The 576716-nt window shown below is 41.5% G+C and overlaps 3 protein-coding genes, 1 long non-coding RNA gene and 1 other non-coding gene across 14 annotated transcripts; 4 read left to right on the plus strand and 1 right to left on the minus strand.

The window, feature by feature from the left end:
• The first annotated feature begins 2271 nt into the window (after positions 1–2271).
• Positions 2272–251999, plus strand: EPB41L4B (erythrocyte membrane protein band 4.1 like 4B). 5 transcript variants are annotated; one of them, XM_037889908.2, is made up of 25 exons: positions 2272–2960; positions 85672–85776; positions 104741–104783; positions 107101–107179; positions 111169–111213; positions 113808–113860; positions 117908–118028; positions 126016–126103; positions 126327–126415; positions 126756–126825; positions 127008–127177; positions 127387–127496; positions 131737–131767; positions 133429–133462; positions 135167–135234; positions 153268–153452; positions 161405–161523; positions 172233–172358; positions 184883–184953; positions 206411–206515; positions 212041–212179; positions 212665–212742; positions 238056–238124; positions 242993–243159; positions 247613–251999. In XM_037889908.2, the coding sequence occupies exons 1-25, from the start codon at positions 2673–2675 to the stop codon at positions 247680–247682; spliced, it is 2523 nt and encodes an 840-aa protein (XP_037745836.1). In that variant the 5' UTR covers positions 2272–2672; the 3' UTR covers positions 247683–251999. The 5 variants fall into 5 exon arrangements, with proteins under 5 accessions (XP_037745836.1, XP_037745837.1, XP_043396354.1 ...); XM_037889909.2 differs by having other exon boundaries at positions 184886–184953; XM_043540419.1 differs by lacking the exon at positions 238056–238124.
• A 41783-nt stretch (positions 252000–293782) lies between these two features.
• FRRS1L (ferric chelate reductase 1 like) lies at positions 293783–312580 on the plus strand. Its single transcript, XM_037889911.2, has 5 exons — positions 293783–294191; positions 300596–300680; positions 301170–301308; positions 305422–305668; positions 306195–312580. Exons 1-5 carry the CDS (start codon positions 293978–293980, stop codon positions 306365–306367), a joined length of 858 nt encoding a protein of 285 aa, XP_037745839.1. The 5' UTR covers positions 293783–293977; the 3' UTR covers positions 306368–312580.
• Positions 294578–299602, plus strand: LOC122464621. The gene is made up of 3 exons (XR_006288819.1): positions 294578–294628; positions 297573–297651; positions 299586–299602. It is a non-coding gene; the product is annotated as an uncharacterized LOC122464621 (long non-coding RNA).
• Positions 312581–334819: 22239 nt separating the features above from the next.
• Positions 334820–457433, plus strand: TMEM245 (transmembrane protein 245). Of its 6 annotated transcripts, none has more exons than XM_037889913.2 (18): positions 334820–335645; positions 343304–343421; positions 344701–344802; positions 350033–350143; positions 353548–353757; positions 364295–364464; positions 371171–371194; positions 382498–382602; positions 386851–386933; positions 391654–391744; positions 392594–392692; positions 402296–402427; positions 411063–411185; positions 426469–426614; positions 443620–443720; positions 445791–445965; positions 450119–450313; positions 450807–457433. In XM_037889913.2, the coding sequence occupies exons 1-18, from the start codon at positions 334962–334964 to the stop codon at positions 450850–450852; spliced, it is 2715 nt and encodes a 904-aa protein (XP_037745841.1). In that variant the 5' UTR covers positions 334820–334961; the 3' UTR covers positions 450853–457433. The 6 variants fall into 6 exon arrangements, with proteins under 6 accessions (XP_037745841.1, XP_043396356.1, XP_037745840.1 ...); XM_037889912.2 differs by having other exon boundaries at positions 334824–335645; positions 353542–353757; XM_043540421.1 differs by lacking the exon at positions 392594–392692 and having other exon boundaries at positions 334821–335645; positions 353542–353757.
• A 114080-nt stretch (positions 457434–571513) lies between these two features.
• LOC114019311 lies at positions 571514–571617 on the minus strand. The gene has a single exon (XR_003564409.2). It is a non-coding gene; the product is annotated as a U6 spliceosomal RNA (small nuclear RNA).
• Positions 571618–576716: the final 5099 nt, after the last annotated feature.

Here is a 576716-nt window from a genome sequence, read left to right on the forward strand (position 1 = left end):
AGCAGATATAAATCATGTAACCCTTGGATTGATTAGGGTTTGAAAAAGATGCTCCTACTTTCCCCCTGCAAAGGGCTTGTTTCTCAGGGGCTGCAGGAAGATGCTTGTGGCTCACTAAGTCAGAGCTGCCCACCCTTCCACCATGTCCCATCCCTGTCCCCGACATGCTCTCTCTCCCTTTACACCAGGGATGAGGCTCATTTAGGAGGTAGCAGAGCCACCACTGTCAGATTTCTGTCACTTTAAGAGTATTTTGTGCTGTTTATGTAGTGCAAAATGGTCTTACTGGACTGGAGAATCTATCCTGTAATGTTCACAAAAGAAAGAACCCTAAACTATGACACCTGATTTTAAGATTCCTAATAATGGCAAACTCGGAAAATACAAAGAAATGCAAATTGAAGTCTGTGCAAATATAATGTCTAGTAGTACTGGATGAAGAAAAGAGACACGCACCTCCCCATTTTCAGCAATGCTTCTTTAAATAACTGTAGAGTTGGGGGAAATACCAGCCCAAATATCTTGCTAATCCAATGAGTATTTTGCTGGAGTTAGCACTTCAGGTCTGAGCCCTTTGCGTAGTGTGAAACAATAGGAGAAGATGCAGAGCTGCTGCTACCAGATAATTTAGCAGTGATGTCCAAGCCCTTTAGTGCAAGACAATGCTTTACATCCATTTGTTCTAATGATGAAAGGTGGATGCATGGAATTGTGCCTTTTGTTGCTTTCATAAGAAATGATGTACTGCCAATATTTTAAACATAGGGCTTCTACAAATGTCCCCTTCTCCGGTCATACTAAATGCTGTGACCCCAGGCTGCTATGTTTGCAGAGAGAATGGGTGAAGGATTATTTAAAAACGTTTGATTTGTAGCCATAACCAAGGAAGGAGGACTACTGTTCAGCCTGAAAAGCAAATGAAGAGGTAGGAAATGTGGGAGAATGCCCTCCCTTTGGGATTTTTTTTTTAAATACATAGTGGTGATTCTGAAGGCAGTATTTTTGTGTGTCCTAAGAATATGATTTTTGCAGGAGTGCCTGAACAGTGTCTAGAGGACAGGTACATTTAATCAGAGACAGAGAAATTTTTCTTATCCTTCCTTCAATTATTTAGTGAAACTTTAACAAGATGTAAGTATCCCCTCTCTAGCACTACCCTGGATACAAGATATACCATGCATGTCCTTGATCCATCCCATTTCTGTGAACAGGCAACAGGTCCTTCTCAGATGGCCTGGACTGCTTTCAGAAATATTGAGTGTATATTTTCTTATTTCCTGCTGCCCTCATTTTTATTCACTCATTTTCTCAGTTCACTTTCCCGTCTTATCTCGTCCCTGTGGTCCTTAACGTTTCCTTAAGTGTCTAGGTATTATTTCCCCCTCCCATAGGTTTATTACTGTCCCAGATTAGCTAGGAGTGTCCTGCAGCTATCTAAACCACTGGCTCTCAATTTGAGTGCTGCACACTGGTGTTTGGGGTGTGTGATAGTGATTGGGGGGAGGGGTAACCAACTTGATGGCTGGATGAAAGGGGGTTCTGAATCCGTGGTAGGGGGGGCACCTGATACAACGGAAAACCGTAACATGATTACAATATGGAAATTAACTTAGCAAACTGCCCTACCAGCGCTGGCGCAGCTGTCTCTTTGATCTGAAGCCTCTGGGCAGAGCAGGGAGCCCTGGCAGTGTTTATTACAGGTACTGCGGGCGGAGGGCAGATGCAGTGACAGGTTCTCTAGCTTCACCTGCCGCCGCTGCCCCTGCATTTTAGCAGCTAGAAGCAGTGCTGTGCTCCCCATGGGTCCTGCGGCGTAGAAGCCCAATTGGCAGAGTGCAGGGGATAAGGAGAGGAGGCAGGAGAGAAGGGGGGGAGGGGGGAAGGAGAGGGTAGCGAAATAACAGCGGGGAGGAGCAAGGCCGGATCGCGGCCTAAATTACACACAACGACCCACCTCTAATAGATTTCCTCGTCTTCCCTCCCCCCCCCCGCCACGCTGCAGTGTCGCTTTAGGGGCACACGCGGCTCGTCCCGCCCCAGAGGTCCCAGACGCCTCCCCGTGGCAGCGAGGGCCAGCAGAGGGCAGCAGGCAGCCGCCTTACCCGTGCGCAGGGCAGCAAGGTGCGGACTGCCGAGCTCGCAGGTGAAACGCTGCGCTTGGACCTTCCTCCGCCTCCCCGGCCCGCCGGTCCCTCCCTGGCCGGAGGTGGAGCGGGGGCAGGCCCGGCGCAGGCGCCCTCCCCGCTCGGGGCGTCTGCGCGCGCCCTGCCGGAGCGGGGAGCAGGTGGGACCCCGGCCGCCCCGCCGGGCGAGCACCCCGGGGCAGCCGGGCGGGAGCAGCGCCAGTGCACGGGCGGCCGCCGCGGGACCTTTCCCCCAGGAGCGGCCGCCGCCGCCACTACAGGTTGCATCGCGCTCCGCCTCAGCAGCAGCGGCAGCTCCCCCTGGCCGCCCCGCGGCGCGGCTCCCGCTGCAGGAGGGGCTGCATCTCCCCCGCCCCCTTCCCTCGGCCGGGCGGCGCTGCAGAGGGCGGAGCTGGGAGCCGGGGAGGGTTGGCCCCGGTGCCTGGCTCCCGGCGGGCGGTGCTGCTGGGTTGCTCTGGGAGGCTCCCCGGGGCTGGGCGCGGAGCTGCGGGCTCTGGGGCGTGAGCAGCCGGGTAGGGCGCCCCCAGGATGCTGCGGTTCCTGCGCAGGACCTTTGGCCGGCGGTCGATGCAGCGCTACGGGCGAGGGGCTGGACGCGGAGCCGGGCGAGGAGGCGCCTTTGGGGCTGGGGACGAGCGGGACGGGGGGCTGAGAGGAGCCGCCGCCGCGGAGGGGTTCCCCTCTTCCCCGCACCCCGGAGGAGCCGGGCACAGCGCCGGAGCCGTTGTCCACATCCCGGCGGCCGGGGACAGCAAAGCGGCGCTGCAGTGCCGGGTCCTGCTGCTGGACGGGACCGACGTCAACGTGGAGCTGCCGGTGAGTACCGCGCTGCAGCCCACCCCCAGCGTAGTCCCCCCCATGCCATGACGATGCCTCCGTACAGCCCCCCCCCCCGAGTAACACACACTTGCCTGCGTGCACACTTCTCCCTCCCCAACAACATGCTCCTTGTGGAGCCCCCTTGACACGCCCCTGCCCCCCCAGCGTGCCTTCTGTGCACCTGCCCGCCAGGTAACTAGCCTGGCGGCTCCTGTTTGCTCCTCTCCTTTCCCCGGGGGCTCCCCCTTCCTCTCGGTACAAACCACCCGCGTCTGCTTTCCCCTCCCGGCAGTGCGTATGGAGGAGACACCCACCTGCTCCCCTCCCCCGCGTGAGCTGCTCCTGCTCCTCACCCCCGGGGCTGCCACGATCCCTGGGCTCGGGCGCTCGGGGATAGGGAGGGGGGCGCGGGCGTGCTGCATAGGCAGGGGGAGCCGCCATCTCCTCCCCGTCTCCCCCGCGGATCTGAGTTGCTACATTGTAATGGATTCGTGCTCTTGTTAATGTCGTTTGCCCCCTCCCCCGATGGTGTTGTGGGGGGGAGCCCGCGGTGCAAGGGGCCTGGGGATGGTGTGTGTGGGGGGGAAGCTGTAGCTGTTCACTGGGATTTCTATCTTTCCTGTTTCCCCCAGCCCCGGCTCAGTTCAGCAAGAGGCTGTCACTGCGCTCACAGTCCGCACCTGTAGCTCTGCAGGGAAAAGCAAAGAGCCGGGCTTGTTTCTGGGGTCACGCCGCTGGTTCAGGTCCCTTTGGCCTAGCGCGGGCGGCGTGTTGTGCTTGCGGGACGGGGGTCGCAGTTAATGCTCGCCGTGCAGCGCTATTTGGGGAGGGGAGGGAGCGAGTAACCTTCTCCCCCTCCTCCCCCCAACTTCCTTGCATTTCCTGGCAGGCGTTAAGCCTGGCTGTCTAAAGTGCAGGAACGGCTCCGTATTAGGCCTGATAATGTCTCACACCCAGGTGCACGCTGACATTTCCGACTGAAGTTGCAGGATTGCTGTGTCAGGCTGTGCCAACGTTGTACCCTGTGGCTGAGGCGTAATTCTCTCCTTGTCCCGCACAGGCATCTCTCTTGCACTGGGGTGTGTGTGTGTGCTTTTCTCTGCGGTGAATACACAGGGGCAGTAGCGGCATAGGTTACTCTACAAGGGTCCTCGGGTTCTTGTACAGACAAGTCTCTCTTCCCTGGGCTTGACCCGGCTGCGCGCTGCATTCTCTGCACCTCTCTCAAACGTGCTGCTGAGAGATCCACTGTGATCTGCTGCCTTGACTTTAACAGGGTTCAACTGAAAATTGAATTCTTGACAGCCCATAGTTGGGTTGGTTTGAGCTGCTGCTGCTCACCCAACTCTGGGAGTTAAGTACTGTGGTATTAGATTTGCATTTCTTATAATACATTTTGCAAGTCCTGGGTTTCTCTTTTTTGGTTGTTCTTGGGCTATACACCCCCCCCCCCCTTTTTAAATTACAAACTTTGAAACTTGTTCCTGGCTTCTTCTTTTGCCGTCAGTGAGGTTTATTTCAATTTAACTATATTTGTACATGGTATGGCTTCAGGGATTGTTTTAAAATCACAGTAATATGGAAAGTATTTAATGGCTTGTAAGTGTAAGACTAAAGATTTAAGACTTCCATATGAATTTCTGGGAGATATGTAAGAAGTACATACTCCAGAGATCTGGATATTCTTCTCTTTCTCCCACCCACTTTGTGCAATTGATGTTCAGAGTTTGCAATTCTTTTGTTGAGTAGTCAATTGTAGTAACAAAATGAGAGGAAATATTCCCTTTCCAATATATTTGGTGCTCTATGAACTAGGGTAGAAAACTATATTAACATAACTTGAACAGTATCATTAATTACAAGGTGTTTAATTTCAACAGTATGAAAAAAAAACCTGGTTCCAGAATATTTATTTTTCATTGTAAGCCTTTGACTGTTTATTTTGTGTTCACCCACTTAGGCTGTGTGCACACTTAACCAACATAGAATTTGGCACCATGATGGTCTCTGCTCAAGAGAAAATAGCAGTGTTGAAGGTCAGGTTTGGGGTGTGCAGGTAGAGACATCTGGGGAAGCTTGCCGAGCATCTACCTCGCTTAAGATAATGTTATTAATTCCTCTCTTCCTTTCAAACTAATCATTTTTGAAGACAGTGGAAATCTTGGTATCTCTTAGAGGAAAGAGCTAATAATGTTCTGGGTCTGAATCACAGTTTATTATGGTGCTAATTTTACTGCTGAGCAAAAATGTTTTCTAAGGAAGAATTTTAATAAGTAATCGGGGTAAAATCAATATATTAAGGACATACTTACAGAAGTTTATGTAGTTAAGATCAATAAATATTTAGTTCAATGCTATACTCTATTTGAACTAACATATCATATATTGCCTGCTTATTGTTAAAGATCATGTGTATTCAGACAACGTAGTGTTAAAACATGACTGAACTGAAACCAGATCAATTGCATCTAATCAGTAATTCTTCTATGTCTTCTGAGTAGAATGTAATAATGGCACACTCCTTGCTTCTTTACTATTGAAAATAAAAGGAAATCTTATTCCCTTAATTAAAATAGTTGTGTGGTCCAATAAAGAATGAAAAGCACACAGGCTAATACTGTAATGCTCAAACCAAGTAAACATAACTGTTTGTAAACAATGGGTTAAAGTATGTCATGGCTATTGTGTGTTTGTCCTCAGATGGCGTATGGGACTTTTGACAACTCTCCCTTTTGCTCAACAGGTTGTGGTGGAGGACTCTATGGGAGCTCACAATGATTGTTAGCATCTTACCTAACTCAGCAGAAGATTATTTTAGCTGGTATCTTTACCTGTTCCACACTTTTTCTCTTTTTCATAAAACACCCAAATTGATGATTAAAAAAATTATGAAAGAGGCATTGCTCCAGTCCATGCATATTGGTAACAGGTACTGCACTGCAGTTTTCTCAGTCTTGCACATATCGTGCCCCAGTCCCTGCAAACAAACTGCTCACATGTGCGTAACTTTATATAAGTGTCTACAGGACTGGGGCCTGAAACGGCATAATGGATTAAAGGGTTTTTGGGGGGTAACATTTACAACTTTTAAAAAGACCGATTGGTTTCCTTGTTTGTCTGATGGCAGGAAATAATGTGTTGTAGGGGAAAATACAAAATTCTAATTTTATTAGCCTGCCTTGTTAACCTTTAACCCCTAAAATTCCTCCCTTAGTACAAGTTACATTCCCTTAAACATACACCTTGTCAGACTCTACTTTCAGTGATGCTTTAAGTTTTCTGTTGTGCTGACCAGCTGTCTAAAATAGGCAACTGTGTAGGTATTTGGTAAGGTTGACTTCAGTAATGTTCTGAGGTAAACATTAAGATTTTGGCGTAACACTTAAATTGAGAATCTTATTGCCCACACTTTTGTCCAAGTCCTGCTAACTTTTCACTTTCTATAATCACCACCTCTGTGGTTTCCACTTGTTCTTTCCTCGTTTTTTTTCTTTCAATCTGTACAAAATATTGTCACCAAAGCCATCTTTCTTTCTTGTGTACCTGATCATATCTATCTCTTGTTATCCATTTCTGCCTTGAACATTTGCCCTCTGTTCTCCTTTTCTTCTGTGAACAACCTAAGCTGCTGCTACTTTCAAATTATTCCATAACTTGGCCTGTATCTCTCTCTTCCACTCTTTCATATATCCCCTTCCACTCTCTTTAATCTGCTCAAGCTTTCTTCATTACTGCTCTCTTTACTTTCTCCTGGACTTTGCACTACCTTCAGCTAAACAAAGTAAAAAAAAATATTGTTTTGAGCTTTTCAGCCAATTTCTTTATTAAACTCTTTATGTAACGTTTTGAGAATTACTTACTGATACATGCTTTCCCTTTGCTTTTAAATCTTTAAGACAAAAATGTGTACCTTGAAAGCATTCTTTCTAAACAGAATAATGCACTAGCTAGCTTCTTAAACCCACAGCTCCTCAGGGCCCCGTATTGAATCTTAGAGATGCTGTTAAGCTTAGATATGTTGTGAAGAAGTGAGTGGCAGTTTACCAGATCTGTTGCTGTGGGGTGATTGCCCACGGGAAAGAGTGTAAAACAGTGTCATTAGTTCCTGTAGACCAGATATCATATGTGCACATCCGAAATCTAGAATGTCTGATATGAATTGATGTGGGAGAAGGGAAGGAGGGACCTGTATCAGAACGGCCTTTTCCTGCTCTTGCTGTATATTATTAAGCTTCAAGAGCATATTTAGCATTTTTTGTGTTGTCATAGTGATACAGGAGGCTATTATTTGTTTGGTCTTTGCCTTGCAACTCAGCTGTTGGTGGGGTAGAAGGCTATTTGCTCACTGCTATCAAAATAATAATTTCTTCTTCTCAGAGGGTTGCTTCAGAATTCTCATGACTTAACACAAGAAAAGCAGCTGCAGGTGATGTCATACCTTTTATATACAAGCATAAAGATGGAGAATAGAAAAACAAAATATATTGATGTTGCTTTGGTAGTCTGATCCACAAGTGGAAATGAAGACTTTTAAGGCCTGACTTTTAAAGCTGAGTACCCAGAGATTGTGTTGATTTTAGTCAAAGTTGTGGATGCTCTGAACTTCTAAAAATCGGACCTACATTTTTAATTTGGTGCATTTTCATCATAAGACTTTTTGTGAGATGGCTACTTCTGTGCTATAAAGCTCTAGCTGTCAGTTCAGGGTAGTCCGTCATAAACATTCCTTCACTAGCAATCACCTTGCTGTACTAAAGAAATCTCTTGGATACTCAAGAATATAATTACAGAGAAGGTGTGTGGTGTGTTATAAAATATCATGTTTAGTGATCAAATAAATGGAAAAGACAAATATAATACTTTAAATGAGTGAAATGTTTTCAAGTGGATAGCTTTTGTTTTATTCTGTGCCTTCCTTTTTGGTACTTGGTATTTTACTTTGGTATTTTAATGACTGTTTCAGCTACTATAGCAACATTTAGAATAGGGATAACAAAAATATCTTACTACTTTTAGTCATTCGTGTTTATGGTACCATATCCCTTTATGGGCTGAATAATGTAATCATAGCTATGCTAGTGTAACTGTGTAACAATAGTGTAAACTGTATTGTTTACATCAAATGCAAATGTAAAATAACATTTTGGTGTTTTAAGAAACTCTTTGTTATTGCTGTCCTCTCTTTGGTTTATTATTTGCCAAGCAGCTGACTTGATACAATTTGTAAATAGCACTGAGGAAGAAAGGGAGTCAAAATAACACTTTTAATTCATCCCCCCTTTTTTACATTGTTTTCTGAGCAGAACTTTTGTAAAAATAAACTCCTTCATTTGAGAAAAATGTGTAGTGAAACCTACTAATATACAGTAGGACCCTTTGATTCAACTTTGTCTCTGAGCTGAATAATTTTGTATTATTATTTTTAGGACCACATTACTATATTATTAAATAACACCTTTCTTATAAAGTAACAAGTGGAGAATTAATAAATAAATATGAATCAATAATAAACCCCATTTAAACTTATCATTCACAAAAATTACAGTGTCTCTCTCGTTATAGACCTTGCTTTTTGACAACCTGATAAAAATGAAATGCAAGAAATATTAATGGAACACTAGGCTTGCATACTTACCTATTCAAATGGGATAATGTTTAAAGTCAGTCATGCTACTGTAACTCTGCTCTCTTGAGTATATTCATGACAATAGTCTTTAATTACTTTATTGTATTTTTCTACAACCTTGGTTACATCCGTAGCACTTCGTATTACTCTGTACTGCTATTTACAACAGAGTATATGAACACCATCAATTGTAAAAGTGCACATTAAAATATATAATACTTTAAATATATTACAGCAGCAGTATAGGAAAACAGTTATAGTGAGTGGTATGTTATTTTGGCTTCTCTTTTATAACATCAACTCTTTCAATAACAACATGATGTTTAATTGTTCTTTTTTGTTCAATTGTATAAGTCTTGCTGTTTGCTAGGTGCTTTACAGCTTAAGATGATGAGAGGGACTCTGCCACAAAGAGTTGATAGTTGAACTAGAGAACTTACCAATTGATGTGGGAGGGAAGGGGAATAATTAGAATAATGTGCTTGAAAGATGAAGGTAAGTGCACGTTGTCTTTGGTTCTGTGATGGAGGGTGTAGATATTTGGAGGGAGGTGGGAAAATGGAGACTTGTTTGTGCACTTTGTAAACAATAGGTTAAAATGCAGTTCTGCTCTGAAAAGTAACTGTGTAAAATGGAATTGTTTCCATGTTTGTTCTTTGTCTGATTCTATGTAACATTTGCTCACTTGACAGAAACATATCGTTTTATTAACAAGCCTGCAAACACAACCTTTAAGTTACCTGCAATACTTGTGCAATTCTGTTGAAGAGGCAGCATCCTTATGAGTGATGAAAAGAAAGTTTGCAGGGCTGGCAGTTAGAAAACACATCATTTTACTTGTAAATTGAGCACATTTGATATGGAAATAATTTCCTTTAGACAAACATGGAACCATCTCACGCCATTTCTGCAGTCACTCTTCAGACCAGATTGCTGAATACACCATTAGTGTTTAGCCTCTGGCCCTGATGCTCTTAAGTGCGTCCTTTGATGCGGTCTATGTTAAGAAGAAAAAGTGTTTGAGTCTAAATTGAAAATGTCTCCCTAGTAGCTTCCCCCCCCCCACCATTCCTGGGGGATGGGGAATGAAGAGCAAAGCAACATCTGAGCTGCTGCTCCTTTAAGAGGAGGGGAGCAGGCAATTGAGAGAGAGAGAGCAGGGAGCTAGAGCCATGTAGCCTTCATGTGAAGGGGAGAAGGAGAACCCACAGTGCAGCAGGAGGAGTTGGGACAATAGAGAAAGGAGGCAGAAAGAGGTTCCACACAAGTAGGTAGGGGATGGCAGAACTTGACTTGGGGTAAGGGTGTGCCCAACTGTAATTGACTTTGATCAAAGAGAGGTAAGAACTGGTTTTGGGGAGTAGGTTGGTCAGGAGAATAGGAGTAGAAAGGATAGTTTTGAGGAAGTGATGGCCACTGAAGGCCATAAGGGGAGGGAGGGTGAAATTTGAGGGCAAGGAAGATGTTCCTGGAAATACATGGACAGTGTGGAGGGAGAGGTGGTTGGTTGCGGAGAGGCAAGTCTTCGGGGTTCCTGGGAAGGAAATATCTCTTTCTTTCTGGGGACGAGGCTGAGGAGGGTAGTATAGGGAAGAAGGTATATTTCTAGGGGATGGGGTGCTAAAAGTAGGACTTGAAAAAGGATGCCGTTCTTTCCTTCCCTCTCCAAGCCCAGCTGCTGCTCTGAAAAAAAACAAAAAAACAAAAATCCAGCTTTGAACCTAAAGTTTTTGGTGCTGCATTTTAGGCTCCCAGTTCAGTTGAAGAACTTACAGAGTTTTGTGTTGTGGATGGAGAAGGCTGATTTTGCAGAAATATTTTTATAGAAAGAAATAGCAGTGTCTGTGTGGGTGAAGAATTGGGGAGGGGGTTAAGAGTGGCGACAGAGGCATCCAAAAAATAACACCATAATTGGAAGCCGGGAGGTGGGATAGGGAAAGGGGTATGCTAGAAATGGCTGAGAAATAAAAGTTTCCAAGAAAGTTTGGAGAGTTCAATTTTAACGCTTTTCTTTTTAAGTTGGCAGCAGGCAATCGCGGAAGAAATGAGAGTCTGAGAAAAGTGGAGAAAAAATTGGGATTGGAGAGAGAAATATGGGATTCATTAATACAAAGATGGTGATAGAAGGCAAGAGACTGTATGAGGTCACTCCAGGTAGTCTGTAGAGGGAGAAGACCAAGGAGGAGTCCTGAGAGACAGTGACAGAGCAGAAGGCATGGGGGGAGGGGGAGGAAGAAGAAGATACACTGATGGATCAGTCAGAGAGAAAAGAGTGCCATGAGAACATAGCATCTCTGAAGCCTAGGCAGGAGAACAGGTGGTATTTTACAGTGTTATAGGTGACAGAAAGGTGAAGAAGTTGTGTGGGCAGGGAAAAGTAATTTCTGTTCAGTGAAAAGAGCAAAAGCCAAAGTCAATGGGAGCTATCTTCTCCTGTGACAGCAGGAGGAGCAGGAAAGGGAAGGAGAGAGCTGAGGAAGCAGATGATGAAGGCAATGGGATCATGGGTGGGGTTTCATAACTTGGGGAAATGCTGGCTTGTTTGAAGTTAAAGAGGAAGTAGCTGGCAGGCAGCTCTTGAATGAAAGAGGTACGGGATAAACATAGAAGCAAGGAGTGGGTCATGCATATGTGAAACTGAGGGTAGAGGTTAAGGGTTTGGTCCAGCAGAGTAAAAGAGACTTTTGAACTCAAAATGGATGAAGGAGACAAGGATGCAGGGAGGAGGATGGGGATTTCTTTAGGACTTGCGTTTCTGCCTGTCTTCTCCACCTTTTCTTTCCTATCCACACACCCTGAAGCTGTGCTTCTGTTGGCAACCCTTTGCAGTGGTCGTCATATGGAGGCTCCAGTTTGCTCCCTGTAATTTTATTTTCAGAGACTCTTTCCCTCCATGTTCGTCCCCCTCCCCAGTGCTAACATCCTATTTCCCTTTCTTGCTTCACAACATGGCCATGGCACTTTGACCTACTCTGGTTAACAGTGGCTTCTGTCTTGAGTGGCTGTCTCCTGCCCACCTCCCCCAGTGAGTCAACTGATTTCCCCCAACCCTCCCCCACATTGTATTTTTCCATGTACATCCTACAAGTGGCGGTCTGCCCCTCTAGGGGTATTTAGGTTACTCATGGGTTAGGGAATTGGACGAGGTCTGCCACTTGAGGACTATCAGGAGCATCAGAGGGTGGCCAGTTCTACTGTCTCTACGCAGACTTATCAATATTTTCTTAGAAGAAGGGGCAGATGAGACCCCTGCAAGGTTCTTGCCATTTTACAGTCCGAGGCAACTGTCAGAACCACAGGAAATATGATATCTGTCTACTTCCTCTGCAGGCCCTTCCCAAAGGCAAAAGAATCCCTTCATTTCCACACAAAGCCCTGATGTGGATTTTCATGGCTGTGGGATGGGAAGCAGGAATCCTAAACCTCAGCAGATCCACAGTGGACTCCACTGATGTGATGGAGGCCCCTTGGTTCTACCACTTTGATTAAAATGCTCTGTCTCCATTATTCCAGCAGATGTGGATTCCACAGACAACAGCTCGTTCCGTGTATTAATATGGATTGAGCACACGTTGATGAAACATCAGATCTATGTGACCAATCAAATAAATAATTCCTGGGCTTTATCACTTTTATTTTAAAACACACACTTTTCATTGATTGATTACTTCATTGGCAGTTACTAAAAGAACTATGTGAATGACATATTTAGACACATGAGACAAAAATGCACACAATTCAACTAGTGGATCCCACCCTGAGATAAAAAATAAACATAATGCATGACATTACTAGCCTGCTCCAGGAGAACTATGAAGCCTGCAGTTTGACTAATTATGTGCACTGGTATTGCATTGCCTTGTTTGTGTTAGCGTTTGTCACCCCCTTAAGAAACAGAGTTTTCTGCAAAACATTTGTTTTCTCATGCAAACCTTGCAAAGTTCCTTCTTTCTTTTGTATTAAAAACATGAAGAAGTAGCGGGGGGAAATAATGAAGTGTTTAAAATGGCTATCATCTGTTGTGTGTTTGACTTATTTTGTTCTATGTATTATCACAAAGAGCATCAGTTTAAATGTGCCCTGGACCATTGTGGGGAGCTTATTTCTGTATATTTATTTTTTTGTTAAAGTGCCATATCATCATCATGGCGAACCCCAAAGGGATGTAGCCTCTTTGCAAATCAAACACCACCTGGATTGATCTCTAGCTGGTCTGCCTGGGTGTTCAGTCTGTGTCCATTGTTGGTGATCTTATCATGCCACCAAAGCTTTTATTTTATTCCTTAATAAACTTGCTTAATAATTTGTCTTCCATCCTAATAATATGTCTGTACCAAGAAAAGTGCCATATACATCTACTCAATCTATAAAACAGTAAATATTATATGCATATTAATATATGAATAATATATGACTAATGAACTTAAACTTGCTCCCTCGTTCATTTGGCACCCCAGAGACTCAGAAAAATAATGACTTATTTTAAGATCTGGTTTAAGAAGAAAACTTTACTGGTTAAAAATATTGTTGGAATACTTGGAATACACTAACAAATGTTGTTGTTATATATAAAAATACTATTGGGCGAAAATATATCTGTTATTTATATATGCTTGTTCATGGTGGTGTTCTACACAAAAACCGAACGATACAGTGCTAAAGTCCCCGGACTGAAGAGCTTGCAGTCAGATAAATATCGTACGCAGGGCAAGAACTCAAAAAGGCATAAGGACATATATTAGGGGATCACAACATTCAGTTAAACTATATTTCTTGGAAGACTGAAAAATCCATGGAACTAAACAATACAATAGTGTTACTTTTTAAAAGATGTTCTAGTGTAACTTATCAGGGGACGAACTGGATTTCAAATATGGCTGTGTGGAAAGAAAATATTTTTTCACAATGTCTCTTTGTAATCATTCCTAATTAGACACATACTGTTCCCAAGTTGCTTATTTGTATTAAACATGGACTCAGGAGGAATTAGCAACTTATCAGGCTTGGTTAGAAAATACCCATTTGTTTTTCTACACCACGGTAGCACTGAACGTGTAGACATATGCTGAGTGAGGAAGCCACTTCTCATTTGCAGCCTCAAGTATGATGTGATGCTAATTGTACTAATTTCACTAAATGTAGGCTGGCAGCTTGTCTGGCACCTAATAAATAATTTTAAATTAACTTGGCCAGAATAGAGTTTTTTGGTTGTCTCATGCTGCAGGACATGTCTCATTTTGAGGTTGTCCATCAATATTTTTCATCAACTATCATTAGTTTCAGAATAGCAGCCATGTTAGTTTGTATTCGCAAAAAGAAAAGGAGTACTTGTGGCACCTTAGAAACTAACAAATTTATTTGAGCATAAACTTTCGTGACCTACAGCTACAGCATCCGATGAAGTGAGCTGTAGCTCACGAAAGCTTATGCTCAAATAAATTTGTTAGTCTCTAAGGTGCCACAAGTACTCCTTTTCTTTTTATCATTTGTTTGTAAATGTTGTAATTTTATCTTGGACCTTTTCTACTGTGATGTCAAATAAGAAAAAATCTTAATTTCCCAAAGTCTGTCTGTCTGTTTTTGTAAGTAAACATTTTTCACGTCTGTAAGCAGAGAGTAATTTATCAACACTGAACGTAACAAATCTTTTTCTTTGGGGCAGATCGTCTCTACAAGAAAATAAACAAAACAAAAAACAACTGTATATTTTCCTATGCTTACTAGTAATTACTTGGAATCATGTGATATAACATGAAAATGAGACCTTGCACTTTTCAGATGAAAGATTTTCTTATATGACAAGTGGAATTGAAAACACAAGTACTTTATGCAATAGTAATACTGCAGCAAAGATCTCTTCAGTAGAATGCAAATCTTTAGTATGTAAGTTTTGCATTCAACCTACTTACTGTGTCAAAGTTTTTCCTCAATAATGAACCTTGCTTGTAGACACTGAGTGAAAAATGATTCTATTCTCTTTTAAATTAGGCAAATAACTGGTAGATGTGTTTCTCCTCTTAACCAGGGGTTCATAACCCCAGAACAGGCAGCACTCCATAATGCATAGTGGCCAATATCCAAACAACCCATAGCTGAGCAGGTATTTGTTGCTTCCACTCTGCTTGCATGAATGATGGAAATCCTGTAGTTCTGGGGAGGAGTCGGTGTAATAGAGGATGGATTTAGTTTCAGGTTTGTCTCATAGAATCTATCCTCTCACGCTTTCTTCTCCCTGCCCCAAAAACCCACCTTTAAAATATAGCAGTTTTTTGAGAAATACACTTTTTGGAAGGCATTTCTTGCTATTGGGTATAACTACTACTCTGATGGTGTTGATTATGATTTGGTTCAATAGCTAAAAGTCAAATCCCGACCTGAAAAGATAAGTGTTTTACTATATTTCTCTTACTTTTTCTGCTATCCTGCATCTCCCTTTTTGCCTTTCTGTGTCTTACTGGCCTACACTTGCTGTTGCCACCTCCTTGTAGGGAGGAAGGTTCTGTTGTTCCCTCAGACTGTGATGGGTCCTCCACTCTGCCCAGCACTCTGCCAAGTCTAGCCCTCAGCTTCGCTCCTAGCTGCAAGGTGGCTTTATATAGGCATGAGCGTTGCATTTGTGCAATGAATTCTGAGTTCAACTCCTAGTAGAGCTTTGGAGTTCTGTTCCTAACTCTCGTTGACTTGCTGTATGACTGGGCTAGTCCTTTATTCTGTTTTTTTTTCTTTGTCCTTTATAATATGGGCCCAAGACTTTAAAGGTGTTGGGAATTAGTGTCTGTAAAGTGATCCGAGTTCCTAACGTGAAAGATGATGTATAAGTTCTCAAAGTATTGCTTTTGTTTACTGTTGTGTACTGTGACTTTCTTAATATGTCTTATATCAAATGCCTGACTAGTGAAGGAAAAGAGGCTAATTTGGGCCCTTACGAGTGACAAAACCATTGTTTCCATAACTGCATTCTTCATGAGAGTGGTTATTTTAGTCTAGAGATTAAAAAAAAAAGAGGACAGATTGTCATCTGACTCCTACCCATATACAACTGATGAAGAGAAATGGATTGATGTGGCTGATTATGATGAACCATAGTTTGGAAGTTACTGCTGATGTTCATGAGAGGTAACTGATAATATGGGCAGAGACAGTGCAGGCGCTCTCACAGCACCTTCAAAGTGGCATGGCCCTGAGCTATGAGGAAGTAGAAACCATTTTTTGTGGAGGGAATGGGGCACCTCCATGTCCCTGGCCTCTTTGAGACTTTCAGTTAGCAAAGATATTAATTTTGGAGGCTGTTCTTTTATGTGGATCCCAGTCCACTAGGAGCCGGACTGAGATCAGCAGTTCATTTAATATAAGTAGGGCCCTACCAAATTCACAGCCATGAAAAATGCGTCGTGGACCATGAAATCTGGTCTTCTGTGTGCTTTTACCCTATACTATACAGATTTCATGGGGGAGACCAGCAATTCTCAAATTGGGGGTTCTGACCCAAAAGGGAGTTGCGGTGGGGGTCACAGGGTTATTTGGGGGGGGGGGTCATGATATTGCCACCCTTACGTCTGCGCTGCCTTCAGAGGGAATACCATACCATGCTATACTTACTTCTGCGCTGCTGTCTTCAGAATGGCGGCTGCTGACTGAGGGCCCAGCTCTGCAGGCGTTAGTGCAGAAGTAAGGGTGGCAATACCATACCATGCCATCCTTACTTCTCTACTGCTGCTGGTGGTGTCTCTGCCTTCAGAGCTGGGATCTTAGCCAGCAGCCTCCGCTCTCCAGCCGCCAAGCTCTGAAGGCAGCGCCACCATCAGCAGCAGCACAGAAGTAAGGGTAGCAGTACCGCAACACCCCCCTCCCCACAATAACCTTGCGACCCCCTCACCCCCCACAACTCCTTTTTGGTCAGTACCCCTGCAATTATAACACTGTGAAATTTCAAATTTAAATAGGTGAAATTATAAGATTTATGATTTTTAAAATCCTATGACCATGAAATTGACCAAAATGGACCGTGAATTTTGTGCAGCCCTACATATAAGCCATTCAACTGCTGTTGAGTGCTTGTTGGTCACTACTGACCTGTTCCAGACTCAGTCTAGCTACTGAAGTCTTGTCTACACCACAGAGTTTGTGTGGTATACTTACCTGCCCCTGTTCCCCCCAGTTACCATAATATTTGAATGCTTCACAGTCTTGCTTCTATTTAGTCTCTCAATTTCTCTGTAAAGTAGGGAATAACAGTGTTTAAAAACGCTAGAAACTGCTGGAACTTTTACACTAATGCTCCTACTAGTTTATTTGAACTGGTATTAGCACTGGTGGGGCATTTTTTTTCCATTGAACTCTCAAGTACTGTATAGACACAGCCTTAGTGGTAAGACTCCATGTCCCAGTGTCAGTCCCTTGACAAACTGATATAGCTTGAGAGACCAATATGTAAGAAAATTACTACTCTGCATAATATACATTTTTAGCATCTTATGATGTTTTGAAGCATTCCCGAACTTGGATATGAGAAACAAATCATCAAGTTATTTATCTCCATCTACATCTTCCTTGCCTTTTTCTTGGACTCCCCAGATTTGTCTGCTTTATTAGGAGGTAGTTTTTTGATATACTTAAAATTTTCTTTGTGATACATAGAGCTTTATAAATCTGAGGCTATTGTTAAGCTTATGTTCTTTGTTGCTTGTTCGTTACTTGGTATTAAAAAGCCTTTATTTAAAAGGGTAGAATGGGAAAAAACATTACTGTGTTGGCACAAGTGTTGTCCAAGTATTTTGCAACATAAAGTAGGCTGAAGTTAATGGGGAAAAAATAAAATTTTCAGTGCTTTTAAATAGAAATAATGCTGTTTGACTGCTATAATTATAAAAATTTGTCAGCAGATGTTTTGATTATCTTATGATCTGTATAGTTTTATTGAGGTATGCAGGGCACAAAGCACATTTTAAAGTTTATTTGCCTTGTGCGTATGAGGAGAAAGAATACTTAATAAAGCATTCAATTATTTGAATAATAATTGTTTGCTGATCCTTCTTTCTTTAGTTTAAGGATATGGTTGTGACAAGGAAGGGGAACTTCGTTTGTTTTACTTTGGCTAGGTAAAAATGTTCTGACATTCTAAAAATGAAACTTCTCTTTGTAGCAGAAGGAGAAATGTGTTTGGTATTGTGACTGACTGTTAGTACAAAAACCACAAAATCAATTAACAGCACTTCCATGTGTGTGATATAGCCTGAGAAACTGAAAAAATGAATAGTAAGACAGTGTTTTACAAAGGAGAAAATATGAGTGAGAAACTCACCCACTAAACAGGTATTTTCTGTGTAATGTACTGACAGTATCTTACTATTTCTGCAAGTGCAGAATTTTTTTCTATAAACCCTATACTTCCTATGAACGTTCTAATAAATGTACATTTTAAGTCTTTTTTTTTTTTTTAATTTGGTCAGACTCTTGAGCAGTCGGCAATGTACGCAATTTCTAGTGGTGTATGCAGAAGACTAAAAGAGGAATTTGTTGGTTTAATTCCCTACTCTGATTCCTTTTGTGAGCCAGGCCAAGTTACAAGCTTTCTGCCTCACTTCCCAGTCTGTAAAATGGGATAATAGCTTGCCTGTCTCATAGTGGGTTTCAAGGATTAATTCGTTAACAGTTTGTAGTGTGTCAAGATGAAACTTACTGTTTGCTGCTACTTATTACGTGATACAATGTACTGGCGGAGAAACTGAAGCAGCAGCTCTTGAAGTCTCGCACAATGCCACACTTTGGAAAACGGCATGTCTGTCCCTGTGTAAAAGGTACAGAATTGTTTAGGACAGCAAAATTTCAAGCATTTGACTTCTCAAGCTGTGTCTACACTTAAAACACTGTAGTGGAACAGCTACAGCAGCACTTCAGTGAAGATGCTCACTACAGTGATGAGGGGTTCTCCCATCGTTGTAGTTAATTCACCTCCATGAAAGGCGGTGGTTAGGTCAACAGAAGAATCCTTCCATCAACTTAGCGCTGTCAACACTGGGGGTTAGTTTGGCATGCATATATGTCTCAGGGCTGTGGATTTTTCACACACCTGAGAGACGAAGCTATGTAGATCAGCAATTTCCTTAGTGCTGCATGAGCCTGTTCAATGGCTTCAGAAAAGCAACTAGCTAAGACCTGGTGTACACTAAGAATTTACATTAGCTATATCTCTCAAGGATATGAAAAATCCAACTCCCGAGAGATGTAGCTATGGCAACCCAACTCCCAGTGTAGACTGCACTAGGTTGACGGAAGACTTCTTCTGTTGATGTAGCTACTACCTCTTGGGGAGGTGGATTACAGGAGGACATGGTTAAACTGGTTGTACTGGAGCACCTGTATGAACATTGCCCATCTGACCTGAGGATATGGTTGGTGGACAAAAAGCCAGAGGACCTGCAGGGCAGCTGGCTGATGAGTTCTGTGGACAGCTAGTCAGGGGGTGGAACAGAGGAGTCCCAAAAGAATAAGCCCACCATGGTGCAGAGAGAGAGTCACCCTGGAAACCCTCCCCCCCCAAAGGGGAATGTGGAAAACCCCCTCTCCAGGGGAACAACCAGGACCAACCGACCGGCTCGAGGGAACCAACAGAATGTGAATTGTTACTACTGTGGGCAGAGAGGCCACATACGGACCCAGTGCCCCAAGCTCAAGGACAGACTGAGCAAATCGAACCCCCACAGGGTTAACTGGGTAGGGACCCAGCCGGAGGAGGGGCAGGCTTCCCAGGCAGGACGGGCTATCTACACCGACAGGAGAACCCCGCCTGTTGGTACAGACAGCATCTACACTGAAGTGCTACAATGGCGCAGCTGCAGTAGGACGGCTGTAGCGTTCTAAGTGTAGACAAGCCCTAAGGGGGTATGTGTGGCAAGGAAGCTAAGGTACTCAAGGCTGTCATTCAAAGAGTAGTAGGTAGTACATAGCTAATGCTGTTTTAGCTGTTGAATAATTCCATATCAGTCATAATGTAATCACCAGAATGAGCTACCTTAGTTCTAGCCTATGCAAGGAAATAGTCACTATTTCCTCCCAGATGTGCAGATCCATAGGGCACCATGAGTCAGTCTGCACAGGCGGAGCAAGCTTTAGTGCATTTCTGTCCAACTCTATTAGAAAGAGAAGAATGAAGGCCGGTTCGGTTTCCCACATGAGGAAATGAACATTCCAATGAATGGGAAAAGCGAAGAGATTTTTTTTCTTTATTTAGCAAGGGCTCTCAGAGTCTGGTGATAGTGACTTTCTGGAAGGTTTTTGTTTTTTTTTTTTTTCCAGTTGAGCAGGAACTTCTTGCTTTAAAAAAAAAATTAAAATTAAAACTAAGAACAAAGGGAAGGGGACAAGGCAAAGTCTTTCCTCTCCTTCACTCCCTTTCTTTTCATTTTCCCCCGTCTTTTAAAAAATCAGGTATAGCAGCTGTTCCTCATAGAATATTTCAGCAGATTTGGAACACCCTTGCAAAATCAGGAGATAGAATAGGCAGCTCATAAGGGTTACTAAGCTAGACTGAGCTTGTCTGTACCGAGAGTGCAGCAGCAGAAGTTTCAATAGCCAAATATTCAGTAATCCAAGGAGAGGAGACGACTTCTCAAAAGTCCAAGTTAACAGGAATTGTAAGCCTTTCTGAAGTGTAATTTTTGAGGCACCAGCTGCTCTGCTATAGTTGCTTTCTTCCATTTCACCAGGCCTATTGTAGCATAATGCAGTGTTATTAAGAAATTGCTTCTTGTCAACTATGCCATTGGTGAAGTGACTTTTCTATGAAAAGCAATTGTAAACAATGAGATCCTGAAGTTCCCTGTTGCTAAGTATTAATTTTATATTAAACTTGTCTTGTTTGTTGGCAAAATCTATTTACTTGTGAACAGCTCTGTAAATTCATGGTGCGATCTGAAAGTCAAGGTGGGCATTTGCCTTCTCATATGCCATTACTAATAAAGCTAGTAAAGTTCTCATTTGCACCTTTGGAAACCCACTTTATTCGAAGTTGCCTTCAGCAACACCTGTGCAATTCCATTGCCTTCAGTTAGAATTGTATAGATCTAGCTGATTTAGAATTTAATAAATGATTCTGTTGATATACAAGGAATAGAATCTAGCTGTCACTCTTAGTGTATTGGCTTTGCAAGACTAGCAATTGTAAAGAGCAGTAAGAACTTTAGTCACTGAGGTCAGCAGATATGTTTCTGAATACACATGCAGAACAGATTTGCTGAGTAAGTGGATGCCATATTTTATATAGTCACTCCTCTGATTAGAACTGCACTGTAAATCTGTTTAAACTGATGTTTTTTTTATCAGAAGCCTCTGATTCCTTGAGATTTATAGTAAGAGCCCTGGCCTCTAGCATAGTAACTAGACAGTATCTGTGGCTGAGGCCTTGGAGAGCAGATTACCAGGTAAAACAGATGTTTTTGGCAGAATTTACAAAGGGAAGTTATTTGTAGAGAGGCTGGAGGAAGGTACTTGTGGGTGTCTCTGAGAGGAAGGATAGTCTTGAGGATAAGGTAGTGGATTGGGTAGTAGAAAATTTAGATTAAATTCATAGCTGTGTCACGTACTTTGTGTGATCTCGGGCAAATCACTTAATCTCCTTTGCTTCAGTCTATGTGTGACCCTAGGCATCCCTGTATTCACACCCTACACACTACTGCAATAGTATTTGTACAAAATATACCTTGTGAGGTATCATATGAAAGTTGTTAACATGTTGGTTAGTAATATAATTTTAAAATGCATGTGTTAATCTTATATGTGAAGTTATGAATTCCCTCTGTATAACGTTACTAGAACATGTTTAAGAGGACAGTCTAGCCTAGGTAAAGGTGATAAACAGGTCTGTCCTAAGCAAAGGAATGTGGGTTTACCACAATTTACATATTAGCAGTAAACAAAACTATCAGGCAAAACCAGCAGGGATTATCTTCAGCCTGAACTTGAGAGATAAAGAATTAACATGGCTCCTGTACCCCTGAGAGAGACAGTAGACTGAATCTCCAGGAGGCTGTCCTGACTTGTAGGACAAAGACAGTCTCTTTGGGGATATAAAGAGCAGACAGACAGACCATCTTAATTTTTCACTTTAAGAAGACAAAGAAATCAAGTGATTTGATCTCAGTGATAGGTTCTGGCAAGGCCAGCTAGTAAAAAAGCCAGAAGGGAGACTGGAGGTGAGAGAAACTATTTTGAACAAAGACTGTATCTTGCTAGATTAAGTTTTATACGTGTGTGTTCACTTTTATTTGATTGTAAACCTTTCTGTCTTGATGCATTCTCTCTTTATCAGAGCAGCAAAACATAATATCTTCTGTGAATGCCCAGTGGTAAGGGTTGTATGTTGCAGAGAAACATCTCTGAGGAGCTTGGAGGCTGGAATTCATTGATTGTTACCTGCTAGGCAAGGTGTGGGATGGGAGAGCCTTGAGGAGTTTGCTGGAGAGCAAGACATGCTGGTTGTGGCAGGGAGCTAAGGACACAGTTTAACCTCGAGCAAAACTCGCTCTTGCTGAGGCAGAGGGGTAACGTAGTGGTTTACAGCTCACAAAAACAACAAGGAGTCCGGTGGCACCTTAAAGACTAACAGATTTATTTTGGCATAAGCTTAAATCTGTTAGTCTTTAAGGTGCCACTGGACTCCTTTCAGAGTAGCAGCCATGTTAGTCTGTATCCTTAAAAAGAAAAGGAGTACTTGTGGCACCTTAGAGACTAACAAATTTAGTCTCTTCATGCATCCAATGAAGTGAGCTGTAGCTCACGAAAGCTTATGCTCTAATAAATTTGTTAGTCTCTAAGGTGCCACAAGTACTCCTTTTCTTTTTACTGGAATCCTTGTTGTTTTTGTGGATACAGACTAACAAGGCTACCCCCTGATACTTTACAGCTTACAGTATCCCCAGCAGTGGGTTGTTCAGGATAAACTAATATATTTTTGAGGTACCATTCGGGTATCTTCATGGTACCCATTAGACTGGTTCCTGAATAGATACCTAGGAAAGGGAAATGTGTGCTTTCGTTCAAGCTGAATAGAGAACAATATTTTCTTTAGCCTTAAAACCAGTTAGGTTGTAAAGACTGAAGTTAAAACAGAGAATCTGCAACAAAAGTGGCAGAATTCATAAATCACAACAGGGTTATGGCTCCATTTCTGCCAAACTTTCTCTCCAGTGGAAAGGTGTCAACATTGCAGGCCACAGAACCTCACCCACCCACTCCCACAGTAGGTCCATAACATCTGAATATGGCTGTTGGTTCCTGGGAGGCAGAGTGGTCTGATGCTAGCATATGTTGGTGAGAGTAGTCAGAGAGAGCTAAGATGTGAAGTGGGAGTCAGTTAATGGATCAAATGGACATTGCCTCCTGTTGATGGTTTTAAATATCAGTATTCACATTAAATTTGTTGTATGAAGAGGAATCCAGCAAAATGGATGGATTTGTATACAAACTGGTTCTGAATTGGGGATTCATCTGTTTCTTTCTGTCTTCCTTCCTAAAGGGACTGTGTGATCATCTGGTCAGATGGTCTGCATAACTCAGGCCATAGAACCTCGCCCACTAACATCTGCATGTTTGAGCATGTCTTCTAGAAAGAACACATATCCAGTGTTGATTTAACGACTTCAAGTGGTGATGATGCCACGAAGTCCCTCAGCAAATCGTTTAAACAGTTAATTACTCTCACTATTAAAAATGTGTGCCTCGTCTGGGTTTTAGTTTCAGCTTCCAACTATTAAATCTCATTATGCTTTTATCTGCAAGATTAGAGCTCTCAGCTATCAGAATTCTCTTCTCCATGTAGGTATTAGTAGACCATAATCAAGTCATCTCTTAACCTTCTCTTTGGTAAGCTAAATAGATGAACTTCTTTAGTCTTTTACTATAAGGCATGTTTTCCAGACCTTGAATAATTCTTATCTCTTCTCTGAACCCTTTCCAATTTTCTACATCCTTTTTGAAGTATGGACACAGAGCTGGACACAGTATTCCAGTAGTGGTTTCACTAATGTTGCATACAGAGGAAATGCCACTTCCCTACTTCTACTTAGATATTCCCTTGCTTATTCATCCAAAGATCACCTTTGCTCTCTTGGCTAGAGTATCTTACTGAAAGAAAAGGAGTACTTGTGGCACTTTAGAGACTAACACATTTATTTGAGCATAAGCTTTCGTGAGCTACAGCTCACTTCATCGGATGCATTCAGTGGAAAATACAGTGGGGAGCCACTGTACTCACGAAAGCTTATGCTCAAATAAATTTGTTAGTCTCTAAGGTGCCACAAGTACTCCTTTTCTTTTTGCGAATACAGACTAACACGGCTGCTACTCTAAAAAGTATCTTACTGGGAGCTCACGTTCAGCTGGTTACCTAACATTACCGCTCAGTCCTTTTCAAGATCCAGAAATGCAGCCATTCTATCTCCCATCTAGTAAGTATGACCTACTGTTTTGTTCTTAGATGCATGATCTTGCCTTTGACTAAATTAAACCCTTTTTATTCAAATGAGCCCACCTTACCAAGCAATCCAAGTTGGCCTGTATAACTGACGTGTACACATTTACCACTCCCAACAATTTTTGTATCCTCTACAAATTTTAACAGCAGTGGTTTTTATACTTTCTTCCACGTGATTTATATATATTGATTAGCACTGGGCCAAGAACAGATCCCTTCAGGACTCTACTGGCAGTGCCCCCATAAGTAACTGTAAATTGGGAACCATCTTGAGTAACGGTTAACCAGTTTTTAATCCACTTAATATGGGCTACAGTGATGATTGTATAGTGTTAACTTTTTATCAGAATGCCATGCAGGACTAACTCAAATGCCTTTAAAGGAGGCTAAGTATATTATGTAGAATCATAAGAATGTAGGGCTGGAAGTGCCCTCAAGATGTCATCTAGTCTTTTTCCCCCATGCTGAGGCAGGACTTAGTATACTTAGACCATCCCTGATTTATCTCATTTGTCATTAATTTTATCAGGGAAAACTCGTACTCTTCTGAAAAAGTATGTACAGTTTTTGTTCAACAAGTCCTATTTTCCATAAAACTATCATTAATTGGTGTTAAGTATGGTACCATCCTTTCACTATGTACTGATTGTGTCCCATCCACCCTGTGTCACAAATCTGGTCTGTTCCCCCAGTAGGAGTTCACCAGACTGCTGTGAGGGGAATTGTGCTGCTGGATCCCTGGGTTTCTAGGAAGGCCAGGCGCTGCCCCAGTCTTTGGGTCCCTACACACACTATCTGATACAGATCGAACTGGCACCTCTTCCTGAGAGCTTAGATCAGGTGGCTTCCTGCTCAGCACCCTGGAACCACTGCTGACTCCTCGCAGTCCCCTGTAGCTTATACATGCCCTCTTCCAGAACGCCACCCAAAGGTATGAGCCTTCTAGTTTACCTCTGTGGTAGCAGAGGTAGGTGTAGTAGAGAACACACAGGCACTGGGCACAGAATCCTAACACATTATTGCACTTTATTTAATCATATGAGAAATACACAGATCTACACAGGAACAATAAATCTTACACACATTTTTCTGCCTCAGTTTCCTCAACACTTAAGGGCATTCTTTGGGTTGGGATCAGAGCCCTCTGGGATTCAGGATCCTTCCATTGCCATTTCATGACTTCTCTTCAGAAATGTGGAGCCTGTCTCTAAGTTATTTTGCTTCTTCTGACCATGGCCAGTCCATCTCTTTCTTCCTGTCCAAACTTCCTCTATGTCTCCCTGTAAATCTTTCTCCTGTGAATCCTTTTATAACCTTTTGCTTTGGTCACCTGCCTCTTTGTCCTGCTTCAGTAACTTTCCACTGCTCTCTAGTTCCCTCCTCCCTTCAGACTGGAGGAGGAAGTATCTTCTCACAACTGCAGTAAACCCACTGTTCTAAGATACTTTACCTTGAATAGGTTTCAGACTGATAGCCTTGTTAGTCTGTATCAGCAAAAACAACAAGGAGTCCTTGTGGCACGTTAGAGACTAACAAATTTATTTGGGCATAAGCTTTTGTGGGCTAACACCCACTTCATAAGATGCATGGAGTGAAAAATAGAGAAAGGAGTGTAAATATTACAGCACATGAAAAGATGGGAGTTGCCTTACCAAGTCAGGGGGTCAGTGCTAATGATGCCAATTCAGTTAAGGTGGAAGTGGCCTATTCTCAACAGTTGACAAGAAAGGGTGAATATCAAGAGAGGGAAAATAACGACGAGTCCTTGTGACATCTTAGAGACTAACACATTTATTTGGGCATAAGCTTTTGTGGGTTAGAACCCACTTCATCAGATGCATGGAGTGAAAATACAGGAGCAGGTATAAATACATGAAAGGATGGGGGTTGCTTTACCAAATGTGAGGTCAGTCTAATGAGAGAAATCAATTAACAGCAGGATACCAAGGGACAAAAAATAACTTTTGAAGTGGTAAGAGAGTGGCCCAGTAATGACCGTTGACAAGAAGGTGTGAGTAACAGTAGGGAGAAATTAGTATTGAGGAAATTAAGTTTAGGTTTTGTAATGAGGCCAATGCAATCAAGGTGGACGTCGCCCGTTTCCAACAGTTGACAAAAACGTGTGAGTATCAGCAGATATATTCTGTAATATTTGTATTGGTTACTGTATTTTTCACTCCAAGCGTCTGATGAAGTGGGTTTTAGCCCATGAAAGCTCATGCCCAAATAAATGTGTTAGTCTCTAAGGTGCCACAAGGAATCCTCGTTGTTTTTACCTTGAATAGATGGTCATTGATTGATAATGATCCACTGCTGTCCCTGTCCTGTCTGGTAGAGATGTGACACAGCCCTGCCAGCTCATGGTGGATACCCATACAGAGAGGTATTCATGATACAGCAATTTTCATACGTTTCAGAGTAGCAGCCGTGTTAGTCTGTAACCACAAAAAGAACAGGAGTACTTGTGGCACCTTAGAGACTGTAGCCCACGAAAGCTTATGCTCAAATAAATTTGTTAGTCTCTAAGGTGCCACAAGTATTCCTGTTCAATTTTCATAGTAACAGCTTCTTAATTTTGTAATATCAGTCAGGATTCATAAGTTGTACAGACAGATCCCCAAAATCATCAGACCCTTGTCTTTAGTTTCACAGAGTTTGATAAAGAATCAAAACAGGATGGGTCTTATGTAGATAGAAGTAATAAAACAGGTATTGAAATTAGAAAAATTCTAGCAACTTTACAAAAAGCAAACTTGTTCTATTCCAAACGTGGGCCCACTAATAGATTCAAGATTGGGGAAGGAGTTAGGAGGATCATTTCAGGCTGCAGGATTACATGTGGTTGGTGGTTTTCCCTCTAAACTGCCCATGAGTGAAATGAAGGTAGCTAACTAATCCTGTTGAGGAGAGATTTATACAAGATGAAATTGCAGTTCAGAATAAAGGCTAGACTTCTGTACTCTCACAGGAATCAAGCAAATTGTTACAAGTGTAATCATAACCTTTAATTTGAAACTTTTCTTGGCTGATATTCCTGAAAATAGACTCCCAGTTGTTATAGATATGGTCATTACTAATGGTGAGCAAAAGGAAAATACAGTATTTAGAAATCAACACTTCTGACTCTCTAGTTAATAATTCTACTTTAACCTCTCACTTGGAAATCAGACTATGGCTACATTATTTGGAAAATTCTACTGGGAACCTAACTTTGAGATTTAAAGATTAGAGTCCTAGAGTTCCAGAAAGAAATATTAATAAAACACATGATCCAAACTATTGTGTTGAAGAGCTGCTAATGGTGAGATGTAATAAATATGTATAAAGCCTGTTTCTGCATTGAATAGTTGATGAAAACTGGAGTGCAAACCCCCGATCCACTGAAAACAAAAAATGAACAGCTCTGAATCATATTGAAGAAAGACTCATAAGAAAATAATATCCATTTAGACTATTTCCTAAAATACATAAATTACGCTTAATCTACTAGAAAGACTCGTTAGATACTTGTTAGAAACTCGCCATTGAAAGATAGGCTTTCTCTCTCTGAGTATCCAAATCCCTCGATAAAACTTGTTTTGACATACAGTTTCTCTTAGTACCTGCCCAGAGGTTAACTTCTTGGGGAGGGAAATCTGAGGTTAATCTGTCAAGTTTATTTGATTTATAAGATTTAGAAAGAGTAGTGGTTTTTTACTCCTTTAAAAATTGTTCTAATGATTTTCTTGCCTATCAGTTAAATAAAATTTGATGTAAAAACTTATACACTAATTCTCAGTGAGAACTTGTTAGTTTAGAGAACAATTTTTACTAATTTGGAATGAAAAAATATTTATGTAATAGAGGTTGTCTGTGTATGTAAACTTCCCTGAGAAATTTGGTAAACTTTACATGTTGTGCTTCACTTAAACCAAGATGACATTCATTACATCCTTCAGGATATAAACTGATAATACATTTTTAATAGCTAGAGAATAACACCTGAGGCCTGTCCTTGCGCCTGTAGGTGGATACACCCCATGCTTTGGTAAATGTGGTTTGAGACTGTAACAGCTTGTTCAGAACTTTGATGGACTTTTTTGGGTCCTCTCTACCCTACCATATTATGTCCTAACATATGCCCTAGAAGATCTAGGCCTTGTTTACGCACAGACTAGCACAGGTTTAATTAAACTGAACACAGAAGTTGCATTGGTTTAACTTGTAAGTGCAAGCTGAATTTAAATAAACCAAGTTTAAATTGATATGAATGTCCACACTTTGGTTTAACATCACATCTTCAGTTAAACCGGTGCAACTGTGTGTATGGACTAGGCTCAGTTAAACTAGTGCACACCCATTGTGGTATACTCAGGACTGTGATGGAATTGCAAGCTATCACATTAAGAGTGTGGGGGGGGGTGGGTGGGTGGGTTATTGGTGGAGAGGGGGGTTACAGGCCCTGCTTCTAATACAGAGGCTCTGTATTGAAGCGTGCAACCTGGGAGCAGCTGTCAGGTCTACAGACAGCCATCATAGAATGAGGTGGGATGAATTGTGCCTCTGTTTAAGGGAGCAGCAACCTACTTTGTCTCTCTGCTTTGGGGTTCTTGTATGTTGTCATTCTGAATCCCAAGAAATAAAGCAATATTACATTGTAACTTTCTAGCAAGACTATTGTATGTTTTTTTCTGACTTCTCTGTGTGTCCGCTGTGGACATAACACCCATGTGTGGGCCCCCTTATTTTTATTTAAGGGTTGCTAACTTCAGGCTAACTTGTATCTGTTCCTAACTGACCTAAGATAAACTGAAATAAAAGACTTTCCACACTGGTTTAAAATTGTTTCTGAAGCAAATCCATATGATTTATGTGTGTGCGAGGTGGTGAAGAGAAAATAATGGGCTGTTCTATTATGTGGGGGCAGGTAGTTCCCTAATCTCAACCATTTTATTACCCTTAATGGAGCTATGCTTGCTATGGGAGATATTAGCAATTCTAATAGCAATTCTGTAGCAGTTCTCCTTACCTGCCTTCAGAGGGACAATAGAGTTGAGGTCTGTTATTTCTCACCTCTCTATTTATTTATTTAAAAACATTTTTGCTGTTAACAAGCATGTTACCTCTGGAGACACAAACCCACAGTTTGAGAACAGCAAAACGAAGCATCTTTGATGGTATCTTCTAGCCTGAGCCCCATTGGGTAGATAGAAAGATTCACCTAACTAATCTGTACAGAAGCCCCTGGAACCCCATAAAATTGTGTCCCTAATCCATGAACGACTGGAACTCATTTTCAAAACTTTTCTTAAACATTACATGACTATATTGTCTGATACTATAGAATTAGAATTTATAATCCCTATTCAATGATGAGATATCTTTGAGCTATAATGTATCTTTAGATAGGATTTTTCCTCAAAAAGCATTTTATCAAAAAAATCTGATTTAAATAAAAAAAAATCTGATTTTTTTTTTAAATCATTGATTTTTATCCACACTGTGTGATTTTTATCCACACAGTTCTTCTGAGCATTGATATTTTGAGATCAATTCATCTGTGCTGTAAAAAACTAAAATGGAAGCTTGATCTGAGGTAAACATTTCAATATTTTGTTTTGTATTTTGTGAGCAATAGGATGAAATTACTTTACTGGAGTTAATTTTTTCCCCTAGGACGTGACTTATTTCAGTTGTAGTCTTTTAAATAATTTTAAAGTGTAGCACTATTCTGAAAAATGAGGATATTTTTTGTTTTAAATTCTGATATGCATATTTCAACTACAGCTGTAGCAAATGCACTGACAAAAGCCCACAGGTAAGCACAAAAAGGTGACCTTAACAGAGAGCTAGATATTCGGGTGCGGGGGGGCTGAGGGGGGAGAGGGGGATGGAAAATTGCAGTAGGATCATATGAGTAACGAGGGAAATCAGCGGGGGAATCTGCATAATATTTTAGCTGACTGTACACAAATACAAGGAGTGTTGGGAATAAACAGGAAGAACTGGAAGTATTAGTACATAAGTGAAATAATGACCTATGTGGCATTACAGAGACTTGTGATAAATCTCATGACTGGAATATTGGTATAGTGGGGTATAGCTTGTTCAGAAAGGACAGGCAGGGAAAAAAGCAAAGGGTGTACTGCATTATACATTTTAAAAAAAATACATATAGTTGTTCTGAGGTCCAAAAAGAGATGAGGCAGCCCTAGCTGAATGTCTGTGGGTAAAGATAAAAGGGGTAAAAAAAATAGGGGTAACATCTTGGTAGGTGTCTACTATAGACCACCAAATGAGGAAGTGGATGAAGTGTTTCAATAACAAATAACAGAAATATCCAAAATGCAAGACCTGGGTAGTAATTACCCAGACATCTGTGGGAAAAGTAGTACAGCAAAACACAAAATTTCCAGTTGGTTCTTGGAATATATTGGAGGCGATTTTTTGTTTCAGAAGTAATCGGGGGGGAAGCCTTTTAGACTTGATTCTGACCAACAGGGAGGAATTGGTTGTGAATCTGAAGGCAATGTGGGTAAAAGTGATTATGAAATGAGAGATTTCATGATTCTAAGGAAAGGAAGGGGTGAGAGCAGCAGAATAAAGAAAAATGGACTTCAAAAAGCAGACTTTAACAGACTTAGCCTGGGTGAAAGTAATTTAAAGGATTTACCGGTATTCCGGAGTCCTTAGGAGTGGGAGGGGCCTCAACCAGAAGAGGCGAGGCCTTTACGTCTCCGGGCCCTTTAAATCAAGATTTAAAGGGCCCGGGGCTTGGACTGTGGTCGCAGCAGCTGAGAGCCCCGGGCCCTTTAAATCAGCCCGGAACTACCAGCTGCAGAGGCGACTGGGAGCCCTGGGGCTCAGGGGTGATTTAAAGGGCCCAGGGCTCCAGCTGCCACTACCCCATCGGAGCCCCGGGGGCTCCCGGCTGCCATTGCTGCCGCGACCCCTGGGGCTCCAGCAGCAGGGCTTGGACGGCGATTTAAAGGGTCCGGGGCTCCGGTTGCCACTACTGCCCCGGGTCCTTTAAATCATCACTGGAGCCCTGCTACTGGAGCCTTGGGGAAGCGGCGATGGGGCTCCGGCGGTGATTTAAAGGGCCTGGGGCTCTGGCCGCCGTTACCACCCCAGGCCCTTTAAATAGCTGCCAGAGCCCCGCTGCTGCTACCCCAGGGCTCCAGCAGGCTCCGGGGACAATTTAAAGGACCCAGGGCTGTAGCGGCTACCGGAGCCCCGGACTCTTTAAATCATCCCTGGAGCCCTGCTGCCACTCCGGCGGCTATATAAAGGGCCCAGATCGGTAGCTGCGGCAGGAGCACCGGGCCCTTTAAATCGCCACCAAAGCCCCGCCACCGCTTCCCCAGGGCTCTGGCGGCAATTTAAAGGGCCCAGGGCTCCAGCCGGTGCTGGGAGCCCAGGCCCTTTAAATTGCCATCTGGGGAAGCCGATCCACCCTGGTACGGTGCAAGGGCTCTGCCGGTACGCTGTACCGAGGCATACTGGCTTACTTTCACCTCTGGACTTAGCGAACTGAGAGGTAAGATCCCATGGGAAGGAAATCTAAGGAAGAAAGCTATTCAAGAGATCTGGCAGTTTCTCAGGGAGAGACAAGTGCCACCAGCAAGACTGTGTTACAGATCAGAGATGAAGTTTCAGATTCCTGAAGAAGTTGTGCCTTTGCCTTCTGGCAGAACAGAGGACTTAATAGCTTTCCTGTACTTTAGTGACTGGAAAAAGTGAGAGCCACTGAATTTGAATGAGACACATCTGCTGTATTCTTCCTCTGCCAAAAAAATCAAAGCACTTTAAAAATTCCTGCGTGCTCTTCGCTTAGGTAGAAAACAATCAAATATGTCACTTTTGAGCAGTTAACATATGAGAGTCTTGAATGCATGTTCAGCCATATTAGCAATATGTGACATTTATGGTTAGTTTGCAAAAGGTTGGACTAACTAGTTTCAAAATGATGATAACCCAGAAGAGGCTTCCCAAAGATCATGGGTGCACTATCAAACAAGAAATGCAGCCGCATCACTGGTTTCAAAAACTGGTCCGATATTGAATAGAAACTTTGTAGAAATTGCACGAGCACTTTTGTTTGCATTACAGAAATCAAGTAATCCGTCAGTGCACACCATCTTTCAAAGAGTTCTTTACCATTACAAGGAAATAATTGTACATTTTCTTTCACTCTCCCCTTTTCCATCTGCTAAGAATGTCAGTAATTCAGAACATATTTATATAACCACTAAAGAATATGACAGAAGTTTACAGCTGAACTGGAGGAGGAACAGATTGAGATCAGAGGTAAATTCTTGAAAAGTAACAGGGAGTCACACTGAGGAATTAGATACCAATGGGCAGACTACCAAAATATAAACCTTGTAAGTGTTTATATACTGATGCAAACACCTTCAGAGCAAAACTAGAATTGATTCAGCAATGAAAGAGGATCTTAACATAAATAGAAATGCATGAGATTTTGCAATTTCTAGCTATAAGCTATAGAGGAATGATAAATCATCTTATTGCGCTGGGAGAGTAGCACTATACCTAAAAGATTCCGTGAAATTTAATGAGATCTGTGCAGCTGTCTCTGTATAGATAGTGTTCACAAATCAAAAGAATACAAACATACTAATTGTCTTATATACCCATGGTGTCCTGATCAGGAAAAGGATATTGAGTGCACAAAAGTGGAGGGGAGACCAAAGAAGCAATTAAGTCTAATAAAATAGTAACCATGCAACTTCAACTGCCTGCATATAAATGATCAAATATCACACTGGGACAAGTTCTGGAGAATAATTTTTCAGTGCCCTAAAATGGAACAGCAGTTTCTAAAAACACCCAAGAGCAGAGGGTATTCTTGAACTTTTTAAGTAACTCAAGATGATCCACTAAATAACAGTGGTCACAGTATAGTTAAGTTCCAGCATCTTCAGGGAGGGATCGTACCATAAGCTAATAATCTAAAAGTATATTAAAGAACAGGAATTTTTTTTAAAAAAAGGATGCTAGTCAGAAAGACTCAGAAGTAAAGAAAAAAAATTAAAATCTTTAGATTTTTCATGAAGGCATACACTACACTGCAGGTGGTAGAATCTCACCTCAGTCCCTGGAAAAATCATGGAGCAGGTCCTCAAGGAATCAATCCTGAAGCACTTACACGAGAGGAAAGTGATCAGGAACAGTCAGCATGGATTCACCAAGGGAAGGTCATGCCTGACTAATCTAATCGCCTTCTATGATGAGATTACTGGTTCTGTGGATGAAGGGAAAGCAGCGGATGTATTGTTTCTTGACTTTAGCAAAGCTTTTGACACGGTCTCCCACAGTATTCTTGTCAGCAAGTTAAAGAAATATGGGCTGGATGAATGCACTATAAGGTGGGTAGAAAGTTGGCTAGATTGTCGGGCTCAACGGGTAGTGATCAATGGCTCCATGTCTAGATGGCAGCCGGTATCAAGTGGAGTGCCCCAAGGGTCGGTCCTGGGGCCGGTTTTGTTCAATATCTTCATAAATGATCTGGAAGATGGTTTGGATTGCACTCTCAGCAAATTTGCGGATGACACTAAACTAGGAGGAGTGGTAGATACGGTGGCAGGTAGGGATAGGATACAGAGGGACCTAGACAAATTGGAGGATTGGGCCAAAAGAAATCTGATGAGGTTCAACAAGGATAAGTTCAGGGTCCTGCACTTAGGACGGAAGAATCCAATGCACCGCTACAGACTAGGGACCGAATGGCCAGGCAGCAGTTCTGCGGAAAAGGACCTAGGGGTGACAGTGGACGAGAAGCTGGATATGAGTCAACAGTGTGCCCTTGTTGCCAGGAAGGCCAATGGCATTTTGGGCTGTATAAGAAGGGGCATAGCCAGCAGATCGAGGGACGTGATCGTTCCCCTCTATTTGACATTGGTGAGGCCTCATCTGGAGTACTGTGTCCAGTTTTGGGCCCCACACTACAAGAAGGATGTGGATAAATTGGAGAGAGTCCAGCGAAGGGCAACAAAAATAATGAGGGGTCTGGAACACATGACTTATGAGGAGAGGCTGAGGGAACTGGGATTGTTTAGTCTGCAGAAGAGAGGAATGAGGGGGGATTTGATAGCTGCTTTCAACTACCTGAGAGGTGGTTCCAAAGAGGATGGTTCTAGACTATTCTCAGTGGTAGAAGAGGACAGGACAAGGAGTAATGGTCTCAAGTTGCAGTGGGGGAAGTTTAGATTGGATATTAGGAAAAACTTTTTCACTAGGAGGGTGGTGAAACACTGGAATGCGTTACCTAGGGAGGTGGTAGAATCTCCTTCCTTGGAAGTTTTTAAGGCCAGGCTTGACAAAGCCCTGGCTGGGATGATTTAATTGGGGATTGGTCCTGCTTTGAGTAGGGGGTTGGACTAGATGACCTCCTGAGGTCCCTTCCAACCCTGATATTCTATGATTCTATGCACACTCTGAATCTCATGATATGTTCATCTCTAAACAAACCTGAACAGTATCTGTATCTCTAGACTAAAAAATCAGTGAGGGATAAAGGGGGAGGAAGGGAATCTCAAGCCCCAAACACAATCTCACCCTTTCTCTGTGGTGCTAGGAAAAAATTTTTCATCCTGTCATTGCTTTGTGTGCCTTCTCTCCAACCCCATTACCCAATCTACAGTCTGTTACCTGGAGTGAATGTCACCATGGTCCACAAATTGTCCAACACTTATGCAGTTAAAACTGAATCCAGGACAAATGGGCCTTCATATTCTTAGCTAACCCCTAATGTGTGTTGAAAGTAATTCTTTGTCTAAGGAGAAGCCACATCATAGGCATTCATTGTGGGAGCTGGAAAGAGTTTGCATGTAGGTTATCATTCTATTTGCATAAAGAACTTCTTTTTTTTGTGAACCAGTTTTTGTTTTCAGTTGCCTACCCTTTGTTAGTCTGAATACAGCCATGTAAGGTGTAATACTTTCCTTTAGTGTTTGATTGAATTAGCTGAAATGGGTTACTTTGGGTTTCACTGTCAAGTTTCTAGCAGGAACAAGAGTCATGGGAAGGGTGAGGAGGCCTTTTCCTTAGATGGAAACACAGCAGTATCCATGAGTAAGATTCCTCCAAAATCCTGCTTTTTCAAATGAATGACTGTCCTCTTCCATGGACGTGAGTGTGGTGTAGTGGATAGAGCACTCAGCTGGGACTCAGGGACCTGAATTCTATACTTGGGTCTGCCACTGGCCTGATGAGTGACCTTGAACAGATCAGTTCACCTCCATTTCTCCATCTGTAAAATGGGGATAATGTTACTGCCCTCCCTTTGTAAAGCCCTTTGAGATCTACTGATGAAAAGTGCTATGTAAGAGCTAAGTATCATTTTAAATAATTCCTTCAAATTCATGAAGTCCCTCCTCCCGAAAGGAGGAAGTGCTTGAGGAAGAAGTTGAGCACAATGAAAGCACGCTGAGTGTCTAGCCTCTGTGTATGGGTGGGCAGGACAAGGGAGAAGGGGAGAGCAGTGTAGCAAAGATGCAAGTACTGCAAGGGGAATGCGTGAAGGAAAAGTCTGCTGTAGGCATATGCCTAATAGGGTAAAATGTAATACCTCTCCTAATTTATTACATAATTTAGTAGTTGCCAGAAGAAGATATAAAATTTTATTATATCATAAAAACCAAGCTAAAAATTCTACCACGTTTTGGAAGATGGTGAGTTTTGGTAGATATACTCCAGTTGAGGGACCCCCATTTTAATGATGAAGCCTGCATAGACTATTTTGGCTAGGGCTTCAATGAATCAACCCAGCCATTTTTTAAAATCTAATTCCATCAGAGTTGATGCAATGAGGAAACTTCTCTTTGATTTACCACTGGGGCCTTTAGTAACACACACTGAAGTCCAGTCATTTATTTTAGCTCAATGTCAGAAAAAAGCTTCGGGGAAGTTTTTCTCTCTGCTGAAGCTTTTCAGGAGAATCTTGGTTGGTGTTCCCCAGTCTTGCCTAAACTATTTGCTGCCATTAATCAGACTAAATGGATTTTGGCTGGCTGGAAGTCTAGTACCATAGTGCCTATTTTTTAAAGAAGGGATAGAAAGTATTTTGCTTCATATAGACTTTTAGTCTGCTAGATAAGGCTGGGAAAATTTATTCCAGTTTTTTTCACAATCTAAACTTGAAATAGGGCTTTAGAGGCTAATTCATTACCCAAAGAGCCAGGGTGGATTTGATTTAAATCGTGATTTAAAGCACTAGTCAAGAAGACTCAATTTTAATCATGGATTTCTACATAAAAGCGCATTCTTGTTGGTTGTTATAACCTTAATACTTCACAACTCAGATATACATGTAGGTTTCATTTATAGAAGGTACACGCTATATATTTTTAAAGTGATTAATTTTGAAAATTTTTCAGATTAGTTTTACAACTATATCAGAAAATGAATGATTGTTTGGTTATTTCATTTATGAAAGGTAATTGAAGCAGACATTTATGAAGTCATTTGGAGGTGAACTATCTCCAATTCAACAGGTTAATCATTAATATTTGGAGAATTTTCTTGCCATGCTGTATTAGGAGGAAAACATCACCAGACAGACATTTAAATTGTTCTATTTAACTAAAACAACAACGTTACGTATTCTGTTTTTTTTCTTCAACAGCAAGTATATAATATTTTAACAAAACAAGCATATGAATTTTTGAATTTAGTTAAACATTAAGTTTATTTTTTTTAATTAAGTTTGATTTTGTTAAAATTGTTTTTAACTAAAAGAGTTAAAGGAAATATTTTTTAAAAATTATTAAATTGACTGTCAGTCAGGTCAACATGAGAAACTTAGAATATTGGCTACTGCAGCTAACTCAGTCATCTTCACCTTCATTTTCCTGTTTGTTCATAATCTGAAAGAAAAAACAAGCTTTCCTGCTTTTTCAGGTCCCAAACGATTTCTCAATTTGGAATGAATTAGTCGAAAAGAAGAAAATATTCTTCATACACATGGAGAAGAAGCTACTGCTGTTAAAAGTGAGATTATCACTTCAACAACCTCTGAATCCAAGTGCTTAAGTGACTTCCACCAGTTCATTGGTGTGACTTTCTTTAAAACATCATCAGCAAACATATTTCTTGAATGGTTCACCCTTAGCTTGGAAGTTTATTATAGTTGGCATTATGGAAGGATGATTGCTGGACGTCCATGTCATAGCCAACTCCTTTTCTTCAGCAGTTAAGGTTTGGCCCTGGTATCAAGTATTGAAAATATTTGCAAGAAAATGAGCTGGAGCTAGAGTTTGTCCCATTCATTTTTGTAATGCTTGTAATTTAACTCTGTCATTGCATATTTCTCTTTTTAAGATCTCACTCAGTTCCTTCCAAATTTCAACAGCGTCAGCAATAAAACAGCTATTTCCCTGCATTTTGTTCAAGGCTACAGAAATAGGCTTCAGGGTACTCAGCATGTGATCAACATTTCTCTTAAGCTGAATGTTGAGAATTTTGGCTGTGTCAGTGCCATCTATTTTTTTCACGATTTTGTTCACAAACTGTCATCAGATTAGGCTAGGAGGTGCATCAAATGAGCACTGCAGCCATATGTTGTTAGCTTGGGACTCTCTTCATTCTCTCCTAAATTTCTTCTCATCTTGGATACATGTGCAGCATTGTCTGTGACCAAGCTGCATATTAGACATTTGATATGGTGGAAACAGAGTTGCCCAGCATGATGAATTTTAAATACTAAAATAATATCACAGTTGATTTACGGGGCCCAAGTTTTTTGTTTAGAGGCCAAATTTAGGCCTTAGAGATCATTCAAAATAATTTTTTGAGGAGGCTTTTAATTCTCCCAAAGTCTACCCCGCCTTGTTTTAAATGCTGAGGTTGGTGTTTCTTTCCTTAAATTTTGTTCTAAGATCCGTACTCTTCCAGATTATAAAATGCCCCCTCTTTGCCTTCAGCAGATAGAGGAACAACCTATTTCCATGGCATATGGCCCTCCAATTTATTATAGCTAGTTTGGGTTTTTGTATTACTCACTTATTGTCGATATCTTTTAATCAGTGTTGTCAACTACTTAGAGTATGACAGATATTACCCAACAAGAAGATTTCGCTATGGTTCATGATTCTAAGTTGCCTTTTTAGTTTTCTACGTTGAAGATGGACCATGTGTTTGAACCCTATTTGAATGAGTTGTCAAATCCTCATTTATGTAAGGAATATATTCAGTTAAGGTTCTAGACTATGGAAACTGCTGTCCTTAAAGGTAGATATGGGATGTCCATTTACATCTGCATTTTTTGCTAGTGTACATGTGGAGTGTTGGAAGATTGACCCTCCTTATTTTTTGAATTGTAGAATTTTCCAAATTTCTGAGAGCATTCCGGATTTTACCGCTTTTCTGTTAAAAAAAACAAACAAACAAACAAAAACCCTCAAAAAAACCAAACCAACCAGTCTTTGTTAGTATCTCAAAAGATAATGTTTTTGTTTTCTCAATCACTGGTAGTAACTAAATTGGTGGCAATTTTTCACCTTTGAGGATTGTGCTGAAGAGTTTTTATTACGTTCTGATTGACATTTTAATGTATTATACAGTAGAACTTCAAAGTTACAAACATCTTGGGGATGGACGTTATTTATAACTCTGAAATGTTCATAACTCTGAACAAAACGTTATGGTGGTTGTTTCAGAAGTTTACAGCTGAACATGGACTTAATACAGTTTTGAAACTTTACTATGCAGAAGAAAAATGCTGCTTTTAACTAGCTCAACTTAAAAGAAACAAACACAGAAACAGTTTCCTTCCCTCGTCAAATCTTTTTGTAAACTTTCCCTTTATTTTTTTAGTAGTTTACATTTAACACAGTACTGTGCTGTATTTGCTTATAATCTCTGCTGCTGCCTGATTACGTACTTCTGGTTTCAAATGAAGGGTGTGTTTGACTGGTCAGTTCCTAACTCTGGTTTTCATAACTCTGAGTTCTACTTTATGTAGTACATGGATGTAGGTGGTATTTTCAGATATTTTTTCTTTTTGCACTCACAAAAAACATATGTCAGATGCGATTTAGTGAAATTGAATTGAAGAACTGAAAGGCCCAAAATCATTGGGCTCAGGAGTGTAAATGGTGGCTCAGCAAGAAACAATTGTAACTAGGAAACTGTTCAGCTGGTGAACTGCCACATGGAACTTGCTGTCCCCTTAATTACGATATCAGACTTGTGTGGGCCAAAGTTATTTGTTTTACTACATGGAAAGAGACAATGAAACTGATACTAATTTTTTATTTACCTTTAAAGGGAAAAAAGAATAGTTTCCCATGAATTAGGGACATTACCCTGAAATTCAGGACAGACCTGGAAAAATTCCAGGTGGTCTTAAAGTGTTCATGTATAAATTGTATATTCTTCTACAGCTGTGTACAGTTGCATCTATTTTAGTGACCAAAATATGTTGTCGCTGCTTGTTTGATCCTGTTAGCTCTGCAGAGCCAAAGCAACTAACAGACTGAGCTTGATTAACTTCCTTCTGAAGGTGGATCAGTGGGATTAAACAGGTGCCAGGGATAGTATAATTTGAAGACCTTGAGGTTGTTGCAGAGGAGCCAATAACAAAGACATAATCTTTGTTACTGGTGGTTATTTATAAAAGAAGAAACCAGCTCGGTTTTCAGATCTGTGGCTGTGTTAGCAGGACTTCCAGATGGAAAACACATTCTTTTTATTTATGAATTGAGAAGTTTCCTCTGGAAACAGCAAGAGACTAAAATGGAACTCCATCCCATGTAATTTTACATTCACTTTTGAGGCTAGAGCCACATTAAATGAAGAATATTTACTTACCCCATCAGTAACTGTGGTTCTTTAACATGTTGTAGTCAGCGTGGATCTCCCTGTAGGAACACACATTTCTCTTGTGCACAAGATCAAATTCTTTTGAATAGCAGTAGCTGTTGGGGCTGAGCATGCACCATGTGCCTCCTCATGCTTCCATGCAAGGGCCTAAAGGGTGGAGTGGTCACGACCCTCCCTCAGTTTCCTCATGGAGGATGGAGGGTGTGTCATCAGATACATACTGACTATAACATCTCAAAGAACCCAGGTAAGTGACCTTCTTCCTTGGAGAATGTCAGTGTATATTCTGCTGTAGGAGGCTGGCAAGCAATTATCTCATCAGGATGGTGGGGATCAGTCAGACAGTGACTGAAGTACTGCTCTCCCAAACTTGGCATCTGACCTAGCTGCTAAGTCCAAGTCATTGTGTTTAACAAAGATCATTGGGTTACTCCATGTCGCTGCTTTGCTCTTAAGCTCTGTTGAAGTGAGCTGTGGTGTTTGAAGAAGTACACCAGCCAACTGGTAACACAGAGGTGCATTGTGTTATCCATTTTGATATTCTTTGTGAGGAGAGGACCTATCCATTAGAATGCTCAGCTATAGCCAGAAATAAGAGGAGGAGACAGTCTGAATGGCTTGGTCATGTCAGTGTAATAAAGCAAGGTCCTGGATACATCTAGTGTGTTTGCCTTCTTTTCTCCAAGGGCCAAATGTGATTTTTGGGGAGAAGATTGGTAGATTGATTGGTTTAGATGGAATTTTGAGTCCACTTTGGGGGTGAATTTCAGTGTTGTCTCGGTAACACCCTTCCCCTGTGGAATGTGTTATAATGGGGTTCAGCCATAAGTTCATCCAAAGCTTACTCAGTTCCTTGCTGCATGGAAGGCAGTCTTCAAAGTTAGGCCATGTAATAAGCACTCTGAGAGGGCTTGGAAAGGAGGCATGATTAGCCTCATGAGGACTATGCTTAGGCCCCAGGCAGGTTTTTTTTAGAGGTGGGTCAATATGTAACTTCGATGCAGACAGGTGAGAAAGAGACTGAGCATGACTGGATAGGTGGATGTTATACAAACTGCTCCAAGGGGGACCTTACATAGGACTAAACAAAAGGCCTGTCTGCTTTAAGTGTGTTAGGTAGTAGAGGATCTTTGGTATTGAGGCCAGAACCAGGTCCAACCAGGTTGGGCTGCCTATATCCAAAAACTTCTCAAATTAGATGAATTAATCTTTCTCCTGGATGTTTTCCTGCTCTATATCAGAATTTCCTGGACCTGTAGGGAGCTCAGTCATGCTGTTAGGTACAGTGACTTCAGGTCTGGATGGAGTATCTGGTCATGATGCTATGAGATCAGGTCTGGGCAGTCTGGGAGCTGGATTGGAAACTGAATGGACATCTGTAGAAAGTTTGTCAACCAGAACTGCCTCAATGAGTACAGAGCTACAAGAATGAGCATGGCTTTGTCTCTTAATTTTGCAAATCACCCTGGGAATCAGGGGACTCAGGGAAAAGGCATCTAGAAGGCATCTTAAGACCACTGCAGAAGAAAGGAGTTAGTAACTACCTCATAGTCGTGCCTCCTCTGGCACTTGGCATTGATGGCGAACATATTTATTGTGGGGATCCTTAAAGATGTGAATAACAGATGTATGCTGGACCTCGGCAGTGACCGGCTTCCCAATCTGTCCCTGATGCTCTGTTGTTATAGTCTTTCAGAGAAGAAGCAGAGAATGGTACCTCTGCATGCACATCTTTGCGTTCCTTCTACCATGTCAGTTCTGCAGTGATGTGAAGTGGAACCATGACCACCTTGTTCATCTGGTATTTTTCTGAGGAACAGACAGACTTGAGCTAGAGTTGGAGCCAGTCACAGATGACGTTTGGCAAGCTGCATCACATACATGCAGACTGACATGACTAGGGATACAATTTTGTCACCAAAAGTTATGTATAATTCATGGCACAGTCACAGTAAAAAATAGATTATTTCACGCTATGGTCACAGCAACTTTGTGGACCCTGCTACCGTGCATTAATGGTTTGTTAGTTCACTTTGATATAGTCCTCTTTGACTAGATCAAAGCAAATGACCCGTTAAACAGTGCTCTAATTATGGAGGGCCAGCCTCTGCTCCCATCTCTGTCCTCTCTTCCACTCTTGATTTCTGCCTACCCCTTCCCTTCTCCAATAGACTCCTCTCCCAGTATGGGAACTGGAATGCCAGGGTTAGGTCTTTGCCCTCTTCATACTTGGGTCCCTGGTGACCGCTCCCCCTCTGCCACCTTTCCCCTTTGTAAGTACCCCATTCCTCGACCCTCCTGGTACCCTCTTCCCCTGTCTCCCCCTTATTCCACTCCCCTTTCCTGTCTCTCTTCCATGTCCATCGCTGGGACCTGCTGCATGGGCTTGGAGCTTCACTGGTGGATCCTAGGATCTGAGACCCAGTGCTTAATGTGTGCCGGGGCAGCTCATAGCCCCAGCACCTCTGGGCTTGCTGCATCAGTTATGAATGTAAAAAAAAAAAAAAAAGAAAAAGTGCTTAAGCCCAGGCACCTCTTTCATTACAAATTAACCCCTTCATCCCAGCAGGAAGCAAGAGACGCTGCCTAGTGTTCTGGCCAGCTGCTCGGCAGAGATTAGCTCCAGCCTGCTTCGTCCCATCCCAAGCACTTCTCCAGCGATGGGCTGGGAGGAGAGATGGAAAAGAGTGTTGGGACTGAGGAAACTGGAGGAAGTTGGGGAATTGGGGATTGGGTGAGCTGGAGGAGGTAAGGGGGTTAGGGATCAGGGGACCTACAAGGGGCCAAGAGGGCAGAGAACAGGAGCTGTCACCACAGGAGACTCGGGGGATGTGGGTGGGGGACAAAGACCCAAGTGTTCCCCTTCTAGGAGCTCCATATTGGGAAGAGGGTTTTGTGGGTGCGGGGAGTCGAGTGAAAGTGGGGACAGAGACGGGGCAGGACTGAGGGGAGTTAAAATCAGAGGGGGGCAGGTGAAGAGCTGGGGAGCTAGAGAATGTTGGTTGGGTGCAGAAGGCATTGGGGGAGGCAGGGGCAAAAGGCAGATGAGGATGTAAGGGTCAGTGGCAGATATAGAAGGGATTCTGTGGTGCAGAAGGGGGAGTTATGAGTGTGGGAGAAGGGGACAGTTGTGGTGAAGAAGGAGACAGCTGATCAAAGGGAACTCATGAACTGGTTGTGTGGACCCTGCTGCCCTCTGTTCACAATTGATTAGTTTGCTTTGATCTAGTCCTGTTTCAGAGATGACTAGATTGAAGTGAACTAACAAACTGCTAATGCGCTGCAGTAGGGTCTACATAAATGGCCTAATTCAGGGGTCCCGTGACAATGGTGACCACCTTGGCACAATAATATTGCCTAGCATTCCCAGACATGTCCGTACTCTTGTCAGGATTCATTCTAACATGAGCAATAATGATTGTACCCACAGGAACCTGTCTTCAGGCAGGTATGCTTTCACTGGCCTGAAGTTGGTCAGGCTCCTTTGAACTCTGTTGCCTCTGAGATAGGTAATGACGTTCTGACTAGAAGGGCAGTTAAGCATTGGAATAGGCTTCCCAAGGAGGTTGTGGAATCCCCGTCATTGAAGGTTTTAAGAACAGGATAAATAAGCACCTGTGAAGGATGGTCTTGGTTTACTTGGTCCTGCCACAGTGCAGGAGGCTGGACTTGATGATCTCTCGAGGTCCCTTCCAGTCCTACCTTTCTGTGACTGAAGTGGTCTACATATTTGGTCAGTCTCCTCAGATTTAGGATAGGACAAAGACTCCCTTTCTTCTTTGGGATAATAAACATTGAGGATAGAAATCTCTTCCCCTCTACTCCCATGATACCTCTTCTGTGGCTTCTAGACAAACCAACAAGCCAACAAATAGGACCTTTGTCACGAGAACCATGAAGAGAGATTGATATGAGAGGGGACAAGGAGTTAAAATGTATCGGGGAGGCCTTGGCAATGTGTAATGTCAATGTGTTGGCTGTGATAGCTCCTCGCTCTGATGGAAAGGGACAAGGTGGTTCACAATGGTAGGGCTGGTTCCATATTGGCTTCAGTGTGACTCGATGTACCCATCAAATCTGCTCACAGGGAGGGAACCAGGTTGGCAGAGGTGGCAGAAGATGGGTGTCCCTAGAGTACCTGGGCTGATTTCTTTGTTGGTACTCTGGCTCTTGACCCAAGGGGTAGGATAGTGTCCTCAGCCTTTGCTGGGGCTGGTATGTGTATGGCTCTCTCCTGTGTGGAGGTTCCCAGGGATAGTAGCGTGGCCCTTGAGTTTTTGTGGGAATGGAGAACTTAGTCTTTGGCTGAAGAGCTCTGTTCCCTTGAAAACAGGTCCTCGATTGTGGCCTGTACCTTGAGTGGTATGCCGGGAGACATGAGGCCTTTTTTGTACTGAGGGGTATGGCCATCGACCTTGCAGCCATATCAGATGCATCCATTGCTATCTGCAATGATGTTTTAGTGACCATCTGCCCCTCTTTAATGATCTCCTTCAACTCATCCCTGTTCTCCTGTGAGATCTTTAATAGGAAGGGAGTAACCCTCTCCCATGTAAGGTAATTATATATGGCAAATAGGGCCTGGAAGTTCACCCAACTGAAGTTGCAGTGAGGCTGATGAATGTTCTTGTGCCCAAAAAGGTCCAGCTTCTTGGGATCTTTGTCCTTAGGAGTGTCTTTAGTGGACTTAAATTTTTATCACACTGAAGAAACAGCTAGGGATCCTGCTTTTGGATGTGTATAGAAGTCCTCAGAGCCCCCTGGGGATGCCAGATCTCTCCCCTCCATTTATATAGAAGTGGAAGGAAGGGTGCTATGGATTTGCCACAGTCCTTTGCTTGGTTCCAGGATCCCTGTGTTCGCTTGGGAGGGGGATTCTGGGCAGGGGCGTAGCAGTCAAAATATTGAGAGGTTCTAGAGACTTTTCTTGTATGAATTTAGTCTCCGTGTCCTCAGGGGTCTCCATGTTTCAGGACAGGAGGTCCTGGGCAGCTTTAAAATAAATCGCCAGCATGGGGGCTGATGTCACTGCCTCGTCTGGCGATTGTGAATGACTCCTTGATAAAGACAGAGGTAGTTGTTGTAGCACCTCTGTTATTTCCTGTTCCTGGGGGCCCACATCTGGTTCCAGTGTGGTTGGCCTGGGTAATGATGCTGCTGTGGAGTGGGATTTTCTCTTTGTAGAAATACAGGAAGGTGATCTGCTCCTGGGTACATGAGATGAAGATCTCCAGTATGGCCAAAATGCCTGCCGTATGGGTACAGGGCTGGTTGTGGCTGGCCAGGCCAATGCCACTCCCACACCATCTGGGGCGTAGTTCTGAACGAAGGCATAAGAGAGGGATTTCTGCTCAATGTCAGCAAGGTATACATTTCCTGTTTGAGTGGTGGTGCAGAGGGATGATATGGTACTGTTGCTAATTGCCCCTCGAGTGCTGGGAATATCTCCAGAGTTGGTATGGATTCCCCCAGGGTATATTGCAGACCCTTGTCTGATATTGGAACCAGGGCTATAGTTACTTGAGCCACTCCCATTCTGATTAAGGGCTTAGGAGCTTTGTCCTTGGATGAATGGATGGTTCATGTCCTCCCTCCCCTTTGGCTTTGGCGCTATGTTTAAGGTTGGTTCGCTCCGTAAGTCAGTGTCTCCTTTATGTGCAAGTACAAGTGTCAGCTTTAATGCCTGTGGCATTGGCATCAAAACTGGCAGTGCAGGTGCCAAAGCTTTCGCCAATGCTGAGGTGATTGGTGTCTTAGTCACCTCTACCAGTCTCCCCTTTCCTTCTTTCCACTACATGCTCCCAGAGTATTATGTGCGCTTGAAGGAGTGCTGGCTGATGCTGGTTTGTCTGGCTTCCCTCTGGTAAAGGCCATCACCTCTCACTCCAAAGTGACTTGCATGGACTGCCCAAGTAAATGTAGCTTCAACAGAGTGTCCCGGGCTTTGCAAGTCCTGGAGGGAAAGGACTTGCACACAAAGCACCTGTCTGGGGTCTGTGTCTACCCTAGGCAGTAAGAGGGCTGTGCCCATCATTGATGGGATCAGTGCTGGGTTTGGAGTCCACCATAATGTGTGGCAGCTGGTGCAAAAATCTGGCCTTGTGGTACACACATTTGGGGGATGGTCGCCAGTCTTTTTTTTTAAAGCAGCATCCTTACTGGGAACGTGAAGATAAGATTTAATCAAGTTGGTTGAAAACAGAAAAAGCACCACTTTAAAAGGTCTCTGAAGCCCATAGTGGCTTGGAAACTCAACGTTTTCAGTCTCATTGCCATGAGCAATAAGAAGGAACTGAGGGAACAGATGCCCTCACACAGGAGCGTGAGGTGGCAGAAGGGCTTGCCTGGCACTGCTATTCAGAAGCTTCTCAAGACGTACACATGAGGCACTTGTGTACCTACAGATGACCCACACTAACACACTTGAAGAACTTATTTTAAGAAAAAAATGGAATCTACTTTGTTCTTTCTACTAGTGGTTGTAATTTTTTTTATTTTTGCCCTCTATAGCCTTAAATTTTTTTTAAAAATTCCTCTTTTTTTAGCTTTATCCTTCTCATTTCTACTTACCGATTTTTTTGCCCCTCCTATTTTATTGTCTGTTCATTTCAGTTCTTCCTCCTCTACTGCTGTCTTTTACCTTTACAGTATTTCTACTTAGTTTTTAATAAGTTTTTCTTGTATAATTATTTTACCCTATATTTCTTCTCTTCCTTCTCATGCTTAGTTTAATAGTCCAAATGGCAGTCAACGTTCATATTATTTAGAGCAGTGGTCTCCAAAGTTTTTGAATCGCACGCCCCCACGGTGCCGCCGAAGAAAGGAGAGGGGAAGACTTACTGCAGAGGGGAAGACCTGCCGCAGGCGTGCTGCCGAAGACAGAAGGAGGGAAGACTTGCCACAGGCGTGCCACCGGAGGTGAAGACCTGCTGCAGGTATGCAGAGCTGCCGCTGAATCCAAAAAAAACAGCGGAGTGCCGTCCGGCAGCGCTCCTCCTGCTGCGCACCCCCTGGAATCCTCTGGCACACCCCCTGGGGTGCGCGTGCCCCACTTTGGAGACCACTGATTTAGAGATACCAACTACTTACGGAGGATGATTTTTTTTAATGACTTGTTAAACTTGTACCAGAGAATTTTGTTAAGCCTGTTCTTCTAGATGCATGCCTTTTAAGTTAAGTGAAGTATACATAAATAAAAGTATAAAATTACTACTTGATAAACAGCACAGCACATTTATGGTGTCAGTAAAGTGACTCATCTCTACTTAGTGGTCTGCCTGGATATGTGAGTGCCAACATTATCATATATGATGTATCATACTACCAAGGAAATTTTATTTTAAGGGTCGGTTGATGTTTTCAAGAAGTCTAAGGGAACTATGTGCCCAAATCCCATTAAAACTCAACAGGATTTGGGCACCCAATGCTCCTAGGCGTCTTTGAAAATCACACCCTTGAGCACTATCCTTTTCAGCTGGTATTTTATGTTCAAATACAAATTCATGGGGGGGCAGTCCAGAAGAGTGAGCCCAGAGTTAGAAATCTGAAATTTCTGAACTCTGATGCCAACCTTGCCACTGCCTCTTTGACCTTCGGCAAATTGACGTTTGTGACTCAGTTTTCCTATTTGTGAGGTGGTTATAGTTTATCTGAACATGTGTTCTGAAGTTTAATCTATCAGCACTTGGAGTGTGTAGGGACTGATCCTGTTCCCACTGAAGCCAATGCAAAGTCCCATTCTGTTCAGTGGGAACGGAATTCAGTCTATGAACTGATATGCACATCCTGAGTATTGTTATTACTAAGAATATTCTTCGTCTAGTCTGGGTCACTGTTTACATTTAACTGCTTTTGAATAAGGAAGCAAATTCTCAGTTACTAGTATGGTGTTTCAACACCCAAAACTCAAAAGGAGAAAATCAGGTTTGCAATGATTATTTCATGTTAGTTTCTGTTCAGTACTGCTGTTACAGACAAGTTGTGACTGGTAGAAGCTTGCTTTATTCCAGGTCAGTTAGTAGCACTCAGTTTATATTTCCTCTAAAGTAAGAAGAAAGTATTGATAATGCGTATCAGCCAGTCCTGGAATGTGGTCTCAGCTTTCATCTGAAGCCTGTTGCTCTGTCACCATGCAACCAGGTCAACTTCTACACTCTGTCTGATCTAATCTGATGTAGTGTACTTCTCAACAGTTATTTGGAATGTAAGCACCTTTAATAATGGCACCGTGTTCTATGCCATTGCAATTTAGTGGAGAAATACATATCCATTTAAATTTAACAAGTCATATATGTCAAGTCATGGCCTTAATCAGTTGTTGCCTTTTATTCCTCGTAAGTGAGAGAGTTGCTGAAATGTTACATCTCTTAATTTAAAATATGGAATACACAGTTTTTCAGAAAAATATGCTCACTGAGTATCCGAGCTCAAGTTATCAATATAGTCACGTGCAAAGTAAAAAGGTCCTTTCTTTAAAGCTCCTAGTAACTTATTTACCCAAAGGTTGTAAATGAAAAGATTCATCAAGAGACCAATGATTGCACTACAGTGTTGTCAGAAATATGAAAGTGACACTCAACTACCATATTAAAGAGGAGATGGGAATTGGCTAAAGTGAAGTATATCACACGGTTGGAAAGGAGAACAAGAAAGGAATTAACTACCACAGTCGCAAGATATTTGCAGTGCCCCTAGTCCAAATTAGAACAAGACAGAAAAGGAAATAAAAAAATGTATCCTGTCTTAGTGAGAGTCTAAACAAGATATAAGTATCAGAAGTGTAATCCGTGTTAATCTGGATCTGTAAAAGCAGCAAAGAGTCCTGTGGCATCTTATAAACTAACAGATGTATTGGAGCATAAGCTTTCGTGGGTGAATACCCACTTCGTCGGATGCATCAATACCCACTTCACCCACAAAATCTTATGCTCCAATACGTCTGTTAGTCTATAAGGTGCCACGGGACTCTTTGCCGCTTAAACAAGATACAGTATGTCACAGTTCAGGGCAGCTACAACTGTATTTCCCACAAGTGGTTTAGTAAGGGCACCCACTTTGAAGCATCCAGTTCCCTAGCTTTTGCCTTTCTTGGGTGGAAACCCTTGTCTCTCTCCCTCCTTGCTCAGGTAGTTCCCTGCCTTCACTACATTGTTCTCAAAGCAACAGTCTGCCTAAGCAGGCCTGCTTCACGTCTTGCCTCAGAGACGTTATACAGTGCAACTGCCAGCGATTATAAGTTACCACACAGCAATTCCTGCGCAAGCCTATTTTATTCTTAAGGAAAAAGCATTACAGAAAAACATTAAAAACAATAAAAGAACCTACATGCATTCTGATAAACTTACCAGATCAACCCAGCTGTCTCCAACATGGGCTATGGCAGGTGAGTCCTTGAGATCCACCAAAAGTCTCTTTTGTGGTCAAAAGTTCATATTGACCTCAGTTCAGAACTAGCACCAAATCTTATGGGGCCTCACTAAGTCCTTCCAGACCTCCCCTCAGGATTGGGGTCCTGTCCATTTGCTGGATCAGAAAGAAGACCTTGAGCCTGTTTAAAACCAGGCTGTTTATCCCAAAAATCCTTTCTTTGTCTGTTGGTCCCTGGAGAGTCCAGAATGGGTCTTTGAATTGGCCTCCTGAAACAGGTGATAAGGAAAACAAAAGGTTTCCTCCCTCAGGATGAGGCTGCAAAGGATGAGCCCATAGGTGGGGGGTTGCATGCACCTCTTCCCAGGACTTTCCACTTCACACACTTTGTCCTAAAAAAACAATCATGTCTGCTACATGGTTCAACACAGTCTTTTGAAGTCCACATTACCTCCCAGAGATTGCATTAATCCTTCTCCTCCTCCTCCTAAATAACTTCATTTCATAAGGTTTGCCTGGGTCTAGCTACTGCAGGGTGCTGTCATATTTGTCATACAGGACATGTAACGACTGCCTAATAAATACAATAAAAATAGTGAGAGGCAGCATGTTGTTTGTTCACATTATCTCGCAAATGCCCCTGAATTCAACCTGGTTGGAAAACTCAGCTCTCCTTTATTATATAGACAGAATTTCCTTGGGCTCTGTTGGCCTTTCTATTAGGAACGCTAATTTGTAAGTCCTCTCTTACTCACTTGGTGAACAGTCAATCATATGTTTAGGGTGCAACTGGCCTCCAAATGCTAAGCCATAAATAATAAAGTGTTTTTTCCCCTGCCCTGGCTACATAACTTCTTGGTTTGTAATACATATGGATCTTTAGCCATAGACCATAACCAGGCTAAAGCCATGGGCATGACTGGTATAGTCTGGTTCCTGTACATGATTAAGGTCCTAGATGTAATGCAAATAAAAACTATTATGTAACCAGTTCAGGGGACATCCTTGCTACAGGATTCTTTGACACAGTGAAATATGTGGTGTCAGTGAGCCTTCATTGTTACAGTCAGATTGGGGAGAAAAAGAAAAAAAAAAAAAGGACAGTACCCCACACTGTAAGATAGCCTCTGCTCCAGAGGGCAGTAGCTGTCTTATGCTGACTCACATAATATATATGGAGAAGATGCAATCTGTAACAAAAAAGGGGGTGGACCATATGATGGAGTATAGTCTAGTACTGATCCAACTTAAAAAGAAATTTTGAGTATTTGTTCTTCTAGCTCCTTGGTGTTGGGCCATAATAGAACTTAAAATAAAAGTGCTTTCAGATGGGAGGATGGAATTATGAAATCCAGGTAGTTTTCTTTCCATTGTCAGAGGGCAGCCATCAAAGTGGATGGAGGAGCTGAGTATGAGAACATCTCTTCAGATTCAGTGTCCATCACTAGCGACTGTACAGAATTTGCTTTTTTCAGAAGGCAAGTGATGGTATAGAGGCTGATTCACGGAGACCAAAAAGTATGTTGTCTTGTACGTAGGAAGGAATGTTTACTTATTTGTGGTAACTGTGGTTCTTGAAACTAATTTGTCTGCACGAATCTCACTTGTATGCACACACCTCTTGCATGTGAGATTGGAATCTTTTGACCAGCTTCCTTCAGATCTGAGTGTAGTATTAGGAAGAAAAGGGTTCATGGTTTTGTTTTTTTTTAAAAAAAAGCAGACACCACTTTGGTGAAGGATTTAAGGTGGAGTCTCAGTGGAAAACAAGATGAGGGTGGGACAGGAAAGGATTGCTTTTAGTGCCTGAAGTCTTTCGCTAAGTCTTCAGACTGAGGCAACTGCCACCAGGAAGGAAGTGTTGAGAATGAAATGCAGAAATGAGCACTTGAGTAAGAGTTCAAAGGGGGGAGTCCCATAAGGTCCATAAGAACTAAGACAGGAGGTGTGCCTGAAAGGGGGAGAATAGGTATGAAAAAGTTCTTTTAGAAATTTTGAAACAGTGGCATGAGAGAACATAGTATAAGTTTTGAATAGAATAGTGGCAAGTTGAAATGGCAGTTAAATGGACCTTATAGAGTTAATGGTGGGGCCTGATTGCTTGATCTGCAAGATGTCATCCAGAAACTTGGGAACAAAAGCTTGCAATGGATTGAGACTTTGATGCAAAGCCCAGATGGAAAGTCTCTTTCACTTTGGTCGTCCGATTTTGTAGAGGAATTTCTGCTCTGTATGAGAAGTTCTTGGATTTCTGTGGAACGGTCCTTATCCATTCTCAGACAGCCAACTTCGAAGCAGTCAGGTGTAGAATTGTGGGGTCTCGGGTACAGCATTTGTCCTCGATTCTGGGAAAGTAAGTCTGGCAGATTGGGTAGAGATATTGATGGCTGTGTGAACGGATGCAGGAGGTCTGTGAGCTAATACTCTCTGGACCAATAAGGGTTCTGTATCACCGTGGCCCCATCCTGCCTGATTGTCCATGTGACCTTGAATGTTTGGGGTTAGAAAGAAAAGTGCAGGAAGATCTTGAGACCAGGGGATGAGGAGAGCATCCTGGAAGGATCCTGGACTGGTACCTGCTTTGGAGCACAAGGGAGAGTGTGGTGGTGGTGCTGGTAGCAAACGGGTATCACAAGGGAGCCCCATCTGTGGAATATAGAGTGGAGAATGGAGACCTTCAGCGACCTGTGATGGTTGGCTGAATACTGTGTGAGGTAATCCACCAGATGATTGTTTGTTCCTGGTAGCTGAAGGGCCATGGGAATTATCCCATGAAGATTGCTTGATTGTTTCCTGACAAAGGGAGAAGGAAGAAATGAACTGGCACCCTCCCGCCCGTTGATATAATACATTGCAGGGATGTTGCCTGTCAGGATCTGTACTGTGGTTCCTTCCGGGAGTGGTAGAAATGACTAGTCCGCAGAACCTATCTTGTGGAGTTGAAAAATATTCATTTGGAGTGAGGACTCTTTCCGGAACCATATGCCTTGAACCTGTAGGTTGTTTAGATGTGTACCCAGAAGCTGTCATGGAGGTCTCCGTAATCAGTGTCACTGTGGGAGGCGGGGTGCTGAATAAGAAAGGGTTTGTAGACTATCTGGAGGTTTCTCCACCAGTTGAGGCAAGTTAGAAAAGGAATCAAGGCTGTGAGGCAAGGGTCCATGCGGTGGTTTGGACAGTTGGTAGACAGACTGCAGGCTACACTTGGAGCTGGGGGTGTGATTCCTAGTTCAAGTAGCCATACTTGTGCTAGCTCTCATCGAGCTAGTGTTTTGCTAAAATAGGTGTGTAGCTGGGATAGCATGAGCAGCTGCATCACGGGTAGCTGCCCCATGTACAAACCCATCAGGATCCCATTGCCACCACTCACCACTGCTGATGGTACCCCAGCTACACTACTATTTTTAGCGTGGTAGCTTGGTGAGAGCTAGCACATGTATGTCTATGGGAGCTGGGAATCACATGCCCAGCTCCAAATATATATGTCACCTCAGACAGCCTTGGGGAGGGCAGAGTTCAAATCTGGCCAGAGGCACCATATATGTGCATGACACCAAGTGACCTAATAGTTTGAGAGAGTTTTTTATTGATGCAGGGTTTTCCATAAGGTTGATGATCAGAGATGTGATGGTCTGAAGCCCGTCTGGAGGGAGGTATGGCTTTGCTAACTTAGAAACCAGAAGGACCTCCGCAAATTATATGCATTTGACTGGAGTGAGGGACATGTAATTGATTCAGTCCTGAGGAGTGAAATAAGTTGAGAACAGTGGAGGGTGATGGAAACTTCCTGTGGGGATTTCCCTCTGAGAAGCCAGTCATCCAACTACAGTAGCAGGGAGCCACTGTCGCCAAGCATTTTGTGAATATGCTTGGGGCTGTAGACTGGCCGAAAGGTGTACCCTGTAGATATAGTGGTTGTGTGCCACTGTGAACCGGAGAGATTGTTTGTGGGCTGGACAAAATTGCTGTGTGAAAACAAGACCATGAAGACAGAGAGCCACAAATCAACCCTGAGCTTCTAGAGAGAGCTGATGGTGAAGGCTATTATCACTGCATTTGGTTTACTTATAAACTCTGAATCTGCGCCTGGGGTCCATAAAGATTACTTTGGGAAGTGGAAACAGGAGATGAAGGAAACTTATGAACTTGAGTCAAAGCGTTCTCAGAAAGCTGCTACTTGTGGTAAGAACCACTGCAATCAGAAAGTGCATGGTGCTGTCCTCTTCCCGGTGACGGAGTACTTGTCTGCAGTCTTCAGAGAGAGAAGGACCAGGCAAATTAAGAGCCTATTAGGAAGGTAAAATTTATGTAGCCCTTTACAGGAAAGGTGATGATCCAGTTTATAAAGTAAAAGCATAAAATGGAAAAGGAGGTGTGAGTGTTCTTCACCACTGTCTTTTACTTCCCTGTGACTTCTTACCCTTGCGTATAATGCTCTGAATCACCACAGCAGAAGAAACAGAAAACAAGACAAACTAGTGCAATAAAAGATCAAAATGAGGCAGGAATTTAGATCCCAGTAATTCTGATAGTGAGAGCGAATGACATGTGATGGTACTGGATATTGCCTGAGGTAGACACATTTTATTCACAGCTGGGAAACGAGAATGTTGTTGATCCTGTAAACTTGGAAAATGATGTTGAAAGACATGAATGCCAAAACAAGAGCATGGAACCTGAAACTAGTGTTGCACAGATCACCAGAGTGATCTGTTGATGTGGTTGGCCATTTGACTAGGTAGAGAAGAATCCCGTGGACACACATGACATATGAATGTTTAGGGACACATGCTTAGCAGTGTTGAGATCTAGCTATTGGACTGGTGAATGCACTATGGGGTTCTCTTCACATGCTGTGTCAAGTAGCTTTTCCTGTACCTATGCTGCAGTCTGTCCAATACTAATGTGATATTTATAATCTGGATATTACTCTAAATCACATGTTTCATAGTTCTGGATAGTCTATTACATTAATTTAGTGGATTTTTTTTCTAAATGACTTGCCATATGCCCAGTGGCTTGAAGGTACATGGTTATAGCCTTGATCATAAAGGAACTGTTGTTTCATAAGATATGAGCATCTTTGGGAATTTAAACTGTTCAGGACTGGCTATTCTCTTGGTTAGCAGAACTATACTTGCTACAGAAACTTCCTGTTTAATGTGAAGAGATGCAGAAGTTTCCATCATCAATACCAGACTTGGTGAAAAAGGAGAGAGACAAAAACTAATCTGAGAACAATTGTTTGAGTATGTGGAACTTCTGGATGGCTGCTAATAAGTCCAGTAGGTGGACTGAATGTTTTATATTTTGTTTAACAGAAGTTTTGGGAAAACATTACATTGAGAAAGGGGGAATATAGTACTGAGACTATCATGGTTACGTTTATTATTAGGATGATATTTACCTGCATCCTGGCCCTTTAAGGATTTGGAGTTCTACTGAAAAGGTCCAAAGAAACACAATGGGGAAGCAGACAGTGGGCCCAAGAGGGAGGGCTCTCATGAGACTGAACTGGTATGGACCTTGTGCAAACTTAACTTGTTTGAGGTTTTTTGCATATCACCTTTAATAAATTCACAGTTTTTAAAACCGTCCCTGGTTGAGAAAGTGAGATCACCATTTTGAATATGAATTGGTATGTGAATTTATTTAGCTGCCTCAGGTGCAGGATGGGATGCATTCCCTCCTCTCTTCTGGGGATGAGTAAGTAGCAGCCCTTCTTCCATGGCTCCTAGCTGAAGTAAGGAATTCACTTCATGAGGTGGGTCTCTGAAAAGGGACTGGGAAGGAAAGTGGGTGGGAAGCAAGCATTGTAAGGAATTATATGGGACTGAGAGGTGGCTGGGGCTGCTCTACCCTATATGTCCTCACGAGTCAGGGAAGGCACAAGGACATAGGGGATTGCACATGCAACCCCAAAAGATACTGCTGGTCAAAAGATTGGGATCTCACATGTATCAGATATGTGCTCACGAAGAGTGGGATCCACCCAGACAAAAGTTTGAAGAAAAATAAATACAGGTCTCCTAGATAGACAAAGGGGGGCGGGGGTGGAAGCAGGAGTGGAGTGTGAACTGTTGGGATATGACCATCTCTGCAGCCCCAGGACTGTTGGATCACTAGGTCTCAGGGTGTCTTGAATAGTTAGGTACAATCTGAAGTTAAGGCAGTTAAACAAAAACCCAGTTTCATTTGTTCTGAACAAGGGGAAAATGAGCAGTTTTTTTGCCAGCAGCTGAAGTCTGTCTTGGCTACACCAGTATGTTTGTCAGTGTTTCTCTTTTGGTCTCAGGATGTTGCCTGACATATTCCACAACTCAGAGATCCAGCTTCTGCTTTTATCCTTTTAATGAGGGATCATATCCAGCAGTGGACCTTGTTTTAGGTTTGGTCTACACTTAAAGGTTATGTTGACGTAACTTTGAAAAAAGTCACACCTCTGACTGACATTGCTATGCTGACAAAAACCTCAGTGTAGATGCAGCTATGTTGGCAGAAAAGCCCTTCTGTCAATATAGTTACCATTGTTTAGAAAGGTGGTGGTCTTGGTGGTGGTCTTAACTGATGGGGAAAAACGCCTATTGGTGTAAGTTGCCTCTATGCTTCAGGACTCCGCTGGCATAGCTCCATAGCGTAGATATACTCTTACTCCCTCAGTCTAGTCTCTGTGGTGAAGACACATGTGTCAGTGTAACCATGCAAGAAAGAGCTATAGTTTGTTAGGCTCAATGAAAATATCTTCTCAATATACAATGATGGTTCAAAAAACAAAACAAAAAACAAGTAAGTAGCGTTTTAGGCTCTAAAAAGAATAGGATAGGAAACAAAACTGAAAAATTCAGCTGGCGCACATGCATATTATGTTGTAAGCTGCCCAGTATCCCTCCAATTTGGATAGCTGAAGTCCCAAGATTGCTTGCTTTTAACACCAAGATGGATGGTATTATGCCAGCAGATTAATTTGCTTACATTTTGTTAATTCAAAGGAAATGCCATGGGAAAAATGCCGCAAAAAGATAATTTCCATATTGGATTTGAGTAAGCACTATCCTTTATTTCAGTATGCAACTGATAATATAGATGGATCAATAATTGTTTTGTAAGTTCCACTTTGAGGAAATGGAGAGAACTATTAGAGGTAGCTGAACAAATGACAGACCCTTCCAGTATCCTGAAATATAACCTGGTTTCCGAAGTTCTGGCAGATTTTATTTATAAAATTATATGTTTTCATAAGACGATCTCTATAATTATAAATTTAGTCACTGTATATATTTTTGATAAATACCGAAGACTGATATTGTGTAAAGACATTCAAAGGCATTCAATTCCAATGCTGTATAGGAGTTGGAAATCAGTGGGTGATTTGGCTGTCTGAGTTCAGATTATCAGTTCAGTTTCATGTCTGAAGTGTTTTCCTCATAAGTGCTTCTAACAATATGAACTAAAAGCATATACTTCCTTTTTTTTTATTTAGCCTGTGCATAGTTGTCTAGCCAAGGAATGGCATCTTCAGTGGCGTAATGCAGTTCTTCTAGGCCACCGCTGAACCTAGTCAGCAGACATTCATCAACAACTTGCGTCATCATCTGCGTTATGTCACAGCTGCCCAAAGGGCTGTCACAAAGGCTGCAGCGGTACTGGTTGGCTGCACAGAGACCTTGCCCAGTCCGGACCCTGTTCAACGGAGACCATTGACGACGGGGCAGGTCAAAACCAGGCAGGCAGATTGTGGGGTCGGCGACAAGGAACGAGTTGGGGATTGTAACAGATATCCATTCCTCTCGCCGGAGTGTTTCTGCCCTAACATTCCTGGTGTGGCGGATGAGACCATAATGGGCGACATGATGGCAAATGTGCAGCTGGTGGTTTAAAAAGGTCATTGTGCAGTGGCAGGCTTGAGCTGACGCATACTTTCTCCAGTAACTTGCCAGTGGCAACCTCTCATCTGATATGAGGAGAAACAATCTTGTTCAGAACTGGAAGCCATGGGAGTGAAGTTGAGTGCAGGGTGCCGGAAATGATGCGCATGGTGGCAGGTCACCACGTATCCACCAGTTTGGTGTGTGACGATCGACTCCATACTGGTGCACAGTACTTCACCACTGAATACGAGGTGACAAGAGCTGACGTCTGCAGAGTTGGAGCACGGGCACCCCATGACGAACCTTCCAGTTTGCTAAGGAGATTGTTGCATGTCTTAACTGTAGCTGCTGTCTTCTTCAGGTGTGCATGGTAACTCAGTGTGTGATCTAAGGTCACACCTAGATAGACCAGTTCTACTTCATGCGTCACCTTCTGACCATTAAGATAAACATTCAGTTCTTGGGTTGGGCTAGCATGATGAAGATGGAACAAACCGGAGACTGTTTTTATGACGCTTGGCTAGAGGCGTCAAGTCTTACAGTAGTCAGCTAACTTTACCATGGCCCAGTTTAAAGTGGCATCAAGCTCGTGAAATGTCCGGGCCGTGACTCTGTTGTTGGCAGGTCGTTGATGTAAAGGTTGAACAGGGTTGAAGAAAGCACAAAGCCCTGGGGTAATCCATTTCTCTGTCATCTCCAAGCACTTGTCTTCTCCTCCATATGGACTCTGAACTGCCTATCACGGAGGAACAGTTCAGCAATGCCTGTAACGCAAGGTAGCAGGACCCCTGATACCTTCACAAGCAGGCTAGCGTGCCATAACATATCATATGCCGCTGTTAGATCCATGAAAACAGCGCCTGTTTTTAAGTTTCTCTGGAAGCCATTTTTAACAAATGTGGTCAGTGCGAGTACTTGGTTGCATGTACTACGGTCTTGGTGAAAGCTGGTTTGGTCAGGGCTCAAAATTCTCTCCATGTCGGGTAATATACGCTGTAGAACCAAGCGCTCCAGTGCCGTGAAGCACACTGACAGTAACGATATAAAGGACGATAGCTTGATGCTTGACTTGGGTCCTTTCCAGGCATTAGGAGGCCAATGACTTTTGCAGTGCGCCATATCTTTGGTAGCCTGCCTTCACGGATGACCGTAATGAAGAATTTCACATGCCAAAGCCACGCATGGGGGCCAAGGTTTTTCAGGAATTCTGGAGATATGTTATCATAGCACACAGCTGTTGCACACTTGGTGCTATCCAGTGTCTGTTCCAGCTCTGTTACAGTGAATGGTTCTGGGCAGCAGCTGATCTGGTGTATACGTTTAAACATACGCCATTTGTTCCTCACTTGTCTTCGCATCTGTTTCTCCAAAGGTGCTCTGGCCACTTTAAGTAGGTGTCCGGCTACCTGGTCGGGTGTCACTGAGGGTCGGCAGAGTGCAGGTGGCTGCTGCACTGCTCCAAGGCGTCGGAGCAGACTCCAACACTTGCGGCTGGAGCGAGTAAAGCTCATCCTCTCGGTCTCCTCCCATCTGGCTCGGCGATCAGTGTCCACTGATTCCTTAAACCCTGGGAATAAAACCAACTCTGTCGACCTGATTCTGTTCCCACTGACTTCCCTTGTCTAAAAATTGGCACTTATGCTAAGTGGACAATATAAATAGCAGCATTGTAGCCACTGGCTTTTAAAAAAAAAATGCTCCATGTTCTTTGGAAAAATTACTATGCTAATTCTTTAAAACACTCTTTAAAAAAATAACAAACACCCTAAAAGAACTAACTTTGCTAAAGTTAGTAATGATAGCAGACCTGGAATTTGAAACACTATACAATATTAATATCTTCTTTTTCTTATCCATATGGAACGAGGGTTGCCTGTCCAGGTTTTCCCAAGATCGTCCCTTTTTTGAGAGAGTTATCCTAGGAAATCTTTAAAGGTGCTCGGTTCACACTGCCAACTGTCCAGTTTGATGGTTCAGCATCATCTTATGTATGCCAGGTTTTTGTACCTTACAGGTGGCAACCCTGTGTACTCCCAGAATGCTCTATTTCAGAAGGAGGATTTCATGGTCGTCTCCAATTTCTTTTAAAATGTGTTTAATTCCATCACTTGCCCTTTTATTTTTGTGGAATTTGTTTTGAACTTTTTGAAGACCCTCTTTGAGATATCAGTCTATAATAAAATTATCATGTAATCACATTTTTTGTACAGTCTGTGAAGAAATACACTAATATTGTCTACTTATCTTGTCTGAGCATGAATCTGTTTGTAATATTTTTCAGTATACATTGGTTAATTACAAAGCATAGTTTCAATATTCTTAAATACTGGCAGAACTCCATTGTGAAGAATCTTTATTTATTAATAATAGAGCTTGTGATTTGGAACCATTAACTTGTGCACAGACTGTATCTAGCCAATGAAGTCACATTCTTCTTGCAGTTACCCTCCAGTTTCTCTTATTGTTTCACTCACTTGTCATATCTCATCATAAATTAGGGCAAGGAACCTGTCTTGTGCTTATATAACACTTTGCACAATGGGGCCCTCATTCTAATTAGAACTTCTGGGAAGTACCTCAACAGGATTAAAAATCAGCATAGAATTCTAAAGGAAATTAACAAAAGATCTCTAGTGATACAAGTATGACAGTTGAATCCAAAGGTGCAAAACAAAAAATAAAATCCCTCCCACTTCACCCCCAAAAAGACCCAACCCTGTTGCTCTGGGTTAGAGATTTTAATCCAAATTATAGAGATAACCAGCAATTATTATACTGATATTTGCTAACACAAGCATATAGTTCAATGCCAACAATTGCTTTTGAGTATCTATTTTCTTACCTTCCTAACTAGAAGAGATTAGTGGTCCTCTGTAAAAAGATGTAGGAAGTTAACATGTCATGTGCCTCTTTATACCATATGTGAAGTGCTGTTCAGTTTTCCCACCAGACCTTAGAAGAGGCAAAGAATCTTTCCCAACAGGGATGCATGTAAGATTTTGACAGTAAACATCTCCTTTCCTTCAGCTGCCTCTTCAAGCAATCTGGGTAAGTCGATCCTCCATAATCAGTAGTCAACAAAGGCAATCTGTTGGTTGATGAAGCTCACCATTTTAGATCTTGTGTTCAGATTTGTGTTTTGTCACCAAGAAAGCTTCCCCTACATTGTTTTAAGTGTTGCTTCCTGATAATTCATCTGCTGTTTTAGAAAGGAGTTTTATCACCTTGCAGACTACTAGACCTTTGGGCAAAAGTCATGAAAAATATAGCTCTCAGCAAACATACTCAATAACAACATGATGGCCCAACGAAAGTTGGAAGGAAGGGAGGAGCCATTCTCCACATTAAGGTGGTGATTATAAAGTTCTCCATTTTAAGAAAGTGAAAAAAAAAAGAAACACCCAATTGTTAACAACATAATTTAGTTGTTTGCTTTCTTTTGGTGTCATCTTGGTTTTTCCCAGGTGAACACTTCAGCCAGGAAAATTAAAAAGGTAGTGAGCCAGTATACTGTATGAACAGTATCAGCAGAATGGTAGTGATGTATGTGACATGGTAGCTAGCATTCGTATTGACCAGGTGACTGTTTTCAGAAAAGCTGCTCCAATTCCCAGTCCTTCCACAGTTACAATTGCAACTAAATTAGTTGGCAAACTGTTTCAGACATATATGTATTTGCGGGGGTGGGGGGGGGGGGACACTCTGACAATCTTAGGTTGATTTGCCCTGGTATCTGGCAGCAAACTGAGAACATGTTATTTTTCTGTCAAGACAAGTGTGAACAGGCAAACTGAATGTCTAAAAGAGGAATGGATATACTGCATTGTACTGTTTGTAATGTTCCTTCCAATCATTAAACAAATTATAAACTATACAGGTTTTCAAAAAATTAATTCAGATCTCTGCCTATAATATAGAAGGAGAAGATTTCACTTTTATTCACAAAGAAGTGAGTAATTGGAATCATCCTAGACACTTAGTATGCAATTGTTATAAGCTGTTTAGTTTCTAACTTCAGCATTTTGCTATTAATCTTTTCATGTGTTAAGCATTAACATTCCATTTTACTAAATCCAAATATCACTAAGGTTATAAAATCAGTTTAACCCGCCCCTTGACTTATTTTATTATTAAGTTTGCATGATTTAACCTTACCTACCAGAATGCCCAAAACTGAATAACTGGCTCCTACAGGGTTAAATGAAAAATGCACTGAAGCACCAAAATTCTTAGCAGCACTGAAGTCTCACCTACTGTTGGCAAATAAAGCAAGCATTATGCAAGCAGTCAAGTCTCCATGGAAACAAGTTTACGACAATTCACATATTTTTCTGAATCCAATCAAAACAAATAGAAAAGTCTTTTGTTACTGCAGAAAGTATTGTCTAAAATTACATTTTGTAGTCTCATTTTGCCAATCCCATGCACCTCCCTTTAATTTCCAGAGGGGACTTAAGTCAATAATAAGGTATGTTGTGCCTTTCGTGTAGATGAAATTAACTTCTAATTGTTTAGTTTGGGATGGAACTCAGAGCCATAAATACAGGTTCTACAAAAAAAAAAAAAGTAAAATGAGCAAGGTAGATATTTAGGAAGAATTGAAATTATAGCCCTCCTTCCAGTGTCATCAGACAAGGGCCAAAAGTGTGCTTGGTGTCATATCACACACACTAGAGCGTAGGTCTTGCTGTGAGGAACTTACAGTGCAAGATGGATACAACCTAAAATGGTACAGAAATAATAGACAGTATGTTTTTGGAAACTGAAAGGAGGGAATCACTGTATTTATTATAATAATTATTGATTTGCTCCTTGTGGGCCTTTGAAAGAAGCAAGGCTCTAGGTTGGTTTTAAATTAGAATTGCTAGGGGCTTGTCGCCCCAGAATTAGGAGGATATTTTATGTATAGAGGGTAGCATGGAAAAGGGTACAGAGACAATTGTGGTGAAAGAATCAGAAGAACTGGGGCAGTAAGACAAGTATCACAGGTAGAGCTATGGATGTTGCCACAGTAATTAACAAGGCCTGAGCTGATCTGCAGTTATATTGGGCCTTGAAGGCATGGACATAAAATTTAAACTTGATGCAACAAATTAGGAAGAGTAACTAGAATGACAGGTGAGGAAGATGATTTTAGCAACCACTTTTTTGATGGAGGGGATCACTGTTGGTAATAGGGACACGAGAGGAAAAGGTTGCAGTAGTTAAGTGGGAGATTATCAGGGTTTTAAATGTTTAGACAGATTAGAAAGTTTAGATCTCCTCTGTATTGTGGAGGGATAAGTGGGAAGGTCTAGAAAATGACATGTGGTGCTAAGAGAAATGTAGAATGGGGAATGTGTGGGAGAAGAATCTATCCGTCTTTACTGACTAGCAAAACTAAGGACAGCGTTCTGCTCTGAAAAGAAACTTTGTAAACAATTGAGACTTCTTATTGGATAGATCTGTTTCTTTTTGTCTTCAAAGGTATGTCTGCTGACTTTGGTGGCTAGAAGTTTTTTGTTTTGTTAACTCCAGCTAGCTCTACAAAGCCAACACAGCTAAATGGGAATAAGCTGGATTGTATTCCTTCTTTTGAATAAACAGTATTGTTTATTAAGTTCCAATCAGTTACATCTGTGCAAAACCAGTCATGGCAATTCAGGTTACACAGGTGTCCTTGAGAGCAAAAATAAGAATAAAATCTGCGTTCTAATTTACCTTGAAAAACCTTTTAGTAAGGATAGTCATGCACAGGGAGGAAAAAATCCAACTTCACTCAGATTCTAGGATGAGTTTGAGGAGTTGGCAGTTGGAGGCGGGGTAGTGGATACATGTTTTTACTTTTAAACTAGAATTCTAGAAGTATAGGGCTGTAAGGGACCACAAGAGGTCATCAAGTCCAGCCACCAGCTCTGAAGCAGGACCAAGTAAACCTAGACTATCCCTCACAGGTGTTTGTCCAAAATGTTCTTAAAAATCTCCATTAATGGGGATCCCAAGACCTCTCTCTTGGAAGCTACTCCAGAACTTAACTACCCTTATAATTTTTGAGAGTTTTAATTAATATCTAACCTAAATCTCCCTTGCTGCAGATTAAGCCCATTATTTCTTGTCCTACCTCAGTGAACATTGAGAGCAATTGATCATCATCCTCTTTATGACAACATGTAACATATTTAAACACTGTTTACAGGTTCTCCTCCCGCCCCCAGTCTTTTTTCAGGACTAAACATGCCCAGTTTTTTTAACCTTTCTTCATAGGTCAGGATTTATAAAGCTGTTATTTTTATTCTTCTCCTCTGGACTCTCTTCAGTTTGTCTGCATCTTTCTTAAAGTGTAGTACCTAAACTGAACCCAGTACCCCACCTGAGGCCTCACCCATGCGAAGTACAGCAGAACAGTTACCTTCAGTGTCTTACATATGACACTATTGTTAATACATCCCGATTGTGAAGGCCAAAGGTATAACTGGGTTAAAAAAAGAATGATATAAATTCATGAAGGATAGGTCCATCAATGACTATTAGCCAAGATGGTCAGGGGTGCAAGCTCATGCTCTGAATGTACCTAAACCTTTGACCGCCAGAAGCCCGGGACTGGATGACGGGGGATGGATCACTTGATAAATTGCCTTGTTTTATTCATTCTCTCTGAAGCATCTGGCACTGACCACTGTGGGAATACAGAATGCTTGGGTAGATGGGCCATTGGTCTGACTCACTATGGCCATTCTTAAGTTATTACCTTTTTTTTTTTTTTGCAACTGCATCACATTATTGACTCATGTTGAATTAGTGATCCACTATAACCCCAAATCATTTTCAGCAGTACTATTGTCTAGCCAGTTATTCCCCATTTTGTAGTTGTACATTTGGTTTTTTTTCTTTGAGTGTAGTACTTTGCAATTGTCTTGATTTAATTTCCTCTTGTTGATTTCAAACAAATTCTCTTAATTTGTCAAGGTTTGTCAATAGTTTTTTGATTCTGTGACCTCTGGATTAACAATATGGTCCCTGCTCTTCCCATATTACGTTAGATCAGGCTCTCCACTCTGCCTGACATGCTTCATAAATTACTTGGGCTGTCAAGCGATTAAAAAAATTAATTGCGATTAATGACACTGTTAATAATAACATTTATTTAAATATTTTTGGATGTTTTCTACATTTTCAAATACACTGATTTCAGTTACAACACAGAATACAAAGTGTACAGTGCTTACTTTGTATTTAGTTTAATTACAAATTTTTGTAAAAAAACAAAAGAAATAGTATTTTTCACTTCCCCCATTACAAGTACCGTAGTGCAATCTCTTTATCATGAAAATTGAACTTATAGAAGTAGAATTATGTACCAAAAAAACTGCATTCAAAAATAAAACAATGTAAAACTTTAGAACCTACATGTCCACTGAGTCCTACTCCTTGTTCATCCAATCGCTCAGACAGACAAGTTTGTTTACATTTGCAGGAGATAATGCTGCACACTTCTTATTTACAGTGTCACCTGAAAGTGAGCCCGGGTGTTCATGTGGCACTGTTGTAGTCGGCATTGCAAGATATTTACGTGCCAGATGCTTTAAAGATTCATATGTCCCTTCATGCTTCAACCACCATTCCAGAGGACATGCATCCATGCTGATAGATCCTGCTCGATAACGATCCAAAGCAATGAGGACCGACGCATGTTCATGTTCATCTGAGTCAGATGCGACCAGCAGAAGGTTGATTTTCTTTTTTGTTGGTTCGGGTTCTGTAGTTTCCACATTGGAGTATTGCTCTTTTAAGACTTCTGAAAGCATGCTCTACACCTGGTCCCTCCCAGATTTTGGAAGGTAATTCAGATTCTTAAACCTTGGGTGGAGTGCTGTAGCTATCTTGAGAAATCTCACATTGATGCCATCGTTGAGTTTGTCGGATCTGCCGTGAAAGTGTTCTTAAAATGAACAACATGTGCTGGGTCATCATCTGAGACAGCTGTAACATGAAATATATGGCAGAATGCCAGTAAAACAGAGCTGGAAACATACAATTCTGCCCCAGGGAGTTCAATCACAAATTTATTATTTTATTATTTCTTAACGAGCATCATCAGCATGGAAACATGTCCTCTGGAATGGTGGCCAAAGCATTAAGGGGCATATAAATGTTTAGCATATCTGGCATGTAAATACCTTGCAATGCCAGCTACAAAAGTGCCATGTGACGCCTGTTTTCACTTTCAGGTAACACTGTCATTAAGAAGCGGGTAGCATTATCTCCCATACATGTAAAAAAACCTTTTGTCTGAGCGATTGGCTGAATGAGAAGTAGGACTGAGTGAATTTAAGGGGGGAGAGATAGCTCAGTGTTTTGAGCATTGGCCTGCTAAACCCAGGGTTGTGAGTTCAATCCATGAGGGGGCCGTTTAGCGTTCTGGGGCAAAAATTGGAGATTGGTCCTGCTTTGAGCAAGGGGTTGGACTAGATGAATTCCTGAAGTCCCTTCCAACGCTGATACTCTATTATTCTATTACTTGTAGGCTCTGAAGCTTTACACTGCTTTGTTTTTGAGTGCAGTTATGTAACAAACAAAACAAATTCTACATTTGTAAGTTGAGCTTTCAAGATAGAGTTTGCACTACAGTACTTGTCTGAGGTGAATTGAAAAATACTATTTGTTTTATTTATATTATTATTTTATTACAAATATTTGCATTGTAAAAATGATAAAGTGAGCACTGTACATGTTGTATTCTGTGTTGCAATTGAAATCAATATATTTGAGAAAGTAGAAAAACGTCCTAAAATATTTGAATAAATTTCAATTGGTATTCTATTGTTTAACAGTGCGATTAAAATGGTGATTAATTGCTTTAATTGCAATTACTTTTTTGAGTTAATTGCGTGAGTTCACTGCAATTAATCGACAGCCCTATGAATTACCTTCTCTGGACAACAGATGAGTATTTTTGTCTCTGTTTCACACATGGTGTCAAATATTTGCATAGGTAAGATTATTTGAGTACATCAGCTAAAAGTAAATTATTTATCCAATCTGAGAATATTTATTTAAATAACTTGTTGTCAAGGCACTGTAAAAAGATACTGTGTGAATTCTGAGTGTGTGCAGCTATGATTCATCTGTTGCTATTAGCAACAGCTAATAGTAACAATACAAACCATTTGCAGTTTATTCTGAAAGTATGGTGTGCTATTATCTTTTCTGTTCATTACATATTAGGTGTTTACCAACTAGTTCGTTCTTTATAAATAAGGCAGTCAAGTTTTACATATGACACTTAGATTTCAGCATATATACTAAATTATTTATAAACCAATGCGGATGGGGGAGGAGGAATTTGTAGTATTCCTAGTCTCTTATAAGTATGGCATAAACATTGCTCATTAGTGACTTGGTCAGATATTGTATATAGTAAACTCAGCACTTAGTCATGTTGATGAGTTGGAAGAGTCCGGGCCAGGGGTGAGTTTATCCACATCTTCATTCGGGCATTTGCTTTAACACCCCTCCATATCCGCTCCCTCAGTATGTTACACCTGGGCTGTGGAAATTAAACTCTTAATCATGCAGCTGAAAAGACAGTGGAGTTCCATAAGTGTAACTGAGGACTGAATTCATCTGCAGAACCTTTATTTCTGGCAATGATGCTCATAAAGAAAACAATCCAACTTTAGTCTCAGATCTCAGATCGAGTCTGATGGGCAGGTAGACACCTCTCTTTATTTCTAACATATTTTGAAATTGAAAGACCATAAACAGCTGATTCTATAATGCCATGCTTCATCGCTTTTCCGAGCACTTTTGAAAGCACTTCATTGTTGCATTAGGACTGTTGTTTTACATTTAGTTCAATATTTAGTTGAAATACTAGGGATTTTAGGGAACTGTCTGTGCTTTTGTGTTCACTTTCATTATAATAACTGAAATTAGTAGAGGAAAAATTGTCCCTTAGTGGGTTTTGATTTGGCAGTTATAGGCAGAGTTCTTTGTTGCTTTTAATCCCTATGGGGTTGCAGCCTTTGACTCTCAGTGATGTTGCAGCTTGTATCCAGTCCATTGTGGGAGGGGGAGAGGGAGAGTGTTAAAAATGCCATTATTAGGGGACTGTAGCCTTCTTAATGAATACAGTACCAGGCTCCAAAAGAGCCTCATCTTGTTAATTGGTTTTGGAGATGGACTTTTTCAGTGCATGTAGCATACTTTCATATAATTGTACAGAGAGAAAAGAGCGATTGGGGTTTTTCTGTCCATCAGTTCCTGGTACAACAAGCCTAGCTTGACTAGAAGAGTGAGTTGTCAGTCCATGCCATGATCCATTAGCTCCACTGTGCATAGCCTCCGGGGCCAATCAAGAGGCACTAGATTTACCTGAGAACTGGTCTTTGCTATCTTCCTCAGGACCCTTCCTATGTCAAGATGAACTCCCTGGAGTTGATAGTGTCAACCCCAGTAATGCTCTATTTGAACAGATATCATCAGCTTGAAATCTTGCCAGTTTAAAAACAGTTAAAAATTGTTTCAGGTTATACATTTTTTCTTTAGCCGCATGCTAATTTACTGTAGCTTTAGAAACATTTCTCCCTTGTTGCTGTGTGATGACTCCTCAAACAATGGGAGAAACTGGGAAAAATACGGGGGAAAAATAGTGAAGTCAGTTTTCCACAAAGTGTTTCCAAATGGACAAAGACACATTTTGTCTCTAATCTGTTCAGTAATCTTGGATTGGACCTGTGACAATGTGAATAAAAGAAAATTCCACAGTCTGTGATATTTGATAGGAATCCATTTAAAGGAGTAAATGCAAGCTATGCAATCAAAATTTTAAATTAACAGTTTAATTTCTATAACTCGTTGCATTGGAGCAAGATGATCAAAAATATCAACTGGTGTTCATCTAATTTACCTTATGGGGGAACAGTCTGCCATCTGTTTTGTTCTGTAGTATCCCCTTTCTGTTTTTATTTTTCTTCTAAAATATCTCCTTACAGATTCTGATCAAAATATTTCTGCACACTTTCAGCTATGTGCAGTACTGTCAAAGGCCTTGCTCAAATAATTTACATTCTCCACATTTTCCTTATGTTCAGTCTGTCACAGAAATGAAAAAAGAATTCTGTTATTTGGAATGATCTGTGTTTCAGAAACCCATCTTGACTGTAACTCATTAGGCTCCATGTGTCAGTATATAAATTCTTAAATATTTTAACATATATGTAAATATGTAGCAGAGGCCATAAGAGTCCTTTGTTTCATTTTGCAAAAGATTCTTTTTACCACTCCTGAGTCCCTCACCTGTTTTCATAAGATGTATCACTAGCGCTTTCAGGAGTATCATAAGGGTTAGTTTCAATGCTGTAGGATGGCAGCATCTTCTTCAAATCAATATGTAAATTTGACATAGATAGACCTTAATTATTTCTTGAATTTGACACCAAGTCTGCCTTGCTTCCTATGTCATTATTTAATGAATAGTGAGGAAGTTAAAAGGCAGAAACATGACTTTTTTTATTTAATTCTTTTAGTATACCTAGACCTTTCATTGATTTCTCCTTATTGATCAATAATTTCATCTGAGTGAGAGGGCTTCCCTCAGAATTTCCTGTATTGTCTCCTCCTTCAATGCTCTTAAATATGTCTACAGACCTTCATATTAGTCACATGGTTTTTAGTATGGTAATCGTCATCATTATAGTTAAAAAATTGTTAGATAAGGAGTAAACTTTCCTTATCCGCATTTAGCTAATAAGCAGTGTGTTAATCTGCGCACTGTAGAGTCTGCATAAAAATACTGATGTCTCCCTACTTTTCAGAAAAGTAAGTAAATAAAATATGTTGTGTGGTACATTATTCTTGGTTTTCTGGTGTATCTGCTGATTCATAAAATGTAGTAATTTACAGTGGGTTTCTCTGGTGGAGGTATGGACCTTTCAGGACCTATTGATCTAGGTTTTCCTTGCAAATTGACGCAGGGTACAATCTGAAAGGGAAAGCTTTGGCTGGAAGGGATCTGCCTTTGTACACAAGGAGAAAAGACTGCACCCAGTTTGCAGGATGTCACGTAAAGCAGGCAGGACGGTAGTTGTGCTGGCTGCTACTTTTGATGTTCTGGAAAGATCAGCTCTCCATGCTCACAAAGGTTCCATCAAAGGAATGTACGTACAGCTTATTTTACTACTTCAGATTGTGTTTTTCATGTCTAAACAGCCAGGACCTGACACTCTGGTTTAAGTTTGTTGGCTAGTGGAGAATAAATCAGTAGGCCTCTTCTTTCGCTGTTAGAATTGTCTGCCTTGTAAGATGGATTTTTGGAGCTAGAATCTGCCATACTCACCTAGGCATTAGTGCATATTTGAGATTCTATGTACAGGTAATGCTATAAACTCAGCACATGCTCACTGGTTCCTAAACTTCCTCACGTATCTGTTTGTCCTTTTTGATGCTCTCATCTTGAGAAGGTGTTCCTTAGTTTAAGGTGCTCAGCAGCTTAAAAGATCTTGTTCTATACATGAGTGTGGGGATAGCAATTACATTTGGTTTTAAAAAAAAAAGATGAAAATGGTTTTGTAAGAGCTACTCTTGTTGTTTACCAATTCTAGCATAGGCATGTGCATGTTAGGTAATACTTGTAGTGCTTTTAGCGATAAAATGCTATATATGTTTTAATATATACTTTTTAAAAATCTATATTTTGCATTTCTGGCATTTTCACATTAAGAGGGGTATACAAGCCACAGTTTTGGTCACTGTGAGGTGCCATCCTGGAATAGAGAGGTGGTCCTCTGAGCAGGCTGTACTAGATAAATTAATAGGTTTCAGAGTAACAACCGTGTTAGTCTGTATTCGCAAAAAGAAAAGGAGTACTTGTGGCACCTGAGTACTTGTGGCACCTTAGTCTCTAAGGTGCCACAAGTACTCCTTTTCTTTTTTAGATAAATTAAGTTACTTGAGCACAGATACTTTCTAATCTGTCATGATGGAAAGGGAGGGGTAATTTGACCTTATTCATATATACAAAGATAGACCAAAAGATTCCTTTAATGGGTTTAGAGTTTGTTTAAACAAGAAAGTTTTAGCAGTTATCGTGGTATAGTTACACCACTGTAGTTTATTCCAGTGCAATTCCCCATGTGTACACTCTTATTTTGCTTATTCTTTTTTTGGTTTAGCTTAAATGCATTCCAAAATGACATAAGCTAAACTGAAAAAAAAAAACCACTCATATATCAGAATAGAAGTGTCCATAGGAGAACTGAATTCATACCTGTACAGTAGAACCTCAGAGTTACAAACTGACTAGTCAACCACACACCTCATTTGGAACGGGAAATACACAATCATGCAACAGCAGAGATGAAAAAAAGCACAGTACTATGTTAAATGTAAACTACTGAAAAAAGGGAAAGCAGCATTTTTCTTCTGCATAGGAAAGTTTCAAAGCTGTATTAAGTCAATGTTCAGCTGTAAACTTTTGAAAGAACACTATAATGTTTTGTTCAGAGTTACGAACATTTCAGAGTTATGAATAACCTCCATTCCCAAGGTGCTCATAACTCTGAGGTTCTGCTGTATAATTATAGCATAATGGTTTCAATTGACACCTTAGCTTGTGTAAGCAGGTCCATTGTGCAGTTTGCAAGGTTCCCCTGCTCACTAGGGTTGCCAACTTTCTAATTGCACAAAACTGAACACCCCTTCCCTGCCCCTTCCCTGAGATCCCGCCCCTTCTACAAGGCCCCACTCCCGCTCACTCCATTCCCCCTCCCTCCGTTGCTCGCTCTCCCCACCCTCACTCACTTTCACTGGGCTGGGGCAGGGAGTTGGGGTGCAGGAGGGAGGTGAGGGCTCCAGCTGGGGGTGCAGGCTCTGTGGTGGGGCCAGGGATGAGGGTTGCAGGGTGTGGGATAGGGCTCCGGGCTGGGGCCAAGGGGTCCGGAGTGTAGGAGGGGGTGCGGGCTCCAGCTGGGGGTGTGGGCTTCTGGGGTGAGGTGCTTGGAGGGCAGGAGGGGGTTGGGGGTTTGGAAGGGTGCAGGAAGGGTACAGCCTCTGGGAGGGAGTTTGGGTGTGGAAGGGGACCGCAGGCTGGTTCAGGGGGTTGGGGTATGGGAGAGGGTTCAGGGTGTGGGGTCCCGGGAAGTGGATGCCAGGTCCCTGTAGCCGCTAAACACATGGGCAGCCAAGGAGGCTCTGTGCGCTGCCCCAGCGCCCACAGGCGCTGCCCCAGCAGCTCCAATTGGTCGTGGTTCTCATCCAATGGGAGCTGCGGAGACGGCCCTCGGGGTGGGGGCAGCGTGCTGAGCCTCCCTGGCCACCCACACATCTAGGGGCCACAAGGACCTGGGGGCCACTTCTGGGAGCTCCCCGGAGCTAGGGTAGGCGGGGAGCCTGCCTTTGCCCCGGGCCCCCACTGCACCACTGACCAACCTTTTAACGGCTGGTCGAAAACCGGATGCCTGGCAACCCTACTGCTGACATGCATGAAGGCATACAGGCCTTATGGAACCCTAGTGTTGTACCTCTATGTGGGAAGGTAGAGATTCTTTTTGAACTCTCTCTCAGGGCTTCTCTTCAAGCAGGAGCTTTAATATTTTATCCTGATCTTTCCATTTGAGCACAATTTGTTTATGTTGTTGTTGAATGTTACTTCTCAAATACACTTGAAAAAAGTCAACATTTAGATTTCCTTTCCCTTTGCTCGTGAAAGCTTCTAGTATTTGAAACATTCCATCAGTACCTGGACTGATGGAGCAGCAGGTGTGCACACACCCACACCAGAGAAAAGTAAAATTTTTGTTTTCTTTTCCTGTTGGCAGAAGATAAAATTACAGGTAACTGCTTCTTCACCAGTAACCCATCCTGTGTTTAGCCTTACTTTATCAAATTCTATTTTTTTTTTTAATGAATGGACACTAGTCAGAGCACAGTAAATTACATCTTTATCTGTGCTAATTTGGGGTAATAAGGCCCTGCTTGGATTGTTTCCTGTGTCAGTTAGTTCCCAGTTATGTTGTGGTTCTGCAGCTGTGTGCTGGAGATTCCAACATGCATGTAATATTCCAAGTATTTCAGCCGGGGAGCTGACGTTTTGGAGCAAGAACACTTCATAAGGAACTAGAGTAAAATTCTTCAAGTGTGGGAATAAGGTGAGGTCACCTCATCAGTTTCTAAAGTGACCAGTAGAATTCTCACATATAATGGGTCCCCACTGCTCTTTCATTTATTAGCTATTTGTAGTCTACAGTTAGTCTCTAGTTACAGACTTAGAATTGTTCAGACGTGTTCCTGCTTATCTCTATCTGCAAAGAGGTACAGGCTGCTACTGCCATGTGTAAGTGGTGGAGGCAGTAAACAGAAACTCAGGACTTCAGAACAGTCCAAAATGTTGAAGCACCCATACTAATATTAATAATAGTGGTGTTACTAGTAAGAGTGTTTTATTCCTAGAGCAGCCCTTGCTAAAGTATTTGTTTGCCCTTCATGTGATTTAGATAAAGTTATGGGTATTTAATCTAGTATTGCATTCCTTTTCAGTGCCCTCTAATTTTCTTGAGTCGTAAAATTGTGCACCACAAAATCACTAAGCATTCTGTAAAGCTCATGTTCACCTGTTCTTGTGTGTGTATGTGTATGGCTGGTCAGAGTCACTTAGGAACGCTGAGCTGTATTCCTTTAGGCAAACTGAACAGATGGTAGAAACAATAACTTTTCTTGATAAGATGGTCACTCCACAACAGAGCAGACTGCAAACTATGCTTGACTGATTCTTTTCTTTCTTTTCTTTCCTTTTTTGGTCCATGGTTTGTTTGTGGTGTTAGTATCAGTATCACCTTTTTCTAACTAGTGACTTAGTATGTGGTGGTTTTTTCTTTCTGGGTGAATCAATTCTCCTTCCTCTGTTGCTTTTTTACGCACTCTATACAATGTTTCGCTGTTATGTTTACATTCCAGTAATTTGATTCATCTCAGCAAGTTGTTGTAATTGCTCTGAGATCATCATACTTTATGAATAATTCAAAGATAATTCATTACCCATATTTCTAACAATTGTATGGTGGAGTTTGGAAATGGCATTTTGTTTTCCTATCCTCAGCTTTTTATTCTTTGTTTTATTCCCAAGTTTTGAAAATTCACAAATTCTAGCCCATGGCTCAATGTTAATGGCTGATGGTTACTACTACTACTACTACTACTACTACTACTACTACTACTACTATTACGATGAGTAGTAGTTAATGGCTGATGTAAAAGTGGTTGATGTACTGATAGCTGAGGTTCACTACTACTAGTTAATGGCTGATGTAAAAGACTGCCTTCCCTCAAAGCCACCCCAGCAGGGTCAAAGGTAGTGTCCTGATGTGAAGCCCAGTGTAGCTACTTATCCTGAGGCCTGTCTGAGGGGTGCCATGTTTCTGTATAGAGCCTTAGCTTGTAGCTGTCCAGTTCGGAGCTCTTTCTTCCCAGTTTCTCCTATGTCCTCAAGCTCCCAGGATTAAGTCATTCATTCCTAGGCCATGATAGGTTAAAGAGAGGTTTGGCTCCTTTGTTCCAGGGGCTCGGTCCTGTGGTTGCTTTTCAGAAGGAGGTGAACATCATTTCCCCATCCTGGTGATGGAAGAACTTCTGAGCACTACTGGGATATGCAGCTGTGAAGCTTTGATATGCAGCATACAGCAAAGCTTATTTTGCCCAGCATCTTCCTTCATTCCCTTTCCTGAATCTCAACTGGTGATTCCTGATGGGATTCTTCCATTCCCCACCCCTCCAGTCACAAAGACCACATCATCTAAGCACTGGCACTCTTGAAGAAGGGTGCTGGTAGTACCTGTGTATTTAAGCTACAGCACGCTGATTCTCATTTTGCCTTTGCCTAGATTACAATGAGGAAATGTACAATACAAAGGGTAGGATCCAAGAAGTTTATTTTGGGGGGCCGTTGTTTGAGGGTGTACTTCCTGAGAGTAGTTCCTCTCCCTAATTTGTAACTCTCAACTTTTTACAGTAGCCTCTTTTGCACAGGAAATAGTAGTTTCCTATCAGTTGTTCCATACATACCTTTTGGGAGCGGGGGAGGAGGGCATTGGTAGGAAGTATTACCTTTGTTAAAATTGGGTTAAATCGGGTGAAATATTATAGAAGTAATTTTGGTCTTTTCGAGTAAAACTTATTTTCAGTATTTTAACTAAAAATTTGCTGGTTTTACTTTTTTTCTAGTTTTTGGTAAAAACTTTAAAGAAAAAAAACAACTTCTCAAAGAAGCTAAAATAATCCCTTTCTCACTCAGACATGTTGACGTGCATCATCAGTTGCATTTTCAGTGTATGTTCAGGAATGTTGCTGCTTCTGTGTTCTCCTTCAAATTTAAACACTATTTACACGAAACAGCAGGCTCTTAAAAAGCCCCTTTGTTACTGTTGTGACAGAGTTGGAGGCTTAATGGCCATTTGAAGACCTTTTATTTGTAAGCTGGCTGAATGCCAGCACAGAAAATTTGAGATACTGGCCAACTGCTGAGAAAATGACACAATATCTTCAGAGCCTAAGGTAGATTACAGTTAACCACATGGTTGGGGACGTGGTCTATTGAAAAGAAAACCTTTATTTTTCGAGGCTTAACCCTTGGCTTTGAAACATGAGGAATGAGGGTTGTACAAGCCAAAACTGATTTAGTTTAATCATATTGCAGCCCTTTACATCAGGAGTTTTCAAACTGGGGCTCGTGACCCCTCAGGGGATTGCAAGGTGGCTACATGGGGGTCGCAAGCTTTCAACTCTGTGGGGCTGACAGCCGTGAGCCCCTATTAGATTAAATTACCCCCACCGTTTTTAATTTATAAGGGCAGTCACACTCAGAGGGTTGCTGCATGAAAGGGGTCACCATTACAAAAAGATTGAAAACCACTGCTTTACATATTTTAATGAACCAGATTATTGGGAAAAAATTGGGCCACAGGTCACCTTGGGAGGGGCCAGGACCTAGATATCTCTCTAGGCCATAGAGGGCAGTGTGCCAGATGACCAGGATTAAAAGGAACTGCAATTAGGAGATGTGGGACTGTTGTGTGTGAGACACAAGCTGGAAGCTTCAGAGGGAAGGTCCAGGCACTAGGAGTGGTCACGAAGAGCCAGGGGCTGCCAGAGAATGGAGAAGAAACCCATATAGCATAATAAAGCTAGGATAAGAGGCTGGCCTACAGCAGGGCTGGGAAGGAGAAGAAGCAGTGGGGCTAGAATATCAGAGCTGGAGCAGGGCCAGGCCTGTGGAAGAGAGGACTCTTCTGGAGGGAGGTGGACTTAGAGGTAGTTTGGATACTTGACCTTACACTTCTTGGATTGCTTCTATGGGAATAGTTTGGAAATTCTCTACTTCCCCTTTCAAAGACTTCTGCCAAGGTTATTTGCACTCTTTCTTTTTTGTCAGCGATAACAGAGAATATTCCCTTGTTAACCCACCAAAAACTAGAGTCAGTAGAGCCTACTGCTTGAAGTGCCTACCATGTGTGCCTTAAAGCTCATCGTAATGCACGCTGCTAAATATTTTAAAGGAGCTGATGAATCACAATATACTCAATGGCATCCTGCATTATGGGCTGTGATGGTATACTTTCCCTTTCAGGACAAGAAACCATTTCTATCCTTTCTACTCCATTGCCACAAAACTTTTCCTATTGGTATTTAATGTGTTATTTGGAATGTTTTGCTGGCAAAACTAGATGTGTACTGAATTGTCGTCGTCCCCTTCTGTCTCTCCCCTTCCTCCCCCACAGTCGGGTCTGTCTTCGTTTCAGAATGAGGGATATTTTATGTTTTGCTTTTTTGCCTTTGTCAGGTTTGTCTTGCAGAAGTTCAGGTAGTTTTGAAGTCCTTGTCAAAGCCTAATTTATAGTGCTGCGATCAGAACTCTCCAGTAGGATGCAACAGTTCTTCATTCTGGTTGAGCTTGTAGAATGTGCAAGGTTGCTAAATGCTACAGAGGCATTGGGCTTTTTTTTTGTTTTTGTTTTTGTTTGGAACATTTTAGTTTGAAGAAAGCATACTCAAAAACTATCCGGCTTTTAAGCAGTCGTTTTTTCTTTGAGGAAAACAGTCTCGTAGAATATCACCATTATCTATTTTCTGTACCGTGGCCATTTCGTCTCCACTGTACTTAAAACAGCACCTCTGGTTTTAGTTGTACATAATTTTTTTCTGTCCCTTTCCCATTGGCTGATTGTTTTAATGGCTTTTATTAACTACTGGATAGCACCTACATCAGCTCTCTGTTCAGGTTAAGGCATCCGGTGTAAATTGTCTGTTTTGGTTATTGATTTGCCCTGTTATTCTTGCCTAATAGGAGACATAGTATTCTACCAAAAAAGTCCTTCTGAAGTTAACATATTTAGAGAATTTCATCCTTTCTACATCTGGTCTTAGCAGTGAACCATGAAGAATTCAGCAAATTTAACTGGGATAAAAAATATTCACTAATTAGAGTTTTAGCCCAATTTTAACTACAGATATTGGCCAGATAGTGACCCCTGTTGAAAATTACTTTAGCTCCTTTGACTTTGAGGGAGTTATCCCAATTTACATCAGCTGAGTACTAAAATTTCTGAAACTATATGAACTTTTTTTCTCTTTGATCATATAATGAAGAGGTTAGTTAGAAATAGGTAGGGATTAGGAGTTAAACTACAACTAAACTTTATTAAACTCACAAATTAAATAGTGCACTGTTGCAAATTAACACAAAAAGGGGTGTTTAAGGGAGTGATGATCAGCAGCCCCGTTTTCTGCCTTCATTACCTGTAGCTTGTCCAAGGTCCAGTTTGTCATTCCCCTCACTCTTGTCAATCCCAAATCAGTGTCCAAGTGCAGTAGAAAAATAGCAGATTACTTGATACCCTCTTGTGAACAATGTTCCTTCTCCAGTCTGCCACTTGCAGTCACTGTCTTTGTAGGGACTTCCCCTGGTGGGCTAACAATCCAACCTCAATCTGTGCCCTCTAAACACCCCTTTTGAGTTGGATGCATTTGTCCTGTGCTGACAGAACTGTATTCTTGATGGCTCCCCAGAATTTATCAAGGTAATTATCCTTCCCAGAAATGGAATGGGACCTTGGGTGCAACTCCAGGGTTTCTAATACTAGGACTTTTCCTCAAAATCTTTGGCCTTTAAAAGAAAAAAAAAAAACTATTTTTAAGGAAAGGCATAGTTCTGCATAGTGCAAAAATATTGTTATTAATAGTGCTTGAATGTGGGCTGGGAGCGCTTGATTTTAAGAAACCAAATAAGATTAAAAACACCAGAAACTGCATCGTCAAGTCTGGAATCCTACATTAGTTAATTGAATGAGATTAGGATCTTCCAGAAAGCAAATGATGATCTGTCCAAGTTTTACAAATATCCACAAGCCCAAAATATCCTTTGTTACCCTCCCAATTAGAAGTGCCAATATATACCCTAGTAAAGTATCCACCCTTCCTATAGAAAGAGACTTTTTATTTCCAAAAAAGCCCACTGAAAGCTGCACAGATAGATATGTGCGAGACTTGGTTAGGAATGAATCTTCAACCCAATTATGCTATCCTCCTAGCACCACATTCATTATTTCAGCAGTTGTCAGGGAAGGTCCCCTCTACCCAAAAATATGGCAGGGAAAAATGTTGAATAAGTCAGAAAAGGAAGGCTACTGGAAATCAGGAAAACAGAGAGAGTGAGCTCCCCAAGGGGGCACAAAAAGATCCCCAAAAAGAGAAGGGGAAGGGGTGACAATGGACTTAATTTTCCTCAGCAAGCATCAGCTTCAAGGTGCAGATTCTAAAATAATGTTCAGACACTCTGCTTCCTTTCCTACCGAAGAAGAGCTCTGTGTAGCTCGAAATCTTGTACCTTCCACCAACAGAAGTTGGTCCAATAAAAGATATTACCTCACCAACCTTGTCTCTTGGATGAAAATCTCAGAGCATTGAGAGTATCAAGTAAAAGGGACACTCCTCATTCTGCTTCTGTTAACGACACGTAAATAACAAATAGTAGAACGAGTATTTGTCTGGAAGCCAGAGGACCACGATAGTCTCAGCTTTTTAGCTGATCTTAATAAGATTCTGTAGTTCCCAACACAAGTTCAGATTCCTAACCTAGGAGGCAAGTATCATATCTTTGTCGTATCATACTGTCATAAATATAAAGGGAAAGGTAAACCCCTTTAAAATCCCTCCTGGCCAGAGGAAAAATCCTCTCACCTGTAAAGGGTTAAGAAGCTAAAGGTAACCTCGCTGGCACCTGACCAAAATGACCAATGAGGAGACAAGATACTTTCAAAAGCTCGGAGGAGGGAGAGAAACAAAGGGTCTGTCTGTCTATGTGCTGCTTTTGCTGGGGATAAACCAGGAATGGAGTCTTAGAACTTTAGTAAGTAATCTAGCTAGGTATGTGTTAGATTATGATTTCTTTAAATGGCTGAGAAAAGAATTGTGCTGAATAGAATGACTATTTCTGTCTGTGTGTCTTTTTTGTAACTTAAGGTTTTGCCTAGAGGGATTCTCTATGTTTTGAATCTAATTACCCTGTAAGGTATCTACCATCCTGATTTTACAGGGGTGATTCCTTTACTTCTATCTACTTCTATTTCTATTAAAAGTCTTCTTGTAAGAAAACTGAATGTTTTTTCATTGTTCTCAAATCCAAGGGTTTGGGTCTGTGGTCACCTATGCAAATTGGTGAGGATTTTTACCAAACCTTTCCCAGGAAGTGGGGTGCAAGGGTTGGGAGGATTCTGGGGGGTAAGACGTGTCCAAACTACGTTTCCCAGTAAACCCAGTTAGAGTTTGGTGGTGGCAGTGGATATTCCAAGGACTAAGGATAAAATTAATTTGTACCTTGGGGAAGTTTTAACCTAAGCTGGTAAAAGTAAGCTTAGGAGGTTTTCATGCAGGTCCCCACATCTGTACCCTAGAGTTCAGAGTGGGGGAGGAACCTTGACACACACAGTGCAGTGTTGAGAGAATGAGTGATGTAGACAAGGTCAAAGTTAAGGTGGCGCTTTTATACAACACATCCCGAAAACACAGATGGAGATTAGATTAATTCATAATGAAGGATCTGAAAGTAAATGCTAAGTAGTTTTTTTTAACTTGCATTTTTGGTTGTGAAAACAGTCTGTACAATCTATCGGCTGGGAACCTTGCAAGGTATACAAGGGGGAGGGAATATTGTTGGTGAAAGATGCAAATAGGCATGTCATCAAAAGAGAAAAAAAACAATAAAATGTAGCCACTATTAAACTCACATTAATTTGTTAAAAATTAACAAAAGCCAAATAGTAGTTGCATCGTCTTGTTAAACAGTAGATTAAATATCCTCTCTTCCCTTTGAAAGAAAAGTAATTTGAACAAATCAGAAGAGCAGGCAAACTGTCTGTCAGCAGAATATCTGAAGGCTCAAGTCACAAAAAATGGAACTACGAAAGGTTACTCAACCGCAAAAAGGAATTACAATCTACGATCCCACAAACTGTAAATGAATTATACAGATTTTACTTTACACATCTGATTAGGGCATAGATTTCAATTATCTGGCATCTTTTTGTAGCAGGACTAGATTTGCCAACATTCGTGAACACCAAAATAGATGAGATAGAAAAGTCTATTTCCTGTGATAAAATAAGAGGAAATTATCTTTGGAAGTATGGTGTCAATGTGATCAGCTGACTCCAGTATTTAAAATGGTATTTGCAGAGGCTGAGGAAAGAGGTACACTTAAATAGGGTTGGTTTCAGAGGGGTAGCTGTGTTCGTCTGTGTATAAATTTATACCTGCCTACTGTATTTTCCACTCCATGCATCTGATGAAGTGGGTTAAACCCCACGAAAGTTTATGCCCAAATAAATTTGTTAGTCTCTAAAGTGCCACAAGGACTCCTCATTGTTTTTGTTAAATAGGGCTGTAATTTCCCAAATACCAAAAAGACCAGTGGCCGTTAGTTGTGTGCAAGATACTATTGTATCTCTCTTGTAAATGTAGACATTAAAATATATACCAAGATATGGTACTTAGAATGGACAGTGATGTCTACAGATACATAGCTTTTTTAGAAGCTTGGCTACCAGTTGTGTTTCATGTGTTTGTAAAGAGCCTGTCAAAGTAGGACAGTGATCCTGGTTGAAGCTCTTGGCACCACCATAATACCTGGGACTGGGGTGAGGTGCGGGGTTGAAAGACCCAAAAGCTTGCACAATCCACTTACTAGATTTAAGATGTCCTATCATTGCCTTGTCTTAGGATACACAAAAGGTGTTTCTATAGTGCTTCTCTATTAAAAATGCTGGAGAGCTATAATTTTTGCCCAGAACTTGTAAAACCCACTTTGGGTTCCTTGTTTTTAGTCTAGCTGCTTCTGTTCTGTCCAAAGGGATGATTCTTTAACCCTTTCGAGTCTAAACAAGGTGAATTGTCACTGCTCCTTATTATTTTTGGCTTGGGGGCAGTTGTTGGCAGTTGCATTTAGGAAACATAAGGATGGTGGGGGCGTGTTTATGTAGTGAAAAGTGTAAAAAGCATTTAGTGTAAGGACAATGTTCTACTTAGTCACATCCAATCCAGTGAGTTCTGGAAGACTTCTGATTAAAAATGGCTCTGCTTAAGATTTTCAGAGTACAAAGTAAAGTAGGATAAGTGTGCAGTACTTATTTGTTTAAATATTTCCTTAATCTGTGGTTGTAGTTCCCTGAGGTTGCCAGGCTGATCTTGGGACAGAGAGAGGGGAAGGTAAAGAGAGTGACCGTGGAACATAAAATTATCCTTGATGCCAGTTCCACTCTCCTGCTTATTGCAGATGTGCTTTCATGTTGATGGATGGAACAGTGGGCAGCTCCTTGAAATGCCTTTGTCTTCAGTTGAGGCCTGAGAATGCTCCAACTTCAGTTCTCTAGCACTCCAAGGAATCCTCCAGCAGAAAGTGGGAAGAGACAACCTAATAATCTTATCTCTGAAGTAAAAATAAGTAGAAAAATATTTTAAAGAAAGCTTTCCAACTTTCCTTATACATCAGAAAGAAGCAGGAAAGAGCACAAGTACCCTCCTCCCCCAGTAGGTTATTTTTAAGGCAGATACACATTTTGATAAGAGCATGGATAGATGTAGGAATCTAAGTGCTGGGTGATATTTATAAGATGCTCACATTCAAAAACATACACAACAATGTACTTTGGTGCAAGAACACTGAGAGAGGTACATACTACTACTGTCTGTCAAATATTTGAGAAAGCATCAACTTCTTACAAGCCGAACAATTTCTGCTAAAGGCATCACCCGTGTCAACCTATTCATCCTTGAAAGTGAGATGGGAGATGGAATCTTTTTTTATTTCCATCAACAGGTCTCAGAAATTGTTTACTTTTATAGGATATTCTGCCAGTTTTTCCTCCCTAGCCATTCTGCTATGTTGATAGTATTATTACACAGTTAATTTGACATGTGCAAAACACTGCAAAATTCATTTTTGGAGCGCTAGTGTAGACCAGACCTTATCAGCACTTGTGTCATATTTTTTTATGACCCTACCCCATCTATTTTCTTTTCCCCTAATTACCATGGAGTGCTAGGAGAGGGTACAAGTAGCACCAAAGTTCTAGCTTTGAGTCGTCGTCGTCCCCCCCCCCCCCCCGGGGGACAGATGGAGAAGCTCACTGAGGGATGGATCTTCCTGAAGGGAAGAAGAGACAGATAGGGGACTCATAACTTCGACAGCTCTTTCAACATATGGGAAACGGGAGGAGGATAATGTTCTACCTACTTTAAGGAAGGTTTGGAGCCCCAGCAATACCCTAGTAAAACTGGTTGGGAAATGATTTCATGAAAATTTTAAAATAGTTTCTTAAATGGGCCCATTTTCCATTAAATTTTCAGCAGTATTTTAAATTGAATATTTTTTTGAAAATTTTCATTGACTGAAATCCCAGTTTACAGTAAGAAAATGCAGTTTGGGGTAAATAAAGAATTTGAAAACTATTTTTAATAATTCCCATCACAGAAAATGTTGATAATGTGGTCAATTTTTTAAAATAATTTATTGTTAAAGATCATTTTTCTACAAAAAAATATGTAAGGAAAATTTTCTACCCACTCGACGCCCCAGCTCCTTCTGCTGTTTCCTCTTCATATTCTCCATCAGGCAGTGAAGGGGTAGGAGAGAGGAGAATACTGCCTCTACTATTAGAGGGTGGGGAGCTGCACTAGCCCATCTTCCCCATTGCTGTAATGCCTGCAAGAAAGTCTTATTCCCCCCCATGCTACCCAGAACTCCAGCACAAATTTGTTATCTGAAGGTCCAAGTAATTAGGAAATAACATTTATTAACATTTAAAGGCTGTCGTCTACTAGAAGTTACGTATGTAATACTGCATTTTACAACAGTTAAGTAAATGACAATGCTGCTACTTCCATGTGTTTCACTTCATATTTGTGGTGAACATGTGTGCAGTGGAACAGTTTGTGCTCCTGTCCCAGGCTGGTAGTGACAGAACAGGCCAGTGTCTGTTTCACAGGTGTCTGCTTCATAATTTGCACGCTTACTGACAGTCTGTGCATAAGCAAGCTATCAAGAATTGAATGGTCATGGAAAGCTTACTTAAACTGTGGATTCCTGTGTTAAACTGTGTTATATCTGCTGTCTCTGTTCAGGTGGAGAGAATACTTCATTCTAGTGTGCTTTTGATTTGGCATCTTTCACAAGCATTAGTTTCACTAAACGTTTAAAACAACAACAAAATACTTCTTTAGAATACATTCTTTGCTTATTTGACTCTAGTCTAGAATGTTATTAAATACTGCACCTTCAAAACAGTGATGTGGATGTGTACTGTTTCTAAGCAACATTATATTTTAGGAGGTGATCGTCTCAAATGTTTGCAATAAGGTTGTTGAATTTTGTGATTAATAAAGCATGTCTTTCTATAAATCATCTTATGCCTCTCCCGAAACAAGTAAAACAATGTCCTAAGATGCCACTTTCTTGTTTCTGTTAAGTAGCTGTACATCTTATTTTAATGGAGATCAGATGGATGTTTCTGAAAACATGGAAAAATTCAAATGGCAGTGCTTTCAATTTGTCAGTCATCTTAGTTGAGGCTTAAATAGAACTTGCCACCTACACCAGAGCTGTTTGACCTCTTCAAGAAAGCTAGTGGAGGTGGAAATTATTTCATTCCTTTCTTTATGCGTAGAGAAGAGAATTTCTAAGTATTGTAAGATAACAGCTTGGTATCTTTTCTTTTTCATAAGAATTTTTTTTATGATGTGATTACAATGCTCTGTTATATGTGGAAGATCAGATTAATTGAAAACTTAAAGGTCGAATTCTGGTCCAATTGAAATCAGAGTTTTTCTGGGAAACAGAACTAAATGAAAATGCCTAACATGTTCTAGAAATCAGGTTTCTGACCCCTAAACATAGATTTAAAAAAAAAAAATTCAGAGGCAGTAGTAGACATGCTCCTACTCTTAAGATGTTCTTGTATAATGGCCATAAGAAGCTAGAGATAAAGCAGTTACCCATATCCTGGCATATATCTTGTGCTGAATGGGATCTGTTGAAAGTGCCATTCCTCCTCCCCCACTGAGGATCTCTTGTAAGAGACTTAGAGCCTGACTTGCTCTTACACCTGCTATTCAAGAGAGAACAGAAACAAACGTATTCATTATGTAACTCTGTTTATATGCAGCGCCCAACTTTTGCAGTTCTGTGTGTCGTATTTAACACTCAACCTAGGCTCTGGGTACTTTACATTCATTTAGAACAGTATTTGATAGAGAATTAAAAACCTATTGCTCACTTTACAAACTGCCCATGCAAGTAGTACAGCTACTCCCTTCAGTAACACAGTCACTGAACAGTAGTCTGACAGTGAAACTGCCATAGATCCATACCACTGCCTTGTTCCTTCCCTGACATGTATGGAAAAAGGTGGGCTTTTCAGTATACTGTATTTGGAAAGTTAAAAAAATGGCTTGAATAGACCACAAAGGCGGAGAGTAAATTCCATAGCTGAGGACCCCTTGTGGAAAATGCCTTGTTAGCAGTTTTTTTCTTAAAAAAACAAGAGAGTTCTTGTTTAGGCCCCTTTCCTGACCGACTGCAACTTTAGCAATATCACAGAGAAAGAGAGAAGCTTTGGCATATTGCTTAGTAAACCAACAGAATGATGATAAAATTAGTTTAATAGTTTAAATGTATTGCCTCATGGTAGAATTTACCTCAAGTCTTAATTATAAAGTTGGATATGTATCTGTTTCACAACATTTTGGGTGGTTTTAATCTAAATTAAGTCAAGTGGGCCAAGATAATATTTTAATGAGTACCTTTATAAATGTGTGTAACAGTAATAATGGGCTTACTGTTGAATGTGCACCCAAAATGGTAATCTCCTTGTATGCATGAGTAGGTAGGTTACTTCTATCCATCTCTGTATACAAATTGCATGCAGTAATATGAATGCAAAGTAAGTGTGCAGTTGTGGGCACAGAAATGCATTTGCACTTTAAATCTGAAAATCAGGTGCACTGTGGCTAGGGAATTGGTCTACATCTCATTGTGACATGATGCTGCCCATTACCTAAAAAACAAAACAAAACAAGGCTTCAGTTCAGTTGCATGTTATGCTGGGTTATTTTCCTCAAAAGAAATTCTTTCCAAATATTTGAAAAAATATATTCTCAACTCCAAGCAACAAAGCTGGCATTTCAAATTGGTTTATTTCTGTGCTTTTCCTTCCACCCATTCCCACACCCTCCACACCTTAGTTTTCTTGCAGTGTTGGAACTTGACAGCAGCACATACTCGGAATTGTGCAAGTTTTCTTATGACTTAAATTCATGAGTTACCCTTTGACCAAGTGTACAAGCATACAGCTACAGCACAGGAGTAGTGACAATGCAAGCTTCCTTACCAACACCCTTACCAGTCCCACACATTCCTATAAGGGTGCCAAATTAGTAAAACTTGTGGTTTTTGTTTTGTTTTGTGTCAAGGCCATAAATGCTGTTCAACAATTAGCAGCATTATTTAAAGACCCGATCAAATGCCATTATCTTTCGTTGTAGTACTCTTAACTAGTCAAGTTGTCTTAAATTTATTTTGCTGCCTGAATGGTGCAACGGCAGTTCATAATTGCAGTTGACATCAGGCAGCTGCCAACAGACTTCAGACGATTACTGAAGCAGGCATTTAATAGAGAAATCGGTATCCTGGGGTTTAAAATGCTGGCTCCATATTGCAGGGCATTAGCAGAGAAATTATTTTCCTTTTGCTTCTGTAGCTACTTGTAGAAAACTTCTTACAGTTGAACTGGGAGCAAAATGTTTTGATATTAAACTAAATAGTAAATGTATTGCGATTTCTCGGTGTTAGATACCATCATGATAAACACCTAAGAAATACCTTATTCATTGGAGGAAATAAAAGCACTTTCAGCTGAATTGTTTAACATCTAAGCAGCATACTTCTCATGCAGTTTTTAAAATGAATTGTCTGTGTGCATTCCCCCTTCCCCGCCAAACCTTTTAAAAAGTATTTTGTTTTTTTCTTTTGAATTACAGAAAAATGCGAAAGGGCTGGATTTGTTTGACCAGATTGTCTATCATTTGGACCTTGTGGAAACTGATTACTTTGGCCTACAGTTCATGGATGCCTCCCAGGTTACAGTATGTACAACTTTTATTTGATGTTTGCAACAATTTATTATGCCAATTACAAATGTATAATTGGTGGAAATGATAGAGAAATATATTAATTAAATGCTGAAATAACTACAGAGGTGATGGTCAACAATTCTTACAAATAGAGCCAAACATTTGAAGTGAGGCATGTGTCATTTGATGTTGTTGTTTGTATTCGTATAATTTAGGCCCTTATGGCCAAATTGGTGCTGATTGTGTGTGGGAGAAGGGGGGCTTCATGTTTGGTAGGTCCATGATACTGAAACTGGGTAAAAAAAAAAAAACCCTTTGATCTCTGTATAATCTACAGTAAATCAGGGGTCCTGATAACCCCTACCGCCAGAGTTGCAGATTGTGTTGTTCTTTAGCATGATGGGGAAATAGCAAGTTATATTAAAATCTTGTACTTGTGGTACTCCTGATGCAAGATTCTCACCCCCATCCCAGGACTCCTAGGTCTGCAGTAAAAATTAGCTATTTTAAATAAAACAACCTCACCCATTTTACAAACTGATGAAACTGCAGGAAAATAGTATTTAAAAAGTCTAATGTCCTGTGGCAAGAATATACTAAACTGTTTGTTGCTTTTTGCTATAGGCATGTCCACCTTATTCTCTGTAATTTTGCTACCATTGCTGGCCATTTGAGTAGCAAATGAGATTTTAATGGCTTGGAAGGTAAACTTCTGCAATTGAGTTCTCTGAAATAAGTAAATATTTTCCATAGCGCACAGGAGGAAAAGATGCATTAAGATGCCATTAAGGTAGAACAGTGGGGTCATATGAGAGGACGTATTGGTGTATATATAGTAAAATGTAGTTTCTGAATTTTCCTTTTCAGAATTCTCAGTTTCATTACGTAGTGAACAGAAGATGCAATGGTCTAGCAAAAAATATTGTGTCAGAAGATGAGTACATTTGAGCAGTGTGTTACTGAACCAAAGTATCTCAGATCACCAAAATGCAATGATAAACCAGTACATGTACTAAAACAGGATGACATGGAAAAAGAATCTTGTATGTTGTAAATGAAGACCTATTTGAAAAGGGAAAAAAAAATCTGGTCTTATTTATAAGAAAACTTACTTTCTCCTAGTAGATTTGCTTGTACTTCATTAAATTGTATGTACTGATCTCCAGAAAACAAAACTATCAGCTGACAAGTTTCAAACACTGACTCTTCCCTTGTTGCAATAGTTGCTAACATTTGCTTATTTTGATATGGAATATTTTTTAAAAATAAACTGGTCATTAGGTCACAGCTGTTGGAGACTTGTGGGTTCATTATTAGAAAAAATCTTAGAAAATTAGCAAAAACTGGATTCTAGATTGACTTTTGGTTTATATTTCCATGAAAAGCACGGAGTCTAAATCAGTGCCTACTTTTCTCTGCTTGTAAATAGAGCTGGTTGAAAATCAGGAAAATAATTTTATAAAATTTCTGAGTTGTCTCACGTTTGCTGGGTTTGAAATGGTCCCATTTTTCCATATTGGCATAATTTTTCAGATTTTTTTTTTTTAAATTTAAATGGTTTTCAGAATGGTTATAGAAAGTTGCCATTTACCAAAAATAGTTCCCCCCCCCCCCCCCATGGAGAACCAGATTTTCAGTAAACAAAAAATGTTAAAGATTTCAATTTGAAGTGTATTAAAACATTGTGTGGATAAACAAAATCCAGATGATATCAAGTTTTAGTAATTTTTTGTTTCTGAGAAAAGGCCATTTTTCAATGGAAAGCTTCTTGCCTGAAAAATCTGGATCAGTTCTACAGGTATCTATGTAAATAAATTTTTTAAAAAGTACCTCTAAGTATCTTGAACCCAGTCTTCAACTTAAATGAAAAATTATCCTTTGACCGTGCAGACTTTTTTTCCTCCTACTTTCTCAGGTGTCTGTTCTTTTCCCTGTTAGTCTCCTCATCTGTTCCCTACTTTACTACATCTATAGCTCTTTCATCTATAATCCCAAATAATTTCCATTCTGTGTTCCACCTGACACTGGGTGAGAGAGCATATGGGCTAGGCCCATCTGTCTGGGTGCATGCTCCCTTCTGCCACGGACACAACTGGCTGCCTTTTGCCCCTATAGAGTACACACTGTCCAATTTGCCCTAAGCATGGACGTTTGTGTAATATGAGTTCACTGTGCTCCTTCATAGCACAGCTGGCAGGAGATTGTAGCTGCAGTTCATGGAGGCACAGAGCACAGCAGGGGAAGGAAATGGCCCAAGCAACAGGAGCAGAATTTCAAAGAAAAGCTACCTTTTGGGTCTTGAAGCAGCTCAGGATGGTCACCAAAGGGAACAGCAACTTTATAAAAACAACTCACTCCAGCAAGGAGAAAGGGAGAGAGGGAAGCAGACTAGAACCAGAAGACAAGGCTGAGTAGGAGGAAGAGGAGACTCCTGGACCCCTGAACAGACAATCTGACTATTCCTTGTGCTAAGAGTAGTGTGTATGTGTGTTTAGAAATACCTTAGCAGAGTTTCTGTAACTTGCTATAATGTAATGCCTGAAGACCTTCTGGCTTCCCATTTCCTTCAACAGCTTGACTGGAACTCAGGGAGTATTTAATACCTAGTGGGGATGCTTGGGAAACCAGGCACTAGTTTCAGGGTTTAGGCAGTTCATGGTCCCCATTGACAAGAGGGATATCAGATTCAGGGTCTGCAGCTAGAGTGTGGACCTAGAGGCCCAGAGGCAGGACCTAAACTCTGCCCATCCCCACCAAGCCAAGAGTATGTGGGACCTAAGGTTTGGGTCCAGTACAGTAGCCTGGTGAGTGTCCAGCAGAGGAAGCTCATCCAGGGTTGTAACTCCATCTCATGTGCTGGCATGAACCTGCAGCTGCTAGTAGGAACCCCTCTTAGACACTCTGACTGTTAATACCCAGTCTCTTTTCCTTTACTTCAGCAGCCAGGTTGCAACATCATCATGGTTCTCATTTGTTTGCATGTGACATAACCTCACTCTAACTTAATCTTTTGATTTATCCACCACATTTAATTTCCAGCTACTTTCCATTTGTATATAGCATGTGATCTTGGTACTCTATTTAACTGATCAACTGCACGGTTTTATTTAGCAAAGGCTACATTATTACCCTTCTACCACCTACCATTTCCCAATCCTTGCCTCAGTTCCTTTCCCCTTGTTCTGGCTTCTGGCCTTAACCCTCCTTCTTGCTTGCTCATCCCAGCTTGCTTTACTTTGAGTGTAACTTGAGCCTCGATCTCCCAAGAAGTATTGCCTGTGTGCACTGCTGCATCTGTGCAGAGCCTGCCCACAGAGTCAGTTGCAGGACTGGAGGTTTGAGATTGTAAACTCTTTGAGGCTAAGACTCTTGACTGTATCTCAAGTGGCAAGCAGCTTTAAGCCAGCTCAGAAAGCACCTGTCACAGCTCCTGATCAGTCAGGAGAGAGCACAGAATGCTGTGCTCTAAGGACAGCAACACCTCAGGAGCAGTTTGCTTTCACAGTTCCAGAACTTTGGCTAGGACCAAAAACCTCAGTGTCTGTCGTGTAAAACTGGAGAGTTTGGCCAACAGGTGCTGCCGGCAACGATGATTAATTATTTTAATTATTGTTATTAGAATACGGCTGGCCTAAATAAATGATATTTTTGGCAGAATAGCCATTCCTGCATTTTATTTACCTATCCAGACTTTTTTTTTATCATAAAAGCCATTTTAAGGAATAAGATCATTTGCAGCGCAGTTCATAAAATTACAGCAGGAAATGCCCTTAAACAAATCTGTTAAATTGACTTGGCATCACTTTATGCCAATACAGTTTGGAAAAATCCATATAAATAAATATCTTACAATTCCAATATATTTATTAAAAGTATGTATTTCGTTTATTCCAAAGCAAGGCTTTGTCCCATCATCTTCACTTTCCGATTCTAGCCCTAGAGGTGAAAATAAGTATATTTAAACACGAAAAACAAACTAACAAAAAATCCTCTACTACCCTATGGGAAAATTTGATGATAGAGGAAGGTGTTGGTTTGTGAGACAGAAAACTTTAAACTTTCTAAAGGCTATTTTATCATCCAGAAATAAATCTCTACTTCACAACTTGCAGGGTGATCATGACAGTTACAAAATAAAACTAAATTCTATTCTAGTCATACTCTGACGACTTTGTGCTATATCTTATTCCTACAGAACTCAGTGGCAAAACTCCGAAGGCTTGGTCCTTTATATCTATTTCAGTTGTTGTCCAACTGCAATACTTGTTGTACCTCACATATTCAAAGAAGAGTCTAACAACTAAGTCCTGTAGTATTCTAAAGCTCCCCAAATCTTTTCCTCTCTCTTTCTGAATAAAAAGCAATATGCTGCTACTCTGTAATTGTTCTTGTTTGTGAGAGGGAAAAGCAATGGGTAGAAATTGAAGAAACTGTCAGTGTTCTCTTTCGTGAGTTTTCCATTGCTCAGCTAACCCAAATAAGACTAAATTCCAAAGAACTACTGCATCTCCAAAGCAAAGAAATTGAGCCTTAGATGAATGCAAATTCCTGCTACAATAGGAAATGTATGAACTGATTTGCATAAAATATTAAGCTAACAGTTTTTTGAGTGTTTGAAAATGTGAGGGTGGGGTTTTTTCCCTTTAATTCTCAATTCTTGTCTTTCATTGAGCCTAGAAGTGGAAGTAGCAAATCATACAACACACTATTAGCAACTGGGTTGTTCCAATTGGAAGGCAGTAATCGATTGTGTGGAATATACAGTCTATAGAGGTTGATTTGGATAAATGGTTGGTATCCAAATCAAACTTATTTGAGGTCCACCGGTTACTAAACTTGACCTACCTTTTGTTGAGGTTTATAATTTCCTTCCTGCTTGTTCCCAAACACTCTTTTTCTGTTGTTACCTGTGATTGCCAGCTGTTTTTGTGAGGGGTAACAGTCCTCCCAGCTTCCAGAGAAAAAGAATACAGTCCCACACCTTGTCTGAAAAGTGTCCTGTGTGTGCTGGCAAAACACTTGTGCCCTTGTTTGTTTCCGTTTCTTATCATGTGTCCAAACAGCAGCAGCACTAGTATTTGATTAGTGTGGAGTCTAGTGTGATTTATTCTGTAATTTTGCTTCTGTTCCCAAAAGTAACTTATGGGATAAAAGGGAAGGTCCTCTTATGGATTGGTAACTGGTTCTTATGTTAAAAGAAACAAAGAGTAGGTATAATTGGTCAGTTTTCAGAATGGAGAGAGGTAAATAGTGGTGTCCCCCATGGGTCTGTTCTGGGACCAGACCTGTTCAACATATTCATAAATGATCTGAAAAAGGGTTAAACAGTGAGGTGGCAAAATTAGCAGATGCAAAATTTGCAGATGATACAAAATTACTAAAGATAGTTAAGACCCAGGCAGACTGCAAAGAGCTACAAAAGGATCTCTCAAAACTGGGTGACTGGGCAACAAAATGGCAGATGAAATTTCATGTTAAATGCAAAGTAATACACATTGGAAAGCATAATCCCAACTGTACATATAAAATGATGGGGTCTAAATTAGCTGTTACCACTCAAGAAAGAGATCTTAGTTGGAGTCATTGTGGATAGTTCTCTGAAAACATCCACTCAGTGTGCAGCGGCAGTCAAAAAATCGAACAGAATGCTGGGAATCATTAGGAAAGGGATAGATAATAAGACATAAAATATCACGTTGCCTCTATAAATCCATGGTACGCCCACATCTTGAATACCGTGTGCAGATGTGGTCGCCCCATCTAAAAAAAGATATATTGGAATTGGAAAGGGTTCAGAAAACGGCAACAAAAATTATTGGCGTTTGGAACGGCTTCCATATGAGGAGAGATTAATAAGACTGGGACTTTTCAGCTTGGAAAAGAGACCGCTAAGGGGAGATATGATTGAGGACTATAAAATCATGACTGGTGTAGAGAAAGTAGATAAGGAAGTGGTGTTTACTAATTCTCATAACACAAGAACTGGGGGGTCTCCAAATGAAATGAATAGGCAGCAGGTTTTAAAACAAATAAAAGGAAGTATTTTTTCACAGAATGCACAGTCAACCTGTGGAACTCCTTGCCAGAGGATGTTGTGAAGGCCAAGACCATAACAGGGTTCAAAAAAGAACTAGATAAATTCATGGAGGATAGGTCCATCAATGGCTATTAGCCAGGATGGGCAGGAATGGTGTAGCCTCTGTTTGCCAAAAGCCAATGAGCAACAGGGGATGGATCACTTGATGATTACCTGTTCTGTTCATTCTCTTTGGGGAACCTGGCACTGGCCACTGTCAGAAGACAGGATACTGGGCTAGATGGACCTTTGGTCTAACCCAGTAGGGCCATTCTTATGTTCTTATGTTATGTGATATGTTCTTTTTCTTTCATTCATATAATTTTAAAGGACAGGGATATGTAGGAGCAGGAGATGAGATTAAAAGGAGCATGTACTAAAATATCAGTTTGGTCCCTTTTATTCCTCTTTCTGAGAAATCCTCTAACTTCCTGTTATTATTGACAGTCCTAGACTGATGTTTAATTCATTCACCGCAAGGTCTTTACTGGGAGGGGCAACAAGATGGGCTGGGCGGCCTCACTGGAAATGTGCTAAAAGAAACTCAAAAAAGCATTTGTTTTACTTTCCAAGGTGTAAGAAGTAAGAAAAGGGCAATTCTGAGGATTAGAGAATACATAAGACGCTATCACATACAACACAGTCTTTAACAACAACAAGAAGAAAGCATCAATAACCAAGTGCTGCATTGACTGAAACCAGGGAACTTGCATCTTTGTGGAAGGTGCACCAAAGTAGGTGACAGCCCAGTTATCTCCACCTGGCTCAAGTAGGAGTAACTAGAGATACACACAAAAGGCAGGAATATTCAACCAAAGTGACTTCTGCACACTGGAGTTTGGGGGCTTGCATGGGCGGAAAAGGCCAGCTCCTGACTGCTCTTATTCTCTGTCCACAGCATACGCTATGGATAAAGTCAGGGCCTGATCCAATACCCACTGAAGACCACTGGAACCTTTTCATTTATTTTAATGTGTCTTGGGTCAGAGCACTGAAATGTTGTGCACATATGGAAATTTGTGAAGAATGTGGAATGACAGATCTGCACCTTCCCTGGTGTGCAAATCCACTCCATTCCCTGTTCCAGGCCACATAGGCCAGTGTGAGCTCAGACTCCAAGATAAGTACTGAGTGGTTAAAAGATGATCATAAAGCTTCAAAAGGAAGGGCCAGTCACTTCAGACTTTCCTCTTGCAGGGTATCTTGTTTTTCCCTAAAGCTTGCCAGTTTGCTCAAACCATACAGTAACTTGAATTTAAATAAGTTAAATGGTAATGAGAAAAGCATTTTTAATCAGTAAGGTTTTTTTTTCCCCTGTTTCAATCATTCAGAGTTTTATGGTATTGCTTTTATGCTTCCTTTTAAACTGCCAAATGTTTGAGAGATGGTGAGTGAGTAGCAACTCAAAGCAGTTGTTAGGCCAGCTAATGTGTTTCTTGAGAGCATAATACCCCCAGCTAGTGCTGAATGCTATAAATAGGGATGTTTGGAGAACAGTCGGAGACCACCTTAATATATTATTTTTTAGGAGGGATGGAGTAGAAAACTAGTAAATATTTTGATGATACAACAGATTCTGTTGCTGACTCTGCTATAGACTTACTGTTTCAGATTGGGCAAATCACTTACCGGTAATCTGTCTGTGACTAAATTCCCCATTTATAAAAAGGTGAGAGTAATGCTTCCGTTTACCTACATTTTGTCCGTCTGTCTGTAGTGTAAGCTCTTTGGGGCAGGACCTGTCCCTAACTATGTGAATGTGTGGCATGCAGCACAATGGGGCCCCAGTCTCAGTTCAGACCTCTCAGTGCTATTGTAATACAAATAATAAATGTCTCCTTGCCCTCAGTGCTGAGGCTAATTGCAATGGTGATATGGACACCCATTAACTAAAAACTAGACTGAGGTAATTGGCTGGCTTCATGTAGCTACTCATCATGTGTCTCATGAATAAATACTTTCAGTTACCTCTGCCTAGGGCTGGATTTTACCAGCGAACTATACATGAAAGGCTTCAACACATTAAAAATTCCCAGTCTATTCTAGTCCATCGTCGTCTTTAATCTTTTAGAAAGAATATGGGCTGTTTACCTGAAGGGCTTATGATAATACCATAGTACAATCTTGAGAGGTGGTGGAGAAGCAGGTTCCTAAATTCTGAGGACTTATGACTAAGAAATTCTTTTCCCCCATGATACTTCATTCACACACACCCGCGCCCACACACACCCACCCACCCCTTTTAAATACACAAAAACAATAGTACCCAACATGGCTAGGCTCAAGATTTTCTCCTATGTGTGGTGTGCATTGCTGGAAATTTTTCAGTCTCTTCCCACTCTGGGATTTAATCAGGCATGTTGCCTATTTATTGTAAATTGTTTAGCTTATTTTTGTGAAGATGCCAGAAGCCTTCAGGCATGGATGCCTAGAAATTAAAGATTGTTATTTATTACTGAAGTTGATCTGGAGTGGCATCAGCCAGTCACCAGCACAGGAGCTGTACAACAAAAAGTCTAATGAGGTTTGTGCTACAGTGGGCAAATTGTTGTGCACAATTTTCTTTTCCTTTTGAGATGTGGAGTAACTGCAGGGGGAATAAGAGGAGGAAGGCTGTCTGTTGCACACAGTTCTTCAGTGTGGTTTTCCAGGCTCAGATTCAGCTTGCAGCAGCATGCTTTAGGGCAGTGGTTCTCAAACTTTGTACTGCTGACCCGTTTCACATAGCAAGCCTCTGAGTGTGACTCCTCCCCCACCCCTTATAAATTAAAAACACTTTTTTATATATTTAACACCATTATAAATGCTGGAGGCAAAACGGGTTTGAGGTGGAGGCTGACAGCTCACGACCCCCCATGTAATAAACTCGCAATCCCCAGTTTGAGATCCCCTGCTTTAGGGGAAGCTATGTTTTATGGACAAAACTCCACCTGATGCCTTAACCCTTTAATTCTGCTTAGCAGAAACTTGTGACTCAAACTTACACCTGTGAAGCTCTATCATTTAGATCAGACAGTAGCGTGTGATACATATTAAAGGAATTCAATATGAATAGCCAGGTCCCCCCCTCCCTTTTTTTTTAAAACTGTTTTCAGTGTAAAATATTTAGGTGTTATATGAGAATGACAGAAGTATAAGTGTATGTTGCTTTCAAGTTTGGGTTTTATATTGTAATTTTGTAATTGTGGTTCATTCCTGTATTTTAATGGTGAACAACACTCTCAGCACTTTGGTTAGCATTTTTATATGAAATATTATAGAATAATAACCTTAGATGGCATAACAATTAATAAAATTCATATGTTTGTTTTAGTGCTCATGCGCAAAGATGTCTGAACACTTACGTAACACTTTTTAAATAAAAAAGCAAACCTTAAAATAATCCTTAGAAAACACTCCTGTATTATGGAGAGACAGTAACCTTTTTGCTAGTTAAGGTTGTAATCAGCTTCTCTTAAAAAAAACCTTATTTTAGTCCTTCTTATCACTATTGCTTGAAAAAATTACCAAAAATATAAACAAGAAAATTGAATTAATCAAATGGTTCAGGATTTACAGGTTATTAGAAGAAAAAGTTACCCTGATCTGAAAGATCAACTTTGTTTCCTTGTCTTCCCCTTGCTAAGGAACAGCTTGTTATGAGCTTTTCAAACTTTCCATGCTGTTAAATCTCCTGGAAAGCATGTACACTGACTACCTTTGAAGTAAATAAGTTCAAATTAAGTAAAGCTTTTAACAGTTTGTGTTGTAGATAGTTTATGGCCAAGTGATTTCAGTGGGAGTTATGGACCTAATCCTGCTTTCTTTGATGTCACTGAGATCTTTCTGCCTTTAATTTCAGAGGGCACCAGATCTGGCATTATATGTTTTTGTCAGTCTGTTGGCTGACTGCTAGTTAGGAAGAAAATCAGGGTCTTTCTGTAAGTGACCAATAGCTGAGATCTTCAGCTCAAGTGATAGAAGCCTCCTGTTTTTCAGATTTCCAGAACAGTAGTTCCCGAACTCGATTGGTTTAAAAAACTGATGTTTGAAGTATCACATGCTCCATTTTGTGCACATTTATTTTAAGCCATGTAAGCTTAACTTGAGTATTTATGAACACCTAGTAAAATAAACTTTGGATTTGGCTGGTGGAGATCTTAATGTGGCAAATTAGAAGAGTAGACAGTTTGGCTGGGGGAGTCTAGGTAGGAGGTTTAGACCTGGTCAGGGATTTTTCAATTAAATGTTTTTTGTTTGGAAAACACCAATTTGTAAAACCCAAAACTTTTTGCAGGAACATACCAATTTCAATAAAACTTTTTTGTGGAAACTGTTTGTCAGGTCTTGGATGGTATTTTTGTTCAAAACCAGAGAGATACCCACCCTAGAATAGCTTGATGGTCAGGGTGCTCACCTGGGAGGTTGGAGTCCCAGGTTCAAGTCCCTTAGTCTGCCTGATTCAGAATAGGGACTTGAACCTGGGACTCCAACCTCCCAGAGAGTTGCCCTAGCAAGCACGCTATTGGCTATTCTGGGGTAAGTGAGAGAGTCAGTCTAAGTCAGTCAGTGTGTCTCTCTCACAAAGAAACAAAACATTTGGAAGGTCTCAGTTTTGTCCTGACGCAGAATGGGGAAAAAAAAATTGCTATCGGATTCCCAAGGCGAGAAAACCCTTTCCTGCCTTTCTCTAATGAGATTGGACTGATGGTGGCTGGAATGTAGGTGGTGTGTGTGTGTTGAGGGTGAAGAGATGGGGGCCTGAGTGAGATTATCATTACAAAAGGTTTTTTTTTCTTCTGCTGATAATAGCCCATCTTAATTAATTGGTCTCGTTACAGTTGGTATGCCAACACCCATTTTTTCATGTTCTCTGTGTGTATATATATCTTCCTACTACATTTTCCACTGCATGCATCCAATGAAGTGGGTTTTAGCCCATGAAAGCTTATGCCCAAATAAAATTGTTAGTCTCTAAGGTGTCACAAGTACTCCTCGTTTGTTTGGGTTTTTTTGGTGGAGGGTTGGGGAGTATTGGCTGGAAGTGGGGGCTTTACCTGGACATCAGGCAGGTTCAGCTCCAGCTCACTGTTGTTCCAAAGCTTCAGGTTGCCAATTTCCCCAAGCCAGAGAGATGTGCCAAGCAGTCCCTAGCCTCACTGGAGAAATTTTCCCACTGGTGTCCTCCTGCCCTTGTCTCACAACTCCTCCCTGTAGGATAAGGGATTCACTACCCTTCTTCTTGGGGCTTCCTCTTTGGGGATACATTTTGGTGGTTTTGCTGGTAGTCCATTGGCAACTATTTGATTATATAGTGCTAACTCTGCTCCTTGTTTACAGCCACTAAATGAGCCACTTTCTCATTATAAGAAAGCTAAAAATGTTAAATATTTTCCTAACTTCATTTTTCCATGAGATCAATAGCCGCAGTTGCCAGAAGAATGTTAAAAGATCATGAATGAGCAGGGAGATAGTCTCTATTAAAAAGTGGCCAGCACTATGAAAAGATTTGAGAATTCCTATACTAAGGTGAATATAGATGTTGACTTCCAGTAGCTTTTGGCAGTTGACTGAATCAAAAATAATCGTCAATTTACCGGTCAAATATTGTCAAATAATGTAAAAAATGATAAAATTTGCTAAACCATTAATTCATTAGAACAGTAAGTAACAAAAAAGAGTAAGGCCTTGTCTATGCTACCACTTAATTCGAGATAAGTTACGTCACTCAGGGGTGTGAAAAAACCACGCCCCTGAGTGATGTAACTTACCTCGACTTAAAGCAGTGTCTGCACCGCACTGTGTCCTCATTGAGGTGGAGTAATTATGTCGATGGAAGAGCACTTTCCCATCAACAATGGCTAAATCGGCGCCACTGCATTGATCGTAATGAAGACAAGCCCTAAGTCTCTGTGCTCTCCAAAAGGCTTAGCCTTAGATAGATACTTATACCTAATTATAAAAAACTGAGTTATTTTAACTCAGAAAAATGCAAAGCACAGTGAAATGACTTTCTAAAAACTGAAAGAATGGAGCCATAATGCAATCAGAAAGGTAAGCTGCCACTTCCATCAGGACATTCTTGCTGGAATTTTTGACAATACTTGACTGTGTTCAAATATAGGCGGTCAATTGACTGTTCAATTGTTTGCCAATCATGTTTACCAAACCCAGGTAAACATGGAAACGAATACTTAAGGACATCATAAATCTTATATTGTCCATATAAACAAATACATTATTCTTATCAAATACAAAGAAATGAATATTTTATCACTACACAGCAACATTGGCAACATGTCTAAGATGAAGCGAGGAAGGCTATTTTTCCATCCTTAGCTGTTGAGAAGAGGTGATGTGTGTTCATATTATGCTAGTTCATTCTTTCATGTAGGATGAAGAATAAATGGTAGTGAAAATGTTAAGAGAAACTCCAATGCTGATGGGTTCTTAATAGACTATTTTACAGCATTCAAATATAAACAGTATTGTTCAGTGAAATGAGCAAATCTGACATATCACCTTCAGTCACAGTCACAATGATGTTACTTTTACTGAAACTTCACAGATATTCTTCCCTTACTATCTTACTTATTTTTCTCCACATCCTAGCATTTCATTCCAAAAAGGGAAAACCCAGTCCCTTAAATTTCTCTTAGTAAAGCTTCCTGTCTTAAAATATTTGGTCAACAGACATTAGAGCCATGTGTAACATAATGATGGTAAAGCTCATAACTTCTCTTTCCACTGCAGTGCTTCCACTGGATGTTGACAGGAAGTTAACCAGGTGGAGTGGAATTGTTTATTTTGTACTTTGAAAGGTCTGGATTCTGCCCTAAATTCGTTCAATTACCTCTTATCATATTGTAATCCCTTAGCTAAAATATACATTAATGGGACCTATCATCTTTCTTTGCACTAGCACTTGCAGCTAGAGAATCCCCTGCTATTATAGGTCACCACTCTCAGTTCAAACTTGCCTTCTATGCAGAAGTTTTAGTACTCTATATTTCAAACCTCATTTCATCTATTACACATCTTCTCATTTCTCCAAATTTTTAAAACTTTTTGGATAGAAAATTATTGCAACCCAATCCAGATCTTAGTTGCTAATTTTAGTGTTCTAACACATGTTGCAGACTTATAAAATAAATATGGATAAGTCAACCTGTCCTGTGTAGAGGGGAGTATTAGCATACTCATTACGTGAAACATCCACATATAGTCTGTGGGTATGTAAATACTGGTGATTTACGGTTGGGTTAAAACTTTCTTAAAACAGGTATGTCTTGTGTATGAGCGCAAGACTCTGTTGTGATCTAATCTTATCTTTCTGACAAACAGCATCTAATATCTCTTCTCTGGGTCTTTGCAGCTGCATCATCCATATGGAACATAGCTGTCTTGGTGAGGTCATAGAATATGATGTGTACCATAGGGAAACCAGATTCTAATCTATGCAAATTCTTGGGAGTATAGTCATCACTCACTTATATATTTGTAAAGTCCATATAACAATGTGGCCCCAATTCTGTTCAGTACCCTAATTATTATTAAAGGTGACCTTCAGAAGAGAAGAAAAAGGGTTTGTGCTCTTATTTCTTTTTTAAAACTTTATACTGTATAAAGAAGGCATGACCATGTTTTCATTGGATATTTTTTGCCTTGAAAAATTATTTTGGTATTTTCCTTGCTTGTGTTTTTACCTTAAAAATTCAGATCTTGTCTATCTTGGAAGAACTGGTAGGATTAGGGTACCAGAGATACCACTCAAACAAAACCTTATTGAGAGGGAAGTGTTGTTGGTTCAGACTGTTGATTTAAAGCTGTTTGCTTTTTGTTCATGTTAACGCTTAACAAACCTTAGGAAGAAAATGTATTTGACAGCGGTTCAGTGCCCCCCACCAGTTAATGGCTGAGAGAGTTTGTAGATGGTATCTCTTGACACTTCCAATAAGTCTTCCAGCAAAACCAGACTTGCCATTCAGGACATTCTGAAGGTTGAAAACAAGCAGGGACAAAACATTTTGCAGGTCTTCTTTATGCATAGTAAAGCAGCAAAACAAGTAACAAAAAAGGGTCAAACCCAATTTTTTTCCTTTGCAGGTCACCTTTGCAGGCTTTGTAGCTCAAGACCAGGACTTTGAATTCTTTTATGAAGCAAATGGGGAGCCAATGGAGTTTTCAAAGCACAGGTGTGTGGTGTATTTGTCAGCCTGTATTGCTTAAGAGGCATGCTGGTGCAGATGTACCAACTTCAGTCTTCAGTTGGCAGTTGCAGTCATCCTTGGAGTGTTCCAGTAGGTACAGTTTATTGGCTGTATCTTGACATAAATGCATCTCTTACCTTATATGGCTGTTCTATTTTGGGAAAATATTGGCTGTTACCATTATTGAGGAATTACTCACAGTACTTTTCTTCAAGGAGATAGAAAGTGATTAAATAAACAGAGAAGTAACTGGAAATTGTCCTAATTCATTTTTGCATCAGTTTTGTGAAACAAAAAGGACAAAAATAGAAATCATTTGGGATAAATCTAACATTCTGTTTAATAAATATGTCCTTCAAACAAAATCTAGCAAGTTTTCTCGCCAATGGAAATGATCTGGTATAATAATGATTTCATTTCTGAAATGACCTTGGAAATAATATTGCTATTAATTCCAACCAGGTCCTTAAAAACTAAAAACACTGGGCCTGATTCACCATTGTTACACTGGTATAGAAACCAAGTGTAACTCCATTGCAAACATTCTCAGTTGGTAATGTCCATTAAGTTGCTCCAGTTTTACACCAGTGTAGTAATGCAGTGGTGAATCAGGCCTACCATGGTTACTGCCATATTACACACACCTTGATGAAGACTATTAAAAGACATCAAGACAATGATAATGTCTCAAATAACTGTCAAAATGCAGGTAGCCATTTTTCTTTGCCTTCAACATTCGACGTATAAAAATAAAAAAATTATTATTGAACTTCACGTAGAAAAATAAATTTCATAACTGAATTACGCTCAGATAAATTGGTTAGTCTCTAAGGTGCCACAAAGTACTCCTTTTCTTTTTGCGATTAATCTTCCTGACCTTTCAAGGGCACTAATAACTTGCTCAGAGTCCAAATTGGAGTAGTGGACTGTAGTGTGGTAGGAAAAGAGCACTACCTAATTTCTACTCTTGTATCATCCTCAAAGGACCCCTTCTAAGCAGTGGCTCCTTGATGCACTTGGACCCTCACAACTTGAAGTCCATTAGCCTGAGCTCCAGCTTTTCAAACGAGGCAGCGCATCTGCAGAAGTTATCAAAAAGAGTTCTTGTGGAGTCCCCCAACTCCAGGCAGCTTCATACTAAGACTTCTGGAATTCACCCTTTTGTGTTCACATTCTTAGTCAGGGATAGTGATTATGGGTTCCAGTCAATAGCTTGTAACATGGCCAAGTAATTTTTGGTTCTTGGCAAGGATGCCATGAAGTCTTCACTTCCGTTTTTAAGCCATTCGTCTGGCTGGCTGTCAATAATAAGAGCATCTGATTTTTTTGCTTAGAGGCTAGGGCCTGCATTCCATGGGCATATGAAAGTCTGGCTTCTGAGCTGGTGTGCTCCCAGTTTTTATGGCAGCAGACGCCTATGTTGTTTTTTCTTGACACACTTTCAGTGTTCCTGGCCACCTCAGCCATCCAGACAACTGCAGCTTATGGGGAGGAGTAGGGTGATAAGGGCTATTACTTGGGTTCAGAGGGCCTGTAAGAAAACTAACACTACTATGGAGAAACATCCAGACACTGACTATGGTGGACTTTAGCCCAGTTTTTGCAGAAGCTGTCCAAAACAGCTGGGGTTAAGTTGATAGCCGTTCATGAATCTACAAAGGCAACACTCGCCCCCTATTTTGGACAGTGCTGAATAATGGTATAATGGACCCCTCATGCATCTGAGTTTTCTTCTCAAAGGAGTTGAGTGTAAAATGATGCTCAGTGCTTGCTGTTTGTCCTCTGGAGAATCCTACATTTATGACTGTACTGTATATGTAGAAGGAATGAATGGTTACAAATGTACATTAGCTGTTGAAGCTAGAATTTAATGTAATGGCCTATTTTGCTACTTATTAGATTCTTAAACATTTCTTAAAAATTGCTAGTTTTTGTAAAATTATGTACACGTGACAGATGAATTGGTAATTTGCAGAGTTATGGATGTTTAGCATAATACCACGTGCAGACATTCTAAAACGTGTTAATCATTTACAATACAGTAACTCCTCACTTAACGTTGTAGTTATGTTCCTGAAAAATGCAACTTTAAGTGAAACGATGTTAAACAAATCCAATTTTCCCATAAGATTTAATGTAAATGCAGGGGGTTAGGTTCCAAGGAAATTTTTTTGGGACAGACAAAAGGCATTATATACTGTATAGTATTGTGGTTGGGAAGTGCCCCTGGCTTACCCCACACAGGCACAGCCCGCTGCAGGCAAGGACGCTAGGAAGCACCTTTGTGGCAGCTTACCCAGAGAAGAACAGGCACCGACTTTGCTGGGGGATGCTCCAGGCCCGCCTCTTCCCACCCCCACTCCGTCTCCGCTCCGGAGCATGCCACATCCCCGCTCCTTCCCTGTACCCAGAAAGTCCTAAGCGCTGCCAAACAGCTGTTTGGCAGCGCTTAGGACTTTCTGGGAGGGAGAGGGAGGAGTGGAGACGCAGTGCAATGCTCTCTTGCGAAGTCGCTGCTTTTCCACAAAATCTTACATGCAGTGTACAGAGCAGGCAGCCAAATTGTTATAAGGGAGCATTGCAGAACTTTAAATGAGCATGTTCCCTAATGGAGCAGCGACGTAACTTTGAAACAGCTTTAAGCGGGAGGACGTTAAGTGAGGAATTACTGTACACACAATGAAGATAATTCAAAAAAGAGTACTGCAGCTTTCTCAGCACAATTGGAAGGTGAATAAAAAAGTGAAAAGATGGATTTTTTTACTTTTTAGTTTAGAAATCAAACACTGAAGAGTAGTATTCCATGTTTGGGTATGTGTAACACTAAATTGTCATCTTAAATTTTTGTAAGGGCTTCGGTATACGCTTTTTTAGTCCAGATGAACTCCAAACAGTCATAGAACTGAACTTGTATATTAGAAATCCTTAAGAAAATGGAATTGCATGTACATCCTGTATTTAACTTGAAATGACAATACTGATAAATGTAGATAATGCTCCTATAAATATAGCTGGGGATATATTTTGCTGACTAATGTGTTCATTGAAGCAAAATGTTCCTCTTCTCTAGAAGAAAAAAAACAAAAGTTCTAATTGCATAATTTCAATCAAAAGAGCAAAGCTTGAATAATTTTGTTTCTTCTCAGAAACTTGAAATGATTACTAGCTGATTTCTTGTGAATGTATATTTGCTGGATGAGAGATAAATAATTGATTTTGTGTATATTAATTTACAGCTATGTAATATATTTGTATAAAAATTATAACATTTTATTTTCACTATGGTGGTGGTTCTCAAATTTGTAAAGAGGTGGCTTCCTTGGTAACTTCTCCCAAGGGAGTCCAGACGAGCTCTGGGCAACTAAAAGCACATTTAGAATAATCGTTCTATTTCTTTTTTATTCTGCAGGGAATTTATTTGCTATTTGGGTTATGGGTTGGCAAACTTTTAAAATACACTGTTTACAACTAGCTGTTGCATAAATTTTGCTTTCAATTAAGGCATCCAGAGTAAAACTGTGGTTTTGCTATTTTATTAATTATTTTCACATGCATTTAGCAAAAGCAGAGAAGAATCTGTTGAATACCAAGTATTCACTCTGATTCTGCTTTTGCTTAATATAGAGTGGAAATGCCCCAACAAGAAAAGCAAGCAAAAGGAACAAGCTTCTTTTTCTGAATGTTGCTGCTCCAAACTTACTGGTCTTATTAATTTATTTTATATGTTTTTAAATAAACAGCAAAAAATGGGAAGAGAATTTCTCTTATGGTAAGGTGGCCCAAATTATCTTCTGCAATTTAGTGAGGGGACTATCTCGACAAGTTCTCATAATTTAATATTTATATTTTGGTAACACACCCAGATGCCTCATTCGGGCATGACGATTCACACTGGGCACTATACAGGAACAGTATAAAACTTAGGACTAGTCAGCACTGGAAAAGGTTTGCCAGTAAAGCAGACCATCCTTGTGTAGACAGAGTTTATATTGGCTCAAGTGCTTTTTTTGGTGTAGCTCATACCGGTTCCCAGAACAAAATAAGCTATACCATCAAAGGCACTTTTTTGCCAGTATAACTTCGTTTCCGTAAGGGCTTTTTCCAGTATAAAATGGGTTTTGTTTGTTTGTTTTTTGTTTTGTTTTGTTTTGAAATAATCACACTCCTAACTGACATTGCTATACGAGCAAAAGTTTTAAGGGTGGACCAGGCCTTAGACTCTGAGCTTGAGACAACCACAGTGTGGGTGGAGAAATACAGAGAAGTGGAGGGAGCCATATGGGAGCGCCACTGAGTGGGATTGGACCAGACAATCGGCTGCCTTCAGAAGGTCATGAGTAACGGTTAAAGCATTGGGCCCAGAGTTTGAGGAAAACCTTCATTCCCTACATCCCGCTGTAATTGTATGTTTGTTTTTACAGCCTTTCACTACTAATTGGGTTGTGCCTCACAAGGAGGAAGCTCCCATGGGTGTGTTTAACTTTTAAGGTCCAGTTTTACTGATAAGATAGGCACCTGAGCTCTGTGTGTGTGTATTCAAATAAACATTTTCTAGTGAAAACAGCTATAAAAGATTGCCAAATAGATATGGAAGTCTTTGCTTTTCAGAGCAGAAACCCCTTCCTTTAGATGAATTTGTGCTCTATTAGTAAAATACCACTAAAATCTTGAAAATGAATTACTTTTAAACACAGGTTTTCTCTTTTTTTAGCACTGGCTGGACCATTCTAAACCAATTAAGAAGCAAATAAAAAGTAAGTAACATCGGTCCACAAGTTTATTTTATTCCTCCTCTAAGAGTTCAGTTTAGAGTGTTTGTGAACATGATTGTGAGGCTCCAAATGTTTCCATAATATAGTGAATATTTCTCAGACAATGGATTCAGGTTAATGGTTGGCTGCCTGGCGAAACCTTTTTGTACAAAAGCAAGGGTAATGGACCAATGAGTAATGCACCAATCTTCAACTCTCTCCTTTAAATATGATTTTTATTTACCACTTTTGTTGATGCCAAAAGTCCCTTCCTCCTGCCTGGAGTTACTTTGTCATAAACCAGGGCTGGGGAGCAAGCATCAGCTTAGGTTGCTGCTAATAGATTCAGCAGACAAATATCAGCTTAGAAAAGCTTATGTGATTTCTCCTAGGTGCCTGTTAATATTAGTTGGAGGCATGGGGGAGAGTAGGAAGAAGCACTCCCCTTTCTTGTGACCCCTAAATTAGATGGGGAAATTGGCCTGAAAAAGAAGGAACGGTGGCAGGAGGGACCTGAGGGTTGGCAGTTCCTGTTGGAAGCTGCAGAAATCCTTTGAGTTTCGTGTCCAGGTAGCCTCTGCTGCCTCCCCTTGCATCTTCACTGGTGTACTTTCACCTGGTTTAATGTACATAGTTCCTGGATATGTCTGGATTTTTGTGAGCTGAACTCATATCATTGGTGGCAAGTGGATGCCAAGAGAGGCGGTCCTGAGGCCATTACTGACAGGGATTGTTAACTCTTTCCTTTGGGAGAGGGTAAAGCTGCTAACCACCCTTAAACTATGATTCAACCCTGGCTCAATAAACTGTCCCTTGAAACATCTGTGTTCATCTGATTTCTCCAGCTTCATGGATCCCTATTAATCTGGAGTCAGGTCTGGGTATGATATGTAGACAGCAATAGTATCCTTGGGCAGTAAATGTCTGCTAGCAATGGACATAGGCCAGGTGTCCATGTTGGTTTTATGAGATCTAACAATTACTGTAGGTATGGCTGATCGTAAGATGCTACTGACCAATTTGCAAGATCTGGAAGGAGTGGACACAGGTTTTTCTTTAGTGCTCTCTGTTCTTTCCTTTCTCAGAGGGAGCCGCTCACCCGCTTCGAGTGGCCCTTTCATGCAAGGCCTGCAGGGCTCTATGCTTTCACTCTTACAACTTCTTGTGCGTATGAGGCTAATAGGGTAGATTGTGAAGAAATTTAGGGTCCATTGCCATTGATAGCTCTGGTGCTTGACTTGACCTCACCTTTTCATGACATCTCAATCTGCTTCTCTGTACTTGGATACATGATCAGCAAGTGCTTATTTTCTGATATGCCAAGGAAAAGACAAAATGATTCTAGAGGGAAGAATCAAATATTTTCTGCGCAAGGCATTTTTAACAGATTTAGTTTCATTGCTTTCACGGTGTCTGGCCCAGTTAGGGGATTGTATGAGAACAAGCTGGCTCAGACCCATACTAGAGAAGGCAGTGGGGAAGCAACTTGATGGGGGTTGTAATAGCTCCATCTCTCCGCACAATATGTCCTTTCCTTGCCAAAGTGGTTTGCATTTGTGAAGAAGTTTGGGTCCTCTATTGTCTTTGGACAGTGGTGCATATGGCTTTATTTTTCCACCAGCAGCGACTAGTGTTAAGAGGCAGTGCCTTGAGGAGGTAGATCTCACTGGCCAACTTTGTCACCTGTGGTTTTGACTTCCGAAACACCTCTTCTTGGGGTTACCCTTGAAGACAATTTTAAAGCTTCAACTAGTGCAGCTTTTGGCTGCCCATCTGCCTAGTAGATTGAGTGATCAATAGGCATTCAGAAACTACAGTGGTGATTGTCGTCTCATAAGCACCTAGATAGAAAGGTGGTGGATTCTCCATTTCTTAATGTCTTCAAATGAAGACTGGATGCCTTTCTGGAAGATATACTTTAGCCAGACATGCACCATGATAGCCCAAATCAGCAAAAGTGTATTTGCTGAACCTTTTTAGGTTGAGAACTAAGGTGGGGAGGTTATTATCTCATGTCTATCAGAGCTTGAATTTTTCCAACATTCCTAGCACAGTGCAAGGCACATCTTTTTGGACAAACATTTGTTTGACAAATGAGCCATGGCTTAATTTCTTATTATATTGGCTGTGGTAGCACACTAAAATGCCCACAATGGGCACATAATTATTTCTTGTTGTAAGTATTTTTAATTTAAGACACAAGTCAAATGTTACTGTGATGAGGACACTTTAAAATATAATTACTTTGTGTTAAATTTTTCTTGCTCTATGGGATCACCAAACCTGTGTAAACTTCTGTTTTGAATCTTTGTATATACAGTTGGACCTCCGTACACTTTGCATTTTCGAATTAAATATTACTCATCAGAACCGAACAACCTTCATGAGGAGTTTACAAGGTAGGAAATAATTTTGATTGCTAAACTGATGTCTGACAATGGGGTGTATAAGGTATTTGGGGATTAAACTGTGGGGGAGGGAGGAATGTGGGTTATATGTGCTTCCTTGGTAGAATAGGCATCATATTCAATCTTCTAGCTGGTGTTTTATGACAGTCTAAGGGCCATACCCTCCTTTCCATTTTTTGTCCAAACCTGTTGCTTTGGCCTCTCAGGTGCTTTTGGATGGAGAGGCAGATGGGTCAGTGGTATTTCCCTCCAACTCTCCATGTGTTTTAGGTTTTGTGACTCTTGAAAGGGAGCCGTGACTGGGTGGGTAGGAGCTGAACCTGGAAAAGGAGGACTCTCTGCAGCAGTATTGCCTGTCAAAGCCATGGTGGGTGGGGGGATGGAGGGGGATTTCCAATGTATAATGCCGACAGCTGGGCTCCGTGCTCTTCTCTGCTGTGAAATGTGGAGGTGATCAAATAAAAGTCAAATGGGTCAAAGAAAGACCCAAAATCAGCAGAATTTTGGGAGGATTGGGAGCAATGCAAACAGCTCAATCTTCTCTACCCCCTTCCCCAGCCCCCCTCCACTTGTTCACAGTCTCCCTGCGCTAATGGAAGCTGTTCGGTGACCATTCATCCTGTAGGGACTTCTTATCATTGTTTTGAGGCTGTGGATGACCTGTGGTCTTTGAGAACATTCCATACTTGTTAAGTGAGGAGCCCTCCCACAATTCAGAAGAAGGAGGGAATTGCCTATTTTTGCACTTCCCATTCCTCCCAACTCTTCTAGTCACTCAGTCAGGCCAAATTGTGTGTCTAATTATTTTGTACCCCTTCCTGCTGTCGTTTTTCTGTTTCTGACAATTTGGAGCTTCTTGGTGTTTTTTTTTTTAATTTGCTCTGCATTGCTAATAGGGCCAAGCTGTTTCCACCATGCTCTTTAAAGATTATATTGATAATTTTGTAGTTTCTTTATAAGAAACTTTTAGTCAGCAGACCTCTGTTTACTATTTCCTTTTCTGATGCAGTGATTAAGTACTACTTTGACTGCTGTGCCACAAGATTAACGAGCTAATTGTAATTGCCCACTTACTTACTTTGAAACTTCCATAGAAGCCTTAATATACGTTACCAATTACTGCAATAGCAATAAACTGATAAAAGGCCACGCTTTTTCATACAGTCCATAATTAACCTATGGAACTCACTGCCACTGATATAATTGAGTTCAAGAGTTCAGTAGGATTCCTAAAAGGATGAGGCATCTGCATGTGTAATGAGAAGATTCATAGTTACATTACGTAGGATGATATATAAAAAACATTTTAGAATAGAGATACACACACCCTTTGTCATTCTAATTTTTTTTTAATGAACCTCCACTCTGGCTAGGTTGCATTTCCCAGCATTCTGTAGAGTTAGGTAAGAGACCAGGACAGCAGGTGCAAATTCAGTGCAGAGAATGGGGGGAAGATTTATAGTGGTAACAAAATGATCTAATTGAAGAAGAAATTACACTAGATCTTTGTCCTGTATAAAGATATTTTTAGCAGATGCCTTTTGAGGCTGTAAAAATAATGTGGTCACAGTTAACACTTTTATGGGGAAGTGATGACATTTCTTAAAATTTAATGCACCAAGGAAGGCATCTGCTGGCATTTTTGTCTACAGGGCTTCATTAGTTTTAGTCAGAATAACAATGGGTTGTTTCTTTTGAAGAATGTATTTTGCTGCTTGAAGTGGGATACCAGAAACTGAGATGCAATAGTAGGCTTGCACAGAAAAAGGAAATAACAGGGAGTCAGGTATGGAGAGAGTTGCAATATTCCTCGGGCTAGCAAAGTGGTGGTATTGCCTGGATTATTCCCCTCCAAAATTCACCAGCATTCATGTTATTTTGAAATCCTGGAGCAAAATAGTAGGGACAGATTTTCTAAGCCCAGATTCCTGTGGTGGTGCACAATTACTTTTACATATACAAATACTGACATGTAAGTGGCAGCCCTGGTATCAGCTGTGTATGTAAGTTAGGCTTGTGTAAAAATCTGACCCCTACTCTTTTTCCATGAGCTTTTCTGCTGCATAGGGCACAGAAAAGCTTCCTAAACATGCCTTTGGTTCCTGTTCCCCTGTCTGTTTTGAACTGATTCAGTCTTCTAAATATTGAAAGGTCAGCTCACAATCTCCCAAACACATGAATGTGAAAAATTAGTTTGTTCGTCGCAAGGTGCTGGTGACTCACGGTGCTTCCTATTCTGTTCCCAACATGTCCTTCAGTGCCAGTAGAGAAAAGAATAGAGACGTTTGCTACGCTCTTCTTTTTGAAGACTAGAGACATGCATCATGCTGCTTTGAGCCCAGATGTCTTACTCATTTCATTCACCTCTTAACTCACCCCTCAGTGGGGGCAGGAGAGGCTGGGGCGGGGGCAGCCCCTGTCATCCCCTAACCTCAAAGAAGGACACCCTGCTCCAGAAGACCCAAGGCAGGAGCATTTTGGCTTGGTCTATGCTACCACTCATGTTGGTATAACTTATTTCACTTGGGGGTGTGAATAAGCTACCCCCTGAGCGACGTAAGTTATGCTGACCTAAGTGCAGGTGTAGACAGCGCTATATCAGTGGGATAGCATCTCCTGCCGACTTAGCTACCACCTCTCATGGAGGTGGATTTATTATACCGACAGGAGAGCTCTCGCCTGTCGGCATAGAGCATCTACACCAGATGCTCTACTAGCCCTGAGTGTGAGATTGCTGGGTGGGGTGGGGGCAGGAAAAGCCAGGTGAGATGCCCCAGGCAGCAAGGTGGTTGTGATTTTTCCCAATCCACAAACCTTTGTTTTAATAAAAATAAAACCAAGGAATCCTCAGGCTTAGGAAAGAGTGGCAAGTGGATAGGGCATTAGTCTGGGAGATGCAGATTCAGTTACCTGCTCCACTGCAGACTCCCTGTGTGGCCTTGGGCAGTCATTTGATCTCTCTGTCTTCCACATCCCCATCTGGAAAATGAGGATCTCTGAGTTAGGGAGTTTATTTACCATTAAAGTTTGTGAGGCATGTAGGGTATGTCCACACTGCCGTGTAAGTTCAGGGTTAGTGGGACTTGAGTCAACTGACCTGTGTTAGGGAACTCTGGGCTTGAGTGTCTACATTGTATTTTAACCCTACGTTAAGACCTTTCTAACTCATGCTTGAACCTAGGGCTCTGGTGTCCACACTACAGTGTGCAGACCCTAGTCAATGTCACCAAATCCCAGAGTACCTAGCACCCACCCCTTTCCCCCAAAATGTGGCTGCTCTAGCCCTAGAACCATGTTGCACTGTGGGAAAACTTCACTGCCCACCCTACACATTACCAGGAAGCAGCTCGCTTTGCAAAAGGCTTGATCAGTTATCCATGAGCTCGGGCTCAAGCACGGCTTGCGTTACAGGGTAGACATACCCCTAGACGCTACACCAATGAGGGCCATGTAAGAATCAAAGATATGCCTACCTATTTAGTTTCTATCTCCACTCATCATGGAATCTTTGTTCTTCTCTCATTCAAAGCTCTTTTAATTTTTAAAATAAAGCCATAATTGCCTTTAGACTTCATAGCTCATTTAGGCTGCAGTTCAGGACAGCACTTAAGTGTGGGCTTCAGTAGAATTAAGGCTCCGAGCTCAAAGCTGAGTACATGCTTTCAGTGCTGTCTTAAATAAGGATGGGTTCCTGAAATGCAGCTTTACGACTTCATCCTGCAATATGCTGAGCAATGCTCCAAGGTGTAGAATGTTCTGAACTCCCACTGACTTCAATGAGAGTTAAGGGTACTTAGCATCTACCAAGTGTGTGCCGGGCTCTTTGTAATTGATCCTGAAGGCTCATATAACTTACAAAATCAGTTTATGGAAATGTCTTGACTAAGCACGCACTCTTGACGAAGAGATGAGGGCTGAAAAGATGACTCTGTCTGCGTTTGATTGTTTGTTTATATTTATTTATTTAATGTATTTGTTAGGTACCTGTTTGTATTACAGCTCCGACAAGACATTCTTTCAGGAAAGTAAGTACATTTTTGTTCCTGTAACCTTGCTTAAAGTGTAAGTAACAGAGCACCACTTTAAGGGTTAAAAGTATTACTTTAAGCCCATAAGCTCTTTCTGATCCTTTCTGTTATTCAAAGAAGTATATAAGGAATTGTAAATTGCATTTACTGATCCAGTGTTCTCTTGTACATTTTTCTTTTTCCATTAGAATACGGAAATGTATACACATACATTAATCATAACCAAATTAATAAAATCTAGTGGAATAAGAACTTTTTCATTTGGTCACAAGGTGGTAGAAATATATCTATGCATGCAATATTATGCAGAGCTTTCTGTGTCAAGCTTTAACCATTCAATTATCCTTAATGGCTATTTGTGTGTTACAGATTTAACTGTAAGTGAGCATTATGCTGCACGTAGCCATTCTTAAATATTCAAAAATGTAAAATACACTCATACAACATGATTAAAATAAAAAACCGTATATGAATCGTACTAGGTATCCTGTTATCTTATACATTTGTCAATATCAGATTTGAAATTGAAATGAGAAATAGTCAAAATAAGACCTTTAAAAAAAACTGAGGAGCCCTGAGAGCTCTTAATTTGAACAATATATGGTGATGAAACTGGACATTGTGTTGTGTATGTTTAAAAAAGAGAGAGAGAGAGTATACATGATTTTAATTTCGAAGTAGCAAGTTCCAGAAGAGAAACCTCATACTTCATTTGGTTAGAGAAATAATTCTTACACAAAGGACACAATCCTCTTAAAATTGCTCATTTCTTCAGACATAGAAGAGCATGAAAAAGATTTGGTTAATAAATAGCTAAAGTACAGTAAATATTGTGGTTTTTAGGATATTAGAAGGTTTCAATCTTAACCAGAAGTTTATTATTTATTACACAACAGAACAAGTGGCACATACAAATGGGAAAACGATTATACTCTGTGTATAATTAGGGCAAAGAATGTCTTGATCTGTATGATTATTTAAAATATAATGTGAGCTTGCCATACTTGTCAGTATGACAGATGCAAGGGAGTGGAAAAAACACTCGATAATAGTGTCAACGCTTCTTACTTAAGACACTTGTAAAAAATATGTTTTTTGCAGCCTCATTCTTTTTGACAATGTAATTGTGCATTTGTGAGGTAGATAGATAAATTATAGATATATTTATTTTAAAAGTTTTATAAAGAAAAATATTTAATCCTAGAATCCATTGTAGGAGTACCACCTATTTTCTTCTTCTGGGTTAATGTTTTCAGTATTAGTTTAAACATGATTTATAGTTGAGCATATCATGTTTTCAGTATTAATGAGAAATTACTAAACTAAGAAATAATTACCTTTATTACTAACTTGTAAACTAAGCTTATTTAAATGGAAATATTGTTATACCAATAAAATAAAAACCAGCAGGATCTTATTTAAGGGGATAAGACAAAATGTCACATTTGTTGTGAATACAAAAAGAATCATAGCAGGCAGTCAGTTATAGCTATAACATTTCATTCAGTTTCACATTCATTCACACGTTCGTTCATACACACACACAGGTTCTGCAGCTGCTGGATAGTTAACTAGTCCTGAATGTAGCTTGAGTTCGTGGCTTGGGTTCGTAGCTTTTGGCAGCTAACTAGCCAGGAAAGCCAGGCACAAGGAAGAGCTGGGTCTCTGTTGGGCATGCACCGGTGCCCTTCCACGTTGGCAGCAGAATGTTACCCTTCAAAGTCTTCCATCTCCAGCTTTAGTTTGAATCCAGAGTCCATAGGTTTTGCTGTGTCACGCTGCCTCTGGGTTCGGTGTGATTGATGTGATTGCAGACATGACTTTCAGCCTAGGACCTGGCTTTGATGTTTCTTCAATTGTACTTTTGTTCTTTTCTTTTGAGGGTGGGCTCCTCTTACTTTGTCTTACTTCCTCTTACTGTTGTCTGCATCTTCAGCCCTTCGGTGTTTACACTTTATTTCATCAGGACAGGCTGGGGCTGGAGGTTGATTCCATCATCCATACATACCTCAGTCACACATCTAAACTAAACGAATAAGGTTACAGCAGGGTTTTGCAAAAATGAAGGTTGCAGCAAGCTTTTACAAAATGAAGTGAGCATTTTAAAATGGAGTTTGGGACAAGTTAAAATGGAGTTAGAGTTACAATATGGACTAAGTGTAAGGAATGGCAAACAGTGAGCAGAAGTTACAATATGGACAAGTGTAAGGAATGGCAAACAGTGAGCAGAAGTTACAATGATGAAACAGTGTAAGTTTCAGCGATTTAAGCAGCAATTGGATTGAAAGTGAAACTCAATTAGCCAGTTATTGGGGTAACCGGTTTTATGAATGAATGTTGTTTCATTCATAAAACTTTGCTTATGAAGTTATATTAATAAAGTGAACAATTAAAAACAATTTCATTTATCAGTTCTACAATATTATATTTGAACGATCGAAATATCGTGCAATTTACTTGATACTTTGGAGTTAATATTTTATTTTCAGTTAGACTGTTGAACTCTCTTAGTTTTTTCTGGAGAAAGGGCTTATATAAAGTATAAGTTAAGAAACATGCATATTTTTATTGTTTATTTTGTCTCTTTAAAGACTGAAATGTCCATATGATACTGCTGTGGAACTAGCAGCTCTATGTCTTCAAGGTATGTGACTATTTAGAAATAATTTGCATCAACATTTATTTTAAAAAGTTGACCAACAATTTCTTCACATATTTTTCCCTTTTGTCATGAATAGGCACTAATTGACAGTACATTTTTTAAGTGGCAGCTATTTTTATTGTGGTTAGTCATTAATTAGTGTCATAAATTTGCTGAGTTTTAGAATCTCTGACTCACAATCAGACATTTGTGAAACTTTTGTAATGAAACTCAGTTAAAGTTCATTGTTTTGAAATTCTGTTCCATGGCTTGAGTGAGCATAGGCCTAATATTGGGCATGGTCCAAAGTCCATTGAGGTCAAAAGGAGTCTTTCCATTAAATACAATGGGCTTTGGATCCTTCCGATTGAGTGTTTTGGGAGGAATTTATGGCCCAGATTCAATGATAGGGACCAATTAGTGGGTTTGGATTAGATTGACTATGAAATTTTGGGTTCAATTCAACCTAGAATTTGGAACAAAATTCAGGGAAGACAAGACCAGGCAAAAGTAGTATCATTTCCCGTGAAATTGTGATGCATATTGCACAGTTTTGTTCATACTGTGTATGTACACAAAGATGATAAAGGAATTATTTACTCCCTTTTCTTTTCATTCATGTTGCTTCTTTACTCTCTCAACATGGACCTTCCAGGTTAAAGTCCAGAGTCCACATTAGCTTCAAATTGTTATGCACTCATTTTTGTCTGTGGACTCTAGAAATATCACAAGCATTGGTAACTTCATCCCAATTTTAGACCAGGAGAACTGTTCATAGAACAGCTTGACATATCTACAGTTCCAATAATCAAAGATATGGAGAATTATATCTCTACTAAGAAAAGGAGTAGAGCAGGTCATCCATTTACGGCATTACCAGTATCATCGAAGACATTTTTATCATCAGGTATCAAAATCAATATTTTAAAAACTGTATGTCAAAACAAAGTATTTATAAATGGCGATGGCATATTTTTTCTTTGATTCAACTAATTTTTCTCTATTTGGAGGTATTTATAGTAATTTTCTCTAAAATAATGTCATATATTGGCACTGTAATATTGAATTCTGGCTCTCTGCAGATATTAGAATTGCAATTTTTGGATCATTTCTTGTATATTTCTTTCTTTTATATTGATATTGGAGACTTGTAAATAAGCAGAGGCGTTTAAAGAACTGTAAAATGATTATTCCCTCCTCAATAGTTTAAACTTCACCCTAAATTTAAATGTATCTTTTATTTCGACTTTTTTAAGGGTGAGCAGGATGATAAAAGTGCAGGTTACATAGGAATTGGTGTGTTAATTATTTTAAATGAGAGCCAGTTTCTTTCTCTTAATCAAGACTCTGTTTTTACTTCACCGTTATGGCTGGTTTTTGAATAATATTGTTCTATTAGGTTAATTATTACATTGTTTCAACTAACTGCCTTAAGAGCTGGCATTTTCTGTCATCTTTGGGATGTAAATTGTACTTTTGTAAAGAAAAATCTGGAGAGAAGCATCTATTCATGCTTTTGTAGCTGCTTTAGAATTCTCCTGTATTGCAACTTCCTCTTTTTATACAGTATTTAAAGTTTGGTTTTATTTCATCTAAAATGATTGGTACAATATGTTAAACTATATTTAAGGTCACTCTGACACAATTCACTTAACCAGCTGCATTTCTGACTATTAATTGAAACCAACAAGTGAACTCTTTCTAATATATTTTAAATACCTCAAAATTGTCGGTGTTTGCATTCACATTATAAAATCCTATTACAAATTTATTTTTCGTTCTACATTAAAGAGACTGTGCTGTCTCTACAGGTGAAATAATTGTACACTTTTTAAAGACATCTGGGTAGCTACCTCATTTTAAAATGCATCCACCAGTTGGTGCATTTTTTTTTAATAATTTGCCTATTTACACATGTTATAATGCAGGTACGTAATTTTTAGATTACAGTATGTATATAAAAAAGAACAAGCTCCAAAGTAAGCCATCCTCACCCCTGAACCTCCAGTGAAAAGATATGGGCCTAAGATTATGCCTCAAATGTCAACAAATTTGCTTTCTGTTGAACCGGCCAGGGAAGTTGAATGTACATATCTGGCTCTGCTGATTTATCCTGATCAGCATCTATGTCAGAGGCTTCTTACTTCTCTCAGACACAAAGCAGCAGCAAGAGTTGTCAAATGTCTCTGAAAACTTGTGTATATGTTTTACTGTTGTAATTCACATTGGAAAATACTGTTGAACAAAAAATGTACACGTGATAATGATAGCTTCATTTTAGATGGTCAGTGGATCTCATGATATTTAATATTTTAGGAACCCTAATATTTGGTCATAAATTTAATCTATTTGGTCATAAAATTGTCAGCTAACAATTAATCTGGGTGTCCTTGATCAGTTAAAATAAATCATTATCATTTTTTATCTTCAAAAAGACTATTTTTCCATGTAAATAGTCTTTCTATTCTGTATTTCTGCAACTTTTATGTGTAATGTTCACATGAAGTGATAGTAGATTTTTCTTCAGCAGAACTGACTTTCTTAATTCCTTTGTTGTTCATAGCAGCAGGAACACAGATGCATTATAAATAAGGCTGCGTGTCTGTCACAGAAGTCACGGATTCTGTGACTTTCCTTGACTTCTGCAGCAGCCCGTGCTGATTCAGGGGCTACCTGAGCTGGGCAGCCCCTGGGCCAGCAGCAGAAGTTTGGGTGTGTAGGAGAGGGCTCAGGGCTGGGGCAAGGGGTTGGGGTGCAGGGCAGTGCTTATCTGGGGGGAGGGGGGCTCGCCAGCTTCCACCGGCATATCCCTGCAGCTTCTAGGCTGAGGCACCAGAGGTGCTCGCAGCTCCCATTGGCTGTGGTTCCCGCTCAACCAGCAGGGGTCCTGGGTCACAGCCCCCCACCCCAGCACCAGCGGGGATCCCGCACGGCCGCCTCCCCCCACTGCCCCCCTCACCCCCCAGCATGGGTCCCAGGCTGCACAGCACAGCACAGCCTGAATGCGCACGTACCCTCTGGCGCCAGCAGGGGTCCCAGGCTGCGCACCACCACCCACCTCCTCCCCCACAACAGCAGGGGTCCCATGCGATCCCCCTCAGCACCCACGGTGCCCCCAGACCACCCCTTCCCTCCCGCCCCAGAGCACCCGTGGTCCTCCAGCCCAAATTTTAGTTAGGGGCATATAGTAAAAATCATGGACAGGTCATGGGCCATGAATTTTTGTTTACTGCCCATCACTTTTACTAAAAATACCCATTAAAGCGCCAACATTGGCACATATATAGGCATGTGTCATTTGTATGTGGTAGCATTGGGGATGCATGTTTGCTGCATATATGTTAAACAGTACTGAAGCAGTTAAATTGCAAATTATTTGTATAGGTCAGACATTCGTGGAACCACGTGGGAAATTTCTCACCAGTGTATAGGAGGTAGGGGCTCAATTCAGTAGGGTTCTTAGTTCAATGTAAGGGTTCTCAGCACCTTGCAGGATCAATACCAGCCTCAATCTATGCCTTCAAAAAAAAATCTCTTCCCAAATATATACTACAGGCATGAATATTATGATAGTGTTGGGGGTTTAGAAAATGCTATAATCAATTTCTTGACACTAGCTACTGTATCTTTACATTTCCATATATACAATATGGGAAGAAATATGCGATCATGGGAAACACTACTTAGTGATGAAAAAAATATGTTTCAATTAAAGGAAAATGCAGAGTAACCTTGTATGTAAAAGTAGTGCATTTGATCTGAAATTATAGTCCTCTGGAAATCCCTTAAATGTAAGAAGTAGCAGCATTTCATGTGTTTAGAATTCTGAATCTGTGTCCTAAACTTTCCTACAGAGTTTCTAGTCTGATTTGTAATTTGAGATGGCAGAACTTAAGTACTCATACAGATGACAACAACAAATGTATATTCTAAAGCTTCTTCAGTAGGTGTGCTAAATGGGGATATGGAAATATCTTTGTAGCAGCAAGTTGTTTTTAATGTTTGTGATGACAGAGTGACTTTTTTTTCTGGCTTTCTGAATGATTCCAGCTGAACTTGGAGAGTGTGAGCACCCAGAACACACACCAGAACTAGTGTCTGAATTCAGATTTACACCAAACCAGACTGAAGCTATGGAATTTGATATCTTTCAGAAATGGAAAGAGTGCAGGTATGGTACCTGTGTGGTGGTGTCAGTTATAATAAAGTTACACAAGAGTTTCTTCTCCAAAATCAAATATTGCTGCATAGACCCCTGTTTTGGGGTCAAAAAGTCTCAATGTGTGTTTTTTAGGGGTTTTCTAGAGACATCTAGAACCCCTTTTAAAAAAGTGGCAGGCATTAACATCAGACAGGATTGTGTGGTTAAGTTAATTGTAAGTTTCAGCACTTTGGCTCCATTTTTTCTCCTTGACCTGTGTTCAAGGAGTTCATTTTCCACAAGTGAGAATTTTCATGCCTTCCAAGACTCCTTCACTTAAGCAAGCAAGACTCCTTCACTTAATTTGTACTTAAGGTAGCACCTTCAGAGATCTATTTTTGTCCACACACTCAGTCTTTCAAAGATTTCAGGTATTTGGTATCAAACCAGAAGCCTAAATCCAACCCTCCCACCCTGTTTTTTTTTTGCGGGGTGGGGGGGGTGGGGTGTTTGGATGAGGATGAAATTGAGACATGTCTTAGCTCAGACATCTTCATGTTAAACTCAAAATATTGAGTCTCTTTTGGTCAAAGGGAACTTGACTTTTGGAAATTGTGAAGATTGTATTAGCCACTGCAGTTGTTCTAAAACTTCGGAGCACTTAAGAGTCTGGATTGTTGCAGTAGTACTGTGCTATTTGCCACTATAACCAGTTACATGGCAGCAATCCGGTGGATTAAGAGATAATTAGAGGTAATGGAAACGGAATAACTGACACTGAAGCTGACTGTGGCGTCTAGCAAGCCAAAGGACCAGTACCACCTGTACCAACCAAGAGCTCTAGATGGGACTCTTTCTCTGACAGGCCCAGCCCAGCCCCATAGGGATCCACCAACCACTCTCTTGTGGCAGCAGATCTGGCAAAAACCAACAACTGGGACATCTAGAACATCAGGACAGATTGGGACATACACTACCCTGGAGGATATCTTCATTTTTGTGGGCCCACAATCTCCTCTACTCTTGGACCCAATCCTTCTGAGTTACATGTTGACCCCAGAAAAGGAACCACCTCAAGGAGAAGAAGTTACTCCCCTAGTCTATCCAGGAACCATAGCTTCCTCCCTGTCATTGACAGTACTGCTAATTGAGCTGGCTTTCTCATCTGCTGAATCCTATGTCCAGGATGAACCATCACCTACCTAGGGAGGTTAGCATAGACAGGAATTCAAGAATTTCTTGGACCTGTCCTGGGCTCAGGTAGGATTACCCTCCAAGAGATTTCTTATATATAATGCCTTGCCACCACCACCACCCTCTCCCAACCGGCCTTTGACTCCTCATAGTGGCCCTATTGGTGTGGGGGGGGATCCTTATGCATGACACGCAGATCCATGCACTTGACAAGAGCAGCACATTGTCCCTCTCCTCCTTGACAACATCATCTTGCTTCTCAGGAATACGTGCAGGAGGAAGATGATGAGCCAGATCAGGTGGTACCAACAAGCATATCCTCTTCCTCACCTGATGAGGCAATTGCCCCATATTCACCCTTCCTGCCTGATGACCATAGGCAATATCAACAACTATTGCAGAGGGTGGCAGCAGAACTTCAGATCCCATTAGAAGACGTTCAAGATACGCAGCACAAACTTTTGGATATTCTGCAGCCCCCCAGACCCAATCAGGTAGCCTTCCCAGTGAATGAGGCCAGTATGGAACCAGCAAGAATGGTATGGCATACACCAGCAACCTGTATCTCTATGGCTAAAAGGCCTGAGAAGTGTTGCTTTGTGCCCATGAAAGGGGCAGAATTATTGTTTTCCCACTGAGCCCCCAACTCCTTAGCAGTACAAACAGCCATGGAAGGATCCAGATAGCAACGCCCTAAAACTACTGCTGCGGACAAGGGAGCTAAACACCTGAGCCTTCTGGGGAGGAAGGTATTTATATCCATCAGCCTCCAGTTCAGAATCTCTAACTACCAGGTCCTGTTGCAAAATATTTTTTTATGAACTACACAAAGTTCCTGGAATTCCAAGTGAAAACTCCCTCAGGAGGACAAGGCTCAATTCCAAGCCCTTACTGAAGAAGGTAGACTCATGGCTAAAACCTCCCTTCAAGCTGCAGTGGATGTGACTCCCTGGTCATTTATACCTCAGCCCCAAAGAGGATGTAATGCTGCTTGCAATGACTGAAGAGCATGAGTACCAACCTCAGGGCAGACTGTTAGGAGGCAGGGCAAAAACCCCAAATTGGTTGTGTGTCCTATACTTAGATTTCACCAACCAATTACCAAGTGCAAACTCCTCAAGCACTACAACAGCCTTAATATGGAGTCCCAGACAGACCCCTGGGGTAGTCCAATCTATTTCGCCCCCCAGATAAGTGTACCTTTGTGATAGATGGCCCTTTACACAAGGAGTCACAGCAATACCCAAGTTACTTCCAGTTCCAAAGGACCAGTCACTTACCCCAGGTGAATTGCACCTTAGATCTCACCCCAAAGACAGCACTTGTAGCCAGTCTTATAATAAACTATCTAAAGATTTATTATATGCCGGGGGGGGGAAACAGAGTTATTTACAAGGTTAAAGCAGGTGTGTGTGTGTTGTATTCTTAAATTTCAAAAGGTAATAAAAGCTTGTATAATCAACAAGCTCTATGTCCTTTTGGGCTAACCCAGGCTAAGCAGCTGGCTGTCTCTTGCTTATGCCTAAAAAACCCTTGCCTCCCAGAGTCCAAGCAGCATAGAGGTACCTGTGTTGCGGGGTTTTATCCCTTCATACCCTGTGCCTTGAGCTGCAAACTCAGCTGATGAGGAGGATTCCACATGCATGACTCATCTTTATGGGGGAGAGAGCAGAACAACAAACAATAGTCTGTCTGGTGTCAATGGAGCTTGCCTCTTGGGAAGGACATAACACCTTCTGTTTAAGATCAGCCCTTCACACTAATTAATGTCTCTCTCCTGTCTGGTGATTAACAGTCACAGAGGTTCACAATACAACCACTCAAATATTTCCTGCCAGGATGGGGTACAGATGTTATAAGTGAGATTAATGCATGCAGCAACTTACAAGCATTCAGTAAAGTCTAAACACTAAACACATTCTTGTAATTCTAATACCTCTAATACCTATTTTAAACACTAATGCACAGTTGAGCCAGACTGATTCCTGCTGTGTATTTATCAGTGTTCAACTCACACATGGGAACTTTGGCATGAGCTGGCACTTGGATTTCTGCCAGCATCACAGAGGAAGCATCATAAACAGGTATGTAAGCTGAGACCTTTTCCCCAGCCTTTCTAACACCAGTGACCACATGAACAACTATGCAAGCATCCAAGATTTAGAGGCCAGGGTATGCAGCCCCATCCCTCGATGACAGCTACTCAGCCTTTTCCACCAGCTAAAGGCTACTTTTGACAGGACTCTGGGGAGTTGCAACGTAACAATGATACCATCCTCACCTGTTCCCAAACTCCCCTTTGGTGGCTGCCTAGCATACATTGCCCACAACCGGAGGGCTGTAGCAGACAAGTGGTTACTAGATATCATCCACTTTAGCGACCATCAAATTTCTTTCTCCCCCTTCTCAAGAAGCCCTCTTTCTGGCCCCTATACAGGGACTGCTCTCATGAGAAGATCCTCCTCAAATGAGGACCTATAGAGCAAGTTCCACCTCAGCATCCAGGGAAAGGATTGTACTCCCACAATTTCATAGTTCCCAAAAAAAAGGGAGGATGGAGGCCCATTCTCGACCTAAGTCAGAGTTTATATTCACAAATTAAAATTCTGCATGGTTATGTTGGCCTCAGTAATTCCCTGCCTGGAAAAAAGGCGTATGATGAGCAGCTCTCGACATGAAAGATGTTTACTTTCCTGTGGACATTCACCTGTCCCACAGAAGGTTCCTCAGGTTTCTTGTAGGACAGGAACACTCCCAGTTCAGAGGACTCCCATTGTGTCTGACAACAGCATCCAAGGTCTTCTCAGTGGTGGTAGCACAGATGAGACGAAATGGCTACCGCATTTTCCTGTTTTGGAACGACTGGCTTCTAACCGGCAGATCCCATCTGGAAGTTCAGTTGGCAACTTTGTCCTTGCTCTGCCTGCTGGCATCCTTAGGAATCTGCATAAACATGGAAAAGTGTACTTTGATTCCCACACAGCTCATCGAGATTATAGGCATGACCCTGGACTTGACTGCAAGGAAGATCCCTCCCTGCAAACAGATTCTTAGTCATGAGCAATCTGATAAACCAAGTCATTCCCAAACCCAGAACAAAAGTCCAGATCTGTCTGTCTTTGCTCGGTCACATGGTCTCCTGCTCATATGTAAGGCCATTTGCTAGACTGCAACTCTGTCTGCAAGCCTGGCTCTGGTTGGTATATGTGCCACACACAGCATGAACACCATCGTGACCGTGCCAGTCAATGTCAGGGCTTCACTCAGAACCCCCAAATTGTGTGCATTGGAGTCCCTTTCCTACCCCCTACCCTGCCCTGTGCACTCGTACACAGCCAGCAGGGTGATAATCACGGAGGCATCCCTCGTAGGCTGGTGAGCCCACATGGGCAGTCACACATCACAAGATACATGGACACCGTGGAAGGCTGGGATGCATATCAGTCTTTTGGAACCAAGTGCAGTCAGACAGGCATGCAGTGCATTCCTCCCACTCATATGATCCTGATAGCATTTGGATAATGTCAAACAACAGGACAACTGTTTTCTATAACCGCAAACGAGGGGTAAAATCCTTTGCAGTGCGCAGAGAGCAGTGGTTCTCAAACTTTTGTACTGGTGACCTCTTTCACATAGCAAGCCTCTGACCCCCTCTGCGACCCCCCCCTCATAAATTAAAAACACTTTAAAATATATTTAACACCATTATAAATGCAGGAGGCAAAGTGGGGTTTGGGGTGGAAGCTGACAGTTTGCAACCCCTCATGTGATAACCTTGTGACCCCCTGAGGGGTCCCGACCCCCTGTTTGAGAACCCCTGGCATAGGGGCAGTCAACTTATGGTGCATCTGGAATCACATCACAATTTCTGTGATGCACCTCCCGGGCACTTAGAAATCACTGGTGGGCAGCCTCAGGAGGCATTTCATCCCCAATTATGAGTGGGAGTTGCCACCTTTTGAACCACTCGCCATGTCCTCAATGTCCCACCTGTCTGTCAAGGTCGCCTTCCTGGTTGCCATTACATTGGCCAGTGGGTGAGTTGAGGGCCTCATGGCCCAACCCACCATACACTATACTTCATCAAGAAAAGGTATCCCTTCACCTCCACCTAAAGTTCATCCCAAAGCTAATTTCTGAGTTCCACATAAACCGATCGATTCATTTACTGGTATTTTTCCTGAATGCCTCCAGTGAGGAAGGAGATGCCATTTTCTTGATGTCTGACAAGAATTGGCATTCTACCAGCAAAAAAACGAAACCATTTGGGAAATCACAAAGACTATTTGTTGCTTAGCAAAGTGGACACAGGGAGAAGTGATATCAGCTCAGATACTCTGTGGATTTCTGGTTGTATCCTCCTTTTCTATCAGTTGGCACATCGTCACATTCTGGGGTCCAGTCCAGCCCAGTGAAGGGTTGCGTTACCATCTGCCCTGTAACCATAGGTGCTTTAAATTGCTCTGCTGCTGTAATTCTCTTGTCTGGATGCTTCCAGCCAGCATACAAGTATGCATTCAGTGTCTGTATAATAAGCAACCCTGGACCAGCAACTCTGATTCCAGCAGCGTGTTTGCTACACTGCAGGTATCCACCAGCTTTTTGGTTACACCAGGCAAGATTAACCCCAACATCCCCTGTCCCAGATTTTCCAAAAATCATGTGCTCTGCAATATCCAGCCCTTTCCTGGACCATTCAGAGGAATTATAAGGTTTGTTTGCTCCTTGAAAGAGACAAACTTCATAGTTTATCACTTTAAGTGGAGTTAACAATCGCCTCAATTCAAACACAACACTGAGTTTGTTTAGATTAAAAAGTAAAACAAGTTTACTAGCCAAAGGAGATAGGATCTCAAGTGAGTTCAGGTATAAAGGATAGAGTTAGAAATGGTTACAAGGAAATAAAAGTGAAAAAAGCTTTTTAGAGGCTAAGACCTAACAAAACTACCATCTTGTGTCAAGGTAAGATACTTACCATGCTCCCTACCAACTAGATGGCTGCCCTACCCCTCTGGTCATTATCTTCTGCAAAGTTCAAAGTGCTCGGTTCCTTTGTCACCTTAAGTGAAAGGTCACTCGATGTTCTTTGACCCTCTCTTTTATCATCCAGTTAACCTTTAAAATGGATTCTTCTGATGGTTGTCCCTCAAAATAAAATAAAGTATTCAGGCTGTGAGAAAGGAGACATGGAGTCTGGTGAAGGAAGTCCTATATTGGTTTCTCTTCCATTTTTTTTTTCAAAAATGCAAATTGATCTGTTCCTGCTCTTTGCAATGCAAATGAATGGCTACTTGCCAGCGATTGCTAATCAAGTTTTATTACACCTGCTGGAGGCATCAGCTTATCCTTAGTCTGGGAGAAACTTTCTTACCCACTCCCCAGACCTGTCTGGTAAACACACTGTAGTTCCACATTTCCTTCATATTGTCTCTTGGGTGTTTACCTTATATACACCGTGCAAGAATATTAATTATCTCTGTGTTATTAATTTTCCAGTTATACCTTACATGACACGTAGCTGATACAGTTTGACATTAATGAGTTGCAGTACACTGAACTGCTCAGGTCAGCAGAACCTCACTATCAGATACCAATAAGCCTCTTGCACTGTGATGCTGTTAAGGTCATAGGCACCTCTCTCACCCAGATGGGCTGAGAGTCCATTCCGCTAGAGGACAGGAAATCTCTGTAGCGTCACTTTGAAAAATGCCTGTGTTGGACATTTGTAAAGCTGCAACCTGGACTTCCATACACACTTTCACAAAGCATTGCACTCTGGTTCAAGCCTCTTCTGCTGACACAGACTTTGGAATTGCACTGTTACAGACATCTATACCTCCTGCATTCTTGCAGCCGCCGCCTCCTGTTGAGGACTGCTTGCCAGTCACTCACACGTGAAGTACACCTAGGGACTGGCCCTGAAGAAGAAATGGAGGTTACTTACCTGTAACTACAAGTTCTTCCCCTCTGCTTCGGCTCATGACTGGATTCGTGGTAGACAAGGAGCTGGAAAGGCAGGCAGTCTGCACCTACCCTTATATCCGGGAAGTCCAGGGTGCAGGCGTGGACCAACGGCCGCTACTTGCAAGAGATTTTCAAGGCCCCTAAAAATATTTAGGATGCCCAGTTCCTTAACAGCTTTGAAAGAGACTGAGTTTTGAAATCGTTTTGAAAAACACTTCACTACTTGGAGGTGTATGGTGTCATCAGTGAAGGTCCTGCGGTGGCACAACATTTAGTAGAAATAGTTTTTATATTAGCGTGCTGTATATCCAGCCAGTTACGCACTTTCTTTGTAGAAATTAAGATGGCATTTGCATGTAACTGGCAGCATTTAAATGTAAACCAATCACTTTATCAAGTCTACGTGATTGGGTAAAAGGAGATTTGCATTCTGTGGTAAGAATGCAGGATGGCTAAAATGAAAAAGTTCTGCTGTGTATGAATTCAGCGGCATGGAGTCTGTGTGTATTCTTCTTTCAGGATTCAGAGTAACAGCCGTGTTAGTCTGTATTTGCAAAAAGAAAAGGAGGACTTGTGGCACCTTAGAGACTAACCAATTTATTTGAGCATAAGCTTTCGTGAAAGCATTTAAGCCTCTAATTAGGACCCTGCTTACATAGCAAAGCGATTAAGCTTGTGTTTAAATATTTTGCTGAACAGGGATGGACTAAGCACATGCATAAAGTTAAGCATGTATTTGAGTGCTTTGCAGAGTCAGGGTCCTGGGCAGGGGAGCCTGGGTAATGGATGAAAAGGGGAGTTATACTGTATATAAGCAAGTATTCTATTGCAAAGTACATTTTCCATTTTATTTTTACAGGGGAAAAACCCCAGCACAGGCTGAATTGTGCTACTTGAACAAAGCTAAATGGTTGGAAATGTATGGTGTAGATATGCATGTTGTTAAGGTAAGACCTACATTGTCATTTTATTTCTGTGGGGAGTGGAAGAGATTGTAAATAGAAGAATGTGCATCTCTTTATAAATAGATCATAATGCTCTACTATTAAAACATGCGAACAGACTTTGGTACTATGTCTTATAACAAAAGTTTTGAGTTACTACCATATTAATATTAAGATTTGTGCTATTAACTGCATATTGATTATTCCATCATGTGTTTGATTGTAGGGAAGAGATGGATGTGACTATGCGCTTGGACTTACGCCAACAGGCATATTGATCTTTGAAGGAGCAAACAAAATAGGCTTATTTTTTTGGTAATTCATTTTTTGCTTTATATCCCTATTTGTTAACTGCTGAAATCCTTCCCCTTTTAAATAATGAGTTTTGGCTTGGTTTGAATGTATAGCGTGGTTGAGTTAAGAAGGGAGGTTGATTCTGCAATATCAAAATAGATTATGATACATGCTTCTGACTAGGTCAATTTATGTTTCAGTGAAATCTAAAGTGATTTGTTAAACGTATATTTATATTTTAAATACATTATGAGGTCAGATGTCCCATTATTGTAAACCCTCTTATATACATTTTGTTTGTTTTTTCTTTAACTAAAAATCCTAAACTTATAAAATGCCTGTTTATTTTCTGCATGTGTAGGCCTAAAATCACTAAAATGGACTTCAAAAAGAGCAAATTAACACTTGTGGTTGTAGAAGATGATGAACAGGTAATTTTTTCCCCCCTTACTCGGAACCTGATCCATTGAAGGGCTGAGTACGTTCAACTTTTGTTGGCCAACAGAAGTTGAAGGGTCTCAGCGCCTTGTTGGGTCAGGCCATTTCTCTTTTGTGTTAGCCATTAACGAATATTGTGCTTGCCAACTTCCAAAGTTTTTGTTTCTGCATTTAGGGCAGAGAACAAGAGCACACATTTGTTTTCCGGTTAGACAATGCAAAAACTTGCAAACATTTATGGAAATGTGCAGTGGAACACCATGCATTCTTCAGACTGCGAATACCAGCAAACAGTAAATCTAGCAGATCTGACTTCATAAGGCTGGGTTCACGCTTCAGATTCAGGTATTAATGAAATAACTGGGCATTTATATTTATTTGAGGGTGCAGGAAGACACAGCACAAAAATACAAGATTTGTCCAGTTCGTTCTGAGATTATTTATTTATTACTCTTTGCAAAGCAGCTTGGTTTCTCTAAGTATGTTTGATAAGCACGAAGTAAGGGTGGAGTTAATTCACTCTATCTAACTAAAAAAAAAATTTTTTTTTTTAGTGGTCGAACAGAGTATCAAGCAACACATGGGTCCAGGTTACGCAGAACCAGTACATTTGAAAGAAAACCCAGCAAACGGTATCCATCGCGAAGGCATTCAACATTTAAAGGTGGGGCTTTTATTTAACCCACTTGAATTATACATATTCATTAAACTAATGAGCACACATGCATATTTCAGAATTTCTATTGGTGTATAGGTGACCATATTACAACCAAACAAAATTGTAGCTCAGTATGACGAGCATAACCGAATGAGTCACCAGCTGAAAAATCAAAGGTAGCAACTTTTTCCCTGAGTCAGTTTTGTTGTATTATCCTTTGTGTCTCCTGCATCCTCTCCCATCCTTCCTGTGTCTTTTCTTCTCCCCCATCCTCAGCCAGAGTTATACGTTCCCCAGGCACCTGCAAGCTCAGCTGCAGGTGCAAACCTGGAGCTACATCGGACAATTATTTTTGTGTAAATGGTTTGTGATTTTGGAATGTGTGGGGGGAGGGGGGCCGCAACACTTTTGACTTTCTCTCCTTTCCCTTTCTGCATGGGAATGGGGAGAACCACATCTAGAGGTACTTCTCTGTGTGTGTGCATCTAGGGGGCTACTGATCTCATCTTTTGTTTCCATTGTGCTTATGTCAGCTACAAAACAATCTTAAAAAACGGGGGTAGTTATCATTCTCTGAGTCTGTCTCAGTGTGGATCCCATTGTAGGCGCGCATGCACCTCAGGGCATGTGAGACCAGTATTTTTTTTTTTTTTTTTTTTGAGTAGCAAAGTCTGCCGTGCACCCTGTGCCTTCTCATGGACCTGAGTGATAGTATAAAGGGCGGCGTGGCCGTGACTCTCCCTCATTCCCTCTGACTGCTTGTGGCACTAAACCTGTGGAATGTCTGACCTAGTTCTTAGCTTTGGCTACAATTTCTAAAAACCTTCAGAAATTCTTCAGAACTCTGTTTTGATTACCTGGATTTTTTTTTGAGCGCTGCAATCATATCAGTCCATCTGAACCCAGTATCAATAGTTTGGTGTACACACACACACCCCGTATATACACCCTGTACAGCCCTGTCCATTTTGCAGCGGGGGCACAGTAGGAGCTTCTTCTGTCTAGATGAGTTGCACATACCAAGCAAGTGCTCTCTGCCATTTTCCCCTGGGACATGAGATGAAGCTCAAACTCCACTTTCTGGAACAATCCATGAAGGTATCCTCAGAAGATGAGCTCCAAGGTCATGCTAGTGGACAAGCCAATGTCATCCAGGATTCCCCCAGCAGACAGGCTACGCCTAAACCCAGTGCAGAGAAGACAGCACCGAGAAAGGAACTGTCACCGGCACAGTCGCCCCCAACACTGAGAGGAGTCACTTCAAATAAAGAGGCAGAGACTCTGGGGAAAAGGTCAGTGTTCTCCCATAAGCAGAAACAACATACCGCCTCTGAACTGCACCCCTCAGTGTCGACATTGACCATGGAGGATGAGCTTAGGGGAGAACTGGAACAGCCATCAGTGCTGAAGCACCTGCCAATACAGGTACAAATTCTAGTGCAGAGAGCCCACTACAAGATGTCTACTCCTCCTCACTATCACCAAGGCATATGTTCTCTCCATCTTCAAGTAGAGAACCTTCTTCCCTCAGCTCAGTGGCTGACACCATGGAGAGGCTCACCTGATTCCTCAACAGGGCTCTGCCCCAGCCACCTCCTCAGGAATGGCACAGGATTGGATAATACCAGTGAGCCAATGGTATTCTTACTACTGTGGCCCTATTGGGGTTACTGGGTCCACCATCTTGGGCATCGAGAAGCCAGACTCAACTGTGCTCAAGGAAGAGGTCACTCCTCCCTTCAGCATCTCTGGCCAGACACAGAGTATCAGGAAGAACAGGATTCAGTGTTAGAGCAACACCTGTGTTCCGTATCACTACCTGAAGCCCTCTCATCTTTCATCTTCTGGCGAAGGGGTATCCTTGGCATCTAGCTGGGAGCCACACTGGTCCAAGCCATAGCTCCTCCCCAAGTCTGACAAGAGCTCTCTTGGTTGGCTACTCCCAATGAATATATGGAAAGGGATCGGTCCCATGCTCTGCTCTCTCCCTAACTGTTATACTTATCATAGGCGCTTCAAGGACAGGATGGGATGCCTGCCTGAACCACCTGCAGATGCCAGGAACATGGTATCAGAATGAACTAAATTTACATATGAGCATCCTGGAACAGAGAGCCATCAGACTGAATAGAATAATAGCAATGTGGGGCTGGGAGGAACCTTGAGATGTCATGAGGTCCAGCCCCTTGTATTGAGGCAGGACCAACTAAACTTAGACCATCACTGACATATGTTTGTCCAACCTGTTCTTAAAACCTCCTATGATGGAGATTCTACAACCTCTCTTGGAAGCCTGTTCCAGTATTTAGCTACCCATAGAGTTAGGAAGTTTTTCCTGCTATCTTACCTAAATCTCCCTTGCTGCAGATTAAGCCCGTTGCTTTTTGGCCAACCTTCAAGTGACATGGGGAACAGCTGATCACCATCATCTTTATAACAGCCCTTAACATATTTGAAGACTGTTATTGGGTCCCACTTCAGTTGTCTTTTCTCAAGGCTAAATATGCCCAGTGTTCTTAACCTTTCCTCATAGGTCAGGTTTTCTAAAGCTTTCATCATTTTTGTTGCTCTCCTCTGGACCCTCTGCAGTCACGGGGGGTAATACCAAGTGCCTGAACTTCTGCTCCACGGGAAGCATGAGCCCAGATACTCTTCTTCAGTGGTCTCGAGGACTTCTCTATGTCTCCCCACTAAGTCCCCTGATTTCCAGGATATTGTCCAAGACCAAGAGGGACAAGGCTACAGTCATCCTGAAAGCTCCTTGCTGGCAAAGGCAGTTTCAAGTGTCAAACTGCTGCAGTTGTCCATGCAACCTTCCATTCACCTCCCAGCTTGCCCAATGTCAGATCTTACACCCAGACCCCCAGTCGTTGCTTCTGTTGTCTTAGATGTTGGCTGTTTGAGCCTTACTGACAGAGATGGCTCCCTTTCCCCCACAGCAGGAAAATCCTGCACCAGGAAGACTTTTTTCCACCGTGAGAATTCTCCACTGGGCAGCCCAAAACAATCTGGACCGAAAGTTCCTGACGTATGTGCTGATCCTGAAACAGGACTGGCATTCAGTACTGCCAGGGTTCACCTTGCAGCAGAATCAGCGAGTCATGCTCCAGAACAGTCAGACTCGATCTTCTTGCACCTGATGATGTTGAAGCTAATTAAGGGCCTCCTTCATATCTGTCCTCTAGTTAGAGACCTGTCTGCCTTGTGGGATCTCGTGTCATCCTCCTGAAGCTCATGGAGCTTCCCTGTGAGCCGCACTGGAATGCTCCATACAACATTTTACTATCAAGGCAGTCTTTCTGCTGGCTATTGCTTCAGCTTGAAGGGCTTGTGAGCTCCAAGCTCTCATGGCCAGACCACCATACACATTCTTCCGTCTCATATTTTCACCTGATCTAATCCATTACCTGACCAGTCTTCTTTCCAAAGCTGCACTCACTTCTGGAAGAGAAGAAATTACATATCTTGGATGTAATTAAAGCTTTACTATATTACCTTGATAGGATTGATCCATTTTGGCTCCCCCCCTTACCCTTACACACCTCTTTTTGGCCATTTCTGGCACATCCAAAGGCCATGCTATCTCATCAGAGAGACTCTCCAAGGGAATCACACAGTGAATTTCAACCTGCAATCAGCTGGCTGGCAACCTGGTCACTTTGTCCCTCAAGGCACTCTCCACGGAGGCACAGGCTGCATCTACCACCTGCTTCAGGAATGTTCCTGCCTCTGAGATCTGCAACATGGAGTAACCCACTGACTTTTCTGAAAAATTATGCCCTTGACATGGCAGCCAGGGCTCTGGCGGAGTTCAGAAGACCAGTTCTTCAATCACTGTTTGGTTCAGCTAATGTTCCTCACTCCAACATCCTAAGAGGCTACTGCTTGCCAGTGAATTACAGTGGGATCCACACTTACCTACTGAAGAAGAGAGAACGGTTACTTACCCTACAGTAACTGTGGGGTCAGTGCAGATCCCATGACCTGCCCTCTATCTCCGTTTTTTGGAGTCTGTAGTTAATACTAGCTTTGAATCATAAGGGAACAGAGAGAGGGTTGCAACTTCATTGCGGGAGCACAAGGTACATGCGCAGCCCTGACAGATGCTGCTACTCAAAAAAAAATATTCCTGTCCTGCACATATGAGGTGCACTTAGACTACAGTATCTCAAAGAGCCACAGTTACGGTACAGTAAGTTCTCTTTCAAAAGTAAATGTTGATTAACCTTCTTTTTTTTCTTTAAAGCAAACAATCCTGTGAAGGCAGCACAACTGTGGTAAGTGTATCCAGATTCTCGTTGCGTGTTCATTGTTATGGTTTGGCAATGAGTCTTAAGTCCCTGTTCGTGCATCAGGGTTGGCTAGCACAGAATCCTGCACCTGTGCTAGCTGACCACAGTGTAAGATCAGGGGCTAAGCATGAAACTTTGTTTCCTTTTATTTTTGTCTGAGTGGATTTCTGTCCTTTGAAAGTAGGAGCAAAATTACGCTTATTTTCTTTCTGATCTTATGTCATTATGTTGAGCACCTAACACTATCTTTGCTGCTTTGTAAGTTTAAAATAAATAGTCTTTTCTTTGCCCCTGAATGTTCCCTGTGGTACAAGCAGACCTTTGCCCGAGCAGACTACTAATGCTTTTGAATTTGGAACGTCGGGTATAAATTTTGTTATACCTTTCTAAAAACAGAGCACTGTGCTACATAAAACTGAATTAGAGGTGTTATTAAATTAGCATTTTCATGTGGTAACCTACTCATCGTCACTTCATAATCGTGTGAAATCAGGAGTACGTGGAACCACGCTAACTTCTCTAGCTCTTAATTTGTGCTATGCAGTTGTGTGTCCCCCCCCCCCCCCCAGCTTTTTTTTTAATGAAATGTCACAGTAGCAACAGTAGAGTTATGGTGAAGAAGGTACTTGAATTATGAATCCCTAATTGCAGGTGCTTTTAACTTTTTAAAAATTAGTCTTTGAGCTGCCATTTCTTATTTTGTTAGCCAGGGAATGGATGGTGGGGTTTTTGTTTTGTTTTGTTTTTTGTTTAATTTGGCCATGTTTGTCTTATCAATTTCAGAAATGTGGAGGAAAATGTTGGTTTTCTCCAGTTAGAAATTTTTCACACTTTTATTTGCACTTGATTAAATTAAAAATGCCTTGTATTTTTAAAAAGTTCAAACTTGTCATGAATTTGGCCCTAAATGAGGACAAGCACCCTTACAAGCTTGAAGAAATATAGTTTAAAAAAGTAACACTTGCTGCAGACTTTTTTGGTATTCTGGAATATTTGACATTTTTATACTATTACTTAAGGCTTTGCTCTTGCAAACATGTGAGTAGTTCCACTCAAGTCAATGGGATTACTCCTCTGTGTAAAATTATGTACTTGCATAATGCAGGATCTGAGAAGTTTGTGTCTCTAGTAGTCATAAAAGGTACAAGACATTATACCTGGGGGGTGGGGAGGGAGGCTGAAATGATGTTTGTTTAGCTGTCATTTTCATTTTGTTGTTTTTGTGTAAATGTAATATGCAAGGATCTCTTAATTCGCTTCGTAGCTCTCTAACTACTATTAAAATGGACTGCTAGCATTACAGAATTTTGAAGGACTGATGGGTTAATGTTTTCATTGTTGTTAGACGACGACCTGAAAAGACACATCTGTCCTGGTACCGACATGTTTCCAATATTCCTGAGAAGTTTAGGCCTCAGTCCTGCAACTGGCTCCATGAGGGCGGATGTCTGTGCTTCTCCAGATCCTCATTAGACTTAGAGGGTCTCAACACAGGCATAGAACTTTTCCTTTGTGTAGCCAGTTGAAGGATCAAGTTCTCAGTCTTGTTCACCCACATAGCAAACTCATTCATGGAAATGATCCATTTTCTTATTTTTTGTCAGTTTTAATTACAGAACAACTATTTTTTCTTTGTCTTATTTTAGTGCAAAAAATAATCCTGAAGTCCATAACTACCAGGTAAGAGTAACACTTGCTGAAGGGAATATTGACTTTAGTTTATTACTTTAACTGTAAAGTTGTTGCTGCCTCTAATTAAGGTGACTCATTTTCTCCTCTCTCCCCCTTCTTCCCTGTTGTTTTGATTTGTTCCTTTCATACCCTTGTGGTGCAATTTTGTTCTGTGTCTCTAATTGCTGCAGCACAGAATTTGCAGCCCAGTGGGGAGACGATTCCTTTATGACACCTTTTGCTCCCTCCTGATTCTGGGCAGCTCTGGGGACTAGAAAGGTGCCCCAATCATTTAGACAGCCTTAGAGGGCCTGTTTAAGTTATGGCAGCCTCCTGGGCCACAGCACCACCCAGAATTTTGGCAGCATTGCATCGTGTGGGTCCATCCCCAATACACCTCCTATGCCAGGGCTTTTTAGGAGGTGTCCGCAGTAGGCAGTCGTACAGTTGTCTTCCATGGTGTCTACACCCGGGGGAATCCTCCTCTGGCTGGGTTGGGGGTTTTTACAGCCCCTTTATGCCATTCCTTCCCTTGTAACCAGGGTAACAGGCCTGGAGTGGAAGTGAGGATCTCACTCTTGTTTCATATACTTCACAGTCGCATTCAGTGCTGCTGTGGGAGCAGGTTGCATTTTCATCCAGAGTGAACGCATGTATGAGAAACTAATTGTAATGTATTTTTCAATTAAAAAATTTTAAAACCTCCTTAGTGATTTTGTTCCACTGTCACTGTCTCATCAGGGCTTAATGGGCATAGGAAATGTCATCAGCATGGTGGTGTCCTTCTGGACCTTACTGCTGTAATAAACCGTCTCTCCCTCCAAACTCTGACTAAAAATGGCTTTTCACCCATTTCTCAAGCAAACAACAGATATGCTGAAATTATGCAACAGAGCAAAAATGTGGGTTGTGACCTCTTTCCAAAGGGAACAGCAAAAACATTTCCTCACTTTCATTCAGCTGTGACCAACCTCATGCTAGGGCTTCGTAAAGGTCCGGGCTTGAATATCATTTCACCAAAAGGCCCCATGCACATGTTGGGTAACACAGGAGAGAGGCTGAATCTTGCCTTTCAAATCCCTAGGTAGTGCTGATATCCCTGGTTGACTGCTATCTTCAAACTATGACAGACTACACTGTACAGAGCTGTTCTTCGCATAACAATGTCCCTTGGATTATGTCTACACTTGAAACTGGGAGGTGTGATTCTCAGCTTCTGTAGACATATTGTCATTAACCAGCACACTAAAAATAGTTGTGTAGTGTGGGCAGACGCAAATGGCAGCATGGGCTAGCCGTGTTGAGTACAAACCCGCCTGAACCCTGTGGCTACCTACTCTGGACTGCTAGCTTGTGCTGCTGCCTGTGATACCAAGGCTGCTGCATTATTTTTAGCACAAGAGCTGGAATTACACCCCCAGCTCCAAGTGTAGACGTAGCTGTAGGTTCCATGGTAGTAGTTCATGCTCACGTCTGTCAACAGCTGCAATTGTGATATTTGGTATATTTTTAAGGCAGGTCCTTCATCATTTTTTGGAACGACTGGTAATGGAAGTACAAAATTGCAGTAACAATGCAGGCAATTGTAACATGAGGATGATGTAATTGAGGACAACTCTTCACTTTAAAAAGAGCTCCATAGAAAAGTAATCAAATGCAATCAGATTAAGAAGTGATACAATGATATAATCAAAGCTAATATTTTATTTCCAGCCACAGTATCACCCTAATATACATCCTGGTCCACCACACTGGCACCCTCATACTCCTGTGAACGTAAGGTAAGCTCTCTCCATTGTATGGGAGGGATCTTTTTTTTTTCTTCTTTATTTTAAACAACCTGTTGAATTAGAACTGTGATGAGACTATGAGATGATGTATGTTAATCACTTCAGTTTTTGCTTTGACATATTCTAAGTCTATTAAACTTATTAGAAGGAAGTTTAATTTTAGGATTAAATTTTCCTTTTGAATTAATTTCTGTAGGTTGTGTCTCTGGCAGTGAGGTGCTTCATATTTTTAGTCAAATGAATTTTACTTTGATTAGCATTTAATCTGAGAAGACAGTGGAGCATGTCCTTTCAGGGTGGGCTTAAATCAACAATGTATAGCGACCTTTTTCTGTGCTCCAGAAGCTTACATGGAGAATTATAGTGCTTTCCTATTGAACAATTGTATCAACAGATTGGTAGATTAAAAAAAAATCACATAAAAATAACATTTTAAAACTACCACTTGAAAATTCAGTATCTGTATAGCTATGAATATGGCTGATCTTACCACATAAAGACTTAAATTTTAGTGCTATCAGACAGGAATTAAGTGAAAACAAGTTTGGAAGAAACTCAGTCTAAATTGAAATCAGTATGGTTTGTGTGCTTTTTCCCCAGGTAAATATAACTCTTTTTGACTTGTATTATTTTATTGCCAGACAGTGTGTAGGACTTTCATATATAACTGGCACCACCTTGAGTGCGTAATATTGCTGTTCTCATCTATCCCCTCTTCCTGCCTCTTCATCTTAGTATTCTTAGATAAAACAGTTCCTTCACAGGGTAGGTGGAGTTTGGTGCTGAGTGTAGGTGAGCGTGAGCGATAAGGGTAGGCTGTAAAGTGGAAGAAAGGATAGTCTAGTCTGAGATTATGGGACTGAGGAAGCAGGGAAAGGGCATAGTGATGGAAGACACAGTATTTCTCAGGTGGATCTGCACATTATTTATCTCCATCTCAAAATTCCTAGAGAGTCTGGTAACAAAATAAATGTTAAGGTAAAAACAAAACTACATTTATGGAAAAAAACTTTAAAATATGTAATGAATCTGACATAAAATTACTGTTCAAAATCTCTCCTGTTGATTTTAACACAGAATGAGTTCAAAAATCTCCAGTTTCCTATTACCAGGGAGTAGCTGCATCTACAGAGATTTTGTAACCATTTAAGGGTTTTTTCTAAAAAGAATTTCCATTTATGATATTAGTCTAGTTAATTCTGATATTTTTAAAGCCTAAAACTTTCCTTTAGGCAGAGTAATGTTGAGATAAGCAGAGCAGTGTGTTAAAAAGTTTGTAAGAGAACTTTTTTCTTCAGTGAAGATTAAGGTCATTGCAAAGAGCTACAGGAAAATATGAAAAATGGCTTTTGCAAAGCTAAGTCTGTAAGAGATACATTATAGACCAATCCTGCAGGCCCTTTGTCAGCTGAGTCCTGAAAGGTGCTGAGCAGGCTGGCCCCAATCCAACAAAGCATTTCAACACATGCTTTCACTTGAAGCATGTGAGTAGACTCGTTGAAGTGAATGGGCCTACTCAAGTGATAAAAGTTAAAGCATGTGTTTAAGAGGTTGGGTAAATTTGTGCCAGAGTGCTCAGCCCCTGGCAGGATCAAGCCCTGGTTTCATATAACTCCCACAGCTGGGCTCTCAGAATTGGACTTGAGGTGGGACAAGAGATAAGGGGAGGATGTTGGTGGGATACTCTGTTCTGTTTTGTAAATAATGCAAACTCCAAAATAAGAAGGTGCAGAATCACTTTCCATCTTATCTCCATAAAATCTCCTCAGTAAAACTGTTCTGTTGTTACTCAGTTAAAATCTTATAGGATTGAATTTTCTTCCAAGATCTGAGGTTAGTGGTCATTGTGTAATTTTTAGATTTATTATTGAGGTTCCCTTCAAGTAAAAATAAAAACTTAGCTTTCAATTTTAGATTCACAGTTTTCAGCCTACTTTGGTAGCGTACAAAGAAAGAATGTTTAAAAAAATTGGAGCAACTTCAATGTATTAATATAGAAGTATGTCTGGCATTATGCAATTATTTTTATTCACTTTTCATCATGTTGCTTAAAACAACTGCTTCTTGAAATGATTTATGATGATTTGGTACATAGTACCTTCAGAAAGCTTGGGAGAGTTTGGTGATGGTAGTAGTTACCTATACCAGTATGCTAGGGAAAACATATATTTCTTCCTAGTTGCTTTTCAGGGTTCGGAGTGAATTTGTACACAAACTTGTATTCTAGCTGCAGGAACTAGAAGTTTTGTTTGGTTTAACAGGGTGGATGTGTAACTAAGTCCATCGGAGTTGAGCAAATGGCAGTATTTATGGGTGGATGATTGATTGCTTCATTAATGTTACTGTGTTTTTAATTTTTAAGCCTTTGGGAAATAGTACTTCCACTAGCTCAACTTTTTGCATGATTCTGCATTTATTGCTCATTTGGCAAAGCCACTTAGCCTTGCTGCAGTTAACTCTTTTCCCCTGGAAATTCAGTGGCTTTCAGGCATGATTATTTTTAACATTTGAAAGAAAAGATTCTAAAAGTGTCGTGCATGTGATCTAATCCAAAGTGCATTGAAGTCAATGGAAAGACTCCCAGTGGCTTCAGTGGGCTTTACATCAAGCCCATGATTCTATCCACCACTCCCTTCCATGGTTGTTCACTCTCCATCATTTTTCATGTGCATTTTAGAGCCTATCTGATAAACTCATATTACTGTATAGCATTCATAATTGTAAAATTTACTTCCACCTCTCACTAACCAATAACTGTGCAAATGGTACAGGCCACCCTACCATGATGACAGGCCATATTGGAAACCAACCACAAGTGGAGATGACCGCAATTTACAGTATATCCAAGATCAGAACCAGAAGAATTTAGGAGGAATCCAAAGTATGGTGTACCAAGATAAACTCATGACAACACTTTGAGAAACTGGGTCATCCTAATTTCACCTACCATCCTAGATGATCATTACATTCCATAAGCATTGTCTGTCTGTCTGCATTATGTTAAATGTATATTGTGTAAAAAGTGTGTCTTAATCTGTAGGGTCATCTTGTCTAGTGTTCCCAGACAATCTTGAAAGAAGTATTTTCAATATTTTTTGTAAAAATCTGATAAGTTTTGTGAAAGCTGGTCAGAGTTCACTGTGGCTCAAGTTCTGAAATTTTTGTAAATTGTTAAATTTATCATATTTTTGTGGGACTCTGGGCATGTTTCTTAAAATATTACACACCACATCTTATTATTTTATCAGCTTGTTCTAATTTATGAACCCAATTAAAAAATGAATGAGCAGAAATTTAGTTTCTGAACTGATAGAAGGACAGGAGATGTGATATAAATGAAAAACAGAATCAAAACTCACTTTTGTAATTAAAAATGACTTAAATGGCCAGTGCTAAAGGGATCCTTTTGACATAATCAAAGGTTTTTTTCACAAAATAAAATTACCGGTGTTTATGTAACTTTAAACACAAGTATAGGGAAAACACTATAATTTTAAATTTAATAGATTACTCTGTTACTACTCAGATTTATTGATTAAACCAATGAGAAATTGCATACTATGCCTAAAGGTAGTATTTGCTGCTATGAACACAGGAATGTTAAAAAATAATGCCTTAATAATGGGTGCTGCTGTCTTTTGTCTGATTTTTTTTTAAATGAAATTGTGAATGTAAACCATAAGGAAGCATAAAACTACCTTTTGAAATTTTTTCTCCAAGAGGGTGATTCAAGAAATAGCTTGTAATCAATGTAGTACTTGAGGGAAGGGGAAACAGAGGGTCCTGATAAATAAAAAAGATGTTAGACTTCTGCGAAGTTGGATGTACACTTTACAGACTCAGGCCCTTACATAGGCGTGACTGGTACTTTGATCACTTGCCTATATTTTACTCAAAGTGCCATCTTTATTCATATTTTCTTATTAATTTGGCCTTACAACTGATCTTTTGAAGTTTCCTGGAATAAGTAATATTCTTTATATTTGGGATATCTTAAATTGGTAGGTTTTTTTAAAACTTGATTTTAATAGGCATCCATTTGTAAATAAGGATAACCTGCATTTTTTCAGAGCAAATTTGATAGTATATAACTTTGTAAAGTATATTTGTTTACAAATGCTATCATTAATATTTGTTTTGATCTTCCTTGTATGTGCTAAGTACAAATAAACATTCTCAAGCTTCTGGTTTTGTTTTGGATATATTATTATTTATCTGTTTAAAAGATATAAATACAATTTTTGTGGAAGTTAGGGGAATGATACACCACTGTGTTGTTCCAGTTTTATGCTCATGTCACTGTGTAGCCTCAATGATGTAATATTGGAGTAACCCAGTGATGAATCAGGCCCAAGATTTTCATTGGAATCCACTGGAAATACTTGAAGGCACAGTGCACTATGATGTGAAAGTGCCAGTATAATATGTATGGCCTTCAACTGAGTATTCATCGCTTCATGATTTTGTTATGGAACTTCATTAGATTTCTATATATATTGTTTATACTCAGCATGGCTTTTCTGTGCAGTATTTTTTGCTGCTGTTGTATAGGGAGCTGAAGACATTTAGAGCAAAATGTCTTAAAGTGCCACTTTAGCCCTATGTTGAAGATTTAAGTGGTGCATAAGCCTTGTGCTAGATCTCTGCATAAGGGTGAATTTTGCCCTTTATGATTATTTGTATATAGCAGTTTTCATGCCTGGTACAAAATGGGAAAGCACTTATCTGATCTTATTCCTTCTCTTTAGAAGAACCGCAGATTCTCTCGGCTACATTTTTTTATGGCATGCCCATCCCTCAGTACTCAGTGGTCCTGAATACCTATAACAGCAGTGAGATTCAGGGGTAAGGAGGGGTTGGTATTGCAAGCAATAGGGGCAGGTCGTTTCCTGCTCCACTTCGCTCCATCCACAGTTATTTCCTTTGGGGAGGACTAAAAAGGTAAAGGGCTGGTCTCCACTACAGGGAGAGCGGGACGGTCGATGCTGCTGCAATCGATGCAGCAGGGATCGATTTAGCAGGTCTAGTGAAGACCCGCAAAATTGACAGCAGAGTGCTCTCTGGTTGACCCCAGTACTCCAGCTCTTCAAGAAGAGTAAGGGAAGTTGTCCGGAGAGTGTCTCCCGTCGACTCAGCACCGTGAAGACACTGGGGTAAGTCGACCTAAGCTATGTCGACTCTAGTTACGTTAGTCACATAGCTGGAGTAGCGTAACTTAGGTCACCTTACCCCCATAGTGAAGACAAGCCCAAAGTCTGACGTTTTGCATTTAACCTTTCTCTCCAGTGATGCTGCTCTGACTTCTGCCACTGCAATGAAGTAGGAAGAGACTCTACCTTTTGAATATGTATTTTAATTTAAAGGGCACTTTGGTGTTTGTTTTTTCTAAAATTGGCACCCCTACTATTTAGAAAGTATGATTTAGCTATTAAATCGGTGATACCAACCTTTGGATGCTAGAAATGCAACTCACCACTTTCACTTCTTAGCAAGGCAGAAATCTTCATGTTTTAAAGCAAAATTCTATTGCTTAACTCTTCTGAGAATGTTTGGTGAATTTGACTGCTCAAGGTAACTCTTTTAGTTTAAAAATTACTTTATAATAACTTTTGAAAATCTTTGGCTGTTAGGATTTAAGACTGGATCCTATTTGCAGGCCACTGTAGGAAACCTCTTTTGATATCACAGTTTTGCATTACAGTTCCTAAAATACTTTAGGTCCATTATCTATTGAAATAAATGTTCTTATGTCATGTTGTATAGGTTTCCTGCCAGGATTCCCCATGAGAATGCCACAGGATATTTATTTAAAGTAGTTCTCAGTTGTGTTCCAAATAGTAAAACACGCAATTTTTCTATATGTACAAAAGTCACTTTTGAAATCTTTCCAGTTGTCCTAAGTAAACAGATACCACCACCTACTGAATGCTAACGAAGCAAGTTTTCCAGGATGCCCATTGTACTGTAGGTTTAACTTCTGAAAATGTTCTTCATTCTAATTTTTAAAAGTTTAATTTAAAAAATTATAATTTCCTTTGTATTAGTTGTAGGTACTTTTCAGAAAAACTCTTTGAAGATTTATCCTCTCCTGATTCCACAAGAGCTAGAAATGGTGTAGCTATGTTGGTCCCAGGATATGAGAGAGACAAGGTAGGTGAAGTATTATGTTTTATTGGAGCAGTTTCCATTGGTGGAAGGGACAAGCTTTCAAGCTTCACGGAACTCTTCTTCAGGTCCAAATTGGTCCAGTAAAATATCTTCTCTCTCTCATATCCCAATAAGACCTGAAGAAGAGTTCTGCATAGCTTAAAAGCTTGTTTTGTCCACTAACTGAAGCTGGTCCAATAAAATATATTACCTCACCTGCCTTGTCTCTTTCAAGAAGTGGAAATTGGATGATCACAAATGGTGACAAAACTGTCTTTTCTGCAAATTAGAGATGCTATTTGATGAATAGACATCACACCAGGAATCAAAAATTACATTGGTTTGTGTTCGAGTATATAGTGGAGAGAGTCTCAGATCTGCTGGAGCACCACTTGGTGCATTCAAGAGGGATTGGGGCTAAGGTGTCTTTACGCCATCTTTCTGTACTCCTCCCATCCCCCACCCCCACCCCAGAACTGGAGGATATCTGGCCAGTTCAGTCCCAGCACAACTCAGTGCAGCCTATTTTGCAATGCAGCAATTACTGGACAGAAAAACACCAGAGTACCAGTCTCCCTCCTGACCTGACGTCCCTCCTACACCAGGGACTCCAGGAGTTGTTGCAATGCCAGGTCTGTGACTTAGGCCAGGTTTATGGCCCATTGCAGCATCAGAGTATTGGCCTGGCCCTCAGACTGTGGGCTGTAGAAACAGGTTCTAATATTGGGGAAGATGGCATCCCTTTGAATTAATTCTTCTTGGCATGGGTTACTTAACCTGTGAGTTTTCTCTTTTCAGTTACTTAATCATGAATCACTTTGTCAGCTGAAGTGCAGACTAAAAATGTAGGAACTATATCATGTAATGCAATTGCACAGCTGTCAGTCTGGGGTGTTCACTCTGACAGAAATAACTGAATTCTGCTAAAACATGTATCAATGGGCCAAAATGCAGACTTCTCAAGTTCAAGGATTGCTTGCTCAAAGGCTATAGAATCAGGTGGAGCATCTAGTATGGCAGGTAAGTTGTAATATGTCTTTTGTCTTTCAGATCCCAAACCAGTGCACCAGAAGAGCTCTCTTCCATCTTGTAGAAATAGTAGTATAAGAGCTTGCAAATAATTTGGTAAATGTAACCACTGGTGCCAACAAGTAAGCTGACTGAGACAGGAAAAATGAAGATGCTGATATGACTTGATTTTCGGCATACGGACTCCCAAGTGGGGTAGAAAAACATAATCAGGATATGTGGGAGAGATTCCCTGCAGTGGGGAGAGGCAGGCCGACTTAGCTCTGCATTTCTTTTTGTTTTTTTGTGGGGAGTTTTAAATAAAAGGGTTCTTCAGAAGTTTCATGTCCTTGATCCAGCAGGAAGCCAGGTCGGTGCTATTCCCACAGGAGCCACCTGGCTTGAATGAGGACCACTGCAGCACAGGCTCACTGAGGACCTAATTCAAAGTCCATGGGAAGACTACATTGATGGGCTTTGGATCAGGCTCCAAGAACAGTACAGTGTTTTCCTTTTGCTTTGTAAAGTGGGGAGCTGAGGAGAGCAATATTTATCGGTTATTGCTATTCATGCATCACCATTAGTGCTGACTGTTAGCCAGGAAACAGAAAATTACTCCCCCCCCCCCCCCTTTTTTTTGTTTTGTTTTTTTGGTAAGTGTCTGTGGATTCTTCAAAGGCCAGGGCATGCTGGAATACTTGCTTCTGCCACAAAACAACAGCAACCAAAGAACCTCACTTTGAGAGATTAACCTGAGCTAGCTTTGCTGGTTAGATGTAGGAACTTGCCTCTGTGTTCACTGCACTTGTTCCACATCGTGAGGATGAAAGCTTTGGGATTGCTGGAACTCAGAAGTTTTTTTTGTGTAAATAGCATGTTTGCATCACATTTATTTCTGTTTTAAGAATGAAATGGCTGCATTTGAAAAATACAACTCAATTTTTATTATTCATGCTTATTATGGTAGTACCTAGGGGGCAACCAAGAAGGGGGGGCATTATGCCACTGTACAAATATAGAAAAACATAGTCCCTATCCCTTTGGTGACAAAGAGTTTACAGCCAAAATAGAGAAGATAGACACAGGGTCAGGGAAAGGGACAGAACAAACATACTTCTTCATTAGTGTATATTGTTTGTTGCATTCCCATCCCTAGAGATACCTTGAAAAGCAGTCAAATTCTGAGAGAGACTACAATTGCAAGGAACCAGGTTTTCAAAAGAGCTCAGAGCCCAGCAGCTCCCATTATTCTCTTAAGTGCCATTGTATTCTGAAAAGTGATGGGCATTGTGGGCTTCCACACTGAATGTTTCTCAAAGATTTCCATATCATATGTGCTAAGTTTTTCTTTCTGCCTGACCTGCCAAAAAAAACCCACCAACCTAACCTGGATTCTGAGAGTCAAGTTGGGTTCCTTCCTTCACATGGCTCATCCCCCGTAATAAAGGTTCTGCAGGCCAAATTCTGTATCAGTTACTGGCACACCTTTGCAATCCAGTTTTAGAAGTCTGACCCTTGATAGTTCTTTCAAATAAAACAAATTGTTCCTTAACAGCTAGCCCTGTGATATTTCTGAATGTGGGTTTTAAGCTCTTCAGGGCAAGGATCTCATCATACCTGCCTGAAAGGCCCCTAGCTTACTTATCACTGAATAAATACTAATAGATAGAAAATGTAAATAAAGGTCCGTTAACAAACTTTCATATTAGTTCACAGTACGTAATCCTCTCTAGATTTTTTTTCTCCATCCCAGTTCAGAGATCTGGTAAATTCTTTATAATTAAATACGCACTGTATGTTCAACCCTTTGGAGTTAATGGGATTTGAAGATGCTCAGCACGTTGCAGCATTGCATCGTTTGAGAGAGAGTGTCTTTTTTTATTTATGCATTATCATATGTTCACACTGATCAAAATCAACTTGACAACGTATGTTCTAAAGGATTTCAGAGGACCATGGCACTTGGAGAGAAGACATATGGAGAATGCTTCTACTCTCCTAGCTCTCTGACCAGCTGCACGTCTTTTCCTTTTGGTTGTGTTCGAAGTACATTAGTTCTCTCGACTCCGAGCAGTCTGCTGCTCCCTGCAGCACACTTTGTGGTGACAGCTCATCTTCCCATAGTGATTTGCTGTTTGGGTATTCTCAACAGACTCAAAGCGCCTCCTCTCATAGGCAGAAGAGTCTCACTAACAATGGTTCTCCCAAGCAGCATGTGACGTGCAAGCACTTTTCAGATCACCGAGGATTGTTCTGTGGACCACAGCTGAAGAACCACTTCACTGAATGATTTGTTCACCAAGAGATTAGAAAGACCCCTTCAACTTTTAAAGAAAGAAGGTTGAGGTGATAAATCCTACCAAGAGATCATTCAGAAACTGTCTCAAAATTACATTAGCATTGTCAATCATATTTTCGTTCCCAATATTTGTTAGGCTTTTTTGAACTTGTCATACTTTGTACTTTCTGTAGTCTGTATTTTTTTGCATTTTGTTTTTCCTATTAGGGTCTGAAACTTTGAGCTACTGTTCTAAAAAACCTCCCCACTTTTATTTTTATTAAAAAGATAAATTTTTGAATTACTAGAAGAAAGGTCCAGAACAGGAGCACTTTTTAAAAATTGTAGTCACTTGCTAAAAAAAGTTCTAAGTAATTTGAAGAGTAGTTTAAAAAAAAGTCATTATATTTAAAAGCCACATTTTTGCTCACAAAATGTTCTGTTGCTCAGTCATGTGCCCCTGAAGAACTGAAAGGAGCAGCCATTGAACTCAGTTGGCAGTAGGAAATGCTGGTCTAATACAGTTTAAAGTCAGACAACAAGCTATTTAAATATTTAACAAATACTTTTTCTCCAGTCAGTTGGTTTATAACAGTCCCACAAACAACGTGCAACTTGCCCCACAGCATTAGTTTTTGCATTTTCTGAGAGTCATGGGGAAACGGAAATGTTAAACCGTTTATGCAGTCACACAGAGAATATTGACCAGTTGGATAGCAGTACAGTCAATATCTGAAATTCCCAGGTTAGAAAAAGGAGAACGATGTTTACATCCTAGTTGTATCTTTGATATCCATGTGCTAAATCCTACGTTTTTGAGGCCACTCAGGCTGGCAGCTTTGTCAGTCAGCAGGACCACGCTGTCTGCGTTCAGGAGAGACTGCTTTTCCTCCACTCAGGGCAGTGGGAGAGAACCAAGGGAGGAGGAAGATTGGGGCCTAATGGGTGGGTGAAGAGATGGAAAAGATACCCAAGATGAGACCGTAGAGTGAAGAGGGAGAAGAGAGCCCAATGTTGAACCACAAGTGGGACAGAGGAGCAGGGAGAGAGACTCCAGCAGAAGGGGGCATCTGGGGAAAAGTTAGATGGAAGGAAAGATTTTAGTGTTTGGTTTAGGGTGGGAGGAAATGGAAAAGAAAAGCTAACTGGAAGTAAACAATGATAAGGACTGAGGAGATAAAGAAGGCAAAGTAGAAGGGAAAAGAGAATGGAAAAGCAAGGGAACCTGTGGTCTATGCAGCTTTAAAAACAATAGTGTGTATGGTTACTAGATCTTTAAGGTCTGGAACACACTGTTCCTTGCTCCAAAGAGGTGTTAATTGGACATGAAACTGATCACTTTGGAAAAAAAAGTTTTGACCTAAAAAAGGGAACATTTAAAATGATTGGTTTGGGGGTGTTTTGTTTGTTGGGGGGGGGGGGGGGGGGGGGGTTGGTGACAATATTTTGCTGCTGTTCAACCAGCTTCTCTTACAGCTGGTCAGAATTTTCAGCAAAAACATAGTCTGAAAATTGCAAAATAACTGAAATTTTATCTCTTGTCAGAATCAATTGGTGTTGATTGGAGACTGAGCCTAAGAAGGACCATCTCCACTGTACTAAGTTGATTCATTTAGGTGTCACTTTATTTTCTTGTTGCTGATATTATTCTCTATGGAAACAAGTGACATTTCCTTTCTTTGAACAGTGTAAGTCTACTGTACATAGTTCTGGTTTCAGCTTGAATGGTAATGTAAATAGCATTAATGGAATCTAAACTTCAGCCTTAGCTTGACTGTCTTGGATTTGCCTGCAGGGCCTTTAGGTTTTTGCGCCTTGATTCCTTATGCCTCTGAGAGAGGATCCCCAACCCTTTTTATGATCCTGGATTTACAAACACCTGATCAAACCTTAGAGTGACTCAACAATAATTGCAGTACATCTTCATTCTGGTTTTAAACTTGTGAGTTTAGGGTAGCTCATCAGAAGAGCTTAATCGTTCCTATGTAGGGTCCGAGAAATTTCTTCCCAGTTAAAGTCCACTTAGTCATTCAGCCTCTAGAGGTGTCTTTAGGAATGAAATGGGCTCCTCTGGACCATCTTCAGTTGCTTCACACCTGCAATAGGATTTCCTAATTTTTCTAGTATGGATGCATATAGAGCAGCTTTTATACCTTCGTCTACACCACATAAACAGAGCATGTAGGCCTTGTGATGCACTTTTTCGCCCTAGAGCATGCCCCTTATTCCCATGCTAGGTGTCAGAGTTCACACCTATTTCTCCCCCATCTGCTCTATGACCATCCCTTTTGTTATATTGTTTGCATGCAATAAAGCCCATTCCAGGTAATCTGCTCCAGCCCATGTACCAGATATGGTAGTTAGCCCAGTATTTGCACAAACCAGGTTCACTCTCTTCTAGCTCATTTCTTCCTCATTCCTATCCACAAAGAAATCATAAATGCTTGTGTCAAGGTTCCTTCCCCACTCTGAACTCTAGGGTACAGATGTGGGGACCTGCATGAAAACCCCCCTAAGCTTATTTTTACCAGCTTAGGTTAAAACTTCCCCAAGGTACAAACTTTTACCTTTTGTCCTTGAACCTTTATGCTGCCACCGTCAAAGTGTCTAACAAAAACAACAGGGGAAGTGCCCACTTGGAAACGTCTCCCCCACAAAATATCCCCCCAAGCACTACACCCCCTTTCCTGGGGAAGGCTTGATAAAAGTCCTCACCAATTTGCATAGGTGAACACAGACCCAGACCCAAACCCTTGGATCTTAAGAACAAGGAAAAACCAATCAGGTTCTTAAAAGTGAATTTTAATTAAAGAAAAAGTAAAAGAAAAACCTCTGTAAAATCAGGAAGGGAAATACCTTACAGAGTAGTCAGATTCAAAACATAGAGAATCCCGCTAGGCAAAACCTTAAGTTATAAAAAGACACAAAAACAGGAATGTACATTCCATTCAGCACAGCTTATTTTATCAGCCATTTAAACAAAACAGAATCTAACGCATATCTAACTCGATTGCTTACTAACTCTTTACCGGAGTTCTGACCTGCATGCCTGCTCTGGTCCCAGCAAAAGCATCACACAAGACAGAGAACCCTTTGTTTCCACCCCTCCAGCTTTGAAAATATCTTGTCTCCTCATTGGTCATTTTGGTCGGGTGCCAGTGAGGTTATCTTAGCTTCTTAACCCTTTACAAGTGAAAGGGTTTTTCCCCTGGCCAGGAGGGATTTAAAAGTGTTTACCCTTCCCTTTATATTTACGACAGCTTGTTTGCCGTATAGCTATTCTCATGCACAGTTAGTGTCATATTCCAAGCTTTGCAGCCTATAGTAATACTTTGCATGGGTCAGGTGCTTTACAGGGTTAAAGCAAATTACAAACCTTAACTAAAATTAAGGGTTTTGAGCTTTTCATGAAATTTTGGGAGAAAATGAGAAGATTGAAAATTGAAATTTTTAAAATGTAAGTGTTAACGGAGAAAATGGACCACAAGCTATTTACTGTATGTTTTAGGGTTGCTTTTAACCAAATACAGTAAAGGAAATTAAAATTTTGAAATGACAGAAATGTAGCAGCACTTGAACAGGAAATAAAGGTGAATCCAAAGAGAGATCTCTCTTTCACGATCCAGGGGGCTATTCTATTATGTTGGGACACAATTTGATGTCCACTGGTACCATATAATCACACGAAAGCCTACAGGGCCACGCAGCAGCTCCCTTTGCACGCACCAGCCCCGTGTGAAATGACCTATTGTAAAGAACCACATGGTACCTTGGAGGTTAAGAGGGAGATTTAAGACACAAGTGAAAGTCAGGCCCCAAGAGCCACTGAAAGGCAAAGGGAGATTGACTCCTATTTATGCCTAACTCTCATTTGTGCTTTTTGAAAACCTCCCCCTCAAACAATCAAATAGGTATGCTTATACCAGCACTGACTCTCCTTAGGGAGCACAGTTAAAACTCTTCTTGAATTTTGAGAAGGTGGTATTGTGACAAAGTGATTGGTGAGATATCTCCTATTAGAGCTAGGTGGGTGGCAGGAGATTCCCAGCCCATTCAGTTCAAAGAATACTGCGTAGACCTGATGCTGTAGAAAGATATCAGCAAGCTGCAAATAGCCATATAAGGCATTCTTCAGGCTGTGGATGGGAGGATGGAGGGGGCTGTGAAGACATGCATTTGAAATGCTAAACCTTTTTAAATATGAAGAGATTACAGTGCTTAGTTCAGAGGGAATGCTCTTACAATAAATGGATGCAGGTGTGACATTTGTTGAAAGTCAAACAAAATATCACTCTCCAATCTAGAAGCCTTTCTTTCTAAATCACCATCCACCTGTCGGGGGGAGAACCTAGACCCACTGAATGTACTAGCATTCCCATGGCCAGAGTAGTCCATGTATGCCTTCCCGCACCCACACCTAGAGCACAAAACAGGGAGCTGCTCTGACACTGGGTTCCCAGAGTCCTCAAAACCATGTGGGGGCGGAGGCCCACCAATCACCTCCCAATTACAGCTTTAGGCCCCTGGGAAGCACCTGGACTGCAACAGACACCATGGGTGAAAGGGAGCCTTCATAGCCCAGCTCTGTGATATTGGCTAAGACCATTCTTGTGAAATCCTCAGTAAGAGGGTGGGAGAATTTCCCAGTTGAATAGGGATGATTGCTGGGAGGATGGGATGGAAAGGCATCAGGTCAGAAGCTAAGGATTTCTGTGTGTGAGGATGGAGACAGCAGTGTGGTGAAGTGGTGATAAGACAGTGGAGGGGGAAGGCTGGATGGTAGGAAAATGTAAAAGTTTTAATTGAATAAGCAGCGTGTTATAAGTAATGTTTGCCTGATACAGAGCTAGGCTTTAGAAGTAGCAATGGAAATAGGGCAGATGAAAGGGGGCAAAGAAGTGAAAAAATGTGTATTGTATCATCTATCCTACTACTTAGTTTGTATGCTGCCTTTTTTGGTGAGATTAAAATAGTTTATGGTCAAGGGCTACGTATCTGAATTCTGGACTTCTACCATCTTTGTGAAAAATGCAGTTAGTAGAATAATGAGGGTCAGCTAGTGGCCCAGGAGTGGGCAATGGACTGATTTAGAATGAAGCATTCGTCTTTTTCCTTTAGAGTATGGGCAGTATTGCACTACCTCTTTTCTCCTTGATGTTCAAGTAATCTATTATGTAGTAAGTTAGTAGGGCTTGTCAGGGAGACATTAAACTAAGAGAAAAGGTGGAGTGGTACAGCAAAGGGAAAAATTGCAGAAAGGTAAATAGGCAAAGCATCAAAGAAAGATTCAATAAGAGGAAAGGATGTAGGGTAGCAAAATTATCTTTTAAGAGATTAAAATCAAGGTGGAATTTTGGAATACTAGGAAGGTCAAAAGAGAAATACAGGAGGAGAAAATATGGAAGTTTACTCATACAAAAAAACTAGGTGTCTATAACAATGTGAGAAGTCTGGGGAACAAGTGGAAAAACTAGAGGTCTTATGACGTGATCACAACTTTGTTTTGGTTGGCATTACCTTGCTGGGGAAAAAACATAACTGCAATGTCAGTTCAAACTGGCAAGACATATCCATGAGAGAGAGGGAAAGGAAAGAGGAGAAGTTGTTGAGCAGAAAAGTAGAGAAAGATAATGTTTCAATTCTCTGGGTTAAAATAAAGACCATGAAGAACAGAGAAGACCCAGTGAGGTACCTATGCTAGAGCACACCAAACCATGGAGAGGTAGAGTTCGAGGTCTGTACTCCTAGAAGTTTTGACTTGATGTGTGTTGGAAATGTAATATTAAGGCTTCCAAATGCCTTTAAATGAAATAGCGTAAATGACATGGAATGGGTAATTTGGATTCCTCAGGTTTGAGATTTTGGATTGGATAATTCCAAGTCTGTCATATGTAGGGCCAGTTCACTAGGTCAGAAGCTGCAGTCCCACTCGTTCTCTGACTCACCAGTCTCCCACAGAACCTCATATGGGAGTGAGAGTGGGCTGTGATTATTGTCCTATCCTGCAAATGTACACAGCGAACCAGCCATGAAGGTGAGTTTGAATGTCTGTCGTTCACTTTTGACCCTGAAGAAGGATAGAAGTTTATGGTTCTTTTGGGCAGAGTAGACCACCAAGGTAAATGGGGGATTTCACATCTCAGGTTGCTGAGCTGGTGTTTGTGCTGCTGTTGGATTCTTATAGTTCATTGCCCATGGAGACTTTGACATGCACGTGAAAATAATCTTTGCTGAGCTAACTCTTTACTTCCTTGACATGATGGACTTCCCTGGGTTTTACCTGTAAGGTTGAGTCCTTTACCCACATAGTCAAGAAACATTTTCACAGATCTAGGGATATGCTCAATTTGATTACAAAGATGATTTAAATAGTTGAGATACTCAAATCATTTCTTCCATTTCAATATGGCAGCTATTTCACATCCATATCAACCTCTGAGACTTGATTTATGAAGTTTTATGGTCTCATTGATGTTGATGAACAACTGGTCTCCTCTTCCAACCAGTGTGCCTATCTGCTCACCTGCAGCTATTATCATTTTTTTAAAGAGGACCCTCAACTCTATGATCCTTTACCATACTCTGGTTTAATGGTGATCTCTGTGTCTTGAAACAGTTGAATTGTACAAAGGATGGCAGCGAAGTCACCTGGAATCTGACATTTTCTACAGAACATTCATTTGTGTGTACAAAAGAGCTATAACATAAGACAAAAAAAGTTAATTATCCCCAGTCATAGACACCTCAAAAGGATTGTCTAGGTGCACTCTCATTTAGTGTGCAGTCTCATTATCCTGGACTGATTTGTCCCATGAGTACTTCCTTCAGTTGATTGCTGTGTTGAAGATGTGGTGGTCTTGCTGAATGAGAGACTAGTGTCAGGTTATTTTCTCCAAACCTTTGGAGTTTGAGAACTACAGGCTCCAGATGGCTTGTCATCTAGTGTTTGCATTTGATTTGGTTTCTAAGGAGGATATTTCTCATCTTCTGGTCTCCTAACACTTGTAGATCTGAGCCATGTTTATCCTGGTCACTTAAGACAAGTGGGGTAGCTACGGTGCCATTACTGGCAGTCTGTTCCAATGTCTTGCTTTGTGAGAGGAGACTTCCAACTGTCCTTAAACATGCAGTGGTCCACCTCCTCCCCAATGAACCAACTTTTGACATTGAAGTGCCGGTCAGGTACCACCAGCCAGAGCCTCTCATAGAGTTAGAAGAGTTTTTTGAGAAGGCCATGGTTATTGGAAAGGTACAAAGTTATGCACTTGGACACGTCTTTTTGAAATAATACAGCAATGTCTGTTTGCAAATGACTGGTTAATTTTGCTTTGAGAGGGTGGACAAATAAAGGTTTTTTCTACATAATATGCTGTCTAGTTGGAAATAATCTGCTCATTTTTCCTTCTAATTCTTCAGTTTGTCTTTACTTCATGTTTTCAGGTTTTTCTCTCTTTCGTTGTAAACTGCCAGCAGGTGGATAAATGGTATCTCTTCATATGTTCTAAATAGGCTGGAAATTCTCTTTTTTTAAAAATTTTTTTTCTAATTTAGTGTTCCAAAACCTACTACAATTTTGAATATTAATAAATTTATAAAATGATATCGACTACTTTTTCAAATATTTTAAAATGTATAATATTCCATGAGGAAGAAACTTTATCTGCACTAATTTGTATAGATGGTATAAAGCACTTACTCTTTTTTGGTTGCTGGAATTAAGAAGCAATCAACATCTGTCTTAGACATTTCAAGTAATACATTTATATAGGACCTATACAGTTATTGAATAAAGTGTATGTTAGTATCTGAGTCAATACTGATATAGAAATAACGGCAAACTTTCACTAAGATCTCAACCTGGTCTTCATTTCTGCATGCACAATTGTTGTGTGCTCTTGTTCTCTTACAGAAATATTTATATGTACAAAATTTATTTGTTCTTTATTTACCAGCACAAATGTGATTTCATTGTTGGCACAAGTAAATGCTCAACTAAGAATACTGTTTTTTCAGAATTTTATTATTCCCAATATCTGTCAAACTTTTCCCCCGAGCATTTTCACCATTTTTTCAAAGGCTCATTCCACCTCACTGTGTGAAGTTACTCTGATCCCATTCTCTAGATTCCTTCAGTAAGTCAAAGCAGACTAAAGATGAATTGCTGTGGTATGGCCTGGGCATTCTCTTACCAAAAATGAAAATGCAAATCCCCATCTGATGGGTTTTGATGTTTGCTTAGCTCCATGCTCTGGACCATATATCATTTACATTTGAGTCATGGAATATTTTTTTGGGGAAGCATCATTAGCATTTAAAGCAGAAAATAATTCACAAATGAAAATCTTACCGCCTTGCTGTGCATGCAGGACTCCCATTGGTGCAAAGTGTTAGGGTAGGATATATGCCATTTTTTTTCCCAGTTAAATTGAAATGAATTAATCTTAAGTGGGTGGAGTACTTGAGTTTACAAAAATTAAAGAACCTTCTTGAAAAATCGACATTGTCCAAGAAAAGCCGTTTAAATTCCCCAAAAAGGCATAATTGCTTTGTCACTTTAAAAGATTCTAATTTGAATGGAATTTGTTTCACAGCTACCCCTTGAACAACACTGACCTTCATCAGTTCAACATTGAAGAAAATGGTGGAGCACCATTTACCACAAAAATGTCTGGAAGGCATCACCACCACCATCACCGGCATCACCACCACCACTCTAATTATGGAGTAATTGTTCCCGACAGCAAAGATATTGTTTCTGGAGTTCCAAACCCAAATAGTAAGTCTATTAAATGTAACAGAATTTCAGAAATTACTCTGGCATGAGATTTGTCACAGGCAAGGAGACAGAGAGCATCAAAGAAGGGGAGCTATTGTATTTCAGGTTTTCTCAATGAAGAGCATACTTTCTATTCTCAGATTTCATGGTTGATGCAAATTAATCAGGATTCACAATTTTCTGGCTCTGCTGTTGAATGCTTGGTTACAGGATTTGGCAATTAATTTGAATTCCATAACTGAACAACCACTAGATTAGTCATAGAGTTAGACGCTTGGCACAGGATGATATATTTCATTATGTATATAGTGTCACAGGCATATCCCTTTCCATCCTCTTCTTCTCCTGTCCCCTGTGTCCATGTGTCTGCTGACCTAGTTCCCACTTTTCTCCTCACCCCTTTTAATTTGAATCAAGCAGCTTTCTTCTTCATGGTATCTGGACACAAGCTTGAGGAGCACTGAGAGCACAGAACAGACAGTCTCCCTGCCCTCAGGTCCAGTTAGGGTGACCAGATAGCAACTGTGAAAAAACGGGACGGGGGTGGGAGGTAATAGGTGCCTATATAAGAAAAGGTCCCCAAAAATGGGACTGTCCCTATAAAAACGGGACATCTGGTCACCCTAGCTCCAGGGCCCAGCTCCACAGCCTCCCCCCTTGTGTAAGGAGAAGCAATTGCAGGAAATCGCTAGAGGCTGGAATGTGATCAGTGCAGATGGAATCTTCAAGTCACTCTCACACCTCTGCTGAACATGTGCAAGTGGCAAAAATCAGGAGCAATTCACAGTCAGTCAGTTCATGCAGGCAGTTGAACAAAAATAGGCAGCATGGCTTCTGTGAGGTTTCTGTTACAATATTCATTGTTCTAACCCTTGTGACTGCTAATTTTTTCTCTGAAGTACAGAAAAATGGGTTGGCAGGATTTTGATTTTGTTTCAAAATAAATTAGAAGTAAGTATAAATTGCAAACTGTTTCCTCATGCACAGCATAATATAGTCTCCCAGTATACCCTACAGGTGTTTTATCCTGAAATTGACTTTAAAAACAGATCTGTTTTTCTATGTACGACATACAGCGTGTGTTCCTAGAGATCGTGTAATTTTTTTTTCCACTTTACTTAGGCCTGGTCTACACACAGTTTTTCTACTAATTTGGTTAAGGATGTGATTGTTTACCCAAGGAGTTAAATTGGTACTGCCCCTGTTTTATGGGACGGGGCTATAGAGGTATACGCACCTTTCTATCAGTATAACTGCATCCACATTAGGAAGTTTTACTGCTTTAACTATGCCTGTTTCAAAATGATATAGTTAAAGAGGTACAAAGTACATGTGTAGACAAACCCTTAAACTGATTGGTTTCTGAAAATGGGGCCATTTTTATAAGAAATTAATGCATCATTAAACACACACCAACCATTCAGGAAGTTGGAACGATATAACATTTATGAATTAACAGCATTGCCAATGAGATGTTGATTACATCCATCACTGTGCTGCTCTGCTAGCTGAATGGAGCTGTTGCTGCTCCAGACCCAGATCTTTTCATCCCACTCAAAAGCCTATGGAAGAGGGCTCTGAGGCAGCAAATCTTCCTGAGGATCCCGGCAGAGTTCTTCCTCACCTGACCCATTATGATAAATAACCTTATATACTCTGCAGTTCTGTGGGATGCCCAAGCGATGTGCTCAGAGGCCCTGTGCCTCTGTAGCAACTCTGGCCCAAGACTCCCCGCTACACTGAAAATTTTGTCAGGTGAACAAGTGCACCACAGGACCCTGGTAAGGTGTGAAACAGTTGAGGGAGGGCTACTTTACACGTTGTATGTACTGCATTAGCAGGCTTTCAACAGCACATGTACTGGAACCACCATTTCAGGGGCACTTGGGAGCATGTTTGATAATTGCCCAACCAGCAAAAGCAGTGTTCACCTGGCACTTCGAGACAATAGAGCTACGGTAGCTAAGAATTTAAATATACTGATTTGTGTATCTAAAGATGGTTCGTGGACACCTTGTGACTGACGTGAATTATTAGAACAACCTTCTCTGGACAAATTGGTCACAGTCAACTTGGTCCCAGTTGGTCAGCCGGTTAGAGCATTCTCCTTCCACTATCTCCAAACTCACAACATGAAAAGGGAATTAGTCCTGGCTGTTACTTCTCTGATTTGAAATGAGACTTAGTGGAGAACCACTTTCAACGAGCTTGCTCTGCTGGAAGAGAAAAGGGCACTGCTTGTCTTTTGCATGGCAGATCTTGGTGCCAATCTACCGTCTCCATCCAATTGGAGTGTTTTGGAGACTGTGGACTCCCTGCAGATTTCTCTGAGCAGGCTGTTCCTTATGGGAAGCACTGCCTCCAGGCTACCATCATATGATGCCTGGTCAGCTGACCCAACCACTGCCCCATACCCAAACCCAAGAGTCAGATAACAACTAGGCACCGGTGGGACTGTGTCCTACTCCCCTTGAAAGGCCACTGTAACAAGGGAGGGCTTCTCCCCAGCTTGCTAAGAACTCTCTGCCCTGCGCACAGTCTCTTTTATACAGTTTTATTGTCCACACTTAGGTCAAATCAACAAAAACATAGTTATGCAACTGTTACATACCAGAGCACAATCTAGACTAATAAGTAGCTGTGTCATCCCTGCCCTGTAACCTGGGGTGCCCTTTACAATGCCTTGATGCTGTAGCCTGAAGCCGGTAAGTCACTCCCAGCTATGTCTGTGTGGTGCAGCCAGCGAAACACACCTTGACTCTTACCAGCCTTGGTTATGCTGCAGGGTGACCCCAACACACCCACAGTCCAGGATCTGTCCCATGAACTGTCTGTTGTATACTGCCCAGCCCTCTCTGGGACAGTACAAATATGTTAAGTCTGTTATTCCTTTAAGGAAGTAATATGCACCCAACTTGTTGCCCCAGATGGAGTTACCCAGACATTTCAAATTGAACACACTGGATTAGATAAAACGGTAAAGCAACTTTATTAACTATAAAGAGAGATTTTAAGTGAGTACAAGTAATGAGTCATAAAAGTCAGAAATGGTTACAAGAAAAAGAAAGATGAAACATTTACTAATGCCTAACTTAATGAACTATATTAAATTTAGAGCAAAGTTTCTCACCACATGCTCCAGCAGACTACTGACCAAACTCTCGAGTCTGGACTACTCCCCCAGAGTCCAACGGCTGCTTCCTTTGTCTTTTCAGGTACAGTGAATATGATGAGCATGGAGAGAGAGAAAGGTGCCTTGGGCTGTTTGTCCCTCCTTTTTATAGTTTCAGTTCCCTTCTTGAAAAACATTTCCAGCTGAGACCCAGGAGACAAAGAGGCTGTATGGAAGGATATTACCTGCTGGGTTTTTTTTTCACCTGTTTGAACTACTTTTGTTTTCCCTCCCCGCTTGATGATTCTGTTTACTGCTTAGATGCAAGTTAAGGCAAGCACGCATTCCTTCCTTTGTTTAGGACAGACCTGACTTCTCCCTGGGCAGGGCTGTGGGGTTTGGAACATGTGTTAATAACATCAAAGAGGGGAATCTTATAACTTCACATACAACTTTACCACACATATTTCACCAAGACAATACTGACCAGCAAATTATGAGTTTTCAAATGATACGTTACAAGCCATATTTTGTGCAAAAGATTATTACAATAGTGTGCAGGGTGTGAATACAGTAGTGTATTCTGTCACAGCAATTTGCCCAGGGCTACAGTTATCAGGGCTTTTTCCCACTTTAGTACTTAGATTCCGTTTGCCCCCACTCCCAGCTAGCATTGGCTGTCCTAGCTCTCCAAGGCTCCCTGTTCCCAGTGAGAGCCCCAGGGGCCCTCTGTCTTAACCTTTCCAGGCTCTCAGCCTGACTCATTCAGCTCCCCCTCACTGGGGGGGTGGGTCTCTTTCTAAGCCCTCTCTTTTAAAGCTCTGCTGGCGTCAGTTTCCCAGCCACAGGCATGCTGGCCCTGCTCCGTCTTAAAAGGCTAGTGTCACCCTGTGACAGCCAGCCCTATCCTGTGACCACAGAATTTTATTGATTTGGCTTTTAAAACTCTCTGCTGGGATAAATTTGGCAATATTTCCCCCCGAACACTAAGTGGCAGCTACAAAACTGTAAATTAAGAATCCAAGGAAATTTCAGGATTGATATTTAGTATCTAATTAATTTTTTTAATTGGATTCTTCAAATCCCTACTTATATTATTTCAGCTAAGAATATTGAGTCTTGTGATGGGTCTGGGGAAAAGGCTAATCTTACCCATGAGGAAACTAAAAGGAGCATTCTGGCTTTCTACCAGAGGCCCAGGAGAGAGTGAATGGTGGGAAGTGTGCAACAGGAAGAACTCGTGTGCAGAAAGGAAGGAAATGGTGGTAGTGGTGTGTATGATGCTGTGGAATGAAGTGGCATGGGGACTGGTGTCTGAAAGGGGGTAGAATGAACGGTCGGGGTGTCTGTAAGGAAAGTGCATCAAGGAATAGCTTGGTGGCCAATTTGCTGAGAGTCTCAAGGGCACAGTTTGCATGTGAATGCAAGAGTGAGTGGGGATGGATGGGGAAGCATGGTGTGGTGTCTCTACTAATGGAAGAATATATTTGGAAGTTTCTCAGTGGAGGTGAGGAAAATGGGACCTCACAGGTCACCCCTTTTAATCTTACTGTCTCTTGAAATGGCCATGCCTCTGCCTTTTTGCTTGTTTCAAGTCATGTGGACTCACTTAACCCTGAGCTTTGACTTTGGAGTTCATGTCATGTGGAACAGAAGTCAGCCTAATCAGTCCAGATTTGCCTGTGTCCAGGCTGAAATCATAAACCCCTCTTCCATCTTATATGGTTTCAAATGAAATACAAAATTCCATCATCCTCTCCAGCAAGACACGAGGAGTGGGCTTGAGAGTACTGAATATTCAAACTAAGCTCTCTTTAAATGTTTGTGACTAGAGTATGGGATTTGGTACAGCAAACAAAACCAGTCAAAATTTGCCTGGTTTTCAGATTCTCAGTGTGGTTTAGTTACGAAAGTGTCGTCCAACTGCTCAGAAACAAATCTTACATTTGAACAAGTTTTGTGATGTTAATTCAGCAATAGATTTCAGTATGAATTATTATATTTAAGATGTAGTTCTTCTGTAAAGGGTACCTATGGAGAGATGGTACTTTCTTAAGCAGCAGATCTGCTTCCTGTGTGTACTCAGAATCGCATCTGCTGACTTAAGTGACAAAAATAAAGTTAACCCTGCAGTGCCAACACAGCTCAGAAAGAGTAGGATTCTATTCCGGTGTGTGCGTAATCAGCAGAATTTTTTTACCGGTTGCCAATCAATTATAACTGTGCAAACCCATTGAAGATAGCTGGGACAATACAGAGATTACCTTGGCCGTGATATGAAGTTAATGGCGTTGCACAGGTGTCAATGAGAACATAATTTATCCTACAGAGTCTTTTAAAGGAGATGGTGAGTGAGGGAGAAAGGACCCAGCTTGGCTCTCAGATCCCAGGTTAGGTTAGCAGTTACAAAAAAAAATATTCCACTTATTTACAGACCAAGTACACTTGATATGGAAATCAGCAAGAGACAATGAACATACAATGTCATGTTGTTTTAACAGAGTTTCAGAGTACAACTGCATTTTAAACAAACTAATTTTTAAAGGTTTTTTGTTTTTTTGAGAGAGAGATTTGATTTCTTTTAAACTTAATGTTAGCACTGTAAAGTTTTTTTTTAGGGTTTATTTATTTAGGGGTTTGTTTTGTATGACTGTTTGCAAGTTGAACAGTGAAAACTAAGTTAAATTAACTGTTTTGGTTTCTGGTATATTAACGTAATGAATCAGTCGTGCAATCTAGCAAACTGTACAAATTATATTTGACTTAAACCCATTTAAATTGTGTACTTTTTCAGTATTTTCTTTCCCAACAGGAACATAAAATGAATCTGTTTATACAAAATCATCCTGGCTTATCTAAGAAGCTGCATTAAGTTATTCACACAATGTAATTTCTTAGTTCAGAGCTTTATCACCAGGGAAGAAAATGTGATGTCAGCAATTGTGGACTGTGTCATCACTGACTGTATCAAACAAGATAACAGGAATGCAAGGAGCCCAGCCCTGGAAAGAGTTACTCAATGGCCCAGTCACCAGAAACACTCTTATTTACTTCATTGGGAGTTGGATTCACTGCCTGGTCTCCAATTCAGCTATCCATCCCTACTCAGCAAAGCATATATTTTAAAAAACAATAAGGAGTCCGGTGGCACCTTAAAGACTAATATTTATTTGGCATAACCTTTCGTGGGTAAAAAACCCACTTCAGATGCATGGAGTGAAAATTATAGATGCAGGCATTATTATAGTGACACATGAAGAGAAGGGAGTTATCTCACAAGTGGAGAACCAGTGCTGACAGGGCCAATTCGATCAGGGTAGATGTAGTCCTCTCCCAATAGTTGACGATGAGGTGTTAATTCCAGGAAAGGCAAAGTTGCTTTTGTAGCGAGCCAGCCATTCCCAGTCCCTCTTCAAGCCCAAATTAATGGTGTTAAATTTGCAAATGAATTTTAGTTCTGCAGTTTCCCTTTGAAGTCTGTTTCTGAAGTTTTTTTGGTTCAAGTATAGCTACTTTTCAATCTTTTATAGAATGTCCAGGAAGACAGAAGTGTTCTCCTACTGGCTTTTTATGTTACCATTCCTGATGTCTGATTTGTGTCCATTTATTCTTTTACCTAGAGACTGTCTGATTTGGCCAGTATATCTGGCAGAGGGGCATTGCTGGCACATGTTGGCATATATAACATTAGTAGATGTGCAGGTGAATGAGCCCCTGATGGTGTGGCTGATGTGATTGGGTCCTCTGATGGTGTTGCTAGAGTAGATATGGGAACAGAGTAGGCAACAAGGTTTATTACGGGGATTGGTTCCTGGGTTAGTGTTTCTGTGGTGTGGTGTGTAATTGCTGGTGAGTATTTGCTTCAGGTTGGGGGGCTGTCCCTTAGTCTTTAAGGTGCCACCGGACTTCTTGTTGTTTTTGTGGATACAGACTAACAAGGCTACCCCCTGATACTTGACACCATTTGTTTAAAGTTAAGTATGTGCTTAAGTGCTTTTCTGAGTAGGGATGGATTTAAGCTCATGCTTAAACAGTTATTGAATTAGGCCCCATGCGAGCAGTACTTATCTTCAATAGGACTATTTAATAACTTGATCCTAATCAGACTGAAGTCAATGGGAGGCTTTCTATTGATTTCAAAGGTCTTTTGATCAGACCCCTACAGTCTGAAGAATGGGTCCAAACTACTTTTATGTATTAACTAGCCTCACTGAGAAAAGGAAATGCAGAAAAAGTTTAGGACTCATTAAATGACATTTGATAAAACAAATAATATTTTTCTATTTCTAAATAATTTTCATATCTCCCACTCTATCCCCAAGGTGGTTTAATAGGTCAATACAATATTTTCTGAGTGAGCCTCCTGTCAGTATTTTCTTTCTGCATAAGTGAGTAATGAAAAAACTCTGTTGAGTGAGCTGGACGAATTCCGGATGACAACCTAAAAGAGACGGGTATTCAAAGACGAAAGTCCGCTACAGAAGCCAGACTCTGATACCCTTACACACAAGTGGCATCTTTGTTCAAAGTAGTGCCAGAGCAGTCAATGGGAAACTCGTGAATTCAGTTGCTACTTTATCTTGAGACACTCAGAATCTGGTCCGAAGTGGGTTTAAGTCACATTAGAATTTGGAAGAAGTTTGTTTGCTAAATAGAAAAGGGAAAATGACCCAATCAATGCATTTTAAAACTTCTTAAAGGGTATTACAGAAAATAGAAAGTATATAAAGCTTTTGACAGTATCCCCTCAATTGCAGCCAAGTGTTTTGATCTGCGATGCTCTTGTAGTTTTCCTTGAGATTTTGCTTTTTTTCTTTCTTTCTTTTGGGCCTCTTTTTAGAATTGAGCTCAGGACTTCCCCTCCTTTATGATAACACTTCTTCCCATCTGAAGAAGATGGAAGTGGAGACTGTGAAGGTAGTTGGACCATGGCCAGCTCTGCACATCAATATAAACAAGGTATAATAAATATCGTAGTGTATGTCAGAACGCTCCTTTGTTACTTGATCTTCAGCAGCTGATGTTACTTCATCATTAATTCAGCCCAACATATTTGGCTGCAACTGTTTCACTTACTTATCTCCCACCATTTTCTTACTGGTCCTTAAATATTTCCTTCCACTTTCCCTTTGAAATTCAATTCAGCTAAAAGTAGGAAAAAAAGGCTTAGTGTGTGTATGTTTATATATTTCTTGATATAATTCATTTGCCCCATTCCTTTTAAGGTGTATTATTCACTATGCATGTACTGTATTATTTGAAATATTTACAGGATGGTAGCTGAATGACAGTAGGTTGTGGGGGGCAGGTGTGGGGAGAAAGAATAGAGCTCAACACTATCAAATGACAAAGGATTTATGGTCTTTTATTTAAACCATGATAAACCATACTTCAACTGTGCTATTGTTTTGTTTTAGCTTTGATGGGTTACTCAGCTAGATAGCGTAAAAGTGTTTAAAAAATCATATTCTTTCTTCACATAAGAAGAGTCTGTTATGTTTTAGAACTACGTTGGCATAGGTTTACATGACAGAACCATACAACTTGGTGCCTCATCCTACAGCTATTAACTTCAGAACTCTAGTTGAAGCCAATGGAGTTGTGCATATGACAAGTCTTTTAGCATCAGGCCCTTTAAGGCTCAATCCTGAGCCCACTGAAGTCAATGGAAATGTTGGCATTGAATTAAAGAGATGGAGAATCAGGCCTTTAATGAGTAAACTGGTTGAGAGAGGAAGGAGTGTTTGGAAAGATTTCTGACTCTCAGTTCAAGGAGGAACCTAATTAAATGACTTTGTTAGTTTCATACAGAGACTTCTACATTGATGCTCTTTCAGCACAGGATCAAAGCATAAGCAAAGAAGGTTAAGAGGCATCTTGATTACCGTCTAGAAGTATACGCACCAGGAGGAAATACCTGATACTAGAAGCACCCCTGCTGATGCAGACAAAGGCATAACAAGTTCCAATGGCTAGAAGTAGAAGTTAGAAATTCGAGCTGGTCAGAAAAAGTGTGTGTGTCTGGTATTTTTTGTGGAAAATGTTGACTTTCTGGTGAAAAAGCAAAACTGAAATATTTTGACTGAAAAACAGAATATGTTAATTCAGAAATGCTGCTGCTGTGCCTCATGGGAGTTGTAGTTTGTGTGCCTCCTGCTCTCTCCTCTATAGGCTGGGTTCCCTTTTGGTAAGGGGAGGGTGAGCATCCTGGGAGTCATGTGTCCATAGTGCATCATGGGCAATGAAGTTCACTGGGTGATCCCAGCCCATACAAGAGGGTGGCGACTTGAGGCAAATAAACTGTAACTCCATGTGGCACTGTGGTGACATTTCCAAAGCTGACATATTTTGAGTTTTCAGCTGAAAATCAAAACCTTTTCAGTTTTGTCATGTTTGTATTTTTCAAAAAAAAAATCAAAATTTATCACAACACAGACACTTTTTGAAAAACAAATAAAAATAAATAAAAGTTAAAAAAACAACAACTTTGAAGAAGAATTTTCCAATAGCCTTATTAGAAACACTCAAACTGGAAATAGCATACATTTTTAAGTGAGGTTAACTAACCATTGGAATAACTTACCAATGGAAATTCGCCATTGCCTGGAGTCATTAAATGAAGATTGGCTGTCTTTTGAATATTGTTCATATTTATTAAAGTAGTGTCTAGGGGGCCAACTAAGATCAGGCATTATGTTAGGCGCTCTATAAACATATAATCGTTTCTGCCCTGAAGAGCTTCCATTTAAATAGACAAGACAGACATGGGGTATGAGAGAGAGATATAACACACACAAATAATATGCTGGCTGCAAACTACTAGTTACAAGGCTCGATGCAAGAATTAATTGGTGCAGTTCTATGGCCTATATTATTCAGGAAGTCAGACTAGATGACCACAAAGGCCTCAATGTGGCCTCAACATATCTAAATTTATATTTAAATTGACAACTCATTTGAACCTGTATTTTCTAGTTGTTAATTCTCTTTTCAAGCAAACTGCTTTAGGGCTGAAATTTGTCATGCTTGGTATCAAACAAAGGTGAATTTTATAAAATAATTGGATGAAATTAGGTTGAGTGGTTAGGAGTTAATTTGATTGTCTGCTACAGCAAACTCCATCTCATGGGAATGAAGAATGGTTTAGGAAAAGGGGCAGAACAAATCCAGTTGACGTGATGATTACTGTCCATTCATTTGGTGAGCAACATAAATCAGTTCTGTGATGCCTATTGGTCTCTTTGTCACCAGTGACATTATCTTTAGCCTTCAGGGTGAAAAGGAATATTGCAGGCATAAATATATTTTAATTTCCTTTCTCTCCTCTGCTTCTGTTTCTTTGCAAACATCTCTTCTTCAGTCCTTCACTGCTGCAGACCACTATGTACTGACTGCTCACCAGTGATGTTACTTAGGGCTTGTCTACACTTACAGCTGTAGAGCGCTTTGTGTTAAACCAGCCTTCGGAGAGCACTCTAGGGAAAGCGCTGCAGTCTGTCCACACTGACAGCTGCAAGCGCACTGGCGTGGCCACATATGCAGCACTTGCAGCTGCATTGGGAGTGGTGCATTATGGGCAGCTATCCCGGCGTTCAAGTGACTGCAACGTGCTTTTCAAATGGGGAGGGGGCGGGGTGGAGTGTGTTGTGTGTATGTGGCGGGAGAGAGAGTGGGATTTTGGGGTGCTGAGAGTGTGTCAGCATGCTGTCTTGTAAGTTCAGACCCTCCTCCCTCCCCCACCTCTCTCTCAATCACTCAAAACAAACATTAGCTGTTTGGTTTTTTTCTCGGACCAGATAAGCAGCTGGCACTCCGAAAGGGAGCTTTGAAAGGGCCACTTCCGCATTCCTCCCGAGTTCACAACAAAGACAAGAGAGGCCACTTCAGTTAATGGGATTATGGGACGTTTCTGGAGGTCAATCAGAGCGCTGTAAGGTAACTCCTCGTTTACACTGGAGTTGCAGCGTCTCATCCAATACACAAGAGCCGTTAATCTTCTCGTGGAGGTGGAGTACCAGGAGCGCTCCAGCCAGGGAGTCAGAGCACTCTACGTGCCTTGCCAGTGTGGACGGGGAGTAAGGTAGAGCGCTCTGGGAGGCTTTATTGCCGTATAACGTGCAAGTGTAGCCAAGCCCTTACACTAAAGCTGTGCAGCTGCCTGCCACTTACAAGGCAGCAAAGCCTGTAGCTACTGCAGTAGCAAATGACCCCTGACTGGTGAGAAAAGATAAACAGAGAAGAATCACAGAAACACCAGTCAACTGATCTGATGCATCTCTGTGCTGAATAAGGAGCAGAATGTGTTCTTGCCTTCACTAGAAAATAAGGTGGGTTCTTAACTTGTGTTGGCTAGCCTGTGGAAACTGATATGGTTTAAGAATCTGATGAAGACAAGGTGGTTTGTAGTTAGCAGGTTGATAAACCCCAGCTTCCCTCACAGTCTTTACTTGGTCTGCTAAATCATGTGAAAACTACAAACTGCCTTGTCTTCTCTAGGCTCTTGCCTCATGTTTGTTACTGTCTGTTAGCTTACATGAGTTAAGCAAACATCTTTTTTTCCTAGTAACGATAGGCACTATTACTCGTAAGGAGGATTCCGAGAAATAAACATATTAAAAATTAGCTTAATAGGCTAAGACACATATTAAAAATAAATTGTGGGGAGGGCTAAAACTATAGAAGTTGCTGTTTTTATCCTTATTTGGTTCCAAACAACATATGAACTTTTCAGAGTAGAGAAGAAGGATTGAATCCCCTTAAATTTAAAGAGGAAAAACAAAATCCAAACAACAATAGGACCGCAATAATAAAAAATGAATACAAAATAATATCAAGTGACGTGAGTCTGAGGTTACTCAACCCACTCCTACCAAATACCATTCACCTAAATGCTACCTGCAACTGTCCTATTTTTCCCTTCTTCAAAAAAAAAAACAACTGATTTTGTATCCGTGCAAGAATGATGAAACTTAAGTGAACCCATGCTACTAACAAACACCACTGATGGAGTTGGTCATGGAAAACTAACGTGCCAACAATTACCCAAAAGGGTGGCATTTGTAATAGTGATTTTAAAAAAAAAAAAATAGCTTTTTAGTGTAGTATATCTCGAGTATTTCCACACCCACCCATTCAAAGATCATGAGTCTGTCTTGAAGATCATGAGGTGTGGTTCTTTTTTTTTGCTAATGACTTTGGGGGTCACTTTGCCTTCTGGTTTCTGACCCTACAGAGTGCACTCAGCTCACGTTTTCAAACTAGATTACTTTTCTAAAAACATGACAGCCGATATTCTCTTGTATTCACAGGAATCCAGTAGCTGGGGCTTTCAGAAGAACACCAAATATCATGAGACTCGCGATGAAATTACAAGGGTTGCTAGAACTGTATCTTTATATACTTCTCTCGTGACTTCCATATTGAATGTGCTGAGTTTACACATCAAGATGGGATTTTAATAACTGCCAACCTGGTACAGAGTCTGAATACAGTTGCTATTGTTATGCTTCATTCACCATTGTAAGCAATAAGGGTTCTGGAAACTTAACAGACAATTTTGTTTATTATGCGTAAGCACAAAATAGAGTGGAGTACAGCTTGCATTTTTACAGCCTGACATTATATGGGCTCTACAGTGCTGATAGTTTTAAAATCTTGTGTTTTGTCATAAACTAAGCAAATGTGGTTCCTAGAGAACACAAAGAACCTATCTTTATTGACAGCACTTCATCCACCAGAACCTTACTACTCCCACTGAGTAGTACCTTACACCCTGAGTAGCAGAGTATCTCCTTTTCTTTTAATTAGACTAGACAGGAAGTAAGGCACCAGTCAATGTGACTGAGGGGGCACAACTGGTCCACAACTGTGTATTTACCATTGAATGAGTCCAGGATGGCATGGCAACCTTAACACCGAATATCTGCTTTCTGTGAGACCTGTATTATTATTTTCATGTAGATTTTTGTATTTTTTTTTAAATTATAGATGGGTGAAATTGTGGCCTTATTGGTCTTGGGGTTCCCCTGAAACCTCTTCCATTTGGTTCCCCAAGAACTCAGTTCAACTCAAGTCATGTCACTCAGGTTCCTTTATTTGGCATCCAGCAATGCTACACTGAGGTTATTCAGACTCCAGTGTACGGGGTGGTTATAGGGCATACCAAAGTTAAGCAGCAAATCTCTTCTTTTATATACATTTATACAATACCTTGCATCTACTATACATTGCATCACATGTTCTGGGATTGGCATGGTCACTTTCTAGGAACCAATCCCTGTACAGCACACTTTTTACTCCATGCATGATTTACTCTTTACCATGCATGATTTACTCTTTACCTCATCTTACGTTCCAGGCTTATTTTATTCATTTTTATCTTGTCCATTGTAAATGGTTCCCTGGCTGTTCCCCCGTATCTTATCTAGTACAGATGGTCTGTTTCCATCCTGCAAATCCATTTACCTCCCTAATCCTATCTCCCAAGAAAGGAGGCCTCACTCATGTCGTTATTCATGTCACGCCCAGGGTTGGGCACGTCTACAATGCGATAAAAGACCTGAGGCTGGCTCAGAGCAGCTGACTTGGGCTCATGGGGCTTGGTCTGCAGGACTAGAAAATTACCATGTAGATGGTTGGGCTTGGGCTGGAGCCTGGGCTCTGAGACCCGATGTGAGGGAAGGTCCCAGAGCCTGAATGTCTATACTGCAATTTCATGGCCCTGCAGCCCAAGCCCTGTGAGACCAAGTCAGGTGATGTCAAAGCCATTGACGTCAACGGCAAAACAACCATTGACTTCATTGCAGCCAGAATTTCACGAGTATGAAAAGAGGAAAAGCAATGGAAAAGTATTCCAATAACAACAAAAAGCTGATTGTTCCATTAGTCTCCTTCCCTTTTTTTGCTGCCAGGCATTATTGTTTTAATTAACTACATTAGGCTTGAATGATACTTAGAGGAGAATGGAAGTCTACTGAGCTTCCGTTTCCTTAGATGCACCCTGAAAGAACCATTATGAATTGAAACAGATGCCTGAGGGTATTATAATCTGAAGTTATTATCGGAGAGGATACCTTGTTACAATGAAATGTATCCATTTGCAGCATGGAGGTACAAGGAGGCAATTCTTTGATACCATATTTCATGTATATAATATTTTTGGCTAAACAACTACTTGAGTACAGGTTAGTATGGAAGGTGCTGTTTTGTAGCAGAAAGATCTGTCATCACTCCTGCAGGTTGACAGACAACTTCTAAGTTTCAGAATGTATTTTGAAGTCGGCAGTTATGGATTAGATTGTAACATTAGCTGACCTAAATAAAGGGGTAGTGCACAGCCGTAAGTCCCAGGGGCAGACCAGCCAGAGTTCCCCCTTGTTCCACCTACTACTATAGCAGTAGCAGGTTACTTCCTCCTTTGCCCCAGGTCAGCTTTGCTGACCAGTGTGTTGGGAATGAGTGAGGTGAGGTTGGCAGAGCCAAGACTCTACCCATTCCCCACTTCTGCCCATCCGCACAGAGAGGAATTAGTGGCTCCACCGTGTATGTCTACACGGCAATAAAAGACCTTTGGCATGGTGGCAGCTGGCCTAGATGAGCTGACTCAGGCTGACAGGCTGTAAAAATTGCAGTGCAGATGTTCAGACTCGGGCTGGAGCCCAGGCTCTGAGTCCCTGCGAGGGATATCAAAATTCAGAGTTATTCCTGCCTGTGCTTGCTGGAGCCCGTCTCCTGACCCAGGCTTTGAGACTCGGTGCCACGGGCTTTTCATTGCAGAGTAGACATACCCAAAAGAGGCGGCTCTCCAGTCTTGCTTTGACCCATGATGCAGGTAGCTTGCACAGGGATAGACGAGCAGGCCACAGTCCTGTCTCTGTAAGGATTACATTGGAGAATGCAGACGCAGCTACTGGCTACTGAACTGCGGAGAGTGGCAATGTGTTTGAATGTAAAAAAAGCCATCTGGGTCTTTAAGTATCATTTCCCCTTGGTTGTACAGTGAAATAGAATGGGTAAACCTAATGTGACTGAAATCATCATGTCATCTAATTAGTTTCAGGACCTAAAACAAAGATTGGTTTTAACATGCCTTTTAGAACTGTCATTGTATTACAGTGTGCTGCTTGAATTCCCTTTAGAGAGCAGTGTGCATACGAGTAAACTTGCTGATGGTAGCAGCATTTCAAATATCTTCAAGCAATGAAAATCTGCTTAATGAGACAATTGGCTGATCAGGGGGTTGCACTTTCCTCGTTGATTTTGTCTGTCCAAATTACTAAATGGTATCTCCACTTATGAGTGTCAATGGGAAGCTCAGCAAAGCCATGTCAGTGAGTGAGTGTTTCACCTGGATTGTTTTTTTTTTTTGTAGTGGTTGTTAGAATTCCTGTCTCCTGTATTACATTTCTGTTTGAAGTTCAATAGATAACTACAATTCAGTATATTCTCCAGCTAGAAGCAGTACTTTTTGTTTTCAGGTATGTTTTCATGGGATAAAAGCCAAAGAGACAAAGTAAAATGTGCACGTATTTTTCCATTAGCAATTGTAGATAAGGCTCAGAAAATAGAGGTGCAAGACTGATTAACATTCATGTCAAATACACTCAATCAATCAATAAACAAACCAGGGTGGATTAAATTATGATATTCAGTCAGTTGTTCAAAAGCGTAGCTGGAAACCACAGTAGCTTAGGTTCACAAGGCAACTGCATCAACATTTCTTAGATGTGGAAAATATTATGCCATTTCAATGGGGTTCAGCACAGTCTGAGGCCTCTTTCCGGGTGCTCACCAAATAGTTCTATAAGGCAATATAATCACAAGGTTGAGTTGTTCTGCTCCTGGAAAGTTTCTCCAGATTCTTGACATCCCATATTGTATGTGACTGTTTTTGGATCGATGAAGTGAGCAAGCAAGGTTTTGGTGGCCATAAACTGGAGGGGGCATAGGTCCTGGTGAAATAAACAAACAAAAAGACTTTTGAGGCTAAGGGCAGGGTAGTTTCAGTGATGTATAAAATGCCCTGCTGCATCTCAGAATACACTTGTCAAAGGTGAACTAAGGACATACATTGGGCCTGATTTGCTACTGCCTCGTACCGTATACATTTTGCACACGTGGACGAAGGCAGTATGAAGTTGGTGTGAAAGACAATCAGATGAGAGTGGTAGCATTTCACACTCGCTCTGCACAGTCGTAAATGACTATGCAGTGGTCAAAACAACGGAAAGCCGGGGTTACCACTCTCATCTGGTTTTCAGCAAGATGAGGGGAACTCTGAGTGGACCCTTGCTATTCCATTGTCTGATTCTTCCCTTAAAACTTGTAAATAATCATGGCCTGCTGATTTAAGGGCCTATGTTTACAAGATTGTCCCCATCCCTGCTCAATTGCTTTAAACTGAGTATTGTTTATATTAGGAGAGAGACTGGCTCCTCTTGATTTCTGCAAGGGAAGTGTTTGCATATGGGAACGTCTGCTGGTTCTTGTTTGCTTTCTTCTAAAGTTTATTCCAGGGAAAAAAATCTTTAGGTCACTTTTGAAATTATTCCTGTCAGTGGAACCTGTCCTGCTGTGGATTTCTCAGATCCAGAGCTGGAGAATTACCCTTCCTTGTGCAAAAAGGAGTTACCCTGTGGGTCATGCTATTCTGTATGTCTATGCCGCAGTTTGACACCTGCGGCTGGCCCATGCCAGCTGAATTGGACTCACAGGGCTTGGGCTAAGGGGCTGTGCAATTGCAGTGTGGGCGCTCCGGGTTGGGATGCAGCCCCTGCTCTGAGACCCTCCCACTATCAAATTCCAGGGCTCAATCCAGCGAGGGGTTGTGTCCCCACCTGCCCTGCAACCTTGGGTGCCTCACAATGCTTTGCTGCTGTAGCACCCAAACAACATGCATGTCACACATAGCTGCAGCCTGCACACTCCAGTCACACTCTGGCTTCCACCAGCCTCAGTTACCACTTGCAGGGTGACTCCCCAACATAGGCCCCGTCTCAGATTTTCCCCCAAAACCATGTGTTCTGCATTGTCCAGCCCTCTCCTGGATGGTCCAGATATTAGAGGTCTGTTGCCCCCGTAAGGGGTCAATGTATGACCATTTGCTACTTTAATTGGAGTTACCAAACCAATTTAAACACAACACTGCATTAGTTTTGATTAAAGAATAAAACAAGTTTATTTAACAACAAAGAGAGAGGTTTTAGGTGAGTATAAGGCATTAAAGTCAGAAATGGTTACAAGAGAAATAAAAATAAAATGCTTTCTAGTGCTGAAACTTAACACACTAGACTTGGTTCAAAGTGAAATTCTTACCAAACATTCCCAGCAATAGGGCTGACCAAATTCTCTGGTCAGAACCCCTCCTAACGTCCAAAGGCCTGGTTTCTTTGTCTTCTCAGCTGAGAGAGAGAGAGAATAACTGGGGTCCAATTATAGTCCAATCAATCTTTTAAATGCATTTCCCTGTACGTTACTCCTAGATAAAGTTCCTTCCAGCTGTGAGGATGGAGGCATGCAGTCTTGTGGGGGAAAAGGTTCCATGTTGTTGTTAAAATGCAAATTGATCCATTCTTGCCCCTCCTCCCCCTTCTCTGCCAAAGACTGGCCACTTGACCAGTGATTGCCAATCAACTTTAATGACAACTGGCTAGAGGCATCAGCTAATTCTTTGTCTTTGAAAAACAGGTTTACCTCTTCTCCGGACTTGTCTAGCAAACACATTTCAAGTATAATTTCAGCTTATGTTCATACCTTTACATATAAAGTTGCTACATACATTTCACCATGACTGACCAGCAAGTTATTAGGTTTCACATGATACTTCACAAGGCATATTTTATACAAAGATTATTACAATGGTGTGTAGGGTGTGAAAACGTGGTTGCATTTGGTCACACTCACCTTGCAGGGTCCTAGAGCTTGGGCTCTAGCCCAAGCCCGAAGGTCTATACCACAATTAAACAGCCCCTGAGCCCGTGTCAGCTGGCATGGGCTACTCACAGGTTTTTAATTGCCATGTAGACATACCCTCAGAATCAGTGGAAATAGGAATCAGTGTGTGTGTTAAGCTTATTGGATTTTTCTGCTCTTTCTTACAGAACAATTCAGAGAGATCCAAAATCAAAGACTGGGGGCCTTGTTCTCAGTTATACTAAAATCCCTGTAGTGTAAAGGGGTCTTATAGTGGATGTAAATTACATTTTGCATTCACTTTCAAGCCCCTTTACACTGTCCGTGATATAAAGGTGCTTGAGTATAACTGAGCATTGAGCCTGTGTCCCTTTCTCCTACAACCCAATTTCCCTTTCTGTGGAATATTTTGCTTTTTCAATATAATTTTAGGTTTGGAAATGATCTTGGGGACAACCCACTCCACGTCCTGGCTCTTTTCACATATTTCTTAATGCTCTATATCTCTCTGTCTGTCCGAGTACCCAGTGGTATCACACTTCCCTCAAAGGCCTTTATTACCTTGGTAATAGATTAAAGTTAAGTCTTTTGAATAATTTGTCTTGTCAGACCTTTCTATCAGGTTATGAACTTGAAAACTTTCCTAAATGGTGTTAAAACTGGTTGTTCAAAGTAAAATTTGACCTGATCATTGTGATAAATCATACAATCTCTTCCCCTAATGTATGTTGCCATGTTATCTTTTATGTAAACTGCAGGGTGAAGACAAGAAAGTTTCTGAAAAAAGTCTTCATCCGCCAGTGTCACCTTCCTCCGTACCCGATCATATGAAATGTAACATCCTTAAAGCTCAAGTAGAAGCTGCTTTTAGAGTGGGTGCCCAGGTGAGTATACCTTTTAATTTACCCTCTATATTTCCCCTTTCTAATGCTAGCGAGGACATAATGTTTCATGTGAAATCACTCCATATTTTCCAAAATCTGACCCTTTCCTTGGGAAGTGTTGTCTCATCTTCCTTAGGTATCCAAAATGACATAAATTGCTCTAGATCTTTCTGTAGGCCATCAGAACATCTAGCTACTTGCTGTGATTTCAGGGTGTCTACAGAGTTCATTATTTCTGAACCATCTGCTGTTCATCAGTACTTTTTTGGCTACAGCTGAATATGTGAGCTTTCAGGACGAATAATGTTTCATTGCCAAAAGGTTGGGAACAAAACAGGAGTTGAGTAGATGAAGTGTGGCTTGGTTGATTCACTTTCCTTCATCCTTTCAAACCCTAAAGCCTTTAGTTTTTTCTGTTCATAGAGCAGTTTGGAATTTTGCTGAGCATTCATTTTTTATTTTTGATTAAATATTGTATTTTAGTCCTCATCTGACATGGAAACTGTTATTTATAGATGATAAACATCATATTTGGATGTCTAAATATTGATTCCAGAGATTCTTTAGACACACAGGTGTGAAAATGTTAGTCTATGTACTTTTGTGCTCATTTGTTTTTCCAGTCATCCATTCAAAACATTTATGTTCCATTAATTTATTTCAAATTCACAGAGTTTTCATGGATAGATCCACATTCACAATCAATGAATTATGTTACATAAATACCAACATATATCCATATGACATAGCTGTTTTCAGCTATGTCACAAATAGATGGCATGATTGTAATGATATTATTACTTCTATTGAAGGTAAACTTTCTTGAAACCCTAACCCTATTCCTATGTAATTCTTTTGGAATGTAGTTAGTGAAATAAGGATAATGTCATCTTCCATAACAAGAAAGAAAGAAAAGAAATACAAGGGGGGAGGGTTATTGAATCCTGTCATTAGCTACTTCTGTTACTGTGTGTGTGTGTGTGTGTGTGTGTGTGTGTGTGTTAATAATCTCCTTTGGATACACACTATTTTACTTCTTCTGTTAATCTGTTTCTTCCATGGTGACAGGTTTCAGAGTGGTAGCCATGTTAGTCTGTATCAGCAAAAACAACGAGGAGTCCTTGTGGCACCTTAGAGACTAACAAATTTATTTGGGCATAAGCTTTCGTGGGCTATAACCCACTTCATTAGGTGCACGGAGTGGAAAATACAGTAGGCAGGTATAAATATACAGCACATGAAAAGATGGGAGTTGCCTTACCAAGTGTGTGTGTAGTGGGGTCAGTGCTAACAAAGACAATTCAGTTAGGGTGGATGTGGCCCATTTCCAACAAGAAGGGGGGAATATCAACAGAGGGAAAATTATTTTTTGTAGTGACCCAACCACTCCCAGTCTGGAATTAACTGGAATGAATTTGAAAACTTGACACCATCAAATGGGGCCTGAATAAAGACTGGGAGTGGCTGGGTCACTACAAAAAATAATTTTCCCTCTGTTGATACTCACACCTTCTTGTCAACTGTTGGGAATGGGCCACATCTACCATGATTGAATTGGCCTCGTTAGTACCACAAAAAGGAATTTTCCCTTTGTTGATATTCACCCCTTCTTGTCAACTGTTGGAAATGGGCCACATCCACCCTAATTGAATTGGCCTTGTTAGCACTGACCCCCCACTCGGTAAGGCAACTCCCATCTTTTCATGTGCTGTATATTTATACCTGCCTACTGTATTTTCCACTCCATGCATCTGATGAAGTGGGTTATAGCCCACAAAATCTTATGCCCAAATAAATTTGTTAGTCTCTAAGGTGCCACAAGGACTCTTCGTTGTTTTTGTTTCATCTGACAGGTCAACTTGCCCACCAAAGAATTTTCTTTTAACAACCATCTTTGTACATTTCTCATTGTTGTTCCCTGGCAGAGTTTTCATCTGACAGTTAAATTGCAATTCATGCAGTTAAAGCCATGGAAGTCTAAGACAGCTAAACCTTGGTTATTCAGTCTGCTAGAGATTTCTAGAACAGGCAGTGTAAATTTTATGATGTGTTTTTAAAAAACAGTTCGGTCTTCTCTGAATCTGATGTTATGACTACTGCGCTATTTTACAGTATGTTTCCTGTTTGAATGTCTCAAATCTAGCCATTCTTTTTCAGGCATATACCATGGCTTTGTGTCTGTTTCTCAAGGATGTTGCCCAACACATCTTGTATTTGCGTTTTCTCCAACTATGCTTACAGTTATGTTCAACATGTTATACGCATGTTAACGCTGTGTGCTGACATATTCATAGTAAAGAATTATTCGTGATTCTGATTGTTTGTAGCTACACAGAAAATTCTTTAAACATGTTTCTTCCATCTCTCCTGATCTGCTCCCCCGCCCACTCCCCAGAGCCTTTCCAAATTACATCATCCTGAGTTGCTTTTACATTTCTGTAACATTGTTCTTTTACTGTAGTTATGTAGTAAACGGGTATCAGAGAAGAAAGTAAGTCTGCTAGTCTTTTCTTAATGTAGACACATTTCCCCAAAAAACTTTAGCACTCAGTGTGGATTAAATATGCATCCGTGTTCCAGGCCTCATGAGAGGAGATCATATGAAATTCCAAACAGAGAGGGAAGTAGCATGTGTTGCTGAAGACTATTGACATAGTGCAGCTTGAAAGTCATGTAGCAATGGTTGCCTAAGAAGGATAGTCCATTGATTAGGATGTTGCCTTTGCCTTTGAGGAAACTCAAGTTCAGTTTTCTGCTCTGCCACAGTTCCCGGTGTGACTTTGGAGAGGTATCTCTATGCCTCAGTTCCCTGCTGCACTGGGGTATTGTGAAAATAATTAAAGATTGTGAGATGAACAGATGCTATGGTAATGGGGCAGTGTAAACACCATAGATGGATGAAGATCTGCAGCATAGGAATTTACCCATCCAGGGGGAGCTAGAGAGCAGCACATCCTCCACCACCTAGAGACAAAGCCAGCAGGGAGGGGGACGGGTGGTGCTGCTGGGGAATAAGCTGTCTGTCTGGCATGCAATAAAACTGCATCTGTTATGTCACCCACTTTTCCCTGAAAAGCTACCTGCTCACTGCATCTGTATACTTTGCCAATGGCCTTTTGTTCTCCTGCTAGGAGAAGGGAAAATCGGCTGAGTGTTGTTTGATCACTTAATTTCCCACCTAAACAGGGAGAGACAAGTTTGCTGCTTCTTCCTTACCAAAGGGTTGGGGGGGGGGGTAGGGAAGTAGGGCAGTAGGTGACTCTGAAGAGGGTAGCACAGACTGACTACCCAATATGTCAGCCAGACTAGTGCTGTCTACAGCAATGGTTCCCCTCTCCGCCTTCCTACAGATAATTTTGATCTCTTTGAGGTGGGAATCAAGATTACTGCTAGAGGATCCTTTAAGTGGGCAGGGAAAGAGTGACCGTTTCTTTACTGCAGACCACTTTGGACAGCAGTCTTGTCCTTCCAGCTCCCTGTGCTCTTCCCAAGCCTATTGTCTTACTTCTCTCTGTCTCCTAGTCTTACTCTTGGCTTCATCCCATCTATCATACTGTCCAATAAACTTTAAACCATATCTCTTTCTTCCTCTGCCATGCACCTTCTCATCTCCTTCCAATCCTTTTTTAAATACCACATCTTTAAGAAGTTGCACCTCCTTCCTTCTCATCATTCGCAAACCCCAGTCTCCTCCTACTTTTGATCTGTTGTCCAATGTTTTCTCTAATTGTGATGGTAAGCTCTTTGGGGCAGGAAATATATCTCATCTATATTCTGTAAAGCACAGGACAAATGTACAGCACTATACAGAGATTTCAAGCAAGAGCAGCCTGTCTTTGTCATCTACAGCATGTGCCTCTTCTCTCTGTTTACTATGTAACATTACATGTCGGTGAGAAGTTCTTTATCCTAGAAGCAGAAAGAACAGAGCTGGTCTCTCTCACTTGCATACATACGGTGCACTCTTTATCTAAAGTGAAATTGACACCTATCAGAGGTTGGTTTTAAAAAGTCCTAAAAGATCCTTTACCTTTTTGAGCTCCCCATCAATGTACTGTACTTTAGGAGATTTTGCTGGACATCTGCATTGTCCAGTTAGTAACAGAAGCATCAGTGAAACATTTTCACTAATGGGACACTGCTGGAACTGGTACCAGAGGGTGCCCTTAAAAAATTTCCACTTATCTAAAGTAACTATTTCATTGTTGTTTGTAATGTTTGTAATAATTTCCCATTTGAAAAGCAAGGAATATTTCAAATACCGGACACCAGTACCATCAGGAAATGACCAGTTCATGAAGGCACCCACTGTAGTCAGTAGAACAGGAAGCTCTTCATTAGTAGTTCCTGACAATGGAGGAGGGGGGGAGATGCAGGAGAGGAAAGGCGGAGGGAAGTGAGTTTGGGGATGGAAATGCTGATTTTTTGATTCATTCAGATCAGTATACTCATGGCAACTAGATACCATGGGGACAGGTGCCTTAGAAACACTGAAATACATACTTCCAATCTCTGCAATTTCAAACATAAGTAGTGGGAGGAAATTATACAATGTAGTTTGAAATAGGAGCTGAAAAGGGAGATTTGAACTCAATTTCCATTCTGGAGTCATGCAGAAGAGCTGTTTATTTCTTTCCTATATGGTACTTTTTTATCCTTCCTCAAAGCTGTGACTCTGAATTAGAGATCTAAAACTCATCTGTTTATGGTACAGATTACTCACAGTTCTGCATAAATGTTAGAGTTCTGGAGCAGCAAGAAACTAACATGAATGAGTTTGTTTATTTCGTGAAGAGAGAAATATTTCCATACAGAAATGTTAGTTTGAGAATCAAGCTGCAAGGTGTGGTGGAGTACGTCTGAGTGTGTGCAGATGCACACCTGAACTGGTGAAAAATGTGATGAACCCACACAAATTGTGGAAATTTAGGCTGTGGGTTCCACAGAACACTCAGCGCAGTGTCTGTATTGCAATAGTAAACCGGCACTCTTTGGCAACACACCCTTCAAACTTCTTCATGGGCGTCCAACACTTCATAGCTGACAGACTGCAGATCACATGCTCATTTTAAGAAGGAGCAGTATAAAACCAGCAACGAAGAGCTGCATGAATATAAAAGACCAGCTTCCAGCAGCATTTAAAACCCTTACAGTTTACATGGCTCAGTGTTGAAATGGAGGGATTAATCAGAGGAGTGGTCAATTCATGGCCCAGCTGATGGAGGACTCTGATTGCTATGCATACCCAGTTTGGCCCAAAGCAAATCCTGATTTTCTTTAGTGTTAAATACAGACTCCTGTGCAAACTTAGAATTACCTTGACTGGGTTTTCGTCTCTTGGCTGGAACGGTATGTGGTGTTCTTATCCAGTGTGCCTTCTACAATAGATGCTTATTTTCTCCATTAGTTTTCACTTCACCTCCTCTTCCCCCATAGGCAGTCCCAACTCCTTGGGGCCCAAAAGTCCATGAAATTACAACAAGAGTGAATCTGATGTCTTATCTCTAACCTAGAAGAATATATTTGGATCATATGGCAGTGACTTCATTGGGGGTTGAACATGATGCTAGAATTTGGTACAAAGAGAGTATTAAAACTTGTTCACAAGTTAATATCTATGCAATATTTTCAGCCTACTGGAGATTACCTTATTCTTTTTTCTCTCCCCCTTACCTCTTAAAAACAAACAAACAAACAAAAACCTACATACCAATGACGTAGTTTTGCTCTGAGATGTGTATTGCCATCTGTGGGTTAGGATATAATCTTAATGTAAAAAACTAAGATGTGAAGTTGAACGGTGCTAACTAGCCTTGCCTAGAACCACTGGAACATATTGCACCATTGGAGATGTATCTCAGAATGTGTTTTGATCGTATTTCATGCTACATTTTGTTCTGTGTGCAACAAATGCAAACAAAAATTGGATCAACACATTATTTAAGGCAGCAAAGGAGTACAGCTGAGGAGAAACTCATCAGTGGTTTTCCTAACTATATCTTTGGTTGGCCTTTGCCTTTTCATCATATAGTCCTTTAAGGAGTAATTAAACTGTCAGTTATTTATAAAGACTCTTCAAAGTTGCAGTGCCCAAAGAAGTTGATGTATGTGGTTTTCAAATTTTCCCAAAAGGCTGCCGCAAGGAAATATATTGCAATACTATCTATATGATTTGGCTTTTAAGTGCTTTATTCACTTCTGGAAATCATAATAAGGGCACAAGAGAAAATGAGTTTGGTACAGGAAAGATACTGGGGGATTTATACTCTTGTGTGAAAAATAACAGGACTTGGATAAATATCTCTGGATGCCTGGAGGAGTTCCTGCCTTTTGCTAGATGGCTACTCAAACATTGTGAAATGATGAAAATTTCAAGCATGTCAGTCTGTCCTCCATCATGGATTATATTTTATACCCAAGATTTGCTTGGAAATAATGCAAATTTGCTGATATCTTCTTGGTCTTCCTTGTGCTTATCGCACATCCCTGCATAATTTGACAATCTCAATTTAAAAGACCCAGAACAGGAGAATAACAGGTCCAGGCTGAAGTGCTGTGCCTTGTGAGGAGGGTGTGTGTTTATATTAGAGAAAGAAGCTTGTACAGGGCTCTTTGCACAATGCCTTGCTAAAGCCATTGCTATTAGTCACCCACTTGGATGAGCAATACATTCACTCTCAAATTCCAAGCTAAGTAAAAAGAAGCAATTGTTGTGATACTCTCAACTCCAACTCCAATGAATGTGACATCACATCAGTTATAATTGTTCATAACAATGGAATTTAAATGGCTATAATTCAAATTGGCTATATTCTGTCTGTCAAAGGAAACAGATTTGTTTAACTTTAAAAGTGAGTCTCAGGCTGGAAATAAAGGGAGGCAGAGCTACAGAAAGATAGGACTTAAGGGAATGTAGGATGGGGGAGCATCATTAGGTGGAATACAGCAACCATTATAAGGGAATCAGCAACTCTACTCAAAAAGGAGTGACAAAAAATGATGACAACTTTGTTCAGTTAAAGTAGTCAAGGGTGAATAAAAAAAATCCCCAGGATACTAAGGGACAGACTTGCAAAAAGTGCCACAAGATTGTTATGACCACATATCAAGACCTCACTTCTGCCTCTCATCAGAAAAGGTTTTTAGTAATTCAGTGCCTGCTAACACTGAATGGTATAAGTATTATTTGTTATTATTTGCCATGCAGTAGCACCTGGGAGCTCGGTCGTGGATCAGGATCCTGTTGTACTAGGGCAGTGTACAAACACAGAACAAAAAGATGGGTCCTACCTCAAAGAGCTGACCGTGAGGCTATTCTGATCCCAAGGGAAGAGTCCTATCGGCTAAAATACCAACAACACTTCCTGCACCAGGGTTTTTCTTGGAGGCTTCTTTTCCCAGTGACCTTGCTGCTTAGCTTATGAAATATAATGAGATCATGGTTGGGTATGTTAGCAGGGAGTTGAAAAATATCCCATGCGCTTCAGAGTTCCTCGGTTTCATTTCAGACCAGCAGACATGCAGGGGGAAGCATTGTTTTCAGTCAGGGCCATTGAGCCATTGCTATTGCTGTCCTTCTGCTTGGAGGATTCCAGCAATCTGGAAAGGGTGTTGCTCCCCCTCCCTTTTGCATAATCAGGAACCTCCAAAAATCCGCTTTCAGAACCTTTTCTCCCCCAGTCAGCAGCCTGACTGTCTTTGAATGGGATCAGGTGCTTCAGTCAACCTTTGGGCTGATTCACAAAGTCAGAAGGGGAAAACAAGATGTTCCTTATGTGGAACTGGCATAATGTTGACGATAATGCCGTGATAACGAAGAGACAGGAATAAGGTGGTGTAAACACTAAGTGGATTTTTTGTTTAGGAAGCGGGGCACACACACACACACACACACACACATACAGTATAGCTGTTGTGAACAGGGATATAGGCAGTCAGACCTAGTGGTCAGAGGAGTGGTGGTCGGGCCTAGTGGTCAGAACAAGAGTCAGGAACTAGAGGTCAGAGATAGAGACAGAGTCGGGAGTCAAGCCATGAGTCAGAGTCAGGAATTGAGCCGAGGGTCAGAGCTGGAGTCAGTAGCCGGGGTGGGTGTAACACCAGGATGTAATCTGGAACAAGGCAGACCAGGAGGAACAGGATAGGAAGGCAGGAATCAGGCAAAACAGCAGGAGCCGATAAAGCAGACAGCCGGCATTCACAACTTCCTGTGCCGCCTTCTGGCTTAAACCATGACTCTGGTTGCAAGTCTCCTCCAATTGGGACCATTGTGAGCAGTGCTTATGGTGAGCTAGGGTTCACCAGCCCAGACTCCCTGCTGGTATCTGAGAGTTGCCATAGAATCATAGAATCATAGAATATCAGGGTTGGAAGGGACCCCAGAAGGTCATCTAGTCCAACCCCCTGCTCGAAGCAGGACGAATTCCCAGTTAAATCATCCCAGCCAGGGCTTTGTCAAGCCTGACCTTAAAAACCTCTAAGGAAGGAGATTCTACCACCTCCCTAGGTAACGCATTCCAGTGTTTCACCACCCTCCTAGTGAAAAAGTTTTTCCTTTTTGCCTATTTTGGCTTTCAATAACTGTAGCTTTTCTTGGAAACCACTTACCTGTGGAGAGCATGCAAGCTAGTGCCTCTGTCCTGTCACTTCCTTTGTCTTGTTTTTCCCCAATGATAAAGTAACTTGTTACCCTGTTGGCAGTTTTATCCAAACTGTTTTTCATTGAAATCAGAACATTAATTTCATTTTCCTTTGCCAGATGTTTGCTGTGGTATTAGGTATTAGGTATTAGGGTATTAGGTATTAGGTATTAGGGCTGCCTGGGGACCCGCAGACATGAGTTCGAGACCCACGATGCCTCACAATAGCTCACTGGGTCTGTTGCTTGCCTGCACTGCAGTGTTACCCTGCAGGGTCTCCTGAGCCTACGTCCTAGTCTAATTAGTCATAGAAAGGACTACTGACTACTGCGGTGAACCTTGTATACTCCTCCGGCCCCTCTCCATCACAGTCACACAGTTTGTAGGTGGATCCTCAGCCCAGCACAATAAACAGTGGAAAAGGTCATCAACATAATGAGGAAGCTCAGGTTTATGCAGACTCCATCTGCTAGGCAAGTCTTTCAGCTGCTGGGAGACATGGGCTCATTCCCAGAAAGCACTCCCAACTCCTCCTAAGAGCTTTCCTACCTCAGTGGAACTCTGAGACGATCATTAGATATCTGATTCCCACTCTCCCTCCACCCCCAGGCTGTGGTTGAGGATCCTCTTTGTGCTTAGAGGAGAACCTAAAGAAGGGCATGCCATAAATCCTGGCTCAGCAGCAATGGGAGCAGTGGGTGCTCAGCATCTCTAGAAATCAGAAGCGCATAATTTAGTGAAATTTAGGCACATCGCTTAAGCAACTGGAGTCTGTTTGGTGCTTCTTAAGTTCTGGACTTCTCCCTTCGGCGTCCTTATTTTGGCTTTCAATAACTGTAGCTTTTCTTGGAAACCACTTACCTGTGGAGAGCATGCAGGCTAGTGCCTCTGTCCTGTCACTTCCTTTGTCTTGTTTTTCCCCAATGATAAAGTAACTTGTTACCCTGTTGGCAGTTTTATCCAAACTGTTTTTCATTGAAATCAGAACATTAATTTCATTTTTCTTTGCCCTGGGCCAGTCTCAGATAAGGAAAGAGCCTGGCATCCTATGGGATGGCATTAGGATCCATAGTGTCAAAGAGCTTGGAGTACTGGGTTCCCTATTTCTCCTATAATCTGGCTGCAAGAAGGGCCAGGCTGTTTCCCTTTTGATAATACTTAAATGGATCTGACTGTGTCCAAAGGAAGCGTATGTACTAGATGGCCTGCCATACTCCACAGGCATTAAAGCTCATTCCTCTTATAGCATGGTTGACTTCTGGTCAGAGAGAGAATCTGCCTCAGTGGAAGAAGTCTGCTGAGCAGCCACATGTCGCTGCATTTGTGCCTTCAGACATCGTTACTATGTAGATGTCAGAGCCTCTAACAATGAAGGTTCCTGAGTTTAGTAGTCACAGGAACCTCTCTGGGTAGTTTCTGATATAAATTTCCCACCAGATATTGGGTGGTTCTAGACAAAACTCCTTTTTCAGATTGTTGGGTGTCCCCAAAGAGAGGGATGAATCTTGATCATAATATTTGCATTTCTTTAGGAGCGCCAACAATCTGGACACTCCTATGGGAATTTTACCTTGTATATGGTTCTTGTTTCAAGTTATGGGTTAGATACTTTCAGATGTGCTGAGGAAGTTGCTCACTGGTTAGCATAAAATAATAATGAAGAAGCTCTCAATATGTAGAAAATGTTTAAGAATATTCCTTTTTCCTGCCCTTCCATTTAGCATGTTCCAATGTAAATCCATGCTGGGGAGGTAGCAATGGCCTTGGGATTAAGGCTTCATCTGTACTTGGAGCTATAGCTGTGATTCCCAGCTTGTGTGGGTATTCTTCTGCTAGCTCTCATCGAGCTAAACATAGTATTGTTGCCATGATAGCATGGGTAGCATTGAGCAATGTCATGGATTGGCCGCCATGGGTGCATACACAAAGGATCTGGGTGGGTTTGAACTTGTGGCAGCTAGCCCAGGCCTCTGCTTACTGATGCTACCCTACTATTTTTAGCATCCTAGCTCACTGAGAGCGAGTATGAGTATGTCTACACAAGCTGCAAATCACACCCTCAGCTCCAAGTGTAGATGTCATCTTACTGTCACAGGATCGGGGGAAACCGTTATTAGCCAGTAATATTCTGGATCCCTCCCATAGCTGGCTAAAGGGGACACTCATCTCATATTGCTGAAGTAGATGGAATTTTAATAATTTAATTGGCCGTTACAATTGCTGACTTTTGTAATCTTCCTGTGCTCCATTCTCAATAATGAAACTCTATTTTCTATTATTATGTTCAAGTGTGTCTAAAAATTCAATTCACTCTCCATTTTCAATTTGGTAATTTTAATATTGGAATAAAGTAAAATTTGTGATTTTTAAAGAGTCAGTTTGACAAATAGTAAGAAACTAGCTAATTATCATTTAACAATGCACATGATTAAGATATCATTTGGACAGAAGAGACTGTGTGTTAAGTCTCTGACAGCTGCATTCATATTTTCAACATTCAGACATACAGCAGTTTTATGTGAAGCATCATCACCTGCCATAAATATTAAAGAGCAAAGTACTAACTTCTGCAGCCCACCTACGTTAACTGTGATTCAGTTTTTTTCCTCATTCCCTAAACAAAAACCTTTTAAGACAGAGCTCGATTGTGAATATATAGACCTTAAACACAAACTCACTACAGGTTGTAGTTTGAAAAAAATCTAAACATTTGAATGTCATAAATTTAAGAATTAATTTTTGCTATGTCCCATACCCAGCCCAATGTGAACTAGGCATAGTGTAGGTGCTTTTCTTTAAGTATTTCCAGTCAATTTTGTAGGTTAATTATAAATTTCTGAAGTGCTCCAAGTATAAAAAAAAAATCTACATATTAAGTGTTGTTGTTTTTAATAAACAATGAAAAAATAATACAATAGGTAATATATTGTATGCACTATCGTAGAATCATAGAATATCAGGGTTGGAAGGGACCTCAGGAGGTCATCTAGTCCAAGCCCCTGCTCAAAGCAAGACCAATCCCCAACTAAATCAACTAACTCCTCTCTATCCTTTAAATAGAGTAGGTAAAGTCATCGCCCCTCTAGTCAACTATAGATATGGAGATACTGTAGTGTTTGTAGACAGTATTAGTAGAGTGGATGGGGACCAGGTACAATATTGCGCTGGTGATATGTGTATATTGGAGTCTTGGATCTACACCGAAGAGTAATAAACGGCGAAGTCAAATTAGTTGCTGGGCTGCTTTGTCTGGCAATTTCATTTAAGCAATATTATGTCTATACATAGTTGTTTTTCCAGCATTTGTAAACAAAGTATACAAAAGAGACCAGGTCTGCGGCTTGTAGGGGAATGGAGAGCTTTTTGTGGATTTTATGTAGAGACTAACTGTTTGTTGAGGTATTACTTTTTCTATTAATTTTTCAATGTCTGAAGAATTATGAGAGTTGGCATGGTGATTCTAATTAGGCTGTGGATATGCAGCTGGAAATAATCTGCACATAGTTTAGTTTTGGGGAGGGGTTAAACAGAAGAAAAAGGGGTATATTTGGTTTCAATGGTTCCACTACTTATGCTTAAATATTTTATGGAATGTGCGTTTATATCCACGTTTTTCCAAAAAGATCATCTTCCCACAATATTATTATACTGTGCCTGTATTCTCCAGCTGATCAACTTTTAAATGAATCTCAACAGAAGTAAATGGAAAACAAAACAATTTTGTTTTTAAAATCTGGGCACAACTGGCATTTTATAGATGGAAACTATTTTGATACTTGTAGAAATAGTTATATAGTAAATATATTATACTATAAATATATACCATACTATAATTATATACATAAATATGTTGACATTATACTAAATTATGGCTCTTTCCTTTAGCAGGTGGGGAAAGAAGACACATCATTTGTAAATACCAGTAAGGCCTCCAGTCTGCAGGACCCTAATGTAAGGTCTGTTACTTCTTGTTTGTAGGGAAAACATCAAATAAATACATTACGTAGTACAACATTTTCAAAACGTTGCCTACAGTATGCATGCCAAAATCCATATATACATATCTCAATTACTGTGTGAAGTCTGGCAAGCAGCAACCTGATTATACAGTGTATTTTCTTCAAAGTACAATCTGTAGAAAGGTTGTGTTTAAACTATGTGTCTAAGTATATACAGTCTTCAAAATCTCAGCTTCAAAATTCAGGCGAGATTAAAACTTGGAAAGATTTGTGTAGACAATTTCAGTTTTGCAAAGAGCAAAAAAACCCAAAACATTTTGGGTCGAAAATATGGGTAAGAATCATAACCTTTAAAACTCAGAGTAGCTTTAAAATATAATCTCTATTTCCTGTATTTTGAATCTGATTTCCACTCTGATGCCACTTATCCGAACGCCGCTGTTTCTAAATTAATGAAATCTTCTGCTGCTGCTACTGTTATAATATTTGTATTATTGCAGTAGCGGCTAGGAACCTCAGTCACGGACCAGGACCCAGTTGTGCTAGGTATTGCACAAACACAGACCTTGTTTACTGTTCATGTTTCTTTCTGTTTCCTGGAATTATTTTAGCAGTGGAAAAGGGAGCATTTGTTTTAGTGCACAGAAAATGTGTTTCTTTGGATTTCTTGATCTGCGGGAAGGCCTGGTTTGGATTGCATTTTTGTTACACTGGAAGCTGATTCTTCTCACAGGAATTTTCCTTTTGCAGATAGCCATTGAAAAGAGCATCATATTTTAATGTTCTGTTTGAATCCCAGAGAATACATTCTTATACCAGGTTTGGGGTTTTTTTAAAAAGAGGACTTCACTATGCGGGTTATTTGGAAGCATGCTGCCTTTACATGAATGGTAGTAACATAATTTTATTCATCATCAGTGTCAGAAGGGTTGCACAGTTTCAGATGGGAATAAATTGATGTACAGTATGGTTGTCAAGCAGGCTGTCAAACCACTAATTGTGGTAGCTTTTTGAGCTTGTTGGTTACTTCATTACAGATTTAGCTAACCTTTTCACCCTGAAGAATGAACATATTATTTCAAAAACCTCCTGGGTCCCCAATCAATAGTTCTTTCCCTAGGCTCAGGCAGAACTAGTTGAGCACCTGTCCTGCTCTCTCTTGGGCTCTCACAGTCTGGCAGGATTGCAGGTGATGAATCAAGCAGAGATATTCTCTTCTCCCTCTCCTTTCCCCTCCCTTGTGATGCAACAAGATGCCCACAGGAGGAGCTGCTGAGCAGATACAATAAGAAAGGGACAGCAACTGATCAAAGCACTCCCAGCTCACACCAGAGCTGCTCCTGGCACTGATGGGGACCTGGTAACCCCAACCCTCTCAGTATTAAATGAGGCTGATTCAAACACTCGACTTCATAAATCAGAGGGCAAGACATATTCATAGTCAAACACGTTTTCTTAACACTGTCACCCTCAACAGCCACAGTTCAGAGCCTAATGGGTCACAGGTTTGGACACAACTGCTTTATTCTAATTAATTTGGAAATTTGGGGGGATACAAATAAAGTATCCCACTGTCTCTCTCTGCTTCCCTCTGTAACTGTGCTCTGTTCCCTCCATTTCTGTAACACATTTTTCACCACTGTTTTCCTTTCATCTGAACATACAGTACCACAATACACGCCCTTTACCACGTCAGTGCCACCAAGGAAATTGTGCCAGTAGAATATCTTCTTACAGTGGTGTTAGCTCTCTTGTGACATTTTGCTGTTTTTCTTAAGGCCTCAGCTTCTGGCACCACTTGAAAGCTGAGATTCTCAGGTAATTAAAAAAAAAAAAAAAAAAAGTAAGTTACCAGCCCCCATGGTTGCAAAGAAAAGATTGAAAACATGACCCCTAAATGCTCAAACAATGAAGGCAGATAAAAAAAAACCCAACATTTATTATTTTAAAGTCTCATGACTTTTTGGAGCCTGAGTCAAGATGTTTGAATGCCTGGGCCTGGCAATACTGCACATAGCAGATCAGGCTATTTGTATATGTACGGTTTTTAATTGACAGCTGAAGAGATTTTCAAACTAAAACTCCTTCAGAACCACTTTGTACTTGTAAAATGCATGTTTGGGCCCAGACAATACCCCATTCCACAGAAAAGCCATGGGGCAGGAAGCTTTGGGAGAGGAATACTTTGTGAGGAATCCCCTGGCACAGATCCCCCATACCAACCCAATGGAGGTGGTACCCTCTGTAGAAAAGTTTACAGGGCTAGCCCTCAAACCTGGCAGATTTCCTTGGGGGCGGGGTAGGTAGGAAGGTAGGGTCCTTGGAATCACTTTAACAGGGAACCCCTCTAGCCACAGTGGTGCCTTTCTCTATTATTTTTTGCAGAGGTTCTCAGTGGAGCCAGAGAGTGGGAGGACACACATCCTCTGTCCCCACCCCCAGCATGCACCGGGGCTGCTCAATCTTCATCCCTCTCATATGGATCCTAGACCTGCTGAGAGGCTTCCATGAGGTCAGGAAGGTGGGGTAGAAAGAGGTAGATCCATGGCAAGGAAGGGTTGTGCCTTAGAGGCATCCGATTTCCCGCCCCCCCACCCCCCACAACAGACTTTTCATGCAATCAGAAAAGGGGCCAGGTGCAAAGGGCTCCCTTCAAGTACAGTTTGGGGTGGACAGGGACCAAATGGGCCATGCCATGGCGTGACTGAGTAATAGTAAACAGGGAACCCCCAAATGCCATTTTAAGTCACTTTGAAGTGCAGAACTACACATTAATGAGTACTCAAATCAATTCACCTCAGTTACGTAGTAATGACCATTCCAATTCTCTAAATCCGTGACTACAGACCAAATAACCACAAGGTTGGCGTAAACATCAAACTGAAAATAACATCAAAACATCATTTAAAGGTAACCTGCCAAGGAAAAAATGGGGTGGGAGTGGAGAGGTGTTTTCTGTTTTATTTTAAACCGTGTTTTAATTCCCTTTCCTTTCACTGCTTCTTTCTGATGTATGGCTTGAAAGGTTTTTTGGTTTGGTTTGGTTTTGAGGGCTGGGGGGGTCTCCTTTTCTCCTGTTGATTTTATTTTTAGCACGTTTTGGTGGATCAAACTGCCTTAGAACCTGGTTTGGACATGACTAGTTTAAATCCATATTTAAGCTTAGTCATTAAATTCAGTTCCAGGGCCTATGTAGTGGGGATTTATTCTGGAAATTTCTGTATGGTCGTTCAGAAAAATAGGAATTTTTTAGTTACTTAAAAAACAAACTATATACATGTTTCTAAAAGCTCTTTATGAAATACGTGAGTTTTGCAAACTCCTTGAGAATAGAAATCCTGAGTTGGAGATTACAATTATTGACTGCCCATTACTGATCCTGGGCTTTCTTTTCCTGCTCTCCTTAATGTTGCTAAGGAGAGAACTAGTTAATCAACACTCTGTAAGTGTCCATGCTGATTTATTACATCCACTGCCTCTTTCTACTATCGATCAACAGATGTTGCAGACATGCCTGTGGGATCTGGCAAGGTGGATGGGATTGTTTTTCTATGGCTCTATTTTTCCCTTTCTGGAAGGTCAGCAGGGGGTTGGTGTGGATTAATTGTTCATCCACCCAAGGGGCCCTCATATCTGAAGACTGAAAAGAATTCCACTCAGGCAACATACGTATGATGCTATTATGAGATACAGTGAGAGGGTTTGGGCTATGGTGCCATCTGTATACTCAGGACATTCAACCCTTCATTTCATTTTCATCAGATCCAGATGGTGCGATCTTCTTGTTTGCCTACCCAAGGCATTGACCCAAATGAGAATGAGTTCGCTGATGCTCTGTCTGGATAGAACAGAAGTGATTTGGCTTAGTGGGGTGAATCCACTAAAACAATTAAATGGATTGTGGCTATAGTCAATATATTGGTAGGGTGTAGGTGTAAATAGCAAATAACAGAAATAACTGGTAGTAATGGGGAATTTTAACTACAGATATCTGTTGGAAAAGTAATATGGCAAAACACAGAATTTCCAGTACATTCTTGGAATGTATTGGGGACAATGTCTTTTTTTCAGAAAGTGGAGAAAATAACTAGAGGGGTAGCCATTTTAGACTTGAGTCTGGCCAACATGGAGGAATTGGTTGCAAATCTCAAGATGGAAGGCAATTTGGGAGAAAGTGATCCTGAAATGAAAGATGTCATGATCTTAAGGAAAGGAAGGAGTGAGAGCATCAGAATAAGGACAATGGGCTTCAAAAATGCAGACTTGGACAAACTCAGAGAACAGCTTGGTAAGATCCCACAGGAAGAAAATCTAAGGGAAAAAAGAGTTCATAAGACAGACCTAGCAGTTTCTCAAGGAGAACAATATTAAACATACAATTGCCAATTATTCTGATGCGAATAAAAAATAGGAAGAATAGTAAGAGACTAATATGGCTCCATCAGAAGCTCTTTAATGACCTGAAAATCAAAACAGAATCTTACAAAATGTGGGCAAATTGCTAAGGAGGAGTACAAAATAATAGCACAAACGTAGCGACAAAATCAGAAATGCGAAGGCACAAAATAAGTTACACTTAGCAAGAGAAAGAAAAGGCAATAAGAAGAGTTTCTATGAATACATTAGGAGCAAGATAAAGGAGAAGGAATGTGTAGGTCCACTGCTTAGTGGAGAAGGAGATCTAATCATGGATGACATCAAGAAGGCTGAGGTGTTTAATGTCTGTTTTCCTTCAGTCTTCATTAAAAAGGTTAATGGTGACCAGATACTCAACACAATTAATATTACTGACAATTGGGAAGGAATGGAAACCAAAATAGGGAAAGAACAGGTTAAAGAATATTGAGATAATTTACATGTATTCAAGTCAGCAAGGAATGATGAAATTCATCCTTGGATACTTAAGGAACTAGCTGAAGCAATCTCAGAATTGTTAGTAATTATCTTTGGCCTGGTCTACACTATGAGTTTATGTCGAATTTAGCAGCGTTAAATCGAATTAACCCTGCACCCATCCACACAACGAAGCCATTTTTGTCGACATAAAGGGCTCTTAAAATTGATTTTTGTACTCCTCCCTCACGAGGGGATTAGCGCTGAAATCAACATCGCCGTTTCGAATTAGGGTTAGTGTGGATGCAATTCGATGGTCTTGGCCTCTGGGAGCTATCCCACAGTGCACCATTGTGACCGCTCTGGACAGTATGCTGAACTTGGATGCACTGGCCAGGTGTACAGGAAAAGCCCCGGGAACTTTTGAATCTCATTTCCTGTTTGGCCAGGCGAGCTCATCAGCACAGGTGACCATGCAGAGCTCATCAGCACAGGTAACCATGCAGTCCCAGAATCGAAAAAGAGCTCCAGCATGGACTGAACGGGAGGTACTGGATCTGATCGCTGTATGGGGAGATGAATCCGTGCTATCAGAACTACGTTCCAAAAGACGAAATGCCAAAACATTTCAAAAAATCTCCAAGGCCATGATGGACAGAGGCTACAGCAGGGATGCAATGCAGTGCCACGTGAAACTTCAGGAGCTCAGACAAATGTACCAGAAAACCAAAGAATCAAATGGATGCTCCATGACAGAGCCCCAGACATGCCACTTCTACACTGAGCTGCATGCAATTCTAGGGGGGACCGCTACCACTATCCCACCCCTGTCCGTGGATTCCGATGATGGGGCTCTCTGCCATGCCTGAGGATTTTGCGGATGGGGAAGAGGAGGAGGATGAGCTTGAGGAGAGCACGCAGCACACCGTTCTTACCGACAGCCAGGATCTTTTTATCACCCTGAGAGAAATACCCTCCCAACCCAACCAAGCCAGAGAAGGGACCTCTGGTGAGTGTACCTTTTTAAATATTTTAATGTTTTAAAAGCAAGCGTTTTTTAATGATTAATTTGCCCTGAGGACTTGGAATGCATTCGTGGCCAGTACAGCTACTGGAAAACTCTATTAACATGTCTGGGGATGGAACAGAAATCCTATAGGGACATCTCCATGAAGCTCTCCTGGAGGTACTCTAAAAGCCTTTTCAGAAGGTTTCTGGGGAGAGCAGCCTTATTCCGTCCTCCATGGTAGGACACTTTACCATGCCATACTGGTCGCAAGTAATCTGGTATCATTGCATGACAAAGCCTGGCAGCATATGGTCCTGGTGTTTGCTGGCATTCAAGCAACATCCATTCTTTATCTCTCTGTGTTATCCTCAGCAGACTGATACCGTTCATGGTAACCTGGTTGAAATACGTGAATTTAATTAAGGGGACATTCAGAGTTGGCCGTTCCTACTGGGCTGTTTGCCAGTGGCTGAAAAGAAATGCTCCCCGCAGTTAGCCAAGCAGTGGGGGGGGGGGCATTGGCACTGAGCTGTTTGCTTTTGGCTAACAGGCATCTTCCCTGATACCAGCCACATGGTGGGGGGAGGGGTAAAGCGATCATCCCAGAGAATTGGATGAGGTGGGGTTAGTTAGGTTTCTGCTGCTGCATGTTAACACGAAAACTGCAGCACTAAATGGCCAACTCAATGGGCTTTGCTTGGTATGGGAAAGGAGGGCGCTGCTGTTACGAAGGTTGCAGAACCAAAAGACTATGGCTTATCATGGCCGCCTGCAAGCTGAATTCTGTTGCCCGGCACTGCGTGTGTGATCGCTAACACCAAAGCCGCAGGCACTCAATATAAGATGCAAAATGCGACCTTGTACCGAAATCACATGTGCTATGTAATGTGAATAGTGTTGTTCACCGTGAAAGAGTATAGCCATTGTTCTGTAAAATGTATCTTTTTAAATACTTCACTCCCTTTTTTTTCCTCCCGCAGCTGCAAATGTTTCAAGCCTCCCTCCTATGTCCCAAAGGCTATCTCAGATAAGGCAGCAAAAAAAACGCATGCACGATGAAATGGTCTCTGAGCTCATGCAGTTGTCTGGCACTGACAGAGCTCAGCAGCATGTGTGGAGGGACACAGTAGCACAGTACAGGAAAGTGGCCAATGAACGTGAGGACAGGAGGGACGATAAAGATGAGAGGTGGCGGCAGGAATATCAGAGGAGGCAGGATGCAATGCTGGGGCTGCTGCGGGATCAAATAGACATGCTCCAGCGTCTGGTGGAAGTTCAGGAACAGCAGCAGGATCACAGACTGCCGCTGCAGCCCCTGTTTAACAGCCCTCTCTCCTCCCCAAGTTCCATAGCCTCCTCACCCAGATGCCCAAGAACATGAGGGATGGGGAGGCTCCGGGCACCCAACCACTCCACCCCAGTGGACAGCCCAAGCAACAGAAGGCTGTAATTCAACAAGTTTTGAAGTGGCCTTTTCCTTCCCTCCTACCCACCTCCCACACCCCAACTGGGCTACCTTGTGAGTTATCTCGCTATTTTTATAATCAATTAATAAAGAATACATGGTTTTTAAACAATAGTGACTTTATTTCCTTTGCAAGCAAGCTGTGATTGAAGGGGGGGAGGGCAGGTGTCTTACAGGGCATTAGAGTCAACCAAGGGGGCGGTTTTTCATCAAGGAGAAACAAACAGAAGTGTCACACGGTACCCTGGCCAGCCATGAAACTGGTTTCCAAAGCTTCTCTGATGCGCAGCGCTTCCTGCTGTAGTCTTCTAATTGCCCTGGTGTCTAGCTGCGCGTATTCAGCGGCCAGGTCATTTGCATCATCCTCCCACCCTGCCATAAACATCTTCCCCTTTACGCTCACAGAGATTGTGGAGCACACAGCAAGCAGTAATAACAATGGGAATATTGGTTTCGCTGAGGTCTGAGCGAGTCAGTAAACTGCGCCAGCAACCCTTTAAATGTCCAAATCCACACTCTACCACCATTCTGCACTTGCTCAGCCTATAGTTGAACAGCTCCTTACTACTGTCCATGGTGCCTGTGTACGGCTTCATGAGTCAGGGCATTGTAGGCTGGGTCCCCAAGGATAACTATAGGCATTTCAACACCCCCAACAGTTATTTTCTGGTCTGGGAAGTCAGTCCCTTCCTGCAGCCGTTTAAACAGACTAGAGTTCCTGAAGACACGAGCGTCATGAACCTTTCCCGGCCATCCCACGTTGATGTTGGTGAAATGTCCCTTGTGATCCACCAGTGCTTGCAGCACCATTGAAAAGTACCCCTTGTGGTTTATGTACTGGCTGCCCTGGTGGTCCGGTCCCAAGATAGGGATATGCCTTCCGTCTATAGCCCCATCCCAGTTAGGGAATCCCATTGCAGCAAAGCCATCCTAGTATGACCTGCACATTTCCCAGAGTCATTACCTTTGATAGCAGCAGCTCAATGATTGCATTGGCTACTTGCATCACAACAACCCCCACAGTAGCTTTGCCCACTCCAAATTGTTTACGGACTGACCACTAGCTGTCTGGCATTGCAAGCTTCCACAGGGCTATTGCCAGTCGCTTCTCAACTGTGAGGGCTGCTCTCATCTTGGTATTCTTGCGCTTCAGGGCAGGGGAAAGCAAATCACAAGTTCCATGAAAGTGCCATTACGCATGCAAAAGTTTTGGAGCCACTGGGAATCATCCCAAACCTGCAACACTATGCGGTCCCACCAGTCTGTGCTTGTTTCCTGGGCCCAGAATCGGTGTTTCACAGCATGAGCCTGCCCCATTAACACGATGATCTCTAAATTGCCGGGGACCGAGGTTTTAGAGAAATCTGTGTCCATGTCCTCATCACTCTTGTCACCGTGCTGCAGTCGCCTCCTCACCTGTTTTTTCAGGTTCTGGTTCTGCATAAACTGCACAATAATGCGCGAAATGTTTACAATGGTCATAACTGCTGCGGTGAGCTGAACGGGCTCCATGCTTGCTGTGCTATGGCATCTGCTCGGGCAGTCCAGGGAAAAGGGTGCAAAATGATTGTCTGCCGTTGCTTTCACGGAGAGAGGGTTGACTGACGACATTTACCCATAACCACCCGCGACAAATTTTTGGCCTCATCAGGCATTGGGAGCTCAGCCCAGAATTCCAATGGGCAGCGGGGACTGTGGGAACTGTGGAATAGCTACCCACAGTGCCCCGCTTGGAATGTCAACGCTTGCCGCAGTACTGTGGACGCACACCGCCGAATTAATGTGCTTAGCGTGGACGCATGCACTCAACTTTATACAATCTGTTCCCAAAAATGGACTTCTGTAAAATCAGAGTAATTTCGTAGTGTAGACATACCCTTAGATTCCCAGTGACTTTCAATGTGACATAAGCTCCTAATACACTTAGGCATTTTTGAAAAGTTTACTTATCGAGAATTAGAAGCACAGATCTTCTCGTGATGATGTACATGCGCAATATGGAGAGCATTCCATATTTATCAACATCATAACATCTGTAGAAGGGCCATTTTGTTCCACAGTCTGGAGTAGATTCTCTTCCTTACTCATCCTGCGTAGTAGATCAGTGCAGATATTTGCAAAATAAGGTGCTACTCAGCATGAGTAAGGATGGTAAAGTTTGGAGATAAAATTAGATTTTCCTTTTCTTTTGTACAAGCCTAAGTTTACAAACTTTTGAAAAGGACCATGCTGAAATTCTTAGAAGTGAGCACTCTGGCATGTATTTGTGTATTGTTTACTTTTATCTTGTTTATGTCACTGTGTTTTGTATAATCAGTTGTGCTAGACTACGTTGTACTGTGTTATCAGATGAAGGCTTTTGTAGTTCCAGGGACACAGCTTCTCTCACAAATAAAGACAAATGACTGTTATTCAGTTTTACTTTGTGCATCAGTGCAGTATTACAGTTTGAACTGTGGGGCCCAGTGTTGTTTTTTTACAACTTGAGGGGTTAAAGTAGTAAAAAGCTCTATTACAATATAGACCTCTGCAAGTATTCAAGTGCTGTGCATTAAGACAACCAAGCACTGGGACTGTTTTTTGTTTTTGTTTTGTTTTTTAGGTATGTCACCAAATGTAGCTTAGATTTCTGCTATGCTCTCTGAAAACATTACAGATAGATTCAAGCAGAATTGACACAGCTAAACCAAGCATCAGTTCAGTGGGCTGTGTTTTCTTGAGGTGCAAATATCAAAGTAATTCATGAACAGGGAGAGGTGAACTATAACCGTCCCAACTCAAAACTAGGGTTGAGAGAATAATGCAATACAAATAATGTATCCAACCAGTTTTGTTTTTCTTTCTGCTTGTGAAATGTAGATGCGCAGATGACAACTTTCTCCTGCTGTTCAACATTATCCAGTAATGTATGGGCCATTATAAACAGTCTTTGGAATAAGGATGAACAGGGATTCTGAGCATATTCATTGTTGGTGAAATTTGCAACTGTGCAGAGAGAGAGCACAATATGCCTCTTAAGTCCTACTTCAGCTCTGTTTAGAGGACTTAAGTGATGCATAGACCTTGCATTGGGCTTTTGCTCAGGTGTGAATTGCACTTATTTGTTAATTATGATTGGTCAGCCAAGTCGTATGGTATTGTTCCTGCTTCTTGATTTGAGAAGTACACTAATGCTTTTGTTGCAAATACTTGCATATGCAAATTTAAAATTCCTTTTTTGCAAATACCCATGCAAATATTTCTGGGAACATTAAAATAAACCAATATTTGCCCAAACTATTTTGCAATAGTCGCCTCTTGGTGCCTCAGTTTCCCCATGTGTAAAATGGGGTTAATGATGCCAATCTCCTTTGATATCTTCTCATGAAAAACTATATAAGAGGCAGGTATTTTTATTACTCCAGACAATATCATCAGGGACAGAAATCTCATATATCTGATTTCTGAATGATGGCTGTCGCATACATTAGCAGAATGCCCTGATTTTCCAACCCCATGACATTAGGCATTTTTTGCAGGGCATCTAGTGTAGCTGAATATATACACCTTAGATCCTTAATTTAAACATGACAATCTATTGCATAAAAAAAAAGGTGCGGGGATACACAGTGCTTACTGTGTGGTTTACCACCATCTTGTCTGCAACTCCTATGCTAGTCTGGAGAGATTGCACTGCTAATGAACTAACTACTTGGACATGGCCTGTAGTCCCCTGAGCAATTATTTTTGCATCTGCCATAGCAGATTCAATTTGGCTAACAGTTGCTCTAGCTCTGTGTACAGTTAGTTCTGGCTCAAGTAGTAATCACTCAGGTATGCATGGGTATGGCTGTTTTTGCCACAAGCTGGCTTCCAATCGTCTCTTTGGACATATCCCCATAATGGTATGTAACAACATGTTCCAGTAAAGTAGCAACATATCAGTCAGTGGATTTTTCTGTACACTTGGTAAAATGTCCATCTTTCTATTTTCACATTCATTTTAGCCATGAAAAAACTATATAAAACTGGAATTGCAGTAGCTGTAGCAATTCTCCGGAAGGAGAATGCGTATGCATTACTCTCTAGTGTTCCGTACGAGGACATGGTAACTGCAAGGCTAAATTCTGGACATCTGTTACCATCAAGCCTACAGTTCTCAGCAGGCATTAAATTGGGGAGGAGGTGGGGGCGTGCAGTTCTTCCTCTGCTAATAGCAGATGCAGGACTCCCATTCTTCTCCCCAGCTTTGGAGAGCACTGTGATGTCCACACAGCTCCCCCTCTTCCCGGTTTGCTGCTCCTTCATCTTGTTTCAATCTATTTTAACCCCTAGTTCTCAGTCACATAAATCCAGTATAGAACAGGCTTACTAGAACAGGGTAGAATTCCAAGAGCAGGTGACAGAGTAGCAATCCTTGTTGCCAGGAGTGTCTAACGAGGAAAAAGAGATTGTACTCCAGACACACACATTAGTATATTAACACAAGTATGCTCTAGCTTGATCTTTATCATCTTTCAAGGTAAATTCTAGCACACTTGCTCACATGTGAGTCACAGACAAATGTGCAGATGACTGATAGATGAATGCACATTGCTAACAGACTCCAAACCCTGGTATGATCTCATCAGATCCACAGATTATGCACTATTTGGATTTGGATTTAGGATTTTACTATTATTGGAACCTATTGTGTGGTATTGGAGTGAACTAAAAGGAAAAAAAAAAGGGATTCACAGATCATCATATCCTGAGCTGGGGAATAAACCATCTTGAACACGTTAAAATGCTGTTGTGCCTTCTAGGAAGATTTTAAGGTTAACATTGTTCCAAATGGATTATAAAAATAATTGCAATATGCCTGAGGAAGGAGTCCCATTAGCTATGTTTGGTCATTAAACTTATCATATACCATCAAGAATAAGTATTGTTGGCTGGTGATTGTCATCTTCAGTAATCTGACATGCTGGATGAGTATTTGTAGCAAAACACACTGGTTTCAATTCGCAATACTGAAATCATTTTACAATTGGTTTTGGACATTTTTGTGAATCTGGTTCTATTCCTAAAAGGTATTGGAATAGATTTTCATGTTACTCCTGCATATTTGGGACTGACTTGCTCGGGGGCTGAGGTACATTGTATGGTAAAGGTTAGAGTTCTTCCATTTGCTGAATTTACTCCATGTGGTCAGGAGGGTTAAGAAAAGCCAGTTTGGCTCATTTTCCCATAAAGAGGTGATGTGTTTTGTGTGCTTTCTCTTAGCCATTCAGAAAAATTGTTGATGGCAGCAGCACTAAGGAACATCTATTTTCAGAGTGGGCTACGCATACCCTCCCTCCAGACACCCAGTGGATTTTCAAGGGAGCAGTGGTCCATTTTGTGGATAATTTCCTAAATTTAAAAAAACAAAACACCAAACAGAAATTCCACTGTGTGACATCATATTGACACCCACATTCTTCAGCAACAGGGCTGCAAACTTTAGATCCACTGCACAGACCTCTGGCTCTTAAGCAAATAGAGTAACTTATAGCAGTAGACAGTTGTCCTCCTCTGTGTGAACCAGGACTATCAAAGGATGAAATAGTGGGTTTGCGAGTGGTTTTCACCCATATTTGCTCACAACAGAGGAATGGTGAGATTCAGAAACCTTGGGGTCTATGCCAGGTTCTGGAGGGAGTGTGCTCTAGAGGTCACACACTCTTCTTCCCTGTTCTTTCCAAGCCTTACCTCTTTAAAATCACAACCAAAATTAATATTGACAAAGTAAGTTTCATATAAATTCTAGTTAAATGCCTGGCAAAGTAATATTCACATACATAAACATAAGTGCTTCCATTTCTGGGGTAAGTCAATGAAATATAAATAAGGATCCATCGTCTAGTCAAATGTTTCCATTGGCAAGATTAGCTATTTTTATTTCTGTCATTACTATCACTTGATATTGTCTCTAATGTGGTGCGTTTATTGACTAAACTATTTATTTTCATGGTAACATGCTTTTGGATTTTTATCAACAGTCTGGTATGCTCAACATGCCAAATGGTTCAGCGTTCGTCTGTGAAATTCTTTCAAGACCAACTGTTGCATTACCTTTGTTGATCCTTATTATCCAAATTATCTCATCTTTGATAAGATTGCAAATAGGAATATTCTTCTTGTGTGGGTGAAGCTACAGTCACCATCTGGTGCTCTGCATATTCATTTATTATATTTCCTTTGCAAATCTTACAATCCAAAACTAATTAAAACTATTACATTAGGGCTAACTACATTTGGAACTGTATAACATGAAACGCAAGATGAAATGTTATATCTCAGCGCTGGCTGATGTTAGTCACCAGAGAAGAGAGGGGAAGAAATATAAGTTATGTCAAGTTGTGCAGAGGTCACTTTGTATGGGGAAAAATTCACTCTTACAAGATCCATCCGCAAAATAACCTCTGCTCACGTGAGTTATCAAAATGAGATGCCATTCATGGATCGTGTAGAATATTTAAAGGGCGTGTCTGCTCCACTGGGCTCTTCAAACTTGGCTCTCCTTTGGTCGGACTTGAATATGCCCATGGGCTCCACTAGGCTTTTTGGGCCTGGCTACTTCTTGATTGGGGGGGGGAAAAATTAGAGGTGGTATCTACCAGATGTTACCCTCTTGTAGCACCAAAATCATGGTAAGTTACTCCTGGTAAGTTGTGCAGATCTGTGATCCTCACTCTCCTTTCTTATGCATGAGGAATGTAATAGTTAACAACATTAACATTTCTGTTATGGCTGGGCATCTGAGTTGCATCTCCACTGAGATGGATGGTGAAGTGTACACCTCTGAGGTGTTGCTGTAAGCTCTCTGCAAACACACACAGTCATCTCTGCATCAATTCCACTCATTTATGAGCATTTCTCTGCAATCATAACAGCTACAGACTTGCTAAAAAAAGAAAGAAAGAAAGAAACCTGAGATTCTGGAGAGCATAACAGTCTCTTCGGAAAGGGGCCGGTCTGCTGTACTGGTGTGTACCAGCTGTTTCCGAGCTCTGAAGTTGCATATGCTGAATCCTATTTAAGACCTTTCATTGATAGAGTTGGCTACCTGCAGCCTTGAAATTTTTCTTGGATGCTGCATTTAATGGGAGCAGTGGGGGGCAAAAAACGTAACTGGCTTCAAGACCGAGTTGATAAGTTTATGGAGGGGATGGTATGATGGCATATACAATGCCATATAGCCAATTTCCGAGTACTAGTAGCAAATATCTCCAGTGGCTGGTGATGGGACACTAGGTGGGGAGGGCTCTGAATTGCTACAGAGAATTCTTTCCCAGATGTCTGGCTAGTGGGTCTTGGCCATATGCTCAGGGTCTAATGGATCACCATATTTGGAGTCAAGAAGGAATTTTCCCCTAGGTCAGATTGGTCAGAGACCCTGGAGGGTTTTCACTTTCCTCTTGCAGCATGAGGCATGGCTCACTTGCAGGTTTAAATTGGTGTAAATGGAGGATTCTTCGTAACTTGAAGTGTTTAAATCATGATTTGAGGGCTTCAGTAGCTCAGCCAGAGGTTATGGGTCTATTATAGGAGTGTGTGGGTAAGGTTCTATGGGCTGCTATGTGCAGGTCAGACTGCATGATAATGAATGGTCCCTTTTGGCCTTAAAATCTGTGAGGTTTGAATCTGAGCATTTCTTAGAAAAAACAGGAACTGAGTCCAGATATCCTAAATCCCAGTCTGGTGTCTTAACCACAAGACTGTTCTTCTCAGTTCCAAATTCCTCCAGTAGTTAGTGCAAGGCAGTTATGGACAGCTAGTTTCTTCAGGACCAAGAATACAGTTATCCAGATAAATATTGTGTAGATAAGAAAGTTCGGATAGGTCAAAAGTGGAGCTGGTTGAAAAAAGTGAGGGTTTTTTCCATGACAAATTTCACCATTTCCTGGCTGTATTCATTTCACAGCATTCAGAGTGCCCATTTTTGTGTTTGTTTTCAAAACCCAGGTTTTGGGGAAAAGAAACATTTCAGTAATCAGTTTGGTTAAACATCAATAAAAATATATCGTGAAAAACTAAAAATGTGGGCAAAAATGGTTTTGAAGAAAGGCCATTTTTAACAGGAAAAACAACAAAGCAAAAAAACCCTGTTTTTGTTTGAAAAATGTTCAGACAGCTCTAGAAAAAATGTAATATGTAACTAAATATCCGACATCAATATAGTTCAGATTCAGCAAGGTAGATTAATACATTGATCATTTTAAAGCCAGAAGCCATTTTTGTGATCATCTTCTCTGATCTCCTGCATAACGCAGGCCACAGAACATCACCTAGTAATTTTTGCATCGAGCCCGTAATTTCTGTTTGAACTGCAGCGTATTATTTAGAAAAAAATCCAGTCTTGACTTGGACTGCAAGTCATGGAGAATCCACTTACTTAAGCATGTGGCTTGATTTCATTGCCAGGTGACACATCCAGTTCTTTCTTCCTTGCCTTCAAAGGGACTTCTCACATCTGCTTAATTACCTTACTGTATTATACCATTAACCAGAGTACAGTGTATTATCACACTGTCTGGCGTGGCTCATGACTGTGAGTGCCAAGCTCAGGGCAGACTCTCAAAAAGCAGGGCAGACACCCCAAACTGATGGTATGTTCTATAATTAGATTTCATCAACCCAGTAACAAGGGTGATCTCCAAAAGCACTAATACAGAATTACCACGGAGTCACAGACAGTCCCCTTGGGCATTCCAGCCTATCTTGCCACCCAGACACCCAGGACTATGTGATAGATGGTCACTTTACAGCAAAAATCACAATAATATTCAGGTTGCTCACAGTCCCAAAGGACCAGACACTTACTCCTGGTCAGTTGTAACCAGATCTCAAATTGAAGACAACACCTATAACCAATCTTGTAATAAACCAAGTAAGAGAGTTATTTAGAGGGTAAAACAGGAAATACACACACACAAATGAATTAGTCTGAGATTTCAAAAGGTAATATAAGCTTCTATAATAAGCAGCTCCATATATCGTTTAGTGGTGACCCATGCCAAGCAGCACTCGGATCTCTTGCTTATGTTTAGGAAACTTTGCCCCTCAGAGTTCAGAAAGCATAAAGATCCAGTTTCTCCTTGTCAGGGATTTTTATCCCCTCCACCCCAGAATACAAGCTGATAGAACAAGTGTCAATGCCTGCCTCTTCTTCATGTAAGTGGGGAGGGCAACAAAGTCTTTCTCTTTTTGATGTCTTACAATGCCTCATTTGGTTTCGATTTGACTACAGGACCAGCACTGTACACTAATTAATGTTTTTTTGCCTGTTTGGTGAGTTACACAATTACAAGGCAAATGCTCAATTTAACTTTATACCATGGGATACAGACATTATAAGTTTGATTAATACATGTAGCATCCTACAAGAATTCCATAAAGTCTGACCATTAAACACATTCTTATAACACTAAAGTCTATTTTAACTAGACTAACCTGCAGGTCAGCCAGACTGGTTTCCAGAGATGCATTTGTCAGTATTCAGTGAGGCCTAGGGGCCTGGGCATGAGCTGGAACTGATCTGCCGGCATCACATGTACCTCTAGCACAATTTCAAAGTACACGTACTGGAACCTGAAAAATTTGAACTCTTAAATATTACTGTGTTTTTATCAGCAAAGTAGCTAAATTTATCCTACAAATCTGCTGGTGCAAACTCATTTTATACTGCTATTCACACCTGTTCATAGAGGTGAGGAAAAGACTTCAATTCTGCCTCCGAAGGAAAAATGGCTTAGTTTAAAGGCTAGGTAAATCCATTAGGAAACAAATATACTGCTGTTCCCTTAGTAAAATCAGGAAATCTACTGTTCAGAGAACTTGCCTGTTACCTATAGCCCCAAATCAGATGCTGTTTTTGCTATTTAAAATGGTTTCTGACTGTATTTTAACTTGCTAACTACAAAAAGGCATTATTACTAGTGATATCAGAAATCATAAAATTGCATTATAATTCTCTACATAATCATCTGCATTAGACATCAGTGCTGGAATTTTCAGAGGCTAAGTGAGTTAGGTGCCCAAGTCCAACTGAATTTCAATAGGAGTGTCCTCTGTCTCTTCTAAAAATCTCCACATGAATAGTGGATGTCCTGACTGCCATGTGAAGACCTGAATTTATAGCTGATTTTGAGCTCAGACAGTGACTGTTGGGCTGAGAGCATTGTTCTAGGTGTGGGTAGAAAAAGAACTCGTATCACCCCTTTCTGCCAGAACGCAGGAGCATTACAGTCTTAGCCTAGACTGCAGTCCGTAGGTGTATTTTCATTCTGGGGAGGAAGGAGGAGAGGGTTGGGGGGGGGGGGGGAGTTTCAAAAGGAAGAAAAATAGGGAGCTGGAATGAAAAGAGTAGGGAAATCCCAAAGCTCTGTGCAGAATCACTGCACCTCAGGGGCATACTTGGTTAAGGTCACAATCTGTATGGCAATCCAGTAAAAAGGCATTAACTCAAAAAGCAGTTTTCAAATTGCCAGATAATCCTCTTGATAATTACCTCCTGAGGTATGAGTAGAGCTTTCCTGGCATCATAGCAACAGAAACAAAACCACGTTGTTCCTCATCTTTGTATAGCCTTCGCTTAACCAAGAAAACCAAAGTGGAAAAACCTTAGACTACAAACTGAGGAAAGGTTTCAGGGGGGGTGTGGGGTGTGTGCGCACGCACGCGCTTCACTTGTCAGGCCCTTAAATTATATGAGAATCTTCTTAAATAAAATATTTTCTTCCTTCTCTTCTCTCCCCCACACCCTCAAAGAATGAATTACATGTTCCCATTCAAAGGGGATGTGAAAGCAATGATCAATCAGTTCAAGCCAGGAGCAGTCCTTTTATATTTTTTTCTCATACTTTGCTCAGGTTCCACTTTAACTGAGTATGGTAACCTGCCCACTTTGCAGTGAGGACACTGGTTAAATCACTCAAGAGCTGATAGTCCCTCCGTGCCTTCCCACAGTTCCCCTCAAAAGGCAGACGTGGTCTCCCACAGTTGGCTGAGAGAGAACCATAGAAGAAGATCAGCACAAACCACTATGGGACATTCCCTTGAAACGCTTGGGCGAGTGCAGACGACACAGTAACTCTGGTAGTGCTTTGCAGTGGGGATGCTCACACCTGAATTAGGCTAAACCCAGATGCCCGCTCGCGCCAACTCTTCACTGAAGACATACCTTCAAGTTATTTACTTTTTACTCTTTGCAAGGCTAATGAGCCAACTGCAGCAGGCTTGTGAGATTGGAGGAGCTGGTTCACTAAAGCTCCGAGCTCTGGTGAGAAGCATGCTATATCTCTAATTTTACGCAGGTTCTGTTGACGTGTCATGACAGGCTGACATTCATGATTGTCATTGTCATTCTCACTAGGAAATGACAGATTATTATGCAGCATGCCAAATCATTAAGATGCTGTGTCTTGGTTCAATATCTTCATTCTTATGCTGAAGCAGTTGGATACATTTGCAAAAAAATGTTTCCCGTCAATTCATGGAATTGCAAGGGTACCTTACAAGACATTGTAATATACTATGCTTTTTTAAAGCATGGGTCATCCTGAACCTCCAGAACATCAGGTTTTGTTCAAATCTGTGTCACTTACTACACATAATAAGGAAAGTGTCTATATTTGCACATAAAGACTCTATTTTAAATAGCCAAAATAATTACAAGGTATCTCCTTGAAAAGCTATGTCCTTTCATGTGAGATAATATATGATCACTATAGAATTCAAAAGGTAAGAATAGAAATTATTCAGCTTTATAGTTCATTCTTTTTTCAGTAATGTCAGTGTAATTTTTAGGGCTTTGTACAGGATTAAAAGCCTGCCATTTTTACAAATTTGAATCAAGCTCACTAGCTAGTGGCCCTCAGTGGATGAATGTATCTGCCTTAAAAGCATGATTTCTGCCTTTAATCAACAAATATTTCTAAATTTAGACCTAAGGGGAAAATGCTATTATTTGTGTTATATAACCGAAGAGTACCGTGTTTGACATTTTGCACCCATTTATAACACCTGTGACTACTGAGATTCACCAACGAGGACAACCAGCCAGCTGCTCTCCAGCCTGCTGTTAATCACCCACAGATGAGCGTTTCATACTGAGAGAAGCAAGCGCATTGAATATGTGCCCGCTGGGGAAAATGTACTCCGTGGAAACAGGCAGGGAGGCAGATGGAGCAGTGCAGAATTTTGTGTTGAGGAAAAAAGTCTTCGGTGGAAACAGGCACTCAGCCAGCCAGTTTCGAAAAATGGGGGTTAAAAATCCATCTTCTGACATTAGTAGCATCAGTTTAATACCTGATATGTCCTCTATTGAGAGTCTATATCCTGTATGTGCTGTGGAATGGACTCAATCTGACATCTCATAGAGATTTGGATCTTTAGGTTGAAGTCCATATAAAAGTGCAATGTATCATTAAATTTCATTGTTGGTCCTTTTCATCTAAAGTAAGAGTACAATAGGCCCTCCGCTAATGTACACCTTGGCTAATTTGCAATGCCTATAATGTGCACAATCAAATGGTGGTCTCTTCCACTTAGGGTCTGATCCAAAGTGCAGTGAAGTAAATGGAAAGACTGGTTGGATTAGCCCTGAACAAGGATTTGATAGCAGAATATTGTAATAAGGGGCTGCTCTTACTAAAATTCCATTATTTTTGCAGGATATGCTAACAGGAAATTTACTAGCATACTATAAAATGTCATAAAGGTAAACTGTACTTGTCAAATGAGTGGAATGGTTTGTGTATATTCGAATAATGCTTATTTGCTTTTTATATTGTTCACTTATGATTTTGCAAGATTCAGAAAACCACAATGGGGTTTCCACATATTGATATAAATTAGTAAGGGTCCTCTTTGCTCTATTCCTATGATGTCTTATGGTTCCTGATGTGTCTGGTATCCTTTGATGTGATAAGTTCTTTGCTTGCTAATTATACTGTGTGCATATCTTTTGTATCTCACATTAGATTTGATATTTGATTATTTATTTCTGTTCCCACTTTCACTGAACTTGTGTAATGAATGAAAACTACCCTATTAGGAAACTGTTTTAGATATGGCAATGCTGACCATTCAGAGCCAGATCCTCAGCCAAGGCACAACAAGATAGCTTCGCTGAAGTCAATGGCGCTGAACGCCAGTTTACATCAGTTGAGGTGTGACCCTCAGATTATTTCATTATACAGGTCTTTGCACATTTAGCCTCTCTGCAGCAGTTCTTGAACTGAAAGGATATTGAGGTGTGCTATGGAATAGCTCTTTTTCCTAATTATTAAACAATGTGAATGTTACTTGCAGTGAAAAGTGACACCGAAAAATAGCATTGTGGGTTTCCATGTTATTGGCGTTTCAACGGTTTCCAGATCAGATTTACCTACTTCACAGTTCAAAAGATTATTTTGTTCCTAATCGCCATCACTACAAACTCAATATGGAATCGGAAAGGCAAGCTGGGTTATTAAATATTACAGAACACTAAGCACAATAGCAAGCAGAGCTCTTCTCTGATCAGGACCCCGCTTTGATATCTACAGCCCTGGTCCACATTCTTACATAACAATCACAGCTACGTCATGTCGCCATCAGTCATATATATCTTCACTTTAAATTGAACGTTTGCCATTTCTTTTGTTTCTAGTGTGTTCCCTGGATCTCATCCACTAGCACATTGCTATTGTATTGGTGTTGCAAACACAGCAGGGAAATGTTTAATTTCAAGCAAAGGCTATTTTAATTAATGATTTTCTTTAGTTCATTAATACATTTCTAGTTATATTTGTGTTTTTAAAAAGTTGTACAAAATCTAATTGGTGGGTCTCTTTAAAATACTGCATTTCTGGGTTTTAAGTCATTAGCACTGAAGTATCTTTCTTGTGTTTTGCATCAATTTACTATATTTAAATGGTTGCTTTATAAAGTTACACAGTATATAGGGCACTACAACTGTGAACAAAAAGTACGGGTGTGTACGCTTGCATGCTGGATTACAAGTGGAAGAAAAGGGTAAATTTGCCAGTGTGCACTTGCTTACCTCATAGGTTAAATGTATCATTAAATTATAACTTTGCTGACTTACCTTAAAATTGCTTAAAGAGAGCCATCACGACAAACATTTTTCTTGTTTTTAGAAGTCCAGCACCAGTACGACCAGAAACTACACCATCAACAGGCACTGCAGAAAAGCAGGAAATGAAAGTTTCTCGTGTGAGGAAGTTAACGAGACAGTACAGCTTGTGAGTGTTGTACAGCACTATTTGCAAGATTTTCTCTACTACCAAGCTGAAAATTAAAGTCGTGCTAATTATTGTTCAGGATATGCCTTCTGAAAGGCGAGTGCAATTACATGATAATGATCTCACATTGATATAGTTCCTTTCATCTCTCAGGATCTTGAAGTACTTAGGACTTAAATGAATAGTCCATCTACACACACTTAATACCCCACTGAAATGCAAGTCCCTTGTCTTTAACAGTGAACAGCAACATTACACAGTGGTAGAAGTTAGGAACTAAAAATCCCTTTTCCACTTGAAATTAGAGGTTGATTTTAAGTAGGCAAAATTGGTGAAGCTTGGCTGGAACCACCACGTTTTATTATTACTCATTCTTATGGACCACTCAGCATGGCAAGGGAGACACTGCCACCATGTATTGGAGGGGAGGGACTAAACTGAAGGGAAGGAAAGAGGGATGATACCAGCATAAATAAACCAAGAACTCCACATTCATTAGGAAGAAAAAAAACTGAATATGCAATCTATGTGGGATGATAATGCCTAGCTCCTCTGGCTGGACTAATCTTCCCAATGACAGTAACTATGCAGTAGTACTAACTGTAGCTTTCATTTGTATAGCACATTGCATCCAGAAAGATCCCAATAAATATATAGAGAGAAAAGGAGTACTTGTGGCACCTTAGAGACTAACGAATTTATTTGAGCATAAGCTTTCGTGAGCTACAGCTCACTTCATCGGATGCATTCAGTAATGAAGTCAGCTGTAGCTCACGAAAGCTTATGCTCAAATAAATTCGTTAGTCTCTAAAGTGCCACAAGTCCTCCTTTTCTTTTTTGCGGATACAGACTAACACGGCTGCTACTCTGAAATCTGTCATTATATAGAGAGAGTTACTTTCCCAAATGTGTAATCACTTTTGTTATGGAACACAGTAGCTATTCTGCATCAACCAGACCTTAGAATATTTTAGGAAAAGAACTGAAGAACTGGAATCAAATTGTAACTATGCAGAAATTTAGGTTGTCAAAATATATAGTAAGTACTCAAGTTTGAATTTGTCCAGGATACTAAGGTTAACATATGGGAACACACACTCATGGCTTGGCCAGCAGGACATGACATTAGTCTCTAAGGTGCCACAAGTACTCCTCCCTCCTTTTGCTGATACAGACTAACACAGTTACCACTCTGACACCCATCTTGCACCATGGTATATCAGCTCATGCTAATCAGAAATCATTGTTTGCAAATGAGACTACAGAGAGGAATTGACAACTCTCTCTAGGGAAGGAATGCAAGGTATATTATTCCCTGCTAATATAGGAGATTACACATGGCATGGAATTTGGCAGCATTTTGCAGAAAGATTTTCACAAGGTTGTCTGCTTATTGCGAATGTCCAGTGTGTCTCAAGCAAATGTGCTTCTCTTAAATTAGGCACTGCTTTTACAGCTCTTTCCTTAGTTAATCAGATTTATTATCACAATGGAGAAAAATTCTCCCACAAGTTTAGAGTCCCATCTGCTATTTTGAGACAGGAGAGATCAGGAACTTGTTTATAAGGTCAGCAAATGAAGGACTGAGAAACAACTGTGAGGGGACCAGATATTTGAGAAGATAATGAGTGGGACAGATACATTGGAAATGAAGGTTGGTCTTATGGTTTAACCACAATTTTGGTAGTCAAGAGATTTAAATTCTAATCAAGGTTAAAGCACAAACTTCTTTGTGAATTTGACTTCTCTATGCTTCAATTTATTCATATCTACCTCGCTAGGGTGTTGTAAAGCTTAATTCATCACTGGTTTTAAAGCAGCTTGAGTTCCTCGGAAGGGGCTATAAAAATGCAAATACTATTAATGTTTATTCAGCACAAAGTCCAATTTGATCAGAGTGGTCATTGATGGCAGGGTCAGAGAACTACTGGGAAATTTTGAATTTATTCAGTCGAGCTCTCTAGTGGGTGAGAGAGCTTGAAATCTGCAGAGGAATCAAGACAAAAAGGAAGCTAGAGGAAAATGGGTCAAAGTAATCTATAGGAATACTGAAGACTGTAGGGATGATGATGTTTGGAAGAGAAAATAATCAATTGTTTCGATCAAGTCAGAGAATTTCTGAAGAAGAGTTAAATAGATTTTAAAAAGAAGTTAATTGCCCATCATTATTTCTAGATTAGACAGTTTCAGAATGTGGAGTGTAATGAAAGAGGAAAGCTGATCACGAAGGAAAGGTTAGTGTGAATTTGGGTGGGAAGAATTTGAAATATGGGTAGGCAATGTCACCCACCTTCTCATCAAATTTGGAGGATTTTTCAGAAAGAAGGTAAACTAACTTGAGGATCCTCAGAGGGAGGAATAAAGTGAGTGCATATGCTGCCAGGTCTCAGTCAGGCATGTGATAACAATTCTATCATCAAGGAGGTGTCATGTGCCAGCAGAGATTTATCATTAACAAATCAGACAATCAGAGCAAGTCTATAATGGTGGGTGATATACTAAAAGGAGGTGGGTAGTTTTGATATGGATAATGTCATTATAATAATGTCATAGGCATGGAGGAAGCTTAATTCCTAAGGTAGTTTAATGAAGAAAGATAGGGTGAGTTGGTAAAGAGAATAATAACTGGCAGTGAGTTGAGATGATTGGGGAAAAGCAACGACTGAGGGTGAGGAAAAGAAATAGTGTGTTGGGTACAGTAGTGAGAATGAAAGGAAGTACAAGAGATGATAGTAGCAGTAGAGAAGGATGGTAACCAAAGACAGATGGAGAGAAGTAGCTAAGAGGAGGGTAAGGAGACAGGGAATGGAGAGAAGAGAGATGGATGAGGGTGGGGAGGAGGTTGTGTTACAGACAATGAAGACGATATGAGAGGCCATTGAGAGGGATGGTTATGGGAATGGTAGCCACAGCCAACCCACAGAAAGTCCAGTCATGTATTAAAGTGTTTGAAGGAGCTGTCTTTGCGAGAGCGAGAATGCATCAGTTGAAATGTAGAAGAATGCATTGGAAACATGGTGAATGTGAAGATCTGAGGAATAGTAGTGGCAACCCAAGAAAAAATGAAAGCAACAGGAAAATTACACAAGTGGAAGAAATCAATATTTTAAAGTATAGTTAAAATACCGCATTTATGGAGAATTTAGAATTTGCACATTTTGATTTTGGAGCTTTTGAAAATCTCACCTTCACTGTATAAATATCAGAATATAGATTTTCAGTTCTCCAGCCTTGCACCATTATGATGGCCTCTTAAGAAAACAGCAACTCAGTGGAAGATTGCAATTAAAATGCTAGGGGCTACAAAACCAAAAGTAAATTACATATTTTTAACAAAATGTTTATATAACACATATAATTATAGAGTCTCTGAGCTTCACATTTTCACACCAGCAAAACTAAAATCTTCATTTGTAGCCCATTCAAAATAAATAATGGCAAGTACAATTTGATTAATAGATAATAAGGTCTGAAGGGATCACTGTGATCATCTAGTCTGACCTCATATGAAAAGCAAATTAGCAGACAATGGTTCTGATCCATTGACCTCTGGGTTCTGGAGCCAACATACTCCCACTGCAGAACTTTCTTTAGGTACTTGCATGTGTAGGTTTTGCATATACAATGGTTTCATGTCCAAATACTGAGGGCAAAATTAAGGCACCCGTGTTTGACAAGCTAGCCCTTACATTTATTTCTTCAGGGGCCAAATTCTGTTCTGGTTGAAGTCAATGTGATCTTTGCCATTGAGTTCAGTGGGAATGGGATTTAGCTTCTGGTGTCTGGATTGCAGGTACAAAAAGTGAAAGGAGGAGTGCTGTGAAAGGAGTAGAGTGGTAAAAAGTCTTGTGCTCAAACCTGTAGCTAGAACACACTAGCACAGTGCATATGAGACAGGATTATAAATTCATTCCTCAGTTTAGTTGGATGTGACCTAAGAAGCCTTTCTGAATTGGCAGATTCTAAAAGAATTTCCACTTCCACATAAAATAGAAGTATGAAGGAACAGATTTACCCAGCAAGGCTGGGGATAGAGCCAGAGTATCCCTGCTGAGTGTGGGGAATAAGGACTGAGAAAATGTCAGCTGCATGTTTATAAAAGAGATTAACTAGGTCATGAGCCCAAATCTGGCTTGTTGCATTAATAAAATACCTATTTAATAAACTCAGTAATTTTTATATTTTGTTTTAAACATGAAAACAGTGTGTCATACATGCTATTCTGCTGTGGGTGATGAATTATTGTTCTTCCATGGAAAAGAATGACCTGTGGAAGAGACCACATTAGTTGGCAAAGTCTAATCATTTTATAAAAGCATTGGTATTAACCAAACCACACAGCAATTTTGCTGAGATAGGGTTGGGCAGTGTGTCATGAAACTTGTGTTAGTAGTGATTATATGAACAGCAACAATAGGTGCACGGTCCTGGATTAAAACGAAACCAAAGTACAGGCCTCTGAAAAGTGCCTGTCAGACTGGCATTGCAGGGTTCCATGTGCATTGTAATTCAGTAAGTGCCAGGTTAACATTTGCTCACTTTACAAATAAAAAGAAGCAAACTTGCACTGGATTGTGACAGTCAAGCTGAGTTTTTAGGTGTTTTTTTTGGTTTTTCTTTTTTTTTCACACATCACCACCAGTAGTAAAGATCCTGGAGGCAAAATTATGGCCCCAGTTACATCTGTGCATGGATAATTGAGGACTAAAAATTTGACCCAAACCACACTGAAGTCAATGACTTGTGATCAGTGGGGTTCTGCAGTGGTAACTGAGGGAACAATATTTCCCTGCAGAATTTCTTTTACTGGTGACCATGTGTGAGAGGGAAATAACCCAACTTGACTGCCTGGTTTTTTAAAGTAATGGCTTCTCTGTAAATGGAGCAAATTTGATCTGGAGTCATTAGTTCTCAGTGCACATGGGCTTTCGCCATGTTATTTTTACAGTTACTTTTCAGAGTAGAACTGCCCTTTAAGGCATTTTGAAAATGGAAATACATACATACTGCGTGCCAAATCCACTCCAGTTACTGTTATACCAGGGCTGATGTTGATCCTATATATCTATTTGAGGGTTTTCTTACCAATACGGCAAGCCTATAGAATAGCAAAATGCAAAAATGAAAGCTATAAAATGAAAAAGAAGTGTGAAATAGTCCCCAATGTATGTTTTTAATCAAATACATTTTCAGTCATCATATTAATTATTTGTACATAATATCAAGTTAGATTTGAAACTACATGCCATTTCAGTTTTTGCATTCGTTGTTGATGTTTAGTCAGTATTTTTTATTGAGAAATCATTAAAATTTAAAGAAAATCTAATTTATTTGCAAACTTATCTGAAAATAGTAAATTATGCCTGGCCTGGTGAACACAATTACATTCAGAAGCACTGTAGCTGCTGCTGTCCAGATTTTCCTTTCCCTCTCCTTCCCCCTGCCTCTCGCACCTCCAAAGCAAGTTAAAACAAAATTCTGTTATACCTTGTAATGAACTTTTCATGCACTTTTAACGACCACAGTGATGAAGACGACCTTCCTCCGGCACTGGCAGCAGCAGTGGCAGCATCAACATCCGTTTCATCAGCATCTCCCGTGTCACAGAAAACGTGTACGCCACAAATGTCAGAAGGACAAACCCAGATATCACCTGGTGCAAAGGTAAGATGCAGAGACGGGGTCACATAAATAGACTGAGAAATTATTAGAGATGATAGATATGAAGACAGAAAGTGGCTATGGTTAAATGTTCTTATGAGATGATAGTATTAACTATAATTTTACAGCTGAGAGTAGTTTTTAATATGAAATTGTTGTAGCAATATACTTATACTATGCAATGTATACTGGCAGCAGCTAGAAAATTAGGACATTTAGTACCTGATCCAAAGTCCATTGAAGTCAGTGGGAGTTCATCCATCAATTTCAATGGGCTTTGGATGAGTACTCAATGAATATTTACTTGGATTTCAAAGATATATAATTTTGTTGTCCATCTCTCCAGATTCACCTATCAAAACACCTTTAAAACTGTATGTGTAATTTATAATCTACTTGGCTAATTTATTCTTTAATTAAATATATTTAAACTATAATTACAAATATTAAATGTTTACCCAACTTGAGGGATATTTTTCTGCCTTTAGAGCCCCACGGATGTTGGAAGTACATTTGCTTTGGAGCCAGGTGACCTTTTGATGGATTTCACAGAAGCCACACCTATGGTAAATAATTCCAGTTTGCAACTAGGAATGTTTAAATGTCTTTAAGAACTATTTGAAAACCAGAATGAATATGTTCTTTTGTTGCACATTGTCTAATAATCCAAACAAAGAAAATTATGGTCTGATTTTCAGAAGTGCTAAGCACCCACTGAAGTCAGCTCAGTGCTTCTGAAAATCAGGTCATTAATGTGCACATTGTCAAATATCATGGCTGAAGCGTTGGAATGAAATTCTTCTATCATGGCGATATTTGCTCTCATTTTACTGGGCTGCCCCAATTTGACCAACCTCTTTGATACCATAAGTATGTGTAGCTAGATCTATCTTTGGGAGTGATCTGCACATCCCGTCCCCCGCTTCCTCCCCACAGCTGAGTTCACAGATCAGCCAACACCCACTCCTGTATCTGTGACTATACTTTCACTTTTGGTTGGTTCAAAGTACCGTACCTTGGCTTAAAAGAAAACAGGCAGCCTAATGCATGTTGATCATTAACTTCCTTCTTTGGAATAATAGACTCTGAAGCACATTTATGTTTTTGCTTAAAAACCAGGCCAACTAAAGTCAATAACTAAGCTCCCATTGTTTTCAGTGGGAACAGGATTTCACCCCAGACTCCCAATGGATAATCTGAAGTATTACACTATGATCCTGAACTGCATTTTCCAAAGTAATCATTGCATCATAAATAGGTCAAATACCATGTAGCAATTCTGCTTGTCACTTTGTCATGTCATCTTTATTGTCACCAAGAGATTATATTAGAAAAAGCAATAGAGGGTGCAGCATTGTCTGGCATGTATTTTTTTTATTATTAAAAAGCATTTCAGCTATGGGATATCACCAAACTGTTTATTGACCGGCTAGATCCTGTCATGTCATTATATTGTGTGAACATGCCGTTTGCTTCAAAGACAGTATGCTACATGCCAAAAATTGCTCCACACCTGGTGTTACGTTTACATCGGGACTGTGTTTTCTCCTTCATGTTTCACAAAATGAAGAAAATTTCACTAAGAGCCCGGGGTGCAGGAGGACTGCACAGAACTGCACCATGCTGCACCCCACTTCCCCTTGCTGTGGCTGGCCCCCTTAGTCAGCAGGTGCAGAACGGATGTGGGGCTGAGGCCACACCTCTGTTCATCCCCTTTGGCTCACTTCAGAGAGCAGTCCTGGTCCGCCCTTGACCTACAGCTTTGACAGGCCAGAGCATGGCTGTGAAAAATGCGGGGAAGGCTGTTTGTGCATTCATGCCCCAGTCTGAGCAACCCACATTAAGGCCTGTCACAATCTAGCCTTTAAAAAATCCACAGTAAAAGACTAGTTCTCAAAAAATCAGTACTTTACTTCAGGAAACCTAAGGAACAGACGTTCACTGTGGAGACCCGGAGAAGTTCTGAGAGCCTGTGCGTTTCTTTTCCTGAGCTCAGTTTATATCAAGTCGTTAGTATTTATTCAGTTAAATGTGGCCCAGAATCAGAATTATTGTGAGTATTGCTCACTGTTCTTGGAGTGCTCTCAATGTATCCTTCACTGGAAGTGATATTTTGGTACTGGGGCTCGACATACTACCTCCTGACTTGAGAACTACAGTGGTGGACAGAGAGACTGTAGTCACGGTGATGAGGACAAGTTTGTGGGAGGGGATTGGACCAGGTGCCCGCAAGGGTGGGGAGATGTGGGAGGCTGCAGCTGCTAGAATGGGGTTCAGGAGCGGACACTTGTCATGGGAAGGTAGGGGAGCCTGCAATGCTCTTCCCTCAATTCTGCTTGTCTGGGCTGGGTGGCTCTCTTTAGGATCTTTGGGGGTCACTTGGTAGCTCCACTGTCATTTTATAGGCATTGCTTAGCTAATTACTCAACCCCATCTTGTCACAGTGCTAGCAGCAAAAAGCTTGCTCCTGTTGCAGCTACTAGCTCTGGAGCTTAGACAACTGAGAAACCCTTGCCCCACTGCTAGAAATCCCCAGGATTTTTCTAGCTACAATGCTTATCTGGCTGGCAAGCTAGTCAGTCTCTGGGCTGCAAACAGGCTTCTCTCTCATCAAGAGAAGCAGAGCTCTGCTCTCCTTCCTGGTCAGCCCAGAGCTAGGCTAGGGCTCCTTTTAACTCCCCTCTCCGTGCCTAGCATGTGCTGCAGGTGTAGCAGAGTGGGGCTAACTGGGTTCACAGGCTCTCCTTAACCCTCTTGTTGCCAGCGTGGGGCCTATTTGCCTCATTAACCACTTCGTTGTCAGTGTGGGGCCTATTTTTGCCCATCACAGAACTCCACTAGCAAAATACAGCAGGTTCTTGTTTTGCTTTCAGAGGTGAGAGAACAAACATCAGTGAAACGAGTGCATGTGACAAGTGACTGTGAGAACAAGAGCAAGGCTGTTGAAAGCAGGGAAATATGGACCAAGTGAGAGCTAATTTAAATACTATTAAAACTAATGTATACCACACATAGAGCATGTCTTTACCAAACTCCTATGTAACTTGTCCTCCTCCAGGAGAAGACAGAAATTAGAGAGAGAGAGAGAATCAAATATCTTTCTTCTGTGGATGGGAGGTCAAAATCTCGAAATACCCACAGTCTTTCTGACTGAAATCTCAGAATTCTGACTGGAATATCTGGGTGGGGGGGCAGGATCTGGTTTTGTTTGGTTTGTTTTAATTTTCAGTGCTGTGTGCCAGACTGATAAAACTGAAGACTGGCCTCCTCTGTTCAATCACAGAGCAGGTTGTTACAGCTCTTCCCCCTTGTGGGACAGTCACTCGGCTGCTGTATTAGACCCAACCTTTAGATCCCAGATGCTTCCAGGCTTCCTAAATCTGAGCAACATCCAGACATGGTCTCTAAGTCTGGCTTCTCAGGCACACTCCCAGGGCACAGATTTCTTGTGGGATGTGGGGCCCTGTGGCCCAGCTGCCCAAGTCCCGTGCTCAACGTTCCCAGGTCTCTCCAGTAGCTTAGGCACACTCGACCCAGAATTCCTTGCTGGCACACTGCATTACACTTCAGCCCAGAACTGTGAATTTTTCAAAAATATAGGAGTTAGGATATAAAATGAGGAGTATCTGGATTGTGGTTTATTAAAACTGTTCTACAGTACCAGTGCCTTTTCTGCCATATCCATCTCTTTTACATATCTGTAGCTTTTCAGGACCTGGAAATCAAAACACAAGCTGGAACTATTGCATTTGTGTATTAAATAAGTATGATTTGTAACACGGCTCTTCTTCTGGATCATCTGGGGCGCAGGTGCTAAAACTCTGTGTTAATATTCAGGGTAACTATTCCCGAGTCATGCTGACAAATAGATTCAGAAATCTCCCATCAGGATAGAACTTGGGGAGGAGCCAGCCTCTTTTAGGGCCCACAGTGAACTAAGGAGATAGGACAGAATAAGTCTCAGAAGGAAATATTAGGAACTTCCAAGCTTGGTAAGTGAACTTATGCTGAGGTTTATGCTGTACTCTGAACTCTAGGGTACAGATGTGGGGACCTGCATGAAAAACCCCCTAAGCTTATTTTTACCAGCTTAGGTTAAAACTTCCCCAAGGTACAAACTATTTTGCCCTTGGACTTTCTTGCTGCCACCACCAAGCGTCTAATAAATATATAACAGGGAAAAAGCCCGCTTGGAAACGTCTTCCCCCCTCCCACCCCAAATCCTCCCCAAACCCTACACCCCCTTTCCTGGGGAAGGCTTGATAAAAATCCTCACCAATTTGCATAGGTGAAAACAGACCCAAACCCTTGGATCTTAAGAACAATGAAAAAGCAATCAGGTTCTTAAAAGAAGAATTTTAATTGAAGAAAAAGTAAAAGAATCACCTCTGTAAAATCAGGATGGTAAATACCTTACAGGGTAATCAGATTCAAAACATAGAGAATCCCTCTAGGCAAAAACTTAAATTACAAAAAGACACAAAAACAGGAATATACATTCCATTCAGCACAGCTTATTTACCAGCCATTTAAACAAAAGGAAATCTAATGCATTTGTAGCTAGATTACTTACTAACTTAACAGAACTTCTGAAGAGCATTCCTGACCTGGTCCCAGCAAAAGCATCACACAGACAGACCCTTTGTTTCCCCCGCCCCCTCCAGCTTTGAAAGTATCTTGTCTCCTCATTGGTCATTTTGGTCAGGTGCTAGCGAGGTTGTCTTTAGCTTCTTAACCCTTTACAGGTGAAAGGGTTTTTTCCTCTGGCCAGGAGGGATTTAAAGGTGGCTAGCCTTCCCTTTATATTTATGACACGTCCCCCAAATCACAGATAGGGTGAAACGCTGGCTGTGATTTCTTCCTGGAGCTCTAGGAGAAAACAGAGTTAATAAGACACATGCACCTCTAAATATACTACCAAGTATATAAAGACGAACAATATTTTCCACATCTCAAGGACGATTTTAACCAGTTGATTCTGGGAAACTTTCAGGGGAGAGTGCACCAGTCACTTTGTTAGAAGCTCCTGAGATGTGTTGGATGTCGAAATCAAAATCTTGGAGAGCTAAACTCCACCGAATAAGCTTTTTGTTATTTCCCGTGGCGGTATGAAGCCACTGTAGCACAGCATGGTCGGTTTGCAGGTGGAAACGCTGTCCCCAAACGTATGGGCGTAGCTTTTCCAGAGCGTAGACAATAGCGTAACATTCTTTTTCACTGACTGACCAGTTGCTTTCCCTCTCAGACAGCTTCTTGCTGAGAAACACTACAGGGTGGAATTCTTGATCCGGTCCTTCCTGCATTAAAACTGCTCCCATACCATGCTCGGACGCATCTGTGGTTACTAGGAACGGCTTGTCAAAGTCTGGGGCCCTTAGTACAGGGTCAGACATGAGTGTCACTTTAAGCTGGTTAAAGGCCTTCTGACACTCTTCGGTCCACTGAACGGCATTGGGCTGTTTCTTTTTGGTTAAGTCTGTCAGTGGGGTGGCGATTTGGCTGTATTGCAGTACAAATCGCCTGTAATATCCAGCCAACCCTAAGAAGGATTGGACCTGTTTCTTTGACTTTGACACAGGCCGCTTTTGAATAGCATCCACTTTGGCCTGTAGGGGGTTGATAGTTCCTTGACCCACCTGGTGTCCAAGGTAAGTCACTCTGTTGAGGCCTACTTGACACTTCTTAGCCTTAACAGTTAGTCCTGCCTCCCTTATGCGCTCGAAGACTTTATGTAGATGTTCCAGGTGTTCTGCCCAGGAATCCGAAAATATGGCCGCATCGTCAAGGTAGGTGACTGCATATTCTCCTAATCCCGCTAGGAGACTATCTACAAGTCTTTGGAAGGTGGTGGGTGCATTCTGCAGCCCAAAAGGGAGTACATTAATGAATCTTGTTTTTGTGTTACCAGTAAAGCCAGACTCCACGAAGGGGTGCGCATGGACATTAACTCAGTGCCTGTGGACACTGACCTGGAGGATGGGATAGGATCACAGCCTATTCACAATGATTAAATCATTAAAATAAATAGAAAAAAGCATTTTACTGTCCTCATGATACATGCAGTCTATACCTGCTCATATATGCACTGTAGCAAATTACTAGTGCCACATGTGCCACCTATTGGTAGAAAGTGGGAAATTATTTCCACTAATTTGTATTTACCAAGACTGTGGTATGAGTTTATATATCTACCTTCTATCACTCTCCTGTAGCCATCTGCCCTGACCCTGTCACAGCGTATATATCGATATGTTTGAAAGATTAAAATGATCATAAATGTATTTTTAATTGAAGGTGATTTTGGAACAAATGTTTAAACTTTAGAAATACTTGCCATGGGCCCATGCAATCCTCTTGACTTTAGTGGATTTGCACAGAATATGAAAGAGCACAGAATTTGATCCATTTAACTTGTAAAGCATTGGAACGGGAATTGAATGTAACCAAAATTAAGTTATGTTCATGCTCACTTTAGGCCTAATAATCTTGAAGACATTAGACGTCCCAGAACAGAGTAGACTGATAGTGGTCCTTGTTATAATACATGGGAGGAACAGTTAGAAATAGCGTGGGAGTTACGCCCGATTGCATCTCTACAAACTTGCCTATTTGACTATTTGAATTTGCTTGAATCTTTTTATTTTTAATGAAAAATTGGGGAAAAATGAATGCTCAGCAGTTTCAACTGCTTACATTCAAAGAAGCGTGAAGATGGCTGAAACAGCTCATTCGTTCAACAGTGGTAGCTTTAACAGAGTCTGCAGATGCTGATAGAAATGACAGACAGCCAGGCCCTAATGAAAGGCCATATTTAAACTATTCAAAAAACAAGTGTAAATTAGCCAAAAACAAATAAGCAGAGCTCAAAAACTATCACTGCAAAGATGAAGTAAGCAAAGTCTACTCATTAGCTTGATTCAATAGACAGAGAAACAAAACAACAAAAAATTAGAGAAAGCAACAAAGACTGGAAGGAGAGGTAGAGAAGGTGCAAAGAGATTTGAGACTGGACTGCAGTTTCTTCTTCAGCAATAAATAGACAGCTGGTCAAAGTGTCATATAACAGTCCTAAATCTCATGGGATTTTACAAGATTAACCAACACAATTTATTTTAGCTCACTTAGATCAGTGGTGGGCAGCCTGTGGCCCACGGGCCACAAGCAGCCCGTCAGGGTAATCCACTGGCAGGCCGCCAGAGAGTTTGTTTCCATTTGCGTGGCCGCCTGCAGCTCCCATTGGCTGGGAACAGCGACCGCGACCACTGGGAGCTGTGGGCAATGGTGCAAATGTAAACAAACTGTCTGGCGGCCTGCCAGTGGATTACTCTGATGGGCTGCAGGTTCCTCACCACTGATTTAGATACTAGCAGGAATTTTGGGGGCAGTAAGGAATTTTTCTGACAACCTTTCAGACCATTACCAGGATGTAAGACCACCACGCATATCTCATGTGACTTTGAGTCAGACCTTTTGAATTCAGCGTATCAGTTGTGGATTCTTATTTTCAATTCTCCAATTTATCCAAAATAGAAATATCATAATACTCTCATATCATGGATTACAGCACCAAGACACAGGAACCTGAAACGAATGCACACACAGATGATTTGGTTAATGACCCAGTTCAAAGACCAGCCGTTTTCAAGGGGAAGGTCACGTAACTACTTTACCTAGTTTGAAAAAATAAAATGGGTTATGCAAAATTCCAGTTAGTCACTCAGGGCAAGCTTTTTTTTTAAATGGGGAGTAAAATGTTTTCCCACCCCAGACTTACCAGTAAGAGCTGTCATCTTGGTAAGGACTAGGTGAGTAGGTTTTGGTGACTAAATTTTCATGGCAAAATTTTCATGTACAAAGTTGTATTAAGCCAAGTAACCCTTTACACTGAGGAATAGACAGCATTATTGCTTGCTTTCACTGTAAAGAGACTTGCAATTACTGTGAAAAGCAATTTGTCAGTAAAAGGCAAAAACATATTGAGCATTAATAGCTGCATTAGCCAGCCCTTTTGGCATGGAGTGCCAAGTAAAATTGGCTGGATAGCAGTTAAAAAATAGCATTAGATAAATACATTAGGTAGTAGATGCCTACTGTAACTGGCTGAAGACATATATCAGACATCTCCACATGCCCCAAAAGACTCCAAGATGCCTTCGTCGGAGACATTTATAAACACTTTATGGTGAACTAAAAACTGAAGATAAATAAATTCTTAGAGAAGCTTCGTAATATACTTTAGAACCAGAAACTTTCTATCTTGAACATCTTCCTAAGAAGATGTTCCATGATATAAGGTGTATTGGAAGAAATAAGTAAGAACACCCATCTTCAAAGGAAGAGATACAAAAATGCAAATCCTTAACTTCAAGATACAATTACATGACTGCACATACAAATTGGGAATTTATACATCCAACTGGCCAATTAAAAGCATAACTCATCTGTATGCACAAATACTCAGTTTGTGGAAACATAGTAATTATATGTGCAAATAAGAGCACACACTGTGTGCACATTTTACAAACACATTTGTGCCCCATTTCAAAATCGTGCTCTTTAAGTCCATATTAATCTAATGAATGATAAAAAAGGGTCCTTGCTAAAGCAAATAACCTTACTACAAAAAACTGAGAGCAACAGGCAATAAACCGGCTTCCACTGGAGCTCAAGGAAATACTTTAGATTGATATTGTGATGTAAAAAGGAAGGACTTTTCTAAGCTGACTGAAAAAAGCATTTCATCTTCAGTCAGAGACTAACACAATTTAACTAAGGGGTATAGCTCAGTGCTCCAACCCGCATGATGTAGCATGGCAAAATCAAATATGAGAGAAATTTAGCTGTGGATTTTTTTTAAAAAAAGAGGAGTACTGTATGCAGTACAAGGGTATTGTGAGCATATTCGAATAATAACCCTGATACAAGCAAATGTGTCAAAGGCACATCACTGGGTGTCATTTATACTAGATAAAGTATTCTAATGACTAGAGAATGTTCTTCAGCACCTTGTAAAAACAATCATGGTGTTTAGGCAACCAAAATAATTGATGAGTGCATTTTGGGACTTGACTTTCACACTTCCTAATAGCTGTCTCTAATAGTTCCTGCAAACAAAGCGCTATACACAGGACTTTAAAAATACCCTTTCAACATTTAGTTCTGCATGTTCAAGCACTAGGTTTATACTGGTGTGTTGCCAGTCTCTATAAGCCTGTTGAATTAATAAAGTTCAGGATACTTGGGGAATCCTGGAATGCAGTCAGCGTTCAAAGACAGTCTATTGGATCCTAATTTCAGGATCACCAGTAAATTTAAACTATGACTACTGCACTTTGGATAGTTGGGATTGACCCCCCATCCACAAAAGAAGGGCATTTATTTATTTAGCATTTGCATATTCACTGAGCCAAGCAATAGCATTCTCAGTGGCCAAGTGGAACTCTCAGAACCCACTGCTGAATTTGACCAGCGGGTACTCTTTGACAGTGTGTATCATTGTTTCATCTGCACCGCAGCTGCAGCTTGAATTGCATCAGAGACCTCAATGGCGCTGGTTGACTGCACAGAGGCCTTGCCCAGTCCGGAACTGGCTAAGAAGGGCCCACTGCCAACGTGGCAGGTCAAAGCCAGGTGGGCGGGCAAGCAGTAGGGTCTGTGATGAGGAACTGATTGGTGGTTGGCACGTACCTTCTCAAGCAACTGGCCAGCTGCAGTTTCCCTCCTGATGTAAGGGGAAGCAATGTGGCTCAGAACTGGAAGACATGGAAGATGAGTTGGTCAGAGAGTTCTTGTGATGATGCGCATTGTTGAGTTGCATGTCAACGAGTTTATTGTATGCCAACCGACTCCATACTGTGCACAGTACTTTGCTATTGAGTACGTGATGGCAAGGGCTGAGGTCTTTAGGGTTGGCACTTCCACTCCCCATGAAGAACCTGCCAATTTGATGAGAAGGGTGTTCTGTGTCTTGACCTTCACTGCTGTCTTGCCCAGGGAGCTTTTGTATGTCAGTGTTCAGTCGAGGGTCATGCCTAAGTTAACTGGGTATGCTTCATGCTTCAGCCTCTGGTCATTCATTATGATGTTTAGTTCACTCTTAGCTTTGGCATGGTGGAGGTGGAATGTGCTAGAGACAGTCTTTTTGGTGCTAGGCTGAAGGCGCCATGTCTTGCAGGGCATAAGAATATATATAGTACATAAGTCAGTAATGACAGAAAATTATGAGGTAGTGTGTGAAGACATACAGTAGGGGCAGTACACAATTTAAAATGTTTTGATTTACTTCTGTTTTATCTATAGTTCCCTTCTTTAAGCAACCTTACATGCATTGGATCAACCAAAGGGAGGAGGGATAGCTCAGTGGTTTGAGCATTGGCCTGCTAAACCCAGGGTTGTGAGTTCAATCCTTGAGGGGGCCATTTAGGTATCTGGGGCAAAAATTGGGGATTGGTCCTGCTTTGAGCACGGGGTTGGACTAGATGACCTTCTGAGGTCCCTTCCAACCTTGATATTCTATGTTTATTTTCCCATTTCCTGAATGGACAATAACGACATGTTACTACACTCCAGAAATCAGCTATGGATAATGTAACATCTCTGTGTTTTTGAACTAATTGAAACTGCATTCTGCAGAAAGAAAAAGATCAAGAAGATGAAGCCAATTGCTCAGTTTGCACCAGTGGACAATGTGATAAATTGGATTTGATTTGTGCATGAACAGAACAAAGTACCAAGCAGAGAGTGATGGTATTAAGAATATCTCATGAGGTGTTTTGAAAAAAAAAATACAGGTAGTTATGTGATGTTGTGCCATGCCCATTCTGATGAGTCTTGTGGTTGGCTGCTCTTGAATTCTGAATGACTAATCAGACAAATTTTGACAACAAGTGACATGAAGACAATACTGAAGTGCTAGAAAGCATAATATAGCATGGGAGTTTTTCAGTGTGCATGATGATGATGCGTGTTGTATGATTTTTTTCTACCCATTTATTTCTTTAAGTTGCTAAAATGCAACCATAGGCCCCATCCAGTGCTCTGGGCTCCCATATGTTTAAAATTTTCAAAATAAACAAAGGACTACCCACCTCAATTCACTCCCTCCTCAGCAGCCTGAGAGAAGAGAGAGGAAGATGGGCTTTGCAGAACACCCAGGAAGTGAACCAGATTCAGTGGCAGAGCTAGTTCCAAAACCAGTTGCTGCAAAACCTAAAATCTTAGCTGGCTACTATAGCTGAACCTGTGGTGGTGGGAAAGAATTCAGTCAGACAATCAAATATTTTTCCTATGTAAGCATCTTTTCTTGGCACTTCTCCCATCAGTGTACCTTTTGGGAGACTCTTTGTCAATGTTAAGGCTAGAAGGAGAGTCAGTGATGCAGACAATGCAGAGAATCTGGTGTTAATAGTCATACATGGCAGTGAATGAATTTCTCTATATTTATCTTTATTGCAATTAATATAATACTTTGGTCAGTTGCGAGCTTAGATACCAGACTTTGACGTGGCAAGGTATGCCACCATTTTTATAGTACTGAGGAGAATCAAAATGATGGGGCCGTTGAGCGCCACCCTAATTTAAAAGCCAAAAAGAAACAAAATTCAAAAAACCTACAAAATTGAACATTCAGGGCCTGTGGCAGTTTACTTCTTTGGATGAAATGGAAAACAGATTCGGCAAGGCGCTCAACTCCAGTAAATGAACACAAACACAAGGCAATCGGACAGATTTTTTTAAAGTATTTAAGTTGCCCAGGGGGGTTGACAAAAGCATCTAAGTGGGTTAACACCTAACTCCCATTGAAAGTTGCACCTAAATACTTTTGTAAACATGACCAAATGCTGTTTTGCCTAATATTATTTTGATTTAGTGTCAAACATTTTTAAAGTTCCTGCTTCATCCCTCAGATAAACAAGAGTTCAGCCCTGTGTTGGAGTCAATAAGCATGGCTTCTTAGACTTCAGTGCAGCTACACCAATCTGTACCAGCTAATGATCTGGCCTAAAAGATAAATATTCAAAAATAAAGGCAAACAATAGATGGGAGGGACTTTTTAAACACATAGCATCAATACCTGGATGTACTAGCTATCCCCTGTCTCAGTCTCCTTCTTTCTTTACTATTAAATGCACCAGTCAATAGACAAAGATTTATTTTCAGTACTGCAGAAGCCTATGCAAGGCTAGGTTTATTTTTTGTGTTGGCTGACACTAAGTGAGCCAAGTATAGTAGTCGTGCTATCACGTGAGGCATTTCAAATTCTTTTGATAAAGGGCTATTCACCTTTTATTTAGTGTGATATGTACACAATTCCCTTTGTCTCAGCAGTTGTAATCTTCATAATCTCTCTCTTCCTTACTGTAATAGTGACAATTGTATTTAGAGTCCAAAGAGTAACTATTGTGTATCTGTTTTCTTTCCAACACACCAATGAATTGATACATATGCAGTTCTAAATCACAGTTTTCAAGAGTCATGGTAAGTGGGATGCTGACTGCTGGACTTTTGGATGGAATTTCAATTGAATGCTTCCTAGCTCAACCAGAAAATTGAAACATCTGCTTTGAAGTCTGGCTCTTGATTGATTGAGTCACACAACATGTAAAACCTGTAAAAACAGCAAATATTAGTCAACTTTATTTTTCCTTGTGACTAAATTATTAAAGTATTCAAGTATAATTGACCCCTCACTTGGATCATCAATGTGATTTGAACCTTCAGTGCAAAACATATGAATCTCTAGTACTTGAGTTAAAGGAGTAACTGTTAGCAGACAGCTGCAGTAGGGTCTTATCCTCAGATGTAGACCAGATGTGGAGGGGGGCAAAGACCCTCATTGCCAGCATGGTACATAAGTAACAGGTTACTTGGTCTTTGTCAGGTTGCCTATTGATTAGACATCCTCTTTTCACTGTCATTTGCAACAGGAGAGACACATGCACAGGCAAAATCAGGTATTTGATTTGCTCTAATATTTTTATTAACAGGAAAAAGGAAATGATATTGACTTAATTATAAGATTTATTTAACCTCTCATTTGCGTGAAGGGAAGAGGTAAAATGATGGAAGAGAGGGACATAAGGATAATGAAATTGAAGCTGAGGGTGAAGTCAAGGAGTTGATCGGTGGAAGGTAGATGGTGAGAGGACAGTAATGAATTTAATTTTAAAAATTAATACAACTAATAAACCAAGTGCACATAATTACCCTGAGCATGTTGCCTTGTATGTTGCACTCTTTTTTTTCCATCTTTTGCTCTTATGCTCTTGAGGGCAGGCAGTGTGTGCCCCGTGTTTGGATAGTTCATCCACGCAGTGGATGTTGTCACAGTCTACTATAGTTACCACCAATAATAGTACATGCATACTTTTCATAAGTGAGTTAAATATTTGGTCCATATTTTCCGTTTTGGTTTTAGAATAGTCACTTTTGAGAAAGGGAGATTATAATATATATGGGAACCAAGTTTCTTCAGGCTTGTTGAGTAAGATCTCAAGGTAAAGTAGTATAGCAACAATAACAGATAGAATGTATAGGTTTCTTGAAGAAATTATTCTGTGTAGACTTCATGTGTTTGTATGGAGACAGTAGGTTCATAGTTGTAGCTCTGTGTATTCCTACTGCTGCTACAGCTTGTTCCAGGTGTTGTAAATCCTGGCTGCAGCTTGGGGTACCATAGACCTTGTCACAGCAGAAATTAAAAGTTTTACTGAATCCTAAAGAGAAGAGCCTAGAAGTCACCATGACAGTAGATGAGCTAACATCATCAAAAAGAAAAGGAGGACTTGTGGCACCTTAGAGACTAACCAATTTATTTGAGCATAAGCTTTCATGAGCTGCACTGAATGCATCCGATGAAGTGAGCTGTAGCTCACGAAAGCTCATGGTCAAATAAATTGGTTAGTCTCTAAGGTGCCACAAGTCCTCCTTTTCTTTTTGGGAATACAGACTAACACGGCTGCTACTCAGAAACATGACATCATCAAGTTTACTGGTCAGCGTTTACATTGGACCTGATAAAAAATGCACTGAATTTCATGCAAAGACAGTTTTTGACATCAGCGGGCTTGGGTCAGGCCCTTGGAGCAGTAGTGAAGTGTCCTCGAGAATCACTTTCTCCGTTTAGAATTGGAACCTTTTTCACCACCAGAACACAGAACTGAATGTGTCCGCTCTTTTGAATTGTGTGAGGTGCAGTCACGTTCCTACAAAACAATGACATTTATTTGCATCCACTAGATAATCTGGAATTACTGCTTGTTCATTGAACTACCTTCCAAATTTCTTCATCTATTATTCTATAGTCATAGACTGAAACTTTCTGCTGGAATCATAGCATATGTGGCCAGGGGGGTGAACCATCTATGGATTTTTTGACACACTAATGCCCTTTGATATTCCTGTGCCAAAAATAAGATAGAATCCATCAGGTGTACTGATTTTGGAAAACTACACCTGGCCACCAGTGTCAAAATGCTGGATATTAGTTAGATGTCATCTAAGGAGAGAACTGCAAAGTCCATCTGGAATGCCTATCCAGGCATATGCAATTGCTTCATTGAGGTCTCTGCCAGCAGTGCTAGAGATACGGAACAGTGAGTCAGGTACAGTGGCCAAATAAATGTGCTGACCAACTGCATCTGTGCACAACCCTTGGCAATCTTGCTGGCTGATGTGTCCAAACTGAGTGATCTGTCAAAACCCGTAGTCATGAAGCTCACACACTGATGTCTGGACAGATTTCATGTGTTTGCATCAATGACTGACACTCCAGGACTTTAGGTGAAGAGTTTGACTGAGCAGTACTAGGTAGACCATGTACCTGCAAAATGTCAAAGTCCATCAGGGCTATGTGCTCTCTCTTCTCACTGCTGGTACGTTAAAGAAAGAATTTCCCCTCCTACCCCCCAGTTAAAGCACGAAGGATCACGGCAACTATGCAATGTGGACAAAGGCTTATATTGACATCTATGAAGTGCTTACAACAGCCTTGTGGACTATCTCACATATTTAAAGTTCAGGCCATATGATCAGAGCACCTACCATCATACTTTCCTTCAGCAGGAACAATTAGTTCTCAAGTTACGAAGAGGACCAGTTCTGACAGCAAGGTGTACACCAATGTAAGACACAAGAACCTGCACATAAATACATAAGAAATGACAAAAGATTCAATGGCAAATGTATAGGTCTTAATCCCCAGATGTGCCAGAGTAGTATGCTTGAGGGGAGAGGGAATGGTCACATGACACCACCTTTCTGTTTCCCAATTCCTGGGGCTGCCAGAGGCTGGTTCAGCCCTTGGCAGAACTTCGGGTAGCCACAGGGCTGCTCTAAATCACTATCTTATAATAACCCCTGGGGCCCTTTACTTCAGCAGGGATTGCCAAAGTACAGCATGTTTTGACCCATATCTCCATCCTGGGTGTTGCTGGGAAGGGTGGTATAGAGCAAGCTAGGCCGGCTACTTGCCACTCAGGGAATGCCAAGTTTCTTACTGAGGGCAGCTGCAAGCTTCCCTTGTACTGCTGGAGCAGAACAAGCATATTTTATTGGGGCCCAAGATCTGGCCCATAATATGAATTCTTTTTGTACTGAAAAGTGGGTCTGGTCCCAATAGACTCTCCAGGTATTAAAAGAAGGATTACCATTCTTTGGCAAATACATTTTCAAGCACCAGAATTTGTCATTTCAAATAAGAGTTTCCCAGTTCCCATTCATTTTACAGGAAAGCATAACAATCCTTTTCAGCTCCTTTCAGAGAGCTCTCTTTAATAATGCATCACATGGATCTTTTTGCCCCTTATACAAACCACAGAGAAGCAAACCTCTGCTTGAATGAAAAAAGCAGCCCCAGGCAAACAAGCTATTTTCTTTACTATGCCGAGTAGAACATTTTTTTTATGCTTTTCCCTCAATTCCTTCAAAGGAGAAATTCTTTATGTAACTGAGGATGGACAAGAGTCGGCTACATGCTAATAGACCCAATCAATTGGGATTCTCCTTCTGCTAAATAATCTCCCTAGCTGTGAAATGTGCTAGACCACTGTTTCTTAATTTGTGAGACTGGCTTTCCAGGAAAGGCCTCAATCTGTTCAAGAAGAGGTGGAAACAACCCAATGGAAAATGAACAACTATATATTTTTCTGTGTTACTGAATTGTTTTCATGAAAGACTCACCAAAAGCAGAACCATCTGATGAATAAAGTGGACCTAATCTGTCGAGGTATTAACATGCAAGTGTTTGAATTTATAAACACTAGAATCATGAACTGTTATGTCTTTGAACCTGTGCCCTGGGATTTTATTGACTGATATCTGTAATACAGGTGGGTTTTCAACACCTGGTGTCAGGCAGTTTTAATACTTAGCAGCCATATTAGTTATTAGTAAATAGTTTCTTTGCTGTAATAGCTATTGCAAACAATTTAGTAAACACCAGATTAAATCTGAACATGTACTAATCCCAAACCAAACAAACTATTGCATCCTATACACATTTTGATTAAAATCAGGTAAATCCTACTGAAGGAATAAAATAGCTATTGTGCCCATCACATCTGAAGTGACAATGATCTCATTTCAGTTTTAATTGATCTTGCATTGCAAGTCGAAAAATGGAAGCCTATTACCATGAATTCAAATTTTTCGCAGAAAAACTTCACTCTCCGCAAACGTTCACTGTAACCAGAGCTGCAGAATACAGTGCGGTGAAACTATCCAAGATTTTTTATTCTACTTCAATATTTCCAAGTTTATTATCTAAGCATGTGCTTAACTTTAAACCTTTGAATAGTCCCATTGAGGTCAATGGCACTAATCACAGGTTTAAAGTTAAGCACATGCTTACGTGCTTTACTGGATCAAGGCTCATAAGCATTGATTGCACCAGCCTGTAATTTTAACAGCTTCCTGCAGCCACTGGGACTTTAAGCCATTCTGTGCAATGTTTTTGCATTCAGAACATGGTCTTGTGAAAATCATTGGGGATTATAATGGCCACAATAAATCATGAGATACCTGCAAAATAAGAGAACAATTTAATTCAAATTACTTATTATTATCCTGACATTAGCAGTCAGTGAAGCCAAGTTTGGAGGGTTGTCTGGAAATCTCAGGAATTTCAGGACTTTTGCTTTTGTGTTGGCAGAAATGAGGTTCGGCACACAGATAACATGTTTGTTTGCACTGGACAAGGGTCATATGGTACAATGCTGGCATCGATCTGCAGTAACTGTTTAGTAGAGCAGCATGACCATGGTGCTTTTGAATCTGATAAGAGGAAACACTTTTTGTACAGAATGCATAATCTATCTGTCTTTCTAAAAATATCATCAGGTTGGTGGATTTAGGCTATTCGCATTGATGCTTAGGCTCCTAGTTACCAAGCATGAGAAGTGAACAGTTGTTGGATGGTGGACCATCAACAAGCTCTGTGGGTGTAAAGAATGATTTGTATAGTGGGCAACCGCTCCATATGCTTCAATTATCTTCCAGCACTCCAACACTCATACAATCTGCTCACTGGAAAGACATGATTGTATGACTTATGCTTTACTTGAGGCTCTCTCATTGTGGTATGAATCACCTTATTCTTTTACTTTCTCTTCACATCACCCATCTGGCTGCTTTCTGGTAGCTCCAGAACTTCTATGACAACAACTTCTGTCTGTTGTTCTGTAGGGATATGTTCCTTGATGTTTATTTTTCTTTGCTGTGCACAATCCAAAAACTAATTTTCTAATGCTGTTGAGGTGACTGGTAATGGCAGAAAGAAGTTAACTTGGATTACCAATGGTATCCTAGTGGTGCAACCTACTTATTAGGATCCAGTCTAGGCAAACACTCTTTTCTGCCTCAAAACAAAGTCCAAGCAAATGCAGCTATGTCAGGCTGGTTTTAGTGACATCATGTCTTGCTCTGTTGTCTCTGAGGAGCTGTAGTTCAGGATAACCTCAGCACATGTTGTAGTGTTTCTCTTAAGCTTGTTCACGTTCACAACTTCCACCAGAACAGCACTGAAGGCCATCAAACTATGGAGAATGTCTTGCGTATAGTAGCTGCATTGTTCCCTCTCAGTGTTCTTTGAAGAGCTAAATCTCATCACCAGTGCAGCCTCATGGCAAAGTTACAAGGTGAAACTGAGAGAGGACCGTCTTTTCTTTCGACACTCTGTGTGCAGTCTGGTTGCCTTGCATTCCTGTCACTCTCTACAATAGGCACTGTTAGAAGCAGCATTAGCATTGCTCCGCCCAGAAACTACTCTACATCCAACCAACACTTACAGTCATCATGACAAAGAACAGCAGAATGTTCCACCTCCAGGAGACGCACAAAGATGGCACTAGCATCAACAAGATTATATCCATCTGGTAGGGCAGGACAGCAAACATCTCTAGGTCCAGCCTTTGTATTGCATCTATTTCTATTAACCATTGTGCCTAGGGGATTGTGAGGTGATCTGCTTGTAAATGTATGTGGGTTGTATATTAGCCCCTGCAAACCATGCTGGAACTGGAACTATGGAATATTACTGCTGCATTGAGGACCATGGCCACAAAACCTAACTGTGATTGAGTTACAACTTTCACCTCGCTGCAGTGGCCCCCAGCAGATGGTCTGACAGTCAGAGGTTGCAGGAACACAGCAGAGGGAGCAGCACCCCAACCATGCTCTCTGCTTCTGACTATGCCCCCATGTCAGGGAAGGTGGCACAGAGAAAGTGATACTACCTGGGAATTCCACCAAATTGGGGGAATCCTTTGCTGGCTGTTTAAGCCAGCGTAAGCCAGCATTACATCATCTTTGCACTACCAAGGGGCTCATGACCTCTTCCTATGATGATTGTGCTAAGCAAACTGAATATATGTGTCTTGCTATGTTTGATGAAGGAAGGTACATAAATGAAATTCTAAAGGTAATGGACTTCACGAGGACAGCACATAAGGGGAGTATGCACATGCAAAAAATTTGGCAAACAATTGTCAAAATTGGATGAAAAATAGATGATGATATAAGACAACCAGGGGAATTAAAGAATCAAATTTACTGGCACTGGTTTTCAAAATGAATGTTGTTTCAAAATGCTGAATGTTATTTAAAGTGCCAACTAATTCATCTCTTTCTTTGGCCTCAAGCTACTGTTTGATCACACAGGAGGTGAGTAAAGGGAAGCGTGCGGATCAGACAAGGAGTTGTTACCTTCACAGATAAGACAACAGTACACATGGAAATATTCAACAAAATGTGTTTCTGTTACCTGGGAGTTCACCAGCTTAAGCAGAAGCCAAAACAGCTGCTGAAGTTTCACATTTTGTCACATAATACGATATGAAAGGTACATTTTCAAAAATTTTCACAGTTTGTATGAATTTATGAATTATTAATTTAATCCTTCCACTGATACTGACACATTGTATTGTTTAAACAGGCATAATGGATCTGGAATTCTTTGACTAGAAAATTGTCTATGGTGCAGTGGTGTTCTTCATAAGGCTATTCGATCCACACAGCTTTTTCCAAGATTGGGTTCAACAATAATATGTAGTTTCACTAATACAGTAATTCTGTGTCTCTGTCATGTTACAAATTTATTGGACTATTTTTTTCATTTGTGTTCATGCACTGAGCCGAAGCACACACCTGCCACAGCTTTACTGAAGGGGATGAATTGGGTTTGGACTTTGCCTGAGTGAGTATTGGTGTCTGATGAGCTATTTTCATTTTTTTAAAAATCCACAGATGCTGTATTGCACTATGATTGACATTACATGTTTGTCTTTGCATTTCCTAGCTCACCAGATAGCTTCCCCCACTGGAGTTGTATGGCACCAGATGAAGAATTTCAGTAAAAAAGCTGCAAAGACCCAGAGAGGAGGAGGATCTGATCATTGGTCTTGGAAGGAGGTACTGCCAGTCAATTAGTACAATAGGTACATAAACCACCTTCATGAAGTCATACCTCAGGTCAATCAGTACTAAGGTATACTAACAGCATGTAAACTGGTAACTTGGGTCCCTGATCCCTTCTGGCTGGGCTGAATACAAACAGGCCTCTCTACCCTGTGTGGTGTGTGGCCTCTTATCACCATAGATCTGAAGTTACATAAGTTGAAAGTTGACCAGTCCATGTGTTTCTGAAATAGAGCTTTGCAAAATACTCCTCTGGCCACTGTGCACATAGAGACCTGTATCTGTGAAAGCATCTCATGTAGTAGAAGTTTTGTTCACGCTACAAGGCACAGGAAGCTGCTGATATGTCAGAGCTACAACCTCTGCTTACCTCTGGAGACCCTTCTGGCTCAGTATAAATAAATGGTCATATTTCACACCAATTGGGAATACATGTTTTTCCGAAGGTATTACAAGGGCCTTGAACCATAAAGTGCTGGGTGCAAGTGAACTCAAGAGAAGAACAGCAAGTGTGCGCTCACAAGACAGAATACTAAGTGTTTCCAAACCTCTGTACAGGGAAAAGAAATTGATGCCAAGGCAGTGGATATACTATGCTGTCAGTTACCTTCTCTCCTCTTAAATACAGAAGAGCAGAATAAAAAAGGATCAGCGTGCCTGAGAGTGGTAATTTTGTAATGGCCAAGATGCTTGTGATTGTCCCATCTGCTGGAAATAGTTATAGTTAATTTCAGATGGACAATTCCTTTTATCCCGAGTTTAAATTACATTCAAAAAGACTTTTTTACACAAACTTGAAGAAAAGGCAAAGATCAGCAAAGAATGACATTTCCCTCTTCTCTCTTTTCTTTTACTCACCCTTTGTTTATTCTTTTCTCTTCCCCTTGCAATGCAAACAACAAGGCAAAATAACACTGATAATTCTTTGCAGCTCTGGCAGAGATGCCTCCAAAGCATTTTATGACAAGATACAGCTAGGATACAGTAAACAGCTTCCATGCTAGCAGGAATGTGCTCACACTTCTAAGAAAGATTATCCACAGAGAATCAAAATTCTGCTTATTTTTCTTCAAAAGCGATGATGTTATTCTGCTGTATAGCAGATTTTCAGATTAATCCCCTTGAAGTTTACCAGACAACGGACTTCTGTTCAGAATGTGTTGGTTCGCTTTATTTAGGCTCGTTGTCTCATTTAGTAAGAGTTTGCTAAAATCTAGCAAATTATTGACTCAACAAACTAACTATTCTAGATGAGGACTACATGTTTGTCCAAGGTACTTTTGCTGTGGTAATGCAGTCATAACTCTCACACTCCAAAAATGCCAGTATGTGAGAAAAGCCATCAGAACACGAGACAATGGCCAAAATGTGGAACACCTGTGTTTTGTGGCACATCATGCAATCAAAGCCATTTTAACTTGACATTTAATGATTAAAACTATTTTTAACCAGCTTGCAAAACAGGTTGCTCTCACAGTGAGAAAACATCCTGAAGAACAGGTTTTATCATGCAAAGCCATTATAATGTCACTTATGCGAGGGGGGGGGGGGCAACAAAATCCATCAGCCTTTTTTCTCCTTCCTACCTCATTCTCAGTCCATAACATGGCTCTGAGGAAAAGTCAGGAAGCTACCTGACACCTTCAGCAATGGGCTCACTGTGGAAAATGGAAACAGCTCCATGTAACTCACCTTGGCTCCACTCTTCTTCCTATCCAGATAGCGTCCCTTAGCAGCTCCTTCCTCTGGGAGCAGGCCATATTCAAGGGTTTCCTCCTTTGTTTATTCCCACCAGTTGGCCACCACTGCTGATTGCTGCTGTCTACAGCACGCTTCCAGGCTTTTTGGAAATGCAGAACGAGAGGATCCACATGGGCTCCTAGGCAAAATATGTGGTTGAGAGGTCTGAATGCAGTTCTACCTTAGTTAGCCAATTCCTTCACTAGTATTCCCAATGTTAATTATTATATTTCAACAGTTTAACTGCACCAGGATATAAAAAGAGGCTCTAGGAAATAACGAGTTTTTATATATAGTAGAACCTCAGAATTACAAATACCAGAGTTACTAACTGACCAGTCAATCACACACCACATTTGAAACCATAAGTACAAAATCAGGCAGAAGCAGAGACCTCCCACAAAAAAAGCAAATACAGTACAGTACAGTGTTAAATGTAAATTGCTAAAAAATTAAAGAGCAGCATTTTTCTTCTGCATCTTAAAGTTTCAAAGCTGGCTTAAGTCAATGTTCAGTTGCAAACTTTTGAAAGAACAACCATAATGTTTTTTTTCAGAGTTATGAACATTTCAGAGTTACAAACAACCTCCATTCCTGAGGTGTTCGTGACTCTGAGATTCAGGCTATTCGAGGCACCCTGCCTGTTTCACAGACCAGAACAACCAAACCACCTCCAGCCATTCCAACCTCCAGCCATTCCAAACAAGACAGCATGAGCTCCCTGCTTCTACACCAACTGCGGGAGAATTCTCAGCTGTATTCCTGGCAGGGCACAGTCTGCATGAACAGGTATATGTTGCTACTCATGTAAAACTCCTCAGGAGAAAAAGAAATGAGGGAGACAAAAGGATTGGACTGTGGCAGAGTGGGCAGAATGGCTTTGCTTTCTGGCTCCTAAGTGCTGCACGGGTATGAGTTTTTCTCACGTGCCTTAGTTGTTCTAAGTTGAGTTAAACCTGATTGGTGGCTGGAAGTGGTGTCCTGGGGACCTACAAAATCTTGTAATTTTGTTTGTCTGGAATTCTCTGTCCTCAGATTAAATAAACACAACTCCGGAAAAGGGAAAATTGGGTTTGAAATTAAATCAGATGAACTGATCTTAGCTGTGTATTGACACAAAATTTGGGCCTCTGACATGTACAGATTTAGTGGCTGACTTTAGAAGATTCTTTTTTCCACATCACTATGTATCTCAGTGTGTAATCAAGACCAACTTTTCTAATGTGCTTCTGGTCAATACTCTCAATAGGCTCTTGAATAACTGCCAAGGCTAATTCCCCACTCTGGCACTTTGAGTACAGAAGGTGGGGGCCCACAAGGATTCTAAAAATTAATGCTGGCCACTCCAGGCTTGTATTAAACTCCCAAGGTTACAGCTTTTCTCTGACCTTGGATTGGTACGCGCTACCACCACCCTAGTGCAGAACCCCTTTGAGAGCCCAGGAAGCTCTCACTCTTGCTGGTAATAGTGAGTTTGTCTGTAGGGGGGCGGAGGGTGAGAAAACCTGGATTTGTGCTGGAAATGGCCCATCTTGATGATCACTTTAGATAAGCTATTACCAGCAGGAGAGTGGGGTGGGAGGAGGTATTGTTTCATGGTGTCTGTGTATATAATAATGTCTTCTGCAATTTCCACAGTATGCATCCGATGAAGTGAGCTGTAGCTCACGAAAGCTCATGCTCAAATAAATTGGTTAGTCTCTAAGGTGCCACAAGTACTCCTTTTCTTTTTGCGAATACAGACTAACACGGCTGTTACTCTGAAACTACAAGGATTAAGTACCAAGAATAGCTTTCTTGAGGTCCAGCTTAAAGGTTACAAGAAAAACAAAAGCACCTGAGGTTAGCACAGAGGAAGCCACAAACCATAACAAAATAAAAGGAATAAACCTAATCACATCTCCCTAGACATTTCCTGATCTATTTAAATATCTGGGGTTTTAAATGAGTAGTTTCTAGGTATGATATTGAGGATTGTTTCATACCTGGCCCCAAGCTTCTTACAGTATGCCTCTGCCCTGTCCACCTCTCTCTGGGAGAACGACAGACAGACAAAAGTGGAGTCTTGTTTCAATTTTAAAAAGTTCTGGCCTTCCCATTGGCTCTTTTGGCCAGGTGCCCTCTCACTTCCTTTTACCTATGCATAGCAGTTAGACTTTTTAACCCTTTACAGGTAGAGCAATTAGAAAACAGCTACTAAGAGGAATTTTATAGTTACTGGCTGGCTGGGTGTCCATAAAAGGGAGCTCCCCTTCCCCCGCCCCCCCCCCCTTCATTTATCACCATAACATTTGCATCATTCTTCACCTTCATTTTCAGTAACTAAACTTTGTTCTCCTAATGAGACCAATCCAGAAAATTAGAGAGATTTGGGTTGCTGCATATCAAACTAAAGTCAGATATGAGTGACTGATTTTAGATTTGTATAATACTTTGATTTTGGCTACAGTACTGTGTTATAATACAGTGCTCTGTATCTTATTCTCAAACACTGAAATGTAAACACTTCATAAATCTAGAATGACAAGATTGACTTCTGGGTTTGTTGTCTCAAAAAGACACAGCCACTTCAGAATCATTCATGTTATACTGGCAGATTTAGATATCAGTATAACATAACAGACTCACTTAGCAACACAGTTTGTATATTGTATTGTAATGAGTGTCAGTAAGTGCACATAGTAACTCAAAATCAAGTCTACTGATGGAATGTAGATACATCAATATTTATGAAAAGTCTGAAATGTTCCTCTTGCTATCTCTACACAGGTATCTTCGTGGTTTAGGGAATTGTTTTCTAGTGCAGTGACCTTTCAAATACATCTACATGATTATTTCCAGTCATCCACATTCAGTTAAACAGGTTTTTACACACCTGAGTGTTTTTGTCCTTGTGTGAATGTTGGGCCACAGCTGGATATGAATTTTGAATGGCACGTTTACAAACCAAATGTGTGTCTGGTGTTTTGTTTACAAAACAAATGACAGTATGCATTTTCTTTATTACTTTTGATCTCATAATTTCAGGTGTTCCTTTCTCGGGCAACTGGGTCGGCACTTGAATGTGTTCCTTGTTTATTAGCAGCTACTTCAACATAACGCACTAATTCTATGATAAGGCATGCATAATAAACATACATTAAAAAAGTTTTTCCATTAAAGTGATAACTACATTTTTCAGTATATAATAATTTTTCCCCAAGTGGAAATATGAAGTGCAGTTTGAAATCAATACTTCTAGTTGATTAATACTTTTTACTTTGTCCTCTTCCTGAATGGATTAATGAGATTTCTGCATTCTAGATAGGAGGATAATGACATGCATACCACCTATAATCAAAAAGAGACAATGCTTGGTTGCTATTTGTTTAATTTATTTTTCTTCATTTAATATTCAAGATGGTACTAAGCCCAGAACTAATTTACACCAAAGCCTTGTCTACACTCAGGGTGAAATCCTGGCTTTTATGAAATCAATGGGAGTTTTGCCATTGACTTAAATGAGACCAGGATTTTGCACTGAAAATTCTCAGTACAGACGCAATCCAATGGCATAATGGTCTCTAATAGTATTTTCAACACTCCTTTAGTAATACCTCCTGAGATGTAGCTTGATCCTTAGAACACCACTGGAATGGGTAAGATTGAAGTTCTTAACATTACCGGAGACAGTGATTACCAATCAAATGCCTACAGTGATTTTTTGGTGCTTTCTTCTTGTCCTGTCTGACACTCCATGTGCAGCGCTGTGCTATCTATAAATAACTAAAAGTATGGATGTGTAAAATCCATAAAACAAAAGTTCTTTAGCTGAAGTTCCTAACCACAAGCTAACACTGTGTAAGGTTTCCTATCACTGAGCTTTGTATTACCAATTAGAAAATGTGTGGTGGTCACTAGACCAAGCCAAATAATGTCGTGACTAGTTATAGAGCTGAAGACATATCGGATGCAATCAGTTCAGAATATGTTTATGTAAGAGCTATTTCATATTAATTTAATTACCTGGGTAAAATAATTCAGTCAGGTCTTATCCTTTGACTATTCCTCACTAACTTACATATGTGTTTTGAGGTGGTCGTCTTTTGAGCTGGTTTATCTGAATGCTGCTGAACCATTCGAGTTTGTCAGACGTTGCTATACTTGCAGTGCTTTGCTGCTTTTTTTTGTTTTGTTTTTCATTTTTAGGCTCTGAAAGTAACATCTTTTTCTTTATCTTTTTTTAAAGATAAAGACATTCCCTGCTGATACATCTAATCCTTTTTTCGATCCTTTTACAACAGTACCACAGTTTTCTGTAAGTAGAACATGCAACTGAAAAACTGTGTATTTAACACAGCACTTGCAACTCCAGATTATTTTTTAAACAATGTCAGAAGTTTTGCCTTTAACAATCCTAATAGAGATACTTGCCAAATGTGGCTTAGACTGCAAATCAATCAAATATGGCCATGACTTGTATCATAAACTTGCCTTCATTGGTGTGTTGGAGATTACTAGAAGCAGAAATAAGGATTGAAGGTGAAACACTTCAGGGCAGCAGGTCACAAAATACAGCTGCACTCCCACAGTTCTACTGTAGAGGGCGTGGGTGAGGCTGCACAGACTCTGAATAAACAGGAAGGGCAGGGAATGGTGTGGGCATAGCCACTAAATCCATACGCTGCATGGAATCTTTGCTGAATTGGCCTTCGTCCCCTTTACAAAACCTGTCTCTGTCTTCTAGGGGACCTAATTTTCATGAAAATTGTATTCTGAATTGAAACGAGGAGTTACAATTAATATAAAACAGTTGTATGATGATGACTACAGTCGCATGCTGCTATAAACGTCCGTGTTAATTAACAACCTAGAGCTGAATCTTGGAATCCTTAGTTCTTATTTGCGCAAATCTCCCATTAAACCTCCCTGGAAATGTTGCTTGAGAAAGAAGTGAGGTGCGGGCTTTGGGGTTTGTCCCTTTGCACAAGGCATACTGCACAGTACCACATAAACAGGACTAATAACTGTATAACAATATAAAAATAAGCCTGACTGATCTAATAGTACTGTACCCTGAATGCCCAACCTTAGAGTAGCAGTGTCAGTATGATAGGTAGAAGAAACAAGACATTTAAACAATTGAGGGAGTTGTTAAAATTAATATTAGAACTCGAAACAACTAGATATTATGCATGGGACTCTGACTGAAACCCTTTGCATGTCCTTCCCAACCTGGGATGTGGCTTAGCAGCCACAGAGGAGAAACCTTCTCATGTTAGAATTACACTTCACAATCACGAGTGTGACATTCCTAAATTAAACTCATAAAATGAAGTCATTCCGACTTAAACCTTAACTTCTGTCCTGAGCCCCAAATCTATTTTCTCTCTCGTGTGGTTAAATATGTAATATGGAACCTTATTCACAACTGGGACAGCTACAGTATCTGTCTGCACTTAGTGAGTTATTAAAGAAAGAGGTTAAGGCTTGATCATGATCCCCCTTACCTTGGGACACTTTCTTTTGGGGGAGGGGGTGAGAGGGAGTCACGTGTCTATTTTTTAAGTCATATTTTAGTGAGAGAAATTGAAAAATTTATCAGAATCTGCTTCATATCTATTTTTTGCTCTAAAATTAAAAATATCCCAACAAATATATTGAAACCTTTCAAGCCCATCAAAACAGAATTATTGAAAAAGGCATCCAGGCTAGATGGTACCCACTTTAATAAAAATGGCAAGAAAGCTTCCACCTTTATGTCCCGGATTAAAAAATTGAGTTACACATAGAAATCTGTGCAGAATAATATCCCCACTAGTTCCCCTGTAAAAAATGTCAAACAACACTGACATTTTGCTAGGTTTCACTGAACAGAAAACTGAAAAATGTTCGCTTTGTAATGAAAGCTGAACATTAATAAAAATTTCCATTTAGCTAAAAAGCTATTTTGACATGGAAAAGTTAATGGAAAATTTTTGACCAGCTCTACTAATTAGGTTTTGTTGGGTGGGACAAGAGGGAGGGATAATCAGCATATAAATAAGTTCTAACTAACCTATCCACAATTCATCTTTTCCTCTTCAGAGTACTGGTTCACTGAAAAAAACCACAATGCAACATCACAAATATCTAAAATTACATTTCAACCCATGCAGCCCATGGTATTTGTTTTGTCATAGAATTATGCATTGTAGGAAATCTTTAGTAAACCAGGAAGTACCAAGAGGATTGCAGGGAAGTGAACAAATTTCTATTCTATGCAGTTATCCCCGTCCCACAACCTGAATAATGGGGATCATTGAACAAAGAAATATTGGCTTCAAGTCAATTGTTTTTCAGTTCATTTTAACACACCAGTTGTGCTAGGTGTCACCCCATGTTTGGCCTCAACAAAACAACACAAACAAATGCATTAGGGCAAAATTTCGAGGACAGAGCCAGATCTAACTCTGAATGTATCCTAGTCATGCACAGCATTATGCAGCTGCAAATGTTTGTGGTTCATTTTCCTTTCCCTTGCTTCTTCTTCATGTTATGAACAGCCTGCAAAATTTTGGGGGTTGTTTTGTTGTTGTTGGTATGTTTTGATTTTAAGGTAGGTTTTGCTTTGAAAATGCTTATTAGAGCCAAAAATGTCTATTTTTTTATTTTATAGAAAAACAAAAAATATTAATAAACAAGTAAGCTTTGGAGGCTATTTTCTGGTTTTAAAATTCTGCAGTTTATAAAGAGCTAAACTGATTTTTTTATTTGGGGGGGGGAATTAAATCTGATTAAATTTTATCTGTGTTGACTGGTGTAAATCATAAATCTATTGACTTAATGGAGCTACTTTGATTCATACCAGCTGAAGATCTGGCCCAATATACTGTATACACTGTGACAAAGTTCCTCCTCTACCTTGGTGGGTCCTGCACTTATTGACGGATTTTGCTCGCCTCAGAGATTCACAGTAGCCTTCAATTTGGCCACTTTTGTGGCTCAAATCTGCCGTTCACTCAGATAACCTCATCAATGGCCAGGATGGGGAACGAAGAGTAAGAACAATCCCCACCGTTTCTGCTGATCCACCACGTGGGTCGGGGAACAGCTCAGAGAACTTCCCTTCTGGTGGAACCTCAGGAGTTGGGAGGTTTGGGGGGAACCCGGGCCCACCCTCTACCCCAGGTTCCAGCCCAGGGTCCTGTGGATTGCAGCTGTCTAGAGTGCCTCCTGGAACAGCTGCATGACAGCTACAATTACCTGGGCTACTTCCCCATGGCCTCCTCCCAACACCTTCTTTGTCCTCACCACAGGATCTTCCTCCTGATGTCTGTTAACGGTTGTACTCCTCAGTCCTCCAGCAGCACATCCTGTCACTCCCAGCTCCTTACATGCACCTCACTAGCTGGAGTGAGAGCCCTTTTAAACCAGGTGTCCTGATTATCCTTAATTAATTCTAGCAGCTTCCCAATTGGCTACAGGTGTCCTAATTAGCCTGCCTGCCTTAATTAGTTCTAGAAAGTTCCTGAGTGTTCTGGAATAGTCCCTGTTATTTTACCCAGGGAAAAGGGACCTGCTTAACCTGGAACTAATGTACCTACCTTCAACCTCTCTTTTGTAGCCATCTGGCCTGACCACGTCACAACACATAAGTATATAAATATATACTCTAGAGAAAAATAGTACCACATACATATCTAAAATAACCATTAAAAATAGGGCAAATCCTAAGCTGGTGTCAGTTGTCCTAGCTCCATTGACTTCAGTTGGGTTATGACAACTTATTCCCACTGAGGAATTGTGCCATGGTGCCAGTATTTCATGATGCAAAGCCTGATCTGACAGTCCTTATGAGACAAAATGCTGCATGAGGACTGCAAAATTTGCTTGCATCTGGACTGTGACATTGAGCTTTAAAAGGGAAATGCCAGAAAAGTTTGGCCTCTTACCTTTTTTAATGATTAGGCCTATAATTGGTCAGGATTAGAGGGGAGTTTGTTTGCTTGTTGTTTTTTTCTTGTTCGTTTGGTTTTATTTTACCATTTTTCATTTTACTGATTTCATAGAATGACTGGGAAAGGCTCATCCTTAGTATGTTCGTCTGGAATGGACTCTCTGCTTTCAGTCAAAAGAGAGGCTGGGAAATGTAAAAAAGACCCAACTCCAGCTTCTTCCTGGATCACCCATTGATTTAACCTGCAGATTGTATCCCAGTGCACAAGTGTCTCCATTCAGTATTTGTTCATCATAAGTAGCTCACATAATTTGAAAAGTGATGAAAAAAGACACATAGTCCAATAGCTGGATAACAATTCTCTGCCTCCCTGTTGTGCTGACTTTTCTTCCTCCTGTTGTGAAGACTGAGTCAAGCTTCAAAGAACAGGTTGTCAAGAAAAAAAACTCAGCTGATAATCGCATGAACATGTCGGGACTATTCTGAAGCACTGAAAGATTGCCGCTACGGTACATTCCTATCAACTCGGTAACGCGCGAGCAGACACAGGCTGCTCCCTGCTTGTCATTAAATGGTCCTGTGCAAACAGTGGGTCAGTGTCATTTTTTTCAGGAATGACAGGATGTCCCAGCCTTTGATGTTGCAGGATTTGTGATGCCATAGCATCAGCTGTGCAGTATGGAGAAAGAGTCGGGAGTTTGTTGTGGTTCTGTACATTTTATATGACATTGTCTGTTGCTAGTTGCCACTGGGTATTTTTTTTTCGGGTGTGCTCCACTACACAGAACAATTAGACCCAGACTCATGCACACTCGACTTTAATAAAATGCCCAGTTGTCAAGGGACCTACAAGTTCATTTTGACAGGGCTCTATTCAAGAGGACACTTCTGGTCAGCTCCCCATATCAGGATTAAACCAAATAAAATGGTGATAAACAGCATGTTTATAGGTTATGGGTCCATATTTAGTGTGGAATGTACCGTGAACTGAGTTCAGTCTCACACAGTGGACTTTATAGTCAGACTTGTCATCAGTGCACAACCGTTGAATCTCTGTCCAAAGAAGAAGTGTCTGTTTCATTATATATGAGGGTTGCTTCCTGGTTCTTAAAAGGCCACTGGGCAACTATAGGGCAATCTCTCTTTTTCCCTCTTTATTAGAGAAAAGTTGCTGATAACGAGTGTTTGAGAGAAAGTGGGCAGAAAAAATCAAAACTAACTTATCCTTTTTGTTATTTTCTTCTTAGGCAGAATTTATAGACAGCAAATTAGTGTGCTGTGCTGTGCAGTCATCACCTAAGATGTTACCACCAGTATCGCCTTCACTTGCAATGAGGTCCTTGGCAGAGACCGTCCCAACCCCAACAGTGCAGACGATATATTCATCACACAAACCTATTTCTCTGGCAGACAGGTATTGAGCAGTTCATAGCAATACTCTGTGTCTCTCTCTAGGTTTCCAAGAGTTTGATTTCTTTTATTCTATCATAAATGTAATGGGAAAGAACCCGCTGAGCCTGTCATCCTAAACTACAATTTCCACCAATGTGTAAAGTCAGCTGCCATTTGGTACTTACCTCAGGACAAGTGGAAAGCATAAGAAACTTTCTCTGAATTGAAAGCCACTCCTAACTGGTGATTCAGCCAGCAGTTGCCATCCTCTGAAGGCCAAACACACCACCTCCATAACCACTGGCCTGGAGAGAAAAGGGTGTGCGGTTTTTTCTGAGACAAATCACCTTCCCTGAACCACTGGTTTGTTTTTAACATCTGCTGTCGCAATCGGTTTCTCTAAATTCAGTGCTAACTGGGAAGGGCTGAGAAATAGATACTCTTTCCGATGAATACCAGGTGCTGAATTTTCAGAGTAGTGTCAGGTTGCAATTGTTCTTCTTGTAGCATGAAATAGCAAAAAAGCATGTTCCACCTTCCCACAGAAAACCTACTCTTTTTCAATTCTTCCATCTTACAATTGTTTCTAATAGTAATCTTTCCTCTCTAGAGACTGATGAGTGCTGAATTAACCAAACTGTCTATTTCAGGGGTGGCCAACACAGGGCTCCGGAGCCACATGCGGCTCTTCAGAAGTTAATATGCGGCTCCTTGTATAGGCACCGACTGGAGCTACAGGCTAAAGCTGCCGGTGGGCGGGAGGAACTGGGAGCGGGGGAGCCGATGGGGGACTGCTGATGCATTACTGTGGCTTTTTGGCAATGTACATTGGTAAATTCTGGCTCCTTCTCAGGCTCAGATTGGCCACCCCTGGTCTATTTAAAGGGGGTAACTCTATAATTAGATCCATCTGACACCCCAGAAACAAAGGTCAGGCTTTCATTTACAGACCCAAAGCAGTGTACTGGATGGAAATGAGAAACAAAAGTTTTAAGATGGGAATATAATACAATAGACTTTCACCTCCAGATTGAAATTTTGATTTATAATGGGTCACCAGTCAAATGTGCAGCTTGGTTTCAATCTAATTTCAATTGAACATTTATTCATTTTGGTAGACCACCTAAAAATTTAGAGTTATGGGCACTCTGTTCAGAAAAGTCCTAACAGTTGTAGAGCAGACATAATACCTAGGGTATGAGCCAGCTCCCATTTAAGTCAATTGAAAGACTCCCATTGCCTTCAGTAGGAACTGGATCGTGTCCTTACGTAGCACTTTAGATCTTCAAACTGCTTTATAAACATAAACTCATTAATCCTCAAAGCACCACGGTAAGGTATATATATTTTCCCTGCTTTACAGGTAGAGAAACTGAGCCACAAAAACTGTGACTATCCCAGAGCCTCAGAGGTTGTGACTCACCCCCCAAAACCAGCTGTCAGAGCTGGGATTAGAGCTAAAGAGTTGCAGATTGCAAATCAATAAGACCATGCCTTGTTGATGTATTGCACTTTGTAGGAATACTGGCATAGCTGTGCTGGATTCTTGTAGTGTCTGCCTGTCTACACTACACTTAGTACTAGGGGCCAGTGCTAGCATTGTCTTATTTTCATAAAAATGAACTAAATCCACACATTAAAACAGGGATCAGCAACCTTTGGCACGTGGCCTGCCAAAGTAAGCCCCCTGATGGGCCAGGATGGTTTGTTTACCTGCCTTGTCCGCTGGTTCGGCCGATCCTGGCTCCCACTGGCCACGGTTCGCCGTCCCAGGCCAATGGGGCTGTGGGAAGCGGCACGGGCTGAGGGATGTGCTGGTTGCTGCTTCCCGCAGCCCCCATTGGCTTGGGACGGTGAACCATGGCCAGTGGGAGCTGCGATGGGCCGAACCTGCCGATACAGCAGGTAAACACACCAGCCCGGCCCTCCAGGGGGCTTACCCTGGCAGGTCGTATGTCAAACGTTGCCGATCCCTGCATTAAAATTTGCACAAAACGCTTAATCTAAAAAAGAAAAATCCTAACTATTGCGTCTTTCTCTTGCGCTGCTAACCATCTTTACTTCCCAGCGTGCACTTGTGCCTCTTCATAGACTGTTGTTAAGGGTTGCCCTTTTATAGAATGTATAAATAAATCTACTCGTGCTCTTAGTGTCTCTAAAGCTTCTAGTAGTTAACAATGAAAGAATATGAACGATGCATGAGACTGAAGGCAGGGCTGGCTCAGTAGGTGCAAGCAGCCTGTGCAATATCTAGGATGACCAGATAGAAAGTGTGAAAAATCGGAACGGGGGTGAGGGGTAATAGGTGCCTATATAAGAAAAAGCCCCAAATATCGGGACTGTCCCGATAAAATCGGTACATCTGGTCACCCTAGCAATATCTTCTGGGTAGCCCACAAAATATTCAGCAAATGGGTGAGAGAGATTCTGAAGCATTCTTTCCTGAGCAAAAGTTTTGAAAATACTAGCCATTTGGTGAAACCTGGTCCATTCCAAAGGCCAAAAGAAAAAAAGGACCAGGGGCAGTTTGGCAGCAGTTATACATAAACCTGGCACATTCTGAAGAGTAAACTCTATAGACATTCCCTCTTTTCTTCTCTCTCCCTCCGCCTGCTTCATTCCCCTCCCTCTGTCTTTACCTGCATAGCGTTCTCCCCCACTTCCTTCTCTTCTCCTCTCCAGCAATCCCCCCTAGTTCTCAAATAGGGGTGCTGGCAGACCCAGAGAATGTGCTGTATGTGTCATGGCAGCAGCCCCACCCCCTCAGACCCAGCTACCCCAAAGAGCTCCGGGGAGAGGGTCCCCTCACATACCCCTATGATTCCTGTACTAGGTCCCAGTATTGGGCCAACCCTCAGCCTGGCCTCGGCCATAGGCTCTTTGAATCTCTTGCACCTGTGTCGCCTACAGGAGCCCCTACTCACGGGCGAGCTCTCTGTTCCTGGCAGGAATTCAGCTCACTCCAGGGCCCTTTCTGTGTCCAATTGCTTCTAGTCCCTGGTGACACTCCCCAGGTCCCACCACAGGTCACTGGCTGGGAGCAGCCCTCCCGGGCCCTTTGCCCGTATCAGGCTTATAGTGTCCACAATCAAGGGTGGGAGGGGAAAGGAAAGGCTAGTTGCTGCCTCAGGCTGAGCTCCCCTTGGTACTGGAGCTCACTAGCAGTCCCTGGCAGCTTCTCCTCCAGGGTAAACTTCCCCCCTTCTCTATGGCAAGTTTCACCTTTTGAAGCTGCCCTTCTTCAGCTGGAGCATGTTCTGCAGGTGCGTCTAACTGGTGCTGCTTGAGTGCAGGAATGCTCGTTAGCCTTTTCGGTCAGTGGGATGAGGGCGTGTCCCATCACAGTCCCCACCATGGTCTGCCAGAAATGTAAAGAACCAGGAGACTTGGTGGGTCATCAGAGGAGATGGTAACAAAGCTCTCTCCCTCCTTGGCTATAGTTAAGGGGCTGCAGTAACCATGAGCTACATGGGCATTAGCCTACTCAAACACTAGGATCAGCAGTGGACTGAGGGAATAGACAGGGAGGGGCATGGCTCATCTGAAGATGCAGAGCAGCAGTAGACTCGGGGGAAAGCCTGAGCCCACTCAAGGACTAAAAATGGCAGAAGTCTACAGCCACTTCCCCATACCAGCCACCTGAAGTGCAGCAGCAGATCCAGCCTTCCTTCTCCCCAGGTTTGGCTGAGCAGGAGTAGCAGTGGTAACATTCCATCCCACAGTGCTTACACCACCAACGCTAGATGTCCACTTGAGATGGGGGCATGGTCCAGTCAGGTGGCTGTGGGCATGGACGGGCTTGGGTAGCCTTCTCTTCCTCCCTTTCCCTGTGTAAGGAGGAATGCTTAGCTGCTTCACAGCTGCTTCTTCCTGCTCAGTTCCTCCTCCTGGACCAGAATGCTTTATGGAGACGTCTAGTCCTTGTGCTTCCTAGCCAGTGTGTGACAACATCACAGCAACATCGTTCCATGGTCCCAGGCAAGATCTCTAGCACTTAATCCAGCTCGGCTTCCCATTCACTTGCATGCACACTAAATAATGCTGTAGGCTATGTAGTGAAAAGAAACCTCCTCTAGGACCAAACCATGCAGGAAACTGAAAGGCAGTCTGGGCCCTGAGGAGCAGATTGCTGCAATACAAGTCTTTTTAAATGGCTTTTACATCAATTAACAAGAAACTGAGCTTTTAATCTTGCTTTCATTGAAGTCAATGGAAACTTTATCAGTGGCTTTGTGGGGAGAAGGAGTAAGCCCTAAAATGTCTCATGCTTTTTCCCCCCTTGGTTGCTTTTCTTTACTACTCAAAATGTCAAATGATTTTCACTTCTGACTCAACCATCTATTTTCAGCTTTTTCACTGAATCAAACTGAACCTTTCTCCTTCCCTTGGTACTTTAAAAATGTTAATTATTTTTAATTGAAATATGTGGCATTTTGTTGTTCCCATAATTGGCTGTTTGTGCATTAATTACACAGTGCTGAGACTCTGAGGCGTGAACTCGAGAGAGAGAAGATGATGAAAAGACTGTTGATGACAGAATTATGAAATTCTCACTTCATCACATGGAGACTGGATCGGGGCCTTTCATGTGCCTTCTGTCTGTTTACATTCCTCCACTTCTGTGTACTCAACATGATGCATCATGAAAATGTGTTATGTTCCCAGCTCACTCAGATTCATCACAGTTGATTACAATTAAGTCTCGGCTTGACTTTAACTTGGAGGAGTTTCTTTATTCATTTACTGCTGGGAGATAAACCTTCAGTCCTTTATTTATCATGAGTATTAGGATTTTCTACTATTATAAAATGAATTTTAGGTTTGGTTTTGGTAAATCTAAGGTAAAAAAACGATCAGCAAGGAACATACTGATTTCTACTGAGAAACACTGTTCTGTATATATGTCAATAACTGCACAGAGATTAATGTTATGCAGAATATTTTGATAGTAACATAGAAAATGTCATTTTGTATAACTGAAAATTGCACCGAGTTACTGCTGTTTGTTAAAGAATCATTTTTAAAAGCAGAAAAATGACTATTATATCTTAACCCTACGACTCTTCGTCTCTGCTGAAAAATAAATGGCTGTCTTATCAAATTTCTAACTTAATCTTTACTCAGATATATATAGATATATCAGTGCTGCCTAAAATCATGTCATCTTGATTTGACAATAAAAGAAATCATATTGTATTCCTGGTAAAGAAAAACTTCCATGGTTCAAAGTTGTTTGCTGTTGACACCCTTATCTTTAAATCAAAAACATTGAATCAAACCAGTTTTAACTAAGACTCTGATTCTACAAACACTTGCATGCATGTATGCATGCATGTTTACATCAAGCAACTGAGTGGTTCCACTGAAATTAACAGGACTACTCCCTTACTTAATGTTAAGCATGTAAGTGTTTGCAGGATTAGAGCCTTAAACAATTGGTTTATGGTATTAAGGTCATATAATAACACTATAGATCATATTTCCTATAAAACTGTCCTATAGTTTCCCTTTTTTAGTAGTGCAGAATAGGTAATTTATTTAAAAAGCTGACAACAATTGATCATCAGCTACAACACGCGATTTTGAACAGAAACCTTGTATGTGTTTTATATGGCCCAAGATCTATATTTTTCTGTTACCCTGTACAGTAGATTCTCCTGTTTTTAGTATTGTTAAAATAAAAAGATGCCCTTAATTTGATACCAACGACTATAGATTTATCTAAATTTAATCAGCCTGTTGGCTTTAAAGGTAGGAAGTGTGTATAGTAAGGTTCAATTTTCTTCAGTGTTAGTTATGGTCATTTAATATGAAAAATCTTGAGTGCATTTTAGGACTCTTGACTGCAACTTGGAGACAGAAAGTTACTTGTTTATTTTATATTCATTGAGGCAGGAAATGAACAGAAGGCTCTTCAATTAAAGTCCGATAACTTTGAACCTTTTCTATAGCTCTAAAATGAAGCTAAAGTAAGTGTCAGGAAGAAATCTGGGATGCACCCTGTAATGAAATGATTTAACATACAGAATAGGCCCATGGATCTGTACAAGTGCCCAGATGTCTGGCTGGTATGTTTCTGAGTACTCGACAGACTTTGCTGCATAATGAAAATGCATCTGGTACACTGTACAGCGAACTTCTAGTTATGATGTCAACAGATTTGGTGGCACACTTTTTGTACATCCATTTCCACCAATCTAAGGTTATTTTTTAAAAAATGGGAATATTAACTCCCTCTGAAGAAATCACAGAGACAAAGAATGCTTCAGGAATAAAAGACTAGGCCTTCATTCTGCCACTAATCTTTTCCTCATCTCATTCAGAGGGATTGTGGAGGAAGGAGCACTCCAGCCTAAGGCACCATAGGTTAAAATAATTTTTGCCTGGTCACTAATAAAAAGAGAGCAGCCTAAAGACAAATAAGAAAAGGTTCCTATAGCAGCCACTGTTTTCAGAGACAGGAAGCAAAAATAACTCCAAGAATGGAGTTACCTAAACTGCACTTTTCCACTATTTGCTTCTGTCCTACCTGTTCTTAGGCAGCCATCAGTTGCATGCAAAGATACTTCAAAGAATGTGCGACTGGCCACTCCCAAAGGTTATGAAGGAGAAAGGACCTGAGAAAATAGCTCAGTGGCTCAACACTCCCCTGGTTTTTCTATTGCATGGATTGCTGTGCGCTTATTCAAGAGTGCTATTACGGGCAACTGGAAACCCTGGAACCTGCTTTGGTTGGGGCTACCTGCTCCTGGTTAGCTGCATTAAGCAATGTATTCACAAGGACCAAAGCATTCAGATAGAATGAATGCTAGATGGGAATAGCCCATTCGTTTTTCCGGCAGATAAATAAGCTACGAGTTTGTTCTTGTACGGAACAGCATGGTAGTCCTAGTGTATAAGAATTCTCAAGCTGAAACTTTCAGAACAGGAAAACTGAAACCGTGCACTAAGATGCCCTGTCGCCATTCTAGATCTGAACTGACTGGGCATGCTTTGGAATAGCTGAAAAAAGAACAAGGACACCTTCCATTTTTTTAGATTCCTGGAAATTAGAGATGGAACAGTCTTACCAGATCACTGAGCCCCAGATCCTCAAAAGTATTTAGGTGTCTAACTCCCATTGATTTCAATGGGTGGTAGGCTCCTAAATGGCTTTGAAAATCTGGGCCTTAATCCCTTCTGATGCAGGATTGTTCCCCACAGTATGTTCTCAGATGTTTGGTCTAATTTTAAATGTCTTAAGCAATGGGGCTTCCACGCCCTCCCTCGGGAGACTATTCTACAGGCTGTTAGGAGTGTTTTCCTGATATTAAACCTAAATTTCCATTTGTACAATTCCATCATATTTTTAGTTCCTGCACACGCCCTTTAGCCACACCTCAGCAATTCCTCACCCATGTGTGATCTACCCCTTTAATACATAGCCTTGTCTGGACTAGGATTGAGAGGTGTAGTGTTAGACTGTATCAGCAAAAGCTCTAGTGTAAACAAGGCAGTAAACATGTGCTAAACTGGTCCAGTTGAAATCTAGGCTTCCCAGTAGATTTTAACTCCACAATGTTAGCAAGTGTTGAAGTATACCGTACCTTCTCTGCACTGCACTTTTAGAACATGTAAATTAGCACACGTTAGCTAACATTTTTGAACAACATACCTTTAAATCCTGGTCTAATCCAAGCGTATGGTGGTCAAAGAGAAAAGTTTATTGTTGAAGGTTGATTTAATCTCAAGTCTCAGTTTTGACCAACTGATATTATGGCTTTCCAATCAGAGCCCAGTTTAAAAACTTTGAGGCCTTAAGCGTTTTCTTTGTTTAGGTGGCAACACACAGCTTCGTGTTTTGATGATGGCAGCAAAAGTAAGATTAGTTGTTTCAAAAGCTAGGCAATGTCTATGTAATCGCTAAACAAGTATTTTCCCATGTTGCAATCTCTCTCAAACAGGATTTTTTTCCCCTGTGTGGGTACCCATTTGACCACCTAAAATGAACTACGTATTTCAAGTAAAATGGCCAAGTTTTCTTTGGAAACATTGTTTAAGGTCCTTAATTAGTATCAGAAGACACAGTATGTATAGCCTTTGATATTACAACCATATTTATATCCTGCGAGACAATGTTTAAAAATGAGTTCCTCCTTAAAGTCTTCACTTCAGGGGTACGCGTTTCCCCTGCAAGAGTTTGCCAACTCAGCCACTTCAAACAGAGCCGGCAACTGGGTGAAATGCTTTGGTGGAGGCAGCATCATGTTTATTTGTACTGTTTATGGAAATCCTTCATTTTCATTTTTTTTCCCTGGATATATCTGTGGTCCACTGGTTACAGACATCTATTCTTTGGAATTATACAATGGAATATTGTTATTTCATTTTTGATGTCCTGATGTTCAAGGCGTTTGCCATAAATATTCTGAGACTGATCTGTTGATTGCATGTAAGATCAGCCCTACAACTGTGTTTTGTAAAGTTAAGTGCGTAAAGAAATTCTTTGGTGACATGGGGAGGGGAACACTTCTCTGGCAGCTGCTGCTGAGGCTGCTGGGTAGCAGCTCCAGCCAAGGTTGCTGATATCAGCGTGTTACAGCTGAGCAGCAGCCTGTATCAAGAGAGGGAGTACAATGACATTTCAGTTGAAAGTTGGCTTGAGAGAGGCTTTTACGGCTCAGCTGTTTACCTGTTCCTGTATTCATGCCTGCAATAAAAAAGAGAAAAAAAAAATCGCTGAGTCTGAGCAATCTGTGTTCAAACCAAGGAGTTGGTGGCACACTGCACTGTCCCTATTCAAGGCAAACATCTGGTTCCCAATGAAGTGGATCCACCTCAATTACGGAACATCTGTCTTAAGCAACCACTGAAGAATTTCCCCCAAGAAATCCAGAGCCGTTTTGTTCAACCTTTCGTCAAAGGCCACCTCGACTGGGCAACAGATATTTGCGAGTCCCTTGGGTGGTTGCTTAAGGCAGGCTTTGCTGAATTACTTAAGCTGGAAAAACGGCCAGAAATAGAATGGCAATAAGGCATGGCATTTTGTCTTCCTCAGCTTTCAGTTTGCAGGGTGACAGATGCCTGTTTGAAAGGATGAGGAACAGAGTTGTGCAGAGGACGGAAGTCCCATTTTGCAAAGGATTTTGACATCTGGTTTTATTCCAAATAGGAATGAAAACTCAAACATTTTGAAATTCTCCACAGAGGAAAATTCTGGAGGAGGGACTTATTTTGAGTTGAGCTAAGTGTTTCAATTTTGACTTCCACGTCTTAAATGTCATAGGCTATTCTACAATATAATAGCCTACAAAATAAAAACAAAAAGTGAAAAATTGAAATGTTTCATTCAGAAAGTGTCACACTGGGATGTTTCAACATTGTCAGAACTTTTTCTCCAGTTTTCTTCCCAAATGAAATTCTGGCAAAATTGAAACACATCAGTCTTCATCGGAGCAAGCAGTTCCATTAACTACGGTTTCATTAAAATTTCTCTGACCAACTCTAATGTGAAGAGTTCATGTGGGTTTAATCTCTGTTCTGGGAAAATAGACAGTAAAATAATAACAATCAGCTACTTCAGTTGCCTGGAACTTTGGACTAGGTGGGCTTCAAAGATGAACATGTGTTGAGTTTTTGTTGCAATATGACCGTGACCTATGTGAACAGACAAGTGAGCGCCAAGATACATTCTGTCACTCAGGAGGCAGAATTCTTTTTTGCCTGTGGGCATTGTACGTTAAGGGGAACGAGACAAGATGATATTTGCAAGATAGTAGATTGACTGAGTTGCAGAAATCTATGGTGAGAATGGAAAGGGAATGACTAGATGTATGGACTTTATTATATAGACACTTGAGGTGAAAGCCAGTCTTCATTTAGTTCAATGGGGCCAGGCTTTCACTCCTGGAGTTGTCCAATATTGGGTGGAATTTGCAAAGGTGCTGAAGTGATGTAGCAGCGCAAATCCCACTGCAAGTCAATGAGACTTGTGCCAACAAACCACCTGGATGCTATTGAAAAAGCCCACCCATTATTATTTGTTGCCTGTTGCCATGGTGTGCTAGGTGCTGCACAAATCCAAAAGTAGTCTCAGTGCCTGCCACAAAAAAAATCTTACTCTCTAAAAAAATAAAATAATAAAGAACAAAGAGAAGTTATGGAGAAAGAGAGACAATAAACAAGTAAGGGGTCAGCTGGTGTTTGGCCTCATGCTGACAATAAAACATTGTATTGATGCAGTGGGGCTTTTTCTAGTTTATTTTTAATTACAAATATATAAAGTAGGGCTGTTGATTAAACTCAGTTAACTAAAAAAAAATTAATCGCAATTAATCACACTGTTAAACAATAGAATACCAACTGAAATGTATTAAATAATTGTGGACGTTTTTCTACATTTTCAAATATATTGATTTCTACTACAACACAGAATACAAAGTGTACAGTGATCACTTTATATTATTATTTTGATTACAAATATTTGCACTGTAAAAATGATAAACAAAAGAAATAGTATTTTTCAATTCACCTCATATAAGTACTGTAGTGCAATCTCTATCGTGAAAGTGTAACTTACAAATATAGATTTTTTTTGGTTACATGACTGCACTCAAAACAAAACAATATAAAACTTTAGAGCCTACATGTCCACTCAGTCCTACTTCTTGTACAGCCAATCGCTAAGAGAAACAAATTTGTTTACATTTACAGGACATAATGCTGCCCTACTACTTATTTACAATATTACCTAAAAATGAGAACAGGCGTTTGCATGGCACTGTTGTAGCTGGCATTGACAAGCCAGATACGCTAAACATTCATATGCCCCTTCATGCTTCAGCCACCATTCCAGAGGACATGCTTCCATGCTGATGATACTCGTTAAAAAAAGAATGCGTTAATTAAATTTGTGACTGAACTCCTTGGGGGAGACTTGTAAGTCAAGGAGGGCCAGGGTCCAAGACCCAGATTTTTAAAGGTATTTAGGCATTGTTCAGAAATGTTACATGCCTGAAGGCCAAACCCTCAAAGGTCGGTTTTTTTAGGTATCTAACGCCCATTGAAATCAATGGGTGTTAGGCACCTAAATATCTTTCAGGATCTGGGCTAAATCACATAGGAGCCTCTCTCTTATTTTTCAAAAGTGACTTAGGCACTTAGGGAACCTTTCACTGAGACTTGATCTCAAGTGCCAAAAGTCACTTTTGAAAATGAGACTCAGGCCCCTAAGTCACTTAGGCCTTGCACCGCTGGGTGGTGCAACTCCAAAATACCTTTCAAAAGCTGGGCCCAAATTACCTCCTTTTTTGAGCCATAGAAGTCATGCTGCAGATCTCCATTGCAGAGCTAGTTTGGCCCAGTTTACTGGTCACCACCATGTACACGTACAGCTCTATATTAAACTATGGTACAATTTTTTAAAAGGATGGCTGCAGGATGCTCAGCACTTCTGAAAACCAAATCACGTATTTAGGCACCTAAATATGGGTTTAACAAGCCTAATTTTAGGCCCCTATTTTTGAAAAATCTTCACCAACAAGTTCACTGCTTCCTCATTTACAGCTCCCATCAAAGGTCTCTTATCTCCGAGCCCTGCCTTGGTAAAGCACACAGGGCAAGGCAGTTAAAGGGGATGGAATGTAGATAACAGCACTGGGTAACCTCTCTAACCTAACTAACAAAACCTTGAAGCTGCTTTTCTGTGTCTGCGGCCTTTGTTACCAAATATCTGTGTGCATCACTCATTACAAGTTCAGCTCAAGGATTTAAGTTGATGAAGCTTTTTCTCACTGACTACTTCATGTGTAAGTAGAGGAGGAGGGCCGACTTTTCCCCAGCACTCGGCTATTTTCAGCCAATTTTAATAGTCTAGATCAGAGGTTCTCAAACTGTGGTCCACGAGCTCCATTCAGGTGGTCTGCAGATAGTTCCCTCTAAGGTGCGCACCTGGGTGGCCGCACACAAGAGAATGAAGGATCACCCACCTAATTAGTGGAGCTGCGCAGGGGTGGCTCCACTAATTAGGTGTCTGGACCCTGGAGAAGACGCACATGTAAGGTGAGGTGGTGGCCTTGGGGGGAATAGGGGGTAGGTGGGAGGGGGCAGTGGGGTGAGAAGAGGGGGTGGAGGGAATTTGGGATGTGCAGGGTTTTGGCAGCCAGAGAAAGAGGCAACTTTCCCCAGCTCCAGGGCTGCGGCTGCCGGGGAGAGACGGCCCTCCTTCCCAGCCTCAGCTCGGGGGCTGCTGCAGTGGAGGAGAGGGGAGAGACTCCCTCTCCTTCCCAGCCCCAGCTCAGGGGCTGCCGTGGCGCGGGAGAGAGGGCACATCCATTGCATTAGAAAGGTAAGACTACTGATATTAAAATATGAGTTGTGTGCTTTTATTTGTAGAATAAAAAAAATTCATTATTATTATCCAAAATGCTTTACAATAGTTAGCTAATGGTACAAACAACATTTGGAAAGGTCATTAAGTGGTCCGCCGAGACCCTCAGCAATTTTCAAGTGGTCCGTGGAAAAAAAAGTTTGAGAACCATTGGTCTAGATTAATGGTGGACATCTGAAAAGGCTCAGTTACAGTTTTACCAAGGATGTTGTTTTCAGTGATCTTCCTTTGTATCAGTTGTGACAAAGTTCCTGCTCTACCTTGGTGGGTCTTGCGCTTATTGGCAGATTTGCTCGCCTTGGAGCTTCACGGCAGCCCTCAGCTTGGCCATTTTTCTGAATTCACAGTCCAGGTCGACGACTCCTGTGTCTGACCAGGAATTGGGAGGATCTGGGGGGAACCTGAGCCCGCCCTCTACTCCGGGTTCCAGCCCAGGGCCCTGTGGAATGCAGCTGTCTAGAGTGCCTCCTGGAACAGCTGTGCGACAGCTACAACTCCCTGGGCTACTTCCCCATGGCCTCCTCCCAACACCTTCTTTATCCTCACCATAGGACCTTCCTCATGGTGCCTGATAATGCTTGTACACCTCAGTCCTCCAATAGTCCACGTTCTCACTCTCAGCTCCTAGTGCCTCTTGCTCCCAGCTCCTCACACGCACACCACAAACTGAAGTGAGCTCCTTTTTAAAATCCAGGTGCCCTGATTAGCCTGCCTTAATTGATTCTAGCAGCTTCTTGATTGGCTGCAGGTGTTCTAATCAGCCTGTCTTAATTGTCTCCAGAAGGTTCCTGATTGTTCTGGAACCTTCCTTGTTACTTACCCAGGGAAAAGGGACCTACTTAGCCTGGGGCTAATATATCTGCCTTCTATTACTCTCCTATAGCCATCTGGCCCGACCCTGTCACACAGTCTATTCCATTAACTCTCCTTGTGCCTACTTCATATCCTGTATAATATTTGTGTGGCTATGGGTACACATTAGGCATTAGATAAATAAAAATAAAGAAATTAGCCCTTTAAATATGTGTAGTCCAGAAAGATGCTCTTGAATGAAGGGGTAATCTTCATCTACATTCTTTATTTCCATGATTTCTTCCAGTGTAATTAATGTTCCCAGCTCCCCCTGGTTTACCAGCAAGTAATTGATCCTTTTGATTATTTAGTTGCTTCCATAATCATCTTGGCACAACACATAAGCTATTTGTAGGAGCAGGTTTTTCCATAACTGCCTCCAATGCATGATTTATGGCACCCTTCTCTAAAGGATCTGGTGCTGTCCAGGCTCAGAAACAGGACACGGACTAGATGGACCCTGGGTCTGTCTGATCTTGTAGTGCGACTCTGACTTTCCTAGCATTTATTTTCCATTGGCAGCTAAGTCCTTAATTACTATTGTTTTTACCCACACATTCAAAATTAAACAAAAACCTGAAGCATCTATAAATCAAGAGGATTACTGAAGTAAAGTATATAGAGGGACATTGCTGTTTAATTAAAAACTACAGTAATTATGCACCTATCGTCTGCTACTTACTGTAACAATTGAGATCCAAGCTTTTACCAAGTGAACATAAGAACATAACAGCCATATGGGGTCAGACCAAAGGTCCATCTAGCTCCGTATCCTGTCTTCTGACAGTGGCTAATGCCAGGTACCCCAGAGGGAATGAACAGAACAGGTAATCATCAAGTGATCCATCCTCTGTCACCCATTCCCAACTTCTGGCAAACAGAGGCTAGGGACACCATCCCTGCCCATCCTGGCTAATAGCCATTGATGGACCTATCCTCCATGAATTTATCTGGTTTTTTTTTGAAACCTGTTATAGTCTTGGCCTTCACAACATCCTCTGGCAAGGAGTTCCACAGGTTGACTGTACATTCTGTAAAAAATACTTCCTTTTGTTTGTTTTAAACCTGCTGCCTATTAATTTCATTGGTGGCACCTAGTTCTTCTGTTATGAGAAGAAGTAAACACTTCTTCTCATAACAGAGAAGACAAACACATTTACTTTCTCCACACCAGTCATGATTTTATAGACCTCTATCATATCCCCTTTAGTCGTCTCTTTTCCAAGCTGAAAAGTCACAGCCTCATTAATCTCTCCTCATACGGAAGCCTTTCCATATCCTTAATAATTTTTGTTGCCCTTTTCTGAACCTTTTCCAAGTCCAGTATATCTTTTTTTGAGATGGGATGACTACATCTGCATGCAGTATTCAAGATGTGGGCATACCATGGATTTATATAGCGGCAATATGATATTTTCTGTCTTATTATCTATCCCATTCTTAATGAGTCCCAACGTTCTGTTTGCTTTTTTGACTGCTGCTGCACATTGAGTGGATGTTTTCAGAGAACCATTCAGGCTCATGGAATTGAGTCTGAAAAAGGATATAGCATACTCCCCTGCTCTGAATTCACCCCACTTGGCTGGTTAAGGGGAGTGGGGTGGAGCCAGAGTCCATCTCTTGTGACCCTTGGCTTTTCCCTTGCTTAGGTACCAATCACAGCAATAGGGAGTACTGAAAGGAAGCATGTGCCCTGTTGAAATTCTTGCCAACCCAAAAGCAATGCAAGATGACAGGGAATCTCGCCTTTCCTCAGCCCACCTTGTGCTTCTGAATAGGAGCTGACCAGAATCTGGCCCAAATGTTTGATCCTGAGAGGTGCTGAACATGTGCGATTCCCAGGAGCAGGCCCAGCAGTAGCCTTATCTCTGTTAAGACGTCTTATCTCTTAATGCTCGTGTGAGCTGTTTATGGTTTAAGTTCAGCATTCAGTCAATGTTCGGCATTACAGTAATAAGTCATTTCATTAATATAGAAAAGCTTTTGTTTATAAATACTTTATCATTCTTCAGGGGGTAAACTGTGCTTTTGAAAATCTCAGCACTCATGGTAGGAAATTGTTTCAATTTGTAAGACTCCTCTGTACACTGCAGCAGAGTATACATAGTATCATACTACTCAGGCTTTTAAAGCCTCTACTATACTTCTCATCTGCCAACAACAATGAGGCAGACTCACGTGAGCGAAAACAGCTCTAATTATTAACAGAAAATTCAACCCTTCCATTATGCTACCAGGAAAGAAAAGGAAAGGAAAGGAAAGAATTGCTGTTTCGCTAAAGGTACCCATACCTATAGCTAATATAGGTAATAAATCTGACTTTGTTGTCAAATTGACAGATGTGCTTATGAAATTTGAGTCCAGATGTTCATTTACAGCTAAACTACAGCTGATTTGCATCTAAAGCTATTTGAGACATGAAATTTCAGTTCTGCAGGAAAATCCAACATTTTGAAGTTTTCAGTTCAGTTCCATCAGAATCCTACCTTTTTTTTTTTTTCCATGGAAGGTAGTTGAAACCAAAACGTTTCTACAAAACATTTCAGATTTGATGAATCCACATTGTCCAAGGAAAAACATTTCATTTGAAAAATTTCTGACCAGCTCTATTTGCATCTTACTTCCAGTCGTACAACGAAGAGAATGAGCAAGAAATGCTCTTACACTTATGTGATTTGTATATACATTTTCCTTCTTGGTTAACTCTGGCCCTGGTTCAGCAATGTACTTAAGCATGTACCCAACTATAAGTATGTGCATAATCCCTGTGACTTCACTTGTATTAAATGGGGCTACGCACATATTTTAGGTATGTGCTCATGTATCTTGCTAAGCCAGGGCCTTGGTCCACAAGATATTGCAAATTTACTTATTGGATAATGTGTTGTGTTCGTTTTTTAATATTTTGAACAATGATTACCTTTGTGGCTGGTGCAATAACCACATATAATAAAGTCCAAAGGCTTTACACTGGATTCAGAAGTGAGGGAGTTAATTTTCCTGTTCATATCTGCTGACTATACCAAGACAAGAGCAAAGGATTCAGCTAATGAGGAAGGACTCCTCTCCAGGAAACCAATCCTGTTCCAGACGTAACTGATAGCAGTTTTGCCTTCAAGAGAATAGAATTAGGCTGCAGGGGGCAGATTTGTAAAGGTATTTTGGTATCTAAAGTACCTAGGCATCTAACTGCCATTAGCCACACATCTAGGCATTTTTTGAAAATCCCATGAGGTCCCTAAATACCTTTAAAAATCTGGCCTCAGATACCAAGGAGAGTCATACAGAAGCAGAAACGTCTGCCAATCCCCTTGCTTACAGCTCTCCAGACTTACAGCTCACCTGATCTGATGAATCTAGGCCCAGTTAAGGGAAAAAATCGTAAAATAAGTGTATTATGGTAAGTCTAATATAAAACACTACAGGCTGAATAGAAGCTGAGAGGTATAAGATGTAGCAGGTGGAAAACACTGTGTGTATACAAGACCTATTAAAAAAAAAATCTTATCAGCCCAAATTAATTGCTGAGTTCCTCCCACAGCATCTTTGCAGACACAGGAAACAGAACAGTGCCACTATTCATTCCTGTCCATGGCTTGTTCCTCTGCTAAGCCCAGATTCATCAAGTTTGTGCATACGGTATCCCACCAGCTAGTCAGTGGTCATCCTCTAGGTCGGACTGACCTTGGTTGTGTTTGCATTATTTTCTTTGGCATCCTATCATCTGTTTGTCTTCTGCAGTGTCCCAACATCATAATCTCTTCTATTGTGGCCAATCCCATATCCGGATTTCACATCCGACCCTCCTAATTAATTTAATTAATTAAAATAAATGACAAGGCTGATCTAAATCTAGTTCTCTAAGAAGTGTCTTGTAGAGATTTAGTTTGCGTTGGTGACGTCTTCTGGGTGTATTTACTGACTGCTTGTGGAATTTTTAAAGCTTCACCTTTAGTCTTTCAAGTAGTCCATGAAAGGAGAGGTTTATCTTGAAATTCCAACTTCCTTTAGGCTCTTTAGTATGTCTCAGCTTTTACCTTTTCATTTCTTCCACCAACTAGTGAAACTGAGCATGCAAACACCTTTTCTTTGTGGCTGGCAGCTCTAAATTGAACTTGGAAACTTTATTTTCAGCTTTAAAAATTGCATGGAATGTGCATGAGCACATTGCTTCTGCAATTTGGCTTGGACCATTCTTTGGACTCTTGTGACAGGGTGTACCAGGTCCTTTGAGCCCCCACCCCCTGCTAGAGGCTTCATGGTCTTACCAACCCCCCTCCCCAGAAAAGGAATGGTGAAGGTGAATCCTCCAGGCCTGCAGAGAGGCTGCAGGAAAGCAGCCAATCAGCAGGCTCAGTTAAAAGGAGCTGCAGGGGCTGAGCAGATTAGTTGTGGGCTGGTTCAGAAGGGTGAGGAAGGCTGTGAGACTCTCCAGGTGAGGAGACCTCAGAGACACCCTGCTCAGGTAGGGAACAGACAGAGAACCCTGAGGTAAGGGTAGAAAGGAAAGGGTTACATGGGAAGCGGCCCAGGGAACAGCAGCGGCAAGGGCGTTAAAGGAAGCAGTATGTGGCTGCTTTTTGTAGGGTTCCTGGGTAGGGATTCAGAGTAGTGGGAAGTGACTTAAGGCCCCAGAAGGAGGTAAGACTCAGTACTAAAAGGCCCAAGAGAGGGACTTGAATTTAAACAGACCCCGAGATGGGGCTGAAGACCCTGAAGAGAGCCAACCATTTGTTGGACTATTACCCAAAAAAGGGGTTTGTTCAGTCACATATTGACTGTGTGAGACTTTAGTGGAGGGCTAGGCCACTGAAGACCCACCTGACCAGATTAACAGCCAACAGGGGGCACCAGGAGCAGAGAGAGAGAGTATGCGCAGGTTCACATCAACTGACAGGAGGTGCTCAGATATGTGACCCCACTCCCATCTCAGCTTTACAACACCCAAATTAAATATTATTTAAATGACAGAAGAACTGAGGTTAAGGAGCAGATTTACCCAGGAGAAGAAAGAGCCTCATCCTTCCACACACCAGATGTTGACAGAAGTTTTGCTGTAGCCAGAGTGAAACCTTTGTATTCTTTGAATGTTTTGTGAGATGTTTTGGTTTTGCTGCTGTTAAAACCTGTTGAACTCCAAGTTGCGATCTGAAACACTTGGAAGACAAGCTTCCTCTGAGAGAGACATTAGCTTTTGGACTGTATTAGCTGGCTTTGCCAGCTCACAGATCAGGAGCAAAGCAGTAACACTGTCAACTAAATCTCAGTATTTTCTTGCTGGAACATGTCTTTTGTAATCTTCTAAAACAAGGGATTACAGACATGTGAAGCTGCTGTTCTGGTCTTGCTCAAAAAAATGACCCCTCCTGATTACTTTCAGATGAAATTAAACTGACTTCCATGGATATTCAGCGCCTCTAGTATCTATTTAGAGAAAGGGGAGAAATGTGCTATCCAAGGAGCTCTGCAGCTATGACCCTTGAGGGCTTTAGTCAGACCACACAGCTGCTGGCTTAAGCGCAAGGTGCTCTTGGTGGCTCTTTTGACCAACTAAACGAAAAATCAGCCCGTCCGTGCACTTTGAGCCGCTGCTTCATGCCTCTCTTTGTTTGGTGAAAATTCAAGTCATGAACAAATATGTAAACAATGCAACAGCTGGAAAGGCAGCAGCAAATGTATTTAAGGAGAAAGATAAACTGCCAAGTGCCTTTTAGAGATTACAGCAGCTGAAGTCCTGCACCCAGGGAAGACATGACCATATTCAGGATATAGGCATCTGCATCCATTGCCTCAAAATAAGTTTATTTTTCATCTGGCCTTCTTTAATACTGTCCTAAAGCCACTTTTTTCGTGTAACCAAGCACTGCAGTTGCTACCCAGAAGATGTGTGGTCAGGACTGAAATGCAGGTATCCAGATTCCTTTCCTAAGAATGGCCCCGGGTTGAAAATCACTGAGTTACCCAAATTTCCTGCACCAAAGGATTTAATGATAGTTTGTTCAGCATCAAATATATGTTAAATACTGTATTTTATTTCATCTTAGTAATTAAAAAAACAGCAAAGTATCCCTGGGTTTTTAACAATGGGCCTTTAGAGTCCATTATAGCCATGGCAACTGGGGTTAAAACCATCTCCATTGATCTTTACAACAGCGAGAGAAGCGTGAGTCATAGTAATTGTATGCCACAAAACCATATCACAGCAACACAATCAGATGAGTAATCTTATAGCTTGCCTTAAGGCAGCTGTCTAACTGATCTCACATATCAAACTGCAACAAAATGTCAATGCTTCAAAACCTTTGACATTTCTTTATCAGGAGGCAATAAACGAATCTTTCTAGGCTAAGAAGCGAGGATGATATCAGAAAAAACAGATAATACTTTTTATCTGCAGAACTAATGCTGGAAGTAATCTCACCTGAATGGAATTTGAGACTAACCAAGATCAAATGAAAGCCTGTTCATTAACTATAGGAACTCAGTAACAGTCCAATGGATTTAGTGTCTAATAGCAAATAACATTGACACAGATGTATGATCTAGGAAAGCCAGGTATTGTTTTAGGGGCAAATCCTGTCTTGTCAGTTAGAAAAAGAATGCACCCTTAAAGAAGAGACAACTATAAGCATGAAAAACAGAGCAAGATGTGCATTAATTCTGGTAAGCCCTGTGAGAATGTATGGGCCAGAACTTCAGCCGGTGTTAATTGACATCATTCCATTGAAATCCATCCCAGGTACAGTATCAAAGAAACATGCAGGCAGAGGTGGACAAATAGCACACAGAACGTAGCAAAAATGGGTTCATCGGAAACCTGATTGAGTAGGCAATGCCAGACAAATAAGTGTGTGCTGTGGACATTTGTCAGGCAGACCAAGAAGGTGGCTGTATGATAGGTGTACTTTAAAAGTTCATATTTATTTTAGGGCTATCACAATGTTCAGAGTATTCACTATCTTTGAAATGGGTCATGCTGTTAGAACCAGTAATACCTTTAAAACCAAAATGCACCTTTTCTGTGCATCCATTGTACAACCCAGCAAAGGTCACATTATGCATGCACAGATGGATAACAGCAATGTGCATAATGAACACAGGAGAGTGACCATGTAGCAGTCCCTTAGGGAATCTCTGTACAATTTATTAATTCTATATGAGACTATGAACTCTCCGTATGTATCTTTCTAAAGATGCAAACTCCATTTTGAATGTAAGTCTGGTCTTTGACTTTCTGCTGTCCTTTTACCTCTATCTTGGACTAAATGTCCCACAGGCCTAACAAAGGAGGGTTGTTAAACTTTGATGATTGTCCATTTAAATGGAGTACTCGTGGACAAAGAGGATCAAAAGAATCAAAAAAGCAACATCGCCATGAATGCTTGGCCACCACAAGCCAGTTATCCCTGTGGTAACTTTTCTGACACCTCCTGCTTAAAACCCCAAAAGTCAGAAGGATCATGAGGCCCCGCTTTCATGGTCTGTATTCATTGTGAAAACCAAGATCAAGAGAGCTTTTGTCCTTCTGCTCCACAGGAGGTTTCTGTCCTCCCTGAGCTCACCTTAGGACACAAGCGTTATGGTTTGACAGGTGTACCGCGCAAGTCAAACTCCCCAGCTGGCACTGTCCCTGGAGCGGATTGCACCCGGCATGCACGGGGCACTTGGAACCAGAAGCGAGAGCCCCTCAGGGCTCCCCCCGACCTCACTGGGTAAGTGAAAAAATGATAAGAAGAGGTGGAAAAACGATGAGTCCTAGAGCAGGCTCTGAGGTGTCTACTTCAGCAGGTAAGTCCCTGGTTTTTCCACCTCTTCTTAAATGGCACAGTTCTGAAAATAGGTTCTCCGCATGCTTCGTGCATCTTTATAGAGATAGCCAGTTGTGAAAAGGTTGTTGGACTGCACAACACAAGACACCAAAGTAAGGCACAAAGTTTGGCACATGCTAGCCTTGAGAAGGAATAAAATGGTCTAACACTGGCCAATCACAGAGGGTTTCTTGATGAAGATTGATACACTAAGACTCAGGAAGAACGAAGAGAGGGGTGTGTTTGTGAAGGGGCTCACACCATCTCCTGAGCTGGAAACACCCATTGGGGCATGTCCTTAATTTCACCCTTGCCCCAATGGAAGTGTTCAATATACTTGTATGATATTATTTGTTGCTGGTACAATTCTGTTATATAGTTCCGTTTTTACAGCTAAGGTAGACTTCTCAACTGTAGTGGGTTGGTGTGGGAGTCTGTTTTTTCTTGTACTGAGTATGATAGCATGTCCCATTCACCTTACCTCCCTCTGTAACCATTAGGTCCTGCAAAGCAGGTTGAAGATAAGCTGGAGAACCACCATTTGTGGTCTATCAATATACTTGTAGGGAGGACTGTGTTTCCATTCAAACGTTGTGAGCTTTCTTTTTTTAGGTTTATAATAAAGCCCCAATCTGAACTCTCTTTGCAGGCTATGCTCAGTATATGTAATAATAAAATAGCACGAACCTTGTTGGCTACCTGCCCCAGCCACCACCACAATACATACCACACATTCACTCTTAACAGATTAACCCGTGGTCTATAAACTCCAGTTATTTTGAACCCATCATGGAGTGAATTCCAAAGTCCAAGGCCCTTCACCAAAAATGCCAGTCCTCCAGAGCTCAAAGTCTTAGGGACTCCTAGTGGAAGTTCTAGGGTGACCAGATAGCAAGTGTGAAAAATTGGGACAGTGGGGTGGGGGTAATAGGAGCCCATATAAAAAAAAAGCCCCAAATATCGGGACTGTCCCTATGAAATCGGGACATCTGGTCACCCTAGGAAGTTCCCACAGCTAGTCTCAACTGCTGCAGTGGTATATGGGGCAGGGGGAGATCTACTTGATCTATGATTCAAAATGTATAGGTTTAAAAATGACACCTTGAATCACATCTGGAAGCAAAGTGGATACCAGTGCACTCTTTGAAGAACACATGGCATGTACTCTGCCTCGTTAGCTCTGGTGCACAAGTGGGTAGCAACATTTTGCACTAGCAGAAGCTTCTGACTGAGATTCTTTTTTACGCCTAATAGGCTAATTTTTACTCCTTTTTCCAACTATACACTCTCAAGCAGCCATGATTGTGTGCAGGTTTTTTGATGTGCTAGGTGACAGGTACGCCACTTGCTCAGCGTCTGCTGCTTTTTACACCCATGTGCATGTGCATGTCTTGGGCAATACTCATCCCAGTGTCAAGAAATAAACTTCGACTTACAAGTGCGAGCATTAATGTAACCAGATTACATATAAGCAGGGTGTGATGCTGTATAAAAGAAAGGTGACCCTTTATATCACTGGTGTTACCGCTGTTGCCCAGTTATAATAAGTCTTCTACAAAGTATGTCAGGTAAGGTATTACTAGAAAAGTTATGATTTGCTAAGTATGATCCTGTTTATCTCTATGTATCATCTTTGTATCTGAAGTTATGAATATTGGCTATGTATTTATATCTCAAACATGTGGTGTCGTTCCTTGGTGACACCCCCGCCCCCAGACAGATTTACATCAGGACTAACCAGTCATGTGTTGATGGCCCATTAAGAACAATTCACTCTCACAATGGGCCATTGAAGAGACTCACCTTGCCCAGTGAGCCACTCCCAAGGACATCTCAGAAGGACTATGGACAATGGAGGCCCAGTGACTCATCATGACATGTGATACAAGACTCTGTCTTGGGCCAGTAACTTTCCATGTTCTTGGGTGAAGATATAAAAGTGGAGACTGAGACATCATGCTTTTGTCTTCATTTCCTGCTTCAATTCTCTGGACTGATTTCTAACAAGGAAGCTTTGAAGAAGACACTGATGACCCCCAACTAGTTTGGGTATTCGAGGAGAATTTTTACAAGCTAGCAGATTTACATCACTGCTATGATCCTGACCTACATCTCTGAAAATCAATTGTATATGATTCCTTAACTTTTTAATAACTCTCTTCTTTTCTTTTTGTATTATTAAACCTTTAATTTTTAGTTACTAAAGGACTGGCTATAAGTGTGATTTTCGGGTGAAATCTGTGTTATATATTTGACCTGGAGAGGTGGCTGATCATTTGGGATTGGAAGAACTTTGTGTGATGACTCTGGTTTTCAGTAACCTCTCATCATAAAGTTCAGTTGTCTGGGTGGTGAACCCAGAGCTGGAATGCCTAAGAAGACTGGGTTTTTTGGCTTCTTGTTAACCGGTATGGTGATACAGAAGTCTACTTTTGTTACTAGTTTGGTAAACTCAAATGATAGAATAACCACCAGTCTCGGGTGTGTTTGCCCTGTTTCTCAGTAGTCTGTCCTGAGTTGGCATTCTCAGCCATGACCCACTTAGGCACAGTGACACAGGGTCTGAATTAGCTCTTCTCTGCCATCTAGTGATGAACTGGGGAAAAAGACTTCAGGAGCAGACTATATTTGCAGTTGTGGTGGATTATGCCCCTTAGGAAGCCACCTGATGTGCTGAGATACCAGTGAGTTCTACCTGTTGTGCCAGCTTTCTTGCTGAGCCACGCAATTAAAGCCTCCTCTAACACACACACACGCACACACACAGGCAAGGCCATACTCAGCTACAGATCAGCTCTGGGAAGACTCAGCTTAAGGGACTTGCTCCAGCACTCAGATGTCCACCTCACTTGTAGTGCAGACCCATCGATATATTATGAAATCCACCTCCTCCCTCAGTGTGGAGGAAGGTATGCACAACTCCCCCCCCCCCCCCCGCCGTTAGAAATTACAGAAACTGGGTTATATTATCAACAAAACAAATTTTATTAACTACAAAAGGCAGATTTTAGGTGGTAAAAGGGGTAACAAACAGAACAAAGCAGATTACTAAGCAAATGAAACCAAACACATGAACTAAGCTAGTTTCACTAAAGAAATTGGTTACAAATAGTATTTCTCACGCTAGATATTGTTGCAGGCAGATTACAGAAAGTCTTGAAAGGCAGCTGCACTGGTCTCCCTCTTGAGACCTCAGGTATTATTACGCACAAGCTAGACACTCTTCCAGCTTGAGTTCAACCCTTCTCCCCTCAGTTCAGTTTTTGCTTCCAGGTCTTTTTCAGTGTCTCTTTGGGTGGGGAGGCAGAGGATACCCATATGATGTCACTCCCCTGCCTTATATAGCTCTTGTGTAAGGTGGGAACCCTTTGTCTTCGAGTGGAAAACCACAGGCATTCCAAAAGGGGAGGAGGGGTATCCGGTACCAGGTGACTCGGACCCATGTCTCTGTACGGTTGTGGCAGCCATTGCTCATAGGCTGTCTCCAGCGTCCACAGGAATACTAAGCCCTTTCACAGTCCATTGTCTCTGCTAATGGCCCATTAGCCCTGTTTGGCTTTTCCATTGTTGTACCTGAAGGGTTGGTTGGGGGTGACACCCAAAGTAACACATTTGAAATACAGATACATAGTTAATACTCCTAACTTCAGATACAGCAAAGATACAGGCATACAAATTGGATAATCACATTCAGTAAATCTTAACCTTTCCAATGGTATCTTACATGTGTCATCTTGCATAAAGTACATTTCTATTACGTCATATTCATATCATAAGCATATGTTTATAAGGAATATGGAATGGAATGTCACAGCATTGACACGCCTTCTCTGCCTGGTGCTCAGAAGATGGAGCTGCTTTGCCAAAGTGATCAATTTTGGCTGGTTGTGGGTTACAAATCACGTAAGTATTGAATGCAGCAGTATTGAAATGTTATCCTTATTCTGTGAATAAAGGGCAGCAGAACTGTACTGAGCATGCCCTGATTGAGGTGGTCATCCTAAGCTGATCTTTGCATGCTAAGCAGGTGTAGGGATGTCAAATCCTACTGAAAGAGAGAAGGGTTGGGAGCGGGTGTTCTTAGGTGGTGGTGTTGGCTCTGCTTAAAGGTTCCTAGATGACATTTAACCCTCGTGTCCCTAGCATTTAAAGTCAGAGTTCATTAGACCCAATTGACAGTCCTTGTTTCTGTTCTGTGAATTTTAGAGCTGACTCACTGATGAAGAGGTTCAGGGACTAGACGGGGTGAGGGACAGTGTTGCAGTGAAAGATCAAAGCAGAGGTTGCACTAGTAGTGAGGTTCCCCCCCCCCCCCATCTACTGAAACCATTAAGACCTGAGCAGAGATAGCAGCAGCAGATAAAATAGTGGCAGCAGTGGCCAGCAGCAGCAGCAGTGAGCCAGCTGCAGAGGTGCGCAGCAGAGCCATTGCTCCAGGGATGGGAGGCGGACCCATGTGACTGCACTTCTGTACTCTGGGTCTTTGCTGACCAAGGAGAACCAGCTATGAGTGGGGTGCAGTGCAGGGAGAGGGAGTGATGTGCTAAAGGGACATTCGTTCATTACACTTTCACACCGTAAGGTGAGAAACTGAGGCAAAGGACATTGTCCAACATACTCTGGGATGGGTGTTTGCTCGTGGTCCTATGCTTTTGAATCGTAGTTGTGGTGTTTTCCCAAATTAATGCAGGGATCCCTTTCCCAGTTAATAAACGTTTTCTTTAGTTATACAGACTCCGTGCTTGCGAGAGGGGAAATATTGCCTCTTAGAGGCACCCAGGGGTACTGTTTAGTTTTCCCAGATTACTGGGTGGGGACTTAAACTGGTTCAGTTTTGTACTGTTAAGAGGAACCCCTAGATATTGAACGCAGCCCTTGTTGCCACCATCTCCACCTGGCAGAAGGATTAGATATAGAGAGAGCTATCGTTTTTGTTTAAATAGAATCCCTATTCCATAATTGTCCTTACAAATTGGCACATTACAGTCTGATTCTAGTTTTTACCATTATCAGAAACCGGGACCTATGGCCTAAAGGAAATGCTGTCTACCTCTGAAACAACTAACATGGGCTATTAGTGAGGACTGATTTCCTAAAAAGTCAAAATATAAAAAGCTTTGGCCTTTTTCATAAGAAGAAGACTCAAACTAAAGAGTCAGTTGTCACAGTCTTGGAGGACCTCTGTTAGACCAGAACTTTAAGGCCTTGATTTAGCACATCACTTAAGCATGTGCTTATGGGCCATCGACATGAATTCAACAAATGCTTAAAGTTAAGCACCTGCTTAAGTGCTTTGCTGAATCACAGGCTAGGGTAATACCATTGCCACTTAAACAAAATGATTAGACTTTCCTTTCTAACTTGGTTCTCTCCCAGACACTAAAGTAACACAGAAATGGATTTTTCCTTAGGAATTCATCTTGCTTCCTTTAATCGTCTGTTCGCCCCAGGAAGTTACTGATGGCTAAGACTTTTTTAGACTGTTTTAATCTTGCTATGTACCACAAGCTATAATTAAACATTCGTGAGGTTGGAAAGTAGCCTATCTATATCTTCAGTTGAAATGTTGGTAGAACAGTTTATCTTAAGTTAAAATTTGAACAGTGGTATGAATGAAATTACTGAAATCAAAGATAACTTTTAATGAAATACAATAATTCCCTGCAAGAAATACTTTTAGTATTCTTTTTTAAAACAATTTTTCAAAACGAAAAACAAATTACATTCAGCATCATTATCTCTTTTTAACGTGGTTGCATTTCTAGGTTTCTAATTTAGACAAAGATCTTTATGTTAATGTTCCTGATTAAAAGGGTTTTTCATTAATGTTGCCTCCTGGTTATATTCCAATGTATCATTTTGTGGAAAACAACATCCTTCATGTGGAATTTAAATTCTCATTCACTGAACTTTGACTTTAGCTTGTTCCATGGTATAATTGGAACTCCTAAATCCATGGTAAAGCCTTAAATATCAGTGGGACTCCACAGCATATATTCTTGAGAGAGGATGGTTTTGTGGTTCAGGCATTAAATTAGGATTCTATAGATCTGTATTAAATTCCTGCCTCTGACATGGAATTGCCTATGTGGCCTGGAGTGAGTCATTTAATGACTCTGTCATTTCCCCCCCATCTGTAAAATGGGCACGATATACTTTCTGTCTTGTCTCTTCTGATTGTAGGTTCTTTAGGACAGGGTTTGTGTCTTACCATGTAAACATACAGCACCTAGCACAATGGGGCCCTGATTTCAGTTGTGGGCTTATGGTGACTATTAGAATACAAATAATTATTAACAACGACTATAATGAGTCTTGAATTCTGAAATGCTGAACATTCAGAATTTTAATTATGTACTTGGGAGGATAATCTAAAAAGAAAAGGAGACTAGACTGTCATAGATGACCTTGAAGAAAGAATTATCAGGTAGGAAATTTTTCCAGTTAAGATTTTTTTTATTGCTTTGTGCACTCATTCCAGAGACAGCCCATGACAGAAGTACCCACCCTGGCTGAACATCTATGAATACCACCAAAATATATGGACCCGGAGGTAATAAACCCACTTACTACTATCATATGTAGTTGTAATCAGAAGAAACTATCCAAAAGGTAATGCCTACAGTATCTTATATTCTCTCATTGACAGTTAGCATTACTGCCATAGCCCCAGGTGTGTGTGGGTGTGTGTGTGTATATATATATATATACACACATATATACACACACACACACACACACACACACACAAAGGAAAGAAAGGGAAGATGAAGTAAAAGTTGTGAGGAATCAGTGCAGCCCTAACTGCTGTGGACTTCCTCTCTCTCACACTTATCTGCACTGTACTTCAAGCATCTGACAATGTGGCATGTTATGTGGATGGTTCAGCAGCAGCACATACAGCTATGTAAATACGGAACACAGGTGTCTGCTGGCTAAATAGCAAATATAGACAGACAGATTTGGGGGGCTGACTCACCCATCATTTCAGAGCGAGAGATGAACTTAGTCAGTTCTGCCCTCTGTGGTCAGTTTCATCCTCCAATGTGTACATTCAACCAGGTGGATATGAAATTCCAGAAGTTTAAAGATCAGTCTAGTAAACAAGAGCTGGCATGAGCAAATGGGAACTTTCATTTAACAAAACACACTGAAAACAGATTTGTTTTCTTTGCTGAATATCATTGTCTCACCTGCCTTGAAATGGGAATTGCAAGCACTTTGAAATACGGATCGAAACATTTTCTAATTTTACTGTAGCTTACCTAAGTAAAATATCTTTTCTCAGTTGTTAACTGCTTGATTTATTTCCTATCACTAGAGGGTTGTGCACTTTGTTGCTTCTGGGGGGTAAGCTATATTCCCAGTGACAGAAAGCCGTATAGTAGGCCACTGCCTATGATATATGTAGCAGGGGCATCAGAGATTCAAAATGAACTAGAACATCATAATGATTTGTTTTGATTTTTTCCCTTTGAAAATTTCATCAACGTGGACATGTTTGCACCAAGTGTTTCAATTTTTGACAAAATGGCATTTCTGTTGGAAAACTATTCTGCTGGCATTTTTTTTTTTTTTACTAGCTCTATTTCTGAGTGTTCCACTTTGCAACCTTAAAGGATTTTTATTGTTTTAATTAAATTTTGAAATGGTTCATGAAAATAAGTGTCGTTTGATATGTATTGAAAAAGTTGTTCCACTTCTCGCAGAACGCAGCCGTGCAACCTTAACTCCGCCCAGTGGGGATGATAACAGTATTGGGAATATGACAGCACTTTACCTCCGCACCCCAATGAAACCTGCCTTTTTCTCTGTGCCCACCAGAACTCTAGATCAGCAGTCCTAATCTTACAGTCTAACAGATCTTTCTTTGTGATCTGTGCAGCACCATTCAACTGACTGCTGGCACACTTCTCCAATATGCTGAGGAAGGTGTAAGGTACTATACTTTCTCTGAGGGATTCCTTAGAACAGAATATGACAGTGTTAAGGTGCTGTGGCTGTGTTTTCAAGAAATGTTGTCTTAACTCTGCATCTCCTGATTCCTAATTCCGCCCCGCCCCCATGTTTTATGTGATGAGACACCATTAGCTGTGCATTTTCCTGGGTTTTGTGAGGGTGTCCTTTCTGGTAACAGTAATATAATTTGCACTTTTGTTTGGGGGCTTTAAGCTTCACATATTGGAATGGCATGGGGAACAGAAGACCCTGTTCAGTGTTAGCAACCTTTGTCCCTTAAAGTCTGGTGTAAGTAAATGCCAACCTGGTGCTGTCTGGACATTTTTCCAGTTGCCCTGTGCCCCTATCTGAAAGTTGATTACAAACATGTTCTCATCAGGCTGGAAAGAGCACTCTGCAGGCTTAGATTAGCATAGCAACAACCTCAGAACAGAACACACAGGCCTCATGTTAACATATCAAACATAGCTTCAAAGTTGCTAATATTCTTTCATTTCTCTAGAATGTAAGGGACAGGATTATAGCCCAGCGCATACCATAGGCAGCTTCAAGTCCTTGTGCCATACAGAATGTTTACTATCAAGTCATTTTAGTTTGCTAAAGTATTGATGGAAAAGAAGATTTTCAAAGGCACAAATACCAGTTAGGCATCTAACTCCTTCTGAATTACTTAGTGCTTCACTGATATTTGTGCCTTGGAAAATCTCTTCTATTTCTTACACGAGTAACAAAAATAGTAAAAACAGAACAAGTCCTGCCTTTAACACAACACAATATGTAAACAGAATAGCTTGAAATGAATGCAAGAATCTTGGTTACCATGGTTCTTTAGTGCTTTGGAAACCAGCCTTTTACTACAGCACTCTCTGTACTCTGGTTTCATTTTAAGCGTTGAATGTTAGTTTAATCCATTGATTTTTCTGCGATTTGTTTGTAGATATCTTGCTAAGTCTCAGATTACTAGAAACCTCCTTCTGTAATGGCTGACCATGCTTTGTACTACTCTGAGTTTGTGTTGTTATGAGCTGGGTGAAAACTTCTTATGGGTTGAGTTAAAACGGCCTTGAGATTGGTAGGCATGAACTCACCCTTCTATTGACATATTAGGAGGCATAAGCCCCACTTAAGATGCAAGGTGTGTGTGAACCTGCCCAGGAGCTTTTAGCAGAGTCTTGTTTTGCGGGGTGGAGGGAGAAGAGATCTCAAGGAAACTGAGGTCAGCAAGAACAGAGGGAGACAGCCTGAAGGAGCCGCTGAAAGTGTGTGGCTTATCCTTCAAGAAACTGGGGGTGGGGGAAGTTTTGGGGTTAGGGGTTCAGGCGGAAAAGAGTGCTTTTGGTGGTGGTGAGCAAAAGAAGCTGTTACCTGCTACTTGATTCCTTCTGTGTTTAGACACAAGACTTTGAACATTCTTTATAACTAAATAAAATTGCATCAAAGAAATACGTAACTACAACCTATTTCTATCCCCAGTAGATCACAGACAAGGCCCCGAACTGACTAGCTACTCGGGTCAAAAAGAGGCAACAGTACTTTTGCTGAAAGTAAGCATACTTCACGTAGGGACAAATCCTATAATCTTTGGTTAGTTAAAATTCCCATTGAATTGCTGCAGGATTTAGCCCTTAGGTTAAAAGCAAATTCAGTAACATTATTTTACCTGGACAGGGCGATTTCCAGCTTCTCTTGTGCACAAGCTGTTAAATATAGAATGAGCACAATACCTGTTTGCTTAGTTCTGAGAACATGTATTTTATTCATACTGTATAATTTGGTTGCTTGCTGCCTCTCGGTGGCCTATCATTGTTACTACTACAGTTCAGGTTTTTTTTCCAGGAATTGCTTAAACTTTGTTAACCATTAACAATTGTGCACCAAACATTTCCAATAAAGGCCTGTATCACTGTCTCCTGCAGAAATTCCCACATGTGAAGTTTTGAGTGTGGGGAGAAGAGAAAGCCCAGTGGATCCCCTGACTAGTGCTGGATTTTTTCAGTTTGCAAAAAATGCTTTTGTTTCAGATCAATCCAAAATGAAAATGTTTTTGTTTTCTCAGTGAAACAAAATATTGGAAAAAACCACCCATATCTTCAGGTTGAACAAAGTGTTTCATTTTGATTGCAGACATTGACTGCTTTTTTTATTAAAAGCAAACACATTTTGGAAATGCCATTCACAAAACTCCCATTCCCCATCCACCTCTAAACCTATAGCCAGATAGTGGCTAGAGCACTCATCTGGGATGTGGGAGATCTGGTTCAAATCCCTGCTCTGCCTGATTCAGAGTAGGGACTTGTACTTGGCTTGCTCACATTGCAGGTGAGGTCTCTAACAACTAGGCTATAGGATACTCAGAGGTGGGGGTTTCAATCTCTCCTGCTAAAGCTGTTCCCATTTTGTAAAATAACTTTAATATGCATTGTGTCAGATGAGACACTCTATAGCCTAGTGATTAAGAGACCTGCCAAGGACACCTGGGTTCCCGTCCGGTTCCAATGAATTAGCCTGGGTTCCAGTCCTGCTCCAATGAATGAGTTATTCATAAAGCTAGGTTTTAGTCATGGATATTTTTAGTAAAAGTCATGGACAGGTCACGGGCAGTAAACAAAAATTCACAGCCTGTGACCTGTCCATGATTTTTACTATATACCCCTAACTAAAACTTTGGCCAGAGGACCGCAGATGCTCGGGGGAGTAGCAGTCTGGGGGCGCCATGGGAGCTGGGGGGGTGGCCCAGAACCCCGTTGGTGCAAGGCCCAGGACCCGCGCTGGGGTGGGGGGCGGGCGATGGCAGCGTGCGACCCAGGAACCCCGCTAGTGCTGGGGTGGGGGTCCGGGCGGCACTGCGCGGCCCTGGTGCCCTGCTGGAGGGTCCCACAGCTCTCGCTTGAGCCTGAATGTCTACACAGCGATTTTTAGCCTGGCAGCCCAAGTCAGTTGACCTGGCCCAGCCACGGCAGTGCTGCAAGTCTTTTATCCCTGTGTCCATGTACCCACAGAAGTAAAAATGCAATCCCTGGAGAACAGAAACAAGTTGCCAGATGCAGGATGGCAAGAAAAAGCTGCACAGTTTTAATGTACTTAGGGCAGATCCTATAGCGCTTACATAAACAAAACTCCCACTGATTTCAAAGACTGAGTAAAGAGTACCAGTTTAAGCCTTTAGAATACTGTATGTATATACACCACTTTATTTTAGATTTCTTTAAGTTATACTAACTTTTCCTATAGTGGGTTAATATTAATAGGCAGAGTCCTACTCTACACAATGTCAGATGTATGGGTATGCTTACTCTTGCAGGAAGAACAAAAATATTTAACAATGGAGAGGAGAGATGTTACTCCTTACAAAAATTAACAAAGGATTACCTAATGTTTTTACTAAAGTTCATATTTGCATAACTTACACTGGAGTCTGAGTCGATTTTTCCTTTTCAATGATTCGGTAAAAGGCCAAAAATACAATCATATACAACAAACTCCTGAAAGCTCTTGAGAGAGACAAGGAAGGGGTGGTAATATCTTTTATTAGACCAATTTCTGTTGGTGGAAGGAACAAGCTTTCAAGCTACACCGAGCTCTTCTTCAGGTCTGAGGAAGGTAAACCGATTGTTCTGAGTTAAATCCAAGTTGGGACTGATTTTTAAGTGTAAGGGGTTCACACATGCGACAGGTGACCACTTAAAATGAAGTAGGGAATTAAGGGTTAGTAGGCAGTGGGTTGGTTGTATTAGTGTCTCACAGCGCTATGATTTAAAGCTCCCAGGCTTGCCTTTTGAAGGTATTGTGCGGGAGGGCAGGGGGGGGGGTGTTTGTTTTTTCTGAGGACAAGGTCAAAGATAGAGTAATGACTTTGTGAAAAGTATTTGCCCACAGGTGATATGGTGGTTTTTGTCTTTCATTGTTTTTTGTGCAAGTTTATTTGAGATCATAGTGATTGGTTTCACCCGTATAGTTGTTGTTGGATGAAGTACATGACATGTTGTGATAGGCATGTATAGGACCCCTGGATCTTGACAGGTGTGTTATGAGGGTATTGATCAGCGTAGCAGTGGAGATATGCCAATGCAGAGTTGAAATTCCTTGGTTCTGTTGGGATCCTGGAAGTGGGTGGGTGGAAGCCTGCCCACTGCTAAAGGACCTCCCACAGCCTAAAGGGAGGATCCACAAAACCCGGGATCTCAATTAATTGCAGGGGACAACTAAAGCTATAACAGGGACAGGAGTGAGGTCACAGGGCTAAAGGAAGGGAACTTGACAGCAAGCAGAGACCCCTGGACAGCGCCCACTGCTCCTCGAAGATGTCAAGGGAGCCAGCGGATGCTGCCCAGAGGAACTCCACCCGGATGCATGAGTGGATGGAGGATCGGAAATAGGCCCTGCAGAAGCAGGAAACCCCATCAGCCAACCTCCTCTCTCTGGTCTTGTAGATGACCATTTTGGCCAGTGCTAGGAGGAGGTTGACAAGGATGTCCCACGACTTGGTGGGGCCACAGATAGGGAGTGCATAGATAAGGTGGTGAGGGGAAAAGTGCAGCCAAAAATGTAACAGGATATCTAAGAGAAGCCGGAATAGGGGCTGCAACCTGGCGCACTCCAGCTACACGTGTGCCAGGGTCTCCCTCATGCCGCATAAGGGGCAGGTGTCCAGGATGGGGATGAACTGCGCTAAGAACACACCCGTGCTCACGGCTCCGTGAAGGAGCCGCCAACTAATATCCCCAGCAGGCTTCGGGACCAGGGTGGAATATATGCTGGCCCTCTGGGGTTCCTCACTCTCCAGAGGTGGTAGGAGGACCTGCCCCTTCATACTGAGGCGGGACGTGAGGGTGAGGACGTGAAGGGTGTGGAGCATGAGCGCGTACAGATGTCTCCTTGGAGCAGTCTGGAAACGAGCCGCCTGTAGATTGTGCAGCCGGCTCACAGTGAAGGGGTGGGGTGGCCGGGTGGGGTCATGGGACAGGGGTCTAATGAGAAGGTCCAGAGGGCCTGGCGTGTAGGGTGGGCGGAGGGTGCTCTCCCGCAGGACCCGACTGAGGTAGACCCAAGCAGTGGGCAGTAAAGCGGCCCTCACTTCCTGAAGTACGTGCCAGGGAGCATGAGGGCTGGAGTTGAAGTTGCTTGGTAGTAGGTCGTCTCTTTGCACAATGTGTAGCTGGGCAAACCTCAAAGTTCTGAAAAACAGGAAATGTGGAGTTAAGGTTGCCCAGCGAGCCCCATTAACACATAGTTACTCTCCCGACCCCACAGATGCTAAAATATACAAGCTCTTCACCTCCTGTTCCCCCCTCCCATTCATTCTCATCCACAGGATTCCATCTGACACTATTCAAGACCCCCCCCCGCAAAAAAAAAAAAGGTTGCCCTATGTATGTTTTTGAAATGCCTCCTCCTCATTGTCCAGTTTGCTGAGCACACATAGCAGCTCTCCCTTGTTGCACGCAACTGCCCAGCTGATCATGCTGGCTACATGCTCTAACTGCACTCCAGCCTGGATTAGACAGGAGACATTGGATTTCCTAGGCCCGTAGGGAGAAGAGGCTGTACAGAGACAGCTATGGATCAGCCATAGAAATGTGGACATCTATGAAAAGATTGCACGGGAGATGCAGGAGATGGGGTACAACAAGGATCAGCAGCAGTACCATATGAAAGTGCTGCCAGTCTCCCCTCCCTCCCCCAGGCACAACTTGTGTACGTCCCGCAGCACATTGTGAAAATGCTCCAAAAATCGTGCTGGAGGGTGGTGTGTGGCACACTGGGATACTTACCTGTGGTGCACTGCACTTTGCGTTGACACAAGCACTCCTAGTGAGTATGCAAAATGCTGATGTGAGCAGCCAGGTGTGCACTCAGATAAGCAATATGCTAACTGTGGCAGCTTTATGCTGGTGTAACTTGCATTGACCAAAGTGGAACCTCCTGAATGTTATAGCACACACTCAGACTGGCCCTTGGCACTATGTGCATAGTGAGGCATGGCACAAAGAGAGTAGAGGAAAGGTGGCATGGGCAACCTTCTCCTTTCCTCCCTTACATCCTTTAATAGTGCTAGATGGAATCCTGTGGGTGAGAGTGAACGGGTTGTAAAAGGAGGTGAGAAGCCTATATATTTCAGCAACTGTGGGGTTGGCAGAGTAAAGATATGTGTATTAATGGGGCATATTAGGGCATTGCTGAAAGAAGGCAGAGTTAAGATTGCATGGGCAACCTTAACGATGCATTTCCCAGTTTTCAAAAGTTTGAGTTCTTCGAGTGCTTGCTCATATCGATTCCAATTAGGTGCGTGTGCGCTGCGTGCACGGCCGTTGGAAAGTTTTTCCCCTGGCAGCATCCGTCAGGTCGGCTGTGGAGCCCCCTGGAGTGGCGCCACCATGGCGCTCAATATATGACCCTGCTGACCTGGCACCCCTGCAGTTCCTTCTTTCCACCTGTGACGGTCATTGGAACTGTGGCGTCTTGCTCTGCAAGTTCTCCACGTTTCCCTAGCTTTGTAGATAGTTGTTGTTTGCTTTTGTTGGTAGTTCTTTGTTTTTGTTGTAGTTGGTGGCAGCTGGGTTGGGGGGTATACCCTTCACTCCGACTGTTTTTTCTTTGGGACTCTCATGCCCAAGTCCCCGGGATTCAAGCCCTGCAAGTCCTGCTCCAAGCCCATGCCAACGGGTGACCCCCATGACTCTTGTCTAAAGTGTCTCGGGGAGGCTCACCAAGCTGAGAAGTGCAAGATCTGCAAGCGATTTCGTCCTTGACTAAGAAGGAGCGGGACTTTCGCCTGCATAGCCCAGTCCATTCACCTGGTCACGTCCTTTCTTCCCGAGGTCCAGAACAAGCTGGCGGACCGCCTCAGCAGGTCCTTCCACTCGCATGAGTGGTCTCTCGTCCACCCCATCTTCCAAAGGTGGGGGTTTCCCCAGGTGGACCTGTTTGCCACCCGCAGCAACAGGAAGTGCCCAGTGTTCTGCTCCTTCCAGGGTCGCAGCCTGGGCTCCCTCACAGATGCATTCCTGCTTCCCTGGATGGGTCTCCTGCTCTACGCCTTTCCTCTGTTCCCTCTCATGCATCAGGTCCTGCTCAAGATCTGCAGGGATGGGGCAAGGGTGATTCTGGTAGCTCCAGCGTAGCCCTGGCAGCATTGGTACACCATGCTGTTAGAGCTGTCGGTCGATGTTCCGGTCACATTGCCTCTCCTCCCCAACCTGCTCACTCAGGACCACATTTCGGCTTTCCACCCAGGCACGTCTGACCGCTCTGTCTTCGCCAACCTTATGGTGGTCACTTTCTGAAGGGCTTGGACCATCTCTATACTCAGATCCGGCATCTTATGCCTACATGGGACCTTAACCTGGTCCTTTCAAGGCTCATGGGGCCACCATTCGAACCGCTGGCCATGTGCTCCCTCCTGTATCTTTCCTGCAAGACAGCTCTCCTGGTCGCCATTACGTTGCCAAGACACGTCTCCGAGCTGAAAGCCCTTACCTCGGAACTGCCTTACACAGTCTTCCACAGGGATAAGGTTCAACTCAGACCACACCTGGCCTTCCTCCCCAAGGTGGTGTTGGCCTTTCACATCAGCCAGGACATTTTCCTGCCCATCTTGTACCCGAAACCTCATGCTGGTCCCCGGGAACAGCAGCTGCATTCTCTCGATGTCCGCAGAGCCCTAGCTTTCTACATCGAGCGCACTAAGCTGTTCAGGAAGTCGACCCAGCTTTTCGTTGCGGTGGCAGACCGGATGAAAGGCCTCCCGGTCTCCTCTTAAAGAATATCCTCCTGGATCACGTCCTGCATCCGCACTAGCTATGAGCTGGCTGGGGTGCCAACCCTGGCTCTTACCACACATTCCACTAGGGCCCAGGCCTCGTCAGCAGCATTCCTGGCCCTGCTACCAATCCAAGAAATCTGAGGCACCACTCCAGGGGGCTCCACAGCCAACCCGATGGATGCTACTAGGGGAAAAACTTTCTGACAGCCATGCACGCAGCACACACACACCTAATTGGAATGGATATGAGCAACACATCTCAAAGAACAACAGTTACAAAGGTGAGTAACTGTGTTTTTTTTTTATCAACTCAACATTCTGCAAGGGGACAACATATCACCAAGCAACCTTAACTCTGCATCAACGTAGTTTTTTCTCACTAAATATGCAAAACATAGACTACATTAAAAGAATATTAAAGTTGCGAAGTCAAAAATTATATAGTTAGAAAATGCCAGAATGAAGGTCTGCCTGTGCCACCTTAATTTGACCCCCTTGTGCATTTGCATTATAATACAGTCTCATACTACATGATCACATACAATTTTTTCCACAGCACCCCTGCCTCAATCAGTTCACTGGACATGCTCATTTAAAACAACGACTTTCCTCGTTGGCTGAACATAATGGTATATCTGTTCTTAATGTAAAAAAAACAGAACACACAGTATACCACCCAGCAGCCAAAGCGGAAGGCTGCTCAAGTATCCCAGGGTAGATTTCAAAATGCAGATGGTACATCTCCTGCTATCCATTATCTAGATAATTAAAAAAAATAATATTCAAGACCAGCAGGAAGAAGCCAGAAGACCTCCCAGGAGTGCATGGCAGCTCCTCCTGCCTGCCCTTCCCTGCTTCCCAAAAATAGAGCTTCAGCCTTCTCGACTCCTACTGCCTCTGAGAGAAGGTCTGGTGGGTCAGATATAAATCATGAAGTATTTCCTTCTGGCAGGCACAGGAAAACCACTGAACTTCCCTTTATGGGGAAAATACAGACAAACCAAACATGGAGCAGGAAGACAAAATGGCAGATGGACACTCAGCAGCTGAACAATAGGATCTTTTGTGGACTTAGATGGCAAACAGATTTATGTAACAATAGTAAACAGGTAAATTATGTGACCATTTGCACAGCCACATAACAGAATTCTACTCTGAACCCTGGACACACTTCACAACCCCCTTGTGAACTTATACTCTTTAAAGATGGAGAAAATGAGCACAGTACCCAGGTCTCGTGTCTCCTACCTCTATAAAGAGACAGTATGGCTGAGGTAAATATATTTTACTGGACCAACTTCTGTTGGTGAGAGAGACAAGCTTACAGAGAGTTCTTTTTCAGGTCTGGAAAACTTTTAATCAGTGTGTCAGAACTAAATACAATGTGGAACAGATTACTTAGCATAAGTAGTTTCACCTGGAATGGTGCCTTGAAATCTGTAACGACTTATGCTAAGTAATCTGTTCCACATTGTATTTAGCGCTGACACTCTGATTAAGGGCTAGTCTACACTTACAGCACTGCAGCAGTGAAGCTGCACTTAGTGAAGATGCTGCCTGCGCTGACAGAAAAGCTTCTCCCATAGGCGCAGGTACTGCACATCTCTGTGGGGTGATACCTATGCTGATGGAAGAAGCCCTCCCATTGACATAGAGCTGTCTACACCAGGAGTTAGGACGGTGTCACTACTTCGCTCAGGGAGAGATGTAGTTATACCAATGTAAGTTGGTAGTGTAGACCAAAGGTTTCCCAGACTTGAAGAAGAGCTCTCTGTAAACTTGAAAGCTTGTCTCTCTCACTAGCAGAAGTTGGTCCAATAAAAGATATTCTCACCTACCTTGTCTCTCTAATATCCTGGGACTGACCTGGCTACAACAACACTGCATCCTACATTGATACCACAGGCCTGGTCTACACTATAGGGTTAGGTCGAAGAAAGGCAGCTTACGTCGATCTAACGACATAAGCATCTACACTAAAATTTCACCCCCACCTACATAACTGTCTCGCTAAACCACTTAATAACTCCACCTCCACAAGAAGTGTAGAGTCAATGTCTATGTAGTTAGGTCAAAGCAATATCAGTGTAGAAGCTGCATTGCTTATTGTCATAAATATAAAGGGAAGGGTAAACCCCTGTAAAATCCCTCCTGGCCAGAGGAAATCTCCTCTCACCTGTAAAGGGTTGAGAAGCTAAAGGTAACCTCGCTGGCACCTGACCAAAATGACCAATGAGGAGACAAGATACTTTCAAAAGCTGGGAGGAGTGAGAGAAACAAAGTGTATGTGTGTCTGTCTATATTTTGTCTTTGCCGGAGATAGACCAGGAATGAAGCCTTAGAACTTTTAGTAAGTAATCTAGCTAGGTACGTGTTAGATTATGATTTCTTTAAATGGCTGAGAAAAGAATTGTGCTGAATAGAATAACTATTTCTGTCTGTGTATCTTTTTTGTAACTTAAGGTTTTTGCCTAGAGGGGTTCTCTATGTTTTGAATCTAATTACCCTGTAAGGTATCTACCATCCTGACTTTACAGGGGGGATTTTTTTTTTTAATTTCTATTTACTTCTATTTCTATTAAAAGTCTTTTTGTAAGAAAACTGAATGCTTTTTCATTGTTCTTAAGATCCAAGGGTCTGGGTCTGTAGTCACCTAGGCAAATTGGTGAGGCTTTTTACCAAACCTTGTCCAGGAAGTGGGGTGCAAGGTTTTGGGAAGTATTTTGGGGGGAAAGACGTGTCCAAACAGCTCTTCCCCAGTAACCAGTATTTGTTTGGTGGTGGTAGCGGCCAATCCAAGGACAAAAGGGTGGAATATTTTGTACCTTGGGGAAGTTTTGACCTAAGCTGGTAAAGATAAGCTTAGGAGGTTTTTCATGCAGGTCCCCACATCTGTACCCTAGAGTTCAGAGTGGGGGAGGAACCTTGACACTTATATTGACCATTTCTGGCTTTCAGAAGTCACCCCAAAATGCCCCATACAATCAGTACAACCACTCTTGGTGAGAACGCACACTGCTGACACAAAGAGTAAAGTATAGACTTGCCCAAGTGATGTAATTACTGCGACGGCTAATGCTGATGTAAGTTAGGTTGACTTAATTTTATAAGGCAGACATGCCCTATAGCACCTTCTATTTTGATTGTAAATTCACTAAAGGCTTGTCTACATGCGGGGGAGGGGGTTAAACCAGATTAAGTTGAGGCCAGCGAAGAGCTGTTTTTAGAAGCCAGGACTCAGCACCCTGATGATAGCCAGTAGAAGCCAGCCAGCCTGATTCCTGCAGTGCAGGAACAAGCCCAGTTCCCAGCCAGAAACCTCAGGGCAGTACTGAGGAGGCATATCTTATTAAGGAAACCTCAGCACTGAAGTATCTATCTTTACAATTTATTATTATTATTGTGCTCTGCTGCCTTGCTAGCTTCTGTTCTGGGTGGTACACAGCCGCAGCCATTTTTGGAGAATATGAGCTAGGAGCCTTTCTGAGTCACCATCCCCCACCTCCTGCTTTGCTCCCCTTGGCCCATGCTGTCCTTTCGATTTCCCCCTCACCCCCATACTAGGGTGACCACCTAGCCTGGATTTACCAGTTGCCAGTAAAATAATTTAATCTGCTTGGGGGTGGGAGGGAGGTTCATGGGTCCAAGATTTACATTATTACCACAATATACTGGGATATCTAATATTAAAAGTTTGTGTCCAAATAAAGATGCTGCGGTTTTCCTACTTCTGCAGTTTAAGCGATAACAGATCAAAACTGTTGAAAATACAGCAGTTGTCTGCCCACCAACACACAAGTGCACCACGCATGTGTGTGAGAGAGGGTTTTAGTCACGCAAGAGTGAGGAGACATGCTATCAGTCATATACATACATGGTGGCAAAATACTTTGTTCGCCTCAGCAGGCTCAGTCCTTTTTAGCCTTGGAGACTCAGGTTTGGGGCAAGGCGAATCCTTAAAGGTGGCACAGGGTCCTGCTACTCCTGTCCTCAGTCAGTCCCTTGTGCTTATTTTCCTTCCCTTCTGGGGAGCGAGTGCAGCCTCCCTACTGGGAAGGTCTGGTGTCTTGCTGCAAACAGCCTACTGGCAGCTTCCCTGCTCCTCTCACTCCCTCACTCTCCCCCTCCTTCCACCCAGGGGAGGGTTTAAAAAGGTCCCAAGTAGTTGGAGTCAGCTGATCCTAATTGGTTCCCTAGCAACCCCTTTTCCAGCTGAACCTTATGGCCTGGGGGTTCTCTCTCCTCAGTGGATAGGGAGGGGCCTTTTAATCCCCTGGGACTAATTACTACTCTCCCCCCCCTTTGTAGCTGTTTGCGCTGGGTTTACCACAATATATATATAATGTGTTATAGTATCTAGAGAGTTAAGTAGCTGTTGAAGGGGAATGAGTTGCCTTGTGGCTGGGGGTTCCGATTGCAGTGGACTTGCCTTAGGGGTTGGGGGAGTTGCTGATCATTTCGAAGGTGGTAACCCTATCCCATACACATTTCAAAATGGTGGCTGCTCTGCCCAGACAATCAACCTTTGCTTCACACTAGACACACAAGAACACACTGGGTCGGACTAATGGTCTATCTAGCCTAGTACCCTGTCTTCTGACAGTGGCAGATGCCAGATACTTCAGAGGAAATGAACAGAACAGGGCAATCATTGAGTAATCCATCTCCTATTGTCCAATCCCAGCATTTGGCAATCAGAGGCTTAGGGACATCCAGAGCATGGGGTTGCATCCGTGACCATCTTGGCTAATAGAGTTGATCCCAGCAATTACAGACTGGTAAGTCTAACGTCAGTACCGGGCAAATTAGTTGAAAGAATAGTAAAGAATAAAATTGTCAGACACATAGAAGAACATAAATTGTTGCGCAAAAGTCAACATGGTTTCTGTAAAGGGAAATCATGTCTTACTAATCTATTAGAGTTCTTTGAGGGGGTCAACAAACATATGGACAAGGGGGATCCAGTGGACATAGTGTACCTAGATTTCCAGAAAGCCTTTGATAAGGTCCCTCACCAAAGGCTCTTATGTAAATGAAGTTGTCATGGGATAAGAGGGAAGATCCTTTCATGGACTGAGAACTGGTTAAAAGACAGGGAAAAAAGGGTAGGAATAAATGGTGAATTTTCAGAATGGAGAGGGGTAGCTAGTGGTGTTCCCCAATGGTCAGTCCTAGGACCAATCCTATTCAACTTATTCATAAATGATCTGAAGAAAGGAGTAAACAGTTAGGTGGCAAAGTTTGTAGATGATACTGAACTGCTCAAGATAGTTAAGACCAAAGCAGACTGTGAAGAACTTCAAAAAGATCTCCCAAAACTAAGTGACTGGGCAACAAAATGGCAAATGAAATTTAATGTGGATAAATGTAAAGTAAGACACATTGGAAAAAATAACCCCAACTATACATACAATCTGATGGGGGTGTTAATTTAGCTACAACGAATCAGGAGAAAGAGCTTGTCGTCATCGTAGGTAGTTCACTGAAAACGTCCATGCAGTGTGCAGCAGTGGTCAAAAAAGCAAACGGGATGTTAGGAATAATTAAAAAAGGGATAGAGAATAAAACGGAGAATATCTTATTGCCCTTATATAAATCCATGGTACGACCACATCTTGAATACTGCATACAGATGTGGTCCCCTCATCTGAAAAAAGATATACTGGCATTAGAAAAGGTTCAGAAAAGGGCAACTAAAATGATTTGGGGTTTGGAATGGGTCCCATATGAGGAGAGATTAAAGAGGCTAGGACTTTTCAGCTTGGAAAAGAGGAGACTAAGGCGGGATATGATAGAGGTATATAAAATTATGAGTGGTGTGGAGAAAATGAATAAGGAAAAGTTATTTACTTGTTCCCACAATATAAGAACTAGGGGCCACCAAATGAAATTAATGGGCAGCAGGTTTAAAACAAATAAAAGGAAGTTCTTCTTCACACAGCGCACAGTCAACCTGCAAAACTCCTTGCCTGAGGAGGTTGTGAAGGCTAGAAGTATAACAGGGTTTAAAAGAGAACTGGATAAATTCATGGAGGTTAAGTCCATTAATGGCTATTAGCCAGGATGGGTAAGGAATGGTGTCCCTAGCCTCTGTTTGTCAGAGGGTGGAGGTGGATGGCAGGAGAGAGATCACTTGATCCTTACCTGTTAGGTTCACTCCCTCTGGGGCACCTGGCATTGGCCATTGTCGGAAGACAGGATACTGGGCTGGATGGACCTTTGATCTGACCCAGTATGGCCATTCTTATGTTCTTATATTAATAGCCATTGATGGATCTGTCCTCCATGAACTTATATCATTCTTTTTTGAACCCACTTACATTTTTGGCTTTCACAATATCCCCTGGCAATGAGTTCCACAGGTTGACTGTGAATTGTGGAAAGAAGTACCTCCTTATGTTTGTTTTAAACTTGTTGCCTATTAATTTCATTTGGTGATACCTTGTTCTCGTGTTATGTGAAAGGGTAAATAACACTTCCTTAGTCACTTTCTCCACACCATTCATGATTTTATAGACCTCTGTCATAGACTCCCTGTGACGTAGTCTGATTAAAATATAACCATGCAAACCATTGTTGCTACCACTGCTGTATAATTGCAGCAAATCTTATACAAAGTGTAACACATGGCCAGAAAGGTTTAAACAGCTTGCAGGCTAACTAACCCAAAGTGACCTTTATAGACATGTTAGAAAGATATGTGAATGGTAATTAGGGCCATTCCTGCTAAGTAGACTAGAACTTTGAAATGCAAACCTATATGGTTAGAAGTTACAAGTGATACTAATTGTGTGTACCTTTAATGCTAGCATGTAAACAGACAGTTCCTGTGTGTCACTATAACTATTAATTCAGAGATCAAAGGGGAATATTAACATTTAGATGAATCTTGGGTAAAATAATGTCATTGTCTATATGTCTCTTTGAAGTTTGTAATAGACTGCCTAATGAATAAATTGCCCTATGTTAATTTGTATAACTAATTACTGGTGGTGTTTAGAAAGCAAAAGGTTACATTAAAAGCCTATTGTTTAACCAGGACTGTGTGATCAAATGAATGCTAGAACACTGTATAAAAGATAGTCTGATCCTGATTCTGTCATCTCAGATCTGCTTGAGGCTTCTTACGGGGGAAACTTAAGCCATAAGGACTGAGATCACACTCCTAAGCTGGAACACCCTGAAATGATATTGAACATTGGATCGTAACCTATGAACTAAATTCTGAAGGAACTCTTTGCAACTATGAAGCTCACCATCTCTGCAATGAATCTGAACCTCAAGGATTAAGCTCGTCTGTATGTATATTGATCTTTTAACCATACTCTCTCTTTTGTTTTTTAAAAATGTTTTTAGGTTAGTTGTTAAGAATTGGCTGTAGCGTGTATGTGGGTAAGATCTGGAATATTCAATAACCTGGGAGGTAATGTGTCCGATCCTCTGGGATTGGTAGAACCTTTTCTTTTATATGATAAAATTAAATTTTCAGAAATCATCATATTTGACTTAGGTACCTGGATGGAGGCCTGAGGCTGGATCACTTAAGGGAACTGTGTTGTTTGGACTTCTGAGTAACCAGTAAGGTAATAAAGAAGCTGTTTATGCTGGCTTGGTAAATCTAAGTATTGCAATATCCACCAGCTTTTTTGCAGTTCACCCTAATTGACTGACCACAGCTGGTCCCCTCTGGGACCCAGGTCACACCCCCTTAGTCGTCTCTTTTCCAAGCTGAACAGTCCCAGTCTTTTTAATCTCTCCTCCTACGGAAGCTGTTCCATCCCCCTCATCATTTTAGTTGCTCTTCTCTGTACCTTTTCCAGTTCTAGTATATCTTTTTTGAAATGGGTAGACCCAAACTGAATGCATTTTTTCAATGTGTGGGCCTACCATAGATTTATACGGTAGCATTGTGATAGTTACTGTTTTACTGTCTATCCCTTTCCTAATGGTTCCTACCACTTCATTAGCGTTTTGACTGCTGCTACGCATTAAGCAGATATTTTCAGAAAACTATCCACGATGACTCCAAGATCTCTTTCTTGAGTGGCAATAACTGATGTAGACCCCATCATTTTATATGTATAGTTGGGATAATGTTTTCCAACATGCACTTCTTTGCATTTCTCAACATTGAATTTCATCTGCCATTTTGTTGCCCAGTCACCCAGTTTTGTAAGATCCCTTTTGTATCTCTTTTCTGTCTGCTTTGGATTTAACTATCTTGAGTAATTTTGTATCATCTACAAACTTTGCCACTTCACTGTTTACCCCTTTTTCCCTTGACTGTTTTTGAAACTCATGCCACAGAGGGCACATGTCCATCTACCTATTTTCATTTTCCCTCCCCACCTGGTGAATGCCCCAACCTGTTATCCAGGAATACAACACATCTGTAAGATACTAGTATGTATCATAAGTTCAGATACAAAGATGATACATGCATATAAACAGGATAATCAGACTTAGCAAATCATAACTCTTCCATTGACACCTTACAAGACGTACCTTGTACAAGATTTGTTGCAAATGTATAACAGCGATAATAGCAATGATATAAATGGTCATATGCAATCATACACCATCATAATGAGTCACTGTCTAACATATTAGAACCCAAGACTCCTAATTCCACATGCTCTAACCAGTTGATCACATTGCATCTCATATGCAGCCCTTATTGTGGCATTGGCAACCAAGCAGCATACGAAACAATTTGGCAAAGAATATCAGGGAAAACCTTTACTCCTAAGAAACACGGTAGGGCATGTTTAATGTCTGTACAGGAGGGAGGAAATCTAGACCAGATCCTCAGCTGGTGTAAATCAGCATAATGCCACTGAAGTTAAGGACAGTGTATTGCCTCTCAGTATCATTGTGATAGATTCCATATAGATACCTGTAATAAATAATAAAGATCCTAAAATGTTTATAACTGTAACAGCATAATCCAGTATTTACTGTGCAGCATCCTCCCTGTCAAAGTGCCTTAAGGTTTTTTCGTATGCATGGAAACAGATTATGCAGCTGACAGCTGTTCCATTGCTGAGTAAATGCTTCCTCAACAGCAGTTGATGAGCTATCTTTAAGGGGAAAATCTTCATCAGACTTAATTTTTTGTCAAAAAGAATATGATGTAGCATTAGTTACCTTCCAGTTATCCTGATCCACTAGTTTCTCTCTAGCAATACAAAGTTTGGTAGCAACAAGTGGCCCACTCGATATTTGATGTTTTAGCCTGATGTTGCTCCCCTATAGCTTTCTGTAGGTTACCTGGGAGTACGGTGCATTTGTGTAAGGCCTAAAATCCTTTTGCACTTTTTTTCTTTACTTTTTTTTCTAAAAATTTCTAGCTTCTCCACTCAGCTAACATATCGCCATGTACTGACTTCTGCTTTCTGTGCACCACTGTCCTCTACTGGATACTCAAAGGTTCATTCCGAACTAAATAGTTAAGGAGTATAGGTTACGTGGCAACTGTAGCAGAGGATAAATAACTGGGAGCAAGAGTGGCCCACAGAAGAGCATTTTAAAAATCAATATTAATAGACAAAAAAATTAAATAAAGGTTTTAACTTTTAAATCAATCTATGTACTGATATAGGCCTCTATAGTATCTAGGGCCTGGTTTACTTAAATAGTTTCTTTATAAACTATTTTTAGCATCAGATAATGTAAATAAGCATGTCAATATTAAAACTTTCAAATTTAACGAAGACGCTAGAAAAGCGTATAAAGGAGGCAAAAGGCACATGCCCTGCAATTAACATTAATGTACAGGAATCACAATTCAGGAAGCACTAAAACACATAATTAACTTTAAGAAGGTACTTAAGTCCCACTGAAATCACCTTGCAGCTAATGCTTAAATACTTCGCTAAATGAGGGACCTAGAGACCACAGTGGATCAGTTGGTGAATACAACCAAAAGGCAATACCACTGCCTGGAAGTATACCCAATACTTTCGTAGCATGGGAGGGAAGTCATTAGTCAGAACGTCTGTGATGTGTTATTTATTAATGTGGGGGAAGCTTATAAATGTGGGTTCATTTACACCACCACCCTCTGCTGATTTGTTTACTGGGTTTTTCTCTCAGTGAGAATCTGCTTGTTTCCGTTTATTTGCCTTGGGAAATTATTTCTGCCCCATTCTCTCTCTCACCAGGGCAAACCGATGACATCTGTGGACAAGACAAGCCATAAGGTCCTAAGCATTTTCCGTGGAGCTCACTTTTCAGCTGATGATCCCCCCCAATCCAAAGCTGGCCCACAACATTTTGGCACCTGAAGAGGAGAGCTCAAATGATGCCCCCATACCCCCTCACTTGGGCCAAAACTTTGAAAGGTCTCAATTCTGCCTTCTTCCTGTTCTATTCCTCTCATGGTACTGCTCTGCTACCTACCCCAATAAAGGAGAACTAACAACTTAAAATGCCTTGTTCAAAAATTTTAAGTAACACTTAACTTTCAAACGACTGAACAGCAAATGTAACTTTTCTTGTCTGCATAGTAAACACTGGCATTTTTATCTCTTTGAATAATCAAAGTGGTGCTTTCCGTGCCTTCTTGGTTGCAAAGATATGAACTGCTTCCTGCTGAAGGTCCACAGTCTGGGCCAGCTCATGCTCTGTTGAGATGGTTGCAAGGCCGACCAGCCTCTCCTGTGTCATTGTGGAGGGTAGATGTGTTTTTATTAACTTCAGCTTGGAGAAGCTGAGTTCTCCACTGGCAACTGTTACAGGAAGTGTTAGAAGTATGCGCACAGCAACAAAATCATTTGGAAAGAGGGCGGTCATCGTATTTGTGCACATATATTCCAGAACAGCCTTTGGAGTTGATCCTGCTGAAATGTATCTTGAAAGGGCTTTCAGTTCATGACCTAAATCACTCGCATCAATATCGCACATGTCATCATGTGTCACTGTCTCTAGTGCCCTGCATTGCTGGTGTAGGTCTTCTTCAGGTATAGTGAGGAGTTTTGGAATATCATACAACATCCCAAATACACTGCTTGAGCTGCATGAAATGTTCTTCAACTGACTGTATTGCACAATCTAGCACCTGGTTAAAGAATTCAACTTTGAATTGTTGTTTGGGGTCTCTTATGGGATTATCCCGTGCCTCGTAATCAAAATGTCATCTTCTTCGGTGACTCTTGTATTCTGAAATGGGTGGGAAAATAGCTTCAGTGTGAAGTTCCTCTGCCAACTTCTGTGCGCTCTTCAGAACATTTTGGAATCCCTCATCTGACCGGTAAGACTGTAGGTATGACTTTGCTTTGTCCAGTTGTTCCATTGCTCCAGATATATCAAGGTCAACACCTTGGAGTCTCTTGTTCACAACCTTTATTTCAAACAGTATGTCATGCCACAACACTAAGCCACACAGAAATTTGAAGTTCTGTATGTTTCTGGTGATTCCATTTCCCTCTGCCACTGTTCTCCCACGAACAGTTCCTGTCATAGCATTATCCTCCATAATGGCAACTGTGGCATCATCTATCTTCCCAATTTGGTGTTTGATAGGCTTTATCACCTCCACTCGACTTTCCCATCGTGTGGCACTCAGTGGTTTCAGTGTCAGAGAGGATGTTCGCAGATACATGTTGCTTCAAAATTTGCCATCGATGAGTTGACGCACAGAAAAAAACATAGATGCTTTGAATTACATTAAAAAATTCAGCAGCCTCACTAGAAGCTGATGCTGCATTACCGACCACCAAGTTTAATTAATGAGAACTGCATGGGACAAAAAAAGCTTGAGGGTTTAACTCTTGGATCTGTGTCTGCACTCCTCTGTTCTTTCCTCTCATTTTGGCACCATTATCGCAGCCCTGACCTCTCATGTCAGCTATCGCAATTCCCGTATCTTCCAGCTTTTTAAGATGCACATTTGTCATACCAGCTCCTGTAGTATCATCAATGTCAATAAAGTCTAGAAAATGCTCTCTGACAGTCTCACCATTGCAGGGACATTTTCACTATGTTCTGTTGTTACAAAACGCACCATTAAAGTCATTTGTTCTGTATGGCTGATGTCAGGTGTGGAGTCCAGAATAACAGAGTAATATCTTGCTGACTTCAGATCTGCCACAATTTTCTGTTTGACTTTTGTTGCCAGTAACTGTGTGATCTCAATTTGAATTGTTTTTCCAAGGTCGTGGGGTGTGTACATTTCTTGGGTGGTGAGCTTCTTCTTAGATGCTCCTGGAGTACAGCATCAAACTCAGCCATCAGCTCCACAATTTTAAGGAAGTTTCCATTGTTTGGCACATACAGCTGATCTGAAGTGCCACGCAGTGCTAGGTTTCGGGTAGCAAGCATTCTCACAATGGCAATGAGCCTTTTCAGAACATTTTGCCAGTAAAGAGACTCTGATGCAATCTTCTCTTGATGACAATCATCTATGGTGGCCTTTAACCTTAGTCTCAGCTCACGCTCTTTCCACCTATGGAATGCTCTCTGGTGATTTGCTGCCTTCTTGTGGCATGCCAGATTTCTTGCCAGATTTTTTCAGTCCTTTGTTCCTGTAGAACCCAATGTGGCTAGAACATTAGACTGGAAGAGTTTGCAACAAAACCAGTATGCAACATTCTGGGCTTTTGAATACATAAGACATGGCCTCTCCACTTTGTCACCATGGGGGATTTCACTCCAGTAATGTGTTGGATGGAAACTTCTATTTTCATTGTCTTTGGGGAACATGAAGTTTTTCACTTGCTGTGGCCCATGCAGTACAAGGAAGTCCCTCAGGCTATTGCTCAAGTGGGTCCACAGTCCTGGATCATCTAGACCCAAGGAACCAAACTCAGCAGCAGCTGTTTCTTGCGCCTCCACCACACTCTTCTCTGATCTACACTTTTCTTTAGGAATGTGTATGGTTACATCCATTTGAGATGGAGACATGGATGCTGCAGTAGCTGCCAGATCACCGGCACTCTGACTAACTGGAAGATCAGGCATCTCCTCACCGCTCACATCCTCACTGGGGTCAGAAGGCTCATCGTGAACATTTGTGTCTATATATTGCAGGAGAGCTCCTTCCTGCTTAGATAGCAAAGGAAGCTTTTCTTTCTTTTGCTGAACGCTGCCCCAAAGGGGCGTTTTCTTCTTTCACTCATGACTCCTGTTCTGTGCCAGCTATTGTGGCTCTCAACACTCAGTTGAAGGGGACAAATAAGCAGGCTGGTAGCAGGGCCTGAGTGAGAGAAGCTATCAGCGTCTTAAGGGCCTAACTGGCTCCTCCTACTTCAGTTGACTGCCTGGTCTCCTCAACTGGGTTTAGGGAAACAGGAAGCTCCCTGAGAAGCTGGGGTTAATAAATCTAGGCTCCTGGGGGTGCTAGAGAGGTACATAAGAGCCTCCTCCTCCTCCTCTCTCTCCCTGCAGCTCCTGCTGCTTTCTGTTATTGCCTCTCACCTTTGCTCTTGCCCGCCTGTTACGTCTCTTGTGCCCTCCTTCCCCTCGAGCACATCACTCCACCATCTCTGTGCAGCTAGAGGAGAGAGAATGCATTGCACCTGCAGCAGACACAATTTTCTTCACTCTGGGTCCTGGTGCCTCTCCCTGCTCCCAGTCTGTGGCACCTGCTGCGGCCGCCTCGGTTTGCTCCAGGCCAGCGCTGCCCCGACCCCCGATGCCTCTTTCTCCTCGCGCCCTCAGTCATTTCAGTGCACCACAGAGTAACCGCAGTGATTTACTTGGGAGTGGGAAGTTCCCTTCACTCCAAACCTTTCCCTACTTCGGAGCAGAGCGCGTTTCCCTGCCCGCCGGTCTGCATGAACCCAGAGCCCATCCTGCCTGCCGGAAGCCGGTGGGCTTGTTCCCTCGTCTCAGGTTTCCGGATCGGCCTCTCTACCGGGGGGGGGCGCTCGATCGCAGGCTCCTCCCTTCCCATCAACCACTCGCTGCCGGGGGCGCTCTATGCACAGGTCCCTGCGGGAGGGCGGCCAGGGAGCCCCCCATTCCAGCTGGGGGGCGCACCGGCTCCAGGAGCCCGCTGCCCCTCCCCTCGCAGGACGCCGCGAGCGGCAGGAGGCGGAGGAGGGCGCCGCTGCACGCCTCGCTCTGCGCCTCTCCCGGCTGCGGGGCCGCCATGTCTCCGCTGCGCTGGGGCGCTTGGCTGCTGCTGCTCGCCGGCCCCGCAGCCTCCTCCGCCAGCCCGGCCGACGAGAGCGGCGGGGCGCGGGGAGGGGGCCGCGGGGACGGGGAGCGGGGGGCCCGCGACGAGCCGCAGCGGCAGCAGCACGATTCCTCGTACGGCACCTTCGCCAGCGAGTTCTACGACCTGCGCTACCTCTCCGAGGAGGGTGAGGGGGCCGGGGGGCGCGGGGTGGGGAGCCTCCTGTTGGGGTAGGAGGAGGAAGCTGCAACCCCCGGCCCGCTGAGGTGCCCCGAGGCCGCGGGGGGGCGGGGGGGGCGAATTGAGCTGGGAGGATGAAGCATGCAGCGAGGGCAGGGAGAGGAGCTGGATGCACGGGTGTGTGTGTGTGTGAGAAACATGCAGGAATGAAGGGGAGAGTGGAGCTGAAATGCACCAAGGGGAGCGGGAGAGTGGAGCTGGGTGCACGGAGGGGTGCCGGGGGAGAAGCATATACAGGAGGGAGGGGAATAATGGAGCTAAATGCACTGGGACACGGGGGCGGGGATGGAGCATGCACCCAAGGGGAGGGAGAGGAGGAGCTGGATGCACCGGGGAGGATGAAACATGCAGGAATGAGGGGGAGACTGGAGCTGAAATGCACTGGTGCGGGGTGGGAAGGGAGAATGGAGCTGGATGCCCTGAGACACTGGGGGGGATGCACCAAGGGGAGCTGGAGAGTGGAGCTGGATGAACGGGGGAGGGTGGAGAATATACAGGAGGGAGGGGAATAATGGAGCTAAATGCACTGGAGGGGGAAATATGTGGAGCATGCATCCGAGGGGAGGGAGAGAAGGAGCTGGATGCCCGGGGGAAGATGAAGCGTGCATCGGAATGAGGGGGAGACTGGAGCTGGATGCATTGGGACACTGGGGGGGAATGGAGGGAGCTGGATGCATCGGCAGTGGGAAGCTGCACAAGGCTGGTGGAGGGTCCATGGTGGGGGGATGGGCTGCTCCCTTCTCGATCCCGCTCCTGGCCGGGTCTCCCTCCCCGTCGCCCTGCTGCCCTCCTGTCTGTGCCGTGGAGCCGCCTGGCTCTGTGTTGTCGTTTCAGCACGTTGGCTAGTAACTCGGCGGCGTCCGTTCCCTGCTGTGGCCGGGCGGGGGCCTCCGAGCTGCTGCTGTGGGGCGGTACTTTCTGGGGCACGTTTGGAGCCAGCCCCACGCCCGGCAGCTCCCGTCGTGCACGGCCCGTGGCTCCTGGGGCTGGTGCCGAAAGGGGAGTGTCGGAGGCGAGGCCTGATGCAGGGGGTGAGGCTCCTCGCAAACGAAAAGAGGGAGAGAGAAATCTGCCCTTCTGTGGGTCGGAGCTGTGTTTTGGGTGTCAGACATATTTGCTATTGACAATCAAATGCTCTTCATCATGGGAAAAAGGACTGGCAAAATGAGCATAGCTCCCCCTCCTCTCCCTGGCTTGGGCACCCCTCCTAGCTGCCCTTCCTTTTGGCTGGGGTGCTGAGAGCTCTACCACCAGTCTCAGTTTACAATAACCACTATTGGTGTCTCCAGGCTTTGGAGCAAGAACTTGGAATCAGGCACCGCGACAGTGCTGGGGTCACAGAGATGCCTAATGCTGCGCTCTGCGCTTTTGCAGGGAATACAACCTTGTCTCTCCTAGAGAACACTCAAGTGTTCTCCTCATGGGTACACAGCTTTTCAGGCTAAATGTGTCAAGTCTCTATTACCACCACTTGCAAATCAGGGCTCACGTATACTCCCATTGGGCAGGAGACCGTTGCACTGGACCTCATGCAGAGACTGGAAGACCCAGTTAGGTTTCACATTTCTCTTAGCAGAATATCCTGCTATCTGTAGCCTATTTTATTGTTGGTTCTGAGGTGCAGTCTGTCTTCTGTCCTCAACCATCTATGCAATGGCAGCCAAGCATTCTCTTTTCACAGGTTACCTTGGTATAAAGATGACCTGTGGCAGATGAGGCATATAGGATAGAGACTAATGTCCATGGCAAAAATCATGCAGTCACATTGATTGCAATATTGTTTTAAGTGGTGATGGTGAAGAAAGATTTTCCCTATCTGTGAAATCCATTTGTCAGAGCTTTTCCAGGTGTGTGATGGGTTGATCATGCCTGGTTGCCTCCACTCAGATACAAGAATCAGTTCTTTCTCGCCATCAGAAGTTTTCCAGTTGCTGTGCTGACAAGATTGATGTGATTTAGATCAAAAATTGGCTGCTTTTGTGGTGGCAAAACCATTTCTGGAGGGGACAGATATATCATCTTTTCTGGCACAGTCCTGGACAGTTTCAGTCACAGAGTTTCTAGCTACCATCTGTGATTTGGAGCCTTTACTTTCTTGGCTAGTAAAATGAAGTAGGGCAGTATTATGTCCATTATCCATTGATACTGCTAGTGACTCCTGAGAGGAGCGCTGATTGCCAGCATCCCTCACATGAACAGTTGTTCGGGTTTTGTTTAAGAAGCCGTCATTTTACCATAGCAATCTTACCAGTAATTGCCCTGTTCCTAATCTTACCTTTTGGGGAAAGATTATTGACAGAAATTGTGGCAAGACAATTTGGAAACCGCAGACGCTTCTCATTTCTCTCATCTTGTTCTTTCAGTCTGGCTTTAGGCCTGGATTTGGTATGAAAGCTGTACTCGTCACACTGATCTCTTAGCAATGGAAAGTATTCTCACTGATTTTTAGATCAGTCTGAAGCCCTCCATTCATTTGTGACAAGATTTTCGCTGACTTGTTTGCAGACCATAGCTAGCTTAGACAGTGTTGCACTTGAGTAGTTCTTTCTTTCCTCTCTGAGAAATCCCAATAGGTGATTTGGGGCAATTTCCTGTTTGCCCGGAGGGCTTCCTCTTCCAGGATTCCACAGATTCCATATATTAGCTGAGATCAGCCAGTGAGGTGGGTAGAGCTATTAACAATCCCGAAGATTTAAACCCATGGAGTTTGAGGAAGGACATTCTATTGAAGTCCTTACTCAATCAGGAATTTAGGAATTAACTTCCCTTGCTGGTTGGGTAGAATATGAGTAGTTGATCTTTGGGCCACAGTGCAAGGCTCATTTTGTTTTCTCAGGCTTTTGCCTGAGCAGGGAGGAGAGTGGCTGTGCTGGTGTATAATTTCATATGCGGTGAAGAAGTCTGATTTTTTTTTAACTTTTAAAAAGCCACATGTTATGTTAAATATCATATATGTGCCTAGATATGTATTGAGCATATTTTATACATTTTAAAATAAATAAATGGGGCTGAACTTTAAAGCTTCAAACTTCATGTGTGGCTGAACGTCTTTGAAAAATAGCTGTTTGAAAAGATAGAGGAAGGGAAGGGGTTAAATAACTAGGTTTTAGGCAGTGAAAACTTTCCTTTGTTTGCATGCAGTAAAAGCTTTCAGTTATATTGCTGACTGCAGTATGCACTATGGAGTGGTGCAATAGTGCACAGCTCCAATAGTGTTATAGCGATAGGTGTGTTTCTGTTGAGTGGTGCAGCTTAAAACTCCTGAGGAAGTGAAAACGCAGCTGCAAAACTTCTTAGTGCCACAGCTAGTTCTTTCTTTGTCTGTCAGTTGAAGAAAAGAATATCAAATTCAAATACCAACATAAAGGCTGAAAACCTGACCCCAGAAAGATCAGGAAATTCAAAATGTAAGGTTTCAAAAACGATGTTCACTCAGCCTGTCACGTTTCCTTCCCCACTCTGAACTCTAGGATACAGATGTGGGGACCTGCATGCAAGACCCCCTAAGCTTATCCTTACCAGCTTAGGTTAAAAACTTTCCCAAGGTACAAACTTTGCCTTGTCCTTGAACCATATGCTGCCACCATCAAGCGTTTTAAACGAAGAACAGGGAAAGAGCCCACTTGGAGAAGTCTTCCCCCAAAATATCCCCCCAAGCCCTACACCCCCTTTCCTGGGGAAGGCTTGATAAGAATCCTCACCAATTTGTACAGGTGAACACAGACCCAAACCCTTGGATCTTAAGACCAATGAAAAATCAATCAGGTTCTTAAAAGAAGAATTTTAATTAAAGGAAAGGTAAAAGAATCATCTCTGTAAAATCAGGACGGTAAATACCTTACAGGGTAATCAGATTCAAAACATAGAGAATCCCTCTAGGCAAAACCTTAAATTACAAAGAGACACAAAAACAGGAATATACATTCCATCCAGCACAGCTTATTTTACCAGCCATTAAACAAAAGGAAATCTAATGCATTTCTAGCTAGATTACTTACTAACTTAACAGAAGTTCTGAGGCTGCCTTCCTGATCTGTTCCCGGCAAAAGCATCACACAGACAGACAAACCCTTTGTTCTCCCACCCCCCTCCAGATTTGAAAGTATCTTGTCCTCTCATTGGTCATTTGGGTCAGGTGCCAGCTAGGTTACCTTAGCTTCTTAACCCTTTACAGGTGAAAGGGTTTTGCCTCTGGCCAGGAGGGATTTTATAGCACTGTATACAGAAAAGTGGTTACCCTTCCCTTTATATTTATGACACAGCCTCATTCCACAAAGTGTACTGGTGCCAAATGGGCAGGTGCGTACTGATTTTGAAGCCCTGACTTTTTCATTATCTGGTTGTTTTGTGTTCTGATTTATGTAGTGTATTTTATCTTTAACCTGTCTTTTACCTTTTGATTTAATATAAAATTCATTTTAATTCTAAATGCAGAATTAATCAAAAAGGCCCTGTACATATCTGTGTTGGTTAACTGAAACTATGTTGGTTTAACAGCTTTTAACTTTTAACATTCATTTTCTGGACAGGTTTCAGAGTAACAGCCATGTTAGTCTGTATTCGCAAAAAGAAAAGGAGTACTTGTGGCACCTTAGAGACTAACCCATTTATTTGAGCATAAGCTTTCGTGAGCTACGAAATGCATCCGATGAAGTGAGCTGTAGCTCACGAAAGCTTATGCTCAAATAAATGGGTTAGTCTTTAAGGTGCCACAAGTACTCCTTTTCCATTTTCTGGACAGAGACTCAGGAAACCTGTGCTCACTGCGTAGTTCTGCCACAGATTGCCTAAGGAAATCACTTATTCTCTCTTAGTGGGATTTTTGAAAGTGCCTAAGAGAGTTAGGTGACTAATGCCCATTGAAAGTTCATAGGAGTTAGGTGTCTTCAGATATTTTTGAAAATCCAGTCCTCTGTGATGAGGGTCCCGGGGGTGTGGGAGGGGGGCACGCTGAGATTACTTAAATCAGTGCAAACTGGAAAGAGTGGGGCAGACAAACCCCAAAGCTGGTGGATATTCCAATACTTAGATTCACCAGATAAAACAGCTTCTAGAATAATCTTACTGGTTACACGGAAGCCAAACATAGCAACCCAGCCTTTGGGCTCCCTCCAAGACAGCCAAGTCAAATATGAAAGTTATACTAATCCCAAAGGATTGGACATATCTCCCAAATTAATGAATATTTCAGATCTTATCCAAATACACACTTACAGCCAATTCTTATGAGTACAGTTCTGAGATCAGTTTCATAGTAAAGATGATGAGCTTTCTAGTTGCAAAGACTTCTTAGAATTAGTCCATAATTTCAGTCCAATGTTTCATACCCCGGGTGATCTAGATGCGACTGGAGATATCAGTCTTATGACTCAAACTTCTGCCAAAATAAAGCTCAAGCAGATCTGAGATGAAAGGATCAGATCCCAAGAGTACTTTATACAGTTCCTGGGCTTGGATGAAGAACAGGCTTTTGATGTAACCTTCTGTTTCTCAAACATTACTGGTGATTAACTACATGGATTAACATAAGGTAATTTATCCATTAAGCAGTTCATCACAGACTTTAAAGAGACATGTAGACAGTGACATTATCACACTCACATTTCATCTAAATGTTAATAGTCCCTTTTGATCTCTGAATGAATAGCTATAGAAATAGACAGGAACTGTCTGTTTACACGGTTAACATCTAACAAGATATAACTAAACATGTACAATTATTATTACCTCTAATTCTCTAACAATACAGGTTTACATTTCAAAGTTCTTGCCTATCTAACATGGAATGGCCCGAATTACCATTTACATATTTTCTAACATGTTTCTAAAAGTTGAATCTGGGTCATTTAGCCTGCGAGCTGCTTAACCCTTTCTGACCAGGTGTCATAGCCTCAGTGCCCTATCTTTAAAATGGAGGTAACGGACTCAGTTCTCTACTGGATACAAAGCTCAAGTGCAGTGGAGGAGGGACTAGGAAGGAGCTGATTGCAGATCCCTGATTCCTAGCTGACTTGTGGAAAGACCTTCTGCCAGCAGAGAATCGGGTGTAGTGGCCTCTGGGTCCACTACACCCCCATCCCTCAAAATGCATTTTGCATACAAGATAATCCAACCCAATAATACTTTCTCTTATCTACTCTTTGCATGTTTTGTCTAGTTAGATTGTGAGCTCTTCAGGGCAGGGACTCTCTCTCTTACTAAGTTTATGTACAGTGCCTAGCACAGTGAAGGCCTAATCTTGGTTGGGGCCTCTTAGATACTATTCTAATATAGATAAATAATAACAGTGGCAATATTTTGATGTATTACTCCGCATTCATTATCTAATGGCGGTTTATTCTGATTATACAGGTTACCCTTTCCCTACTGCTCCTCCTGTGGATCCATTTGCAAAAATTAGAGTGGATGATTGTGGAAAAACCAAGGGATGCTTTAGGTTGGTGTAGAATAAAAATGAAGACATCTTTCAGTTTATAAACGTTACTTGACTTCACTAGGGACACTAGTAAATGTCCCACATTCATTTTACTAAATGTTTGTTGTCTGCAGATATTCACCATGATCAGGGACTATGTTGTTCAACACCTGATGAGCACTTACGTAAATAGTCCCATGAGATCAATGGACCACACCTCTGAATAAGTGCTCACCATAATGAGCCAACATGACCCAGTCCTACCATAAAGGGATAATTATTTTTAACACTGTAATTTATTGTATTATACATAAAATACAATATAGTATAGAAATGATATGTTCTACCAATATCTGAAAATTTTATTTATGTGACCACCACCATTAACAGCAACAAATCATGCTGTCTTCAAGTTTTCGATATAGAAACACAGATAAGCTAGAACAAAAAAGCTGTTCATATTTTGCGTGGTAGAAAAAGATACATGTTCTGTTTTCCTATTTCATTCAGGTATGGTAAACCTGGATGTAATGCAGAGACTTGTGACTATTTTCTCAGTTATCGTAGAATAGGAGCTGATGTAGAGTTCGAGTTGAGTGCTGACACTGATGGCTGGGTGGCAGTAGGATTTTCCTCAGACAAGAAAATGGTGAGACCAACAAAATTTAACGTTTCATGTTAACAAGTATATAAGCGTTTATGTATTAGAATAGGCACAGTTTATATTGGATTTGAAAAATATGTGGCAGGTGTAGAGAAAGATACACTTTTAATGAGAAATAATATCTAATGTTTGCATAGTGCTTTTCATCTCTAGTTCGCAGGGCACTTTACAAAGGAGGGGTGAGTATTATTAACCCCAGTTTTACAGATTGGGAAGCAGATCAGGAAATAGAACCCAGGCCTGCTGATGCCTGGTCAAGTTCCCTAGGCACTGGACGCCTCTCTTGAGAATGAAAGACTACGGTGATCTCTGGCTTCTGCTTTTGAACGCAAGACTGTTAATGACTTTGCACCATTTAATTCTAAAAAAAAATTCAAGAATAACAAATTTGTTTTCTAAGTGTTCTGACCAGTGTTTAATGGAGCAAAGTATACATCAGAAATTAGTGAAGTGTAAAGTTTTCTTGAATAAGTCAATTATTTTTCCACTGTATAAATCTGGACTTAACCATTACACTCTCAAGGGGATGCCCACTGCCTCTTTTTTCCACCAACACCCCTCATTCCCAGAAAAGCCAGGTGAATTTACAGAGAAAATTATTATTGCTAATTTAAATATATATGCTATATAAAATGAACAAATAGAAATAGGCTTCTTTGCTTTTTAAAAAAGTTTTTGAACAAGGTTGCCTCATATTTATTCTTGTTCCTGTGATTTTTATATTTCAGAAGCATTGTTTTTATTGGGGTTTTATGAGGAAAGCAAGAATTGAGGACTATAATTCTGATATATAAATAGTGATTCTCATTAATGTATTTAAGATTAGAACACAGTTTATAATGCTATCTATAATTGATTGCATATTGAAACATACCCATCTGCAACTGAAAATAGTGTTTATGTAATACATCCCTAGTCAGAGGGCAAGTGGAGTTATAAAGTTGCATGTGAATTCTATACACTGGAAAATGGGAGAGTGTTTAATGATCCTTAATCAGAGCCCCCTGAAGCAATAGAAGACTCCCACTGGTATCAGCTGCTGACTTTGGCTCAGGCCCAAAATGAGGAACACAAAGAAAATGTGAGGAGGGATGCATTACCATCCTACCCACGTAAATGGTATTATGGTGGAAATAAAAGATATGCGTCATGTAGTCTTAAGAAATAGTTGTAGGGACACATTTTTAAAGGTATTTAAGAGCCTCAAGATACAGATAGGTACTTAGTGGGATTTTCAAAAGCACCTAGGCACTTAACTCTCCCAAGCACCTGTCTGTACCTTGAAAAATCTGGCCCCTACTCTATATCAGATTAACAGTGGTAACATGCAGCCTTATCATATATCCAGTAGATGGCACCCCTGCACAATCATAATTTTAAAGTGAATGATTTGGTTTTCAAACCTGCTATGTATGAGGTGCTGTACGTCACTTAATCAGGCTACAATGCCATTTGTCATTTCAGTCTTTATTGCTTGTTGTATCTGTTAATTTAATCTATTTTCCCAGTAATTTCCCAGCCAAACAAGTGTCCTAGAATATGTAGGGTTTGTTGTTGTAAATGACTCTGAGCTTTTTGGCAAAAGCTCCTCATCAACAAAATTCTGCCTTCGTGGAATCAAGTCCCTGTTTCTGGCCTGAGCAGCCTGACACAATTCAGGGAAGAAAAGCATCTTGATTCCTTGATGGATTATTTCTTCATTGCCCTGTGCAGCTTTTAGTATTCTTCCTTGGTCTTGAATAGCATAATGCTTGTTCCATTTTTGTGCTCTCTCTCCTGTTAAGATTTGTACTCCTTTTCTGTTAATTTAGGTTCTGATTTTATTATTTTTATTTGTTGACTCGGAACCATATTCTGATACACTTGCTCATGCTGAATAGTACATTTCTCTACTATTCGTTCAGTTGAAGTGGATGGGACACTCGTGGAATGTGTTGCCACCCTTTGTGAGCAAAGGTGTCAGAGTCTGGCCCCTATTTATTCAGTGCCAACAATGTGCTTGTCACTGTAGTATGCTCAGAAATAAGGACAATCCATGTCTTGAAGCATTTACAGTCTAAAAGACAGAGAAGTGGGACCCACTGAGAACTCCAGAGGTAGGGGTAATTAGTAAGGCTTTGTTTGTTTGACCTATAATTATTATGAATTAACTTTTTGTGGGCATAATGCAAGAAGTCAGTTTTAAGGAGAGATTTCAATTAAGAGAAAGTGGTTGTTCATGGTGAACTGAGGTCATTCCATACAAAGGGGGCACTGTAGAAAAAATGCACAGAGATGGGTGGAGAAGAGGAACTGAATAGGGCATCATGTCTGGCATCACTGGCGGAGTTATGGGGGGGGGGAACCTGATAGGAAAAAAACCCCAAGATGTAGGGCAGGGTGGAGTTCTGCAGAACCTTACCAACGAAGACCTAGGAAGTTTAAATTCAATGTGGCATGTAAAGGAGAACCAGTAGAAAGATTCCAGATAAGGATGACATGGCAAGAACAACTAGGCAAGGAAAATAATTAAAAATCCGTGTTTTTTTAAAATTGATTGGGTTGATGTGTTAGGGAGCTACATGGCAATTTTGACTACAGAATAGTTCAAAACAACATTTTAACTTTGTTTTGTGTTTGGTTTTTTAATGTGAAAGGTGCTGTTTTTTTTTTTTTAACAATCTCCTTGTCCTTAGAGGTGAAGAATTTTTGCTCAAACTTATAAAAAAATAAATTAAACCTTTAAACACAAATTAAGCCTGAGGTGAAAGTTTTTGAAAACTGTGACTGAAAACAGGAGGTTAGAATGAAAGCCCTTATATAACCTCAACTGTAGCAGTCATCACCTCTCCCACATTAATACCGAGCACCTGGAGCTTTTCAAATCCATGTCTTACCTAGTTCTTCCATTTTTCAGCAGTTTTGTAAGAATCTACACAGCAGTGGCAGCTAAATTAATGTGCCACCCCTTACTTTGTCCCCATCCATTTTGTTCCCCAAAAGCAGTTTGTGCAACCAGGATTAGGTGAGCAAAGACAGTTATGAATCTTTTGCAACATGCATAAAAGGACAGACTTACTTAAGGATAAAGTCAGCAAACACTATTGCCTCCTTCAATGTGACACATTGATGACATTAGTACTATGGCTGTGGGGTATGTTGTTACCCAGTACTAACATCTACACCACTGGCAGTAACCCAATCTTTAGTTGCCAACAACCTACAAAAGTTTAAGATTTATTCCTGATATTAATGCTTCTAGAAGGCTATACTTTTGTAAGTAATATTGTGCCCTGAACAGTTAAGTATCTTTGCTGTGTCAATAGTGTTTTTGAATAATTGTTTTAGGAATACAGTACTTCTATGAATAGCCTACACAAGTAATTGTCATCATACTTTTTTTTCATCCACTTGTTTGTTTCTCAGATTGTGTTTCTTTGTCACTGCCTACAATATCTGCAGAAGCAAATTTGCCGTTGGTTAGTTCTGTTAGTATTTTATAGTATTCAACTTGTTTAACTGAATTCCTACTTTGCACTTGGGTGATATATATTAAGGGAAGGAATTAGGAAAAACACTATTGAATTAAAGTAGATTCCTTGCAGTTACGCAATTAACCCTTTAGATATTTTAGATTTGTTTCCTACTGTTGATTAGATTATATAGCATTTAATGTAATGAACTTTGCACCCCAAAAGTTCTGTTCTTCCTCTGTTTTTGTTGTGGTACAATATCCAGGAAGTTCACATATTTTGAACAATAAAAAAATGTTACTTTTTCTTTCTTGTTACTTAAATTATGTCAGGCAGTTGCCATCCTACTAGAATTTGGTATACGTCTTGATGAAAATCAAAAGGTGGCTTGCATACCCATAAATAGATAGAAAAAGTAAATATTACCATTGACATTTTTCTGCACAATCTGCAGGTGGAAGTATCCAGGGATTTGTACAATGAAAGGGGGAACTAGAGCTTTTATTATGTCATCTTTCATAGTGAAAATTATGTAATGCGAATACTTTTATGGATATGAAAAAAAATTATTACTTGTTGAGTTTTCTTGCTAAAAGTAAAACTTTCAAAAGATAGAACTCTGACTCATTTCTTTCCTACCGTGTAGGGTGGAGATGACGTCATGGCTTGTGTTCACGATGATAATGGAAGGGTCCGAATACAGCACTTTTATAATGTTGGTCAGTGGGCTAAAGAGATCCAGAGAAATCCAGCTAGAGATGAAGAAGGGATTTTTGAAAACAACCGTGTGACTTGTCGATTTAAACGTCCTGTGTATGTTCCCAGAGATGAAACTATTGTAGATCTTCACTTGAGCTGGTACTATTTGTTTGCTTGGGGTCCAGCAATTCAGGGTAAGTTGATGGTATGCGGCTACGACTGCGTTCTTCAATCTATTCCATCATTGTAAAAGGAATTAAAATAGTTTGCAAAAGATGTTCCGATTTCTGTTTACAATAGCAGTGTGTGTATATATGTAAATTAAGGGGGCACTGTCAAGTTAAGTCATATAAAAATTCCTTACGTACTCTTTTTGATTATCTCTACTCCCAAAAGGTAAAATTGATTGTATATGCTTCAAAATGACCAGTTCATGATTCTTCTGAAGGATATTGTTCATAGTTCGTTGTTCAGGTTTTGTATGATTTATTCAGAGTTTTACCTTCTGGCACTATGTTAACTGTTGATGTAATGCTGTGTTTTTGTGAAGATTTCCTATTTGGCTAGAAACACCATTTTAAACTTATGAAAATCCTCCTTTTGGTATAGTAACTAGCAATGAGAGGAGGTGAGGTTATCTAGTGGAAAAGAAAGAAAAATCAGAAGTAGTTTAATTCACATGCTATGCTCATCTCTTTTTCTATCCTTTGTCTATTAAAGGTTCTATAACTCGGCATGACATAGACTCACCGCCTGTATCAGAGCGTGTTGTCAGTATTTACAAGTATGAAGACATTTTTATGCCATCAGCTGCCTATCAGACCTTTTCTTCTCCATTCTGTTTGCTTCTTATTGTTGCACTGACCTTTTATTTATTGATGGGAACCCCATGATCACAGCTGGATATGTATGGAAGATAGTGAGAATTTGTTAGTGAGAGTTCCTCAGGATGGATGAATTTTCTGTTGGAATTCATATCACATGATCGTCTAGCTGCTTTGTTGACAATTTCATCTTCTCAGCAAGGAAATAACCTCTCCTTTGAGCAGTAATGGTGTGCCAAATAATTAAGAATAATCAAGGAGCAAGTAACAAACCACTTCCAGTGTAACTACTAGTTGTTTAATGAAAAATACTTTTGTAAAATGTGTGTGTGTGTGTTGGGGGGAATTTAGTAATGGACATATAGAATCAAATTATTTAATACACAGTTTCCTTCAATTCAAGAACTAAACGTTGGGGAAATATTGTCTGTTAAATACTTGTGGTGCAGATAGCACACCTGTAAGTGCAGTTTCTGAACTCAAAGTCAGGGTACTGTCACAGCACCGCTGTTTAATAAGGACTGCTTTGTGATAATGGGCTTTCAGCTCCCAAAATACTTTGAATTTGACAAAAGCAACTCACAGGTCTAAATGGTTCTGGTGCTTTCCAAAACCAGAAAATGCTTCACATTCCCAGTACAAACAAAATTAAACTTTCCATTGCAGAATTCTAATAATTCTCTGTACTATAAAAATAATTCTTAGACACAGCCATACTTAAGAAGACATAGCTAAGCTTTTTATTAATGAGAGATGATGCTATATAAACAAGAAAAAAGAAAATTAATGCTGATATAAATTCTTCATGATACAGAAAAATGCCTAAAAGTATATAGACTACAGAAGCCCCTGCAAGCCATAAGACATCTTCCAGTAGGCAAAGTAAGTTTCTTTTTTTATGAAAAAATGTTATTTAGATGTAAACGTCTTTTAAACAGCTGTTTTGCAGTAACCATAAAGTGTCTGTTCTCACCTTGCTATCTGCCCTAAATTCCATTCATGTTAAAGATGAGCAGGAGCAGCAGCTCATTGTTCCCAGAGCAATGCAAACATGATCTATGGTACTAATATGAAAATATGGGAATAAATAAAAAGAGCCTTAAATTCAGTTCCATCAGAATCATAGGTAAAATCATATTTATCCAATGAGGAAAAAGACAATTCAACCATGAAAATAGATTTGAATTTTCTAACCTTCAAAGCAGTATTACAAAAAGGGAAAGAAAATAGTTAAGTGTTATTGTAAATGGGAGTGGCAGAAATGTATCAAATGAAGAATAGATCACAACTTATTCTAAAATGTTTTGGGTTATTGCTGTACATTTTTACTGTCTACATGATAGGAAATTTATGATTACCTTAAACAGGGAAGCAGCTGTCTCTTAAATACCTGATCTTGCAGATAACACATGCACAAATCTTCCATCCACTCAAATGGGAGTTCTGCATGCTTTAGGGTTGCAGGTTCAGTCCCTAAGTTATACTATGTATTAGGCTGTTGTACAAAGAGTACACAGCGCTTGACATGTTTGAGAACTCTTTAGCGCTGTGTACTTGTAGAGTGTCTTATTTGAGATGATGTTTCCATCTTAGTTATTGCATGGTGAGGTAATAAGAAAAAAAATAATTGGAGTTTTGTAATTTGTGCATTATTACTCACAGTATAAAATTCAAAGGTTGATTTTTTTAAGGCTTTGCATTCCTCGAAACTGTGTGCTTAAAGTATGTAAATTTTCAGTTTAAATGGTTATTTACCTCCCTAGCAAGCATTTTGTCCGTATTTAAAATTGCAACATTTGTTTAAAAAAAGGAGTATTAATTAGAAAAGTTTACACTTTAAAGTGCTTCATAAATAGTGACTTTATCTTAGTGCATTTCAGTAAGTGAATCCTCTATACCTGATTAACCAACTAATTAAATATGTGATATAGTTGTAGTGGGTCAGATCCTTGTCCCTGATAGGGTCTGCTTTGTGGAACTCTGGGAGCAAATCATAGCCTTAATGTGTTCTAAGCAGACAGCTGAGATTCTTCTGGTGTAGCAGAATCCTTTGATGGCATAGATCTGGGTAGCTGGCTCTATGCCATAGTCTCTAACACTGGAGAGAAGAATGTGGTCAAAGCATGCTGTGTGTCCCATGTGCTGCTTAAATTACAGCAGGGAGCCTGTTCAGCTCCCAGCCCATGGCCAGTTTTACTACCAGCATAAGTTAAAGCAGTCTCAGGCCTGCTCTAATTTAGAGGCACTTACAGTAGCCCACAAGGGGCTGTTCCAGCAGCTATAGATTACTGGAGCATAACACAAACCTATCTTTGCTCTCCTGCCTCCACTTGACTCCTGCTCGCCCTCAAAATTGAGGTCAGTATATACAAAGACAGTAAAAATAACACTAAGATACAAAGAGATTTAATCAGCCTGACAAAAGTAAACAGATTCAGAGCTGAGGCTAAACCTTTGCACTTATTGTATTCCTTTGTGTCATGCTCGTGGAGAATATACACTATTTCAGATTACAGAGCTTTCAGGGCTGGTGGCTGAGCCTATGCCATACATTAAGGCAAACTTCACTTTTGCCTTCACTTTCAGATTCTGTTTTTGTGAGTTAAAGTTCACCCTTTACCTGAGATTAATGTATTTTTTTTGGTTGTACTTTCCTTTTGTTCAGATATTAGTAGCAGTTTGCACTTTTATAGCACCAAGGATCTCAAAGTGATTAGCTGGCCCTATTTAGCCTTCCTTAATAATAGAGAAAAATACAGCAAGTCTACCAAAAAAAAAAAAAGAGAGAGAGAGAGAGAGAGAAACTATACTACTCTTCAGCTTTTCAACTGATGTTTGAGTTTGTATCTATTAATTATTATTCTACTATACCATAATTTTACATACTTTACTGATATTAAAAAGGCATAATCCCCGCCCCCAAAAATTTAATGTTCAAGGGGGGATGGAAGAGGGTTTAAGGAGAGTGGAAGGCTACAAACAGCCATTGAGGATTAGAGGTATGAGAGTGGATAATAGTGGAAAAGTAGAACTGCTTGGCCAAGAACAGAGCAGAAGGAAGAAAGAACAAGCCTATATGGAAGAAAGTTGGCAAGATCATGGGACTTTCTCCATGAGCATCTCTACAGAGCAGGAGCAGAGATAATAAAGGTGAGGAGAGAAACAAGGCTGGGAACTTAATATATATTCTGTATTGGAAAGATATTATCTATAGCAAAGTCCCCTTTTCACTACAGCATCACTGCAATCTTGCTTCCTAAATGGAAGGTGTCTCCTACTACCGAATAACAGAGACTTCTGGCAATGCCTATCACCCACCCTCTCCCCCAAGTCAGAATAGGGTACATGGTAGTTAAAGTAGCACCAGGTTGGAAATGAAACATCAGAAGCAACCCAGTTTCAGAATTTTCACCAAGTAAAGTTGCTTGGACTGCTAATATTTGGAGAGGACAGGAAAAGGGTGAAACTGCAGCAACGCTGTAATTAGGTTTGGAAGGATTAGATTTTTAACAGTAAATGTAAATAAACATTGATTTCAACACACACCCAGAAACCAACAAAAAATATTTCCATTTATGATAACTGAAATTTGCAGATAGGCAAAATTCAGCTTGAACGCTTGTTAGAGTTTGATTTAAGGATATGTACTTTGTATATTTTGAAGTGGTGATGTTGATAATTTGTGTTAATGGTTATAAAGTTTTAACATTTTGAATTTCCAATTCTGCTGCCATTAAATAATTGTCTCCCTCCCCATAATTTCCCAAAACTGTGAAAATTTAAATCAAATAAAAGTGGGGCAAAAATGCTTTAACTCTATAATTGTGCACGACTGTGAACATTGAAAAAAATACTTCAAAATAAACATCAATATTATCAGTCAGTTATAATACAAAATTGAAGTCTGCCAAGCCTAACTATAACAGAGAGGAAAGGTCTGAACTTTAGTGAAATTTGACTCTTGATATAATACCTCTTTAGTAGTAACTGAGCATGCCCCGTAACTGTTTCTTATATGTTGTTGTTTTAAATACTAAAAAGCAGTAGTTAGTCCCTGATATGATGAAGTACTGTAAACTTGCTTTACATTTTTTATTGCTTGTGGAGGGTGCCCTGGAAACTAAAGTCCTCTTTACCCACAGAAGCTGTATGCAGCAATGCATGCTTCTTCATACCTCCCTAACTAATGTGTATCAACCCCGACCAGGAGAGTCAATCTCTAGGGAGAGGATAGTTTAGTCTCCATACCAAATCATTTCTTAGCCTACTTACTGAGATTACTAATGAATTGGCCATTAAAGAACAGTTTCAAAAGGCTTCCATTTTGTGTACGAGGTGAATTAATTGTATAGTTACCTGGCACACATGCACAAATGCAGGCACAGGAACGTGCATGGAAATTTTGCGTGTACACAATTAGGAGGCCTTTGGAAATATGGCCCAGATTGGTCTTTTCCAACATTATCTGTATAACCAACAAAAGGCATTAGTTACCACCTGGGACCATGTATCTGTATAAAAAAATTTTTTTTTAGCTGTGAGTTCTGCTTATTATGTTAATCATAGTGTTACCTTGTGCTCCCTTTGTCCATCTTCACCTGTTGCCTCTCATTTTATACATAGATTGTAAGCTCCTTGGAGCAAGAATCAGATTTTTGTTACGTATGTACAGTGCCTGGTGCAATGGGACCCTGCCTCCTCCACGGGGGCCTCTAAATGCTACCACCAGACAAATAATAAATATAATAATTTGGCCTGTTTTTCCCAGAAAGAAAGAATGAGATAGGAAAGAGAGAGAAAAAGAAGAGGGAAGGGAAGCACAGCTGAAGACTCCCTTTTTACTTTCATAAAAACATATAATCTCATACAGTTTGTTTATAGTAGAAAAGGTCTTAAAACCTAAATTACAACATTACAAACTAAACAGTATTACTGATTTTATGAAGTATTTAAATAGAGGGTAATTCAGTTACCCAAAATTCAAAAGCAGAATAACCCTGTTTTCATACTCGAAAGAAACTGTAGTGGGGAAAACTCTGCCTCTTCTCGTCCCACTCCTCCCCGCCACACACACTTGCTTTGCTGCACTCCAGTGGTACAAAGGGATAAGAGACATTTAACTCCCCTGTTATGGTTATCCCTATCTTTAGGATGTCCCCAGCTGATGTAAATGTAGCAGAGCTGTCATTCATTTATGTCACCCTCTGCACAATCACCACCATATGGTGGGGGATGAGGGGAGTGAATGGAACATGATGTGCTAACAGCTAATCTTTTTGAGACCATTGCAAACTGATACAGGTTAAAGAAGCACTCAGGCTGAGCAAAGAATCAGGATCTGCAACCACCTTTCAGCAGAACCCAGAATAATTTAGATGCAGCAGATATTATAGCTGTTATGTGATAAATCCAGTGCAAATTTAGCACAGAGTTGGCTGCTTAATAAAATTACAATTCATTTGTTTATGTAAAAGGTCCAGCATAGAAACCTTGGGATTGCCATACCAGATCAGACTAATACCAGTATCCTGTCTTTCATCGTGGCAATTATAGATGCTTCCATGTTAAGGCTACCCAGATCATGGTTTGAAGTCCTTGCTGGACCTCAGCCTGTGCTGCTTATGCTGCTCCCAGTCATTGTGGGCAAGTGAGTGGAGAGACTGTGGGGAAGTAGAGTGAGCCAAATGTGCCTCCTCCCCCTATTTCCCAGCAATGTACCAGACAGCAGAGCGGGTGAGTGCAAGGCAGAATGTAAGCTGTGTCCCTTTCAGAGCTCTCTCATCTCCTCAGCTCTCTTCCAGGGATAGTGCAAGTATGCCTCCCCATATTCAGGACAGAGGCTAAAAGATTATAAATAAAGCTCTAGTTTTTTTTAATGTATGTTGTCTTTTAACATCATTGGATGCCCCCTTGTTTTGCCACTATGAAATGGGGTAAACAGGAATCCCCACTCTGTCACTCTGAGAGCAGAAGGCGGGGGCCCGCAAGGGTTCTAAAAATTAATACTTACCACTCCAGGCTTGTATTAAACTCCCATAGTTACAGCTTTTCTCTTGGCTTGGTAAATGCTGCCACCACCCAAATGCAAAAAAAAACAAAACAACCCTTTGAACCCAGGAAGGAGCACTTGGGAATTCCTCCCTGTGGGGTACCCTCAAGGGGAAGAGCTGAGAAATAAAACAAAGGAAATTAGCTGTGGCTATCAGCTAATCAAACAACATGCACAAACCTCGTAGGACACCAAAAAATCCAGTCCTGTTCTTAATAAAGGTAAATTTTATTAAAAACAAAAGGGAAAAAATACATCTGGAACTTAGGCTTTTGCTAGATTTTAAAGGAGCAATTCCAAAAATAAAGCACCCAAAATAGCTTTCTTGGGGGGTTCAGCTTAAAGGTTACAAACAACCAAAAGCATCAGGGGGTTAGCACAGAGGAGATCTACAAGCCTTAAAAAATAAATAAACCTGATCTAGCTAAACATTCTAATCTACTTACACATTTGGAGTTTCAGATAAGTAGTTCTAGGTATGATCTGATGATTTATGATCATACCTGGCTTAAAGCTATACACAGCATTTCTGCTGCCCTCTGTAGGAGTTCCTGCCTGACTATCTTTATACCACTCATTATTTTCTCTCTGTCATGTGTCACCTCCAGCTAATATCCCCAAATAGAACAAACTTGGTTCTGCTTAGAACTGTGTCAGAAGGAACCATGTGCTTTTTCCTTCCCTAGAAGCTGGCTGCAAATAGCACTGTAAAATTACAGAAAAGGAGTATCATTTTTTTTCCACGGAGATCCATTGTGGGAGTCCTAATATTATTGAAATGGTTGTACGTACACTGTATAATTAGTCTAGAACCTGGAACAGCTGGAGGAAACAAAGTTAACTAAATAAAACTTATAAACGTATATATTCTGCATGGATACAATCAACAACATTCATTTAGACCCTGATCTTATAATGTATAAACAGTGGGTGCAAGCAGTCTGCACACATGCTACACATTGCGGAATGCAAGCATCAATAAGTATTTTTAGAATAAAATGGGTAAACATTTATTTAGTATAACCATAAGATATTGTTTAAACAATAAGGAGGAGATTAATTATTTCTTATACTTACTGCTTTCTCTTAAGTGTTTGAGGTGTTTACTTAAGATCGGATTATGTCACCCTTATTCACATTAATTAAACTACTCAATATGTATAAGAGAGGCAGAATCTGATCTTAAAGAAAATTCAGCTTTTATGTAGATTCTCTCCAGGCCGATGCAGACTAAAGACTACATTCTTTGCTAAAATACATATTCACATAAATCCAGAATTTGACCCTAAAGCCTTGAATCTGCCCTTTAAGATATGGAAACACATCACTGGGTACAGGATCTTGACAAATCAGCTACTGGCCATTTCACAGGGGACACAGCTCTATATGCCTGAGTATCAGGATGGAACTCAGCTCTGTATCTGTGCTCAAGGGCTTTCATTGTAGATCATGTATTTACCCGAATTTAATCTCATTGTGTTAGTGGCATTTCGGCTGTGTTGTATCAGAGTTGCATTAGGATCTGATACAACACTAAAATATGCCCATCTTCTGTGTGGATACTTCTGACAGGTCCTGGAAGCTTTAAAAAAAATGTCAAATTTCCAGTGCAGAAGGCAGTCAAGGGAAATAACGATTATATATTTGTATATTATGTACCAGATTTTTAAAACCTGCCCTCTGTTTCTGCATTCACTGTTATTTGTATGTGTAATTTAGATGTCTTAAGTATCTGATTTTGCACACAAATATGGTAGAGATAACCCCAGTTTTTCTGAACCTGTTTTCTCTAGATCTGTGTGTTATTGGTAATATATTTTATATCTACACACACAAATTAAATAAATCAAAAGCAAAATTCAGTTTTTACATAGATTAGCTTTTGGATATCTTCTAAGACCTTTGTAAAATCAGCTATAATTGTACTTGTGTCTAACGGATCTAAATTGAGCCACTGCTAGACTGCCAGTCACATAATAGAGCAGAGTACCAACATAAGATGAGTGGATGATAGGTGTGAAGAAGGAGTATGAAAATGTCGTAACATTACTTTCTTTTAAAGTGCAAAATGAGTTACAAATATCAACCAAATCAGCATAATAAATAGTATGAAATGTATTTATTTTGGGTTCATGTTACACTCCTTCAGAAATATAGTTCCTTCCCCGATTTTACTAGAGTAAGGGAAGGGGAGCATTCTTCTAATTTAGTGTTCAGTATGTATTCAACTTAAACAAAGTCTTTAAAAGTGGTACTGCTGAGTTTTTAAGGCTAAATTTGGCTTAGCTTAAAACTTCTACTAGCTGGTTAGGAATCTTTGGTTTTAGGATTCTCAATCTGTTGTCCTGATATGGTATGGCAATCCCAAAGTTTCTATGCCAGACCTTTTACATAAGCAAATGAATTGTAATTTTATGAAGAAGCCAAGTCTGTGCTAAATTTGCATTGGATTTATCACATAACAATGTTGAGAATATTTTAAGAACCATTTCCAGCAGCAGATAGCTAGTAACAGTAGCCAAATTTTTTAAACTTGAAATCTAAAATTACGACTCCAAATCCATATTTACACTCCTAAATTAGTCGGATTTTTCAAAAGTGCTAAGTAACTGCAACTCCCATTTGACTCCCGCGGCTACTCATGATAAAAACTGCACTGTAATCACTGTGTGTAGGGGTGAATCCGAAGGCAGTTTCATAGACTCTTTACCCTTTAGATCATTCAGGTTCAATAATTCAAGGTATTTCAGATTCTGAAAATGGAAACATTCAATGAATAGATAAATAAGTCTTTGATTCTGTGGAAAAGAATACAAATATTTTTGCATCTTTTCATTGTAATGCTCTTCTACACAAAGGTTAGAAAAATAAAAAATAAAAGCAACTTCCCTGTCAATATTAATGTTTAAATAAAGTAATTTTGCTTTAGGCTTTTTGGTTTTGTAGAAATCAGAGAATCCAGTAAGATGGTTTTAGAATGAAAAGTAACTGGGAGCATGCTCTGGAGAGTACAATAAAGCAAACCACTTTACAGCACAGGTTCATTAACCCTTTTTATCTTATTTTCAAGGGATTTTTTCACCACCAATACTATATATTTATAGTGTAGTATATATTTTTTTCCACCACGAAGGAAAAAAGAAGTTTGGGGATAAGAGAATATTGTATGTAGAATTAGAGGTGAAATGTAGATGCCACATTAAAATCTAGGAATATCAAAGTTTATATTATCAGCGATAATGATAAGAATTTCTTTAAGCAACTATATCGACAACTATACCATGGCAATACTAAAGTGAGTGGTATTATATACAGCAGTGATTTTTTTTTCTGATTTCACATCTGATGATAAAGTAGTAATAAAAAATACAGCTACCATCTATTTTTTTCAAAGCTGAAAATAGTACCATGTTTACTGAAAGAAAATCAAGGGCAAAATTCATATTGATTTCAATAGGGTCAGGATTACACCCTAAAGATGTTTCCAGCCTTCACTAAAGATGGACATTTTTGTTCCCATATATTAAATATCAACAGTTCTGTTTAGATTAAGACAAATGTCTGGTTTTACTCAGTATTTCTAGTTAGTGCATTCTGAGGTCTGGTTTGCTTCAGACTTTTTGTGTGATTAAGACTGTAAAAAGTATGCTAACTCTTGCCAGTTTGTTTAGTATTATATGAACTGTAAAGAATGTAACTTATGTCAGCATTAAATTTTAATTTTGTACAATGTTTGTGCTAAAAATGAAATTTTAGTCTAAATAATTGATATTCACATGAAACGTGTAACTACAGTATTTAATATTAAGCATGCCCTTCATTCTCTATCTTGAGCACAGTCCTCCATTCCTTTCCAGCTCCTGTTTGAAGTCATTGAGTACTTTGTTTGGTGAGAGTGGAGGAATAGGCTCATTGAGGTTTGGTTGTCAAATACCTGGACAGAAGTTCTTAAAAATAAACTTTTATGTTAATGCATTGGAATTTGCAGAAAGATAAAACTGAACAAATAATGAAATTATTTTCACCAACAGGACTATTTTATAAAAAGTGCATGCCCTAAAACATTGCTTTGTAATATTTGTTTTATACTAATTGCATTGTTGATGTTCTAGTGGACTTGGTTAATTGTCTGACAATAACATATGCAAATATTTATAAACCTGTTATAATAAATGCCTTTTTACTGTAAGAAATTATGTGGTATGGCATTTATAAAGAAACACAGACTTTACAGCTAAAATTATAGTAGCTTTCCTTATCACGTGACATCTTTATATTAAGTTAGTACTTCCATTCTAAGGCACAAGTCCTGCAAACACTTAGTCATGTGCTTAACTTTTACTACCAGGAGTAGTCATTGAAGTGAAGTGTTAGATTGTACGACTAGATAAGTAATGTGTGAGAATCCCAGATGTCAAAGCCATGATGCTCCTACTAATATTCACTGACTCTAGGTGAGACTGCCTTCCTGCTGAAGGGAATAGGTAATTCCTATTCCCATGCTCCTCTTTCCTGTGTAAGAACAGACAGAGGGAGGTGGTGCTAAGAGAGAATACCCTGACGTGGCCATTTTGGAAGGAATAGAGCTCTAAAGAGGTGAGCTAATTTGATGTGACTTGGAGCTGAGTTGCTCAACATTCTCCACCAGCACCTTTGATCACCAGGTGCTAGACAGAGCCTCCTTCGTAACCTGTTACTGGAGTACCCAGGTTGTAGTACTTCTGAACATCACAAGGGCACTGGAAAAGAGGGTAAGTCAGAGCTGGCCACCCAAACAGTGAGGCAGCCAAAGATCACACTCATCACCTTGGGCCTTTCAGAAGTGCCCAGAGATGAGTGAGAATTATACTTATTTTTTAAAAGGTGCCGTACAAAGCAGTGAGCCTTACTTCAGAGCCAGGCACATCAGGTAAAATGATACTTAGGAATAGGATTACAAAATACATGCATGAATTTGTGCTGGGTTGTCCCCCTCATACAGGCTGCATAGCATGCTTCATCTACTAGGATTCTTTGAGTTTGTCAGCAAAAGAGCAGATTAAGGAGAGTGAGCTGCTAATCTCTTTGGACATTCAGAAAGCCTCTGACAAAGTCTCTGAGAAGAGGAAAACAAGGAAAATAAGTAATTACGGGATGAAAGCTAAAATGGATCAGATACTGTCCAAGAGACAGAAAACAAGAATAAAGAATCAATGTTCAGCATACCAAAAGATTAACAGTAAAGCATCACAAGGTTCTGTACTAGTAATGATACAGTAATCTTTTTTTAATCATCTGGAAAGTGAGGCAAACAAGATGACAAAATTTACATCCAGCACAAAAACATTTTAGACTAGTCAAGACTCTAGAAGACTGAGGAATTACAGAGAAATTTAATAAAGCTAAGTGAATGGGGAGCATAGTAACAGATGAAATTCAATATTAAAAATGCAATTAATGCACCTGGGGACAATAATGTAAACTATGCAAAATTTGCTGGGTTGTACATAAACTATACTAATAAAGGGAGAAGACCTGGCTGTCAATGTGGAAAACTTAATGAAAGTCTCTTCAGTGTACAGAAATTATAAAAGTGTTAGAATGTATAAAGGTTGGGATAGAAAAGAATACCAAAAATGCAATTATATAAATCGATGGAACACCCTTCACATGGGATGCCATTGTCAGACTTGATCACCTTAGCTGGCCAGACAATATGTTTCTAGGTACAATGTTCAGAACCAGCGAAGACACTTAGGCACTTAAGTCCCATAGACTTGCATTATTTCAGGGTATACTCTTCCCCTGCCCACCTCCCTCGCTCTCCCTACTGCATGTAACCTCCTAATCCCCTGCCCCCTCTGTGTGGGAGTTGGAGAGAAAGGCTGGAACAGCGGAGGATGGCTGGAGCAGGGGAGGCTATTGCTTTTACAGTTTCGCTTCCACAGGCACTATCTTAGGGATTCTGTTGCTGGCTGTGCTGCTTAGTCACTCTGAGTTTTTGGTTTCCCCATCTGTAATATGGGACCTCTAATACTGACCTTCTCTCCCTTTAGGAAAATGCTTCGACAATACTAAGCATTATAATCAGGGCTATATGAGTGTATCTTTACCAGGTGACTAACAGTATCTGTTCATTTACCTCTCGCTGTTCTGATGCCAAGAGTTCTGAAGGAACTCAAATGTGAAATTGCGGAACAACTAACTGTGGTATGTAAGCTATCATTTAAATCAGCTTCTGTACCAGGTGACTGGACGATAGCTAAAGTTTTTAAAAAAGTATCCAGAGGCAATCCCAGCAATTACAGTCCAGTAAACCTGACTTCAGTACCAGGCAAATTGGTTGAAATGATAGTAAAGAACAGAATTATCAAACACATAGATGGACACGATTTGTTGGGGAAGAGTCAATATGGTTTTTGTAAAGGGAAATCATACCTCACCAATCTACTAGAATTCTTTGAAGGGGTCAACAAGCTGTGGACAAGGGTAATCCAGTGGATATAGTATACTCAGATTTTCAGAAAGCCTTAGACGAGGTCCGTCACCAAGGCTCTTAAACAAAGTGAGCTGTCGTGGCATAAGAGGGAAGGCCCTCTCATGGATCAGTAACTGGTTAAAATATAAGAAACAAAGGGTAGAAGTAAATGGTCAGTTTTCAGAGTGGGGAGAGGTAAATATTGGTGTCCCCCCAAGGGTCTGTACTGGTATCAGTACTGTTCAACATATTCATAAATGATCTGGAAAAAGAGGTAAACAGTGAGGTGGCAAAATTTGCTGATGATCCAAAACTACTCCAGATAGTTAAGTCCAAAGCAGACTGCAAAGAGTAAAAAAGGGATCTCAGAAAAGTGAGTGATGGGGCAACAAAATGGCAGATGAAATTCAATGGTGAGAAATGCAAAGTATGCACACTGGAAAACATAATCCCAACTATAGATATAAAATGATGGGGTCTAAATTAACTGTTACCACTAAAGAAAGAGATCTTGGAGTCTTTGTGGATAGTTCTCTGAAAACATCCACTGAATGTGCAGCGGCAGACAATTTAACAGAATGTTGCGAATCATTGGGAAAGGGATAGATAATAGTCAGCCTGTGGAACTCTTTGCCAGAGGATGTTGTGAAGGCCAAGACTATAACGTAGTTCAACAAAGAACTAGATAAGTTCATGGAGGATAGGTCCATCAGTGGCTATTAGCCAAGATGGGCAGGGAGACAAAACCATGCTCTGAAGTGTCCCTAGCCTCTGTTTGCCAGAAACTGGGAATGGGCTATGGGATGGATCACTTGATGATGACCTGTTCTGTTAATTCCCGCTGGGGCACCTGGCATTGGCCACTGTCAGAAGACAGGATTCTGGGCTAGATGGACCGTTGGTCTGACCCAGTATGGCCGTTCTTATGTTCTAGGTTCTTATGATAGCAAAGAAAAAATGATGTTGTTGGAGATTTCTGTTTCAAGGGTAATCTAGGTAAGGACTTGTGCTCTTAGAAGAGCATGAGACAAAGTCTTCCAGTGTATTACATTGCCCTATGGAAGAACCAGTTTCAGAAATGAAGTGGGGATTCTTGTTCCTTGGGGCATGTGGCACAGCAGCAAGAGTGGCTGCAATAGCGAGCTCCTGCAGGTAGAGATCAGCTGCATGTAATATTGGATAAAAATAATTTGATTTCCATAGGATCGTCAACATTTATATTCTGGAACCCCAGAATTATTCTTTCTGGTTTGTAAATCACAATAAAAGTGGTTTCAGAGTAACAGCCGTGTTAGTCTGTATTCGCAAAAAGAAAAGGAGTACTTGTGGCACCTTAGAGACTAATCAATTTATTTAAGCGCTCAAATAAATTGGTTAGTCTCTAAGGTGCCACAAGTACTCCTTTTCTTTTTACAATAAAAGTGGAATCAATTCACCTTTTCTGAGGGGTCTTAGTGAAGTAAATAAAAAATTAAAGTCTCCTTGTGCCAATTTCCCTTCTCTTTGTGTTTGAGGCCCAAGATGGGTACTTTTAAGGAAGAGCTTATATTGTGATGTAAAAGAACAAAATCAACTGAGACTGGAGAATGTCATGCATTTATTTAAACAAAAAAGTAGCAAGGAACGAATCTGAACAATATTAGCTAATGGAGAAATATCTAGACATATGCACAGACTTCCTCCACTGAACCTTAGACTTTTTATTCACGCATTCACCCTGCTCCTCTGATGTCTGAATGTTCCCTGTCTTCTTCCTGTAACTCTCTGCCGCTGGGGATCATGTTATGACTGGTGCAGCACAATACACAGGAGCTCTCCTCAGCCACTGAGCCTCTGTTTGTTTAAATCTTGCTTTCAGTCCACGTTCACTTCAGTAGATGACCAGGTCTCCCAAAATGTGTTGCCGTATTGCTTATGACACACTATTAAACATGGTAAAAAGGGCATAATCATGAGTAGAGTCCAAAAATATATAAATAAGTCAGCTACTTGTCGCTGCTGTTACTAGCATCTTAGATCTAATAAAACATAGGAACAGTACTTGCTTATGCACCAAATATAAGGACCTTGTGACAGAGTGCTAGGCAAGAAAGGGAATCAGCACTCTGTTCACAGCAGCTCCAATCAATCAAGGCAGAAAGAAGCTGATTAAGCAGAGCTGTGCCTAATTTGTGGGTAGGGCAGGGCAGAAAGGCTAATTAAGCCATTAGCCAGAGCCCACAAATAGGCACAGGAAGGAAGTGGAAAGGGGGAAGCAGGCAGCTTGTTATAAGAGCTGTATAGATGATGAAGGTGGTGGGAATCCATTTGTGAATAAACTGCACAAGGTGTTGGACCAGTACAAGGCTATCTCAGTAGTTTGTAGACCGGGACAGAGGCAGGAGCCAGGAGGCCCTGTTACAGACCTGATGAGAGCACATTGCCTCCTCCTGGAGCTGCTGCTAGAAGGCACGGCTGCCTCATGCTGTTTCTCTGTGTTCTTTTCTCTCTCATTCTCTATCTCTCAGCCCTCATTTTGCTGTCTGATTTCATCAAGGTCCTTCATTTCAGCGTCCATCTTCTCATTCTCTAATCTCTCACGCTTCTCTCTCTCAAATCTGTTGCTCTCTGAGTCGTTGATGCTCCATAAAATCTGTCTTTAGCAGTTACAAGACATTGCTAACATTTGTGACATGAAATGTGGTATTGTAAATGGTTTGATAATCTACAGCAACTCACAGCTAATTACCCCCTTGACATCTTCTCTTGGATGTCTCATCATCAATTTACATTAATAGATTCAGATATATTAAGGCCAGAAGGCATCATTATGATGATCTAGTCTGAATTTTGCATAATACAGACCACAGAATTTCACCGAATGATTCCTGCATCTAGATGACAATTTCTGCTTGAGCCAGAACATGTCTTTATGAAGACCTCCAATTTTGATTTTAAATTATGGAAATTCCACCCCATCTCTATGTAAACTGTTCTGATGGTTAATTGACCTCTCTATTAAAATAATTGGTGCCCTATTTCCACTCTGAATTTGTCCAGCGTCAGCATCCAACTATTGGATCTTTTAATATGGCCAAAATGGAACTCCTAATCTTTCCTCCTCACCCCATTCCATTTCCAACAGTGAGAAGGAGGCAGGAGCCATTAGCTGACGAGGCAGTGTGCGGGATCCAAGTGGCAGTTAACTCTTCTGCACGAAATGCACAACATGGATCTCCAGTGAAACATTTTTAAACATTTAGCAACTATAAGTTCAGTCTTTCAACCACATTTTGTCATTGAGTCACCACAACCTCACCCACCTCAGCCCCTCTAAAAATGAGGGAGTGGGTCTCAGATCCTGGGCTCCAGCCTGAGCCCCTATGGCTACGCTGCTATTTTAAGTCTCGCAGCCTGAGCCCGTGAACCCAAATAAATTGACCCAGGATCTGAGACTCGGTGCTGTGGGTTTTTTATTGCAGTATAGATATACCCTAAGATGCTGAGGCCAACATTTTCAAGTGTCACTAATTTTGACCAGTGCCATGCCAAGAGTGTTATGGGCCTGGTTTAAAGACTCAATTTTGGGCTATCTCACCCCCATACCTCTCCACCCTGGCTGCAAAAACAAACACAAAAATCCACATTCACCAAATAAGTACTTTTACAAAGGGACCTTTCCTAGTCTTCTCTGAAGCAACCTCATGAATTAGCTCTTCCAGTCTACCCACCTTGTTTCCTAGGTCTCTACAGAAATAACTGCTGGAGCACTTAACCTTTCCTGCCCCATGGACATTATTAGGTAGGTCTTAGTTAATTTTAGCATGCCAAAACCCCTTTCATTAGCATCCATGTTTACAGGAAGATGGCTAAAAATTCATAATGCTGTTCTGTGTATGGGAAACTCCCATCTAAAGACTAGGGTTGTCAAGTGATTAAAAAAATTAATCACGATTAATTGCGCAATTAAAAAAATTAATTGTGATTAATCACGCTGTTAAACAATAATAGAATACCATTTATTTAAATATTTTTGGACGTTTTCTACATTTTCTAATATATTGATTTCATTTACAACACAGAATACAAAGTGTACAGTGCTCACTTTATTTTTGATTACAAATATTTGCACTGTAAAAAAACAAAAGAAATAGTAATTTTCAGTTCACCTAATACAAGCACTATAGTGCAATATATTTATCAAGTAAATTGAACTTACAAATGTAGAATTATGTACAAAACCCCCCCTGCATTCAAAAATAAAAAATGTAAAACTTTAGAGCCTACAAGTCCAATCAGTCCTACTTCTTGTTCAGCCAATCGCTAAGAGAAATAAGTTTGTTTACATTTACGGAAGATAATGCTGCCTACTTCTTGTTTAAAATGTCAACTGAAAGTGAGAACAGGCATTCTCATGGCACTGTTGTAACTGGTGTCACAAGATATTTGTGTGCCAGATGCACTAAAGATTCATATGTCCCTTCATGCTTCAACCACCATTCCAGATGACATGCGTCCATGCTGATGACGGGTTCTGCTTGATAACCATCCAAAGTAGTGTCGACCAACACATGTTCATTTTCTTCATTGTGAGTCAGATGCCACCAGCAGAAGGTTGACTTTCTTTTTTGGTGGTTTGGGTTCTGTAGTTTCTGCATCAGAGTACTGCTCTTTTAAGACTTCTGAAAACACGTTCCACACCTCATTGCTTTCAGATTTTGGAAGACACTTCAAATTCTTAAACCTTGGGTCGAGTGCTGTAGCTATCTTTAGAAATGTCACATTGGTATCTTCTTTGCATTTTGTCAAATTTGCAAAATTTGTGTTCTTAAAACGAACATGTGCTGGGTCATCATCCGAGACTGCTATAACATGAAATATATGGCAGAATGCAGGTAAAACAGAGCAGGAGACATACAATTTTTCCCAAGGAGTTCAGTCACAAATTTAATTAACACATTTTTTTAACGGGCATAATCAGCATGGAAGTATGTCCTCTGGAACGATAGCCGAAGCACGAAGAGGCATATCAATCTTTTGTGCATCTGGCACATAAATATCTTGCGACGCCAGCTACAACAGTGTCATGCGAATGCCTGTTCTCACTTTCAGGTGACGTAATTAAGGAGTGGGCAGCATTATTTCCTGTAAATGTAAACAAACTTATTTCTCTTAACAATTGGCTGAATAAGAAGTAGGACTGAGTAGACTTGTAGGCTCTAAAGTTTTACATTGTTTTGTTTTTGAGTGCAGTTATATAACAAAAAAACCCCTACATTTGTAAGTTGCACTTTCATGATAAAGAGATTGCACTACAGTACTTGTATGAGGTGAACTGAAAAATACTATTCCTTTTGTTTATCATTTTACAGTGCAAATATTTGTAATAAAAATATAAAGTGAGCACTGTACACTTCGTATTCTGTGTTGTAATTAAAAAAGATATATTTGAAAATATAGAAAAACATCCAAAATATGTAACGCATTTCAGTTGGTATTCTATTGTTTAACAGTGTGATTAATCACGATTAATTTTTTTGAGTTAATCGCGTGAGTTAACTGTGATTAGTCAACAGCCCTACTAAAGACCTTTTGTGAAAGCTAACAAGAGAAATGGGTGTCTGTTTTCAAGTAATCCTTAAAGATTTTCTTGCAAAACCTGGCAAAGAGCTCAGTCTCATTCTCTAAACTCTTAGAGTTTAAGTCCTCGGGATAGTTCCTTGATAAGTTTCAAGCATGCATCTTTAGGTCTTTGCAGCTGAGACTTTTCAGTTTCTCACACATCAAAAAAGTACAGCTCCTTCGTACTTAGGCATCCTATTGTCTAATTGTGTTAATATTGTATCTAAGATGGGGTTGAAAACCTTGCACACAAAAACTTTTTCAGGATCTGACGACCTTTCATAGTTTGCATTTCTTTCCTCTTTCAAGATAATTTCTCTTTGAACTGTGTAGATTTTCCTAGCATTTCAGCCTGGGAAGTAACAGCTTCCTTACATGCAATGAACCCAGAAGACTGTAATTCTGATAAAGCATCTTGAAGGCCGCCAAGTAAACCATGAGCTGTCTGAATGTCAAGATCTGGACTCTGCAATTTTTTCTCTCAGTGTTAAATTTTGATAAGATAGTGTACAATATCTCAGCCAAAACAAGAAACAAAAACTCTGAATGTTCATTTGCAAGCTATCTGCTTCCGACTTAAGTTCTGGCATAAGATCATGTGAAGATCATCTAATATGTCAAAAACACCCTCAACCTGATTTCAGAGTGAATGGATTTCCTCTACCCTTGCTGACCATCTTGTTGTGCTTTGGCATTTTAATGTAATGCTAAAATGCTCTTTCAGCACATTCCAACAACTAGGAGAAGCAGAAAACAGGGCATGCAATCTTTGAACAATTAAAAAAAATAGAACAACTTGGGGAACAATCATGGCAGCAGTTTCTCCAACAAGATTCAGTCTTGCGCATGGGACAAAAGATGGTGTATTGATTTACCTGCTGAATTCAGTTTTGAACACCTCTGTATGCTACAGCCATGTTAGTTCCGTTGTCTTAGCTTTGTCCCTTGCAATCAGCCATATCCAAACTATCTATCTTTTTTCAGGTTTCGGAGGGGTAGTCGTGTTAGTCTGTATCAGTAAAAACAATGAGGCGTCCTTGTGGCATCTTAGAGACTAACACATTTATTTGGGCATAAGCTTCATGGGATGAAGTGGGTTATATCCCACAAAACCTTATGCCCAAATAAATTTGTTAGTCTCTAAGGTGCCACAAGTCTACTTTTTGTTCTATCTTTTTTCAGCTTCCCTAAAATAACCGCCAGAATACCTTCCCCTGTTGTGGTGTGGATATCAATAAAATCTACAAAGCTCTCAATAACCTTCACTCCGTATTTCAAAACCTGAATATACCTTACAACTGAGATATTTGTTCCATCAGGAGAGATCTGGAGTGCAATCAAACATAACAGAAAAGTATTGAGCTTTCCTAACTTTGTTGAAAACAGTCTGCCATACTTTTCTTGCGATCCTATGGAAAAATTCATTTGGAATTTGATTTGATAAGTATGTCACCTTTGCAGTGCCAATCTTATTAGCTTCCACATGATCACACAACACACCATCGTACCTTGCAGGCAATTCAAGTAAACTCAAAAAAATTACCATTACAAGGACTGTCTAATTTCTCATCTGCACCTCTCAAAGGTAAACACCTCTCACCTAAGTACAGCAAAATATCCAAAAGAGAGCACATCTCTGTACCAGATAGCAGGTTTCCATATCTTTGACAATTGTTCCAATCATTCTGCATGTTACATCCAGTGAGCAATCACCTCCAGGCATTCCTTTGAATATTTGTGTTGGCATACTCATACGCTGAAGTGGAAAAAGTTAGTGAACCCAGTTTTACAGTTCATAAAGGAAGATGAGGAATTTGGCTGGAAAAGCAAACAAGTGAAACAGAACAGAGGCAAGAGTCATAGTATACATCAACCAGGATTGCTGGCATAACTCCCCAGTAGGAGTGTTGACAAAGAACCACAATTGTAATGCTTGCCTTCCTTTGTATTTGCTAGGCAAAAAGTCTTGTTCTAAATTAACAATGGGACCATTTTTCTAAATTAACAGTGGGACCAAAAAACAGTGAACAGAATCTGTTACTTGTGGTCAAGTAGCTGGATGTACCTGGTCAAAGTCAAAATTCTGCCTCAGGCTTTCAATAATCAAACTTCTTTCAGTGCCCACATCCATAACAATTGTACCAGCAATCAATAGGAAACTTTCTGTCCTGGAATCAGACTCCAGGACCCAACAAGCCAGATAAACCCAAATCAACATCCTCGCTCACTAAGGAAAGCTCAGAAGTACGAGTAACAGAACCATCTGCAGATTGTTCACCAGGAACATGGTCAAACTTTGCACGTTTCAAGAAACTTTGTAGGCCACTTACAATTTTCTGATCTTTTTCAAGAGCCTTCTGTACCTTACATTTTTGAGCACCACTCATTTAGTCATTCAACGCAGAAATCAAGATTGACTGTAAGAATTTACCCACCAGGCTCTTCAGAATTAATTGCTAGCTTTGAAATAACTGTGGTAGTGAGTGAAAGATCTAATACCTCTGATACTCTGAGAGAAATCGGGTAAAAAATCATATTAGAGCTCAGAGGTATATCCTGTGCTTAGTGGGGGCCAGGGGCGTGGAAAGTGGGAGGGCTATGCCCTCACTTTTTGACAAAAGAAAGCACCATAGGGGTGGGCGAGTCCAGGGAGGGCAGTGCCAGCCCCTGCTCACCTGGGGCCGCCCCATCTTCTATCTGTATCTCGTGGGCAGGCTCCATGTGTGGCTGCAGTTCCCAGCCTGGCTCTGCAGGCAACAGGTGAGTCCCGTTCCAGGCAGAGGGAGCCTGGCTGGGGGTGGGTGGGGCAACCTGCTGCAGTGTTGGGAGTGGAGGAGGGGAGCCCATGGGCACAGTTTGATGGGCAGCAGGGGGGCATTGCCCCCCCACAAACAGAGGCAAGGCATGTTGTGTCTGGGGTGCATGCAGAGTCACTGCCACTCCCCCCTCCCCCCGATTGCTGTGAGCATAGCGCTGCTCTGCCTGTGCAGGGGGGTTCTGTCCTGCACCTCTCCTCCCACTCCACAGGTTTCTGCCTTGCTCAGTCTCTCACCCTGGCATCCGGGTTGCTGCCTCTTGAAGGGATGTGGTGGGGGAAAAGAAGAGGATGAGGGAATGGGATGGGAGCTGAAGGGGATGGTGGGGGGAAGGACTGAAGCAGGGAGGGAGAAACTCAAAGCTATCAGGGGAAACCTTCCTGGCAGTGCGATCTCTGCCTTAGGCTGTGGAATAGTCTCCCAAAAGAAGGGCTAGAAGAAACCTTAAGTCTTGGGATTTTTAAAAGGAGACTGGACAAAACATGCTGTAAGGAACAGCCCTGCACTGGCAGGGAGATAGACTGAGCCGAGATGATCACAGAGGGCTTTTCTCCTTTAACTTCTATAATTCCATCCCACTATTCTGGGAGTACAAATTTTGGAACTAAAGGCCTGATGCCTGGATCCTATTGCACTGGGATTGTGGATTAATGCCCTGACATGCAACTCCTAGTGGGCCAAGAGTGCAGATCCCACTGTTAGTACAGCTGTTTGCAGGTGCCCTTGTGTTTAGCTGAACCTTTGCACTCAATCCCTCAGTGTATCCCCTCTATAGTGAGAGTGTGCATTCTGACATTGCTATCCTGCTGTGTGGATCCCAGGGTGCGTGCACTGTGAATTTTTGGCACGCATATGCGGCTATATCTGTCTCATTATGCTAGTTCCCTTGTGTAATGATGACATTATGCTAGGAATATGAATCCTGAAAATAGTGCCCTGGTGTGATGGTCACTCTGGGTTGTCAGTGTGAACCCTCCATTTTTGTATGCAGTGTTGTTGTAGCCCTGTTGGTCCCAGGATATTAGAGAGACAAGATGGGTGAGGTAATATCTTTTATTGGACTAACTCTGGTTGGTGAGAAAGACAAACTTTCGAGCCACACAGAGTTCTCCTTACTTCTGTTAGTGAGAGAGCTAAGCTTCTGAGCTTACAGAGAGCTCTTCTTCAGGTCTGTAAGTTTGAATGCTTGTCTCTCTCACCAGGAGAAGCTGTTCCACCTTGTCTCTGTAATGTGAATCCTGTCATTATGTCCCTGTTGGGTGCCATAGACTGAGAGCATGAATCTTGCCACTAGAGGAGTGTAAATCTTAATGCTAGTAGCCTGCTGTTTAGTGTTATATCAATAAAATAAAAACCAGCAGGATCTTATTAAAGGGAAAAAGGCAAAATACCACATTTATTGTGAATACAAAAAGAATCATAGTAAGCAGTTAGTTATAGCTATAAAATTCCATTCAATCTCATATTTATTCACACATTCATTCATACACACACACACACACAGGTTCTGCAAGGTTGTTATCATAGTTACCAGCCTTAGAGTTGCTCATGCCAAGCCACTGGCCAGGACATGAGGAGGGAACAGGGCCTTGTCAGATGCTCATCTGATGCTCCTGGAAGTTGGTTTGCAGAATCAGACCCCAAAATTCTCACTTTCTAGAGTCCATTTTTATAGGAATTTCTTCCTAGGCCAGTCTATGGGAATTGCTTCATCATGCTGTTGCTGAATCAATCAGCAGATGGCACATTCCTGACGGCTCTGTGCTGCTAGATGTTATCTTGTTCTTTGGTTCTCCCATTCTTGAGGCTGTTGGGTGGATTCCAGTCTGCCCTCCGGGGGTCCTCTGGTTATTTCCACTTGACGCCTTCTTCAGCCGATGGACACTGCGTTCTTAGGCTGGCACCTCCCTGATCATTCAGTTATTATCCACACCAAGCATCCATCCACATACATCCTCTATCTCTATTTTAATCACAATTGTTAACAAAGCGAGATGAATACAACAAAAGGGTGGAGAGTCTCTGGGCACTGTTTCTATTGTTACAGAGTATTGCTTTGAGTCTCTCTCTGTGTGAGTAGTTGTTGTTACAAAGAATTGCTTTGAGAACAGACTCTGTCTTAGAATGTACGAACACAGTTAGCAGCTTGCAAGTTTCACACATAGAGGGAGAGAGACAGTACCAAAAACCAAGAGACCTCTTAATTAGACCTCTGGAATTTAAACTATGGGGAATCAAACTCATTTGTGATTTTAATACAGAACTTCTTTAATATGATCCAACATAATATCTTACTTCACTCTGAGCCTGGGAGTTTTAATTTTAGCATGTGTATCCTCATGCCAATCCATGAAGGCAGTGGAGTTTGGAAATAAGGTGACAACAGGGCCAGCCTTACAGGGGTGTGCCTTGGGCAGATGGCCACTGTAGTCAAGAGGCAAGGAGTGGGATGGGCCTGGGATGCGAGGCCATGGAAGGGAGCTCGGGGCAATGGGAGGAGTCAGTGGGGCCCAGAGGCAATGCGGGGATTTCTTTGCCACTTTGGTCTTGCCCACCCCCCACTTTTACAAAGGTTCTAGCACCCTTGGTAAGTGGATTGCAGATCCAGTTGCATGGGCAAGAGGGAGCATACTTTTTTTTACTTCTTGCTCATTTCACCCATCATGGGGCTCTAGCTTTCTCCATTCAGTGTCCAAAACAGTGCATTCAGGACAACATTTAGTGACCAAAATGGAATTCAGGACCCCATTTAGTGCTCTCAATGGTGTATTCAGGACCTCGCTTAGTGCCCTGAACTGTGCATTCAGAGCCCCATTTAATGCTGTGTAGATGTAATTGATATCCACACCAGAACAGGGGAAGTCTTTCTGGGGATGGGAGTGCAGTGAGATTCAGTGGGGTATGGAGTCAGATGGGATGGGGGATCTCTCTGGAACTGGGGGTGGAATAACAGTGGTTATCGGAGCAGCAGGGTCACTGAATCCCTGGGACCTGTACCAGAGCTGTTGCCTCTGCCCTCCTGTGTCCACTGCTCCCCATCCCTCCCTGCTGGCCTGGCTGGAGCCTGTCTCTACAAGGTGCTGCGTGGCTGGTGGGAGAGAGTCCCTGCATCCTGCAGTTTCTTCCAGCCCCAGCACCTAGGTTGTGCTGACCACCTCCAGAACTGCTACCACTGCCCCTCCCCAGGGCTGCTGCAGCTCCCAGGATGGATGAAATGAGTGAGAAGTAAAAAAAAAAAAAAAAAAGCATGCTCCCTCACCCCTCCAAACCACCCCCCCCAAACAAACAAAAAACCCAGGGTCTTTAAGGGTCCTTGATGGGTGCAGACAGGTTTCCACAGGAACCGTTTAAATCATACTTCGCACAACCCTAATTTTGGCTGCCTCATTGGGTGGCCACCTTGAGACACCTTGGCCTTTCAGAAGTGCTGTGTACTGCTGTCTATGAGAGTTGTATGGGTATTTGGCATCTATGAAAACAAGCCCAGGGAGTTTCAAGTTAGAATCCAAATTAATTGGTTCTGCAATCCAACCAAAAACGGAAGCTGTAACCTGAACTCTAACATTCATGAATATCCCTTTAAAATTTTATACTGCTTTACACTCAGTGACTGTTACCACCCTTTACCAACCTTAACCTCCATGTGGTAGAAAATGGTAATACTCATTGAGCAGCAAATATGGCTCTGCGGACTGAGCGTTCACCAGTACATGTGATCATCACTAAAAAGCGCCAACAGCTTCCTGGGCAAAGGAGCATTTAGGGTATGGTAGTGTTTGCCCTGAGAGCAGGTAATGTCTCTCAAATTTGGGTGGATCAGGCTCAGAAGCTTTGGATGACAGCTGATGTAAGAGAAGGTAAATTCCAAATGAAAATGACACAGAGTCAGCAAAATAAGGCAATGGTCAGAGGGCTACTTATCTCCTAGGTTCTTCATGTATCATGGATTCTTTGCAATCAAGTCATTTAAAACATGCTACCACATGTGGGGTAACCAACATGCCATCTTCCAGGCATCCGGAACAAAGTAGCAAAGAACAGGAAATTGGAACCTGGAACATAGGTTCATTTACAGGTAAGTCAGGAGAGGTAGTTGAGGTAATGGCTAGAAGGAAAATACTGAGGATACAATGGAATGACTCTGTCAGGAGACGTTTGAAGAGAAAACGATTGGTATTCCGGGATCTATGATCCGTGCTATGGATCTGAAGGAGTGGCAAAGAATTGTGGCTACCTCCGACTCTGTGTAAACTGGGAAACGTGTTGAGAAAGAAAGAAAAGAAGACTGCTGTACATTTTAAAATTATCAGCACCCACTACAAACATATTGGCTCTAAATATAATCATAGCGCTTTGTTTAATTACAACCTAATTTTTCCACATACAGCCTAAATAAAAGTGGTAGTGATAGAGGTAGTGTGCGAAGTTTGGGTTCTCGAGGGATTTCAGTAAAAAGTCTCCAAAAAGTTTTCAGTCTCAAAACATTTTTTTAAGGGCCCATTTTTAATTAATTTGAATTCAAACTTATTGTAATGAACTAACTGGCTTATTTGTGGGTACTCTCTCTCCACCCTAACTGAGCTGGAGGAAAAGGATGTAGTCAATGGAGGGCACTGTGTTACACAGTTCAGCATCCAGACTGTTGAAGGTTGCATAACTCGCAGCTTACAGAAATAGAAAGTAATATCCTGGGATGAGAGGGGACCAGGTTCAGAAGAGAGATAAAGGTTGAATAAATTCTGTGGTCCATTGCAGCTCAAATCCTCCTATGAACCATCACTGATAATGCAAAATCCCTGGTGGAACCTATGGCTCTAAAAGCATGATCCTCTACTGCCTAAGCTAAAACTAGTTCTGTTATCTCAAAAGCTGCAGTCAATTCATACATCTGTACAGTAGAACCCCAATTTTATTAATTGGGGATTGAGTAGTTCATAAAATTGAACTTTTCAAAAGTACAGTAGATAGGATGTATAAATTATAGTGTGGTGCACCGCAACACTTTCTTCTTGTCTTTTAAACCACTGCAAAGTGATCTCCAAGGCATTGAATGCACTGGAACGTAAAGGGATGTTGATTTGTTCTTTCTAAACATCACTTTCATCATGTGATTTTTTTTTCCATTAAGAAAACTGGTTCCTAGGACTGGTCATTCATTAGATAGTGGAGGAAGATGGTCAGTCACACTGTAAGTGCAGTTATATGCACATTAATAGCAGGCATGAGACAACTGCCTGAAAGTTGGTTGTGGTTGTGGCAGGAAGGCTTGGTAGCAGACAGCCTGATAGCTGGGTCTGAGAGATGGGCAGGGAATAGCCTGTTGCTGGCAGAGGCCCAGCTGTAGGATATAGCACAGTATCCTTGCAAGTGTAAAGGGACTGTTTCCCCCTTCCTAACATTCAGTGGGGGTGTTTTAGTTGCTAGCTCCGAGTACTAAAAAGGGAAGGGTCTATGGAAAATCAGGACCTTGAGACTGATAGTCCCCAGGAACAATGGGGAGAGGCCAATGGTCAAGGTCAGCCTGAATGATAGGGCGGGCAGGCTAATCAGGGAGTCAGGAGGCCAGGGAGGTCCCGTCCTCCGTGTGAGCTGGAATTGCCTGGGTCAGACAGAGTGGGGCCGAGCTAAGGAGAAAGCAGGGGCCCAAGCTGAGCTGGGGAGCAGAGCTGTGCCAGATCCAGAGAGAGCAGACCCTGTCCTGGGAGCAGAGCTGCAGCCCCAAAGCCAGAGGCACAGCCCAGAGAGAGCAGACTTGCCCTGGGAAGAAAGCTGCAGCAACCAGAGCCAGAGGGTCCAGAAAAGCAGCCCAGGAAGCAGGTCAGTGCTGGGAGCAGAGTCACAGAAGCAGCCTGCAGAGCAGACCTGTCCTGGGAGCAGAACTGTAGCAACCAGAGGCAGAAGGGCCAAAGAAGCAGCTCAGGGAGCTGGAGGCAGAGCAGCGGAGACCGGAGAGTAGTGGAGCTGCGGCTGGAGCAGTCCAGAGCTGGGTGCGGTGAGCAGCTGGGGAGAGCGAGGGGGACCCTGGGCAGCGGGCCCAGCACAGGGAGACGCCTCAGCCAAGAGGCTCTGCAGGCCAGGCTTGGATCATAACCCCGAAAGGGCGGGGGCAACACTGGGAAGAAGGGTCCTACCACTTAGAGCCTGAGAAGCAGGGTCCTACCACCAGAGCGAGTGTCCAACCCACAGCATCCCTGCAGCACGGCCAGGGCATGAGAAGAAGGCCTGGGACTTACAAGGAACAGACTGTGAACTGCCCGGACATTCCAGAGACACTGTTTGTGATGTTCCCTGCCACAGAGTGGGGTGATGTGTTTCCTTTAACCTTTCCCATTTTTCCTTATTCTATTTAAAATTAATTGTTGATTAAATAACTTGCATTTGCTTTAACTTGGATGTAATGGTCAGTGGGTCAGAGAAGTGCCCAGTGCAGAGAGAGTACCCCGGAGTGGGGACACCCTAGCCCCTGTCCTAGGTGACCACAGCAGGGTTGGGGGTCGAGCCCCCCAGGAATCCTGGGCCCAGCCTTGTTGGGGTTACGAGGACTCTGCCAGACAGGAGAGTGGAAGGGGAGCCCTCAAGGGCAAGGAGGCCACTGGGTAAAGGAGGTGGGAGCGAGGACTCAGATCCTTTCGCTAGCCCACTTCACCGGGGTAGTGCAGAAGCCAGGAAAGTTCCCCACAATAGCGGGACTATTCCCCCGCTTATACAAGCAAGGAGGTTTGGGGGCAAATGCATGTACAGGGTGCGTGAGGTAATATCTTTTATTGGACCAACTTCTGTTGGTGAGAGAGACAAGGTTTCAAGTTTACACAGAGTTCTTCTTTAGATCTTCTTCTTTAAATGTAGCCAGGAATTGTGGGAATGCAATCAATGTGTGTTATAACTGTGCTAGGGTGGATGTGGGACAAAACTTAAATCACATCAGTTAGTCTGGATGCACTGAACTGTTTCTGCTTCAACCAATTTAATTACAATTGATTTGGGACTTGAAAACTCCAGTTGAGTCTTCCTGAATAAACGGGATCTGTACTTTTTACATGTGTATACAGAAATAAAAGGTTTCAGAGTAGCAGCCATGTTAGTCTGTATCGGCAAAAAGAAAAGGAGGACTTGTGGCACCTTAGAGACTAACACATTTATTTGAGCATAAGCTTTCGTCAGGTACAGCTACAGCTCACGAAAGCTTATGCTCAAATAAATTTGTTAGTCTCTAAGATGCCACAAGGACTCCTTTTCTTTTTACAGAAATAAAAGAATCTTAACGTCTCACCCCACTTTTCTAGCCGCATTTAATAATAAAGGAGGAAAAATTTCACCCCTGCCTAGTCGCTCACCTTTAAATCCATGTGAGAGAACCTATGCTCTAGGCTGTAAATGTACAAGAAACTACATCTCCCACCATCCCCTGCTTCACCAATCACCGCCACTAGGAAAGCACTACCGTCAGGCTTCCCCCCCTCCCCCACCCACAAGCGCGCGCATTTCCCGGCTTCCTCGGCACTCCCTCCTCTGACGAACTTACGCTCCCAGCATCACACTCGCCTGGGGAAGGGGGAGGAAGAGGGACTACATTTCCCAGCATCCTCTGCGAGCCATTCTTCTGCGGGGAGGGAGGACAGACTACATTTCCCAGCATCCCCGGCGGCTCACGTAGCAGGCAGCGGACGCTGGACCTATGTCGCTCTCCCCTGGCTATAGCGGCGGTTAACGGCGTGGAGGGGGCGTGAAGCGGTGGCGGCTATGGACGAGAGCGGAGACTCCGCGGCGAGTCCCCGCGTCCCGGCTCCTCCTGGCTCCCCGCTGCAGGGACGAAGGCGGCCAGGCTCCCCCTCGGCTGCCGGTGCGGGCGGCGGCGGTAGCCGCCAGTCTCCGGAGCGGAGCCCTGCGGGGGCCCCCGGGCCGGCGGAGGGCGCGGCGCCGCGGCTGCTGCTGCTGCCGCCGCCACCGCCGGCGGCGGCGGTGGTGTCGTCGCTGCCGCGGCTGGAGAAGCCCATCAAGCAGGCCTTCTACAACACCGGGGCGCTGCTCTTCGCCGGGCTGTGCTGCGGCGCCGCCGTGCTGGTCTACTTCATCCTGGAGGCCTTCCTGCGGCCGCTGCTCTGGGCCGTGCTCTGCGGCACCTTCCTGCACCCCTTCAAGAGCTCGCTCACCGCGCTGGGCCGCCGCTGGCTCGGCCGCCTGCACCGCTCCCGCACCCCGGTGCTGCTGGCCGCCCTGCTGCTGCCCCTCTGCTTCGCCAACTACGGCGCCGAGGCGCTGGGCCAGCAGGTGCTGCGCAGGCGGCGCCTCCTGCTGCTGCTGGGCGCTGGCGGCCCCCTGCTCTACGGGCTCTACTGCCTCGGCAGCTCCCTGGGAGTCCAGGTGCTGCTGGCCCAGACCGGACTCCTGATCTGCCAGGGGCTCGACTTCTTCAGCAGCCTGTGGGTGAGTCTGGGGGCTAGGGTGGGCTTGGCCTCGTCTCTGTCGCCGAGGGGCTCGCGCAGGTGTGCGCGGAGAGGCGCGGTCTGCCGCTGAGCATCACCCCGGCGGCTCAGCATCTCTCCCCAGCCCCGCCCTGGGGCTCCCAGGCATGGCTTTCAGAGGGCTTGGTGCCAGCCTCCTCCTCAGCATCTCAGTCGCAGGGAGAGGCTTAGCCCGGCGCACCGTGGGACAGCCTTCAGATGGCTTGATAAACAGGGTGGGATTCACAACAGTGAAATCAGTGGGAGGTAGGCATGGAAGTCCCTTGGTGGGGCTTACGGTAGGAGTCAGGTGCCTAAATAAACACATTGATTTTATTGGGGAGTTAAGAGTCTAAACACTTGTGGGGTCCCAGCCTTAAAGCTCAACCTGGAATGACTGAAAGGGGACCAGAACCAGCCTCAATATGAAATCACTTGGTATTGCTTGGAAAGGCATGGGGAAGGCTAGCGTCACTTTCACTTCACCTGTGTCTGCTCTAGAAACTTTTTCTGATCAATATACCCTAGTGGTATGATTTTGTTTTTGCAATATTTTTGTACTGGCAAAAGCCCTAGTCTAGATGCAATTATAACAACTTAAATGTGCTTTTGCCAGTTTATTTTGCTTACTGAACTGGTGGTGTAAGGTATAGCTAGGGTTCTACTAAATTCAGGTCCATTTTGGTCAATTTCATAGTTTTAGGACTTTAAAAATTGTAAATTTCATGATTTCAGCTATTTAAATCTGAAATTTCACTGTGTTGTAATTGTAGGGGCGCTGACACAAAAAGGAAGTGTGAGGGGGTGTCACAAAGTTATTGTAGCGGGCTTGTTGTACTGCTACCCTTACCTCTGTGCTGCTGCCAGCGATGGTGCTGCCTTCAGATTTGGACAGTTGGAGAGCGGCAGCTGCTGGCTGGGAGCCCAGCTCGGAAGGCAGAGCTGCCTCCAGTAGCAGCGCAGAAGTTAGGATGGCATGGTATGGTATTGCGACCCTGACTTCTGCGCTGTTGCCGGCAGGGCGCTGCCTTCAGAGCCGGGCGCCCCAGTTTGAGAAACGTTTGTCTGTCCCGTGAAATCTGTAGAGTATAGGGTAAAAACACACCCAAGACAAGATTTCACGGTTCGTGACATATTTTTCATGGCCGTGAATTTGGTATGGCCATAGATAAGTGGCATCTACATTAGGATGATTTGTTGATAGAGACCTACCTTAAATGTCACAGGAATACCATGTTGCACAGCCACTGCTAACCACACTTCTAGCTACCTGGATGCCGGATGGGCATTGTGGTAGGGAGTAGTGGGATGCTTAAGGGACAGCATGGTGCTTTTAATAAAAAATCATATTGCCCTACAAAGAATATTCCTTATTGACAGAAATCTTTAATTTATGTGGTGGTTTTCCTCCTAGAGAATCTGCAAGCCCTTCCCAAAAACTCTTCCTAATATGTGTGCACAGCTTTTACTCTAGGACATTGCAGAATATGCTGCACAACATTGGCAGGAAAAGGAAATTTAAGGGACACTGAAGTGAACTCTACTGCGACACAGAATGCCATGGAATATCTTGCGCTCACCTAGAGCGGATGTGACTTTGAAAGTCTCATTCAGAGGAAATATATTAAATGTCTTTAAATGTTTGACTTGAGGCTCAAGAGTGTGCTATTTAACAGTTTATGTAAAAATGAACCTCACATTTGTTGCATAGATAAAGGAACTGGGGGTGCAGGAGCACCCTGTGGCTTGAAGCGTTTTCCGTCATATACAGGGTTTTCAGTTTGGCTTAATGGCTCTCAGTACCACCACTATGCAAGTTGTCCAGCACCCCTGATTTGTTGCAATAGCGTATGTGCTATATCCCAGTATTTTAGCCATATACCAATTTCACATTACTTTCTGATTAGTTGTTCTTCCAATTCTAAACTGTTGCACAAAGATGTTCTGTAATCTTAAATAGCTACTCTGTTCTACCCCAGTCTATTTTACCACAGAGACAAGTTGGGTGAGGTAATATCTTTTATTGGTGAAAGAGACAAAACCTTTGAGCTACAGAGAGCTCTTTTTTTCAGGTTTTGTATTTTTACCACATTTGATTGGAAGAGGTGATCCCTCTGTCTCTGTTCTTTGTAATTTATATCAAAGGTGCTTAGACTGTTAATAGGCACCCTTTTTACTATTTTAAATATAAATTTATATAGCTGTCCCAATCCTGCAAACACTTAAGCATGTATGTAACTTTACTTACGTGAATGAAGTTACGTACATCTTTATGATCTGTCAGTCTGTAAAGTGCTTTGGGATGAAAGGCACTGTAAATATAAGGTGGTATTGGTTATTACAAAATATTTTGTGTTGTCAATCCAAAGAGTTAAGAAGTAAGCTATTTCTTTTGTACATTCATGTTTTGAGGGAAATCTAGACCCTTGTCCTGCAGTGGCATCTGTGTGGGTGTTATCCCCTTAGAGTCAGTGGAGTTCTGAGAAGGCGGCATTGCAAACCAGGCCCATACAGCTGAATTTTGTTTTAGGGAGTTGAGTGTATGAATACCTTAACTTTTCCCCCTTTTTGTGGGGAATGTTGTGTTGGATATGGAAAAATTATAGAGTAATGATCTCTTCTCTTGCCTTTAATGAACTTTTTTGTTAGTCAATATAATCCATGAGTTTGTTACAAATATATAGGCTTCTGTAATAGGAACCTAGAATTTGCCATACTAGGGAAAACCAATGATTCATCAGGTCCAGTATTCTGCCTCTTTCGCTGTCTGAAACTGGAAGCTTCAGAGGAATATGACACCCATAGTTCTCTTCTCCTCCTCCTCCTGCCTTTCTCCATTCACACCTACCCAATTATTTATTGTTTCATATAGATAGATAGTCTTCCTATCCTCAGGCTGATCAGGGCATAAACTTAAGTAGCACTTGTAACCATGTTTGCTCAAATGTTTTAAAAAGTATTAGGGGCAGGGGGGAAAATCAGAAATCTTAAGATGCTTTTCCCTGAAATTTTCTAGGTTTGGCCTCTGGTCATGGGTGAATTGTTTTTGTTTGAGCAAAAACAGTTCATTATTGAATGCAAGTTGTTCAGATACTTTTTGCTGTACTTAAAGACTTGTTTTAAACAGCTGAAGCATCTTAAAAACGTGAGGAAGAAAGCTGAAATTTGGGACAGTGTCTCTAAGTTCAGTATTTTATGGTTAGAGTCCTAGTAAAAATTGGTTGTGATTTGGCTAAACTACAGTTAGGGCACTCAAGTATAATTACATTATACAACCATGGAAATTACTATGCACTTCAGAAACTAATCTTTCATTTTAAAGCTGAAATTTGGATGAAAAATGCATCACACTCTCCTCAAGTTTGAATGAAATTATTTTACCTACATTTGAAATTAAATACGCTTTAGGCACTTCTTTGAGCTTTCATGCAAATTAACTTCTGTGTTTTAAATGTAAAATGAGCATTTGCAGTAAACCAAGGGAAACACCCTGCTTAATTCAATGAGGAATCTGACTGTGCATGCAAGCCCCATTTTATTTTCGATCAACTTAAGTTGCTTAGGATAAGAGCATTGAGGTTGTAAATATGGTGCTGTGAAAACTCAGGAAAAAGCAAAATTAAGTTGGTAAACTTCTCAACTTGCCAACTCCACTTCTTTTTAGCCAATCTTTTCCCCTTTTATCTCAGTTCCTTGAGCTGGGGTATCTGTCTATAATGTCTTGATTTCCTTTCCTTCTGTCTGGCCTCCATCCTCTTCATTCCATTGAAATTTCTCTTGTAAAAGTCACTTATCTTTAAGTCTAAATATTAATCATGATATTAAGTCTTTTTTTCAGTCTGCTGCTTTGGACAGCACACTGTCCATATCTTGAGACAGAGGTTTAAACTTCTATCACATTTTACTTTGTACTTCCATTTTGCAGCCCTTCTCCCATTCAGCCCTGGCTCAATGCTGTCACCCCACTAGCTCCTGAGCCTGCAACCCAGCTGTCTCCCCACACTAACCCTTCTGAACCTCCCCCCCGCCCTCCCCCCGCAGCCCTGTGTGCTCCACTCTGTGTGTCTTAATCTAGCTCTGTGGGCACAGTGCTGTGATGAATGCTGCTGGCTGTTCTGATGCCAGAGCAGCCTCTGATGGGTGACAAGCAGAATTGCAGCACTTCTCAGGCAGAATGTATTTTCTGCAGGGGGGGAAATAATTCTGTGCTGGACATGATTTCTGCATATGCACAGTGGTGTTAGATTTCCCCCAGGAGTAAATAGAAAAACAGCTGAAAGCAAAGACTTGAACTTGAAGTCACAAGTTTTTGCTGACATTGCAAATTGCTGACTGAAGGCAGAGATAATTGAAGCCCCTTGTGCTGGATACACTTCCTCCGACAGATTTAAACTCTGTTTCACTAGTAGATGGTGCAACTAACAGAATTTGCACTGACATAAATGCAAAACCATTGGTGAAACATGAGATGTTACCCCCATAATTGGTACTTAAAGTATCACTGGAGGGCAGGGAGAAATGGATTTTTTTATTTCTTCCAAGAAAACTACAGCACATTGTGATCAAGTTCCTGAAGGTGTTATTGAAGAATGCAGAGAGAAGTATGGCAAAAGAGGTCTTTGTCATTTGTTCAGACAATGAAAATAAATGGGTAGTCATGGGTTGGACCCCCCTTTTGGGGTGCAACCAGATGTGCTGAGGTCCCACTGAGCCTGCTGTCCTACCAGCCTGGGTTTCCCTTACTACTCTGTACTGCTGTGACAGGCTCTCAAGCCTCTTTCCAGCACACACACAGGCAGGGACACACCCAGCTGTAGAATCTCAGAGTCTACGATTAGCTCTCTGCAGAGTTTCTGAAGCTTAGAGTTCCAGTTATTTCTCTTTACAGGCTAATCAGTACATCTCAACCTGGACTCGGCCCTTGCTTTTTCCCTGGCTTAGTTCCTTTGTCTCTTCACGTGCTTTCAGCAGTCTTCCTTCTTGGGTGGGGAGGCAATGGACAAGAGCCCTGATTGATTCACTTCCCAGCCTTAAATAGGATTTACATAAGTCGGGAATCCTTTGTTTCCAGTGGAAAAATACCAGGAGTGTCCAAGGTGGTACCCCATACTAGGTGACATCATCATGTGACCTTGCAGTGTTAAAGCCACCATGAGACAAGGCTTATTTGTAATGTCCACAGGAAGTCTAGGAAGATGAGATCAGCATCTTCAAAGACCTAATTTATTGTCTAGCCTAATGGCCCATTCAGACTGATTGCCTACTCTTTGGTGAACGTTCCCCAGGTACATACACAATTGTAATTGTTACATAGGCTATATTCCTAACGTCAGATACAGAACCGACACATGAATACAAATTGGATAATCACATTCAGCAAATCCATAACCTTTCCAGTGATACCTCACATGACCCATCTCGCATAACATACCTTAGTTATGCCATATTCATATGACAACAATATTTTTATGAAGAATATGGGGTGCAGCATCACATGGGGGAAGAAAGAAAACTTTGTCTGTTGGAACCATCCTAAAATTCTGACACGCAAGCATTCAGCTCACTATGTAAACCTCACTGAGAGAGAAATAACACATGCCATCCTAAAGTAGGATGGAAGTTTAGTCATCTGCAGTTACCCTCAAGTTGGTTCATAGAAAAAAGGGGCTTGAGGATTCATCTTCCTACTGAAACTGAGTGGAAAAACTCAAGAAAATTGTCTCTGTTACATGCAGCTACCACAGTAATTTATAGTGAGTATGAGTAGATCAAAATATAGCATGATTTCACACAAAGGAATCTACATAACACACCGAACTTTTTTTTTTAAATGAAATAGGATTTCAGAGGGACTACCGTTGCAGTCTGTATGAAAACTGGTTTGATATAATTACCAAAAGAACTACCAAAGAACAAAACCAAAAAAACAATTTAGAGAAGCTATTGATTTTATCCATTATTTAACCAACTTGACTGATTCCAGCTACGCAGGTGATAGATGGAGCCCAGGAGTAAAATATTTAAAAGGGCTTTAGTCTAATTTTCAGAAGTGATTTAGGCACTTAGGAGCCTGAAGTCTCATTGAAGGTCAGTGGGATGTGGGCTTCAAGGTCATTTATATGCTTTTTAATCCCAGAACAGGAAATAGACTGAAACTTGGCTGCTAGTGTGTAATTGTGACTGATACTTCTCTTCCAGTATTTAAAACTGAAGATCCAGATTTCTTCCCAAAATCTGTCTGAAGCAAATTATCACAATGAGTTGCATCAAAATGGTAGAAAGATAATTATGGAAGGTGGGGCAGTTTAAATTTTAAACACTGACAATTTCTAAGACGTGCCCTCCTGTCCAGTCAACACGGCATCAGTTGATTGTGACTTTAACAAACTGAGACTTGCTTGGCCAAAATTTCCTTGAGTAGGTACTCAAGTTTATTAAAGAAAAAAAGCAAGCTCAAGTGATAAGCATATTGGTATCAATGGTGATAGAGCAAAGTAGACCTTGCTAGCTGGTAGACTGGGGATTTGATTATTGTATTTTTGTCTTTTTTGTTTACAGAATTGAAAACTTTCGTTTTGAACAATAAATATACTTGGTTATGTCATTAACACATTTATCGTTCAGCAGTGAGACCCCTGGCATGTATTCAGTTTAATAAAACCTGTTTTTAGGTTATGTTAGGGATGAGCACTTATTCTCCTGCCTTTGCCCAAGGAAATTCTTTAGCTGTTTTCCGTCAACCTGGTACAGCCTTGTTAATTAGTGTATGCGTGTGTGCCCCAGAATCTGAAATGTACAGGTATATAGATTAACCCAGTTATATCTACACACCTTTGTCAATCAGGCCCATGACATTAATAGACATTATAATGTAGGATAATTTGTTTAAAGCGGGCTTCAGAAGTCCACTTGAGGGATGTGAATAGTGTGGAATTTGTGTCCATGCTAGGATTGTAACAATCCATCGTGGGAACTAGAATTTTCACAAAAGGAGATGTTGATGATCTTTCTCTTCCAAGTCTCTCCCTTATCACCCTCCCACCAAACTATAGTCTCCATATTTTAATATCAGTAGTCTTACGTTTCTAATGTGATGGATGTGCCCTCTCACCTCTACCGCAGCGGCCCCTGAGCTGGGGCTGGGAAGGGGTGGGGTCTCTCCTCCACCCCAGCTGCAGCCCTGGAGCTGGGGAAAGTCACCTCTTTCTCTGGCCGCTGCAGCCCTGCACATCCCAAATTTCCCCCCACCCCCTCTTCTCACCCCACAGCCCCCTTCCACCTGCTCCTTATTCCCCCCAAGGCCACCACCTCACCTTACATGTGTGTCTTCTCCAGAGTCCAGGCACCTAATTAGTGAAGCCACCCCTGCGCAGTTCCCCTAATTAGGTGGGTGATCCTTCATTCTCTTGTGTGCGGCCACCCAGGCGTGCAGCTTAGAGTGAACTATCCACAGACCACCTGAATGAAGCTCACGGACCACTGATGGTCCGTGGACCACAGTTTGAGAACCTCTGCGATAGACAGCTCTCGAAGGTGCAGGAGTTCATATAAAAAACCCTAACAGTTGACTAATATGTATCTGTATATATTGATGTATGTGCAGTACATATGTATGCTCATAAGTATCTTCTTCTTTTAAAGATATGGACCTTGGTTGTCGGTTATCTGTTGACCATTTCATTCAAGTGGAATGCAAGCACTGAGCGTTACTTAAGAGCAATCTCCATTCCTGTCTGGATAATACTGCTCTTCCACTTAGGTGGGTAACACATCATTGTGTTTATGTATAAAATGTAGTTCGGAAGTCTAACAAAGAACAACCTTCGGCTAAATTCTCAACTGAGATCCAGCTCCTTTGCCCTCCTCAGGTGGCAGAAAGGATCTGGATTCTTACTGCAAATAGCCAGCAGAGAATTTCTCTTGGTGCAGGAGAACTCGTCGCTGGTGTAAAGTTTGCTGGAGGTAGCTTTTATCCTGCTATCCATCTGGAGGAGTGAACAGGGAGGGGACATGGAGGAACTCTGTAGCACTGCCTGCCTTTTTTTTTCACTGGTTTAAGTTAGAGCAGCTGCTCTAATGCTGGTTGGGGCTAGGTGCTGATTGGCCCTCAGAATCAAGGATCAGAAACCAGCTCCTTGACACCACTTTTTTTCCTCAGAGCTTGGCCACAGGAGAGAATTTGGCCCCTTATCAGTAACTTTTTTACTTTTTTTTTTAATAGAGAATCTCAGTAACAAAGATTAAAGATCTAAAAGACAAATGGCAGAATTAACATGAAAATAAACTCTTCCTCCTACAGCCAGTCTGAGCATATTGATAATATCAAGGATGTTTGTTTAATTTTTTTTTACTAAGATTGTGTTTGTATTTCTGTTTTTCTAATAGCATAACTGTGTGGTAGTTAATACATTAATAATAAGCAAATATCCTTAAAAGAGCTCATACATCACTCCTTCATGTTTTACTGAGGCAGCATCTCTTGTGAACTCTTGCACAAATTTGCCCATACGTACACTATTTTAAGATCTCATGTAATGGCTTTGTGGGTTAGTTTTCAGCCAAACAAAACTTGGTCTTCAAATCCTGAAGCATTAGACCCACCTTCCCCCCTCCCAAAAAAAAGAGCAAGCAAGAAAACTCCTTGGTCTCATTCTATATAGAAGTTCTACTAAAAGGAAGTTTCTTTCTTTAGTTATTCTGAAATGTAAGTTTTATTTTAAAAAATAACTTTAAAATTATATATCCAATATAATGTAATACTAATTTAATAAAAATTAGCTAATAGGTATTAGAATGAGTATTGAGAAATGTAAATGTCCGATAAGAATTAAAAGAAATGCATAAAATGTCTAAATATTTTTTAGATGTAGAAAAATTTCTCACACTTTTGTGATATTAGACACTGATATCTATCTATAATTGCTAGGTTCCGGTTGTTGCTGCCTTCTTCAGTATGGCTGCGTTACACTAACATTTTTGTTGAATGTGAGGTTCATTAAATTCTGAAAAACTTTGCTGAAAAATCTTATTATTTTCAGCATCTGTCGCTGGCTCCTGGAGGATTCCAGTATTTGTGGTTATAGTTTTTCTGATGACTGTGGGCATGTTGCATGAGCAACGGAGCGGAAAGGAGTCTTCTGGTAAGAAATAAGTCACTTTTCTTCCGCTGTCAACCAAGGTAAAATTATGGAAAATAGAGGACTTGAAATCTTAAAACTGCTTGGGTTACTCATGAGTTTATATTAATATCCTATGGCTTTTGTATGTGTACTCTTTATTATGGAGAAAGTAGGAGTTCTTGCTAATTAAAAATATCATGGATTATGCGTCCTTACACCAAAGTCTGATTGGTTCTATCTAAGAAAATATTTTGCAGTATACTAATGTTAGGTTTCTGTAGTGACTCTATAGTTAAAGCAGAATCCAGATTGTTATTCTAAACGGCAATTTCTGTTCCACCTCTAACTTCTCATTAGTATGACTGGTATGCTTGCAACCTGGGTTGCTTATACGAAGACATGAGGAGAATACTTTCGCAGAAACGGGGCAATACAGGATTAAAGATGTTTGTTTCTTACTAATTCAAATACTCTAATTTTAATGTTTTCCCAGCACAAATGTTTGTTTTTGGAAATCCAGTCATGGGACAAAGGCATTTGTCAGTGGGTAGATTTAAATCCGAGGAGACTTTCTAGGGAAGTATTATTTAGGAGTCTTAGACCTGGTCTATACTATGGGGGGGATTGAGCTAAGTACTTAGATCTACTTACTGCGGTGTTTTCACTGTGGTAGGTCGACTGCTGACACTCCCCCGTCTACTCTGTCTATGCTTCTCGCTCCAGTGGAGTACCAGAGTCGATGGAAGAGTGCTTGGTGGTCGATTTATTGCGTCTTCACTAGATGTGATAAATCGACCCCCCCCCCCCCCGCTGGATCAATCACTCCAGAGGTAGGTGTAGACATGCCCTTATTCTTATACTGAGGCCAGAGAGAGTAGGATGGGATCAGTCTGAACAAACCGGTTTCATTACATTGGGCAGTGTCATACATGTTAGTCCCTATGCTCTGATTCCAGAGGACTAAAAATCTTCCAGGATCAAAGATATAAAAGTATGGCACTGAAGACGAGAACTTAAGCTTGCAGAGGAAATGTGGAAAGGAGAGAGGAATTCCCTGAGCTGTGATGGGAAAGAGAACCTGGAGGAAAGACAAAGAATCTTGAGAAGTAAAGAAAACACTTCCCTGTTTCACTCATTTTAATGCATCCTGACCCCCATGGAGGGGATCCCAGAAAACAAAGAATCCTTGCCCTCCAATTGGTTGTCCCTGGGAAGTATGCATTAGTCTCAGGGAGTAAAGAACTTGTTCTGCACTCCCATCATGTCCTGTTGCTCTGCAGCAGGGTGCACTAGGGCAAGGGTTCTCAACTTTTTTCTTTCTGAGGCCTCCCCCAACATGCTGTAAGAACTCCATGCCCCACCAGTGGCACAACTGGTTTTCTGCATATAAAAGCCAGGGCCTGTGTTAGGTGGTAGCAAGCAGGGCAGTTGCCTGGGGCCCCATGCCACAGGGGCGCCCGTGAAGCTAAACTGCTCAGGCTTTGGCTTCAGCCCTGGGTGGTGGGGCTCAAGGTCTCGGGCTTCAGCTCCGTGCGGTGGGGCTTCAGCTTTCTGACCTGGGCCCCAGTGAGTCTAATGCTGGGCCTGTTTGGCGGACCCCCTGAAACCTGCTTGAAGGCTGCCACCCCCCCACCCCGCGGCTCAAACCTCTGAGAACAACCACCCTAGGGAATAAAAACAAAAATCACAGTAGGCCATTCATAGTTAAAATAATTTTAAGAACCTAAGAAAATTCTAAACGTTTGTTAAATTAAAGTTAAGGTTGAGCTACATATTGGTAAATTGAAGATTAAAACGTTTCAATACTTGTGTAAAAAGAAAAGGAGTACTTGTGGCACCTTAGAGACTAACCAAGTTATTTGAGCATAAGCTTTCGTGAGCTACAGCTCACTTCATCGGTTGCATGTGTAACTTGTGTAGTTACGCTGGGGTATGCAAGAAGCATTGGAAACCCAGGAAATTCACAGTTAAGATTAAATTTAAAAGAAATTACTAGTTGTACCAAAATAGTTCACTGGAATACACGGTTAAAGTATGTCAATAACTTTAACTGCACCTGTAATCATGCTGGAGGTGGGGAGACTGAGGGTTTCTCTTCTGAGGGTTTGAATCTAAGCATACCAGTTTGCTGTGAAGTTATGTGCCACCTGGATGAAGCTACAGCACAACGTAAGTCCCTGTGTGGTTTTAAGTAGTAGCATGCCAAGCTGCACTCCAGAACGTCTTATATTGTGCCATTGCAGTGCACTCACAGGATGTTGCTGTGTGGCAAACTGGTGTACTGTAGATTCACACTCTGTGTTAGAATCATAGAATATTAGGGTTGGAAGAGACCTCAGGAGGTCATCTAGTCCAGTCCTCTGCTCAAAGCAGGACCAACACCAACTAAATCATCCCAGCCAGGGCCTTAAAAACCTCTAACGAGGGAGATTCCACCATCTCCCTAAGTAACCCATTCCAGTGCTTCACCGCCCTCCTAGTGAAATAAGTTTTGCTGTGCAGTAACTTAGAGACCGTTTTACTAATCCTTAAGTTTCTCATTAGTAACCACAAATGCTTAGAATTCTTCCACTCAACATTTTTCATTAAGATCCAAGAGTAGATGTCAATTGAGATTAAACTGGTTTCTCCTACTGTGAATTCCACTGGATGAGAGTCATCCCTCATGTATACCAGTTGTACCAAAATAGTTCCTTGTTTCTAGGAACAGAGAGCTCCTCATGTTGGCTGCAATGATTAATCATTGAAGATACAGTACATGGTCCAATTTACATTGGACCACGTACTATATCTTGGTCAGTACTCAAGCAGTCCTAAAAACAGTTAGAATATGGATTTATTGCACCTTCTGACACAGTTTTCCCTGAAACTGGTGGTCTTGCTCACTAAACTTTATTACCAACCATAGAGGTTTCAGGTTAATCAGATTGCCTGCCACTTGGAACAGTTTTGGTGAGCTGATTTCACAGATGTTATGGCTGACAAGAAGAGAGATCACTTCCTAGGTAGTCCTGGAGGAATACTGTGCCAAAAAATTAAATTCTACACACAATCTTGTAAAATTCTGCATATTTTATTTGTTAAAATAATGCAATATAATCAAAACAGTTTCAGTTATTTTGGTAATTTATTTCAGAATACCTGTCAGCAAGTATGTCTGTAACAATACAGACAACAAAAAATTCATGAAATGTTTTTTAGCAAATAGATTCCTTACTAGTAACTTTGAGTAAATACGTTTCTGTTTACAATAGTTTAAATGAATTTCCTGTACCCCTCAGAAGCAGCGCAAAGGCTGCGGGGTGAGGGGGGATCAGGGGTAATGGAGGAGCTGAAGGAGAGGGAAGTAATTGCTGGGAAGGAAGCAGGGAGTGAACCTGGAGGGTTGTTAGATGTGTGTGGGAGAAGTATGGTACAGGTTTTTTTTTTTTTTATGGGGAGGGGGATGGAGGGATTGTTGGAGTGTCTCCCCCATGCACTAGTTGAACCCCTGTCCTCTGTCAGGCACATCTGTCCCTGTATCCATGTGTTCTTGTACCCTCTCCCCTGTCCACATTTGGCTCTGCACCCTCACTCAGAAGGCCCTGCACCCCCACTTCCATTCAGCCCCTGCCCCAGTCTGTCCCCCACACTAGCCCTTCTGAACCCCAGTCTGTGACCTCCCCAGCAGCCCTATGTGGCACATGCTGTCGGTCCTCTTTCTCCCCCCCCTCCTCCCCCCAATATTCCATGCCTCCTTATCTGGACACGTGGGCAGGGCGCTGTTAGGAATGCAGTGTCTTCTGCTCCCTCTCCCAGCCCTGTGGCTGACAGCTCCCGAGTGGGAGCAGCTTCCCTCTGTTCTGGTGCCACAGCAGCCCCTAGTGGGTGAAAGGTGGAATTGCAGCACCTTTCAAGCAGAATGTATTTTATGTGGAGGGAAAAATAATTCTGCAGGGGACATGAATTTCCTCAGGAGTATCCTAGACCACAGCCATGGCATAAAATGCATACATTTTCTTGAGAGACTAAATTTTGAAAAGTGCTCAGTGATAGATGTGTGATGGGTTGGACCCCTTAAGGTGCCACCTGATCTGGAATATGACTGAGCCCGCCTGTTCTGCCAACCAGGGCACCCTTTTTACCTGTCTTGCTGAGCCAGGCTATCGAGCCAGGCTATCAAGCCTCCTCCAGCACACACACAGAGGCAGGGCCACATCCAACTGCAGAACGACACAGATACTGAGATCAGCTTTGGGAAGCCTCAGCTTAAGGGACTTGCCCCAGCCCTCAGGTGTTCACCTCCCTTGCAGTGCAGACGCAAAGGTATATTATGAAATCTGCTTTCTCCCTCAATGTGGAGGATGTATGCACAGCCTCTTATTCCCTCCCCCCCCCCTCCCCATTATGAATTGCACCAGTGGGGTTATAGTATAAACAAGAAATAAGTTTAACTACAAAAAGTTAATTTTAAGTGGTTAAAGAGATAGCAAACAGAACAAAGCAGTTTACTAAGCAAATAAAACAAAACACGCATACTAAGCTTATTTCACTAAATAAATTGGTTACAAATAGTAATTTCTCACCCTAAATATTGTCACAGGTAGATTACAGAAAGTCTTGAAAGGCAGCTTCGCTGGTCTCTAGCTTTAGACCTCAGGTATTATTACTCACAAGCTAGATGCCCTTCCAGCTTGGACTCAACCTTTCTCCTCCTCCTCCTCCCCCCAGTTCAGTTCTTGCTTCCAGGTCAGTGTCTCTTTGGGTGGGGAGGTAGTGAAGAACCACAATGATGTCACTCCCCTGCCTTACCTAGCTCTTGTGTGTAGCAGGAACCTTTTGTCTCCCAATGGAAGAACACTAGCATTCCAAGGGGTGAGTCCAGTACCAGGTGACTCAGACCCATGTCTCTGCAGGGCTGTGACAGATGCATAGTTATTATTCCTAACTTCAGATACAGAAATGAAACAGGCATACAAATTGGATAATCACATTCAGTTTCCAATGATATCTTACATTAGCATAAAGTATATCTCAGTTATGTCATATTCATATTAGAAGCATATTTTCATAAAGAATATGGAGTGAAATGTCACAAGATGATCATACTGAGTCTACATAATATATGTAACTATTAAAGCGAATATTTATCCATTTCAGTTTCACTGAAGTACAATTTCAATGGATGTTGAGCAACAGAAATAAAAATAGTATTGTGATAAGAATCAACCTCTTCCCAACTCTTTACTTATTTGTGTATTTATTTTTATAGGAACAGAACTTCCTGGTCAAATGATTTCCATTGCTGCTTCTACAATTGCCATGGCAATATCTATCACAGGATATGAGTCAAATAATGAGCAACATTCACCCCAACCCTCAGGTGACTGAACACTCTGTAAGAAAATATTTGAATTTGTTCTAGAAGCATGAACCAAGAGGAAACTAGAAACAAATTTTAAAACATTCTCTGACCCACAAATTACCACACTTATCCCTGTAAAGTTGGTGTTCCTGGTTTAAAAATTGTTCAAAAGGCAGCAGTATTAACATGTAAATGACTATTTTAAATATAATTTTTATGACCTAGTCATTTAAACTGTTACCTGCAGAGGCAGAAGTGGTGTCTGAGAGAAATTTTCTTTCATAATTAGTGTTCTATGAAAAGAGCTTTTTCTTAGTGGATTTCCTGCTGTACTTATTTCTTTCCCTTGATATCTTCATGGTAGCAAGAAAAAGTTAGGCTTCATGCCTGTGTGGAGGCAGCCTTGAACAAGCTTTGTAATGCCAGACTTTGTGGACAGTACTGTGGAGGCAAAAGTCTTCCTTTTGTACGCCTGCTCAACGATGGCATAAGACTAAAACATTTTTTCTTGCCGTTAGTTTAATTCAGCATGTAGTTTCAAAGACCGTGTGTCTGGCTTCTGTTGCAAGTAATCTGTGTAAGCAGCAATTTGAGAAGATGAAGGTTCAATAAAGATATTTGGGGGTGGAAAACCTCTTGGGTCATGGGCGAAAGATCACTATAAAGACAAAATAGGCCTTTGATGGAATGTTTTGCTGACAAAATAATAGTCCTCCAGAGCTCTCTGGAAACTAAAATGTTCCATCAGCATCTGAGGATGATGTCAAAACAGGCTCAGCAACCTGACAGGACTGGAGTGCCCTAATCTCAAACTTGAAGTTGAACATCCTAAATAAAAAATAAAATTCAAGCTACTCCAAAAATAAGTGAGTTTAAAAGACATGATCTTGGTTTCAACACACAAATAGTGCTCCGTATGATAGGACATACAGATCAGTGTGAGGTTATTTCAAGCACACTGCATTAATAACATTTCTTCTAGCTAAAGATTGGATTCATTGAAATTAAAAAGCTACTTCCACCTCCAGATAGTAACTGATGTGCAGCAGTCTAACTACATCTTACTCAGACAGATGGATACACAAGTGTATTCACATACACATTTACGAATTTAAGTGTTCCAATACAAATAGTACTCAAACAAGATTTAGGTTTGAAACGTTTAGCAACACACTCATTTTTAAAATAAAAAAGGCAATCTTTCTGCTCTCATAGTATTTCATCCTGTTCCAAGTGAAACTAACCTCTTCACTCAGACTAGCATGCTAAAATTTCAAAGATAAGCACTTCTTCACATAATACATTGGAAAAAATGGCCAGAGAGATCTCTTGAAATTTCAGGTTGGAGCAATATGGCTATAGCTGTCTTTTCTTTTGCAGCTGTTTCCCTTGAGTGTGGGGTGTAGTGTCTTTTTTGCTTTGCTCACCCCCTCGTGGCACTCCCCTCTTTCCCCTGCCCGCCCCCCCAAAAATAACCAAAAACCAAAAAATGTATGAAGCCTGGGAGTATGAGAGAAGTGATTTAGCTAGATTTTGGATGGTCTGCTGATGAACTAGGGCCTGGTTTTCCTGCAAGATCATAAGTGTTCATCGGGTAATGTCAATCCCAGTTAGTGGTGATATGTGCAAAATCAGGTTTGAAGATAACCAAGAACCCTGCTGGTATTTTTTTTTTTTCATCAACTAAAACAAGGCACCTCATGTTAATAAAACTTAATAAAATCAATTCCCAACACCTCTGAGGCCAGGTTCTGTTGAACACTGAGCTGGGGGTTGAAGATAGAACCGTGTAATGGGTAGACTAGTGTAGGATGCAGTTTTGTTGCCTGGCTCTTATGCAGATGTCTACAACCAGAAGAGCCACCTGCAAATTTCCCTGACAGTAGGATCTGTCTATGTAAAGTAGGGCTGCAGATTTGTCACAGCATTTTTATCAAAAATCATGGAACATTTATGATAACCTTAGTAAAAAGCCACAGATTTTGTCTGTGTGGTGGGAGTTTTTTTTTTTTTTTTTTTTTTAATTAAAAAAAAACTGCTGATACAAATGAGGAGGAGGGCTACTGGAGAGCAAGCCCACCCCACGCTCCTCCTGAGGTTTGTCCCAGCTCCCCACTCTGGCCGTTGCGACTTAGTGCAGGGAGTTGCAGTGCCGTTCTGGTTTGGCCCAGCCACCCTTTCAGTGACAGCATTGGGACCCCCTGCACCAGGTCACAACAGCCAGAGTTGGGAGCTGGACCCAGCCTTGTGGGACAGAAACAACTACTGTGGAGTGAGTTTAATAAAACTATGGACACAAAGACAAATCACAGACAAATGGGAAAATCACAGTATCCATGACATTTTTCCAACCATGACAAACCTGCAGTCCTGATTCCAGAATTGTCCCTCTGAAGATTAGAATGTCTGTTGTGCCATTATGAAGTGATGGATATTGTTATAATCATGGTTGAGAGCTTTTTTTTTTTTTTTGTTCAGAATATTACCAATCAACACTGGGATTCACGGTCTGTTACCATCTGGTTTTTAAGTTCTCAGCCATTTTGGGCTGTTTTACATACTTGAGTTTACAGATCACACGTGTGTGAAAGCTACTAGTTTATCTCTAAAAGTCAAAGAACAAAAGTGAGCCACACGAATGCATTTGTAGAATATTAGTACGTTGCATTACAGTAAGTCTCTTTGGGGTGGAGTAATGAAATGCATTCTAATTTTCTGTAAACTGGGATTTTGATTAGAATGAAATATTATACACTGGTTAAGTAATCAGCACTTCTTAAATTTTAATGTTTAATGTGTTCATCTTTTAGCTAGTAAGCTAGTGAAGATGAAGCTTAATTAAACGTTTAGTGTCATCTTAGTCATACAATGACATATTAGTTATCTACTAATTTTTAAAGTTCTTTGCTTTCTTTATGGTATTGTTTCCAAGGATATTAAAGTATGACATGCAAAGTAATATAATTGAGATCACTGCATGAATATTGTATAAGTTTAGTATGATCATATCTAAAAAGAACACCACACGTTATACTTAAATGATTTGTAAGATGGAAGTGTTCACTTCAAAGTATACTGTGTGCACTTTGAAGTTAGGACTTTGATTTAAAAATAGCCTGGAGCATGCATTTGGATTTTATTGAACTCATAGCCAAAATACATTATTCATCTTTGCCATGAGGATAATACAGTAAATTCTTCTCATTTTGTAGCTGACAATATAGTATACATCTTAGATTTTGTTTTCCTCTGGAAAACGTAACACATTCTCTATTTTTGTTGGGTTATTTGGTGAAGTAGGATTGCACTGCTATGCATTTAGCTGTTAAGACCTTAGGGTAAATGTTGGTGAGCTACTAGGTAATCTTCTTCAGTTCAGCAGTAGAAATTAATGTGATAACTTCTTCTTTTTCTAGAAACAGCAGAAAGTGGGCAACTCTCTCAAGACTCATCCTCTTCGTTTTCCTCCTCTTCGTCCACTTCCGGTGGCAGACACAGGCCTGAGATTGGAGCTTTTCTTAGAAAGAAGAAAACCAGTGATATCTACTTCGTTACACTTGTATGGGCCATTGTCGTAGTTCAAATCTGGCTGAACCTCTGGATTGTGCAGTTATTACCAGTGCCTGTTGCAGGTCATTGTCTAGTTCTTAATAATGCCAGTTAAAATATTATGTACAACACTATTGGATTTTTAGAACTTCTTATTTATCTTGCACTTAAATATGGATGCTTCATTTGCCTATCTTCAGCCTATTATGAAAATACTGTGCGTGGTTATAGCACAGATTCACTTAATTTGTAATTATAAGGAGTTACAGAATGTCTATTGTAGTATCTGGCTAACTTGATATTTCTTAAAATGAAATTAATAATTAAGAGAGAACATGCTTCTCTGCTGCCTTCATCTCTTAATCAAACAATTCAATGGTAGGTTTGTGTTTCAGTATATTTTGTGGACAGCCACTTTCAGAAATGTGGCCTATTACCAAGAATGATCTTCCTGCAGCATCCAAATGTTTCACGCTTGATACATATATTGGAGAAGAAAAGTGGTGTATAGTTTCCTGTCTTAAAAATAGCCAAAATCAGATATCTTCCAGAGCAGTAAGAAACTCCACAGTGAACAGTTATGGAACAACTTTCCCATGAGGGAATTTTTTTCCTAACGCTTGTAAGTTACGGTGAGCTTTTGAAGTATGAACGTTATTCCTTTTAGAAACAGATAGATCACATCCAGTGTAACTGTAGATGTTCTTATATTTTTGACCCTATGCCATTTAACATTTTTCACAATGACATGGATGAAAACAAAGTAAAGATCGGGGGAATGATAAGTCATGAAGCCGACAAGTCACTGATCCAGAGTTTCAGTTTTGTTTTATAACATTAGTATTTCCAATCAGTATAAAGTTATTCTGTTTATTTTTAAAAAACCCTTCCTTTGACAGCCCGGTGGTTCTAGTTTACCCTATAAAACGTAATGATTCACTGTTCTAGATTTGGCTCAGTTTATAATTGCGCTGCCCCCTTTATGACTTAATCAATAAAACTAATAGATAAGGCAGAAGGGACCACTGTGAAAGGAAAAAATGTTCTTGCATTATAGGAAAAGATATTCCTATAGAAAGGGCTTGATTTTCCCAGAGTAGAGAGGGCTGTGACTAATGCTACTCCATGTTTCAGAAATGTCTTGATACTGTTAACACTTCCCATTCGGTTCACTTACACTTCAGAAGAACGATGTTATCTTAAAATTACTTTTGTTCAGGGTGGTGGGAATTTTTTTAATAAAACATAGAAGGGAAAGAAGAATTTTAGTTTAAAAGTTAAACAGAAGATCAGTCGTGAAACATCTGAAACTTAAGTGCAGCATATGTGTGAAAATAAGCTGTCTCTTCTATTAATTTGTTCCCTTGTTCTTCTGTTTTTTTCCCTTTTTATTCTACCCCTGTTGCAGCTCATATTCACTTCCTTTATACTATTTTAACTTTCTTGCTGTGCCTTGTGGATAGTTATTTTTCCTCTTTCCCTAATTTGGATTCTTCTGCTTTCACTAGATTTAATTCTTTTCCCTATTAACAAGATATGACTGCTATATCACAAATATGCCTGGAGCCTTCTGATATGCTTTTGTCAGTTGTTTTAGGAACTAATGTTTGGGTGTTTTTTTTGTTTTGTTTTGTAAAATTTAGTGTTTTGGAATGTGTGGAATATATTTTTTATTTTTGGATGTTTATTGGTACTTCAGTCTTGCAAGAGACTTAATTGTTAATGCAGTACACAAATTTGCCACATGGTGGAGCCAATAGTAAGTAAAAGCAAAGCTTGAAAAAGTTGTAAAATACATTACTCTATTTGTGAGCAAGAGCATAAGCTTACAGAACTGGTTTACAGATAAGTCTTTTGTTGAACTTTGATAAATTCCCTGTAGACATTAAAATTTGACCTTTAGGGCAATGACATTTTGTGTGTCTAGATATTTCCAAAAGAAGGCATGTTGTGAATTTTGAGGGTTTATTTTTTGTAGTGTTTGTCAATAGATACTGCATCTAATTTGGAGGAGTTTTTGAATGAACATTATAAGAGTTTTATTAAATATTAACATGATTTGTTAGACTATTAAATTTCAATACTGTTACAGTGAATAAGTTTTTAATGTTGTTGCATAGGGGGCTGTGTTGCTACCTATTTCCTTTTAGGATACTGATTTCAACACAACCATTGTTTACCTCAGGATTTTGGTTTGGTGCATTAAGTGAACAAATTTGAACAAATCTTAGCATTCACTTTCAATTGATCCATTTTATGACATTCAGCATTGCTGCCTTGTGGCAAAACTAATCTACAATAAGAAAGAGTCCACAGATGATGGTTCTGTTCACGACTTGATTTTTTAAAAAAAATTGTACTTCAGTTTTTTTTAAATTAATGGTTCCTGAATGTCAGTCACAGCAATGGGTTGGGTTTTTAAATGGGGTGTGTTAAATGCAAAAAACTGTTTAATGCAGTTTTACTTGCATGAATTTTTGATTCTTCGAGTGATGTCCCTATGTGTGCTCCACTGTAGGTGCAGCCTAGGATTGGAGATTATCAGTGCCTGTCAGACCGCACATGTGCACCTCCCCCATCTTGCGCCATGAGCTGTGTGCACATGTAGATAGATAAAGTATAAAAAAATATAGCCCTGTGGTCCCCAGTTCCTTCTCTACTGCCTTTGGTCTGGGACAGAATCCACAACAGAGCTCGCTTCTCCTTTGCTCAGTTAGGTAGTGCCTTGCCTGTTACTTTTTAGTGTAGTTTAGTAGTTATTTCCTCCCTTTTCATCTTATCCCTATTTTTTTAAAAAAAATCGCTTTTATGCCTTCCTACCCTCCCTGTTAGTTTGTAGCTTAGCTTTTTTTGTTTCCTGCTTCCTGACCAGGAAGTTTTTTTCCCCTCACCTGTATGCCTTTATCTCCCGTGTTTAAGAGGTGCGTTTTCTACTGGCTTGTCTTCCCGGTGATAGATGGTCATCCACAGGGCATTTGTGCCTGAGGGAGGGACGTGTCCTGCAAAAGCGTACTCACTGCCACAACCTCACTGCCAGGGTCAGAAAAGGCTGGGACATTCAGTTGCAACTTCTCATGGAGAAATCTCTGCATCCTGCATCTGATGCTGGCCTGGACGCTTTCCCTGCACGGCTCTCTCACTCCACTAGATTGTTCACCGATCCTCATTCGCCATGCCCTTCTGAAAGAAAATATTTTCTTTTCTGCTCTAAAGATAAAGAAATGAGCTCCCTCATCACCCTATGAGACACTGCCTGCCAGAACATCATTTCCTGCAAGGTCGTTTGCCTTGACATCCTTGGAGAGGGGACTGCTCCAGGGCCTGTCCGAGTACCTCAGGTACTGGAGCTAAGGAAAGGTCTAAAGACCCTAACTGGGCAGACCTGCAGCCCTCCGCACCGTGTATTAGTGCTGGGGACAGAGACTCAAGACTTTCAAGAACAGTGCCAAACCAGCTGTGGGTATTGTGCTGCCAGTGTCCATTTCAGCACTGAGCAAGTCCTATTCACCAAGCAAGCCTTCCACACCATCTACTGGCTGCTCAGGAGAATGCACCTCTCCCTCAGCACTGATTACATGCCAGTACTGACAATGCTCCTTCCTCCTCCCCAAGAGTTCCGATATGCCAAGGACCTACCTATCTCTGGTGTGCCTGAGTCACCGCTGCTCAGGCATGACCTCCCTCCACTTCAGTCTCTCTCTTTCTGGACTCTCACTGTTCTTCCCTTTCTCCTCCGAGGACAGCACCCCATTTTCCCAGCGACACAGAGGAGGATGAGGAGTACTCTATCCCACCCTCATACTTGAGATAGGCACAAAAGACTTCCTCTACGCGTCCTCACTATCCACAAGCAGACCAGGGCCCTGATATCGACCGTCATGGATGCAACCCCAGGTGCTGCACCCTCAACATTGGCCTTACTGGGATGCTTGGACCATGTACAGAGCACTGTTTGGGAAACCTCTGGTGAAGCAAAGCCAGAGGCCTACATTTTTGCCTTCTCTGTTGGTCTCTGGACCGCCAGAGGCTGAACCTCTCCCTGTAGCAGGTAAGGAGGAAGTACAGGAGGAGGAAATTCTACCACCACTCCACTTCTTTCCCCGATGAGGCTATCATGCCTCCACCTCCTGCTGCTGACTGCAAACATTTCCAGGAGTTGTTTTTCAGGATTCCTTTGGAGGAGGTGAAAGATCAACAATATAAGCTGCTTGGCATCCTGCACACATTTTCCTCCTCCAAAATAGCTATGAGGACCTTCTCTATCCTGCCAAAGTGCTCTGGCAGACTCCAGCGTCCATCCCAGCAACCTGCAATGGGTGGACAAAAGATATGTTCCCACAAAAGACTTGGAATTTTTTTTCTCAACTCACCCCAAATTCCTTAGTCGTCAAGAAAAAGGATGCCAATACCTCGACCCACCTGTCATGACAGAGACTGGAAGCGATTGGATCTGTGTGGCCTCCAATTCTGAATATCCAATTACGAGGCTCTCATGGCTAAGATTGTACCTCAGCTACCCTAAATTACAGGAACTCTGCCAAGATCTTCCTGATAACAAAAAAAGAACAACTCCAGGTGCTCATATCCGAAGGACGCCTCTTGGCCCATAGAGCTTTACAAGCCTCTTTGGATTTCACAGATACTGCTGCCTGTTCCATTGTGACTGAGATTGGCATCATGGCGGCACATCTCTGGCCTTCCTAAGGAGGTACAAACCACTGTCTAAGACCTAGCCTTTGAGGGCCCCAAATTATTTGTGGAGCGTACATTCCCTTCAGGACTCACGGTGGGTGGGATTGCAGGGGAAGTTGATATTTCCTTGGGCGTCTCTTCAACAGTAGAGTGTAAATGCTGAGGGAGCGATGAGTTGCTTACAATACGCTCCCGATTTGGCACTATGATACTTGGTGCTGTCAGCAGAAGTCCCCTACCAAGTACAGACATAAGACTCCTCAAGGGGCTACCTCTCACACACCTTCAACCAAACAACAATTTTGAAGGTGAGCTTGTGACCCTGAGAAGCCTCCCCCTGTACCAGTCACATCAACCATATCCAGCATCCCACCAGTTTGGCAACCACTTAGCCCCTTTCTTTCCATCGTGAGGGCTAATTGCCTTGGACAAGTGGATTCGAGAGATCAAGGAAGGATGTTCCGTCCCTCTTCAGTGATCCTTCTCATGAGCCCATTCTTAAAATGATTGGGGTTATTAACGAGCTCCATTTGACTATTTGTCAGCCATCATGACCTTTCACTACCAGACAGATGCTGTCTTCACCCAACTGCTCAGGAAACATTTCCTGAAGGACTTGCAAAATCTTTATCCTCACGTATAGGATCCAATCCCAGCTTGGGACACCAGCCTTGTCCTACACTCTACTAGACCTCCATTTTGAACCAATGGCAACATGGTCCTATGTTCATTTATCTATGTAAACAACATTTCTTGTTGCTATCACCTCTGCTCGACCGGTTGGCAAAATTGGAGCTCTTATGGTATACCTCTGTACACAGTTTTTCATAAAGACATGGTTACATGACATCCTCATCCCAAATTTTTACTCAAGGTACCATCCTCTTTCCATCTAAATTGCTTTCCCTGCTTCTTTCCAAAGCCGCGCAGCAGTCAAGCGGAGGCAACATTGCATCATCATCGATCTCTCGATTTTGAGGATAATCTCTACAACACATTTACGTATGGGTCCTGAGATGACTCAAGAGTCTGATCCTGGAACCACAGGGTCCGCCTGCAGTAGGTACAGACATTTTTGGCTTTTTTTGTTCTCCCCCCCCACCCCACCCCCGGTCCCGCCCCCGCCCCTTCCTTCCTTCTCTCAATCTCTCTCTTCAGCTTTGAGGGCAAGGCGCTTCTCCCCGAAGCGGACCACAGCCTGATGGAGTATGTGGTGCCATTGAGGTTGGTTGGTGGTTTGCTCCTCCCAGCTTGTGATCTGCACATCAGTTTTCTTGAGATACACTTTGTGTCTCTGTAGTGTTTCCTCTGACCATCACAGGATCTCTGACCATGGGCGAGCTGAGAGTAGAGCACTTGTTTTGGGAGGCGAGAGTCTGGCATCCCCGCCCAACGTCCAGACCAGTGGAGTTGGTGTATGAGGATCATTGCTTCAATGCTGGTGACATTGGCTTCAGTGAGGATGCTGGTGTTAGTGCAGCGATCTTACCACTTGATGCTAAGGAGGCATCGTTGGTGGTACCTCTCCAGACTCTTGAGGTGCTGTTAAGTCACCCAGATTTAGCATCCATAAAGGAGTGTAGGAATAACAGTTGTCTTATAGACCCGGATCTTGGTGTCCTGCTGTAGGTCACGGTTCGTGAAAACATGGAGCAATTTCTCAAAGGAAGCACTTGCACACTGGATCCTGTACTGGAGCTCACTTGTGATTTTTGCATGTTGAGAAAGTTGGCTACTGAGGTAGTAGAAGTAGTATTCTATTGTTTCCAAAGTCTGTCCCTCAGTAGTGATTTGTGGTGGGTCATGTGCAAGGCCTGAAGCAGGCTGATGGAAAACTTTTTAGTCTTCTCAATATTGAGTGAGAGTCCTACTCTTCAGTAAGCTTGTGCAAAAATATCACGTGTGGATTGAAGGTCATTCTTAGTGTATGTGAGGGTGGCACAGTCATCAGCATACTGAAGGTCAGTAATGGACGCCCTGAGGACTTTAGACTTCAGGCGGAGAAGTCGAAGATTAAAAACCCGCCCATCCATTCTGTATTGAATGTCAACTCCATTGGGGAGGAGGTTTTTAACGAGGACCAAAATGACTGCTAAATTGATGGAGAACAGGGTTGGGCAATAATGGATCCTTGCTTAATCCCAGTTTTGATGACGAAAGGGTCTGTCTCCAAGCCATTACCACCGTTCTCTGTAGTCATCTGATCACCAAAAATCCTTAGGACCTTAATAAATTTTGGAGGTCAGCCAAAACTGGCCAGCACCTTCCAGAAGGCTTCAAAATTGACTGAGTCGAAGGCCTTTGTCAAATCGAAGGCCGTGTACAGGTCCTGATTTTGCTCAAGATCCTCCTGTCATGCTTTATCAGCATAAAGTTCAGTCTCCTTGGTCTTTTTTTACGACCAGTTGTTTTTGATGTTGTGGGTTTTCCTTTGGGCTTCGGACTTGGTTCCTTGTATGACTCTTCCTTCTGCTGGTGTAATGTCTTTTTGCCATATGCGATGAGCTTTTCTTTTCCTGTCAAGCAGGCCCTGAATCTCAGCATCATTCTCATCAAACCAATCTTGGTGATCACGGGTGACATAGCTGATGGTCTCAGCACGTGCCGAAAGAATGGCAGCCTTTAATCTCTTCCAGAAACTTTCATTATTGTCATCAGCTGTAGATATAGTGGAGACCCTGCTGAAGTTTGTCCTGACTCACTATGTGTTGAAGGGACTTGATGCTGAATTTCTTTCTTACTGATTTTGCCTGTTTACGATGCCTTGAAGCGATCTGGAAATTCATGATAGATTTAACAAGGCCAAGGTCTGTCCAACAGTCATTGGTTTCATGCATGGCCCTTGTGATGCAGACACCCTTCCGATCTTGAGCTCTGACAATAACATGGTCAAGAAGGTGCCAATGCTTGGACAGAGAGTGTCTCCAGGTGGTCTTATACTTATCACTTTGTCTAAAGATGGTGTTTGTGATGACCAGGCAATGTTCTATGCATTTTCTCAGGAGGAGGATGCTGTTGGAATTGGCCTTTCCTACTCCTCCTTTTCTAATAGTGCCATTCCAGAGGTCTAATTCATACCCGATTCTAGCATTAAAATCTTCGAGGAGAATGACCTTGTTCTCCTTGGGAATATTGGTCAAGATCTGTATAGAATTGTTCCTTGATATACTTGTCAACATCGAGTGTTGGAGCCCATGCACTGATGACAGCAGCAGGCTGGTTGTTGCTGAGCTTAAGATGAAGAGTCATAAGATGTTCGTTGATTCCTACAGGAAGTTCTGTAAGCTGACTGACACTTATTCTTAATTGCAGAACCGACACCATGAGTGCCCCTGTCCTCTGCAGATTTTTCTTTCCAGAAAAAGGTGTAGCCTTCACCACCTCCTGTCAGTTGACCTTCATCCAGGCACCTTGTCTCACTCAAGGCGGTGACGTCAGTGTTTATATCTCACACGTTCTCTGGCGACAATAGCAGTTCTTCTTTCCAGTCATACGTTATTTTTGTTATCTGTCAGCATGTGAACGTTACATGTAGCAAAATTCACTGTCTTTTTATAGTTCCAACTGCAGGCAGAGCGATCCCACTGGATGCGGTAATCCAGCCAGGAGTGGGTGAGACAGCCTAGGTTTAGGGCATCTTTTCTAGTCTTCTCCCCATGTGTGTTGATCAGAGGGGATCCTAAAGAGGACTGCTCAGTTGCGATAGCCGCTGCCAAATTACACACGTCTCAGTCCAGGTGCCAGACGACCATCCAGCTACCACCACCTACCTATAGATTCATGGTGAGGGACTGCCCAATTCACTAATCCTGTCCCCATCACCTGTCGCCGCAGGGTTTGGAGGGTTGGAAAGATGTTATTTCCTGTGGTAGAAGCTTGCATGTGATTTCTTTTAATGTGGGGAAGCTGGTATGCCTACAGCAATTGCACGATCATGACAAGGTGGAGGTCTGGGGCCTAGTGGCAGGGAAAGTCTGAGTTGACTAGAGCGCTCCAACTTCAGGCTTCATCTGCTTTCACAACCATTGAGATCCGAAGACCCTCTTCCACCTGATCTACTGTTGAGGACTTGGTGGATGGGACTGTGCTTTGTCTGGGACCTCTCCTCAGACCTGCTCACCTTTGGAGACCCTACCAGGAAATGAAGCCCCCGACAACATAGCTCTGAGGATCATTGGAACACTCAAGCTCCTTCACCACAACAAGGTGGCGGTCCCTGAAGAGGCAACATTGCACACCCTGAATGTCAGAAGAGCATTAGCTTTCTACGTGGACAGAAAAAATCTTTCCATAAATCACCATGCTTATTCTTAACAGCCGAAAGATAAAGGTGTGGCCATCTCTAAGCAATGCCTTTCCAAGTTGATCTCGCAGTATATGCATCTGTCCTACAAACTACACAATTGACAGCCTCCTCCTGGAACTAGAGCATATTCCATCCACTAGTTCTTCACCTTGATTGCCTTTCTCAATAGTGTCTCGACTGACATTTGCAAAGTGGCCACATGGGCATTAGTGAACGCTTTTAGCTATCACAGTGCCGTTACTCAGGACGTCACAGCAGATACTCTGCTCGGACACGCTGTCCTATCATCTGCAGTATAGGTCAGTCCGAAGCTCCAGCCTTCCAATTAGGGGCCCTGCTTTCTAATCACCTAAGTGGAGCCCCCTTAGGGACATCACTTGAAGAAGAGGAAGGTTACTCACCCTGTGCAGTAACTGAGGTTCTTCAAGATATGGTTCAGGGTTCTCCGATCTGAGGTGCAGGGGATGCTGCTGCACCTACAGTGGAGCACCCATAAGGGGACACATCTTGAAAAATGTCAGTTACTGCACAAGATGAATAACCTTTTTTTTTTTCCCTAATCCTCTTGTTTTATAAGAGAAACATGGGGTGTTGCAGCTGATACTTGATGTAACTGAGTAAGAGGAATATTGAAGATTTTGACGAGTAATGAACTCGTTTTGGAGTTGTAGAATTGTATGTCTGTGGTTTTTCCCCTGCCACTCTATTAGTTTTAAAATTTATTTTGTAAAAGAAAAACATGGCACTCGCACTATGGAGTTACAGAACTCTGTAGTACAAGTCATAATTAAGTAAAATCATAAGCAGAATCTTTTATTGCACGTTAACTGAAGTGATCATTTTTTCGCTGAACTGTAACTTTACATTTTTTTTTCTAATTTACCTAGCAGCCTAGAGACATATTTGATGTTACAAATCAGCTGTGTGCACAATATATACTTACTGATTTAGTTTTTTTTCCATAAAGGACAAGTATTCCTTGTATTTGCCTAATTCAAGCTGTGTATGGATTTTACTGAAAGTTGCCGTAATCATTTTTGAGTTGAGATGCAATTTCAGTTCCAAAGGAGAATTTTTTTTAGAGACTTAAGAGCAAATTAAATCCGGATCGTTATAATGAAAGTTTGGTTGCAAGCTTACATATAACTGTTCCTGTTGTGAACATTATTTGTATAAATAGATGTACACTGTTATTTTGCCTAAGAGGAAAGAGAGATTTAACATTATAGAAGGCCTAAAGTTTTAGGAATTCCGAGGGAGAAAAGTTTGCCTTTTGTCAAAGATTTTATTATATTTGTCAGTTATATTATGTGTAGCTACACAATTTAATGCCATGCTTACAATCTGTGGAATTGCACCTATTTACATCAGACCTTGATATGAACTGTAACCTCCATAATGGTGCTATCGGTCTGGACTTAAAACTTCAGATAGCTGAACATGTTTTTCTGCAAGTAAATGACCACTGGTTTTTAAGAAGTTGACATTTAGTACTGTTTCTGGTGATGAGTTTTTATTAAAACAATTTGATTTTTCTAACTCGCTCTCACAATGGAGTGAAAAACCCTGACATGGTGCGCTTCTTAAATCGCTAATCCTTTCTCCCTCTTTTTTTATTACAGTTTGGGTTCTTAAAAAACTTGTGGTCCACTTTGGAGTTGTAAACTTCATGGCGAAACGTTGTAGTAGATGGTGGCATGTTCTGGAAGACTTTGTGAAGGAGCGGCAGGAGGCTCTTGCTCCACGGCCAATCAGAGGACTTGGAAGGGTCATGCTAAAACTTGACAGTAAGGTATTTCAATTTATTTTCTTAAGCCATAATTCTGAATAAAATTTTCTTTATTCTTCGTAAGCTGTGCTCTAGAAAGCTATACTCTAAAATAAGTGTCTCCCACTCATAAGCACATTGTTCTTTATGTAAAAGTGTATCTTAGGCCTTGACTATACTTGCTCTCTCGAAGGCTATAGCACATTTTTAAATCTTGTTGTTATTATAATGTTTAGCTCCCCTGGCACTTAGATGATGTCTACATACTAAAAAAAAGTAGTTTTTTAAAGTTGTTAGCTAACATGATTTTCTACTTGGATGTTAATGGGGATTTCCCATTTTACAATTCTTTTAACTGATGGTAAAGATAATAAACTGAAGGTACATAGGTATTTGGGGAGGGGAATCCTGATCATGTTAAGCTAACCGTTTTTTAAAAAGCAACTTTTTTCATTGTGTAGATAGGACCTAAGCTACTTTAGCTACATTTGTGTTTAAACTGTGCAAAAGCATGATGGTTAAACACAACTGTTCGATAGTGTAGAACAGACCAATGTGGTGGTGGGGAAAAACCTGTGGGGTGAGGGTGGGTTCTCTTGGGAAGCTACTGAATATGGCATTGCTTATTTTCTTCTGGTTTTCTAAGTCAGTGGGTGCCACATTTCAGGAAAGATGTGCACAAATTGGAGCAAGTCCAGAGGAGAGCAACAAAAATGATTAAAGATGACTATGAGGAAAGATTGAAAAAAATGGGTTTGCTTAGTCCGGAGAAGAGAAGATTGAGGGGGGGACATAAGTTTTCAAGTACATAAAAGGTTGTTACAAGGAGGAGGGAGAAAAATGTTTCTCCTTAAGCTCTGAGGATAGGACAAGAAGCAATAAGCTTAAATTGGACATTAGGAAAAACTTTCTAACTGTTATGCACACACAAAGCACACGAGATCTTTTATAGGGGAGAAGGCAGCATGTGCATTCAATCACACGTCCTGCAGATGTTCTTTATAGTTACCAGTCGTACCTCAAGTCAATCTAACTGGCCGTTAGATTGAGCACGAGTGAGGAGCTGGGCTCTGTCGGGCGTGATCCGATGCTCCGAGGCTTTGCAGGACTGAACCCAGAGTTCTATGGCAAAACACCCCAGCTTTATATTTGTAAAGTTCCACTTTAGTATATGGATTTTGCAGTGTTATTCTATAATCATTAGTCCTTAAGTGGTGTTAATCTTAGGGTTTTCCAGTTATCATTCTTTGGTTATTGTCAGGCTTCCCATCGTTATCTCCTATTTTGTTGTCTCGCTTTCGGGGGTGCCTGCCTCACCTCTGAGGTCGTCAATGCTGCTAACATGTTTAGCATTGGATACAATGGATGCTTTCTGATTGTCTCCTGGTGTTTCCAAGTCTCTCACTTTTTTTCTTGACCATCTGGACATTTGTGATGGCTTTCACACTCATCCTTAACCATGCACACATCCTTTACTCACACCAAGCAATTTTAGAGACTTTCAGACAGGATAACATTTTGGAAAGGATCATATGGTTACTAAAGGGATTACAAAAGAACCTTACATAATTTAGTTTGCAATGCATCCAAGAAGCAAGATCTTATAGCTAATACTGTAATGAAGTCTTATCCTAAAACAAAAGGTGACCATAATCAGCCATAAGGACTATTCTGGTCTATTTGTACCTTAACATCCGTAGTACAGACACTGGGAGTCTGTCAGATGCGTTTCTACCAGTGTCCCAGGGGGTCATTCCTTTCTGCTATTCAAAAAGGGTGGCTGGCAGGATGATCAAATCATACATTAATACATACTATATTATTATAACCGTCAATCATTATAACCTCTAATACAAATATAAAATCCTACTCCCACACTGGGGTGGTTAAGCACTGGAATAAATCGTTTAGGGAGGTTCTGGAATCTATCATTGGAGATTTTTTTAAGAGCAGGTTAGACAAACACCTGTCAGTTGTGGTCTAGATAATATTTACGCCAGCTGTGAATGCCGGAGACTGGCCTAGATGACCTCTCGACATCTCCTCCAGACCTATGATTCTGTTGAAACAGTTGGTTCTATGGTGGTAGATAGGAATAAATGTTGCAAAAAGTGAAAGCATGTGATGTAAGTTAAAGGTGTTAAGTCTATTTCTAACACTTTTGATAGTGTGATACTGTAATAAGAACAAAAGAATAGCAAACCCTCATTTTCTTCAGAAGTAAAAGCAAGGTGATTAACCATTTTAAATCTGTTTAGCAGTATGTTTAATTTTAATGTTAGAGTTTGGAGGTCATATGGGCCTGCTTTGCCTGAAAGCCATACTCACTACTTTCTGTTAGTAAGGGGCGGGGGGGGGAGCTGAGCTTCAGCACCAGGAAGCTGCAGAGACTCTAATGTGAAGAAAACAGGCAGCTGCTGCTGTTTGAAACATAAACAGCTGTCTAAAATGTATAGTAGTGATGCTTGATTCTGACAGTCTGGCACGTGGTAGGGCCAAGAAGAAGTCCCACTACCAAGAGCAAGAGATGCATAGAGCAGAAAAGTGTCCCATTCCACCCAAAGAATCTGTCAGCCTAGGCAGGGCCTAGGGAAGAATGTTTTATTCCCCTTCTTAAGTTAAACTAATAAACAACTGACAGAGGGTGAGGGAGAGAGCTGCTAGTGAGTTCAGCATGTCTTCAGCATTGAGCTCCCTTTTGGAGCATTCCTTTGATCTACCAAGGGGGAGCTGTGAGGAAGTAGTCAGTTCAGCTTTCCCCCTACTCCAGGTCCTCTCTTTCTCCTACAGGGAAGATGGGGCATACCCCACCCCAAGAGAAGTCCTGGGTGAGGAAAGGGAACACAAGCATTGCTGCTTATTCTCTCTCTCAACAGATCAAAGGGACACTCTGGGGCAGAAATTCTATTGTTCTGTACAGCACCTAGCACAAAAGGTCTTGATCCATTACTTGGTCTCCTAGGCACCATGATAATATAAATAATAAACCCGGGACAACTGGGAGGCTCTGGAGGCAGCAATGAAACCTACTTGTGCATTTCATATAGGTCCTAATTAGATTAGGAAAATGAGATGTTTTTAGCAAAATTGGTTTTACTGTCCCCTCATGCTACTCCTTCTGGCACTGTCCCTGCTGCTGATAGCATCTCAGTAGAAGTTGGGAGCTTCCCCGGGGGGCGGGGGGGGGGGGGGAAGATTCCAGGTGTTCTCCTCTCTCTGCCCCTACAATCCTTATACAAATGTGTATATTTTACTCTCACATTTGTAATTAGTCCAAAATCAGTGCTTTGCTTCACCCTAACACACACTTTAAAAAAAAAATTCATTGGTTTCAGTTAATGTTTAAAATGGTGATTGTATGGTTTTGTTTTATTTCATTTCTGTTGGGGTTAATAAGGATAGCTCTTTAATGGTACCATATGGTGTTTCCTGTCCACTGAATGATTCCACACATCATTCCAGACATCTATAAATCAGGATTGTACTGATGTTTCCTTTTCCTAGTGAGTATTTTTATTAACTGCAGCCAGGGTTGTTTTTAGTGTGTTCAAATGCATATAGTCATTTAACTGTTCTTGATAGAGTATAGGAGAACTTGATGTAAATGATACAAACAGGTTGGGCAGCTCTCTTACCATACAGAGTCCAGCGTTAGTGTACATCAAGCACCATACTAGTCATACAGTTCAAACACATCTTAGCAGAAACATTTACCAGATTATGGAAGTACGTATAGCCATGATAAATCTTCTTCAGAGAGATGTCAGCATGAATATAAATAGCTTCCTTAAAAAATACTGAGAAAGTGAATGTAGTTTTTATTAAATTTGACTTCCTCAAATATCTGGTTTAACCCACATGGGTCATATTTTTTTAAAACTAACTTGATTGCTGGGATAGAAGCAACAACATTTTGGGGTACGTTTGTCAGTATTACAGTGGGAAATAAGGCATGTTGTATATAATGTCCCCTAATCTGAGTTTTAGTGTAGGACATATACTTAACGCTATTGACATTTTCCTGCATATCAGTGCTGAAAACTGGAAGTCCTGTTTCCAGGCTATTCTGTCTATCATTTGTTGTATTACTTTTAGAGTGGAGAAGATATAAGAGAATCTGAATGAGGGAGGTTATGCTAGTATCATATTAATTTCCCAGGCTAGAACCAGGACAATAATTTCCCCTCTGTCACATTATTATAACCATTAAGAGGGGAAAGTAGCTGATCAAAATATCCTATTTACACTGCTTGGTACTTGATGATGAAAACGGGTTCTTATACTCTTATGGGAATTTTCTACCCAGTTTCCATGAAACTAAGGTAAGGCAAGATTTTTTTTGTTAAATCTATAAAACCCGTTACCTTATTTTTGACTTATACAGTATCCCATTTCCTGGGAAGAAAGAGTGGAAACAAATCAGAAGCTGGAGGCTGAGACTTTTGAAGCTCTCTTGCACCTTCCCATTTCCATGCCTTGTTTCCATAGGAACAGGTGTACCTAAGCCACACAAGTATATGGGATAACTGCATACTTTCTGTTGTATATTGTTTGTTTTGAAATCTTTGAATGCCTATGTTTAATTGTAAGCCTGTTGTTTGCTTAATCATACTTTAATTTACGTTCTGAAATTTTGGTTTTATTTGAAACATTTTCTCTTAGGCCTTGTTTACATTAGGAATTTTGTCCCAATTCCATCTATTGATGGCCAGCCACTGGTGCAAACCCCAGCTGCAGACCAGAAAAAACAATTTGTTCTGATGGGGTATTGGAATTATTAATACGGGAACCACTATTCCTTTATTAAATCCAAAGGCCAAATGGTACTTATACAATTGCTCTAAACATGCCTCAAAAGCCTAATCAATAAGTAATATACTACATCCAAACAGTAACAAAACATTAATAAGCATTTGATCAAGAGATTTACAAATGGATTAAACCCAGAGTTGCTTAGACTCATATTGGTAGGCTCCAGCTTGATCAGGCGGGTATTGGCAATGGACCCTTTAAGAGTTTACTTTTACAAACAAGTGATGTCATTGCCAATTACTAGCTTCAGTTAAAAACCAAGTTGAGACAATTCACCCTTATTTCCAGTCTTAATCCAGGTAAGATTTACAACCACCTTTCTTCCAAAGGCATTTCTTCCCCTCCTTCTTGCTGTCTACTTGGGTTCACATAAGCTTTAACACTGGTATGCAGGTTGGGGAAGGGCTGTGTTGGCTCATTTTAAGACAGACATCCTCCCTACTTTGTTCCTTCTGGCCTTATTGCTTATTATTTTCAAGATCTTCCTTCTTGAGAGTCAGGGCCTTTCTTTACAACACACACATACATTTCCTTAACCAAATTTAAGCTAATCTTAATTCTTTAATTTTATACTTATCCTACCTGGAGCTTAGCCCAGTTTCAAGCTTCACGGGTGCAAGCTGCCACTTTCATTGGCCACACTTGGGGTTTGCATGGATGTATTCGTGACTTGTTACCAGTAGCTGGAATTGAAGTAAAATCTCATTGAAGAGCAGGCCTTAGAATGAGTGAGTCTCTGAGTAGTTCGGGTGAGAATTAGAGTAATATTTATCTCAGTACAAAAGTAGACGGTTGCTTGTCAGAGAAGGGCTCAGCACCTGAATTTATAATATGATCTGACTGCAGACAAGCACGTGTAAATAAGTGTTGGTTCCACGACCTCTTGGTCTGTACATCATGCATATAAATATATGCGTGTATTTTATATTCCTTTTCATACTGATTCTCACTGGGTGTGAATGCAGTAATTCTAATAGGATAATAAAATTTATGTGTATCACAATAGGTAACATAAAAGACGCTTCACATATATTTTAAACTATATCTTTGGTCAAAGTTGGAACCTCATTGCAATAAACTAGTGCATGAGATGTTGATTCCTGATATCTCAATAATATCACGCTGCTTTTAGAAAAGAACTTTCACAAGTATTGCACTGATTTTTAAAATTTGGCTTGCTACTGTTAATCTGTAACTATTCAAGGCATAGTGATGCTGATTTATAGCTGGTTTATTAGTGTTAAGTTATGCTAGCAAAATATGATGAAGTTTATATTCATTCACTGTACTCCACTTTCTAAATATTATGCATATTTAGGCTTGAAAGGATTAGATTATCGGAAAATGTTGGTAAATACTGATTTCACCATACATAAGCCAACAGAAAAATATTTCCATAGATAATAGTCAAAATTTACTATTAGACAAAGTAAGAAAAATGTTGCTTGAACTTATTAGTTTTTGATTTAAGGATATTTGCTTTGTATATATTGTGATGTTGACAGTTTGTGTGTTAATGGTTATAAAGCTTTAGCTTTTTGAATCTCAGTGTCTGCTGTCATTAAATAATTACTGTTTTACCTCCCCATAATTTCCCACAACTGTGAAAATGTAAAGAGATAAAAGTAGGAAAAAAGTTTTAAAATATTGATATCTGTTGAAATTTATATATATACATGAATCGAATTTTGCCTATGCATTTTCCTGGTAAAATCCTAGATTATTGTATTACAGATTTCACTATTTATTTCCTACTGTAGTTTACCTTTGGGTCTGGAATTACTTAATTTTCATTCTGTGGATGACTGTCTGCCTTCATTTCTGTTCACACTATTACTGCATTCTTCAATAATCTTCCACTGTCTTCTTGTCTTTTTTTTTTCTCTCCTCCGTCTCCCTTCCTCTCTTCCCCCACAAGCTGTGGCACTGGCTTAATAAGAAGGTAAATAAAGAGATTGTGATTCCAACTAAAGGATTGTGTCCTTTTTGCAGCATGAACGCTTTTAACATGTCTTGCTCTTTAGTTCTCTCTCCCAATTGTCGTCTCCCTCCTCCCCCCCGTCTAAGCTACTGGAGGTCATATAATGCCATCTGATCTATATCTTTTTTAAATAAAATGAATGCATTTAGTTAAATGTCTTATACAGCAGGATAGTGTATTAGCCTTTCTCCTTTGTGGACTTGGGTTCAAATTTTAAGATTTAAGAAAAATTTGATCTCTGACTAATCCCCATCTGTACACGTCACGAAGCGAACACATAATTTGACTCTATAGGCATTTTCTGTTTAGGGGAGCTTAAAGGTGTTGAAGGTCAGGACTAGGGTAAGTTTACAAAGATGTGAGTGGAAACTTGCATAGCTCCTGTATTATGACTGGCTCTAGTCAGTGCTATTAGGCTTTTGCCTTCAAAAGCACCAACTTAACCCACACATTCTTTTTCTTAAGGGAAAAATAAAACCCCAAATTACTCCATATATTGAACCATTACTTGGGGAGCACCCAAAGCAGCAACAAGTAGAAGGAAGGAACATCCAAAACTGCTACTGTAGTTAAAAGAAAATAATTTCCTTTCTATGAGGTTCATAGAAAAAAATAGCCATGTAATCCATATGACACACAATCTCATCCTTAATTCACCCTGTGTTGCTGAGGTACTGCAGCTAATTTATTTCAGTTCTAAACAGGATTAAGCTACTACACTCCTACAAATTGCTAGTTTCATTGTTTATACTAGGAATTTATGTTAGTGCATCCACAGTGGATGGAATCTGGGCGAATCCCGATTTTAGACAAAGCCTTAAACTCTGGCAGAGCATACCAGCTCCACAGGAGCAGCAAGAGAGCTGGAGAGGGCTGCCAATGGAACTTGTATGAAAATCAAGGTGGGAAATCTGGCATCAAAAGTATTAAAATACAAATCTCAAACATAAAATTCCCCAGCAGAAAAGCATTAAGATAGACTAATGGTTGTAGATACATATTGATTTAAATTATTAAATGTTCAGACACAATGTATGAAGGGCAGGAAGTTAAAAGGTTGTATCTTTAAAAAGCAAATAAAACCATAATAACTGGAAATCAGCTAAACTTCTAGCACCAACTCTGTCCTCATTTATCTCAGCACTGGTGAGAGAATCCAACTAGCTGTCACTGCACAGAAACTCGGTGTTTACTGTTGCCTGTACAAAGTATAAAAGTATAGTCTCTTTGATCAGTCACATAACCTACAGCTGCCCCTGTAGACTGTAGTAGGTACCTGGAATATGATGGCTCTGGCCTGTGATGGGAGGGTGAAAGGGATAGAGTTGTATACCCAGTCCAAAGTGTAGCTGTGGATGGAGAAGGAGATATAAAGGTATTTTTTTAACAATTTGGGTAACAAACAGTAAAATTGAGATTAGAGGTGGGGTCTTCTGTGGAAAATATGTGGAGAATAATGCATGAGATGTTGTCGTTTTAGCCTGAAACACAGGGACTGTAGAGTTTCATCTCCAGCACCAGTGGATGAGTTCCCTATGCAGAGATTTCACTGAGTATATGGGGGGTGGTTGGGGTGGGGTAGGGGGAAGGAAGATTTGTGTGGCTTCTTGTTAAAAGATGGACTGGGGAGAGCAGAGTAGAAGGATAGTTTGACCATCTTCTGACCTTTTGACATTTAGACTGTTTTAATTTCATCCTCCATTTCCTGATGTTGAAAGGATTGTGTCTGTACTACAACGTGCAAGTGTTCTTAAATTATAAATATGTATGTGCAACCATAATTTGTCTTGAAGAATTTTTGTTTGGGAATGATACGTTACATCTCTGCAATATACCCACACAATGTACTGAGGTACCAATGGAATTTTGGTCTTAACTGTCCATTTTCTTGATTCTGCGGTTTTAGACTCTTAATGTTTGAACAGCGATTTTATGTGGGTGGGTTTACCCTAATTTTGCCACAATATAAAAGTTGCTAAATACTAACATGGCTATTAAAATACATTTTAAAAAAATAATAAAATATAATTAAAAAAGAATAAAAATAATGTAGACCCATCACGTGCAGACTATAACTTTTAAGAAATTGAGCTTTATTTATTTACTTGGAAAAAGTACTTGAAATTTCTCATCTTTCATTTCTTGCACCTACATAGATATTTTGAACATTTATATCAAAATATTTTTATTTTGTAATATGCTAAGACTCCTGTGTATGCTGAGCAAATCATACATTTGTACAACTTAGATATAAAATCCAAAAACAGACTGTAAATTCTGACAGGCTCTTAATTTTATCAAATCTGCAGTTCATAAAATGCTAAGAAAGGGGGAAGATTGAAGCACAAAAGAGTGGATTGCAGTTCTAAAGGCTGCTTACCTTTTATAACTTTTTCGTCTTCCTCTCAAGAAAAGTACTTAAGAGAATACTAAAATAAGCTTCTCTGTGCAGTGTGAAACTAAAAATATGACCCATGGAGGCAGGACAGGGTTTGAAATGGTCATTGGTAATTCTGGTTATTAGGATGGGAGGTTAAGAGCAAAGCTCTTATTTATATAAGAGCTTTCTGTCAGGGACTGTTTTTAAACTGTGACTTTTGTGAGTAAGAATTACACAACTTAATATTACTTACTGAGCCCAAGGCATAGAAGAGATTCCAGTGAGTTAGAAAGACTTGCTCTGTATGGCATTGTTTACAGCGTGAATCATAAATACCTTTCATTTTTGCTAAAATCAGTGCCTCTGCGCCAGTGTTAGCAACCATGGGAACCCTAATGTAGACAGCTCCCCAGCTTGTTTGACCTAGCTACTCATCTGCACTTTTTTACCGTGAACCTGACATATCTGAGTAACTGACTTCACTGGAGCTAAATTTTCCCTTTTTAACAGTCCTACAATAATTGAAGATTACATCCTTACCAGAAAACATATCCGATTTGATTTATTATTTTATTTTAGGGAGGGAAATTAAAATATACACTGAAACAGCTGCGACTGCATAAAAGAAGTAAGATACTCATACTGTTTGTATTTTACCACAAACAAATATATATTCAGAGATTTGTCAATATATACAATTTGCATGTATAATAGTTTAGTATGTAAAAATATATTAGAAAATGAGCACTCAGATATATGTAGGTGTTCTTTTAAGATGAGATGATTTGATTTAAATGTTTTTTTGTGAACGTATAGTGCTGTATAAAATATAGAAGGCATAATCACTCTCCCAATTCCAATAAATCTAGATATGAGTCAGTCTTTTCAAAGCTAGTTCCTAGTACAAACCGTAGATTTAAAAAGCCATGTTCAATTAAAATGTTCATCCCAATTACTTTTTCCAAATACATTTCTCTCAGTGAACTCATGAATGTATGTACTTTGACCCTCCTTTAGTTTTGAGGCGTAATTCAATTGTTTGTAATTTGCTTTATTTTTGAAATGTAAAGATAAGATTATACCCTTTCCTTCAAAACCCTGACATTTTAAGATAGTTTTCATTGACTGCATATCAGAAATCCATCATTATTATTTTTTTAATGAGTGAATGACCTTCTGTAGCTTAGGAGTCTGGTTTCTTTCCACTACTTGACTGTCGTAGATGTCATGGCAACATTTGCTTGTAGCTATTGACTAACAATTAAATTACTTTAAAATACTGAATAGCTGCTGACGACTAATGTTTAGAAAGTGTGTGTGTGTGTGTTATGTGCATGCATGTATTTAGGGGTAGGGTAGAAAGGAAAGTCTATAAGAATGACCTAGAGAAATATGGACCAGATTCAGTGGTAAGTTTCAACTGGTGTAATTTATAGTTGTTTTTCCCACTGCCTCCAGCATGTAAATTGAAAAAACAGTGAGACTGAGTTTTTTTTGTTCTTGTTTTTGTTTTTTAAATGGGAGATTAGAGTCAAGCATGTATAGGAGCTGCTGGGTGCTCAGCATTTTTGAAAAACAGGCCACTTATTAGGTGAATAAATACGTATTTAGCAGCGTTGTGTTGCACCCATGTTTTGACAGTCTTTAAAACTCTCTTAATCTCTCACTTATTTACAGTGAAGTAACCAACAGCCTCTTTCTCATTCTTTGAATTTGTCCTACAGACAATAAACTAGTCTAAGCTAGTGTTGAGGGGCCAGATTGAAGGGGGTACAGCAAGAGTTAAGAGGAGGCTGTAAGTGAATTAATAATATGGAGAGCATGCTTTCACTTATACCTTATTACACCCTTCTGCTCTTCCCTTTTCAGCTTTCCCTGATGGCCTAACTGCAAGTAGCATAATATTAGACTCTTAGAACTTGTCTACAGTAAGGACACTGATGGTACTATCGGTTCAATGGCTCCAGTGGGAGACCTACCTTCCAAGACTCTAGAGGCTTCCAGATCAAACCAACAGTTTACACAGTGGTAAAACAACAAAAGCCTCTAGATATGTCTATGCTGAGACACTTGTTGCTATCAGTGGTGCTGTTGGATCAGAGCTGACGGTGGTGGAAATCTCTCATGCAGTTCCCTAATGTAGATATGGCCATGGACTCAGTAGCCAGTGGGACAGATTCAAAGGTGATATGTAAGCTTATGCATTAAGTGGATGTATATTTTTCACAAACTGAATCTAAGTTGAGCATACCTGTTGAAGATAATTGAGAAAAGAGATACATTACATTAGTTCGGCTTTCTTAGATTCACTTAGATGTGTCTCTGAATTTGGACATGTGAGTAGAAGCCACAGCTTTTTTTAAACTGAGAAAGAAATAGCAAGGAAAGTTACAGAAGATAAAGTGAATATTTAACTTATTTATAACACAGTATTTTTAAGGTACTGTATCCTTTTTATTCTTCAAGTGCTTGCTCATGTCCATTCCATATTAGGTGTGTGTGGTCGCCACATGCATGGGTGCTGGAAGATTTTTCCCCCAGCAGTATCCGTAAGGGACTGGCTCTGGTACCCCTTGGAGTATCGTGCACATGCCGCAGTATAAATGGCGCCTCCGGCTCCCTTCAGTTCCTTCTTGCCGCCAGTGATGGTGCTGGAACATCTGCTGCTTCAGCTAATGTTGTCTCAAACTGTGCAGAACTTGTAGTATAGTTGTTGACAGTGACCCTTAGTAGTAGTTCGTAAAGTTCTCGTAGTCCGAAACGGGACTCAGCTGGGCAACAGGGCATGCCCTGGTCTCCAGGCTTTAAGCCCTGCTATCACTGAAAATCACCTATGCCCATCAGCGATCCACATAACAGTTGCCTTAGGTGCTTAGGCGAAGGCACATAAGTGACAAGTGTCGTATCTAGGACAAAGAAGGAGCACGATATCCGTCTCAAAGTGCTCCTAATGGAGTCTGTACTCACTCCAGCACCAGAGCAGCGGCCCGACTCTGCACCGACTACCAGGCCTCCGTCCACAAGATAGCACCAGTCTCCCTCCACAACTCCGGTCAAGAAGCTTAAAAAGACTGAGGGGAAGATCTCCTACCTTAAGGAAAGGAGAGGGCTGGGGAAGTTGGGCCCCAGCTCAAGTCAAGTGGTGCGGCCCATCCCATACTTCGCCTACGACTTTGAGTTGCTCAAGAGATGCTGATGCACCCGGTGCTTCCCACACCGGCTCCCGTGGTACCCCGGCCTCAGGGAAAACCTGCATTGGGACCTATGCGTGTCCCCACCTCAGTGGCACTGTTCCCCATCAAGAGGGGGGTCCTGCCATCGCTTGCCCACCCGAGGCCGTCACGCCTCAGGATTAGAGAGGCAAGCTCAGTGGAGCCCTCTTCGGTCTCCGCACCTGGGGTACCAATCAAGGGACTCAAGGCATACCTCGCTGGTAGATTAGCACAGCCTCTGAGGCACGTGCCACCCGTCAAGATCTATGGGACGAGCCCCGACCATCTGCAAGGGCCCGATACCGATCACGGGATCGATCGGGGATCCGAGACCACCAGGCCATTATCGCCCATCTCCAAGAAGGAGGTTGCCGTACTCAGGAAGATCCTTTCAGCAACTGGCCAGTGGTAGCTCCTGGGCCCATTCGACGTACTGGTCGAGTAGTGTGAGGCGGGGATCGCTGGGTGTCCAACTCAGATCTGCCAATCGCTGTCAGTCCCTGAGACCTCGAAGAAGATGACCTGGCTTGCTCGGACATGTTGGCTTCGGGACGCAGTGACTGGCACCGGTCAGACAAGAGCCAACGCTCTGTCCAATCCTGGTTGCCCGGTACCGACTGCTTATAGCGTCGGCACGGAGTGACGTTCCCTGACTGCAGGACAAGCCCTGGTACTTGCGGTGCTACCTAAGTCATCAGAACCGAAACCTGTCCCATGGCCCAAAGCGCAGTGACCAGCGGTATGGTACCCATGGGGGTTCTCCCAACCTTCCCAGGCTGCTCAGTTTGTCTCGGAGAGGGCAGCAGCCTCAGTATCCCATCCCTCTCTAGTGCTCGAGGCTTCTGGGGGTAAGACCCCACAGGTCCAGGAGGACCCAGGGGAGCAAGTTGCTGAACAACCAATGGATGTGGAGGTTCCTGCGGCACTGGCAATATGTGGCAAGCCGTGGCCAAGTTTGAAGGGTCACTCCCCGAGGCTTCCAAGAAGGAGTTCTGATCGATCCTCGAAGAGGGAACAACTGCGGCCAGGACAGTTCTCCTGGTGGCATCAGATGCCACTGATTGCTGCTGCCCGCACCATGGCTTCCACTACCTCCATGTGGCAAGCCTCCTGGCTGCTGCTCTCTGCATTGTCTACTGAGGCCCAGCAGTCAATGCAGGACTTGCCCTTCGATGGCTGAGCCCTATTTGCGAAGCAAACAGATAGCAAGTTGCATAGCCTCAAGGACTCCCGCACCACCCTGAAAACCCTGGGTCTCTACATCACAGCCCTGGCGCGTAAGCGATTCAAACCACAGCAGCCTTAGGGCCGGGGAGCCAGCCTCGGCAGTACCAGCTCCACAAATGAGCTAAGGGCTGCAAGCACCACCCGCCTCTGTCCAGTCAGGCTTGACCTGTAACAAGTAAGGGGCCAAACGGTCATTTTGAGGGTGCGTCTGAGGGTGACCTACCCGACTATTCCCCAGATCCATCTTTACCAGTGTTCACCCATCTTTCCCAGTAGTTCCTCCCTACTTGAAAAGCTATAACTTCGGACCCTTGGGTCCTCAGCACAGTGGAGCAGGGTTATACCCTCCAGTTCCTTTCTACCCCTGCTTCCCACCCACCTTCCCCGTCCCTCTTAGGGACCTTTCTCACGAGAGTCTCCTTGCACAGGAGGTAAAGGGGTTACAACAGCTGGGTGCAGTGGAAGAAGTTCCTCTCGAGTACAGGAACAAGAGGTTCTGTTTCCGGTACTTTTTAATCCCAAAGGCCCAGGACAGTCTATGACCCATCCTGGACCTGCGAGACCTCAACAAGTACCTAAGGACGCTACAGTTCCGCATGGTCTCCCTGGCTTCTATCATCCCCCTCCCTGCATTCGGAAGACTGGTATGCCATCCTTGACTTGAAGGATGCATAGTTCCACATAACGCTCTTTCAAGGACACAGACGCTTCCCCCAGTTTACAGTGGGGCCCCACCACTACCAGTTTGCGGTCCTCTCGTTTGGCCTGGCGACAACACGGAGAGTATTTACCAACTGCATGTCAGTGGTAGCCGCTTACTTCAGGCGCCGGGGTATCCAGATCTACATGTATCTCAACGACTGGCTGGTCAAGGGCAGCTCCAGGTCTCAAATCCAAAGGGATTTTGCAGTGCTTCAAGCCACGTGCCGCTCCGTGGGTCTCCTAATAAACGACAAAGTCAACGTTAGTGCCTGGACAAAGGATAGAGTTAATCGGAGCGTTCCTCGCCTGGACCTGCGCGAGAGCGTTCCTGCCGGTAGAAAGATTTCGGGCCTTGACAGACCTCATCATGGAAGTGTCCCCATTCCCCCTGACTACAGCCAAGGTCTGCCTGTGCCTGCTGTGCCACATGACAGCCTGCACATACATTGTCCACCATGCCAGGCTCTGGATGCGGCCCCTGCAGGAATGGCTGACAGTATTCCCAGTCTAGGGATCACCAGGAAAAGATAGTGACCATCCCCCCCAGCAGTACTTACCTCACTGCGATGGTGGACCGATTGCGAGAAGGTCCTAGAGGGAGTTCCATTCAACATCCCCCTCCCTCCCCCCACTCCATTGAGTTGGTGTCAGACTCCTTGGCTGGGGTGTGCACCTCTGAGATCTTCAGACCCAGGGTATGTGGTCCCCGGAGGAGATGACGCTCCACATAAACATCAAAGAACTCAGAGTGGTCCGATTAGTGTGCAGCATCTGTGGCAGTGTATGTGGTCCCCGGAGGAGCGGACCTATTCAGAGGAGGTCCAACAGGTCCTCCTGGGAAGTAGGAAGCCCTCAACTAGATTGACGTACCTGGCCAAGTGGACAAGGTTTTCCTGCTGGGCGTCTGAGTGTGGCATCTCTCCTTTGTGTTCTTCAATACAGGCTGTCCTAGACTATCAGCTTCATTTGAGGACCAGGGCCTGGCGCACACGTCCATTAGAGTGCATCTCGCAGCAATCTCCACTTTTTACCCGCTGATCGAAGGACAGATGGAGTTTTGCAATGACATGGCAGTCAGATTTTTGAGAGGGCTTGAGAGACTCTTCTTGCAGTTACACACTCCTGTCCTGTAGTGGGATCTTAACTTGGTCCTCTCTAAGCTCACGGGCCCTTTTCAAGTCGCTGGGTTCCTGCTCCCTTTCCCACCTGTCATGGAAGTTCACGTTCCTGGTAGCGGTGATGTTGGCGAAATGAGTCTCTGAAATTAGAGTCTTGACCTCAGAACTGGTGTACACGGTCGTCTACAAGGACAAGGTTCAGCTGCAGCCCCACCCGGCCTTCCTGCCGAAGGTGGTGTCCACCTTCCATATGAGCCAGGACATCTTCCTCATGGTGTTCTGTCCCAAACTGCACAAGAGCAGTGAAGAAAGGCACTTCATATGCTGGACATCCGAAGGGCTTTGGCTTTTTACTTAGAACGTACCAAACGTTTCCATAAATCAACTCAGCTCTTCATCGCTACAGTGGATAGGATGAAGGGCCTGCCAGTGTCCTCGCAGAGGATTTCCAATTGGATTACCTCGTGCATAAAGATGAGTTATGACCTGGTGGGGGTTCTACTGCCGCCGGTTGTTAGAGCCCACTTGACTACGGCTTAGGTGTCTTTGGCCTTCCTGGCGCACATCCCTGTCCAGGACATCTGTAGAGCTTCAACGTGGTCCTCTGTCCACATGTTCACGGTTCATTATGCCATCAGTCAGCAGGCCAGTTGCAATCTATACATCTGTGAACTCCTACCCGCCTCCAGGGGTACTGCTTTGGAGTCACCTAATGTGGAATGGACATGAGCAAGCACTCGAAGAAGAAAAGACAGCTACCTTTTCCATAACAGGTGTTCTTTGAGATGTGTTTCTCATGTCCATTCCATGACCTACCCTCCCTCCCCCACTGTCAGTTTCCGGCAAGAAGGAAATGAGAGTGGGGGGAGCCGGCGGCACCCCTTTCACTGCCGTATGTGCCTGTCGCTCAGGGGGCACCAGAGCTGGTCCCCAAACATACTGCTGAGGGAAAAGCTTCTGACACCAGTGCATGTGGTGAGCACACACACTTAATATGGAATGGACATCTCGAACACCAATTCCGGAAAAGGTAACTGTCATTTTTCTGTTGCTGTGTCATCAAAATCCCTAAACGTATGAGCCCTTTGAAAGGGCAAAACTGAAACAGGATTTTCTGTAGTTTTCTAGATAGTAAATAGTTTGGAGTTCAAGCTAGTTGGAATTTTTCAGATAACTGCCCTGCAGGCAGTTGACTTCCCCACTATTACCGGGGAGAGGACTTGAATGATTGCTGAAGTGTTTCAGGATATGGTGGCAAACAATAAAAATTTCCATGTTCTCTCTGAGATTTTTGCTGGGTACTGCAGGCTCTTTGAGATTCCCTTCTGCAGAACATAATATAATGCAGGTTTCATTGCAGGAACTTGCAGAACTCAACAATTACCTCTCTAAAGAGAGTGTCACACTGTATTCTGAATAGTTGCTCTGAAATGCTGACTATCTGCCTTGTGACAATGTGTGTTCAACAAGATGTCAATTGTAGTAGAGTCTGAGGGTAAAATCATTAATGTATATTAGGTGTTCAGATGCCACGGTGATGTTCCAGTTATGATGAGATTTTAAAACTATAACAATCAGTAATTGATCAATAAAGCAACTTCATATGCAGGGATAGGGATCCGTAATAGAGAGAGCTCCTGTTACTCTAACTTTTAACATTTACATGACACTGAGGAAAAGAATAGCAACTAAAATTTTCAGTACAACCACTGAATGTCGAGCCATTTCTCATTTGGAAACATTGAACCTTCTGCATATTGCCTCTGAACTCAGTTCTGTTTTAAAGTAAAATTTTAGAGCACAGCTAGATTTACCCTGCTAGTTTTTTTTACTCGAGTGCTTTTTCTGACTTTTGAGCCACAAAATCTGGAAAAAATAGATTTGCCCACGATGAGGTTATGTGATCTTTATTTAATCAGGCCCCTTTCATATTTGATTAAGTGCAGTTTACTCTTTTCTAGAGTACTCTCCACACAGCCATGTAATTAAGATTTTTCCCTCCTTGAAAGATGCCAACAGAATTTCATGAACCTGAAGTGGTGTGATTACTGGTTAGTTGTGGCATGTGTGTGTTCAGGCCATCTGCACTGAGTTCAGGCTTGAGGTCTGATTAGCAGCATTAAAAATCAGGCCACTTATGTAGGTATCTCATTAGAGACTTAGGTGATTTTCAGCCATCCAAGTTTGTAAATTATGGTTGTATAGTCCACACCGGTAACTTCCCAAGTTTTGTGCAGATGATAGTGACTAAGTTTCTCTGTTGCTTGAAGACAAAAAATTAAGCCAGAATGTAAGTTCAGAATTAAAATGAGTGCTAGCTTCTTTGGGTCTGATAACAAAATAATGTTAAATTACTGATTGCTTTGTTGAGAGCTTGCTATGTGAGTCACAGTAATATTTAAATTTAATTTGCAAAATCACTTGCATTGTAACACTTTCCTTAGTTGTCATGCTAAACATTGCTTGTTAATTGTTCATATCTAAGCTTAGGGTCTGATCTTGCAGTCTTTTTGTAAAGAAAACTCCTGTTGAAATCCAGGATTCAGACTGGATCAGTATCACTTGAATAAAAAACTGATTTTTTTGTTTTGTATGTCATGATTTGTTTTTCTTTTTTCTGCACAGATGATCGTGTGGCTGGAGAAAATGCTTGATAAAATAATTAGCATTTTCATAATATTTTTGCTAGTGATAGGAACGCTTCTGCTAGCCCTGCTCCTTACGGCAAAGGTACAGTGCACCAAGAATGATAATCAGTTCTTTTAATCCCTTTTTTAAATGAAAATGTTACTGATGTTTGTGCTGCACTATACTAAATATTTTTAAAAGCCCTTCTGCTTTAATCAAATGTTCTTCAATCTGTCTTGTTAATACTACGTATAGATGAAGAAAAAAAATTTGTGTATGCAAAGTGTGTCACCCTAGTAAACTGTGAAGTAGCAGAATTGTGAGCCATATTATAATTTTACAGTACTAGTACTCGAATTATTTTGCAACATATTATAGCTGCTCAGTTTCAATGAATAAGGGAGAACACCTCAGATTCCTTAGCATCAGCGTTATGCTGATGTAAATTATTGCAGTAGAATATTAATATTGTGAAACTACTTACCAATTTTTATGTGAAGAATGATATTTGGATGCATTGAAGATCATTTTCAGCATAAATCTGTGGAAATAAGGGAAGAGCATACATTTCTATATAAGAATTCTGCATCTCACACTCGTAAATATTTGTGAGGTGTGTAGGTACACATGCCCATATGTAACTGTCAGTTTTGATCTCATGACGCCACATTTTCAAGGTCAGATTTTCTCAGACTGATTTTCACTATGCAGCTGCTCTTTCTTCCCAGTAGAGGTCACTCATTTAATGTAAAGTTCTTTTTTTTTTTTTTAAACTCCTGAAGAATTCTGAGCCACTGCACATGTGCCCTGCAGAATTTTTTTTCTCCGCAGAAAATTCATTCTGCCAGAGAGGCACTGCAGTTACACCCTTTGCCCACCAGGGGCTACTGTGGTGCCAGAACTGAGGGCAGCTGCTCACAGTCAGGTTAACCAACCACGAAGAGGGGAGAGGGAGGAGAAGAGGTTGAGTTCCTCACAGCGCCCTGCTCATGGGGCCAGGTGAGGAGGCATGGGATGTGAGGGACAGACAGCGTGGGGCACATGGGGCTGCTGGGGGGCGGGGGTGTCACAGACGGGGGTTCAGAAGGGCTGGTGGGGGACAGACTGGTGCGAGGGCTGAATGGGAGTGGGGGTGCAGGGCCACATGGGGATGGAGAAGGAGGAGTGGCTGAGTGAGGGTACATGGAGATGAGGGAAAAGGGCTGGCTAAGTGGGGGTGCAGGGACACATGGGGACAGGGGCAGATGTGCCTGACTGAATGAGAGAGGCTAGGGGTCAGCCAGGGAAGGCTCCCCAACTCTGTAACAATCCCTCCCCTCTTCCCCCAAAAACCTGTTTCATACTTAGAATCATAGAATATCAGGGTTGGAAGGGACCTCAGGAGGTCATCTAGTCCAACCTCCTGCTCAAAGCAGGTCCGATCCCCAATTAAATCATCCCAGCCAGGGCTTCATCAAGCCTGACCTTAAAAACTTCTAGGGAAGGAGATTCCACCACCTCCCTAGGTAACGCATTCCAATGTTTCACCACCCTCATAGTGAAAAAGTTTTTCCTAATATCCAACCTAAATCTCTCCCCACTGCAACTTGAGACCATTACTCCTTGTTCTGTCATCTGCTACCACTGAGAACAGTCTAGAGCCATCCTCTTTGGAACCCCCTTTCAGGTAGTTGAAAGCAGCTATCAAATCCCCCCTCATTCTTCTCTTCTGCAGACTAAACATCCCCAGTTCCCCCAGCCTCTCCTCATAAGTCATGTGTTCCAGTCCCCTAATCATTTTTGTTGCCCTCCGCTGGGCTCTTTCCAATTTTTCCACATCCTTCTTGTAGTGTGGGGCCCAAAACTGGACACAGTACTCCAGATGAGGCCTCACCAGTGTCGAATAGAGGGGAACGATCACGTCCCTCGATCTGTTGGCAATGCCCCTACTTATACATCCCAAAATGCCACTGGCCTTCTTGGCAACAAGGGCACACTGTTGACTCATATCCAGCTTCTCGTCCACTGTCACCCCTAGGCCCTTTTCTGCAGAACTGCTGCCAAGCCATTCGGTCCCTAGTCTGTAGCGGCGCATTACATTCTTCCGTCCTAAGTGCAGGACTCTGCACTTGTCCTTGTTGAACCTCATCAGATTTCTTTTGGCCCAATCCTCCAATTTGTCTAGGTCCCTCTGTATCCTATCCCTACCCTCCAACGTATCTATCACTCCTCCCAGTTTAGTGTCATCTGCAGACTTGCTGAGGGTGCAATCCACACCATCCTCCAGATCATTTATGAAGATATTGAACAAAACCGGCCCCAGGACCGACTCCTGGGGCACTCCACTTGATACCGGCTGCCAACTAGACATGGAGCCATTGATCACTACCCGTTGAGCCCGACAATCTAGCCAGCTTTCTGTCCACCTTATAGTCCATTCTTCCAGCCCATACTTCTTTAACTTGCTGGCAAGACTGTGGGAGACCGTGTCAAAGGCTTTGCTAAAGTCAAGGAACAACACGTCCACTGCTTTCCCTTCATCCACAGAGCCAGTTATCTCGTCATAGAAGGCAATTAGATTAGTCAGGCATGACTTGCCCTTGGTGAATCCATGCTGACTGTTCCTGATCACTTTCCTCTCCTCTAAGTGCTTCAGAATTGGTTCCTTGAGGACCTGCTCCATGATTTTTCCAGGGACTGAGGTGAGGCTGACTGGCCTGTAGTTCCTAGGATCCTCCTTCTTCCCTTTTTTAAAGATGGGCACTACATTAGCCTTTTTCCAGTCATCTGGGACCTCCCCCGATCCCCATGAGTTTTCAGAGATAATGGCCAATGGCTCTGCAATCACATCCGCCAACTCCTTTAGCAGTCTCAGATGCAACGCATCAGGCCCCATGGACTTGTGCTCGTCCAGCTTTTCTAAATAGTCCCGAATCACTTCTTTCTCCACAGAGGGCTGGTCGCCTTCTCCCCGTGCTGTGCTGCCCAGTGCAGTAGTCTGGGAGCTGACCTTGTTCGTGAAGACAGAGGCAAAAAAAGCATTGAGTACATTAGCTTTTTCCACATCCTCTGTCACTAGGTTGCCTCCTTATTCAGTAAGGGGCCCACGCTTTCCTTGACTTTCTTCTTGTTGCTAACATACCTGAAGAAACCCTTCTTGTTACTCTTAACATCTCTTGCTAGCTGCAACTTCTCCCACCCATGCCCAACAGCCATCCAGGTTCACTCCCATGCTGCTCCTTCCCAGCAATTACTTTCCTCTCCCTCAGCTCCTCCATTACCCTGACTCCCGCAAACCTTTGCACTGCTTCTGAGTGGTGTGGTAAATGCATTCTGTATTGTAGTTTAAATGAATTATTGCTCAAAGTTCAGTATTAATATGCATAATAAGGAATCTATTTGTCAAAAAACATTTCCTGAATCTTCTTTGTCTGTATTGTTACAGACATACTTGTTGACAGGTATTTTGAAATTACCAAAATAATTGAAACTGGCGTGATTATATTGTTACTTTGAAAATAAAATATGCAGAATTTTAAACTTTTTGGCGCAGAATTCCCCCAGAAGTATTTTTTGCTGCTTTGTGTTCATACTAAGTATTTATTTGATCATCTTTGCTTATACTGTTTTTTAATTACAGAACCCATGTGGTCATTCAGTCTGCCGTTTATGACAGTTTTCTTTTTCATATGATGTGGAATTTATAAAGAATATTGAGTATATGAAATCATAAATGTTAGCAGAGTTGTAAAAATTTACCACAAAACTATGTGCCTAAACCTATTTTAAGATATTTCCAAGTAACACCTTTGATAAGAAATATATTTTTAGTCTAGAATTAACATAGTAATGTATTTTACAGCATAGCTGATCATTGTAGAACAGAAAATGGAGTAGCTTTCACATTTCTTCTATCTATGGCTCAAAATTTAAATCACAAGCTATGCTTTGTATCTCAGAACTTGAAATTACAATTTACACTTATTTTAGGATTATGTAGATTCTTTGACATAGGTATCTTACTACCAGTGTGTCTACATCACAGTTGGGAAAACAATCTGCAATTTCTGGTTAGTTTGCCACTTGTGTACATATGGCCCAAATTCACAAAAGTGGCTGGTAATTTTGGATTCATGAATTTTTGGATGCAGGAATTCAGACCTCTTAAAGGAACCCCACTTTGAAAGAGTGCTCCGTGTCTTTCTGCCTTGAAATATTTTAAGGGCCTGATTTTTCACAAGTTGAGCACCAGAAATCACCAATCACTCTTAAAAATGTAGATTTAAATATCTTGTTCCGTTAATTTAGGGTGGGTGCTAATTTGTATTACATAACACTCCATATTCTTTCTTTTGTCTGTATTTAACTCAGGTACATCAAGAGAGCGTTCACTTGATTCAAGTCACAAGCAGCTTGATCAATGAGACTGTAGCCAATCACCCAGAGTGGGCAAAGTAAGAATGCTGAAATTAAGAGACTAGAGTAGATAAACAAGTTTCAAGGTGCTCTTATCTACAGTTTTTATATTTTTAAAAAAGACTCCTGTGTGTTAAGAAATGAGGGTGACTATTTCAGGCACATGCATGAATGCTGCTGCTTCCCTTCCCACAAATCTGATGCTAATTTGCCTTCCAGTCTACTCCTTGGAGTAGTGATCTCTCCTGGAGCTGAAAGGGCAGATGGGAGCTGAGCCTAGTGGTTTAATTGTGGACGAGTGGTGGCAGAGAGTTGTGTAACTGCCTTCCTGGTAGCTGTTTTGAAGGAGCTTGTCTCCCCAGATTGTAGTGCAGGAGGGCAAAGGGGCAGTAGCCACATAGTCTGGACCAGAAAATTAACTGGAAAGCCCATTTACAGGATTGAGGGAATGACAGCGGAGCAAGCCCCTTTAAGGATAGGGTGTTGGCTGGGAAACTTTCTTGAGGGAACAGTAAGATTGGGGGAAACTGTTTTGCAGTGGATTAGAAAAAGAAAGTAATTGGTCTGGAAAACTCCTTTTTTAGGGGGAATTATAAGTGAGAATAAGTGGAAGGGGGAGGAGCATGTATCTACATGTAAATGAAAAGTATGCAAGTGTGAGAGGTAGTGGGAAGATTGGAGGGAATAGTATGTGTGATAGGGAGAGCAAATAGGAAGGGAAATGAAGGGAAAATCAGTGGGGAGAGATGAAAAGGGGTAGTTAAGGGGAAAGGGAGGGAATCAATCAATCTGTGAAGGGAGTGCTTACAGTGGATTGTGTGAATAGCGGAGGTAGAAAAGATCAGTCTGAGGAGTGGTTTTTAGGTGATATGGTTACAGAGGTATTTTTCACCGTTGCTTTTATGCTGATTTAAACAAGTGAATTATTGGGTACACTTTTTTTTAAGCCCCAATTTGTCTAGACGAGTGATATTCAGAAAAGTTTCAGAGTAACAGCTGTGTTAGTCTGTATTCGCAAAAAGAAAAGGAGTACTTGTGGCACCTTAGAGACTAACCAATTTATTTGAGCATGAGCTTTCGTGAGCTACAGCTCATGCTCAAATAAATTGGTTAGTCTCTAAGGTGCCACAAGTACTCCTATTCAGAAAAATGGCTCTTTAAATGTGTCTCCTATGGCTCTTTGCAGCACATGATACTAAAACACTGTGGTTTCTATTATTAACCAACCAGGATGCTTTTACTATGTATTTAACCAGTTATAGTTGATAAAATAATACTTAGTCATTTTAGTGTGAGAATAATGTATATAGAACTGAATATTTCCCCATCATACAGTTTAAATATGAATATATAGTACTACAGTAAATTAAACTAATGTATTCACACTACCCAAAAGAGCCACAGTAATGTTGATCGCTAATTTGGCTCCTGAACCACTGATGTCTAAGTGTCTGGTGTAGACCCTGCTGTCATGCGCTATAGGTTCCCTAGTGCGCTTTAATGTAGTACTGTTTAACATAGTATGTTAAAGTGTACCAGCAGGGTCTACATAGACCAATTAATTTGCAACACAAAGCTGTGTTTAGAAATCACACCCCCATATAGCACATTACCCCATTTAGACAAACAAGCCCCTTGTTGGTAGCTATTGTATGATTCAGCCCTTGCATTCTGTAGAGAAGGTAGAAATTAAGGCTGTCAAGTGATTAAAAAAATTAATCACGATTAATCACGCGATTAAAAAAATAGAATACCATTTATTTAAATATTTTTGGATGTTTTCTACATTTTCAAATATATTGATTTCAGTTATAACACAATACAAAGTGTACAGTGCTCACTTTATATTTATTTTTCATTGCAAGTATTTGTACTGTAAAAAATAACTAAATAAACATAGTATTTTTCAATTCACCTAATATAAGTACTGTAGTGCAATCTCTTTATCATGAAAATTGAACTTACAAATGTGGAATTATGTACAAAACCTGCATTAAAAAACAAAACCATATAAAATTTTAGAGCCAGCAAGTCCACTCAGTCCTACTTCTTGTTCAGCGAATCGCTCAGGCAAACAAGGTTGTTTACATTTGCAGGAGATAATGTTGTCCACTTCCTGTTTCCAGTGTTACCTGAAAATGAGAATAGGCATTCTCATGGCACTGTTGTAGCCAGCATTGCAAGATATTTACTTATCAGATGCTCTAAAGATTCATATGTCCTTTCATGCTTCAACCACCATTCCAGAGGGCATGCGTCCATGCTGATGACAGGTTCTGCTTGATAACTATCCAAAGCAGTGCAGACTGACGCATGTTCATTTTCATCATCTGAGTCAGATGCCACCAGCAGAAGGTTTACTTTTTTTTTTTTTTTTTTTTTTTGGTGGTTTGGGTTCTGTAGTTTCCGCATCAGAGTGTTGCTCTTTTAAGGCTTCTGCAAGCATGCTCCACACCTGGTCCCTCTCAGATTTTGGAAGGTACTTCAGATTCTTAAATCTTGGGTCGAGTGCTGTAGCTATCTTTAGAAATCTCGCATTGGTACCTTCTTTGTGTTTTGTCAGATCTGCAGGGAAAGCTTTCTTAAAAGGAACATGTGCTGGGTCATCATCATCATCCGAGACTGCTATAACATGAAATATATGGCAGAATGCGGGTAAAACAGAGCAGGGGACATACTATTCTCCCCCAAGGAGTTCAGTCAAAATTTAATTAATACATTTTTTTTAACGAGTATCATCAGAATGGAAGCATGTCCTTTGGAGTGGTGGCCGAATCATGAAGGGGCATATGAATATTTAGCAAGTGTGGCACGTAAATACCTTGTAATGCCGACTACAAAAGTGCCATGCAAATGCCTGTTCTCACTTTCTGGTGACGTTGTACATAAGAAGAGAGCAGCATTATCTCCTGTAAATGTAAACAAACTTGTTTCTCTTAGTGATTGGCTGAACAAGAAGTAGGACTGAGTGGACTTGTAGGCTCTAAATTTTTACATTGTTTTTGTTTTTAAGAGCAGTTATGTAACAAAAAGATCTGTATTTGTAAGTTACGCTTTCATGTCAAAGATTGCATTGCAGAACTTGTATGAGGTGAACTGAAAAAACAATTTATTTTATTTTTACAGTGCAAATATTTGTAATAAAAAATACACACTTTGTATTGTGTGCTGTAATTGGAATCTGTATATATGAAAATGTACAAAAACCCATCCAAAATATTTAATAAATTTCATTTGGCATTCTGTTATTTAACGGTGTGATTAAAACTGCTATTAATTGTGATTAATTTTTTTTTAGTTAACCATTTGAGTTAATTGCGATTAATCAACAGCCCTAGTAGAAATGTGACAAAAATAAGAGTAATAAAATCTGGCAGTTGTAGTGACCAACTAGATTACTCAAGGAATAAAAATGTTTGAGAAGTAGTAGAATCACTAGATAGCACAGTTTCAATTGGAGTCCTTATTTATCAGTCCTTTATTTATTTTTCTTGAGTAGAAGATCGCATTTTACTTGATTTCAAAGTTTAATAGAAATAGATTGAAGCCTTGTCAAATTATCCAGCAGGCTCTAACCAAAAGACTTACCCTACTTGCTTTCAGAGCTTGAAGTGTACATAAGTTTCAAATTGGGCAAGAGAGAGACAGTTAAAAGTTCTTTGAAGGTTCAGATAGCATTTTTGAGGGGTCAAACTCTGACAGAAACGTCACAGTTAATAGCTCATTGAGATGAATGAAGGCAATTCACACCTCTTTTTGGCCCAAACACTTCTCCTCCCAGGCTTTGTGGAGAACTATGTGGTTCTGTTCTGCGCTGATAGGGCAAGATTTGGGGAGCTGATGTAGGAGATACATATCTCTGGTGCACTGAGGCTTGAATAGTGGCCACAGGGGTTATGTCTACACTAAAATAAAAGACCCCCGGCAAGGCTGTGGCTGGCTGCGGTCAGCTGACTAGGGCTCGCAGGGCTAAAAATTGCTGTGCAGATACTTTGGGCTCTGACTGGAGCCTGGGCTCCAGCCTGAGCCTCAACATCTACACGGCAATTTGACAGCCCTGCGAGCCCAAGTCAGCAGACTGAGGCCAGCTGTGGGTGTTTAATTGCTGTGTAGATGCACGTAGAGTGGCTCCATTCCTTCAGAATGACCTGAGGGTGGGAATGGGAAGATTCTTCCCCAGTACTGGAAAAAGTCCCCAGCACACATCTTGACTGGGAATAGGATTTGAGCATTGGGTGATATACATCACTCTGTATTTCTAGGCTGTCTGTAAGTTTAGGAAGACCAAACTGTATCAATTTACAGTCCGTTCATATTTGAAAGGTTATCTTTGAAACTATACGAACTAGAAAGATGAGGTTTCCAAATTATATTTCTAACAAAGCAGCAGCTTTAAGAACCCAACAAGGCTAAACAATTATATGATAGCATACATACAGATGGACAAGGTTTCTTGAAATTTACTAAATGTAACTTTAGAAGAGCTTTTCCTGATCAGCCTTAGAGTGAAATGTAAATGTAGTAATCTGTATCCTACACTGAGTTAAGCTTTGTATGTTAGTCTTCATCCTGTCACTGAAAGAGGAAGTACTGTATTCTAGTTTTAACAAAGGTGTTAGTTGATACATATTTAAACTATAGGTGCTGTGAGTTGGTTGGAAACCTTTTTTTACTTTTAGTGTTTCAGGCACTGTAATTAAGTGGTTCAGAAGTATTGGAGATAATTTTATTTATACTTTCCTTCCTTAAAAATATCAGCTGGCTCCCTGAAGCTCAGGTCATTCAAAAAGCTCTCAATTCAGCTGCTAACAATGTGTATCAGTATGGCCGAGAATGGATTACACACAAGGTAAGAACACCTTCTTAATTTTTTTATTTGTTTTCGTGTTTTGGTTTTTGTTCCTTTCCAAAATACAGGAATGATCGGTATACTTTTTTCTTCTTGTAGATGTCAAATGGTATCTCTTGGGTTGCTTTAGTTACCTTTTAAAGGTTGTTTTGCTGAAGATTTATTCATTCCAATCTGCTGTTTAGCAGAGTAAAACCTATATTTGGGAGTGATTTTAAGTCTTGCTCCCCATGGCTGCTGGAAACTGCTTGCTTTTAAGAGCTTGAAAATAGAAGTATCTATCCATCTCCCTTGTGACTATCCATGTGAAGACTCTGTAGAAAATGTAATTTGTTTCAGAAACTGCCCTTAGTTAAGCATTTTTCAGATGGTAGAATGCATTGTCCTGAAAATGACCATTTTTGGCCAAGCCATGATCGTCTGAAGTTCCAGCCTTTAAAATACAGAGTACATTGTAGATTGGGAGTTCAGTGTTCTTTGGGAGGATGTCAGGATCTTACATTGTCCTCAGATAAGCATTCTGACATCTAGCACACCTCTCAAATCTCTTTGGGTGTATTTACTGTTACAAGGATCTGACAGATCTTTGTGCTTAGTGTTTCATTGGGGAGGAATCTTATCTGTTCTCATTTAATGTGGCAGAATTGTTTGTTTCAGGTAAGATGTTTTGTGCTGTCAGCCACAGTTTCTGAAATGTATACCTGTAGACACAGTTGACTTCTTTGATATTTTTGGACTTGAGCCAAGTGTTCAGTGAAAATCTAACGTAGATGATCTGGCTTTTAGTTCAGCCATAGCTGCTAGCTTCAAGTTGCTTTACATAATAAACAGAATTTCTGTATATTATAGCTCCATAAGATATTAGGAGAGAAAGTGAACAACACTGCTGTGATTGAAAAGCAAGTGCTGGAACTCTGGGACAGACTTTATCATTCTTGGTTTGTGAAGGTGAGTAACTGATACCTATTATGTATCACTTTTTTATTTTTTTTACTGATTCCAGATAAATTTTAAAAACCTACTTTCTAAGAAAGAGGTTTTTAAAAGCTTGTAATGTTTAGTGAAAGAAATTAATGAAGCGTTGAGACTTCAAATGCACAAGTCAGGTCACTAGAATTAGGTTTCCACTTCATCCAGAATTCTGCCCCTTTGCATATATGTAGTTACATGCATGGTTATATGTGCTATTTAATGTATGCTTACTATATGTGTGTGTTTTAGTATGTCAGCCCTTTGCACTGAATATTTATTCCTTGGAAGTAAAGTGAAAGCTATTTGTATATATATTTGTGCAACTTCAGAATTAAATATTCATTTGAATTTGTTACAGCGCTATTTTATCTGTGTATTTTCACTGTATTTCTTAAACAATTCAGATTCAAAGTATGTGTTAGCATTCATATTATGAGAGACTCTAGAGAGAGAACAAAATTAAGAGCAATTTTACTAAGATGAAGTGAGCTGTAGCTCACGAAAGCTTATGCTCAAATAAATTTGTTAGTCTCTAAGGTGCCACAAGTACTCCTTTTCTTTTTGCGAATACAGACTAACACGGCTGCTACTCTGAAACCTTTTAAATGTATGTAATTTAAACATACAAAATAATCCTAACATTGTGTAATGGATTTTTCTTTACTTTCCTTATTTTTGTTTTAGTAAAAACAGTACTGATTGCACATGAAATAAAGTTCACTTTGTGTTCTGTGAGACTCCAGTGTGAAGAACCTTTTATTTATAACAAAACACTCTTAAAATGTTTGTAATTTACCAAGAAGATCTCTGGTTTTCTGGTAACAATATTATCCTAGTGTAACTGTCAAAATGGAAGAGAAAATCAAGGCTACTTTCCTTGACAGGGTGATGTAGTGAGAGGTAACATGGCTGTGTAAGTAAAGTACCAGCAAGTAAGATACTCTAAACATGAGAGAGGGAGACTTCAGTAAAATGAGAGGGCTTGTCAAAAATGTCCTAAAATCAAAAGTAAAGGAAGTGAAGTCCTTAGAGGTGGAAACTGGTATGGATGCTTGTGACTGTGATTGCTGGAGGGGCTATACTGAGAATGTTCAATCAGGGAAATTTGCAAAGAATAGGGCAGACAATCCCCCAAAACTGGTGGTTTATTTAATAATTTGATACTCCTGGGGGAATCCTACATCACTATACATGCACAGAATTTGTGTCCCCCGCAGATTTCTTTGCTTTCCGGCCAAAAAATGACTTTCTGACAGGGAAGCTGCAAGAGCAGTCACGCACCACTCCCTAGCAGTGCAAGTACATTGTTTCAGACACCCAGAGGAGCCGGTGGAGAGGTAAATCACCATAGGGCTGTGGACACCCCAGCCAGTGGCTCCTATCCTGATGTCAAAGTTTGACTCAGACTCACAATTTATCAGACCACTCTGTTTTATTAGCAAAGCTGCTCTGCTAATACATTTAGAAGTGAGCCCCCCCCGAGTGGGGCTTGTGTCTCTTAATTTATACAGTTTTTTGGAGAACAAGTTACAGAGAAGTTACAGACAAAAGAAGAAAAAGATTTTAGTCACCACCCTTCGAGATCCCTGAGACCAGTCACGTATCTTCAATTACCTGCCACCCTTAACAATCTCCTTTAACAGCTTCCAGTTAACTTAACTAATTGCCCTTCACACCTTCCATTCTGATGCCTGCTTCTTAGACGTGCTGGCTCTATCTTAATTGCTTCTCCATTCAAAAGCTAACTGTCCCTACGTGTGCTCCCTCAGATACTTTGTAACATGTTTTGGCATGCCCTCTCATATACAATGTATCCAGCATGTCCCCTTATACAACGTTATACTTATGCAATGTTATATTTCCACACTGAGCTGGGATCAGCTGCTAGTCCTGGCTGGGCTGGAGGCAGGAGAGGATAGGACTTCCTCTTCCCCTGCAAGGAGTGGCTGGGGCTGTGTCAGACCCACCCCCAGAAACCTCCCCCAGCTGCAGGAAGCTCAGCATTCTTCCTGACCCCATTGCTCCTCAGCTGTGTGGGTAGGGGTCACTGTACAAGGAGCTGCTCCCCCATCCACCCAACCCCTGTGCATCTGGACCTCCCTGCCAAGCCTCACCTGGTACATCCTACCCCACCCCTAGCTCTCCATACCTGAACCTCAACCCCTGTATCTGAAGCCCCCCTGCACTCTGACCCCATACCTCTGGGCCTCCCACCCCTGCACCCAGACCACCCCCCTCTGAACTCCCTGCACTCAAACCCCTACTCTGATGCCCCACCTCCTGCACCACCCTAATCCTCCACATCCAGACCCCCATGCCACTGACCCCCCCTACCTAACTGCATTCAGATCCCCACCCCCTCAGCACCCAGACTCCCCCACTGAGCCCCAACCACCTTCACCTGGAGCCACTGCAGAGTCCCATTGTCCCTGCTCTTGGACCCCCCCCTCCTCTCCCACAAGCCTCTGTTCATCCAGATCCCCCCACTGATCTGCCTGTACCCAGATTATCCCACACGGAATCCTCTCACCGCACACTCTGATCCCCCCACCCCCTACACACTGAGACCCTCCGCACTTGGATCCTGCCTGGTTGAGCCTACCTACTCCACACCTTGTACACCTGGCACAGAGGGGCAGGGCCCCAGGGTGTTTCTGGGGCAGGCCCAGACCTTGTGCTGTGTCAGGGTCGAGTGTTGCCTGACCGCTGAATCTGTGTCCTGGGGGTGGGGGGTGTAGGGCGATCTCCCACTTTCCTGCAGCCAGTGGCCTGTGCTCGCCACTGCCATGATGGAGCCTCTACATTTATTTATTGACAAATAAAACTTGTAGGATTTTTAATTTTTTGGCACGGAATGCCCTCAGGAGTAAACTAGATTTCACCAAGCTAGTAACCAAAAAGCTTCCTTAATACCTTCGTGGTTACCAAGAAGCCAAAATACAGTTCCCTTTAAGCAATCCAGCCTTTGGCTCCCATCCAGACACCCAAGCCTAAGAACCTTAATCATGATACATGAAGTTCTACCAATCCCAAGAGATCGGACACCTTACTCACCAGGTCAGTGAATATTTCAGATCTCACCCAAATACACACTTACAGCCAATTCTTATTAACTAAATCTAAGATTTACTATTAAAAAAAGAAAAGAAAGAGATGTTATGGTTAAAGATAATTATACATACAGATACAAATAAAGTTCCTAGGTCAGTTTCATGGCAGAATTGGTGAGGCTGCTGATTTGTAAAATAGTCCTGGAATTAATTTAAAAGGGTATATACAGGGGTGGGCCAACTTTTTGGCCTGAGGGCCACATCTGGGTTAGGAAATTGTATGGCAGGCCGCGAATGCTCATGGTACTGGGGGGTTGGAGTGTGGGGAGGGGGAGGGCTCTAGGGTAGGGCCAGAAATGAGGAGTTCAGCGTGTGGGAGGGGGCTCTGGGCTGGAGAAGGGTGGCTGGGGTGTTCGAGGGGGTATGGGCTCTGGGCTGGGGGTATGGGTTCCAGGGTGGGGCCAGAAATGAGGAGTTCAGGTGGGGCGGGGATCCAGGCTGGGGCAGTTGTTGGAGTCCAGGGGAGGGGGCTGTGGCTGAGGGGTTGGGGTGCAGGGGAGGGGACTCCGGATTGGGGCAGGGGTTTGGGATGTGTGTGTGGGGTGAGGGCTCCGGCTGGGGGTGCAGGCTCTGGGGTGGGGCTGGGTATGAGGGGTTTGGGGTGCACGAGGGTGCTCTGGGCCGGGACTGAGGGGTTCAAAGTGTGGGAGGGGGATCAGGGTTGGGGCTCGGCAGGTCAAGGATGCAGGCTCCGGGCAGCGTTTACCTCAAGCAACTCCTGGAAGCGGGGCATGTCCCCCCTCCGGCTCCTATGTGGAAGCGTGGCACCGGCCAGACGGCTCTGCACACTGTCCCATCCACAGGTGCCGCCCCTGCAGCTCCCGTCGGCCGTGGTTCCCGGCCAGTGGGAGCTGCAGAGCCATCACTTGGGACAGGGGCAATGTACGGAGCCCCCTGGCTCACCCTACGTGTAGGAGCCGGAGGCAGGGACGTGCTGCTGCTTCCGGGTGCTGTGTGGAGCCACTGCACGTACGGAGTGGGGCAAGCCGCCGAACCTGCTCCCTGGCGGGAGCTCGAGGACCACATTAAAAGGTCTGAGAGGCCAGACGTGGCTCACGAGCCGTAGTTTGCTCACCCATGTTATAGTCCAATCTGCAGTCTGTACAGAGTTAGTTCAAATTCTTCTTTGAGAAATGGCAGGATTAATCCAGAGTAGACCTGGAGACCTCAGTCTTACAGGCTTAGACTTTCCCTGTCAAAGTTTAAGCAGATCTGAGATAGCAAAGATCAGGCTCGAAACTTTATTTAAATTATAGTTTAAGTTCAGTGGATAAGCCTCTTGGTAGCAAATGATCACCGCAGTCTTGGATGAATAGGTAACACACCCAACTGAGTTACATTAATGATGTCTCAGCCACTCATGAGCCAACAATAGAAAGGCTTCAGCCAGTTCCCCCCAGCTCCAGCCCTACACTCCAGAACTGTATCGTCTTACACTGCTCAAGGCTCCCTTGGGCAGTGCAAGTTCATCAAGTAGTTTTCCACTCGCTCAGTGTAGAGTGGACACACACTAGCCTTTGTAAACTAAGATGAGATTTCCCAAGCACTTCAACCAAAACACACTGTTTTAGGTAAAATAGAAAACAGATTAAATATAAAGAGAAGTTTTAAGTGATAGGCATAAAGGTCACAGATAGTTACCTTATGAAAATAAAAAGTAAACATGCATTCTAAATCGTAAACTTTTAGTCTAAGCAAGAGTTGAATCAAAGAGCGTTTCTCACTCTGACAGATTGTCCTGGTAGGTTACAGTTCCTCAATACACAGGCTGGCACTTCATTCCAGCCTAAGACCAAACTTCCCCAGTTCAAAGTCTTTGTCTTTCACACATGCTTCCAGGTGTTGAGATGAGGAGGAAGAGAGGCTAAGTGATGATGCCAATGTCTCTCTCTCTCTCTCTCTTTTTTTTTTTTTTTAAATGCCTTCTTCCAGCTGCTAGAAAGATCCTTGCTGTGCCATGGGGCGAGGGGGGCGGGTCAGGCAGTCCACACTGGTCAAGCAGTCTCCATTGTGTACATTGTCTCCTCTGCCTCTGTGATAGTGGATTGTGTGTTTGAGCCATTAACAACTGGCTATTGATGGCTACTCCTTTGTTGTAACTGAAAAGCTGGTTTTGGGTGTTCACAACCTCACAACATATTTCAGTAACATATATACACCTCATAATTTTACAGACAATCCAACAGGATATTGGTCAACAAATCAAGACTTACAAAATGATACCTCACAAGGCATACTTTGTACAAAACATATCAATTATGTGCCAGTGGTGAATATGGGGGTTCCAGGGTGCTGCTTTGAGGTGCAGTGTCACAATAGGTAAACACAAACAAATATAATTAGTATCTATTTTTAATTCTCTAACAATACAGGCGTACATGTCCAGAATTCTAGTACTTAACATGCCTTTGATAATTATCTACAAGGCTTGGCCCTCTTTACCGTTTCAGTACTCTTCTGATATGTCCATACAGGATTCTTTCAGGTCAGCCAGCCTGCTGGTTGCTTAACCCTCACTGGCTTGGCATAATAATGCCACTTTAAAAAAACCCAATAAGTGAGTTTCAGAAGATGTGCATACTGCTCACTTAGAAAGGGAACCAGGAAGGCAAGAAATAAACCAATATGGATAAATAGCGATTTGAAGAGACCATTTGAGCCAAACAGTAATCCGGTGAAGTCAAAAAACAGAAGCATAAATTTCAGCAAGTAATATGCGAGGGGGCAATAAGGATTTTGAAGAACCGAGAGCTAAAGGTGTAAAAATTAAACAAGATATTCTTTAAGCAGATCAGAAATAGAAAGCCAGTGGGAGACTCTAGGGATGATCCAGGTAGTTAAAGAGCAATAAGGCTTGCATTTATGCTTGGCAGACTGGTTGGAACTAATTACAAACAGAGTACTAATACCTGGGATCACAATATTACTCGCAGGCTATACATTTCGTAATGTATGTTGACTTAGCTTATTGCATGCATCAGGGCTCCTTGTATGCTTCTGTTGCACCCCGCAAGCTTTCTGTGTGCCAGCCTCCTCTGCTTCAGGCACTCTTTGTCAGTGCCCCTAATCTCCCCCTGTCAGGTTTCTGTGGCCTCCTATTCTTCCCTTTTCCCTTACCAGGGTCCCTCATTCTCCCCAAGGGCTCTGTGTGCACCCTATTCTTATCCTGAATATCCCCCTACTGGTTGTTCTTTGTTCACCTCCATTCTCCCTTTGTGGCAGGGGTACTGTGTGCTCCCCTATTCCTGTTCTCAATCTCTCTTCCCTCCCCCCATTAATGGTACTTTGTATATCCCCATGGCAGGGGCCCTGTGTTTATCCCATTCCTCCAGTCTCCCCCATACCAGGAGTTCTGTGTGCCCTTTTGCTCCCTCATCCTATACCATAGTCTGTGTGCATGTCTCCATAACCCCTTCTTCACCTCCATTCCACAACACCCCCCCCCCCCATTATTTCCCTTCTGTCTGGAAGATAAGTCATTCAGGGTGTCAACATGTTAACTGCTACTGAGAGAATGGTCAGGGATATTGTTATGCTGGAAGGGGTTAAAGGGTGTCATCAACAGATGACAGTGGCTTCATGGAATCTGACTAAGCTTGTCCATTTTAGAGGATTTAGAAAGCTTGACCTTTAAACAGATATTGTGATGCAACCTTTACTATAATGTTGCTACTGCATCGCTACACTTAATGATCTGGAATGGTGGGTAAGCAGGGAGATAGCAAAATTTGATTAGTCGAGACCAGAGAGGACTCTCAGGAGTTTTAGAGACCTAACGAAATTAGGTGAATGGGCAACAAGATGGCAAACTGTTTTTTGATAAAAGTAAAATAATGCACATTATTAAAAAAATTAAACTACTCACACATCTTCCAGGGCTCTAAATTAACTCTATCAACTCAAGAAAGAGACTTGTGTGTAATTGTGAACATTTCAAGGAAGACCTCTGCTTGGTGTACATCTACGGTCAAAAAGCAAATAAGCTATTAGGAAGTTGAAGCTACTGGATTGAAAACCTAACAGAAAATGTTATTATTCCATTATATTATATCAGTGCTGACGCTTCACTTGGAATACTTGTGGTCACTGCATATCAAAAGGGTTGAAGGGGGTTCAGAGAGGGTCAACATAAATGATTGAAAAGCTTGTATGAAAACAGATTGAGAAGATTGGGATTGTTAGCCTTAAAATGGAGATAAATAAGAAGTGGTGTAGAGAAGGTAGGGGGCAGAGGCTCGCTCACTGTCTGTCTCAACATGACAAGAAAACATTCAGTGAAAGGTGGTAAATTCAAAACCAGTGGAAGGAAATACTGCTTCACGCATATAATTAGACTGAACTCATTGTTACAGAATGTCGCTGAGGCCAAGAACCTGGCAAGATTCAAAAAGGGACTGAACATTTAGATGCAGGTTTTAATGTGGCCTCTAATTGTTCGATTAAGATGAAACTAATATAGCAGGCTGATTGTCCTACATCTGCCTTATTCAGGGTGCTTGCATCTTCCTCTGAAACATTTGGTGCTGGTCACTGTTAGAGACAGCATACTAGATTAGGTAGACCTCAGGTGTGACCCGGTAGGGCAATTCCTAGGTTCCTAACATTACGCAGTTCCATAACTGGGTTAAAATTTCTGTAAGGAGTTCATCTAGCTACTGCATACAAAACCTGTTTCCTTTGGTCTTAATACCGTAAGTATTATGGTTATGTATATCAAACTATATACTCTGGAATTGCTAAGTCTGTGCACATAAGTATGCAAATTGTATAAATAGCAGCATTTTCAAATATTTGTATTGGATTTGGGCGTACAAAATGCATTATACTCTATTTGCAACGTGTACAGTTAATTTTTGTGAAGGGATGGTAATTGAGGATCCAGTTCAGTACCACCAAAAGTGTATGGGAAGCACTCAACTGATTTCAGCAATCATTGGATCAGTCCCAATGTGCCCTAGAAGAGTGGTTTTCAAACTGTCGGTCGTGACCAGTACTGGGTTGTGGAATGGAAGGCACTGGGTCGTGGCGGCTCTGGTCAGCACCGGCAACTAGGGCGTTAAGTCTCATTGGTGGTGCTGCCCAGCTAAGGCAGGCTAGTCCCTACCTGTTCCGACATTGCGCTGCACCACGGAAGCGGCCAGCAGCAAGTCTGGCTTCTAGGCGCGGGGGCCACGGGGCTCCATGTGCCACCCGAGCACCGGCTCCGCACTCCCATTGGCTGGGAGCTGGGGCAGGCGGTGTCTGCGGGTGAGAGCTGCTTGTGCACCTCCTCCTAGGAGCTGAACCTGCTGTCGGCCACTTCTGGGGCACAGCACGGCCGCGGTGCCAGGACAGGTGGGAAGCCTGCCTCTGCACCCCAGCTGTGCCGCTGACCGGGAGCCGCTGGAGGTAAGCCCGTACCCCTGCCCCAGCCCTGAGCTCTCTCTCAAACACAGAGCCCCCTCCTACACCCCAGAGCCTGCACCCCCAGCCCAGAGCCCTGACCCCCTCCCACACCCTGAACCCCTCATTCTTGGCCCCACCCCACAGCCCTCATCCCTGCACTCCAACCCTCTGCCCCAGCCCTGAGCCCCTCCCACACCCCAAACCTCTCATCGCCAGCTCCGTTGGGTCGCGGACATCAACACTTTTCTTCAACTGGGTCCTCAGAAAAAAAGTTTGAAAACCACTGCCCAAGAATCTATTGCATGGCCAAACTAAGGCATGCAGACTTATTGCATGCCCAAACTAAGGCTGGAGGAATGGTCAATTATTTAAGCTTGCCCTTGCGTTTTTCACCCAGGGTTATATTGGGAAAAAAAGTATGTTGCTTGCATTAAATTTTGTAGGTATTCGTGTGCAACATAGCAAGCAAGAAAATTGCTAAAATGCATCATACCTAGGCTTTAACAGATAACATCTGGTTGAGATAATTGGGTGTAGTTCACACTCCTCAAATTATTTGAGGCTGTCCTCTGGAAGATATTACTGTTTTCAGTCAGTTACTTCACGTTTTGAAAATTTTCTTCTCAACCATATGGGCTGGAGACTTGATATCTTTTTTTTTTTTTTTTTTTTTTTTTTTTAGATGAAAGCTTAGATTCTGGACCTCAAGAATTGCACTCCAGGGGAAAGGACGGTCTTTCCAAGCTGCTGAGAATCCGTCCAATTAAACCCATTTTCCCCACAGGAGGAACATTGTTCCTCCTAAAGTTATTTGACAGATTAACACATTTAAGGAATTTTAAATTATTAAAAAGCATTCTGGGTTAGATTTTCAAGGTACATGTTTAACAACTAATAAGGGGGAACAAATATATAAAAACTTAAATATTTGTGAAAGTGCAGCTGGAAGTGTCTTGTGCAAATGAAAATAGATCTAAGCTACATAGCGGACATGCATTCTCTAAATCAAGTCCTAGTAGCTTACTTTTCTTCGTAAATTGCTAAGATTTAATTTCGATCTTAAATCTTTTGCTTTATTTTTCAGAATGTAACACATCCTGGAAGACACAAAGGACACAAGCTGCATATAAATCGTCAGAACAGCTGGCTGGGTGACATTCTGGACTGGCAGGATATTGCTTCATTTGTTCATGAGAACATTGAGACATTTCTTTCAGTATGTATCTTTTTATCTTAAACTATGCATTAATATTCTCTTTGTAAAGTGATCTGAACATCTAATGTGATTTCACCTTTCAAGATAACACAGTACTCAAGAATGCATGAAAAGTTGGAGGTAAACGGAACTATTCAAGTATTATCTGTGGATCTGTTGTCACACCAGTTGTGAATCTTCCACATCAGCAAAGTGGCAAACATAATGGATTATGATCAGGAAATACTCTTCGACTCAGTATCCATATTAATACAATCTCTTCCACCTTCAACCTGTCCCCTCCCAATAGATATCATTGTTGCAAGATTACTGTGTGGTCTGCAGGTTAGTTTTAAATGTTTTAGTTTCTGTAAACCTTAATCTTTTCACTCGTTCTTGGAGATAATTAATATGAATCTCTATTTGGCTAGACATGATTTTTTTTCTGGTCAAATGTTCATTTTTTTCACACCCTTTCCAATAAATTCATACTGCTCCATTTCTATGGCACAGTTCCTTTCTTATCTCTCTTTGAACACCACAATTTTGTTTGAAGTAAATTTTACCACTTCCCTATCACTGAGGAGAAAGCAAGGAAGTTGAATTAAAATGGCCTATATCTTTGTTTCAAGCTCCAAGGAAATAAATCATGTGTATAGTTACAAATCTAAATATTTTAGCTTAGTTGAAAAATTCTAATGTGGCAAAAACAGAGTTAAAGGGTTTTTGATAAGACTAACAATTCAATGTTTGACTCAAAGCAACTATTTTTTTGTTTAAAAATTCAGTCTGTGTAGGTCATAGTTGAAGGAAATATCGATCAAGAGGTTGAGAGGCAAGTTCCTTAGTCTCGTTTTTCCAAATTATTATTCATTGTTTTGAAAGCAGCTTATTCTTTCTTTGTGGAAGTTCTGTGAAGAATGAAATTAATATTTTACACTTTGTGGTTCCCTGAATTAATGCACTGGTCCTCTCACCTCCTTGAAGGAAAAAAAAAATATAACATCGAAACCAGTCCATACTGAAAAAACTGACTTACACTCAAATGGTCCATTCGGTCAGGAATGGTTAACGTACAGAATCGCTACTACAGTGCAGGCACTTCTTAAGTTCTTGACTTGTTCACTATAAAACAAACAAAAAAAATCTTTACGTTATTGTTGATCTATCTCAGAAAATAAGTTCTCTACTAACCTTCAGCATTTCTTGTGGAGGTAATTTAAACGAACACTTCCCCTGAGGCACCTCTTGCCATGGACTAGTAGGTATGTATTTGTTCCTTATACCTTGTGCTTCTAAAGATGTTACAGTTTTGACTCCTGAATATGGAGCAGGATGAAGTGACTCAAGGGAAAGTTACTTCAGTGAACCTTTTATCACTTTACAGAAATGATTTGTTTAACCCTTTCTTTAAATTGACTTATGCATGCATGAGGCACATTTCTTTGAACTTGCCCTTCATAAATAAAAATGCATGGCACAATTTTTTTTATTTGTTTTTTAAATCGATGTGCAATTTCCCACCTAGCAAGACAAGTGGAGAAGGAAACACACTTGAAGGTGCTACTCATGTCACTTAATGCATTGCTGGAAAATGCTTGGATACCATGGTAATGGGGGTGCTACAATAACCTCAATACAATAGAGTGACCATGAACTTAATGCAGAAGAGGATAAATATTTTCAAGGGCTGAAACCTAAAAATAAGCATTTTTTTTTTAGAAAACATCCATAGTTTCCAGCTACATCAATTTATTTTCTTTTCAGTTTTGATTTTGCAGTAGGAAAAAGAAAACCTCTCAATTGACTTGCTTTCCTGTTAGTAGCCATGAACTCACAATTTATCCTCAGTTATAGGAAACACCTGTCCCTTCTCTCCACACTCATGTCCTTTATGATGTACTGTAGATGGTTGAGCATAGTGTAAATTCTAAATGTGTCCTTTCTGGGCAGCATTCCCTTACGGGCTCCTGTGTACACGACCCCTTGCATAAATATTATTCACTCTGATGTTGCAAATTAAAATAGATGAAAATGTGATTGTGTGCCACTAGAGCATTGATACTTGGACATCATAAACATTTTTGTTTCTTAAGGCCAGTATTACTGAGGTAAGGATGTTGACTTAACTTAGTATGCAGCAGTACTTTTGAGATATTAAAGGTTTTGAGGCAGGTAATGAAAACATTTTATTTAGCTGGTGATTAATTATTCAGTAGCAGAAGAGTTTTGCTAGGGAAGCTAGGAACTCACGAGCAGACTAAATGAATTGCCAAGGAGCAGCAGTCGTCGCTTAAACTTTTTCTTCTTTGAAATGATCTCTGCATTGTCAAACTTTTAGGCGGCAGCCCAGCTTTGAAAACTTACGGTAAGCCAGCACTAACTTGGGACTTGTGAGTGTGCAGTAGGGCACTAATGCTAACAGTAACAGTAAATTCCTAAACAACAAACCTATAATTCTTATTTAATACAAACCATTTTAAGAAAAGAAAAGGGGGGGGAAAAGGAGAACTGGCTTTCTATGATTATGTCTATGCTGCAGTTAGACACCCACGGCTGGCCTTGTGCCAGTTGACACAGGCTCACAGAGCTGCGGCTGTGGAGCCGTTTTAATTACGGTGTAGATGGACCCTCAAACTTCACAGGATACTTGAGCCTGAGCCCCAGTGTCTGCACCACAGTTAAACAGCCCTGAGCCCAAGCCCCATGAGCCCAAGTCAGCTGGCCTGGGCCAGCCACAGGTTTTTAATTGCAGCGTAGACATACTCTAAAAGGTCCCAAAGCTCTGCAGATAAGACTGGGCACATCCTAAAGGTGTGAATATACAGATGCTATGTTGTCAGACTCTATTTAGTAGTAAGTAATCTTTCTTTCTCACCCATTGGAGTCCTAATGAGTATTCATCCTCTTTGGTAAGAGAAGGGACAATAGCCCTAAAAGCAGAAAAGACACTTATAGGGTATGTAAATGATTTAGGAGCATTAGTTGTAGCTCATTCTGTTACTTGCTGAGAAGACTACCATACTAGTCCCCCAAATGTACAATTCAGAGGAAGAGATGTACCATAATTGGAAGTTCAGTATGCTTCTTTATTTATAATGCACGTTGGTATAACATCAACTTGTTAGCTGAATGGTAGTATAATACTAAATGTAGCTCAAAAGGACTAGTATATTTCATGAAATTTCATATGCCTGGCTTAAAAATTTGACCTTTATAGTCGTTGATTACATTTTAAATACAGAATGCTGTTAAATATTGAACAAAGAAGGTTCTTTTTTTAAAGCGAGAACTTGCTACTTTAATCTGTATTACCAAAATCTTTAAGATAAGAGAAAATTTACAAAATGGCCAAAGTCTCATTTTTCAAAAGCAGCTTAAGAGCTTTAGAGCCTGAGTTTCCATCGTGTTTCAACCTTGAGCTGTACCCTGTATTCAGGAGTAGAAGTAGTAGCACAGACCCATTTTCCAGTGATTCATTTGTTGTAAGGTAAGTAAAAATCGCTGTTTATAGTCCTACCCCTTCACACCATTGATATGGACAGGGAGAAGGGAGAGGTTCTGATTCCTGCCTCAGGTTCTGTACCCTGTTTCTGTAAGACAGTTTGTCAGACAAATGGTCCCTGCTTATGAAATATATAGCCAGATGATTAAGATTCAACCTCTGAAAAAGGGAAATCCTCGCTTCTTTTTCTGAATTATTCACAGAGAAGAGACACTCCTGGTCTGTTTTTCTTTTTCTTTTAAATTCATGCTGGGATCTTTGAGAGTAAAATGGCCCTTCCTAAACCTATGAATAAACACTTGAAGCTTTCCAGGTGATGTGAGAGACCTGGCTCATATCTCCTTAGATTCGATCCTCTTGATGCTTTCACAAAGTCATCCATCATTACACTAGCAGTTAGTATCTTCTTAAAGATATCCTGGTCAGGAAGACAGAGGGCACTTTCTATTAAAACTTTCAGTAAGCTTCACCTAATTAGGATTCTTTAGCTATGTTTTTTGCAATTCAGGAGCCTGAGTGGTATATATGTTCCAACTTGAGTTGGGCTTTACAGTCCAATTCTAATTGTCCAAAGGATACCTCAGGTTGTTAAATATCCTGATGTATGTTGTGGGCCTGAAAACTGTTGCTAAGGAATTGTCCAGTTTTACAGTTCATATGAACTGTTCTTCAGTAATAATCCAAAGGTCCCTCTGGCTTTGTCCATGGTAAAGTGACTTTTCTATGAGTTCATGTTTCTCTCTCTTTAAGGGATGCACCTTTCGAGGGGTAAGCTAGATACCAGCCCTTCAGCATAACTTTTTGAAGTTTGAGAATGAGGAAAACAATTTCTCTCCCAGCATAATTGTCAAAGGGATATTTGTCCTGATGGAAGATTATCTGTGCTTTTCTCAAAATTTAAATGGAGAAATTGAGATATGAAAGTACTCCAAATCTCACTGTCAAAACTGTTTCAACCCTTGGGTCAGCAATCCAGACCTTGCAGAATAGGGAAGTCTTAATTCTACTGGTGTCAGCTGGTTTCCTGAAGGAAGAAGTCTTATTTAGTCCTGCAGAACTGAACTATTACCAGCCAAGACAAATGGTCACTATAGTAGCACAGGCTTATTTGGTAGACTTACTGTCCCCAACTTCCCCCGGAGCAGTTTTACATTTTCCTTCTACGTTTTGCTTTCATTTACAGCATAATATATCTATAGCAGTATTTTGCACCAAGTCCAACACCTGGTTTCTACCATAAACCTCCTTTTGCCATTATTTCTAAATTTAGAGTATGATGTAAAATAGCTTGGGGGAGAGGGTTGAATTTCTATTAAATAACTCTAATTAAATAACTCTAACTCTCATTTTGGGAGTTTATTAATTGGGTATGAATATACACAGTGGGTTCTGACTTGGTGTACTAATCCCTGCCTGGGGAAAAAATTATTTAAGCTTCTATATAGATTTTTATGCCATGGACATCACTATAGTACAGGAGTCAGCCGAGTCTTCATTTATTCATTTTAATGTAAGGTTTCACGTGCCAGTAATACATTTTAACGTTTTTAGAAGGTCTCTCTCTATAAGTCTATACTATGTAATTAAACTATTGTTATATGTAAAGTAAATGAGGATTTTAAAATGTTTAAGAAGCTTCATTTAAAATTAAATTAAAATGCAGATCTTATCAGTTTAGTGCAGTGGTTCTTAATCTAGGGTGCACGCACCCCCTCGGGGTGCGTGATGCCCTTTCTGGGGGTGCAAGACGTGAGATTTTTTTAGAAGGTAAATCATCAAAAACACAAATTTAAGCACAGGCACATAAGTACAACTACTTTGTTTCATCAAACCTATGTATTTATTAACATTATACATTTTTTAACAATTACTGTAATATACAAACAAAGTTTTTACGTTTTCAAGTTTTTAAGCTAATTGTAGTGTAATTTTTGAGAAGGGGTGAGAACATATTTTGAGAACTCCAAACGGTCAGTGGGCTGGGTGGGGCTGGGTGTACTGTATTAAATTGCTCCCCATGGGAATGTCCTACTTACTGTGTACTACTTACGGCTGCCAGTCCTGATGCTCTTGAGTGTCATGGTAAGGGGATGGGGAACAAGGGTGGTTGGATAGACGTGGGAGTCTGGGGGGCCTCTCGGGGGTGTGGATAGGGGTCGGGGGAGTCAGGGGACAGGGAGCAGGGGGGCTTGGATGGAGGGGTTGGCTCCCGGGAGGGGGTGGTCAGGAGACAAGGAGCAGGGCGGGGGGTTGTATGGGTGGAGGGTTCTGAGGGGGACAGTCTGAAGGAAGGGGGTCTTGGGAGGGGGTGGTCAAGGACAAGGAGTGGGGGGCGGGGTTGGATGGGTCAGGGTTTATGAGGGGGGCAGTCAGGGGGCGGGAAGTTTGGGGAGGCACAGCCTTCCCTACCCTGGTGTAGTGTATTAAATTTCTCCCCGCAGGAATGTGCTAGTTACGGCGTACTACTTACGGCGGCCAGTCCTGGTGCTCCGCAGGTAGCACATTCCTACGGGGAGAAATTTAATGCACTACGCCAGCGGACAGAACCCCAGACCAGTGGCGGGCTGAGCAGCTCAGCCCGCTGCTGGTCTGGGGTTCCGTCCGCCGGCTCCTGCCAGCTGGGGTCCCGGCCACCGGCCCCGCTCAGCCCACTGCCGGCCTGGGGTTCCATTCACCCAGGCTGACAGCGGGCTGAGCGGGGGCGGCGGCCGGGACCCCGGCTGGCAGTAGCGTGCCACTAAAAATTGGCTCATGTGCGGCTAGTTGCCGACCCCTGCTATAGTATATGATGGCCTTCCGGGAGTGCATAAAATGTGACTAATATCTACCATGTGTTTGTACTCTTCCTCGCCCCAGGGAGAGAAGTGTGCAGTGGAGTAATTTGTTTTGGAATTTTTTATACAATATATTTAGCAATGGGTTGCAATACGTTAGAGAAGGGAAGATCAAAGAAATGTGCTTTGCAGTTAGAGCAGAAGGTGGTGAGGTTTGTGATGGGTCTTGTGGGAGTTAATGCCATGATATTGGGCTGGCCTTAGAAAGTGCTCTGTTCTTCTGCACAGACAAGTTTTATGTTTATTGTAGAAAGTTCCACTGTGACAGAGGAGCAAAGCTGTCAATCACAGTCTTCATCTTGATACCCTGGGCCCAAGCCATTGAACACCTTGAATTTAATTTGATACTCTCTGGGAAGTCAGTGTAGGAAGCAGAAGACAGGTCTGATGTATTCTCAGTCACCAGAATGTTGGTGAAGTGACATTCTGTAACAGACTGTGTACCAGTTAGCTTGTTCTGAAGGCTTCATGCCCAGGTATATTGAAGTGTTGTAGTCCAGTCAAGAGTTGACGAAGTTGTGAATAACTTCATGTATTGTGCATAAGTATTGAGAGTCAGACCAATTGCATAGCTAAATTTTTCATTTTATGACTAATCAGTAACTAGGTGAGTGAAAATTATTAATGCTGAAACTACATTTTCTAGTAACTATTATTTATGTTTTAAAATCTGTTTTTTCAACCCTATTAGTTCTTTTCCTCACCTGACTTGTAATTTCATCATGCACTGCAAAGAGTTTGATGCAGTTTTGGATCGAAATGTGACAGTCTTCAATAGCATTACAGCCATTACTCTGCACTTCTTGATCTTTTCATTTTACACCAGTGTCCTCCTTTGCTTACCTCCACTTCCTCTAATTTCCAGCATCTGACCTCATTGCAGGCAAGGCAAAAGAAGCCATTGTCCAACAGCCAAAGACAACCAAAAATTGTCTATTTAATACAAGATATTTAGTTTTCTGTTTTGCCAGACAAGCTGCTGGCATCCACTTAAAAACCCTGATAGCACTGATGGACTAATGCCTCTGACCTAAAAATGAAAATCGACCTCCCACCTAAATTTCCTGTTACCAAATCCAGGTTAACTGGGTGCTTTTCTTGACTTAGCTTGCTACTTTGTTGAATGGCTTCTGTCTTAACATTCTTTACTCTGACATTCTATTTACCTCTGAGTGTTGAAGTAATCCTCCAGTATAAACTCATTTGCACCTTTACAATGGTAAACTCAGTCTGCTTTCTTTAGCCTCTGTGGCATATCCTGCATCTGTCACTGCTCATTCTTGCATTTGAAAGTTCTTACCTTGATTACTGCAATTCCTTTTTTAGGGCCTCCCAAAAACTCTTTTTTCAAATGTGAGTATTAGTGCTTCCATACCCTGTGCATGCACACTCATGAACACTCTATGCTTCACTGTATCCTTACCAACTTCAGTGTCGACTGAAAAATTGCTGTCGTTCTCTTCAAAATTTCTACATTTGTCATAGTTATTCCTACTACTTCAGTTTATTTCCTCTCAGTTTTGCCTTCTGAACTTCCCTCCTTTTTTTGGACTTCACTGCCACTGAGCAAGCTAATTGGAACAACCTGTTTGTACTAAATGTATCACTTCTTTTGAACCAGTCATTCCTATGCTACCTGCAACTAGTAAGCAGTCAGCCAGTTGTCCCAAAATAGCACTTACTGATTTTATGTTATGGATTATAGGTTACTGTCCACACCTAATCTAATTTATTAATGTACCTTTACACAAAATCATAACTTCTGTATTGAGTTAATTATGTGAACAAGTTAGAAAATTAAATAGCCCCAATTAACATGGAACTTCTTTTTAACCTGTGTTGAAGAAAATTACAGTATTTGATTTGAATTTAGCTTTGTAATGTTACTGCCGCATGTTTTCTGACTTAACTGCCATACCTACTTTTGAGGAAAGGATCAGATCTTTTTCTTTCCGCAAAGTTCACTGATTGTAATGAAACTAGCAGCAATAAACAGTAAATAGCACTGCCTTCCTAGTAAGAATTAATATCTTCAGACAGTCTTTTGTATCAGAATTATGCTATTTATTAGAATTGTCAAAAAAAATCCATTAAAACACTTTTGATGGAAAATAACTTTTTGACAAAAGGGATGTTTTTATGAAAAATTGTTTTAAATGAAAAATCTTAGATTTTTACCAAAAACTGTCTTGTTTAAAACAGAATTATTCTTTGCAGGTTTGTTGCAGGGAGAAATCATTTTCTGACCAGGTCTATATTTCAGATGATTTTAGTCAAAGTAGTGACTTCAGATATCTGACTTTCTTTTCCTTGCCAGATTCTGGAGTCCTTGTGGATAGTGATGAGTCGTAATGTGAGCCTACTCTTCACCACAGTAACAACATTAGTGACAATCCTCTTCTATAGTGGGACAGCCCTTCTCAATTTTGTGCTCTCACTGGTAAGTAGCATGCACTGGACAGTTTATACTATTCATTTTACATCCCTCTAAGTTGATGTAAACAAGGAGCTTTCACCAAGGATTTTAGGGATATCAATTCATCTTTAGAACACAGAAGGAAGGATTTAAAGGAACACATTAAATATTAGTGAGTTCTTGTTCACAGATCAGACTGGATTTTTTTTAAAGTGCTTTTGTTTTGAACATGTGCGTGTGTGGATAGCAAATATGTGATATGGTGTGATATAGCATAAAGGTTTTCACAGCATGAGTTTTTGGGATAACCATTTTGCCCGTTCATAAGTAATGCAGGTCATCCTGTACTCTCAATGATAAATGCCTACATCCTCTGCTGCAGCTATAATACACTCAACCTGAGGAAGGATGGAGGTAGAGTGGCGTACTTGCCTGATCCTGGGGCCAGTTCAGTCCTTGGCACTACTTAAAATAGCTTGGAAGCTCCTGACAATTATACTAAAGGCGTTCAAAGCTCCTACGTACCATTCTAGAAACTGGAAAATGCCAGCGTGTAGGGATGTCCTTGTCAAACTCTCTCATAGAAGTACCCCCTGCTAGGGGAGTCAGAAGGAAAAAGTGTAATTTTACGTGGACAGGGTGTATATCAGGGAGGTGATTGATCCAGTTTTCCAGATGCTTTGTGCCAGCAGAGTGGTGCAAATCAGTTAAAATGATCCAAAATCTTTTATTTAAAACCATTAAGTATTCTGCATATGCCACATATACTTAAAATATTTTAGAGTTTTCAGAGTTTCAAAAACTTTCACTGAAATTGTTTGTGTCCTGCTGCCTGAAAAGCTGTGTATCTGCATTACCAAGAGCCCAACTACTGTACGGGGTTTATAGCAAAAGGAATATTAAAACTAACGCCTCTCAAAAGTCCTTTAAATATGATCTAAAATAGCTTTTAAAGTTAATACAAATGCCATGACTGTTACCTTGGGACCTTCTAGGTTTAGGAACAAGAACATTCTCTCTCTCTCTCTCTCTCTTCCCCCCCCCTTCCCCCCCCCCTTGGGAAATTGGCAGTCTCCCCCTTCCTGTTTTATAAAGCTCCTATTTCTAGACTTTTAGAATTCTGAAAGATTAGACCTTAATCCTATCACTGGTTTATATTTTAATATTGCCTATCCTGAACTTAGAGCCAGAATAATTTGCCGGTAGGGGGAGTGGGAATTCTACCGTTTGGGGGGGGAGGAACACTTATCTGACAATTTTTTAAGAAAAAGGGCATCTGTTAGAAGATGATTAGGGAGTTAGAATAAGTCCCAGATTGGACTGGTGGGCAGAGTATAGGTATGGCAACCAAAAGCTAATGCTAGATATAATTTAACATTAGCATCAAGACCTATGCAAAGTACTTCCTTAGAAAGGAAAAAATCAAATGCTCAGCTGCAAAGTGGGGAATAACTGGCTAGGTGGTAGTACTGCCTCATATGTAAGACACAGAAGGTAGCTGTCCTGCTTTACGCAGCTCTGGTGAGGCCTACAGATAAAAGGTTTAGAAAATCCGACCTACGAAGAAAGGTTAACAAAACTGGCTATGTTTCGTCTTCAGCCTTTCTCAAGGGGACCTGATAAGTCTTCAGAGATGTTAAGGGCTATTATAAAGAGCTCTGTGACCAATTGTTCTCCATGTCCACTGAAGATAGGACAAAAAGTTATGGGCTTAATCTCCGTAGCAAGGGAGATTTAGGTTATATATTAGGAAAAACTTTTTAACTTTAAGGGTAGTTATGTAATGGATTAGAATTCCAAGGGAGGTTGTGGAATCCCCATCCCTGGAGGTTAAGAAATGGTTAGACAAATACCTGTCATGGATGGTCTAGATCAGTGGTCACCAATTGGTAGATCGCAATTGACTGGTAGATCGTGGAGCCTCTGGCAGTCAATTGCCATCTCAGTCTAGGGTTGCCAACTCTTCTGAAGCCATCCCTGCCTGCCCTGGCTCTGCGCCGCTACCGGTAGCAGCTGGCACGTTTCTGCAGCTCCTGGGAATAGAGGGTAGCGAATCTCTGCGTGCTGCCCTTACCTGCAGGCACCACCCCTGCAGTTCCCATTGGCCGGGAACGGGGAACTGCAGCCAGTGGGAGCTGGGGGAGGAGGTGTGTGCCTGCAGATGGGGGCAGCGCACAGAGCCACCTGCCCTGCCCCGCCCCACACCACACCACCTCCAGGAGCTGCTGCCGGACATGCCGGCCACTTTTGGGAATGGTGCAGAGCCAGGGCAGGCAGGGAGCCTGCCTTAGTCCTGCTGTGCCGCTGCCCAGGAGCTGCTTGAAGTAAGCAGCATCTGGCCGGAGCCTGAACCCGTCTGGCACTCCAACCCCCTGCCCCAGCTCTGAACCCTCTCCTACAACCCAGCCCTGAGCCCCCCGCCACACCTAACCCCCCCAGAGCCCACACCCCCTCCTGCACCCCGTCCCAGCCCCTTCCCAGAGCCTGCACCCCAACCCTTTGCCCAAGCCCTGAGTCCCCTCCCAGAGCCTGAACCCCCTCCTGCACCAACTCCATCACAGAGCCTGCACCGTGAACCTTCTCCTGCACCCCAACCCCCTGCCCCAGGTTCAGCCTGGAGCCCCTCCCACACTCCAAACCCCTTGGCCCCAGCCCAGAGCCCACACCTCCTCCTGCACCCCAACCACTTGTCCCAGCCCGGTGAAAGTGAGTGAGGGTTGGGGAAAGCAAGAGATGGAGTGGGCAGGGCCTCGGAGAAGGGGTGGGGCAATGGTGTTTGGATTTGTGTGATTATTGTTGTTTCTACGTTTTCTTTGAGGTAGATCCTGGGTTGTACTTAAATTCAAAAAGTGATCTTGTGCTTAAAAAGGTTGGAGACCACTGGTCTAGATATACTTGGTCCTGCCTCAGATTCCACGGGCTAGACTTGGTGGCATCTGGAGATCTTTTCCAGCCATATTATTATTATTATTACCTCCACCTATGTGGATAGTGTGATGTGAAAAGGTTTTATTGGTATGAGTTTAGGAAGGTCAATTTACTTACGTAAGCATGTTTTATGTAGGTCATTTTTAAATGAGTATATCTAACATAACTTTTATATGCATAGATTGTAATCTTTCAGAATCCTTTTAACCTTGTTGAAAAACTTGGTCTGACAGTGTGTCCGCTTATTTTGCTTACAGTTCTTTCTAAAATCTGGTATTGTCAGTTTTCCCAAAGTACATCTCCGAACAAAGGCATTGTTCTAAGTTGGGTAAAATTATTGTAGGGAATTGTAAGCAAAACTGCTGAATACACTACTGTTTTATGTTGCATTCATTAAGGAAGTATTTTCAATTAATGAGTTTTATTTACCAAAATGATTTTTTCATTACAATATGCTTTTTAGATTTGTGTATTCTTTAACACTAGTGCACATACTAAAATAGTGGTTTGATACGTACTTTTAAAAAAGCTCTTGTTTTTAGTGAAAGTTATCGCTTTGTTTTTTGTGTGTGTGCATGTGGGACTTAGTTTTTTAAAGATTCTTTTGATTCTAACTCTGATAGCCACAGCTGTGTGGAGTAGTTACTAATGTTAGAGGTGATTTGTCTTTCCATTGCAGCTGTGTATTGACAGCTGCTACTTTTAAATAACTTAATGGCTGGAACAGAGCCCGAGGCTTATGATCACCTAGATCTCAGACACTGAGAGCGCTTGTGTCAAGGACTCTGGCCTGAGTGAGTTTTTTAATCTAAACAAACACTGACCTTGGAAACATGATTGAAATCCTGGTGGTGTTTTTGTTGTGTGGTGTTTCAAAATATTTGTTTTGAATAATTGGAAGAAAATGAAGGCCTACTGCCAGATTAACTTCAGCAGTTAACGGAGACAGTGAGAAGAGGAGACAAGATCTTTTCACATTTGTTTGGATAACTAAAATTGCATAACTTAAATCAAATGCTAATTTGGGGCAATTGTGTGGGTTCTCAATCACACTGGTAAAATATAAGAGTGGGCTATGAGGATTTCTTAGCTGAATTGCTACCTTAAGTTTCAGACAAATGACTTTTACATCTCTTTGTAGTTATGCTGTTCTGCAGTTGTCCCTTACTTCAACTGAGGGAGAAAAGCATAGAAAATAGATATTGTGTATATAATTATTTATATTTCTTCCTGGGTCTAATATTTTACCCATGATGAAACACTGAAAGCAGTTTCTGTGGGCTAGTGAGATTACATTAGAAATAAAAATATTTAAAGATGGAGAGAGCCTGATGAATAGGTCTTCACAGTTCTTAAAGACCACATCTCCACCCTATCCCTGCATTGCCCTTCTTTCCGCCCCGGGGAGAGGGAGGTATTTCTGATGGTCCTCTACTATCTTCTTTGCTTTCATTTGTGTAAATCATTCACAAACATTCTTGCCCAAAAGGGGGAACATAACTTTTATGGTATAGTGGATCAAATTTTTAATTTAAACTCAAACCTTAAGTTCTCCTAATGGTAAAGGACACAGTAAAAACTATCTTCTTATAACCATAAACAATTTTAAAAAGAGGAAAAAGGGCATCCTTAGCATAAGCAGTAAATCTGTCCATTGAGCCTGGTATACAGGGATCCAAACAGTCTGTTCACTGTTCATTTGAATAACTGTCCCATGTTAGTTGTCATTCTGAGAACTCTGGAGAGCTGGTTTTGTTGGATTTAAATGATCTTTCCCAGCAAAACATCAGCTGAACTACCATCCAGACGATAATTTTTCTTTCAGAATAACATGGAATTTTGCTGGGAATAATGGAACACTTTCCACTTGTCTCTTTATGTGCTTGTTTTCTAATGTAATAAGTCTGAGAAGTGCAATATATTAAGGCATTTAGTATGTGATAACTCTTATGGCTTTTGCAGCTTTCAAGTTTCATTCCCTATCATGTATATCAGACAGGGTATCAGTAATCCTGCATCAGTTCCTCTTCCTTGGGTTTGCATGAGGAGTCCTTACAACTTCTTTCCATGTATACTAGGTCATATTAATATCCAGTTTGTGAATATTAGGTGTGAGGTTTTTCTGTAACCCCTGAGGCTCAGAACCTATATTCTGAGTGATATGGATATGTTGAACCCTGACTTGGTTCTCTAAAGTTTCCAGTTTTCTCTCCAATAACATTGTTTTTAATAAGTAATTTTACAAGTGTGGATGTCTCTTTTGCAATTTCCTTTATTACATTAAGCTCAAATTCATTGTGCCCTATTCTCTACTCCTTTTGTGGAAACACTTGAACTTCAAAGGTTGACAGCTTCATGGAAACTCACTATTTTCTAGTGAGGAAACAGATTTTTGTAGAGATTCCATCTTATGTGCAGCGCCAAGATAATTTCTTTCTACAATATTCAGAATACCCTTTCACTTCAGCCAGTGGTTCAGAGAGGAAGATTTTACCAAATGCACTGTGCTACTACTCCTGGCTTGAGAAGTCTGAGCCATCTGATTTCCACTTATTTCCTCCTATTTTCTGCTTACCCTTACTGTTAGCCATCGGAGGCAGCTATTCCCCTCAGTGGTGGTGTCAAGGCTGATTCCCCACTCTGGCATTTTGAATGTGGAAGGTGGGGGCCCGCAAGGATTCTAAAACTTAATTCTGGCCAATCCAGGCTTGTATTAAACTCCCAAGGTTACAGCTTTTCTCTGACCTTGGATGGATAGATGTTGCCGCCACCCAAGTGCAAAAACCCCTTTGAACACCCAGGAAGGCGCACTTGGGAATTCCTTCCTGTGGGGTACCCTCAAGCCCTTTCACTCCTGTTTCTGGGGAAGAGCTGAGAAAGAAAACAAAGGAAATCAGCTGTTGCCACCAGCTAATTAAACAAACCTCTTAAGGACACACAAATCAAATCCTGTTCTTAAAAAAGGTAAATGTTATTAAAAACAAAAAGAAAGAAAATACATCTGGAATTTAGGCTTTTTGCTAGGTTTTAAAAAGAACAGTTACAAGGATTAAGTATCAAGATAGCTTCTTGAGGTCCATCTTAAAGTTACAAGCAAAACAAAAGCACCTGGAGTTAGCACAGAGGAGTCCACAAGCCATAAAGAAATAAAAAGAAATAAACCTAACCGCATCTTTCTAGACATTTCCTGATCTACTTACATATCTGGGGTTTTAAATTAGTAGTTTCTAGGTATGATCTGATGATTTTCCATACCTTGCCCAAAGCTTCTTACAGCATTGCTGCTCTGTCCCCCTCTTCCCAGGAGAACAGACAGACAAAGGGGACATTTTTTCCCAATTTTAAAAGTTTTAGCCTGCCCATTGGCTCCCTTGGTTAGGTGCCCACTCCCTTCCTTTTACCTATGGACTTTGTAATGCTTTACAGGTAAAGCAAGTAGAGAACAGCTACTAAGAGGGGTTTTATAGCTAACTGGCTGGCTGGGTGCCCATAAAATGGAGCTACCCCCTCCCCCTTATTTATCACAGGTAGACACTGAGAGTTTATTTCCTCTCTGCAGTAGGCACGTCACCCAGAAATTTATATTGTTTTTTTAACATCTGTTTTGAAAACAGATGTTCAGTTAAAGCTCTTCCTCCTAGATAAGTCTAAGGCCTGCCTAAGACCTTTTAAAGCAGGCTCCTTCTGGGTCCAAGCAGTCCTCTGAAAAAAGTGCCTCAGCAGTAATTTCCTGTGTCTCAGCTTCTAGGGCTCATGCTTAATCAAAGCCTTCTACGGATCCTTTTGTCATTCCCTCCTCCCATCCAGAAAGGGGGAGATTTCAGGACCTCTCATCCAAGGAGCATAGATGCAGATCTTCGTCTAAATTGAAAGAGACATCTCCACTTTCAACTTGAAAAGAGGACACCAGAAGGCCTCAACAAGGGTCCCTCTGGTGCCTGCAAAAACACTGAAGTTAGACCTCAGAATGACTTCATCAGCATCCATCTGTCCTGGATATAGAGTCTGAAGTATCACCTCATGGGTTTTCTCTAGTGCCGATAGGGCTGTTCGTTCTGGTACCGATCGCTTCAGCACCACTCACCCTGGTACTAACTATATCTGGTTTCTTCTTGGCACCTATGTCATCAGGGCCAAGATTTACAATGCCAGGGGGTTGGTTATATTGATCTTATCTGAATCATCTTTGCTTTCTGTCTCAGTTAAGATTACTGAACTGCTACTGCAAGCTTTGTTACTGGGTCCATCCTCTGCCCTGGTGCGGCATCTCCCCACCTGCATCCCTCAGACTCCTTTTAGATCTGCTCCACCTCTGCCAAAAGAGTATTCATACTCTCCTTCCTCTGATATTGGTGTGGACGGATCACCTGCCTGTTCCTCCTTAGAGTGTAATCCTTAGTATTCTGATAAAGATTCCAGGGCTACGAGTTGTGGCATACACAGGGAATGGCCTCCCTCCTGGTACATGATACTGTCATGGTTCTGCTTCTTGGTCTTGCTGGGCATCTTGGTGTGTGCGTGAGGCAAAGAGACCCAGTTCCTCTGTGGCATGTAGAACTTCACCACAGGAATTGCTCAGAACTCAACTATAGCAACCCTCATCTCTCTCTGGTGGAGACTGTGCAAATTGAACTTTCAGAAGAGGGGCAGTGACTGCAGTAATCCTCTGATGTGATTCTAACGCATATGTTGTTGTCATTGCCAAATGAAGCTGTTATGGTATCCACTTACCTCACCACCTGACAACAGGGCATTCTAAGACTAACTTTGCAGGATGGCAGAAGCACTGAGATTCCTGAAGGCCATCCAGGCTCACAAATTTGGGGGCATTTTGCACTCTTCTTTACTTTAAAGACACACACAGTCTGTCAATGGAGCCTTTTAGAACCTGCTTAGCTCCTCTGGAAAATCCCAGCATCTATACTCCTGACTTCAAAAGGACATAAGATACCTAGTTCCCTTCTATGGGATTTGAGTACTTCTTTCTACATCTTTCACTGGGTTCTTTGGTTATAGCAGCTCACAAGAGAATGAGACAACAGGCCTCAAAGCTAACTTAAAGAAACTAAGCCAAAAGAGACTAGAAGGAGCTACTCTGCAACTCAGAATAGCTAATTACCAAGCTCTGCTTTCAAAATGTGATTATTTTAACTGGTATAAGGTATCGGAGTTTTTAGATTAGATTCTAGAATCTAAAGAGGAACGATCATTGATCCAGGAGGGTCAATTTACAAAATATCTTAGTAGATTGACTCATCGGATACCACAGCTAGGTCAATGGCAACTACAATTATCATGCCTCATGTATCCTGGCTGCAGTCATCTAGGTTAACGAGAGAAATTCTGAATGCAATCAAGAATCTCCCTTTTTTGTAAGGAATGAATTTTCCTTTCTGATGCCACTGATGATGCAATATGTTTAAGATTCTTAAGCTTCACTGAGATCTTTAACCACTTGCACTGCTCATCCCAGAAGGAAACAGCCAAATCAGATGAAGATCCCATTCTCAGTCATATTAGTGACCAGCCAAGTCATCCAGGAAAAGGTAGATATTCCAGATGAGGAGGCAGCCGTCTACTGTTACTGCCACCACTACAAGAACAATGCTATCTTCCAAGCAGTCAGTTTGATAATCATGTTGAGAGCATCTGGGAACAACTCGTAAAGGATCTCTATCACTTCCTTACCCCATATGGAGATTGGTGGTGGTTTTTGTTTTTTATTTTCAGGTAGCCTGGAACAAGATTACATGGAGCACTGGGTTCTGCGCACTATACAAAGAGGTTATTGGATCCAGTTCCAGGAGTTTCCCATCTCTTTGGTGGGACTGCTCTCATCAGACACTATTCTATCAAGCTGTACAATTCCTCCTTATGCCTGGAGTAAGGGAAGAGAGTTTAATTTATTCCTGTTACTGTCTAGTTCTCAAGAATGTATGCAGTGTTGTTGTAGCTGTGTTGGTCCCAGGATATTAGAGAGACAAGGTGTCTGAGGTAATATCTTTTTTGGACCAACTTCTGTTGGTGAGACAGATGAGCCTTCACAGAGCTCTTCTTCACATCTGGGAAACTAGCCCAAGTAAATAAGTTCAAAATGGGGCACCAACCTGACTTCTTGGGAACTAAAGAGCTCTGAACACATTCATCTGTCAGTGCATATTCAGATTGGTGACCCTTGCTAAAATAATCTATACCTTGGATCTTCTAGACTGGTTTGCAGCTCTGAATCTGCAGGATGTATATTTCCATCCCCCCAGCACACAAGGACATAATTGTAATTTTGTAGTTGCGAAGGCACATTATCAGTCTGCAGCCCCAAAAGTCGGGCTGACTTTGCGTTGTTTGTTTACAAGAATGGTTGAAGTCCACTTACCAATCCGAACAGACATCATATATAGACATGGAAATACAGATTCCACAAGCATCACACTGCCTGGATGCTGTTAGGTTGACTGTCTTAGAAAGGACTTGTTCTAGAGATGTGCAGAATATCTTAATACAAAGTGGAAAAGGTTCAACAAGATCTGTTTATGCTAAGTGGAAAAGTTTGTCTGGTCATCTCAGGGCATTTTGTCTCCAACTCACACAGTTTCTTCATATGTTCACATACAAGTTATATTTAAGGATTCAGATATCTCAATCAGTTCACTCCAGATTCACGTAGCAGCGATATCTGCAGGTCATCCAACATATTCAAGATCATAATTTTTTTTTCTCATCCAGCAGTGGTCAAGTTTCTCAAGGTTCTGACTCATGTATTTTCACTAGTGGGGGAAACCACCCACCTGTCTCTGGAATATTGTCCTCCAGGGGTTCATGCAGTGGTGCCCACATTTTTCCTGTTGCATCCTCTCTTACCAGTAATTGAATGTGTCCATGCCTCCCCTCCATTGCTGCACAATTGGCTTAGCAGAGGGGCTGTGACTGGGGCCGGAGCAGGGCTGCAGCTGGGGCTCCTTGCCCACCCCCTGTGGGAGCTGACCCAGGCCCTGTTGTGCACCCCTCCCCAGTGTTCCTCTGTGCCCTCCTGGGGGGGGGCACCCCACAGTTTGAGGGCCAGTGGGTTTATGGGTCCTTCATTTGAACCCTTAGCTACCTGTTTGCATCTTTCTATGAAGATGGCGCTCTCAGTAACAATCACTTCAGAAATGAGTTGACCAGAACGGCAACTTATTAAGAAATATTTACTCTTACAGATTTAGATGATGAAACTGAAGTGAATCTTGTAACTCACATGTAGCATACCACTTCCAGAAATCCAACAAAGCAGCTCTGCGTTAAGGTCTCAGCAAGACTGTAGTTCTTTGCCTCTCAAACACTTAAACTTTCTTGTTTTTGCAAGAGAACTCTCTGAAAGTCAGATAACACCTTCATTTTACATTAAAACCTCATGTGTTTATGTTCAAATAGACCAGTTGTCTTCATTTAACTCGATATTGCTCTGGGTGTCTCAGCAGTTCAACCTAGCACAAACAGGAACAGCTCTTCTTTAGTTGTATTCTCTTAAACCAAGGCTGAATCTGGCCCTGTAATCAGTGACACATGTTGTCAGTAGCTACCTGTGTGGTGCTTTGCTCTTGTTCAATGATGATAACTGTGTGCTGCCCCAGCTCTATGCAGATAGCTAACACAGCAGACCCCGAGAGAACCCACAGACTCTAGTAAGATACAAAGGAACCCGAGCCAGGTTTATTGTCAAATGAAGCACAGTAATAGTTCCCTATAGACTTTATAGGGCATACTACGAATTTGTGCTCCCTGGCAATGGACACAGCTCAGTCAGTGGCAGGACACTTCACTGCCCCCTAGGCTGGACACATCAGAACGATGTGCGCTCCCTAACCTACTTTTATACAGTTGCAGGACAGATTACTTTTCATAGTTTAAATGAATTTATTCATTATGTTGTCCTTTTGACCCTGTCTTTAAGATGCACCTGCCTGTTCCTTGTTGTGTCTATGGAGTGTTCTGATGCTGTCTTGGCACAAGTTCCTTTCATTAGCACTTACGTGTGTGTGCACGTGCTTCTAACAATCTTTTCTTGTTAACTTCTGTGAGTGGGACCTGCCTTTGGCTCACAGCCCAGCTTTGCTTAACACTGCCTGGAAGTACTTTGGTTTAGGCTTCAGGCCTCAGACTGGGCCTCTGATACAAGAGTTTGTTTCAGGGCCTCCTCTTACTACAACACAGGCTAGCTCTGTTTTGTTAGTGTTTTAAGTAGGATTGAATTTACACATTTTCTGTAGATGAACAGTGAATAAAGTTGGTTCTGCTCATGTTTTTACTGCAGAAAAGGAAGATAAAAGTGCCATTTGACCAAAGGAGACCTGCAGTTCTGTTGGGGGAATATGGAAATTTTCAACACATTTTTTTAATATGTCAGCAATAAAGCCCCCGGACAGACAATAACTCAGTGAACAGCAGGGATAGTAATGTTTCCCAATGTACAGAGCTGTCTCACACACAATTAAACTACATTGATATATAGTTCTAGGATATATATTTTAGCACAGAATTTTCTCACCAGTCACTTTCCTTTTTAGATGCAGTCCTTTGGCGCCTCAGTTATGACTTAGAAGTTTAATTTTTGCATATAGTTTAATTTTTAAATTAAGAAATCACTAAGTGCCTTGTAAAATGCAAAGAATGGCTTAACCGGTTATCTTCAGTGGCCTCCCTCTTTTTTTGTTGACCCACAATTGAAGTTAATAGAGCCTTGCATTGCTTCCTCACTAGAGGCTAAGGTGATTCTGAAATTTTCCAAAACATACTCAAGCTTACTTAAGATCTAGTAATGGACAAAGGGGACTGCATGCCTTGATGTTGCATGTAATGTTGGGACTATTCTGCTTGTGGGAGGAGGGGGCAAGTCAGTTATATTTAATTTGGTATTTATCTTGTGATTCCTGGCATTACTTTGCACAATGTGTTCTCTTTTTTCAAAATTTAATTGCACATTCATATAAATGGAGTTGTTGGAGTGTGATGCTCTAATTACATGCATTTGCACTTGATATTAATTAAATGATCAGCTCAAATAAATGAGCTGTATGTCTGTGTATCATTTAGTTCAACTAACTCCCTTCTGCCACTCCTACTTCTTCAAGATAGGAGAGGGTCCTCAGATGCTGCTGCATTGTTGCTCCCTAGGAAAGGGAAGCCCCTGCTGCCATTCCAAATAGGGGAAGAGGCTATGGTGTGAGGGTGGTGCCATGCAGACTGAGCTAAAATTGTCCTGTGTGAGAGTGCACCTAGGGCTTCAGGCTGTAATCCAGTCCTGCACACTTTGCATTCCAAGTGGGAACGAGTTCTGCCGACAGCTCATCAGTTCAGACCTGTGCTGCCCTATTATATTCCTGTGGCTCGCTTTCAAAAAATAATCAAGGGCAGTCCTAACCATCCGGGAGAGCTCTTGTCCTGCTTTCTAACTCCCCCTTTCGTGAGTAGCAGTGTGGCTTATGTGGTGAAAGCAGCACAGAAAGAGGTGCTCTCCCAGTGTAATGCTCTGGCAAAACAAGGCTAATGCAATCCTTGGATGTATAAATGAAGGAGTAGTAAAGAGTAGTGGGGAGTTGATTTTTATCTCTGAGAACAGTATTGATGACACCAATGCTGGAATACTGCACACAGTTCTGGTGTCTACATTTGAAAAAGGATGTTGAAAAACTGGAGAGGGTGTAGAAAAGAGCCACACAAATTATTTGAGATCTGGAAAAAATGCCTTATAGTTGCTGTAAAATCCCCAAATTTATCTACTCCTTCCACATGTGGTGCTGCCCTTATCTTCTCCATAACCAATTCCCTAAGCCCTCACCCTTAACTTGTAGTTTTTGCTACCTAATCTTTGGTGTTACCCTCTTTCATTTTCTATTTATCTGTGTTCTAAGACGCATATCTAAGGTGAGTGTTCTATGTTGACTTGTAAGACTTTTTCCTGCGATCACCTTGTGGTCCTTTATACCTTTTGTTTTCTTCTAGGAATCATGAAAAATAGTCTGGCTCCCACTCTTGTTGGTAATAAGCTGTTTCTCTCTTTTTGTAAAGAATGTGTTGGATACTACTAGGTCATGAGCTTGTATCAGGTGCAATATGCTTTCTTCTTTGTCATGTTCCTGGCCACCATGTTGTCTGCTATATCCATGCCTGTCTCTTCCAGCATGTCCATTTAAGTAGGTGCCGATAATTATTTCCTCATTTTCTGGAATTTGTTGAAGAGCATTGTCTAACATCTTCCAGAGAGTTGGCTTCTCATCCTCTGCACTGTCAGACTAGGAAGCATTTAGCAATCCACTTTCAAAAGCCAGCTTGACCATCATTAACCTGTCACAGATTCTATTTATTGTCACCACTCTTTCCTTTATTTTACCATTGAGCTACGGCTACTCTGTTTCTTGAGTTGGAGGTCCCACAGTAAATTGTTTTGTATCCTTCCCCAATCTGTTTTGCCTTTTTCACTTTCCATTTTGTTTCCAAGATACATGCTATCTGTACTTTCCACCTCTTCAGTGTTTCCTAGCTCCATGTTACAGCCAGTTACTAGACCAGCATTCCAATGTGCCAGTCTGATCTTCGATTTCTGGGCTAGAAACTGCATGCTTCTGAAGTTACACTGTAGCCCTCACCTACAACACTTGGCCAAGGGGCACCGTGCATCATTTCTAGAGAATACTCTCGCATGGTTTTGATTTATTTGAGGACTCAGTGTCAGTTTATGGCAAATTTTTACATCCGGCTGCCAACCTAACTCAAGCCCGCCTCCTTTTTCTATCAGGCTTGGTACTGGCAATGATGATGGATATATTGGAGAGTGCTAAACTAGTTGTGGGTGAATCAAAAGAGAGAGCCTTTATTCAAAAAGCAACTTTGTGTTGGAGTAAAGTAGAGATGAAGTGGTAAAAGATGAGAGTAAAAAATTAAACTCTGGCGAAGTAGTAGGAACAAACAAGAGGTGGAGGAATAGTAGTATGTAAAGAAATTGCCCAGGAATGTAGTTACAAAAGCGAAAGCAAAGGTTTTGGAGAAATTTTACATAAGACTTAGAACAAAGGCGGGGGAAAAGGGAATGTATAGACTGGTGAAAGCACAAGACAGAAGTACCAAACATATAAAGGAAGTGAGGTTTGTCTAAGATGGTGTTGACTGTTGATAGTCACATAAAGGATTGATGGAAAAGGTATTTTGAACAGCTTTTAAAAGAAGAAAATCCAAGAGACTAATTCTATTCTGTGCTCTACTGCACCAAAGTTCATCGTTCTATCAGACCAGATGAAGCTGCAAGTGCTCTAAAAGAAATTAAAAATAAGGCTAGGTTCAAACAGAATCGCTACTGAGGCATAGAAAAAGCTTGGAATAGAAGATATCCCTCTGCTGGCATTCTTGTACAGCTCCATCATGTGATGGGAAAAGATACTAAATGTGTGGAGGAAAAGGACCTTGGTGCCAAGATGCAAGGAAAAAGGGGGTTGCTATTGATCTGGAAAAGACCTTTGACAGAGTTCCAAGACAAGTCATCTGGTAGTGTATGAGGGAGAAAATGGTACCAGAACTTTGTGTGGATTGTTCAAGCCACATATATAGGTGCTATATCAATATTCAGAACTTCTGGTGGTGAAACAGACAAACTGTTGGTAAAGGTGGGAGTGCATCAGGGATCAACGCTGAAGTTTCTCTTGTTTATCCTTGTCCTGGATACCCTCAAGGAATATACAGAAGGAGGCATCTTGATGCATGCTGTTGCAGGTATCGTTCTGTGCAATGGGGAGAAAGATAGGTAGTCTAGAAGAGGATTTTGATAACTGGAGAGATATGAGCTCAAAATAAGCAGAGGAAAAACAGAGTGTATGGTATGTAATTTCAATATTGTGAACACTGAAGACTTATTCTTGAAACTAGATGGGCAGACTGTTACAGAAAACACATAGTTTCAAGTATGTGGGTTCCAGAATCCTGGAAAATGGGGAAACGGAGGACAAAATTAGAACTAGGATAATAAAATGTCTCACTCAAATGGACAGAGATAAGAGGTGTAATATGTGACAGAAAGATGCCACTAAGATTAAAAGGGAAGGTCTGACTGATTCTCTGGGAGCTCTTCCAAACTTAGATGCAATAAAAGACTGGTGCCTCTGTACTGGGGGGAAAAAATTAAAAATGATTGCTTGGAACTCTTTCAGGTAACTGTCAAATCCCTTTTTCAAAGGCAAGATTTATTTTCAGATGTGCCATCTGTATGACCTGCAATGCATTTCTCTAAGTTTGTGTGTCCAATAGCATTTTTTGCATTTCCCAATTATGTTAAATGATCTGAAACGTATTTGCATCCTATTATCTGCATAGTGTTTAATGCTTTTTTTCTTTCAAATTGTGTTTTATTTTACAGGTGATTTTCCTGACCACACTGTTTTATCTGTTAAGTTCCAGTGATGAGTACTACAAACCAGTGAAGTGGGTGATTAGCTTGACACCTTTGTCGCAGCCAGGCCCATCCTCAAATATAGTTGGCCAGTCTGTGGAAGAGGCCATAAGGTATGATGTTGCTTTCTCACTAGCTGTGGCAAACCATTTTTTTGTGAGACTGGCATATTTTTGTTGTATGAATACTGAATAATTTTAGTTTAGTTTAATTTTAACTGTTCATGTTAAGGATGTGCAGTTGTGGCTGCTCATATTTCAAGGACTTAGTGTATGTTAATAACAGACCAGTGTGTCCCTGTTGGGATGAGGCAGAGAAGAAAATCTTGATCCAGACTGTTCCACACTAAACGTGCCACCTCTGTCTCTCCCCTTTCCCCTCCTAAAAAACCCCTTCAATTGTTGGAACTTTTGAAAAACACATTTTACTGAGACATTTTATAATACAACTGTTTTTAATTTCACGGTTACTTATTTTGTGATAATTAACTAAAGATGTTTCTAGATATCCTCTTACAGTAGCAGCTTACAAACATTAGTATAGTTGACTGTATTTGCTTTTCATCCCATGGCATGAGGGAACAGAGCAGCCATAGTGGCAGAGACTAGCTTCTTTGCTTTTTTGATTTGGGCTGTCTGCATTTCATTAGGTTACTAAGTAGAGCTGCACTAAGTAAACTCATCCTGTTTGCAATCCCGTTTCTGTGCTTTAGTGCCTGGCCAGTTTCTCCCAAGTTGTCTTTCCATGACCCCGTACATTTATATAGCATCTTTGATTCCACAGTGGCAGAGACTAGCTTCTTTGCTTTGTTGATTTGGGCTGTGGGCATACTCCTAGCTGCAAAGTGCCATTCAGCAAAGAATTTAAGTTTCACTTTGTAGACCCATATCACAGATAATGCAATGGATTGGATCAGTATATAGGAAAACAATGAACTGGAGGGGATGGAAACTAAGGGAGGAGAGAAGTAAAGCCAGAGAAGCAAGGTGAAGGGAAGGAAAGAGACAACAGGCATCAGCGGTAGATAAAGCAGAGCCAACGATTGGGAAGTATAAGGGGGTGCTGGCCTGCCTTGCTGACAGAGACTTTATTTTGAAGATGCAAGAAGTCAAATTTGACTTTAAGAGAATGCAGATATAAAGATATGCAGAAGTGTGTGCTGCCAGGTCTCTTTAGTCTACCCTTGTTCCCTAATCCCTGTATGCGTCTCTTTTCCTACCTTCGCTCTGTTAATCTAAATTGTACCCTGAATGTTAAGTTGCACACACATCTACAGAGTTTGCCATAACACTGAGGGTATATCTATACTACAGTGGTCCAGTGATGTGCCAATGTAGTGCTGTAGCGTAGCTGCTGCTTACATTGATGGAAGGGTTTTTTTCTGTCGATATTATTAATCCACCTGTCCAAAAGACAGTAGCTAGGTTGGCAGAAGAACTCTTCCATTGACTTGGCTGCCTCTACACAGGGGGTTAGGTTGACCTAACTATGGTGCTCAGGGACATTTTCCACAGCATTGAGCAACATAGCTATGTCAATCTAATTTTTAAGTATAGACTGCACCTGATATGGGATCTTCATGCCAGAACATATACTTTAGGAATTATTTTGGGGCAGTTCTATGGCCTTTGTTATACAGATCAGACTTGATGATCACACTGGTCCCTTTTGGCCTTGGAATCAGTATGGGATACATTAGGTGCAGCCTTAAGGGTGGAATAAATACAGTGGGTTATGTAGAGCAGCAGAAAGGAGAATGAAAGGACTTACTATTTTTGAGATAATCTGGTTTCCATAAGGCAGTTTTTGCTGAACTTAATGACCAATTTCTTGAGGACTAATGGTCAGAATAGACTAATGGTGGGGACTTCTCTTGAATTATTACGCCTAGTGTGGTTTGATGCTTATTGTTACGTGTATATCTGATCATTGTTTGTCAGATCTCATGCCATTTGGAAAAAAATTATGATTCTGTCAGTTCATCAGGCTGCCTGCAGGAAAATTGCTTGTTTGTCACAGTGTAGCAAGTATCTTTTCTTAAAAAAAAAAAAAAAAAAAAAAAAAAAAAAAATTAAAATCAGTTTTTCCCAGATTCTGACCTTGAAGGAGAGTAATAAGCTAAAACTGCATGTGCATCTGATATGGCTTATATATTAAATCTATAGATACAATTTTGTCATGGTAAAATGGTTCATAATTCATAGCACAGTCTTGGTAGGAAATAGATAATTTCACACTCTAATAATGGGAACCTTGTGTGTACCCTGCTGCTGCATGTTAACAGTTTGTTAGTTTGCTTTGATCTAGTCCTCTTTGAAATGTGATTAGATCAGAGCAAACTAGCGAATTGTTAATGCATGGCAGCTGATCAAAGTATACTAACAAACTGGTAAAGCAGGGCAGCACATAAATGGCAAAATTTAGGGGTTCCATGACAGTGGTGACCGCCGTGACATAATTGTAGCCTTAGTTAAATCACATGCTGATGAATAGTAGTCTGGGATGTACAGTAATAGGATCAAGATACTGTGCTGATATGAATTATAACATCATAATGGCACTCCTCTAGTTCCTTTCATCTTAGACTCTCAGAGCATTTTACAACCATTAATACAGCCTCAAAACATCTCTGTGCACCCAACTCTGCCAAATAACCTAGAGATATTAGTGTAATGGGGGCTACCAGAAATGAAATTAATGATCTTCTCTAAAGGTATCATGAGTGCATAATTCTCACTCTTGGTTCTCATTCCTCTAAACCAGTGATTCTCAACCTATTTACCATTGTGGGCCTCATATGCAGCTCTCTCTGTAGTATGTGGGCTGCAGCCACATAATATATATACTAACTATGGCCCTTAGCAAGTTATGTGGGGCCGCAGCTATGTGTTGATTGGGCCTCAGGTGGAGAACCACTGCTCTAAAAACTACCTGACCGGGCATGTTCCAGGCACCTGAGTTGAGGCCCCAGAACATTTCAGTCAGTCCTTTCCTGATAGTGGTCAGTGAAGAAGCTGCCTCATAAATGTTACCCAGTGATTCTCAACTTCAGCTATGACTCCTATTGTTCATAGTTCTTTAAACAAGATTCAGGGTATCCTTTGTCCAGATTTCCAATCAATAGCAACAATTTTAGTTGGTACATTGGTGTTTTTTCAACAGGGCATAACTATGCAGCTGGTTTACTTACTATTTATTATTTAAAATGAGTTAGTGCCCAGAAGTTGAAATACTTCCAAATGATAGGTAAGATGCACTCATAGGAACAGGGAAAGTACAATCAAAAAAGATTCATGCTTCAAGGGTTCTGCCTCAATTTTTTGGGTCAGTGAGAGGCTTCAGTAGCCCGACCTGTGCCTTGGCTTTCAGTAGTCATTCCGCAAAGATTTGATGAACCAGTCGCCTGCACCAATTAGTTTGGTCTCCTGTGGACAATCAGTATAGTTTTTATTCTTCTGTGTTCCATTAACGCCAGGTCCATGAAGTTGATGACACCTTCTCTCTGAACTGATTGAGCTATGAGCCTCTGTATGGACAAGCGCACTCAGGTTGGCCCTCTGCAGTGTGCCATGTGTTCCACTCCTGATTGTTCCCTTCTCATTAATTCAGATTGTGGAGGTGCACTTGAGAATGGGAGTGGGGAGCTAGACGCACAACTGGGCAGTGCAACAGCCCATAAATAGTCTTCTAAGTACTTGGAGCATACATTCATGTGGATCCCACTTTGACTCATGCCTCTGAAGGTATGCCTTCACTGCAATGTAAACCCAGGGTTAGCAGAACTTGAGTTAGCAGACCCTGCCATTACCTGTTAACCCTGGGTTCCAACCTGGGGATCCAGTATCTGTACTGCATTGTGCACACTTGAGTTCAACCACCCGTAACCCAGATTTCCTAGCACCCTCCCCAAAATATGGTTGCTCTAGCCCTTTGTTTGTGGTGCACTGTGGGAAAACTTGAATGTCCACCAAACCTGACTCCAGAGGACAAAGAGTGTCAGCCTGTGGGACTGTGGAATACTGTTGGCAAACTCCCAGAGCCCGAGTCCACTGGGACAGCATCTACACTACAAAGCATAAGGCTTCAACCCTGGGTCCAAGTTTGGGTCAGGCTCAGGCCTTCCACCCCTGCAGGGTCCTGGGATCCTGGATCTGAGCCCTGGGTTAACACAATTTGTGTGTAGATGGAAGGGGGGTTAGTGTTGAGCCTGAGTTTGAACCCTGGAATTACGTTATAGTGTAAACTGCCCTAAGTCCTAGGGTTGAACTTGGGATGAATTTAAGACATTAGAAAATTAATCCAATGTTTTCTTTGTGTTTTTTTTAATACCGGTTCCCTAGGTAATACCGTAACTTAAAGAATAGTGTTGAAATGACTGATCTTATTTCTCACTGCTATGATCTGGCAGGCCTGCAGTTAGTCAGGTAAAGGTGAAGATTTATTCTATCCAACACTGAACAGTTTCCTTTGTCAGTCACAGGAATGTTTAAATCATGGCTCTATGCAAAGCAACCTATTAGTTTTGCTCAGTACTTTTACAGAGTTTGCACAGATTCAGTCTCTAAGGAAGAATACTGCTTATATGGTCCCCTTATCTTGTAGTACTACTTCTATATAGGACGGGTTTCAGAGTAGCAGCCGTGTTAGTCTGTATCCTCAAAAGGAAAAGGAGTACTTGTGGCACCTTAGAGACTAACAAATGTATTTGAGCTTAAGCTTTCGTGAGCTACAGCTCACTTCATCGGATGCATTCATCCACTGAATGCATCCGATGAAGTGAGCTGTAGCTCATGAAAGCTTAAGATCAAATACATTTGTTAGTCTCTCAGGTGCCACAAGTACTCCTTTTCTTTCTATATAAGACTAACTCCTCCCACCCATTTGAGTTTTTCAGTGTCAGAATGTTCTTTCATGGAAACCAGTGACATTGATGTGAAGTTTTTGTTGGCATATGTTCAGAAAAGTTTTTATTGTTCCATGCCTTGTGAAGTATCTTACAACCTTTTATTTAAAATAAATAAATAAATCATACCTGTGGGTAGTAGCCCTTATTTAATTTGTAATTACACTCTTTAATTAGCAACATCCAACAAGATTCTCTCTGAATTTGAGAATCTGACACAGATATGGTATATTTAGTTACCTTGTGATTTTCATTCTTTACCAAGATCACTTATAAGATTCCTTCAGAGTTGGAAGGCAGCTCTTTTATCTGTTGTCCTTTCATATCTGGTATTATTTCTTCCTTTAATTCTTTTTTAAACATAATTAGAGAAGATCTTATTTTTCTGCTCTTCAAAAGAGATGACTGGGCATGTTCGGGGTCTATGATGTGCTTGAGACTGGTGCATGCTAAGCAAGATAGAGCTCTTAAACCAAGTTTTGGGTGTTTTAGAAGGTCAAAAATGTTAACTTAAGTAAGTATTTACTGTAGGCATGAGACCCAAGTGTAAAACCCTGCAAAATAACAAGATAAATAATTTTTCCTTACAGGGATTTCCCACCCCTACCCCCAAACTTCCCCCATCCCCCTAGTGGTCAACTAGTTACTGTGTTGCTAATACAGTTGTTTTCCACACAGCCCATAAATTCCAACACTCTCTCTTACCCCCAGGCTTGGTTTACACTTGACAGTTTACGTTGACCTAACTCTGTAAGTGTCTACACTACAACGTTGCTCCTGTCAATGTAAGTCACCAACTACACCGACCTAATAACTCCACCTTCACGAGAGGCATAGTGCTTAGGTTGACATAGTTAGAACTAAAAATAATCCATCCTAAACTTACCTTGAATTATTAAGAAAGAACCTACATCAGTCAACTGGGTTGTTTGGCAATCCAAGGGTGTAATGAATGATACTTCAGTAGTAAAGTGTATTTCTTAAAATTCAGCCAGAACCCATGGTGGAAGAGGGGCAACAGGGGTTGTTAATCTCCCATGAAATAACATGTTTGGCAGATTTACACAATTCTTCAGGATTCTGTTGCATGCTAGAACCACCACTGTTCCATTCAGTGATCTGTGTCATTTATTACCAACTATGGTGACTGAAATTTCCATTTGTTAGATTAAGACCAAGGGGACCAATCTTTAATTGTTTGACGAAATAAACCAAGATTTGCCATGTGTCTTGATACTGAAGCTGCATGTGCTTACATTTCACAATTAATCAAAGTAATGAGACCATAATCGGATCAATTCTACATCTGTAGACTATTTGTTTATTTTCTTAATAATTCATTCATATGAGGTCTGAGTAAATTAGAATTATTGGGAGTTAGTGTTGATTTTCAGAGTACCCCTAAGAGAGTTAAAGTATTATGTATTTAAATTAATGGTATTGTTAAAAATATGTTGGTGATTTTGTTAGTATAAGAAACTTGTCCTGTCTAGTTTAAAGTGATCATCTGTATTGAATTTTGTGCATATGGGATATGATTCAAAATTATAAAATACAGTTTTGGGCTGCCCCAGTCATGCCACTTGCACTGCCACTTGACTTCTCGCTCCCTAGGCCAGGAGGTCTTGGGGATACTGCAGAGGCAAATGCTCCGTGGCTAGGAGAGAACATACCTTCCATTGCTCCATAAAGAACTTTCTATGGCCTAGCTAGCAGCAGTGTTGGTGACTTTTGGGGAAAAACAAACAAACAAACATGCAGTGTTAGTTGGCCAAAGAAGGTTTTGAGTTGATGGAAATATTTGCTGAGGCTTTCACTCAGGACTAACAAGAAAACTTGTTTCAGATATGAACTAGCATTATTAGATTTTACAGGACTTTTGAATCTATTAGTCATTAATACTTCAGTAAGTGAAAATACTCAGAATGTAATTGTTTTAAAATAAAGCAGTACTTTGAGAGCTGGGGTGTAAATTACCAGATAACGGCTTTCCCAGGGCACTTGAAGCTGTCAGTTTTCGATTCAGGCTTTAAAGTCCTTTGTATGAAGTTAGTTCATAATCACCCAACTATTTCACTGTGTCTTTGACTATTACCACCTTGATAGCATCATCCCTCTACTTTTAGGGATACATGTTTTGTCTCCTCATTTCTGATTGGATGAAGTGGTAATTCTCAAGTTCGTGGATCTCTTTAGCAGCAGCATGCACACCTTTGCCTGAACCATTTTCCTTTCCCTTAGCAGCATGTCGTTCTCTTCCTGAATGCACCATACCCTTCTTCCCCGAAGCTTCCATTCTGCTTGCTCTGGTGGAGATATTGCACATTACTAAGTTGCATGTTGTCACGGCCTCAGTGCAATTTAGTGTGTGCGATATTTTCACATGAGTGCATGCACACGGGTATGGCTGTGGCTTAAAGTTACTGCAGCTTTCAGTTTTTGGTGGGGGCTGACCAGTGTTATAGAAGTCATCAGACCAGTTCAGTGTTTTGACTGGATTCTTGAAACATTCTTCTTTTGGAACATCAGGAAGATGAGTAGTGTTATCGTTATTTTCTTCATCCATTTTTAATACGTTTAAAAATCTTGAGAGTCTTGGTTATAGAAAATTCTCCCAAATGATCTGAGTTTTTCCTAAAAAGGAAATGGAAAAGTGGCCTCCAGATTTTTAAGAAAAGGTTCTCCTGACGAAGAAAGGGGCTGAACCAAAGTTGCCTAAAAGCGAAAAGGCAATGTTTGATGCAGAGACCTACAGTGCCTTGATTGTTCAATCAGGTTTCTATTAACGCTTCAGAACTTTTATTTACAGTAAAAGCTGTTTTATCCAGTAGTTGGGGGAATGGGGAATTCCGGTAAGTGAAAAATGCTGGTTAACTAAGATGGAGGGAGTTTGGGTGCAGGAGGGAGTGCAGGGTTGGGGCACGGGCTCTGGGAAGGAGTTTGGGTATAGGAGGGGGCTTGGGCCAGTGGGAGGGGGTGCCGGATCCGAGGGGCACTCACTTTGGGCGGCTCCCCGCAAGCAGCGACCTGTCCCAGCTGCTCCTAGGCGAAGGCATGGCTCTGTGCACTGCCTCCGCCCTCAGGTGCCGCCCCTGCAGCTCCCATTGGCCATGGTTCCCAGCCAATGGGAGCTGCGGAGGCAGCACTGAGGGTGGGGTGGAGGTAGCGCACAGAGCCGCCTGTCACGCCTTCACCTAGGAGTAGCAGGGATAGGTTGCCACTTGTGGGAAGCCGCCCAAGGTATGCGACCCCTGGATCCGGCACCCCGCATACCCTCCTGTGCCCTTACCCTGAGCCCCCTCCCACACCCAAACTCCCTCCCAGAGCCCATGCTCTGCACCCCCTCCCACACCAAAACCCCCTGCCGGCCCAGCACCAACCAGAATTTCAATGAAGATCAGAAATGGCAGTTTATAGAGGTTTCCAGTTGGTGAAGTGCCAGATAAAACAGCTTTTGTTGTAGTAACTTAGATGTAGAGAGCTGTGTTATGCAAAAGCTGATCAGTCACCTAAATGTATCCAGGTTATTGCTTTCACAGAATAGTCAAATAGTCAAGAAAATGAGATGGTGATACAGTTCCCAGAGAAAACAGTGGTCTTCCAGCATATTAAGGGTAAAAGTGTATAATATGCTCAGGAAAGCTAGAATGTGTGAATTTTTGACTGCAGTGTTAATAGTATACCTTTTTAATTGAGTGAGTTTTTATTAAACAAATGTTAACAAACTAAGTCTTGAAAGAAGCCTGCATGCACTGTCTGTCCTTTCAGTACCAGAACTATCTTTTACAGAGATTTATTGTTCACAAGAATGCAGAAAAGTTACATTTTCACAATTTATAGTTCTTGTCTGTGTGTGTATATAGTGTTCATTTGTTTTCAGTGAGTATAATATATGAATCGGGTGGGGGTAGAAGATTAAAAATGGCATTTCCAAAATTTTCCTTCCTTCCCCTTTTGCCTGTCTGAAATCAGCATAGAATCCACTTTTTGAATCAGATTTGTGTACCAGAATCTACGCTTTGGCTTTGGTGGTGAAAACCTTTCAGATTCAACATTCCAAATGAATTCAGTGATGATTCAGGTTATGTGCAGAATGAGGTAGACACTAGCTCTAAGGAAAGGATGAACTACCTGATGATCACAATGAAGCGTTAATTTTGAAACCTAATGATAATTTAAATGTCATAATTAACTAACTTGGTTAATTACTGCTGGTAATTTTAACAGAAATAACCAGCTAACTTGCTTATTTCCCAGCTTAAAATAGCCTCCACTACCTTCCTGTGTTCCAAAATCCTAAACTATCACCCACTTTATTTCAAATCTCCAGTTTTCCCTGAATGGCTGCAGTGGCTGGACTAATACCATTCTCTGAGTGTGGCCTAGGGGATAGAGCATGGGACTGAGACTCAGGAGAACTGGATTTTATTCCCAGCTCTGCCACTGACCTGCTGGTTTAAGCAAGTCACTTCCCCTCTCTGTGCCTCAGTCTCTCCATCTGTAAAATGGTGTAATGACATGGATCTCCTTTCTAAAGAGCTTTGAGATCTACTGATGAAAAGCATTAGATAAGAGCCAGTTACTGTTGAAAATTAATGTTCAGGGTGAATATAAATTTAATTTTAATATAAAATTAAATAGTAAAAGACATTCAGTTTATTCATTCATATTACTCTGCAAACTCTCCTCCCATTTATTTTTTAACTTCTCCAGAGCTACTACAGAATTTCTAGTCTTCCATAACGCTCCAGTGCAGCATTTAGGTCAAGCTGCAAAAAAGCATATGGGACCTTAGTAATATACTACTCTCAATGTACAGAATCACTTGTCTGCATGATCTGATACTGAGAAAATATTATCCTCTTCTAGGCTCTCTGTAGACTAGGGAAATGAGGTGTATTTAGCTAACATTAGCTGGTTGTGTAAGGGCTTCCATATTATTTTCAAACCAACGCGGTCAGTATTGTAACCCACCTAGGTTTTTCATTCTGTTTTTGTGGCTACCATCTGCCTCATGTGCCTGATCTTTTAGTTCTCTCAACCAGATATATCGACGCGCATTATATATATGGGGGGGTCAGTAATTTTAAAAAGCTAAAATTTCTTTCCCCAGGCAGACAGCAGGTTTCCAGAAAGTGCTATTTCCATTCTCATCCAGTTTTCCTCTAGATCGTATATAAATAAACATATATAATATTTATATATCTGTATGGTATATGTGTTTATAAGTGTATATAAACAGATTTACATACAATTAAGGTATGAAATTGTAGGAGGACTATTATATAATTGTGTACAGTATAAAATATATATTAAAAGTACATGAATATATACAAGTATATTTAAATACCATGTAATATAGAGTTGCTTAATTATACCTTATATAAAACTATACACAGGTAGGTGTGTGTGTGTGTGTGTGTATACACACACACACAATGTACAGCTTTTTCTACAACATTAAATACATCACATTTTCTAGTACTGCATACTATTGTCCATATGCCAAAAATCCATTAAATTAATTTATATGAAAATTAAACTGTTACATGACATACATCAAGAACAAGGGTAGTGAAAATTTGCTGACGCATGTAGGCCACGAGTGTTGCTAACTCAGCTCGCCTGGTAGTTAGTTGTCATGTTGCCTGATTTCTAAGAAAGTCTGCGTAGGTGGTTGGAAAAAAATTGTGAACTACCCAGGTGCTGACAAAATTATTAAAATGTGTACTTCGTGAGAGAACTTGTACTGGATATGTGTGGGAATAAGGAGATAATGGCTAAGACAGTGAATGTGTTGCTAAAAAGAATTAGAACATCCTACACATGTATATCTAAGAGTGTAGAACAATTATGTAGTGTATTTGAGAAATTGTATGTGGTAATGTAATTAGACTGTATTGCTACACATACATATGAGGAGGCATTTTTAAGGTTGAGTGTGCAACTTTAACTATGGCATTTCCAGACATTTTGAGAGATTAACTATGTAACTTTAACTTTCTTCTCATTATTTTGCTTCTGCAGATCCACGTTAGGAGTAACAAGCACTGTCTTACAAGTTGCCACCCCTCTCAATGCAGTAATCTATCAGGGTCATGCATGTGCATGCTCCTTGGATGCAAAATAAAATCTCTACCTGATAGCAATCCCTCATTTCCTCTCTTCACCAGCCTGAGCAGTCACAATCCTAACCTTCTCCCTGCACAGGATTAGTATTACTCCTTTTTTTAATTGTTTAGTAATATTGTGGCAGACTATTACTTGAATAGGCAGGGAGGATCTTGGTCTGGCTATGAAAAGATGCAGTAGATCTCAGGAATGGTGCACCATGAACAAGGTCAATGCTTTCTCATCTGCTTCTGGAGGAGTGAAAACCACCTTAAGTTGCTACTATGAACAGGCCTGAGTGGTCTTCAAAGGAATCAGTGGTTGGATTTTTTGTTTTTGTTTTTTTGTTTGTTTTTGTTAAGTGGACTAATCCATATGTAGACTTGTTTGTCACAAATTGGAACACACAATGTTCAGTGTTCTGTGCCAGAGAATGTAGACACGTTGAAATGTTCTAAAGCTCTGGCAGGACAGGACCTGAGTGATCTTTTTCACTTCACAGATGTAATTCTTGGATATATTATCCCTCTTCAAGAAGCTACATTCTGTTGTTGTTCTTCAAGCCCATGTCTCTCCTAATAGTGTGGTTGCTGGGCTATTGAAGCTGGGGTCACTGTGGGTATGTCTACACTGCCATTAAAAACCTGCAGCTGGCCCGTGCCAGCTGACTCTGGCTCAGAGGCTGTTTAATTGCAGTGTAGATGCTCTGGATGGAGCCCCGGGCTCTAGAACGCTGTGAGGTTGGAGGGTTCCAGAGCTTGGGCTGCAGCCTGAGCCCAAATGTCGGCACTGCAATTAAAAAGCCCTTAACCTGAGACTTGCAGCTGGCCAGTGCCAGCTGAGTGGGGGTCTAATTGCAGTGTAGATGTACCCTGCATTTCTTTAGTCAATCACATCTTTGCTATAGAAATTATGGGAAAGATCTTCTAAGAAGTCATGTTGGAGGAAGTCTTTTAAAGCTGATATACCGACTAAACTTAAAGGTGGTCCAATTCTGTTCCATTGACTGATATATTTTGGAACATTTTATGTCTCATAAAGACAGTCCTGTGTTGATTTACAGCTAAAGTGTACATAACTATCTCTGCTTACCTTTTTACTGTGCTGGGGATGGGGCCAAGTCTTTCCCCCTCCTAATTTAGTAAAATGGCTTAAGGGTATGGTAGAAGTGTATTCCCAGATTTGTAAATGGATGAGTTTGTGGTATTTAAATGTTATTTGCACAAGTCTCCTACAATTTGAAAACTCATCTACCTATTCCTTCACATTGCACATTCATAGTTTTTCTTTGTGGCTGTAACATTAGCCAAGAGATTTTTCTCAACAGCAGGCTCTGATGGCAAACATGCTTGATCCTGTATACACCTTCTCCTAAGGACCAAAGTAGTGTTGATCTCATCTCATTTTGTTTAGTAGAGTGGTCTCTGAATTTTACTGAATCAGTCAATTACTTTACCATAATTTTTCCTTTCACATTTTCATGGTGGAATTGGATATATAAAGAAATATTGTTTAGGTTTTATCTTGATAGGGCAAACTCTTCTAAGAGGGCTAAAAGTCGTGGCTTTTCACAGAAAATCTAACTGACAAGCTGTAACCTGATCACTGTAACAAGAGTGATCAGGTAAGGTGAGCTATTACTAGCAGGAGAGCGGGGGTGTGTGGGGGGGAGGGCCTTTTCTAGTGATAAGGGCCATTTCCAGCAGTTGACAAGAACGAGTGAGGGACGGGGGGAGGGGGGGGGGGACGACAAACATGGAGAAATAGTTTTACTTTGTGTAATGACACATCCACTCCCAGTCTTTATTCAAGCCTAAGTTAATTGTCTGGAAATGGCCCACCTTGATTATCACTACAAAAGATCCCCCTCCCCACCCCCGCCTCCTGTTGGTAATAGCTCACCTTACCTGATCACTCTCCTTACAGTGTGTATGGTAACACCCATTGTTTCATGGTCTCTGTGTATATAAAATCTCCCCACTGTATTTTCCACTGAATGCATCCGATGAAGTGAGCTGTAGCTCACGAAAGCTTATGCTCAAATAAATTTGTTAGTCTCTAAGGTGCCACAAGTCCTCCTTTTCTTCCTTTTGTGTATCTCCTGAACCTCTCTGAGAGATGAAAAGTAACCAAGTATTCTAGGTTGCCTGAGCTCCCTTATCCCTATTACAGTGAAGATCACTGGCCTTTGCGCTGTGACGGGCCACCAGCTGGCTTCTGACATGCTATTCACTGTACTCAGTGGAATGCTATGTTTTACAAGTTGTTGGAATGGCATATTTTTTCCAATTTTTAATTATATTTGCATCCAATGCTCAGAGCGTGTGTACCCTTAATATAAAAACATGTTGGTAGTTTAGGATAGTGTCCAATAAATTCATCCCTCATAAGCCCACTCTACTCCCTCAGATGAAAACTCTCCCTCCAGCCCAGTCCACTTGCTCCTCTTTCCCTAGTGCTCAGGAAAAACTTTAGAAAACAAATAGGCCTTGTAGAGAGCTCTGGAAGTAAAATAATACTTTCAGCTGAAACATGAAGTAGATTCCACAGTCCAGAAACCCTAACTTCTAAATGTCGTCCTTCCACCTTTTCTTTGTAGGACTAGGGGCTGTTTGCCTCCTGTAATTTCAGAGGTATCTCATGGGGGAAAGGTAGCGTAAGATCACCAGGAGCCAACTCATTTAAGGCCTAATTAGAGAGAATCACTGTAAATTTCACAAAGAAATTAACAGGAAGCTCTAGCCTCACTGCATTCATTCTAATCCAGTACTAACAGGAAAAAGTCAGGGATCACCATAGTAGAATCTACAACTTCATGGCTAAGTAGAAATGATAAAATGAAGTGGGTTTCTGGCCACTGCCGCTATGTAACTATCCAGAAGTAGGTGGGGATCCAACATGATCCCCCCACTCCCCAGATTTTGATCTTGAATAGCACAAGGTGAGCGCACTTACTATTCTTTTGTTTTATCATGTGTGTGCCTTTTGCAGTTAAGTAAAACCAAGAATATCAAGGTATGCCATACACTGTTCTTGAATTTGTAATCCCATTTACAGACCACAGCTTCTCCAAGTGATGTTTCATTCACACGGTGTTCCTTTGCATTTGGCTTTCTGACTTTGTTGAAACATGTAAAGACTGAGGAACATTCACACCTCCCTATTGGATTACACATCTGAGCAGGTTCAAAAGCACAAATGAATCCTTCCTGTGTGAGTGAAAATGTTAGCTTGCTAAATTGGCTCAGAAAGGTCTGCCACTTTTTATGGTAATATAGAACTTTATGATTTTTGCACAAAACCACTCTGAGGGTCTGTCATCACAAAGGTGGAGGAGATAATGCATAATGTTGATATTAGTTACTAAAATGACTAACCGGGCTCACATTCAGAGATGTGCTTCATGGTTATGATAGCAGAAATTGGATCCAGAATTTTGAGTGTAACAAATTTAAGCCTGTCCAGTCAATTTCCTGGTTATTATTATTCTAACGGCATATGCATAATGAATAACTGGCTTATCAGTGTAAACACTATCAAACTTACTTAAAAGCTCAGCCTACTGCATTATCAATAAGTAATTAACAAAAATAACTTATCTAAGTAAATACACAGCTCTAAAGATACGTAGTGATGATTTTTTATGGTCTCACTGAGATTAATTCTTACTGATCTGTGCAGATTACATACTCATTAAAACTGTGGCATACTAAGAAAATATATTAGCTATTGCTAATTATAAAAGACGTGTCTGAAATGCCTTTATTTTAAGCTGAGTGCGTGGCATAAGTGGATGCAGTTCTTACAGATTTCACTTTGTTGTTAAAATGAATTTGATCCTCTGTTTCAAGTGCTTTCCTGTGTGCAGAAAGCAGATTTACAATTGTTTTCTAATACACACAGTTATATTTAGAAACCAAAAAGATTTTTTTGGCTCATGGAGTTGTTTCTGTTTACTATTGCATTTATCATAGTAGGACAGTCCTCTCTTCTTTCATAGGCTATGGGGAAATTTTCAATGACTGAGTACCCGAAAAATCTTTCAAAGAGCTGTAGATGGAACAGTTTAATTTCAAGTGAAGTTGGTACCTCAGACACCTGTCTCAAGCCAGAGCTCATAAACTGAAAACTAATATCCATCCACTCTCAAAAATCTCTTTGGAGACCATGTATCATGCTAATTTTGGCAAAGTATACAAGTATCTTCTAAGAGACAGTAAGCAGAGAGGCACTGTGGGGATACTTTTCAGTGATTTTTGACTAGAAAATTAACCTCAACTTTATTTGTGTAGCAGCTCATATTCAGTTTCAAAGGACAATATAAACCTGAGGATTTAAAAGTTTTATATTAACCCATACTGGAACTTGGGTTCCCGCAACCAGTGTTTAAGTATTAAAGTGTAACGGAATCCTCCTAATTATAATTTTTTTTCTTATTTTTGAAGGCTCCTGACCAGCTATATAGCAATTAAAAAAAAAATACACATCGCCAATTAGGGGCCTCACTTAATGGTTGCAGACCGCTCTCTTTGTTCTGTAGAAGAAGGGTTTGTTTCATCATTAGAAGGGAACGCCTTGGGATGGGTTCAGGAGCTAGAAGAGCCTGACAGAGGAGGAAACTGCTTTGGCAAGAGTTTAGGGATTAGGCGAGGATAGGAGGGAAGAGATGAATTCTTAGTGTTACCAACAGGAGAGCCCTCAGTAGGTATACTTGAAATGTTTTTTTTATTGCTTCCTTCCGGGCTTGGTGGTACATATGTAGCACTTCCTTTGTGAGCAACTGTGAAGGCTTTCCTCACCAAAACCTAAAAGTCACTGCTCTAAAGATCTTGGACAAGGAAACCAACTACAGACAAAATTGTATACAGGTTTTAAACTAATGCTTGCCAAACTAGTTTTGTGAAGCTAGTGGGTAAAAAACAGGAATTTCAGTTAATCAGAACAGAACTTATATTTTTTCTAACACTTCAGATATGATTTATTTTGATAGCGTAAGTAATTAAAAACAGAACTCGTTCTGTAAACAGACTTTCACTACAAGAAAATTATATTCTTTAAACTTTTGTAGATAAAACTGGCATATTGCATTCAATGTAATAGAAAAGGAGAGTGCAGAAATAATGCTGATTGTTTCATCTAATAATTGAAATATGATAGTATCTTAATATTTTGAAGTTTTTATACAAGCTCTGGTGTTTCGCTTGCTTACTGTAATTGTTTTTCCTTGTAAAGATTTGAGCTGTTTCCTTCTAGCATAACTAAAATATATTGTATATTTTGCATTAACCAGGACCTGAAGTATTTTATTTCAGACTATGCTTTTCCCCATGTAGCACTATGGCAAATGAGATCAGCTGTAGTGTCCAGGGTGTTTTCAGTGAAGCATCAACAACGTTTCAAACCACGCCCCGCCACCCATATTGATCTGAATTTGTTGACTTTCAGGTCATTGTGCAAAACTTTTTTTTTTCTCCCTCATGTCTTTTCTGGGCAAGTGGCTGAATGTTTTGTGTTGGATGACAAGCTTCTAGTTGAGATCTGTTTGAGGATTTCATATTTGAGACATTAGTCCTAATGTTTAAGTTGTATATATATATATACTCACAACTTCAAATAGGTGCATTTTAAATGACTAGATATACATAAATTCCTTCAAAAACATTTGATACGTTATACAGCTCCTAAAATGTGGGAGTAAGGTGGCAGCAGGGAGAGGGTAGCAGGAGGAAGTTGAAATTATTGGGTTCTTAAGCCCCAGCAGAGAGATGATGTAGATGATTATTAGCAAGGGAAGGCACATAAAGCTAATGAGTAGAGCGGTGTGAATAACTGAATTTTCATCTCACAGGCAGTTTAGAAAAAATGGGGGGGAATCATTTTGGGTTTAACAGAACCTGACAATTGAGAAAATTTTGGCAAATCAAAAAATCCACTTTGGGTTGAATGCATCCTTTGGCATAGGGAACAAATGGATAATTTATTCTTCATTACAATTTGAACCAAGTAACTTACTTCACTAGTGTATGATGCACTTGGACATGTGTTTTGATATTTCCCCCACTTTTGTAATCAGTAGTTTAATTGGGTTTCTTTGATCATTCTAGAGGTGTGTTTGATGCTTCTCTCAAAATGGCTGGGTTCTATGGACTGTACACCTGGCTCACTCACACCATATTTGGAATTAATATTGTTTTCATACCATCAGGTAAGAACCAAAGCAGATGTTATTTATTTTACAGATGGTAGCTATGTATCCATTTATTGTGCAGTGGCAGTAGTGATTAAATATTGCCTGTATAAAGACCTTTGTTTGAAATATTAATAATTATACACGCAAACTATTCTAAAAAAACTTTTAAGATTTCAAATTCAAGCACTCAGAAGTAAGGAAATGCCAGAACTAAGGTTCATTGAGAGGTCCTAAGCTCACCAGACATTTTGTTCTAATCTACTCCTTTCCCTCCAACCAGTCCAGTTTTTGTCCCTTCTGCAATAAATCTGCTTCCTTTGCTGCGCTTTGAGAGTGCCATTTGGGGGTTGTCATTGAGAGCACCGGAGAGGGAGGCTTTTTGGTGTCGGCGCCATTGCCTGCCCCACTCCAGCCTGGAGCAGCCACAACGGGGGAAGTCTGTCTTTGCTTCTGTAGCCCTGGGCCAGAGAGACCATGTGCTCTGTGGGGATGGCATATGCACAAGCCTGTCTCTCACTCATGCACACACAAGCTGTGAGAGGATGAAGCATGCCCACTCACTCTGTGGGTTTGGCGCATACCCCATCTGATTGACATTAGCAGCTGTAAGAGTCTGGAGCATGCTCAATGAGGACAGAATCTTTTTTGGCACCTAAATTCTCTGAAATCACTGTCAGTTCACACGTGTGAACTGACATTTTTCAAAGACTTATAGGTCAGTTAAATTTGGTCAGACTTCCAGGGGACAGCAAAAGCCACATCCCTGACAGATTTCCAGTCCCTGCTCCAAAGCATGGGATGGTAAATTCTTTGCATACTTCTTTTCCTAGCCTCATTCTTGGAAATGGCTGAAGCTTTTATTTAAAAGGGGGCGGCGGGAAAGGCCCGCCTGAGACAGCCACATGACATGATGTAAAATTTCAGTGGAAATGGTTAAAATTTAGCAAAGTTGTAAGCAACTGACAACAGGGCCTTTAAAAAATATGGACAACCATAATAACAGGTAGCTTTACGATCCCTGTCTATAATAAAAATCAATTTTTTTTTAATTTCCGTATTACTGATCACAACTGTATTGGTGTATAAATAGTACTCCTGGAGGCATTCTGTGCCAAAAAGTTAAATTCTGCGCACAATATTTTAAAATTCTGCAAAATTCTGCAAAGTTTATTTGTCAGAAGAACACTACATAATCACGCCAATTTCAATTGTTTTTGTAATTTATTTCAAAATACCTGTCAGTAAGAATATCTGTAACAATACAGACGCACACAAAATTTCCCCCAGAAGTAGAGAGCTAAAGAAACCTCTCACAACCCAGTTCCTGTTTCTCAGCTCCCTTCCCCCTCCAAGTGCCTAGCTGCACCCTCCCTCCCCCCGCCAATACACCTGAACCCTCTTCCATCTCCACCCCTTTGCCCAGATAGCCTTCCTCCCCGAACCCAGGGATCCAGAGGGAGAAACAGTCTGATGCTCGGTCCTACGCTTGCGCGGAGTTTCTTGCGCACCGTCCTTTCCTTCCCTCAGGGGGTGCTGGGAACTGTAGCTGTCAGGAACCCTTTAGCTCCATCCCCCTCTCCCTGGCAGGATCTTCTATGTGGGAGTTGGGCTCTGTTGGGTCCAGGAGCCCCTAGTGGCAGCCAGCAGTGCTGCAGCCCATTTGTGTGAGAGGAAGGAACTACTGTGCGTACAACGTTAATTTCTGCAAAATTCTGAATTGTGCAGTGATGCAGAATTCCTCCAGGAGTGAAATAGAAGTTTCTACCTTGGGTTCACAAGACTGCTTCTCCTGCTTGTTTTTTTTAATTCCTATCCATTTTTACGTCACAATCAAACATTTTTGATATGGAAGAATTTAGGTATCACAATTTTGGAGGAGGTGTAATAACAAAAAAAAAAAAAAAAAAAGGAAGAGCTGTCACTTCTTTTAGTTCCTTAGTCCAAGTGGTGCCACTGATTTAAATGAGGCTGTTTGCACAGTAAAGGTGGCAGAATCTGACCCAAAGTATTTATTTTTTGTAAAATATTATGTTTTCTGATCTCTCCTTCCTAACTTCTGACTGACGGTGTACTCTATTATGTTAGCATTGGCAGCAATCCTTGGAGCTGTTCCATTTCTGGGAACATACTGGGCAGCTATACCTGCAATTCTAGATCTGTGGCTCACCCAAGGAGAAGGATGCAAAGCCATTTTGCTCTTGGTTTTTCACCTGTTGCCAACGTACTTTGTAGACACAGCAATCTACTCAGATATATCAGGGTAAGTGTCTCACTGAAGACCTCTCAAAGCATGCTATTTTTTTTTTGTTGGATCATACTCTTGCCTTAATTAACTTATTTGTTCAAACTATAGTGGTGTTTTCAGTGTTTTAAGCACATGAACAGTTTAATGAGACCATATTATTATAATAATAATAAAAAATCTAACTTTTCAGAATGTCATTACTACCACAAGACTCTCCTCTCTACTCAACCATTCAGCAGTAGTCTGCATATATAAGTCTTGCATCATACCCTGAAAGTCAGCCAACTCTGGCTTTGCTTGAGCGAGAATGGAAGCAAATACAGGAAAATAGGAATTGCCATATATAGTGTATCAGACCAATGGTCCATCTAGTCCAGTATCTTCACTCTAGAATGACCAGTACCAGATGCTTCAGAGGAAGGCACAAGAAACCCAGTAGTAAGCAACTATGGATTAACCAGTCCTTAGTGAAAGTTTCTTCCAAACTCCCTTCTTGTGCAGGTTGAATATGTTCTGAAGTATGAGTACCGGAGTTTGGGGCTCACCTTAAGAATGTTCTGGCACCAGCCACCAGATGTAAAAATCTAGGTACTACAGGTCAGACTTTTAAAGGTATTTAGATGCCTAAAGATATACATAGTTACCCAGCCCCCATTGTAGGATTTCAGAACCTACATACTGTTGGAAGTCCCACTACACACCTATCTGCATCTTTAGGCACCTAAATACCTTTAAAAATGTGGCCCTAACAACTTGAGCTTCCCTCTGATTTCAGTTATTGAGAGAGAAGAGAAACTCCAAACCTGTGTAGGGTCACATCCAAACCCTTCGGTTGCATCCTGAATAATAAGCAGGCAGCTGAAGCTTTCAACTTTCCAATTAGAGCTCATTGCAGTGCTCTAGTCTGGAGGTGACAAAAATAACTCTGGTTGAGATCCACATCTGCAAGGAATGGTCACAACCTTGTAGTGATGTATAGATATAAAAATATACTCTTAGGCACTGCTACTTTCTCTGCCTTTAGGAGCAATTGTACATCTAGTACAGGGGTGGGCAAAGTTTTTGGCCCGAGGGCCACATCGGGGAATAGAAATTGTATAGTGAGCCATGAATGCTCACTAAATTGGGATTGGGATGTGGGAGGGGGTGAGGGCTCTGGTTGGGGGTGCGGGCTGTGAGGTGGGGCTGGGGATGAGGAGTTTGGGGTGTAGGAGAGTGCTCTGGGATGGGACCGAGGAGTTCGGAGGGGGATCAGGGCTGGGGTGCAAGTTCCGGCTCGGGGTGCGGGCTCTGGGGTGGGGCTGGGGATGAGAGGTTTGGGGTGCAGGAGGGTTGGAGAGCGGGAGGGGGATCAGGGCTGGGGCAGAGGGTTGGGGCATGGGGAGAGACTCAGGGGTTCAGGCTCTGAGAATTGCTTACCTCAAGTGGCTTCCGGAAGCCGTGGTATGTCCCTTCCCTGGCTCCTAAGCGTGGAGCAGCCCCCAACCCTCAGAGCAGGACCATCGTGTGGCTTCCGGGAGACACGTGGTGCAGCCCTTGACCCGGAGACCCGGCTGGAGCGCCAGAATGAGGCCAGGCCGCGTGGTGCGGCCCCCCATCCGGCGCCCCTGCTGGAGCACCAGAGCGGGGTGAGCCATGTGGTGCAGCCCCTCACCTGGCTCCGCAGCAGGAGCTCGTGGGCCAGCTTAAAATGTCTCCCAGTCTGGATTTGGCTCGCGGGCCGAAGTATGCCCACCTCTGATCTAGTAGAACACTTACATTATTTTAGTCAGATCCTGGAATAGCTTAATTTTTGTTATAATGCACCTAGGGATGTTCATCAAATCAGAGCATTAGGTAGACTGTTTATTTCTCTTCTGTGGGAAGACAAGATTTGCTGTAGTCTTAAAATCTTTTGGTCTCATCCGACGGGGCCAGGTAATAATACTGTGCAGAGAGAACTGGTCCTTGAAAATATACACTGTCTTAAGTTTCTTCAGACTATTGCACTGGTTGCCTTTCTAATGAATTTGTTCCAGTAAGTGAAGTATAAATTACTACTGTTCTCCAATGATAGGTTATTTATGCTTGTAGGGACAGTGGTCATTAAAAAGCCAATGACCTCATTCTTCCATTTATTCATTAGAATTTTGTTGTTCACCTGCTATGAGATGGCTGTTTACTGCCTATAAAATGCCTGTGATAGAGAGAATTTGCTAAGGGTCAGAGCAGAAACCAAACTGTTCCCATTAAATAAAACAAAAACACTCTGCTGCATTGTAGATTAGATTAAGTGCATTAGAAATAGCTATAATTGGGTTATGTAGGGTTTTCTAAATATATACACGGATATTAGTTGTATCTTATCAGGCAACTTGTTGCAGCAGCTGCCTATGTAATTTAACAACCTGGACCAAAAAAATTGAAGTTGATACAACAGTTGAAAAAATTTACAAAGAATTGCAGAATTCAGCAATCAGTCACAAGTCCACTTTTTTTAGTGATGGAAACAAAAGATCTGTCTAAATCCCTCCCTCTCATAATCAAATTATCTACTGCCCCTGCTGTGTATTAGATCTGATTTATATCACAAGTGAAGCTGAGTTGTGTGTTACGTTTTGAGCTCCCACTCTGTGCAGTAGTGACAAAGATCAGAACAGCAATAGTGCAGGTGGTATAAGTGGGGACTGTCGTGTGTCTTTGGTGCTGTGTGTAGAAGTTAAACTGACGGCAACCGCCAGAACTCTGCCTGACTAGCCAGTATTCTCATTCCCTTATATTCAGTTCCAAAACCACCCCTCAAAATATGTGCTACTTATATTACTACAAGCTTCTCCACACAATTCCGTATCTGTTGTCTGCATGCTGGCTTATGCGCTGTAAGGATGCTGAGCAGGCTAGGTTTTGGTTTTTGCATAATGCTGTTGGTTGGGTTTTAGTTTTCTGCTTTGGAACTTTTCCATTTAATTTGAACTGCTCAAGTACAGCAGTGTGGGGGAGGTACAGATAAAATATTCCCATTTTTAATCATCTCTTTAGAACACATCTTTTAGGAGTGGTTTCCAGATGCTAGATTAATTAGTTGCGGTTTGGGGGCGGGGGTTGGTTTTTGTTTGTTTGTTTGTTTTTTACTAGAAGTGGTAAAAAGTTTTTTGAAATTTTGAATAATTTTTTCCCTGATGTTTTTAGATACATTTGAAATTTCCCCTCCTCTTTTGAAACAACTATAAAGCAAGTTTTTATTTCAAGTTTCAGCTTAATTTTGAAAATCAGATATTTCTCCTTTTTCCCCAACCCAGCTGTACTCATGGATGCCTTTCCATCGTGCATTTGTGTGTGGGCTAGTGCCAAGTCTTAAATTATGTGGTTGCCTCCCTGCAAGTGGCTCATTTGCCATCTTTTATTTGTAGTGTTGGCTTCTTCTGCTGTAGGATTTCCTTAGTGAGGCGGGGCTTTAGCATTGGCAGTATTTAAAATGGCAGCTTTAGTGTTACTGTATAGAACAGTGATATGTGTTAAGACCTGGCTATCACCCTAAGGGCATCATCTTTGAGATAGTCGCTACAATCTTTGATAGCAGTTATTAGGCTGCTCCCAAGCCTGTGTTTCGTAGATGGCTTTATGATGCTTTACAAGTAAGATGGCTAAAATCAAGTGTCTTTAGATATTTTCATTTGTTTACCCATTACCATTCTGCAAATAAAATCTAATTCCAATGAGAGAATATGAAATGTTGTGAATCTACAAACTATTCTTGTTAGAGTGTGTACAGTTTAGGGCACACATGACAGGTCACCGTTTCAGTAATTAGAGGTTACACGAAGACACATGGTGCCAGCCATCTTATAAATTGTAATTCAAAAATCTTTACAAAGATCGTGTTTTATGATTAGCCTTAAGCATTTCATTTTGAAATCTAAAGCCTACCTAGAATCAACAACTTGGAACAGAGACTGTCCCTTCTTCAATATGTGGAAAGTGTCTACTACATTGTGGACATTACCAAGATCAAATACTAATTAATAATACTAGAATGTTTGTACTCGCAACATTTATAGCAATCTGTAGTTACATCAGCTTGATATGCTAAATAACATTTGCTAATCAATCCACATTTCCGTAAATGATGATAGTTGCTGTTATAAAATATTGCTCGTAGTAACTTATCCTCCTTATGCTGTAATTCCAGAGGTGGCCATCCCTACCTGACAGGCCTCGCAGTAGCTGGTGGAGCATATTACCTAGGATTGGAAGGAGCGATCATTGGACCCATACTGCTTTGTATATTGGTGGTTGCCTCTAACATATACAGTGCCATGTTAGTGAGTCCAACAAATTCAGTTCCTACCCCATCACAAACACCATGGCCTCTGCAGATATACCAGTAAGTAATAGATTAGGGTGGTGTGGAGTGAATCACAGACTGTGTAAGAACAAACAAAAACTTATTATAAATAGGGAACTGTTCATTGTGGGTTTGGGGAAGGGTTTTAGGAAGAACTTTTTGTTCTGTAATCTAGAAATAAAAACTACGGGGTGGATTGTGATTTCCAAAGCAATATAAAGAATGTGACTGCAATCATTGATATAAATAACATAAGGGAGCAAGATTAGCGATTGTGGGCTTGATCCTGCATTTTACTCATGTGTATAATACCAGTATCTCCAATGGGGGCTACTCATGTGAATAAAAAAATAAAGATTAGGTCCCAAGGCAAATTTCTGTCTACTTTTGTGATTACGTTCTAAAGCTTTCCATGTTTATGCAGTCCCACAATATACAGAAATCTTGCAACTATGCATTTTATCATCCTCTTCCCTTCGTTGTGAAAAAGCGTTTGTTTGCTCTCCCTCAGTAAGTGAATATTTTCTTTCAGACCATCTAGAGGGAGTCCTGAGGAGATGAAAATGGCCACAGAGTGAGATTTACACCATCTTGCACCTGACCAGCATGAAGTTGTCACTCTCTTCTACCTGGATTGAGTTCAGAACAGTCATGGCCTTCTGTCCCTCTTCCAGCTGTGCCTAGTGACAGCTCACAGTGAAGCACAGTTTAAAACAAACCCTCACGTCTGCTGGCCTTACATTATCTTGCAAAGGCAAAGTGCTTAATAGACTGTCTGCTTCCGATCACTTTGCATACTAACACACAGACTTAAAGTTCAGATGCCTTGTGTGTAGATTTTTTTCTTCATAGAAAGATCTTAAGAAGGACAAGTAATATCCACTGAGTCAAGGATGCCATCTGCTGAAATGACTAACTTGGCTTTTATTCCTTTGGATGTTTGCATTATTAGACTTCTAGCAATTTTAAACAAGTGAAACGCCAAGTCTTTTGTTGCTGGAATCTTTAGTTGATCTAGGGGTGTATTTACTTGTAGAGATGCTAAAACTTATAAAGGTGTGAAGCACCTGCTATTAAAAGAAAAAATAGTATAATCTGCTGCTTCTCAAAGTATTTCTTTTGAGAGGCATGACAGTCACTATTCAATTAACAACACTTGAAGCTTATTTATGTATACACTAATAGTGTTTTATGCTGTCAGGGAGCGATGTTTCCACTTGCAGATTGTGTTAAGTGTAGGTTATCCTCACGTGGAATAGGAGTATTTGTAAAAACAGTTGAATCCTTGAGTTCACATTTGCAGTTAAACTTGGTATTCTGTTGTTTTGGTTTATTGATAAAGCTTAATTTAATACCAGGGTCTCAGTAAGATGTTGTACCCAAAGTCCCAATGGATTCCTGCTAAATTTAACCAAAGGACTTAAATGCTTCCAGGCAGAAGTAATATCAGATTGCCATATCTAATTACAGTATTTGGAAGATGCTGAATGATTGTGTTCACACCATTTTTTTTATTATTTATTGAGAAGTAATCATCAAGAAGGTGAAAGGTGATGGGGGGAGGGGGAAAGCGCAAGACAGGCAGAGATCTCAAATTCCTAAAATGTGTTCGTGTCCTGGGCACCAAGTTGAAGTGCACTAGAGCTCTTCCCACCTGCTCCTCCTTCCCCCCCCCAAAAGTAGTTGGCCTTAAATTGCAGTTTTAGTGTCACTGAAGGCTTTTCATACCTTGGTTATTGATGCAGGTTTGAAATAGTGGTTTATGAGAACCAAAAAAGTAGTTAAATTATTTTTTGTATAAGTTCTTACACTCAAAAGACAGATACAGCAAAAAAAAATTTACCCCAAATACTTGGTCAAAGAATACACTCAGATCATCAGGCCCCAGGTACGATACAAATAAGCTGCTATGTAGGTGGTGTGGTTTTCTTTTCTTTTTTTTTTTCTTTTTTCTTAATACCAGAGCAAAACCATTCCATTCCTGATTGACTCTACCTTGAATTTATGGCAGGGTTTCTTCTTTTCTGATTTATACAAAATACAGGCCATGTCATGCTCTTCATCTGTCCTTGCATTATAAAACAGCTATAGTACAAATCTGTCCATATCATAGTCCCAGGGATCTGGCTCAACCTAAGTGAGAGAGGTTGTTATAGATCACTACTAGTTTTTTGACGTGACCGTACATGTATTTATAGATAATATTTTAAGACTAGATCTGTTGTGTGCCCTATGTACGGCAAAGTTTTGAGATCAGTTCAGTGTGCTGCAATGCATGGGCCCAATATGTGGTGTTCTGGATGAAGTAATTGCCCTAACTTCGAATTTCCTTGCTTTTGTGGAACAAAGTTAGACCCTTTACGTTATTCAACATCATTTTGTTTCATAAATGACAATTATGGAAGAAGTCAGGATCTCACTAAGAGTATCAATATTCCTGTAGTATACAGACCAGTATATGAATGATAGACTATTATTGCTCCTGGGAAATTGCTACATTCTGTTCTATTAGTTTATTCTACCATGCTGAGCAGCATTACGAATCTGTTTTGATTAATCAGGTCATTGTGTACCCAGGCAGCTTTTGAAAAGAAAGGGTTGTCACTTGAGAGAAAAATGCTTAAAATGTATACAACTAACCAGAATCCATAAGCTTTAATATTTTTATACTTTTGCTGCTTTTTGCTCACTATTAAAGATTGTGTTAAGTGTTTTCTACGTTAGATAGCATGTTAACATCTAACCTGATCTTTCATAACCCTGTGTTACTGAATTTGTGATGTCAGTCATTTCCATGCTGCCAGATAGTGATGTCATAAACAAAGGCTGATTTCTTTACTATAATCACAGAGAAGAATCTCTGATATGAGAGGAGAGTTCTTTTTCAAACACAAGTATCTTCAATAATAGCAAAACAAAATTAATAAACTGAGAAGACATGGTGTTGCTATTTTGAAATGTTCCTTTCCCAATGTGAAAAAAATCTGTGTGTATAGCATTGATACGATACGCATTGTCTATTTGTTTTTATGTAGGTGGGTTTTTTTAAAACGAGTACTCGAGCCTTCCAGTCTTCAACTTCAGCTAATATTTGCCATTAATAACATAATAATAAAGCTGTAAATTCGTGGTAAACCTAGATTTAAGACCCATACTTTGTGCCATGTCTGTATCTGAGGAACAAAGACCTTGTCCCATGTCCCTTTGAGGCATGAGGCTCAATTTAGTAATGAGTGAACTCTGTTTTTAAAATTACCATGACAAAATACTTAATCACTCACATGCTTACTCAATAAATGTAAAAAATCAGAATCTTTACATATAGATGCCTTATGGAAAAGTATATGTTTTTAACATCATGTCTGTTAGTGTTCAAAAAATAAATTGTCACTGGGAATCAATGACCTGCACATTTTCATTTTTAACATCCATTTTCATTTGTGGAAACATACATCTGAAATGTGTTTGGGGGTTTTGGGGGTTTTTTTTGGTTTTTTTTAATCAACTTTCCAGCAACTTAAAAATTACCAAACTAATTTTATCCATGTTCTTTTAAAAGAAAAAAGAGGGGAATTAAAAACCATTTTGAATATGATACTTCGTATGAAAAGAAACATTTTTGAGTCATTTTTAAGCCAGTTATAGTTCCCAGGAAAAATGATTTCTAGACCGTTCTTTGTGCAGTGGCATTCTGAATAGGGCTCTCCCTCTACTTCATATTTATAGCCTCTAGCACAATGAGGCTTGATTTAGTCTGGATCTTCTTGGTGTTACAATAAAAAGGTGTCTCTAGAATAATAGTCATATTAAACACTGTGTGTGCAAGTAGAAAATGTTAATGAGTTGTTAAAGGAATGCTTTTATTTTTATTGGTTGTCATGAGATGGTGCTCAGCAGTGGAATAATGATGACAACATAAGGTGTGTCAGCTATGATGCTTTCATGTTTTTCTAGCACATTAGGTTTATTCCAAGTACAAAATTATCAAGGGCTCTATGGTACTAATGGTTTTTAGCATACATTTCAGTAGATTTATTTCCTCCTTTTTTATTAAATTGGAGGATTTAGGCCCATGAATTTTAGTTAGTGATTATTGGATTAGGAAACAAGTAATATCTTACAAAACTGCAGACTGCAATAAAAAAAAATGTAGAAAATATAACTGCTGTCTCCAGTGTTAGCATTCAGTATATTTATCTTAATTTCCAAAAAAAAGTTAAAACGGGAAAAATGTTAAATCTATTAAAAAGACTGAGCCTAAATTCAACATTAACACCTTTGTAAAAGTGTTAAAGAAAATTCAGTCCACAGTTAGGGTTAAACGCCTCATCTTAAAAAAAAAACAAAACAAAAAAAAAAAAACCAAAATGGCTGCAGTGCTAATCTCTCGCACTAGGGTCATTAGACTGCTTATAAGACTGCCTCCCCAGCAGACTTAATACAGTGAATCTGGAAGGACAGCAGGATGCAAGTGTCCAAGATGGCACTTCACATCCCTGAGGAGCAGAATGACCCCCCCATCGCCTTCATACATATGTAGACTGTTTGTATTGTGTGTGATATGTCTGCTTAGGCACAGACACTGTCACTCCAGAGCACAATGCTGGACTCACTACTGTGAAAATAGACCATACTTTTTTAAAAGGATTTGCATTAAAGATGTTTTGGTTTTTTTAACTAAAGTTAGAAGACTTTATGGTTAATATTGAAGACCACATTTAATTTTCTATAGTCAGTTTCAGGGAAGCCTGTAGTCTTAAAAGAGAGAATAATGGTTTCCACGCTTCTAGTTACAGTTGGATTGTCTCCAGAACTCCCTTCTCTTATTTGGTTTATTATGAGAGTAAAAACAGTATTTTCTCTCCCTCTTTGGGCACCCCACTGAATTACGGAATGTAACAGTGCAGTTCCCCTTTCATTCCCAAGTCTTCTGTGAAATAAAATGGCCTAAAGTTTTTAAAGTCATGTGGATTTAATCTTTAATCGGGCATTGTTTCTCACTGTCCATTTTAGTCAGGTTCCTTCATGCTTTATGATGAATGTGTAGAAGCTTTTTATGAAAGTAAAACAGGTATTTTATGAAGTGTGAAAAATGAGCAAAGTGTTTTTAAAAATCAGTAGTAATTCCAGAAGTAATGAGGGTATTCAAGGAGTCCACATTAGTTGGTTTTTTGTTGGTTGTTTTTTTAAGAGTATACATATGAACAGAGTCTGTTTTTCTTCAAATTATTTTTAACTGACAAATTTTCTTTTGTGATTCCTAGGAATAAAATGTTGTGTTGCCTGTACATAGTGGAAATAAACGTTTTCTGGAACGGTCTATACATGGTATACAATAAATAGGTAAAGAGACTGGGGAGAAGCTAGCAAATATCTGATCAAGTGACTAAATAAACTGTTCTGATGTAATAGTGGTACAAAACTAGTCAACACCAGTCTTTCTAGTAACAGCTCAAGAACCAGAATTTAGAGCCTATTCGTCCTGAAAGTATTTGCACTGGTCCACCAAAGCGCTTCTAGCCTTAATAGGTCATGAAATATCAGGCTTTCAAATCCCCAAATGTTACTCTTTTTTCCTCCCCCACTTATAGAATGACATTTTAGTATCTGGTATTTTGTGAATTACTAGAATTGGAGAAGATTATTGCTTTATGCCTTTTGTAAGATAGGTTCCAAGATTCAGAGGGTATGCTGCTACAGCAGTTGGTCTGATTTCAGGAAAGCATTTCTCTCTAGGACAACATTTAAGCAAATCCCATTGAAGTCTGTATTAAAGCCACATGTGTTTTTCAGTGCTGCCCTAAATAGGGATGGACTTAAGCACATGCTTAAGTGCTTGTAGTCTAGTACTGAAGATGGCAGCATTTAGAATCCTGTTGGAATTAAAGCAGGTGGGGGAGGAAAATATTCAGCTCTGACACCTTTCCAAGGGAATACAGCATTCATTTTATGGCTCAGATGGGTTTTCAGTGTGTTGAACTTAAAACTCTTGTTGTTTTATTCAGTCCAGCCTTGGTTGTGTGTACTTTGTTTTTGGTGTTTTGTTTTGGTCACTGGATGAGGGTGAACTATAACAAGTCTTTGACTTCTAGTATAAAAGTAATTTTCATTCCCTGCACAAGTCTTTGACACAGTCACAATGTAACAGCATGGCGCACAGTTACATCAGAGCAAAAGTCTGTTCAGTGAAAAAACAGATGGACATCCAGGCCTTAGTGCTGGAATAATAAACAAAACCACCACAGTAGGCCTCTTTGCTGCTAGTCTCAGCCCAGAGCACGTCTCTTCTAGAAGTACCTTGTCAAAGACGTGTCAGTGAAGATTATTGCATTACTGCCTATGATTGACTTGCTCTGTGGATGGATGTCTTCAGTCTCCAGTGTCATCAGACTGATGTATTTCACATACACTAAATTCAGTCAGATGTTCACCTTTTTAAAAATGTAATAAAACGTTACTCTGCAGCATTCAGTGAAAGTTAAGACTTATTTGGTTTTTGTTTTTGAACTGAGTAAGAGCTAAGCAATTAGCATATATGCACTCACCAATATTTGGTGTTTTGGTAGGAAGGCAGCATAGCTTCTTTTCTGTATGTGTGTGTTTGGCTAAAACGAAATCCAAAGAAACTGTATAAAATTGTATTCTAAGACTAGTTCGGTTAATGTCACCACAGATGTTTTGAATTACAAAGCATCGGTTATTGTGCCTGACTTGAGGTGTGCATTCCAATTTCAAGTTATTTGTGGGGATTTGGAGAAGTAACTTCTGCTGCCCATTGTCATGACAAATTTGTGTGTAAATTAACATGGGATACATCTTCAGAATAAGAATTACATTCCAAAGTAATAATACCTGAACTGGTAATTTATAGTAATTGTTACTGCATGTATAATAGTTTGAAAAGATAACCCCTGTGCCTATCTATAGTGGAACAAGAAGTATCAGTTGCTATTGGTAAGAACTCTTGAGTAGACTGAATAATTATTTAAAAACTTAATTTATTTTTGACTACTCAGAACATTTTGTTTCCTAGCAAATAGGTTTCCTGTAGCAGCTATTAAAAGCTTTTAACACAGTATTGTATGCACGTCACAGTCCTTTGTAAACATCATGTTTAATATGTTTTGAAATAAAAATCTGTGCTGAATGTTTAAAAAAACGGCCGGGTCTTTTTTAATGGTTGAATAATAGCGTAGTTGAACTGAATAAGCATTATGGTAAATTTGAGTGGATTCCTGGATGGAATTGTCCAAATAGGTACCGTACAGTAACTATTGGATGCCCTGGAGACTCATAGTTGATGCTTAGCAGCAGTTCAGCTCTTTCTAATGGTGTTTTTAGTATGATTTCTTATAGGGAACGGAAATTGTAGTAATCTGGTATCACAAAGCACAATTTTAGAGCATTTCAAATTACCATAAAACAGAAATGGTCAAATATAGCCTTTGTGGTTGCTCTCATCTTTAAAACAGATGGGAAATGTGAAGGCTGAAGTTCAAGCTTGCAGTGTTCCAGCTTGGTAAGGCCAGGAGTGTATGGTTATATGTATTTGACACAGATCTTTTTAGCAAATGTAACATCTTCTAATTAAGCTGTCTTCAAAAGGTTCCTAAATTTACGTATGCAATGAACAGAGTAGCGTGCTCAGTTACTGAGAGGATCTTAAAATAACTTTTTCAGATGACTAAAACCAGTCTATTTTCTCCTATGTGTCCATGCGAGGGAAGTGTCCATGATCAGTGCTAACCCACCTCCTTTTAATTAGGAACCAATACAAACAAATGTCCGTATTCAACCATCAAAAATATACTATGCTATTGGGAGACCTCTTTATTTATATTACGTTTTGGAACCAGGTTATATAGGAGGTGGATCACAACCTGTGAACCCATGGTGGTTTTTGCTGGGTGGAGGCCAATTTGCTAATATAACCAGAGGGATTTACTGACTCAGTAGTTCACACTATAGTAAATTATACCACAGATTAATTTGGGTCAGTTGACAACCAGCCTTTTGGTGCCAAAGAAGTATGATCAACTCTGGATACATGTGACCAAAAGATTCAAGAGGAAGACCCACTTTTGAGGAATTTGTCAAACGCTGAAAAGATTTAGTGCGTCAGAAGATCTCCTTGCACCATCTCTCTTTTCAATGGCCTATATTTTGCATTTGCTCTGCATGCTGCAATTTCTAACTTCAAATAAAAATTGTTCTCAAGGAAAATCTCACCCAAAAGCTATTTGAGCTGACAGCATTGAGCTAAATTATGTAAGGAAAATGGGGAAAGTGTGCCAAATGTAGCTTATTGTTGAATTACATCATCTTTTTAAGAGACACAAGTAGTTAAGTTGGTACATTCTTATTGGGCACCAGTCCTTTTTTACTGTTACCATATAAGGACCTAACACTTGAGAATCCTAAAAAGTCTTCTACTGATAGTGGCTGTCCACACACCCAGCACTACATGCATTCAGTCTGCACTTGAAATTACAGACTGGGTTGTAATAAAGTTGAATACTCAGTGTAAATGTCAGGGTAAATGTTTAAAGCAGAGCAACTCCTAAGCCTAATGGCTTTAGCTGCAGGTTCTCCAAGAACAAAAATTGCAGCTTTCAAAACATGTTTCTCCCTGGTTCTTGGTGAAGGTGGACACTAAAGAAGGTTGTAGGGCAGTTTTCCCCCAAGTTGCACCATTCTCAACCCCTTTGAAGTTATTGTTGCATCGGGTGTAAATCAGAACAAAATTCCGTGAGACCGGTCTCCTCATCTGTCGACTTCTCTAAGGATGTCCCCATCTCAGAGATCTGCAGAGTGGCGACGTGGGCGTCAGTCCACACCTTTGCAGAACATTATGTGATTACCGGGGACTCTGCCTCTGATGCCATTTTTGGCTCCACAGTACTATCGTCTGCGACCAACCCAACTCCGAAGTCCCAGCCCTCCAAAGGGGTTACTGCTCAGGAGTCACCTACAGTGGAGCACCCCTAGCAGCACTAATCAAAGAAGAAGTTAGCTTGTGCAGTAACGATTGTTCTTTGAGACGTGTCTCCCTACTTGTGCTCCACTACCTGCCCTCCTCCCCTCTGCTTCAGAGTTCTTGCCATGACTCTGGTAGAGAAGGAACTGAGGGGAGTTAGCCCACGTGCGCTGGTTAGCCTCGTGGTGCGGCATAAGGAGAGATGGCACATGTGCCAACCCAACGGACACTGCTACCAAAGATCTCTGATCGGCAGCGCAGGGATGCAGAGACACCTACAGAGGAGCACCCATAGGGACAAATATCTCTCGAAGAACCATCGTTGCTGCACAAGGTGAGTAACTTCTTTCCTTTGGACTGTGTGGAGTCTAAGAAGCCCTGAAGAAGAAAGGCAGGGCACTGCAGAGGCAGCCCTGACTACTAGGGGTTGTTCGGAAAGCAGTTGACCCTATTACACCATATTATGCGTTTTAGAAATAGTGTAATCATGTAATTACATTACGAAGGAGGAAGAAATAAGTTTGCCCATTGAACCTTAATTTTGTCGTTCCTGACTTTGAGATTGACTTTATTAATGTAGTCCTTTGGAGTTCTCAGTTCTATACAAAATTGTTATTTTGAAGAGTTCGTTTCACATTAGTAATAATAAATCTGTCCTTTTTATTGTGATGTGACTCATACAGTTGAACACATTAAAATGTAATTTTAATTATTTTGTGGTAGTGCCCAGATGTCTCCGTGAGGCTGAGGAGGCTCATTGTACTAGAAACTGTACAAACACACAGGTGAACATGGTCCCTGCACCAAAAAAAGATATTTCCTGGCTTGAGTCACCTGGCCATGGTCAGAATTGAAAAGGTTATAGCCTGTCAGATGTTGGGTGGCCACAATTACACTACTGAATTATAGGGGAGCAGCAGCTCTGCTATAGTTAACACTTAGAGTTGCTTAGTTTTAAAAAGTTGACTTTTCTAGGTGCTCTAAAATCCACCTGCTTATTCAGATTGTCTTGCAATTTGCTGTGTCTCGTGGGGGTTGTTCTAGAGGAAAGGGGATGTTAGATGAGTGTAGGGGAAGGTGGGGAGCCAAGGAAGGGGTCAGAGTTGTTCAGTGGAGGATATAGGGAAGGGCTTCAGCTCTGCCCCCAAAACTTCGTACGATCTTATTTCCCCCATTATTGTCCCACATTCAGCATGTTCCCACAGCACTGAGACCAGGATGGGGAGCTAGGAACTGGCCTGTTCCATGCATGCGATAGCCTCGCAGACACTGAAATCACAGGAGGGGAAAGAAAACGCCCACTGAAATGAATGGAGCAGTTCATTTGTTTTAGGCTATACTCATTTGCCTGGGGTGATCTTATTCAGCACAGAACATTACATTCCACCTCTCTGAACCTTAAATGCTGCAGACGGTTGTATAGAGCCCCTTCCCCATACACTAGGCCAAATCTGGCATAAGGACTCTGCATCTCCATGCACCTACCCCTTCCTGCCTTGAACAGGTGTACACACTCCCCAGAATCCCCTGACTTTCCCACTTCTCCATGGCCTTTCCTAGTTTATCATGTGCATGAACTGGCAAAGATAGGGTGGATCTGGTGTGTGTGTGTGTTGCATTACTATTATTCTTCGTTCCCTGGTTTTCAGAGGTTTGAGTGTAGCTGAATGTAACATTCGGGCAGGACAGGGAAGGGCAGGATCTTGACAAAGGGCTGTCAGGGCTGATGGTCAGTGTGACACTGCACCCATACTCTTTACAGTGATATTATGGTATGAGTGACATAATTATGTATTTTATGGAAGAGGGGTCATGTGAGATGTCATTGAAAGGGTTATGATTTGCTGAATATGGTTATCCTAGTCGTACACATGTATCATTTTTGTATCTGAAGTTGTGAATATTGACTATATATCTGTATTTCAAAATGTAGTTACACCTGGGGAATGCCCACTATACAAGATGCTTTCATTCTCCATAGCTGGGTGAGGAGGGGCCTATTATAGGGAATGGGCCATTAGGAAAATAGGCCTTAGAAGAAGCTTATCTCCCACCTGAGGAGCCTTCCTGAGAATGCTACCAACAGCCTCCGAGTAATGACTGCTATGACTCTACAAAGACATGTCTCTAGATTCCATCTTGGGATGTCAGTGTCTTTCCACAGACTGGTCTGGGAACCAAGCTTTGAAACAAAGGGTTCCTGCCATATGCAAAAGTTAAATAAGGGAGGGAGTGACATTGGTGGTTCTTCAATCCCCACACAAGAAGACTCCTGGAAACACCTGAGGAACAAAGACTGAACTGGGGGAAGTGCTGGACCCATGCTAAAGGGGTTTTTAGCCTGTGAATAGAACAGCTGGGGATTTCAAGCTGTAAGCAAGTGCAGTTTGCCTCTTAAGAACCTGCAACCTGCTTGTATCCTCTCTTAGGGTGAAAATTTGCTACTTATAGCCAATCTATTTAGTATATTAAGCTTAATTTCCATTTTTTATTTGCTATATAATCTGCTTTGATCTGTTTGCCATCACTTATAATCTATCTTTTGTGGTTAATTTGTTTTAGCTTTATCTAAACCAGTGTGTGGGGATCATAACTCGGGCAAAAGCCATTGCATATTCCTCTCCACATTGAGAGAGGAGGCACATTTTATGAGCTTACGCTGTACAGTTCCTCGTGCAGTGCAAGACAGTGTAATTTTGGGTTTATACTCCAGAGCAGGTGCGCGCCTGGGAAGCTGGGAGTTACCTTTGCTACTGCCTTCCTATGCAGAGGCTGGTCAAAACTCCTGCATGTAACTGCAGGTGGGTGTATCCCTTTCTGTATGTAGGCTGGTGAAAGTGCAAGCCTGGAGGGCTTTGGAGCTTTTCACAGCAGTACAGTGTAAGTGGGAGCCCAAGCTGCTGGGTCAGGTGGGCTCAGTGGTATCCCAGTTCCAAGTGGCACCCCAGGGGAACCCGTTACACTTGGAACAGTGTCAAACCAGAGGCCGAAAGCAGCAATAGATTTTATAGTCAAGTTCCAGACAGGTGGATGCCAAGGACCAGAGTCTCATTTGGGTTTCAGGTCTGGGTCAGGAATCAAAGTCCAAATCAAGGTGAGGTTGAAGCCAGGAGTTCAAGTGCAAGAATGGTCATGGCAACTGTAGAAGATCCACATTGTTACCTGGACACTTCCTGGAATGCCCATTGGGTTTATATAGGGTGGGGAGCCAATCATGAGCCAGGAGGCTAATGACTGTTAGACCCCTTGAGGTGGACTTTCATTGTCTGTGTCAGCAGTAGGTAGTGGAGTACAAGAGAAACATAACCAATTCCATGTCAAGGACTGTATCCCCAAGGCTTTGAAAGGGGATGTTTGTGTTGCAGTGAGAACCGTGTGAAAATTGGTGAGAAGAGTGTTAGAGGCAGAGTTTTGAGAAAGTAGGACAAGGGTTTGGAAGAAAATCTCCTGGTATAAAAATTGTTTAAACTCTAGAGCAAAGTTTGGATCCCAAGTTTATTAAGGAAAACTTTCTGGATGCATTCCTGACCAAAAAAAAAAAAAAAAAATGCTGAAACAATAACTGAGTTTTCTTAAAAGGGGCTTGAGTATTTAAGCTAGTTAAATTTAGAGAGCTTCAATTCATTTTGAAATGTTTGGGTAAAGGAATTGAACCATGATACAGCTCTGACATCAGATTTATTGTTTGCTCAGATTTTTCCCTCCCTCTTGAGTTACAACTTTACATAGCTCTGGTTTATTGTTTTAGAGACAAACTCTTGACTCTGCTCAATAACTTGGCATGGGTCATTGGCATGAATCAAGTGTTGTTCTGGCCAGAGACTTTCAGGAACCGGGACAAGTGTAGGAAGCTTCTGAACAGTCCAGAATTTAGTAGATTGCCAACATCAAATAACTCCCTGTGTGTAGTTCCACATAGCCTAGGACTGGAATTTAATCAATTATTTTTTTTCTTATTAAAAAAAGTTGGTTAAAGAGGATAACTGATGCTAGACTGTAGTTACTATTTTCTTGTAATAACTACAGTTTTGTTCAGTTGCTACTTATGTAAGCTACATTTGCCCACTGACCGTAAACAACAAGAAAAATAAAATTTTACATAGAAACTCATTTTAATTAGGTTTATTTTCTTTGATAAAATGTCCATAATTTTCACTTTGGCTGGTTGCCAGTTGTCATTAATTGATGTCAGTAATGATGTCATAATGGTCCTAATTCATGGGAAGTTACATTTTTCCTTTGAAATGGTAATAGTTAATATCAATTACTCTGCCTTTGTTCATTCAATAAATATAGGTTGATTTAGCCACACAAATTCCACTAATTTTAAGTGGAGGTGAAGGATAAATCTCCTAGTTGACCATGAAAATCTCAAGCATAGGCATGCAGCTGCCTACAGCAAGACTATTGAGATGGCAGAAAATTCTTCCGAGACACTCAGCAACAGCTTCTTGCTTGTCATCCCAAAAAGTCAGTGACCGTAAATGCTTAGAATATTTTGCCTTTGGATCATGTCAAATCTTTTATGCATAAACATATACAATATGGTCAAGACACACGTGGCTGTTGAGATGAAGACTAAGGAGGTTTGCCTGCAGTGGAAGGCAAGGAGGTAGGATTGTGGAGTGGTGGTAGGTTTTTGTTTTTCCTTTCCTTAACTTAACTTTCCTATGTTATGCAGGGGGTCAGAGTGGATCATAATGGTTCCTTTGGCTTTCAAATCTATGATTCTATAATTTATTCCATTGTTTTTATGTAGATCTTGGTTTGTGTAAATGTCTTCATGAGGGTGGATCTTTGCACCTGCCAGCTCGGATCCAGTTGCAGCCAGTTTACATTACAACTTCTAAGATGCCAGCATGGGGATCTATCACAGTTAAAGTATCCTTTTAGTGTATCTTTATATTGCAACTGAAAAGGGGTGGTTGAATAAGGAGCATTTGGCTAGAGATTTTAGGCATAATAGATCCACAAGTCTTGGTGTAACTAGCAGAAACTTCCAACTAAAAATGGTTTTGCCTTTACTTACTGGCTGTTGACTTTTTCCTTCTCCAAAGCAATAGAAGTGATGTTGATTTAAATAAAGTATTTTTTTATAAAAGTAATTTAAGTTTGTTTTCAAAATATTATTCTGTCCATCTCTGCCTCTCTCTCAGCAGTAATGTGTCTTAGCTGGTTGTGGACTGTGCTTCTAATCTTGCTGGTTGGTTTAAGCACATGCCATTGTGTATTTTCTTCTCTTGGTCAGTGTCGTATTCCCTAGAATGATAAAGTGAAAGTTAATGAGGTGCATTTGGAATGTCCACCTATTTCCCATGGTATTAATTGCTCTTTAGTGGAGGAACAGCAAATCTATGCTGCACCAGAATGGCACTGTAACTTCACAAGTGGATAAAAGCATAGGAGAGTTCCACGGGTACTGATATTTTTAGAATGAAGCTCAGTTTAAAAAAAAAAAAAAGAGCGCACTCTGCTTCAACATCTTCATTACAGATGTTACTTTTGTTGAATAAATGAGTCTCTTCATCTGCTACTTGTGTAAATCTGGACGCAAGACTGGATGTGCTGATTCTAATTTTGATTTTAAAAGTAACTTGTCTCTTATACAGTCAATTTACAACCCACATCTTTTACTAGGTTAACAGCAAGCTTTTTGCTAGAGGTGCCCATAGCGCCTTGTCTGAAAAAAGCTTACAAATGATCACTTATGCCAGCTGTGTTCTGGACAATATAGTTGCCAAAAACCATTGTCCTTTGTCGTCATCATTTTTCCTAGAAGGATCTCTGTGTAACTTGCAAACATTTATTAATGAAGCCTCAGTGTATCTATGTAAGACAACTAAATCTTATACTCTCTGTGTGTGTGTATACACACACACACACACACACACACATATATATATATATATATATATACACACACACACACACATCTGTTCCTAATTTTCCATATATATAAATATGGGAAAAAAAGGCACACAGAGATTATGGATGGATTATTAAAAGCACTCAGTATTGACCTGCTTTCACTGAGGTCAATGGGAGTTTTACCATCTGTGACAATGGGAACGGAGTTAGGCCAATCCTAAGGGCTTTTGAAAATCCCACCCTATGTGACTTGTAGCAAGATATTGGTGGAACTGGGGATGGACCAGGAGCTGTACAATGATATCTACTGAGCCTCCCATTAAACAGTTTGGACAGATTTTTTTTTTTTTTAACAAAAAATTGTTTCAATGGGTAAGGTTCTTTCAAACTCTCTTACGCCCTTGAAACGCAATTCAAGTTGAAAATGAATCTCAATTCAAGTTAAAACTATGTTAGTGCTACAAAAAGAGGGTGTTGCCTGATCCTCTCATTTCCACACTTAATGTTAGCTGTGCTGGCAACATGTCCCTGTACTTCCTAAATCCGAAATGAAGATTATCCAGCTTTATGCTTATGGAAGCACGGTGACTTTTTCTGCCTCTGGTGATTTTCTTGAATCAACAACTGTTTGTTGTTCATAGTGCAGACTGAATGCTTTTCTCCTGTTCTTGGTGCCATAAAGTACTGTGTACTACATGGCCTATGAGGTAGAGTGAGCACTTTACAATAAGGGGCAGTATATTAGAGGACAACTTCGTGGGTACTAAATCAACATATTTTTTGTTCTTTCAGATCACATTTGTCTCTGGTTATGAGAACCTAGCCCCATTTGACGATGCTCCATTGTCTCTAAAGATTGTGTGCTTGTGGGAGCACAAAGCACTATCTAGGAGCAGCTGCTTTTCAGAAGTGAACTTGAAGTGACATCACAAACAGGAGATTCATAGATATTGTTTTAAGGCCAGAAGGGACCAGTGTGATCAACTAGCCTGACCTCCTGTATAACACAGGCTATAGGACTTCCCGGAAATATTTCCTATTTGAACTAGAGCATTTCTTCTAGAAAAATATCTAATCTTGATTTAAAAATGTTCAGAGGTGAAGAATCCAATGGTAAATTACCTACTCTTAAAAATCTGCACCTTTCTCGTGTGAATTTGTTCAGTGTCAAATTCCAGCTGTTGGATCTTTGTTATATCTCTGTCTGCTGGACTGAAGAGCCATCGAGTCTAAAATTTCTGTTCACCATGACACCTACATGCGACCTGGTTGGCTGCCTCTGCAGAAACCCCTTTTCCAGTCCCCAAAGTGCACCATCTCAGGTGCAGGCCTTTGCCTCCCCTTTTTGGGGGGATGGGGCCCTGTGGTCCAACCACTCCTCAGCTGGGTCTTCAGGTTGCACCAACCAGTAGCTAATATCAATTGTTAGCAAGCCCAATAGGCTTGACACCTGTGCAAGTTTCCCTCTGGTCAATAACAGTACGCAGTGACCCAGAAGCAGCTTCTCCAAAACAAAGTGTGATGTATATTGCCAAAAGGTGCACAACACTTAGAGAAGTACATTTAAAATAAGAGACCTACACGTATATTGTTTACACATGCTTAGCATCCCCTTGAGCCCCTAGGTAGGCCATGACATTTTATCTTGGGAACCAAGTTGTAGCCTGCTTGTTGCAGACCTGGGTTCTCAGTCAGTGTGTGTCAGCCGCATCATGCTCTCTGTATGTTTCAGCCATAGGACAGGTGACCTCTTCCCGCCCTCCCTGTCTGCCAGAGGCACCTTTTAGCAGAGTGATGTCTTGATTTTCTTCTCAGCCTTGGCCAAACGGCTGTGTCACCTGAATACTAACTGAGGAGTCCCTTTTCAAAGCTATAAACGTGGCTATTTTGTTTGAAGGGAGGCTCCTTCTCTGAGGCATTGTTTTTATCTATCCTGCATAGTTTCTCACTTTTTTGAGATAACTATGCCTTCAGACAGGGTAATATCACACAGATACACTGAGGGACATATGTTTATGAAAAAACAAAACAAAAAACAAATATTTTCCAGTTCTCCACAGTATGTACTTTGAAACTGTAATTGTCACTCCTCAACCTTCTCATTGTGAAGCTAAATAAATTGAGCTCCTTGAATCTATCGCTATCGGCCACGTTTTCCAACCCTGTAATCCTTCCTGTCATGGCTCTTCTCTGAGCTCTCCAGTTTATCAACCTCCTCAAATTGTTGGCACCAGAACACAGTATTCCAGCAGCTGTTGCATCATGCCAAATACAGAGGTAAAGTAACATCTCCGCTCCTACTCAAGATTCCCGTGTTTATTCATCCAAGAATCCCTTTAGTCCTTTTGACCACGGAGTCACACTAGGGAGCTCTGATTATCCACCACACTCCCCAAATCTTTTTCAGTCACTGCTTTCCAGCAGAGAGCACCCCGTCCTCCTAGGGATGGCCTGAATTCTTTGTTCTTAAATGTATGACTTTGCATTTGGCTGTGTTGAAACATCCATTGTTAGCCTGCTATCATCTTACCAAGCTATCCGAACTGCTCTGTATTAATGACCTGTCCCCTTTGTTATTTACTTCCTCCCCCAATCTTTGTAATATCTGAAAAAATGATCAGTGATGATTTTGTTTTCTCTCAGATCATTGATAAAAATGTTGAATAGTGGAAGGTCCAAGAACAAAGTCCTGTGGGACTTCACTAGAAAGACACCTGCTTAGTGATGATTCCCCATTTAGTGTTTCACTTTCAGACAGGAGAGTTCGCCAGTTTTTAATCCATTTCATGTGTGACTTGTTGATTTCTGAATTGTTTTTTAGTTTCTTAATCCAAATGTGTGATATGAAGCCAATTGCCTTACAGAAGTCTAATTATATTACATCAACACAATTACCTCAAACAACCACATTTGTAATCTCATCAAAAAAATTATCAAGTTAGTTTGACGAGATCTAGTTTCCATAAACCCATGTTGATTGGAATTAATTGTATTACCTTCCTTTAATACTTTATTAAGAGTCTCCTATCAGCTGCTCCATCATTTTGCCTGGGATCTATGTCAGACTGACAGCCGTATAATTGCCATGGTCATGGTGTTTACCCTTTTAAAATATTTGCACAGTATTAGCTTTCTTCCTGTCCTCTGCATGGCTTATTTAAAATCAACCTTAACAGTCCAGACAGCTCCTTGGCAAGCTCATTTTAAAACTCTTGGATGCAAGTTATCTGGACTTGCTGATTTAAAAATGTCTGGCTTTAGTAGCTGCTTTTTAACATCGTCCTTAGTTACTGTTGGAATGGAAAGTACTTCATCATCATATGATGTGACTGTCGTCTGTTTTTTTCCCAAATACAGAAGAAAAATAATTACAGACCGCTTCTGCCTTTTCTGAATTATTGACAATTCTATTGTTTCTATCTACTAATGTCTACTAATGGACAAATACAGTTGTTTGGGTTCCTTTTGTTCCTGATATGCTTAAAAAGCTTCTTATTGTTCTTAACTCTGCTGGCCATAGATTTCTCCTTACACTATTGCTACCCTTGTCAATTTTCTACAGTTCCTAGATTCTGTTTTATATGAATTACTATCAATTTCCCCTTCCTTCCATTTGTTCTCTATGGTGGCATGATTTTTTGTTTTGTTTTGTTAGTAGCTGCTTTCATTTCCCCTCTTAAGATTGGTTACAGAACCAACGTATGTGCCCTTTTTCTCCTTGATTGTGGGATATTGCCTTTCTGGGTATCTAGTAAAATATTCTTAAACCGTTCCCAATTATCATTCACATTTTGCTGTTTAAATTCTTTCTCCCGCCTGATTTGGCTCATAATTGTTTTCAGCTTTGTGAAATTGCCCTTTGTAACGCACCAAGATGGCTTAGTTCTCAATCATTTGAAAATACAAATACCATGGTAATACGTGTGATACTGTTGTCTAAAGTTTCATTTGTGGACAATATAATTTTTTTCTCCTGCAGAGAGTTTGTTTACTTAATGATTTCATTTGCATTTGCTGCCTTCTTTTCCCCATCAAAAGACTGAAAAATAATCAAGGATCTGTTGAGGACTACCAGTGCTGCTGCACCTGAGACTGGACTAAGAATATCTCTCTAATGCACTGTGCTGCTTCTCTCCCTGTGCATCAAATTATTCAAACTTAATCCCTATAGTAGTTTCCTGTTCCTTTAGGTCATCTTATAATAGTCAAAATAATATTTACTTTCTGCCATTATCAGATGGTTCTCTCAATCTCTTATTCTCTATAGCTGATACAACTGTTTGGCTTATTCCCTTGGGAGTGTATATATCATTGTATTGACTCTTTAAATTGCAGTGTCACACCTCTCTTTCATTCAGGCTAAATAGTTAAGAAAGAACTCTACAAAAAAGAATGGTCAATGTTTGTATGAAATGCATCTAGCCAGAAAATTCAGAGGTGAATTTTCTTCAGCCTTATCTCATGTTATTGTGCCTACTTATATATGTTCTTATAGTACTGTATATGAAACAAATGCACTGTCAAACCATAACAGGAAATGATGGTTTGAATTCAGAGTGGTTCTTGAAGCTCTGACACTGAATTTCTTTGCATTTTTTTCTTTTTACTTCAGATTAGTTTCTAGAGTCCTGTGCTTCATTTCCCTTTTTCTCCCCCCTTCCTCACCCCACCCCTTATCTGGTTACATATGAGATGTGGGTGAAATTATCCCTGATCACTTGCTACAAAATCATATTTCCAAATTCATTGCTGCTTAATCCGCAGATAATTGATGTGAGAGACACAAGACTCTGTTTATATAAATAAATGGATTTGGATGTCAAGGTACCACAAAGGCAGGGTGGATTGTCTTAGAGATGTGAATCATGCAGAGGTGTCTAATTAGCCCTTGAATATTTCCCAATCTTTGGGTTAAATTCAGTCCTGTTGAAAGCATGTTAAGTATCTATCTAAGGTTCCTATATAACCCTGAGTCAAGGCTGAATCCCCACTCTGTCACTCTGAGTGCAGAAGTGGGGGCCCACAAGGATTTTAAAAATTAATACTTGCCACTCCAGGCTTGTATTAAACTCCCAAGGTTGCAGCTTTTCTCTGACCTTCGCTTGGTAAACTCTGCCACCACCCAAATGCAAAAAAAACCCCTTTGAACCCAGGAAGGCACACCTTGGAATTCCTCTCTGTGGGGTGTTATACCATTCTCCACCAAAATGTTATACCAATAAAATTAAAAACCAGCAGGATCTTATTAAAGGGGAAAAGGCAAAATACCACATTTATTGTGAATATAGAAAGAATCATAGTAAGCAGTTAGTTATAGCTATAACATTCCATTCAATTTCATATTCATTCTCACACACACACAAACACACACACACACCTACCTTCTGCAAGGTTGTTATCATAGTTACCAGCCTTAGAGTTGCTCATGCCAAGCCACTGGCCAGGTGGCCTGGACATGAGGAGGGAGTAGGGCCTTGTCAGATGCTCATCTGATGCTCCTGGAAGTTGGTTTGCAGAATCAGACCCCAAAGTTCTCACTTTCTAGAGTCCATTTTTATAGGAATTTCTTCCTATGCCAGTCTATGGGAATTGCTGCATCATGCTGTTGCTGAATCAATCAGCAGATAGCACATTCCTGACGGCTCCGTGCTGCCAGATGTTATCTTGTTCTTTGGTTCTCCCATTCTTGAGGCTGTTGGGTGGATTCCAGGCTGCCCTCCGGGGGTCCTCTGGTTATTTCCACTTGATGTCTTCTTCAGCCGATGGACACTGGATTCTTAGGCTGGCACCTCCCCGATCATTTAGTTATTATCCACACCAAGCATCCATCCACATACATCCTCTACCTCTATTTTAATCACAATTGTTAACAAAGCAAGATGAATACAACAAAAGGGCAGGGAGTCTCTGGGCGCTGTTTCTATTGTTACAGAGTATTGCTTTGAGTCTCTCTCTCTGTGAGTAGTTGTTGTTACAGAGAATTTCTTTGAGAACAGACTCTGTCTTTGAATGCACTAACACAATTAGCAGCTTGCAAGTTTCACACACAGAGGGAGAGAAACAGTACCAAAAACCAAGAGACCTCTTAATTAGTAATACCCTGGAATTTAAACTATGGGGAATCAAACTCATTTGTGATTTTAATACAGAACTTCTTTAATATGATCCAATAGGCGTACCCTCAAGCCCTTTCTCACACACACCCTCCAGGGAAGAGCTGAGAAAGAAAACAAAGGAAATTAACTGTGTCTACCAGCTAATCAAACAACACAAACCTCTTAGGACACCAAAAATCCAATCCTGTTCTTAAAAAAGATAAATTTTATTAAAAACAGAAAGGAAAAAATTACATCTGGAGTTTAGGCTTTTTATAGATTTTAAAAGAACAATTCCAAAAATCAAGCATCCAAAATATCTTTCTTGGGGGTTTAGCTTAGAGGTTACAAGCATCAGGGTTAGCACAGAGGAGATCCACAAGCCAAACTAAAAAATAAACCTGATTGTGTCTGTCTAAACATTCCCTATCCAAATAATTTCTTCTAGGTATGGAAGATTAATTTTCAGACCTGGTTCAAGCCTCACACAGCATTGCTGCTCTGTCCCTGCAGACCAGAGAACAACAGACCAAGGGAAAGTTTCTTTCCCAATTTTAAAAAGTTCTAACTTCCCATTGGCTCTTTTGGTCAGGGGCCCCCTACTTTTCTTTTACCTGTGGGCTTGTTCACCCTTTACGGGTAAAGCAAGCAGAGAACAGACCAAGAGAGATTTTACAGCTAACTGGCTGGCTGGGTGTCCATCAAAGGTTGCTACTCCCCCGCTTCATCTATCACACCTCCATTAGCGTAGTGTCTGAGCACCTCTCATTCAAATGTATTCTCACAACACCCCTGTACTATCTTTCCCATTTTACAGATGGGGAAGTGAAATTGAGGCACAGAGATTCTGAGTAACTTGCCCATGGTCACACAGGAAGTCTGTGGCAGAGAAGGTTACTGAACTCTGGTTTCCAAGTCCTACGCTAATGCTCCAGCACTGGACCATCCTTTCCCATTGTCTTTAATGAACTTACAATAGCTTATGCTTGGGCTGAATTTAGCTCTGCCCTGTGTTTTCAGGCTTTGTTCATCAGATTCTTTCTTTAACTTTAATGCAGGCAGACATACAGGAGATTTGCTGCTGAGATAAAACTGATGAAAACTCAAAGCAAGCTAAAAGCAGAGTGAATCAAAATATTTTGCTATGAAAAATAAAAGGGAGGAAATGCTATTGCAAACAAGTACTCTATGAACGGAAAAAGAAAAGGAGTACTTGTGGCACCTTAAGAGACTAACAAATTTATTTGAGCATAAGCTTTCGTGAGCTACAGCTCACTTCATCGGAAGCATGCAGTGGAAAAATGAAGTGAGCTGTAGCTCATGAAAGCTCATGCTCAAATAAATGGTAGTCTCTAAGGAGCCACAAATCCTCCTTTTCTTTTTGAGGATGCAGACTAACACGGCTGCTACTCTGAAACCTGTCTATGAATGGAGTCACTCTGCTGCCAAGAACGAGTGGTCTGTTATGTCCCGAGTGAGAAAAGAATCCCATTTTTCAGATGTATGGGAAAGCAGAGACTGATGAGACTGGTGGCTTGTGTACACTCAAAACAGTACAAAGACATAGCTGTAGCGCTTCATTGTAGACGCTACCTACACCAATAGGAAGGGTTCTCCCCTCAGCGAAGGTAATCCACCTCCCCGAGAGGCGATAGCTAGGTAAATGGAAGAATTCTTCTGTCAATCTAGCACTGTCTACATGGGGACTTAGCATAGTTAAGCCAACCTGCTCAGAGATGTGGATTTTTCATGCCCCATTCTTGGATTTTTTGGCAAACCCAAGCCTAAGACACACGAGGAAGGCTCAGGGTATTGCCAGTTAAGCTGTGTTGGGAATCATGCTCTCGCTAGGAACTAGAGCTGTTTGGAAAAATAGAATTTTCATCCCATAGGAAACTTTGCCGTTTCAAAATTAGTTTGTTTTGACTCAGAAGGTTGGAATCTTGAAAAATTTCACAGAATGAACATTGCAAAAAGTTTCCCAACAGAAATGTCAAAATGATTGAAAATGTTTGTTTTTTTTAAATCGAAACGAAATTAAAATTCTTTTCAATTAACATTAACATAAAATGCCCTTTTGGTGTTTCAGGCTGGAAAGCCAAAATGGAAAAAAAATATTTTTTCATTTTGACATTCCCTTGACAGAAAATCAATTTTTTTGTTGGAATCAACATTTTCATGTGAAAAATTTCAGTTTCAGCAAAACCATAGTTTTTGGCAGGAAAACTTTCTATGGAAAATTTTTTGACTAGCTCTACTAGAAACAAAGGGTTGGTGAAATCTCAGTTCAGCAGATAATCCATCATAACCTAGTTATTTTGGCAAATAAAAAATATTTTTCCCATTGCCAGACCTTTGTAAATCATTCCAGACAAAATTTTGAGTCAGACTTGTTCTACGCTAGGAAATCAGACCAGTATAGCTGTCGCTCAAGGGTGTGAAAAATCCACACCCTTGAGTGACTTGGTTACATTGTCCTAACCCCCGATGTAAACAGCACTAGGTTGATGGGAGAATTCTCCTGTCAACCTAGTTAATGTCTAGCTACCGCCTCTCAATAGCGTTTTAAGTGTAGATAAGCCCTCAGTACCAATAAGCTTGTGCTTATTGGGAAATGGGATTCTTTTCTCACTCAGGACAAACGTCCAAAAATGTGTGTATTAGAAGACTTGTCACTTTCTGAAGCAAGGTCATCAAATACTTAAAGCATGGTCCTACTCTGAAAAGTTATTCTCTAATAAGGAGGGGTTTACTAGACCTGGTAAACAGATGCTGTTTCTGTAGATCTTGCACATGCTTATTTGCACGTCCTTATATCAGCTTAGTACCAACAATTGTCATAAGCTCCATGGAATTACATCATTATTAGCCTCAGGGATTTGGTAGCAGCTGCTGCCCACCTCAGAAAGTAGAGTGTCTCTATCTCGTATTTAGATGACTGTCCATCAGAAAGTAACATCAGAAGCAGAAAGGGAATTTCAACAGTGTCTGTCTACATTGCCTACACCGTTTTTGCCAGTAGTTCATCATAGGCCTCACATCGGAGGCAGGTCTGAATACAATAAAAGGTACAGACTTTCCTTCAAAAGAAAGGGTACAGAAGTTTTGGCTGATATAAATTGACCTTAACTTACACCATACCAGCTAAGTAATAAATAGCTTGTGAACAATCCATAGGCTGAAATATGTTCACATAAAGTGTTAGTAGAACATTGCTACAAATCAGCCTTTTTGTAGGTAACTTGCAAACAGGAAAAAGGGGCTAGGTTTGGATAGAATGTGTGCTCCTAATAGATGAGTTATCTTTTTATGGGACTCTCCAGCCAAGCTTTGCTTTCATTCTCGTCCCCTGATCCAAAAGCTATTGTAAAAGGTGGATATAGAAAGGGCCTCACAACTGATAATTCTGTTTGTTTGACCCAGCATAGCTCCTGAAAAAGTGTACTGACTTGAGATTAGACTTTTATCTAGTCAGGCAATGCATTATGTGACTATTGTCTAATTGAGGGCTTGTCTACATTTAAAACATGGCCGCTGCACTGTAGTGCTTCAGTGAAGATGCTGACAGGAGTGGTCTGTCAGCATGGGAAATCCACCTGCCTGAGGCAGTAGCTTGGTTAATGGGAGAATTCTCCTATTGACCTACTGCTGTCTACACTGAGAGATAGGTCAGCTTAGCTGCGTTGGTCAGGGGTGTGGCTTTTTCACAGCACTGAGTGACATAGTTATACTGACCTAATTTCCTAGTGTTAGACCAGGCTTTATACCCCTTGGGTAGAGGTCTTGTGTTTTGCATATTTTACAGCAATTATTACACCATTGATTCTCAATAAATAACCATAATGATATCATCATCTCCAATGTCAGCAGATATAGTCATTCAGGGACCATTTGAGTGCCCAGACACACATCCAGTGGAATTATTGGCTTAGCTCTTAAGCAGACAGTACTGAAGAAAGGATGTTTGTTCCAAATGGGGGACGTCTAGTATTCATTGCACACTATTGGCAACAGTCTTACACTGATATAAAGTCAAGCTATTATCACTGAAAAATATCTTGTGGCTCAGCACTGAGTTTTGACAACTGAACTGTCTAAGGGGTGAAATGCAGAATTAAAAGCTAAAATTTAAACCTCACTGTTATCCATGGCTTTTAATAGGCAATGCTATCATCCACCTGAATCCCATTCTTTTTTGAATTTTTATCTTGAAAGCTGGTATTGTTTTAGGATCAGCTATCACTCACGTGTAATTATTAGAGGTAGCAGCTCTTCAGTCTATTCTTCATGATTTTTAATAAGAACAAAGCTATTCTCTTGATACCTGTACATTCCAATTGTTGAGTTGTTCACTGGGTTTTCAATTGTTATCTTAGCAGATGATGATTTTGCTTTGTTTAAAGGGAGAGAAGAGGCAAGTACTAATCTAACAAAATGGATCGCCTTTTGCATCAGAAAAAACATACGCAACAGTTGGAGGGAACAGTCCATGGAATATCATAGCCAGCTCATAACTGTGTCTGCATTGAAAGGAGAGAGAACGCAGACTACTTCAGCAGCAGGCAAAAAATATCAAGTTACAACTGTATCCAACCATTTTATGAAGAGTTTTAAATAAAATGGTTCAGCCTTAAGAGATGCTGCCTTCAGCAACTGGATGCTGTAGTAGGAAGAGAACCTGAGACATAAGCCCTTGTATTAGAGGCCTGGTATGAGACAGCACCTGCTCACAGAATCTGGCAAGAACTGGGCTGATAGCTTCCCTTTTAAAAAACAACTGCTAACCCTTGTGGCTGTAGAGAAAAACTTGACAATGTGACCTCTAAAGCAGAGGTGGGCAAACTATGGCCCACGGGCCACATCCGGCCTGCCGGACCCTCCTCCCTGGCCCGGGAGGCTAGACGCTCCCCCGCTGTTCCTCCTCCCGCGCAACCTTAGCTCATTGCACTGCCGGTGCAATGCTCTGGGCGGTGGGGCTGTGAGCTCCTGGGGCAGTGCAGTTGCAGAGCCTGGCCTGACCTGGTGCTCTGTGCTGCACAGCTGTAGCACCGCCAGCCACCGGTGCTCCAGGCAGCACAGTAAGGGGGCAGGGAGGGTTGGCGTGTTGGTCAGAGGCCGGGGGTGTGGATAGGGGTCGGGGCAGTCAGAGAGCAGTGAATGGGGGCAGGGGTTCCAGGGGAGGCAGAGAGGAAGGGTTGGATGTGGCGGGGGGTGGCAGTCAGGGGCAGGGGTTCCGGGGGTGGTCAGGGGACAGGGAGAAGGAGTGGTTGGATGGGGAAGGGTCCCGGGGGGCAGTCAGGAATGAGAGGAGGGGTTGGATGGGGGGGGAAAGTTGGGGTGGCAGTCTGGGGGCGGTCAGGGGACAGGGGGTGGTGGATGGGGCAGGAATCCCGGGGGGGCTGACAGGGAACGGGAGGGGTTTGATGGGGCAGGAGTCCTGGGGGGCCATCAGGGGGCGAGAAGCAGACGTGGTCGGACAGGGGTCTGGGGCCGGGCCATGCCATGCCATGCCATGCCATGCCACGCCTGGCTGTTTGGGGAGGCACAGCCTCACCTAACCGGCCCTCCATACAATTTTGGAAACCCAATGTGGCCCTCAGGCCAAAAAGTTTGCCCGCCCCACTCTAAAGACTTGAAGGCAAATAAAAAGGCCCCCCCATATGTATTATTTTTTAAAATCTCACAATTTCTAAGTTAATCTCTTGATTCTGGGGGCTGGACACATGATTTTTCAACACTTCACATTAACAGTACTGCAAAGGCCACAATTAATAAATATTACAAACCAATTACATGAAAAAGGAATGGGAGAAAAGCATAGCCCACACACCTACAGGATAATTGCTGTGCCCAGGCAGGGCCCTACTAAAGGCTTCAGTGGGCTTATGTACCAGTTCAGCAGTCTTCCCCCCAATATTGTCGAATTTCAGGGTTCAGACCATAGTCTGTACCGCAAGGGGTGGCTGAAGTTTCTCTCTCTGGTCATGAGCCACAAAGAACCACTTCAACAGACCACTAGGTCCACGTATGGCCACCCAGCCAATTTTAAACTATACATTTTCCCCCTACATATTTCTTGTATAAGAGCATGAAAAGGGAAGTTAAACATAAAGTCCTTGGCACGTTCTGTGAAAAATTAAATTTTTCACCAAGAAATTCTTTGCACAAGCCCAATAACCTTTTGTTTTTTAGCACATTCTGTGACCAATTTTAAACCTAAGTCAAGGAGGCAGGAAGCTATGGCTTTACCCTCTTTGCCTTGAATAAGCGACTGTTCATTTAAGGGTATATCAAACTAGCATTCAAAAGAAATTCTCATAAATATTGCATCATTCCCAAGTCATAATTTAAATCTAGTCATTAAACAATTCTAACCTCTAAAACTCACTCTGAAACAAATGACTCAAACTACAAGTTTTTGTGGACAAGAAGGGAGCAAGATTTGGTTTTGATTAGTTTTCTTACAGTGGTGTTTTTCTTTGAGTAGATTAAACAGATCTGATGGCTATAAAAAACATATACATTAGATCCTTGATCCTGCCATGTGTGTAAATTTATTCATATAAATAATCCCAGTCACCTCAATGGGCCTATTCCCGTAAGTTAGACACATGTTCTCAGCATGAAGGCCTCACTGGTGCTTCTAAGGAACAGTCAACCCATGGAACTCTTTGGTAGAGGATGTTGTGAAGGCCAAGACTATAACAGGGTTCAAAAAAGGACTAGATAAGTTCATGGAGGATAGCTCAATGGCTATTAGCCAGGATGGGCAGGAATGCTGTCCCTAGCCTCTGTTTGCCAGAAGCGGGGAATGAGCGACAGGATGAATCACTTGATGATTATCTGGGCTGTTCATTCCCTTTGGGGCACCTGGCACTGGCCACTGTCAGAAGACAGGATACTGGGCTAGCTAGACCTTTGGTCTGACCCAGTATGGCCCTCCTTATGTTCTTATATTTTTAATTACATACGCTTAGTACAGTGGTAACTTTTCCCTCAGATTATTTAAAAAACCTTTTTGAGGAAATGCTGACAAATGCACAGCCAGGAGCCATGAAGGACATCCATACAGAAAAGAGTTCCTGTAATATCTTCTCCAAAAGGCAGCTCAGTGGGTAAAGAGGACTGGGAAGAACCATATAATAACCTCCCTTTTAGCCATTCTCTTCCTCATCCCCTCTCCATCACCATTTTCTCTTACAGACTTTTCTCTCATACTCAGCTATCTTGGTAAAATCTCACTATTTTTACCTTCTTCCTTGATGCCCACCTGTTCTGTGATGCACGTCAACTACATTGCCATGCCATTTCTGTATTGTACTGTGCTCACTTGGGCCTTCATTTTATTATTGGTTATTGCTTTAACAAATTATTTTTCTGATAATTTACTAGTATTAGCAACAGATACGCTAAAACCACCTATAGCTTTTCATCCATTCATATGTTACATTCATTCATATGTTCTAAGCAAAATGCAGTGAGCCTAGACAAATTTAATAACTATGAACAGGAGCCTTTCATAAAAACCGAGAAGCAGATATACAGTTTCATAAGTCTGTGATAAGTTGTTTTTTTTTCTTTATCTGAGATGGGGGGGGGGGAAGTGACATTTTAATAAAACCTAAGTCCCATTGCGATTTTCCCTTTAATTTGTTTCTCAAGTTTGAATAAGTCCATGTTCATATAATGAGCAGTTGTGGTTTAGGTCTATTTGTGCCAAACTCTCAGAAGCAGAGATCAGCCCCAGGCTAAGGACAGAGGTTGGAAGGAGACACTTAATGCTAAAAAAGAAAACAGACTATAGTTACTAACTAAATAAAGCAATTTTCTGTCCCACAGGGCTGCAGTCCAGTGAAGCCTGCTAGGTAGCTGATGGTATTGTAGAATAAACCTGCCAGAAAAATAAATTCATCTAGGTACAGTAAAAGCTTTGTTATCCGGCATGCTGGAGAAATGCAGGATGCCAGTTAGTTAAAAATTCCAGTTAACTAAGAGTTATAGATACCAATGGAGGGAGGGAGTTTGGGTGCGGGAGGGGGCTCGGGGCAGGGATTGGGGCAAGGAATGGGTTTCGGGGTGCTGGATCTGGACAGCGCCCACCTTGGGCAGCTCCCCACAAGTGGCAACATGTGCCTGCTGCTTTTAGGTGGAGGCGCAGCCAGGCGGCTCTGAGCGCTGCCCCCAGCCCGAGTGCTGGCTCCACAGCTCCCATTGGCTGTAAACCATGGCCAATGGAAGTTGTGGAGCCAGCACTTGGGGTGGGGTGCGGGCAGTGCACAGAGCCCCCATGGCCGTTCCTCCACCAAGGAGTGGCAGGGACATGTCGCTGACTCCGTGGAGCCACGCGGGGCCAGGTAGGGAGCCTGGCAACCTTATTGAAGATTTGTATTGGGAGATATCAGAAATGCTGGTTTCTAGAGCTTTCTGGTTGGCAAAGTGCAGGATAACACAGCTTTTACTGTATCAGTCTAAGCCGTGAGCACAAACCTTTGCAAACAAATAACCAATGAAAACATGTCTATCTTACCTAATATTAATAGTGGACATCCAGGTCTTTTACATTGTTAAGTTCACTTCAATGAATATAGATTTAGGTTCTAAAGAAATCTTTCCTTAGGGGAATACTTGATAAAAGAGCTAAAGTGGAGAAGAGAAGGGAGGAAGGGGGAGGAGTTCACACTGGAGCTAACTTGAATAAAGAGAATATTTAAACAAAAAGCTATTGACATGATCAGTCATTTTCTTCATTCCCTTTGCTACAGTTTATGTATTTGACTTAAGAGCTAGTACCCTCGCAGCCCAGCTTCTTCTTCTGTGTTTAACAGGCTGGTGTTTACTGGGCATGGCCCCAAATTTGCCATCCTGATTTCTTCACAAGCGGAAGTTGAGGAAAGGCTCTGGAGATGAGTTAACCTTTCTACAAACACACAGCTTTTCTAAAGAGCTCAGCTCCCATTTAGACACCTGAGCGAGTGACCAGAGTTTCAAAAAGAATAAAAAGGACAGCTGGCAGCTAATCTCTTTTGAAAATGCTGCCCTTAATGACGAGACAAGAAAATGCAGCTGAATCTACAGTCTGGCAAAAAGTAGGCCTCCTTGTGGAGGATTAGTAAGAATTAAAGGAGGATAATATAATTAATGCCAATCAACATGGGCTTGTGGAAAACATATCCTGTCAAACTAACTAGATATCTTTTATTTTAATGAGATTACAGGTTTGGCTGATAAATGTGATAGTGTTGAGGTAGTATACTTAGACTCCTGTAAGGCATTTGACTGGGAACTGCACAACATTTTGATTAAAAATCTAGAATGGTATAAAATTAACATGGCACACATTAAATAGATTAAAGGTGGTGAACTATTGGTTTCAAAATGTAATTGTAAACAGTGAATCATCATTGAGAGGGTGTGTGGCTTTTGGGGTTCCACAGGAATCGGTTCTTGGACTATTTTTATCAATGACCTGGAAGGTAACATAAAATCACTACTGATCAGTCAAGATTGGATTTTTTTTAAAATATATGCTCTAGTTCGAATAGGAATTAATTCAGGGAAGTCCTATAGTCTGTGTTATACAGGAAATCAGACTAGATGATGACAATGGTCCCTCTTGGCCTTGGAATCTGTGAATCTGAAACCTGCTGTGAACCTTAGGGTAGGATTTTCAGATGCAGTCAGTGTTAGCCTAACTTTGCTTCCATTAAAGCAAATGTAGTTTTACCATTTACTTTGATGGGAGCAGGCTAGGGCTGTCAAGCGATTAAAAAAATTAATCACTATTAATCACACTGTTGTTAATATCATTTATTTAAATATTTTTGGATGTTTTCTACATTTTCAAATATATTAATTTCAATTATAACACAATACAAAGTGTGCAGTGCTCGCTTTATATTTATTTTTGATTACAAATATTTGCACTGTAAAAAACAAGAGAAATAGTATTCACCTAATACATGTACTGTAGTGCAATCTCTTTATCATGAAAGTTGAATTTACAAATGTAGAATTATGTGCAAAAAACAAACAAACTTGCATTCAAAAATAAAACAATATAAAACTTTATAGACCACAGGTCCACTCAGTCCTATTTCTTGTTCAGCCAATCGCTCAGATAAACAAGTTTGTTTACATTTGCAGAAGATAATGCTGCCCACTTCTTTTTCACAATGTCAGCTGAAAGTGAGAACAGGTGTTTGCATGGCACTGTTGTAGCTGGCGTTACAAGATATTTACATGACAGGTGCGCTAAAGATTCATATGTCCCTTCATGCTTCAACCACCATTCCAGAGGACATGCGTCTGTTGTACCAATAAAATAAAAACCAGCAGGATCTTATTAAAGGGAAAAAGGCAAAATACCACATTTATTGTGAATACAGAAAGAATCATAGTAAGCAGTTAGTTACAGCTGTAACATTCCATTCAATCTCATCTTTATTCACACATTCATTCATACACACACACACACAGGTTCTGCAAGTTTGTTATCATAGTAAGCAGTTAGTTATAGCTATAACATTCCATTCAATCTCATATTTATTCACACATTCACTCATACACACACACACACAGGTTCTGCAAAGTTGTTATCATAGTTACCAGCCTTAGAGTTGCTCATGCCAAGCCACTGGCCAGGTGGCCTGGACATGAGGAGGGAGCAGGGCCTTGTCAGATGCTCATCTGATGCTCCTGGAAGTTGGTTTGCAGAATCAGACCCCAAAGTTCTGACTTTTTAGAGTCTATTTTTATAGGAATTTCTTCCTATGCCAGTCTATGGGAATTGCTGCATCATGCTGTTGCTGAATCAATCAGCAGATAGCACATTCCTGACGGCTCCAAGATGTTATCTTGTTCTTTGGTTCTCCCATTCTTGAGGCTGTTGGGTGGATTCCAGTCTGCCCTCCGGGGGTCCTCTGGTTATTTCCACTTGACGCCTTCTTCAGCCGATGGACACTGGATTCTTAGGCTGGCACCTCCCTGATCATTCAGTTATTATCCACACCAAGCATCCATCCACATACATCCTCTATCTCTATTTTAATCACAATTGTTAATACAACAAAAGGGCGGGGAGTCTCTGGGTGCTGTTTCTATTGTTAGAGTATTGCTTTGAGTCTCTGTGAATTGCTTTGAGAACAGACTCTGTCTTAGAATGTACTAACACAACTAGCAGCTTGCAAGTTTCACACACAGAGGGAGAGAAACAGTACCAAAAACCAAGAGACCTCTTAATTAGTAATACCCTGGAATTTAAACTATGGGGAATCAAACTCATTTGTGGTTTTAATACAGAACTTCTTTAATATGATCCAACACGTCCATGCTGATGATGGGTTTTGCTTGACAACAATCCAAAGTAGTGTGGACCGACGCATGTTCATTTTCATCATCTGAGTCAGATGCCACCAGAAGAAGGTTGACTTTTTTTTTTTTGGTGGTTTGGGTTCTGTAGTTTCCGCATCAGAGTGTTGCTCTTTTAAGACTTCTGAAAGCATGCTCCATACCTCATCCATCTCAGATTTTGGAAGGCACTTCAGAGTCTTAAATTTTGGGTCAAGTGCTGTAGCTATCTTTAGAAATCTCACATTGGTACCTTCTTTATGTTTTGTCAAATCTGCAGCGAAATTGTTCTTAAAATGAACATGTGCTGAGTCATCATCCGAGACTCCCATAACATGAAATAGATAGCAGAATGTGGGTAAAATAGAGCAAGAGACATACAATTCTCCCCGAAGGAGTTGAGTCAGAAATTTAATTAACACATTATTTTTTTAACGAGCATCATCAACATGGAAGCATGTTCTCTGGAATGGTGGCCGAAGCATGAAGGGGCATACGAATGTTTAGCAGATCTGGCATGTAAATACCTTGCAATGCTGGCTACAAAAGTCCCGTGTGAATGCCTGTTCTCACTTACTGGTGACATTGTAAACAAGAAGTGGGTGGCATTATCTCCCATAAATGTAAACAAACTTGTTTTGCTTAGCGATTGTCTGAATGAGAAGTAGGACTGAGTGGACTTGTAGGCGCTAAAGTTTTGCTTTGTTTTGTTTTTGAGTGCAGTTGTGTAAAAAAAAAATCTACATTTGCATTTTCACAATAAAGAGATTGCACTTCAGTACTTGTAGGAGGAGAATTGAAAAACACTATTTCTTTTATCATCTTTACAGTGCAAATATTTGTAATAAAAAATAATATAAAGTGAGCAGTGTACACTTTATTCTGTGTTGTAACTGAAACCAGTATATTTGAAAATGTAGAAAAACATCCACAAATATTTAAATTTCAAGTGGTATTCTATTAACAGTGCTATTAAAACTATGATTAATCACGATTCATTTTTTTGAGTTAATCACATGAGTTAACTGCAATTAATCAACAGCCATAGAGCTGACTTTAACCAATGCTGAGCACTTTTGGAAATAGCATTCCTTGTGCTGAGTTCATGCCAAGATATTAAGGTGATGGGCAGGTTGAAATACGTGATGGGATGGGGAAGAGGGGAAGAGATTAGCAAATGGGGAAAAAAACAAATGATTAGTAAAAGTTTGTTTAAATGTAACACATTTTAAATTTAACTCCCTTATTAAAGTCTTTATTTGGACTTCTGTAGCAGATTTCCTTGCAAAATTGAAATTATGAATGAAAAAAATACATATTTTTGAAGGCAATATTGTAATTAATTTACATAGTGCCACAGGTGTTCAACTTATCCTATCTAAGACATGGATCTTCCCCTGTGGCCCCTACAGTCTAACTTATGCAGCTAATGCTAGTGAAAACAATGACTTATTGGGGAGAGCAGGGAGGATAAAGGATAGAGAAGGTAAGGTCTTGAGGGAGCATTATTTTAATACATGTGTCTTTGTATTGATTACTTGCACTGCTGTGTTAACTTCCTGGTCTCTCTTGCTTTTGCTTTATTTTGTAAACCTATCATGAGCGTGGTAGATGTGGTAAAAGGAAAGGCTCAAACAAAGATTATTGGTGAAAGTCAGTGCATGTACGGAGCTGAAGGAAGGAGGCACAAGGCATTGCAAGAGACAAAGCATAAGTGCGAGGAGAAAGTAGAGGATCAATACAGGTGGGGTGGAGCAGGAGTTCTAGAAGATGAACTTTGATGTAGCCAAAGCATCATTGTGAAGAGTCTTGAAGATGATGATGAAAGGTTTGAATGTGGTGCAGAAGGAGAAAGAGCCACTGAAGTGTTTCAAGGGGCAGAGTGATATGGCCATTGGGCAGGAGAGTACAATAATTTTCAAATCAACATTTCAGATAGATTGGAGGGGGAGGAGAGGTGAGGAGAAGGATGATGATGAAGCAGTCAATGTAGTAGTCACAAGCATCTTAATGCTTTCTCCCATGCTCCCCCTCACACTTAGGAGGAATGGCCCAGAAACATCCCCCAAAATACCTCATTATCCATGTTCAAACCCTCCTCAAAACTCTCCTTTGCTGTGATGCCTTACCAAAAAACATGACAATGGTTGGGCTGACAATGGTGTTAAGCCCACTGCCTGTCATGCTGACACCTTGTACTTGGCCATTGGTCTGCACCCACCTGTTGCCTCTTGTCTTATACTTAGATTGTAAACTCCTTGGGGCAGGGACCATCTTTTTGTTCTGTTTGTTTGTACAGCACCTAGCACAATGGGGTCCTGGTCCATGGCTGGGGCTCCTAGATGCTACGATAATAGAAATGGTAAAAAGGGGAGAGGGAAGTAAGTCACGGACAACAGTTTAGAGATGGGAATGGAGAGGGAAAGGAAAGGATGAATTTTGCAGTGCCAAACATTTATAGACTCTTACATCAACGATCTGAGAAACATGGAAGATGAGATGTGATGTTTGTTGGGGTGTATATTAACTCCTTCAGAATAAAATGTTTAATTTCTTTAAGGTATTTTGTTTATATGTCATGTAGAAATATTTTGAGGAGATCACAGACTAGGATCAATAAATGCTCAGATATTACTGGTGTCTTCCTGAACTTTGTGATTCCTGCTATGTATGTGAGGGGTCTTATTAGGAGATTGGGGTGGAATAGGCCAACTTGTTTTGCCTACTTTCAAAATTGCATATGCATCTTAAGTTCAAACGTTTTGTTTGCTCTTTCACATGACAAGGATCATGTTCTGGATAGGACAGTTTTTTTTTAAAATGACTATAGGGCAAAATCCAATAAATATAAAGTGAAAACTGAAACTGAGCATGAAAACCCAATGAAGGTCGAAAAAAGGAATACAGAGAGATTCTATTAAATCACAGTTTGTACATTTATATACCGTGTATAGGGTATAGCCACTGTGCCAGCCTAATTTGGGGAGTATGTGTCTTGAATCTCTAATAAATAACATAGGCTCCCATTAAAATATATAGCTTTAAATGAGGGAACATAAATTGGCCCCATTATACATTGGAAAAGGTGGGCTTTCCACAAGTGCTCAGGATTAGCCAAACTCTGCTCCCATTGAAGTCCATAGGAATTTCACCCTTGACTTCAACAGGAATTGAGCTAGGTCAGTTCTGAGCACTGTTGATAAGTCCCACCGGGAATTAATGCTAATAATAATAATAATACCTAGCTCTTAGATACTGCTTTTCATTAGTGGATGTTGTTGTGGAAAACGAGTCACACCACCTGTTGGCTCAAACAGTCTGAGGTCCTTTTATTTTTGAATACAAGCATGCAGGGAGAAGGAGACAGAGATGGTCGCACACAGGTGCCACACTGGTCTCCCTCTGTCCTGCCCCTATAATACCAGTCTTTTATATAGTTTTTTACATTTCAGTCAAATGATACATTGCCTTAATCTTTTTTTATCACTTAAGCATTGTTAATAAAGCCTTATAAGGAGCCAAGGTAAACAGCTTTATAATTAGCATTGTGCTGATGCACTTTGTTATTATCAAGATCTGTGGTTTGCTTGTGGCAGTGTTTTGTCTAGGGGCTTTTGCAGGTTTGAGGGCGGGGGTGTTGTACATAATAGACAGCTAGGGACTTGAGCTAGGTGAAAGATTGGCCTAGTTTGTTATCTGTGTCAAAATACCACAGCCCAGCATATGCTCTTAGCTTAAGCTAAGTCTTACAGGATGCAGGCCTGTAGGTCTCTTGCATTACTGCTCTTGCCTATGCTGCATATAGTGCATAGGTCTTTGTCACAAAGTGGGATAGGGTCAGGTCAACAATACTTTTCCCCACAATGTCAAAGTGCTTTGCAAAGCAGGTCAATATCATTAGCCTTTTACAGATGGGGAAACTGAGGGCCGCACCTGAATGGTTCTGTGATTCTCATGCACCGTGTTGCTCAGCTACTCACTTAATTTTGGCTTCCCCTCGCCCCCTAGTCATAATGGAGTGACTGGGGCAGGGCATCAAACCTGAGTGTCAGCCAGTGCTACTGCTCCTCAGTGCTGCTGTGGGGCTGGCTCCTGTAACAGGACTCCCCACCCCCATCCGGGCACCTGCCCAATATCACCCCACTTCCTGCAGCCTGTGTGCACTCAGGGATGGGGCCTGACATTGTGCCTGGGCCATCCGGGCTGGGAGGCAGGAGCTGAGCATGGCACAGACCTGGTGGTGCCCCTAGAGCCTAGGTCTCCTGAGTCCCAGTCCAGTGCTTGCCACCTTGCTCTCAAGCCATCAGAAATTATTTGACTGGCTGGCTTAAAAATCATGAGTTTGGGATTTTTAAATAATACATTTTGGGTTGTTTTCCCTTGGCTGGTTTCTGAGCCGTTAGGATGCCCTGAGATAGCATTTTCAGGCTTTTTTCCATATCCCTGAGGTAGGGTGACCAAATAGCAAGTGTGAAAAATTGGGATGGGAGTAGGGGGCAATAGGCCTCTATATAAGAAAAACCCCCAAATATCGGGACTGTCTCTATAAAATTGGGATATCTGGTCACCCTACCCTGATGGCTAGAAATCTTTTTTTAATGAAAGCTGGAGATTTAAGAAAAACACCAAATACAGCAAATGCACAGTCAAATTACAAGAGTTGGCAACACAGCCCCCATTAGTATCAGAATGTGATTGTTTTGGCAGTCTTGAAATGGCTAGTTCTTTCCTTATAGAATAAATGACTTTTACTGTGCAAGTGTTACCTTTTTGCTGTTCCATCCTTCACATTTGTATTTCAGTAAATTATATTCCAGAGTTTTGGATCTACCTGTGGGGTGGGGCGGGGGGGTGTATGTATGTTTTATTATTAAAAGGTTAGAAACGCCATCTGATTCTGTGAACCCAAAACAGGTTCTAAAACCCTCAAAGCCCATTAGGTTCAAGGTTTTGTTGCTTTTGAATAGATCTATCAAATTTCATTCTTTAATATTCCTTGATTCACCCTTATTCTCCTGCTATGTGAAAACGTAACAGTGAGCTACACATTGCTTTTGACTATAGACATCATCACATTGGTTTCTGCCCCACCTTAAATTAATGTAAGCATCTTATTTGCCACCACATGCTTGGAAGAAATCTTCATTTAGGACCTAATCCTGCATGTGGCTCAGCATCTGTAACCCCATTTGAACAGGGAACTCAATATCAGGCATGTTAAGTATCACACTAACTCCAAGTCTCTTGTTTCAGGTGATTCTGAAAATCCGAAGCTCATCAGCACATATGAGAAGTTTGACTGTTTCTGCTCATGTGCATTACTGTAATTGTATCCAAGCTGAATTTCATCTGCCATCCTGCTGCCCAATCCCTTAATATATCTTGCTGGATTTTGTCACAAATCCACATACTTTTTACTAAATTAAAAAACTTGGTATCATCAGAAAGCTTCATTAATTCACTGACTACTCCTCCAATTCATTAATACATATATTAAATAGCCCTTGTCTGAACACTAACCCCTTGGGCACCTAGTTATTAACCTCTCTGTCCTCTGAAGAGTTAGGTATTCACCTGCTATTCTGTTTCCTGTCACTTTATCATTTTTAATCCATGACCATGAGGTAAATGGAAGTGTATGAGTTGTTTATTTTCCCTCATGGTCTTTTATAAGAGACCTTATCAAAAGCTTTCCAAAGGTCCAAGTAAATGAGGTCACCTTCACAAAGTTTCTTTTGTTTGGAGTTGTTGGTTTTGTTCTTTTTGTTTGTCTTTTTGCTACATGATGAAAACCTAGAGATGTAGTATACTGCTTCAATGGTTTCTTTGTACTGTTCACTGGAACAGGGAAGCGTCATTCTTTCAGTTTGCACAATTACTTTTGCTATGCTCAAAGTCTCTCTCTCTCTGTTAAAGCTCTTTGTACATGGCCTATTATTTTCACTGGATTTTTTTTAACTGCTCACTGAAGAAATAAACATTTTTTTGGTGAATCTAAATTGCCTTGTAAGTAATGCTCTGTGACATTGCTGTCCCTTTCTCAAGGGCGGAAGGAGACAACATGGATTCCAGTCCTACATATTTAAAGAGATGTGCAAAAGCATTTGTTTCTGAGACTCAGCAAATTTGACAGTCGGACGCATACGTTTTCCTAAATGCTTTTTATAGATATTTTGTACAATTTCTGAAGATATTTTTATGGTACGGTTTTATGTAAAAGATTGACTTTGAAGAGATCAAGGTTATATGTGTTTAAATACACATGCAGAGGTGATGAGGTCCATAATGAAGGAAATATATATTTTATATTGCATGACCGTTATAAAAGTGCCTTTCACTCCAATATGTCTAGGGTTTACAGCCTTGCATTCCCAACCTACCATGCTATTTGTGCCTAAAGAAATGTGTTTCAAGGCTAATTACATGAAATTGATTCAATCAAAAAGATTCAAGACTTGTTTCTCTCTGTCCTTGATGGAAAGAAGTTGTTGAATTAAAATCAATATTGTTTACTTTCTCAATTATCCTGTGTAAATTTGAGTTAATTCTGAGTTTTTGCAATTTAACTACCTCGAACTTTAGTAAACTAAATGCCATGCACCATAAAAATACAGAGATTTTCTATTTTTCATTACATTTATTTTTAACTTTTAAGAGTCAAAATGCGAGGATAAACTTCATGCTACTTCTAAATTTTGACTATTTGAAAGCATGTTTATTATATCTTTTGTGTATCTAGATCCTTCTGCAATGTGTACCTCTGAGAAATGTACACACCAGTGTAACTTCTACTCTGCTTTCACAGAGGTTTACCAGCTTAAAATGATGGATTAAATAATAAACACAAAACAACCACCATAGATCCCAGGAGGCTTTGTACTTTAACCTGAATAAAGATCACAGGTGGAGTGGCAAGTAGCCTAACTTGTAATTAGGGACCATAGAAATCAGAAAGAAACTTGGCAAATGCTTAAAATGTTCTTCACAATTGTACAGTTTAAAAAAATATTTTCTAATTGCCACTGCTTTTTGAGACAGATGGATGAAGGGGCGTGGTTTGGGGAAGAGTGCAGTGCTGCCCCCTATGCCTTATCTGTCCTATGGAAATAGAGGGCTTTAGTCTCTAAGGCTGTTAGTCAAGCCCATGTTATCAGTACTTTATTCATTTAAAGAATCCAGTTGCATTGGTTTTGCAGGTAAGATGTGGGAAGCTGCACCAACCAAGCTCACCTTTACTGTACATTGTATCTTTGGTTCACTTGATTCCCTCCTGATCTCATTGTTTTGGTTGTAGTTTTCTGGCTAATCTGTCAGCCATAGACCTCTTGAAATCCTCTGCATTGTTCCCTGTTGACCTCAGAGATAGTCTGCGCTACACAGGCTCTGCTGATACAGCAGACATAGCTAGGCTGAGAAAGCTTTGGGTGTAGACCTGGCATCAGAGAGGCCTCCAGAATTCTTCAGAAAAATCGATGATCAGCCTCAGGCCTCCAAAATAATGCTAAGAGCCTGAGTTTCATGAAGCTCCATGTGTGACATTATATGCAAATATTTAATGAGCTAATTTTCATATAGTCATAAACGTCAGCTTAAAAATGTTGATTTAATACTGGTGAAAGGCAGCAAGAAAGACCGATCCAGTGGAAGAAGTTTTGTTTATCGACAGGGCATGCTTCCTGCTACACTACCCTGCAGGCACACCTCAACCCTGATCTGGTGAGGAGTGGGGGGGGACTTCCTTTAAAAGTAACAAGTAGTTAGTCTCCATGGCCCATGCAGTTCTTGGCCTCTCTGTTCAGTCTGCCCGTTATTGCAAAATGTGATGATGAGTGTGTGATGTAGGAGCCAGAACTTCAAACTGGTGAGTTACAGGTGACTGGCTCTGAGGCTCATTAGGAATGCCCTAAGGCCAATAAGTGCTTAATTAAGAGGAGTGCGTGTCTATATTTATATAAAAAGCTATATTAAAAAACATTAAGACTCTAAAGTCTACCACTAGACTTTGAAATCTAGAAAATGCTGCAATAAAGTTTGCCTCTGAGACTCCAAGTTAGCCCCCTGGTACATACATGCATCATAACAGCCTGAAATTATATGATTGCATACTATTCCCACCTGCCCACAGCAGACTTTCAGATCCACAGCACAGATCTCTACCACTTGAGTTAAAGCAATAACTAGCAGCTGCAGTAGGTTATCCTTTGTGGAGAGTAGCCTGTAGACGGGGATGACACACACTTTGCTCCAAGAGCCAGGAATGCTGACAAACGACATTCCATTGTGGTGTCCCAAACATTTGCTTAAGTCACTGGCAAAGTGTGGTCGCATGGCTAGAAAAATTGATTACAGACAGTGTCTGCAAGCACATTGAGTCTGAAAAGGAGTATAGCAAAATGGATGACATTTGGGTTTGTCATATTAAAGGTCTGGTTTCAATTCTGAACTCTGTTTAAGTTACTGTGCACAACTCTTCAGCTAACTGATTTGTAAGTGGGTGAATGATACTTTTCTGCCTTCTAGGGTTGGAGCTAAGAAGTCTTGGTCAGTGTAACTGTTGTGGACTGCACAGAAATGTTTACACAAGTCAGTAGAATAGCTGAGAAGAATCCATGGCCTTCAGCCAAGTGACTCTTCACCTAAACCAAAAATGGAGGGTCTTAAGCATACTTTGCAGATTTGCTGTTTTGCTTGTTTTTGTAAGGGAGCTTTTAAATCAAGTACTGTACCTTTCAAATGAATGAAGGGCAAAAAAAGCCTAGTGTTTTAATGTAAATCTAACTACATGTGTAGCATCCTAGTATTGGCTTGTGGGTATTAACAAGGTCAAGCGTTATGGAAATGTTAGTAATTTCTGAATCAATCTTCTGTTAATTGGTAAAGGCTAAATTCTCTGGTGCAGTTATTAGAGACAAGGTGGGTGAGGTAATATCTTTTTATTGGGCCAACTTCTCTTGGTGGAAGGTACAAGCTTTTGAGCTTACACTGGAGCTCTTCTTCAGTTCTGGGGAAAGAATCAGAGTATCTGAGCTAAATACAAGTTGGATCAGATTGTTAAGCAGAAGGGGTAATACACGCTGGAGGTGGTCATTTGAAATGAAGTGAGCATTTGTGGGGGATTAGACTGTTCTGCATAAAGTGTTTGAAGTGGGCAATTAAGGGTAGCAGGCAATGTGCTGTCTTAGAAATTGCTGTAATGAGCCATAAAACCAGTGTCCCTGTTAAGTCCATGGCTTTTTGTGTCTAGCAGAGGTTATGAGTTTAGGGGATTGTCTACACTTACAGCACTGCAGCGGAATCACTGTAGTGCTTACTGAAGATGCTTCCTATGGCAATGGGGCAGCTTCTTCTGTCAGTGTAGGTACTCCACCTCCTCCAGAGGCAGTAGCTGTGTTGATAGGCGAAGCCCTCCCATTGACATAGTGTTGTCTACACCACTATTTGTATAACAACACTGCTCAGGCGTGTGGACTTTCCACACCCCTAAATAACAGTTACACCAACATACGTTGGCAGTGTAGATCAAGCCTAAGTTCCCAAGTTGAAGGTGTTATGGAGATTTCTCTTGAGGACAAATATTGAAAGATCAGATATGGAGTGATTGCCTTATGAACAGTATTCACCCACAGTCGATATAATGTTTGTCTCTGATCATTTTTCTGTGTGAATTCATTCAAGAGTGTAGTGATTGTCCGGCTTCACCCATGTAGTTGTTGTGGAGGTATTTGAATGAGTTACACCACATAAATATACATGTTGTAATAAGCATGTGTAAGACACACGAATCCTGAAAGGTGTGTTGCGGCAGTGTTGATCATCATAGCAGTGGAGATATGTTGGCAGGTTTTGCATCTGTTATTGTGGCAGGGACTCAATGGTGCCACATTGAGTAGGTGTGTCCTGGTCTGTGAGGAGCTTGCCCCTGGTTTTGAGCTTGGCAAGGTTAGGAGGTTGTGTGAGGGCTAAAAGAGGGGGTTTGGGAAAGATTTCTTTTAGGATGTGGTCCCCGTCAACTATGGGTTGTAATTGTTTGATACTTTGTACAGGTTCCAGTGTGAGGTGGTAGGTGACAACTATGAGTGTGAAGTCAGTGGGGCTTTTCTCGTTCGGATAGGCATTCTTTGTGCATTATTTTGCTCTCTAAACTCAAATAAAAGAATTTATTCATGTGTACTTCTGGGCTGAAGCTTGAATTCCCTTGGTCTCTTGTGTCATACATAGGCTTGTCATTGGCCCTGGAGCACTGTGACTATCCCTGGGTTTTAGCACCTTTCTCCCAAGATTTTTAGTAGTGACCTTATGACTTCTACAAAGTGGGGAAGATGATGACTTTCTGAATGTGTTTCTCTTAAAATGTGCCCTTCTGCAAAAGGCCATTTTATGTTCTTTTATTTCTAAATGGATGGATTCAACCATGCTTTGATTCTGTGAGTAGGAAGGGTAGCATGCATCTAAGAAAACAATGATCTACTGTAGAATTTGTACAGCAATTACCATAAAAGTGAACAAGGAATCTGACAGAGTGAACTGAAAGAAAATTAAATATAAAACATCCAAGGAGTTGGATAATTGTCAAGCAGAAGGAGCAATTGCTGGAACACAGCCACAATCTCCAATATAAACTCTGAAGGGCCCACAGCTGAAAAGGAATAAGTAACTAGAGGTTATGTAAATCCTTATTCCTGCAGTCCTGGAATGAAAAGTTGGCCAAGGTTAAAAAATTTAGAATTGGAGCTATTCAGCTTGAAGAATAAATACATTATAATTGGTATGCAAGGACTTGAATGCAAACCATCTCAAGTTCACCGTGAGCATTTTTTAGGAAAATGAGAATTTGAAGGGGAACAGTACTACACTGTACGTTATCAAGGGTAGCATGCACTAGAAGGTGCTACTATGTACAATCACTAGATGAACATGAGGGAAAGACATAGAGAAGAGTGTGTCTCTTTCTTTCAGAACAATGTCACAATGCCCTGCATTCCCCTGGAAGTTGGAAGTACAATGAGAGTAGTAGTTGCATAAGTGTTAAGAGAGTCAGAACAATGGCAGGCTATATTCTCTCACTATGTGTAGTGTACAGGGATTGAGTAGTATCCCTTTAAATAGTTGTGGGCTTCCCTCTGTTCTATAGCAGAAGCCCCTGAAGGCTAACAGAGTAGCAGTATATTGATGTTACATAGCTATGCCTTGTATGTTTGTATATAGTTAATAAACATGGTTATTTGGAACCCAACTGTATCTGTATAGTTTCTTCATATCCTTAACATTGTGAAGACAGCAAAGACATAACTCTGTTATCCCACTAGCACTATTGCTGTGGCTGCTTACCCCTGCCTACAATGGAAAAAGTAGAAAGGCTGAGATTTTTATCTTGGCTGGTTTCCCCCTCCTTCTGGATTTTTCTCTATCTGAATTTTTAAATCAAATTAGGTTTTTCCCAAATTAAAAAAATAATCACCTACTGTGTATAAATCCAGATATCAGTGGGACTTGGACCACCACCCTTAAGACAATCTGTTCTTGTGATATTTCAAGATGCCTCCAGATGGAATGTAGATCAGGTCCATCAAGTCACCTTGGAGACATCTGAAGGAGGATGATAAGCCACTGGCCTCCCTGCCACTAGCCAAGAGGCCACCAGCAGGTAGGAGGTATTCAGGGCCTGTTTGGGGCAGGAGGTTGTGGGGAGAATGAGAGAGGGATAAAGGAACTTCTGTCAAGACTCAGACAAGCAACCATCCTTTTGGATGCTTATCTGAATTGAACCCAAAGTCCAACCCCTAAGAGGTTTGCCCAGCACTAATGATGGGTATTTTACTGCCAGACAGCTCAGTGGTAATGACCTGGGAGGACATGGGTTACCCAACTCCAGAATTCCTTTGCTTCTCACCATAAGGCAGATCTAATGAGTACTGTATTAATTACCACAGAGAAAATTGCTGTACCTGTCAGTAGATTGCTTAGATACCCTCTCTGGTCATAGAATCTCATCTAACTAAAAGCTGTGTGAGGAATGAGGCATGGGCTACTGGTCTGTGCACCATAGCTGGGAGCTAGGGATTCTTAAAATTGAATCTTTATTCTAATATTTCCTCAGTGGCCTTGGGCAAGTCACTTAAACTCTGTGCCTCAGTTTTTCCACCTGTAAAATGGGCCTATGGCTTACTGACATCACACATCTGTTATGGAAGATTAGTTAATATCTTTAGAAGGTTAATACTATTTAGCTGTTATATATCACATCTATTACTGTGTTCAGTTCTGGTGTCCACCCTTTAAAAAGGATGTTGAAAAATTGGAGAGAGTGCAGAGAAGAGCCACAAAAATGATTAAAGGACTGGCAACTGTGTCTTAGAGTGACAGTCTTAAGAAGCTCAATCTGATTAATTTATCAAAAAGATGATGGAAAGGTGATTTGACTACAGCGTAGAAGTACATTCAACAGGAGAAAAAATACCAGGTACTCAATGGCTCTTTAATAAAGCAGAAAAAGGCATAACAAGAATCAATGGCTACATGCTGAAGCCAGATTCATTCAAATTAGAAATATGGCACAATTTTTTAGCAGTGAGGGTGATAAGCAATTAGAACAAACTAGCAAGGGAAGAGGTGGTCTTCAGATTCAGACTCAGTGCCCAGTGGTGCCCAAACTTTTCCTTACCCCTCCCCCTTACCAGTAGTGGAATGGATCCGTGCCCCCACTTCATTCCCCATCACTGCACAGTTGGCTCAGCAGAGGAGCTTTGGCTGCAGGGCAGAACTCGGGAAGGAGGAGGACTTGGTGCTAGAGGCAGAGCTGGCCTGGGGGTGAAGAGGGAATGAGGGCAGAACTGGGCTGGGGGCAGAGCAGGAGTGGAGCTGTAGCTGGGGATGGAGTAGAGCTGGATGGCGCTCCCTCCCTGCCCCCTGTGCCCCTCCCTAGAGTGGTGCGCCCCACAGTTTGGGGAGCACTGCTTTAGCCAGTCACAAGTTATTGACTCAATGCTGGAGCAACTGAATGAAATTCTATAGCATTTATTACACAGGAGGTCAGGCTAGATAATATAATGGTTTGCCTTAAACTCCATGGGTTGGTTTATATATAAAAAATATTTTTTGGAATTGTGACTACTAACTAAACCATGACAGTAAATGACACTGCTACCCCAATTTATATTTTGTAAAGTTACCCAAAGGCCTGATTCTAAAGGAGGGCTAGCATGTGCAACTCCATTGACTTAATTTATACTTGCAGTATAAGCAATTTTTATTGGGTATATACTTCCCAGAATGGGAACCTCAACAACCTTAATACCTCCCAAAATCAGCTAGTAAGTTTTCACCATATTTAGGAGCTTGCAGTTGTATTTTTCCCTGAGCTTTGTGTTTTGAGGCATTTTTGTGTCTTATACAGCCTCAAGGACACTATCCACACTGACCAAATAATGTTTTTTGTAAAGCTTGAAAAGTAGATATCCTTTCCAAAAGAACCCTAGGAAATTGATTTTTAAAATAGTGAGGTGGCCACATGAAATGCCATGTTTTTGGCATTGTAGTAATGTACAAATGTACTCATTTTTGTTAAGCATAGTTTGGATTCAATGCCAAATTTGAGTTTGGAGTGTAACAAACAGAACATGACAGGCTATAAAGCCCCTTACTTGTTTACTTTCTATTTGAGAAGCTCTTTCTAAGCTTTACTTCCACTCCTAATTGGAGTAGCAGTGGCTGACGATGTGTTTGGGGGCATAGGGGAATTTCTGATTTTTTTATTTGTATATTATGCAAAGAAGAAAGAATGATGATATACTTGTTGTCCAAAGTTTTCTACAAATTACCATCCCACTTTGCAAAAACTAAATTGCACCATATCCTTGATAACAGACATTTGCTAAGTTACCTGGATGGATAATAAATGCCGTATACATACACGGAATTATTAAAGAACACACTCCATGACTACTGTGCACTTTTCTGTCAATTGTTTACTCAGCTAAGAGACACCCTCAACCTTGATATCAATGGAAATTCCTGCAAGGATGCAGATAGCATGTATAGAATAGAACTTTCCTTTTCTCAGTATTTGCAACTGTATGTGAGGAGCATGTTCTGTAACAGCATTTGCTGTGTATAAGTGGAGGGTAACTTATGCAAATACTTGCAAGACTGTGCCCTGCCATTCTTGGGCAAATGCTTCTGCATGATGCAGCCTGCAACCTCAAAAAGAGGCTGCCTCTAATTTCACATATGTCCTGTATGTTTTTTAATAAAATATTGAAGTCTTTCTCACTGGCACCATTCAGTTGTAAATGGTTAAAAATAAAAACACTGATATAAGAGAAACACCAAGATTACACAAATCTCTGAGAAACAATATTTTTTACCACACATAATTATTATACAATGTACTTGACCCTATCCAAAAGTTCCTGCAAAGGACATGTTATATATATATATATATATATAAAAAAAGCAGAGAAAAAGAGGGGATGCATGGAGAAAAGCACAGGCTGGAGTAATATTTTTTTCTGTTAAATCACAACTTGGTGAAAGAGATGAGATATTAAGAGGGGTATTAATGTGGAGGGGGTGTTGGCATCAGGAGATCACTCAGTGCAGAGTGGACATGATTTTGATTTGCCACTTGCCTTTCTCCTCACCCTCCGTTCCCTTGGTTTCCTTTTTCCTTTATACCCGAACTTTTTCCTTGATAAAAGCTTTTTATTTTAATTTAAACATAATTCCTGTAAATGATTGGAAGCTGTCCAGCATATCTGCACTAATGCTGGAGAGGGCTGGAACCCCAGAGCACGGACACAGGATGAGTCACACACAATCAGGGATGAGAGAGCTGGTGGGTTCACATGAGAAACTGTCGCACCATAAAGCTTGGCCCCTTCCCATTTGTTCTCAGGTCAAGGAAACTTTCAGTGCATCTCTTTCAGTGTAGAAAGGGTCAAGGAGACAGGAACCAGCCTCAAAAGTTCAGCTAACATGTTAAGGACAAGGATGTGAATACTCTTATTTTTGGAAAGCTAAATCAAAATACAACACTTAATCCGAAGAAACAGCATCCATTCTCTGACTGAAATTACAAAAGATGTGAATTCAACCTGCTTTCAGTATATGTTTGAGTGTAGCCCAGCCCCCAGGGAGCCAATACCTGTGCTGTTTAGGGCTGTGTAACCAAAGGCAACAACTTAATGCACTGGAGAGGCAGTATCCTGCCAATTTCCATGTAGTTGGATGGAAACGAGACTAACCCTGCTTTTAACTTATTCAACCTCCACAAGTACTCCTTTTCTTTTTGCGAATACAGACTAACACGGCTGGTACTCTGAAACCTGTCAACCTCCCCTGTCATTCTCCCCTGAAGCCTTACTGTGTAGCATAGTGGATTGGGCATGGGCCTAGGACTTCAGGAGAACTAAGTTCTATTCCTGGTTCTGGCATCCTGGGTGATCTCAGACAAATCACTTCACCTCTGAGCCTCAGTTTCCGCATCTGTAAAACACTGATTATAATAATAGTGATCTCTTTTGTGAAGTGCTTCAATAGCTGATGAGGAGCACTCGATGATGTGGTTAACACTGATGGCAATATATGCAAAAGTACTCACCCCCCAAACAGTTCATCCTGTGTACAGTAATCAAATACACTGACAGATTTTGAGCAACCAGGACTGTATCCTGCAGCTCTTTCTGCCTAGTCGAACATTTTCCCCTAGCTCTAATCTACCTGTATTTCTTTCTTTCTCTAGAGAAATGCTTCCTTGTGTTATCTCATTGTGCAGTTTAGAAAATGTATTATTGGTATTACAGCACTCATTTTGACTGGGGGAAAGGGACTATTCAAAGTAATGTTATCTGGAAACACAATAAATCCTGATTACTGCAGTGACATCCCATTCAGAATGTGCTCCAGGCACTAGTATGGCATCTACTTTATATCTAAGTGTATCAACTTTGTGACAGAACCTGCTGTCCTTTTCTCAGGGGCTCCTGAGTTAAACTAACACTGTTGAGAGAGAGGATAAGTTTGCACATTTATAGGGATGTTTAAGTTTATTAGAGTGTGGAATCAGCCACCCTTAAATAAAAGAGACACTGTCAACTTAAATCTAGGCCAACATTAACATCTTGTATAAACAAGCTGTAAAAAATTAAACCTGATAGAAAAAATTCAGTGTAACCAGTTATTTTTAAACCCATAAATATTCCCCTGCACTATCTGAAATCCAAATACTGAAGTATGGAGAATCTGACAGTGAAAGTGAATGGAAACCAAAGTGGAAGTGAATCGATTGATTGCTTTTTATTGTCCAAAATGAGGAAGACAATAAATAAAAACACTTTCCCTTTTAATAGGGCAAATGCAGGTGGTATGGGGGAAGGGGAAACCTGGCCATCATTGTTGTTATTCAGACAGGGGGAAGGAAGGGCATTCTTCATGCAGCCAGATGGGAGGGGGTTTCCATTGCTACTGTTTGGGCATCTAAGGTGGTGTGGAGATGACTATCCTCTCCTCCTGTAGCTGGGGACCCCCTGTGGGGTCTCCTGTAATCCTTGCTGAGGTGGTAGGGCATAGAATACTCATACAATCACACACAAAGAGGTCCCATTCCCCACAGATGTAGTAACAGTGCTGCCAGCCAATGGCTACTCTAAGCATCTTATAGCCATTCTTCCTTGCTCAGTCTTTCTGTTTGTTTGTCAACACTAAATGCATCCTGCCAGTAATCTCCTCCCACCAGTTCCTGTCTTCACCTTTTCTGCTCCTTTCATGCTCTACTCCTGGGGGAATTCTGTGCCAATGCAGAATTTAGCAGAATTCCTTGTTTCCCGCACAGAATTTCTGGATGTCACTAGGGGCCACTGGACTCTGTAGAGCCCAGCTCGTAGTGAGCAGAGCACCCAGCCTGGAGGGGCTGGAGGCTGCATGCTCATTGATCTTCATTCACCCAGGGACAGGAGAGGGACTGGGAGACCCACCCAGCTTTGGCAAAGGGTGAGGAAGAGCAGGGCTGTACCACACCATGTCCCCTGGCAGAACAGTAAAGAAGTTGAGGGGAGTAAAGGCTCTGTGGGTGCTGGTATCTGGGCTGGGGGCTGCCTCATGGCTGGGCTCTGTGGGAAGGGGGAGGGCTGGTTTTTGGGCAGCTGGTGTCTGGGGGCTACCCCGCTGCTGGGCTCTGGAGGGGAGGGGGATGCTGGTGTCTGGGCCGGGGGGAGGAGTGTGTGGGTGTCTGGGTTGCGGGGGTGCCTCATGGCTCCGCTCCGGGGGGAGGAGGGTGCTGGTGTCTGGGGCAGGGGAGTGCCCTGCAGCTGGGCTCTGGGAGGATGGGAGTGCAGGTGTCTGGGCTCTGGGCACCCCACACAGCCCCCTCCAGCACCCACCAACTGGAACTGGGTTGTTGTAGGGGTTTCTTTAACTCTCTACTCCTGAGGGAATCTTTTTTGATGTTCTCTGTTTTGTTGACATACTTGTTGACAGATATTTTGAAATAAATTACCCAAATAATTGAAACTGGAGTGATTGTATTGTGTTATTTTGATAAATAAAATACACAGAATTTTGCAGAGTTATAAAATATTGTGTGCAGACTTTTAATTTTTTGGTGAAGAATTCCCCCAGGAGCAATGCTCTCACGCATGTGTATACTTCCTGCATGCCTGGGAGCTGGCCTAGGCATATTAAGAGAATGTGGTGGTTAGAGAGCTGACGCCATCACAGGTGTGAAAAAAGCTGTAGGGCAAATGCTTTGTGTCTGTCTTAGCACAGGATCCTGTAGAATATGTGACTGGCACCCATTGCTTTCATGTAGTTGGCTAGAATACAGCATGAAAGGAATATTCCCTATACATACAGGATGCTGTAGAGCAACGGACTGCTAGTGCAATCCTGATATCTAATGCATTTTAAGAATGCCTAGTTCAATCTTTGATCATTCTACTTTAATTCAACAGGTGTATTAAGGGGATTGGGAACAAGTGGCCTAGCCCAAATTTGGGGTAATCACTCTCGTCATCTAAAACTAAATGGCATAGTTAATCAACAGCTAGGTATTACCCAAACAGGGGATATGAAAATGTGTTAATTGCTTATTAGCCTTCTGATCTGCAGCGATTCTACCCAACCAAGGAGCTGATCTAGAGGAGCTTGCCTGCATACATCATGGCATGATCCAGGGAGCCTGATGAAAACAGCTAATGTGTGACACTTGGCATTGTGTGTCACGTGCAAAGCAGGGATCAGAGGACTTTCTTGCTGGGAGATACACTTGTTCCACGTTCATGGTCCTATGTGCCTGCAGTTGATGGCTCCAACATTTATGGCAATTGGGCCATTTAATAGATACTGTGAGTAGGTTTAAAGTGGTGCTGCTTTTCCATGAAAAATCAATCACATGGAACATCCTCAGACAGCATCGGTGAAGTGTATCATTGCAAGCATTAACCAGGCAATAAGTGTCTCCTGAAGAGAAGTGTCTGGAGTAATGCCCCTCTGTAGCTAGGAAGCCTAAGGCTGCTGTTACCTTGACAACTGTAGACCGGACATGATTCATCCTTGTCTGAATCTAAATCCTCTTGTAATTCTTGGCACAGATCACAAACTGTCAGTTTATCATGTCTGTATCTGTGGAACACCTCTTCTTCAATGATTGTGAGAAATTAGTGTTTTGGGTGGACTTCTTTCCAGGCTTAAGGTGCAATGAAGAATGATAAACCTGCGCTTAGGTCACAAGCCTGGGACTTAGGAGCTCTAAGTTCAATTCTTAGCTCTGCCACAGGCTTCTTGTGCAATTTTTGGCAAGTCATGTTATCTATCAGTGCCCCAGTTTCCAATCTATAAAATAGGGACAATAATACTTCCTCATGTCACAAGGAACGGTGAGGCTAAATCAGTGTTTGTGACACTCTGAGATACTATGGTAATGGTGCCTTGCAAGTACCTAGACAGACGGAAGTAAGAAAGTGATTGATTTCCTTTTTAGAGCTTTTTCTGCATTCATCCCTTCCTCCACACCCAGAAGAATATTATGCTTCTCCCAGGGATCAGCATACGGGAGGGTGGCTGCCTGGAAGGAAGTGTAGGCTTTACTGTTTAGTCATGATTTTCACTTAAGGAAGGCTGCCCTCACAACCGCTTGATTAGTTACATTTTTATATCCTACCCCTTCTAAAATGGTTGAGGATCCCTTATAACCAGACTTCTGATGATAGTGGCTGGCCCTTGTGCAGTGACTGGCAAGCTTAGGGTTAAAATGCTCTCTCATACTTGCAGAAACCCCACAGCTGCCAGCTATTAGCCTTGGCAGCAGCCTTCTCCTCAGGAAACTGGTGCTAGCTCATCAGTTAATTGTCAGCAGCACCTGAGTTCCCTAGAGGCTGGAGATACAAACCCAGCAAGGAGAGACTTAAATGCCAGATATGCTGGTTTCTTTGTAGATCCCAAGGAAGTATGATTTCCTAACCTCCCCCCCCGGGGGAAACATTCATGTAATGTTGAAGACTAAACAGAGTGGGCACACTCCTTTCTTCTCTAAAAACAGTTTGTTGTTTTCTCAACACCTGAACTCTCATCCTTCCTTTTAAGAGACCCCTTAAAAACCACAGGACTACCAGATGTTCAAAGAGTTCACCAAAAAAAGTGTAATTTCCGATGATACAAGGTAACTATCTTTTTCATTATAGACAAGTTCTCATTAGATGGAAACTATAAATAATGCATGTGGAATATTGCTCCCTGATGTTCTTTGTTAGTCTTGGATTCCCGGGGAGTGGAGCTATTTTCTCAGGTTTCCCTTAGACGTGGTTGAAGTTAAATGTGAAGCCTGATGCTGGATTTTTCTTCCTGTTACTTTGGGGTGCCTGACATGTTAATGTTGTGATCATCTCTGCTGTATACGTGTATTTGCTCTGAAAGGCATTTTTGTAACCGCAGATACTTTTAATGTAGAACTTTTGTTTTCCTTAGGACAAATATATGTGTGTGGGAGAAGTATACTGCTGCTTTCCCTACAGTCACATTTTATAATGGTCTCTCCTGTTCACCTCACTCCCACCTCTTCAGATTTGCTGTTGCATAATTATATTCCCATCTTGGTGCCTCACTGCTAATGAAGGAGGGGAAAAGCCACCTATCTATTTCAGAGAGAAAGAATATGAATTTTAATTTAGCTCCAACATAGCTTCTTTCCTGGGTGTCAGCCCATTTCTATCATTACAGAGTGTGACCTATACCCTGTGAATAAGAGGATTAGCAGAAACGGAGGTGTTTCACCACTCAAGCTGTCTGAGAGCTTCCCATGCTCTGCAGCAGTGTGAAAAAGATGCCAAGAACAGAACTGCAGTTGCAGAAGCCAAATGTACATTTCAAATCACGTAAATTAACAAATAGCAACAGCCTGGGTCTCTGAAATATATGAAAGGCGTGTTCACTGACAATCTATGAAACACTAGATTGTCAGTAACATAAAAAACACAACATTTTACTTAAAGAAAAGCCAAAAAGCAAAACCTTGAACCCCTGTAAGCAGGTTACTGTATATCCCAGAGCAGAATTTGCCACAGAATCTACCCCCTATTACAGAGCTGAGTTCAGAAGGGAAGGTCTTGCTTTCCCAAAATAGAACCTTTCTAGCATTTATGGCTACTAAAATCACCTTGAAAACGGAATGCAGAGCAAAGTGGTACACTAATGTCTACCGACAGCCAGACCCAATAGGTGGGTACTGCCCCAGTCAGTGCCTGGTGGTTGAAATTGAAAATGGGATGAAGGTCAACATTCCTAACTCCTGCACTTGTGGGTCACCTTAGCAGAGACATCGAGTTTTGACCCCTAAAACGGTCTCCTATCCCTCCCCAGGTGCCAAAGGCTCCAGCTTCTCGCTGATGACTTCTTGTGGTGCATTGTCCCCCCAGCCCCATTTTTGGCAGGCCGGCCACTGCAGGGGAGAGCCGTGGAAAACAGGGCGAGGGGCGGGGGTGTACGTGCGTAGTGTGGGACGGAGGGTAGGACGGATTGTCCCGTTCACTAACAGCCTCTTTTTCTCGCTGGCAATCCTGCAACAGCTCCACTGAAACGTGCCGTGGGCACAGCTGGGCAGAGGGCTGGCTGCTGCCGGGCGCGGGTTGGGCTTGCCGTGGAGCATTGCGGGTGCTGCCCGGCTTGGCGCGGGGAGTTTTCTCCCCTGCCCCCGGCGGGGAGTCTCGGAATGCAGCCGAGAGCAGGTTCGCCTCAGGCGATTTCTGACCGGGCTGTTCTACATCTTCCTCTTCGCGCTCTGATCGCGGCGGGGAGCTTCTTGTTTGACTTCCCATGGGGGGGTTCCTAGCCGCCTGGAGCTCCCTGGGAGCGTCCCCCGGACACTGCGCACACATCCTGTTGCTGGGGAATGGCATCCCACAGCAGCCTTCAGTGCTTGTTATATTTGGCGGGAAGCTCCCCGCCCGGCGCATTAGTCCAGCTAGGATTCTCCCCCCGCCCACCCCCACCTCGTTCATCGGAGATAGAGCTCTGGCGGCTTGTGTCAGAAAGACACTCAGGCAGAGCTTCCGCCTGTCTGGTCTCTGGTGACGGGGTCTGCTCTATTCGGGTCTGTTAGACTGAGCAGAAGTTTTGCTAGTCCCCGTTGAAAATCTTTTATTCAGCCATTGCAACTACTGCTCCTCCCAGGTCTGCGTCCCCGTGAGGGGATGGCGCTGGGTGTCGCTAGTGATGAGGGAAAATCCTCTCGGATTTATTTTCGGTGTCTACTTTCCTAATGATCCTGTTGCCAACTCCGGGATTTAATCTCCTGTCTCAAGAACTCGTGTGGATGTATTACACTGCACTTCTGTACATGCTAGGCTCTGATCTGACACATTTCACCTCTTCCCCTTCCCCTCCCCATGCAAGTTGAGTCTATTACTCAGGACAATGACTTTTGTGCAGCTAAGTGAAAAGAAAATGATCCAGATGTGACAAATGATCCTCTTTCGCATCCGTGCGCACCCTTCCAACCGCCTGCGTTGTAGGCACAGAGATAATTTTGGGATCCACCCTGCAACTGCAGTCACTTGTTACTAATTTCTGAATGATTTAGTCTGCCAGTTTGAAAAGTAGCTGGTTTGAGGAGAAGGGAAGGATTAACACTCCTTGTGGCTCATAAACACTAATCAAAACTCAGTCCCTTCTCTTTATGCCCTTCTTCTGCTCTTATCATTGACATCCACTTCTTACGGCTCAGCTCTTACCTAGGACAGCCTCTTATGGATCAGCAAGCAGACATCCTTCTTCTTACTGGGTGGCGTGACGGCAGCTGAGAACGGTTTGTGTGACCCAAATTATGAAATGCCATTGAGCTAATGAAAGCAGAACTCAAGACGACTCGGCCGAGTTAGCTTCAGGCTACAGCAAGACCATTACAAAAATAAAAAATCACAAAGTCGTTTGTCGCACAGGCTGCTTGAAGTGGTCTGAACTGAGGCTGGAGATGTGGGAAGGAATAGGTCCAGGGCAATGTGCTTGGAAGGTTGAAAGGAAAGTGACAAAGACCGAGAACGCCATGTAAAGGCTCGAGTTAAACAACTCCAATGCTGCTACTTAAAAGATGGGCGAGGGGGAGAACAATGCGTAACAACGGCCAATAATATCTTGTACAAGCTTCAGGAAGGACAAGACCAGCTCAAGAAGTGGGCGGTTTAGATAAGAACCAAAGCGTGATTTTTGTCAACAAATGATGGCGGGGGGGAAGAGCCAGCTGTTCCAGGTGGCGTAGCGGGATAAGAAATCTCATGCTGAGAGACGTTATATGGCTGGGCAATTCATCATGGGAACGGATAACTTTATTACAGGAAAGTCGCAAAGACTTCCTGGTGCAAGCATGAGCCCAAGCTAGGAAATGAGGGTGAACGATCTCTTGCTAATAAAGGAAAAAATATGAACTAGCTGCTGAAAGTTGTGGCTATTTACCTTAATTAGGGAAGTGTAAGAAGACAATTTAGGGAAGTCCAGTTTACCATCATGAGGAACGTACTTTATCAATTTAGCTAAAGACAGAGTTCTGCAAAGTTTGTCCAACTGGTAAGTAAAGTATTATAAAAGAGGAAGCCCAGAAGGTAGGTGGTGTGTGTGTTGCCTGGAAGACTTGCCATCTAATATTAATGAATTATTGCACAGATTAACAAATGGGTTAATTTAATTACATGGCCCACTAACATCAGACAAATGCATAAACTCAGGTTCAATGTAATCTTCACTAACCTTAAAATAATAATAAACCACAACTATCTGAATTTAAAAAAAAAAAAAAAAAAGAATTTAAAACCTGCAACTATGATCAGAAAATGGAAGCTTAGTTAACAAGAGCCTCAGTATAACAATTTTGCTCAATTAGGAGATGGACACTCTGAGTGAGTAGCTTATGTAAATCATTGCTCCAAGTGAAAAATCAAATAAGGAGGAGAAGTCAAGGGTAGAAGAGTGATTAAACATGCTTAAAATGAATTGTGACTATATAACCACAGCGAAGCTTGAGAGACATTTGTGAAACTCTTCTAAAAATGTAGATGGTAGACCAGAAAGTTGATGATAGCTATGCTCAGACAATGCTGAGAACAGTTAGCTGATAACATAGTCAATTGAGGTTAAGCTACATTATTCATCTTGTAATACTGATCTGGAACCATGTCTGAATGGCTTAGTTCAGTACTTTGAAAGCATATGGCGCTAGGCGCAGTCTAGACCACAACTATCTGAGTGGAGAATTTAATTGTGATGAAGGTACACTTATTTAGATATGTGGGTGGGCGAGATTCTGTGGCCTGCAATGTGCAGGAGGTCTGACTAGAGTATCATGATGGTTCCTTCTGATGTTAAAGGCTATGAATCTCTCTGTTAGGCCTTCTTGTTTGTGATTGTTCCATTTGTACAATTGCTTCCACATTTCTCAGACCCATTGGAACTCCTTTGTCACTGAGCCATGTCTGTCTTTGGCAGGCTGCACATTATGCAGTCTCTCATTGTGGTGTCAATCACTGTCCTCTCCGCTCACAAGTAAACATTACTTCCACTCCATTCAGATCCTCAAAAGCTTTGCAATATGATGTTTGGCACATCTTGGTTACTGAGGCAGTCCTGAAAAATCACTTAGGTATGTATCTACCAAAAGGGGAGAAGAAGGAACTGAGTTTCTATGTTCAGCCTGACCTGCCAAAACATTTGGCTTGCATCCAAAACTGAAAACACTATTGTATTTTGAAAGTTAGACATAAGATACAATTTTTAAAAGCATCTAAATGACTTAGAAACCCAAGCCCCAGTCAGGCACTTAAAATTTTCAAAATGACTTGAGTGACTTATCCATTACCTCCTAACTGTTCTTATGGGTAGCACTTGTGTTTAGTCTATGCAAATCTTTAACTTGTTGGATTTTATTATGGTGGCTATTCTATTAATCCAATCTGCTGCTATCTGACCTTGCTCAATAATCTTCCTCTTATTATCCAGAAAAGTTCAGGTTTTATTTCTCAGTGTTAATAGAACTTTATGTGGCACATATTTGTAATTTTATCCTTAATGAGTATCTTAATCTGTTAAACACCATATGTCTCTTTCTATCCTGTTCCATACATTTTCATTTGCCGGTTGCCTTTCCATGGCTGCTTAGATTGCACTTCTGTGGTGCTTCCTAGGAGTCCAGGTTGTTCACTACCACCTGCCCTTAGCATGAGGAAGCCTTGTCGGTGCCTGCCAGGGGTCAGCTACCCATCTTCACCAGCCATAGGTAGCATATATTCCCCTCTAGATATATGCAGGATATAATAATTTTATATAGCACTTTCTCATCAGTAGATCTCAAACCACTTCACAATCTATTTATTTATCATTACAACACCCCTGCGAGGTAGAGAAGTACTACTATCCCCATATTTTTTTTATTTATTTCTTTATTTTTAAACATGTGGGAACAGAGGCTAAGTGATTTTTGTCCAAGGTCCCACAGGAAATCTGTGGTAGTATTGAACCAGGTCTCCTATGTCCTAGGCTGGTTCCCCAACCATAGAACCATTTTCTCATAGAAGCTTCCTTAGGCAACTACTTAAGTGACTGGCAAATATCAGATTCCTAGCAGTGATAGCCTTTAACTGAGGTTACAAGTAAATAGTACTGGAAACCTTCAATATACTTTAAAGCAGATCTTAATTTGTGCTTGGGCTTGCTGGGACTCAGCTCTGACATGTCTTTTCATGCCAGGGCACAGCCGAGCACCCCTTCTGTTAGTGGTGTATGGGGAAGAGACCTTGCTCATATGGTGTGTGAGAGATCCTTTTGTGTGGAGAACACTACCGTTGTTGCTTGAGCCCCGGCACCTCTTTCTTTACAAATTTAAGCACTGTGAAAGTAACTTGCTTTTTGAAGGCCTAGTCTCTCTCTTCCCCTCCCCCCACTTGATTGCACCAAAAAACTCTATTCCTTGAGAAAATAACTTGATTCACTGGCTACTGCTAAGGAGGGCCATTTATTCAGTACCTTTGCACTTAGTGCATAATTTCTCACAATGTATCTATATAAAAATCTTAAATCCTGAATTAACTATATAAAAAACAATTAAGTACTTAAAGGCCATGTTTGGCACTAATCTACAGGGAATGACAAGCTGTCATCCATTAATTTTTCTCCTGAGTGCAGGCCAGCATTATCTTCAAAATCCTGCATGCTCTCAGGTCTCTCCCTGGTCAGAGCCCCAAAATGAATTTCCCCCCCATGTGGAATGCCCAAAACGCCCAAGATTTGGATGTCTGTCTTGGATTAGAGATGGAGAAAGTTGAGGCTCCCAGATGGTTTCAGCAACAGTGAGTGCAGCCTGCTGGATGACGAGTACTTATCCAGAAAGCATTAGAACAGATTCATTGTTCCCTAAAGAATAGGGCTGAGGTACAGGGCCTTATCCAATACCCGTTGAAGGCAAAGGGAATCTTTATATTGGCTTCAATGTGAGCTGAAACATGCCTCAGGTGCATTGATTTTTTTTTTTTTTTTTTTTTCTGAGCAGGTTTGGCCATTTCTAATAATACCCTTTTCCCGTACCCATAGTAAAGATGCTATAGAAATGGGCAGGAGAAATCAAGTAAATTTTCCTGCTAATAAGATGGTCACAGCTGTTACTAGAACATGCACAATTTAGAGTTGTCTGGAATGTCATGGCTTCTAAACTGTAAATTGTGCTGATTTGTGTCTCAGCCCAGTGCGTGTGTATAAAATAATTCATCATTACTTAATAAATGTTAAAGCTTGTTTTAAATAACACACACATAAATGTTAATTATATTGTTGTTCAGAATGACTCCACTACTCTGGTGAATGAGGTCAAACACAACACATTTCTTTAATACTATACAACCTAGTTTACAACTGTCGTATCTTATTCCAAAGGTAGAAAACTAAAATTAAACCCACCTGTAAGAAGTAATCATTAAAGTACTGTATTATTGCCTTTGTATCACTTATAGTGTTATAGAAACCTAGTGCTAATATTCATTCTTAGCTGCTTCTTCAAGAAAACTTAAACAGGGTATTAATCCAGATGATTTTTCTCTTTGACTCTGATATTTTTTGAGCTTTAAGGATTAGTTTCTAAGTTTAAGCAGAGGGCAAAGTAATTCTCTCACCATATTTTGGATGAATGATGGTTATCTTGGAATAAAATTTGTTTCAAAGACATTCATAACTGAGCTGGTTAATAATTTAGCAGTTAACACCTGAACTGAGTTGTGTTTTAAAGCAAAGCTTGATGGATAAGCTGCACTGAAACACTAGAAAATGATATAGAGGCATAGAGAAGTTCCAGGGATATTCTAAAACATGAGAACAACAGTGATCAAATGGTTAGATTATTGCCAACACATTGCTTGCGCTGATATTACCTTTTATGCATTCATTTGTTTTTTAATATAGGGAATGGAGACTGTCTGTCTTTAAGGTTCAACATTTTAAACAATATTTAGTTTAACATTAAGATTTGACATTTTAGTACTAATGAAAGGTGCTAAATTGAAAGCCCTGGAGATCAGTCCACCTACCCAACAAAGACAGTATGAACAATGCAATGCAAGCTTTGTCACATGGACCGCAGATAGTACCTCCAAGTCAAGACTGAAGCCTACAGTGAAGGCAAGAGGGCAATGTAACCTCTATCAAATTCCTGATTGGATCTCTCACTAACTAATTTAGAAAGGGAATTTTAATATTTACACTACAACCAAAATACTCACATAATGTAACAATAGTTCAACACTGAAATGTTTCACTTTACTAAATACATCTTCAACCAGCAATTGTGCTTAATTATTTGTTGTTTTTCAGATAACTAATCTGGTGCATACTAGTAAATAGTGACTAGATCCCTCCACGGTTTGGGATTTTAGAGTCTTTCATTTCTATGTCACTGGTGCAAATCTGATCTGCGATGGTATCCCTGGAAAGTCATTTTTACCTGAAGGTGATTTGGTGATCTATGTGAACTGGTGGACTCAGACCAGATCCTAAATTACTGAATACTGGGAATAATCAAACACCATTCTGTGTCAATGGGGCCGCTACCACTTTACCTGAAGCCACAGCAGCATGTCTGCAGTGTGTGCATAAACCAGAGCAGATCTAGATTCCCTCCAAACACTGCTTTATCAGACATCCCTCTATCCTTCCAGCCCTATGCTGGGAAATGTTGGTCTAATCAAGGCTCATAAAGATTGATGGTCAGTTTCTATCTCTGTTTACCATAAACCTGTTGGTAAAACCTTTCACACCTGAAAATAATAGAGATCATCTTTCTAGTGAGGCATGGTTTCAGTTGTCGGCTGGTTACTGCTCTTGATTTGTTACCACATGCTCCCCAGCCTTGGCCTTGGTTTTGCTTGTGCCTTGCTGGTTTTGCTAATCTTTAATGGAATGCACCCTTTCAAGGAGCTGGCTTTTTTTAATGACTTCCACACCATCTGCTTCTTTATTTTCTTCCTGGTTAATCATGGTTTTTATTTGTAATTTAATAACTTCTTCAGATATCTGCTGCTTTAATTAACATTGTGCGGATCTCCTTAGCAATTATGTCTTCACACTAGGGTTATTTAGTACTATAAACCACCCTATTATTTATCTTGTTATGCAGGAAGTTAGACTAAATGATGATAAAGGTCCCTTCTCACTCTAGAAAACTCACAGATTCCTAGTTTTTAATTTTGTATTTTAATCTCTCTCTCTCTTCGTGGTGTTACTTCTCATAAAACAAGATACAAGAAGTAGCAGTGACTTTCTTTTTTGCTTGACATACGGAGTAGCATGTTAACATATGTTCACAACATAGATTAATTGGGCAAATTAGTTGAAATAAAAGTGCTACAATCTTTAAATTGTGGAACTAGGGTATAATCCACAATCTACTAGAATGGCTTGTGCTGCCTTCCTCTTTAATACAGAGGGCCTTATGCAGTGCCCCGCCCTGATGCAAAGGACCAACTTCTTTGAGATGGAGCTCTGTGTCATGAAGAACTGTGATGTCTTCTACATATAGTGTTTACATAGCACTAATCAAACTTCTGTAAAGCCACATCTAGGTTTCCTTTAATACTCATTCTTAAAGGTGAATGTGTGTTAAACCTCCAATACTTTCTTTCTCCCATCACATACTGGAGCAAACAAATCTTACACTGCATTGGCTTTTCCTCTGGCTCTATAGCCATTAAGTACAGCAGAAATATTTTTGTCATAAATGCTTCCTGTGAGAGTTAGCGTTGAAGGGGCTTTCAATTTTTTCCTAGTTTGCTTGAGTTTGATTTCCCAAAATCATAATGCTGTATACAAGGAGTGGCCGTTTTGGATCCTTTTAATTATAGAATCATGGAATTAGAGTAATGTAGGCCTGGAAGTGACCACATGAGGTCATCTAGTCTATGCCCTCACAATGAGGCACCACTGCGGTGATTGTCTACCCTGTTCTTAAAAAAAACCTCCAAGGACACGGATTCCACAATTTCCCTAGGATAACCTGTTCCACTGCTTACCTATAGCTTAACTATTATGTAATGCTGTCATTGACAGAGATGGCACGTGGATTGTCTAGCTGTTTCTAATGGGGTTATTGTGTTGCTAAATTCAGAAATGTCTGGTAAAGACTTTGAGGCTCTCCAATGGAAGGTATTGTAGAAGTGAAAAGTATTTATTATTACCTTCATTCCCTACTTTTATTTTTAAGGGATAAAGTGACATAAAGTCTTGCAAAAGAAGCATGGGATCTTGTCTTGATCAGTTCTCCTTCTGAACACTTTGTTGTGCTGAAACTCAGGTCTTGAATGGATAATTGCCTCAAACAATAAATGCCTTATGTTAAATTAAATTTGATCCTTATGAGTCAAGATGCCTAATTATTATTTTTCCAACAGGGGCAAATTGAACCACTTCAGTGTCTCTCTGTCAGTGACACAGTGAAGGACTTGAGATTTTTTTTTTAACTGATTGCAGCAGTCAAGTACTGATTGATTATAGTGCTCGTTATTATGTCTTGTTGAGCAGACAGTAGCCAACATGCATTTCACAGGCCAAATGTGGCACACAGATATCAGTCAAATTTGGACAGAGCACTGCATGCTGGGAACTGTAGTTTTCACACCTGGTACCTCTATGCTTAATTAAAAAAAGATGACAGCAACTTAGTGGGTTGCCAGTAGGGTAGCCTTCTTATCAATCTTGTATAGAATTATGGTGGAAATGGATGTAATAAATGTATTTAAGCATTTGAAAACTGCTTTCCTTATGAAGATTATTCATAGGGTAGAAATTAGGATTAATTCAGAAGCAACATGTTGACCTTAAAGCAACACCATTTTTTTCCCAACTAAGAAATATTAGTTACAATGAACTTTTCAGTCAATTTTAGTATTGCAATTTTAGTATTGCAATAACAATTGATAGTATTTTTATATCTGCATGTTCTCTTAATTTCAACTGATCTACTGAAGAAAACTAGAACAGTCTCATTCTACAGCATGCAAATAATGTATCAAGTAGCAAAACTGGGATCAAAACATGTGAATGTTTCCTTTCATTTGCATTTCTTTCATTTTCTTCATTTCACTCATGAGAATCAGGGTTTTCTAGACATTAGTCAGTCCTAAGTAGCTACAAAGAAACACTTTCATTTTACACAAAAGATAAGTTGCAGGTGGCTGTTCTTGTGCAATTTAATTTTGAGTGCTATTCCAGATCTCTTTTTTTTTTTATTTTTTTTTTTTTATCAAATCAAAGATGTCATCAGAATTGGTCTCTACTCTTGAATGCTTCTTTGTAAAGAGAGAACTCAGACTCTAGACAATTTTTTTTAAGAGGTGCTTATGTAGATTTCCACAAAACCCTTTTGTATTTGCCTTTTACTTACAGTTATTGAAATCCTTTTCTCTTAAGTGTTTTTCCTTTTGAAAAACTTCCCTGTAATAAGAAATAAAATACCTTGAAAAATTATGGACCATGATTCAACATCAAACACAATTTATGACTTAAGACCACATTCTGACTTCACTTCTGCTCCATTCAATACAAGACTAGTGTGTGTAGTGGGTTTTTTAAAATTATTTTTAATTTTTTAGTATTCACAAATAGAGTAACACAACATGGGGGGGTGGGGGGGGGGAAGGATCATCAAGTAGTTTACTTCTGACATACTTGATTTCCCCCCACCCCTGCCATGGGGTCAGGTGGGACCACATCAGAGGTAAATGCATGATACATTACACATCAACTCCTGCTCTCAACTGAGAACAACTAAGACTAGAAAGACCCAGATTCAAACCTGGATCCAGAAACCTGAACTTTGCTGAAAGGGCAGATGAGGTTTTAATCTTGACCATTCATGCCAGTTTTAGTTGGAACAAATTGCCTCCCAACTGCAATGTGCTGCTTGGCTCACCTGAGGAAAATCTTTCCTGAATTTTGACCTGGAAGGGCCTTTTAAAGCACATTTTTCATTTTAATAGCAGCTCTGTAGTGTTCTAACCAGTGGGACCTGCTGAAGAATGCCATTTCTGTGCAGGTTTTGTAAGCTCCCTTTCTGCAGGAAGCAACAGTAGTGCAGGACAGATTTCCTGGCATTCCTGCAGAATCTCCCAAATTCCTCCCTGCAGAGATTTCACTCATCAGCCATTTCTACTGAAAACAGACAAGAGCCAGGAAGTTGAATTAAAGCTGACCCTGTGTCCTTTACTCAGAGTTTTACGTAGGTGTTTCAGCCTATTGATATAATACAAGTTCACCCACTGCTCTTTCATTATGTTTCCACTGGAGAATCTTAACCATTTGATCACCAGAAGTTAGATGCTCTTGACTAGTATGCATCATGTTAATGGCAACATATAGTGTCTGTGACAAGGAGTTAATGTTGCACCTTCATTTTAAATTTTCTTCCTGACCTTTTTGTCAGTTTGTCATAAAACAAAATTTAAATACTCTTAAAATGTTTTATATTGACACTACTAACTTACTTAGAATAGCATACAATTGTGTTATTTGTCCTGAAGCATCCTAAAGTATTTGATACACTACTGACCAAATCCTGCAGTGTTTATTCATGCAAAATGCCTATGACAGTTAATAGGCACTCTCTGTGTGCATGAGGAATGGATAAGAATGACAGTATTTGACCATATAGTGAAGTCACTTTGTGTACCAGGTTGAAATGTAGCCACTTCCAGGGTGAAACACAGCAGCTTTTAACAGTGAACAATCACTAAGGACAGGAAGTGAAGAAGAGTACTGAAGCCATTTGAAACCACAGGAGAAACTGGTGTGTAACAGGAATTTTTGTATTGGATGTCACTGTGGCTAGCACTCGGATGCTTGTGAAAAGTGCCACAGGATCTCTAAGAACTACAATTCCTCGTTGAGTGTCTTCTTGGATTATATAAAATAGTCTTGAATGACAATTTTCTCAGCAAGCCCTCAATTTAACACTCCCTTCTGCCCCATATCCTAATAATCAAATATGGTAATTCTATTGAGCACCATTGCACCAGCCAGAGTGACTACAGTTGATTACATCGCATCAAACATTGTGTAGTGAGGTTACCCTGGGCAGCACCAGATAAGGTACAGGCACGCACCTTTTTGCATATTGATAGAGAGTTTGAGAGCACCGTGTGCTGGGGTGTTTTTGTCCACCCTGGTGACATGGCTGAAGAGCATACAACACAGCTTTTGGATATAATGTGTGATTGAAGGAAGGCCAGATCTCTGTGAGACTGACATTTTGCACAAAGTCAAACCGCTTTATGCTAACAATACATAAGCAATGTCTCCATTCACCCCAAGTCTACCTATAAGAGAGGCCAGGTTTGTGACCCATATCACAGTATAGGTAGAACAGAGGTTTGATAGATCCTGAAATTTTGTCTCAGCCAAAGATGTTTTTTCATCCATACTCCATACATGGATTTCATGTAGGAGGTGGCAAGACCTATTCATCAAAGAATGTTGATTTACTGTGACCATTTGAACTCTGCTTTCAGCTTGGGTAGATGCACTCATCCATGCTCTCCACAGTACTCAACCCTATCTGTACCAGGGGTTCTCATGGCCCAGCTCTGAGATTCTGGTCTTTTGCCATGAGAAATTCAACCCAATAGTGCAGGTAGTGTCTTTTAGACCTTGGAGCACAGAGGTGAAATTGATTTCTCCACAAGCCAGGACATCGTTATTTAAATAAATCAAATTCAGAGACACTTAAATGAATTGGCAAAACCTATAGTACAGAGTTCTAAATGCAAAGTTCCTAAATCCTGGTGTGCTGCTTTGATTGCCCCTTAGGAACGAGCACGATGCCATAGTAAAGGCCCAAGTAGACACGTGTGTGCCATGGCTTATGTCAAGGTTCCTTCCCCACTCTGAACTCTAGGGTACAGATGTGGGGACCTGCATGAAAACCTCCTAAGCTTACTTTTAGCAGCTTAGGTTAAAACTTCCCCAAGGTACAAACTATTTTACCCTTTGCCTTTGGACTTCCACTGCCACCACCAAACATTTATTTGGGTTTGTTTATTAGGAAAGTGTTTTGGAAACTTCTTTCCCCCTCCCCCCCCCCCCAAATCCTCCCAACCCTTGCCCCCCACTTCCTGGGGAAGGTTTGGTAAAAATCCTCACCAATTTGCATAGGTGACCACAGACCCAACCCTTGGAACTTAAGAACAATGGAAAAAGCATTCAGTTTTTGAAAAGAGGGATTTTAATAAAAGTAAAAAAGAATCACCTCTGTAAAATCAGGATGGTAAATTTAGATTCAAAACATAGAGAATCCCTCTAGGCAAAACCTTAAGTTACAAAAAGACACACAGACAGGAATATCCATTCTATTCGGCACAGCTTAATTTCTCAGACATTTAAAGAAATCCTAATCTAACGCATATCTAGCTAGATTACCTACTAAGTTCTAATACTCCATTCCTGTTCTGTCCCCGGCAAAAGCATCACGCAGACAGACACAGACCCTTTGTTTTTCTCCCTCCTCCTAGCTTTTGAAAGTATCTTGTCTCCTCATTGGTCATTTTGGTCAGGTGCCAGCGAGGTTACCTTTAGCTTCTTAACCCTTTACAGGTGAAAGGGTTTTTCCTCTGGCCAGGAGGGATTTTAAAGATGTTTACCCTTCCCTTTATATTTATGACAGCCTACAATTTTTAATTTCTTTTTGGTTCTGTTTCATATTGTGTTTGGCAAAATTCTTGTCCATTTGGGTCTCTTATAAAGCACTGCTAGAACTTTGGGTTTTCAAACTCTATCATAATGTGAACAATGACTTAATAATCTCTTGTGGACACCTCTCTTCCCTTTTGCAATCACATAACATCTTCGTGGCAACTTCAGCAATTGCTTGCATGAAAAACTAGTCCTACATCTCAAGTGTCCATCAGGTCAAGAGATGTTTCACATTTTATTCCAAAGTTACCTGTGTTGCCTACAAATTTGGAATCCCCCTCACTTCTGTTGTTGAAAGTTTACATTAGATTTATGAAACTGAGATTACAGAATGTGGCAATTTCACTAAAATTTTAATCCCAGTTTATTTAAAGTTTCTTGCATGAATCATGGTTTTTGTCCCCTTTTTTGGGTCTTTGTCACACATAGTGTCCAAATTTGGCAGGTTGAAAGGTATGGAAATAATAATAAGAGATTCTTATTGTGTCCTTTTGCTGTCTCTAAATGTGATTTTTTTACAGATAGAAACAAGGAGAGCTGGCTCATGTGACCAGCTGACTCTTCATGACAAATGTTCTGTGCTCTGTCAGTGGTCTATGAACACAGTTTGTGTCTGATTTCTCCTCCAACAAGAAGCTGACCTGCAGGGGCCTAATATTTGCCACTTCTTAGCTGAGGGGCAACACTGATCGAGTTGTAGGTAATATGTCTTCAGTTCTTGGGAATGTTGTAGACTATTTGGAAGTGGTGAAGGCAGTGTAAAACTAACCCAAACTTCTCCTCTAACTAATATTGAACAAATATATAGGAAGTAACTTGTGAGTGTTAGGTGTTAACGCTCTACTTGTCATATCTGTGTTTTTTTTCCAGTTCTCTCTCTTTCCTGCTGAGCAATTTTAGAGCAAACCCATTAATCCAAAACAGCACAAGTCTAAAAGGCTTTTGGGTACAGAATGCTTTATAAATATTTATCCCTTTAAATGTAATTCTAAAACATTGTAGCTTGAAATGAAACAAATACAGTAACAGGCCACTTGTCGTCATTTCTTCCCATCATGCCTTTTCATGCAGTTCCATATCTTCTACCAAGGGGGTGCTGGTGGTACAAATAGTTGCAAATTTTGCTGCAAAAGGAATCCATTGGGGAGAAAAAAATCCCAGTAACCAGTCTATTTTCCTTGTTGCTGTACAACTTAAAAGTTTACAAAAATATCTTCTGTTTTTACATAACTTGGATATTTTTTTCTGGTACCTAGATCTGTAGACCAGTGGCTCTCAACCTTTCCAGATTACTGTACCTCTTTTGGGGGTACACAAGAAAAAAAAATCAGACTCCTAAGTTTCACCTCACTTAAAAACTACTTACAAAATCAGACATAAACATACAAAGGTTGTCACAGTACACTATTACTGAAAAATTGCTTACTTATTTTTAACACATAATTATAAAATAAATCAATTGGAATATAAATATTGTACTTACATTTCAACGTATAGTATAAAGAGCAGTATAAACACGTATGAAATTTTAGTTTGTACTGACTTTGCTAGTGCTTTTTATATAGCCTGTTTTAAAAGTAGGCAAATATCTAGATGAGTTGATGTACCCCCTGGAAGACCTCTCGGTACCCCCAGGGGTACGCAGACCCCTGGTTGAGAAGAACTAATTTAAATCAATCCACCCTTTGAGGCAGAAAGGCTTTACTGACCAGCAGTAACTCATCTTCTAATATATTTCCTCTATAGCACCACCCATTAAGAGTTCCTACCCACGTGGCCTCAGAAGCAATTCTGAGTAGTACTCTGTGGTTACAAGCATCAGCATTTCCTTGTAGCCCCTACATTCCAGGGGCATAAATACCCTGCCTCCTCTAACTGCCCTTCAGTTACTCTCTACCTCAAGAAGTCTTACTTGCAGCTGGGCCCTGAAGTTCTGTTAACAGAGGGTGATTGTGGCTCTGAGATAGCAATACATTCAAAGTATAAGAATTACCTCTAATAAGCCTACAAACCTTTTTTTAGTTTCATGACGTTGCCTCCAGAGAGCCCTACGTAGGAGACCAGCTAACAGTGAAATCCCTTAAAAGGCAAGCTTGTTCAATAGCAACTGAAGCATTGTCCTTCTCAAACCAGAGTCTGCTGTTGACAAAATGTTTGTTTGAGCAAATGTCTGGGTGCCAGAAACTCTCAAGGTCTAACAACAGCTCTGGCACTAACTCAGTGTTGCCCAGTCTTGTGATAGAATGTGGTGGCCTTGTGTCTTTGGAGTTATGTGAGTACATGAGAATCTTGGCTTTCACTTAAAAGGAGTAAGTTTGTCACCTTAATGTTCATGGAGAAAAACTGGAAAATCTAAACTCTAAAAGCTAGTGTGGGGTCATGAATCTTCTGATTAGATGCTTTTTGTCAGGCAATGCAGGATTGTAGAAACTGAAACTGTCATAAATATAAAGGGAGGGGGAAAACACCTTTAAATCCCTCCTGGCCAGAGGAAAAACCCTTTCACCTGTAAAGGGTTAAGAAGCTAAGACAACCTCGCTGGCACCTAACCAAAATGACCAATGAGGAGGCAAGATACTTTCAAAGCTGGGAGGGGGGGAAACAAAGGGTTCTCTCTGTCTGTGTTGTCTTTTGCCGGGACCAGAGCAGGAATGCAGGTCAGAACTCCTGTAAAGGGTTAATAAGCAATCTAGTTAGATATTCATTAGATTCTGTTTTGGTTAAATGGCTAAAAAGTTAAGTTGTGCTGAATGGAATGTAGATTCCTGTTTTTGTGTCTTTTTGTAACTTTAAGGTTTTGCCTAGAGGGATTCTCCTGTGTTTTGAATCTGATTCCCTGTAAGGTATTTACCATCCTGATTTTACAGAGGTGATTCTTTTACTTTTTCTTCAATTAAAATTCTTCTTTTAAGAACCTGATGGCTTTTTCCTTGTTCTTAAGATCCAAGGGTTTGGGTCTGTGTTCACCTATGCAAATTGAGGATTTTTATCAAGCCTTCCACAGGAAAGGGGGTGTAGGGATTGGGGGGGATTTTTGGGGGAAAGACGTTTCCAAGTGGGCTCTTTCCCTGTTGTTTTTTGTTAGACGCTTGGTGGTGACAGCAATAAGGTCCAGGGACAAAAGGTAAAATAGTTTGTGTCTTGGGGAAGTTTTAACCTAAACTGGTAAAAATAAGCTTAGGGTTTTTTCATGCAGGTCCCCACATCTGTACCCTAGAGTTCAGAGTGGGGAAGGAACCTTGACAGAAACTGTGTAGGAAAGGGTTAGTTTTGACACACATCCCAATTTTGAGAACTTTTTTTTTTTTTAAATTGTTGAAATGTCCTGTTTCAACACTCTAAAAATGAAAAGTTGTGTTTTATTTTAAAATGACTGGTTTTTGGTTTAGTTTGAATTTGTGTTTAATGTGTATTTTTAAACGGTTACAAAATAAAGGTTGAAAATGTTTCATTTTGAAGTTATTGAAATGAAGTGCTTCAGTTGACCCAATCTGACTTATTATTTATTTATTATTGATTGGTTCGTGAAAACTTTCAAGAGTTTGACTTTATATGCCAATTCAGGATGGAAAAAACTTTAAGAAGCTCTGAAGCTCTCCTAGGATAAGAAAAACATTTTCTGCCCAGATCTACTAAAGGCTCAAAAAACCCATGGGAAAATCAAAAGAATCCTAAATGTGTGTGGTTTTTTACAATCCCATGACTTTTTGTGAGCTGATTTGTGATTTTGGAATCCTTGGGATTAGCAATACTGCTAACGCCTTCTGTGGCCTTTGTCAATTGCCTAATCATGCTCTCCTATTTTTGTCCCTTTCTAAAATAGGATGATTATTACTATTTTTACTGGCCTTGAAGAAGATTAGTTAGTGGTTTGAAGGCGAAAAGATCACATATAGTGTGTTAAATATTATTCATGAGTCATTCTCTTTGATCCATTGGTTTTATTCTTCATACTTGCAGATAAAGCTAGCATGAATAAAGCTAAATTGTCTAATTAAAGATGAACTGTTATGCGCTTAAGAACTCTTTCTTCACTTCTATTTCACATATTAAGACCTTGCAACTTCCTTTCAAAATAACTCTTTAAAAGTAATTTTAAGTTTGGAAATGCATTTTGGATCTAAAATTTACAAGGCAGGCTACACAGTACACTTCTGGGTGTGCAACCGAATTGAAATGGAGTCAGGAAATGAAATCAGCAGTACCATGAAGACTGGTATGGCTAGTTTAGTTTCAGCAAGGGATTCTGACAGGATTCTAGGCTGTATCAAAAGGAGTATTGTTGCCAGGATATGGAAAATAATTATAAGGAAATACAATACATGCTGAGGTCTTATATTGGACCACAGAGCCTGATGCTGATCTCACACTGGTTCAACTCCATTAACTTCAACGAAGTTTCTCTCGACTTTCACTGGTATGAGTGTAATCAGAATTAGGCCCATATTGTGTGTTTTGTACTATAGTGTGTTCACAGACTCTCCAGCTGTATCCATTGTTTGGGAGCACCCCAAAGAAGCAGGTTGTAGCCCCCTGATTGAGTCGTGTCTCTGCCTACTTTGGTGAAATGTAGAGCGGCCTTGAATCAACTTTTAAATTACATTGCTCTTGTGTGGCAATGGTGAATCATTGCACAGTAGTGCTCTGGTCCTGCCCCCTTTTGCACCCAACATACACTCTCTGTGCTGGGGCAGTAGGGGTGGGAAATATAGATCTGGCAAAGCCAGCTCCTACACCAGTTGGGGATTGCCTTCATACTGGGAGGATATGCAGCTGAGGAGATCCAACAGCTTTCTAGCCCACTGGTTCCTCAAGAGAGAGGCAAAGAGAGAATCTGACCCTTAATCATTATGGAAACTTGTCAATAAAACTGACTATGCAGGTGTACCAGTAGATAATCTTTAAACTTTAACACTTGCCCTTTTAACAATGTTCTTGGCCTCTTTCCCCCCCCTCCCCCCACCCATTTGGAAAGAGGGTGGTCGTCTTATTTGTGCACATATATTCCAGAACAGCCTTTGGAGTTGATCCTGCTGAAATGTATCTTGAAAACCCTTTCAAGATACATCACCTAAATCACTTGCATCAATATCGCACATGTCATCCATGTGTCAACACTGTCTCTAGTGCCCTGCTCTAGGTCATCTTCGGGTACAGTGAGAAGTTTTGGAATATCATACAACATCCCAAATATACTGCTGTGTTCCTTGAGCTGCATGAAACGGTCTTCATTTGACTTCAATCTAGCACTGGTTAAAGCATTCAACTTTGAATTGTTGTTTGGGGTCTCTTATGGGATTATCCCGTGCCTCATAATCAAAATGTCATCTTCGGTGACTCTTGCACTCTTGAATGGGTGGGAAAATAGCTTCAATGTGAAGTTCCTCTGCCAACTTCTGTGCACTCTTCAGAATGTTTTGAAATCCCTCATCCCGGTAAGACTGTAGATATGACTTTGCTCTGTCCAGTTGTTCCATTGCCCCAGATATATCAAGGTCAACACCTTGGAGTCTGTTGCTTACAACATTTATTTCGAACAGTATGTCATGCCACAACACTAAGCCACACAGAAATTTGAAGTTCTGTATATTTCTGGTGATTCCATTTCCCTCTGCCACTGTTCTCCCACGAACAGTTCCTGTCACAGCATTTTCCTCCATAATGGCAACTGTGGCATCATCTATCTTCCCAATTTGGTGTGTGTTAGGCTTTATTGCCTCCACTCGACTTTCCCATCGTGTGGCACTCACTGGTTTCAGTGTCAGAGAGGATGTTCGCAGATGTTGCTTCAAAATTTGCCATAGATGAGTTGATGCAGAGAAAAATACATAGATGCTTTGAATTACATTAAAAAATTCAGCAGCATCAGCTTCTAGTGAGGCTGCATCACTGACCACCAAGTTCAATGAATGAGAACTGCATGGGACAAAAAAAGCTTGAGGGTTTAACTCTCGGATCCGTGTCTGCGCTCCTCTGTTCTTTCTTCTCATGTTGGCACCATTATCGTAGCCCTGACCTCTCATGTCAGCTATTGCAATTCCCGTAGCTTCCAGCTTTTTAAGAAGCACATTTGTCATACCAGCTCCTGTAGTATCATCAATGTCAATAAATTCTAGAAAATGCTCTCTGACAGTCTCACCATTGCAGGGACATTTTCACTAGGTTCTCTTGTTACAAAATGCACCATTAAAGTAATTTGTTCCGTATGGCTGATGTCAGATGCGCAGTCCAGAATAACAGAATAATATCTTGCTGACTTCAGATCTGCCACAATCTTCTGTTTGACTTTTGATGCCAGTAATGGTGTGATCTCAATTTGAATTGTTTTTCCAACGTCATGGGGTGTGTACATTTCTTGGGTGGTGAGCTTCTTCTTAAATGCTCCTGGAGTACAGCATCCAACTCTGCCATCAGCTCCACAATTTTAAGGAAGTTTCCATTGTTTGGCACATACAGCTGATCTGAAGTGCCACACAGTGCTAGGTTTTGGGTAGTAAGCATTCTCACAATGGCAATGAGCCTTTTCAGAACATTTTGCCAGTAAAGAGACTCTGATGCAATCTTCTCTTGATGCCAATCATCTATGGTGGCCTTTAACCTTAGTCTCAGCTCACGCTCTTTCCACCTATGGAATGCTCTCTGGTGATTTGCTGCCTTCTCGTGGCATGCCAGATTTCTAGCCATATTTTTCCAGTCCTTTGTTCCTGTAGAACCCAATGTGGCTGGAACATTAGACTGAAAGAGTTTGTAACAAAACCAGTATGCAACATTCTGGGATTTTGAGTACATAAGCCATGGCCTCTCCACTTTGTCACTATTGGGGATTTCACGCCAGTAATGTGTTGGGTGGAAACTTCTCTTTTCATTGTCTTTGGGGAACATGAAGTTTTTCACTTGCTGTGGCCCATGCAGTACAAGGAAGTCCCTCAGGCTACTGCTCAAGTGGGTCCACAGTCCTGGATCATCTAGACTTAAGGAACTAAACTGAGCAGTAGCTGTTTCTTGCATGTCCACCACACTCTTCTCTGATCTACACTTTTTTCTTCAGGAACGTGCATGGTTACATCCATTTGAGATGGAGATATGGATGCCGCAGTAGCGGCCAGGTCACCTGTGCTCTGACTAACTGGAAGATCGGGCATCTCCTCACCGCTCACGTCCTCACTGGGGCTGGAAGGCTCACCGTGAACATTTGTGTCTATATATTGCAGGAGAGCTCCTTCCTGCTTAGATAGCAAAGGAAGCTTTTCTTTCTTTTTCTGAATGCTGCCCCAGAGGGGCATTTTCTTCTTTCTCTCCTGACTGCTGTTCTGTGCCAGCTATAGTGGCTCTCAACACTCAGTTGAAGGGGACAAATAAGCAGGCTGGTAGCAGGGCCTGAGTGAGAAGATATCAGCATCTTAAAGGCCTAACTGACTCCTACTACTTCAGTTGACTGCCTGTTCTCTTGAAGTTGGTTCAGGGAAGCAGCAGGAAACAGGAAGCTCCCTGAGAAGCTGGTGTTAATCAGTCCAGGCTCCTAGGGGTGCTAAAGAGGTACATAAGAGGTTCCTCCTCCTCTCTCTTCCTGCAGCTCCTGCTGCTTTCTGTTACTCTGTCTCTCCTTTTCTCCTGCCTGCCCGTTATGTCTCTTGTGCTCTCCTTCCTCCAGCACAGCACTCCACCATGTCTGTGCATCTAGAGCAGAGAGAATACATATGCACTAGCAGCAGACACAATTTTCTACACTCTGGATCCTAGTGCCTCCGCCCCTCCCCCCATCTGGCACCTGAGGCAGCCGCCTCAGTTTGCCTCATGGTAAGGCCAGCCCTGGCTGACCATTTCAGGATGCTGTGTCCATAGATAAGTGACACATAATGTCCAAAACATCTAAAAGGATCACTGGTGAGTTTTAGAGAATTTTAATTTATCAATAACAAGGCTCTGAGACCATTAATTACAGCTCTCATGATTTTAAGGCAAATTCTCCTATAATTTCCCTAGATATTTCTCATTTCTGGATCAGTTTTAGTTGCTTAATCCTGAAACTCTTATCTGAGCCACGAGCTATGCGTGTACCAGCTTCTAGTCCCCAGAATACTAGGCAATTTCAGGAAAAGAGGAGTGGAGAAGATTAGCATTATCTGGACAAGCAATTGTTATGCCTCCTTTGGCATAGACCATCTTCATAGATTTTTGGAGTTAGTATGTTTAAAAAGTAATTTCTGAAGGCAACAAGTGACAACAAACAGACTCAGTGAGACCAGGGATCATGCACAGTGCAGATGACATGTTCAGAAAATTAAGGAGCAAAATTCTAGACCTGGTTGACAACTTTTTCTTGGAAAATGCTGATTGATGACATTGAAACATTTTTTTGGAGCTGTATCAATTTTTGTCAAAACTTTCACAGGAAATTGGGACACTTTTTTTTTTTTTGGTTCAAATAATTTAATGTAGATGTTATCAGTTCAACTTTGTTATATAATCAAAACAACAGTTGAAACAAAATGCTTTTGTAATACTTCAGAATTTTTCATGAAACGAGTTTTCAACTTTTTCATGCAGATTTGGGATGGAACCAAATTTCAACATCTCAGAATTTCCTGCTGGAAGGAAATTACGGATTTCAAACAGCTCTAATGCTCTTAAAATTTTTGACAGTGCAAGAAGTGGTGAGAGAATTTTGGCTTATACAGTGTTGCCAAAACCAGACATTAAAAAAAAAAAAAAATCATGAGTCAGCCTTGAAAAGTCCCTGAGACCAGCTTTAAAATAGTTGTGTAAAAAAGAGTAAAAATCAAGTTCTCTCTATTTATCTTCTGTTTTTGAGCATTTGTGCATTCAGGTCACATTTTCAAGTTTTTGTGGTGTGTGGTTTTTTTTTTTTTTTTTTTTTTTTAAAAACAGAAGCTTAGATTCTCACATAATCATTTGTCTCCAAAAGCTGGAGCTTCAAGAAAACATTAAATATCATAGAAGTCTTGATAGAATCCTATGAATTGGCAATATTGCACCCCTCCAGTGGAGGCAGCAAAATAAAGAGAAGAATGCAAGGGTGACCAGATGATTCCTGTCCCTACAACCTTTCTAATTCACCATACAACACTGGGCTGGAAGCCACCATGGCAACGCAGATGGCTTGTCACGAGTACGCTGCCTGACGTCCCAAGTTGCCCAACCCCATAGTGTTGAGCAGAGTGGGGGGGCATATGTGTCAGGGTTGGGCCTGATGGCTACAGGAGAGTAATAGAAGGCAGATATATTAGCCCCAGGTTAAGTAGGTCCCTTTTCCCTGGGTAAGGTAACAGGGAAGGTTTCAGAACAATCAGGAACCTTCTGGAGACAATTAAGACAGACAGGCTGATTAGAACACCTGCAGCCAATCAAGAAACTACTAGAATCAATTAAGGCAGGCTAACCAGGGCACATGGGTTTAAAAAGGAGCTCACTTCAGTTTGTGGTCCGCGTGTGAGGAGCTGGGAGCAAGAGGCACTAGGAGCTGAGAGTGAGAACGCACACTGTTGGAAGACTGAGGAGTACAAGCATTATCAGACACCAGGAGGAAGGTCCTATGGTGAGAATAAAGAAGGTGTTGGGAGGAGGCCATGGGGAAGTAGCCCAGGGAGTTGTAGCTGTCACACAGCTGTTCCAGGAGGCACTCTAGACAACTGCATTCCACAGGGCCCTGGGCTGGAACCCGGAGTAGAGGGCGGGCCTGGGTTCCCCCCAAACCTCCCAACTCCTGATCAGACACAGGAGGAGTCGACCTGGACTGTGGGTTCAGAAAAACAGCCAAGTTGAGGGCTGCCATGAAGCTCCAAGGTGAGCAAATCTGCCAATAAGCGTAAGACCCACCAAAGTAGAGGAGGAACTTTGTCACAATGTATATTTCCATAACTTAATTCTCAAAAATGGCTAAACTATTTTTGCTGAACTATTCAAAAAACTAATGGAAAATCATCCCGTGAATACTTAGTTTGCCAAGGTGATAAGGCACTGAAAATAGAGGCTTATAAGAAAAATGGTGGATAATCTTAATAGAGGAGTTGTTACTAGGTACCCATATAACTTATTCTTTAGTTTAAAAAAAAATCAAATGTTTTTATATATACTCTTGATGCCCTGACAGCAGTTAAGATAAGATAAGTTGTAAAAAATATCACCCAGCAGCCAATACTAAAAGTTCACATCCCATCCAGTAAACACACAACAAAATATTAGACTCTGTACAGCCCCATCACCTTCAGACTACACCTTTGTTGACATCTATGCAATGCTGTTTACCTTAGCAAATAATCCTATTGGCAGTGCCTCAGAAATAAGAGAAAGCAGCACACTCTGTCTCACCTTTGCTGGCTATTCTGGGACAAGAGTAGTAAAAAGCAATGAACACTTCTACCCCTAAAGTCAACAACTGTCATGTGATGCTGAATACACACAGGGAGCAGATACTGAGTAAGAAGGTGCCATTTGATATAGTCACTTTTCAGAGGAAAATCACTCTTGAAGGATTTTTTTAGTTTAGCGGTAGTGTCTGTTTTATACAAAAGATCTCTTATTTTAACAAGTACCAAAAAAAAAAAAAGCATAAAAATGTATCCACTAGTGCAATAAATGACTATACTGAAATGTTAAGGTAAGTTACTGAACACGTTGTCTAAATTACTTTTTTTAGAAGAACAAAATAGGACTGTGTAAGTGGTGGGGAGTCATCCTGAGTTTACTCAAATCAAAATAAAATGTTTCTTTTTATAAATACAGAGCTAGCTACCCTCTGTTGAAGTGTGAACTTTTGACATACTGCACATAGCTTGTTCTTAAAATGTTTGACTTCTGGACGTCTTCCCATGGGGCTTATACAAATTGTTTATAAACACACGGATTCTCCCACCCACATAAATATTAAACAAGCTCCGTATTGTTCTAATGTCTAAGGGAAGCAGAGATTCCCATCCAAACACTTTGGCTGGCAGACCTGCAGAGGGGAAGTAGATTTAAGGATTGATGCACTCATAGCCTGTGGGAGAGATAGGAGTAGGGAGCTCTGATATCACTGCTGTAGAACGTTGTCTCCCCATCCTTTGTTAATCTGCTTCATACAGCCGTATTGATATTGCATCTGGGGCAGTCACTCACCAGCACTTTTAAAGAGAGCGAGAGAAAGAAAGAAAAGGCAATAAAAGGCTAAGAATCTATGCTTCATCCTCCACTGCTTTCTTCGCATTTGCAGATGCGTACCACCAGTAATTAAATGCTTGCAAAGCTAATTGATATAAGCAAAATTTGATGTATAAAGCATCCCCAACTGGTAGTATCAACATAAATTGCTTTTATGAAGAGATTGCACTTTGAAGAGTGGAAAAACGGATGGTTCTGTTTTCGTTTGTAAAATCGTCATGTATTTTTTTTTCCAACAGAATTGCTCAGAATTCATCCATTAAGAAAGTCTTTTAATTTAGAACAAAAACTTCAAAAAGCATGTAATTTTTCCTCACCAAAGCTCTTGCACAATACCAAACCCATGTGAACAATTTCTGTAAAATTCTCACTACAGTCATGGTCCTCTTAGAAATGGAAAGGGAAAGGAAGACAGGGTAACAAAGGACAGAAATAGTTTCTTATTGGAAGCAGACTTGCTGGCTGAAGTGGGCATCAGAACTGCTTAATGGATAAAGTGTATTAATGCTGAGCAGGTGCTGAGTGCAGTACTGGGTCCTTTCAACCTTGGTGATAAAACTGGGTTGGGTATTGCGAGGCAGAGGGGTGTTGACATAGCTGATTGGATAGTATTTATTCAGGATTAGGTATGGGTTGCAGTTGTGTGACTAAATCCATGGTATGCCCACAACTTGAATACTGTGTGCAGATGTGGTCACCTCACCTCAAAAAAGATATATTGGAATTGGAAAAGGTGCAGAAAAGGGCAACAAAAATGATTAGGGGCATGGAATGGCTGCCATAGAAGGAGAGATTAATAAGACTGGGACTTTTCAGCTTGGAAAATCATGACTAGTGTGGAGAAAGTAAATAAGGAAGTGTTGTTTATTCCTTCTCAAACACAAGAACTATGGGTCACCGAATGAAATTAATAGGCAGCAGATTTAAAAAAAACAAAAGGAAGTATTTCTTCACACAACACACAATCGATCTTTGGAACTCCTTGCCAGAGGATGTTGTGAAGGCCAAGACTACAATAGGGTTCAAAAAAGTACTAGATAAGTTCATGGAGGATAGGTCCATCCATGGCTATTGTCATGGAGTCACCGGGCCATACGAAGCCAGCCAGGACTCTGGTGTATCATGTCTCCTCTCTCTGAGCATACTGTCACCAGGGCAAGAAGCTTACACAGCTTCAACCTTCCTGGGTCTGACCTCTGAGCATTCAGCATCCTCTTCCTCACTGTGCGCTTCCCCCAGCAAGTCCGACCGGGTGGGGCTCCTGGGGAAGCCAGAGGGCCCTGCACCCCAACTCCCCCGTCAGCAGTGACTCTCAGCCAGCAGGTAGAACAGAAGGGTTTATTAGTTGGTGGGAACACCGCATAGAACAGAGCTTGCTAGCACAGAAATCAGTGACTTTCAGCCAAGTCCATCTTGGAGAGTCCTGCACCAGATGCCCTGGACTCTCCCTCTTTCAGTCTCCCCAAGCAGACTGCCAGTTTCCAGTGACCCGACCTCAGACACCCCTGTTGCTCCTTCTCCTTGTCTTTGTCTCGCTTGCTAGGCAAAGAGTCACCGGGTTGCGTCCCCCTCCTGGGTGTCAGGTTACGGAAGGCACCGGTCATAGCATACGAGCAGGCAGCTGGAGCAGCCTCACCTGCACCAGAGGTCTCAGTCAAAGTCACACACCCCTGTTCCCACCACCGAGGTATTGGTTCAGGATACAGGGAAACTGAGGCACACACAGTACTCATGCAAAACAGTAAAACGCACATAGACTCTCATACAACATAACAAGGGAAAATCCCCACTTTGTCATAGCTATTAGCCAGAATGGACAGGGATGGTGTCCCTAGCCTCTGTTTGCCAGAAGCTGGGAATGGGCGAAGGGGATGGCTCACTTGATGATTATCTGTTCTGCTCATTCCCTCTGGGGCACCTGGCATTGGCCACTGTTGGAAGACAGGATCCTGGGCTAGATGGACCTTTGGTCTGACCCAGTATGGCTGTTCTTATGTGAATAAGAACCTGGATTGGGAGGCAGTGATAGATACTGCTGGTGTGGGTACAGGGTTATGTCAATGAACAGATATAGGTGTTTAATTTTAGTTTTGCTGGCCAGCAGAGTTGGGAGCCAATCCTCAGCTGGTGTAAATTGTCATAAGTGTATTGACTTCAATAGAGCACTCAAAACTCCAAGGGGCCTGCCCTTGATTCCTTTGTGCTGGTGTAATCCTGAGGAGTATACTGCAGAGAGAGGGGTCTTATTCTTTTATCTATGTTGGGGTGTCGATGTTAGTTTCTTAAAGTATCTTTGGAAACACTAAATAGTTGAGGCCAATTATACTGGATATCCCAAAGTATTTGATTGTGAAAGGCAGTATTCCCAACTATAACACTCAAAGATCATGAGTCAAACCCAAAACAATCATGGTACTGGATTAAAAATAAGTTTAAAAAATAATACGTGTTGGGTTCTTATTAATTGCCTTATTGCTTTTGAGCAGTTAAGGTTCAGTGGGGGTGTGGGGAAGCAGAGTTGTGTTTTCAAGCCTTTCTCCACAAGCAGGAAGGCAAGGAATTTTTTTATTTATTTTTTTTAAATGAAGGATTCTCAATTATTCACCATACTCCAGGAGCTGGCACTTTAGGAAAGTTGCTGAGTTTCATGACACTTGGCAATGCTGAAAAGGCAACTCTGTAGAGCTTGGTTGGTGTGCGTGTGTGCGAGAACTCTGGTGCCTGCCCTGGATGTCTTGCAGTGGGATTACCCTGCCATGGTGGCATAGGCGCTGACTTTTACTGGCACTGGTGGGTGTTCGACCCCCCAGCCCTGCCCCGACTCCACCCCTCCCCCTCCCACCCCCCATTTCAACCCCTTCCCCGAATCCCCTGCCCCACCTCTTCCCCTGAGCATGCCATGTTCCTGTGACTCCCCACCCCCACCCCCCCGAGCTTGTTACAATTGTTTGGCGGCGGCAAGCGCTGGGAGGTAGGCGGAGGAGCGGGGACGCGGCACGCTCAGGGGAGGAGGCGGAGGAGGAGGTGAGGGGGGCAGGGAGCTTGCCTGCTGGTGGGTGCAGAGAACCCACTAATTTTTCCCCGTGGGTGCTCCAGCCCCAGAGCACGCACGGAGTCAGTGCCTATGCATGGTGGTATGTCCTGGCTGGGAAGCAGTGTGCACTTTGATTCTACCCCCTACTCAGTTTTAATGTAGTTGAGGAGTCAGTTGGCCATTTTGTTCCAGGTGTCTGTACTTCGTTAAGGAATGACTCTTTAAAACTGTGTACTCAAATAGGATAACGAGTTATCAGTTTGCATCACAAATGAGCGGGGAGGGTGTGGGGAAGAGGATTTTTATAAAAGAAGCTTTATTTCTCTTAGCTGACGGCTGATGGACAGACTCTTCCAGTACAAATAAACTAAGGTGAATAGCAGAAAGGCATGCTGAGGAGCTTCTCCCTGTAGTGACGAGGTGCTACTGACATGCACTTGGGAGTTACCAAAAGCCTGGTTTCAGATTTGAGTGGGGGTTATACGTTTTTGTGTTGCGGGCTGAATGGTTATATGTGTCTGTATTTTCTTTATGGTAAGTAAAGTAGAGCTGGTTGGGAATTTGGCAATGAAAAATTCATGTGAAAAGTTTTCACTTTTGACAAATCAGCATTTTCCAACAAATTCCCCCCCCCCGCCCCCCAATCCCCTTAGTTTCCACAAAACTTTTGCTGGGAAGGTTTCTGAGGCCTACGATTGAATTCTGGGTCAAAATGAGAGCACGGGAGACCGACATTAACATGTGGACACCACAGATTAGCCCATAGTCTGATGGTCAGGGCATTCATGTGAGATGGAAGGACTTGAATCTGGGTCTCCCACATCCCAGGTGAGTGCCGCAATAACAGGGCTATTGGCTATTATGGGGAAAAGTCTTTGTCTGACTTTTTGTGAAAAATGTCAAAAGGTCTTGGTTTTGTTCCAATGGGAAAAACTATAGCTTGCCCAGTTCTAATGGTATTGCCTGAGGGTTACACTGTATCTCGGAAACCTTCCTGTGTTGTTAGGGCATGAACAGGACACTGCCATCTCCGCCTACCATGCTGTTTGCTGGAACGGTTAATTTGTTGTGTTTCTATAACTTAACTTTTTTTTTTTTTTTTTTTTTTTTTTTACAAGGATACGGTTTTGGCCTATTGCTCAACTCCCAGCCTGGAAGACCTGTGAACTGTTATGACTGGTCCCCACCTTTTGACCTGTCCAGCTAGGGTGGCCATACCAGGAATTTAAAATTCATACCGACTTAGCTCTCGGGGTCATTGGAACACACACTCCTTTCCACCCCATCAAGGTGCAGTCCCCAGGGAAGCTTATATTGTATAGTAAACAATAAATATGAGAATTCCTAAATTGTGTTGAAGTGGCTTGCGAACTAATCCTTATAACTGTTTTTTAAAGTAAAGATAACTTTTTATAGATGCCATCCCTGGTTCCAACTGAGATTTCCACCACATCTTCTCAGAGAAATCTCGCACCCAGTGCTCTCTGCATTTTTTTGGCACCAATTTTGAATGAAAAAGGGAATTCCAGGTAGTAGGAGGTCTCTTTTTTTTTTTTTTTTTTTTTTTTTTCCCCCCTCAGTTTGCTTAGAGCAACAGGAGATCCCATCACTTGCTTGTTGTATGGTGTGCACCCAGGATTTCCTTGTAATGATCACTCCTGACTCATCTCTTCCCAGTCTCTGAAGATTTAGAAAGAACATTACCATCAAAGCCATAATAAGTTGCAAATTTTTCCCCAGGCAGATGTGACATTTGTGTGACTATAACACCTTTGCTTCACAGTAAATTATTTAGGTAATAGAAGTATATATATTTTTATGTTAGCATTTGGAAATTTAAAGCAACTTTTCTGCAATTCTTTTTTGAACAGCTGTGAAACATAAAACACAATCTTAATAGTGATAAGGCATTTGGGTCGAGTGAAGATTAGCAGCAGCACTGTTGAGTTTTTCTTGAATCTTTCAGATAATTTTGAGCTGACTTTAAGCTGGTCAGAAAATCTTGACTTCTCAGCAAAAAATTAAAAACTGAAACAGATCAGCCAAAAACTTTAATAGTTTGATTTGGAAATGCCGTCATGGTGCTTCCTGGGAGTTGTAATTAGGTTTTTCATGTTCCCATTCTCCTCTATATGCCAGGTTTACTGTTCAGACTAAATCTCCCATGATGCACCGTGATCTCTCCTCCTATTCTTGAATCCACTTGTGGTTTCTTTACACATCTTCCAGGTGGAGGTGGAAACCAACACTATGGGCCAAAACCTATAATCTTTGTGTAACAACTTGCATTCAATTTAATAAAATTTCAGGTGCTCAGTGACATGCTAGGAAGGTCCCACAAAGCACTTTCATTGTCAAGAAGATTTTGTGGAGCTCAAAGGTATAAAGAACAGTTCATCTCCTTTATTTCAACAGGTTAGTGTCCTGTATAATATGTTGTTTGATGAGCACTGATATATAGAGGGGGAATATAGTTTGTATTATACTGTGAATGTATGATTTCAGCATCATACTTCCTGTTTATGTAACCTGCTGATCCATGTGTATTACAGATCCCCCTCAGCACTTGATCCACAGAGGAGCTGAATCTGTTACAGCCACAAAAACATGAACCTTATCTCTTCAGCTCAAGCTGTAGCAGCTCATGCTTTTAGATCTTAGGTTCAATCCCTGGTGTGTTGACCAAGATGGTGGCCCTCACGCCTGTAAACTCAGAACGTGTCTGTGGTAGACTAATCAACAGTTGTTGACAGCTGGTGTTTGCCATGGTATTCCCGCATCTTGTTCCTGTGCATAGCCTTTTGAACAGTTTTGAACGCTACGTAGATGCTGGTGTAGAGGGTGCCAAACCTTTTTTAACAGAGGCTATAGAACACAGCTTCTAGATACAATTGTCAGACACAAGAGTTGATACTACTTTGAGTCTATTTGTACTAGATGACCTGTGGCTGTCACCTGTGAACAGGTCACTTTCCTGGGCTGTAATGTTAAGGTTGTCTTTGTGGGTACACCTGCCCTTGAGTTGGAGGTGTCATTTCCAGTTTGGGTAGACACAATGCGCACTAGCATGGACTGAGCCAGCATGCTAAAAATAGAAGTGTAGCCACACTTGTGTGGGAAGCAGGATGGGCTAGCTGCCTGAATAAGTACCTAGGCTCCAGGGTGGGATAATACTCAAGGCTGCTAGGCTGTCCTGGCTCCTACGCTGCTGCAGCGATGCTTCTATTAGCACGCTAGCCCAATCAAAGCTAGTGTGCATACATCGGCCTGAGAGGGAAGTTACACCCCCAGATTGCGTGTAGGTATCCTTGTGAGGCAGTTTATTTCAGAGTCCGAAGGAATTGTTCACTGTCTCCTTTTGCTCTCTCTCAGCTGGTGTAACAGCCACAATTGTTATAAGTTATGTAGGGTTTCCCTGGGACCTGTAACTAACTTTGTCATAGACTCTGCCAGTGTCCTGCATTTTATACCTACCACACCAACACCATGTGTCCACATTATACTTAAGTTTGTTGTGTTACCTGTGTTTGCTGAAAAGCAGCAAAGTTTGGGGGTAAGGGCTATGTGAATTTTCTATATCTCGATTTAAAAATAAGAACCAATGTTAGTGTTTTTATCATCAAACCATATGACAAATGGCAACTAATTCCACAGTGGTACTGGGAGGATAAAAATTTGCTATTCCCATTTTAAAGTAAAGTGAAGTGACTTGCCTAAGAACAAGGAGTAACTGTTAAAACCAGAATTAGAGCTTGTGAGTTTCTGGCTCCCAGTCCAGTGCTCAGTGTTTAGCAATATTTCTGCGTCTCCAAAATGTAGAGAATGTTGTGGTTAATTCATATTGCTGAATTTCAGTTGACAGCAATTTGAAGAGAGCTGTGAGGTTACACATGTACTAGGATTTTTGACACTTGGGCTGCTGAGTTTATTTCCAAGGTGATCTGTTCAGACTTGAGAAGTGAGAGCATACGGAAAGTTCAGAAGAGCATTACAGCTGCTGATGGGGAACTCAAGTACCTTTCCAGCTAGACACTTAACAGACAGCTCAAAGGGAATGAAATTCAAGAGGGGTAATGTAATGAGATGGATACATAAATATATGATCAGGACTTAAGATGCTCTTTCATAAGCTATGAACATGCATAAAGTTTGGGGTTTTTTATCTTGATTTTTACCTAAATCCAGTGCTATAAGAAGACACTCTGTACTTTGTTTGGAAAATAGAACTTTGTGTGCAGCATATGGCATCAAACCACATATGCCTTAATAAAGCTCAAGAAATGGTTGAGCTCTTTTTTGCTGACCTAATAAACACCACCACCTGCCGCTGCTGCATGGGAAGAATACAGAATGAGGAACCAAAGATATTTTCCATGATTATATTGCTGTTTTTTTGTTTAAGTAAACTTCTAAAATCTCTTCTCTGCAGCATATAATTCACCTGAGAAAAAAATCAAGCTTTTATTTAAAGTAAGTGTTAGCAAATAACTGACAAGTGAGCAAGATACATTTTGGATATAGCATATTTTTCACCTGCTGCGGCCCTTAAACAGACCTAGAAAAACAGATTCTGAATCCTGATCACTGCTGCTCTAGGTAAAACATTCAAATTTAAGTTTGTTCACGCTATTTTATTTATCAGGTGAAACTTCCAGCTACCAATAAAAACAATGAAAGTTCTTCATCAATAATAAATTCTAGCATTTTTTAATACATGAATTATATCCAGACTGTAGAAGCCAGCCCTGGCTATCACTGACTTGTAGAAATATCAGTGTGATTCAAAAACATGCACAATTGTAATTTATACACTGGGGAAGAAAGCCACAGGCTCGCAGACTCTCACGCTAAAAAATTTGCAACCATTATAAATAAAGCTGATCTTCCTTCAGTAGCTGATCATCTTTCTCCCTTGCATTGTCATGACATTTAACCACATGAGGGAGCTCTGTCAATCTAAGTATTTATATGGCCATCATCACTATAGTCGCTGAGCATCTCCAAGTACTGAAACCTAGAAATAACGTGTCTAAGTCTGCCGGAGAAATATCTTGATTAGGGGTTTGTTGGTATCTGTGAAAAGACAGAGGGAAACCTAAAATGAAGAAATTAGATTAGTTCCAGGGTCGTTCTCTTCTCCTGTGTCTGTGAGTTCCTTAGTCAAAGTCCAGCTCATGAGAGATTCAGGCCTCCTTTGCTCATGAGCCTTGCCCTGTTGGTTGACCATTGCATTGCACAGAGCTTTTATGGAGAGGATCATGGTTGTGGCGGCAGAGGTGAGCACACTCAGCTAGCTAGGGGGCAAGGCCCATGGCGGGCTTTGACTATCTGTACAGAGAGCTGCAGTGGCTCCCATTGAATAGAGAGGATGGAGCACCTGGATGAGGCATTCGTGACTGCCTGTACTAGTAAGCAAGAGCATGGTTGCATTTTGCACCAGATTTTGTTCTCAGGATGTGTGGCTTCATTCCTCACTATGGTTGCAAGAATCAAGCTCGGAAATAAATGGATCTCTATGGCCAGTGCTGGGGGGGTACAATCTTCTGATTAGTCACAGATGGAAGTGGGTAAATTCTGCTCCCATGGCTATTTAAGCATCCAGTAGCACTGCGAAGTCCAAAAGGATCCCAAGGTTTCAGACAAGCCTACAAGTCTAAGAGCAAGTGCCCAGAGTATGAGGGTTTGTTACAGATGAGGAAAGTTGCTGGAAGCACTTCATTTCACTATTAGTATCAACTCTTTGTTGCCTGGGTTCTGCTTTAGCCAGGTGCTGATTTTTGAAAGACTCAGATGGCATGACTTTTTTTTTTTTTTTTAATCTGAGAGAGAGAGAGCTGAGTGTCACTTGAGTTCTGCTGGCATAGCAGCCAGTGCTGTGTCTCTGCTCTCCCACCAACTGTGTATAGTTGTTTGAAGGAAAAAAAAAAAAAAAAAAAAAAAAGAGAAAGGACTAAGCTTGTGGGACTCTGCCGGAGGAGTTGTTTCTCCCCTCCACATACCTCACAGGCTCTACTTTTCTCAACAATTTAAAAGGACAGATGCAGAACTGGCTTTGGAAGAATGCTTCGTATTCAATTCTGTCTCCACCATATGCCACTGTTCTGAGGAACGGTCTGCGATGGAGGACTTCAGTCTGACCCTTGAAGATTTGTGTGCTCACCTAAATCCTGGCAAAAGAACATGTTGTGAATCTTTCCCTAGGCAGGTATGTTGGTCACCATATTGTCATGGGCACAGTGGATTTTTTTTGTTGGTTTGTTTGAAGGCCTCTGGCTCCAGAAGCCTTCCACATCTCAACTCACTGGCTATAATAGAAACCTAGGAATTGCCATACTGGATCAGTCCTGTGGTCTATCTAGCCCAGCATCCTGTCTCTGACCGTGGCCAGTGCCAGCTGCTTCAGAGAAAGCAAAAAACCATGCGCTAGGCAGCTATGTGAAAGCTTCCTCCGTATCCCAATAGTTAGTTTGTTTTATGGCCTGAAGCATGAGGCTTTGCATCCCTTCAAAAACTCGTGGTTTTTTTTTTTTAAGCTTTTGTTCTTATGACTGTACACATAGTAATTCTTACAAATGTCTAATCTTTGTGAATTCTGCTAATCTCTTGCTGTTGTGAGTTCCACAGGCTAATTGCTTTTAAAAGGTATTTATCAGTTTCAATTTTTGTCACCTTTCAATTCCATTGAATTGGCCCCTTGTTCAGACAGAGTGAATAGAATTCCCAATTGACCTTTATATAATTCATTATTTTCATCATGTCAACGCTTACTCATCTTCTCTAAGGTAAACAATATCTGTCTGCATGTGAGAGTCTTCCCATGTTCTCAATCATTCTTGTTGCCCATCTCTGAATCACAGTTGCCAGCTTTAACATGGTAAATAAGCACCCAACTTTCACAATAAGCCAAAAATCAAGTCAATCCCATTTCCAAAAAAAAAAAAAAAAGCCAAAACAAGCCAATCCCTAAGAACCTCAACACTATGTGAATAGAGTACCCCCGTGTACAGTCTGGGACTGTGGTGGGCCTGCTGTGCATCCCTGACTCTCTCCCACCCCTGCTTGCCCCCCTCTTGCCTCTGCTTTCCGGGAGCTGATCAAAAAAATGAAACAAGCAGCTGCACGACTACAAGCTAAAAATTAGCTGTGGCAAGGCACCTTCTCGGTCTCACCAGCCAGCACTGCTTTTAGCCTTGGTGAGATGGGCTTGGGGTAAAACAGTCCCTCTTGGCTGCACAGGGGCAGTCAGTCCTTCTCTCAGCCAGTGTTTTGGGCTTGTTTTTCCTTCCTGATGGGAGGGAATGCAGCCTCCCCTCCTGGAGAGGCTTGCTCCCTTGCTGCTACTTGCCTACTGGTAACTTGGCTCCTTCTCTCTCTCCTCCCCCTTCTTCCCACAGGGGCAGGTTTAAAAAGGTCTCAGGCAGCCCTCAGTTGGAATCAGCTGATCCTAACTGACCTCAAGTAACTCCCTCTCAGCTGATCCTAACTGAGATCTAATAATCCCTTCTCAGCTGAACTTGATTGACCTGTAGTCACCCCTCCCCAGTTTGATAGGGAGGAGAGTCTTTTAACCTTCTGGGACTGTTTTTTACTCCCCACTTGCAGCCATTTGTCCTGAGTTTATCACATAGCCAAGAAGCCAAAAACAAGCCCCATTTCTGCATTTTTTTTCCCCTGTGGGTTTGGTGTGTCTGCTCTGAATGCTCTTATTTTGCAGTATACTTTTTTGAGATAGAGTGACCTCAACTGGTCACAACATCCCAAGGGAGGGCAAATCATGGATTGTAATATTTTCCATGTTATTCTCCATCCCATTCCTAAGTAGCCTAACCTTTTCCTTTGCTTGTTTGACTGCGGCTCAACACGGAGCGGAGGTGTTCATTGAGCTGTCCTTGCTGGGGACCAAGTAGTCTTTCCCCTGAACTGATGAAGTTTTAATTTTGAAAGTCTAAAATGTCAACTAGTTCTCCTTTACCCACTCTCTTTTTTGCCGAAATGTTCAAAGAATTGTAATAGACTAGTCAGGCACAGGTTTTCTTGGCAGAAGATGTGCCGGTTGTAGCCTATCCTGTTGTGATCCAGGTGTGTTCAAGTAACCGTTACAAGTTTTTTGTTCTGTGAGATCCTTTATCTAGCATCTTAGGAGATCGTGATTACCCACATGCGATATGTCTTCCCCTCAAATAGAATTGTCTGTTTTTAATATGAACTTTTTCTCTTCCCACCCCCTGCAGTCCAAGTCTACTTCTAGGTAAATGTTATCTTTTCCAAACAGGTGGAAGGACTCCTCTGAATTCAGCTTCAGCTCTAGTGGGTGAGCCACCTGAATAGAGTGTAAACACTGATCTTTAGTAGTTGTAGTTCTGCTCCCTAATGGGGAGCAAAAGAAGAAGAGTATGCCTCCAGTTCTTTGGGCTGATGTGTCTTCATGGTCAAGGAGACTGGCTTGTTAAGTTGCATTTCCAGGAGGACACGAACAATGGAACAATCCCGTCTCAACTTGCTTTGGAGGTTCGGGTGATTTCAATTTAGATAATAGGATAAAAATTATATTCCTCCACCCCCTTATTTGTGTCTTATGTTCACAAAACTGAATTATTTCTAAATCTTGAACAAAAATGCTTTTCTCTCCATATGTTTCAAAATGGTGTCTTTTTAAAAATATATCTGCCTTCCTTTTTCTATTAAAATGTATTAGCAATAGCAATCTTCTGGTAGTAAAGATTTATTTATTGATTTTTTTTTTGAGCAAGAAGGGTAAAAAGTCTCACTTGAGTTGTGAGAACCTCACTGTAGTGTGTTAACAGAAAATAAGTCACTGTTAGTTTAAAAGCATGGTAAGTAATAACCAGTCAACACCTGCATTACTGACTTTTAGCAAGTCTCAAGTCAAACTGGAAGAAAGAGAACCTGAACATTGCCTGGCAGCATTTTATTTAAGAAGCCTATTTGGTTTAAATGTGACCAGATCTCACCAGGGCCATCCTTATGATTTATGGGGCCTTATGCAATATTATTAAACTGGCGCCCCTATGCCTGACAGCGGCCCAGGCTTACGGCCCCAGGGGCGAGGGATGAGGCAGCGAAGGATAGCGAGACACCTGGCCCACCTGACGGTAACGGAGAGTCACAGTTCTCTGCAGAGACCCTCGTACCCTCTCCCTCACACAGAATGGACATACAAAAGGTACCCAATTAAAAGCACTAAACTTGGGAATAAAAACTGTCAGTCACAGGTTTTTTGATATGCCTTGAAGTTTGTCAGAGATTTATTTGCAGAAACTTTGTAGTAAGGGCGAGTCAGCTGTCTTGCTGAATACAACATTAAATATGGAATACATGATGCAGCTCTTCTGTTTTTACATTTTCTTGATCAGTATTTCTAAGATGATTATATATTTTAAACGTACTCTTCAACCTTCATAAAGTAATCATTCCAGATTACTACATATTTAACTCATTGAAACAAATATTATTTTAAATTAGTCACAGAGGTTTAGTGTGTTCATAAAAATGTTCATTGCTTTTAGAAAAAGGGAACACTAATTTACTGTGTGATCTCCATAACAATAGACATGATTATGAAATTTCACCAACTTTAAAAAAATGTTTCCAAAGATTTTAGGCATAACAAAGGATTTTATATCTTACTAAGGTACTGATTTTGCTGGAGGGTTCTCTTAAAACTAGTTCATCAGATAGCCAGAAGTAAAGAAAGGGAAACTCATTTGTCCAGTTATCTGGAACGAAAGGGGTGTTGTCTCTTCAACCGGGGATGTGGGGGTGTGTGTGTGTGTGTGTGTGTGTGTGAAGGGAGAAAGGGATGGACAGAAAAGACAAGACTTTGGAAGCAAGTTTTTTTTACTATAGTAATTTAAAATGTGTATTTTAGATAAGGGTGGTCTTTTGAAGGATTTAATTAAAGAACAATATGTCTGAAGATCCAAGCATTTAAGGCTAACTATGATTGTGCATCTAAAAATCTATGCAAGGATTTTTTTAGAGATGTGATTTTATAATCTTCACCGATTCACTAATGAAATATTTTTAAAGCAAATTTGAAACTAAGGTCCTGTAGACTAACGTGTTCTGAGTAAATATTACAGTAATGCATAACTACTTTTGTCAGTAAATTCAAAAACTGACCGTATATACCTGGGGTTTGCCAAATGCCTGTTAAATGGCTTCATTACCACTTGAATGGCTCTAACAGTTTGTGTTGTGCTAATTGGTCTGGTAGGCTGGAAGACTTTTACTTCGGAGGGGATCTAGTAACTTAAAAGTGAAAAGTCACCAGGCTGCAGCAGCCAGCTGTGGGAGCCTGCAGGAAGGGTCAGAACAGGGATAGGAAGAGGCAGGAGGGTGGATACTAAGACCCAGTTGTCCCAAATTTTCAGATGCCCTACACAGCTGCGTATTCTACATATGCCTAAGGACAATCCTGAATCTCACACATTGTTTTGCATTTTGCTGTTAACAAAACTATCCCTACCACCCACCCACTGTTCCTTTGCACGTGTTGAAGTAAACACTAAAACTTTAGGATTTTAAGAAACTTGTTTTTCTGTTAAAGCATCATCTTCCCCGGAACAAACTGTTTAAAATGCCCAGTCTTGTTAAGGGCTGGGCACTGATGGCAGTGGGAGCTGTGGGTGTTTGGAACCAATCACAATCAGCCCAACTATAGAACACTGGGCATGTTATGGTTTTAGTCCTTCTCTACTGCATCTTAGAGAGCAACTAGATTGATTAATAGGCTTTTTGCCTGGTCTTCCTCTGCACATGATTCCCTGCTACTTGCTAATTCTTCCCTGGACATGTTAACTAGTCACCTGATTGTCTTCTCTCCTGAACATGCTGCTAGACACCACACTTGTTTCTCTCAAGCATGTTTTTTCTTGGTGACTTTCTTCCCGCTGGTGGCTCTGGTTTATGAAGTAGGTTTCCTCTCATCCTCTTATTAAGCACAGGTAACTATGCTGGCAGGTTATTTGCAGTGAGGAGTCTGAGCACCTGTACAACCAGCTGCAGACAAGGAAAGCCAGCTGTCTGTGACTACCCAGCTATTTATGAACCACCAGCAAAAGCTATATGGATCATATTTTAAGAACTTCTCATCCAATGGGTTATTCAAATACTGCCTGATCTTAGCTGAAGTACTCTGTCCTCTCAATTCCCATTGACTTCAGTGTAATTGTGGGCTCTTACGGTGTCTTCAAGGGGGCTTCAGGAAGTGCTCAGCACTTGTAGAATTAGGGTCTTTGATTTACTTAACTCTGATCAGGCTGACTTTGCTGTATGTGCTGGGTTCCTGTTACCTTTAGTATTTCTAGGCAAACATTTGTGTTACTTGCATTTGTAGTTGTCTTTTTAAATTATTATGCTTAAATAAAAACACTCCATTTAATCTGGTGTAGACAAACCAGGGAATCTAAATACTTGCCATTCTTGCCCACTTCTGTAAAACTGTTTATCCATAGAAATTAACTTGCCAATTGGTATTCTATCAGTGGAGAAACTGAAAGGCAGTATCAGCCAGGTGATTTTCCAAGGGAATGCACCTGAGCAATTGAGAGCCAATGATAAGACAGGTTTCCTGACTGATCTGGTAACCTTCATTGGACCAACATAATTGGTGTCTTCCTGTATAAACCTGTTAAGACAGAATATCATGTCCTTTTGGGACACAAATGTTTTGTTAACCTATTTATCTTTTAGTGACAATTCCTCTTTTAGCATCAGGAACTAAACCACAAAATCAGCATGCCTAGTTGTTTCATGCTGTCCACAGAGTACTAAAATTGGTTTTTCTGAAAACAAATGGAAAAGTTTTTGAGGGAAGAAAAGCAAAATGCATCATCATGTGTGTGTACTTTATATATGTATAAATATATTGTGACTCCCTTGGGCCTGCCACCTGATGTGCCAAGACTTCTGCCCCTGCTTTCCGTGCCAGCTTGAGACTCCAGCACCCTGTCTTGCTGAGCCAGACACACCAGTCTGCTCCAACATAGACCCAGGGTCTGAACCACGTGTCCCAAAGCTGCAGACTTAGCTGAAAGCAACTTAAGTGTTCCTGCCTTTAACACTCAGATGCCCAACTCCCAGTGAAGTCCAAACCCCAAATAAATCCATTTTACCCTGTATAAAGCTTATACAGCGTAAACTCAAATTGTTCGCCTTCTATAACACTGATAGAGAGATATGCACAGCTGTTTGCCCCCCAGGTATTAATACATACTCTGGATTAATAAGTAAAAAGTGATTATTAAATACAGAAAGTAGGATTTAAGTGGTTCCAACAGCAGACAGAACAAAGTGAATTACCAAGCAAAACAAAATAAAACCGGCAAATCTATGCTAATACCATAAGAAGCTGAATACAGATCAAATCTCACCTTCAGAGATGTTCCAATAAGCCTCTTTTACAGACTAAAAAGAAAAAGGAGTCCTTGTGGCATCTTAGGGTATGTCTACACTACGGAATAAAATCGAATTTATAGAAGTCGGTTTTTTAGAAATCGGTTTTATATATTCGAGTGTGTGTGTCCCCACAGAAAATGCTCTAAGTGCATTAAGTGCATTAACTCAGCGGAGTGCTTCCACCGAGGCTAGAGTCGACTTCCGGAGTGTTGCACTGTGGATAGCTATCCCACAGTTCCCGCAGTCTCCGCTGCCCATTGGAATTCTGGGTTGAGATCCCAATGCCTGATGGAGCTAAAACATTGTCGCGGGTGGTTCTGGGTACATATGTCAGGCCCCCCTTCTCTCCCTCCCTCCGTGAAAGCAAGGGCAGACAATCGTTTTGCACCTTTTTTCCTGAGTTACCTGTGCAGACGCCATACCACGGCAAGCATGGAGCCCGCTCAGGTAACCGTCACCGTATGTCTCCTGGGTGCTGGCAGACGTGGTACGGCATTGCTACACAGTAGCAGCAACCCATTGCCTTCTGGCAGCAGACGGTGCGATACGACTGATAGCTGTCCTCGTCGTGTCCAAGGTGCTCCTGGCCACGTCGGCTGAGAGCGCCTGGGCAGACATGGGCACAGGGACTAAATTTGGAGTGACTTGACCAGGTCATTCTCTTTAGTCCTGCAGTCAGTCCTATTGAACCGTCTTATGGTGAGCAGGCAGGTGATACGGATTGCTAGCAGTCGTACTGTACCATCTTCTGCCAGGCAGGCAAGAGATGAGGATGGTTAGCAGTCGTATTGTACCATCTTCTGCCGAGCAGCCCTGAGATGTGGATGGCATGCAGTCCTTCTGCACTGTCTGCTGCCAGCCAAAGATGTAAAAGATAGATGGAGTGGATCAAAACAAGAAATAGACCAGATTTGTTTTGTACTCATTTGCTTCCCCCCCTCCCCCGTCTAGGGGACTCATTCCTCTAGGTCACACTGCAGTCACTCACAGAGAAGGTGCAGCGAGGTAAATCTAGCCATGTATCAATCAGAGGCCAGACTAACCTCCTTGTTCCAATAAGAACAATAACTTAGGTGCACCATTTCTTATTGGAACCCTCCGTGAAGTCCTGCCTGAAATACTCCTTGATGTAAAGCCACCCCCTTTGTTGATTTTAGCTCCCTGAAGCCAACCCTGTAAGCAGTGTCGTCAGTCGCCCCTCCCTCCATCAGAGCAACGGCAGACAATCGTTCCGCGCCTTTTTTCTGTGCGGATGCCATACCAAGGCAAGCATGGAGGCCGCTCAGCTCACTTTGGCAATTAGGAGCACATTAAACACCACACGCATTATCCAGCAGTACATGCAGCACCAGAACCTGGCAAAGCGATACCGGGCAAGGAGGCGATGTCAGCGCGGTCACGTGAGTGATCAGGACATGGACACAGATTTCTCTGAAAGCATGGGCCTTGCCAATGCATGCATCATGGTGCTAATGGGGCAGGTTCATGCTGTGGAACGCCGATTCTGGGCTCGGGAAACAAGCACAGACTGGTGGGACCGCATAGTATTGCGGGTCTGGGACGATTCCCAGTGGCTGCGAAACTTTCGCATGCGTAAGAGCACTTTCATGGAACTTTGTGACTTGCTTTCCCCTGCCCTGAAGCGCATGAATACCAAGATGAGAGCAGCCCTCACAGTTGAGAAGCGAGTGGCGATAGCCCTGTGGAAGCTTGCAACGCCAGACAGCTACCGGTCAGTTGGGAATCAATTTGGAGTGGGCAAATCTACTGTTGGGGCTGCTGTGATGCAAGTAGCCCACACAATCAAAGATCTGCTGATATCAAGGGTAGTGACCCTGGGAAATGTGCAGGTCATAGTGGATGGCTTTGCTGCAATGGGATTCCCTAACTGTGGTGGGGCCATAGACGGAACCCATATCCCTATCTTGGCACCGGAGCACCAAGCCGCCGAGTACATAAACCGCAAGGGGTACTTTTCAATATGCTGCAAGCTCTGGTGGATCACAAGGGATGTTTCACCAACATCAATGTGGGATGGCCGGGAAAGGTACATGACACTCGCATCTTCAGGAACTCTGGTCTGTTTCAAAAGCTGCAGGAAGGGACTTTATTCCCAGACCAGAAAATAACTATTGGGGATGTTGAAATGCCTATATGTATCCTTGGGGACCCAGCCTACCCCTTAACGCCATGGCTCATGAAGCCGTACACAGGCAGCCTGGACAGTGGTCAGGAGCTGTTCAACTACAGGCTGAGCAAGTGCAGAATGGTGGTAGAATGTGCATTTTTGGACGTTTAAAGGCACACTGGCGCAGTTTACTGACTCGCTTAGACCTCAGCAAAACCAATATTCCCACTGTTATTACTGCTTGCTGTGCGCTCCACAATATCTGTGAGAGTAAGGGGGAGACGTTTATGGCAGGGTGGGAGGTTGAGGCAAATCGCCTGGCTGCTGGTTACATGCAGCCAGACACCAGGGCTGTTAGAAGAGCACAGGAGGGCATGGTACGCATCAGAGAAGCTTTGAAAACCAGTTTCATGACTGGCCAGGCTACGGTGTGAAAGTTCTGTTTTGTTTCTCCTTGATGAAACCCCCCGCCCCTTGGTTCACTCTATTTCCCTGTAAGCTAACCACCCTCCCCTCCTCCCTTCGATCACCGCTTGCAGAGGCAATAAAGTCATTGTTGCTTCACATTCATGCATTCTTTATTCATTCATCACACAAATAGGGGGATGACTACCAAGGTAGCCCAGGAGGGGTGGTGGAGGAGGGAAGGAAAATGCCACACAGCACTTTAAAAGTTTACAACTTTAAAATTTATTGAATGCCAGCCTTCTTTTTTTTGGGCAATCCTCTGTGGCGGAGTGGCTGGTTGGCCGGTGGCCCCCCCACCGTGTTCTTGGGCGTCTGGGTGTGGAGGCTATGGAACTTGGGGAGGAGGGCGGTTGGTTACACAGGGGCTGTAGTGGCAGTCTGTGCTCCAGCTGCCTTTGCTGCAGCTCAACCATACACTGGAGCATACTGGTTTGGTCCTCCAGCAGTCTCAGCATTGAATCCTGCCTCCTCATCACGCTGCCGCCACATTTGAGCTTCAGCCCTCTCTTCAGCCCACCACTTACTCTCTTCAGCCCGCCACCTCTCCTCCCGGTCATTTTGTGCTTTCCTGCACTCTGACATTATTTGCCTCCACGCATTCGTCTGTGCTCTGTCAGTGTGGCAGGACAGCATGAGCTCGGAGAACATTTCATCTCAAGTGCATTTTTTTTTTTTCTTTCTAACCTTCACTAGCCTCTGGGAAGGAGAAGATCCTGTGATCATTGAAACACATGCAGCTAGTGGAGAAAAAAAAAGGGGACAGCGGTATTTAAAAAGACACATTTTATAAAACAATGGCTACACTCTTTCAGGGTAAACCTTGCTGTTAACATTACATACATAGCACATGTGCTTTCGTTACAAGGTCGCATTTTGCCTCCCCCCACCACGTGGCTACCCCCTCAACCCTCCCCCCTCCCTGTGGCTAACAGCGGGGAACATTTCTGTTTAGCCACAGGCAAACAGCCCAGCAGGAACGGGCTCCTCTGAGTGTCCCCTGAAGAAAAGCACTCTTTCAACCAGGTGACCATGAATTATCTCTCACTCTCCTGAGGATAACACAGAGAGATAAAGAATGGATGTTGTTTGAATGCCAGCAAACATACACTGCAATGCTTTGTTGTACAATGATTCCCGAGTACGTGTTACTGGCCTGGAGTGGTAAAGTGTCCTACCATGAAGGACGCAATAAGGCTGCCCTCCCCAGAAACCTTTTGCAAAGGCTTTGGGAGTACATCCAGGAGAGCTGCAAATGCCAGGGCAAAGTAATCCTTTCACATGCTTGCTTTTAAGCCATGTATAGTATTTTAAAAAGGTACACTCACTGGAGGTCCCTTCTCCGCCTGCTGGGTCCAGGAGGCAGCCTTGGGTGGGTTTGGGGGGTACTGGCTCCAGGTCCAGGGTGAGAAACAGTTCCTGGCTGTCGGGAGAACGAGTTTCTCTGCTTGCTGTGAGCTATCTACAACCTCATCTTCTTCGTCCCCAAAACCTGCTTCCGTGTTGCCTCCATCTCCATTGAAGGAGTCAAACAACACGGCTGGGGTAGTGGTGGCTGAACCCCCTAAAATGGCATGCAGCTCATCATAGAAGCGGCATGTTTGGGGCTCTGATCTGGAGCGGCCGTTCGCCTCTCTGGTTTTCTGGTAGGCTTGCCTCAGCTCCTTCAGTTTCACGCGGCACTGCTTCGGGTCCCTGTTATGGCCTCTGTCCTTCATGCCCTGGGAGATTTTGATAAAGGTTTTGGCATTTCAAAAACTGGAACGGAGTTCTGATAGCACGGATTCCTCTCCCCATACAGCGATCAGATCCCGTACCTCCCGTTCGGTCCATGCTGGAGCTCTTTTGCGATTCTGGGACTCCATCATGGTCACCTCCTGCTGATGAGCTCTGTAAGGTCACCTGCAGCTTGCCACGCTGGCCAAACAGGAAATGAGATTCAAAAGTTCGCGGTTCTTTTCCTGTCTACCTGGCCAGTGCATCTGAGTTGAGAGTGCTGTCCAGAGCGGTCACAATGGAGCACTCTGGGATAGCTCCCGGAGGCCAATACCGTCGAATTGTGTCCACAGTACCCCAAATTCGACCCGGCAAGGCCGATTTAAGCGCTAATCCACTTGTCAGGGGTGGAGTAAGGAAATCGATTTTAAGAGCCCTTTAAGTCGAAATAAAGGGCTTCGTCGTGTGGACGGGTGCAGGTTTACATCGATTTAATGCTGCTAAATTCGACCTAACGTCCTAGTGTAGACCAGGGCTTAGAGACTAACAAATTTATTAGAGCATAAGCTTTCGTGAGCTACAGCTCACTTCATCAGATGCATACAGTGGAAAATATAGTGGGGAGATTTTATATACACAGAGAACATGAAACAGTGGGTGTTACCATACAGACTGTAATGAGAGTGTCCAGGAAAGGCAAGCTATTACCAGCAGGAGAGCGGGGGTGGGCGCGGCGGTTAGAAGAGACCTTTTGTAGTGATAATCAAGGTGGGCCATTTCCAGCACTTTACAAGAACAGTAGGAGGGGAAATAAACAAGGGGAAATATAGTTTTACTTTGTGTAATGACACATCCACTCCCAGTCTTTATTCAAGCCTAAGTTAATTGTATCCAGTTTGCAAATTAATTCCAATTCAGAAGTCTCTCGTTGGAGTTTGTTTTTGAAGTTTTTGTTGTTGACGAATTGCCACTTTTAGGTCTGTAATCGAGTGACCAAAGAGATTGAAGTGTTCTCCGACTGGTTTTTGAATGTTACAATTCTTGACGTCTGATTTGTGTCCATTTATTCTTTTACGTAGAGACTGTCCAGTTTGGCCAATGTACATGGTAGAGGGACATTGCTGGAACATGATGGCATATATCACATTGGTAGATGTGCAGCTGACGGAGCCTCTGATAGTGTGGCTGATGTGATTAGGCCCTATGATGGTGTCCCCTGAATAGATATGTGGGCACAGTTGGCAACGGGCTTTGTTGCAAGGATAGGTTCCTGGGTTAGTGGCTCTGTTGTGTGGTTGCTGGTGAGTATTTGCTTCAGGTTGGGGGGCTGTCTGTAAGCAAGGACTGGCCTTTCTCCCAAGATCTGTGAGAGTGATGGGTCATCCTTCAGGATAGGTTGTAGATCCTTGATGATGCATTGGAGAGGTTTTAGTTGGTGGCTGAAGGTGATGCCTAGTGGTATTCTGTTGTTTTCTTTGCTGGGCCAGGCCTGCCCTGTAGTAGGTAACTTCTGGGTACTCTTCTGGCTCTGTCAATCTGTTTCTTCACTTCAGCAGGTGGGTATTGTAGTTGTAAGAACGCTTGATAGAGATCTTGTAGGTGTTTGTCTCTGTCTGAGGGGTTGGAGCAAATGCGGTTGTATTGTAGAGCTTGGCTGTAGACAATGGATCATGTGGTCTGGTCTGGATGAAAGCTAGAGGCATGTAGGTAAGTATAGCGGTCAGTAGATTTCCGGTATAGGGTGGTGGTTATGTGACCATTGCTTATTAGCACCATAGTGTCCAGGAAGTGGATCTCTTGTGTGGACTGGTCCAGGCTGAGGTTGATGGTGGGATGGAAATTGTTGAAATCATGGTGGAATTCCTCAAGGGCTTCTTTTCCATGGGTCCAGATGATGAAGAAGTCATCAATGTAGCGCAAGTAGAGTAGGGGCATTAGGGGACGAGAACTGAGGAAGTATTGTTCTAAGTCAGCCATAAAAATGTTGGCATACTGTGGGGCCATGCGGGTACCCATAGCAGTGCCACTGATTTGAAGGTATACATTGTCCCCAAATGTGAAATAGTTATGGGTGAGGACAATGTCACAAAGTTCAGCCACCAGGTAAAGTGCTGGAAATGGCCCACTGATTATCACTACAAAAGGTTTCCCTCCCCCCACCCCGCTCTCCTGCTGGTAATAGCTCACCTTTCCTGGTCACTCTTGTTACAGTCTGTATTGTAACACCCATTGTTTCATGTTCTCTGTGTATATAAAATCTCCCCACTATATTTTCCACCGTATGCATCTGATGAAGTGAGCTGTAGCTCACGAAAGCTTATGCTCTAATAAATGTGTTCGTCTCTAAGGTGCCACAAGTACTCATTTTCTTTTTACAGATACAGACTAACACAGCTGTTACTCTGAAACCGGTCATTTTACAGGCTAGTCTCCTTCTAGTCTGGGTCCAGCAAGCACTCACACCCCCTGTAGTTACTATCCTTTGTTCCAGTTTCTTTCAGGTATCCTTGGGGGTGGAGAGGCTCTCTTGAGCAATCTGAAGACAAAATGGAGGAGGTCTCCCAGGGGTTTAAATAGACTTCACTATTGTGGGTGGAGATCCCCCTTCTCTCTCCTATGCAAAGTCCAGCTCGAAGATGAAGTTTTGGAGTCACATGGGCAAGTCAAATGTCCATGCATAACTCGGAACTTACAGGTGGCAGCCATGGTTCACCTGCTTCCTTGAATGTCCTCAGGTAGACTTCTTATGTGGATTGGAGCATTCCAAGATTCGTTGTCCTTTTAAGTGTTCCTTGATTGGGTACCTAATTTGCACATTCCTTTCTCAAGGAGCTGATCAAAAGCTCTACTAAGGCTACTTAGACATCAAGGCAGTACACAGCCAATATTCATAACTTCGAATACAAAAAATGATACATGCATACAAATAGGATTAATAGATTTAGTCAATCATAACCTTTACATCGATATGTTACAGGGCATATGTAACATAAAACATATTCCAGTTATGTCCATAATTCATAATCGTATTTCCATCAAGCCTTATGGGGGGCACTGTCACATATATAATTTTAAATAACCTATTTGCAAGGTACTACTTTTTCCCTTCCTGTTAAGTCTGGATGGGTTATACCTTAGCCAAAATGGAATTCCTGGCACAAAAAAGTGGCAAGGATTATGGAGGTTATTCAAATTAGAAGTGGAGGAAAGCTGACAGGTGTTGAGGAGCACTCAGGTCATACAAAGACATCAATAACACAAGGACATCCAGTAAAGGAGAAGACAGAAATTACAGCTGAATTGAAGGATGAACAGATTGAGATCAGAAGTGATGTATCAGAGCACATAGATAAAGTAAGTGTCAGACTAAGTAGCTAAATAAAAAGAGTCTGTCAGCCAAAATAAAAACTATTAGTGTCTGGGTACCAATGCGAGAATCTTGAACAAAAATAGGTGAACTGGATGCCTGGTGATTGTATAGGTTGTTGACATAACAAGCATTACTGAAACATGATGGAATGACAAAAATTGATGGGATACTGCAATACCTGACTCTAAACTATATAGGCGGAAGAGATTGTCACAGAGGCAGGGGAGTTGCGCCATGTATAAGATTGTATAGTATTTAAGGAGAATGCGTATGAAGTGGAATGCCAAGTCTGGTTTCAACCTTAACGTTCAATTAGTGTATATATATTTTTTCCATGGATTTAGTGTGATTGGATTCTGCAGAAGGCTATATAGGAAGTCTAAGCTAGTGAATACAAAATTTTCTAGTGTATATAGGGATAAACAGTTTGGTTCCATATCGACCAAGTGGTGTTGTATACAAGACTCCTGAGTATTGTGTCTTTCACAGTTGAGCAGTTATATCCATATTTTATTGTAAGAGGGAGCCACTCTGCCTTTATCATGGCGTTAATAAGGAGGCTTTTATGCAAGACCTTTTACCCTGCCAAAGGAACTGTAATGTGCAATTAAAGTGGGAGCTGGAAAAAGGAGTCGTGGCTAAACATATCTTTGGACAGGACTTGGTTACCTAGCAATTAGTGAGAAAGGCTGTCCCATACAAATTAACCTTTTACATAAATCCTGCATACACCACAGGTCCTCCATGTTATAGAATAATACTGGAGTGGCAGTAATTCTCTACTCTACCTAGTGAGCCTTGATAATGAAGAGGTGTTCCAGCAAGGTGAAAGCCTTTCTTTGCCACAAAAAGACAATGAATGAGGAGATAGAGAATTGTTAAGTACAACTCAATCGGTCATTGGATGAGGAAAATACAGATCTCATATAGCCCCTGCTTTGCATCAGAAATGGATAAGCTTTCAAATTCTCATCTTTTTTTCTTTGTTCTACTGTAAGGAGGTGCACGGGTCTCTCCCCTTCTGACAGGGCAGGAGACCGCACCCCCTCGCTGCTTGTCAAGCAGGGTGCAGCTCACAGCTAGTGAGTCCACCTGGTGATTATTCCAATTAGCAGTGAGTCCTTCTGACAAATGCCTGTCAGGGCAGTGAGCCATTAGCAGCCCTGGCCAACACTCAGCCCAGGCCTTAATTAGCCTTCCACCCCAGTTCCTCAGTCAGGGCAGTTCACAGTTTATAGCTCAGGCGGAGTTTGTGTGATATAGCCCAGCAGTTCAGGGTGGGGAATTGGCTCCCAACTGGGAGCGACAGCAAATGCGTCTGGCATGCTAGCTCTAGCGGGCACCAGATCAATTCAGGCCTCCTGGCCTATTAGTGGGGAGGTGGCCCCCCTTCATAGGTGGGGTGCCCAGGGTATGGGGACACAGGCCCTCCCACTCCACTGCATTCCAGCCCAGGGCCCTATTAGGGGCCGGGTATTGCAGCACTAGGTCAGCAGGGATCCACTCACAACACACTGGCCAGTTCACAATAACTCTACAGCCAAACCCTATTCAGCATCCCTGGACTCCTTCCTACCCTCCCCAGTTTGGGGTACCTGGGTTCCAGGGTCATCCTCAGTCTCCCCAGGGTAAACAGCCAATGGCAGTCCCGGCAGTTCATCAGCCTTGCTGATCTCCAGCTCTTCAGGTAACTCCTCTGGTTGGGAATCTGTCTCCTTCAGCTCCAGGCCCCAGCAGCACAGAAGAGACACCCTGCTCCTCTAGCAGCCCTCTCCTTACTGAGCTAGGAGGCTGGTCTTTTATAGACCAACTTTCTGTCCTGCCCCTCTGCTTCCAGAGAGGCAGCTGCAGATGGCCTGGTTCTGCCCACCAGTGGGCGATCTCAGGTCTCTCCCCTTCTGACAGGGCAGGAGGTCGCTTCTCCTCGCTACACCTACATTCAGCTAGTGTCTTCTTAATATAAATTTTCCATAGTTTTTTACAGCCCTAAAATCTTCTTGTGACCAAAAATGTTTGGATAAATTATAGATAAGTAATTAATCCTTGCTGTTGATGGCTGGGAATATAAGAAACTGGGACATTCTCTTAAAAACATGACTATCATCAAAAAAGAATTGGCATTGCAAATCAATGTAAGATCTCCTGCTGTGTAGAATTATCCCTTATTTAAGCTCTATCTACGCTAAGGTTTAAAATTGTGCTAGTAACAAAATACCATTTCAGATGCAGGCTAGCCAAACTGTATTCCTAGCGCATGTCTACCATAATGTGAGCAGAACCACTGCACAACAGAATCCAGAACCCTCCTGTGGGATAGTTGCTTTCTGCTGCTACATGAATATTGAATTAAAGTTGAGTCATGTGACTCTATTGCTATGAATGGCACTGAAAATTGCCCTAAATAGCAGGAGTGTATTGAACAATTAGTCTGTGCCAGTTAGACAGCCCAGCTTCCTCATACAGACTGTAAAAGAAGGAAACGACAAGAGTAATTCTTGATATAGGCCATCTAATGTGGTGCAGCTGACACACTATGGGGTATTTAGATGATGTGAGAAATAGACTCTGATCTAGTTATTAGAAAAATAAAGATGTTGATTCAGCAGAATGTGGAAGTATCTAAAAGTGCTGGGTGAAATCAAGGGGGGTGGGGGGGGAAACAAGGAAGCAAATGACACTGAGGGGAATCAGAACAGAAGGATAAACTAGTGTATGCTCGTGGGTTATTCATGCCGTCTAGCAATAACTACTCTGGGAATTAAAAGGCCAATATGAATTAACAAAGAACTGAAATGACTAATTAATGATGAGAATGAAACATGTAAGCAATAAACCATGATCTACAGAAGAAGAAAGATTACAGAAAAGGTAACAAAAGCAAAGGCAGAGCGTACAAGGACAATTACACTAGTGGTTAAAATATTCAAGTGTATATATAAAGAATAAAATTTTAATGCAAGAGTCTTTAGGGTGTTGGAGAAGGCAATGGTATCTTTTTGCCGTCAAAAAAACTGCTAGACTCTCTCCTAAATATACATTTTGTCTTTCTGTTCACATAAAAGGGTAGGAGACAGTACCAGAAGCAGACATATGGGTCTGATTTTTCCATTCTTTTATACAAGCGTAATTTCAATGAGGTCATGCCAGTAACAAAACTCGTAACAGAATGAAGGTGTTCAGCCCCCATATATTTCTTACAGGAGGAAGAAGGTAAGAAGAAACTGGAGAGTAGGATTAATCTAGAAATAATCAAGAAAAGAAAGTATTCAAAAAGGGAGCGAACTCCCAGATGGACAAATTCTATCTCAGACTCTAGAGTTGAAGCAGTGTGGCAGGAAGGCACACTGTAGTATCTAATGTATTTTTAAATACACTGTTTGGGGAAAGCAGAGATGACAGTTGGTAGTAGAAGTACAATACCTTACAATACTCCTGTGATGTTGCTCCTCGCTCCCCTTCTCACAGCCCCCTAGGGGGTCGCAAAGGAACCTTGGGGAGAGGGGAAAGCAGTATCTGTGCATCACCGCTCCCTCCTCCCCCGCCCCCGTTCCTCTGCCAGGAGGAAGCAGGGAGAAATCTGCCCCCCCCCCAACAACGTGTCACCTCTGCGAGTTTGCGGTGCTCCCCTGTCAGCCAGGAGTGCACGCCTCTGCACAGCAGCCCACTGACCACACCACCCTGGGCGGTCACTCGGTGGCCCACCCACAAGGCCAACTATGACTCTTAGACTGGATTTCTGGGCTGCAGTCGCCCTGGTGCCCAATCATGCCAACATGACAGGCCCAGCTGTGTTTGACACCTATATAAGCCCTTTCACTCCGGGCACCTTTGACAAGCAAGGTGGTTAAAGCAACTCAAAACCAGCTTCTTTAACACAAATCATTATTTAGTCATTCACCCAAAGGTGCTAAGCATGTAGAGAGTGAAGGGTAAAAACAACAAAGGACGACATGCATGTTTCAGCTAGCCTACTCACCTCTGTCTCTGGGTTGGGAGAAGTGGACTGCCTCTGCTGCAGTTTCTGACTCTCCTGTTCCTTGCCAGCCTATCAGCTCTCACTGACACTTCTTGGGCAGTCTCTGGCCGCTTACTCAACCCCCACTCCCTTTCTAAGCTGCGGGGTGCACGAATGCTTAGTATCCCCGTTTCTCCCTAGACTTTGCCTGCAGATTAGTAAACCACTCTAGCCTGGCTGGAGCCAGGTAAGGGGTATTCTCCAGTTATCCTCATTTTTCTCTCCAGGACTCTTCTATGTCATTGTTTTGCCTTTCCTGCTTGGTTCCTTTGAATAATCCCTTTGATCCAACTCCATAGCAAGTAACCCATTTGTGAGCAAACAGCAGCATATTAATAAAAAATAATGCCGATATTTCCTGGTCCGCCACATCAAGCAAAGGTCAGATACTAGAAACTGGAGCATGGATTTAAGGAAAGAGCAGATCAAATGCTAAACTGATTTAATTGGAATTTATGCAGGAAGTCGTTAACATATGGAAGAGACTGCCAAGGATCACAATAGGAACGGTTCTGGTATTATAAACAGTGTCAAAATTGAGTTGCAGACTCTGTGTAAGGAGATGGAATGAAGGAACAAGAGGGACCGAGGAAACATGAGCAAATCTTGTATCAGCAAAACTGTTTTTTGTGGGGGGAAAGGGATGTAGAGAGTGCAAATGTACTGGAGAGAAACTGATGTACCGGGACCAGTTGTATTTTACAAAACATACAGGAAAGGGACCCCTTTTCCAGCTCTGATGCCATTTTCCCTTCAGGGGAAGATCATCACGCAAAGATATTCTATGTACAGTGCAATGTTGATTAACTGAGACACAATTAACCTATCCTATGTTAAACAGGTTTCAGAGTAGCAGCCATGTTAGTCTGTATCCACAAAAAGAAAAGGAGGACTTGTGGCACCTTAGAGACTAACAAATTTATTTGAGCATAAGCTTTCATGAGCTACAGCTCACTTCATCGGATGCATTCAGTGGAGAATACAGTGGGGAGATTTATATACATGGAGAACATGAAACAATGGGTGTTACCATACACACTGTAACGAGAGCGATGATAACACCCATTGTTTCATGTTCTCCATGTATATAAATCTCCCCACTGTATTCTCCACTGAATGCATCCGATGAAGTGAGCTGTAGCTCATGAAAGCTTATGCTCAAATAAATTTGTTAGTCTCTAAGGTGCCACAAGTCCTCCTATGTTAAACAGGAGTTTTGGTTATGTCCCTTGGGGTTGCACTTTCAGTCCAGCTGTCTGGTATCCCCTTCTTTGGGCACTGAGTCCTGTGACTTTGGAACATGATTTCCCTTGTAGAGGCAGAGAGTGTCTGGGAAATCTGCTGGCAATGGGATCCTCCTGACTGGGTTAAACTGCTCTCTTACTGGATCTCCATATATCTGCTCCCCTCTAGATATCTTTTAGGCCTGAGCTGTGGTAACTTGTACTGGGAATGGATAAACAAATAGTTCCTCTGCAAGTGACAGGGTCAGAGGGTGCTCAGAGATAGCTGTGCCATTTCCAACTGCTATCCAGATATGGAGAATAGTCAACCTGAATGGCAGCTGTGGTTTCTATGGCTGTGAAGTTCTTCCCCACCTCTGAAGAATTAGGAATCCTCTGGGTGTGTTTGGGGCCTCCCTGAAATCCTTCCCAAATCCCTACTCCCTCTGCATTGACAAAAGGCAGGGACAGAATCAGGCTACCATTTGGCAACCCTGGGGGTTGTATGGGAGTCCCTCTTTGGGGGTTCCACTTGCTCAAATTACCTCTGTGGTACAGAATTCAATGGTGCAAGAACTGCCTGTAAGTAGTAACACTTGAGAGAAGTGAATGGGCCGAATTCATCTGTTATACTCATGTAATGGGATAATGTAGCCCATTATATTTAAGTGTGGAAGTATGTAGATTACACCATACACATTTGCCTCTAAGAGCCAGGGGAACCAGTCATTATACAAATTGAATCTATTTTCCCATGTTAAGTATCCTTACACCTTCTTGTCAACTGTCTGAAATGGGCCATCTTGATTATCACTACAGAAGTTTTTTTTTCTCCTGCTGATAATAGCTCATCTTAATTAATTAGCCTCTTAGAGTTGGTATGGCAACTTCCAACTTTTCATGTTCTCTGTATGTATATATATCTTCTTACTATATGTTCCATTCTATGCACCTGATGAAGTGGCTGTAGACCACGAAAGCTTATGCTCAAATAAATTTGTTAGTCTCTAAGGTGGCACAAGTACTCCTGTTCTTTTTGTGAATACAGACTAACACAGCTGCTACTCTGAAACCATACAGATTTACTCAGTGGAAAATAAAATAGAGATTGAATGGTGGTGGCAAAATGAACATACCAAAAGAACATCTTATTCTTACAATAGTCATATCCCCTTTAAGCCACCAAGAATAATTTGCTGTACACATTCTTTCCTTTATGGATAAATGCATGAGTAATGCAAAAGCCATAGGCAAGAAGCTTGATAACCCTAGCTAGCTATTCAAACACATAATATTATCTTAAATGTCTTTTTTTATTTAATTGTAACTGAAGAATTTTTGTAAAGGATTGTTCACTTGAATGTCGGCAAGAAGGATTAAAATGAGAAGGATCTACTTGGATATTAAGCAATCTCACCTGCACTATTAATGCACAAAAATTATATAGCAGACAGTCATAATTCATTTAACACCTCAATCTCCATCATTTTAATGTGTCCACAAAAATGCAGGAGCAATATTTTAAAGATTATGTTCCAAGTTTTTTGATGTTTTTTTTTTAACTTCACTTACTATTCAATGGCTGCAAAATCCATTTAGCTTTCGGAGTTAATATACAGTAAATTTTCCCCAGCCTCAGATCCTGGCGAAGTTCTTGCATTGGTGGTTGAAAATAAGAGTATCCTTCAATTGCCCACTTAATACCACTTGCATGACTCAAAGATGCATTTCAACGAGATGCTTGAGCGCAATGTTGGTGTGAGTCTGAATGTGTATGAGGTGATGGGCATAACAGTGCTTAGATCATGAAAGGACGCAGAGGAAGGATCTCTGGACTGTGCTGCTCCCTTCTGCTGGACTTCACTGTGGTGATGGAGGACTCCCCCTGTTATAGGACAGGTGGTCATACTTCCATGGCCAGCAGAGGAAACTCTTGTATGAAGAAAATTATCTCATTCATACCTTCAAGGAAGTGGGTATCTCTTTTTGTAGAATAGGTGAGGGGTGGTGCCTCTTCCACTTCAGTTCAGGGGCATGAAGAGGGGTGTTAAGTGTTTTGTCCAAGCGAGCAAGGAGCTGTACAGACCATACAGACAGGAAAGTATAGCAGCTGCAGGGTGGAGATGGTGGTTTGCTCCGACCATGCCGTGCTGAAAATCTGTCTCCAAGTCCTTCATGCATGGGAATGGCAATTGGAATCTCAGTGCTCGGTGCCTGCAGAATGAGGTGGTGCTACAGAAAAGAGAGGCCTTTGGAAGATTGCAAGTGAATCAAGGCGAACGGGAGCTAGTTTTAAAACAGGTGAGAGGATTTTCCAGCAGATATCCAGGCGTACTCAGAGCCAGGATTCTGGGTAGGGTCCAGTGCTGCAGTGACACCTGTGGGTTTTTCACATTGGCAAACAGGCAGAGGAACTAATGAGAAGACAGGGAGTATAAGCAGGTGAAGTGGGAACTGGCTCACTTCTGATGAAACAAGTGTTAAGAGGATGCTCAAATAAATTGGTTAGTCTCTAAGGTGCCACAAGTACTCATTTTCAGATGGAACATCAAGTCATAGGAGAGAGAGCTCCTCTGGATATTAGTGTAGCCTGCAGAGAAAGGCGGCAGAAGAGGCATATTCCAGCATATTTCGGGCCTTCAGAGTGAATCAAGAGGCCAGGGAGCCAAAGAGAGTGGAGAGATGCAGGTAATCATTGAGAGACCTGAGATGTTCCATGGTCAGGACATTCTTTATCAGGGCCAGCAGCAGTTTCTTTCATTGGGCTGGGAATATCCTCAGCTGCTGCCTAAAGACAATCAGGAGGTTTAGACTGGCCCAACAGAAAAGTGAGACTGGTGCTTCTTCTAGACTGGGCAGCTTGATCCCAGCCTCTTAATTGTTTTTACAAAGCCTGTGGCCCTGACATTTTCATCAACATACCATGCAAGGAGGAATCTGAGGCAATTTCTGTATGAGATTTTTGGGGTTGCTGGCTGAGAGAGTGGACTTAACAGATGTCTGCAACTGGAGGGCCATAATCCAGCTCGATGAGTATCCTGGCTCAAGTGCTTGGAAGAAGGCTGGGATACATAGCAGACCTGCTTCTGCATTTTAGTTGCCTAATTCAGTGCTAGGCCAGACACTGGCCAGACACTTATTGGCCCTCTTGTAGAATGCAAAAACTCTGGGGCAAAGGGCACAGAGGGAAGGGGTACACTGCCTCTAGAACAATCCAAAGCATTTGATCAGGTCTATTTTCAGTATTTGTGATTAGTGTGGAGGAAATATGGGATCCTTGAAGAATTCATCAGGTGGCTGCTGGTGCTCTATAAATGTTCCTCACCTTCCTCTTTGACAAATACTGGGAAGAATGAAGATTAGTCTACTTAAGAGTACAGCACGGTTGTCCTGTAAGCACCCTATTGAATGTGTTCCCCCTGAACTCTCTCCAGGGAGTGTTTTGCAGCTGCTGGGAAATTAGGGAGAAAGGTCAATCAGAATGGAACCCAGTAATAAAAGGGGCAGGAGCTGAGCTTTTGGGAGCAGTTGCACAAGTAGGCATCACCAGGAGACTGCCAGGCCTTGAAGCAGCATTTGGCACAAGGTGCTTTGGGTGTATCCAGACCTGAGTTGATGTTTTCCTTTTCCACATCAGGAAATGTCCCCGGGTGTGTGTGGATATTTTGGGCAGGCTTGTGAGTGATGAGCAATGACATCAAGTTGTTGAACTGGGGAAAGCAAGTGGCTGTTTGTAATGGAAACTGAAGGTGAGCCTGACTCTGACCAATTTACTATATGCCAGTAGTTTCCTCAGTCGTGTCTTCCTTTCCCAAGTTCTCACAAAACGTAATACCTTTGCTTTCCACTTTCTGTGGGGCAGTGCAGCCTGTTTGAGCATTGTTTTTCTTCATATGAATTGGCATGGTGGGTTTTGATGATTTGGTTCCACTTTCATGTTCTTTAGTGTTTAGCGAGTGATAAAGAAGTGTCAGAAAAGGCAGGGTTACATCAGAAAACAGGGTTGATTGCCTTAACTGTCACTAAGATTTTGTCTTCACTGCCAAAAAATGTGTGTTACCACAGGAAAACTAATGAATGTTCGCTCTCTGTCTTAGGTACTTATATGACCCCCAGCACTACAGTATCAGAGCACCTCATGATCTCAATTTATTTATCCTTACAATACTCCTGTGAGGTAGAGTAGTGCTATTATGCCCATTTTACCAGTGCTGAACTGAGTCACAGAGAGGCTAAGTGACTTGCCCAGGATAAATAAGGGGTCTGTAGCAGAGCAGGGAACCAAACCTGGGTCTCCCGAATCCTAGGCTAACATGCCCACTACTGGATCATCTCTCCTATCTTGCTGTAAATACCTAGCAGAGACAAAGCACTAGTTTTACTATGAGGTAAACTAGCTGAGGTCAACCACTGGCAGGGGTGGGGACTAGCATTGACCTCGCCTAGCTACCTACTGGAGAAAACTACAGGTGTCTTGTGTCTGCTAGAATTTTAAAGTGTCGTTATCCCGCAGCTAAAAAAAATCCCACCTGTTTGCAGTGAAAACCTAGCCAATCAGAAGATCAGTTACACCTCTGTGAGCTGTAGTTCAGTTTATATATTCTTTATATAAAATGACCTGACCGTGCTCCACCGATACGTATACATTCACCCAAACAAGAAAACTCCCACATTGAAAGAATGGGAATAAGCTGACCAGTCATATGTTACACAGTGGTAAAATGAAAAAGGGGGAAAGTAAAAGCAAAACTGATTGTGCAAAACAAAGAAGCTAATATTTTCCAGGTTTTGTTGAAAGCTTACAAAACAAAAAACAATTTTTTTGAGAAATATGCAATTTTTTTAACAAAATTTGATTATTTTTTCCTTTTTTAAAAAAAGGCCAGTTAAAAACTTCTCATCTGCTGTATTGCTGAGCAAGAAGCATACTATTGTTCTGACTACTGGTAGGTCTAGTTAGGAATTTATTATTAGTTTTAATGTTCCTCCCCAGAAAGAAGCTTGTGCAGGGTCTGGATTTATTTGAATCTTAAAGGTTTCTTATAGTCGCTCTCACAAATACATAGAGAAGAAGTAGCAATTCTAAGGTACATTAAAGGATCAACCCCATCAAATGATAAATGTCGTAGCATCGCCATGCAGGAATAGAAGTTAGCCCTAGGTTGGCTGGTTAGTTTGGGGGGGAAGAAGGATGTCTAAGATGATGTAAAAGTGCATTAATTTCTATTTAATATTGAATATAGAATAAATGAGCCGACAGATTGCTGCTCACTCTTCCCTACAAAGATCTTGATTTGTCTCATTTCTTCAGTTAAGGATCCTATGGGGGAGAGATTTTTAAATATGCTGTAATTCATAGTCCATCTTTGTATGCATTAACATCCAGCTTATTGAGGTTTTGGTACTTATAAGGCAGTACCCAGCATGTTAGAGGCCCAATATCTCCCCAGGAGACTTTGAGAAATAAATGAAACCTGTGAATCATCTTTTTTTTCTCTTACATTGGCTTTTCTTTGTTACTCTTGCTTAATACTCACCAAAGCGACTTCCAACCATAATGCAAAAGGCGAGAATTTAGTTCATTAACCTACTTTAAGATGTGCTCCAAAAATGCCTGGGTGATGAGTCTTTTTAAATGTAGGTCCTCTAAACAAAACACTTCTTTCTGACTATTGGTTCTGAATGTGCTACACTTGAAATGGGCCCTTGTAGTGATAGTGAGGGGAGAAATGAAGGTGGCTGTCTGCCACGTTTATATGCCCCGTTCTGTGACTAGTGTAAGTCAGATCAACCTCAGGGCATCTTGATGCCAGCAACCTTCAGACATGTCAGATACAACTCCTCACTCCCCCACTCCCTCACCCCATGGCAGGCTGGAATGAAAGTAGTAAATCTGCTATTACTACACGCTCTATTATTGTTAACTTGTATTTGGGATTGAGGCCTCACTGTCCTAGGTGCTGTACAAAAAATAGTAAAACGTGGTTCCTACCCGAAGAGTTTATAATCGAAACTTTGGAACAAGATGAAGGAGAAAGCGAAGGGTGGGTATAGGTAACACAGATAACAGCATGCGATTACATAGGCTACTTAATGCACAACTTGAGCTTGATTAATTTACTGCTGTCCCTGTTTACTGCAGCTGTGAGAAATCTCAATGAGGCATGTTCATGATGTTCTCTTCACAATGATTTCATTAACATGTTGTGTCTGATGCCTAACAATGAGGATGCTTTAATAACACAATTGCCTGAACATATATGGAGAAAGAACAGTGTGAATAATGTACAGCAAGTATGGAATGTGTTCAGAAGGAAAGTTTTTTAGTAGAAAGTGCAATTTTTTTCCCACCACATAATATTTTTGTTCTTTGTGTGGATATCATGGAGGCAGGCTCGCTGTGTCTCTGAAAGAAACAATTCTGAGAAAAATAGCTGACAGAGTTTGGGTGCTGCAAGTCACTGGCCCTGGCAATCATCACTGAGAGAAACATGCCTTTGTTAATGTTCTAAAAATCAACCCATGATGCTGACTGGAAAAGCCAGATGCCTTCTCACTAGTGCTGGAAGCTGTACAATTGAAAAATAACCAAGTTCAATAATGGAAAAATGATTAGCAGTTGGGATCTTCTAGTACATGGGGTGGGGAAGACTCCTGAATTGCTCTCAGACTAAATATCCCAACAAACAGAATTGGAAATTGGTTAAACAGTACAGCCTTTCTTCTTCCCAATGCTTAGCAAGCCTGTTATTTTTGCCTAAATCCATCTCAGGGTTTCAACAGATCCTACTTCAGCAAATTGGGCTCGGTATTGTATTAGCAAAGGAATGGAGCGCAGGGAGGAAAGCGAAATATCTTAAACCCCCCAATTTGGGAAGCCTAGGAATATAAATAAAATTGAATAAAATAGCTGACCAGAGCCCAGAAGAGCTTCTGAAACCACATTATTGCCAAAAGTTGGTGACTTTAGGAATCAGACAGATCTAGTGATCATAGAGAGAAGAGTCAGATCAGGTTGGGCTAAGATCTGGAGGGGAAGATGATGTGGGAGGAAGGAAAGATGCCCAAAGTGTTCAGGAAAAAAAATGGAATATGTTTTTGACAAGTAGTTGTTCCCTTCAATGCCGATCTCTCTGGACTGAATCTCCATCTGTTATAGATAGACATCTGCCTATCTATAACTGTCCTCTGAATACTGAAAATTTCTTGTTTCCCCAGGGAACAAAACAGTATATTCTCTGTTTGGTTGTGTGTTTTTTGCAGATGAAATTCTACCCTGTGTAAAACCTCGCTCTACTGCCTAGAACTCATTGATATTTTTCATATGACTATTTCTTTGACTTCAGTAATCATTTCAGTGGTGTTTCTTTAAACAGGATTAGCTTCCACCCTGTGCTGAGGGGCTCTGACAGCATGTTGCCTTCAGTGGAGTCCACCCTTGGTTCTGCTTAGAGAAAAAGACCCTGAAGCACAACACCGCCATCTCTCTGAGTCTCTTGCTGTTGATAACAAAACTAAAGAATGAATTGTGCCAGTGTGAGAATGTTGCTGTGTGCTCTACCAAGAGTGTGGCAAACAACATATTTTCAGGAAAACAGGACATTTGAAATATCTCTTGTTGCCCTGAGAGAAGGCAGCCCAGAAGCCCACTGCAGGTCTAAGAGACTTTCTCTCATAGTCATACTGCTGTAAATTAACTATACTAGTACTGAACCGGAGCAAATCCTAGATGTGGAGACAATGCTTTTAATCCCTTTATTTGGGGTGGGTCGGGGGAGGGAGCACACGAGGGGGGACATACCTTTGCCCAAACTTCTGTAATAATGCCCAGTTAAAGACCAGTTTAGGAGCAGGTATCACCACTGACATTCCTATAGACCTGAAGTTTAGCGCTCTCCCCGGAATCCATCCCTTGCTAATTTTGAATGGTCTATCATTGCCTTAATATCTGCATCCGCCTCTCGGCTGGGGAGGTTGGGTTGGGCACACGTTATGCGAAGGCTGGATTCTCCCCAGGCCCACACAGCAGGAGATTTGGCAAAGAGCCGAATCCATTTTGTTGTGAGTTAACTTTGTTTGTTCCCCAAGTTGGATTTAATGGATTCATTTTTAATTTTTAGAGTGTGCATGTGTGTCCCCCCATGGTAGTGAATCTTTCAGATGTTATTTACCTAAGGGGGAGTAGAGGCTTTTGCAGACTTGCTCTTTAAAGGCGAGAGAATTACAGTACTTTCTCCAATGTAAATCAGGCACCATCAGTTACAGTGAAAGGTGACCTGCAAGTGTGTTTGGGGGTGGTGGGAGAGGGAAAGTCAGAGGCCTTTAGAAATATGTGCTGAGTGCCCTAAGTATCCAGGGAGGACGAGGGACATTCAATACATTTGTCATGTACCTTACCTTTAGTTTTCTTTTTCAGGTATGAGTCATCCAGACCTGCCACAGATCACTGACTCCAGCTCCATGTGCTATATTAGTACTGGTTATTTTGGGGCCATTCAGCACATAATGCTAAGGCACTTTTAATTTATATATTTTGTAGACAGGTGGCTTTTGCAATTGGTTATGGTTGGCTCCTTTCACCTCTCAGGTTCTGGCTTTTAATCCAGCCTAATCATGTGAGTAACTAGAAGTTTGTTACCCTCTGAGGGCTGTGTGAAATGAGTTGTTGGTCTTGGTCCAATTCTTGGTGATCGTGTCTCCATATTACGAAACCACCACCATTAACTGACAACATTGTTGGCAGCATCAGCACAGAAGTTAAGGTGTAGGATTGAACTATTTGCAAACTCATTGAGGTGTTTCTCTCCTCCCTCTCCGCTCCCTTCTTTTGTTAGGGTACTTATTCTGTGGATAAACTTCATTCTCCAGAGTTGTTAATCTGCCATGCCTTTCTGAGCACTAAATTAACACACTCACAAAACTTGCAAATCACCTCTTCTTCTTTGACCCCAGCGAATGGTCAGTTTATGCCTGGGAGCTTTGGGACTGGTAATAGTTCCAGTTTTATTAACATCCGGTAAATGCAGGTGCTATTCTTATAAGTGTTGAGGGTGGGATTTTTGAAAGAGCTCAACACTGGCCTATCTCTGCTCTCATCAAAGCCAACGTCTATTGACTTAAAAAGAAGTAGAGTTAGACCAACACTGACCATGCCCCCCCCTTCCTTTTTGATAGCTCATTTAGCTACTTGTCGTGTTATTGTTCTGCACTAATAAGTTCCACAGTTAATTATATAGTGAATGAACAATGAATTTCCCTCCTTTAGTTTTCGGTGTTGCTTTTTAGGTTTGAGGCTCATGTGCTGCCCACAATCTGTCCATGCACCTTTCCCAGGCATGAAAATCAAGGTCATTGTACAGGACCTGACCTTGCTTCTCCAATGGGAGCAAGATTGAGGCCATGGTCCTGATATCCCATGGTTTTTATAGTCTGTGACAAAATAAACTGGAGCAGGTGACTGTGCTCTTGTTCCCTCTTACTTCGCTTTTGTATCCTTAAATTGCCTCATTGAGGTTAGACGTGGTAGCAGATAATGTCAGTCTTCTGTATTTTTAGAAATGTGAAAACTGCCATGGGCATAATAAGGGGCCTTCTTCAGTCTTTGTCCTTTCTTTCTTCCAACAGTCGACCCTACCACCCCCACCCCCGTGCTTCTATCCAAACCCATGCGGCTGCCACTGCTCTTGCACATTCCATCTGACGCTCAGGTTTAAAAAATAAGCTTCCGGTCTCAGAACACTGGCTACTGAGAGAGGCCTGTACAACCTTAATTCACACTGCCCACTCCACACCTTGTGTGTGCGTGTGTGTGCGCATTGTCATAGTCTTGAATTACATGGTCACATCCTATTTTTTCCACAGGACCCCTGTGATGATTTGAACTGTATGAATTCTAGTTGATAATATGAAGTTGTATCATGAAATGTCTGCATCATGGAAAGCTTCTGTATGTGTATGTACCATGAGCTGGCAGGGTTCTGTCATGTCTTCCCCAGACCACCAGAGACAATGGGGAATACTTTCAGTGCTTTGAATGGACAGTAGAGACGCTAAAGGAGTTTGCTCAAGATTGAAAAAGCTACTTCCTCCTCTGTCTGAAGAGACGGGGGATGAGGAGAGCAGCAGAAATTTACCATACATAGAACAAAAGAGTCAAGGCATTGTGGGAGGGGACGTATATAAGCAGGCTCAATCACACAGGAGAACTTGGGGCATGACACAGGAAATCTTGGCAAGATGGAGACAACCAGCCATGATGAGCGAGAAGCACTCCAGCATGTTGATGCCTGATGAGGCAGGGTCCCCTGCCTCTCTATCTGAGTCCAGACAGTCCCAGGCCTTCCAAGGAAAGGGTGGGATTGTGCAGGGCCCTGCATTTAGAATGGTTTTTTTTTTTGTTCTCTAAATGATCTGTACTGTCTTCTTTTTATGTTAAGAGCAATAATGTGTTAGAGTTCTGTGCAAAGTGTCCGTGTTACGTGCTTTACAAGTACCATCTGACCCAAAAGGCTCACATCTTTGGTGGGATTCTGGGAGAGATTGTGTTGTGAGCTACAGCCCTGAGCCCAGGGTCTAGGTCTGCTCCCTGAGATTGTTCCTAGAGACCCCAAGACAGAAGCAGTGCATAGACTCCATTCAGGCTCTGGGAGGCTTAAAACACCTAGGGATCCAGAAGCTGGACTTCCCTTACAGGAATCTGGTGGTCAGCTGGTTGGGGAGCCCAACTGGATTTCTGACACCTCTGCCTCTTGCAGCACACGGGTCCTGCTCTGGGGATGAATCCAGGTTGTGTAGTGCAGAAGGCAGTTGTATGTAGGACCCCTGTCTCATTTGTTGACTGAGTCCCTGTCAAGGCTGATTCCCCACCCTGGCACTTCGAGTGCAGAAGGTGGTGGCCCACAAGGACTCTAAAAATTAATACTGGTCACTCCAGGCTTGTATTAAACTCCCAAGGTTACAGCTTTTCTCTGACCTTGGATTGGTAGATGCTGCCACCACCCTTTGAGAGCCCAGGAAGGCGCACTTGGGAATTCCTTCCTTTGGGGTACCCTCAAGCCCTTTCACTGTCCCCTCCCTCTTCGGGGAAGAGCTGAGAAAGGAAAAGAAAAAAAAGAAATCAGTTGTTGCCATCAGCTAAGTAAAAAAAAAAAAGTGTACAACCTCTTAAGAGACAGAAATCCAATCCTGTTCTTAAAAAAGGTACAATTTATTAAAAAAAAAAGAAAATACATCTGGGAACTCAGACTATTGCTAGATTTCAAAAGAGTAACTACAAGGATTAAGCACCAAGAATAGCTCTCTTGAGGTCCTGCTTAAAGGTTACAAGCAAAACAAAAGCACCTGGGGTTAGCACAGAGGAGTCCACAAGCCATAAAGAAATAAAAAGAGATAAACCTAATCGCGTCTTCCTAGCTATTTCCTGATCTATATCTGGGGTTTCAAATAAGTAGTTTCTAGGTATGATATTGAGGATTTTTCATACCTGGCCCCAAGCTTCTTACAGCATAGCTCTGCTCCGTCCACCTCTCTAGCCGGTAGAACCCCCACAGACGGACAAAGGGGGCGTTTTTTCTCAATTTTAAAAAGTTCTAGCCTGCCCATTGGCTCTTTTGGCCAGATGCCCACTCCCTTCCTTTTATCTATGCATAGCAGTGAGACTTTTTAGCCCTTTATAGGTAAAGCAAGTAGAGAACAGCTACTAAGAGGGATTTTATAGCTAACTGGCTGGCTGGGTGTCCATAAAAGGGAGCTCCCCCCACTTCATTTATCACAGTCCCCTTCTCAATTCCTTATCTGATGTCTCCCTTCCCCCCATTCACCCCTTTATCTGATCTGTGCCTGCACCTCCATCCCCCTGCTTCCAATCACACCCCCGCTCACTTTCCATATCCGCATCCCCACTGGCTCCAATCTCCTTCTCTGGGATCCTTATCAGTGCTCCCCTCCACTTCTTTGTCCCAATCATAGACCAGCCAGTCCCAGTTTATCTCATGCACCATCTTCCCATCAGAGCTGTCTCCCTTCTTCTCTGCTCCACTGGTTCTCAACCCTAGTTTCTTTGCCTAACCAGTCCATCTCCTTCTCCCAGCCTCAGCTTCCCTCATCTCCCCACCCCTTCAGCAGGTCCAGCTCTTATCTTCTCTTCATTCAGTTCAGGTAGCTTCCTCCTCACTGCCTGGCATTCAGCAGGAGCACAGGAGAGACTGGTGCCCTGCTCTTAGTTCTGGTGCTTGGACCTGGGTTGGCTCCTAGAGCAGCTAGCTGGATGCTGCAATTGCAGGGAAAGTCCTGCTCATCCCCCTGCAGTCCCAGGCTGGAGCACGCTCATTGCGGATGAAATCTTCAGGGGATTAAGCTGTGAAGCACTAGCAGTCTGTACTGAGCATGTGCAAACTGCAATTCTTCTGATGCTTAAAACTTGGACAAACTTTGGCAGGTTTTCACTGGGATGGCAAAAGGCACCTCTTGCCAAATTTCAAGTCTCTTCTGCACAGCAGTGTGGCACTAGAACTTCTCAAAGAAAAGGTCATCAGAATGTAATATGGCCAAAAACAATGTATTTTTCCCTACCCCTGTTTTCAGGAATAGCTGAATTTTTTTGTCTGAAATTTTCCAGAGAAGTTCAGCCTAAGGCAGACACCTGGAATAGAAAACTTCAGCCTGAATGGTTAAAGTATGGTAAAGTTATAAAGCAACTGAAAACAGGGGTGTTATGATAGGAAGTGTTAGGCACCCTGTCATAAACATACAGCAAAGGGTAGCAGAAAATCCCTCCTTTACCTGTAAAGGGTTAAGAAGCTCAGATAACCTGGTTGGCACCTGACCAAAAGGACCAATAAGGGGAGAAGATACTTTCAAATCTGTGGGGGAAGGTTTTTGTTTTGCTTTTCTTTGTGTTCTCTTGGGAGGCAGAGAGGCACCAGGGCAGGGAAATCCATCTCCTCCAAACAATCCTGAAATAAGTCTCTGATATTACATAAAGTGTAAGTAAACAAGGCAAGGCGCATTAGTTTATCTTTTGTTTTAGCTTGTGAATTTTCCCTGTGCTAAGAGGGAGGTTTATCCCTGTTTTTTGTAATGTTAAAGTTTTGCCTAGAGGGGAATCCTCTGTGTTTTGAATCTGATTACCCTGTAAAGTTACCGTCCACCCTGATTTTAGAGGTGCTTCTTTACTTTTTTTTCTTTATAATAAAGTTCAGTTTTTTAAGAATCTGATTGGTTTTTAGTGTCCTAAAATCCCAAGGGTCTGGTCTGTGCTCACCTGGTTTACCTATTTGGTTGGCAGATTATTCTCAAGCCTCCCCAGCAAAGGGGGTGAAGGGACGTGGGGGGGATATTTTAGGGAAACAGGAACTCCAAGTGGTCCTTTTCTTGAATCTTTATCTAACTCACTTGGTGGTGGCAGCAGTACCCATCCAAGGACAAGGAAGGATTAGTGCCTTGGGGAAGTTTTTAACCTAAACTGATAGAAATAAGCTTAGGGGGTCTTTCATGCGGGTCCCCACGTCTGTACCCCAGAGTTCAGAGAGGGGAGGGAACCCTGACACACCCTTAATAATAAGGTGTGCTCCCAGCCTGCATATAATCACACTATATTTTCAAGTGGTACCTGATTTACAATCTGCCATTTGGTTTATGATCTGTTAGCATTATGATCTATTAAAGTATACTTTTTAATAAATCACATGCTGGTAATTGACACAGATGACCAAAACCATGACGTTTTTGACCACTTCTGAACCACAGATTTACAGCGAAGCAGGGTTGGCGATCATGTGAGTAATAGAACAGAGTGTACCTATTGATGGATTGTGTTCAGCACCACATTTCAGAGCATACCCTTGGGCTCAGATTTCCAGCATATTTTATTCTCCTTGACCTTTGCTCAGACTTTAGAATGTTGACTAACCACCTCATGCTGACAACGTCATTAAGCATTTCGGAGAGAAATCTATGCAAAGGCTGAGATCATCTGCGGACTTTTTAAAATGTCTTAAATGCTGCAAACTTTTATGGAATATTAACACCATGACCTTTGCTTCACAGCACTGATAGCGAAGGAAATCTCATTATAGCCACTGCAGTCTAACTTCAGTTTGACTCTATTTTGTTTTTTCTTTCTAAAAACCTGCTGAAAATGTAATTCAGCCCTTAAGGCGAAGGTATTTTATCCTATGGTTTTATGAGGGTTTTTTTATTGCAGTCTGAGTCATATTTCACAGAATGGTAGACAGCTCTGTAACAGCTTTTGGAGAGAGCCTGGAGTAGAAATACTTGGACCTCCATAGAAACCCACTTCTTTCTAAATGCTGTGGGTAATATGATAACCCAACCCACACAACAAAGATTAATTACTCACCTGTGCTATCCACAAAACTCCCTCAAACAAAAATTGACAAAAGGTGATATTCTGGCCGTTGGTTTCAGTCATGCAACCCATTTAAATCAATGAGCTTTTATGGCTGTAAGAGCAGTGTTTGGCTTTAGTGTACTATATCAAGGCATCACGTTTGGATACTAACACAGAGCCAGACCTTTAAATGCCCACCTCACAAATCTGGGGTGCTCAGAATTAGGTTTTTGTTCACCCTGTTATAAAGGAACATCCTAGCTGTTGTTTTGCCTCTGCATTCAGATTCTGTTTGTGAGGTATTCCTATTTTACTGACCTTCAGGTAAATGCATTGGTTGTCAGTGCAACTACATCCCATGAAATGAAAGAAAATATTTAAATCAGTTACTTAGAAGCCATTTAAGGAGCTGTCTTCAAACAGGCCAGTTAATGAATATTAAGAATCTTAAATCCTGCTACTTGTCTGTTTACAAGTGTTTAGCCCCTGTATATTTTCCAGGAATACATGGTATAATCATTTGGTGATTAGCAGGAGAAACTGTTAATAGTTTGTTACAATGGCATTACCATAGACCAGTAAAATCATTACAAATTACTAAATCTAATCCCTTGCCAGTGTGTCAATTAATTTTCCTCTCACCAATCCATGAGGAAATCTTAGAGGTTTTCCTTGAGTTGGTTTCTTCTTGGGTTGTCTTTGTTTTTCTTAGCTGTCTGTGATAGTTGGCATACAGAGGTGGACAGGAAGAGCTGAGGAGTGCATGCTGTTTGAGTACAGTAGCTGAGTGGCATGGGTGATCACTTCAGAATTTTTTATACTCTTCTTCTTATTTTCATGAAATTATAGGAAAACACTCCTTTTCCAGGCTTGTTGAGATTCAGGTTGGCTACTGTCATGCTTTCGTCGGCTCATGTCTTCAGGGGTTGATTTTGTTGACATATTCAGCTTTTGATATGTAGTCTGTTTAATGAATGTGCAGCACACTTCTAATTGGCTGTGTCCTGTTGGGGAACATTTCAGATAACTTTTAGTTTTTGAATTTCCTTTTGATTCTGTCCACTTTGGGAAATGTTCCTTTAGTTTTATTAGCATTCAACAGGGAATTAAAAAAAAAAAAAAAAGTCAAAACTCGTTCTTTATAAAAGAATTTTAACTTTAAAAACAGTCTTTTAAAAAAATCAATAATTCTTAGAGTCTTTAATTACTATTTAAGCTAAAGAAGTTGTTAATACTTCATAACAATTTTTGGAGAGATCATTCTTCTTGTCTTCATGAGCTGGGAGAGGGAGTTGCTGGAGCACTGACAGTAATTAATTAATTCCCCATTAATATAAATAATCTATACTTAAATGGCTTTTTACATTAGTAATCAGCTGTACTAGATGGAATGCTTCACGAATGTGCGTGTCATCCTCATGCAGGGGCCATGCTATTCTTTTCTGTATCATTCCAATTTTAGTATGTGTGCTGCAGATTACATTTCAGGTTGGTACATAAAGCATTTTATCACTTACATAGCAGTGATATTAAGAAACCACATGCTCTTTGCATTTAGTTAAAATACTTTCAAATATGTCTTTCAAAATGGTTTGCCATTTCAACATTTAAAAAATAATCAATGGTTTTTAACAAAACGTTTCCCTACTACACACATTTTTCTCTAAAATTTTAAGGGCGCAGAATTTTCTTGAAAAGGGGGGCTGGTAGATGCCATAAGCACTAAATTTCTAATCTGCTGGGGGGGGTGATCCACCCAGGACCCACCCCCAGCCTGATTCTTTCTGCTCCTGCCCTGCCTCTTCCCTCCCCACCCCTTCCCCCTCGCGTGATGCACCTTCGCTCCTGCCCCCTTCCCCGCAGTGCCTCCTGACGCCGCAAAACAGCTGATCCGCGGCAGGCGGTAAGTACTGGGAAGGAGGCGGAGGGCCCGACAGTGGCAGGAGGCTCTGGGGGGAGAGGGAGGTTCTGGTAGGGGGGCTGCCGGTGCGTGCTCACCACCCACCATTTTTTTCCCATGAGTGCTCCAGCCCCAGAGGGCCCGACAGCGGGCAGGAGGCTCTCCAGCCCCAGAGCACCCATGGAGTTCGCGCTTATGGTAGAGGCCCTCTTTACAACCTAGATTTATTGTTCTGATAACAAATCCCCACATTCCTTTTTGGGGTATCTGTATAAAGAACATCTTTACATTCTTTTTCAGGACCAGGTCTTCCCTAAACACTTATCTTTACAAATTTTCTGTTCTTGAGATAAGGAATTATATGTATTCCAAACTTATCATTTATACAAGAGGGAGGTATCCTGGTCTAGATAGACAGGGCCGTCCTTAGGCATATGTGGCTGTGTAGGGCACCAGAAAATTTGGGGCACCCCTCCCGGCTCTTCCTATCCCTGTTCTGACCCTTCCTGTAGGCTCCCACAGCTAGCTGCTGCAGTCTGGTGACTCTTACTCCAGAGGGGATCTAGTAACTTTAAAAGTGAAAAAGCCTTCCAGCCTGCCAGACCTGTTAGCACAACATTGAAACTGTTAAAGTGCCATTCAAGTGGTAATGAAGCCATTTGCCAACCCCCAGGTATATACTGTCAGTTTCTGAATTTACTGACAAAAGCAGTTGTGCATTATATAATATTTACGCAGAACATGTTAGTCTACAGGATATTAGTTTAAAATTTGCTTTAAAAATATTTCATTAGTTTGTTGCTGGAGATTAAAAAATCACATCTCTAAAAAATCCTTGCATAGATTTTTAGATGCACAATTTGAGTATTCATCTTTAGCCTCAAATGCTTGGATCTTCAGACATATTGTTTTTTAAATAAATCCTTCAAAAGACCACCCTTATCTAAAACACACATTTTAATTTTAAATACTATAATACAAAAAACTTGCTTCCAGTCTTCCTGTCTTTTCTGTCCTCTTCTCCCTTCACATCCCTGTTGAAGAGAGTCCTTAAAGGGACAACACCCCTTTCCTTCCAGATAGCTGGACAAATGAGTTTCCCTTTCTTTACTTATGACTATCTGATGAACTAGTTTTAAGAGAACCCTCCAGCAAAATCAGTACCTTAGTAAGATATAAAATCCTTTGTTATGCCTAAAATCTTTGGAAACACATTTTTTAAAGTTGGTGAAATTTCATAAACATGTCTATTGTTATGGAGATCACACAGTAAATTAGCGTTCCCTTTTTCTAAAAGCAATGAACATTGTTATGAACACACTAAACCTCTGTGACTGATTAATTTAAAATAATGTCTTTGTTTCAGTGAGTTAAATATGTAGTAATCTGGAATAATTACTTGGTGGCTTAAGAGTACATTTAAAATATAAAATCAACTTAGAAATACTGATTAAGAAAATGTAAAACAGAAAAGAGCTGCATCATGTATTCCATAATATTTAATGTTCTATTCAGCAGGACAGCTGACTTGCTTTTACTGCAAAGTTTTTGAAAATAAATCTCTGACAAACTTCAGGGTATATCAAAAAACCTGTGACTGACATTTTTTATTCCCAAGTTTAGTGCTTTTAATTAGGTACCTTCTGCATGTCCAGTCTTCACCATCTGGCATGCAGTGGAAAACATGTTCCATTTTCTTTAGAAAGAAATTGCAGAAATGTGTTTTTTTTCAAATGTCATTTGCTTCATTTGGGTTCAGGGATTTGGCTGGAAGGGGGTGAGCAGGGAATGGGAGGGAAGAGAGGAGGGAGACAGTGGGGAGAGGGCAGGGCCGGGGCAGAGTAGGGGTGGGGCCTGGGGCAGAGCAGGGGTGGAGTATGGGCGCGGCCACAGGCAGAAGAGGTGAGCTGGGAAGCTAACCTCCCCAAGTGGCAGCTTCACCCACTGCCCATGACAGCAGGTAAGAGCGGGTCAGCTCCCGCACGCCCAGTGCGTGCTGCAGTCTCCTTAGGCAGGGGCCATATTCACAGAGCCGAATGTGCCAGCACCGCACATTCAGCATGAGGGAGAGGATACAGGGGTCTCTCTGGGAAACTGTGACTCTGCCACCATGAGGCGGGCTGGGCGGCTCGGTATCCTTTGCTGCCTCGTCCCTCCCCTCCTGGGCTGCAAGCCTGGGCTGCCGTCGGGCATAGGGGCACCAGTTTAATAATACTGCTTAGAATCATAGAATATCAGGGTTGGAAGGGACCTCAGGAGATCATCTAGTCCAACCCCCTGCTCAAAGCAGGACCGATCCCCAATTAAATCATCCCAGCCAGAGCTTTGTCAAGCCTGACCTTAAAAACTTCTAAGGAAGGAGATTCCACCACCTCCCTAGGTAACGCATTCCAGTGTTTCACCACCCTCCTAGTGAAAAAGCTTTTCCTAATATCCAACCTAAACTTCCCCCACTGCAACTTGAGACCATTACTCCTTGTTCTGTCATCTGCTACCACTGAGAACAGTCTAGAGCCATCCTCTTTGGAACCCCCTTTTAGGTAGTTGAAAGCAGCTATCAAATCCCCCCACATTCTTCTATTCCGTAGACTAAACATCCCCAGTTGCCTCAGCCTCTCCTCATAACTCATGTGTTCCAGTTCCCTAATCATTTTTGTTGCCCTCCGCTGGACTCTTTCCAATTTTTCCACATCCTTCTTGTAGTGTTGGGCCCAAAACTGGACATAGTACTCCAGATGAGGCCTCACCAGTGTCGAATAGGGGGGAACGATCACGTCCCTCGATCTGCTGGCAATGCCCCTACTTATACATCCCAAAATGCCATTGGCCTTCTTGGCAACAAGGGCACACTGTTGACTCATATCCAGCTTCTTGTCCACTGTAACCCCTAGGTCCTTTTCTGCAGAACTGCTGCTTAGCCATTTGGTCCCTAGTCTGTAGCAGTGCATGGGATTCTTCCGTCCTAAGTGCAGGACTCTGCACTTGTCCTTGTTGAACCTCATCAGATTTCTTTTGGCCCAGTCCTCCAATTTGTCTAGGTCCCTCTGTATCCTATCCCTACCCTCCAGCATATCTACCTCTCCTCCCAGTTTAGTGTCATCTGCAAACTTGCTGAGGGTGCAATCCACACCATCCTCCAGATCATTTATGAAGATACTGAACAAAACCAGCCCCAGGACCGACCCTTGGGGCACTCCACTTGATAACGGCTGCCAACTAGACATGGAGCCATTGATCACTACCCATTGAGCCCGACAATCTAGCCAGCTTTCTATCCATCTTATAGTCCATTCATCCAGCCCATACTTCTTTAACTTGCTGGCAAGAATACTGTGGGAGACCATGTCAAAAGCTTTGCTAAAGTCAAGGAACAACACGTCCACTGCTTTCCCTTCATCCACAGAGCCAGTTATCTCATCATAGAAGGCAATTAGATTAGTCAGGCATGACTTGCCCTTGGTGAATCCATGCTGACTGTTCCTGATCACTTTCCTCTCCTCTAAGTGCCCCATCAGTCCTAAGGATGGCCCTGTAGATAGGACACTCTTTTGGTTTGTTTGTTTCTTGACCCAAGCTTCTTAGAGTTCCAATCTGTGGTAGCAATTAAACGTCTATTAAGTATTTTGTACAAAGCACAAATTCCAATAAGCATAGTATAAAAGTTAAGGCAAAGTAAAGTTACGAAAGCTGCTTTTGAAAAGTCTGTGTAAACACTCGTGGGGGTCAAGGAGGTGATATCTTTCTGAGCCTTAGCCAGTTTCTGGATGACCGAAAGCCAGAGGTAAAAGTAAGCCGGTACGCCCCGGTACAGCATACCGGCAAGAGCCGGTGTGCCGTATCAGGGTGGATCGGCTTCCCCAGGTGCAATTTAAAGGGCCTGCGGCTCCCAGCAGCGGCTGGAGCCCCCGGCCCTTTAAATTGCTGCCAGAGCCCTGCTGCCGGAGCCCTGGGATAGAGACAGCGGGTTTGGGGCGGTGATTTAAAGGGCCCGGGGCGGTAGCGGCGGCCGGAGCCCTGTCCCCGGAGTCCTGCTGCTAGAGCCCTGGGGAAGCGGCGGCGGGACTCCGGGGACAATTTAAAGGGCCCAGGGCTCTGGCCGCCGCTACCTCCCAGGGCCCTTTTAAACCGGTGCCAGAGCCCCTGGCTGCCGCTGTTACCCTGGGGAGGGGGAAGGAGGCACTTGCTGGTACAAGGTGGGCCGGGGCTGGCGCTGACCTCCCCAGCCCCGTACCAGTAAGTCCCTAGACTTACTTTCGTCCCTGCAGAAAGCAGAAGCCTTCTGTAATTTCTTTAATTTGCTTGAACATATTATAATTTAACTAACCCATACACAGGTGTTGTTTTCAAGCATCCTGGCAATAACATACTTGTAGGTATATTTTAATATTCTGTAAAGGGGCACACAAGTTTGTATTGACCAACATTACAAAAATGTTACAACTTTCATTAATTTTTGCATCAATATTGAGGTCTGTCCCCCACAAGAGTGCAGGAGGAGGCATAGCTTTAAATAGCTTCCTTGCTAAGGAGAAATTTAGCTAAACATTCCCATTGCTCATTAAGGCAATATTGGTTCCTCTCCTTCTTTTTACCTTTCAATTAAACACACAGCACTTTACACCCGTGCTGTGCAAGGTCAAGCCAAGAAGCAGCACTGCAGAGTAAACAGGTGAGAGGGAGTT

Source organism: Chelonia mydas, chromosome 2, assembly GCF_015237465.2.
Source record: "Chelonia mydas isolate rCheMyd1 chromosome 2, rCheMyd1.pri.v2, whole genome shotgun sequence".
Lineage (NCBI taxonomy): Eukaryota > Metazoa > Chordata > Testudines > Cheloniidae > Chelonia > Chelonia mydas.

What these genes read in the sequence shown, in the direction of transcription:
- EPB41L4B (XM_037889908.2), top strand. Translation starts at nt 2,673, where the DNA reads ATGCTGCGGTTCCTGCGCAGGACCTTTGGCCGGCGGTCGATGCAGCGC. An exon ending in CTGAAGTCCATAACTACCAG is followed by an intron (nt 133,463 to 135,166) that starts GTAAGAGTAACA and finishes TTTTATTTCCAG; the next exon opens with CCACAGTATCACCCTAATAT. An exon ending in CCTATTTCTCTGGCAGACAG is followed by an intron (nt 243,160 to 247,612) that starts GTATTGAGCAGT and finishes TTAATTACACAG; the next exon opens with TGCTGAGACTCTGAGGCGTG.
- FRRS1L (XM_037889911.2), top strand. Translation starts at nt 293,978, where the DNA reads ATGTCTCCGCTGCGCTGGGGCGCTTGGCTGCTGCTGCTCGCCGGCCCC. An exon ending in TTTCCTCAGACAAGAAAATG is followed by an intron (nt 301,309 to 305,421) that starts GTGAGACCAACA and finishes CCTACCGTGTAG; the next exon opens with GGTGGAGATGACGTCATGGC. An exon ending in TTGGGGTCCAGCAATTCAGG is followed by an intron (nt 305,669 to 306,194) that starts GTAAGTTGATGG and finishes TGTCTATTAAAG; the next exon opens with GTTCTATAACTCGGCATGAC.
- TMEM245 (XM_037889912.2), top strand. Translation starts at nt 334,962, where the DNA reads ATGGACGAGAGCGGAGACTCCGCGGCGAGTCCCCGCGTCCCGGCTCCT. An exon ending in TCAATTTTGTGCTCTCACTG is followed by an intron (nt 411,186 to 426,468) that starts GTAAGTAGCATG and finishes TTTATTTTACAG; the next exon opens with GTGATTTTCCTGACCACACT. An exon ending in TGGCCTCTGCAGATATACCA is followed by an intron (nt 450,314 to 450,806) that starts GTAAGTAATAGA and finishes ATTTTCTTTCAG; the next exon opens with ACCATCTAGAGGGAGTCCTG.